Source organism: Hemitrygon akajei, chromosome 3, assembly GCF_048418815.1.
Source record: "Hemitrygon akajei chromosome 3, sHemAka1.3, whole genome shotgun sequence".
NCBI lineage: Eukaryota > Metazoa > Chordata > Chondrichthyes > Myliobatiformes > Dasyatidae > Hemitrygon > Hemitrygon akajei.
Genome location: NC_133126.1, coordinates 155863455 through 156345502, shown reverse-complemented (window position 1 = coordinate 156345502; position 482048 = coordinate 155863455). Strand labels below are relative to the sequence as shown.

The 482048-nt window shown below is 40.2% G+C and overlaps 5 protein-coding genes and 1 long non-coding RNA gene across 12 annotated transcripts; 3 read left to right on the top strand and 3 right to left on the bottom strand.

Moving 5' to 3' along the window:
• The first annotated feature begins 34446 nt into the window (after positions 1–34446).
• LOC140724246 (uncharacterized) lies at positions 34447–40536 on the top strand. The gene is made up of 3 exons (XR_012098073.1): positions 34447–34505; positions 39751–39908; positions 40413–40536. It is a non-coding gene; the product is annotated as an uncharacterized lncRNA (long non-coding RNA).
• An 87234-nt stretch (positions 40537–127770) lies between these two features.
• On the top strand, positions 127771–299625 carry pex5la (peroxisomal biogenesis factor 5-like a). Of its 7 annotated transcripts, none has more exons than XM_073041136.1 (15): positions 127771–128160; positions 177639–177743; positions 234814–234925; positions 249801–250010; positions 254889–255012; positions 260127–260141; positions 269821–269920; positions 272025–272120; positions 276267–276383; positions 276803–276946; positions 280381–280451; positions 283202–283399; positions 283583–283748; positions 288961–289076; positions 295241–299625. In XM_073041136.1, the coding sequence occupies exons 1-15, from the start codon at positions 128140–128142 to the stop codon at positions 295437–295439; spliced, it is 1794 nt and encodes a 597-aa protein (XP_072897237.1). In that variant the 5' UTR covers positions 127771–128139; the 3' UTR covers positions 295440–299625. The 7 variants fall into 7 exon arrangements, with proteins under 7 accessions (XP_072897237.1, XP_072897235.1, XP_072897238.1 ...); XM_073041134.1 differs by having other exon boundaries at positions 127773–128160; positions 288961–289118; XM_073041137.1 differs by lacking the exon at positions 177639–177743 and having other exon boundaries at positions 127773–128160; positions 288961–289118.
• An 18213-nt stretch (positions 299626–317838) lies between these two features.
• usp13 (ubiquitin specific peptidase 13) lies at positions 317839–409817 on the bottom strand. Its single transcript, XM_073041133.1, has 21 exons — positions 409644–409817; positions 404638–404763; positions 392317–392371; positions 384062–384183; positions 381687–381829; positions 379816–380000; positions 364525–364619; positions 362696–362883; positions 360255–360326; positions 357741–357834; positions 352659–352784; positions 351375–351528; positions 349947–350121; positions 347098–347186; positions 342492–342614; positions 336250–336276; positions 335635–335778; positions 334687–334871; positions 332339–332486; positions 326165–326249; positions 317839–324664 (listed from the first exon to the last, which is right to left on the bottom strand). The coding sequence occupies exons 1-21, from the start codon at positions 409752–409754 to the stop codon at positions 324571–324573; spliced, it is 2541 nt and encodes an 846-aa protein (XP_072897234.1). The 5' UTR covers positions 409755–409817; the 3' UTR covers positions 317839–324570.
• A 10739-nt stretch (positions 409818–420556) lies between these two features.
• Positions 420557–435316, bottom strand: ndufb5 (NADH:ubiquinone oxidoreductase subunit B5). Its single transcript, XM_073041132.1, has 6 exons — positions 435158–435316; positions 426161–426246; positions 425076–425142; positions 424769–424830; positions 421761–421867; positions 420557–420803 (listed from the first exon to the last, which is right to left on the bottom strand). Exons 1-6 carry the CDS (start codon positions 435270–435272, stop codon positions 420683–420685), a joined length of 558 nt encoding a protein of 185 aa, XP_072897233.1. The 5' UTR covers positions 435273–435316; the 3' UTR covers positions 420557–420682.
• Positions 435317–435555: 239 nt separating this feature from the next.
• Positions 435556–444677, top strand: mrpl47 (mitochondrial ribosomal protein L47). Its single transcript, XM_073041131.1, has 7 exons — positions 435556–435705; positions 441301–441458; positions 442377–442437; positions 442585–442681; positions 442863–442993; positions 443281–443376; positions 444019–444677. The coding sequence occupies exons 1-7, from the start codon at positions 435611–435613 to the stop codon at positions 444110–444112; spliced, it is 732 nt and encodes a 243-aa protein (XP_072897232.1). The 5' UTR covers positions 435556–435610; the 3' UTR covers positions 444113–444677.
• actl6a (actin-like 6A) lies at positions 444141–475960 on the bottom strand. Its single transcript, XM_073041130.1, has 14 exons — positions 475823–475960; positions 469939–470015; positions 469630–469804; positions 466009–466109; positions 465151–465248; positions 464519–464613; positions 464056–464162; positions 463042–463131; positions 457841–457902; positions 457634–457748; positions 450840–450920; positions 448824–448919; positions 445343–445429; positions 444141–444676 (listed from the first exon to the last, which is right to left on the bottom strand). Exons 1-14 carry the CDS (start codon positions 475845–475847, stop codon positions 444596–444598), a joined length of 1290 nt encoding a protein of 429 aa, XP_072897231.1. The 5' UTR covers positions 475848–475960; the 3' UTR covers positions 444141–444595.
• Positions 475961–482048: the final 6088 nt, after the last annotated feature.

Sequence of the window (482048 nt, the reverse complement as noted above, 5' to 3'; positions counted from 1 at the left end):
ATAGTATACTTTGTTGAAAACCTAAGACCACTTCTAACCTGGCTGATACAGTGCAACTCAATAGCTGGCATAATGGTGTCAATAATTTCTAGTTCGTCTTGGCTGCATCAGCTGTTTGGAATTGTCGTCACCAGGCTCACAGCCAGCGGTCAGTGGCTAATACTATGAGCAAAGCTGAAGAAAAAATATTCTCAGTACAATGGGTTAGTGACCAAATGAGATTAAAAGACAGATCCAAAGAGGGCATCTTATGAATTGTGACTCTGAGAGCAAAAGCCAAACAAGTTGAAATTTAATACTTAAGGGCAAACTTACATTACTGTGAAAGTGGTACAGAGATCTCATTTTGTAATAACACAAGAATTGGAGTACAGATATAACTTAAATCTGTAAGAGAGAATATTGTCTAATTTGGCTTATGAATCATATTGGCCCTAACTATGGGCAGACAGTAGGTGAAAATCAGTTTTTGACTTGGCTGTATGGTGGTATGGTCTCAGAATCAAGAACGGGCAATTAAGGCCAATCCTTTGTGCAGCATTAAAGAAATAAGCAGAAGTTTGTTATTTCAGCTGAGACATTTAACTGAGCTGTTTACAAGTTGAAGGAAGGTTGTGTGGTATCAAAGTATGTGAAGAATGAGAAGGGATAGATAAAGGGAATGTGTGTTGTATTTCAGATGAACCTGAGACAATATTAGTTGTGCTTGTAAATTCTAGTCACTAGGGTATCTATAGATCAGAAGCTTTAAATTGTGCAGTTTGTTCATGTCTAACAGCAGAGCACACCAACACATGACACTTGTGCCACATATACCAAATATCATGCCATTGCGTATTGTACCCAAATAGCTTATTCACATAATATAAAAACGCCATAAGGCTTTGGAAAAATAGTTTCAATGTCCCTGTTTGAAATATACAGAGCCACTACAGATTCAGTCTTTTAACTAGCTTCCTTAATTTGTTCAATCATCTCAGGACAAATCTATTTCTGATGCTGAACTTGTTTTTGGAACTAAAGAGCTGCCACTCCCTTGATTTTACTGCCTTTCAGTAACTTCAATGGTAATTAATTCTGTATCGACTTCATGAATAGACTTATCATTTCACATCACTTCAGTTCCTTCAGGTAAATCACTTACTGTGAGCATCTGATCAATAAGTACAGTTCTGATCTTATTTCTAATGTGTACCTGATGTGTTTTCATAATACTTCATTAAGTCCTTTTGCTGAGTATCATTCTTGCTCACTGATTTGGTGACTTTATTCATAATTGCTTTGCCTTCAGTCACTGCCTTTTGCTTCACTTGCCTAATACCTACTCTTGCCCTCCATTCTAAGTGGCACCAAGCTCAATCACATGCAAAGACAATAATACATTAGCAGCTTTGCTCTTTTGGAGCAAAGTTAAATGGAGTAATCAATGGATGTTTGATAATGTTTCGATAATTGAGCAATAACACATCCATGTCTCGTAAAGACCCACATCTTAAAGAGTATGCTCTTTACAAGTAAATAAATGTCTCACATTGATCCAAGGTTTGCATCAATAAGAATAAGAAAACTTTCTTCCTTTTCTAACAAATGTTGAAGTGGACCAGTTATTGGAATGGCCGAGTCAGTTATGGGAATGTCTTGTGTGGTACTGCTGTGCATTGCTGGCTAACTTCACACATTGAAACTATTTCTGGCAATGCCTTATTAAATTTTGATCACTACTCAGAGCTCAAGGTAATGGATTTCACGTTGTCAGTAACTCCGAGACTTCATTTCCTGAGAACATTTAAGTTATTTACTCAATGTCCCTGTCTCAAACAACTTTGGTCAGTTGATAGTTCATGCTTTCTATTGTCGAATGATTGTAGATCTTTATTTTGATATGCTCTCAGAATATGTTCAAGGATACACTTTAGGAGTTCGTGTTCAACCAGAGAATTCACACCATCTATTTGCAGCATGAAAACCTTGTGTTCATAAGCCTGATCGGTGAGTTCATTCAATAATCCTGATAGAGTACAATTAAATTTTGATTTATTGAATAATATATAATTTTATGAACAAAAAAATGACAGCAAACATGTTCCATTTTGCATGCATTTTTGGAATCCTGCCTTAGGATCACCAATGACAGTTTGCAATCTCTAATAAGAACAAAGGATTTTCCCAGTAGGAGCAGATAGAATTTCTAAACACTGAAGATAATTGCTAGCACATTCCCTTCAATTTACATGTAATTACAATTGCTTTTGTTAAGAATGAAGCAAATGGAGTTTCCAGTGTCTGCCCACTATCAGTAACTTGGCTACAGCATCTTAATTTGTAACTTGAGGTGTTGCATGCAACGTTTGGAATTCTTATTAAATGTCAACCAGCAGAGAATCACTGCTCAATTACCGTTAACGTGTATAGTAGTTTCTGATGCATATCAGTTCACTTCCAACTCACATTTGCTGAAAGTGTTAGTGTAATGGTATCATGGCCATCACAAGATCAGGTAAGAATTAACCTGCAGTAATGGAAACTGGAAGATGGTCACCATTGTGGTATAACCTGTCAATCACCAAACCACCAATCAGTGAATTAAATTCCTCATTGATTTGCGGCCTCACTGCAGCGAGATCAATCTCTTGGCTTGTGCGTTAACAGGCTGATTCCCATAATGACGCAGGTACTGCGGAGGGGCTCATGACAAATCTAGACTGCTGAGTGGAAGACTTTGACTGAGTGAGAAGGAGCAATGTTTTGGCTCAGTCTCTGAGTTCGGGAGGCTGGAAAGAGGATATTTAGAGATGGATCCTTTGATGTAGGAAGGATGGAATTCAGTTGCAGCAGGGTGGAACCTGAGGTCTGGAAAAAGAATGCAGTACTGATCTTTGGTCTCACAGTCAGAAAGGGTGAGGAACGCTGATTCATTCTAAAACAGTTTGTCAGTTTTTAAAAAATATGTTCTTGTCTCCAAATTTCTCAGCCCTGTCCTTATTTGAAGTTGGATTGAGTACATTTCCATGCCTCATCCTGTAAAAAGGCACAGCTGAGAAGCTGAAATACCTCCAAGGACTTCCCTGTCAATCACCTAATAGAACTAAGTGTTTCAAGTGGTTTGACATCTGACTTACCCATGTCCACGCAATCACCAAGCACAGAGTTTACCAGAGATCCATTGTGCCAAACTGGATCCAGTGTTCCAGTGCTCGGGGAATCAGAGTTCTTTAGGCACAATCTATCAGTGAGCTGGGTAAATTTGATGAACCAACCCATTGAAGCATTCTCTATTAACCCAAATGCACTGCCTCTAGCTGTATGAAAACTCAGTTATATTGTTGCAGTTCTTCCAATATAACATATCCTCCATACTACCCATGGAAATAAGATAATTTGACAAATTAGGTTTTTTCTTTGTGGATTGAACTACATCCAGGATGACAAATTGAGGAAGCCAATTTTTTTTTACCAGGTATTCTTTGTGCTTTTATCTATATCCATTGGGGCTAGAAATCTTGGGAACTTCAACTACCCTTGCAAATTATTCACCTCTTACACAGAGAGAGTGGAATTATTATCATTGACTAATATTACTTTCGAAGTTGGAGTTCAGCACAGAAAACAGCTTCATCCCTGAACTTGGAGGCAGTCTGCCTAGAGTATGCAAATAACTGAATTTCCTCTGTCTGTTCTAGTTTCTGCACTTCCCAAAGAGATACAATATAGTAAGTTAATTGGCCACTATAAATTGTCATTAGTATACCATTGCCCTTGAACAGAAAATACTATAACAAGCAGTGAATATGGCAAATTACAGGTAAAGCCCTCCCCACCATTGAGCACATCTACATGGAGTGTTGTCTCAGAGAAGCAGCATCCATCATCAGGGACCCCCACCACCCAGGTCATGCTCTCTGTTCAAACAGGAGAACATCTGCAGCTGCCAGAAGTCCAAGCAACAAACACTAAATGCTGGAGGAACTCAGCAGGCCAGACAACATCTATGGAAAAAAGTAATCAGTCAACGTTTTGGGCCCAAAACGTTGACTGTTTACTCTTTTCTATAGATGCTAGCTGGCCTGCTGAGTTTCTCCATCATTTTATGTGTTCCATGCTGTTTTCTCGCTGCTGCCATCAGGAAGGAGGTACAAGAGCCTCAAGACTCCCATTACCAAGAAAATGAATCTTAGGGTTGTATATGGTAACATATATATACCTTGATAATAATTTATTTTGAACTTCGGGAAGTTGATGGGGAACAATTATTACCCTTCAACCATTAGGCTGTTGACCAAAGAGGATAACTTCACTTGCCCCATCACTGAAATATTTTCATAACCTATGGATTCACTTTGAAGGACTCTTCATCTCATGTTCTTGATATTTATTGTTTATTTATTTATCATTATTGTTTATTTTTTCTCAGCTCAAGTTGATAAAACCTGAAGTATGGGCATAGCCAAGCATGCTCATTTGTCAATTGCTAGGAATTTTCAGACTATTCGAGTGGTGTTTAGTATTGTGACTTTCTGAAGACTTACATACAAACCCCATTTCTAGAAAAGTTGGGATATTTTCCAAAATGCAATAAAAACAAAAATCTGTGATATGTTAATTCATGTGAACCTTTATTTAACTGACAAAAGTACAAAGAAAAGATTTTCAATAGTTTTACTGACCAACTTAATTGTATTTTGTAAATATACACAAATTTAGAATTTGCTGGCTGCAACACACTCAACAAAAGTTGGGACAGAGTTAAAATAAGATTGAAAAGTGCACAGAATATTCAAGTAACACCGGTTTGGAAGACTCCACATTAAGCAGGCTAATTGGTAGCAGGTGAGGCATCATGACTGGGTATAAAAGTAACGTCCATCAAAGGCTCAGTCTTTGCAAGCAAGGATGGGTCGTGGAAAATAAATAGATTAAATTCAAATCTATCTGATCAATGTTTTCGATGTAATCAAGAAATTGGTACTTTTTTACATTCTACTTTGTCTTGTTTTAAAATTCAAGCATTTTGGATAAATCTAAGACTTTTATTGGAACAAATTACTGGAGTACAACTCCCACATATTTTTGAAAATTTGGCACCCATATCTACAAAAGATAGGATTAAATATACAGGTCCTTTGAAGATAAAATTACAAAGTAATGGGGAAAATAAAAATAAAAATTAAAATTATTTTGAACTCCATGGAGCATGTGGGGATCATCCGATATTCAGGCAATTTTTCTTCCTTTCTTTCCTTTTTTTTCTTTTTTTAGATAGGGGTTGAGGGGGAGGGACAATATTAATTTTTTTTACTATTCTAATATTCCATTCATTCCATGTAATTCTCTTAAAAATGTAATAAATAAATAAATTATTTTTTAAAGAAAAGGATGGGTCCTGGCTCACCCCTTTGTGCCAACATTCACAAGAGAATTGTTAGTTCAAAAGGAACATTTCCCAACGCAAGATTGCAGAGAATTTAGGTCTTTCAACATCTACAGTACATAATATTGTGAAAAGATTCAGAGAATTCAGAGACATCTCAGTGCGTAAAGGGCAAGGTCGGAAACCACTGTTGAATGCACGTGATATTCGAGCCCTCAGGCAGCACTGCCTAAGAAACCGTCATGCTACTGTGACAATTATAGCCACCTGGGCTCGGGAGTACTTCAGAAAACCATTGTCACTTAATACAGTCCGTCGCTGCATCCAGAAATGCAACTTGAAACTGTATTACGCAAGGAGGAAGCCATACATCAACTCTATGCAGAAACGCCGGTGAGTTCTCTGGGCCCGAGCTCATCTCAGATGGACCAAAAGACTGTGGAACCGTGTGCCGTGGTCAAATGAGTCCACATTTCAGCTAGTTTTCGAAAAAAACGGGCGTTGAGTTCTCCAAGCCAAAGATGAAAATGACCATCCTGATTGTTATCAGCGAAAGGTGCAAAAGCCAGCATCTGTGATGGTATGGGGGTGCATCAGTGCCCACAGCATAGGTGAGTTGCATGTATGTGAAGGTACCATTGACTCTGAGGTGTATATTAGGATTTTAGAGAGACACATGTTGCCATCAAGGCGACGTCTCTTCCTGGGATGTCCATGCTTATTTCAGCAGGACAATGCCAGACCACATTCTGCACGGGCTACGACAGTGTGGCTTTGTAGACACAGAGTGCGTGTGCTTGACTGGCCTGCTGCCAGTCCAGATCTATCTCCTATTGAAAATGTATGGCGCATCATGAAGAGGAGAATCAGACAACGGAGACCACGGACTGCTGAACAGCTGAAGTCTTATATCAAGCAAGAGTGGACAAAATTTCCAATTGCAAATCTACTACAATTAGTATCCTCAGTTCCAAACGATTAAAAAGTGTTATTAAAAGGAAAGGTGATGTAACACAATGGTAAACATGCCTCTGTCCCAACTTTTGTTGAGTGTGTTGCAGCCATCAAATTCTAAATTTGTGTATATTTACAAAATACAATTAAGTTGGTCAGTAAAACTATTGAAAATTTTTTCTTTGTACTTTTGTCAGTTAAATAAAGGTTCACGTGAATTAACATATCACAGATTTTTGTTTTTATTGCATTTTGGAAAATATCCCAACTTTTCTGGAAATGGGGTTTGTAGATATAAGTGTGAAGTGGTTCATTTTGGTAGGTCAAATGTGATGGCAGAATGTAGTATTAATGGTAAGACTCTTGGCAGTGTGGAGGATCAGAGGGATCTTGGGGTCTGAATCCATAGGACACTCAAAGCAGCTGCGCAGGTTGACTGTGTGGTTAAGAAGGCATACGGTGTATTGGCCTTCATCAATCGCGGAATTGAATTTAGGAGCCAAGAGGTAATGTTGCAGCTATATAGGACCCTGGTCAGACCCCACTTGGAATACTCTCCTCAATTTTGGTCGCCTCACTGCAGGAAGGATGTGGAAGCCATAGAAAGGGTGTAGAGGAGATTTACAAGGATGTTGCCTGGATTGGGGAGCATGCCCTATGAGATTAGGTTGAATGAACTTGGCCTTTTCTCCTTGAAGCGAGGGAAGATGAGAGGTGACCTGATAGAGGTATACAAGATGATGAGAGGCATTGATCATATGGATAGTCAGAGGCTTTTTTCCCAGGGCTGAAATAGTTGCTACAAGAGGATACATTTTTAAGATGCTGGGGAGGAGGTACAGAGGAGATGTCAGGGGTAAGTTTTTTACTCAAAGGGTGGTGAGTGCAAGGAATGGGCTGCCGGCAACGGTGGTGGAGATGGATATGATATGGTCTTTTAAGAGACTTTTGAATAGGTACATGGAGCTCAAAAAAATAGAGAGCTATGGGTAAGCCTAGTAATTTCTGAGGTAGGGACATGTTCGGCACAACTTTGTGAACCAAAGGGTCTATATTGTGCTGTAGGTTTTCTATGTTTCTATATTTCTATTACTGTGTAGCCCTAATTGTCTAATGCTGTTGTGTAGTGCCTTTGGGATGATACCAGTTGTAGATATTACTTTCGGGACAAGGTATACCCTGTTCATGTTCCAAAATTTTTCAATTTCCTCTTTTAATTCAGCATATTTCTGGTGTTTTTCACTTATTTTTTGTAAGTTATGTGTGCTTGGAATGGCTATATCTATTAAATAAGTTGTTCTTGCTTGTTTATCCTGTAATATTATATCCAGTCGGTTATTATGTATTGTCCTATCTGCAATCATGGATCGGTCATAATATAATTTGTGGTATTATTATTATTTCTTCTTTCTTTTGGTACTTGCACTGTTTGTTGATTCTATTATGGTTACAGTATTGGATCTATTGAGTCTGCTCAAGAAAATGAATCATAGGGTTCTATAGGTAACATTTCACATATATATAGTGTGTGTGTGTCTGTGTGACCTGCCAGTATCCCTGCACAGTTGGCAGCTCCAGCACTTGGTTGTGGTTCCCCTGGCTCTATCTCACCATCAGGGTTTTCTTAGATTTGCACAATGAGCATTGCTTGGGATGAACATCACTGCTTTTCCTCTCAACAACATTTCTGCTGATCTATATTAGCACTAAAGATGATCCTTGGCACCAATTATAATGAATTTTGGTTTGGATTTGGACTATGCTGAGATTGTGGATTACATGATAACCACAATAATGTCTAGAGGATGCTAGGAGATTCACAACAAGGGTGTGTACTTTATTAAGAACTAACAGCAGAGCTTAGGTCATGCACATGATGATAGCATTACGTTATGTACCCAAATGGCATATTATGCTTAACTACAATACTTAATGCCTTTGGCATAATCATAAGATGTCATTAATCTAGATAATAGTCACTTCATTGCTGTGGTAGGGTGTCACTGCAAGCTAACTGCAAAATTTAATGTCTCATTAGCACCCCTCTTCCCCAGCTGAATCTCTTACTTGGAGATATTTGAGTAAAGGGTTTAATAAAAAATGGACAATATAATTATAGAGATTGCAGTTTGGGAGACGGCAACTGGAAAGTGAGGTTGGGTGGTTATCAGCTTTGGCAGAATACGGTTGAGGGAGCAGAAGGTGGATCTAATGGCATGATATGCTCAGTGGGGATGTGACAAACGACAGGAGAAAAACTAGAATGTAGGTGTGCTGATTGGTAAGTCTGCATATGACATAAAAATCGGCAGTATTGTGCATAGTTAGTAAGGTTGTCAAAGGATTCAGCAGAATACAGACCAATAGACAACATAAATAGAAAAATGGCAATTTAATCCAGATAAGCCTGAGGTGTTGCACTTTGAGAGTCAAAAGAGGAACGTATACAATAAGTGGCAAGATCTTCAGGAGCATTGTTTTACAAAGGGATCTTGGGGTTCAGATCCATATCTCATTGAAAGCAGCAACACAAGTAGATCGGGTGCCTGAAGAAAGGGATAGGGCATACTTGCCTCCATTGATTGGAGAATTGAGTATGAAAGTTGGAAAGATGTTGCAGCTGTATATGTAGTGCTTTATGTGTAGTTCTGGTCACCACATTACAGGAAGGAATGTGGGGGTTTTGGACAGGGTGCAGAAGTGGTCTACCAGGACATTTCCAGGTTTAGAAACTATAAGGAGATTTTGCATTATTTTCCCTGGAATGGTATAGGCCTGGGGGGAGAAGTGCGACCTGATAGAAATACATAAAATTATGAGAGACATAGATAGGAATAGTCAAAGCCTTTTTTTTAAATCAAGGTCAAATGTCTAATATTAGAAGGCATAGCTTTAAGATGAAATAGGAAAAGTTTAAAGGAGTTTTATGAGGTAAGATCTTATACTGGAAGACAGCTGGAATGTTTTATCAGGGGAAGTGGAGGAAGCAATTACAACAGCAAAACTGAATAGGCATTTAGAACGAGAACAAACACGTTTGTGGGATATACCCCCTGTGCGTCACAGGCCAAAGGGCCTGTTGCTCCAGAACGCAAGTCGTAAATTTGAGATCAATGTTAGGGAAATCTTTGAATTTTAATCTATTGATATAATGATTGGGTAAGAAGTGGCATGGCAGGTAATTGGAAAACTCAGTTTGTAAAACATGTTTTTCAGGCTTGCAGTTGGATAGAGCATCCTGAGTGTGGTCCAACCAGATCTGGCTCAAAGAATGCAGTAAAAACGTTTTCAGTCAGACCTCTTTATTGGAGATTTTAATGGTAAATTTTAAATAAAAGGTAAAGTACCAGAATAGGATGAGGCATTCAAGGGAAAGGAAATGCCAGAAATGTGGTGGGGGTGGAGTGAAAGAGAGGCTGAGGGATGAGCTTTTGTTTATTTATAAAAAGAAACGTGTTACAAATATTTAAACCAAAGCAATTGCTATTCCACAGGTAGCCATACAATCTCTGGTCCATCACATTTGGCACTGATTGAAAAATAAGTATGTGAAATCTTGGAGAACTCTGATGTTGCAAGATGGCTTTTAGAACAAGAGGAGTTGAGTACAAGAATAGAGGCATCTTGCTAAAATTATATAGGTCCCAGGTGAGACAACATTGAGAATAGTCTTGTCTCTTTACTAAAGGAAAAATATACTTGCAATTAAATAATTGCCCTGGTTTCCTTGGCTGCGTAAGTCTGGGGAAGACACTCCCAAGTTCCATCAAACTCATGAGATTGAGACGGCTCGATCCCACCCTAAACCCTGGTTTGTGTGGATGCTATGTAATTTGCTACCCTGTTACAAATTAGTGCCACGACATAACAGACAGTACATTGCATACGATTAAAGGAATTATTTATATTTATATATAGAATAGTACAGCACATTACAGGCCCTTCGGCCCACAATGTTGTGGTGACCCTCAAACTCAGCCTCACATATAACCCCCCACCTTAAATTCCTCCATATACTTGTTTAGTAGTCTCTTAAAATTCACTAGTGTATCTGTCTCCACCACTGACTCAGGCAGTGCATTCCACGCACCAACCACTCTCTGAGTGAAAAACCTTCCTCTGATATCCCCCTTGAACTTCCCTCCCCTTACCTTAAAGCCACGTCCTCTTGTACTGAGCAGTGGTGCCCTGGGGAAGAGGCGCTGGCTGTCCACTCCATCTATTCCTCTTAATATCTTGTACACCTCTATCATGTCTCCTCTCATCCTCCTTCTCTCCAAAGAGTAAAGCCCTAGCTCCCTTAATCTCTGATCATAATCCATACTCTCTAAACCAGGCAGCATCCTGGTAAATCTCCTCTGTACCCTTTCCAATGCTTCCACATCTTTCCTATAGTGAGGCGACCAGAACTGGACACAGTACTCCAAGTGTGGCCTAACTAGAGTTTTATAGAGCTGCATCATTACATCGCGTCTGTTAAACTCTATCCCTCGACTTATGAAAGCTAACACCCCATAAGCTTTCTTATCTACCCTATCTACCTGTGAGGCAACTTTCAGGGATCCGTGGACATGTACCCCCAGATCCCTCTCCTCCTCCACACTACCAAGTATCCTGCCATTTACTTTGTACTCTGCCTTGGAGTTTGTCCTTCCAAAGTGTACCACCTCACACTTCTCCGGGTTGAACTCCATCTGCCGCTGCTTAGCCCACTTCTGCATCCTATTAATGTCTCTCTGCAATCTTCGACAATCCTCTACACTATCTACAACACCACCAACCTTTGTGTCGTCTGCAAACTTGCCAACCCACCCTTCTACCCCCACATCCAGGTCATTAATAAAAATCACGAAAAGTAGAGGTCCCAGAACAGATGCTTGTGGGACACCACTAGTCACAACCCTCCAATCTGAATGTACTCCCTCCACCACAACCCTCTGCCTTCTGCAGGCAAGCCAATTCTGAATCCATCTGGCCAAACTTCCCTGGATCCCATGCCTTCTGACTTTCTGAATAAGCCTACCGTGTGGAACCTTGTCAAATGCCTTACTAAAATCCATGTAGATCACATCCACTGCACTACCCTCATCTATATGCCTGGTCACCTCCTCAAAGAACTCTATCAGGCTTGTTAGGCACGATCTGCCCTTCACAAAGCCATGCTGACTGTCCCTGATCAGACCATGATTCTCTAAATGCCCATAGATCCTATCTCTAAGAATCTTTTCCAACAGCTTTCCCACCACAGTTGTAAGGCTCACTGGTCTATAATTATCCGGACTATCCCTACTACCTTTATTGAACAAGGGGAAAACATTCGCCTCCCTCCAATCATCCGGTACCATTCCTGTGGACAACGAGGACATAAAGATCCTAGCCAGAGGCTCAGCAATCTCTTCCTTCACCTCGTGGAGCAGCCTGCAGAATATTCCATCAGGCCCCGGAGACTTATCCATCCTAATGTATTTTAACAACTCCAACACCTCCTCTCCCTTAATATCAACATGCTCCAGAACATCAACCTCACTCATATTATCCTCACCATCATCAAGTCCCCTCTCATTGGTGAATACTAAAGAGAAGTATTCATTGAGGACCTTGCTCACTTCCACAGCCTCCAGGCACATCTTCCCACTTTTATCTCTAATCGGTCCTACCTTCACTCCTGTCATCCTTTTGTTCTTCACATAATTGAAGAATGCCTTGGGGTTTTCCTTTACCCTACTCGCCAAGGCCTTCTCATGACCCCTTCTTGCTCATCTCAGCCCCTTCTTAAGCTCCTTTCTTGCTACCCTATATTCCTCAATAGACCCATCTGATCCTTGCTTCCTAAACCTCATGTATACTGCCTTCTTCCACCTGACTAGATTTTCCATTTCACTTGTCACCCATGGTTCCTTCACCCTACTATGCTTTATCTTCCTCACCGGGACAAATTTATCCCTAACATCCTGCAAGATATCCCTAAACATCGACCTCATGTCCATAGTACATTTCCCTGCAAAAACATCATCCCAATTCACACCCGCAAGTTCTAGCCTTATAGCCTCATAATTTGCCCTTCCCCAATTAAAAATTTTCCTGTCCTCTCTGATTCTATCCTTTTCCATGATAATGCTAAAGGTCAGGGAGCGGTGATCACGGTCCCCCAGATGCTCACTCGCTGACAGATCTGTGACCTGACCCGGTTCATTACCTAATACTAGATCTAGTATGGCATTCCCTCTAGTCGGCCTGTCAACATACTGTGACAGGAATCCATCCTGGACACACTTAACAAATTCTGCCCCATCTAAACCCTTGGAACTAATCAAGTGCCAATCAATATTAGGGAAGTTAATGTCACCCATGATAACAACCCTGTTATTTTTGCACCTTTCCAAAATCTGCCTCCCAATCTGCTCCTTGGTATCTCTGCTGCTTCCAGGGGGCCTATAGAATACCCCCAGTAGAGTAACTGCTCCCTTCCTGTTCCTGACTTCCCCCCATACTGACTCAAAAGAGGATCCTGCTACATTACCCACCCTTTCTGGAACTGTAATAGTATCCCTGACCAGTAATGCCACCCCTCCTGCCCTTTTCCCCCCTCTCTATCCCTTTTAAAGCACTGAAATCCAGGAATATTGAGAATCCATTCCTGCCCTGGTGCCAGCCAAGTCTCTGTAATGGCCACTACATCATAATTCTATGTATGTATCCAAGCTCTCAGTTCATAACCTTTGTTCCTGATGCTTCTTTCATTGAAGTACACACACTTTAGCCCTTCGACCTTACTACCTTTATTCTGCTGCTCTTTCCTCAAAGCCTCTCTATATGTTAGATCTGGATTTACTCCATGCACTTCTTTCACTGCTCTATCGCTCCGGGTCCCATCCCCCTTGCAAATTATTTTAAACCCTCCCAAACCATGCTAGCAAACCTACCAGCAAGGATATTGCTCCCCCTCGAGTTCAGGTGCAACCCGTCCAATCTGTACAGGTCCCACCTTCCCCAGAAGAGATCCCAATGGTCCAAAAATCTAAAACCCTGCTCCCTGCACCAACTCCTCAACCACGCATTCAACTGCCATCTCCTCCAGTTCTTACCATCACTATCACATAGCACTGGCAGCAATCCTGAGAACGCCACCCTTGAGGTCCTGTTCTTCAGCCTTCTGCCTAGTTCCCGAAACTCACACTTCAGGACCTCATCCCTCTTCCTGCCTATGTCGTTGGTCCCAACATGTATCACGACTTCTGGTTGCTTTCCCTCTTGTACCAGGATGTCGTGCATCTGGTCAGAGACATCCCGGACCCTTGCACCCAGGAGGCAACAAATCATGCGGGTGTCCTTCTCACGTCCACAAAATCTCCTGTCTGCTCCCCTGACTATAGAGTCTCCAATGACGACAGCTCTCCTCTTCTCCGTCCCATCCTTCTGCACCACAGGGTCAGACTCAGTGCCAGAGGCCCTACCACCGTGGCTCACACCTGGTCGGTCGTCCTCACCAACAGTACCCAGGACGGTAAACTTATTATTCAGGGGAATGGCTACAGGGGTGCTCTGCACTACCTGTCCACTCTCCTTTGCTTTCCCCCTTTATGAATCTTAACTAAAGGGTTAGTAAAGAATAACAAAAAGGGCATATTCTAATTAAACAGTCAAATGTGCACAAGTTGGAGCTCAACGTGAACTTCTCTGTCACTCGCGCGCTGGGTCGTCGGTCACCACCTTCCAAACGTCACTCGCAATCCATGTCGAACAAGCGGCTCTTCCACCGCATCGTACGCTATGACCGGTTCTCCCCAGTGTCTTCTCTAGTCATCTCCTGCCAAATAAAAGCCCCAATCCCAACCTTATTGTCCCTCACCAAGAAAACCTCCGGCTAATTGGATGGCACACATTCCACATCATCCCTTATCTTCTACGATAACCCAAAGAAGCTGAAAATAGAGCAAGATGAAAACAAGCAGCTCTTACAGAACTTTTAAAATGAAATACATACAGCATAACAGTGAAAATATGAACTAGGCCACTACATAAACAAAGTTCACTAGATCGTAAGTTCACTGGATTGATTCAGAATCAGGCTTAATATTGCAAAGAGAGGTGAAAAATACTAAGGTAGCATTCTTGGGTTCATTATCCATTCAGAAATCTGATGGCAGAGGGGAAGAAGCTGTTCCTGAAATGCTGAGTGTGTGCCTTCAGTCTCCTATACCTCCTCCTGATGATAACAATGAGATGAGGGAATGTCCTAGTGATGTGGGTCGTTAATGATGGATGCCACCTTTTTCAGCCATCACCTTTTGAAAGTGTCCTGGATGCTGGGAAGGCTATTGCCCATGATAGAGCTGGCAGAGTTTATAATTTTCTGCAGCTTTTTCTGGTCCTGTGCAGTGGCCTCTCCATACCAAATGCAACCAGTCAGAATGGCACATCTGTAGTAACTTGCATGTGATTTTGGTGGTATGCCAAATCTTCTCAAAGTCCTAATGAAATATAGCTGTTGTCGTGCCTTCTTTGTAATTGCATCAATATGTTGGGCCCAGGATAAATCCTCAGAGATATTGACACCCAGGAACTTGAAGCTGGCCACCCTTTCCACTTCAGATCTCTCAGTGAGGACTTGTGGTGGGTTCCTTCAACTTCCCCTTCCTGAACTCCACAATCACTTCCTTGGTCTTACGGATGTTGAGTACACAGTTGTTGCTGCAACACCACTCAACCAGCTGATCCGTTTCACTCCTGTATGCCTCCACATCACCATCTGAAAGTCTGCCAACAGTGGTTGTATTGTCAGCAAATTTATAGATGGCATTTGAGCTGTGCCTGGCCACAGAATCATGGGTGTAGAGAGGGTAGAGCAGTGGGTAAAGGTGCACCAGTGTTGATTGGCAGTGAAGAGGAGATGTCATTTCCGATCTGTACAGACTGTGGTCTCCTGGTGAGGAAAGCAAGGATCCAGTTATAGAGGCCTAGGTTTGGTGCTTGTTGATTAGAACTGAGAGTATGATTGCACTGAGCAGTGATCAATAAGCGGCAGACTGATGTAGTGTAAATATTACTATTGTCCAGGTGACATAGGTCCTGTAGACCTATTGCAGCGGTAGGCAAATTGCAGTAGGTCCAGGTCCTTGCTCAGGCAAGAGTTGATTCTAGCCATGACCAATCTCTCAAAGCACTTCATCACAGTAAATGTAAGTGGCACTGGGTAATAGTTGTTGAGGCAGCTCCCACTATTCTTCTTGGGCCCTGGTATGATTGTCACCCTTTTGAAGCAGGTGGGAACCTCCGACTGCAGCGGTGAGAGATTGAAGATGTCCTTGAACACTCGCACCATTTGGTTGGCGCAGGTTTTCTGAGCCCTACCAGGTGTCCCATTATGGTCTGATACCTTGCGAAGGTTCATCCTCTTGAAAGATGTTCTGACGTCAGCCTCCGAGACAGAGATCAGAGGGTCACCAGATGCTGCAAGGATTCGCACAGGTGTAGCTTTATTCTTCCTCTCAAAGCGTGTACAAAAGGCATGGAGCTCATCTGGAAGTGAAGCATCACAGCCATTCATCACTTTCACTCCGTTGGAAGTGATGGCCTGCATACTCTGGCAGAGCTGACTTGCATTTGATTCTGTCTCTAACCTCAATCAAAATTATTATTTTTTGCCCTTAAAATAGCCATCTGTATGTCATACCTGGACTTTTGTTTAGTTCTGGATCATCGGTGTTAAATGCCACAGACCTAGGCCCTAGCAGATTACAAGTCTCCTGGTTTGTCCGTTGCTTTTGTTTTGTAAATATATGATATATTGTCAAAGGCACACACTCATCCATACAAGTCTGAAAAATGTGGCATAATCATTTAGAGTCAAAGATGAAACCCTGAATATTGTCTTGTCTACTGACTCAAAGCAGTCCTGTTAGCACTCCACTGCCTCCCTTGACCAGGCCTGTTTGAAGAAAACCCTGCCAATTATCACCAGCACATAGCCTGTTGCACCAGAGGACCCAACACACTAGACCAGGGCCACACTATGATAAGCAATGCCGTTCGTCTCTTCCCAAGACCACATATTGGCAGGATGGATCATTTGGCTGTACACCCACTACCTGCATACGGACGGAGCCTAAAAAGCAAGGCTCCCAAAATCAAGACTTCTAAGAGGTAGTCGCAAGAGGCAGAGGGACGGTTATAGGATTGGCTTGAGTCAGTGGACTGGGCTGTGTTCAAGCACTCATCTGACACCCTGAATGTCTACTCCAGAGTCATTTCTGACTTTATTCAAACAGCTGTGGATGAGTGTGCCCCCAAAAAATCATTCAGGGTGTTTCCCAGTCAGAAGCCCTGGATGAACAATGAAATCCGGAACCTGCTGAAAGCTAGATCAGAGGCATTCAAGTCCGGAGATCAAGAATGCTACAAGAGGTGCAGGTGTGATCTCTGGAAAGCCATCTCTCGGGTGAAGTGGAGTTTCTGGACTAAGCTGGAATCAACGAGGGATGCGCAACAGCTGTGGCGGGGTTTGAATGCCATAACCTCCTACAAAGTTATATCTTGTGACATAGGGGACAGCAGAGCTTCACTTCCAGATGAGCTCAATACCTTCTATGCTCACTTTGATCACCAGAACAGGGAGGAACTATTGCACACCCCCATGTCTCCTGATGTTCCTTTGGTCTCAGTTTCTGAAGATGAGTGAATCCAAGGAAAGCATCCCATCCGGACAGAGTACCTAGCCAAGTAATGAAGACCTGACTGGTGTATTTACAGATAGCTTCAACCTCTTTCTCAGCTGTGTGTGGTACCCACCTGTTTCAAGCAGGTTTCGATTCTACTGGTGCCTCAGAAGAGCAGGGTAACCTGTCTGAATGACTATCGCCCAGTGGCACATACATCCACATGATGAAGTGTTTTGAGAGGCTGGTGTTGAAGCATATTAGCTCCTGTCTGAGTGGTGACTTGGATCCTCTCCAATTCGCCAACCAAAGCAACAGGTCTAAAGCAGATGCTATCTTGTCGGCTCTTCACAGAGCCCTGGAACATCTGGACACCAAAGATGCAGAAATCAGGATGCTCTTTATCAATTACAGCTCAGCATTTAATACTATCATCCCCTCAAAACTAATCAGTAAACTCCAAGACCAGGCCTCAATGCTCCCTTGTGCAAATGGAACCTGGATTTTCTCACTTGTAGACCCCAGTCTGTCCAGATTGGCAAAACCATCAACACAATCTCCATCAGCACAGGAGCACCACAAGGATGTGTACTTAGCCTCCTGCTGTATTCGCTTTACACCTATGACTGTGTGACTAAGTACAGCTCCAACACCAAATTACAGATTTGCTGAGAACACCATTGTTGTGGGCAGTATCAAAGGTGGTGAGGAACCAACATACAGGAGGGAGATTGAAAATTGGATGAGTGGTGTCAGAACAACAACCTCTCGATGTCAATAAGACCAAGGAACTGATTATAGACTTCAGGAGAGGGAAACCAGAGGTCCATGAGCCAGTATTCATTGGAGGATCAGAGGTAGAGAGGGTTGGTAACTTTAAATTCCTGAGTGTCCACCATCTCAGAGGACCTGTCCTGGACCCATCATAGAAATATAATTGCTGAGAAAGCACAATAGCACCTTTACTTCCTCAGGAGTCTGCGGAGATTCGGCACATCTTTGAAAACCTTGGCAAACTTCTATAACTATGTGGTGGAAAGTGTGCTGACTGGCTGCATTACGGCCTGGTACGGGAACACCAATGCCTTTGAGCAGAAAATCCTACAAAAGGTAATACCTTCGGCTTTAACCTTTATGGGTAAAATCCTCCCAACCATTAAGCACATCTACATAAAATATTGCCATAATAAAACAACATACATCATCAAAGATCCTCACCACCCAGGCCATGCTCTTTACTCTCTGCTGCCATCGTGTAGAAGATACAAAAGCATCAGGACCTGCACCACCAGGTTCAAGAACCAGGTTGACCTTTATTACAAAGGGAATTGAGTACAAGAGCAAGGAAATCCTTTTGCATTTGTACAGGGCCCTGGTGAGACCACACCTGGAGTATTGTGTACAGTTTTGGTCTCCAGGGTTAAGGAAGGACATCCTGGCTGTAGAGCAAGTGCAGCGTAGATTCACAAGGTTAATTCCTGGGATGTCCGGACTGTCTTACGCAGAGAGGTTAGAGAGACTGGGCTTGTACACGCTGGAATTAAGGAGATTGAGAGGGGATCTGATTGCAACTTATAAGATTATTAAGGGATTGGACAAGATAGAGGCAGGAAATATGTTCCAGATGCTGGGAGAGTCCAGTACCAGAGGGCATGGTTTGAGAATAAGGGGTAGGTCATTTAGGACAGAGTTAAGGAAAAACTTCTTCTCCCAGAGAGTTGTGGGGGTCTGGAATGCACTGCCTTGGAAGGCAGTGGAGGCCAATTCTCTGGATGCTTTCAAGAAGGAGCTAGGTAGGTATCTTATGGATAGGGGAATCAAGGGATATGGGGACCAGGCAGGAACCGGGTATTGATAGTAAATGATCAGCCATGATCTCAGAATGGCGGTGCAGGCTCAAAGGGCCGAATGGTCTACTTCTGCACCTATTGTCTATAACAGTTACTAGCCTCTTGAACAAAAGGAGATACTGTAACTGCACTCATTTAAGGACTCTTGTATCTTGTTATTTCATTCTCATTATTTATGGCTATTTATTTATATCTGCATTTGCACAGTTTGATGTCCATTGATCCTGTTTACAGTTACTGCTCTAAAGATTTGCTAAGTATGCCCACAGAACAGGAATTTCAGGGTTGTATGTGGTGACATGTACGTACTCTGATAATTAATTTTACTTTGACTTTTGACCTCCTTGGTCCTCACCACTGGCACTGGGGTTGTTAGTCTTTGTCTATACGTTGGGAGTAGAAGTACAGCCAGGAGATCAGACTTTACCAAATTTAGACGTGGGATGGCATGGTAAATATTTTTGATTTTGTTATAAGAGTGGTCAAGTGTGTTGGCTCCCCTGGTTCCACAGATGAAATGTTGGAGAGACTTGTTCAAGATGGTCTGGTTGAAATCTATCAGGGTGCGCTGTTTTGTGCCACTGATTATGTTGCTCAGTTCCTCCAGAACCTGCCTGACATTGGCCTGAGGTGGAATGTATGCCATTGCCAGAATGAAGGCAGAAAACTCCCTTGGCAGATAAAATGGGCGACCTTTCACTGTTAAGTGTTCCAGCTCAATTGGACAGGACTGAGACAGAACTGTCATGTTGGTACATCACAATAAGTTACACATAAACATATTCCACTTCTTCTGCCTTTTAAAAGACTGAGCTGTCCTTTCTTTGCTGAGAATGGTGAAGCCATTGCGCTGCAGCTCTGTGTCCAAAATGGCAGGGGATAGCCATGTTTCAATGAAGCAACATACATAGCAGCCCCTGATGTCCGTCTAGTATGGCAATCATGCTCTGAGGTCTTCAGTGTTATTTTCCAGGGATTGTACATTCACCAGCAAGGTAGTTAAGAGTGAAAGTCTAAGGCCACTGCAGACCAGCCTGATTTCCACGCTTCCATTTTCTTAAAGGGGAACTGTAGTTGCTGAGTCAGCTGTCCAAGGTTCGTCGATTTTGAGTATCAATAGATTTTTAATGTCTTAAAAAGATGCTTCTCACTGAAGCACCCATGGCTGTGACTATGGATTTCAGCCATAGCAGTTCTAAATGAAACTATTTGATCGGAGCTGCTCGCAAACAGTTACAATTCAATTCAATCCAGAATACATTTACTACCTAAGTATGTATGCAGTATTCGCTCCAAACAGTCACAAAACAAAGAACCATGGAACAAACCCATTCAAAGAAAAACATCAAACTTCAAAATCCCCCTCCCCACACACAAAAAAATTACACAAACAGCATTAAAGAAAATGAGCAAAAACAAAGATTATAAAACACAGCATCTAAAGACATATTTCAGTACAGTTCAACTCAGTGCTCATTATCTGCAGGCCACCCTAATTCAATAATCGCCCAAAAGTATTAACAAATAAGTGCATCCAGAATTAGAACTAGAAACTAGAGTACATTATAACACTGAATTAGAGTCCAAATCCACAATCCACGCTGATTAAACCTTGCTCTTGCACCATCCACTGACGGCATCGAGAGAGAGAGAGAGAGACATCATTCAAACTCAAGGGCCTTCCCTCGGGAGCAGCAAGCGAGACCACCAGCTGCAGACACCTTCTCCGGCAGCAGCAGTGGAGAGGCTGGTGGATGGCACAGAACACTCGCTCACCCTCTGCCTGGCCCAAAATGTCGACTGTACTTTTTTTCCGTAGATGCTGCCTGGCCCATAGAGTCCCTCTAGCATTTTCTGTGTTGCTTGGATTTCCAGTATCTGCATATTTTCTCTTGTTTGTGAATAGGTTCTAACAATTCTGAACCTTATCTGACATTTTTTTAAAAAAGATATAAAAGAAGTGAAAGGAGTAGCTTGAAGATATCACCTTTGGTGGTGCTGGCCATCTTTCACTAATGGCGCTATCTTACTGGAAGTAAGGGGTTTGTTGCATGTGGAGAGGTTATACTCTCTTGTGTTAATCACAGGCGACCTGATTGAGCAGAACACAATTTTTACAACATCCGGTGGTGTACATGCTGGTATAATGAGGGGTAAGGTTCTCTCTCACCTCCCTCAGGTGCCCCTCCTCCTTCCCCTTCTCCTATGGTCCACTCTCCTCTCCTATCAGATTCCTTCTTTCTCAGCCCTTTGCCCTTTCCACCTATCACCTCCCAGCTTCTCACCATGCCCCTCCCCTACTCACTCACCTTTCCCCTCACTAGGCTTCACCTTTCACATGCCAACTTCTACTTCCCCCCTTCCCCCACCTTCTTATTTTGGCTTCTTCCCCATTCTTTTCCAATCATGTTGAAGGTAATCGGCTTGAAATGCCGACTGTTTATTCCTGTCCACAGATGCTGCCTGACGTGCTGAGTTCCTTCAGCAATTTGAGCACGTTACTCAGGATTTTCAGCATCTGCAGAATCTCTTGTGTTTGTGTCTTAAACGTAGTAATTCTATCTAATTCCTCTATCTTCTCTTGCAGCAAGTTCCAGATAATAACCACTTACTTTGGGTGTGAGGCGAGGCGCAGTGTTTAGTGAGTGGAATTACCTCCAAAACCTTTACATCTCCTACCTGTCACACTCTGACTATGCCCTCTTGATGCACACCCTCAGTGCACTCTAATCAATGTTTTGTAGAGTTTCAGCAGCTGAAGCCTATGCAGGTAAGCATTCACCTTCTGTTTGGTCTAACAACCTGCATTGTCACTTTCAGGATCCAATGAAAATACAATGTATTTTAGTAAATGTATTTTTTACCTTTAGTGCAGCAACACTTGGCAGCTCCAGTGACTGGTGTTCAATTCCTGTTGCTCTGTAAGCAGTTTGCACATTCTTCCTATGACCATGTTGGTTTCCTCTGGGTGCTCTGGTTTCCTTCCCCTTTCCAAAGGCATGCAGCTTAGGAAGGGCTACTGGGTTGTGGCCATGCTGTGTTGGTGCCAGAAGCACTTGCAGTCTGCCCCAGCACATATTCGGACTGTGTTTGGTCATTGACACGAACAATGCATTCAACTGTATGTTTCAATATTTTGATGTACATGTGATAAATAAAATGAATATTTCTTGATTTGTCTTATCAAAATGCATCACCTTACATTGTTAGGATTAAATATCATCTGCTAAATTCTGCTCAACTCTCCAACTGATTACTATCCTGTTGTAGTCTTAGACAACCTTCCTTGCTGTTCACAGCACCAACAATTTTCATGTGATTCACAAACTGATTAGCCACTCCTCTATGTCATTAATATATACCACAAGCAACAAAAGTCCTAATTCTGATCAGAAAACCATTCTACCACAACTCCCTTTTGTTTTCTATCACCAAGTCAATTTTGGATCGAATTAGTAGCTCACCTTTGATCCCAAGTGCATTAATCTTTTCAACCTACCACATAGGGACTTGTCAAATGCCTTTCTGAAGTCCATACAGACAACATCAACCACACTGTCTTCATCAGTTTCCTTGTTTCCTTCTTCAGCTCAGTCAAACTACCGAGAACAATTTCCTCTTCATTAAACCATACTGACTCCCCCTAATCGATCCATGTATTTTCAAATGATTGTAAACCTGGTCCCTTCAAACCTTCTCCACCACTTCCCCTATGACTGATTATAAGGCTCATCAGTCTGCATTTACCTGGCTTGTGGCCCTGCTTAAATGAAGGAATATTAGCTATCTTCGCTTGTGGTGAACAAATAAGCAGAAACCAGGGCCCCAGCAAACTCATTTCTTGCTTCCCACAGGATTTTTCTGCATTGTTGCTTCACTTGCTCTGTTGTTTCCTGCTTTCTACCCCTTCATCCCTAAGAATGATCCTTTGCTGCACTGAATTCTATGAGCCACTACTCATCTGTTCCTTCTTTACTCTGCAGTTGCTTCACCTTCACTGATACTGTAATTTTTTACTGTCACCTGTGTAACGTTCTGTAACTCTGAAACATTACACTATTTGAAAGAGCCCAGGAGAATGTGTACATTCAGTTTTTAAAAAAATTTTGTGAGACATGCACATGTGACATAGTGGCATAACGATTCACATACTTTTACATGTAACCCATAGTGAATTATATAACAAAGAATGCTTAATCAAACAATACACTTACAATATTACTCAAATATGACAGAAATATTAAATACACAATGCTCCTATAAGCACACAATATGTTGTATAATACAACTCCAAGAGACACATCCACAGCATAGTAAATTCAAAATTTTCCCGTTCAGGCCTGAAGTTTTAATCACTGTGGAGGATCTCTTACTCTTGTGGGATAACATCCTTCTTGACAGGGAGTTGGGAAGGGGATCGCTCTGCTTAGTAGGTGAGACCCTTGGCTGTGAAACAATCTCCTTCACCAGGAATGAAACATCGAACCTCTTTGTTTGTTGAGCTCTCAATTTGTCTCAGCTGTTTGTCCTCTTGAATTCGATCTTGTAATTGTGTCCTCCAAGAAACAGAGCCCAACTCTGCATTCATTTTGCTGCTGTTAGTAGAACACCCTTCTGTGGGTTGAAAATGGACACTAGTGGTTGACGATCAGTAATGAGAGTAAACTCTCTCCCATACAGGTATTAGTTGCAATATTTTACACCCCAAACCAGACTCAAGACCTCTGTCAATCTGTGTGTAATTTTTCTCTGCATGATAAGGGAACGTGATGCAAAGGCTATAGGCTGTTCCCTTCCATCACACATAACATGTGACATGACTGTACCTATCAAATACATAAAGCGAGGCATCACAGGCAAGCTTTACTGGACAATATGGATCATAATGTGTGAGTACAGTGACTGCCATCACCATTTCCTTTTGTCTTTTGGAAATCCACCTCACACTGTTTTGTCCACTGCCATTTCTTCCTGATCTATAGTGATGAGTTCTGGGTGTGGAGCACAGTAGCCAGGGACCTGATATAGTAACAAATATTGTCAAGTTCTTAAAAAGGGCTGCAATTTCAATGCGTCAATTGGGGCATCCACCACTGCTTGAATTTTCTCTGCACATTTGTGTGTCGATGATGTGACCACAGTAAGTGATGCTTGGAATAAAGAACTCATACTTGTTACATTGTGCTCTGACCCCATAATCTTCTAATCTTTTAAGTACCGTCCTGAGATTTGGGAGATGTTCCTTGTCATCCTTACCAGTAACAATGATGTCCATCGAGGTAACACTGAGTGCCTGGGCAGCCTTTCAGCACCTGGTCCACAGCTTTCTGCCAGAGTGCAGGTGCAGATGCTACTCCAAATATAAGCCTATTATAGCAAGAAAGCCGGTTGTGAGAAACATTTTGGACTCTTCTTCTATCTCCATCTGTAGGTAGGCCTCAGCTAAGTCCACTTCACTGACATGTTTCCCTCCAGAAGTATTTGCAAAGGTATTTGATCTACTTTCAGTACTGGGTTGGTGGTGACCTTAAAGTCACCACAGATCCAGACAGACCCTTTCTTTTTGGCTACTGGGACCATTAGCATTGCCATGGGCTCCACTCAACCTTGGAAAGAATGCTCCCCTTTCTTGATCTCTCTGTCTCCATCTCTGGCGACAGACTATCTACTGATATCTTTTATAAACCCACTAACTCTCTTAGCTATCTTTACTATTTCTCTTCCCACCCTGTCACTTGTAAATATGCCATTCCCTTTTCTCCATTCCTCCATCTCTGCCTCATCTATTTTCAGGATAAGACTTCTCATTCCAGAACAACTAGGATGTCCTCCTTCTTTAAAGAAAGGGGCGTCCCTTCCTCCACCATCAACACGGCCCTCACCCACATGTCTTCCATTTCATGCACATCTGCCCTCACCCCATTCTCCCTCACCCACACCAAGGATAGGGTTCCTCATCCTCACCTAGACCCCACCAGCCTCCATATCCAGGGGACTTTTCTCCGTAACTTCTGCCATCTCCAACTGGATCCCACCATCAAGCACATTAACTGTTTATTCCCATCCATAGATGCTGCCTGACTGGCTGAGCACGTCCAGCTCATTGTGTCTAATACAGCCTACATGCAACCTACTCGCTGGCTACTTTATCACAGATCTTATTAAGGAACTGGACAGGCTTCGTAGAACTTGGGTGTGGCATTTTCATTTAACACTATGTTTGCGTTTTCCAAAGCCATCCTTGAACACTTCTGTGGCATCATCCAATACCTTAATTCACTTTCAGTTGACTCTATTGCTGGGGATGTGGCATGCAAATGGTGGATGGATCTCCAATCAAGTTGTAGTTGTCTCAGCCAATCACGGCCCCACAATACTGGCCTTCCTGTTTTTACCACATACAAGACCAATGTGGCCTGTTGGTTATTGTATTTCTCTGTGATGAATGACATTCCGAAAGGAGTTACCTTTTCGCCAGTATAAGTTCTTAGTTGGATGTCCACTGGTTTCAGTTCAGTATCTTTGAAATGCCATTCAAACTCCTTTTGATGAATAGCTGAAACAGTCAAGCCACTGTCCAATTCCCCTTTAATTAATTTCCTGTTCACTTCTGGTGTAAGTCATATTGCTTGCCTGTGGTTAGTTTTCACATTTGTAAATCTCACGGCTACCAGTCCTGTGATATTCTTAACATTATCAGTATTTTCACCAACAGCATGCATATTAGTGCTCTTTTTGAAACTGCAACTTGACTTTTTGTCTTTTTCTCTTCCCCGTGCAGTCCATTTATTTTTGTCTGCCAAACATACTATTAGTGTCCTACTATGTTGCAATAATTGCAAGTTCCGCATTTAAGCCTGCATTGGTGTGGTGTCACTGTCATAATGGTAATGCAATTTGTTCAGCCAGGCAGGTTCTGTTCAGATGTTGTCATTTTGTTCAAGCTCACTTTCATTCCTGATTCCTGAGTTGTGTCTCTGTCTGCTATTTCAATTGATAAAGCAATTTCTACTGCTCTTTTAAATGTGAGTGGTGCTCCATTTAGGAGCTATTTTTGATTGTTTTTTTTGTAAGATTCCACAAATTAAACAACCTCTCTGTGCATCGTTAAGCCCATCACTGAACTGGCAACGTTCAGACAATTTCTTCAATTCAGCCACTTAATGAAACCTAAAGCGTTCTGCAATCAACAGTGTTCTTAGTTCTCAATGTTCCTGCATTACTTCCACAACATCAGCAAAAGTCATTTTGGCTGGTTTGGTTGGAAGAGTCAAACATCCAGACAAGCTATATGCTCTTCCACTTCTTGCACTCAGTTGCACTGGCACTCGCTTTTCATTGGCTATTTAATTTGCTTCAAAATACTGCTCAATTCGCTCTGTATACATAATCCAGTTATCTGCTGTGCAGTCAAATGTGTCTATCTTTCCCACGTAGCCAGCAATTTCGGTGCTTTTATTTATTTATTATTATTCTCTCCCGGTGCTCATAGTTTAGAAACCCATGAATTTCATCTGTTTTCTGCCTTTATTTTTAACTCGCCTGTTTTTCTGTCCCCCTTCTGAAGAAAAACTGTGCTGTGCTTTTTTTTAAAACTCAAACGTCTCACTGCTCTTCAATGGGAAGGTAGTCATCTTGGGTTTGTTTAAAACCCCCTCAACACCACTTATGTTTTGTCACTCCAAAATATAAAACGAATCAGAAGAAAAACCCAGGAGCCTGGGACAATATGTACACTCAGTTTTTCACTTTAGTGAGGCGTTCACATATGATGTTGTGGCATAATAACATATACCATTTATCGACCTTACATATAGCCTGTGATGAATTATGTAACAAACAAAGAACACTTAATCAAACAATATCTTTACAATATTACTCAAATTTTACTGAAATATTCAATTAACAATAATGTGGCTCCTTGAGATTCATTAGAGTTGGTCTTTGGGCATTGCTTCTTTTACATCTTGTTTCAGGAACAGCATGATAGATTCTCTGGTGTGCATTCCTAACACTGAAGCGACTGCTGACCTCTGCTGGTTTATAATTAATTTTCCACTTCTTGGTTTTCTTGCAGATTCAGATTTGAGACAGTGAGTGAACACCCACTGATACTAAGTCTTTTGGGTAGCTCATGGCTTACTATGCACAACAAACCCGGATGTTGCCATGTATCCATGAGGTTGTTTCATCCCAGATTTCTACAGAGCCTCTCCCACTACACTTTCTTTTCATCTGTTTACAATGTCCCCATAAGCTTCATATGAACTAGTTTGTATGCTTCCCACATTCTCATTGTCTCCCTTTAGGCCCTCTTACTTACCTCCGCTAGGGGCAATTAATCCACCTACCCTCGTGTATTTGGGAGAAAATAGGAGCATTTAGAGGATGCTCGCATATTCACGGGGAGAACATGCAAACTCTACACAGACAGAACCTAAGACTAAGACTGAATCTGGGTGTCTGGCAATCTGAGGCAGTACCTCTGTACCACCATTCTTTTTGTATTAACTTGCATGTTTGGACTGTTGTTCCCAGGATGATCCTGTTACCTTTTCATCATTCTCTACTTTCTTCGCTTGACCTCTTCTGAACTCCTTATTCTATAACCCAATTACACTGTGTTTAATTTTTCCTCACTCTAGTACTTTGACCCCTCCGTTTTCTACACGTATCACAATACGGGATGTTACTATTGGAATACAATACAACAAAAGTTACAGCACGCCTTCTTGAGGAGTTGCTTTTTGAAGATGTCTTTGATGGTGGGAGGACCAGTGCCTATGATGGAGCTGGCTGAGTTAACAACCCTCTGTAGCTTTTTCTGATCCTTTTCAGTGGCACCTCCAGTGATGTAACCACTCAGAATCCTCTCCATTGTACGACTGTAGAAATTTGCTAGTCATTGGTGTTGTACCAAATCTCCTCGAATGAAATCCAGCCGCAGGTGGGCCTTCTTCATAATTGCATTAATATGCTGGGCTAAGATGGACCTTAAGAGATATCAACACCCAGCAACTTGAAGCTGCTCAGCCCTTCCACTGCTGACCTCTGGGTGAGGACTGGTGTTTGTTCTCTTGACTTCCCCTTTCTGAAGTCCACAGTCAATTTCTTGATCTTACTGACATTGAGTGCAAGGTTGGTGTTGCGACACCACAATAAGTCCAGAAAGAGCTCTGCTCCATTCAGTTCCTAGTAGGCTGCAGAGCGCAGTTTGTGTTCTGCTTGTGGAGGTATCAGTTAGTCCATTGCCTTCTCTCACATGGCATTCTACACGTCCCCTATTCTCTACTGATAACTGCAAGGAAGAGAGCTCCAAGGTGTTAGTGCAAATATGATATGTGTTCTTTCCAGTCACATTTACCAATAAATGCACATCCTGGATGATCATGTGCAAAACCTCACAAAGACCTGAAATACTTTTTTTTTGAGAGCTGATATCCTTGAATCACGAATCAGATTAAGAAACTGATTTGATACTACTTTCATATGTCACGGAATTTGTTGTTTTGCAGCAGCCGTATATATACAGTGATTCCACTTAATTGGGACACATCAAGGTTGGAAGAATCAGAATCAGGTTTATTATCACCGGCATGTGATGTGAAATTTGTTAACTTAGCAGCAGCAGTTCAATGCAATATATAATCTAGCAGAGAAAAATAATAATAAATAAAATAAAAATAATAATAAATAAGTAAATCAATTATGTATATTGAATAGATTAAAAAATGTGCAAAAACAGAAATACTGTGTATTTTTTTTAAAAAGTGAGGTTGTGTTCAAAGATTCAATGTCCATTTAGGAATCGGGTGGCCGAGGGGAAGAAGCTGTTCCTGAATCACTGAGTGTGTGCCTTCAGGCTTCTGTACCTCCTACCTGATGGCAACAGTGAGAAAAGGGTATGCCCTGGGTGCTGGAGGTCCTTACGAATGGATGCTGCCTTTCTGAGACACTGCTCCCTAAAGATATCTTGGGTACTTTGTAGGCTATTACCCAAGATGGAGCTGACTAGATTTACAACCTTCTACAGCTCCTTTTGGTCCTGTGCAGTAGGCCCCCATACCAGACAGTGATGCAGCCTGTCAGAATACGCTCCACAATGCAACTATAGAAGTTTTTGAGTGTATTTGTTGACATGCCAAATCTCGTCAGACTCCTAATAAAGTATAGCCTCTGTCTTGTCTTCTTTATAACTACATCAATATGTTGGGACCAGTTTAGATCCTCAGATATCTTGACACCCAGGAACTTGAAGCTACTCACTCTCTTCACTTCTGATCCTTCTGTGAGGATTGGGATGTGTGCCAGTACATTTTGGCCCAATTAAGTGGCTGCGCCAATGAGCCAAAGTTTCACAGAAATAGTTAAAAAGAACAAATTATAATACTAACAACTTCACTTGAGTGCTATAAAACTGTGAATTAGTTTATAAAATTTATTGATAGAGGAATTCAAAATCAGAATCAGTTGTAATATTACCAGCATGTATATGTTAAACTTAAGGCAGCATTACAATGAAATACATGATAATATAATTAAGTTTTTTTCCCTGTATTTATTTAAGTATACATATGTCTATTAAATATTTAAGTTAAGTTAAGCAGTGCAAAATAACAGAAATAAAAGTAGTGAGGTAGTGTTCTTGGGTTCAATGTCCATTTAGGAATCAGGTGACAGAGGGAAAGATGCCATTCCTGAATGATTGAGCATGTGCCTTCGGGCTTCTGTACTTCCGTCCTAATGGTAACAGTGTGAAGAGGGCATGTCCTGGGTGGTGGGGATCCTTAATGATTGTCACAGACTTCCTACGACACCACTCCTTGAAGATGCCCCGGATGCTACAGAGGCTACTACCCATGATAGAGCTGACTAATTTTACAAGTTTCTACAACTTACTTTTACCTTGTGCAGTAGCTCCAACACCATACCAGACGGTGATACAGCCAGTCAGAATGCTCTCCACGATAAATTTGTAGAAGCTTTCGAGTGTTTTTTGTTGATAAACCAAATCTCCTCAAACTCCTAATGAAATATTGCCACTGTCTTGCCTTCTTTATTGCTGCATTCATATGCTGCATCCAAAATTTGATGTTTTGCGACAGCAGTACATTGCAACATATAATAAAAACTATAAATTACAGTTAAAAATATACAGTGAATTTGGGTTAATTGAAACACATTGTGAGCAGTACATTTTGACCCCAATTATGCAGCTGTCCAGTTAGCCAAAATTTCATGGAAATAGTTAAAAATAAAAAAGACTAACTATTGTGTAACAAATTATGTATTTAAACAAATTACAGAACTATTTAGAAAACCACTGTTACTACTACAGTACTATAAAACTGTGTATTGGTTCTAACAGTTCGCAACAGAGGAATTCATCCAGTGCATGCTGCCATGTTCTTTTGATTGTAAGTGAATAAAATCAGTGCAGATACCTAGTACAGATAATGGACTGCCTTCCTATAATGCATTCAATGATTGCATCTTCCAAATCTTAATATTCATTATAACATTCAAGATGATTGTTTATACCTTCAAGTTCTTCTTAGTTCCTAACATGTTGAAGTAGTGAAGTCATTTCATTTTCACTCACAGCCATTTCTGGCAGCTCCAAGCCTGAATGCTTCAGATCACAGTTAGCAAGACAGTTCTGAATAGTCTTACTGTTTATTTCTCGCCAACTATCAGTGACAAAAATCACTGCTTTTTGAATACAAACATACACAACTGATGCTATTTAAAAACTATTCACTCTAAGCACGGTGTAATGTCAATGGCCACACAAGTGCACATGACTAACGCGAGGTAGAAACTGTACAGCAATAGTCTACAGTCCCAAAAAAAAACTGCAAATAAATGTAGGGATCCCAGCTATTTTCTTGATTAGCATTTGTTCTTTAAGATTTGTTCAAAATAACTGGCTGTCCCGATTAACCAATGGCTCAATTTACAGGAACGACTGTATATAAACAAAAGAAAATTGAATTAAATAAGTAGTGCAAAAAGAGAGGAAAAATACTGAGGTAGTGTTCATGGGTTCATTGTCCATTCAGAAATCTGATGGTGAAGGGAAGAAGCTGTTCCTGAAATGTTGAGTGTGTGGGTTCAGGTTCCTGTATCTCCTCCTTGATGGTAGCAATGAGAAGAGGGCACGTCCTGGGTGATGTGGGTCCCTAATGAAGAATGCCACCTTCTTGAGATTGCCTTTTGAGGGTGCCCTGGGTGCTGGGGAGATTAGTGCCCATAATGGAGCTGGCAGAGTTTACAACTTTCTGCAGTTTTTTTTCCAATCCCGCGCAGTAACCCTTCCATACCAGATGGTGATGCAACCCTGTAGAACACTGTCCACAGTACTTCTGTAGAAATATACCAGTGTCTTTGGTGACATACCAAATCTCCTCAAACTCCTAATGAAGTATAGCCACTGTTGTGCCTTCTTTATTGCATAATTATGCTGAGCCCTGAATCGATCATCAGAGATGTTGACTGGAACTTGAATCTGCTCACCCTTTCCACTTCTGATCCCTCAATGAGGACTGTTGTGTGTTCACTCGACTTCCCCTTCCTGAAGTGTGCAATCAATTCCTTAGTCTTACAGGTGTTGAGTGCAAGGTTATTGCAGCATCACCGCTCAACTAGGTGATCTATCTTGCTCCTGTCATCATCTGAAATTCTGCTGACCATAGTTGTATCATCGGTAGATTTGTAGATGGCGTTGGAGCTGTGCCTTTCCAAAGAATCGTGGGTATGGAGAGAGTAGAGCAGTGGGCTAAGTACACATCCTTGAAGTGTATTATTGTTGATTATCAGTGAGGAGGAGATGTTACTTCAGGTCTGCACAGACTGTGGTCTTCTGGTGAGGAAGTCAAGGATACATTTGCAGAGGGAGGTACAGAAGCCTAAATTTTGGAGACTGTTGATTCATCCAATGGACGCTGCCATGTTCTTTTGATTGAATGTAAATGAACAAAATCAATGCAGACTCCTCGTGCAGGTAATGGACTGCATTCATACAATACTTTTGACAGTTGCATCGTCCAAATCTTCGTTTTTATTGATAATCAATACCTTGAAATTCTTCGTAGTTCCTAACTTGTTGAAGTAGTGAAACAGTTTCATTTTCACTCCTATCTGTTTTTGGCATCCCCAAGCCTGAATGCTTGAAACCACAGTGAGCAAAATAGTTCTGAATTGTCTGACTGCTTATTTCTTGCCAATTTTCTGTGACAAAATTCACTCCATTTTGAGCACAAACACATGCACCTGATGCTGTTTAAAGACAGCTTGCTCTAAGCATGGTGTAGTGTCTGGTCCACACAAGCGGGTGTGAGTGATGCTAGTTAGAAACTGTTCAACAACACTCTACCGTCCTAATCAAGCAGCATAATATCCCACATAACCAAAAGGAATCCCGGCTATTTTCTTGATTTAGTTTTTGTTCCTGAAAAGCTATCGCAAATAAGCAGCTGCCCAATTAATCTTTGGCCCAATTAACCGGAGTCCACTGTATTATTTATATACAAATAAGTAATGCGAAAAAGAGAGCAAATGTAGTGAGTTAGTATTCATGGATGGGGTAAATGTCATTTCAGAAATCTGATGGAGGGGAAGAACTTGTTTCTAAAGTGTTGAGTGTGTGTTTTCAAGTTCCCTTACTTCCTCTCTGATGGTAGCAATGACAAGGGCATGTCTTGGGTGATGTGAGTCCTTAATCATGGATGCTGACTTTTTGAGGCATTTTAAAAAATGTGGAATTCTCCATTGAAGTAGTTTCCATCGGCAAGGGGAAGCTGGTAGACCAACGCTTCTACATGGGTGATGAGACGATTCTAACAGTCTCAAGAAGCCTGTGAAGAGCCTAGGTCGGTGGTGTAACACATCCCTCAAAGACACAGAGCAGGTAGATCAGATCAGGAAGGATGCTGTCAGTGGCCTCAAGAGCATCGACAGAACCACACTCCCTGGCCAGTTGAAGCTCTGGTGTATGCAATCTGGGCTCCTTCCACACCTCATGTGGCCACATGAAGTTAAAATCTTGAAGGTGGAAAAGCTGAAGAGACTGCTCATACATAAAGAAGTGGCTTGGTCTTCCCAGGTGCCTCAGCGGCATCGGGCTCTATGGCAAAGAGTCCTGGAGCTACCCATTTCCAGTCTTTCAGAGGAGTACCAGTGCGCCAAAGTAAGACTGGAGATGATGTTAACAGAGACGAGTGATCCATTTGTAGCACAAGCTGCCCTCATCCTGGATACTGGGAGGAAATGGACTCCATCAGAAGCAACCGAGAAAGCAAAGGTGGCAGGCACTCAAGCAGAGGGACGTTGTGGGCCGAGGGCAGCAAGGGAGGAGCGGTCTGGGCCTTGGGGACAGTACACCGGCCTGGAACAAGGCTGCTCCGTCTCAGAGACGCAGGAGATACGTCGGCTGGAGGAGGCTCAAAGGCAAGGTGCTCAAAGGCCTTTGCTCAGGCAGGGCAAGGGCAATGGGTGAGATGGGAGAAGTGGAGAAAAGAAAGATCTCCTGGAGAGAGCTGTGGGAGATGGAGACATTCAGAGCGAGCTTTACCATCAGGGCTGCCTACCATGTCTTACCGTCTCCCATGAATCTCAGTCAGTGCTATGGAGAGGACCCCACGTGCTCCCTCTTCCCGACTTCAGCAACACTAAAACACATTCTGGTGGGCTGCAAGACCAGCCTCACTCAAGGCCGATACATCTGGCGGCACAACCAGGTGCTACAGTGTCTTGCAGCAGTGCTGGAAAGTCGGCAGACGTGCGAAAATGCTCTCTCTCCCTCTTCATCCCGCTGGCTGCTTACAGCATTAGTCCAGAAGGTGAGGGACAAGCCAGACTCGCCACATCAAGACCAGACACCGGGCGGCTAGGCAGGGCACCTGATTGGAAGATGGTGGCAGACTTAGGCCAGAGGCTCTGCTTCCCAACTGAAATCACGGAAACCAACCTCAGACCAGACATTGTGCTATGGTCGGCCTCACTCCATCTCGTTTACATCATCGAGCTTACAGTGCCCTGGGAGGATGCCGTGGAGGAGGCCTACGAGCTGAGGTATACTGACCTTGCAGCCGACGTGCAGCAACATGGCTGGAAAGCAAGGATCCGACCGGTCGGAGTAGGCTGCAGAGGATTTGTAGCCACATCGACATCGGCTGCTCGGGGAGCTGGGAGTGCGAGGGAGGGAAGAAACACCGACAAGCAGTCAAAGACCTCTCCAGAGCTGCTGAAAAGGGTAGTCAGTGGCTCTGGATGAAGAGAAAGGATTCCATCTGGGCCCCCAAGTGAGTGAATGGCATCTAGGGGGTGAGAGCGGGATGCTGGGATACACTGCTGAGCCCTCTGGAGGTGTCGTGGGCCTATCAGTGAAACACCGAGGAAAGAGGGCGCCCACTTGATAATCCAGAAGATGCCACCACTGACTTGGCTACCTCACAGAGTCTAGGCAGCATGTATCAGGAGGGCAAATAAGGGATTTTAACATCTAGTCCTACATAACATACCATATGGAACCCAGAAATCAAATGGGCAAATGTTTTTGAACCATATAGGATTCTGAGAGAGCTTCACAACGTAGATGCTGTGTATTTTTTCTCCTGTAGGAATGAGGCAAGGACAAGGAATCACAGTTTCCAAATAATCAGATGACTGTTAAGGCAGGTAAGGAAGAAGTTCTCTCGTTGTGAATCTTTTGTAATTTCTCCTGAGAGGTCTGTGGATACTGAGTCAAGGCTGAGATAGATATTTGGATGACAACTGAAACTAGAATCCCTTGCTTAATTATTTCTACCCTCCATGGACTCTGTCTGTATTTCTCTGTGCCCTGGTAAAGCAACCACTATAAGTGAAGACCCCACTCTCCCCATACATTCTCTCTTCCCCCCCCCCATCCCATTGGACAGAAGAAACAAAAGATTGAAAGCACATACTACTGGGTTCAAGGATAAGCTCATCCTACCATTACCTCATTGTGACCTGCCACTTTCCTGTCCACCTGCAGTGCATTTTCTCCGTACTGTAATACTTTATTGAGCTCTCTGTTATTGTTTCACCTTCTGCTACCTCAGTGCACCATTGTAATGAGTTGATCTCCATGGATGGTATGCAAGACAACTTTTTCACTGTTCCTCAGTACACGTAACAAAAGTAAGCCAATTTATCATTAGTCACAGATAGAGCAGCCTGTTGTCAAGCTGCAGAAAAATGGGACAGATCAGTAGTGGTAACATTCATATCACACAAGTGCCTTGTACAGACGATCCTGAACAAGGAAATCTAAGCTATCTCCCCTGAGTTTTAGCTCAAATGCCCCTGATCTGGTCATCGTAACTACATTACAATGTTACAAGTCCATTTCCACCACCACTGTATAAAGGCTGCAGCAATTCAAACAGAGAGTCCACCTCCACTACACCAGCAGTTAATGTAGTCGCACTTCCATTACCAATATTAAGAGAATAAGTTTAAAGCAAGTCTGTGATGTACTTACCGGTAATAAAATTCTGAGGAAGTTTGCTTTAGAACAATTAAGGATTGTTGCAATCTATGATAACTGATGAAAGCAACGATTGAAAGAAAACTCTGTATGGAGGAGCATTTAATACACAATAGATAACTTTCTTAGTCTCAAGAAGGTTCCTCAAGAAACCAACATCCATCACCACCTGCCACGTGCTCTCCTCTCATTACTGCCATCAGGGAAGACGTGCAGAAACCTGAAGACCCCACTCAACATTCTAAGAACAGCTTCTTCCCCTCTACTATCAAGATTTCTGAATGGTCCATGAACATTATTTCATTGTTCTTTTTTTGCACTTTTTCATCTTAACTTATAAGTCTGTGAGATATAGAAGCTGAATTAGGCCATTTGGCCCATGGAGACTACTCCACCTTTTCATCATGATCCAATTTCCTCTCAGCCCCAGTCTCCTGCCTTCTCCCCATATCCATTCATGCCCTGACCAATCAAGAATCTATCAACCTCTGTCTTAAATATACATAAAGACTTGACCTCCACAGCTGCCTGTGACAGAATTCCACAGATTCACCACGCTCTGATTAAAGAAATTCCTCCTCATCTCCGTTCTAAAAAGACGCCCCTCTATTCTGAGGCTGTTTCTTCTGGCCTTAGGCTCTCCCACCGGTAGGTTCAATAGGTACATTTAATGTCAGAGAAGTGTTCATAATAAACATCCTTTCACTTCCACTCTATCAAGGCCTAACATTTTTCAATGAAGTCACCCCTCATTCTGCTGAGTTCTAGAGAATACAGGCCCAGTTTTCACATGATAAACCATTCAATCCTGGAATTATTTTCGTGAACCACCTCTGAACCCACTCCAGTTTCAGCACATCCTTTCGAAGAAAAGGGGCCCAAGCCTGCTCATAATACTCCAAGTGAGGTCTCACCAGTGCTTCATAAAGTCTCAACGTTATATCCATGCTTTTATAATTCTTGAAATGTATGTTAACCTTCCTTACCACAGACTCAAACTGAAAATTAACCTTTAGGGAATCCTGCACAAGGACTCTCAAGTCCCTTTGCACCTTAGTTTTTGTACTTTTTCTCCATTTAGAACATGGTCAACTCTTTCATTTCTTCTACCAAAGTGCATGACCATACACTTCCCCACACTATATTCCATTTGCCATTTCTTTGCGCATTCTCCTAGTCTGTTTATGTCCTTCTGTAGCTTCTCTACTTCTTCAAAACTACTGCCTCCTCCACCTATCTTCATATCGTCTGCAAACTTTGCAACAAAGCTTCCATCATTCAAATCATTGACATGTAACATGAAAAAAATTGGTCCTAATACAGACCGCTGTGGAAAACAACTAGTCACCGGCAGCCAGTGAGAAAAGGCTCCCTTTATTCCCACCATTTGCCTCCTGCCAATCAGCTACTGCTTTATCCATGCCAGAATCTTTCCTGTAATACCATGGGCGCATAGCTTGTTCAACAGCCTTATGTGTGGCACCCTGTCAAAGTCCTTCTGAAAAATCAGAGTACACAATGTCAATCGATTCTCCTTTGTCCATCCTGCTTGTTATTTCTACAAAGAATTCCAGCAGATTTGTCAGGCAAGATTTTACCTTGAGGAAACCATGCTGACTATGGCTTATTTTATCATGTGCCTCCAAGAACCCTGAGACCTCATCCTTAATCATCAACTCCAACATCTTCCCTACCACTGATGTCAGAATAACTGCCTCTCTCCCGTCTTGAAGAGTGAAGTGATTCCTGAAACATCATTACTAATGCCTCCACAATCTCTTCAGCCACCTCTTTCAGAACCCTGGTCCAAGTGAATTATCTACCTTCAGACCTTTCAGTTTCCTAAGAACCTTCTCTCTAGTTATGGTAGCTTCACACACTGCATGACTCCTGACACTTGGAACATCCACCATACAACTAGTGTCTTCCACCATGAAGAATGACACAAACACTTAATCATTTGGCTGCCATTTTGTTGTCCCCCATTACTACCCTCTTCAGCTGTCTGATATCCACTCTCACCTCTCTTTTACACCTTATGTATTTGAAAAAATGCTTGGTATCCTTTTTAATATTATTAGCAAGGCTTACTTTTGTATCCCATCTTTACCTTCTTAATGACTTTTTAGTTGCCTTCTGTTGGTTTTTAAAAGCTTCCCAATCCCCTAACTTCCCATTAGTTTTTGCTCTATTACCCTCTCTTTTGATTTTATGTTGACTTTGGCTTCTCTTGTTAGCCATGGTTGTGCCATCTGTCCTTTAGAATACTCTTTCTCTTTAGGATGTATATACTTCCTGAGCCTTCTGAATTGCTTCAGAAATTCCAGCCATTGCTGCTCTGCCAGTTTTCTTTTCCAATCATTTCTGGCCAACTCCTCTCTCATGCCTCTGTAATTACCTTTACTCCACCGTAATTCTGATACATCTGACTTTAGCTGCTTCCTCTCAAATTTCAGGGTGAATCCGATCATGTTATGATCACTTTCCCCTCAGGGTTCTTTTCCCTTAAGCTCTCTAATCAAGTCTGTTTTATTGCACAACACCCAATCCAGAATAGCTGATCCTCACCCATGAGCTGCTCTAAAAAGCCATCTCATATGCACTGCAGAAATTCCCCCTCCTGGAATCCAGCACCAACCTGAATTTCCCCAATTTACCTGCATATTGAAATCCCCCATGACTATTTTAACATTTCCCTTTTGGCATGTGTTTTCTGTCTCCCATTGTGATTTATAGATCACATCCTTACTACTGTTTAGGGGTCTGTATATCACTCCCATCAGGATCTTTTTACCCTTGCAGTTCCTTCGCTCCATCCACAATGACTTAATACCTTCTGACCCTCAGTCACCTCTTTCTAATGATGTGATTTCACCTTCCTGCCCATCCTTTCGATATACTGCGAATCCTTGGACATTAATCTCCCAGTTATGATCTTCTTTCAGCCATGATACAGTGTTGCCTACGACATCATACCTGCCAATCTGCAACTTTGGTGCAAGCTCATCGACCTTATTCCGTATACTGCATGCATTCAAATACAACACCTTCAGTCCTGTATTATCCCTTTTCAATTTTGTTTGCCTTTTACATTGCAGCTCATCCTGTTGACTGCAATTTTGCCCTATCGACAGCCTTTCCTCAGTACACATTGCCTCTGTTTGTAAACCAGCTACCTCATCTTCAGCACTAGTATCCACCTTTCCTACGGGGTAGGAATATATGCATTGAAATATATGCAGCTCAGGACACTAGTCGCACCATGCTCAACCTTTTGATTCCTGATTCTGTCTGAAGTCTTACCAACAGTTGTCTCCACAACCTTTGCATGAACTGTTCTGGCACGCTGGTTCCCATCCCCCTGCAACTCTTGTTTAAACTCCACCATGCAGCATTAACAAACCTTCCTGCCAGAATATTAGTCTCCCTTCAGTTCAGGTGCAAACTGCCTCTTCTGTACAGGTCTCACCTTCCCTGGTAGAGAGCTCAATGATCCAAAAATCTTATACCCTCCCTCCTACACCACCTTCTTAGCCATGTATTAAACTGTATAACCACCTACTTCTGGCCTCAATAGTACATGGCACAGGTAGCAATCCTGAGATCACAACCCTGGAAGTCCTGCCCTTTAACTTAGCACCTAACTCCCTGAAACCTCCTATGCAGAACCTCATCACTCATCCTGCCCATATCATTGGTACCCGCATGGACCATGACTTCTGGCTGTTTACCATCCCACTTAAGAATTCTGAGGATCCGAGATCTCCCCAACGCTGGCACCCAGGAGACAACATAGCATCTGGGAATCTTGTTCTCACCTACAGAACCTCCTGTCCGTTCCCCTAACTAACGAATCCCCTATCACCAAAACGTACCTCTTCCCTCCCCCTACCCCCTTCCCTTCTGAGGCACAGAGGCAGACCCGACCACAGTGACTTTCCTCTGTTAGGTCATTCTCTGACAGGAAATTAGTGAAGCAAGTAGGCAGAACAAAGTTGTTGTAGTAAGTTTTATTTTATACCTCTGTACTGCTGTTGCAAAACAACAAATTTTACGATATATGTCAGTGGTAATGATCCTAATCCTGTTTCTGATTCTTTGCTTTCAAATTCAATATCAGATTCAAGAAGATTTTCTGAAACAAAGTCCACTAGGTGGTGCCAGACTGAAATAGTTTAGAAAAGCTGGTGTTTTACATCATGGACTGAGTGGGAATGTCAGTGAATGCTAAATCTGCCCCCGTGGATGACAGTCCTGACAGCATGACAACTTTGTTCTGCCTACTTGCTTCGCTAATTTCCTTCTGGCTGACAATCAACAAAGATGCCCTTCAAGAATACGTGCCTAGCCCTCTGCTCTGCTACCTCCGTGTTCATGACTGTGTGGCTAAACACCATTTGAAATTTGCAGATGACATGTCAGATGGCATTGAGCAGGCATACAAGAGTGAGCTGGTTGAGTGATGTTGAAACAGCAACCTCGAACTCTACATCGGCAAAACCAAAGAATTGATAATGATCTTCAGGAAAACCCACACAAGTCCTCACTGAGAGGTCAGCATGGAAAGGGTGAGCAGCTTTAATATCCTGAGTGTCAACATTTCTAAGGAGCTGTCCTTGGTCCAATACATGATTGCAATCACAATAAAAGCATGCCTTTCTGCCTGTTCTTCATTTGGAACTTGAAGACATTTGACATGTCAACAAAGACTCATAGAGTTTTGCAAATTTCTATAGATTACAGTGGAAAGCATTCTGACATATTACAGCCTCCTCTAATGCACAGGATCACAAGAGGCTCCAGTGGGTTGTAGACTCAGCCTCCTCCCCACAATTGAGGACATTTTCAAGTGACAGTGCCTCAAGAAGGTGTCATTCATCATTAAAGACCCTCACTATCCAGGGCATACCCTCTTCTGCACTTTATTCTGCATTCTGTTATTGCTTTACCTTGTACTATCTCAATGCACTATTATAATGAATTGATCTTTATGGGTGGCATGCAAGACAAGAATTTCACTTTACCACAGTACATGTGACAATAATAAACCAATTTCTCATTTCTATCCCCAGGAAGGATGTACAGGAACTTGAGGATTCACACTCAAATAATTCATGAACAGCTTTTTCCTCCGCTGCTATCAGATTATGTAACAGTCAATGAACACAACATCATTATAACTTTTTTTGCTGTATTTGTTTATTTTTTATTTTATAATTTGTAGAAATTTTATGGCTTTCTATTGTACTGCTGCTGCAGTTTTGCAAAATCAGTTTTGACAGATTTTGATTCTGAATATTTGTAACTGTTACGCTAACTGTGACTACATGCATCGGGGAGCGGAGGAGGCAGGAGCTGTGGGGTAGTGGTGGAGTCAGGTGAAGCTATAGGGGACATGAATACAAAACTGCATTACTTAAAGCTAGTCAGCAATAAGGAGGAGGTACTGATGATTGTGCAAGAACAGTGTAGTTATCTGGGAAAATGAAGAATGGCGTATCTTGTAATTACCTGATGGAGATGGTAGAGATATGGAAAGTTGGTGTGCTGTATGTCACAAAAGGGAATGAAACCTGAAAGATTTGCAATAGCAATGAAGAAGGATGTTGACCACTGCAAGGTGAAAGAAGCATGTGAACAGGGAAAGGATTCCATGAGTAGTGGGGCTGATGAGAGACTACAAGGCAAATTCACTGGTGGTAATACAAATGCTGAGATGGTCATCATTGAAACGTTCCCACAACCAATGGACTCACTTTCAAGACTCTTCAACTTATATTCTTAATATTTATTGCTTCTTTATTTATATTATTGTTTGCAACACACAAAAGGCAGAATCCATGGAAATCAATGGATAGTTGGAGTTTCGAACTGAGGCCCTTCTTCAGGACTGAGAAGGAAAGGGGCAGATGACAGAATTGTGTGTTGGTTTGGTTTTACAGCATCTGCAGAATCTCTTGTGTATAATATTGTTTCTTCTTTCTGCACAGTTTATTGTTCTCTGCACTCTGGTTGAATGTCCGAGTTGGTTGTTTTTTCATTGATTCTGTCAAAGTTACTATTACATAGATTTATTATGCCAACAAGAAAACAAATCTCAAGGTTGTATATGGTGACGTATATGGACTTGATAATAAAATTTACTTTCTACTTTAATCAATGATTATTTTATGTACTCTTTATAAGACCATAAGGCATAGGAGCAGAATTAGGTCATTCAACCCATTGAGTCTGCTCTGGCATTTGACCTCGATTTATTATTCTTCTCAACCTCATTTTCCTGCCATCTTCCCATAACTTCTGATGCCCTGACTAATCAAGAACCTATCAACCTCTGCTTTAAATATAACCAAAGACTTGGCCTCTACGGTTGTCTTTAGCAATGAATTCCACACATTCACTATCTTCTGGCTAAATAAATTACTTCTTTTCTCTGTTCTAAATGGACCACTCTATTCTGAGGCTGTGCCCTCCTGTCCTAGACTCCCCCACTATAGGAACATACTTTCCACATCCACTTAATCTAGTTCTTTCAAATTCTGATAGGTTTCAAACAACCCCCCCCCCCCCATTCTTCTAAACTCCAGTGAGTACAGGTCCAGAGCCATCAAATGCTCCTTGTATGTTAATCTTTTCATTCTCATGAACCCCCTCTGGATCCTCTCCAATGCCAGCACATCTTTTCTTAGTTAAGGGGCCCAGAACTGCTCACAATATTCCAAGTGTGATCTGACCAATGCTTTATAAAGCCTCAGCATTACATCATTTCTTTTATATTCTAATCCTCGCGAAATGAATGTTAACATTACATTTGCATTCCTTACCACTGACTCAACCTGCAAATTAACTTTTAGGGAATCCTGCACAAAGACTCACAATTTTGAATTTTCTCCCTGTTTAGAAAATAGTCTATGCCTTTATTCTTTCTGCCGAAGTACATGACCATACACTGTATTCCATCTGCCACTTCTTTGCCCATTCTCCCAACCTGTCTATATCCCTCTGCAAACTCTCTGCTTTCTCAACACTGCCTGCTCCTCCACCTATCTTTGTATCATCCACAAACATGGTCACAAAGCCATCTATTCTGTCATCCAAATCATTGACATATAATGTGAAAAGTCTTGGTCCCAACAACGACTGCTGTGGAACACTACTAGTCACTGGCAGCCAATCAGAAAAACCTTGTTATTCCTACTCTTTACCTCCTGTAGTCTGCCAATCTTCTCTCCATGCTAGTATTTTTCCTGTAATACCATGGGGTCTTATCTGGCTTGCAGCCTCTGTTATGTTTGTTCTTAATAAAGACAGACTTGTGTGGGTAAAAAACTAACATATTGTTTATTTACAGACTGGCTTCAGCTCGTTCACATTTTACTCAGGACACCCCAGTCAGCCAACAGTGTGTGTGAAGCTCAGCTAAGTATTGGTCAAAGCAAGCAGGAAAATAATTTATATCTTTCAAGTGTGATGTTTTTACCTGGGACAAAATACTCTCACAGTTTGTTATCAGAGTGTCCAATGCCAAGACCTTATCAATTTGAAAGTTGTAGGCCTCATGTAGGCATCTTGTCAAAGGCCTTCTGAAAATCCAAATGAACAACATCCACTGATTCTCCTTTGTCTATTTATTTATTTATATTGAGATACAGAATGGAATTGGCCCTTCAAGCTGTGCCACCCAGCAATCCCCTGATTTAATCCTAGCCTAATCACAGGACAATTTTACAGTGACCAATTAACCTACCAATTGGTACATCTTTGGACTGTGGGAGGAAACTGGAGCACCCAGAGGAAACCCACGCAGTCATGGGGACAACGTACAAGTTCCTTACAGGCAACAGCAGGAATTGAACCTGGATCGGTGGTACTGGAAAGCATTGTGCTAACCACTCTGTTACCATGCGCTATCCTACTTGTTATTTCCTCAAAAGAATTTCTGCATATTGGTCAGGCAAGATTTCCCCTTAAGGAAACCATGCTGACTTTGGTCTATTTTAACATGTGCCTTCAAGTACACCAAAACCTCACCCTTAATAAGGAACTCCGACATCTTCCCAACCACTGAAGTCAGGCTAATTGGCCTATAGTTTCCTTTCTTCTGCCTCCCTCCCTTCTTAGAGTGGAGTGACATTTGTAATTTTCCAATCTTCCAGAATGTTTTCCAGAAGCATTCCAGTCTTGTATTCATCACCCTTTATGATTTTGCCCCCACATTACACTTCAACTCCTTCCACTGACTGCAATTTTGCCTTATCATCTGCTTGTCCTTCCTCACAGTCTCATTACACAATGCATCCACAGCATTATCAAAGAAGTTTCTGCTGTTCTCAACATAGAATGATACAACTGAGGTCCCGGATGGGATTAAAATATTCTTTCATTAGGTCTGAGCAGGATACACCTTAGGTTGCTAAAGGAAGCAAGAAAGGTGAACCATCAATGGATTCAGGAGAAATTTAGTTTTAACTAACTTTTTCAAATGAAAATTTTAAAAAATGTAGATGCTAGAAAGCGGAATGAAAAAAAATGGAAAATACTGAAAATACTCTGCAGATCAGGCAGTATCTGAGGAAAGAGAAACAGTTAACATTTCAGGTCGTTATAAGTGGGAAAGTAAGAATATGTCAAAGAGACATTCCACTGTTGCCAAGGTGATCCCATTGTATGAAACTCTCTGACTGCACAGTGAGAAGTGCTGAGCTTAATATAACAGTGAATGAATGGATGATCTCACAGCAGAACTACTCTCGGTCCATACAATCATCAATCTGTGAGTACACAACTCACTCTGATTTTGTGCACTTCGTCCTTATTTATGAAATCTAAAATTCGGTTTATTATTTTATTAAAATAATCTTTTAAAAGTCTCCTCCCACTGTTCAAGATTTTTTATACCTAAACACAGTTCTCGCAGTCTCCTTTAAATTCCTGCCTTTGTGGTGGTGAACACTTGGTTAATCAGATTTTGTACAAGAACGCTGAGCTGAATGTTTTGCTGAAGTAATAGTTTTGAGATGTTTTAAAGAAGTTAAATTGCTCATAGAATACATTAACTTAGTTGCTTGAAAGTGGAAAGCAGTATGTGTTGAATAATATTTCTGTATGGAGGCCTTTAGGGACCTAGATATTCCACTTAGAATGCTTAGGAACTAAATTAATGGCTTCTTATTTTCCACTGGGCAGTATTTTAATTTAAATGTCAATATAGAATATTGTGATTTATTTTTCTCCAAAAGTAGCTGTGCTCAGTAATATTCAATGAACACCATTACAACTAACTGTGATTTGGACACATTCATTTACATTATGCCAGATTTTTGACATTTAATGGTTGACTTACCATTCTCAATCAGTAAACCTGAAACACTGCAAGGGGCGCTTTTACACTTCAAAGTTTTCACGTGGTCACATTTTCAAACAGAAATTGCCCCCTTCCTCCTCCCTAAGCACCTGGCTCTCATTATTCCTCCATGGTTCCTCCATATCACTTCCAAATCTTCATTACCCTTGAAACATGGTGGTATGGAAACTCCAATGCCCTTGAACAGAAAATCCTACATTGTTGCAGGAAAGCAGCAGCCATCACCAGGGACTCCCACCGCCCTGGTCATGCTGCAGCCATCAGGAAGAAGGTACAGGAGCCTCAGGACTCACTCAGTTACTACCCTTCAACCATCAGGCTCGTCCCATCACTGTTCTCACAACCTATGGACTCACTTTCAAGAACTTTTCATCTCATGTTCTTGATATATATCTCTATTTATTTATTTATTTATTAATTATTTTTCTTTTGTATTTGCACAGTTTGTTCTTTTTTGCATACTGGTTTTCCGCCATGTTGGGTACAGTCTTTAATTGACTCTGTTATGGTAATTGGATTTATTGAGTATGCCAGCAAGAAAGCAACTCTCAGGGTTGTATGTGGTATCATATATGTACTTTGATAATAAATTTATTTTGAACTTAGAACATACAGTAGGCTCACCACTGCTGTGGCGTACATGTTTGTGTGTGCCTAAGGAATGAAGATGTCGTATGGAATTAAAAAGTGTTGTACCAAAAACTGCTTCCAGTTGCAAGTTCAATAACGTAAGTTCTTTTGATAGCTCTTCATTTGTTCTTTGCCTTTAGGATCTGATATAGGAAGATCAAGGTGAGCCACACCACTGTGAAAGATGTTCTAAGCCTAGGACTGATAAAATACTATATTTATGAATAACCAGAGTCAAAACCATCATTTTGACTTTGCCTCAGCCTTATTAAAATCGTAGAACTACTCACAAACTTCAATAGCATTTGCCAGGTCTTCTACCTGTTTGAGAGAACCAGATCACAGATGTTTCAGGGTGGTAGCTTAGTCATAAAGAGTCCACGAGCAAGAAGCAAATAATACTAGGTCCTGTGTCAAGGTGTTATCAACTGAGTTTGGTACAGTTGGAACTAAAATAGATCTCTACAATTTACCCCAAACTGCTTACACCTCGGTTATATTGCCGCTCATCCTCCAGAGAAAACGATGTTAGCTTATCCAGTCGTATCTCGGGAGATTGCTCATCTGCAGAAGAGGAGAAAAATGTCAAGGTCAGCTTGCAAAAGAAAAGAATTTTCTCTACGTCTTCAATTGACAAGAGACAATGGGAGACCATTTCAAAGCTGCCACACAGAGTGTGAGTGTCCACTAGTCATTTCCAGTTTCTGTGAGGTTCTGTCATGAGTCTACTATTGATCATAAAATACACAGTACACTATTCACACTATACAACCAGGTTTTAGAGCTTTGATCAAACTTCATTTTCATGCCACTCAAGCTTTTGACTGTACTATCTTCTGAAGGAGTTGGAAGTACTACTTTTATTTAAAACACATTAGACGTATTGTAGACAACAACACACACAAAATGCTAGTGGAATGCAGCAGGTCAGGCAGCATCTATAGGGAGAAGCACTGTCGACGTTTCGGGCCGAGACACTTCGTCAGGACTAACCGAAAGGAAAGAACGTATTGTAGAATTGACTTTCTTGCAAATCAGCAATTGTGATAACCCAATACGATTGATGCTGGTGCAATAACATGATGTTATAATTCCTCCTTTAAGCAGTTACAACACTGTTCAATATGTCCCTTTCCCAGTGGTCAAACAGTTAAGATAGCCCTGCAAATTGTTTCTAATGCTTAAACAGTGGTCACATATTAAGCTACGCCATTCAGCTTATTACAACAAATTAAAAATCTGAAAATATATTTAGTTAAAAACATGATTGAAATATCTATTTACTTAGAATTATCACATTAATGGACAAATTGATCAAACTATACTTTTTTCAATAATGTCAGTTCAAGACATTCACCCTTAAGTAAGTGTTACAAAAACAGCTTATTATGAATTTCTTCAGTACAATATAATGGTGTTAAAACAGCATTGTTCGTCACCTTGACACTTACCAAAATTTGTGAATTTCAATGCTCACAGAATGAGTCTGTGAAACGCCTCCCTTTTAAGTTTCAGCTTGTGATTTCTCTTGATTTATTGCAAATTCTCATAGCTGCCGGCAGTTAACTTTGCACTGTGAACTCCAAAGCCAGTTCTTAACTATATTACCACATTGCAAGCATCTGCATCACATCCGGTGTGGAGGGGCCACTGCACGGGCTCAGATAAAGCTGCAGAGAGTAACAAACTCAGCCGGCTTCGTCATGGGCACTGGCCTCCCAAGCATCAAAGACATTTTCAAAAGGCGCTGCCTTAAAAAGGCATCACCTTTCATTAAGGGCTCCCATCACCCAGAATATGCCCTCTTCTCATTGCTACCATCAAGCAGAAGGGTACAGGAGCCCGGAGACACACAGTCAACATTTCAGGAACTACTTCTTCCCCTCCATCTTCAGATTTCTGAACGGACAGTGAACACTACCTCAATAATTTTTTCTTTCTTTTGCTTTATTTTTGCACTACTTAATTAATTTAATTTTTAAAATATATTTATTGTAATTTATAGTTTTTAGATATTATGTATTTCAATGTGCTGCAGCTGCAAAACAACAAATTTCACAACATTTGCTAGTGACCTGATTCTGATTTTGATTCTCTCCAAGCTAGAGAGATAATTGAGAAGGGATCTAGTGCTTATCAAGTGATCTAGAGAGATATTGTTGCTGATACATGTGATGCACCATCAGTAACTCACTCTGAGACGTAAGAAGCGAGGTATTGGCTTTTATTGACTGGAAGAATGAACAACACTACATCCTGGGGAATGAGGCTGGGCAACAGGCCTCAGTCGCCTTTATACAGGGGTCTGTGGGAGGAGCCACAGGAGCAGTCAGCAGGGGTCTGTGGGAGGAGCCACAGGAGCAGTCCAGACAGGTATATGTAGTTCACCACAACATGTATGCTGACTATGGTGGGCAAGGTTTGAGAGAATGCTCCTGAATGCCAGGATAACTTAAACGGACAGATAGTATTCAGAGGAGACACTCTCCTTGTTTAAGGTTTGGGTGCTGAGTGAAGGAGCTAGCGTACTAAAGACATAAACGGCAGCTAGGTGACCCAGCAGTGTTATAAAGGCTTTTCTAAAGAGTAATGCAATATGAATAGATCCCTGGGAAACCTTTAATGCAGGCAAATGCCAATCTCTGCTGTGTACATAAGATTTTTGCTTCTTCAGTATGGAGTTCAGATGATTTTTCTCATGCAGCAGTTAACATTCAAGATACATAACAGAGTTCAATCAAAGCAGCCTGGAATAACTCGGGCATTAACAAGTTGATACTGACTGTGTTCTTGACCTCCTTTGCCAAAGCTGTCACAGTACTGTAGGTTGTACTTGGGAGTTGCAAGAAGTCACAGATTTCGCTTGGGATCTCAAATATAGTTTAATTTTGTCCCATTAAATAAACTGTTTCTTTGGAACGCAGTTGCTGAAAGCTGGTTGCTCTGTAAATGAATAAGAAGTCATTTTCCAAATCACTGAGGCTAAAAATCATGCTGGAGATAAATATGAGTTTTGTATTACTGTTGATGTCATTAGTTGGAATTTTATATTGCCAGAAATAAAGGGACAATGGCAAACTAAAGTCATGCTTAAAAGGTCAGATGTTGAATCCTGAGACTTCAAAGATGGACACTAAAGTATTCTTAGCCTGGATCAAACTGATTTTCAACTGCATAGCCTTTTGTTTTGCTTGGAGTTATATAAAAAAAACAATTTCTAGTCCTATCGTACTTGGAATAATTTTTTTTTCAAACTGTATCTCATGTTTAAGTAGCAAGTGATATGTGCGCCTGATGCTGCTTTTCCAATTGTCTTCAATGATTCATTGTCATGCATTGAAAATAATAATGGGTTACATATTGATCAAAGTTGATAGCATTGTTCTTGGGACTCCCTAAAGGAAACTGTTAGTTTGTGTTTCTGCTAATGGTACCCAGACCAAAATATCAGTTCCTTTGTCTGAAGGAGAAAATTGATTTCTGTCGAGATTCTTTTCCTTGGTCTCCACAAGCCATTCGATAAATTGCCCTTTTCTCATCCATATTTTTGAGTATATTAACATAAACATTAATACATGCTTAAAGCCTATTTCTTATACAGGTCAAATCTGATTGTACAAATTACAGTTTTATTATTTGTATTTATTGCATTATTTATTTATGGAATGTAGCTGTTAAGACAGTATAAATGAATGATTTGTTCATTTCTTTGTTATGTATCTGTTTTTGAAAGATTCAGTAAAAAGATTGAAAAAGAAAGATTTGTTAATTTCTACTAATGGATAGAGGCCAGGACATAGGCCTTCAAGCAATGTATTCTATTCGTGGCTCTGTATGCAAACTAGTTAAGTTAACTTTGTTTTAACCTACCTATTGTAAATATTGCCGAAGAAAGTGAATGAATGATTAACATTTTTAAAGCAATTGTTCTCACCCCACATTGGTATGCTTGTATAGGTCCTCCCCAGGTTACAACAGGGAGTTTGCAAGTTGGTAATGCAGCTGCCCAGCAATATACTCAAATAAAAACATAGGCCAACCAAGGGCAATCTGTAGTTTAACCAGGGCAATTAACCCAACCAATAAGACTTATCTGCACTATGCAGCTAAGCTGTCACACAGCAGAGTAAACATGCAACACTGCAGAAACCAGTAAATTCACCCCACTGTTCTCCCAAACAAACAACGTTCATATGTATGGGCTGTCTCTAAATTGGGAAGACCTGTATCATTTCCTTTTTTTTCGCAATATAAATTAATCAATGGTAAAAAAAATGCAACAAATATATGTATTTTCTACAGTTAAACTAATGAGTTTTTAATTGTTTTTTCTCTTGTAGCAGGTCTATTTTATGCAAAATAGGCTAGATCTTGTTGGCATAGGCTCATTCCATGTATGTACGTAATAGCTTCCCTCAGTGATCTAGCCTTGCCTGGTCTGAATGTGGAAGCCTCTCTGGTTGACCTGAAACATTGTACCAAAGGGTAAACAGGGCAGTCGCAATGTTTCAAATGGAGCACTCTAGAAGATAATAAAAACTGGAATTCTGCATTCAGCCAGCAAGTGTAACTATTAAAAAAAAAGAAATAGAGTTAAAGCTTTAAAAATTAGGCAAAATCAGCTAAAATCGCAAAAGAATTGTAAAAATAAACTGATCATTAAACAATACAAAAAATGAAGACAAGTTGACCTTTATCATCCTACTCCCATGTTTTTAGAATTCCCATAAAATCGATGGGGTTGTCTAACAGGATTCTCGGCAGAGTGCATTGAAGAATGTGACACCAGCAATCGCAGAGTGAGTTGGGACCTCTGCTTTTGACTGTGCACGTGCCAAAGTCCTGAACCTGCTACATTTTAAAAGGGTTCCATTCCAATTTAACAAAAACATGCAAAACAAAATTGCAGAAGCATTTTTCACTTAAGGAATATTGCACGAAATGTATTATCCTTCAATATTCTTAGTTTATGCTGAACCAAGTTAACCCAATTAACTCAGCCCTACACTTAGCAAGGGGATTGACATCAAGTATTTCATCATAATGAACTAATTTGCTTTTATTGGGTTCAGTGATTTAAAGCTACAGATGAAATAAAACATCTGTTTCTTTGTGACATTGTACATAAGGCAAATCAAACAGATAATTGTGTAACTCAATTTCCATCTTTTAGTTCATCATTTTTTTTTGGATTGGTAAGAGAGGAACTCTTTGTCTATATACAGATAACCAGGTTGAGTAATTTAACCACCATCTCTTTTTATACCAAGGAAATGAAAAGATGCAAGTTTTTTTTAAATTTTAAACCCAGACAGAGTTGTTTATAGGAGGGCTAGTCACTGGGTATATTTAAAACAGAGGTTGATAAGTTCTCGATTAGTAAGGATGTCAAAGGTTATGGGAAAGGCAGGAGAATAGGGAGGGGTAATAAATCAGCCATGATGGATTGCTGGAGCAGATACAATGGACTGAGTGGTCTAATTTGCTCCTGTGTCTTATGGTCTTGTGTTTATGGTCTCTTCCAGCAATTTATGGTTATGAATAACTGTTTACCTGAAAGAACTTGTCTTAATATTCTATTTAGTTCTCTCATAACTGGATAAAAATCTTCATTCGCTGGCTATCTAGAGTGTAGCTAAACTCATCACTGTACATAATGCCCCAACAAAATTGTTGGAAACATTCACTTGAGTACATTTCCTCCTTGCCTTCGCTCTTGCCACTTACTCTCCTTTTCCTCATTCAAATAACTTCAAAGATACCGTCAGCAACAGTCAGTGGCAAATGATTTCAAATGGGTATTGGGGTGCTGCTGGAACTAAAATGAAGTGTGCCAATGAAGCTCTCCAGAGCTAGAACCATACTGATTTAGATTCTGACTTGTAAGGTTGAATTTGTGGATTACTTAACATCTATTTTTATCATTTTCAATGTATTGTTGTAATTGTGACTTTGGATAATATTGGTAAAAAGAGTGATAATAGATTTCAAATTCAGGATTTTCCCCAGTATGATTAATAGCATATTGATAGGTCATCCTCAAGTATTAGTCTACTTTGCTTTCGAGAAATTTCAGTTTTTATTTCAGATATCTACCAGGTGTAGTAAATTACTTATAAACTATTGGTCACCTGAGAATGAAATATAATCATCAGTGAGTGTTCTTGTTGCACTTAATTTAAAACATACTATTGTGTAATACATTATCAATACTTGTTTTGAAAATACAAACAAATATTACAAAATATTGTTGATGTGCCTTCATCTTCAGAGGTAAGTTACAGGATTACCATGATGCTGAACAAGCTTCCTACAGAAATCATTTATTACAAAATGTGTCTGACTCTGAATTACCTAATATAGCTGATGCAAGCTGGACCTAAATACAGAAAGAATCTTTAGAGGATGATTGTGATCAAACAGATGAGGTTTAATCATTAATCTTTATAAAGTAAGAGGGATCAGCACATACTGCTTATGCTATAAAAAGATCTCCAGCATAATATAAAAATTTGCAACTACTTGCAGGTTTTTGTATTTTCTATTATATTGTAATAGATTTACAGTGTGATAAAATATTTTAAGTAGTATCATGTCCCATTTTGCAACAAAAGGAATTTTAAACAAAATCGCAGAATGCGTGATCTGAAGGATGGTGATCTGTGGGCCGTGGGCTTGGCTACCATGGAGTTGGTAGTCAGGGTAGAAATGCAAATCATTTAGAAAAATATCTTCTTTCCTCTCACTTCCTTTGAAATAGCATACCGTGCTCATTTTGTACATCTAAGACATGCTACCTTGTCAGATCCCAACAATAGATCTAATAGGCAATAACACAGCAAACACCAATCTAGGTTCTGGTATTTTGCAAACTGTAATGGCTGGTTTAAAGGTTCAACCCAGGAAATAGGTTACTCCTTACAACAAAAGGCATTCACTGTCCTTTGAAAGCATGCACCTATCTTGAGAGCTGTGGCACAAGTGTGCATGTGAACAATTGTAACATCATAGTCATAGTTGTACAGCACAGAAACAGGTCCATATGCCCATCTAGAACTTGCCAAACTATTATTCTGTTATATCCTAACAACCTGCACCTGGATCATAGCCCTCCCATCGATGCACTTATTCAACCTTCTTCAAGTGTTGAGATCAAACCCACATCCACTTCTTCCACTGGCAGCTTGCTCCACACTGTCACCACTCTCTGAAGCTCCCCTTCATGTTCCCTTTAAACATTTCACCTTTCACCCTTAACCCATGACCTCTAATTGTAGTCTTACCCAACCTCAGTGGAAAAAGCCTGCTTGCATTTATCTTATCAATACCTCTATCAAACCAAAAGGTGGAGAAAACTAGAGGTCCTTGAGCCAGTCCCCATTAGGGAGAGTCAGTAAATTTAAATTCCTTGGCATTATTATTTCAGAGGATCTGTCCTGTGTCCAGCACACAAGTGTCATTATGAAGAAGGCACGGCAGCATCTCCACTTCCTTAGAATTTCATACAGATTCAGCATGCCATCAAAAGTGCCTATAAAAAGTATTCACCACCCCTCCCCCCTGGAAATTTTCATGCTTTATTGGTTTACAACATTGAATCACAGTAGATTTAATTTGGCTTTTTTTGACACTGATCAACAGAAAAGAGACTCGTGTCAAAATGAAAACAAATCTCTAGAAAGTAATCTAAATTGATTACAAGCATACAGCACAAAATAATTGATTGCATAAGTATTCACCCCCTTCAAGTCAGTATTTAGTAGATGCACCTTCAGTTGCAATTACAGCCTTGAGTCTGTTTGGATAGTCTCTATAAGATTTGCACATTTGGGCACTGCAATCTTTCCCCATCCCTCTTTACAAAACTGCTCAAGCTCTGTCAGATTGCACAGGGATTGTGAGTGAGCAGCCCATTTCAAGTCCAGCCACAAATTCTCTATTAGATTGAGGTCTGGACTCTGACTTGTCCACTCTAGGACATTAACTTTTTTGTTTTTAAGTCATTCCTCTGAAGCTATGGCTTTATGCTTGGGGTCATTGTCTTGCTGGAAAACAAATTTTCTCCAAAGTTGCAGTTCTCTTGCAGGCTGCATCAGCCTTTCCTCCAGGATTTCCCTGTATTTTGCTGCATTCATTTTACCCTCTACCTTCACAAGCTTTACATAGCCTGCTGCAGTGAAGCATCCCCACAGCATGATGCAGCCACCACCATGCTTCACAATAGGGATAATGTGTTTTTGATGATGTGTGGTGTTTGGTTTATGCCAAACATAGCATTTAGTCTGATGGCCAAAATGCTCAATTTTTCTTTCATCTGACCATAGAACCTTCTTCTAGTTGATGTCAGAATCTCCCACTTGCCTTCATGCTGGGATTTCATGCGAGTTTATTTCAGTCTGTTCCATATTTTTTTCTAATTCCTGATGATTGACTTAACTGTACTCCAAGGGCTATTCAGTGACTTGGAAATTTTCTTATACCCATCTCCTGAGTTATGCTTTTCAATAAACTTTTCAGAGTTGCTTGGAGTGTTCTTTTGTTTTCAGGGTCAAGTTTTTGCAAGGATACTGACTCACCAGCAGTTGGATCTTCCAGATACAGGTGTATTTTAACTACAATCAATTGAAACATCATGACTGCACACAGTTCTCCAAAAACAGATCTCCATTTAACTAATTATTTGACTTCTAAAAGCAATTGGCTGCACCAGTGGTGATTTGGTGTGTCATATTAAAGGGGGTGAATACTTACGCAATCAATTGTTTTTATATTTGTAATTAATTTAAATAGTTTTGTACTAATCTGTTTTCACTTTGACATGAAAGAGTTTTTTTTCTGTTGATCAGTATCAAAAAAAGTCAAATTAATTCCATTGTGATTCAATGTTGTAAAACAATAAAACATAAAACTTCCAAGGGGGGTTATGAATACTTTTTATAGGCACTGTGAAACTTCAACAAATGTCTCTAGATGCACTGTGGAGAGTATCCTGACTATTACGCCCAGGTATGGAAATACCAATGCCCGGGTATGGAAAAAAAGTATTGGTTACAATCCAGTTCATCACAGGAAAAGCCTTCCCCATCACTGAGCACATCAACAAGGAATGCTATCACAAGAACATGGCATTCATCACAATGACTTCCACCACCCAGACCGTGCTCTCTTCTCGCTGTTGCCAGAGGAAGGAGCTACAGGAGCCTTAGGTCCCACACCACCAGGATCCGGAACAGTTTTTACCCTTCAACCATCAGACTCCTGAACCAGCATGGATAACTTCACTCACCACAACACTGAACACAACCTATGGACTCACCTTCAAGGACTGTACAACTCATGTTCTCAATATTATTTATTTACTTTTTTGTATTTGCAGAATTTGTCTTCTTTTGCACATAGGCAGTTTGTCAGTCTTTCTGTACAGTTTTACAATGATTCTATTGTATTTCTTTGTTCTACAGTTAATGCCTGCTAGAAAATCAATCTTCGTAGTATAAGGTGACATATACACACTTTGGTAATAAACTTACTTTGAACTTTCAATCTCTCCTCATTCTCCTATGCTGCAGGAAATAAAGTCCACACTTATTCACAAACAAGAGAAAATCTCTGCAGATGCTGGAAATCTGAGCAACACACACACAATGCTGGTAGGAACAGCAGTCTTGCCGAAGAGTTTCGGCCCAAAATGCCGACTGTACACTTTTCCATAGATACTACCTGGCCTGCTGAGTTCCTCCAACATTTTGTGTGTGTTGCTGCAAACCTATTCAACCTTCCCCTATAACTCAGGTCTTGTTTTATATTTTGTTGGATCTTGCATACGGCCAGCTCTCTGATGTCACACACCATTTCTTCTTTGAAAGACGTAGATAATGGCTATATTCAAGCAGCCTGGAGAAGGACATTAATGAGCAGATATCAAAATGTGTAGGGCACAGTCCTATCTGAACGTCTACTGGGGAAGTACAAGAACAAAGGAAGTTTGACTTTAGGTTTACTTAAGCTTTCCAGCATGGAATTGATCGCTAGTTCCATGTTAACATGCATGAACCCAATCAAAATAAAAACACCTGAAGTTAAATTTTGACATTATGATTCCAGATTCACTATTGAATTAGGTTTTGAAGTCCTCCAGAATATTGTTAGGCTCTGTGATCCATATCCAGGTAATCAATAAGGGCATAAGAAATGCATGCTGGAGTAGAATCTTATGACCTCCTGTACCTGATCTGCTAATCAGTAAGATTATTGGCCAAGATAGAATGGAATTGCAAAGGATGTTTCCTATAGTGGGGAGTCTAGGAACACAGCCTCAGAATAGAGGGATATCCATTTAGAGATGAAGAGGAATTTCTTTAGCCAGGGGTGGTGAATCTGTGGAATTCATTGCCACAGATGGCTGTAGAGGCCATGGCATTGGGTATATTTGAAGTAGAAGTTGATAGGTTCTTGATTTGTCAGGGTGACAGAGGTTATGTGGATAAGGCAGGAGAATGTGATGAGTGGGATAATAAATCAACATGATAGAGTGGCAGAACAAAGTAGATGGGCCGAATGGCCTATTTCTGCTCTGATGTCTTATTATGGTTGCTCTGAATTTCAGCTCCACCCTCTTGCCTGAATACCATTTCAGCCCAGAAACCTCTTCAGCTTTGGGTTGAATGTGTTGCGATTCATTATCCCTGACGTTGTGAATTTGGTTCTAGATTCAGAATCCAGCATATCAACCTATGCCTCTATAAGATGGCCTCTCATCCTTCTAAATTCCATGTCTGTTATATTTTTTGCTCAGTCACAACTTTTCCATATGTCCTTGCAGGTTCTTGATAATGTTTCGCAATAAATTGTTGTTGTCTTTCTATCATCAGCAAACTAGATGCAATAAATTGAGTCTAATAGAATTAGCAAATTGTCTAATTCAAAGTTCAAAGAAAAATTTATTATCAGAGTATATACATGTCACCACATACAACCCTGAGATTCTTTATTCTGTGGGCATAATTAGCAAATCTATAGAACAGTAACTGTAAACAGGATTAAAGGACAACAAACTGCAAATGCAAATATAAATAAATAGCAATAAATAATAAGAGCACAAAATGACAAGATAAAGGGTCCCTAAATTGAGACTGTCAGTTGTGAGAACACTGGAAATAGATTGAGTATAGTTATCCTCTTGTTATGTACTGTAAGCAGCTGATGCACCATACTGATTCCTGATGCACCCCACTATCTGCAGCTTGCCAATCCAACTCTATTTTCTCTCAGTTAACATTTATGATAAAGCTATTACATCAGCTCAGTACAGGAGATCCTGTGTTGCACAATAACCCATGTGGTACCAGACTAACTGAGAGAAAAGCTGCGTCCTGAGGAAATTGCTGCAGCTTCCTGAAACGTGGATCGACTGTTCTCTGTCTGGGTAACAGCATTGGGCCCCCAGCACTGCCACTCTGAATGTGCCCAGTAGCCAGCTGTCTGCAATCAATTTGCGGCATCTTGCCCATTTTTGCTGCAGACTTGTCTCCTATAAGCTCAGCTAAAAACTGACTGTCCTTTAATTAATATAGGATTTGTGTAAGCAGGTGGTTGAAGGTTACACAGAACTAGTGAGCCAAGGTGCATGGCCTACACTTGGTATTCTGTTGTGATTCGTGTGTGTACCCACACTGTGTGTTAATTACCAATACGACAATCACTTTCATAGAGCAGGCATTAGTTGTGCTTTGCATGACTATTGCTGTCAGCCCTGTGTGCTTCATGTAGTAGATGAAACGTTGCTTTATGTGTAATGAGTACAATGGCATACTAATTCCACTTCATGATTGATTTTGTGTCAGGATTCCATCCTGCAATACGCAAACAAAAAGTTTACATCCTTTACATTTAATCTAACAGCTGGAAAAGTATAGCTCCATCCTTGAAATTTGTTTTGGACTTGGAGAAGTTCTCACAGAAGTATCAAACATTTCTAGATTACCAAGGAAATGATAATCTAGAAACATTTCCCGAGAATATTATAGCCTTCACTTTATTTCATTACTGTTACAGTAAGCTTCTCAACTTAGCTGCTCATCGAAACCCACTCCCCCAGGAGAGCTGGGGATTGCCCATGTAAGGAACACTGTGGCCCCTCCAACTAGCTGCTGTTTAGCTGATGATGTCACGGCACCAGTAGAGTGTAAATCTAGCAGATGGTAACCATGTGGTCTCTTTCCTTCTCAGGTTATCATGGCCCAGGCAGACAGTGGGGGTGTGCTGCAGTGCAGAGGGCCTGGGTGCACACTTCAGACAAGATACTGTAATCGAGCTTAGGGCTTGAAGAATTTACTCAATGTTTAGTGTCGCTTGTCTTGTAAATAAGTAGCTAACCAACTTACTGTTTTTGTGTATCTTCTGTCCCCACTAGCTGAACCCACAAACCTGATTTCCCACAGCAATGGGCACTGTAAGCAGGGTTCAGTGTTTTAAACAGAAGGTGAGTATCTTTAGAAAATAAGAGAAGGAACCCTCTGCAAGAGGGGTGCCCAGTCCTGGGGTGGACCAACAGCAGTGCTGGATTTGGAAGCCTTGCCTCCTTCTGGCGGGTTACGGGACGCCTGTAGACTGCTCAGACAAGTTGGACTCCCACGGAGTGAAATATCAGACACCACATCGTGCCTGTACTTAATAAGGTAGGGTTCCCCAAGATGAAGGGGAGTAGGAAGGGTGTTTTCTGGCCGTTGGCAGCCTCAGTAAGACAGCAGCATGAGATAATCTCACAAAAGAGGAAAGAGGTGGATAGTTTGAGGGATGAAATCGAATCAGTAAACCGATGATGTGTTACCATGGGAGAGGTTCCCCAGGCAACACAGATCCAGGCCAGAGATTTACAGCATAAGGGCACAGAGATGGCCAGTGGGCTAGTGAAGGCGCAACAGTTAGAGGCTACCCGCTGGGCTGATTGACAACCGGACCCCATAAAGATGTGAGCCTTGATGTTACAGGGAGGTGACCCCAACAGGTGGATGTGGGATGAAGACATTTGGTTAGATAGTGAGGATGGGGAAGAAAGACTGGATCAGAGCCTCGGTGTTACCTCTCTACATAAGCACCCTTTCCCCTCCGCAGCCATACAGTACAGGCCAGGCCAGTAGCTACCTGGTCCCAGACCCAGTAAGGGAGCAACAGGCCCATAGCCCCTCTAGCCTCCCTGGAATGTGAGGAAGAACAGCAAGCTGGGGTGAGAGGGACCTGGGGATGGTAGCACAGTAGACCTCACTGAGATGACCACCTTCAAGGGTGTTCTCCACTAAGGAGCTGAGAGACAGGTATAGGCAGAAGCCAGGGACATTGACAGCTTGTGGTTGCTGAAGATCTGGAACGCAGGAGTGAGTCTATCTAACTGGAAGGTGGGTGTTCTAGGGGCCTGTCATCACACAATGCAAACAACAGCACCCTGAAAGTGCCACCGCTTCCCACGGGGCTGAGGAATTGCTATGGGGCAGAGTGGTGGCACTAGTGAAAGTCAGGCATCCCTCACTCTTTGAGTAGGGCATGTAGCCCAGGGAAGAGTGGAGCACAGTGGAGGAAGGGACCAGAGCTTTGGTCACAGTGATCTGTCACGACTGTGACAACCTGTCAGAGGGTCATAGGAGAACCTCCACCGTGGTGGATGAAAACAGTGGCTCACGATCTAAAGGGAGTGGTGCTGCCCTTATTGGGATCAGCGATAGGGAGGCTGAGTATTGTACATGCCACAATCAAATTATTGAAGGGATTAGAATACACGGGGAAAGGTTCCCTTAGTTGGATGTGCAAATTAGAGAACTGGCCTGGAGGTGGAGCACCCCACGTGACCCATAAGGAGATGTTTTTGGCATTGCTCAGAGCCAGGGCCCCAAACGAGCAGGTAAATGGGGTCCCACTCCCACCCTCTGTGCCACATGGAGGAAACACTGCAGAGGAAGAGAGGTCAGAAGGCCATTATGGGTGAAAGGTCATTCTTCAAGCTCTCCCACGTTGAGGACTCCTTTTGTCCTCCATAGGCTTCCTCACATTCCACTTGAGGTTCTCCATATCCCTCACTGGAGGCTCTGCAAAAGGCACTGACAGACCTTCAGCAGACGTCAGGCAGTGGGTGGTCCCACATAAGGAGGGGATCATTTGCCCTGCGCCCCCTCACCATAATGAAGTGTGAATGGGTTGAGTTTGAAAAATGTTGCGAGAGGTGTGGCCACGCCTGAGTTCACTTGAGTGTGAGTGTGAGTACAGATTCCGTCACGTGTTGGCTAAATCTGTATCGGAAAGGTCTTTGAATTAATCCTATGCTTCAGCGGAAAAGGTGACCGATTGAAATATTCCACTACTCATTGAAACAAATTTGCAGGAGCTCTTCTCATTTAAGAGAGCTGTGCCTTTAAGTGGCTGTATAAATGTGTTAATGTGTCAGGGACCTCACCCAGTCATCTTTACTTTCCCTTTGAATATTGGAAAATGTGCTAAAGTTTTCCTCTGTGGAAAAACTGCCTCAGTCCTGCCGAAGGGTCTTGGCCCAACTGTACTTTTCTTCCATAGATGCTGCCTGGTGTGCTGAGTTCCTCCAGCATTTTGTGTGTGTTGCTTGGATTTCCAGATTCTGCATTCTTCTCTTGTTTGCCTCTGTGGAAATTGTTTGTTCTGCTATTTGCAGTTACTTGCGGAAGCTCTGAAGGAAGAGAAGTACAGGCGTGGATCAGATGAGTTTTTGGAGGGAGATGAGCCTGGCCCACTGTGGGAGCTCCACATCCCATAAGATACAGGAGCAGAATTAGGCCGTTTGGACGATTGAGTCTGCTCTGCCATTTCGTCCTAGCTGATCTAATTTTCCTCACAGCCCCGATGTCCTGCCTTCACCCCATATCCCTGCATGCCCTGGCCAGTCAAGAATCTATCAACCTCTGCCTTAAATATATATAAACACTTGGCCTCTACAGCTGCCCATGGCAAAGAATTCCACAGCTTCATCACTCCCTGGCTCTCAGGAAGGATGCCCTTCTATTCTGAAACTCTGTCCTCTGGTTTAGACTCTCCCACTATAAAAAACATCCTCTCCACATCCACTCCATCAGGCCTTTCACCGTTCGATAGGTTTCAATCAGGTCACTCCTCATTCTTCTGAATTCTGGCAAATACAAGGCCAGAGCCATCAAACTCTCTTCGTGTGGCAAGCCGTTTAATTCTGGAATCATTTTCATGAACTTCCTTTGAACCCTCTCCAGTTTCAGCACATCCTTTCTAAGATAAGGGACCCAAAACTGCTCACAATACTCCAAGTGAGAATCACCAGTGCTTTATAAAGTCTTAACGTTTCATCCTTGCTTTTATGTTCTGGTCATCTTGAAATGAATGTGAACATTCCTCACCGCAGATTCAACCCGAAAATTAGCCTTCTGGGAATCCTGCACCAGGACTCCCAAGCCTCTTCCCACCTCTTTTTCTTTGTATTTTTTCTCCATTTAGAAAATAGTCATCCCTTTCATTTCTTCTTCCAAAGTGCAAGACCGTACACTTCCCAAAACTGTGTTCTATCTGCTATTTCTTTGCCTATTCTCCTAATCTGGGTAAGTTTCCTGCTACCCACAGGTGACAGGACTGATCAAGTGCATGAACAGGCTTTTGAAACAGCAGATTAAACGCACCTTTCAAGTGGCCGACTGTGCTGCTGCTGGCAGTGGACAACCTGAGCTCCAAGCCAGCGGACCCAGGACGGTCTCCGATGTACAGTACTGTCACTTGTCCGATCCTCCCAAGGTGGGGAAGGTGGAGTTGGAGGAAGAATCAGGAAATGTTTGGGTGCAGCACCCACAGGGGCCACCAGAGGGAGAAAGTGGCACAGACTGGGGAATATGTGATGGGTGGCATTAGCTGGGGAACTATCAAAATACCCCGTGACTAACCAGGAGGGAAGAAGTTTGTGTCTCCCTACATTACAGAGTGGCAAAGTGGAGGATGCCAATGGCAGTGGTGATGACAGTGGTCAGTGTGAGATTCCGACGGACGGTGTACGAGAATTTGGACTGCTGGGTCTGCATGAGGGTGCCAGGACACGCTGCAGGAGGGGTGTCGATGATAGCAATCCCCTTTAGAGATGAAAAACAGGACTGTTGGAGGAACTTGTCCATCTTCTTGGGCTTTGGCATTCTGTTTAGGGGAAAGCTGGGTGGGAGTAGGCCATCCCAGCCAATCTCACCCCATAGTATGGGAATGGACTTAAGGAACTTGAGTCTCAGTAGCCGCCAGGGAAGGGGAAGGAGCGTAGGTGCAGGCGGTACATTAAGCACAGCGATTGCGAGTGTCAGCAGTGTCCTGGGACAACTGTGTCGACACTGAATGGAGCTGTGGGGGTGGACACTCCCTGGACAGTAAATGATACGTACTGGATAAGTGGCTCCTGGGCCTACCCGTGGCTTCCTGCGGGGTGGTAGGGCAGCTGCTACCCGGGGTACGTGGTATGGTATGTACACTGTCTCAGTAGCCTGAATGAGGGTCAGCGCGGTGAGAAGCAGAAAGGTTTTGGACGAATGCCTTTCCCCTGTGTGGTACAGCCAGACTGTCTGTGGAGCTGATACACAGGATGGAAGCGCCGGCCAGTGAGACAGCCACAGGGCTGAGGCATGGCGAGGATGCACTGACCAGCGTGTCAGCTGAGACGACGGATGTTCAGATGGTGCCCTTGCAAAATCGGATTGTCTTGGACTGTCCACTCGCGGAGAAAGGTAGCACCTGTGCCGTGATTGGTCAGGAGTGCTGCACCTTCATCCTCTGAGTCTTGGAACGTTACTCACCTGGCTCATCACATCCAGCGGTCAGCACATAAGATCAGTAAAGTAGGGGCCAGCTCCGTAACTACTACATCCCAGGGGGGAAATTGGTGGGCTTTTGGGGCATTGGGAGGCCAGTGGTCTGCTGTAATATACAGCGTAGTAACTGATAGACTAATAATTCTGTCACAAACAAGAGAAAATCTGCAGATGCTGGAAATGGTGTTACGCTTTGTGTAGTTTAGTCAGTGATCCACAGGGTTATGCAAGCCTGCAGACTGAGTGTCACGGTGTTGTGACTTTTGAGGAGTGGAATGGTACAGTAGGTCCTCTGAGAAACTTGTATAGATGTGTAGTGGAGAGTGTATTGGCTGGCTGCTTCATGACCTGGTAAGGAAACAGCAATGCCTTTGAAGGGTAGTGAAGTCGGCACAGTATATCATGGGTAAAGCTCTTCCATTGAGCACATCTACATGAAATGCTGTCATAGGAAAACAGCATCCATCATCAGAGATCCCCATCACCCAGGCCATGATCTTCTCTTGCTGCTGCCATCAGGTAGAAGGTTCAAGAGCTTCAGGACTCACACCACCAGGTTCAAGAACAGTTTCTACCCCTCAGCCATCCGGCTCTTGAACAAAGGAGATCACTACACTCATTTGCCCCATCATTGAAACCTTTCCCACAACCAATGATCTCACTTTAATGACTCCTTATCTTTATCTCATTCTCATTATTTACTACTATTTGTTTACATTTGCATTTGCACAGTTTGTTGTCTTCTGCACTCTAGTTGATCTTTTTATAGTTACTATTCTATAGATTTGTTGCGTATGCCCACAGAAAAATGAACCTCGGGGTTGTATATGGTGACGTATACGTGCTATGATAATAAATCTTACTTTGAACTTTGAAGGACGTTAAACGTAGGTGAAATAGGTGTGAACATTGAGAATTGTGGATAGAGCTGCCATTTGGTGGTGGGGATGGTCTTGTGCAATGTTGGACCTGGATGACATACAGAGGATGTCATAAACACAAAAGATTCTGTAAGCGCTGAAAATCCTGAGCAACACACACAAAATGCTGGAGGAACTCAGCAGGTCAGGCAAGCATCAATGGAAATAAATTCAACATTTCAGGCCGAGTCCCTTCATCGGGGTTGGAAATGAAGAAGGAAGAAGCCAGAGTAAGAAAGTTGGGGAGGGAAAGGAGTACAAACTTGAAGGTGATTGGTGAAGCCATGTGAGTGGGGGAGTGGGGATGAAGTAAGACACTGGGAGGTGATAGGGTGAAAAGGTAAAGGGCAGGAGAAGAAGGAATCTGATAAGAGAGGAAAGTGGAGCATGAGAGATAGAGAAGGAGGAGGAGCACTGGGAGAGGCAATAGGCAAGTGAGGAGAAGAGTTAAGTGGAGAGTTAGTGGGAATTGAAGAGGGAAAGGAGAAGGGAAAAATTACCTGAAGTTGGAGAAATCAATGTTCATGTCATTGGGTTGGAGGCTACCCAGAGAGAATATGAAGTATTGCTTCTCCGACCTGAGTGTGGCCTCATCCTGGCAGTAGAGGAGGCCATAGACTGACATGTCTGATTGGGAAGTGGAATTAAAATGGCTGGCTACCAGGAGATCCTGCTTTTTACAGATGGAGCAACATCTGCTTGCAGTGCAACATTTGCTGCAGTGTTCAACAAAGCAGTCTCCCAATCTATGTCAGGTCCTAACAATGTAGAGGAGGCCAAGTAGAGAACACAGATAGAGTAGACATGTTGCCTCACCTGTAAGGACAGTATAGGTCCCTGAATGGAGCTGAGAGAGGAGGTGAATGGGCAGGTCTAGCACTTCTTCCACTTGAAGTGGGTGGAGCATTGGCTGGTCGGCAGAAAACAGAGTGGAAATAAAGGGATCCCATTCTGGCTGGCTGCTGGTTACCAGTGGATTTCCACAGGGGTCGGTGTTGGGACCGCTGCTTTTTACAATATATGACAATGATTTGGACTATGGGATTAATGGATTTGTGGCTAAATTTGCTGATGATACGAAGAAAGGTGGAGGAGTGGGTAGTGCTGAGGAAACAGAACCTGTAGAGAGACTTAAAAAGTTTAGGGGAATGGGCAAAGAAGTGGCAAATGAATTACAATGTTAGAAAGTGTATGGTCATGCACGTTGGTAGAAGAAATAAACGGGCAGACTATTATTTAGATAGGGAGAGAATTCAAAATGCAGACATGCAAAGGGACTTGGGAGTCCTTGTGCAAGATACCCTAAAGTTTAACCTCCAGGCTGAGTCGGTTGTGAAGAAGACAAATGCAATGTTGGCATTCACTTCTAGAGGTCTAGAATATAAGAGCAGGGATGTGATGTTGAGGCTCTATAAGGCACTTGTGAGTCCACACTTGGAGTATTATGTGCAGTTTTGGGCTCCTTATTTTAGAAAGGATATAATGACAATGGAGAGGGTTCAGACAAGATTCACAAGAATGATTCCAGGAATGAAAGGGTTACCATATGAGGAATGTCTGGCAGCTCTTGGACTGCATTCACTGGAGTTCAGGAGAATGAGGAGGAATCTCATAGAAACATTCTGAATGTTAAAAGGCCTGAACAGATTAGATATGGCAAAGTTATTTCCCATGGTAGGGGATTCTAGGACAAGATTTCAGGATTGAAGGATGTCCATTTAGAATTGAGGTGCGAAGAAATTACTTCAGTCAGCGGGTGGTAAATCTGTGGAATTTATAGCCACGAGCAGCTGTGGAGGCCAAGTCATTGGGGGTATTTAAGGCAGAGATAGATAGGTTCTTGATTGGCCAGGGCATCAAAGGGTATGGGGTGAAGGCAGGGGAGTGGGGATGACTGGAAGAATTGGATCAGCCCATGATTGAATGGCAGAGCAGACTTGATGGGCCAAATGGCCTACTTCTGCTACTATATCTTATTATCTTATGGTCTTATGAAGCAATAATGAGTTAGTGGGGAGGGATAAATGGACAAGGGAATTAGGGAAGGTGGGGGAGGTAAAGATATCTGTGGTGGTACGGTCCTGTTGAAGATGGCTGAAATTGCGGAGAATAATATGTTTAATGCAGAGGTTCATGGGATGGTAGCCAGGAGCAAGAGGAACTCCATCGCTGTTAAGACAGCGGGAAGATGGGGTGAGGGCGGATATCCGGGAAATGGAAGAGATGTAGGTTGGGGCAGCATCAACGGTGAAGGTGGATATCTCTGTTGTCCTGGAAAGGAATGCCTCATCCTAGGAAGAGATGCTGCGGGGACAAAGGAACCGAGAAACCGGAATGGCGTTTTTACATGAGACAGGGTAGGAAGAAGTATAGTCAAGATGGCTGTGTGTGTCAGTAGGTTTATAAAAGGTGTCAGTAGAAAGAGGAAGCAGAAGAGGACTTCAAAGTTTAGATGTTCTTTGAGACAGTAATGATGGTGGAGTAGTGTTGCCTGGTTAACATAATATCCTGACAACTTGGAGGCACATGATAAAATAGACCAAATTCACCATGGTTTCCTTAAGATCAAATTTTGCTTGAAAAATATATTGAAATTCTTTGAGGAAATAACAGACAAGATTGACAAAGGAAAGTCAGTGGACGTTGTTTACATAGATTTTCTAAAGACCTTTGACAAGATGCTGCACGTGAGACTGCTAAACAAGGTAAGAGCCCAGAGTATTCCAGGAAAGATACTAGCATGGACAAATGATTGGCTGACTGGCAGGATGCAAAGAGTGAGAATAAAGGGTGCCTTTTCTGGTTGGCTGTTGATGAAGAGTGGTGTTATGCAGGGGTCAATGTTGAGATTGCTTCTTTTTCCATAATGCCAATGATTTGGATAATGGAATTGATAGTTTTATGACCAAGTTTGTGGATGATACAAAGATATACAGTGGGGTAGGGCACGTAGTGTTGAAGAAGCAGGGAGTTTACCAAACGACGTAGACTCCCTAAAGGTCAACTTGTTGGTGGAGTCGGTGGTAGGAAAGCAAATGCATTAATTAAGGGAGATCTGGAATATAAGAGTAAGGATGTAATGTAGAGTCTTTATAAGGCATTGGTCAGGCCTCACTTGGAGTTTTGTGAGCAGCTTGGGGCCTTTATCTAAGAAAATAGGTGCTAACATTGGGGAAGGTTGAAGGGAGATTCACAAAAGGGTCAATGTATGGGGAGAATTTGATGCGTCTGACCCTGTACTCACTGGAGTTTAGAAGAATAAGGGGGATTTCATCGACACCTATCAAATGTTGAAAGGCATAGATGGAGTGGATGTGGAGAAGATTTTTTTTATAGTGGGGATGACTAGAACCGGCATCTGAACAGAAGGGCATCACTTTAGAACAGAGATGAACAGGAATTTTAGCCCGAGGTTGGTGAATCTGTGAAATTCATTGCCACAGATGACTGAGGCAGCTAATTCATTGGGTATATTTAAAGTGGAGTTTGATAGGTTCTTGGTTGGTACGGGAGAAAGCAGGACAATGGGGCTGAAAGGGATAATAAATCAGTTATGATGGAATGGCAGAGCAAACTCAGCGGGCTGAACTGCCTTTAAACAGTGTATTCTGTTTGTGGCTATGTACGCAATCCAGTTAGTTTGCAATTCCCAATCATTTACTGGGAAGGATAAGGTACCAAGTTTGATTCTTCCCTTTAAGTATATTGATATTAATTAAAGTAATCTATATCAGTTCAATGTTTGCAATAAATAGGTGTTTAATATTTACCTATTTTTTAAATTGGTTAAATCGATTTTAACCTTTTGTCTCTGAAGAAACAGTTGAAAAGGCTATTGACATTGCAAGCTGTCAGACGCCATTTGAGTGAATCAGAGGGTGGAGCCCTAGGAGCCTCCGCCAGAGACCTTGTCATCACTTGCTTTGGAGGTCAACCATGAACGAGATGCCTCCGCTTCAATTGGCTATGTGCATCCATGAAGGGGTTTTGCTGCCACCGTGATGGCGCTGGGTGTGCAAGTGGCTCATACATACTGCAGTACAGCATAGCTAGCAGACCCACTGCCTATATACCGGAGAGCCAGGTTCAAGCCTAACCTTGAGTGGCGTCTATATAGAGTATGCACGTTCTCCCTGTAATTCAGTGATTTTAATCCAGGTACCTCTGTTTCTCCCACAACCTGTGGTATGTTAATTGGCCACTCAATGTAGGTGATAGCGCAGTTTGTGAGAAGTTGATGAGAATGTGAAGAACACAACAATGAGAGTAACGTAGAAGTAGCATAACTGGGAATGGATGGCTAGTGTGGGCCAAAGAGTCTGCTTCCAGACTGTATATTTAACCAAACACAGGGAGCAATCACAAGCTGCTTTGCTCTCCCCCCACACCCCCATTTCTGTATCATGTTTTAAAAAGTGTTCACATGGAATTCAGACTTAGGAACATTCAAACAAAGGTATTCTTTCAAGCTTTGTTTTAATTCTTGTTTAATATACAACAAAAATCAAAACATTGCAGATGCTAGAAATCTTGAATGAACACAGAGAATGCTGAGAATACTCACGAAGTCAGACAGCATCCGTGCAGAGAAAATACAAAAAAACCTTCAGGATGTACTGAGTGCATTTCCAGGATTTCTAATTTTTGTTTAACCTACAAATGTGGTATTTTAAATACGTTAATATAAATGTTGATTCCAACAGTGGAATAATGGTTTGGTAAATTTTAATTTTGCCCATTTAACTATGGACATGAAATATTTTTAGGGATATTAGATTTTGAGTTTTTTCTTACAGTAGCTAATTTTAAAGTAAAACTTTCCAAGGCTCATTAATATATACAAGTTAGAACTTTTCCATTATTCCAAAGATTCTTTATAAAAGATTAAATATTAAATCAAATGTAATAATTCTAACAATTATAAATCTATGATAACATATATAGCATCTGAATTACATCATTATACAATAAAACATTTTTATGCAACAGATTTGTTCTGTTTCAAATGATAAAATATGGATAAAACTTCTGATCATCGAATTCACATTTAAATATTCATTCTGCGTTACTGTTCCAGCTTCTTGGACTTGCATTAAATCAATGGAAGTACATGTACAGAAGAGATTTCCTATCAGTTGCATTGATATACCACTAAAATAAAATCAATTTAACCTGAGATGTACTGGGGTTTTAGTTCATATTTTGGTAGGGAGGGTGGTAGGGAGAGAATTTAAAGTGGATAATTGCATACCCAAATGCTTTGACTTTCATTTGATCACTCTTGGGGCAAAGGGAGATGAGTTCTCAACTCATTTAATCTGTAAACCTTAAGTGGCACTTGAATTTTAATAGTTCAAGCATGAGTGGAAAGACTGAAAGGCAGTTCGTGAAGTTTGTTAAATAAGGACGTTATAACTGAGGTCAGTTTAATTGTTTTCAGTTGTGTTTCTCATTATGGTGCTTAGTCTCCCTGTAATCACAAATGTTTCCTCTGGATTCTCTGGTTTCCTCACACATCCCAAAAACATGCAAATGGTAGATCAATTGGCCATAGTAGAATTGTCACCAATGTGTTGGTCAGCAGTAGAACTGGGATGAGTTGAGGAAAATGTGGGGAACAATCAATGAAATTAAAGAAAAAGGATCTTTGATAGTGCAGATGCAATGGGCTCAGATGCCTGTTGCTGTGATGTTTGACTCTGTGAACTCAATAAAGGGTAGTTGCAAAACAGACAAAGGGCACCTATATCACGTTGGACTGATGACACCCAATGAAGTCTAAGAGTAGATAAATCAAAGCCATAACAACCAGCTATGTCATAGGACTAAAAGCTAGAACGTTCCAAAGGTGGTACTGGTGCCAGAACAGATTTGAGGTTTTCATTGGTTCTTGCCAATTGGAGTGTCCAAGTAATTATGGTGTGTTGTATCCTCAGCATCATTGTCCAGTAACAAGGACTGAGAGTGTAAGAGGAACAAATCAATTAGCTTCTATCAGCAATAGATCAATCCAACAAAGTGGGAAAAAAGAGGTGCAGGATGAGAAAGAGAGAACCCCAAATGCAGTGTCAACCATTTATATAATCCTTAGAAAGCCATGGATTCCCAAGGCAGATTAAATTATCAGCAATGGATTGATGAAGTAATCAAATGCAATAACTGCCAGGCCACTCATTTGCACAACTCCTATTCTACCAATACAACACAGGTTTTGCACCAAACACTCCTTTGTCCCTGCCCATTTAGCATGAATGAGTAAAATGATAGGTTAGCAGCTTGCATCCAAGACACTACAACAAAAGTAAGAGATAAAATTACAACCCTTATGTAATTCTACCAGAAGAGGATGCAACATTAACAAACATGGGTACACTGGCCAATGTGTGTTAAGTAAGCACTATCTGCATGGAGAACAGCAACAGATGATGCAGGGAGTATGTTGAATGGTGCTGCTTCGCCAGCCCTTTTCAATAAGATTGGTTTCATGGTCATCTGCTGTATACTCCTTTCACTGCTGAAGAGTAGATGGATGCAGATTAATGTGTTAAAAAGTTAAGGTGCAGAGTCTGCTGTCCTACTAATGGGGCAACATGTCAATCAGCATTCCATAGTCAAGTTCGAAGCTTGCATAGGTCGATTTGATTCCTGCAATTGTAGATGTGTTGCCCACTTCATCCGCAGAAGTCCACTTCCATTCATAATTGAGTTGGTCAACCCAATTTACTCTTCAGTTATGGGAAATATGTGTGGCAGAGTTTCTAATCGTTGATGGTCCAACATAAAGCTTTGATATCTAGCTAAGCTTGGAATTAGGTTCAATCCTGCTATGCAAATATAGATAACTTGCTGTCAGTGTTTGCTCTTGTTTCCTTGTGAGCTGTGATTTACTGAGTAAATATTCAGTATGATATACTGAGTGTCTACATGGTAATTCTCAGTTCACTGGACACACAGAAGTGAAAGTACTTGTGTTGATGTATCCTACAACAGAATCTGTTCTATTGAGGAGTTGATGGCTGAGAGGTCCAAAACTACACGTAAGCATCTTGATGGAGAGAAAATGTAATAATTTTTACCTCAAACAAAGGAATGTTGCTGCATAACATTAGAAAGTTGATTAAATTTCACTTGCAGCGTTTCATGTGGAACACTGAAATAACAAATCAAAATTATAGATCAAAAGCCAAAATCCATTTGATGGTGTCAAGTGTTCCAGCATAGAAGTCAGTAACATCACCCAAAAGATGGTTGAAGTACACATTGGTCAATTGATTCAACTGAACATCCACAATGGCTCTTGGGATTGTCCTTAATCATCTATGTGTGTAGCAGGTAATCCGGTTTCATTTAGATTGTCCAAACCTTACTCTGGGACGTCCTTCCGTTGGATCATTGAGACGGTTTGTATTGCAGAGGAGGTAGGAGGATGCTGTGAGTCCTTCCAGCAAGTTATAAAGGACTGATTATGTAACATGAAGGTTCCTGCAGTGGTCCTGTGAGATTTTAGGCTGGATAGCAGGAAGATTCTGCAAGAATTAAGGTCACAAGATTACCTATCAATGGGTTATAACTTACTCCTCAAAACAGGTGGCAGATCAATGTGTGCAAAGATTAAGAGATATTCAAGCTCATTTGATTTTAATGTTTCAGTCACCACACACACTGTTTGCCTTAAATGTAAACATATAAAATCCTTTGGTAATCCAATTACAAGCAAGAAAAAATCTGCAGATGCTGGAAATCCAAGCAACACACACAAAATGGTGGAGGAACTCAGCAGGTCATCCTTTGGTGTCTATTTTCCCAAACAGATTAGCACTATGCAGTTCTTAAATTTACTATTAAGTGTATAGTGGTTCACAGAATGGTTAATATTACATACAATCTACAAAGTTCAAAGTAAGTTTATTATCAAAGTACATATTTGTCACCATACACAACCCTGAGATAATTTTTTGGAGGCATTCACAGCAAATACAGGAAACACAGTAGAATCAATGAAAACTGCACCCAACAAGATGGATAAACAACCCACGTGCAAAAGACAACAAACTGAACAAATACAAAAAGAACAATAATAATAAATAAGCAATAAATATTGAGAACATGAGATGAAGAGCCCTTAAAAGTGAGTCCCTAGTTTGTCGGAACAGTTCAGTGATGGGGTGAGTGAAGTTAAACCCTCTGTTTCAAAAGTATGATGTTTAATGGATAATAACTGCTTCTGATCCTGGTGGTGTGAGTTCTGAGACTCCTGTACCTTCCTCCTGATGGCAGCAACAAGAAGAGAGCATGGCCGGGATGATGGGGATCCTTGGTGATGGATGCTGCTTTCCTACATCCATCCTCTTGAAGAAAAAGATTACTTCTATCCTGTCAAGAACCATTTTTTCTGACTATTCATTTCCACAGCTCTACATCAAGTAAGATGTGTAAGCAAAACTTCCAGTGAGCCAAGAAAACTTCCGTAGTTCCTTCAAAACTGTTCAACTTCTCAATTTCCTCTTTGGACGGGCAACTTAAATACTTCAGTAATGAATGCATCATCTGAGGCTATGGCCATACATTGATACCACACCCAAAGAGGATTTTTTTAAAAACTATTAGGTGGCAGCATTAAAATTTCATTGGCTGATACTGACAGTTTTTACCGGTATCAGAACCATGTACAACTTCACAACTTCACAGCTTCATAATCTAAGAAGCCAGCACATTCAGATATGGCCCAAGTGCAGAGAGAGAGAGAGAGACACTGAAGCAGGTCAATAGCTCACAGACTTTAATGCAAACAGGATTTTAAGGGGGAAAAACAATAAATGCTAGGCCAAACAGGGCCATTAACTGGAAAACTAGATGCCCCACTGCAGATGAAAGGAATATCTAAATAGAAGATGAATACCACTAGTCTTCAGCGTCAGTCGACTCGACAGTCCACTTTCTCAGACAAGGCCGAATGCAAGCAGGCAGCATAATGTTGCTGTGCTTTGCTTTGCTCAAGTCTTGACAAGCACTACAACAAAAAGGTGGGTTAAGTACTGCCATAATTAAATGATAATTAACTGACATGTGCACAACTGCTGAGTTTACTGCGCAGCCGAGTCCATGGTTGTGACAGGGTCCCCCTCCCTCAGCACAGCTCCTGAGGCGCCACAGACCTGCACCAACTGGTAGTCCCGGATGAGTGACTTGTCCAAGATGTCCTTCGCCGGGATTCATGATGCTGTTTCTAGGTGCGCAGCAGAGAAGCCCTGGTTCATTTATAGTGTTGGATCAGCTGTTCAGTAGCAGAAACTCCTACATCAATATCCTGATCAGGGAAGAGCGGTGGCTGGAATCCTTTCTGGCATTCAAAGGGGGACATACCCATGGAGGATGACTGGAAGCTATTGTGGGCGATCTCTGCCAAAACCAATTGGGAACTCCAGGCTGTGGGGTTGGAAGAGGCAAGTTAGCACATGGTTGTCTCCAACTCCTGATTCACTCTCTCAGTCTGGCCATTGGATTGAGGGTGAAATCCAGACGAGAGGCTGTTTGCGGCTCCTACAAGAGAGCAGAAAGCCTTCCAAAAGCAGGAAGTGAACTATGGTCCATGATCAGCCACTACGTCTTGAGGGAAGCCGTGGAGTGTGAACGCGTTGAATCATGAGTGTGGCAGTCTCACAAGCCAATGGGAGCTTGGCGAGGGCAATGAAGTGGGCAGCTTTGGAAAATTGATTAACAATGACCAAAATGGTGGTGTTTCCATTAGATAGGGGGCAGTCCAGTGATGAAATCCACCGAAAAGTGGGACCACAGATGGTGGGGCACAGGCAGCGGACATAACAGACCCACAGGGTGCTGGCTTTATGTCTTGTCCCAAGCATAGGTGGGACAGGCGGATACAAAGTCGTGGACATCCTGGGACATAGATGGCTATCAAAATTGTCTCTTAATAATCTCCTGGGTCTGTTGAATTCCCAGATGGCCAGCCAGCTGGGAGGAGTGATCCCATTCCAACACTTCAGAAGGCAGGGACAAACAGCCGGTTGGGAGGTCCTCCACTTGGGTTCGGGTTCTGACTGTTGGTCGGCCCTCACTTCTGCCTCTATTCCCCAGATCACCAGAGAAGCAATGCACAAGCAAGGAAGAATGTGCTCGGGATAGGCAATGTCCTTAGATCTGTCGAACTGCCAGGAGAGAGCAGCAGCCTGGGTATTCTTGCTGCCGGGAAGATAGGTGAGGATGAAATTTAAATGGGTGAAGAGGAGAGCCCACTGGGCCTGACGGGAGTCGAGTCTCTCAGCATCCTGAATGTAGGAGAGGTTCTTGTGATCTGTCCAGACCAAGAAAGGATGCTCTGCCCCCTCCAGCCAGTGTCGCCATTCCTCCAGGGCCTCTTTGACAGCCAGAAGTTCCCATTCCCAACATCATAATTACTCCTGGCCGGAGTCAAGCGACGGGAAAGAAAGACACAAGGGTGCAGCCAGCTATCCGTAGAAGAGCACTGAGAGAGGACAGCTCCAATGCCGACATCGGATTCATCCACCTTGACAATGAACGGCTGTGATGTGTCTGGGTGTTGCAGCAGTGGTGAAGCATCGCTTTAACTCTGAAAATGCTGGGTCAGCGCTGTCAGTCCACTGGAATCCTGCAGAAGTGAGTGTCTTTATGGGAGCCGCCATAGAGTCAAAATTCCAGATGCAGCTCCGATAAAGGTTTGCAAGCTCCATGGAGTGCTGTACCTGTTTGACTGTACCTGTTTGACTGTACCTGTTTGACTGTACCTGTTTGACAGTACCTGTTTGACTGTAGCTGGTTTGACTGTAGCTGGCCTCTCTGTAAATGCCTGAACTTTAATGGGATCCATTTAAACACTGGACAGGATGAGTAAATAGCCCAAAAATGACATCTGGTCTTTATGGAGCTCACATTTCTTGGGCTTGGCGTACAGGTTATTATTGAGGAGCCATCTGAGAGCCTCTGGACATGCTGGACGTGTTCCTGATGGGAGCGGGAATAGATAGGATGTTGTCTAAATACACAAAAACAAACTGGATAAACATGTCCCTGAGCACATCGGTAACTAAGGCCTGGAAAGCCTTTGGCCAGACCAAAGGGCATCTCAAGGTACCGGTTTTAGAGGTGTTGAAAGATTTCTCCCACTCATCCCTTTCTCTCATACGAACCAGATTGTGAGCATTGTGCAGATCAATTTTGGAAGACATGTTTGCTCCCTGGAGATGTTAGAATGCCAGCAGGGGAAGAGGGTAGCGGTTCTTCACAATGCTGTTGTTCAGGGGCCGATAACCAATGCAGGGACTGAGCTTGCCATCTTTCTTGCTCACAAAAAAAGAAGCCTGTTCCTGCCAGTGAGGTTGTTGGACAGATAAACCCCATTCCAGTGTCTCTTTGATGTATTCCTCCATGGCCACTGTTTCAGGACGAGAGAGGGAAAAGAGCCGGCCCCGGGGAGGACTAGTGCCAGGCAGGAGGTCTATGGCACCGTTGTGTGGCTGGTGTGGGGGCAGGGAGATAGCCTTCCTTTTACTGAAAACCTGAAGAAAATCTGCATATTCAGTTAGAATCCCAGACAGGTCCATATCCTTCGCTGCCACAGGAGGAGATTCATGGAATGGAGCTTGACTGGACCCAGACACGTAGGCAGCACTCTTGGAGGGCTTTAAGAGACCAGTTGATTCGTGGGTTATGTTGGAATAACTAGGAGAGACCAAGCACCAGTGGTGAATCAACCAGATAGGAGAGTTCTTCACTATTGTTGCCTTCAAGCACAAGTTGGAGGGGTTTGATGAAAAGGTGCATTTGGCCAGTTCCCAGAGGTCATCCATCCAGGGCCTTGACATTGATCTTCTTTCTCAATTCCTGAGTTGGAAATCAACATCTTTGAGCTAAAGAGATGTCCATGAGATTCTTGGCTGCACGGGAATTGATAAACACCCTAAGTTCATGGGTCTGAGACCCCCACGACAAGGAAGCTGAGAGCATTACACAATTAGGGGAAGCTGACTAAAGAGAGATCTGACCCTTCAGGATTCTCCTCCCTGCTGACAAGTATCCTCTTTTACTGAATGTTTGTGATATGCCGCCCAGAATTGTCCTGGATCACCACAATAGAGGCAGGAACCTGTTCTCATTCCTTTTGAGACAGGCGCATGCGCCCAACTTGCATAGGCTCCTCTGTGGGCTGGGTACTGGGTGGTGAGGGAGGGGGAGAGGGTGAGGATGACGGTGATCAGGCGGCATGTAGAAACCTTGAAACATTCTTTCCCTGTGCCGGTTGTCAACTCGAATAGCCAGATTAATCAGGACCCAGACAGCGACTTCATGCCAGACCCTTGTGTTCAGTCCTTGCTGGAAGGCAGTAATGAGGAATCTCTCATTCCATCCTGTCTCTACTACAAGCATGTGGAACTTGACTGCATAGGCCCTTACTGTCCCTTTGCCTTGGTGCCGGTTCAGGAGTCGGTGGGCAGCCTTCAACCCATACTGGAAGGTCAAAAGCCCTCCTTAACTCTGCAACAAAATGTTGGAATGACTGGGAAGTGGGGTATCCTTGCTCCCGTAAAGTGTTGAACAGGCTGAGTGGAGGTCCATCTAGGAGATTGACCACGTACACCAATTTTCGTGCATCATTACCAAAGTGACCAGGCTGGGCGCGGAATGTCAGCTCACAATGGGTAATAAAATTTCTGCAGCCATCGGGATCACCAGAGTATCTGCCTGGTGGTGGAATACTCGGATCTTATACAGATGCAGGAGTCTGTGGTGGTGCAAAAGCAGGAGTCAATTCTGGACCTGGCACGGGAGTGGAGGATTAGTGGCAGAAGCTGTCAGGGCAGCAGAAAAGGAGGACCTGAAAGATGCTGGGAGTGGGACTGACACAGCCAGAATCTGCTGACTTGCATCGGCAAGAATGCTAATGGTTGTCCACTGACGCTGGCTGTCCGCAGTGAGTTTGTGGATGGCAGTCGTGAAAGCAGAAATCGCTGACGCTTGTCTCTGCTTGTCCACGGTGAATTGCTGAACAATTGCTGTGAGGAATGACATCTGTTCTTCCAGATAAGACTTGGCTTGTCTGCATGAGATTACCCGTCTCATTGCTTCAGTAACTTCACCCAGAATAGATTCAATTGCCTGTAGCTTGTCCCATACCTGACCAATGACTCTCAGGGTCAGGTGCTCTCTCTCTGCTGGGTCCATCTTAGTGTGGTCAAGACTTGCTGTCAGTACATTTGGATATGGCCCAAGTTCGGAGAAAGAGACACTGAAGCAGGTCAATAGTTCACAGACGTTAATGCCAACAGGGTTTTAAGAGAAAAGAAAACAATAAATGCTAGGCCAAACGGTATTTAACTAAAACTCTCAAATGGAAAACTAGATGCCAGCTCTCTGGCTGAAAGGAATATCGAAACATTAAAATGAATACCGCTAGTCTTCAGCATCACTCGACTCGACAATCCACTTTCTCAGGCAGCATAACTTTGCTGTGCTTCGCTCAAGTCTCGCCAAACACTACAACAAAAAGAAGAGACTATATCAAGGTTTGTTGATAATCCTCCACTGGGAGCCAATGTGTGTTGTGAAGTGGATGCAGAAAGTTTTTGTTTATGCTAATATTCTTCACAGTGTGCTTGAAACACGTTTCCAGATCCCAATGGCCATAATTAAATAACAATTAGCTGACACATGCATATTCATGAGTGCAATTGCTGAATTTACTGTGCAGCTGAGTCTGCGGTTGTGACACAAGAAGCCCAAATTTTCTTCATTTCTGGGAAAGACATATTAATACATTCCCTGTAGTGAGGGCTGAAGAACAGAGCTAGCACACTGAGTGTCTTTCTAGTCACTCCACCATTGTGAATGAGCAGAGGAAAAGAAGTTGATCACTTTTTTCATTCACAGAGGTATTATGGTGAGTGGGGTAGGGTAGAATATTGAAGTATAATTCAGAGGTGAGATTGATACGTTGAGAAGCAAATTAAGGCATCAGAAATAGTCTGATGATCTGCAAAATGATAGTCAATGGTCACAATCAAATTGGGGCATTGGGTCAGTGTTGCAATTGGGCGAAGAAGTAGAAGGGTAGGGGTATGTGGGGAATGGGCTTGGAGGAGAGTCACAGACTGGGGTGAGGTTTAACTAAAGACATTAATCTGTCTTAAACATCAGATCCTCTTACCTGCTCCTTGGTGCTTTAAGCCTTGCTGAAGTGGACTTAATAATTCTTTCTCCTCTTTTTGTTTAGATCTGTAGGAAGAAGGTATTATGGACAACCAGGAGGGAATCTCCCTGAAATTTGGCCTGATTTGTAAGCTGAGAGGTGGAACACTGTGGGAGAGTCTCAGCATTTCAGTGGGGCCTGGAAGATCTTCCACTTTTATCTGTGAATCTGCAAAAAAATTATTACATAGGAATGATTACAAATCAATAGAAGTAAGAACTTTGAATTAAAAGAAAATGAAGCCATATCTCTGAATTTTCCTGATATTCTCATGACTACTGCTGGTTACTTTTGCCAGCAGGCAGAAATTCTGATGTTGTTAATGTTTATGCCACTATTCTTCACAGAGTGCTTGAAGCAAGTTTCCAGATCCCAATGGCAACCACACAGTGCCCACATTCTAGGGAATTAGATTTCAAATTCTGTGGATGAGAGTCATAAGCAGAACTGAAGTTCACTTTTTTAATTGCAGCTAAAATATTGTCTTTTATTTAATGGAGATCCATATGCACTGATGAATTAGTGAAGCTATCTCAGTTTTCTGAATGGTTTTATTTAGAGTGAATGTTTTTGGGTGTAATAAACTGAAGCAGTTTGAGAATTGATGGATAACACAGCAAATATTAAGTGGAATGACTGCTGTTTCACAACTGTCCAAATGAGGAAACTGGTACTGTAATATTTCAAGATAATATGCTGGGAGCCAATGTGTGTTGTGAAGAGGATGCAGAGAGGTTATAAGGGGATATAGACAGATAAATAAATGGGAAAAGAATTACCGATAAAAAATGTCGAAGAGATGTTATTTTTAAATGGTGAGAAATAAATAAAGCTTGCCTATATCCCCTTGCAGTGTCAAACGCGTCAGTGTGCAATTTTAACTGTGTGTCCTTTTAAATGAATCAGTCAAAATACAGGTTTAGCAAGACATTAGAAGCAAATAGTACATTCACTTTAATTGCAAAATGATTTCAATATAATAGATTTGCTCCAATATTGAATCCTAATGAGACTCTGATAGAAAGAGTTCAGCCAAGGTTCACCAAATTGACTTTTAGGAGAGAGGCATTGTTGTATGATAAAAAATTAAGCAGACCAGACATGCCCTTTCTTGTGTTTAGAAGAATGAGAGGAGAACTCATTGAAGTGTTCAAAATTCTTATGAGTCTTGACAAAGTATATAAAGGGCTTGTTTCCCCTGGCTGAAATGTCTAGAATCACTTTCAAATTAAATTGCACATAAATATTCTGTTGAAGAATAGACAATTTATTTCCGTATAACGTTTTAATACTGCAGAAGAGATTCACTTTAAACATTACAGTGATATCAGAAATTTTCATGTAGCAGTACTGCGGCAGGCAGGAGGGTAGTGAAAACTGCTCAACCAGCACCAGCACCAGGCTATCCACCATCAAGGACTTCAATACAGAAAGGTGCCGGAAAAAAGCCGATAATATCATGAAGGATCCCACCCACGCTACTGATGGACTGTTTGTCCCACTCCCAAGAGGGAAGAAGCTATACTACGCAACACCCATGCCAGAACCACTAGACTCAAAGGCAGTTACTTCCCCCAATTCATCAGGCTGATCAATACCATCACCATTGCATAAACATCACGCAGCATCACTTCATGAACATAAAGTCTATATATACCGCAGTTACTTGTATATCAAGTATTATAGGATTGCTTTTATATTTATCGCGTTTTTATTGTGTTCCTTATGCTTATTGTGGGGTTTTTTGTGCTGCATCAGAGCTGAAGTAACACTCATTTCATTCTCTTTTTCTACAAAGTGTACTAAAGAACGACAATAAACAATCTTGAATCTCAGGTCTTCTCTGTTATAAAACCCTTCCGTTTAAGGAAAAGTAGGATATGTTCTCAGTGAAATGTTTCTCAACTCTTTCACCAAATCCATAACTGGCACATAAAAGCCTATTAGCAGATAATTCTGCATAATAATCTGTTCATTATTACAAAATAATAAATCACAAAAAATCTCAAATGAATGTATATATTATTCATTCAACTTGCATCACAGTGGAGTATTCTAATGATAGCCAGTTTCTCAAATTGCTTCAAATAATTAAAATGTGATGTATAGCCACAATTTCCTCCCAAGGTAGCTATGTAAATTAATTCACACCGAAAGAATTGGCCAAGTAACTGCTCCCCATCCTGGATGAATTCTGTTTAAGGGCCAAATGCCTGCAGTCACTTAAGGAGTCTCCTTGATTTTCCCTTCCTAACATAGCCATGACAAAAATATTTTCACACATTGATAATTAAGCTGGGATCTATAATTACACAACACATGTATCAGTTCTTTTAGGCATAAACTATATATTTTTTGCAATCAATTCTTTTTATCCACTGAATTTTAAAATAGAAAGCCCAGAACAGTACAACAAAGGAATAAGCCCAACGGCTCATGATGTCTGATGTCAAACTAAACTAATGCCATCTAAACATGTCTAATTATATTTCCGTTTCTATCAATTCAGGCCCCATATTTTGCTCATTTTCAATTAAATGTTATTTTCTTTCTGATTTTAGTAATTTTTAATGTAATGTTGTGTAATATTGTCAATAGTAATGTTAAATCCAGTTTTGTCAAAGATTTTAATGTTAAATTTATCCAACTCTGCCACAATATACACACATTGGTTCTTTAGCATGGTAATCAGCAATACAGAACCCAAAGCAGAATTTTTATAATGTTATCTTTCCAACTTAGAAAAATCACAAGGCATTTTAAACAGCTTTTGGTCCTCAAAATAATCATTAGAAGGGTGATTAAGAGTCTCCTGTACAAATCATTGCCAAAACCATCAAAGAATACAATCAATTGGTTCACAGTGGTAAGACCTCATAAAACCATTAATATAACTTGTTATGTTCATTTTATAAACGGCTGCCTGACTTCAAGAGTTTGATTATAACTTTGAGGTGGTTTGAAGCTGGGGGCAAGGTGATGGATTGGGTACAATACCCAAAGAAATTTCAACATGTCTATTTCTGATATTTTAACAAAATTACTTCATTGCAATGGCGCTTCTGAGGATATTACAAGGCTTGCTGCATTTCAGAGTAGGGCAAACTGTATGCTGCAGACCAGCATATCACAAACACAGCCAAGCTATTTAAATAGGTAACCAAATTGCTAATTGAAAGAGTCATGAGTTTTACAAATAAATTGAGTGCTCCTGTGAATTCAGGATACTTAAGATCTTTGTTTCAACCTCCAGTGCGTCGGATGATTGCATTTCTTACATTAATGGCTAAAAGGTCTATTTTGCCGAATTGGAAACAGATTAATCCTCCCACCACATTTCACTGGTTCTCTCAAACTATGCTATGTTTAAACTTAGAAAAAAATCAGAAGTGTTATATATGATCCATCTATTAAATTTGAAAAGACTTGGAGGCCTTTTATGTAACACTTTCATATGATGTGATTTGACCTTTTTCCAAACCTATTCTCTTGTTTTAATATATGCAGAGAGGTTCGGAGTTAATGACACTAATGGTTTTTTCTTTTTTGATGTTACAAACAGCCCATGTTCTTTTCTTTTGTTTAGCTTTTGGTTAGTATTGTTTAGATTAGTTTTTTTGGGGGGGGTATTTTTTTTTCTTTTTCCTTTTTTTTCCTTTCTGGATATGTTAATCCTTTTTTATGAACATTATATTTGTATTTGAACAATTCTGGGAGGTTTATTACCATTTTATTAACTAATTATATATTTATATATGTAACCAGTAACAATGTAATCCCAATAATTGTGTAGCAATACTATGTTATATTTACTATTTTGATATTAATAAAAAGATTGGAAAAGAAAGAAAGATCTTTGTTTCAATGTGTTGCTTACTATCCTACTGGGTGCAGTGAGTGTAGGAGAGATTTTAGCTCATAAAAATGTCAGTCTAACCCTTCTTAATTTGTGAATATCCAAACAGCAATCATGACGTTAATTTTCTGAACTACATTCAAGATTCAAGGTTGTTTATTGTTGTTCTTCAGCACACGAGTGTTGGAGAACAAAATGATTGTTACACCAGATCCAATGCAGTATATAAAATACAATAAGCATAAAGAACACAATAAAAAAGCCACAATAAATAAATAAAGGCAATCCTATAAAGCACAATGTAGAAATGACTATTTGAGTTTGGCAGTACTGTATATACATAAGATTAGCTTATGTGCATAGACTTATTGTACAGTATGTGCAGTACATAGAATGACACTAGTTAGGTCTACTTAGCAACAGAACTTATTAAAACACAATAGGACAGTGACTGTGTCAGTGTAAGTGTGAGATGTGTGTAAGTATAAAGTGGAAATGCATAGGGGGTTGAAAGGTGTTGAGAGGCTGTGGAGCGGAATGACTGATTTGTATGTAGTGGTGGTGCTGGGTGCTGGGGTGGGTTAATGGGTGGAGGTGTTGATCAGCTTATAACTATGTTACAGAGGATTAACAAAAAAACTTAGAAGTTTTATTAATGATGAATGTTTGCTATAACTTTGGAAAAATATTTGCACTTTGATAAATTAATGTCCTATTTAAACATTAGCATTCTGTTTTCATTGCACAAAAGAAAAAAATTCTGTGGTTTATTTTCAAATGTGAAATTAGTGAATGGTTAAATTAACTCATAATTTGGACCTAGTAGTCAAAGAATGAACCCACAACAATCAAAATGAATCAAACATATAAAGAAATATGTATTATCTTTATGAAGAAGGTCTATTATAAGAATGCTTAGGGGAAGACAATTATATTATGCTAACATGACATGTTTACAGTCAATGTCAATGTCTTGTGTTAATATTTTGTAAATGTGACTCTAAAATACAACAAATTAACATCTACAATAAGTGATAGTTATAGATGCTGTGATAGGTCTGTCAGGTGAAATGAAGGCATAATTAGTAAGCTTAAAACAAAACAGTTGCATGTCTACTAGTCTCTTTCTTTCAAACACTTTACATGAATTTCCATCATATATAGGTAAAATGATCAAATATATGTTTTTTTTGACTAACCATTTCTGTTCTTCTCGAAGAGTCTTTGAAATATATCTTGATAAGTATGATCATCTCTCTCCTTAAAGTAGATTGTAGGGTAGCTGCTCTTTATCTACTCAGCAATCTATTTTCTCAGAAGATTTTAGTCAATTATAATAACTACTTTGTGATTGCTCTTATTTAAAGTTAGTACACTACTTCAGACCCAAGTTTTTAAACGTCAAGCTGAATATGAAATTCTGCAGTGTTACTTTTTAGCATTAGTAGATCACTCCAGTATCTCTACATGTTACCAGATTTAAAAGAACTTACTCTAAAAAGCTTTCCTCAGTGCATTTACAAACTGGTCCTCAAAGATACCTTTGCCAGCTTGATTTGCCAAATTTGCAAGAAGCTGAAATGATCCATAATTCTTTTTACAAGCTTCCTTTATTTCTTGATTTGTCCTTTGTCCTACACTATACCCTCAATTAGGGGACCTGTAGGCTATTACCTTTTGCAATTTCTATCTTGTAGGAGGGAAGGTTTAGATTGATCTTTGTGTAGGTTAAAAGGTCGGCACAACATTGTGGGCCGAAGAGCCTGTACTGTGCAGTACTGTTCTATGTATATTCTGCTGTCCTGAGCCAAGGATATCTCTCACTACATACAGTACTAATCTCATACTTTCTTACTTGACCAATTGCATCTAAGTTCTTTCTATTTCCCCTTGTCACACTGCAACCACATTTCAGTTAGGGCCATCAGATCCCACCCATTCATTTCCACTGTGCCATCATTTTATGTAATTTGCTGAGGGTACTGTGGAGGAGGAACAAATAAGTTACCTGTGTAGTAATCTAAAGAGCTGAGTTTAAATACTAGCAGCACACTTACAGAATTTAAAATTCAATCAATAATCAGGATTTGGAAAAAACACCACCTAGTCTTAATAACAATGACTACAAAATTGGCTAGGTTTTCTTAAAAATCTACATATTTCACTAATGTCTTGAGGGAAGGAAATATATCATCTACAGTATATCTGAACAGGCCTACTACATACAGTTAACCCTAAACCACTTGGATGTAGGCAGTTCACCAGTGCTTCTCAACAGCAATTGCGGGTTGACAGTAAATGTCATCCTTGCCAACGACAGTGTGATCCTGAGGAATCAATAAAATAGCAAGAATGGGATATGCATTTGGATAAGAAGCTTTTATGTTTGTCCTGCTACCATCTTTGGTGCTCTGAATTTACATACATTCTGTTCCTTCTGTATCTCTCCGGCAATCATTCTCAATTCACTTGACTTTTCTCTTTAAGTTTCTAAATGCTACCACATTTGAGCTTAAAGCCAGCAGAAACAAGAGAAAATCGGCAGATGCTGGAAATCAAAGCAACACACACAAAATGCTGGAGGAACTCAGCAGGCTAGGCAGCATCTATGGAAAAGTGTACAGTCGATGTTTCAGGCCGAGACCCTTCGTCAGGACAGAAATGTTGACTGTATACTCTTTTCTATAGATGCTGCCTGAACTGCTGAGTTCCTCCAGCATTTTGTGTGCGTTGCTTGGATTCCCAGCATCTGCAGATTTTCTCTTGTTTGTGTCTCAGCATTATATCTTTGCTTTAGTATTTTAATCCTCTCAAAATAAATGCTAACATTGCATTTGTCTTCCTTACCACCAACACAATCTGCAAGTTAACCTTTAGTGAACCCTGCATGAGAACTCCCAAGTCTCATTTTTGAATTTTCTCCCCATTTAGAAAATAGTCCATATCTTTATTCCTACTGCCAAAGTGCATGACCATACACTTCCCTACACTATATTCCATCTGCCACTTCTCTACCCATTCTCCCTTCTGTCTAAGCCCTTCTGCAGACACCCTACTTCCTCAATTCTTATTTGCCCCTCCACCTATCTTCGTATCATCTGCAAATGTGGTCACAAAGCCACCAATTCCTTCATCCAAATCATTGACATACAACATGAAAAGAATTGATCCCCGATACTGACCCCGTGGCACACCACTAGTCATTCCAGCCAACCAGAAAAGGCCCCATTTATTCCCACTCTTTGCCTCCTATCAGTCAGCCAATCTTCTATCCATGCTGTTATCTTGGGCTCCTGTAATACCATGGGCTCTTATTTTGTTAAGCAGCCTCATGTGTGGCATCTTGTCAAATACCTAATGAAAATCCAAATAAACAACATTCACTGACTCTCCTTTGTCTACCCTGCCTGTTATTTCCTCGAAGAATTTCAACTGATTAGTCAAGCTATCCCTTTAGAAAACCCATGCTGACCTTGCCCTATTTTATTATGCGTCTCCAAGTACCCTGCAACCTCATCCTTAACAATGGACTTTAACGCCTTCCCAACCACTGAAATTAGGCTATCTGGCCTATAATTTCCTTTCTTCTGCCTCCCTCACTTCTTAGAGAAAAGTGACATTTGCAATTTTCCAGTCCTGAAGAACCATTCCAGAATCTAGTGACTCTTGAAAGATCATTGCTAATCATTTCCCAACCTACCCGCATTTTGAAACCCCCCATGATTATCACAACATTGCCCTTTTTACACATGTTTTCTATCTCCCGTTGTGATTTGTAGCCCACATCTTGACTCCTGTTCAGAAGCCTGTATTTAACTTCCATCAGGGCCTTTTTACCCTTGCAGCTTCCTAACTTTACCCACAAGGATTCTACATCTACCAATCCTATGTCACCTTTTCGAGGAGTGATTTAATTTTTTAACCAACAAAGCCAACCCCCCGCCTGCCTGCCTGTTCTTTTGCTATACTGTACATCCTTGGATGGTAAGCTCCTAACTATGATCTTCTTTCAGCCATGACTTAGAGATGCCCACAGCATCATATCTGTCAATCTCAAACTGCGCTACTGTCACAGTATGTACTGACAGATGACTGAATCCAGGTGTGGAGGAACGACAGACTCTGTGTTGAGACAGAAGCAAGAGTTTATTCATAAGCATTCCAAGAAAGCCTCAGTGGCTTGACCTAACGACACTGAAAGACGGATCCTTCTCGAAGCACACGAGGACCCTGTGATCTGAACTAATAGGAGTCCACTTTAAATAAGTGCGGTATGCTGAAAGCCCATGCCAGTTAAAGTAAGCTTGACAAGATTAAACAGAAAGCACAAGGGCTCAGTGACTCCAGATAAGACAACAATTAACAATACAGATGCACAGCCCTACAGGCACATGATCATCTATCTTTATTCTGTATATCTGCATTCAAATACAATACCTTCAGTCCTGTGTTCATCAGCTTTTGAGATTTTGGCCCCCAGTAAAACTTTAACTCATCCCTATCTGAATGCAACTCATCCCTAATCATCTCGCAGACTCACTACACACAGCGTCTAGTTATATACATGAGGAAAATGGGAAATGTGCGGGGGGGGGGGGGAGGACATGCAGAGAGGAGGAAATGTATAGAAAGGAGAAACGTGTGGAGAAGAGAAAACATGCAGTGAGTGGGAAACATTTGGAGAGGGCAGATCTGCATAGAGGGGAGCCGGACATGCACAAAGAACATGGAAAAGGGGGAATCGTGCTGAGTAAGGGAGAAATCTGCAGTGGTAGCAGAAGACAAGAATCTGAGCTAGAATCAACTTTTCCCTCCTTTTATTTGCATTACAAATTACAGCAATTTAAATGAAACACATATATATTGTGGGGCACATCATAATAGAAAAGAGAGAAATAGGTAGTGCAATATAGATGAGAAATTTACACTTTTAGCAGCACTAGATAACAGGTTGCCAGCAAATCCAGGGCAAGCCACATAGTATGACTTGTATGGCGGACGATGCTGAGGATGTTCTACGAGTCTGTGGTGGCCAGTGCTGTCATGTTTGCTGTTGTGTGCTGGGGCAGCAGGCTGAGGGTAGCAGACACCAACAGAATCAACAAACTCATTCATAAGGCCAGTGATGTTGTGGGGGTGGAACTGGACTCTCTGACGCTGGTGTCTGAAAAGACGATGCTGTCCAAGTTGCATGCCATCTTGGACAATGACTCCCATCCACTCCATAATGTACTGGTTAGGCACAGGAGTCCATTCAGCCAGAGACTCATTCCACTGAGATGTAACACTGAGCGTCATAGGAGGTCATCAAACTTTACAACTCCTCCCTCGGAGTGTCAGACACCCTGAGCCAATAGGCTGAACCTGGACTTATTTCCACTTGGAATAATTTACTTATTATCATTTAATTATTTCTGGTTTTATTTTGCTATATTTCTACTCTATTCTTGGTTGGTGCAACTGTAACGAAATCCAATTTCCCTCGGGATCAATAAAGTATGTCTGTCTGTCTGGTAGTGGGAAGAGGTACAAATACAGCAAAAGAAATGGTTGATCGGTGATTCATTGGTGAAAGGATTCATTCATGTTTACATTTCATCCTTGACTCTGGAAAGTTTCATATTTAAATTCTTGTCTCAAAACTCAGACTAGTTGTGTTGAAATTAACCAAAATTAATGCAGCACTTGCTGAAAACATTTGATTTGGACAGATTCATCAGTGGACGAGTGCAGATTTCATCCTGTACAATCTGTAACCCTTCTCCCCTCAGCCTTTTGGAGTTGATTTTTCTTTCCCAGCCTTAGAGAATGACTTCCCTTGACATCACCTTCAGTGGTCAAAGTCTGCCTTGAAGTCAAGAACGGTCACTCTCAACTCACTGCTAAATGCTGACCCTTGGCTAAGTAATCTGAAGCTACAGTGTTAGTTTCCTAATGTATGCTGGAACCTCTACTTTATCATTTACCCCTCTTGATTCTGTTCACTGATTGTAAATTGTCAAACTCTTGTCCAATATGTAGCATTATATGAGAAGAGATTACTTCCAACTGAATATGATTCTACAATTACGCAAAAGCAGCAGATTTCCTTTTCTAAGGGTCCAGATGAGATTTATATAGATCTGGCAGTTTCATTTCTTGATTTATTTCATTAACTGTATGGAAATTTTCTGTCTTCAGTGCAATTTGAACGTTCTCATCTTATTATTCCAGACCTCTAGATAACTACGGCAAACACTGTCCTGATGAAGGGTCTCGGCCCGAAACGTCGACATCGCTTCTCCCTACAGATGCTGCTTGAAATGTTGCGTTCCACCAGCATTTTGTGTGTGTTGCTCTAGATAACTAGTTCAATAACGTGACTACTTCACCACCATGCCCTCGTGTGCAGGCTTCAATCTTTCAGAAAATGTATTCATTATACTTTTAATTGATGGGCTAGGTATGAGTCATTAAGCTACTTCATTCTACAACAAATGAGCACATGAATTAACGTGCTATCAGTTCTCACATTAGTCCATCCAAATATAGAACTCTCCTCAAGAACAGGAAAATTTATTGAAAAAAGGCACATCATTTTTATTAACAAAGTCACTTATACTTTAAAATTCCTTGGATCAGTCTTACTAAATTCTTTCTCCTCCAGCTTCCTTACCTTCTTAATTCTTTTTGCTAATTAGGTATATAGTGTAGTGTTTAGAGCAACCTGTTGCAATGTGCTCTTTGATAATGTTTCTTTAAAATTGTTGAAGATGCTGCATAAATATAAGGTGATTGGCCTTTTAATGCTGACTGGCTGTGGGTTTAAGGCGAGCAAAAGTTCTTCCAAATTCTGATTTCTTCTCCAGTGGGTTGACGAGCTATTTGTCCTGCACTTTATGTATTCCTAAATCTTGGATGCTCAGTCTTTCTGACAGTTTCAGACGATATAGGCATGAGATAGAATGAATTGCATTCATTGTTAGCTTGGGAGTAGATAATCAGCAACAACATTACATAATCTAGTGAGAAAGCTTCAATGATAAAGATTAAATCGCACAGTGTTGAACAATGTGCAGGAAGGTGGGACAGGTATACGCATGCATAAATCCTTGAGAGTGACAGGGCATAGTGAGAACGTGGTTAGTAAAGTATGTGGGCCCTGGGAGTCATAAATCGAGGCACAGAGTATAGAAGCTGGGAAATAAAATTAAGTCTGTACAAAGCACTGATGAGTGTAGTGTTGTGAACAATTGTACAGAGACGATGTCGAAGAGGTTTGTAGAACTTTGTTCCAGACCCTTCAACTCCAAAGTTTTACTGGAGATCACACAGTTGTTCTCTTTTCAAAGAAGATTGAAAAGAAACTTGATAAAGGTGTGTGAGATTTCAAATGATTTAGATCACTCAGATCGAGGGAAACTATACATATAAACAGATGGCACTGATATTAAAATCTGGGATAGAAGGTGCCCAGGGAAATGAGTAACATCTTCAGCCAGAGAAGGTGCAGAAGAATGATCCAAGGAATGAATGAGGAATGTTTGATGGCTCTGGGTCAGTACGTGCTGGAGTTTGGAAGATGAAGATGGATCTTATCAAATACTGAAAGGCCTAGATCAGGGGCTCCCAACCATTTTTCTGCCATGGGCCCCTACCATTAACTGAGGAGTCTGTGGACCCCAGATTGGGAACCATTGGCCTAGATAGAATGAACGTGAGGGGATATTTCCCATAGTGGGAGAGTCTAGGTCCAGAGGGCACAGCCTCAGAATATAGGGATGTCCTTTCAGAAAGAGGTGAGGAGGAATTTCTTCTGCCAAAGTGTAGCAATTCTGTGAAACAACAGTAGTTGTTAGGTTCTTGATTAGTAAGGGTGTCAAAGATTACAGGGAGAAGGCAGGAGAACAGGGTCGCGAGGGATAATAAGTCAGCCATGATGGATTGGCAGAGCAGACTGAAGGGGCTGAATGGCCTAATTCTGCTCCTATGGTCTTAAGATCTTTTGAACTTGTTCTTAGGGTCATAGAGTCAGAAAAGTACAGCACAGAAACAGGCCATTTGGCCCATATAGTCTGTGCCAAGCCATTTAAACTGTCTACTCCCATCAATCTGTACCAGGAGCATAGCCTTCCATACCCATACCATTGATGTACCTATTCACAATTCTCTTAAACGTTGAAATCGATGTTGCATACACCACTTGTGCTGGCAGCTCGTTCCACACAATCACAACCCTCTGTTCCCCTTAGCTTTTCACCTTTCATCCTTACCCCATTACTTCTGTTATAGTCCTACCCAACCTCAGTGGAAAAGAGCCTGCTTACATTTACCCTATCTATGCCCCTTATAATTTTATATATCTCTATGGAATCTTCTCTCAATCTTTTATGCTCCAAGGAATAAATTCCAATCTAGTCAACCTTTCCTTATTACTCAAGTCCTCCAGACCTGACAAAATCCTTGAAAAGTTTCTCTGTTCTTTTTGAACCTTATTTACATCTTTCCTGTAGGCAGGTGACCAGAACTGCTCACAATGCTCTAAATTAGGCCTCACCAAAGTCCTATACAAATTCAACATAACAGCACATCTCCTGTACTCAATGCTTTGAATTATGAAGGCCAATGTGCCAAAGGCCTTCTTTACAATCCTATCCACCTGTGACACCACCTTCAATGAATAATGGACCTGTATACCCAGGTCTCTTTGTTCTACTGCATTTTTCAGTGCCCTACCATTCACTGTGTAAGACTTACCCTGGTTGGTCCTACCAAAGTGCAATGCCGCACAATTGTCTGCATTAAATTGCATCTGCCATTTACTAGCCCATATTTCCAGCTGGTGCAGCTCCCACTGCAAGTCAACATAATCTTCCTTGCAGTCCACTACACCCCCAGTCTGCAAATTTGCTGATCCAGTTTACCACATTGTCATCCAGCCTTGTTTTTGTTAAATGAAATGTGTCTCACTAAACCAGTGTTGCAGTTAAGGTAAATAAAATATATTATGTTTGCAAATTCTGATTTAGAGTTAAAGCTAAGACTCCCAGCTCAGTTTGGAATTGTCTGTTCAAGCAGTCACCTTCCTTTTTATAGAGGCACGGAAGTCAACTCAGACTTTAGATTGGTGTGCAGCTGTTGCCTGGTCACAATAATGCTGATTCTTGCTACCTGACTGCTGATTCAAAACAAAACATTGCTTATGTTGGCAAAACAAGAAATGTATATAAGCTGGAAATAGTTAGCAAATCAGGCAGACTTTATAGAAAGAAATATTGAGTCAGCACCTCTCTTTCTGACGTCTGGTCATTGAATTAAAATATTTAACTCTACCTCTCTCTGTACAGTCAATGTATGAATCACTAAATGGATTTTATATTATATCAAGCAACTGTTAGTTAATTGAGAGAAGATTGACTGGAGGGGCTAAATGTAGCTAGATTAGAATTATTACCTTCCTCATAAATTGATGGACCCCATTGTCATATATAGACTGGGACATTATGCTTTAATGGATTGTTTTCCGCACTTTACTTTGGATATGTTTTGTATGTGCTAGAAGAACTATTGCAACATTGCTAAGTCATGATCTCTGGTCCATATTTGTGTGCTCTCCTTGGAAATGCAGGATTGGAGTCTCTATATTTTAACATTTCTGTTCGGCAAACCTGCCAATGCATCAGACATTCCATATTGCTTGGCCAACAGCCTTGTTCTGCTGCCTGCCACATCAAAGACCTTATCTAAGTCCACTGGAGCAGAAGTTGTGTGTAATCCCACGCTCTAGGAAACTGGCAGCCTTAGCTACTCTTTCCTCAAGTCATTCTCTTCACAAAATGTCAGCTGGTGGGTGTAAGTCAACTAGAGTAATAGAGTGCCTTCTTCTTTGCTTTCTTGCTGACCTCCCCCTTTGACCCTGTGTACAAGAACTTGTACTACCTGAAAGAAGATGGGTACACGGGTGGGGTTCTGATCAAGAAATGATAAGAAACACATGTTTAAACCATCTGCAGTAAGTAAATCAGAAGAAATTGTGGGTTGAGCGGGAACTAGGATGCTCATGGGGATGAATAAATCAGACCCTATGCATTGGCCATGTATCTTTCCACCTTGCCAATGACTGTTGAGTTGGAAATCAGGCTTGTATCTCTTCTGTGCTTTCAAGCAGTCTCTAAAGCCCTGTAGGTTGACATCTGGCACTGCATGAAGTCTTAATGCACCTCCAATTTAAGGGACTAAAGCATGGCTTTAACGTACCAGATAGCTGCAAATGGTTTGCGATCTTGATTATGGGTTAAACTTAGCAAAAAACCTTCAGGTCCAAATCAAAAACAGGAAATGGTAGAAGCACTCAGCAGGTCACTGATGTTGTTTATCTGCTGAGTGCTTCCAGCATTTTCTAAATTTGTAACAATACGATTGCCATTGAGATCATGTTAATGAGGTCACAGCAAGAAATTTGTATGTCCTCACCAAGTCGTACAGGCATTCCATGCATATCGATCTCTAACATCTTCTAGCTATGGTGAAAGATTATTAACCTAATATCTTAATTGTGATTTCTCTCTGAAAATGTTGCCTGCCCTGCAGAATATTTCTAGGTTTTTTCTTTTTATTTCAGGTTTTCAGTGAAAGCTTTTTGCTGTTTTCACATATCTGAGTGGGAATTCCTGATTTTTAGTAAAAATGATTCCTAAAATAACAAGGAAAGTAAAGTCGGCCCTTCTTTTGACATGGTATTTAGTGATATTCAAGGGAATTTAAGACTGCATTACAAAACATAGTATATTGGTTTGATTTCTTCTGGACCAATAAAAGCTTTAAACTTGCAATAACATTCTTTGCAATGGTTACTCTGATTAGCTAATTGTGTTTGGCATTCGATTGAACAGTATTCCCAGAAAATTGACATAGTTTTTCAAACTCCATTAATATAATTGAGATTACAGTAATTTTAAAGTTTATCATTTACACGCATTACTTCATCTTAGTCGCTCTGCACCTTGGGATATTAACACTTAGATCAATGAAAATAGGGCATTATCTCTGATTCCTATAAAAAAACTGATTTTAGTTGACTGTTCGGTGTGTCATGGTTCCTTCTGGCACCTGGCTGTCTTACTCAGGAATTGGGCCTTTAATACCTTATTAGTTCTCAATCTATTCCCAGGTTCCAATAATTACGAACACCTGCATTCCATCAAACAGAAGTATAAGAGTCCTGTGACCACCTACTAGAAGATGCCAGTTTGTTGGTTGACTTGTGTATGAGTAACCTCACTCCATGGTGTTTAAGACTATCAGTTCTAAGTCAAGCCTTGTTCCTGAATTATCTACCAAGACTCTGGGTAAAACCCCCCTTGGAACCCTTCCCATTCTCGCTATGACAGCAGCGTCTCCCTCCTTGGCCTCTGTGCCTGTGTTCAGCACTTGGATTTGTTCCACTGCCACATCCTTGCAACAGGGTGAGACTCTTTATGTGATGGATGAGACTCTTTATGTGATGGATGAGACTCTTTATGTGATAGGTTGAGCTGAGTTTAGTTATTTTACAGTGTTTCATGTCAAAAAGAAAGAATCTATTGATTCAGAGTAAAGCCTAGTATCATTTGGAAATAACATATAAATGATTGTAGCATCTGACTTCTAGAAAACTTCCAGAAAGGCTACAGTTTCTGCGATAAATACCTTGAGTTTGCTACATTATGAAGCAAGATAGCTGCAGAAACTAACATGTCTACCTTTGTACTTAAACTCCCATATAATGTTAGCAAATAACAAGCAGCACTGACCTGGTTAAAAGAGACTCAAATCACAAATAAGGCTGCTACTTTTAAGTGTGCTCTTCCAAGCTTCTGAACTCGGTATCATTTAAGGTTCAAAATGATGCCTTCAGAAATGAGCAGCACAACATCTGTTTACAACTTTCCAGAAAGAATTTCCTACATCAGCATCTTCTTGCCTAATATGATCACCCTATTGTTCCTTGGCACTGAGAATTTCTTCTCGGGCTATTGCTGCTCTCCTGTGACTGCTCAATTTTTTTATCACCAAATTAGTATGCTGTGCAAAATTACAGTTGTTGCATGGGTTTCCTCACATGATTTGATGTTCATGATCTGTTTTACCAAAGGAGCAGATTCCATTGTTTTCATTTTAAGGAACAGATTCTACAAATGGCTTGCTAGGCTTTAAGGAATTGGGAAATACAATAACATTGTCTTTGTTATCCTGCTATTGTAGTTCTGTAGTAACTCAGTAGGTCAGAGTCTCAGCTTGAAACATTGGCTGTCTATTCATTTCTATAGATGCTGCCTGACCTGTTGTGTTCCTCCAACACTTTTATGTGTATTGCGCTGGATTTCCAGCTTTGGCAGAATCTCTTGTGTTTATAATGTAGCTCGACATCTAATTATCAATATACTGTGTTGGTCCAAAAGGCATGGGCTTGATTTGAAATTGATTTTCAAAATAAGTTTTATCAATTGCTTTGGTTCCTCACATTACCTATTTTGGACAAGTTATTAATCTGCTTATTGCATAGAATTTAACAATAACCTTTGCTGAAATAGCAATGGAAACCAATGAAATATGTTGACATGCTTATTACTAACAACACACAGCACAAATTTATATCCCTTAGAAACTTGGGAGATCTAATCATCAGAGTGAAGAACATAAATTATAAATGGAAGTTAAATGAGCTGATTCCTGCAACCTGAAAGAGAATCAGAAAAAACATGTAGATCATCTCACCAAATTACATTTTGTGATCTAACATCGACTCTGATGTGCCTGAAAAAGTGTGTTTTATAACACATTTGAGCAGGTAATCTGGATTTTTTTTTGCGAAATAGCTTTGAAAATTTTACAGCTGTCTGAATATATTCTTCAATAACCCAGTGATTTGTAGTGACACATTAGAGGAAAAGGTGAAACTCATTAAAAAGGCACTTCTTGAGGGAGTAAATAATCTCTGTAACAACAGGCAACACCATTGTCACCAACTTTTTATAAGTTGATCTCTTTATTTTAAAAAAAATCCGCTTCCAAGGTGTTTGAGATGACATCACATTCTCAGGATTGCTCATGTATTCTCCTTTGTTGCACGTCGTTGAAAAGCAATTCTATGATAAGTCCTTCAATGGCATTTGCTAACTTAGAAGATCCAACACTTAACCCCTGTAACTGCCTTCCTGCTGGTCTACAAGCTGTCAGAAAGAACCGGGACAATTTAAAACCTCAACCCAAAATGCCCATCATGCTGCTGCCTCTTCACAATATTAACTGCGGGGAACCAAAAGTTGCCAACAAACACTACTTTTGTTAGTTTTGTTTTAAATGGTGCTGCTGACTGAGAATTAAAAGCCATCTGTTACATTATGCATGGCATTAATGCTTATAACATTTTTCTGGAGACTAGCAATTTGCCAATATACCACCACCTGTCAACTTTTACCATGCAATGTGAATTTTGTTGCTGTCAGTCACATTTTCAGAATGATCTCATTATTTTCCTGCTCACCTTCCAAAAGTAATTGACTTCAGTTGTACAAGTGCCAGGCATCCATAGCATCTGCCAGGGAGATGTCGTTATTTATGTGTAAGCCCATTAATGAGTGCTAACGGGATATTTAAGCCCATATTGGCTTTGATGGGGCGCCACGATGGCGTAGCGGTTCAGGGCGTCAGAGTTGTAAATTTCAAACCCAGCATCCTCCACAAGGAGTCTCTGGATGTCCTCGCCATGGAAAGTGTGGGTTTTCTCCGGGTGCTCCAGTTTCCTTCCATGTTTCACAGGGTAGTGGCGCATGGCCAAGTGGTTAAGGCATTGGACTAGCAATCTGGAGGTCGTGAGTTTGAGCCCTAGCTGAGGCAGCATGTTGTGTCCTTGAGCAAGGCACTGAACCACATTGCTCCAGTCCACCCAGCTGAAAATGGGTACCGGCAAAATGCTGGGGGTTAACCTCGCGATAGACTGGCGTACTATCCGGGGGGGGGGGGGGAGAATGTCTCATACACTCAGTCACTTCACACCATGGAAACAGGCATGATGAGCCTATAAGGCTCGGGACAGACTTTAACTTTTTCCACAGGGTAGGTTAATCGGTCATTGTCAATTTTCCCGTCATTAGGTTAGGGTTAAGTCAGAGTTGTACACTGCTTGGCAGTGTAGCTCAGAGGGCCAGAAGGGCTTATTCTGCACTGTATCTCTAAATAAATAAACAAATAAAATATTTGTATCAAAACAAAGTTTGATATTATCTACTGATTAAAATTATATATTGTATATTAGCACACTTCCAGTACCAACAGCAATCAAAAGCAGTCTACTAGCTGAGTTCTCCCAATTTAAACATTTGTGCAATTTCTACTGACAAGCTAGTGGGGGTAAACTCAGTAACTACAGATGAAGGATTGAATGGAGAGCCTTTCTGGGTGGGGTTGCCAAGTAGATAGCATTACTGATCACACAGTTCTTTCCTTATATTTATGTGTTACAATTACAGTACATGCAACAGAGGTCTGTCAAAAATATGACCCACCCTGTCTTTTTGGGATCCTTACCATGAGTTCATCATTCTGGTCAGATATTCACTCAATTGATCCCAAATGATAGATGTCGGCAACAATTGATCAAGAAATGTACAAAAGGTAAATGAGTTGGTCTCTACTGAAATTGTATGGCCACAAGAACAAACTGCACGTTTGGAAGGGCCAACTATGTGCCCCACATATCTTGGGTTAATTATACACTTTACACATGAAGATGAGAAAATGGCAGCAAAAGTAGGCCACAGGTCTCTCAAGACTGCCCAGCCATTCCATATCATCATGGCTGATCCATACTGGCCTTAACTCATGCACAAGTTCCACTCAATTCCTTAATTTTTCAAGTATTATCTTCCTCCTCAAATATATGTAATGATCTGGCCACTAACCTCCAGAGCAAAGAGTTCCCAATACTTACTACCCTCTGAGCAATGAGAAGTTTTAAGTGACCAACTCTTTACTTTGTAGCCACGCCCCCTTGTGAATTGCATAATGTCAACACTTCCGCTATTAAGCTCCATTTACCAAGTTCTAAACCAACCACTAACTATTTATGCACTTGCAAAAGCATAATGTCCTCATCACAACAAGCTTTCCACCTATTTTGTCTCATCAGCAAACTTGAGACTTTACATACATAGATAGATAGATAGATAGATAGATACTTTATTCATCCCCATGGGGAAATTCAACTTTTTTTCCAATGTCCCATACACTTGTTGTAGCAAAACTAATTACATACAATACTTAACTCAGTAAAAAATATGATATGCATCTAAATCACTATCTCAAAAAGCATTAATAATAGCTTTTTAAAAGTTCTTAAGTCCTGGCGGTAGAATTGTAAAGCCTAATGGCATTGGGGAGTATTGACCTCTTCATCCTGTCTGAGGAGCATTGTATCGATAGTAACCTGTCGCTGAAACTGCTTCTCTGTCTCTGGATGGTGCTATGTAGAGGATGTTCAGAGTTATCCATAATTGACCGTAGCCTACTCAGCGCCCTTCGCTCAGCTACCAATGTTACCCCACTTCTCTATTCCCCTTCCCTTTTCCCTCTCTCACCTTATCTCCTTGCCTTCCCATCACTCTCCTCTGCTGCTCCTCCCCCTTTTTCTTTCTTCCATAGCATTCTGTCCTCCCCTATTAGATTCTCCGGTCTCCAGCCCTGTATCTCTTTCACCAATCAACTTCCCCACTCTTTCCTTCACCCCTCCCTCCCTCCTCCCGGTTTCACCTATCACCTTGTGTTTCTCTCTGCCCTCCCCCATCCTCTAACTCTGACTCCTCATCTTTTCTTCTCCAGTCCTACTGAAGGGCCTCACAAACAAGAGAAAATCTGCAGATGCTAGAAATCCAAGCGAAACACAAAATGGCGGAGGAACTCAGCAGGACAGGCAGTATCTATGGAAAAGAGTACAGTCGACATTTTGGGCTGAGACCCTTCGGCAGGACACGACTGTACTCTTTTTTTGCAGATCTTCTCTTGTTTATACATTGAATACGTACCCTCCTCTAGGTCACTAATGTAAACAGCAAACAACTAAAACAGGCCGAGAAACAATTGGAAGGAACAGTCAATATTTTGGGCCAAGACCCTTCACCAGGACCTGTCAGAGTTTATTCCTTTCCATAGATTCTACCAGACCTGCTGAGTTCCTCCAACACTTCATATGTGTTACTCATGCTTCAAATGCTGTCACCCAATTCCACCTTTCTCCATCCCCAGGATTGCTTCCACCATTCAACAAGTTTTCATTTTCACCACTGCTCTGTTGTATATACACTGCTCTGTCTCCCTGAGTTTCCATTCCTTATGACATAGCAGGCCATTTGGCATATGATGTCTGTTCTGGCTCTGCTTTCTTATTGTCATGCTTGTTTTCCTGTAGAGTGCTTTCTCACACATGCCTGTTAACTACAATTCATGGATCAAGGCAGGAAGAGGCAGCTGGTGCAACAGAAGTGATTCTTCCACTGACCAGCAACACTGTAGAGCAGCCAATCGTTCCTCTGCTCAGAAAGACTTCTGAATGCAGAAGAAAACTGGAGCATGCGGGGAAACCTTCATGGTCACAGGGTCAACATTAGAGATCCGCACAGTCATCACCGGAGGCTTGAGAAAGCTGGGCAACCGACCGCACTATTGCACAGTCTTTTATGATGCCTCTGGTAAAATAGAAACTCAGTTGGTTTTTGGTGTTCCGTCCCATCCTGCCCTTCCCACCCAACCAGTAGCTAGCTCCATGGTGCTTTGAAGCTCTTTAGAGAGACCTGACTCATTTTGGCCTGGACCCCAAATGATGTAGCAAGACTGTCTCTGCCTCACTCTTGCCTACTTGAGCAATGCTCTATTCCACATGAAATTCTCTCATCATCCCCCACTTCGATTTTTTTTTCCCGTGAGTCCCTTTGCCATATAACAAAACTGAGAAGTGTTTAATTATGCATCCTGTAACACTCATCCCTTGACCTTTTGAAATCTGCATCACTTTTCCCACCACCTCCTCATTATTTCATCCCTTGTAGCCACTGTCCTTCAACTACACTTCTCCTTTTGTGCCCCATTCAATTGTCTAAGAACCTCTAATTTTTCTGTTCTTTCCCCTAAAATCCCTCCAGTCTCTATTATTCACCCATCTGTTTTCACCTTCTATTTCCTTATCTCATCGACCCCACCCTGTATTCCTGCAATTGGTCCTCTTCCTTCTGTCATCTTGCTTGACCTGAAACCTACATTTTACCTCAGCTCCACTTCAGCAGAACTGAAGGAGATCATCTCAGAAGCAAACAACAGGGTAAATATTGAGGTGCAGAACAGAAACTGAAAAAAGAAAATGTTGCTAATTGTTGATATCCCCAGTATCAGAGAGAATCAGAAGTTATTCTATCAAGTAATCTTGGGTGTAATGCTGAGCTTTCATTAATTCCTCCATCAATCCATTATGGGAATTGATATGCTGGTTTCTCTAAGATGCACATTGTCAAATAGTTATGCATTTGATTAATTACACTGCTGCATTTAATGTAACTCTGATGCCCATTGTGCATCTTTAACTTTTCAAGCTTTTGTTGTGATAACCTTTTCAATAAATTATGTCAGTTTAATTAAATAAATGATCCTTTTCAGCTGTGTAATGTACTTCTTGTTTTAAAATGCCTTCATTGATAAACTAGAGAGAATGAATTAAATAGATTTTTGGAGTTGATTTGTGATGTTTCCAAATGATTTGGATCATAATTGATGAGGTACGGCTGGTTTCATTATGATTAATGGTTGCAAAGGGACCAAAGTAAAATGAGGTTAAAAACACAGTTTCAATCTAGTTTGTAGTCCGGTATAACCAAACTACCTGTAATTCAGGTTAAGCAGCTCCAAATGAGCAGTTTTAATGTTTTTATTCCTTGTTAATTCTAGAAGAAGAATGATGCAAAATGAGAGTGTTCTGGTTTTTTTTTGGAGCATTTATTTCTATGACTCTGAATTGAAATTTAACCTGCAAATATTGGATGCCGCAATAGGTACTAAAATAAACAGTTTCTGTCTTCCCTAGGTCTGATTTAGAGTCTCTGACCTGAACCAATAACTTTCTCTTTGCAAATATGCCTCCTAACTTGCTGCCTGCTTTCAGCAGTTTTTAATCTAAAATTAATCGTCTTCATTCCTGAGGGATTGATATTTTTCACTGAAGCAGGTACATTTTTAAATGAAACCTTCAAGCCTTTATACAATTTGCCTTTCCTGATTTCTTTAAAATTAACTTGAAAGCAATTTCATGGTTCATTATTAAATTAAATCTATTTTGTATATACATCATGAGTGTAAAGCACTTCTGATTAACCTGATGTAAACCTGCATCCGCAGAATTGTTCGGATTATTTACATGGTGTGCGCACGTGAACTACAAGTTCCACATAACAATACTACAGATACAAATTTGACTGAGTTTTTTGAACAGACAACAAAGGCAATTAATGAGATCAGCATGGTAGAGTTAGTGTACATGAACTTTAGCAAGGCCTTTGCCAATGTCTGGCATGGTAGGCTGGCTGGAAGGTTAGATCACATGAGATCCAGGGTGTATGAGCCAACTGGATGCAACATTGGCATGATGGAGGGAGACAGAAAGTGGTAGTGAAGGGTTGTTAATCAGATTGCTGGCCCATGACTAGTTATGTGCAACATGGATGGCTGCAGGATTCATTGTTGTTCATCTACATTAATGACTTGGATGACAATGTTACTGTATGGTTAGTAAGCTGGGGGATGACACCAAAATCAGTGGCATTGTAGACAGTAAAGGTTATCTAAGAGTACAAGAGGATCTAAATGAACTGCTGAAATGGGCCAAGCAATAGCAGATGGAAATTAACTCATAAGTGTAAGGTAAATGAGAGCAGAGCAGGATTTGCACTGTGAGTGGCTAGGTTCCTGAAGAGAGTTGTAAAACAGGGACCAATGGGTACATAGTTCCCTGAAAGTAGTCAGGTTGGTGAAGAAAGCGTTTGCTATGCTTGCCTTCATTAGTCAGGGCAGTGAGTGCAGAAGATAGGATGGCATGTTGAAGCTGTACGTGTAGTTCATGTGGCCTAAAGGGCCACGTTTTCAGCCATAGGCTGGTCGATGTGTGGAACAAATTGCCAGGAAAAGTTGTGGAGGCAGGCACAATTGCAGTGTTTAAAAGACATTTGGATAGAAGAGTTTTAGAGGATATAGCCGAAAGACAGGCAAATGGAACTAGCTCAGATAGACAATATGTTGGGCACGGAGGTGTCGGGCTGAAGGGGCTGTTTCTATGCTGCAAAACAACATGACACCATCCCATCTTGTATATCCATAAAATGATAAGCAAAATCATTCTGCATTCTGTAGAGTACCCTGGCTATTATACTTAAAGTGGATGTTATCTTGTCCCCATTTTAGAAGTAGATAAACATGGGAACGATACCAGGTCAATATTCTCCAAACCTTGTATTGACTGAACTCTTTAAAAAGTAGCATCACATAAAAAGTGGAAATAAAATCCATATCAAGCACTGGCATAAATCTATGAACTTCATAATCTTCTTTGCAAATTCACAAAATTTAAACCTCTTCTATAAAATACAATATAATCTCTTCAACACATTTCAGTATTACAGCACATTTATTCTCTAATCTCTTGGGCAAATTACTTTTATGAAATATTCATGGAAGTCCATTTGAGTCCATAAGAAAATGAATCAGAAACAGGTTTATTATCACTGGCATATGTTGTGAAACTTGTTAACTTAGCGGCAGCAGTACAATGCAATACATGATAGTACAGACAAAATAAATAAGTAAATCAATTACAGCAAGTATGTATATATGCGTGTGTATAAACAGAAATAATATAAATAAAAGTGAGTGTGAGAGTGTTCATGAGTTAATGTCCACTTAGAAATCGGGTGGCAGAGAGGAAGAAGCTGTTCCTGAATCACTGAGTGTGCCTTCAGGCTTCTGTACCTCCTCTCCTTTTGGTGGGGATCCTTAACGACGGACGCTGTCTTCCTAAGACACCGCTCCTTGAAGATGTCTTGGATACTACAGAGTTAGGCACCCAAGATGGAGCTGATTAATTTTACAACTTCCTGTAGCTTCTTTCAATCCTGTGCAGTAGCTTACTCCACACGCCCCCCCCCCACCCCACCCCCACCAGACAGTGATGCAGCCTGTCAGAATGCTCTCCCTGGTACATCTATAGAAGCTTTCTGGTGTTTTAAGTGGCAAACCAAATCTCCTCAAACTCCTAATGAAGTATATTCGCTGTCTTGCCTTCTTTATAACTGCATTGGTGTGTTGGGACCAGGTTAGATCCTCAGATCTTGACACCCTTGGAACTTGTAATTGCTGACTCTCTCTCCACTTCTGATCCCTCTACATGGATTAGTTTGTGTTCCCTTGTCTTACCCTTTCTGAAGCCAACAATCAGCTCTTTTGACTTGATGTTGAGTGCAAGCTTGTTGCTGCGATACCACACAACTAGCTGGTATATCTCACACCTGTATGCCCTCTTAGGTGGTTGTCTCATCAGCAAATGTATAGATGACATTTAAGCTATACCTAGCCACACAGTCATGGATATAGAGAGAGTAGAGCAGTGGACATCCCTGAAGTGCACCAGTGTTGATTGTTAGCAAGGAGGAGGTTTTATTAACAATCTACACCGATTGAGGTCTTCCGGTTAGGAAGTCGAGGATCCAATTGCAGAGGGAGGTAGAGAGGCCCAGGTTCTGTAGCTTATTGATCAGGACTGTGGGAATGATGATGTTAAACATTGAGCTATCATCAATGAACAGCATCCTGACATAGGTGTCTGTATTGTCCAGGTGAGCTAGGGCCGTGTGAAGAGCCATTGAGATTGTGTCTGCCATAGATCGTAGACTGCCGAAGGCAATAGGCAAATAGCGGTGGGTCCAGGTCCTTGCTGAGGCAGGAGTTGATTCTAGCCATGACCAATCTCTGAATGCATTTCATCACCATAGATGTGAGTGCTACTGGGTGATAGTCATTAAGGCAGCACATACTGCTCTTAGGCACCGGCATAATTGTTGCCCTTCTGAAGTAGGTGAGAACTTCCGACCATAGCAGTGAGAGGTTGAAAATGTCCCTGAAAGACAGTTGTTTGGTATAGGTTAGGTATGAGCAGGTTAGAATTAAAGGACATGGTGCCAGAAGTGTCATTCAGCTCATTAGAACAAAACCTTTGAGGGACTTGCTGAAGTTCATTTTAGACATCACTCAAATAATAAAGAACCTATAGCATTGTAAATGATTGTCATTTATTAAACCCTTAACTTACAGTATTTCACATAATAGAAACTAAAGAAAATATGTTGATGCGCAAAAGAGGTTTGGGAATAATGACTTCTCAGAGTCTGAGATTTTGAAGAGCCATGGAGAGATGAAGCAGTAGAGTAATCCCTTCAATCCAATTTCCATGCTATAACTTGTACTCGGGTATATGCTCATTACCACAACCTGATTCTCCACCAGCCACCTACAAGGGGTCATTTCCCTGTCCAATTAATCTACCAACCAGCAAGTCTTTGGGATGAGAGAGGAAAATGGAACAGCAAAGTATAAGCCGTATTGTCACAAGTAAAACGTGTAAATACTATGCATGCAGTTCCAGAGATCAGGGCAGAGCCTGAGCTGTAGGACAACTCCATTACCTGCAGTTCTATGTTAAATGCTTAATGCAGAACATTTCTTTCATTCTTCAGCAGGATTTTGCCTGAATTAATGGATTAATCATTAATATCAAATGCTATTGAGTGCACTGCTTGGATTAAGAGTTCATGATTTGGCTAAGGTCAGTGTATTGCAAAGAATTTTATAAATGCCTTGCTGTGCACAGCTGCCATCAAGATAATCTGGTCCATTTGTTAAATTGGTTCCATATTGCACAATCATCCTGGACAGGTACTATACAAGGACTCCTATTACATGAACGTGTTTTCTTGCTGCTGGCTAGGTTCCATTGAAAGTAGGCTGTAGAAAATGCATGAATGAGACATTGAATACTTCACCTGTTCAGTCCTCCAATTTTGTCCAAGGAGAACCTATTTCACCAGAGCGTCCTATTGTAAAAGTGGACTGCAGCATCCCTAGAGGTTGCCGGAATCAGAATAGATCCTCTCTGTCTTGCTCAGGGGAGCTTGGAGACGAACTTGCCCTCCAACAAACTGTGCCTCAGACTGCCCCTGCCGTCAGCACCTTCTGTCAGTGCAGGCTGGGTGTTTCATCATGTGCCAATCATTTTGGCTCACCAACACAGATGAAATGCCAATATTTGAGAGATGGTTTAGAAGGTGAGGTGAAACCCTCAGCATGATTGTTTCCAAGTTCCAATTTCATTATTTTGCTAAGCTCTTATCAATTTTGTGTAAAGTCTGATGTTAGATCCTTTTGAGAAGTTATTTGGCAGCATCTTATTTCTGTGAACACTGGACCATTCATTAGCTATTATTTCTATTGAGTTGTTGTTAATGTAATAGCACTATCAGATGAGACTGTCAAACACACATAGAGTTTTGGTTTAATTTCATAGATTTGTACTCTTTTTATAAATGATAATGAAATTACTTTAAGAGCTTGTTATTATATTTCCATGTATAAAGATATAAGTATTAGACAAGCAGACTACTAGATTTTCTTAAACTATTCCTATGACTATCCTTTCTAAAACAGTGTCACAACTCATTGTGCCATAGTATATTGGACTTAAAAGAGATATTTTTCATTGGAATAGGAAGCTTCCAATTTATTTTTTTATATATTTTTTAATAAATTTTTTTTATTGAGTTTTCAAATAGGTTACAGAAAGAAAAAAAAATTATCAACCTTTCCCCCCTCCCCTTAACCCTTACCCCCTAACGTATCCCCATAGAAAAAAAGAGAAGAAAAAAGAAAGAAAGAAAGAAAAAGAAAGAAGGAATGCCTGGATATCGGAAGATCCCCACATGCTCCATGGAGTTCATAATAGCTTTAATATGTATATTTATTTATTTCCCCAGATAAACAATAATTTTATCTTTGGAGCACCTATATATTTAATACTATCTTTTGTAAATAAGGGCACCAATTTTTCAGAAATATTTCATATTTATCTCTTAAATTATAAGTAATTTTTTCAAGTGGAATGCAGCTAAAAATTTCATTCTTCCAACGATCTATAGTTAAGTATGAATCCGATTTCCAAGTAACTGCAATAGCCTTTTTGGCTACTGCCAATGCAATTTTTATGATTTCTTTCTGATATTTATTCAATTTGGATTTCGATTTTATCCCTTCAATATCGCCTAGTAAAAATAATGTTGGATTATGTGGAAGTTGTATTCCAATAATTTGTTCCAGTAAAACTCTTAAATTTGTCCAAAAAGGTTGAATTTTAAAACAAGACCAAGTAGAGTGTAAAAAAGTACCAATTTCTTGATTACATCAAAAACATTGATCAGATAAATTTGAGTTTAATCTATTTATTTTTGTGGTGAAGTATATAATTGATGTAAAAAGTTATATTGTACTAATCTTAGTCGAACATTTATTGTATTTGTCATACTGTCAAGACATAATCTTGACCAACTTGTTTCATCAATTTTAATATTCAAATCAGTTTCCCATTTTTTGTCTTGACTTATGAATTCCTTGTTTAATTGCCTGTTTTTGAATCAAATTATACATACCAGAAATAAATTTTTAATTTTTCCTTTATGAATTAAAGTTTCTATTTCATTAGGTTTTGGCAATAACATTGTCTGACCCAGTTTATCTCTTAAATAAGCCCTTAATTGGAAATAACAGAGAAGAGTGTTATTTGATATTTTGTGTTTATTCTTTAATTGGTCAAATGACATTAATATACCTCCTTCAAAACAGTCTCCTATATATCTAATCCCTTTGTGAAACCAGTTATATAAAAGTTGATTATCCATTGTAAAAGGAATGTTTATTTTGAATTAAAGGTCTCTTTGCTAATAAAGATTTCTTTATCTCATCATCAACATTTATCTTATTCTATAAATCAATCAAATATTTTAGTATAGGAGATTCTTTCTTTTCCCGTATCCATTTAGATTCCCATTTATATATAAAATCTTCTGGTATATTTTCTCCTATTTTATCTAATTCTATTCTAATCCATGCCAGTTTATCTTCATCAAAAAAAGATGCAATAAATCTAAGTTGATTTGCTTTGTAATAATTCTTAAAGTTTGGAAGTTGTAACCCTTCTAGGTCAAATTTCCATGTCAATTTTTCCAATGATATTCTTGACATCTTACCTTTCCAAAGGAACTTCCTCACACATTTATTTAACTCTTGAAAAAACTTCTGCGGTAATCGTATTGGTAGTGTTTGGAATAAATATTGTAATCTAGGGAATATATTCATTTTTACAGCATTTACTCTACCTACTAATGTTATTGGTAACATCATCCATTTGTCAAGATCCTCTTGAATTTTTTTCAATAATGGCAAATAATTTAGTTTATATAAATTCTTTATATCATTATCAACTCTTATACCTAAATACTTTATACCATTTATCGGCCATCTAAATTGAGTTATTAATCAACATTGACTATAATCTCCTTTAGTAAGGGGTAGAATTTCACTTTTATCCCAATTTATTTTGTAGCCTGATATTTTCCCATATTCTTCCAATCTAGAAGATAATTTACGCAACAAATGCAATGGGTTAGTTAGATAAATCAGAACATCATCAGCAAATAAGTTAATCTTGTATTCCTCCTGATTAACTCTGAAACCCATAATATCTGAGTCAGTTCTAATTAATTCAACTAATGGTTCTATCACCAACACAAATAAAGCAGGTGATAATGGACAACCTTGTCTAGTTGACCTTGTTAACTGAAATGATGTTGAAATTTGGCCATTTGTCACCACTTTAGCTTTGGGGTTAGTATTTAAGGTTTTAATCCATTTTATAAAAGATACTCCTGATCCATATTTTTCCAATACCTTAAGTAAAAAATCCCATTCCAATCTATCGAATGCTTTTTCTGCATCCAAAGCAACTGCCACACTCATTTCCTCCCTCTTTTGTGCCAAATGAATTATGCTAAGTAACCAAGTTACATTATCTGCCGATTGTCTATTTTTAATAAATCCTGTTTGGTCCATGTGTATTAATTTTGGTAAGTATTTAGATAATCTATTAGATAAAATCTTTGCTATTATTTTATAGTCTGTGGTCAACAAAGAAATAGGTCTATATGATGTTGGCTTTAAAAGATCTCTATCTTTTTTTGGCAATACTATTAAAATAGCCGTTGTAAAAGATTCTGGAAGTTTATGCGTTCTTTCTGCTTGGTGTATTAGCTCCATAAAAGGAGGAATTAATAAACCTTTAAACTTTTTGTAAAATTCAGGTGGAAAACCAATCTCCTGGAGATTTATTATTCTGAAGTGATCCTAGAGCTTCTTCGATCTCTTTTAATGTAAAAGGTACATCTAATCCCTTCTGTTCTTCCGAATTCAATTTTGGGAGAGTTATTTGTGATAAAAACCTTTCTATCTCAACAATATCATTTTGTGATTCTGATTGATACAGTTCAGAATTAAAAAAATTTAAAGTTTCATTGATTTCTAAAGGTTTATAAGTAATTTTATTTACACTTGTTCTAATTGCATTTATCGTTTTGGAAGCCTGTTCTGTTTTTAACTGCCAAGCAAGAATCTTGTGTGATCTTTCACCTAGTTCATAATATCTCTGTTTAGTTCTCATAATTGCTTTTTCTGTTCGGTATGTCTGAAGTGTATTATATTGTAGCTTCTTATTAACAAGTTGTCTTTGTTTTTCTTCTGTCATATATCTTTGAGATTCTTTTTCTAATTTTATAATCTCTTTTTCCAATTAATCTATTTCTACCATATATTCCTTCTTAATTTTAGAAGTATAACTTATTATCTGGCCTCTCAAATATGCCTTCATCGCTTCCCATAATATAAATTTATTATCAACTGAATGTGAGTTTGTATCTAAAAAAATTGAATCTGTTTTTTCATAAAATCACAAAAATCTTGACGTTTTAATAATATTGAATTAAATCTCCATCTGTAAATCGATTCCTCCTTATCCATCATTATCATTGTCATTGTCAAGGTGGAATGATCTGACAATATTCTTGCTTTATATTCCATATTTTTCACTCTGTCTTGAATATTCGCTGATAGTAGGAAAAAATCTATCCTTGAATAAGTTTTATGTCTATTTGAATAAAATGAATAATCTCTTTCTCTTGGGTTAATTCTTCTCCATATATCAATCAAATTTAAATCTTTCATCAATGATAAAGTTAATTTTGCTACTTTTGGTTTTGTAACAACCTTTGTTGACCTATCTAAAACTGGGTCTAGACAAAAGTTAAAGTCTCCACCTATTAATATTTTATCGTGTGCGTCAGCCAAATTCAAAAGAGCCTCTTGTATAAATTTTACATCGTTTTCATTTGGTGCATAAATATTCATAAGAGTCCATAGTTCTGAAAAGATTTGACAATGTATAATTACATATCTTCCCGCAGAATCAATTAATACATTTTGTATTTTAATTGGTAAAGTTTTGTTAACCAAAATTGCAACTCCCCTCGCTTTTGAATTAAATGAAGCTGCAATAACATTTCCGATCCAATCTCTCTTTAATTTCTGATGTTCTATCTCTGTTAAATGTGTTTCTTGTATAAAAGCTATATCTATTTTCATTTTTCTTAATGTATCTTAAAATTCTTCTTCTTTTCACTGGTCCATTAAGCCCATTAACATTAAAACTTTAAAAATTCATTAAATTAGTCATTATTTTTAACGGAGTTACTCCAATCTATAATAATACATAATATTTCAACTCTTGTAGTACCTTGGGGAATTATTTTAAAATTCTCTATGTTGCTATGTGTCTCCCCTCCGATCATCCAGACAAAGAAAGAAAGATAAAAGAAAAATAGATTATAAAGAAAAAAAACAACAAAAAATCCCCCTGATGCACCATCAATAACTCACTCTGAGACGTAAGAAGTGAGATATTGGCTTTTATTGACTGGAAGAATGAACAACACAACATCCTGGAGAATGAGGGCCGGCCTCAGGCCTCAATCGCCTTTATACAGGGGTTTGTGGGAGGAGCCACAGGAGCAGTCAGCAGGGGTCTGTTGGGAGCAAACCACTCTGGTATATGTAGTTCACCACACCCCCCCTGCTAATGTTGTGAATGGAAAAAAAACACAACATTACCCCCCTCCATTGTGTGGGTCATGGCAAACGCCTTGATTACACACATGAATCCCGTAGCGATCGATCCGAAGTTCCCCCAGCTCCCCGGTAGCATGAAAAAAGTATATGTAAGAGATGAAAAAATAATATCACAACTCTCAATTAATATTTCTCAAATTTTTACCTTTCTCCCCCTGTATCATATAATTAAAAGTATATTTAAATATTCTTCTGTCCTTAATGTCCATCAACTCACTTCACTGTCCCCGTCTTCATCTTTAATCTGTTTCACTTTTAAATCTTTACTGTGTCTAGCGAATATTTGGGAGTTCTTGTGCAAACTCCTCTGCATCCCGATGATCAGTAAAAAATCTTCTTTTTTCATCATCCAAAAAAATTATCAGTGTTGCCAGATGGCGCAATATAAATTTATAACCCTTTTCGCATAAAACTTTTTTCGCTGGATTAAATTCCTTCTTTCTCTTCAAAAGGTCATAACTTATACCAGGATAGAAAAGAACTACTTTTCTCTTCTATCATCAATGGCTCATTTCTCTTTCTGGCACATTGGGCAGCTGCCTTCAGGATCTTTTCTTTATCTTGATATCTTAAGCATTTTATCAAGATTGGTCGTGGGTTTTGATCAGGTTGAGGTTTTGGTCTTAAGGCTCTGTGGGCCCTTTCGATTTCAATCAACTGGGTTCCCTCTTCCATTTCCAAATTTTCCGGGATCCATTTTTGAAATATTTTATTGGATCCTCTCCCTCTATCCCTTCTTTAAGACCAACAATTTTAATATTATTTCGTCTACTAAAATTTTCAAGCACATCTATTTTTTCCAACAGTTGTTTTCTTTCTGATGTCCAGGCAAGAATATTATCTTCCATTTTATTCACTCTATCAATAGTGTCTCCCATTATTTCTTCCAACTTTTTAACTTTCTTGTCCATTTTCTCCTGTTTTTTCACCATTTTATCAAACATACTCTTCATATTTTTAATATCTTCTTTTATTATTTTTAATGTTTTTAATTCATGTATTATTTGCACCAAAACTTTTCTTATGTCTCCAGAAGATCTTCCACCTCCAACCTCTTCCTGTTGTTCTTCTTTTGCCTCCTCATCTTCATCTGTATGTTCCAGAGAATCCGAATCCACCTCAGATTCATTTTCACTTCCACTTCCAATCGTAGCTGGGATTTGTAGTTCAAATTGCTTGTGTTTGCGCATGCCCTTTCCTTCGCACACACGCAGTTCCTGTTGTTCCTTCTTGGAGACTGTTGATGTTGCCGCCAATTCCTGTGCTGTATCGCCGGAGGTAAGATGCACTTGAGTCCGAGGCTTCTTCATGGTGGCCGGCCCAGCTTGTACTGTCTTCAAAGTAGTAGTTTTCTTCTTTGTCTGTTTAGGAGGCACATCTAAGGAAAATCCTGAGTAGTTTAGACGTAGTTTTTAGAAAATATTTACTAACTTTTCTTCACTTAAACATTAATTTATTAGTTTTTTACGGGAGAGCTGCATTTCCACGTCTCGATCCTACGTCATCACGCGATGTCCCCTGCTTCCAATTTATTGAAGGCAGAACAGTGAGCGTCCAGTTCAACAAATTCCAAAGGGAAACTTAGAGGATATGCTTACAATGTGCACTTGGAATATCTTGAACAGAAAAAGAATTCAATGGAAAAGACTGGGTAACAATGAAAAAAAAATGAAGAAAAATATCAAGAAGAAAATGAGAGCAAATTAAAAAAAGGAAATATAATATTTTTTGTTGATTTATAAAGTGTCTCCTCCTGTCAGTTCATTTTGCATTTAATAAGATTTGTTGAGTCTTTTGTACAAATACACCAGGCCAATGCAGCTTTAAATGCAAAACTTGCAGAAAATGCAATAAATGAGAACACAAACAAAGAGCATGTCAAGCAGTCAAAAATAAATGGACTACATAGGGAAGAGTAAAAGATAAAAAGTTAAGTTGCAGTTTCAAACAGAGCAAAAATCTACGTGCTATTGATGAAAAATCTGATAATGATGAAGGTGAGACAGGACCATGTAGCCTTGAGATTTACAAAGTGTAAACATCTACAGACAAGCAATATGACTTACGCCAGAAGTGAAGGGCAAATTAATTAAAATGGATTTGGACACTGGCTAGACTGTTTCAGTCATTCCACAAAATGAGTTTGAATGGCATTTCAAAGATACTGAACAGAAGCCTGCAGATATCCAGAGAAAAGATAACTTCTGTGGGAATGACATTTGTAACAGTGAAATACAACAACCAACAAGCTACATTGGGCTTAGATGTGATAAAAACAGGAGGGCCAGCACTGTGGCAACCTCTTTGACTGAAACAACTACAACTTGATTAGCGATCCATCCACAATTTGCATGCCACATCCACTGCAATACAGTACAAAGTGAACTAAGAGAGGTACTGAATGATGCCACAGCAGTGTTTGAGGATGACCTTGGAAAACTCAAACATATCAAGGGTAAAATTGTGTTAAATGAAAGTGCCACACCCAAGTTTTACAAAGCCCATCCAGTTCCTTATACCATCCATGATAAAGTAGCCAGTGAGTTTGATGGCATGGAGACTGAAGGAATTCTTTCCAAACACCAGTGGTCCCAGTAGCCAAGAAGAATAGGTCTGTCAGGATCTACGATGATTTTAAGGTCATTATTAATCCAGTACTGAAAGTAGATCAATACAATCTTCCCAGGACAGAGGATATTTTTTGCAAACCTTTCTAGAGGGAAACACTTAAGCAACACGGACTTAGCTGAGCCAACCTACATATGGAGATGGAAGAAGATTCCAAAGTGTTTTTCCCTATAAACATTCACAAAGGGCTTTATTGCTATAATAGTCTTATTTTTAGAGTAACATCTACACCCACACTCTGGCAAAAAGCTATGGAATAGGTGTTTTAAGGCTGCCCAGACATAGTGTCACCTGGATGATATCATTGTTACCAGTAAGAATGACAAGGATATTGCAGGAATCACCCCTTGTAATAATGATCAGGGAAACACAAAGAGAATCTATAATTACCAATAAGTACCTTTATTGTCTCAACATAAGAACACGTGAACTTACACAACTAAATACCTGTGTGCACCCCTACTAAGTTTCCCTGACCTTCCATGAACAGTCAAAGAACAGAAAATATAATAACAGTTAAAAAGGAGTTTCTGCTGCTGGCCATGTGCTCCTTGTAGTCCCATTTCAAATCCCCTCGTATTCTTGGGGCACCTCACATCCATGATAATTGGTCTCCTACAGAGTTACCACTGCTAGCACACTTGAAGTATCTGCATTTATATCCATTTCTTACCAATTCAAGTATTGCATTCCAGTGTCATCAGCTGTATGTCATGTGCCTGACCTTTAACACCTTTTTATTGGCTCTACTCCAGGTTAGTGCCCATTAATGCCCTCTTCCCAGCATATGACAATTGGTAATTTATGACCCTTTGTTCTTAATCAGCAACCAGCTTGAATCACACAGACACCAACATTCACAAATATGCAAGTTATGTCCAACAAATAACTTCTTATTTGGCAATGATCTCCAGTTTAGCAGATTACCTGAGGCATCCTTGTGTCTACTTTAAAACACTGATCAAGCCAAACAACTTTAGCTCACAAAATGGAGTCTCTTCATAAATGGTAGCCCCATCTCCTCCCTCACAGCAAGAACAAAGGCAATGGGTCTGTCTGCTTTCACTCTCTTTGATTCATTCAAATTCATTGATATGTGGACTGTAGTTCTTTCTGGCCAACAAGGAACATCTCCAAAGCTTCAGGACAGTGTTATAAAGATTAGAGGATTATGTGCTCAGAGCATGATGCAACAAGTGTGAATTTTTTAAACCAAGCATCACTTACTGTGGTTACACCATTGATGCAAAGGGTTACAGAGGTGTGCTGAGAAAACTCCAGCAGTGGTAGATGAACCAAGGCCAAAGGATGTGTTACATTTGCGGTGGTTTTTTTTAGGATTTTTCAATTACTATAACAGATTCCTGCCGAACCTGGCACTATCTCTTGAACTCATTAATACAGATCAGGAAGAACAACGTGAGACCAAGGAAATGGTGATGTCAGGCACTGTAATCACGCATTATGATCCACATCGTCCAGTGATGCTTATCCATGATGCCTTGCCTTATGGTGTAGGTGCAGTCGGCATATGTTATGAATGGTGGAAATGAACGCCCCTAGTCTTTACATCATGTTCCTTTACCACTGCAGAGAAAAATTATGCACAGATTGACAGAGGGGTCTTGAGTCTGATTTGGGGTGTAAAGCATTTCCACCATTACCTGTATGGGAGAGAGTTTACCCTCATTACTGATCATCAACCACTGGTATCCACTTTCAATCCACACGAGGGTTTTCCACTAACAGCAGCAGCACAAATACAGAGATACACTCTTTTTCTTGAAGATTCAATTACAAGATCAAATTCAAGAGGACAACTAATCACGGAAATGCTAATGGATTGTCCTGTTTACCCTTGGAAAAGGAAACAGCTGAATAATTTACAAAAAAGGACGCTCCTCTCAACATATTCTCTTTAATACAAATCAGAAGTCTCTCTAAAATGATCAAAAAGGAAACCAGAAAAGACCTCACACTCTCTCAGGTCTACATGGCAACTCAAAATGGCTTGAATTTGAGACAGAAATGCCCTTTTCCCCATTTTTACCAGCACCATGATGAACTTTCTCTTGACAGAGGATGCCTTATGTGGAGATTGAGAGTTGTTGTACCATCCAAGTTGGTACAAAGTGGTGGAGGAGCAACAGTACATGTCAGTCATTTAGACATGTTCAAAATGAAAGCGTTGGCTTGAAGCCTTGTCTGGTGGCCTGGTATAGACCAATAGCACAAGCAACTTGCCATGCACTGTTCAGGATGCTAAAACATCCAGAAAAAAAGATGTTCAGAGCTGTCAGAACCACTTCCTGCAGTCCAAGGGTCAACCACCAGAGAACAGGCCCCAAAACCTGGGATTGTTTCATAGCCACAAGTCTCACATGCCAAGTAGACCTGACCACTCTGGTTAGGAAATATGTTATCCCACAAGAGTAGGAAATCCTCCAAGTGATTTATTCTTTAGGCCTGGATGGGACGCTACATATTTGAGTTAAGATGCATTGTATATTAAGTTGGAGTTTATAGCTAAGCAGGAAGAAGTGTTGTGTATTTAATATTTCAGTAATATTTGAGTAATGTTGTAAATATGTTGTTTGATAAGCATTCTTTGTTATTTACAAAATTTATTACAGGTTATATATAAAAGTATGTGATTGGCATAGGGTATGTCATTTCCCCACCACGTCATAAGTGTGTGCCTCACTAAAGTAAAAACTATAATGCACACGGGGTAACCCTGGCTCCGTGCTTTTCTTTCAATGTGTTTTATGTTTTGGACTTACAAAACATAATGCATACCATCATATTGTGGCATTAGCAGAAAGTACAGATTTAACCCTCTATGAATCGTAAACCTACCTGGATTCATTATGGAATTTTTTGTATTACATGCTCTTGGTGGGTTTTTTTATCTTTAAATATAAAATAAAATTTTATGTAAAGTTGGGTTTCATGAATTCATACTCCTATAAAGGAGCTTCTGCCAGATGACTGATGCTTCAGTCTTCTACAGAATGATTAAGCCATAAATTTTGATTTATGGCTTGTGCCGTCTGGTTTTCAAGCAACAACAAAGAAAGCTTAAGTAAACAATATATTTACAATATTCCTCAAATATTACATAAATATTAAATACACAACAGTTACAGCTACTATTTTTGATGTACGATGAGATTCTTCTATTTTGCCGTTTTAAACATCGCCAGTCATATTATTTGTTAATGGCTTTGTTGATCTTTGCTTCGCAGTGCATCCCTTTTCAATGAAGAGAAGCCATTTGCTATTAGGATTTTAAAGCTCACTGACTTCATGGTGGAATTCATGTTAAAATATTCCATTTTGCTAAGATCTCAGTGTAGTTTGAAGCTGCTTTTATTCTGTATTTTAATAGAGCAACATTGTCAACTACAATAAGCTGTGATTATACATATATCAATAAGTAACCCACTAAAGGTTACTTTTTACACTTTTGTTGAAAATTAATGTCACAAAAAGATAGATTAAATTATAATTGTTTTTATTGGAAACTATGATACTGTCAAATATTATTAATGTTTATTAACAATTACACAATTGAGTACTTAAAGTCACAGGGTTGGGTAAAATTAACAAGCAATAAAGAAACAATTATAAATATAATTAAAACATTATGACATCATTGATATCAAATAAATTAACATAAAATTTGTCAAATATTCAAAAGATTTTGAATTACTCAATGCTAGTGGCCAGACATGGAGTAAATCAGCATTCCCTTTCAGGTTCAATCTGTTTTCTTCATTTATTTTCTATTCTTCACAAAACTTAGTTGGAAAGACCTTGTTGCCGAAACCTATGCTCCTTTTTCTAGAGGCTATGAGCACAAAGAAAGTTAATACATGCAATTCTGGTTTATTTGTCACACTAAGTATTTTTGTGTACACAGGAAGTACTGGCCATTCATAGTGCTGCTTCTCATTCAACCTTATGCCCATTGCATCTGATACCAACTACAAATCCAGTGAACTTCAGACCAGCATGCATATAGTAAAATCAATGACACACTGTACGCTGCTAAATTCACACTTGCAGCAATTCTAAGCCCTTGCTCCGGTAAAACAGCTCCATCTTTATATTGTAATGGATCATTAATAAAAATTCCAATAACTTGGTTGCAAAACCATAATTCTACAGCAAAGATAAGGATGACTGCAATTACAAAAATATGTAGAAAATATGTTTTCTTTAGATGTGATAAAATGTGAAAAAGGATGTCTGCAAAACATTTTTATTGCTACCAATTTGCATTTTAATATTTCATTTAATTAAGTAATTTCTCACAAAGTACAGTCTGTCCTTGTGTTTGTTGATCTGTTTCTTTGAATCTATGTAGAGGCTATCAGTAAGTTTTATGTTATTGTAATTGTTTTTAGGTGACAGAGATATCAACTAAGTACTCAGAGTGCAAGGTAATTTCCTCAGGTATTGAAAATGCTGCATGACTTGCAATCTTATTGTACAAAATGTACTGCATGAACACAAGTCAATTTTCAGCAATCCAAGATGGAATGTTGGAGGTCTGAAGTACATAGTGAAAGGTTGCCTACGTACTGGCTCGTGTTAATAGCTAGAAGCTCATTGGTATTACTGTTCACTGGTATTGGTAAGTACTGTTCATGTAATTTCCGTATCTACAATTATGTCCTCTTTTTGGCAGGACATTATATTCAGCACATTTAGAAGATACCTAAAAGGCTTAGTGGTCTATCATTCTCCTGAAAACCTGCCACCTTTGCAACGATACCATCCTCAAAATAGCATCAGTTTTCTAATATTCAGCCAAGAAAAGGGTTATGATACATAGTTATTACCCTACCATGATGGCATTGAGTCATTTCATTCATGGTGGTACTTCCAGGCACAATTAATGCAGACAAGAGAGTACTGTACTTCTAAATAAACAATCCGTATTCTTGTCAAGGGGACAATATGGATCGTGCAGGATTGCCAGAACAAAAGCCTTCTCCAAATGAGAACTGCAGAAACCATTTGCTTTAGGTTAGCACCTCTTCCCCTTAAGAAAGGAAAAGATATAAAACGGTCAGAAAGGGGAAGAAAATTGCTCATTACAAACTTCACAACTACTGCACTTGGACAGTTATGGTTAAAATTAACCCCCAAGTTTAAAGTTAATTAAAATGATAATATGGTGTGACATGCCAAACAATTATCCAAAAATAAATGTCGATCAAGAGTGAAATTTTAGAAACCAAAAATCTTCTTGGACTAGATGTTCTCTGCTGTGCACACACACAGTTGTATAAACTGTGCCAAATGCCATAGTGGTGAGGGTATTAGCTCATATGCAACCTTGTCTCCAGACAAACCCCGCCTCTAAATTACAGTGTCTGCATTTTAGCTGGCAGCTATGTGTGTTACATTGAGCAACTGTTTCTCTTTATTTTTGAACTTTTTCTGATTTTTCTACCAGAACATAACCAGGATAGAATTCTTGTCTATCTGAAAGGAGAAAACCTGACTGTCAGATTCAGAATCAGGTTTTATTATCACTGACATATATCATTAAATATGTTGCTCTGTGGCCACAATTCAGCGTAAAACAAAAAACGTAAGTTATAATAAGAAATATAGAAAGAAAAAAATAAATAAATAGTGGAAAAAGAGAGGGACATAGTAAGGTAATGTTCATGGCTTCATGGACCATTCAGAAATCTGATATTATCTGATATCTGATATCAGAAATCTAAACATCAAGATGGCGGCGCGACGACGCAGGGCGCAGCGGCCACTCCAGTAAGGAATATCCGTTATCTGTAAGTAGGGGCCGTGCACAATCCTGATTTGATTGAGACGGATGTGTGAAGCACGGAGGAACATCTGGCGAAACTTCTGACATGCCTGTGCTGCTGACGCTGCTACTGAGCGATCGGAGAGATCTCCAGAGAGGAAGGCCCCGAATCCTCGGCTTTGCCTGTTGCTTGGTGGCCGGAGCCGGGGTTGAAGCACTCGGCAGAGATGGTGCTCGGTGCTCGGTGTCGGAGGGCTGGTCGGAGGCACGAAGTTGTCGGAAGTTTTCGGACGGACTCACAGTTGGCTGTGCTCGGGTGCTTCCAGAGGCTGCATCGGGAAGTTTTGCCACGTTGGAGGTTTCTTCCTTCTGCCATCTGCGTGAGATGATGGGCTATCTGGGACTTTGAGACTTTTTTTTACCGTGCCCATGATCTGCTCTTATCAAATTATGGTATTGCTTTGCACTGTTGTAACTGTATGTTATAATTATGTGGTTTTTTTGGTCAGTTAGTCTTGGTCTGTCTTGTGTTTATGTGATATCATACTGGAGGAACATTGAATTTCCCCTTGGGGATGAATAAAGTATCTATCTATCTATCTATCTATCTGATACTGGAGTGGAAGATCCTGTTCCGAAATTGCTGAGTGTTCATCCTTAGACTCTGATCAACTTTGATCTATTTTCAAGCTTCTTGATAACATACGGTATGATCAACTCCACGTGTATTGCTTTGTGGACAGCTTATGCCAACTTTGTCCCCACTATCTACATTTGAACAATTGCCCCTCCTCTGTTGAAGGCACGCCCAATGCAGTTTGCAACCAGTTCACAAGTACAAGAATTCTCTGAAAGGCACACTCCAGAGGCTGCACCACAACGGTTTTATTGATCTACCGTTAAGCAGGCTGCCAAAGATGAGTACCTAGATTCACCAATCCCCAGACAAAGATGAACTTCTCACAAAGGAGCTTCAAGCCGAGATTACAGCCTCGAGTTCTATCACTATCTGTGCTCCATCAATTTTCTGCTCGTTTTATCCCTGGTGTTTGACACTCTCCAAATTACACTGTGGCTGGCAATTCTATAGAAGATGACCCACGGGCTGAAAATGGACCTCCTCAGAACATTTGGCATGATACCACCCTCCTAACATCTTGTTTAATTGCTTGTGTGAGACAACAATTCTTCTACACCTTGTTGGGGCTTTTCACTGACCCAGACAGGGGCTTAGGAGAGGACAAAGCACATTATCTTTCTCCTGGTGAGGGAGAGGACAAGCAACATTTAACCTCTCCCACTGAGGAGAGATGAAGTACAGTCTCTGCTTGTTGCATAAATGCTGAGATTCAGAAGCATCAAGGTATTACCAGAATGGGCAGGTGACAAGAATCTGGAATATAAAGTGAAGAAGGTATCATGAAAGTTGTTGATGATTGGCAATGTTGAAACTACCGTACAAGAGAAAGGAATGCTACTGCTGGGAGTTGTGAAAGGAACAGGAGAGAAATGAGGGAGTAATCAGAATGAGAAATAGTACAGTTTGTTCTTTTGCTTGGAATTGATTCAATGGTCTTAGAGGAAAAGAACAATCAGACACTGACATTACTTTCCACGTGCTTATCAAAAGCATCTGACAACAGTACAGTCCACGTTGTAGCATTCCAAACAATTACCTATTCTTCATCATATTCTTCGACCCCAGTTGTAACTTCTTCCTCTAAAACACCAACAGTAGAATTGGTCAGAAGTGACTCGCAATTTGAAGAAACCTCTGTTCCCATGGGAGTCAGCAGATTTCATTTTGTGTCAATGAACCAGATATGACTCCTCCAGTGAAATATAAATGATAACCAGAAATTCAAATATGCTAGGTCTCAAATTTTTTACAGCAGATAATTTCACACTTACCTGGGATCAAAATAATGATGATAGATACATGTTCTTCTCAGTGTTAGAATGCTAACAGTTTTTTTTTGTTGTTCGGGAAACTTGTGGTGTTTGGGAAGCCTGTGCCAGTGTGGATTGAGGTTCAGCGAGCCATATTCCAATTCAAACATGCAATGAGTCCTGTGTTTTAAACTCATGAGCTTCAGACCCTATGTACTGAACCAGCAGAAAAGCCAGTCATACCAGAAGCAAGGACTTGCACCCACAATCTCCTGTTATGGCAGAAACTTTTAAAACACCAGGGATCATGGGTCAAAAAGATTTAACCTTGAGAAAGGGTAGCCTTTTAATTATCTAGACTAGATGAATGAAGTGTTGGAGTAATGGACAAAGATTGTTCTTTATTTGAAGACCTACACTATACATAGAGTCGCGGATTCATACAAAAGTACAGCTCATAAACAGGGCCTTCAGCCCATCTAGTCTGTGCTGAACCTTTTAAACTGCCTATTCCTATCCACTTGCACCAGGACCATAGTCCTCCATACTCCTGCCATCCGTGCACCTATTCAAACCTCTCTTAAACTTTGAAATTGAGCTTGCATGCACCATATGTGCTGGCAGCTTATTAAACCCTCCCATGACCCTCTGAGTGAAGAAGTTTCCCCTCATGTTCCCCTTAAACTTTTCACCTTTCACCCTTAACTCATGACCTCTAGTTGTAGTCCCACCCAATCTCAGTGGAGAAAAGCCTGTATTTGTAAACCGTGTATTCATCATGTGAAATTCAAATGTTCCCAGACAAAATCCTTTACACTGTTATGACACCCATTAAAGCTCAACTTTAAAGATATCATATGCATACTGAACACATGTTATGTGTGCACAATGTGAAAGCATGGGCATATGACTGAATTTTAAATAAAATATTATCATTAATGCGTAATACATTGCACCATGCTGCATAATAAATTGTACATTCCAATAGAGTTTGTAAGCCATTATCTTCCTCTGTAGTTGAACTAGTTCCAAGCAAATAAAACAATCATATTGCAGCTGGGCATGGGGATCCTCCATGGTAATTCTGGAAGTGAAACACAAAGAACCAGCTTTTGCCTCAGAAATAACTATGAAGCGATAAGGGCTCATTGCTTTAATGAAGCAGACTGGCACATACACAATTAAATGTGGAATCTATCCAAATTACCGAATTTCACTGGCATCCACAAACTTCTCCACACTGATCCCCCACTAAGGATTAGGGAATGAAATTTTATGATATTTGAGCAACTTTGTGTGGCTCTGTGTGATGTTTTTTTCAGAAAAAGGAGCAAAGCGGCGTATTTTCTGTGTTCGTGATCACAATTTGAAGGAGAGGATTTAGATTATTCAGGAGGCAATATTAACAATAAAGGTGAGATAGGCAGGAAGAACAGTTCATCAACAGGGAGTTGTTAACACTTTTATACCAATTAAAATAGTTCCCTAAATTCTTGAGAACTTTAATATATGGATATCACTGTGCTTTGAAATGGTTTTGAAGAGCATAAACAATGTCTTTGTTTGTCTTTTGGGAGAATGATTAGACTACCCAGGAGCTCAGGCAGAATCTGTGGAGAGAGAAAAAGTTATAGTTTTGTTTAAGTTGATCTGGATTTCTCACATCTGTCTTCCGCGTACACTCTGGAGATGTAATTATAAGGAGACATAACCTGCCATCGTGCATGAAAATTAAACTTCTGTCTTTGTTTCTGGCCAAAGGCTTCACACCAGTCAGGGAAATAGAAAGTAAACAACAGTTCTAGGCTGAATCCGTTAACTGCTATCAATTACATATCTCATTATTATTTTCTTCACTTAACTTGCAAGAATGTCAAATCAGGGTGACCTAATATACAGTGATAAATAAGGGACAGAGAGGTTGTTAAATAGATGCCCCAATCAAAAATGTTTTCCTTCCATTTGCACTTTGAAAGTCATAAATGCAGGAATCCAGGCAAGATGAAAACAGTTAGGATTTAATTGCTGGGATTTGCAGCGTCTGCATTTTTTCTCTTGTTTAGGATTTAATTAACTCCTCTCAGGCTGCCCTCAGACACTCTATCGCTACAGGGTTTCTGTGCTCCAGAGCTGAACAACTATGGTATGCAATGATACCATCTCCATCTAAGTTCACCCATCGAGTGGACATTAGACTTCTCCATGCTCTCTGATTTTATTCAAAGGATTCTTTGCAGGCATGCAGTCTATTGCACCAATAGTCTCCTCAAACTCAATATTAAGTCTTCTCTTCTAGGCTGGGAACTAGTCCCCATTTAACAAATTGATTAACTTCTTCTACAGGAAGATGGCTTTTGGGCTATTTGATCCCTTGTCCTTTCGTAGTTGTGCTAGCTGAATCATCAGATCCAGATCCCTCTATGCTAAATAGTGCATGTGTTTCTTAACTAATATATAGTTTATGTGTGTAAAACTCTTTAATACTCAAGGTGGTACTCCTCTCCTTATCATTATATGGTCCAAGATCTTCTACTGAACACAGGAAATATGAGCAAGAGCAGATCATATCGCCCTCTCAAGCTCACTTCACCATTCAATAAGTTTATGGCTGATCTGATATAATCTTCTGTTTCTATCTCCTGCTGTACCCCACTATCCTTGTCTTCCCTATAGACCAAAAATGTCTATATCAGCCTTGAATATAGTCAATGATTCATCCTCCACAGCTCTCTGGAGTGGAAAATTCCAAAGAATCACTGCCATTTAGGAGAAAAAAAGTATTCTTTTCCTCTTTGTATTAAATTGGCAACCATGTATTCTGAAAATCTGCCCTAGAATTATGGATACCAACAAGAAGGAAAGATTCCCTCAATCTCCAGCAAACCTTGCATCTTTAATAAGATAATTTTTTACAATTCTAAATATCACTTATTATAGTCCAGCCTCCTCAATCTCTTGTTTCAGGCAGCATCTATAGGGAGAAGCATTGTCGTCGAAGGGTCTCGGCCCGTAACGTCGACAGCGCTTCTCCCTATAGATGCTGCCTGGCCTGCTGTGTTCCACCAGCATTTTGTGAGTGTTGTTTGAATTTCCAGCATCTGCAGATTTCCTCGTGCAATCCCTTCAGTTTTTTGGACGTGAACATTGCTGACAAGTCCAGGAATGCCCAGATCCATATTTGCCTATGAGAAGGTAATGGTGAGTGGGCTTCTTGAAACTTGCAGCACTGCTGGCGAAGATACTCCCACTGTGATTTAGTTCCAGCAACTATGAAGGAATGGGGATGCATCTCCAAATCAGGATGATAGCTATTTGAAAGGGAGACAGTTAATGGGGGGGGGGGGGGTTCCCATGCAGTTACTACTCTTGTCCTTTTTAGTGGTAGCCATTATGCATTTGCTGTCAGAGTAGCCTTGGCGAGTAGTTGCAGTGCATTAAGTAGATGGTGCACACCCTACAGCCACTGAGCACCCACAGTAGAGAAACAAGTGTTTAGGATAAATTGATATGGTACTCTACATATCATGTAGGTGCTTCGTTCCAGGTGAGTTAAGCTCCAACATTTCCTGAAAATTGTTGAAGCTTTACTTATCCATCAAGTGGAGTGTATTCCATCCTGCCTGTATCTGTAGATGGCAGAATTACTCTGGAATGTTAGAAGATGAGCCAATAGCTTCAGAACAGCCAGCCTTTGAACTGTTCTTGTATCCACAGTGCTTTCATTCTAGTCCAGCTGCATTTCTGGTCAATGGTAACTTCCATCCCCCACCCCAGGCTGTTGATGGTGGGGTCTCAGCAAAAGTCATAGCATTGTAAGTTTAGAGTAAGTCTCGCTCCAGTTGAAGATTGTCATTATCTGGTATTTATGTGATATGAATGTTATCTACCGCTTATCAGTCCATGCTGCAATGTTGTCCTGGTCTTGCTCCACTCAGGAATGGACTGTTTAATTTACTAAGGAGCCGCAACTGAAGATACTTGGGCCCCAGACAATGCACCTAACAATATCCACGGCAGCATCCTGTTACTGAGAAAGCTTGGCAGTGATGTTCTGACACTGGGATGATTGACCTCTGACAACTGCACCAATACCTATGAATCCTCTTGACTTGTTTTATCAAGGCTCCATGATGCCACACAATCATATCAAAGGCAGATACTTGCACATCTCAATAGGTTTGGAGGAAGGTGGTCCTGGTGAAGCCTAAAATGGACAACATTGGTCCGTGCCATTGAACACAATGTTAAAAATACAAGTCCCATGACTGCTGATGTTTGAGACTAAATAGGTTGATGTCTTCTTTTTCTTAATAGCTAGGCAACTATAGGTATTGTTGGCTAGATGCCAGTGTTATATCTGTACTGGAACAGCCTGGCTGGAAGCACAGTTAGTTATGGAACAGAGGCTGGAAAATGGGTTCTGTGGTGATGAGATAACTGCTGGAAGCCAAGATGAATCATAGCTTATATGATGGCTTCTTCTGCTGTTCAGGATAGGCTTGTCCTTGGAGTCTCCTCCTGGTAGCTGTTTATTGTACACCCCCGTTCCCAATGAAATGAATTACAGTGTTTTGATCTTTAAGTTGTGAAGTATTTGCCTATTGTTTTTGTTACTTTGCCCTAATGTAATTTTGACTGGGACCTAGTTTTTTTTACTTTTTTCTTGATTGCTGCTCATTAGCAGTGATGGTATAGTAAGGGATACAATAAGCAGGAGGTTACACATTGTGCTGGTGTTGAGTTTTGCTCTGATGGTCCAAAGCACTTCATAAATGCTTAGTTTTGAACTGCCAGATCTGTCCTGAGTTTATCCCACTTAGTACAACAGTAGTGCCATGCAACATGATTCAGTCTTCATTTTCTTTTGTCTCTGCAAGGCCAGTACAGTGGTTACTCTGCCAATAATGTCAGGAACAGACTGGTGGGGATGAGGTCAAGTAGGATGATGTGTACCAAAGGAAAGACACATTGGTGCACCCACCATCTGTCATTCCTTTAGGGTAATTCTCTGAGAATGACAATGTTATGCTGTCGCTTGACTAGTCCATGGGACAGCTTTCCTAATTTAAGTGCCAATCCCCAAATGCTTGTGGGGAGGACTCTGCAAGGTCAGCTGAGTTGAGATTAATTTTGTCATGTCCAGTCAGTGCCAAGGTCAAAGTTTCATTTATGCTTTCTCTGTTTTACTGTTGCAGATATGCTCTATCTGTTGGGTTGGTGGGCTTTGGGCCGTCAATCACATTGGTGGGTCTGAAGTCAAATATAAGCCACGTCAAGTCAGGATGAATAAGGATGGCAGACTTCCTAAAAGATATTAGTGAACTACATGTGTTTTCACAACTATCTTGAAATTTTCTGGTCATCATTATTAATGTCTAGTTTCATTTTACAGTATTTAAATTTCACAGTTATTTTGGTGGAAATTGAACAAAGATCTACAAATCATTAGTCCAGGTCTCATTTGAAGACTTAAATATTATCATACCTAGAAGATGATCCTTTCAGTCTTGGAGTCAACCTGTTAAGCTTCCCTAGTTAACCTGCAAAACAAACATATCTTGCTTTAAATAAGGAGACCAATATTAAACAACAAAACCTTGTGCAATTTGTGCAAGGTCATCCTATCTTTATACACCATCCCCTTGGCAATAAAGGTCAATGTTCCTTTGACCTTCCTAAATGCACTAGCATAGTAACAATCTCTATTCAATGTACAAGGACATGCAGATGTACATGCAGAGCAGAATCCATTATTAAAGGAAGAAGAGTGAAATGGTTAGAAGATAAAGGCAAAACAAGGCAGAGGCATCAGTGCAACAAATCAAGACATCACTTTATCATGGAGGTCTGGGTTGATGTATTGCAGAGAACATCCTCTAGTCTTCCTAACTTGCTCCATCCTCATAATCCATATGACTGCTTCATGTTTCTCCTGCATCTCTCAGCTTCTCCAACAAGAATAAAGTCAATGTACTATTGGGTAGATTGGTGAAATGTTGTAAAGCCTCAGACTTCATTAGAAGCACAGTGGAGTTCCAAGTAACTTTATTATCAGAGTATATATATGTCACCATGTACAACCTTGAGGTTCTTTTTCTTGTAAATACAATCACGGTAAATACAATGAGCACAATACAAACAATGAAAGACCATACCCAATAGAGTGGACAACAAAAAATGTGCAAAAAAAAAAGCCACTGTGCAAATGCAAAAAGATAGAGAAAAAATGATCATAATGATAGCTGATTGCATCATGGTATCATGGTCGGTATGGAAGTGCCAATGCCCAGGAATGGTGGATATACCCAGGACCATTGCAGGCAAAATCCTCCCCATCAATGAACCCATCTACAAAGAGTGCTGCCGCCAGAAAGCAGCTTTCATTATTGAGGACCCTACCATCCAGGCCATGACCTCTTCTTGCTACTACCACTGGGTATGAAGCACAGAAGCCTTAGGTCCCACACCATCGAGTTCAACAACTGTTATTACTTACAGCCATCAGGCTTGTGAACCAATACAGATAATTTCATTCATATTACTCTGAACTGAGTTGACGACCTACAGACTTGCTTTCAAGAACTCCGTACAACTCATGTTCTCGGCATTATTTTTATTTACCCGTTTTGTTTTCTTTTGCACATTGGTGTTTGTCAGTCTTTTTTAGATAGATAGATAGATAGATAGATACTTTATTCATCCCCATGGGGAAATTCAACATTTTTTCCAATGTCCCATACACTTGTTGTAGCAAAAACTCATAACATACAATACTTAACTCAGTAATAATATGATATGCATCTAAATCACTAACTCAAAAAGCATTAATAATAGCTTTAAAAAAAGTTCTTAAGTCCTGGCAGTTGAATTGTAAAGCCTAATGGCATTGGGGAGTATTGACCTCTTCATCCTGTCTGAGGAGCATTGCATCGACAGTAACCTGTCGCTGAAACTGCTTCTCTGTCTCTGGATGGTGCTATGTAGAGGATGTTCAGGGTTTTCCATAATTGACCGTAGCCTACTCAGCGCCCTTCGCTCAGCTACCGATGTTAAACTCTCCAGTACTTTGCCCACGACAGAGCCCGCCTTCCTTATCAGCTTATTAAGACGTGAGGCGTCCTTCTTCTTAATGCTTCCTCCCCGACACGCCACCACAAAGAAGAGGGCGCTCTCAACAACTGACCTATAGAACATCTTCAGCATCTCACTGCAGACATTGAATGACGCCAACCTTCTAAGGAAGTACAGTCGACTCTGTGCCTTCCTGCACAAGGCATCTGTGTTGGCAGTTATGCACAGTTTTGAGTAAAATTACGTTGTGTTTCTTCTTTTTCTGTAAATGCTTGCTACCAAATGAATCTCAGGGTAGTATCTGGTAACAGTTGGATAATAATTTTAAACTTTGGGGGGGGGGGGCTGCTGGAATAAGTGTGAAAGGAGCAGCAGAAGCCAGTTCAGTTTAATGTGCTGTCGTGTTGAAGAGAGTAATGGAAAGTGATAGAAAGGTTTGTGAAAACCTTGGCTGTAGATCACTTTATCAGTGCAACGGATTTCTAATGAAAATCCCTCTGCTGTTCAAAATAAAGTAAAAGCTGCAATATCAGCTGGCATGGAGACATAAATGGAGTTGGAAGACATAAAATACAACCATTATAAAAACCTGAAACACTGTCATTGTCTGCTTCTGCTTCTAGTCATTGCATCCCACCTGGTTGTCATGGCTGAGGAAAAGAGTGACAGATGATGACATGTGGGGTAAAATACAGTAAAACTAGCTCACATTCCTCTCTCTCTGACAATTAGACTATATGTTTTAGATCCTGATGTCAGCTGAAGTGAATATGCCAATTTGCCATTTTGATGAAATTTTGAGTAAAAAGGGAAGGGCACCAGAGAGCCCAACATACTGAAGCAAATACGAAGAAGGGATGCAGTGGCTATATTTCACTGGGAGTCTGAGGAGATTTGGTACATTACCAAATTCTCTAGCAAATTTCTACAGATGTGCCTTGGGGAATATTCTGACTGACTGCATCACCATCTGGTACGGAGGGGCCACTGCGTAAGATTGGAAAAAGTTGCGGAGTGTTGTAAACTCAGCCAGCTGCTTCATGGCACTAACCTCCCCACCATCGAGCACCACACAACTAGGAGAACACAAGCAGGGCTCTGCAGCCTACAAGAAACTGAACTGAGCAGATCTCGTTGTGGATTCATTGTGGTGCCTCAGCAACAACCTTGTACTTACTGTCAGTAAGATCAGCGAATTGATTGTGGACTTCCAGAATGGGACATTGAGGGAACACACACCAGGTCCTCATCGAGGCATCAACAGTGGAAAGGGTGAGCAGCTTCAAGTACCCGTGTGTCAACATCTCTGAAGATCAATCCTGGCCCAATATATTAATGCAATTATGAAGAAGGCACCTAGGCAGCTATATTTCATTAGGAATTTGAGGAGACTTGGAACGTCACCAAACAGTCAAGCAAATTTCTACAGACGTACCGAGAAGAGCATTCTGACTGGTTTCATCTCTGAAGGTGCCAATGCAAAGGATTAGAAAAAGCTGCAGAGGGTTCATCATGGGCACTGGCCTCCCCAGCTGCAAAAGAGGGTTCCTCGGGAAACTGGTATCCATCATTGAGGACCCTCACCATCCAAGACATGCCCTGTTCTCATTACTACCGTCAAGGAGGAGGTACTGGAGCCTGAATACCCACACTTACTGTTTTAGAAACAGCTTCCCCTCCACCATCTGATTTCTGAACAGTCCATAAACCCAGGAACAATAAATACCTTTTTTGCACTACTTATTTATTTTTTTATATTTCTTATTGTAACTTGTATATTTTTATTATTATGCATTACACTGCACTGCTGCAGCTGCTAAACAACACATTGTATGGCATCTACCAGTGATAATAAACGCAAATTCTGAGAGGGTCGGGAATACAGAGCACAAAGAAGGTGAACTCTGGGCACATGAGGCGGGGCATTTGAATGAGGGTGAATAATGTGAGAAGGGTGGACAGTCTGGGGAAGAGTTCAGGGTGTACAAGACGGATGGGCGGGAAGGTGCCGACGCACGCACGCTCACTGACCGGGGCAGGTGAGGAGGGGCCGATGTAGCCGCTGGTAGACGGGGTTGCGGACACTGCGAGATGGGCGGGGGAGCCGGACTCACAGGGAGGCGGTTTCAGCAACAGCGCCAGCAGCAGGTTCAGCGCCGTCACTCTTCAAGTCACCTCCGAACAGAGAGCCGGTGGAAAGCCCGAAGAAGCACCTCAGCTCAGCCCGAGAGTTGCTCGCAGACGGCAGGAAGCGCCGCGCTCCTGCAGCAAGGAGCCGGCCAAAATGTATCAGGGCCACTTGCAGGTCAGTCTTTCTGTAATTCGATAAAAAACAAATTAGAGGTAACCTCAGCATGAACGTTAGTCTTACATGGTTAAAATGCATTCAGAGTGAAACGAGTCAATGGCATGCAAAATGAAAAGGAAATAAGTGGCAAGGTTATGAGATGATCGGGCTTTTGTCTGCGATAGTTACAGAATTGTATCTAAATAAGACTGAAGTTTTCGGTTGTGTTTTCAGGGTAGAAGCAGTCTCATTATTGGGATTTAAATTGATGAGGCGTGCATTCATCAAAGGCGATGGCTTATCTTCAGAAATATATGGAATTCCTATCTCACTTATGAAGGAGGTTAATAGGAATTGGAGTGTAGTTTTACATTGACTGTACGTTTTAATACGTTTAAGTATTTTACAGAAATCTGATGCCTAACACGCGTCGATTCAAGGGCAAGGATGATAGATTGGAACCAGGAAGAATCCTGCCGCTGATTGCATATATTTAGTGCAACGCTTAGTTTGCTGAAGAAAGCACAAAATTTACGTTATGGGTAGCGTCTTGCAATTGCAGTAATTTATCGCCACGTGAATAACATTGAAGTATCGCATTATCTGAAACAATAAATAACTATTGCAGGCGCCACATATTAAAGATGCATGAGCGCTGAGAGGGCATTGTGTGCAAACAACCGAAGTAATCAATTCGAAGCCTTTTAGTCTTTCATTTTTAGAGGTGTGCGTTTGCCGAAAACCAGTTTTCTTTCTTTCCGTACACACATGCTGAGCCTAATTAGTTTGTAACCTTGAAATACACCCCGCTTACACTTGGGAATGATTTTGCGTGAATATTACAATGCTAGGTAATCGTTTATTCGTGCGCTTCATAGTGCTTCTTACTGCATGCATTGATCTTACAATTCGGTGATAAATTGTGCCCATGTTCCGCTCCGGTGGTTACAGGAGAATCCGTAGGTAGGACCCGATTCGCATAACGTCACGCAGCACAATACATCGCGCCACAGTGAAGGCAACTGCCTCGCATACTTCCGTACCTTACAGTGATTAATTCTCAGTAAACCCTCTTTAATGGCATAGTTTGACAACATGAAGAATGGTGTCATTCGTGAGCTGTTATTTATGTTGTGGAAGATAGGTAAATTGATTCTTTTAAATTGCTGATCACTTTCTAATTGAATCGGACGACTTCTGAACAGTGTGTACGATAAGACATGCCATTCAAATAGGCAATACTACAGTCAACTTTTCCATTTCTTTTCAACCGGCATTACATAAATTCTCACGGTTGCATTTTGTTCACGTATTTGCATCTACAAAGTTGGGCAAACGTTTCCAACGGTAGATCTTCAACGATGACCAGAACAGCGACCATTTCTAGCAGACACGGGTCAGGAGCTATTCAGAAAGCCCTAAGATTAATATCTGACGACTTAGGCCAATCTCATTTTCTAAGTCATTTATTTATTTCTATTATAATGCTTTATTTCTTTTTTAATGCTTTATTTCTATTCTAAGTACCTTGTAAAACTGAAACATTTTGATAAACATATACAACAGGAACAGTACAGTTCCCTTAATTCTTTCTCAAACATTTCTACATGTGCTTAAAAAGATGACAATTTAATTGCAAATTTCTGTTAAACAAAAGGCAGTTTGAGAATTGTACAACATTTTAATTTGGTTATTTTTCCACCAATTTTAACCAGTTAGCTTAAAAAGCAGGTAGAGTACGGACTTGTGTATAAAATGGGCAATACTGGTGAGCTACACACTGTACATTTCTAATGTTAATTTTGAAAAGCAAAAAAATTGTATAATGCATATCCAATTAAAGATAACCTGTTTATTTTGTCAAGGCAGACAAAAGTAATGCTCCAAAAATATTGATTTCTTTTCCCATTGTCTGCCATTCAGCTTTCACTAAATACAATAAACGCTTGTGTATCTCCAGTATTTTTGATTTATTTCAAATTTGTGACCTCTGCAGTTTGTGTGTCATTCATAGAATTTTAATAGATTTCAAACTACTTATGTGGGTACTGAATAGAAAAAAAATAACAGCATGTAAGCTTCCACTTTAAAGAACCTATTTTGTCTTTTGTGTGCAATTTTCACACAGACAGACCTAGAGGTTGCAAGCACAATATAAAAATTAATCTTGTATTCTATGAGCTACTTGAGCAACTTTAAATCAGACATTTTTATGTTTAAAGTGTTTTAGGTTTTATCATTTATTCTAATATTTTAAAAAAAACTACTGAGTGTCTGATCTTAGGGACAGCAGTTGTATGTGAAGAACCAGGATAATAGAGGAAAAAGTGATATAAAAATGTAAGCTGTTTCTCCTCATCTCCATATTATGTAAAGGCAACGACAGATAATTGATGTTAAAGTAAGCAGAGTAAATTGGAAACTCTATTGAACAATAAGAAAGGAACTAATCTTAAAAGCATTGTTTCTTCCATATTCTATCAACATTCCTCTAATTTATTTTTACAGCTTTGTGGACCAACAGCAGGAAATTTTTACAAGGTCTGAAAACTGTGCAGTACATTAACAAAACAACAATACATAAAAGAAAACTTCTAGCTGTGCTACGACAAAAGTCTATGTGCACGGGAGCACTTTTGTTACCGTGCAGCCACACAACGGCGCTGCTGAGAGGGAACGGTGTTAGACGTGTATACTATGTGCTATGAGAGGGCCTCTGGTCCATCCAGTATCCCTACTGTATTTTGAATAACCTGAGGGCATTATGAAATTAGAATCATTAGCATATGAAGTAGGAGAAGGCAGATGGATCATACTGCCTTCCAGGTATCTTTTCTCTGGTTACTTTCTGGGTGCATAATGTATGTGTGTATGTATGGCATCCGTTAGTCTCGCAAGACCATGGACCTGTGCCTGTAAAGTCTTCTCCAGAGCGCAGGCCTGGGCAAGGTTGTATGGAAGACCGGCTGTTGCCCATGCAGCAAGTCTCCCCTTTCCACGCCACTGATGTTGGGCAAGGGCCGATACAGCTTTGGCACCAGTGTCGTCGCAGGAGTTGTCAGAACGAGGTTGAAGCCAACGTCGGACTGCCTTAGGGACTCCAGCTCCGGATTTGTCCTCAGGGTTTACTCCCGAAGCCTTTCCCTTGAGTGGGTATGGCCCCAAGGCAGCAGAGGTTTGAAATCAGAGTTTTCCCTCTCTTAGATGGACTGCCTTCCCAGGCGGACGAGCTCCATCTACCTGAAATAATGTATGTAGATGTGCTGAAATTTAACCTCAGCGAGAGGTTAAGTTTAAAAACAGCTTAGGGTTTAAAGCATGCCAGAATTCTAGCTGTAATTTAATGACTTTCTGGACTTGGTTTACTGAATAAAGCTGCAGTTGAAATTCCACAACTACCTCCTGCAAAGGGAAGGTTTGCAGTTTAAATAGTTATTTGTTCATTTAGGTCTGGTATTGACTTTGTAGAGGTTTTCTGGAACTCACCGGTCCCAAGTACTCAACTAGTGTAAGAGCACGGAGGCAGTAGATGGAGACAGAGCAATTGCTGGGCTAATCAGACAATAAGTATGTCAGCCTCTTGGCCTCAAGGGTGAAGAAAGAGCCTGTGCAAGATAAAATACAGAAATTTGAATTGTGAATGTAAGAATAATTACATTCCTGCAAAATAATTTCTGTTGCTACTGTCAAGTTCATCTGAGTGAGGTTTTTTTAGTGTAATGAGAGAAGTAGCAATCTATCTTCCTTCCCTCTTGCCCAAGCACATGATCATATCAATCATATCGATGTCAGCTGTCTTTCACCATGCAACTTAATTGGCTGATCCCCTGGTTCTCACACGTTTCATAGTGATCGGTATTTTCTCTGCAGTAATGGGATTAAAGGGATGCACAAGTGAAATCTGTAGTGTGTATTGCAAGTATGGATCCACTTTGTCAGTTAGCTTGGTTGAGTAGCCACATTCAGGTTATGCTACATGGCAGTTTGTGAAGTATACGTAGATTGAAATTGAAACATCAATCACATCATAACACACAATGAAAATCAAAATTTCAGATGCTGGAAATGCAAAATAAAACAGAAAACACTGGAAGCACTCAGCTGGTCAGGCAGCATCTATGGGAAGATAAAGAAGGTTACTATTTTGGGTTGAAATCTTTTGTCAGAACCGTTCTGTTGAAAGATCAATGATTTGATGTTTTTGTACTTCCACAGATACTGCCTGACTTAGTGTTACAGCATTTTCTGCTTCTGTAAAACACTCAGGCTAATTTTGTACTATAACTCAGAAATAATAATGAATAAAGGTGAACTGAAACCATGGTTCAGTAGGAGATATACTTCTGAAGTCTTTGCAATGCAAAGTACAAGAAGATACACACAACTACCAGTAATACTGGGTGAAGAATGGGATTTTGTCTCTGACTTTTGGGCTATAACCAATTATAGAATTTTTGCTTTTTTTCCATTGTAATTTATTCTAATCCAAATTCACTAGGCGTATTTCATTAAATTATTTGAACTGAAAGTTGGAGAGAATTGGACAGGTTTTATAATAATTAATTTGCTTGAAATGCATTGAGTTTCATTTGCTGATACGAAGTTATTTATCTTGAGTATGAAAAAGCAGCAGAAAATGCTTTTGTAAGGGTATAAGGGAGAAGGTTGTTTTGCCCAATTATCAAAATAATCAAGTGGAAGCCAGTAGTACATTTGTTTGTTGGACATGAATACCAATAGGTGATGTGAGTACTCATTTCAATTTCCAAGAATGAAATCTAGAATTAGTAAAGTAAAATGGTTTCCAAGCCAACAAATATCAAAATATTAGATATAAATTGATAGAAACAAGCTTTGCGAGCATCAGCCATTAGGATGAAATTTTAATATTTATTGCTGATGTTAATTTCAAAATGCAGACTATTTCTTGAACTACAAGCAGTAGAAAATAATATTTAACATCTTAGATTCAGGAAAAATTATCTGAAGAAAAAGAAATATTTTGTTCTGAACCACTAAAACCTAGAAATACAAGAGAAGAAATTTGAGGTACAGTCCATCTGAATGACAAATCATTGTTATTTATGCAGTTTATTAGATTATTTTCACGGAGCATTTTTCAACACTAAGTTAATTATTAGATTTCTTAATGTTTTGGCGATAGTGGCTCTAGTTATTTGGCAGCCGAAGAAGAAAAATTTCAAAATTATACAGAGGGGAACTCATGCCATTTTGCTTTAAGTACAATGCTTCTTGTAGAACCTGGGGTTTGCTTTGTTTTGTAACTGTGTCTTCGTGGATCTATTAGTAACACAGACTGCTGCCTTCTTTTGCTGAAAATTGGTCCCAGAAGTATACATACACTGTATCTGTGGAGTCAGCTTAACACACCACTAACGCAGTAAGCAGACCAAGACCATGAGGGCTACATTTCCATTATCAGTGAACCAGACTTTCATTTTTTAAAATGAAGTGTCCTTAAATCTATAAGGATTATAGATTATAGATAAGGAACACAGCTTTTACTAACTCAGAATATTCTATCACTGAAAATCAGTGAGAACAGTTTTTTATGAAGTTTACTTGCAGCCTTAAAGAAAGCACAGAAAAGTATGTCCTCTATGGTGTAATGTTGAATGAGTATCATTTTCATACTTTATGTTAACAGTTGATATTTATAGTCCACTGTAATAGCTTCTACAACACAACGATTATGCACAGTAGATTGAAGTTCCTCAGCAAGACAGGTATGCACATTCACTGTCCACCCTTCATTAGGCAGTTTAAAATGTTTTGATAAACTGAGTTATTGCACGCACCATGTGCAAACCTGTGTAGCTGAAATGAAATTTCCTTTGGAACCACTGCACTATAATTTGCTCTGTGACACATCAAGGAACAATGCTGACAGAATATATCCATAATCTTCTCCGTGCAGGGTTCTGTAAAGTCATTTGTTTCAGTCGGAAGTACCTAAATTTGTTTTGTGTATGTTCTATTCTGTTTGGGTGGAGAGCTCCAAGGCTTAGACACAGTGATGGTAAAGCACAGAAATAGGCCCTTCAGTCATGATTGGTTGTCCATCATATCTGACACTGACAGGAAACAAGTGGATAACCATGACATCTGTGCCCTTCGCTCTCCACAGAGGGTTGCAGAAATTCCTTCCTAGCTGTTGGATCTCACTGTAGATCTCATCCGCCCGGTCCGCCAGAGCTAATTTTGCACGCCAGGACAGGCATATCCCTATCTCACTGGTGTATGAGGCCGCTAGCTACCCTCACCTGGTTTAGCCCGCCTGTCGAAGTGCTGTACCAGGCTGTGGCCACTGTCGCATCCAAACAGCTACTTGGAGCCACAGGTGAGGGTTGGGTGTCTGGTGAGGACCAAAGGTGAGCTGCCCCAGAATGGACATGACAAGCCCCTTCACCACTGGCGCTACCCTTCCCTGGATACCGCATTCATGCCAATACAGCATGGAAATCGGCTCTGTGACTCAATTGGCTCATGCCAACCAAGATTGCCATGGGAGCTGGTCCCAATTCCCCACATATGGTCCATGTGTCTCTAAACCTTTCATATCCAGCCTTTGTCCAAATAACTACCATAATTTACCTGCCTCAACCACTTCCTCTGGTAGCCCGTCCCATACAGTCCTTTAGTTGGTAAAAAAGATATAACTTGGGTTCCTGTTAAATCTCTTCCTTCTCACCTTTAACCTATGTCTTCTAATTATTGATTCATCAAACCCCGAGGAAAAGACTCTGTGTTCACTCCATTTATACCCATCATGATTTTATACAGCTCTAAAAGATCAGCCCTCATTCTCCTACATTTTAGTAAAGAAAAATCCCAATCTGCTCAAACTTGCTCCATGATGCAGTCAGTCCCAGCAAATCCCCTCGGCAAGCTTTCAAATTATTGACCTCTTCCCTGAAGCAGGGTGACCAAAGCTGAACACGGTATTCCAAATGCAGCCTCACCAATGTCGTGTACAGCCCATCTCTCACTGACGAAGGCTGACGTTTCCTCATTTTGTCTACCAGTGTTTCCACTTACAGGGAACTGTATGTTCTCGTCTTTCTAGGTCTGTCTGTTCTACGACGCTCTCCAAGGCCTTACTGTTCACTGTGAAAGTTCTACCCTCATTTGTCTTTCCAAACTGCAACACCCTCACATTTACCTGAGTTAAGCCCTATTTACTATTCCCCAGCTGACCAAGATACCACTGTAATCCCTGTTAACCACGTTCACTGTCTAGTGATTTCAGTGTAATCTGCACTCTTACCAACAATGTTTTGTACATTCCCATCCAAATCATTGATGTCATGACACAAAATCAATGGTCTGTGGAACTAAGTCTATCTGCCTTACTCGTAACACTCCTTGCATTGAAATAAGCCTGACCCTGCTTGTTCGACAAAGATGCGCACAAGTACACGTGCAATGAAAAAGTCACTTGTAGCAATACCATAGGAACATAGTAGCACAAAAACACACAAATTAAACATGAATTATACACTTTGTGCAAGAAAGAACACCATCAGATTTTTTTTTAAAAAGCTCCATTCCAGTGCAAAGTGAGTGTTGCCAAGCCACAGTATACACAGTATGTCAGGCATGATATAGCAGTGATGGACAGAATGAGCGTATTGTTCGGTGCATAGGATACACCAAGTGTTTGAGCTGCCCGAGTACCCCACTGTTTATAGCCCAGTCAGATTGAATCTCTGCTCACTGGTGTCTCTTGGGATGTTGATGTTGGAGAGGCTTGGTAAATGTAGTGTGGGTCATAGATACATGTTGGACTTGCTGTCTTGTTGGAGATGTTAATTGTGCAAAATGTCCGATGCCATTCATCAGGCCATGGCTGATTGCTGTCTGGGCCTTGCTGTAAATTAGTGTGGAGTGCTTGTTAATGAAAGTTAACATTGTGCAATCATCAGCAAATATCCTGACTTCTGACCCTATTATAGATGGAAAATCATTACTGAATGCTTGAGCTGCAGTAATCACCCAGTGGCTGGCATGATTGACTTCCAACAACTATAGCCATCTTCATGAACATGAGGAATAACTCCAACTGTTCGTCTGTTATCTGTTGTTTTATCTAGGCTCCTTGATGCTACACTTGGTCAAATGTTGCCCTGATGTCAAGGGCAATCATCTCACCCCACCGTGTTTGGACTGTAAAGGCAAATAATCGTCATAAATCCAAACACAGCCTTAGTGAGCTAATTATTGATAAATGTGTGCTGGCTGGTTGCATTATTAATAACTCCTTCCAGCTCCCTGCTGTGTGCTGATCAGGCGGGAATTTGTTGGAATTGGTTTGCCCTGCTTTTTGTAAACAAACACATCAGGATTATTAATTATATTGTCCGGTAGATATCAATGTTGTAACTTCACTGGAACAACGGTAACCAGTATGCAGAGGTAGTGGATAGGATAAACACCTCTGATATTGGATAAAGCCTGATGGGCAACAGGTGGAACCAGATTTGGGGAGTGATGAACAGTGGTAAAAGAAAACCACGGTAGCACAGCAGCCGGCACAATTCTGTTAAAGCTTGGGGCATTCCGGAGCTCCGAGTTCACTTTCAGTGCCGTTCTATAAGGAGTCTCTGTATGACCTTCCCGTGGAATGTGTGGGTTTTCTCTGAGTGCTCTGGTTTTCTCCCACTGTCCAAAGATGTACCGGGTAGGTTAATTGGTCATTATAAATTGTCCTGCGATTAGGTTAGGTTTAATCAGGTTTGTCGGGGGGGGTTCCTGGGACGGCCTGGCTGGAAGGGCCTACACCACACTGTAAATAAATAAAACTGTGTGGGTGTGTGATTCTGTGTTGGAGAGAACTGGAAAATTCTAGTGAATGAAATAGAACATAAAATATTTTTCGCGTCTGCCTTTAGCTTCTCTATAGCAATGGGTAGAGAAAGGGTGAAAGGGTCAGCATGGGAGTGGGAAGGAGTGTGAAATTGCCACGCCACAGGTGCTTCACAAAACGTGGCCCAATCTACACTTTGTCTCACAAGGAAGTATTTAAAAGGATGTAAACATGCAACCGTGGGGAAAGTTTGAATAAGCTGAAATTGTCACCTTTGGAGCAAAGGACATCTCATTACAATACCTAAGGCTACTAAAACTAAAAATAAAGTAACTAGAATGAACCGATGTCCCTTATCTCAAGGGGTTAAAAAAGTCACAGGACATATTTTTAAAATAATTGATGGAAGGATTAAAGAGGAAATGAGAGAAATAAAATATAGTGTTAGGGGTCTGGAACTTGATACCAGAAAAGGTGGAGGTGAGAAATTTTATCGCATCTGTGCTGCTCTTGTATGTGTGCATAAAGAGCTATATTAAATATTAGAAGGTGGAATTGGAATGGAGAGCTCTTTTCATTTTTCAATTGGCTTTGTGTCATAAATTTTGATAACATATGCATAATTTATGAGAATAGTTTGGAGAGGTGGAATAAACAAGATGTATATGTTTGTGCAGTTTTCCATATCTCTTACTATTAAAATAAGGACCTATACATACAGTCATCGTTAAACACTCACCTACATGATGACTAATTATGCATCACCTCCATTGCACCCATGTGAAGCTGAAGCACAATGACATTAATGCTACCAAACAAAAGAAAAGCCAGTTAAGTAATTTCACAAAACTATCAGATCAAACTTCTGGGCTGTTAGCTACAGATAGTTGTGAATGATGCTGGACAATGTCGAGCTAATAAAAAGAGAGGGCTTCAAGAATATCACTACCTTCATTGATTATAGGTCTGTAGCCTGTTGAGTTCACTGTATGGGGTATGAAGTAATGGATGAGAGTGCTGGATTAAGCAGAGGCGTGGGACCAGACAATATCAGCTGTCACACTGAAGACTTGTGCTCCAGAACAAGTTATATCTCCAGGCAGGCAGGTTACAATAGGACCCTTGCCATCAGGCATATCTTCATTAAAGCAGGATAAATCCAATATGGTTGATTGTCTAATCAGTTGACTATCAATCATCATCAGAGCTTTCTAGTGGCATTTATTTACCATAACCAACCTATTGATACCTCCCCTTCTCATTTTACCAAGGACCACACAATGTACCCTTGGACCAAAACAAAACGAAAAACATTTATGTTCTCAGAATGGCAGGCGGTGACTAGTGGGGTACAGCAAGGCTTGGTGCTGGGTCTGCAGCTATTTACAATATACATTAATGATTTAGTTGAAGGGATTAGAAGTAACATTAGCAAATTTGCAGATGACTCAAAGCTGGGTGGCACTGTGAAATGTGAGGAGGATGTTATGAGAATGCAGGGTGACTTGGACAGGTTGGGTGAGTGGGCAGATGCAGTTTAATGTGGATAAATGTGTGGATATCCACTTTGGTGGCAAGAACAGGAAGGCAGATTACTATCTGAATGGAGTCAAGTTAGGAAAAAGGGAAGTACAATGAGATATAGGTGTCCTTGTTCATCAGTCACTGAAAGTAAGCATGCAGGTACAGCAGGCAGTGAAGAAAGCTAATGGCATGTTGGCCTTCATAACAAGGGGAGTTGAGTATAGGAGTAAAGAGGTCCTTCTGCAGCTGTACAGGGCCCTGGTAAGACCCCACCTGGAGTATTGTGTTCAGTCTTGGTCTCCAAATTTGAGGAAGGACATTCTTGCTATTGAGGGAGTGCAGCGTAGGTTCACAAGGTTAATTCCCAGAATGGCGGGTCTGTCATATGTTGAAAGATTGGAGCGACTGGGCTTGTATACAGTGGAATTTAGAAGGATGAGAGGAGATCTGATTGAAACATATAAGATTATTAAGGGATTTGACACACTAGAGGCAGGAAACATGTTCCCAATGTTGGGGGAGTCCAGAACGAGAGGCCACAGTTTAAGGATAAGGGGTAGGCCATTTAGATCGGAGTTGAGGAAAAACTTTTTCACCCAGAGAGTTGTGGATCTGTGGAATGCTCTGCCCCAGAAGGCAGTGGAGGCCAATTCTCTGGATGCTGTCAAGAAAGAGTTAGATAGAGCTTTTAAAGATAGCGGAGTCAAGGGATATGGGGACAAGGCAGGAATGGGGTACTGATTGTGGATGATCAGCCATGATCACAGTGAATGGCGGTGCTGGCTTGAAGGGCTGAATGGCCTACTCCTGCACCTATTGTCTGTTTATTTGTTCTGGTACCTCTGATAGCAGCCCCCAAACCTGTTGCCACTACCATCAATTAGCACATGGGAACTACATCAGCTGAAGTCTCCCTTTCAAGTTGCCTATAATCCAGATTTGGAAATATCATCATTCCTTTCTCATTGCTGGATCTAAATTCTGAAACTCCCTATCCGATTGTACTGTGGGTGTAGTTTTACCAGAAGGAAAACTGGGTTCAGGAAGGCAGTTCACTATACCTAGTGATGGGTAGTAAACCTGGTCTTGTCAGCGATGCCAGGTCTGAAAGAAATTAATAGATTAAAACAAAATAAATAAAGTTCTACTCAGGTTGAAAGTGACTTAGTGAGCATTTGCAGATTTAACTTATTTGCATTGATTGTATTAACTACTTCCCTACAGGTACATTTATTCAGCCCAATCAACTTGCTTACACTCCTGGTTACTCTAATACAGCCAAAATAATGCATGCTTCATGCAGATGCTTTTGCTAATCTTCAAATCTCATGAAATTTGAATGGTGATGTGATTCTACTGCTAAGCTGTGTGCGATTGGGACCTGTGGTTTACATTTTGATGGTGTGTTTTTGGGTGGATTGAGTGATCTGGTGCTTTGCTGTCTCTGAGGAAGTTCAGTGAGGTTGGGAGGAGAGTGTGCAGCCTTGTCCTGGACCTGACCAACTCCATTGCTTCTCCCTGAGGTGCTGAACAAGGCTGAAGTCAAAGAAGATGAGAGTGGAGTGCGGGCTGGTGTTTGGTGCCGTCTGCCTGCATTTGACAGGCCTTCCTCTCCTTGCTAGCTGCCGTCAGAGTAAAGCGCAGGAGTTTTGTGTTGTACGTTGCAAGGATTGAACGACAAGGCTAGTGGCTGTGGACTCATTGTGGGGGACTTCATGTTTCAAGTATTTCTGGATTCTGGTTACTTTTTTTGCTGTTTTTTTAGTGGTTTCATCTGGGTGGTCGGTGAGGACTAGGGCACCTTGGTGAAGACTGGCTCTGAATTGATCTAACTGAATTATGTCCAGCACATAATTCTCTGAAACTTCCACCATCTCCAACAGGATCCCACACCAGGCACATCTTTCCCAGCCTCCACACTTCATCCCTCCGCCTTCAGGTTTCACCCATCACCTTGCGTTTCTGTCTCCCTTCTCCCTACCTTTTAAACTACTCTTCAGATGTTTTCTCTTCAGTCCTGCTGATGGGTTTTGGCCCAAAGCGTCAACAATATTTTTTTTCATAGATGCTGCCTGACCTGTTGAGTTGCTCCAGCATTTTGTGTGTGTTGCTTGGATTTCCAGCATCTGCAGATTTTCTCTTGTGTGTTAACTAAATACTCCTGGGTTGATCTTCTGCGCTGTTCACTGACTATTTGCTGTTTGTGCAATTTGTTTATTCTTTGCACATTAGGTGTTCAGTATTTTCTTTGAATGAGTTCCATGGTGTTTCCTTGTTTCTTGACTGCCTACAGGAGGACAGATCTCAGAGTTGTATTCTGTATACATACTTTGATAATAAATGTACTTTGAATCTTTGAAATTTCCCTTCTAAGATTAGCAATGTCTCTGTGGTCCATGCCTTCAATTGTAGTGTTACAGCAAACATCCATTTCCCTCTGGGAGAGTCAAATTCTCGAATCTCTGTCATCAAAGTCCAGAGCTTCACTAATTGCATTGGCGTCACACTGTGACGTGTGAATTCTCAAATGATTTCATTAATGGATTCACGAGAAAGTTTGTCTTAAGTGTTTGTCAGCTTCCTACCTGAGACCAACAGCTGGAGTGAATGCCACTCACTCAGCCGTCAGTAGTACTGCCAAACTCTGGACAGATTTCGATATTCTGCTCTCTGGTCTCATTAGCATGCAGGGCTGGTCATATGACCTCCCCTCTGTGAATGCAGATGCTATTTTGACAGGCCTACACGGCAAAGCTCACTTTTCAACTGCTTCATAGGCAATGCCTGACACCTGTAACCTGACAGGCTGCTCTGTACAGAGAAGGGAAATGCAAAGGAGAGTGAAGTATCTTGAATCAAGCACGATGAACAGTGGCTGACATTTGTGGAAACTAGCTCAGCATAAATTACCAGCCTTCACTCGCTGGCAAACAGGACAAAAAGCACAAGTCAAGGAAGGTGTTAAAAGGAAAATCATTTCCAATCCTTCCTTTTAATTTCAAAGTCAAGAACCAGTTGTAGTGGTAAACAATGTCAGATTATTACTTGCAATATATGCATTAACCTCTCAAAAGTAAAAGATAAAAGACATTTTATTTCTAATGAATACAGCGTTATGCAATGTAGAACCAGGCTCTTTGACCCACCACATTCGAGTCCACAATCGAGTAACATCTCTGGTATATTTATCAACTCCTGTCCCGTGGGTTTTGCCCACTCATCTACAAATAAATTTTTTTTGCTGTGGCCAATTAACTTGCCAGTTAATTGGCACATGAGAGGAAAACGGGATGTCATGTCACAGGAAGAAAGTGCAAACTCTGCATTGGGCATCTGGAGTTGTGAGACAGCACATTAACCATGGGTCCATTGTGCCACCCTTCTACAGGAAACCCTTTAGAGTTGCATTAAAGAACATAAACTGCAACACTCCCCCCCCCCCCCCCCAACCTTTTCAGGTGAGATTATGAGTGCCTATCTTGATGTGCTGTCTTATCTATCCATATGTGATTGCCCCAATGTCAGTCCTGAGAGAAATGAGAGCATGCTGCAGTCCCTTCAGAGATTAATAAGTTGCTTAGACTTTGCATTGTTGAAGTTTAGATTTGAGCAGATCTACACTATCCGCAGCTTGCAAATATTCGGCATCTGCCAAAAAAAAATTAGCCCAGCTGGCTTTTTGACTCCAGCAAGCATATTAGTTCATCCAACTGTAAGGGGAGAAATGGTTGTCATCGTGGGGGATTGCATTGGAAATGGAGCATGATGCACAGCTGCCCCTGTTATTAGGATGTGCCTCAGTGCAGTGATGTATATCTGGAAGAGTGGATTTTGGGAAACTGGTGAAATCCTCGTTTTTCTTTTCAATCTTTCCGAGGAAGAATAAACAGTTAAACCAAGAGCTTGCTTGCTTTTGGTATGAAGGTTTAAGAAACGAATTAATAGTGGAATGCATTTCTGAAAAGGATCTTTATTGCCTCATTTACTATCGAACATGGGTTCTCTACAAAGTGACAACATTCATCAGGACCCATTATAAGTTGATACAGGTTAAGCACTCTTTATCCAAAATTTCAAAATGCAAAAGCATCTGAAATTTTTTTTGGGTGCTGATACACCACTACAAATAAGAAAATTCCACAAGATCCTGGGAAGGTTCCTTGGCAATGTGCAGGTTTCTGTGCACCACACATAGTTCTAATAAGTCACCTCACATATGTAAAGATCATAAGTTTTTTTTTTAAAAAGGAAAACACTGCATAAAGTGAAAAATGAAGATCCTGATTGTGTATTGAAAGAGTGGATTCGTCAGAGTAAACATATGCCGTTTAACAGTATGCTGATCATGAAACATGCAAAGATTTATCGTGACGAATTGAAGGTAATTGTGAATATTCACCAGGTTAGTTGCAGAAATATAAGAAAATTAAATGCACAGCATTAAATTTTCAAAGATTTGTGGTGATAAAATGTCTACTGATCACAAAGCAGCAGAGAAATTCATTGAGTTTGCCAAGAATGTTGCTGATGAAAATCTAGCACACTGAATGGCTGCTTTAGTACAAATGTGTCTTAAGCAAGTGTAAGATATACATTCAAAGTACTGGTGATGCCAATCAACCATTGACTGTCCACTTGAGTGGCCGAGGTAGTGATGGATTACATTTCTGATGGTTCAATGTTTCATGCACAAAATTATTAAAAATATTATATAAAACTACCTTCAGTGTATATGTACGAGCTGCCTGTGTATAATGTAAGTGGAGTTTCTCTTTAGACTCTGGTCCCATCCCCAAGGTATCTCGTACAGATGCAAATATTAGAAAATCCGAAATACCAAATTCTTCCAGCCCCAAGCATTTTGGAAAAGGGGAGCTCAACCTGTAGTGGATTTGATCAGACTACCAGGTAATTCTCTGGCAGATAATCCAGTGCATTTGCTGGCAGATCATGTTATTGTAGATAGTGTTTGCATCTGTATTCTCTTCAGCTAAATTAGACGGAAACTGACACTGTAGCCAGCCTTCCCCTTGTATTTCCTTACTGCCTTTGCTTGTTTCTGCTCACATAATCTGATACAGCATCTATAAATAAAATGGTGCAAGTGCCAGAGCTGTGTAGTTCCTTTGCCAATCTGCACATTTCCAGTGATGAAGAGAGGCTCAAGTAATGGTGCTTGCATCAAATGATGCACCGGTAACCACCGGGATGGATAGGGAGTCCTGCACAGGCTTGAAGCTTGATGATGCTTTCCTCTTACTCTTGCAGGTGTTCCTCTTTCGTCCCTTTGGTTCCTGATGCCATTCATTTGCAGAGAGCGACTGCTGGTTTGCAGCATCTTTCTAGCTAAAATTTCAATTTCAGAAGTTTTTCTTGTTCAAAGTCGGTAGACAATTTTAAATTTTATTTAATAAGATTTTGGGTATGATCTCCTTGGTAGGAAAACTTAAATGTTTTAGATAGCTAAAGAAAATCGGTAATAATAATAATACCAGTCCGTGATCTGATTTCCAACCCAACAAACTGCTCTCTACCTGAGTAATTGTCCTTGCAGCCACAGGAAGTGGATCACCTGCCCTTTTAGCACACACCTTTCCACCAGCTATCCATGGACCCAAAAATCCTTCCAAGTGAAGCAGTGAGCCATTTGCATTTCCAACGTGGTGAACTGCATTCAGTGTTTACTAATGTGGTCTCCTCCACACTGGAGTATCCAAATGATGTTTGGGTAACCATTTTGCAGAATACGGTACCAGTGTTCGGCCTGCATGGTTAAGCCCAAGCTTCCTGTTACCTGCAACTTTAATTCTCCATTACACTCTCACTCTGTCCTGTCTGTGGCCACCTTTGCTACAGTGAGATCTAAGGCAACCTTGAGGAATAGCAGTTTGTCTTCCATCTGAGCATCTTTTTTTGCACTCTATATATCAAATTATAATATTGAGAAATTCAATTTATCTGTATTGAAATTGGCAATTTGCACTGCTAGTCATGCACCTGTGACATTAGATCAGTTTTTCACTTCCCTTTAGCACAGCCTAGCCTATATTTCATAGGATTTTGCACTCTTTGTATGTTTTATTATTCTATAACTGCTGCCATTAACTATTTAATCACTATTCCCACTGCGACCCATAGCTCAATCCATCACTGATGTTTCTCTGCCTTCTCCACAATTTACTTATTTTCTCTCCGTTCTGAAAAACTGTCTTCAACCTAAAATGTCAGTTCTGCTTCCCCAAACACTGCCTTGCTGAGTGTTTACAGTATTATATATATATATACATATATAGTGCCTCTAAAAGGTATTTGCCTCTTCTGGAAGTTTTCATGTTTTATTGTTTTATCAACATTGAACACAGTGGATTTAATTTGGCTTTTTTTGACATGACTCTTTCATGTCAAATTAAAAAACAGATCTCTACAAAGTGATCTAAATTGATAACAAAATTAAAACACAAAATAATTGATATACATAGACTGAAGGCAAAATCTGATAGAAATTTCTATTTGATTACATCGTGAGTGAAGGGTAAGATTTCAAAGGCTAACGTCATCAGATGAGGCAAATTTTGATTCTGACAGTGTGGATGCCATCATGGACAAGTGTTCCTCGATGCAGGAGCTTGAGCATAGGCAGCTGGGGAATACGTAGGTCCGAGAATTATTCTTCTCACTGCACAATCTGACTGCCTCAATACCATCATCCTCAAAACAAGCTTTAAGTTATTTGTGCTACTACCAATTTTTGTGCACCATGAAGCAAAGTGCTTGATTGTTCCCGCTTAATGTCCAACAACAAACATCCAACACTGGGATGAAATGAGATCGTTTCGGCAGGTGTTACGAATGATTAATTTGAGATTAAAATAACTTATTTAGATTGCAGGAAACAAGAGAGTCAAAATGCAATCACTGTTCATTCATTACTATAAGCAAAATAAGAACAAATGCCCTTTCATTCTTGAAAGTAATTACTACAGAGTGGATTCAAATGTTAAACCAGGTGATAACCATTCAGCTTACTTTACTCATTATTATACTTGTGACTGGCTACAATACGTTGGTCAGAGATGAACAACCTCTTAAAATTTTATACCAAATGTCCTGATATTTTGTATTTTTCCCTTGTTGATATTTTAATCCAAGCCATTTTTATTATATCCCATTTATTTTAAAGTTGTTATTTTAATTAAGGCAGGGAATTTAATTTTAACCTAAATTCTGTGTATATACGGTACTTCAGCCATTAAATAATTTGTGCCTAATATGTTGCAGAAAACCTCAAGTGGACATAAGTTACAACATCACTTAAAGTAATGTAAAACTTTAAATAAATATTGGGTAAAGAAAAAATGGAAGATATTTTAGATATTCTGAATTCCTGGAAATTATTTTTAGGCAAGGAAATAGATGCAATTTTGTAAATGCGTAATAATATGCATTTACCAGCAACTTGGGTTCAGTTCTACACCATCTCTGTTTAATTAGCAGCAAATGACTGCTAAGGTTTTCTCTCAGTGCTTCAATTTCTTCCTACATCCCAAAGACGTACAGATTGGCAGATTAAGGGTGTGTGGGTGAGTGTCACTGAGTCATAGCTATATCATATGGAGATAGGCCATTTGGCCCGACTCGTCCATGCTGACCAAGCTAGTTCCATTTGTCAGTGTTTGGCCCCTAACATACTAAACCTTTCTAATCCATGCATCTATCCAAGTGTCATCTACAAGTTGCACCTGCCTCATCCACTTCATCTGGCAGCTCATTTCACATTGACGTCACTCTGTGCTTTTTAAAAATAAAACATGCCCCTCCAGTCCATTTCCTCTTAAATCTTTCCCCTCTCACCCTCTTGTTCTTGATTCCTCAACTCCTGGGGTGGGAGGGGAGATTTGAATGTATTTCCTCCATCATGATTTTATACTCCCCTAGAAGATCACCTGTCAATCTCCTATGCTTTAAGGAATAACTTTATTTATTTAGAGATGCAGGCCCATCCAGCCCAATGAGCCTGTTACACCCAATTACACTCGTGACCAGTTAATCTACTAACCTGTACATCTTAAAGAACTCGCACGTCCCCTGTGGCTCCACACAAAGGTGTCCCCATTGGTCTTTGACCCTTAATATATTTATAAAATCTCTTTGGATTTTCCTTGATCCTCTGCCAAAGTTGTCTCATGACCACTTTTGAATTCCCAGTTCCCTTCTTGAGTACATTACTGCATCCCTGTACTCTTGAAGTTTGCTTGAACCCAGCTGCCTGTACCTGACCCATACAGTCTCCTTTCTCGTGGCCAGTGCCTCAATATCCCTCGGTCATCCTAGGGTCCCTATTCACTAGCACGGCCATTAACTTCTGCATTGCTTTCCAGCCTCTCATTTACCACACCAATGCCTGTCACCTGCTCCTGCCAGCACCACCAATCTGGTTTAAATCCACCCTAGTAGTTGCAATAAATCTGTCTGCCAAGGTATTGATATCCCTACAGTTCAGATGTAACCCATCACAGTTGTGCAGGTCACCTGTACCCCAGAAGAGATCCTAATGGTCCAAAAACCTGACTCCCTTCTCCCACAATAATTTTGCAGCCAGACTGCCATTTGCATGGCCTCCTGTTCTTGCTCTCTCTAGCATGTGACACTAGAGATGATCCTGTAACTAACCCTTATAATTTTGTTTGTGACTATATTATTTATCAGAGTAAATTTACATTATTTCCTTTAAATAATATGTAAAGATTGCATCTGCAAATTTTTTTCCTAAACTTGTCTGTTTCTGGTAATAGCTGGCAACTTCTGGGAATGAGTGGATAACATGGAGCAGCGTGAGAATATGCATAATTCAACAATGTAATAGCTTGCAGTGGATTCCAGTTCAGTGAGTCTTTCTTCGCTGCCTACAGTAAATGCAGTTGATATTCATCAAAACCTCAAATGTTTAAAGTTCTGTCCTGATACTTCAAATACACTTGCTTTTCAGTAGGTGACCCATTTAGTTTTAGAGCAGGTGTTCCCAACCATTTGGTCCACGGACCCCTCGCTTAGTGGTAAAGCTCCACGGCATAGGAAAGGTTGGGAACCCCTGTTTCAGACCAAACGAGCTTTCCATGACATTAAATCAATGATACTGCATTATCTTATAATTGGTTGAAGGAAAAATGGAGCAAAGCTGGGGCCTCTGATTCATGACGTGGTACTTCTCTGTGGGATCCTGAAGTCTGAATCTGGATTTACCACTTCTGAAGAAGCATACTTATTCCTTATGGAGTATAGTGGTACAGAATTCCCATGGACACTCTCAAAGGAATGTTTTAGAAGCTGACCTGAATTGGCCACCCTTAACAGACTTTGGGAAAGCTACAATCACTTCCTCACTTAGGCAACTGGTTAAAAATCATCGCATTGTCTGAGAAGAATAGCTGTGGTTTATGTTGAGAATCCTTTTCAGCTGTTTGTTAAATTGAAGGTAACAAGTTGAGAGTAGGAATCTGGGGAGTTTAATTACGTATCTATCACATTGTTGCAAGAGTTACAATTGTTACTCAGCATAATAAATGGTGAGAGAGACTTTCCTCTTCATCTTGCTAGGCAGTCCCTCAGGAAAGAGGATACATTTAATCTGGACTTCTCGATTCTGAGGTGACTGGTAAAGCTAATATCAGGTCTTTCACTGTGAAGCAGGAAGTACCTTTCAGGGAAAGTGGGTATTTTCTGAGGTAATGCGTTCCTTCCACAATTTATACTTTGTTTCTGATTCACAGACTTGATTCTCAAATGGCATTTCTCCACCTTGAGCGTTGTGTAAAGAATTCACAAGTCAGTATGGACATTGCAAGTTTTCAAGGATGATCTGATTACATCCTTGAATTTCCTCAGAATTCCTGTGATGAGTCTGTTTCAGGTTCTGCTGGAATGTGACCTGAACCTCTTTGTTGTGGAAGAAGAAACTGGCATTGATCTGATTACCTATCCAGTAAAATTGGATGATTTTGACAGTGATGATATTCTTGAGGTGTCTTGTTGTGCTTGTGGTAGGCAGTCCAAATCTAGGAGGCAGATGGGGGGGGGGGGGGGGAAATTTCTGTTATTTGGTAAGCCACAGGCTTTGAGGTTTGATGCTCAAATATCCTTTTCCACAGTCACAAAGGTTGTGCTGGCTAATTGAAGCCAATGAAGATTGATGTAATATTGATCAACTCTATATTTCAAGAATTTTATCTTCTCTATCACATCTAACAAAATCTGAATGTATCAAGCAAGAGGATAGTAGAGAATATGTGTTGCTATCAGCAGGTTTGGTACTACACAGAGCCTCTATCTGCTTGCTGAAGGGATATAGGAGAAAATTTGCAACCAGCACTGAAAAGGGATGAAGAGTAAGTAGGGTGTTTCCTACAATGCCTTATTTTGAAGTTTATTACTTGGTTCCATTGGGGGTGGGGATAGCAAGCTATCCGTGTTACTTATTCTAGTACAGGACCTCTCCAGGTTATGAATGCTCAACTTGCGTTCAGCTCGTGCATATAATTGAGTGCTTGAGTTCACTCCCTCATGATTTTCTTCTGCTCTGTAAGATCACTTGTCAATCTCCTATACGCTAAAGGATAAATAATTTATTTTGAGAATAAATAAAATCTGGTGGGATGTATTTTACAGCTGCTGTGGATCTGCAGGCATCTTCTGCTGTGTGAGAACTCATTTGCATCTTGTAGAGAGAACTGGTTGAATTAAACAATCTGCTTTAATTACATGTTGCCTTTGGTGTACCTGTTTTAAAATTTAAATATATTGCTAGGCAGCCCCATATCCAACTTGTTCAGGTTGTGAATCGTTCTTGAGAATGAAACCCTGTCCGAACCTGAGGAAGGCCTGTAAATGTAAACATCAGCATGAAGGAGGGAAATCTAGGTGGTCTCCTATCTCTTAAAGGAGAGAAGCATTGTCAAGTTTAACCCCTGCAGAGGTTCAAAACTCTTATCAGTTTTAAATTTAACATGACAGTAATTCACCTAGTTGTATTAGAAATCTAAATATTTCAAGTTTTTTGTGATTTATTTCTAGACTTCAGTTCATCTTTCTTTGCCTTTGTTCTTATTGTCAGTGTGGATATGAAGCATCAAAGATCTCTGAAGGACCTTGTTCCTATTTTATTTTCTGCTTCTCTCCCTATTGATTTAACACTCTGGGGGTCCTCTGCCCTTCTGTTACAACCTTTCTCTCACTCAAGTCATCCCAGTAAGACTGTGGACCTTGAAGTGAACTTGTCAACACATTTGTCACGCTGATTTTTCATTGAAAAGTTTGATAAACAAGATGGGAGCCCATTTTTTCCCAAAGATTATAAAACAAGTAAGGTTACTTATAACTGCTTATTTTTTTAAATTCCAGCATTCATTATGAATAAAGGTATTCATTATGAACAGAAGTGTTTGAAATGGATTTGTGCCAATGCGTGAGTAAATTAATAATACATTATAATTACTCTGTTAGTTATTAATGAACAGAGTACATTTATTGAGAAGTAAGTAGGACTGAAATTTAATATCTGTTGTTGTTCTTGGTATAAATTACTGGCCAATTGCCTCATCTTATCCACCTATCCATTCTGTAGATCAAAATATTAACCAAAGTGTAAACTTATTGTTAAGTTAATTTCCCGTGAAGTACTGCAGTCTTTTTTTTTAATTTCAAGAAGCTTAAATAGGAAGTAAGATTAGACATGGTGCCACATGATTAAATTTCCTAGCTTTCTTTTTCTTTTCAAGCATACTTAGGAAGAGTTCACAGTGCAGGCACACTTTAAAAACTTGCAATACAATATGTAGGCTCCAAACTGCTTACATTAATGAGCATATTGCCAGTAAAAATATATACATATTTCTAAAATATACACTTTTCCATGAAAAAGTCTACATCTGGAAGAAACATAGTAAATCAGTTATCCAACAAGTTGATGTAGTCTATTGAATTGTTAAATTTTTACAGTGATCCATCAGCCATTCTGTTTCTCCGACTGAAGGAATATCTAATTATGTAAGCTTTATAAATGCTGACATCGTATCTTGCCCAGTACTATCGAGGCAAAAACCTAAATGTGCTGACAGTAAGAAGGGTTTTGCTTTGGGCTCAGCTTCCTTATTAAATGCATTCTGAAAACAGGTATATGCCTCAGTTTCTTTCCACACAGTCTCAGCTGCTGCAATTAAACATGCGATACCTGCAGGGATTCAGAATTTCCATTGGGATTAACAGCTTCATCTGTGCTGTAGCATAAGCCTTTGTTGATTAATTTAATGTCATTTTATTCGGGATAGCCAAAGATAAATATACTTTTATAATGTGCATCTGCTATTTGAAAATGTCATTTATTTTAATTCCTTGAATGCCCAGCTATTTTGTACATTTTTAATTTTTCATTTTGATGTACAATGCAAACTAATCTGTTTCAAGACAAATGAAATCAAACCCTGAGAAAGAGGTGACACAACATCTGAAGATGTAGGATCCTTGTGGGGAGAGTTAAGGAAATGCAAGGGTATAAGGAGTTCCCTGATGGGAGTTTATATGCAGGCCTCCAAATAGTAGTAGCCAGAATGTAGGCTACAAATTGCAATAGGAGATAGAAAAGGCATGTAAAAAGGACAATATTGTGATATATTGTGATATATTGTGATAGTCATGGGCATTTCAATATGCAGATAAATGAGCAAAATCAGGTTGGTTTAGGATCCCCAGAGAGGGAATTTGTAGAATGGCTATGAGATTGCTCTTTAGAGCAGCTTGTTGTTAAGCCCAATAGATGAACAACAGTTTTGGATTGGGTATTGTGTAATGACCCAGACTTGATTAGAGAGCTTAAGGTAAAGGAACCCTTGGGAGCAGTTTGAGAAGGAGAAGCTAAATTCGATTGTATCAGTATTACAGTGGAGTAAAGGCATGAGAGAGGAGCTGGCCAAAGTACAACAGCAGGGATAATGGCAGAACAGCAGTGGCTGGTGCTTTTGGGAGAAATTTGGAAGGTGCAGGAAAGATTCTTCCCAAAGAATGCAGTATTCCAAATGGAGGATGAGGTAACTGTGGTTGACAAGGGAGGTCAAAGACAGCATAAAAGCAAAATATAGGGTATATATTATAAGCAAAACTAATTGGGAAGGTGGAGGATTAGGAAGCTTTTAAAAACCAACAAAAGTAACTTTAAAAAAAAAACATCAAGAGAGAAGAGATGAAATATGAAGGTAATAATATGAGGTTACAAAATGTTTTTGTCGGAAATATAAATAGTAAAAGAGACAAGAGTGAATATTGAGAGCTGGGAAATGAGGCTGGACTGGTAGTAAAGGGGGACAAAGAAATAACATCATCTTCACTGTGGAAGGCACTACCAGAATGCCATAAATATGAGATCATCAGAGGGCAGAATGAGTGTCATTGCTATTATTAAGGAGAAGGCGCTTAGAAAGCTGAAAGGTTTGAAGGTAGAGAAGTCACATGGACCAAGTGGACTCACCCCAGGTTCCTGAAAGTGGTAGTTGATGAGCTTGTGGAGGCATCAGTAATGATCTTTAAAAAAAACACTAGGTTTTGGAATGGTTCCTGAGGACTGGAAAATTGAAAATGTTAGTCCACTTTTTAAGAAGGGATGGAGGAAATGAGGGGAAACCATCAGCCAGTTAGCCTGACTTCAGTGGTTGGGAAGATGTGGAGTCCATTATTGAGGATGAGGTTTCAGGGTACTTAGAGACACATATTAAAATAAAAGTCAGCATGGTTTTCTAAAGAGGAAATCTTGTCTGACGAATCTGTTGGAATTCTTTGAGGAAATAATGGGCATGATTAACAAAGGAGAGTCTAGATCATGTTCATTTGGATTTTCAAAAGGCCTTTGACAAGGTGCTGCACATGAGGCTGCTTAATAAGAGCCCATGATATTACAGGAAAGACACTGGCATGGATAGAAGATTGGCTAACTAGCAAGAGGCAAAGAGTGGGAATAAAGGGGGCCTTTTCTGGTTGGATGCCAGTACTAGCGGTGTTCTGTGCGGTTAGGTGTTGGAACTTCTTTTTACATTAAATGTCAATAATTTGGATAAAGGAATTGATGGCTTTGTGGCCAACTTTGTGGATGATATGAAGAGGGGTAGAGGGGAAGGTAGTGTTGAGGAAGCAGGGTATCTGCAGAAGGGCCTAGACAGATTGGGGGAAAAGGCAAAGAAGTGGCAGATGGAATATAGTACGTATAGGGAAGTGCATGGTCATGGACTTTGGCAGAAGGAATAAAGGCATTTTCTAAATGAGGAAAGAATTAATAAATCAAAGGTGCAAATGGACCTGGGAATCCTGGTGCAGGATTCCCTGAAGGTTATCTTATGGGTTGAGTAAGTGATAGGAAGGCAACTACAATGTTAGCATTCATTTTGAGAGGACTAGAATAAAAATGTAACATTGTAATGCTAAGGCTTTATAAGATTTTCTTCAAGCTGCACTTGGAATATTGTGAGCAGTGCTGGGCCCCTTATCGAAGAAAAGATGTTGCTGGACTTGGAGAAGTCCAGAGGAGGTTCATGCGAATGATCCCAGGAATGAATGGGTTAACTATGAGCAGAGCTTGGCTCTGGGCCTGTACTCATTAGAATTTAGAAGAATGAGATGGGATCTAGTTGAAATCAATCTAATGTTGAAAGGCCTAGATAGAGTGGATATAGAGAGGATGTTTCCTATGTTAAGTCTAGGATTAGAATTCAGAATCATTATCACTGGCATGTGTCATGAAATCCATTAACTTAGCAGCAGTTCAATGCATACATGATATAGAAGAAGGAAAATGATAGTAAATCAATTACAGTACACGTACAATAGATTAAAAATTGTGCAAAAAAACAAATAATATATATTAAAAAAAGTGAGGTAGTATTCATGGTTTCAATGTCCATTTAGGAATTGGATGGCAGAGGGGAAGAAGCTGTTCTTGAATCGCTGAGTGTGTGCCTTCAGGCTTCTGTACCTCCTACCTGATGGTAACAGTGAGAAAAGGGCATGCCCTGGGTGCTGGAAGTCCTTAATAATGGACACTGTCTTTCTGAGACACTGCTCCATGAAGATGTCCTGGGTACTTTGTAGGCTAGTAAACAAGATGGACCCAACTTAAATTTACAACCTTCTGCAGCTGCTTTCGGTCCTGTGCAGTTCCCCCCCCCCCCCCCCATACCAGACAGTGATGCAGCCTGTCAGAATGCTCTCCATGGTACATCTATAGAAGTTTTTGAGTGCTTTTGTTGACATACCAAATCTGACATGACAAAGCTTTAGAGTTGAGTTATGTCCCTTTAAAACAGAGATGAGGAGGAATTTCTGTAACCAAAGGGTGATGAATCTGTGGAATTCATTACCACATATAACTGTGCAGGCCAAGACATTGGGTATATTTAAGGCAGTAGGTTGATAGTTTCTTTATTAATTAGGAGATCAAAGGTTAGGCAGGCATAAGGAAGGCAGGAGAATGGGGTTGAGTTGGATAATCAATGATGGAATGGCAGAGTAGACTCTGGGCTGAATTACCTAATTCTGCTCCTATGTCTTATGGTCTAATGATATATATGCTGCTAACATTAAATCCACTCTCCAAGGAAATACTTCCTGCAAGATAATGCATTGCAGAACAGCAACGCAAAATCAGGGAAGACTATTATTAATGTTATCAATTTATGTACTACCTCATGCAAAGCATATTCTTGTTTTTCTTTCCAACTCACATAACACTTATTTAATCTGCTTCACAGTACATAGTTGTAATGATCATATCTGAAGGCTTCCTGCACCTAACCCACGAAAGATTTCTACAAGACAATGGATGGATATCACTCCTATGAACCAGGTGGAGCAGAATTACATAAACACACAGGAAAAATCAGCTTTCATTTTATGAAAGCCAAGCTAATGGTTCAAAACTATTTGCCATCTAATGCAGTTGAGAGTCTTGACGTTATTCAGTCACGTTGCAAATCATTTAAGTTAAAAGTGATTCAAATCGGTGAAGGATATTAGTACTATCGAATGTAGATGCAGATGAAATTATCCGTTAATAGCTCTGCATCTTGCAGCAAGTGTTGTGAATTGTTGTGCTGAAGCAGCTGGAATATGAAACAACTTCCAAAGTGTGTGCAAGCTTTGTTTCCCAGTTTTCTGTCCCTCGTTCAAAGGTAGTGGCCTACACCATAGCCGTAATTCCCAGATGCCAGCTCTCATCCACTATCACCCCTAAGGTATTGTTTTTCATGATGTCTTTACAGGTTTCAAGTACTCATATTTTCATTCAAAACATCAAGCTAATCCTATCTTGTCCCGATAAACATACAATTTCCAGTAGGACTTGGAGATTGCAAATTTATTTTCCCTCCTGAACCGTGGGGTAACGTGGCTAAACATCGTGGTATGTAACAGTGTAGTGATTAGGTTTCTGAACAAGTATTTAGAGATCTGGTCAAAATGTAATTCTAGTGCCACCACAACATATTTGATATTTATCTGCCCTCATGAAGTGATACAGAGAGGAGCTCATGGCCAGAAATTGCCTACCAGCATACACAGCTATAAATATGGAAAAAGTATGCAAGAAGATTAACTAATATTTTGATCTTAATTAACCACCTATTACTGAACCACAAGATCATTTTAGTCAAAGTACTGACCAAGATAGATAAGTAATTTTGAGCAAATAAATCTGTATACAATCAAAGCTGTGCTACAGATGAATTTTGAATCTTCTCATAATGAAGTGATATTAACCACAGTTTTAGTGTTTGCGGTAACCATCCCAAAAGCCTATCCCTCTGATTTTCCTGCTCAGCAGTGAAAGAACTCCACTGTAAGTCCAGATAATTTAACTGCAAATTTGCAGAAGTTTCATAGTTTCCCAACAGTGCATTCTCTTAGCAGTCAGCAACTGAGCCTCTGTGCTAATCGCTCTTTATTTTTAATGATTTTCATGTCTAAATACTTAAAAATCCACTTTACAGCACCATGTGAATCTCCACATCTGCACTATATTGTAATACTTGCCTGGAATAGGAGAGTTCAGAATATTTTAAAGTTACAGCATTAAAAGCTCAGAAGATGCTTCTGGTGCAAGCAGAAAATCTGAAAATTACTATCTGAATTGTCCTTCTCTCACAAACTGAATCAATTTGATGCCTCAGTAACAAATTGACATTACAAATTTAAGAGGTGCGTGGTTGTGATGTTTCTTACTCATCACTAGTTAAAGGAGAGATGCATATGAATTCATAACAGTATTACTGTAATTTCTACTAAACAATTCGTTTTGCCCTGAGAACTCAGTTAAACTTTGCAATTATTTTGTATCATGTTTGTCCTTTTTTCACAGCCCTTGCTCTCACGCTCTCTCTTTCTATATGTGTACAATACAGTGGATTCCCAGTTAACTGGGACACATTGGGATTCGTACATTTTGGCCCAATTAATTGGCTGTCCCAATTAGCCGAAGTTTCATAGAAATAGTTAAAAAGGTATTTTAAAGAAAACAAATTACAGTTTAATTGAATAACAAGATATGCATTTAATTAAAATACAGAACAAATTAGAACACAACCAGTGCCTCTGCTGTACTATAAAACTATGTATTAGTTCCTAATAGATATCGACAGAGGATTTCATCTGCCATATTCTTTTGATTGACTTAATTCACAAAATTAGCACAGACACCTAGCAGGTAATGGATTGCCTATAATGCTATCGATGATTGTGTCCTCCAAATCTTCATTTTCATTGTAACATTCAAGATTATTGTAGATACCACCAAATTTCATTGTAATTCCTAACTTGTTGAAGTAGTGAAATTGTTTTATTTTCACTCCCAGCCATTTCTGGCATTTCCAAGCGTGAAAGCTTAAAAATGCAGTGATCAAAACAGTTTCAAATTATCTTACTGATTTTTGTCTCACCAAATATCAGTGACAAAAATTACAATTTTCTTTTTTGAACTCAAGCACACACAACTGACACTATTTAAAAACCGATCACTCCAAGCATGGTGTAGTTTCTAACAGTCATGCAAGTGCACACAACTGACCACACCAACAGGGTGGACAACCAGTGTGCCAAAGAGAACAAGTTGTGTAGGCACAAAAAGAGAGAAAAAAATAATAATAAATAAGCAATAATTATCAAGAACTTGAGATGAAGAGTCCTTGAAAATGAATCCATATCTTGTGGGAACAGTTCAGTGATGGATAAGTGAAGTTGAGGGAAGTTATCCCCTCTGGTTCAAGAGCCCGATAGTTGAGGGGTAATAAACTTTGCTAAACCTGATGGTGTGAGGGCTGAGGCATCAGCGAGAAGTGAGAATGACCTGGGTGTTGTGGGGGCTTCTCTTGATGATGGATGCTGCTTTCCTGCGACTATGCTTCATGTAGATGTGCTCAGTGGTGGACCCAATATGGGAAGGGCTGTATCCACTACTTGTTGTAGAATTTTCTGTTCCAGGACATTGGTCTTTCTATACCAGGCAGTGATACAGTCAGTCAATATATTCTCCACCACATATTTATGGAACCCCCAAGGAAATTAAAGTTACTGACCCTCCCCATCTCTGATCCTTTGAAGACTGGCTCATGGACCTCTGTTTTTTTCCCCCTGAGATCAACAATCAGCTCCTTGGTCTTGCTGGCATTGAGTACGAGGTGGTTGTGGCACCACTCAGCCATATTTCCATTCTCTCTCCTATATGCTGATTCTCCAGACTCGTAGAGTTTTAACTTCCATCCTTGTTTTGTAACCTGCTCAGAACTTGGGTTTGGATCTTAATCAGGTAGAGAACGTTGCAGAATTTCCACTGGGATTGACGACCTCAACTGTGCTGCAATATAAGCTCTTGCTGATTAATTTGATGCCATTTTATTGAGGATGGCCAAACAAATCAGTAGTTTACTAATATGCTCCAGTATCTGAAAATGCAGAGAGCATTAGCAGGGCTCCTAAATGTAACTTCAAGGTGCAAGGATGATCTGTCTAAACATTTTATAGTAAAATAGAACACTGTATCTGTGAGAGTACTGCATTCAGGCTAAAAACAGGCTATTGATATAAGGGGAAATTAATTGCTGCAGTTGTGTGTAGATGGGGGTTAGCACCTTTAATGGCATTGGCAGAGGTGTGAGAAAATGGAATTCAGTTTTTAAAATTACAAGGAAACAGTAACAATTCCAAAATATATCAGCAAAACAAAAGGTTTAGGTTAATTGCACTGTGGGAAGGAATGCAAGAGAAATGAATAAGATAATCATCAGATAAACAAAAATTCAAAAGTAAGAAAGTTCATATGAACAATTAATAGTTCAAACAATTCTTCATAAAGAATAATAATCTTGGATCTTGACAGTTGGACTGCATCATCAGAGATGTCTCCTTTCTTCAAGGAATGGGGTTTCCCTTCCTCCACCATTGATGCTGCCCTCACTTGTGTCTCCTCCATTTCCCAGACATCCGTGCTCACCCCATCTTCCTGCCCCCTTGAGTTTACAGTTCCACTTTTCCTCATCTACTACCCCATCGACCACTTCATCCAAAACATCATTCTCCACAACTTCCTCCATCTTCAACAGGATCCTACCAGCAAACAGATTCTTACCTTCCCTGCCTCGCTCAGCTTTTTGCAGAGATCGCTCCCTCTATGATTCACTTGTCCATTTGTCCCTCACCACTAAGCTCCCTCCTGTCACATACCCCTGCAAGTGACAGAGATGCTACGTCTGACCATTTACCTCCTCCATTCAGGGGCCCCAAACAGTCCTTCCAGGTGAGGCAACACTTCACCTGTGAATTGGTTGGGGTCGTCTTCTCCATCCATACATTGGTGAGACCCGACATAAACTGTGGGACCACTTTGTCAAGTACCACTGTTCCATCTGCGATGATCGGAATTTCCTGGAGGCCAACCATTTAAATTCCTATCCCCATTCCCATCTGACATGTCGGTCCATGGCGTCCTCTTTTGCCACAATGAAGCCACTCTCAGTGTGAAGGAGCAATACCTCATTCTGTCTGGGTAGCTTCTGATTTGATGGCATAGATACTGATTTCACCTTCCAGTAAAATTTTCTCTCCTTTTCCCTCTTCTATTTCCCACACTGTCCTCTTACCTCCTCTCTTCACCTGTCTATCACCTCCCACTGATGACCTTCCCTTCCTTTCTCCCATGGTCCACTCTCCTATCCTGTCAAATTCCTTCTTCTCCAGCCCTTTACCTTTCCCACCCACTTGGCTTCACCTATCACCTTTAGTTCTCCTTCCCCACACCCCACCTTTTTATTCAGGCATCTTTCCCCTTCCTTCCCTGTCCTGAAGTGAGATCTAGTCCTGGAACATTTACTGTTTTTTCATTTCCATAGATGCCTCTTCACCTGCTGAGTTTGTGTTGCGATGGGAATAGTAACTGTTCACTGCACAAAATAAACTTGTTGGGATGAACAGAATTTTTTCAATTCTTATGAGTATTCACTGTAGTAATATTCTTCAATCATTCTGAGAAGTGAGAAAACATTTGTTACTTTAGCCAGAGAACACTGTATAGACTGTACAGCACAGGTACAATGTTCATATGAAGGAAATCAAGTATATGGTCTATACCGAGACTAGCTCAAATAGACAAATTGCTTAGCATGGATGATTTGGGTTGCTTCCATGCTGTGTAATTCTACATTAAAACAACTTTGGAATATTTATCTGTTCAAATTAGTTAAGGCAAATGTAATTTAACTTCATTAATCTATGAACAGTGTTATCAGAATTCATGTAATTTAACTGGAATTTCCTTACTATAACCTCTGACTGTAATTAACAGGATAATCAATATTTTGTTTAAATGCAGCGCTAAATAATATTTGGACATGACTAATATTGATTCTTTGTTTCTGACTATCACACATTTTTCTGGCTATCGTTAGTAATATTTTTTCATTCTTTATTATTTTTACTAATATATACTGTATATATGCCATTTCATTTTAAACAGTTCTTAATTCTGTGCTGCAGTAGCGTAGAGGTTGGTGTAATGCTTTACAGCAGCTTGCTGTAAGATCAGGGTTTGATTTCCCATGCTCGTGTGTAAGGTGTATGTACCACGTGGGTTTCCTCCAGGTGCTCTGGTTTCCTCCCACATTCCAAAGATGTACAGGTTAGGGTTAGTGAGTTGTGGGCATGCTGTGTTGGTACCTTAAGTGTGGCAACACACTTCACTGATTTGATTTGACACAAAGTGACAGTTCACTGTATATTTTGATGTACAAGATAGTCTCTCTTTAAAATTGTTTACCTTTATAGCCCTATAGTTTTTAGTGTTAATTTACTTAATTTATCCAGTTTTTGCCATTTGACCCTAATTTGTTTATTTTCTGATTTATTCTCCTGATCTAATTTCTGTTTTCTTTGGATATGGCCTAAAACATCCATTTGTTTGCTACGGTATCCTCCATTTTTTTTTCTTGTCACAGGTCACACTTTTATTTCATTCTTGAGCATTTTAAAACTAAATGTGGGAAGTGGTGTCCCAGTTTACCCCTAATACAACTGTAGTTCTCTGTATGTGAAAATTTAAATGGGAAACTCAAAATATTAATTCAGTTGTCACAATCTGTCAGTCATGGTGCAACCATTTGGCTAATAATTGACACATATTTTTCATTACATAAAAGTTTTAAATGCTCAACTGGATTAAATTGTATCAGTATTTTAATCTAGATATATTATGTCTTGGGTAAATGCAAACTTACTTTTATCAAACTCGCCCTCACAGACTCATCCTCTGTGGTCAATTTAATTGCCTTATAATGATATCTTAGCATCTCATCCAAATTTATCTTTTGTGGTGCTGTTCCTATATTGAAATCTCATTATCTCTTCATTGTCCAAGCTCTGTTTGGTCCACAATTAATGATACAGCAATCCTAATATCCCATTTAGCTTTGTCACATCACCCTGAAAATTGCTTCATTGCTTCCTCCCCGTTACCAGTGCGACTTTGACTTGACACACGTCCATTCTGAAATCCTGTGGCAGTTTTCAGTTATGCCAGAAGATGTTGGATGGACTGTGCTTGACTTTTTTTTCCCATTATTCTCATCGAGTGGCGACAAGAAAAAAAATGAATGAGATGCTGAACGCTCGGAACACATGCATTCCTGGAAACTTCTAGAACCTTGGTTGTAGCAGATTTATCATCGAGTTGTACATTATGCACCAGGAATTTGCAATTTCTCACAGTTACAATTAATCTGGAAGTTACTATCGCTCTGAAAGTTTCTATTCATTTACTGATTACTAACTGCTCAAAGTTATGGCAGCAAATCACTTTTATCTACTTAGAATCTACTTGATTTTTCACTGAATTGGGTATGATCACTCCCAAGACCATCTGTAGGTCAACACTGAACACTGTACCAGGTGCTTTCGTGTGCCATTTGCATTTATGTCCCTGATATTAGACATGCATCTCATAACATCACCATTGGTATAACACCCATTTCATCTATGCCAGCACAAAATGGAGTCTTGGTTACAAAACATTCTCCTAACATCGGTTTCACTATAAACAGAAGTATCTCAAGGCTACCATCAGAAATCTGGACTGGGCAGTTTCAGATTGGACTACAGCATCTTCCAAAGGCCACAGTTTATCTTATAGCAGCAAGTGCTTTTGGCAGTAGTAAACCAAAAAAGAACTCCTTCAGTGACTGCTGGGCAATGACATCACTGGTACTCAGTCTGTTACTGAATGGCTTCACAGTGTGGCTCAGACTCCTTGAAGTACAATGCAAGGAGATACCCATCTGCAAAGAGTCCAATTTGTAGAGCCTTCAGAGACGCTATATCCTACCTGGACTTCTGATGAAAAATGCATTTTCAGGCTCAGATTTTCCAAGACGGCCACCATGTATATTTAAGAAATGCTTCAGGAAGACCAAACAGCAGACATGTTCTATGTCCAGCCTTGTCTGGTGAGGATGGATCCTTGTGGACAAGGGCCACCTTGCACTTCTCTGGCTACTCACATCAGTGAGTTCTCCAATTACAGCTGCTGTATGAGGACCATATCATCAAGGTAGAGGGCTCCTTAAAATGGTTGCATTAGTCCAGGGGCATCCTGAAGCATGTGCCAATCAGAATGCAGTGATGCAAAACATAATAAAAGATAGCAGCTGGTGCTGTAGGAAGACCAGCTTGGTTTCAGAGGGATATGAGGCACAGACAACAAGGTAAGCAACAGGGAAACACCAAAACAACAACATGTCCCAGAAGAATGAAGATGGGAGGCATAACTACAGAGGCAATAAAGGACTCCCTCGAAGAGAAGCTTGCTAAATTGTAAACTCTTTCATATTCCTTTACACCACACGTTTCACCAATAGTTAGCCAAGGGAGAACAACTGATGAATGATTCCTCTCTTCTTTCCCTGCATAGCTCTACCAGCAGTGATGTAATTTGTGAGTGTACCTGATCCAATTACAAATGATCCGTAGCAGATGCCTTTAGTGGCGTGAGCTCACCTGAATGGTTCTCATGCAGAGGTGAAATTTCTTTCTGCCTTGCTTGAATGTGCAGGGGGCTTTTCACACCTGGAGATGATAGGTGGAGCCACTTTATTGCCCGCCTGTTCCTGTGCTGTGCCTAGTTGGTTTTCCCATCCCCTCAATACACAGGCCCTCCCTTCTGGTGTGCATCTATGTCACTGACTGAACTTGTGTACCTCTCACTGAATTTGTGGACAGCCACCATTGCTCATGACTGGCAGTCACTGGTGGTGCACCAGAAAGGGCTGCTGCTCTCCTCAGCTCCGCTCAGATAACTTACCGTGCATTATATTTAATTTCGCCAAGTTCTTTCAGAAATTGCATGTGTCTGGATGCATGCTATTCTGACACTTTTTTTGGCTAACTTCATGATTTTGTAGTGGATCTGATTGAGGATTAGTGCTTCAAGAAGGCCTGAAATTCACTTCCTGGGCAAACTGATTTCTTTTAACATGGGTGGCATGTCATAGGAAGAAACCTTCCAAATTTTAGTCACCAGATTAAATCTTATCAAATGCAGTACAAGACTTTTTAAATGCATTGGTCCAATTTCACTAGTAAATCTGACTGTCAATCTTTTAAAACCTTCCCTGTCCCAGTAAACTCCTTGCTTTACTGAAAGCGGGTCAGATTTAAAATACTCTTGTTGCTGTAGCATTGGACAGATAACCTTACGAGCAATTTATGTTCAATATTCATCTGTTACCCAAACCATGCTGGTTTAGCTGGGGAGAATTGAGCTTGCAGTTACTGAATAATCCACACAGATTTACATCTTTGAACATTTTGGACATAATTTCAACTTTAGTTTGCAATATCATATTTTTGTTTAATGAGTTTCAGTTTGGCTTTATTCAGTTTTTTTTTTAAACCAAGAGATTGGTTGAGCCTGTGGTGGCTCAGAATTTTAGTAATTATTCAATCTTGGTATGACTTGCATAGACTGAAACACCAAAGGCCACTACCAGTGCGGAGCTTGTTGGTAGTTGAACTTTATATTGTACTCTGATGGAAAGATACCTCAGCCCAACCCCTGCCTTAGATTGAAACAGCCACAAGATGGAAACATACCAGATATAAAACATTAAACGATCAATACCAAGAAGTGAAGGCATTAAATGTCATTTATACAGTCTAATTAGAATATGTCTGCCTAGAAATTAATTATAATGAGTATACCACAAACTGCATCAGTATGTTGCATTCCACTCCGTAATTCAATGAATTCCATATAAGGAACTTCATTTAACATTGTCTAATAACATCCCAAGCAAAATGGATATACGGTGCCTTGAGAAAGTATTCAGTCCCACAACTATTCCCTCATTTTACTCTAATTTTCTAAATTTAAAATATATTGAAGCATGAATATTTAATTAATCTGCATATATCATGTCAAATCAAAAGAGATATTCCAAAACCTGTCAACAATTTACTAAAAATTAAAAACCAAATTTGTGAGACTGAAAAAATATTCATCCCCTTTGTAACTAATATGCTAACTTTCCTCTGGTTCAATACTGCATATAACTTCAGCCACTCGCCCAATTTGTTTATGAAGAAAATGTTTTGATTGTCTGAATAAATACCCCTTCTGTCTGTAGGATCCAACAGTAGAGTAGATTTTCAACAGACCAAACCAAAATGAAGACAAAAGAGCATTCAATGTATGTCAGGGAAATGATAATAAAGAACTGCAAATCTGGGGAAGGGTATAAAACCATCTCAAAGGCACTGAACATACCTCGTAGCTGAGTGCAGTCCACCGAGAAAAAGTGGAAAACACTTGAAACCACAGCCACACTGCCTAGGTCAAGCTGCCCTTCTAAACATACTTGCTGGAGAAGAATAGCCCTTGTCAGAGAGACGATAGTGACGCCAATGGTTACTGATTGAGCTGCAGAAGTTAGTGGCTGCAACTGGAGATGAAGTTCATGGCTTTACAATCTGTAAGACCTTGCACAAAAAGAATGGCAAGAACGAAGCACCGACTTAAAAATAAAGCATATCCTTGCCCTCAGAGACTACAAAGCATTACTTAAAAGATGCTGTAAAGATATGTAAAAAAAAAAAGTCTTGTGCTTGGATGAGACTGAAGTGAAATGGAACTTTTGGCCTCAACGCTAAGTGGCATAAATCTCATTACTGCACATCAACCAGGTAACACCATCCCTACTGTGAAGTATGGTGGAGGTAGCATCATGCAATGGGAATGCTTTTCAGCAGCCGGGACTGGAAATCTGGTCAGGGTTAATGGGAAGATAAACACTACTAAATACAGAGAGATCCTGGACTAAAAACCTGCTAACCTCTGCCAGAAAGCTTAAAATGAAGTTCTTTCAGCTGGGCAACACCCCAAAGCAACAGTGAAGTGGTTTCAAATGAAGAAAATTTATGTCTTGAGTGGCCCCGTCAGCCTTGACCTTAACCCAATTGAATGTCTCTGGCAAGACTTCAAAGCAAAGCTAATAGATACTTATCCAGAGAGATGACTAACTGTAATAGCTGAGAGGGGTGGTTCAACTTAGTACTGAACAAAGGGAGTTGCATACTTTTGAACTGCTGATATTTCAGTCTTTTGAATGCTTAGCTTATCATGCTTTACAATTTTCCCTGTTTTTTTGTGGGGGCTCTACTGTGAATAAAAGGAGTGTATGATTCACAAATAAAAATTCTCAGTTAAGTTGATCAAAATCCCTGGTTATAGTACTAATTCCTGTTTGTATTACTCATTAATGTCAATAAAGGGTTGGGGGGGTTGAATACTTTTACAAGACATTGTAGTGCTCAGATTTTAAATCGTTCTTGTTGTCCTGATTACATTGGAGAACTTTAGGAGTTTTATTTAGTTTTAAGCTAAAAATGAATGGACAGAAAATTTTGGTAGTGGCCCATTCCCCGTCTAAATGTGTTGGTTGCTGAATTGAAGGCGAGCCAAGTGTGCAAGGTGCATTTCTGAAACTACCATTGGGAAATGTAGCTAGGTAACTCTAAATTCTAAAGCTTTTGCAAGATCCCGATCAAAATTTGTCCAATCATAGAGTTAAGTGGATGCTACGCAAGCTTCTCCTTTCTGTTAGAAGGACCATTGGGAATTGGTGTATTATTGTCACATGTACTGCGATAGAAATATTGTTTTGCCTGTCATCTACACAGATCATTTTGAAACCTTCATCGAGGCAGAGTCCAAAGGGAAAAGCAGTAACAATGCAGAGAGTAAATGCAGTGGAGGTATACCTAAGGTGCAAGGGCTACGGCAAGGTAGACTGTGGTGTCAAGAGTTACATCTTTATTGTACAATGAACTGGTTGGTAGGAGAACACTGAATATTGTATGTGTTAAATGTAAAAAAACAGTAATGGTCAGGGACATATCCAAATTTTTGTTTTGGGGAGTGTCTTTGAATACATACTGTTTCCTTTTGGTAGATTGCATGCTTGCATTTAGATTTATTAGAGCTCCATGAATGGATGAAGGATTGAAGTTAATTTGGAATACTTAGGTCAGAATTTCTTCTACTCCAATGAATCATTTGCTGACTTTCATGACGTATGCTGGTGATATTAAACCTGATTTCTGATTCTGGATATGTATGTCCTGATCATCCTTGGTATTAGCTGGATCTCGGTGGTCTGCCTTTCCGAATTTCTCTCTGAGGTCACATTACGACAGAGTTGTAGAGCATGCAGCCAACAATGTAAGCAGTTTGTCGGGGAGCTATTTTGCAGCATACCTGCAGATCTATTCTTCAAAATGTTGATGTTTTATTATGGCTTATGCCTACAATTACAGTTGTTTATAATTCTAACCATTGCCCAGAGCCCTATCTTCCCACTTGACTTCGCTCATGATTAGAAATGGAAGTCATTGGCTTTGGCCTATCCAACGACATGTGAAAGCTGACCTTCACACCCAAGTGACTAACGTTGCCATTCTCTTAAGCAATTTGAAGTTCATCTTTAAAGGGCCAACATTTTACTTTTCCACCTTGATTTGATGAACTTTTGAACAATGTGAAAACACATTGGTATCTTCCAGTAGAAGGATTTAAGTGTAGACGCATATACTCAGTAGACTAATTGTCATATTGCTCTAGATTCAGAGTGTGAATTTGTTGTGTTGGAGACAAATGCAGAGCTGTTACATCTATTGGTTTTTCCCAGCCCTGCAACACTCATTTGCCAGTGCAATCCCTCTGCGACCAAGCCTGCTGAAAAAGTAATGGGATGAAATTTCATGAGATTACTGTACTCTTAACTCTTGAGACCTCCTGCTAAAACTCAGGTGTCCGGAAAAACCCATGGAGAATTTCAGGGCTTTTTAAATTTACGGTAATTTTGGAGGTCTGTAGGAGGAAGTTAATTTTCTAAATTAAATGCATAGAATACAAAGTTTTCCCATCTTTATTCCAAGTTTTGAATCAACATTGTTGTTATTCTATTCTAAAAATACCCTGCCCTTCAGTGCATTGGATGAAAATAATTGAATGCTATTGGATGCTGGTTGTATGAGGTTATAAACCTTTGACAATACTCTGCAGACAAACTAGTCCAAAAATAGATCATTAATGATGCTGTGGTAAGCACCCCGTAGTTGGTGATGTTACACTTTTTCCTAAGGTGTTTTGACATTCTGTGCCTCCTATCTCCCTTGTTATCTAATTACTCTAGGATTTATTAATGTTTGGAGCCACACAGGTGTGTCATATAGGACAACCATACAAACCATGCTATACCAACATATTAATAATCATGGGATTATAGTTAAGACTGTAGTATTTGATTTATCCAGAGAGTCATTTTGCAGTAATTTAACTCTATATCTAAATCCACAAATTGTATATATTTGAAAATCAGCAGAGATTGCAGAAACGCTTCTAGGCAATGGGAATGCTGAATGTGCTCTATGGGAGCAATTGCATTTTCTACTTTGTTTCTAAAATTTTGTTCCGTTCTCCTGAGTAGAATCCGTTTCAGAAGAAAAGCAGAATGCTCACCTGCTGTCCCATTACATGTCCAGTACAAACGGCTGCTGTTGAATTTTTCAGCAAATTAATTTCCTCAGAAATGTTAGCATTGGATGGCTGGCAAGTTGCACAACACTTGCAGAAAAGTGCATCAGGGAAGTTCATAGATTAATATAGCATGGAAACAAGCCATTCAGCCCTAATCGTACAGTGGGCATGCCTCTGTATTAACCCCATTGCTCAAGTCGTAAACTATTCAAGAGTTCATCATCTCAAATGCTATCATTTATATATAAGTGAATAGGAATTGTTCCTATTCACGAGTTCTCTTTCATTTCTGTCAGTCTCCCAGGCGGTGTGTGCTACTCTGAGTGAAGAAGGACCGCTTCATTTTCCCTCTGAATCTCTTCCTCATTGCCATAAAGCTACGTCCTTTACTTTTACCCACCTCTCACATAGGGCAAAGCTTTTCTGCAGTCTACCTTGTGTATGCGTCCCCAGAATTTTATGCACCTCGATCATGTCCGTTCTTTAACCTGTGCTTCAGGGAGATGAGACCCAGTTGTGAGTGCTTGGAAGAATATCTGAGAAAAAAGTAAAGCCTTGTCAGAGAAGAAAGGTATTAAAAGCTTTTAGAAAAGTATTAGGATTATAATACCTGTATTAGAATGTAAATGAGTGTACCTGTTTAGGAGCCTGTATCTGTTGTATTTAACTAATCAACTTGGCATCATTCTTAGCAGTCTACCTGAGTGAGAAAGTTGAGCACATAATCTGAGGTGACCCTTTGTAGGAGATAGTTGATGTTATATTTATCTTTTTGTGCAGATGTCAAACTGAAGACTGTCTATGTATCCCCATTGGTTGATACTACTTCAATAATATACTAAAAACAGTTTCATTAGTTGTCCATGCCCCTGTCACGTGTGGGACTTCTCTGCGTGGGAGACGGGCATTAATTTCACAGACCTATTATTTATGATTGCTCTTCAGTACAGTGAGTTGTATGTGAAATTACTTGTGCCTACTATTGCTGGATGCTGCATTACTTTAACACTAGTAACAGGTTCTGATCCACTGGCTCTCTTTCGTTTCAGTCCTGCTCACATGTATTATGTGGAATTTCTCATGACATATCTATGGGAGTCCTGAATGGAGTTTACTTTGAAATGCGTAAGTGAAGCAATATGCTAGAGTAACAAAATAGCAATTTTCAATAAAACATTTTCAACTTGAAATTGCTAACTCCGTGCTGTCTCTACAGATGCGGTGTATATGTGTATATCTCCAGAGTACATCCAGCTTGTTTTGTTTTTGATGATCATTGTATTACGTACCCAGAGAACAATTGATTCTGTCTGTTAGCAGATGCATCTATTTCACACAGTTGTTTAAAAGGACCCGTGTGTGAAGCGATGACAAGATGTATTATCATAAAGAACACAGAAGTGATCACCACTATTTGGTTCCTATCTCTTCTATGTGGAATTTGTGGCCGTATAGCACCGACTCTATCTCATCAATCATCTGCTTCACTGTGGTTTAGTAATTAATTGTTTGTTGGGATGATGCCTGTGCTTGTCAGAACACTCAGACAATTCCCTAACATCTCCGTCACCTCCTTTTCCATGCCCTTTCATTTTAAAGCAGCTGACAGTGCTTTTCAAACAGAGCCCTGAAGTTCTGTGAGCAAACTATTTACTGCTTCCCCACTGTAATTTTGTCCAACGATGCTCAGGATATGAACGAAAGTAGCACAAAGCACAAACGCCATCATGGATTGCAAGCTCTCTGTCTGAAGATGTTTGTGATGAACAGCCACTTTAAGTTCATGCACTTTCCAGACAGACATTAGCAGGTGCTTCCCTTACCGATGTGCATCTGATGCCAGTACACTGCTTTCCCTCACGTGCTGTTGCACAGGACAAGCTTGAAAGCAAATTCACGCAGATTACGCCTTGGGTTCAACTTGGTTGACCTCTGCCTTGTAAATGTTTCATCAGTCCTCTCGCACAGGCTAGCTTCCCTGGCTTAAATGACTAGTTGCCCTTAGTTCCACTGATTTGCAGGAATCTCTAACCAAAGTTCAAGATGGAGAAGGGACATTTGGGGCTGTAGGAAGGAGTAAGAGGAACAATATTGCACCTCTTATTTTAAGACTTTGAAGGAGTCATTATAAAATGGGAAAGACTTGAACAAATCTCATTGCATATATTTCAATATAATTATGTTCTTCACTTAAATGTTAGTAGAAAAGTAATAAACTCCATCTGATGATCCCTTATATGTTTTGCTGCCTCATTCAATCTTGCACATCACAACAAAACAAAATGCAGAGGGGAGTTGTAATGCCCAGGGGCTGCCACACAACGTCTGGAGAGAGTGACCTTGCTCCTGCTAATGGTTGCCAAATTTACCATGCAGGCTGAATTTGGGTCTGACTTTTTCAAATTGTATATTAGTGGTCCTGGAGAGGACAGGGAGCAATTCTTTCATGGAGCGGGAAAAGAAAATCTAATCTGTATTGACCACATGAAGATAATGAGCCACTTAGCCTTTGAGCAAAATCCTTTGTATCAGTTTACCTCCACTTGCTCATCCCATTGGGGAAAAAATGGCAGGTTATACAAAACCACCTGTTGAGCATTCATAAACAAATGTTAATTTCTACTCTTGGGCATTCAATTCTAATCTCCAGCAATGTGTTAATTAGTACTGTTGGTCTCAAATTTGGCATCTTACTAGATGTCAACAAAGAGTTGATGCCTGGTGAAGACTCCTGTGAAAATGCAGTGCTGTTGCATGTTTCAGTCATTACACAGTAAGTTACAATTTCATGACTGAGAATTCAAGTTAATATGTTATAATATAATACAACAGAACAGCTGTCGGGATGTACAAGTGTTTAAATCCAAATACTTAACTAGCTTCCTGAAGCACTCAATAAATTATTGAAATAGTCTGTCTAGAATTTAGGATTAAATATCATTATGCCTGAGCTGTTCTCACAGTGTTTACTGGCTCATTTCACAAGAAAGCAACACTCATCCAACATCGATGGTCCTGTATCCATTTCTTCTGCTTCACGCAAATTATTGACGTTAACTTCTAGATTTTGGAATAAATGCCACTATCTAGTTCTTTGCTTAAGAAGAAACAGAATTGGTAGCGAACTGTGAATAGGCCAACACCAAGCTCCTAGTTGGAATGGCAAAGATAGATAGATAGATACTTTATTCATCCCCATGGGGAAATTCAACTTTTTTCCAATGTCCCATACACTTGTTGTAGCAAAACTAATTACATACAATACTTAACTCAGTAAAAAATATGATATACATCTAAATCACTATCTCAAAAAGCATTAATAATAGCTTTTAAAAAGTTCTTAAGTTCTTAAGTTGTGCTCATTTAGTTTTGGTGCCATTTGTGTGCAAGTTTGTAAGCTCTTACTGTAACTACCCGATTTCCCTCTGGCACTCCGGTTTACCCACACAATCCAAAGACCTGCTGGGCAGCAGGCTCATTGATTGTTGTAGATTACTCCAGAAGCAGCTGGGGTGGAGTTGATGGATGTACGAGAGAGAACAGGTTGCAGGAAAGTAGATGGGGAAATGGAACTGAGGGGATGCTCTGAGAGCCGGCTTTGATTTAATGAGCTACATTTGTACATGAACTCCTTCTACATCAGTAGAACGAGACCTTACTGGATGTCTCAGACTGAAGAAATTGTGCCTAAACTTGAGCAATCAAGGATATGACACCTTTTAAAATGGATTATAAGTAATGCAGTTGTACTTCAGTTAATTGATTTGAAGTTGATTCACTGTCATCTTGAACAAATAGGCATGGATCTCTCCTGCCAGAATTCATAAATCATATTTAAAGCAAGTTTGATATTATCAAATTTACATTGTAAATGATTGATTTTACATCCTTCAGCAAGATCATTTTAATTTATGACATACTTCAAAGATGCATATTTACATTTGCATTCTTTAGCTGTGACTTCCTGTTACTTCTGGAACCTTTTAAAGAGCTGGTTTAAGTATCTACATACAATAAATAAAAATTAAGGTACTGGGTGTCCTGGAGCCCTAAAGTTAGTTTGTGTTGGTTGTAGTTCTTCATGTCCAACTGAAGAATAATGACATAGCAAGTCAGTGACTACATTGATACATGAATTGATCATAAACTCACGAAAGTCTGCAGATGCTGGAAATCCACTCAAAATGCTGGAGGAACTCAGCAGGGTGAGGCAGCATCTATAGAAATGAACATATAGATACTTTATTGGTCCCAAAGGAAATTACAGGGTCACAATAGCATTACAAGTGCACAGATGGACAAATATTAGAAGAAAAGTAAGAAAGAATAAAAAAAAATAAGTTGCCTCAAACAGTCTACCAGGAGGTGGTCGTCACTTCTCTGGTTATATGTTATAGAGCCCGATGGCCAAGGGTAAGAATGATTCTCATGTAGCGCTCTTTTAAACAGAGCGGTTGTCTTAGTGTATTACTAAAAGTGCTCCTCTGTTCAGCCAAGGTGGCATGCAGAGGGTGAGAAACATTGTCCAGAATTACCAGGATTTTTCTACCACAGGTTCCAGTGTGTCCAGTTTGACTCCTATAACAGAGCCAGCCTTTATTGAGTCTGTTTCAGAGGAGGTAGTCGACATTTCGGGCTGAGACCCTCCTCCAGGACTCAAGTTGTTATTACAAATATATGCCTGTAATTAAACCAATTTCACATGTTTTCTTAGCCATGGCAGATGGAGTATGTTTCAAACATAGTTAATAAATGTGTTTTGTTAAGTGTTTAATTATTTAATGAAAAAATAATTTAAAATATAATCCTATTTTGTGCTTGAGTATCTGGAGGAAATGAAGATGGGAGTCGATGTTAAGGTTGGTTTGTGTGATGGACAGGACTGAGTTCAGTCTCTGTAATTTCGAGCAGTCTTGAGCAGAACAGCTATCATACAGTGCTGTGCATCTGGAAAAGACACTTTCTATGGTATATCTTTAAAAATTGGTGAAGATCATTGGAGACCATGCCAAGTTTCCTCTTACTTTTGAGATCTGGCCCACTAGGGTGGTGTCGCCCACAGAGCGGTAAATGCTGTTTGGGTGTAATTTGACACACAGTCGTGACTGCATAGCAGGGATTCCTGACCTTGTTTATGCCGTGGACCACTACCATTAAGCAAGGTGTCTGTGACCCTTAGTGTGTAGGGATTGTAGTAATGGGCAAGAGGCACAAAATGCTGGAGGAACTTACCAGGTTAGGCAGCATCTATAGACATGACTAAACAGCTGGCCAAGACCCTTCTTCTGGACAGGACGGGAAAGGGAAGATGCCAGAATATAAAAGCTGGGGGAGGAGAAGGAGAATAGCTAGACAGTGATGGGTGAAGCCAGGTGGGTAGAAGAGGTAAAGGGCTGGAGAGAAAGGAATTGGATAGGAGAGGAGAGTGGACCATAGGAGATGAGGAAGGAGGAGCAGTCGCAGGAGGAGGTAAGGGGCCAGAGTGGGGAATAAAAGAAGAGGGGAGGGAAAATTATTTTTTTACTGGAAGGAGAAGACATGTCATCCAGTTGGACGTGTTACTCCTACCCAGGTGTTGCCCCTCCACCCTGAGGGTAGCTTCGTTGTGGCACGAGGAGGCAATGGGCCAACAAGTCCGAATGGGAATTGAAATTAAAATATTTGGCCACTGGAATATTCCGCTTTTGGCGGATGGAGCAGAGGTGCTGGACGAGCGGTCTGCCAATTTATGACAGGTTTCACCAGTGCAGAGGCCGCATCAGCGTTGGACACGATAGCCAACCTCAGCAGATTTGCAGGTGAAGTGTTGCCTCATCTAGAAGGACTTTTTGAGGCCCTGAATGGAGGTGTATGGGTAGGTGTAGGTGTGTTGGTGCGTGGCCAAGTGGTTAAGGCTTTGGACCAGTGATCTGAAGGTCACTAGTTCGAGCCTCAGCCGAGGCAGCGTGTATGTCCTTGAGCAAGGCACTTAACCACACTGCTCTGCATGTTTATAACCCAGCGGTGGTTGGTGCAGTATGGACAAGAGAAAACAAGACTTCAGCTGCTTACAAGGTTAAGTGCCGGGAGGGAAGACTGGATAAGGGAATCACAGAGGGAGTGATCCCTGTGGGAAGTGGGCCGAGGGGGGGTTGTGGAGGTGAACATGTGTTTAGTGGTAGGATCCCTTTGGAGATGGTGGAAGTTGTGGAGAATGTTGTATTGAATGCGGTGGCAGAAAAGAACAAGAGGAACTATATCACGGTTAAGGTGCAGGGAAGATGGGGTGAGTGCAGATGTTCGGAGAAATGGAGGAGATGCACGTGAGGGCAGCAATAATGATGTCCTAATGTCCTGGAAAGGAGAGCTTCATCACATGTTCCTGTGGCAGAGCCGAAACAACTGAGAAAATGGAATAGTATTTGGGAAGAGGTCTACTCAAAATAACCATGGGAATTCAAGTCAAGTCACTTTTTATTGTCATTTTGACCATAACTGCTGGCACAGTACACAGTAAAAACGAGACAATGTTTTTCAGGACCATGGTGCTACATGAAACAGTACAAAAACTAAACTGGACTACGTAAAAACAACACAGGAAAAAGAACTACACTGGACTACAGACCTACCCAGGACTGCATAAAGTGCACAGAACAGTGCAGGCATTACAATAAATAATAAACAAGACAATAGGCACAGTAGAGGGCAGTAAGTTGGTGTCAGTCCAGGCTCTGGGTATTAAGGAGTCTGATGGCTTGGGGGAAGAAACTGTTACATAGTCTGGTCGTGAGAGCCCAAATGCTTCCGTGCCTTTTCCCCGATGGCAGGAGGGAAAAGAGTTTTATGAGGGGTATGTGGGGTCTTTTATAATGCTGTTTGCTTTGTGGATGCAGTGTGTAGTGTAAATGTCTGTAATGGTGGGAAGAGAGACCCTGATGATCTTCTCAGCTGACCTCACTATCTGCTGCAGGGTCTTGCGATCTGAGATGGTGCAATTTCCGAACCAGGTAGTGATGCAGCTGCTCAGGATGCTCTAAATACAACCTCTGTAGGACGTGATGAGGATGGGGGGAGTGGGAGATGGACTTTCCTCAGCCTTCGCAGAAAGTAGAGACGCTGCTGGGCTTTCTTTGCTATGGAGCTGGTGTTGAGGGACCAGTTGAGATTCTCCGCCAGGTGAACATCAAGAAATTTGGTGCTCTTAACGATCTCTGCCAAGGAGCCGTTGATGTTCAGCGGAGAGTGGTTGCTCTGTGCCCTCCTGAAGTCAACAACCATCTCTTTTGTTCACATTCAGAGAGAGGTTGTTGGCTCTGCACCAGTCCATTAGCTGCTGCACCTCCTCTCTGTACGCTGACTCGTCGTTCTTGCTGATGGTAAGTGTATAGAAGTTGTTAGTTGACATTTTGTCTCCAGAGGTGGGGACAAGGAGATTGAGAAAAGGAAGGGTGGTGTCAAAAATGGATCAAGGGAACTTAAGGGCAGGGTGGAAGTTGGAGGCAAAGGTGATGAAATTGACGAGCTCAGCATGGGTGCAGGAAGCAGCACTAATGAAGCCCCCAATGTAGAGGAGGAAAAGTTGGAACATAGGCAGTTTTGCAGAGCCAACGAAAAGGCAGGCATAGCTGGGGCCCATGCAGGTGCCCATGGCTACCCCTCAAGTCTGGAGAAAGTCGGAGAAGCCAAAAGAAATTTTGTTGAGGGAGAGGACCAGTTTTGCCAGATGGAGGGTGTTGGTGGAGGAGAATGGTCTAATGTAGGTGGCTTTGTTGTCCATCTGTTCCAGAGATGAGTTTTGGGCCAGGGAGATGGAACCTATCATGGGCCTGTTTCTGCAGTAGGGGAACTGCAGTGAGTCAGAGCTGCCCTGACCAACCTGTCAAAGCACTTCATCATGGTGGATGTCAGAACCACTGGGTGATCATCACTGAGGCACGTTATGTTATTTTTTCCCCACCGGGATGATAGTGGTCTTAAAATAGAAAATAACCTCAAAATGGAGTAGCAAGAGGTTAAATATATCAAAGAATATTCCTGTCAGCTGGTCTTTACAGGATCTGAGGACTTCAACAGGGCCAGTCCCTTCACACAGACTTACCCTTTGGAAGGGCCACCATCAACGATTATAAGACAGTCATGGGTACAGGTGCATCAACGTTTGTCAGGGCAATTGGCATCACTCCATTTACCTTCTGTTCAAGCATTAGGATGCATTGTTCTCATCAGGGAGGGATGCTGTCTGACTCCACTTTGTAGCCTGTTATAGCATGCAAGACTTGCCACAGATGGTGGCTGGCCTAGGACTCCAGCTTGGACTGCTGTTGTCTCTTGGCATTCCTGATGGTTCTGCGAAGGTCATACTTAGATTTCCTGTACACGTTAGGGTCGCCTGACTTGAACACCTCAGACTTCAGTAAGGACTGGATCTTTCAGTTCGTCCGTGGTTTCTAGTTGGAAACACGCAAATTGAATTCCATGGCATGTAGTCCTCTAAACACCTACTGATGAAGCTGTGACAGCACTGGCATATTCATTTAGGTAGACGGCTGAGTCTGCACATCAATTGCAGTCTTTCCAAGTCATTACCACTGAAGTTCATCGACGTTGTCTTGGTACTCCAAGTTGGCCTGGTCTAACTTTCTTCAGTTTCCCATTGCACAGGCAACAAGATCACAGAATGACACAGAAATAGTTGTGGGCAGGAGGAGCCTGGTCAAATTTTCCAAGTGATGCAAAATGACCTTGAAGTGATTATTATGATGTTCAGAAAAAAATATCCAGCAAAATAATTTTTCAACTGCATAACGCTAGAAAAAAATACCGCACTTGGACTTGCAGGCAAAATTCATCAAACCTAAACAGTAGGCATTCATCTTTGCTGCAAAAGCGCAGGGCGGTCATGCTGGAACTATACAGGGTACTGGTGAGGCCGCTCCTGGAGTACTGTGTGCAGTTCCGGTCTCCATACTTGAGGAAGGATATACTGGCTTTGGAGGCAGTGCAGAGGAGGTTCACCAGGTTGATTCCAGGGATGGGTTAACCTATGAGGAGAGATTGAGTCGCCTGGGACTATACTCTCTGGAGTTCAGAAGAATGAGAGGGGATCTTATAGAAACATACAAAATTTTGAAAGGGTTAGATATGATAAAAGTAGGAAAGTTGTTTCCATTGGTAGGTGAGACTAGAACTAGGGGACATTGCCTCAAGATTCAGGGGAGAAGATTTAGGACGGAGATGAGGAGAAACTGTTTTTCCCAGAGAGTGGTGAATCTGTGGAAATCTCTGCCCAGGGAAACAGTTGAGGCTTCTTCGCTAAATATATTTAAGATACAGTTCGATAGATTTTTACATAGTAGGGGAATTAAGGGTTATGGGGAAAAGACCAGTAGATGGAGCTGAGTTTACGGACAGATCAGTCATGATCTTATTGAATGGCAGGGCAGGCTCGATGGGCTGGATGGCCTACTCCTGCTCCTGCTCCTATTTCTTATGTTCTCATGTAAAATTAGAATTTTTACGCTATTCCATAGCTGAATAATTTGTCTGATCCATTGGTTTTATCTAAAATAGTTCATCCATTGTACTGAGGATTATGTTATATAACTAAGACATTTGCAAGTCCCAATATTCTTTTACTTTAAACAATGTATATAATATTCAAAAATATAAAGATGTATTATAAACTACAACACTTTCAAAATTCAGTGATATTAAATGATTTTTACATTCAAGAATGAGGAAATTACTTGATCTACAGAAATAATTTAACACATAATGCTTAGTATGACTTGGCCAGACTCTCAAAATCCTTAAGTTAGTTCAGTGATTCTTTTGGTTATTTTGCTCTTCTGGTGTCTTCAATTATTCAATTAAAAAATTGAAACATTGCATTATGTTGAAATGAAGGTTTGTGCAATTTTGTCACATTGTATTTATTTGTTTTAATAAGGATATGATACTTGCTAAAATTCCAAGTATATGTTCACAAGATTTTGTTTTTCCAGTGGATGAGATAAATTGAAAATTGTGTATACCAGATCTTTAACTGAGTCAATCATGGTATATAATCAAATTCTTGTGTGCCCTTAGCAAGATGGATAATGAAAATCTGAGGTAGAATTTGATTTGCATCTGTATCTGATTGATGTGATTTTTAAAAAGTAATTTCATTTCAAGTAGGTAAAATCTAGAGAATAAAATATCTAATCATCAGATTTGATATATTCCATAATATTTCTTTGCAGTTTGTGTGCCATGAAGTTCCACCCACTGTACAATGCTTTTTTTTTTCTGGCCTCAGGCCAAAATGGATGCTCTTTGTCTCTTGATCATCTTTGGCGAACAGTTATATGGTTAATATTAGTGGTGTGGAAACAAAATTTTGTATGTTTCCGTTGTTCACTTCATGCTTTGGTTACAAAAAGTGCTGCTTTTACAAATTTTTTTCAGATCTAAGATTGTTATAAAGATGATAGTGTGACAAAAATGTTGAAAAGAAAATTATAAATTTAACAGTAAAACCTTAAAGTCTCCTGACACAAGTCATTGTTGATTTCACTGTTGTAGGGGAAAGGCGCTAGGGCTGCAGATAAGGGTGTTACCATGGTGATGAAGGAGATACCGAGGGAGGAGTCTGGAGAAGGAAAACCCCTCCTTACTGTGACATCACAGGTGGGAAGCATCATGCCAACATCAAGTTGGCATGTGGTCATTCAGTCACGAGCTGAATGTATGAGAGAAAAAATTACAATAAAACAGTAAGATTAAAAACCTGTCCTTAAAAATGATTAATTGGGTAAATACTGATGTGATGTCCAACTAATGTTTGCCTAACTCTGCCATTATTAACATCCATCCCCATCCTCTGTTACTTGCTTTCAAATCATGTTACCAGTGGCAGCCATTCTTTGGAATGTTTGAGGGATATGGCTGTCCATAACCTTCTCAAATGTTCTGCTTGGTTTTGCAAAGATATTGAGAGAAATATCCTGGATTAAAGTGATGCTAGTTGTGATGCTGAAATTTTAATTTCAGAGATGTTACTTGAAGTTGAACTTCAATACAATAACATCAATTTAACCCTTAATAGTACATAATTGGGTTTATTAAAAAGGAACTCTACAAAATGTAATCTGATTTAAAGCACAAAAAGCAATTCATTTTACCCAGCAACATCAAAATTTTTAATTTTAATTTCCGGATTTTAAATGTTTTGTTTTCATTCACATTCGTGATGGCTCATTTTAGCAATACTTTTTGATATTTATATGCAGTGTGGTCTTTATTTTACATATTACTGACATTGTTTTATCTGGCACAAAATAAATGTACTTTTTTAATGTACCAAAATTCTTGTTGTACATCTATATATCCCTACATGTATCTGAAGAGGCGTAAAATACAAACTGATCTCTGTGTTAAATGCCTGTTTCGTTTTTTAAGCTTTCCAATTAATTTCATTTGAGAAGAATGCAACTAATTACTTGGCTGTTTCTTACATAACAAGAGTGGTTATAACAGCAAGAAGATTGCTGCTGACAGTCTGTCTAATTGCAGTGAACACTGCAATATCTTCATCAGGAATCAGACATGACAGAGTTAAAGCTACTGCCACATGCTGTTTGTTTCCAGCATGGCTTGAGCTATAGTGTCCGTGCCCCCTACAGGGTCACCAGTCTAAGTAGTGTCTGTAAGTCAGCAATTACTCCGCAGCTGCAGGTCATTCTGGATCCAGACTGGTTTCCATACGGTGCTAACCATGAGAGGCTCGACTGAGGGCTTAGGCTAAGATTAAGTCTTGAATCTTTCAAGTCAAGTGAGGCTGTCATTTTTGCTGTTATGGCATGTGACACAAGGATTATTTTGAGGATCCAAGAGCTCTGCATTCCTCATTGATTGTCCCTCCCTCACATTTGTCTTGGAAATCAAATAAATAAAACTGCCTAAAACAAAACCAAGCTATTGAGTGCTACCATTCCTATTTAAAGCCATATTGACACGATTGAATTGATTAAAAACTATGCTGAAATGTATTAGGACTCCACTCAAACTTTATGCATTAAGCAGGATTACTTTTTTAAACAAAACTTTAGGCCAAAAAAAGATGTTTGTGAATTAACAACTAACCCAGAATCTTAGATGCACCTTCTGTTCTCAGCATGTCCTTTCAAAAATCAAGAAGATAATGAAGTAGAAACTGGACCCCACTGAATCTTGTTTTGCGCAGATTGGAGGCAAAAAAGAGCCTCCAATGTCTCTCTACCCCAAAGACACCTGAAAGATTTGATTATCTAAAGCAGCTGTTTGTTACCAATTGATCTAATGTGTATCCCAAGACCTCTTTCCAAAACTTATTAGAAGAGAATAGAGCACCATATCTTTCTGACTTGATTTATTAGTTTCTACTACAGTTTAACTAATGGTCAGTTAGTAGGGTTAACAGGCCCATCACAAAGTTGCTTAGACATTTTTCCAGACATGCCATGACACTCGAGGTCCAATTCTAGTTGCAATCCGACCCATTTTCTGACCCATTTAAGCTAACTTCTCAGCCAATAACGTTTATAACACAAAAGGGGATCAATTTTGCAAGGGCTGTTTATGTTTCTGCCCATAAGACAGGAGCAGAATTAGGCCGTACATCCTATCCTGCTCCAGCATTCTATCATGGCAGATTCATTGTCTCTCTCAGCCCCATTCTCCCCAAAACCTTTGATGCTCTTACCCAATATACCCAATGACTTGGCCTCCACAGGCAAATGTGGCAATGAGTTCCACAGAATCACCACCCTCTGGCTAAAAATTCTTCCACATCTCTGTTCTAAAGGGACATCATAGGAACATAAGAAATAGGAGCAGGAGTAGGCCATCTGGCCCATCAAGCCTGCCTCACCATTCAGTAAGATCTGGCCATCCTTTTACTCTGAGGCTATGCCCTCTGATCCTAGACTCCCTCACATACACTTATCTGGGCCTTTCAAAATTCAGTAGGTTTCATTCTTCTAAACTTGAGCATGCTGGCCCAGGGCTATCAAATGCTACTCATACATTAACCCTTTCATTCCTGAGATTATTCCTGTAAACCTTCTCTGGACCCTCTCCGATGCCAGTACAACCTTCCTTGGATATGGAGTCCCAGCCCGCTCTCAGTACCCCAAATATATTCTGATCAATACCTTGTAAAGTCTCACCATTACATCCTTGCTTTAAAATTCTAATCCTCTCGAAAGGAATGCTAACATTGCATTTGCCTTTCTTGCCACTAACTCAACATGCAAATTAACTTTTGGGGAATACTGCAAGTTCCTCTGAATTCGCTCCCCATTTATAAAATAGTCTTTGTCTTTATTCCTTCTATCAAAGTACATGACCATACACTTCTCTATACATCTGCCACTTTTTTAACCTATCCAAATCCTTCTGCAAATTCCCTGCTTCCTCAATACCACCAGCCCCTCCACTTATCCGTATATATGTATTAAATTTTATTTGCAAAATGTGTTAAAATGTTATTCATTCTCTGATATTCTTTATGTAAACTTTTATTAATTTAAAATGTTTGACTCTCATATATACTTGGGAACTAGGTAGTGTAATGTGTTCATCATTCTTTCTCTCAGCGTTCAGAAGTAACTCAGACAAAACAGTTGTAAATACCATAAATTAACCAAATTGTGGTAGTTTCATTGCTTTTCAGAGTGAATTTGAGTCTAAAGTACATCTTGTCACGAATTTGATTAAGCTCATTTGGCAGTCTTGCTAACTGAGGTAACAAATGATTGCTATGAAGTGATTAAAATCATGTTGGAGTAGTCTGGAGCTAAATCATGTGGTTACACAAAAGGGTATGAGGACATGAAATATTTTAAAATTCTGAAACCAGGTGACGATTGTTCCGATGGAGTTTTTTTTTAATCCATGATGGAAAAATCGTTTCTCATTCTCCGTAATTTCAAAAGATGCTAATGAGATCTCAGCAAAGATTGATATTTTGCTGGGAAATTATGAATAAAGTTAATTGCCATGAAAATAGTGGAATTATTCAAGTTATAAGCAAATTTTACAGGTGTTTTCCCTATATTTGCAAAACATATCTCTGCTGTGCTCTAACAGTAGTTTAAGATTAAACAACTCCACTTGCATCTTAACTAAATTCTGTAGCTTGTGATGGTTTTGATTTTGCTGTCTATAAAGTTCTGAACTCAAATTAAGATCTTAAGACCTATCTGATGTAGATAGCTATGGGTGCCCTCACTAAAGAGAGGTTATCCTGTAGCCACCTACACTTCAAAGGCTAGATCACTTCCCTCTTTATCCTCCATGGCAAGTTTAGCTGCCAACACCTGTTATTTGAGCATTGGGTCCTCCCTCCCTACCTAGAAGGAGACACTTCCAGCTAGCAAAGTAGTTTAGACACAGTTCATTTATTTTTAGTGATATGTTTAAATTTAGGTAAAATTCTTAAAACACATTTAAAACTCGGAGGATATCTATCTTAAAAGATTTTCAAATTACAAACTATTTTGAAAACAAAGGACTTCCAAAACACACATACAATTCGTGTAGGCTAAAAAGACATACCCACTGGCTGCAGCCGAACGGGTCATCTGTCACAGAAATTGAAGGCAGAGGAATGGATTCTAGTCATCTAGCTGTTGTCATGATTCTTGTTGTTTCTTGACCATTTCTAACAAGCCTGACTGCTCACTAATTTTTATACTGTTTTTTTATATGCTGGGTGACTTCACACAGATGTTTAAAAGCTTCTGGGACAGAGATCCCAGGCACCCAAAATTAATGCTGTGAGGGCTGACTCTCCGAACACACTAATATCCCAACTACTGATAGATCAGCTATTTCATGTGCTAAGTGATGTTATCAATCTGGTCTGCTACCTTCCTTGAACTAAATAACTTAGCCAGTGTTGTCTAGTTTGATGCAATTAACATAACTCCATTGTTTTACACTGCAGTCAGCCCTGTGCCGTGTGCTTGTTGCCTGTGCTGGATGCACAGAGCTGTTTGCTTTCAAAGCTCTTCTTTTTACTTCAGACTGAATATTGCTTGCAATTTACATTGAGAACCGAAGACTGGTTCTTGTTTATGACAAGAAGCTGAACAATGAATATTGATTGGAAGCTTAACTTACTCAGAAACAACTTTGATCCCTGGAAGTGTCAGCTGATGTGTTTAAAAAGCTGAGCTTGGCAAAAAGAGTCCCCCCCCCCCCCCCCCCCAACCACCTTCCCGGGGCTATGGATATCCATCACAAGTCCTACCCAATTAAAAACAAATGTGAAGCTAATGAAATCATCATGTATTAATCTCTGTATTAAATTTCATTTTAACATTTGGAGTCCTGTGGTCTGATGTCACTGCTGAGTGAGATTCTGAGGTTTGGCAGTTCTGAATGTAGGAAGTGTGGTTAGGTTTACTGGTTAGCCATTGTTAAGAAGGGGATTGGCAGTGCTTATTTCAAAGTGTGTGTGTGTCTGTGTTTGTGCTTGTCTGTCTGTTATTTTGTTTCTCTCTCATATTTTCTAAATGCCAGTAAGATTAAGGTGACGGTAATCAAAGCCATTGAGTTTGCCTTAAAAAATGGTTTCAAGAGCCATTAATTTCATTCCTTTCATCTTTAGAAGTAAAATCAATTTAAGCTTGGGTGAGGAAAGACACTTAATTTTTTGCAAAATATAAATGACAAGCTTAATGATTGTACTTGGGCACTCTCAACATTTTTCTCAATTAATGTTTACAATTAATAAATTTAAATAATGATGATTAAATGTATATCATTAATGCCTTCTGTTATGTTTGAAATTGATTTGTACAATGTACAGATATACAGTTATTTTTTTATCTTTATCAAGTCAAAATAACCAAAGAATAGTGAAGTCTGAAGTATTTAAAGTGAGTGGATGAGAGTGATGCCCTGGAAATGCTGTGCATTGCACAAGCCCAGACTACACCTTCTGAGTTCACCCCCACCCCACCCCCTGGCATTCGCTCCACATTTGTTCCTGCCCCATTTCAGCATTCTAAAAACACTTTTTAAAAAAACTTGGATATTACTGTTCTGCTGAGTATGATTGTTCTTTAGTTTTCAATGTTACAAGTAGAAGCTAAGATTATTTTTTTATTTTCTAACAGTTCCAGAGACTGAAGTGACTAGTTACCATCATAACATCCATGTGATGCTTGAAGGACATTTGACTGATTATCTGCCTCATCATTAAGTTAGCTGCAGCCTGAAGTGTAGATACAATTTCCCTTTCTTTTAGCTCATCATTGTTCATTTACCTTTATGTGCTAATGAATTAATGTGCATTTTGAGCATTTTGAAACAGTTTTCTAAATTGTTAGTATCCCTGTTAGGGTTTCTCTTTGTTAACTTGTGAGTTTTATTAATGCACCTTCAATTGATGAGAGCAAATAATTCTTTTTACAAGTTCATTCAAAGCTTTAATAACACACACAAGTAAGTTGTGCGCAAATTTAGAACGGCTAGATGAGGAAACCATATAGTTCCTGACCTCTGCTTTCATGGATCAAATTTCAAACTTGTTTTACTGAAACGTGCACTTGTATTCTTTACCTGCTGTTTTAATTTAAAAACTCTGTATATAATAGGTCCAGCTTAACATAACCATGTTCCATTTATATTTAAATTTTACCTAATATAATTATAAAATTCACAAATAATAGAAAATTTAATACTTTCCCTGACTTTGTATTTCAAAAAAGCTTGCCTTCCCTTTACTCGGATTACTTGTTTTCCTTTCTGTAAATAGTCGTCTATTTTTAATTAAGCAATTTTATTTTGCTTCATTGATACACCTAAACAACAATGTACAAGTGTTATTTCAGATGTTTCTTTCTTTTTCCAGAGAATTGGTTCATATACTAGAATGAAAATATTTAAGCCTGCAGCTATGGACCAGATTACTTGTGTTACACAGGGACAGTGTTGATTCTGTTACTGAGTAAAATGAACAAATCGGATTATTCACCTATATATACATTACTTTAGAGAATTGGAAATAATGTAAAATGTGCAGTTGATCTAATTTCCTTTCCAGGTTATCTAAAATCAAAATTATCCCTGTGGTATGCTGGTTAGTATTCTGGTTGTTAATCCTTTCTCAGTTATACTCACTTTATCCTTTCAAGAACTTTTTTGCAGAAATGTTGAAGTACTCTTTATATTTGATATGGTCCAGGTAAACTTGTGATTGAGAATGCAGTGAAATATCCCAAGAAATACAAATATGAATTAAGACTTAAGACAAGTTTAACATCAGAGTTAAAGAAATTACATTTAATAAGTTGATACCATTGTATATAGTCGAATTACTTGGGTAATTGTGTTTGATTGAAACTACAAAAAGCGTAACCTAAAATTGGTTAGGGCCTAGGTTTTAAAAATGGGGTTAAACAGGTTGATCCAGGAAAGAGCGAATTAAAATTAAAGTTCTGTAGCCTAGGAAATATGGCAGTTTGAAAATTATATTAAACAGTGCATGCTGGTTTTTTGAGGGCCAGACAATGCATGATCTATAATGCATAAGGCCATGATGTTGTATGCAACAGAGTGGGCCTTCAACACCTGAAGGTGTTTGGGAAAGTAAATGCAAAAATGGAATGTCAGGGAGAAAGCTTTCAATTGGAGACCTGTTGTGTATTTAATATTTCAGTAATATTGTAAAAATATTGCTTGATTAAGCATTTTTTGCTTACATGCATTGCGTATTAAATGTAAAAGTACATAAAATACATTATTAAGCTGCTGCGTCATACGTACACACCTCGTTTAAAGCAAATACAAAGTTATACTCGCAATCCCAGCTCCATTGTTTTCCTTTCAATTAGTTTTTATGTTGGAAACATAACAATGAGGAAGTTTTAAACGAACCCGAGACGACTACCGACCTGTTGAAACACAGCGAAAAACAGTTTAAAAAAAAAAGAGCAGCATGTTTTTTTTCCCTTCGGATCAGCATGTTTCCTTTGCAAAAAGAAAGGTAATCGAGTTAAGGGCAGAAAATCGAAGAATTTACGGGTTGATATACAGTAAGTACTAGGTAATAATAATCACAAATAAAATAAAAAGCAGAAATGGCAGGCTATATCAGAAAGATAAATTTGTTCATTTGCACAAAAGGCAACTACCTGCTGAATGTGAAACAAATTGGACAGTATTTTAATCCAAAAGGACTAGCTGCTGAGAAGCGGGTGCCCATTTTGCATTGGGTTTACAGGCATACAGTTTGTTTAGGAGATTGACAGCTCCAACCAAACCAGCCAAAATGAGATTTGCAGTATCATGAAAGTAATGCAGGAATACTTAAAAGTGAAGCTATTTTTGATTGCAGAAAGCTTTAGATTTCATAAGCAGAATCAAAAGGAAGGGAAATCAATTTCAATGTATGTGGTTAAATTGAAGAGATTGTCTGAGCGTTAACAGTTTGGTAATGACCTTAATGATGAACTGAGATTTTTTTTTTAACAAGAAAGCATTCCTAAACAGCTCCTATCGGAAGCACAAGTTACATTTAAAAGAGCATTTGAAGTAACAATCAATGGAAACAGCAGACAGAGGTGCGATTGAGTTGCAGTCAGGAATGAAACTGAGTGTGAACAAAATTGCAGTTGTCTCACCAGAAACCGACCTGGTGGAACAGATTGTTTTACCATTGTGGCAGAGGTTCACGTGCACCAAACCAATGCAGGTTTAAAAGCAAACTTGCAGAATGTGCAACAAAGTAGGACACAAACAAAGAACATGTTGGGCAGACAAAAATAAGTGGTCTGCATAGAGAAGAGAAAAAGATGAATTAAAAAGTCAAGTTACATTTTCAAAAAGAGCACTAATCTACGTGCTGTTGTTGAAAAATCTGATAATGAGAGTGACACGGGATTGGACACTGGCTGGGCTGTTTCAGTCATTCCACAGCATGACTTTGAATGGCATTTCAAAGATACTGAACTTAAGCCTCCATATATTCAACAAAAAAAATACTGGAGAAAAGCTCATACCTGTGGGAATGACATTTGTAACAGTGAAATACAGCAACCAGCAAGCCTGACTGGACTTGTCTGTGGTAAAACAGGAGGGCCAGCATTGTGGGTTCATCAGTGGCTGAGACAACTCCAACTTGGTTAGAAATCCACCCACATTTGCATGCCCCATACTCTGCAACAGAATCAACTGAAATAAACTTAAGAAAAGTACTGGATGATGCCACATCCAGGATAGCAGTGGAAAACACAAATAGTGTTAAATAAAAATGCCATACCCAAGTTTTACAAAGCCTGTCTTGTTCCTTATACCTGTCCTGATAAAGTAGCCAGTGAGCTAAATTGCATGGAGGCTGAAGGAATTCTTTCCAAGGTTGAGTGGAGCCCATGGGCAACACCATTGGTACCGGTAGACAAGAAGAGCGGGTTTGTCAGAATCTGGTGATTTTTAAGGTCACCATCAACCCCGGTCCAGGATAGAGGACATTTTTGCAAACCATTCTGGAGGGAAACACTTAAGCAAAATGGACTTGGCTGAAGCCTACTACAGATGAAGATGGAAGAAGAGTCCAAAGTGTTACTCACCGTAAAGTCTCAGAAGTGGCTTTATTGCTATAGTAGGCTTTTTTTTTGGATTAGCATCTGCACCTGCATTCTGGCAGAAAGCTATGGACCACAGTTTGTTGCGGGACAGTTTCAGTCATTCCTGAAAATGAATGGAATGACACATATTACTTCTGCACTGTACCACCCAGCTACAAATGGCTTGGCGGAAAGGTTTGTCTAGAGTCTGAAGAATGTACTGTGGGCAATGACATCAAAACGCACTACACTGACACTGAATCAGAAGCCTGTCAATTTCCTCCTTGCATATCGCAGTGCAGGACACTCCACAACCAACAACTCATCAGCTGTGTGGTTCCTGGGTTGTCCCTTGTACTCCTGCTTGGATCTCCTCAAACCCAATCTCAGTAGGAGGATGCAGGACAAACAGCTGAGACAAATAGAAGGTTCCTCAAACAAGGAGTCCTGGACATGCACTTTCAAAAAGAGCACTACAGAGGTAATCAAAAGTGTGTTACTCAGATCAAGAATAGAAATGGACCACTCTCCTACACAGTGGAGATTGCGTCTGATATCATCTGGAGACGACACTCTGACTCATTAATCAGTTGAGGAGAGCAGAGTCAATTGTTAGGGAAGAATTGTAGCCCAAGGCTGTCGAAACAACTTCCTGCAGTCTCAGAGCCAACTCCTACAACCACCCAGAGAGGGCCTCAGAATCTGAGATTGATTCACAGCCACAAGTCTCACCTGCCAAGCAGAGTGATCCCCCTTGTTAGCAAAGATGTTATCCAACAAGAGTAAGAAATCCTCCACAATGATTAAATCTTTAGGCCTGAATGGGACAACTTACAGTTTACTATGCTGTGGATATTTATGTAGTAGTTGCTATCTGAGTGATTCCAATGACAGGCATTAGCCATGGCTGTATGGACATAAACCTTGGAAGTAGCAAACAGATGTGTGTTGGACACTAGTGTGTCTAATCAAGTTTCTACATATGTACTTTAACACAAGTCCTTGCAGCTGTCCTGTTGTTAAAATTGTTTCATACTCTTCAAGGTTAAAGTACAATGTAGTACATATTTTAGGCCTATCTTATGTTGATTTGATGCTATTAATATGTTCAAAGTAGTTAACTCCAGAGTCAAATTAACATTGGGAAAGGATGAGCTTAGAAACTAATAGTATACCAATTATCACATACCATTCTTGGAAAAAGTGTCCACTTTGCCCAATTTAATACATTGAAGGATACATTGAAAAATTTAACTATCAATATCGATCAATTATTAGATTGATCGTTCATTACACATACCATCCTTTATTCCATTCCACTGAAGCCTCAAGTAAATTTGTTGCAACTAGAGTTAATTGGATTGTAATGGTTTCAACATATAGTTGGTGGCTTTAGATCCCATAAAACCCAAAATAAAATGAGTGCCATTGTAAAAGGAGGCCTTCACTGAGTACATCAGTTTCTGAGAGGCAGGAAGCATATTTTAATATTCAAATTGAGGCCCAAGGAATGTTTGTTTATGGGTCCAATATTAACCTTAGTGCTAGAAGTTAGGATTAACACGGATTGTGCCCTGTAGTCAGTGTTGATGTGGTCTGTTTCCCTGCTGTGTGATGTCCATGACTTCCATGATATCACTCAAATAATCATTGCCTCCTGTGTACCTTGTCCACAATCTTTCTACATTTAACACTGTCTGCTGGGTTGTTCACTTTGATTTCACGTTTAATTTTTGCTTTATAAAGTTGTTGGCAAAACTGCCCTTTTTTGGTCCATCACTCATCAGCGTGGAGACATTATAATTGGACTTTCTGCCTGAATTGCTCCAGTCTTGTGAATGAGCTCTCACAATCTTCACAGATAAAGGATTCCGGAAGGTGCGAGAAACTGCAGATGCTGCATTCTGGAGCAACAAACGATCTGCTGGAGGTTGAGCAGCTTCGGTAGGATGAAACCCTGCATTGGGACTGAGTGCAGAGCTGAGATATTAAACCTTGATGAAATGTTCTACCTCCTCTATTCTCCTCAATGTCCTGGCCACTTTTCTTTCCACTCTCTGTCCTGATGAATGGTTTCAACTTGAAACGTTGACAAAGAATTCCAAAAGCTTCACCCAGTACCTGTGAAGGAATGGTAATGTATTTCTCATGAAGCTATGTTATCTGACCTGTAAAGGAAGTTAAAGGTCCTGTTATTTCCATCCTTCTTTCCCTTATTTTTCCGGGTTTTGGAGGTGCAGCAGCCTGCTTTCCTTTATAACTTCTGTATATTCTGTAGATAGTCACTGGACTTCAAAAGAACAAAAATGGATAAAAGATCACACTTGAGGTTGTACAACCACTCTTCTGAAAGATAGTAGTACAAAATGAAAATACTCCGGGAAGGAAGTGAGCAAAGGTTTAACCCAGTGGACTGGGTGCTGATTAGTGGACAGTCTATTCTGAAGTTGATTCTGCATCTGTCCAGGCAAGAATCTGGTGCCTTTCAGGGTTCATGAAGTAAGTGCCTCTTGCTGTAGAGTATCAAGCCTCTAACTTTGATATTGTTGGCTGATAGTATTATTCAGTTGATCAGTACTGACCACAAGGATTTTAACATTTGGCAATTTGACAACAGCATTGCCATTGAATTTTGAGGGGTCCCTCTTGTTGGAGATGGCTTTGTCTGATATGTATGCCTACCATTAATTATGTCTGACCTACTTGCCCACCCTGAGGTGTTGACTGACTTATTGCTTGCGGGCATGATCGACAGAATTATAAATGAAGTTGAATATTGTGCAGTTATCAGCAAACAACTCCACTTTTGATTTTCTGCTGTTGAAATGGCTACAATCCTTGGATTGCCCCGACAGGCTGCTTCACTCGTGATACAAGTTGGGATGACGTGCCTTCCATAATGACAGCCATTTTTTCCCTTCCTCTTGAAGAAGGGCCTCAGCCTGAAACGTCGACTGTTTTATTTCATTTCCGTGGATGCTGCCTGACCTGCTGAATCGCTTTGGATTTCCAGCAGCTGCAGAATTTCTTGTGTTAACCTTTTTCTGTAATGTCATGGAAACACAGGTAGTAATTGACCCCTATTATCCAATGTCTTGTTGATATCAAGGATGGTGTCTTGCATTACTGCTGGAACATGGCTTTGTCGTTATGTTGGGTTGGGTTTGTAATGAGTATTGGAGGCAAGTGCTCCTCCTGCCAGAGCTCAAATTATTTTACTGAGGGGACGTGAATAAGTGACACCAGGTGGCACTATTGATTCCATCAATTGCTTTGCTGATTAATAAAAGATTGAAACATTAATTATTTGGGTTGGCTTTGCCCTGTTCTTTAAACTGTGGAGAAGTTCCGTTTTCCATTTTGGCAGGAAGATGCTGTTAAGTGTTGCAGAACCGCTTTTTTAGAGGTGTGGCGTATTCAAAGTCAGATCTTCAGCACAGACAGCTGGCATTTACAAAGGGTCCCTAGCCTTTTGCTGTGTCCAGTATTATTTATCACATAGAGCAAATCAGACTGACTTAAGACAAGTGTATACGATTGTGGAGACCTCAGGAGAAGATTATCCACTTGTTAAGATGATTGCAGATACTCTGCCATTGATGAAGTCAGATTTTTCACTGCCTTTTACTGTTTAGTGGCGTAATGTTACTCATGACCATGTGCAACAGATGTCTCTTAAAGTGGTACGATCTGAATGGCATGCTGTTTGCTCAGTTTAACACCTAATGTTTGAAGCTATTGATTATGTTGCAATGACTTCTGGGCTCCTTGCATATTGCAGACCTAATTCAATCAAAACAAGGCTGAAAATTAACAGTCCCCTTTTTACTCTGAGTGAAGGTGGCTGGTTGGATGCCTATAAGCCAAAACCTCTCCAGCTCATGGCCAGCTGTATTTATAAGACATGGTAACCTGCCTCAATGACTATAGTCCAGTAGCACTTGTGTCCGCTGTGAAGTACTTTGAGAGGTTGGTGAAGAAACTCCCGCATGGATCTACTCCAATTTGCCTACCATTACAATAGGGCAACAGCATATGCCATTTCATTGGCTCTTTGCTCAACCATGGAACGTCTGGAATGCAAAGATGCATACATCGGGATGCTCTTTATTGACGACAGCTTGGTATTCAAGATAATCATCTCCTCAAAACTAATCAATAACCTTCAATACCTTGGCATTAATGCCTCCTTAGGCAACGGGATCCTCGATATTTTTCCCCTCTCTCTCTCATTTGTCAGTTTGGATTGGCAGCAACTTCTCCACAATCTCCATCAGCAGAGTTGTTCCACAGGCTGTGCTTAGCCCCTGCTCTACTCTCTTTATATTTATGACTGTGAAGCTAAGCTCGGCTCCAATATATAAGTTTGCTGATGACACTGCTGACAAGGGCCAAATCAAAGGTGGTGACGAATCAGCATGTAGGGGGGAGATGAAAATCTGGCTGCGTGATGCCACAACCTTCTGTTGTCCTGTTGTGATGATACGCAAATGGAAGCGAATCCAAGTCACTTCTCAGGCAGGAGTTGATATGTCTCCAAATGGCCTTTTGCATTCGACAGTGGACACTCGTTCACTGCTTCGAGAGGAGGATAGCTGGCAGCCTCGTACCCCAGTGAGATGGGGACATGCCTGTCCTAGCATGAGAAGTCAGCTCCTGCAGACTAGGTGGATGAGATCTACAGTGAGATCCAACAGCCTGGAAGGCAGTACTGCAACACTTTGTGGAGAGTGAAAGGTGTGACACACCACAGAAGACATCATGGCCATCTACTGTAGCCAAAGAAGAGCACAATTTCTGATGCTTGTTTGTACCATTGCACCCGGATTTCTAAGGTCTAGACAGTGGAGTTACAGTCCAATTGCTTTTTCACTTTTTTAAAATTCGCCCAGACAGATTTCTTGATGTCATTGTACACAATGGACAACCATCAGTGACCTCTTTCTTACTCAATGTCATCAAGACCAAGGAGCTGATTATTGATCTCAGGAGGAAACTGGAGGTCCATGAGCCAGTCATCATTGGGGGGGGGGGGGGAATCAGAGGTAGAGAGGGTCAGAAACTTTAAATTCCTTGGTGTTATCAATTCAGAGGACCTGTCCTGGCCCAGCTTGCAAGGGCAATTATGAAGGAAGCACACCAGTGCCTCCTCCTTAGGAGTTTGCACACTTCATTGTCTGCAAGAAAATGAATCTCAGGGTTATACAGGATGACATTTTTGTACTTTGATAAATTTTACATTGAACTTTAATTAAAACTACATTTTATGCCACAGATACTGTGCCAACCCTGTGGCTGCAGTGGTATAAGTTCAAAGTTCAGAGTAAATTTATTACCAAAGTATTAGGCTTTGAAGAGTCACAAACGGTTAAAAGAAATTCTGTCTTGTTCTGCTGCTAAATGGCCAGTTTGTAACTTGCAATGAGTCACATGGAGAATGGATCTTATCAACCTCAAGGGATGGAATCTCTTTAAATTCAATGTTCTTTGAGTTTTTAATACTCTAAATACAAAGATAATAGCAGGTGATCCAATACAATTTCAATAGTTATAGCTACCAGGTTTACTTCAATATTTTGGATGTAGACAAATTCTTTTGAATTACCTAACTACAATTGAACACATTTTAATTGGCAAGACAAACTCTGAATATTCAAGCATCTTTTTTGCAAGAAAGAAGTCCATTGGAATGGTCTAAAAGCTTTCAAGTATAGAACCCCAGATTTCCTCCTCACGTCAATATTGAGAGGGCTGGCTCTCTGCGTATTGATTGAGAAATATAACCACACTCGTATGTTAAGTGGCAAAAGTGCCAGTCTGGAACCTTGATCTCTGTCACAATGCTGCAAATATCTCAACTCAAGACATCTGGTTTGATGTAGTGCAATTAACATTGCTCTGTTGTCTTTACCTTTGGACAGTGTATATGGGAATACCTTGTGATTATGTCAGTTTCCAAAACAATCTCTAAGTAGCCTCTTGCTGTGAGCCAGTAACCTGATGTCTTCACACATTCTGCTGTTTGTTTATGCAACTGTGCATGCAAATTCCAAACCAATTACTATTGGTAGTTTAAATTTGAAAACTGTTAGAAAGCTGGTTGGATTAATAACTACTACACTGTAGTCTCTGATGATAGATGCTTCTTCCTATCAACCTTTTCCAGGATATGCACACTAGTAGCAACCACTCCAGCTAGGGTCAAGACAGTGTATTTCAGTGAGGTATTCTCTTATTAATTATGTAAATAACATGAATCTCTCCAGAGATTCAAAGACCATGCTTACAGTTTCCCCATGCCAGGAATTAATGTTGGGAGTTTTTTCTGGTTCCCATTTCGAAGCATATCCTTGGAGACTAAATTTCCAGAGTTTTTCAAATGCGATCCAGTCAAGGCCCTGGAGAGTTGTTGCAAATCTTAATTTCTTTTGCCATAAACACAGATGTACAATTTGCATTCCAACTTATTCCCTCTATCAACACGTTGGCTGCATTTTCTGAAACGGCATTTAAATCACTTTGAATACCAACAATGACCATCAAAAATAATTGTCTAAAAATTCAGTTGTACAGTACAACTTTTCAATTATCAGCAGCTTTTATTTCTCCCAGACACAAGCATGATACTGAGGTTATTTTGTGTCATTCTGGAGATTGGTGGGTCTGTTACCACCGCCAATCAGTCTTGCATCTTGATGTGACCTCTGTGCCAGAGGCATAAAGGATGATGTCATTTCCTGTGGAGCATTAGAGGTGAACTTCAACCAGAGTCCTGAAAATCTGATGTCTCTGTGGGCTTTTCACCTGGATCACCATCTTTAGTACCATAATCTGTAAACTTTTTTTAGTTTAGATTAGATTCAACTTTATTGTCATTGTGCCGAGTACAGATACAAAGCCAATGAAATGCAATTAGCATCTAACCAGAAGTGCAAAAGAATAGTGTTATTTACAAAATAACTGCAAATAAAAAGTAACTGCTACAGCACACAAATATAAAAGTACTAACACAGTACTACATGGGTGCAATACCGTTTAGTGCTGTGATGTGAGGTTCAGCAGGGTCACAGCCTCAGGGAAGAAGCTCTTCCTGAGCCTGCTGATGCGGGAGCAGAGGTTCCTGTAGCTCCTACCGGACGGGAGGAGAGTAAAATATTAAATTGAATGCACTGCAAGTAGTGCTTTCCCCCAATTATGAGTTTATCATATTCATAACAGGAATTAAAATTGGTGAGTTGGGTTCTAGAAATACAAGTGCAATCTTGGCTTGTTTTCTGCTTTTCAGTAGACAATAATGAAAGGAAAAAGATCCAAGCCAGCTCTATAAATTCTAACAAAATTTCTTAACTGTCAGCTTAATTATATTCTAAAAATTTAGACATCAGCTAATTTGAGCTGTGAATATTAACCATCTGTTTTTGCCCGTTATCACCATTTTTAGAATTGGCATTATTTCCCTTCAGAGTATGCATTCAGCAATGTTTAGCAACCAAAAAGGTCCCATGATATATACGTATACTTAACTGTTTGCATCAAGCTGGCGTTGAGCCAGTGAGCTATCATCATATCAACAAGGAATTAGTTCATTATTGAGCCATACTGGTGGGTGAATCATGTCACTAAAAGTCACTCCAGTCTGTTTGCTGAAGTGAGAATTGATCTTGGCATAACCAACAGTTCATGTAAAATTAGAATCTATTTGAGTTGAGCTAAGAAATAGCAAGGGCAGAAAATATTAGGGGGACTTATTTGCAGGGCACTAAATAGTAGTTGTAAAATTGGCCATAACACAAGTCAGAAAGTTGAAGTACGTGCAGCAGGAATAATGCAGAATGGAAGACTTTAACCTACACAGAGATGGATGAAGCAACATTGCTGTAATAAGGAGGAAGGTAAATCCAGGGAATGTGTATGAGATGTGCTCCTAGATCAATGTGTTGAGAAGCCATCTCATGAAGAGGCTGTCGTAGATTTTATGTAATGAGTTGATTAATATTGTAATCATACTGCTTTGGGGTAAGAGTGATCATAATATGTTAGAATTTACATTGAGCTTGCAAATGTTGTGGTTCAAATCATATCTGGTGTGTTTTTTTTAAAAGAAAAGGAAACTAAGAATTGACTAAGGATGATTTGCTGAAAACACTGTAAGGTATGTTAATATGCAAGCAATTGTTTAAAGAAGAAACAGCATGACTTGCAAAAAAAAAGTATTCCTTGAAGGTACAAGAACCTAAAGAAAGGTGTCCTATCCGTGGCTGTCAGGATAGTAACCGATACCATCACCATTTATCGATAGTATTAAAGGAAGATGCTTGATAAAGTTGTAAGATAGAACAGCTTGAGGATCAGAGCATTTCAAGGAGGATGAAGAAATTGATGAACAAAGACAAATATCAGAACGCACTGGTGAGAAGTATAAAACTGGGGTGTAAGAAATGTTACAGATTTGTAGGTTTTCGCAAGTAAAGCGAGGTGAGGCATTTAATGCTTAATGAAATTTGTAACCCATTTTACTGAACTCCCAGAACCTACACACAAAAGCACACTAAAAATCTTGACGTAATAACATCATCATATCAGGCAAGCCCCTCAAAGTGAACCCCCAACCCAATGTCGCCGGTTGTAAATTATGTGCATTTCTCCAATTTGCATTGCCCTACAGGTTCATAAGAAGGAAAGCTGGTGAGGGTAAATTTGGGTTTATTGGAGATTAACAGATCAATTTATAATGAGAAATAAGCAAATAGAAAAGGAATTAAACAAGCACATTGCACCATCTTCACAGAAGCAGATGTGCAAACTCTGCTGGATATATTAGGGACTTGGGGGTTCTGGTCAGAATGGGGAAACTAGCTATTAATCAAAATATAGTACAGGCTGAGAACCCCTTATCAGAAATGCTGGGGGCAAAAGTGTTTGGGATTTTGGAATATATAATGAGATAACTTGGGATTGTTATCGAATTTATGTGCTACCAATAAGTCTTTGTCTTGCACTTGTTCACCACACATATGTACTTACAGTTGAAAATTATGACATAGCATTAAAATGACAATATAATGTGTGCAGGCCAACAAAAGCAGCACAGTAGCAACTGGAGAATATCTGACTCAGCTGTTGAAAACAATAAACAACGACAGGCTTTTGGTCTCCACCAACGATCCCGTGTTTTGATTAAAAGGTTATAGTACAGTGTATTTGTATTTTATTTTTAGGTCTTATGTAAGGTATAAAAACAATCAGTATTGGTGCCACATTTTTGTGGTCAGCAGATGCTTTAAAATGTTGTGCCTTTTCTTAAGTTTCTGCAACCAGCCTGCTGAATATTCACAATTACCTTCAATTTTCAGTTCTTCGGTGATAGATCTTTGCTTGTTTCATGATCAGCATACCATTAAGTGGCATTTGTTCACTCCACCGACAATACATGATCGAGATCTTAGTTTTTCACTTCTCAGAACTGTCTGGAGTGCAGAGAGCGGCACATCACCTGGGAACCTTCTCAGCGTCTTGTGGAATTTTCTATCTCCACAATGCCTGGGAACCTTCCCTGTGCCTTGTGGAATTTTCCATTTGTAATGGCACATTAGCGCTTAAAAATAAAAACGGATTTCAGTGATTTTCAGGTTTTGGAATTTCAGATAAGAGGTAGTCAACGTGCTAGAAAACTTGGTGAGATTGAAAACTGATGACCACAAGAGTCTTGAAGGAGATCTTGGAGAAAATAGATGCTGTGGTTGTTATCTACTAGGGCTCTATTGATTCTCTGGATTGGAGGCAACAAATGTACCCCTGCATTTTGAGAAAAAAGGGAGAGAGAAAATGGGGTCTAACATCAGTGCAGGAAAGTGTTTGATTCTATCTTGACAGATCTAATAACAATGCCTTGGACAGAATAATAACATAGTCAACATGGATTTATGAAAGCAATGATTTTCTCATTATGTTCATGAGGATGTGACTAATAGAATAGGTAAAAGTAAACTAGTGCATGTTTACAGTAAGACTTCATTAATTTGTGTGCTTGGCCCACCTCTCTACTGTCTCTACATCCATGATTGTGTGATGAGGCACAGCTCAAGCACTATCTATAAATTTGCCAATGACACAACTGTTGGCAAAATTTCAGGTGGTGAGGATGGTGAGATCGATCCGATGGTTGAATGGTGTTGCAGCAACAACTTTGCACTCACCGTCCATAAGACCAAAGAATCGATTGTGGACTTCAGGATGGAGAAGTTAAGGGAACACACATCAGTCCTCATGGAGGGGTCAGCTGTGGAAAGGGTGAGCAGTTTCAAGTTCCTGGGTGTCAACTTCTCTAAAGATTTATCCTGGGCCCAACACCATGGTGCAGTTGCAAAGAAAGCACAACAGCGACTATATTTCAATGAGTTTGAGGAGACTTAGTATGACACCAAAGACGGTTACAAATTTTAACAGATGTAGTGTGGAGAGCATTCTGACTGGTTGCTTCATTGTCTGGTATGGAGGAGGTCACTGCACAGGACTGGAAAAAGCTGTGAAAGTTGTAAACTCATCCAGCTCCATGATGGACACTAGCCTCCCCATCACTGAGGATATCTTCAAAAGACAATGCCTCAAAAAGGCAGCATCCATCATTAAGGACCCCCATCACCCAGTGCATTCCCACTTCTCATTTCTACCATCAAGGAGGAGGTATGGGAGCCTGAAAACACAATGTTTTAGGAACAACTTCTTCCCCACTGGCAACAGATTTCTGAATGGATATTGAACCTCACTTATGTATGCCCTCTTTTTGCACTGCTTATTTAATTTATTTTTAAAAAATATTTCTTATTGTTTATTATTATGTATCACAAGGACAATGTGATACATTGGCAACGTACTCAGGACTTTGGCAGATTTTCTGAACTGTTGGATGTTTTTCAACTAAAACTCCAATGTAGTTTAACTTTATTTGAACATCTTGCCCAAAAACAGTAAATATTGAGGTGAACCCAGTAAGTTTAAAGTGAGTGTGAGCAATGGCCCTCGTGAATTTAAAGAGAGCATGGGAAATAAGTCCAGTGAGTTTCTGGGTGACACTACAATTATTTACTTAGTGAACAGTAAAGAATGCTATTTAAGATCATATTTGGATCTGTGAGCAACTGAGCCAGCAGACCAAGAAATAGTAGATGGAAGTTAACTTGGACAGATTTTGGTAAGAACAACCACAAGGACTTGCACAGTAGTTGATGGGACCCAAGATGTGTTGCAGAACAGAGAGACTGAGGGTTCCTTGAAATTGGGACACAGACAAAGGGTGGTGAAAAAGGCATTTGATATGCCCGCCTCATCAGTCAGAATATTGAGTACAGGAGTTGGGTTGTCGTGTTACTGGTGTGCAAGACATTGCTAAGGCCACAGTTGCAATACTGCATGAGGTCTGGCTACTTCACTGTAGGAAAGATGTCATTAAACTGGAGAGGGTACAAAAAAAAAGATTGCAAGGACGTTACCAGGATTGGAAAGTGTTGATTGTATAGGGAGGCTGGTTAGGCTTGCTTTTTTTCTTAAGTGTAAGCATAGAACACAGAAAACATAGAAATCTACAGCACATTACAGGCCCTTCGGCCCACAATGTTGTGCTGAACATGTAACCTTCACTAGAGGCTGCTTAGAATTTCCCTCTGCATAACTCTTTATTTTTCTAGGCTCCATGTACCTATCTAAGAGTCTCTTAAAAGACCCTGTTGTATCCGCCTCCACCACCTTCGCTGGCAGTGCATTCCATGCACCCACCACTCTCTGAGTAAAGAACTTGCCTTTGACATTCCCCTTGTAGCTACCTCCAAGCACCTTAAAATTATGCCCCCTCATGTTAGCCATTTGGGCCCTGGGTAAAAGCCTCTGGCTATCCACACGATCAATGCCTCTCATCATTTTATACACCTCTATCAGGTCACCTCTCATCCTCCATCACTCCGAGGAGAAAAGGCCAAGTTCACTCAAACTATTCTCACCAGGCATGTTGCATTTTGCTAAGACAAACCACAAAATGACTTGCACAGTGATATTACAGAGGTTCATAGAATCATGTTTGGCGTAGATATAGCCATATTCTTTCCATGGTAGAGGAGTCCAAAACAAGAGGGCTTAGCTTTAAAGTAAAAGGGGAAAAGTTTAAAAGGGAATTGAGGTGCACATTTTATTTCAAATAGAGTGGTGAGTAAATGGAATGAGTTGCAGAGGCCAGTTACATGGATAAGAAAGTTCCAGAGGAATATGGGCTAAACAAAGAGAAATGGGACTAGCTCAGATAGGCAACTTGGTTAGCATGGAAGAGTTGGGCCAAAGAGCCTATTTCCAGGCTGCATAGCTCTGTGACTGTATGATGCATCAGTGTTGCGATTTTAAAAGAAACACATTCTGAAACTGTAGTTGTATTAGGTCACACAGTCGATCTGGTAGAAGATTCTTCCCAAAACAAAAAAAAATGCATTGATCTTCTAATTTGTTGTGTAAGATCAGTCATGATTCTGATGAATGACAGAGCATGCTCAAAGGAGACGGCTTTTTCCTGTTCGCAATTCTTATATTCTTATTGCCTCTTTTTTTTGTAGAAATGGGGCATTTTCCCCCAAAACTTGGCTATTACATAGAGTATTTCTCATAAATTCCATGGGTTCTTGCTTTCTATAGGTCTAGCATAACTCATGGCTTTTAATTAAATTACAAGATCTTATAAATCTATAGATAGCATGAAGTGGAATTAATATGATACACTGCTATCAGGTAGCTCCAGGCATCATCAGAATAACTTATTCTGAGCGTGTAACTGTGCCATGGAATAGTCTATTATGTGCCTGGTTGCTTTTGGGTTTGCAATTTTAGCTTTATTTCTGGAAGAAAGTTCAGGCCTTGTCCAGATATAATCCAAATGAAAAATAATTCAAATTTTATATCCAGGTCTCTTTCATACAAGACAAGCAACTCCTGGCCTAACAAAGAATACTCCACAGTGTAACTCTCACTAGAATTAATTCATCTTGACATTTCTTTTCCCGTTTCAGTATTAAAATCAATAGATTTGTGACAGGGAAGATGGAATAATTGGAGAAGAAAATAGCAGAATTTCAAACAAAAGCAAAAAATGTGAACTGCCCTAAATGTAAAGGAAATAACTCCCTTTATTATATTAAATTATTTTCATTCTGTGTAGACTGAAAAACGTTCACTAAATACATTAATATTGTAATAAAATCCAGTTGTGTTCTAAAACAGAACATTATCTTTCTCACAGACATTGCATAACATTTATTTAAAAAATATGCATTTTTTAATAATTGACTGGATTTTAAAGTACTATTGTAACTAAACAAATTCTGTTACTTCAGCAAGCAAGACATTTTTCTCTGGCTTCAAGCTGGGTACAGATATCAATTATAACTAACGTTTCAATGACAAACTCTGCCATCTTCAGCGATGATGCATGAGCAAGTCTAGTCCAGTGGTATTTATACTCCTGTAGACCGTCCCTCCTGATTGGTTAGTCCTCATCCAATCAGGCTTCCGCTTTCCCACTTTGATTACAATCGAATTCCAGTTCTTATTTGGAGCAGGACCTTCATCTTTATTAAAATTCTTTCCCTCTAGTTTTACTTCAATGGTTTCCTTTACCAGGCGGTTCCAAAAGCCATAGGTGCAGCAGCACAGTAGTTTTGCGCTGTCAAGGTCGAACCTGTGGCCATTGCCAATGCAGTGTTCTGCTACCACTGATTACTCAAGTCACAGCTTGTGTGGGTCAAAGATGACCTGGGACTTGTGTCGGCTGGCGTTTACAAGATTCCCTGTGAATGCAGAGCAGCATGTTTCGATCAGACAGGACTCACAGTGGAAACCCGTATCAAGGAGCACAGGAGGTGTATCTGTTTGGGTTACTCGGAGAAATTGGCGGTAGCAGAACATGTTGCTACTGCATTGTCAAGCAGTAGATATTTTTGAATAATAGCCAGTTCATGAATTGTAAAGACCTTGTAAGCATTGTCAATGCTTTAATTTTGATTTATTAACAGAATTTTTTTTAACATTAATCCCCAAGAGAATTTTGACACCAATAGTTTACAATAATGAAGCAAAGAATATGTATTCATGAATTTAAAACTTTAGCACTGAAGTTCATTTGTAATGAACTTAGTTAATAACTATCATGTAGACTTTACTTCAACTTTGTTCTTTTTTGTTTAGTCTTGTAGGACTATAGCAGGGGCTCCCAACCTGGGGTCAATGGACTCCTGGGCAATGGTACGGCTCATTGGCATAAAGGTTGGGAACCCCTGGACTATAGGATCAGGAATAGGCCATTCAGCCCTTCAGACTTGCTTCAGATTCTGGTTGATTTGTATGCTACTACTGAACTTTGATTTGCATCCCTTTGCACCCTTGCTATTTATAGCACTAGAATGGAGTTATGTCATGGAATCTATTTGGCAGAAATTAAAGAGCTAATATTACTCTATTGCTTATAGTGCAAGATCATGAGAAGGGTAGAAAAGAATAGATTTTTGTGACAGATTTGCAGTTAAATACAGGATTAGTGGTAATGAGGAACCTATTATGCTAATGATTGGCATATTATAATTGAAAATTGTAAAGTGATGTAAAATATCCAGATTTCATCAATGTCTATAAAGCACAAAGGTCAGGGTTTTGTCTGCTGAGAATGAAATAATACAATTGGAGCAGGTTCCGTAGGAGTGAATTTAAGAATCAATATTCATAATAACATGTTTAAAATAACTGGAAAAAGATGAGAAACAATCCATCCGTAACAGACAAAATTTAACAGTGAATTCTGTATATAATAAAGTAAATAAACTGGGAAAAGGGTTAATATGATTGAATCTAAAGGGAATGTGGCGGAGGTTGAATGAAAGTGGATGTTGATCGAGAAAACAAACTGAATGGGAAGCCTTTCACTATTCCCTTAAGGGGGAAGGAAAGGAGTTTAAAGTGAAATTCTTAGGATAAGAATTGATTTAAGGTAAAATTGGAGAGAAATTGGAAGCTTATAACAGGTGAAAAGTTTTAAAGACTGTTTAAAAATAAGAGAAGGAGAATGCAACCTGGCCCCTCTATCATAAGAACATTATTAAATTTTAATGTCTGTTCTAATTTCATTGTTGACAACCCCATAAACTGTGACTCGGTGACTAAAAATATTTCTGTCTCGAGTCTAAATGTATGCTTATCAAAGCACCCGTCAAGCTTGAAATTTACTGTCATAGGCATATAAATGCCATGAAAGCTATCTTCCTGCAGCAGTAGCACAGTTGGGTCTCAGCCCGAAACATTGACTGTTTATTCCCTCTATAGCTGCTGTCTGACTTGTTAGGTTTCTCCAACATTTTGTGTGTAGTTACAAACACCCTTGGCTGTCTGGAATAAATAATTTTAAAGATTCATAGTGGTTTGAGTGAATAAATGTATATACATCTCATTAATAAATTCTGATACTTTATCCTTCTAATCTCTCCAGCTGGTGGAAAAACAAATGCACTATTAACACACTTAATTCAGTAAGTCTTTCATTCCCAGAATTATTCTTGTGCACCTCCTCTGAACCCTCTCCAATGTCAGCACATACTTTCTTAAATGAGGGGCTCAAAACTGCTCTGAATACTCCAAGTGAGTGCCTTATAAAGCCTCCTTGCTTGTTAATTCTAGTCCTCTCAAAATGAATACTAACTTTGCATTTGCCTTCCTCACCACTGACTCAATCTGCAAATTAACTTTTAGGGAATCCTGCATGAGAACTTCGAAGTTCCTTTGCACATTGGATTTTTGAATTTTCTCCCCATTTAGAAAATAGTGTATGCTTTTATTTATTCTACCAAAGTGCATGACCATCCCCTTCCTTACACCATTTTTCACTTGCCACTTGTTGCCCCTTCTCCTAATCTGTTCAAATGCTCTACAACCTCTCTTGCTTACTCAAATCAACCTGTCCCTCCACCTATCTTCATAACATTCACAAACTTGGTCACAAAGCCATCAATTCTGTCACCCAAGTCATTGATATACAACATAAAAATAAGTGGTCCCAACACAGATGCCTCTGGAACACCACTAGTCACCAGCAGCCAATCAGAAAAGGCTCCCTTTATTCCCACTCTTTGCCTCCTGCCAATTAGCCAATGTTCTATCCTTGCTAGTAATTTTCCAGCAATACCATGTGTTATTAACTTGTTAGGCAGCCTCATGTGTGGCATCACGTCTAAGGCCTTCTGAAAATCCAAGTACACAACATCTACCTATTCTCCTCTATTTATCCTACTTGTTATTTCTTCAAAGAATTCTGACAGATTTGTCAGGCAACAAATTCCAGCAGATTTGTCTTCCCTTAAGGAAACCATGCTGACTTTGGTCTACTTTATCATTTGCCTGAAACCACATCCTTGACAATTGACTCCAATATCTTCCTGGCTACTGAGGTCAGGCTAATTGGCATGTACTTTCCTTTCTTCTGAACCCAACCCTTCTTGAAGAGTGGAGTGACATTTGCAATTTTCCAGTCCTCCAGAATCAATTGAAAGTCCAGTGATTCTTGAAAGATCATTACTAATAACTCCACAATTTCTTCAGATACCTCTTTCAGAATACTGGGGTGTACATCATCTGGTCCAGGTGACTTGTCTACCCAAACACCACCTCCCTTGTAATAGCAACTGCACTCCTTTCTGCCCTTGGACACTCTCGAACTTCCAGCATACTGCAGTGTCTTCCACAGTGAAGCTTGATGCAAAATTCTTGTTCATTTCATCCACCATTTTCTTGTCTCCCATTGCTACCTCTCCAGCATCATTTTCCAGCAGTCCAATTTCTACTCTTGCCTCTATTTTACTCTTTATATATCTGATAAAACTTTAGTTCTCCTCTTTGATATTGTTGGCCAGTTTACCTTATAATTTCATCTTCCCCCTCCCCCTGCCTTTTTAGTTGCCTTTTATTGCTTTTTAATTTTCCCAATCCTCTAACTTCCCACTAATTCCTGCTCTATTATACACCCTCTCCTTTGCTTTTATGTTGGCTTTGTCAACTATGTTTGCATATTACTGCCTTTAGAATACTTCTACTTTGGGATGTAGCTATCCTGCACCTTCCAAATTGCTATCAGAAACTCCAGGCGTTGCAGTTCTACCATCATCCCTGCTAGTGTTCCCTTCCAATCAACTTTGGCCAACTCTTCTCATGCCTCTGTAATTCCCTGTACACCACTGTAATACTGATACATCAGATTTTAGCTTCTCCCTCTGAAAATGCAGGTTAATTTGTATCATATTATGATCACTGCTTCCTTGGGGTTCCTTTACCTTAAATTCCCTAATCAAATTCAGTTTGTTACATAATACTCAATCCAGAATTGCCATTTTCCTGGTGGGTTCAACCACAAGGTCTTTAAAGAACCATTTTGTAAGCATTCTACAAATTCCCTCTCTTAGGATCCAGCACTGTCCTGATTTTCCCAATCTACCTGCATATTGAAGTTCTCCATGACTATCCTAACATTGTCCTTTTGACATGCCTTTTCTTTCTATCTCTCATTGTAATTTGTAGCTCACACCCTGGCTACTATTTGGAGGCCTGTACGTAACTTCCATCTGGGCTCTGTGCAGGGCTTTCCCTGTGCAGTGGTTGATGGAGACCACCCTCTGCTTCTCGTACTTCTTCTTTCATAGATTCTTTATTGATCGCAGAGGAAATTAGTGTCACAGTAGCATTACCAATAACCATACAGTAGCAAGAGGACATGAGTTGAGAGTTAGGAGGCAAAAGTTTAAGGGTTACATGAGGGAGAATTTCTTTACTCAGAGAGTGGTAGCTGTGTGGAACGAGCTTCCAGTAGAAGTGGTAGAGGCAGGTTCGGTATTGTCATTTAAAGTAAAATTGGATAGGTATATGGACAGGAAAGGAATGGAGGGCTATGGGCTGAGTGTGGGTCAGTGGGACTAGGTAAGAGTAAGCGTTCGGCACGGACTAGAAGGGCGGAAATGGTTATATGATTATGTGGTTATTCCAGCACATTGATATAAAAATATTAGAAGAGAAGTGGAAAGAATAATAAAAAATAAGTTACCTCAAACAGTCTAACAGGAAGGGGTCATCACTTCCCTGGCTAAAGATTGGCTCATTATAGAGCCTAATGGCCAAGGACAAGAATGACCTCAAATAGCGCTCTTTGGATCAGCGCAGTTGTCTTTAACCATTACTGAAAGTGCTCCTCTGTTCAAGGTGGCATGCAGAGGGTGAGAAAAATTTTCCAGAATTGCCAGGATTTTCCATAGAGTCCTTTGTTCTACCACAGGCTCCAGTGTATCCAGTTTGACTCCTATTCCAGAGCCAGCCTTTCTTAATCAGTTTATTGAGCCTGTTGGCATCACTCGTGTTGATGCCTTTGCCTCTGCACACCAAAGCAGCATAGAGATTGTACTGGTGACAATAGACTGGTACAACGTGTGAAAGAGAGGCCTGCGTACTCCAAAGAACCTCAGACTCCCCAGGAAGTAGAGGCAACTCTGCCCCTTCTTGTACACAGCCTCTGTGTTGGTGCCCCACTCAAGTCTGTTGTCCAGATGCAACCCCAGGTCCTCACCACATCGACGTCCTCACCATCAGTGGTAACAGGGAGCAGTGCAGGCTTAATCTTCCTAAATCCATCACCATCTCCTTTGTCTGACTGAGGTTGAGCTGAAGATGATTCAGCTTGTACAATTTGACAAAGTCTCCACCAGGACTTCATCCTCCATCCTCTCTTTATACACCCAACTGTTGCTGGGTCATCAGCGAATTTCTGCAGATGACATGACTCAGTGTTTTCTCTAAAGGCTGAGGTTTGCAGTGTAAACAGGACGGGAGCCAATACAGTTCCCTGTGGGGCCCCAGTGCTGCTTATAGCCATGTCTGACACACAGCTCTGTGGTCTGCCAGTCAGGTAGTCAGTTGCCCAGGATACAATGGAAGTGCCAACCTGCATTGAACGGAGCCCCAGGAATGAGGTCTGCATGATATGGAAGGCATCTGAGAAATCAAAAATACATGATCCTCATGGTGTTGCCCTGCTTATCCAATTGGGAGTAGGCTCTGTTCAGCAGAAAGATGACAGCATCATCGACTCTATAGGCACACCACAGGTGTTCGAGAGCTGATCTGATCAGGGCTTGAAGCTGAGCACACCAGGACCACACTCTCTAGGGCCTTCATGATGTGTGAAGTCAGGGTCACTGGACTGTACTCATTAAAGTCTTTTGATTGGCCCTTTGTGGGTACTGGGACCACACATGATGTTTTCCACACACTCGGGACCCTTTCCAGGCTGAGAATCTGATTGAGAATATGCTGGAGAACTCGACACAGACACTCAGGACCTCGGGGTTCACATCATCTGGTCCCAATGTTTTGCTGTGTCTGAGTTTCCCCACATCCCTTCTCACCTGCTCAGTAGTGAGGGTGATGACTGGGGAGTTGGTGGAAGGTGGAGGCTGAGGGAGGTGAAGATCAGGACGATGGCAGTTGGTATGTGGAGGTGTGGATGGTAGGTGTAGGGTAAGGAGGGGATGTAGACAGGGGTAGCCTGTGTTGTTTATCCCCGTGTTTAACCGGAGGAGCAGGGGAGGCGTTGGTGTTGAGGGAGAATTGATGCTTCAGCACCTGGACTAGTGTGCTGAGGGGGTGTGAACGGGAGGGCAGTTGTCAAACCTATTCTTCAATTGGTTTAACTCATTTACCCATTCACAGCTGCATTTCAAGGCTCTGCAGCTAGACTGATTGAAGCCAGTGATGTTCTTCATGCCTCTCCACACTCTGCCCAAGCCAGTTCTCCAGCTGTCTCCTATATTCCTCTTCAGCCCCCTTGATCTTCTCCTTTAGTTCCCTCTGCACGTTTCAATTCCTCCCTGTCTCCCCATCTAAAGGCTCTGTTTTTGTGATTGAGAAGAGCCTTTAGGTCACTGGTGACCCATGGTTTGTTGTTAAGGAAACTTCAAAGACTCCTGGATGGTATTACAGTGTCCGCATAGCGGTTGATGTAGCCAGTGATGCAGTCAGTAAGTCTGTTGATGTCCTCCCCGTCTGGCTTACAAAGCACATTCCAGTCAATAATCTCAAGGCCTTGATGGCCTCGAGAGACCATTTCTTTACTATCTTGGTGGTAGCCAGTTGTTGCAGTACTTTGGGCTTGTAGAAGGGCATGAGGTGAACCGGGTTATGATCTGATCTTCCAAGCTGGGGGGAGAGCTGTGGAGCTGTATGCATCTTTAATATTTGCATACAATAGATCCAGTGTTTTATTTTCTCTGGTATGACACTTGGGTAGGGTGGTTGAGAGAGAAATCTGTTAAAGATGGAACAGAGAGAGTTTCCCACATCCACAAATGCTACTTTTAACCATTTCAACCAGCTACAACAAGATACCACTACTAGCCACGTCCTCTTCCCACCCCTCCCCTTCTGCAGGGACCACTCCTGGTCTTCTCATCTTACCCCATCTATCCCTTTTTCTTCTGGTCCCATATATAAAACTGATAACCCTGGCATTTCGTCATGCCCTTGCACGGGGTGTAACACTTCTTACACTGTCCTAGGACCAAAACAGCCTTCAGGTGAAGCAAAATTTCACCTCCTCTGAATCTGTCTACTGCATTTGGTCTCCTCTCCATGAGCAAGATCCAGTGCAGACTGGACTACAATTTCACAGAGAACTTGGGCTCAGTCCTGAGCTCCCATCGAATGCCATTTCAATTCCCCTTCCCATTCCTATACCGACCTGTCAACCCTTCGCTTTCTCCACTGCCAGGATGAGGCCCACCTCATCACACCACGTATTCCACCTGAGTAGTCCAGAATCTAAGGGCATGAATTTTGAGCTCTCCAGTTTTAGGTAAAGTCGTCCTCCCACCCCACCCACTCCATCTGTCATTCCTCTTCCCACTCCTAGTTCCATTCACCCACTACACACAGAGTTCACCCCACCCACTCCATCTGTCATTCCTCTTCCCACTCCTAGTTCCATTCACCCACTACACACAGAGTTCACCCCACCCACTCCATCTGTCATTCCTCTTCCCACTCCTAGTTCCATTCACCCACTACACACAGAGTTCACCCCACCCACTCCATCTGTCATTCCTCTTCCCACTCCTAGTTCCATTCACCCACTACACACAGAGTTCACCCCACCCACCCTCCCTCCCCTGTCTGGTTCTAGTGCCAGATGCCATTAACCTCTTCCCTTTTTCACCTCCTTTACTCGTCAGAATACGGCATTTGTGTTCCTTCTTATTGCCTTCCTGCAGTTGTCACACCGCCCAAGGGCAGCATAGTGTAGTGGTTAGTGTAGTGTAGTGGCTAGCACAGTGCTTTACAGGCAACTTGAGTTCAATTCCTGCCCGGCCCGTAAGGAGGTTCTCCCTATGACTGCGTAGGTTTCCTCTGGGTGATCTGGTTTCCTCTCACAGTCCAAAGATGTACTGGTTGGTTGGTTAAAGATCGTTGTAAATTGTCCTGTGATTAGGCTCAATTTAAATTGGGGCGGTGTGGCTTGACGGGCCAGAAAGACCTATTCCACACGGTATCTCAATCAATTGATATTCCTCCCCCTATCTCTTTATTTGTCTCATTTATCTTTCACTTGCTGCCACATCCCAACTCTAGCTTTACTCCCCTACCTCGCACCACCTATCTGTTGTCTTAAAACTCCCCTCAGTTCACCAATCACCTCAGACTTGTTTCTCACCACTTCTCTTTTCTTTATACCAGCCATCTCAGCTCTCCACCCTGATTCGTGCTGCATGGTTTCAAGCTGAAATGTTGACAATTCCTCTCCTCCCGCGGATGCTGCTGAACCCGCCAAGTGTCTCCAGCAGATCATTTGCTCTGAATTCCAGCATCTGCAGTCACTTATGTGTCTCTTCTCTGGAGTGATGATGTGTTTAAAATTGCAGCTCTATTCATTTTGTTAAAAGCAAATTTAATCTTAATCGCTGAAAGGGTTCAGTTCATGTCACAAAGTCACCACAGCAGGAATCCATTGACTTTCCCAAAAAGGATCCGGGAATTTTTTTTTTTTTTTTGCCTTGTATTTCTATCATTTCTTTGTGGTTCCAATGACTTATTGAAATTAGCCTAGCTTCATTTTAACTCGGGCACATTACACCTGTTATAATTGATGTCTGATTGATCCACTCTTAGCAAACAAGTCCTGTCAGTAAACATCATGATACATTTCTATCAATGCTGGAACTTGTAGAGTCTTGGAGTAATCTGGCATTGCAGCAAAGATTAATTTCAGCAGCAGTGAGGCAGCCAATAAGACATGCAGCAATTTTATTGATGCGTCTAGAAGTTGTGCTTTGCTAAACACAATGAGAAAACGCTGAACTTGTCACTTTGAAATTACTAACTGTCAGGATCTGTGTAGATTCAATTAATTCCAGAAGCAAGGTCCGAAACTTGTTTAAGGACTGATCTTCCCTTTTGAAATTGCAATTTGCCTACTTGCCAGCACAGATGTATTGTGCTTTAATACAGACAAGGGAGATGAAAGCACATCTTGTGCTAAGCTAGGCTGCTTGTAAAGGTGATTTGTCAATCAAGTAGCAGGTGCGAGGACAAGAGCTTCACCTTTCACAACTCTTACTGGTGTTTGATTTCTTGGCCATTCTGTTGGAGCTGTCACATCTTTGAAAGTGAAGCAGTGACTCGCAGGCAAGATTTCTACTTGTTCCAGTGATAAGTGGCTCTGCCAGTGGGAGGAGTTGTCATGACTTGGATTTTCCTGCCACCACTGGTCCTTTTACACGGTCCCTCAGGAACGAGAACAATATCCTTCCACTCCAAGGAACCTGGGCAAAGATTCTTTTAACGTGCATAACAGCTTCAAGGTGGCACTGATGCAGCAGTTGGTTTGATCCAGATCTTGGGTGCTGTCATTGTGGAGTCTGCATGTCATCAGCATGCCTGCACGGGTATCTGCTGGGTGCTTCATCTTCCTATCTCATCGCAAAGGTGTGCTTATTGGTTGTTGTAAATCAATGTTAGTAAGTGACACAAAAACCTAAGATGAGTGTATGGACATTCGAGTCCAGTACTACAGGAGGTAAAAGGAATGACACTAATGGGATGCATTTGTCGGGATCTGGCCATAATAAGCAGCAAGTCACACAGTCTTGATACCGAGGTCCTGGTCAGGTGGCAAGGAAGTCGAAGATGACTGAAGTTTGGGCTCCGCTGCAAAGGTTTAACACCAAGCTACGTGGACACACAGACACAACACTTTTCAAACAAACAGAGAGATCAGTGAAGATTGGTCAAACACAGTTGACTGGAGGGGAGTAAAGGGAAATTAAAATGGGGAGGGGGGAAGAAAAAGAAGATGCTGCAGATGTCGGAAGTAACATGAGGAGTTTGCTCATTCTCTCCATGACCATGTGTTTCCCCTGAATTCTCTTTATTACCACATCCTAAACGCTGCTAGTTGATTAACTGGTGACTGTAAATTATTCTTCTGTGTAGATTGTTTGCAAAAAGAAAGGGGAGTTGATTGGCATGTGAATGAGAGTTCCAGGGGTACAGAGAACTAAAGAAAGGAGGATGAAACAATTCGAACTGGTTGCCTGGGAACTCGATGGGCAGGGCTTCCTTTTGCTTCATTACAAACATGAGGTCAGACGGCAGTTGTGGAGAAGAACTGAGTTAATGTTATGGGTTGAACTGGCCAAAATCTGACACAAACTGGAAAGGCTGGTGATCGCAAATTATTAAATTAAGTGGTGATTTCGGAGGATTGTAACGCAGCTAGATGGAAGATGAGATGCTGTCCTTTAGCTATGTTAAACTTTATTGGAGCAGTGTAAGTTGGTAAAGACGGATGTTAAAATGGAAATAGAATGGAGAGTTAAAATGACAAGAAATTGAAAGCTCAGGATCACCCATGTGAACAAAACAGAGGCATCGAGTAAAGCAATATGTGCTTCGTTTCTCCAACATAGCAGAACACTTAATGGAGGATGTTTAATTACAAGTAGAGATTTCATAACAAAGAAATGCAGGGGTCCGAGGGAGTTGGGAGGGGAAAAGGTACAAGTGCAACATCTTCAGTGGCTATATGGGACGGCTGTGAGAACGGTACAGAAGGAATAGTGAACAATGACCACAGAGAGCATTAGTTCCTTTGAAAGGGGACTTTCAAAGACATTGTGACCACCAGAACTAGAATCAAGTTTTATCCCATTGGGCTGCCTTCAGAATTGGATCCATTGCCCCACACTGCATTGTTGCCTTGTAACTTCCACCCAAGTGTCAGCAGGCAGCCTCCTTTTCATTGTGGGTGAAGGAAATGTCCTTGCTGGTCCAGGAGTACTTGCCCTGGAAGCACTGGCTTTTACTTGTGAATTCCACCAGGGTTTGAATTTCTTCATCTCCCTCAAACCTTTCATCAAAGTAAATGTATTATCAAAGTACATATTTATCAACATATACTTCCATTTCCTTGTGGACATTCACAGTAAATACAAAAAAAAACACAATGGAATCATTGAAAACTGTACACAACAAAGATGGATGAAGAACCGATGTGCAGAAGACAAACTGCAAATATAAAACAAGAAAAAAATTAATAAATGAGCAATAAATACTGTGATCATGAGTTGGAGTCCTTGAAAGCAAGGCCATAGGATGTGGAATCAGTTCAGTTTTGGGTGAGGGAAGTTATCCCCTATGGTTCAAGAGGCTGATGGTTGAGGGGAAATAATTGTTCCTGAATCTGCTGGTGTGGGACCTAAGGCTCTTGTACTTCCTCCCTGATGGCAGCAATGAAAAGAGAGCATAGCCTGTTTGGTGGGGGGGGGGGGGGTGGGGTGAGATTCAGGTTTCCTGATGATGGATGCTCCTTTCCTGCAACAGCACTCCTTGAAGATCTGCTCAACGATGGGAAGGGTTTTACCCCTGATGGACCGGGCAGTATACACTACTTTTGGTAGGCTTTCCTGTTCAAAGGCATTAGTGCTTTCATACCAGGCCGTGATGCAACAAGTCAGCATACTCAGTACCGCGCATCTATAGAAGTTTGTCAAAGCTTTAGATGTCTTGCCAAATCTTTGCAAACTTTTAACAAAGTAGAGGTGCTGCCAAGCCTTCCTTGTAATGGCACTTGTGTGCTGAGCCCAGGATAGATTCTCTGAAATGGTAACGGCAGGGAATTTAAAGTTACTGAACCTCTCCACCTCTGATCCCCAGATGAGGACTGGCTTATAAACCTCAGTTTAGATAGATAGATAGATAGATACTTTATTCATCCCCATGGGGAAATTCAACATTTTTTCCAATGTCCCATACACTTGTTGTAGCAAAAACTCATTACATACAATACTTAACTCAGTAATAATATGATATGCATCTAAATCACTAACTCAAAAAGCATTAATAATAGCTTTAAAAAAAAAGTTCTTAAGTCCTGGCAGTTGAATTGTAAAGCCTAATGGCATTGGGGAGTATTGACCTCTTCATCCTGTCTGAGGAGCATTGCATCGACAGTAACCTGTCGCTGAAACTGCTTCTCTGTCTCTGGATGGTGCTATGTAGAGGATGTTCAGGGTTTTCCATAATTGACCGTAGCCTACTCAGCGCCCTTCGCTCAGCTACCGATGTTAAACTCTCCAGTACTTTGCCCACGACAGAGCCCGCCTTCCTTATCAGCTTATTAAGACGTGAGGCGTCCTTCTTCTTAATGCTTCCTCCCCAACACGCCACCACAAAGAAGAGGGCGCTCTCAACAACTGACCTATAGAACATCTTCAGCATCTCACTGCAGACATTGAATGACGCCAACCTTCTAAGGAAGTACAGTCGACTCTGTGCCTTCCTGCACAAGGCATCTGTGTTGGCAGTCCAGTCTAGCTTCTCGTCCAACTGTACTCCCAGATACTTGTAGGTCTTAACCTGCTCCACACATTCTCCATTAATGATCACTGGCTCCATATGAGGCCTAGATCTCCTAAAGTCCACCACCATCTCCTTGGTCTTGGTGACATTGAGACGCTGGTAGTTTGAGTTGCACCATATCACAAAGTCCTGTATCAGTTTCCTATACTCCTCCTCCTGTCCATTCCTGACACACCCCACTATGGCCGTGTCATCAGCGAACTTCTGCACATGGCAGGACTCCGAGTTATATTGGAAGTCAGATGTGTACAGGGTGAACAGGACCGGAGAGAGTACGGTTCCCTGTGGCGCTCCTGTGCTGCTGACCACTGTGTCAGACCTACAGTCTCCCAACCGCACATACTGAGGTCTATCTGTCAAGTAGTCCACTATCCAATCCACCATGTGAGAGTCTACTCCCATCTCCGTTAGTTTGTGCTTTAAGATCTTGGGCTGGATGGTATTAAAGGCACTAGAGAAGTCAAGGAATGTAATCCTCACAGCACAACTGACCCCATCTAGGTGAGAGAGTGATTTGTGCAGCAAATACGTGATAGCATCCTCCACTCCCACCTTCTCCTTATACGCAAACTGAAGCGGATCCCGGGCGTGCCTGGTTTGTGGCCTCAGATTCTGTATTATCAGCCGCTCCATGGTCTTCATCACGTGCGACGTCAAGGCAACAGGTCTGAAGTCATTCAACTCCTTTGGTTGTGGTTTCTTCGGTACCGGGACAATACAAGATGTTTTCCACTGTCTGGGTACTCTTCTCTGATCTAGACTCATGTTGAAGATGCGCTGTAGTGGTTCTCCCAGTTCAGTCGCACAGGCCCTCAGTAATCGTGGGGAAACTCCATCCGGTCCAGCCGCCTTGCTGGTACAGATCTTCCTCAGTTGACCTTCCACCTGTGCAGCCGTAAACCTGGGTGTGGGCCAGGTCTCCTGTGAGTGGATATTTTCCTGTGAGGGAAGTAAGCCTGGTGTGGAGTTCTGCAGTGAGGGTGAGATTGTGCTGTCGAACCTGTTGAAGAAGTTGTTCAGCTGGTTCGCTTTCTCCACATCTCCACTTATGTTTGCCCCCCGCTTTGCACCACATCCGGTGATGATCTTCATCCCATCCCACACCTCCTTCATGCTTTTTTCCTGCAGCTTTTGTTCTAACTTTCTCCTATACTGCTCCTTTGCCCCCCTTATCTGTACTCTGAGTTCCTTCTGAACTCTTTTAAGCTCCAACCGATCACCATCTTTAAAGGCCCTCTTCTTCTGGTTTAGGAGGCCTTTGATGTGACTAGTGATCCAGGGCTTATTATTGGGATAGCAGCGAACAGTTCTAACAGGGACAACGGCATCCACACAAAAGTTAATATAGTCCGTTGTGCATTCAGTGACCTCCTCAACGCCCCCCCCCCCCCTTGCAGTACATCCCAGTTAGTAGTACCGAAGCAGTCTCTCAGGGCCTGTTCAGCTTCAGGAGTCCACTTCCTGAAAGAGCGTGTGGTAGTGGGATGCCTCATCACAATTGATTTATATCTTGACTGTAACAAAACCAGGTTGTGATCAGCTTTCCCCAGTGCAGGCAGCGGGGATGCACTATATGCATCCTGTATGTTTGCATACAGCAGGTCAATAGTCCTGTTACCCCTGGTGTAACAATCCACGTACTGGGAGAAAGCAGGTAGTGTCTTGTCCAAAGTCACATGGTTGAAGTTTTGCTGACACTGAGTGAGAGGTTGTTGTAACACCACTCAGCCAGATTTTCAATCTCCCTCCTATGTGCTGATTCATCACCTTCTTTGATTCGGCCAACAACAGTGGTGTCATCAGCAAACTTAAATAAGGCAGAGGAACCATATTCTATTCTATTTTTCTAACCATTCTATTTTTGATATTTCTACCAAAGGAAATTGGTTTCTCTTACAATTTTTAAGCACTTTCAGGTACATTTTCTCTCATTTGTTTCAAAGAAAACAACAGTAGCTTATTTTTGTTTAGAGATACTGTAAGGTAACAGCCTAACAAGCCATGCTGCCCAATTGCAAATAATGTGACCACTGAACTATAATTCTCCAGATACACAAACGTCCACATAAAATTATCTGCACTTTGTCCTGTGCAGTTATTTATTTACCAGAACTATTCTCAGTATTTAAGCTGCGGCCTGATGCTGTGTTCACATACCCTCCCTTCTCTTATATCTGTGGTTTAATTTTTAAGAAAAATCCTGAATATCTTTTCAACCACCTTCTCAGGTAGTTATTTTGCTGCCTATTGTACGTTCCCTTGCTTTGTTATGCCTGACGGTTCTGTGGATTAAATTTAATTTGGTGGATTTTCTGCCCAACTGACTAGGTGATCTTAATCTCCACTTTTCACTGTCTTGTGTGTCAAACCCAGGCTTCCTTGTTAGTCTCTGCATTCATTAATTTGTATATAATTTCCTACTCAGGTGAGTTTTACTTTTTTGGTCTCGGCTGCTTTCTGGGATAGTTGACTGGAATGTAGACAAGAGCATTGCCTCAGCCAATGTGGAGAGGAAATCTTGGCACCATGAAGATAAACATCGTATTTGATTATTCCTTTGATATTAAAATACTTTTCTCAATGTCCGAAATATAGAAAAGAGCACGAATGATTTCTCAGTGAATCAGGCAGGGTAATGAAACAGATAGACTAGTTTGGTCACCAGTCTCACTATGGATCTCTAACCAAGAATTCTGAGCTATTACAGCCTTTTAAAATTTATTTATTTCTGGGTTCTTCACGTGGGGGAAAATTCCAAATATCAACTGCCTGCTCCTTATAATAGAGGGTTTATTGTGAGATCTCATCTCAGTGTTCTAACACTTTCTTTACTACCAGGAATTAATACTAGAATTTCAGAGAGACTATTTAACAATAACACATTTCCGGTTTATGGCAGATGATGCCAAAAAACATTTTGTTGGTCTTTTATTCATAAATTCAGCTGATAAAACCAAATTAAAGCCTTTGTGGAGCTGATATGATGATTTCCTTGATATATGCATAATTTATGTGACTTGTATTTGAATGAATCATTGATTCATTTGGAATTAAATTATTCTTCTTAACTTTACTATAAGTATGCATAAATTGGAATAGCTTTACAAAGGTTAATTGAAGCTGAGCTCATAAGTGAATACAGTGGATTCCAGTTAGTAGGTCTGTCATTTAATCAGGGAGGCTGCTTATTTGAGACAACTCTTAAGAACAAAAAGCTAATTGAGAAAATTGCTGGGATTCCTTTTGTTTATTTGGGACACTACTCTGTTTAATTGGGACAGGAGATTGCTGCCGAACAGATTCTAGCTTGCATCAGTCTCGTGAACGTGCTTGGCCATTCAACACCACACTGTGCTTAGAGCAAACACTTTTTAAATGGTGTCAGTTGCAGTGTGTGTTCAAAAAGCAATGATATTTGTCACTGATAGTTGGTGAGAAATAAGCAGTAAGACAATTCCAAACTCTTTCACTCACTGCAATTTCAAGCACTCATGCTTGGAGATGCCAGAAACTGCCAGGGCTGAAGATGAAATGATTTCACTACTTCAGGTTAGGAACTCTGAAAGATTTTAAGGTATTGAAAATCATCTTGAATGTTGCAGTGAAATGAAGATTTGGAGAATGAAATTGTTGAAAGCATTGCGTGAAAGCAGTCCCTTATCTGACTAGGTGTCCGCGCAGATTATGTTCAATGTGAAACCTCTGAGGAAGTTTTAAAAGTAGGAACTTAGTTGCAATGGGACAGTTACATTCTGTCGACCTCAAGTCCGGGTCCAGTGGTATGAAGAGTTGTCACAAACTGGGGTCTTCCTTGGTTGCATTAGGTAACCATGACTACTTTGTGTCTTATCATGCCCTTAGCCCTCCACAAAGCATTGCAGAACTGCCTTCTTGGCTGCTGGATCTCACTGATCTCATCCTCCCAGTCCGATGGAGATGACTTCACATGCTTGGACGGGTATGTTCTTATTTCACCAGATGTGAGGCCTGCCGGCTCTCCTCGCCTGCTTTAACCTGCCTGTTGTAGCTGCGATCACGTGCAAACAGCCACTTGGAACCGCGGGTGAGAGCTGAGTGTCTTGCGGAGACCAAAGTTGAATGAGCTGCCACAGAATGTACATGGTAAGCCCCTTCACCAGAGGTGTTGCCCCTCCCTGGACACCCCATACACAGCAGCATACATTAGATGAATTCTTCCGTCAATAACTACTAGGAACTAATACAGTTTTATTGTAGATGTGTTGATAGTGCACTAATTTGTTCTGTATTTAATTTAAATACATAAATTATTTCTCAGTTAAATGGTAGTTTGTGTTTTTTATACCTTTTTAACTATTTCCATGAATTTTTTATTAATTGGGCCAGCCACTTAATTGGGCCAAAATGTACTCACTCTGATGTGCCCCAGTTATTTGTGTGACTGTATGATTTAGCCAAAATCACCTCAGAAAAGCCATTCCACTAAACAATGACCAAAATAAATGTTTTTTTGGTTTCAACAGTTTTAAAACAAAATTATCAGTGCCTCAAATTTAATTGCCTTCACTTCTATTATAGATGGATCTGTGGGCAAATCTGTTACTGATTTTTAATGGAAAAGACTGAAGTGCTTGGGAAAATCATTGTTGTCAAGGAAAAGTGCATTAAATAATTGAGAACAATTGTCTCTTTTTGAATAAAACTCATTGACTTAAAAATGGGTGCATGCATTGCAACCAAGAAAATGCTTGGTAAGGTGAATAATGTGAGTGGGCACAGCATAAATGTGCTGAATGGATCTAATTGAGCATTTGAACTAGAGAAAATTATGAAAGCTAATTCGGCACAGATGAACCAGAATTTTGTTGAACAGCACACCAAATTATATTAAAAATATGTATCTATCTGGGATTGAGGAGAATGCAGACCAGGTCCTGTTGTAAACAATGAAAGCAGGATAATTGGCCTGACCGCAGGAAACATTTAGGAATAAAGCGGACCAGCAATTTGTCTTCATTTGCTGGTGCCATATTCACAGCACGTGTATGTTTGCCAGTGATACTCTCCTCTCAAAATTAGGTTTCCTAATAAGCTTCAAGGGAACTGAATCGGATTACAGCAAGCAAGTGCTAATATATTGTATTTTTAGCAAATGTAACTGAAGTTAAATTACCTCTACAGGTCTCATGATAGTTCAGAACAAATTTAGGAGTTTAACAATTGTCTAACTGGCACAAAAACAGATATCTGTCGTTCTGAAACAAGTTTCTCATAAAGCTGATTGTCAGCACTGCAGCTGTAGTGTGAAAACTTTACAAATGAAAAGTTTGAGAAAGCGAACAGTTTTCTAGTAGTGCAGTGTAGATTTATTAATATGATACTTCATGCAAATTTTTAATGTTTTCATTATATTGCACTTTATAAAGTAAATTCATCAATGTGAAATGCTTTGGTCACAAGGGATTTGACTGAATGATATATAAATGAAAATTCCTTATCTTTTTGGATGGTACATTGGTTCCACTACCTCATCTCATTTTCTCATTGTCTAAATTACATCATGTTTAAAAGCTTCTACCACATCTTACACACTGTGTCTAGAGAGAGGCATTTTGTAGTAATTTTATGCATCAAAATATAGTCTGGTATGAAATATTCTTCTATTTCAAATAATGAGCTTCACGTATCTGGTCAATACCAATGTCCTTTGTAGTAATCTACCAAGTGCATCGTAGCCAAAGCATTTTTTTTGTTATTACAGTGATAATATACATTAATACAGTGCTATAATTCAGAATTGTTCCTTGGCCAAAAAGCAGAGAATGGCTTGAAAGGACTTTATTTTGAATCCTGTAGGTTTTGTATAATGAGGGGCTACAAAATGCTTTGTATATTCTGCAGTCCAAGAAAAGGAAATGGACTTTCCACATACAGTGGATTCCAGTTAGCTGGGAAACAGGAGGATCAGAAAACTTTGGCTCAACTACCAGCTGCCCCGGTTAGCTGAAATTTCATGGAAATAGTTAAAAATGTATAAAAAAGGCAAACTACTATTTAATTGATTAGCAAATTATGAATTTAAATGAAATACAGAACAATTTAAGGACACTAGCAATACTGTGGTGCTATAAAACTGTATCAGTTATTGATGGAAGAATTCAGCATGTACTGCTGTATCTTTTTGATTAACTGTAACAGTGCAAAATCAGCACAGACACCTAGTGCAGATAATGGACGGCCTTCACACAATGTTATCAACAATTGCATCCTCCAAATCTTCATTCTCATTGCAACATTCAAGATGACTGTCGATACCTTCAAATACTTCATAGTTGAACTTGTTGATGTGGTGAAATTGTTTCATTGTCACTCCCAGCTGTTTCTTGCATCTCCAAGCCTGAATATTTGAAACCTCAGTGAGCAAAACAGCTTTTAATTGTCTTACTGCTTATTTCTCGTCAACTATCAGAGAGTAAAATCACTGCTTTTTGAACTCAAGCACACGCAACTGATGCTATTTATAAACTACTCGAAGCACAATGTGGTGCAGCAACCACTCAAGTGAATGCGTCTGACGCTGGTTAGAAACTATTTAGCAACATTCTTCTGCCCCAATTAAGCGGCATAGTGTCCCAAAAAAAAGAAGGGAATCCCAGCTATTTTCTTGATTAGTTTTTATTCTTTAAGGGTTGGCCCAAATAAACGGCTGCCCCAATTAACAATGGGCAAATTAACCGGAATCCACTGTACTTCCCACTTGAAATATGAGCAGAATAAGATAAACTAGTGGTTAAGATAATGCAATTTTAATGATGAATTGCATCTATATCAACTTACTTCATCAATATCTGCAACTTGAGTCTCATTACAGAGGAAACTTCCTGAAATGAGAAATTCTCAAATTCCTTTCATCCATCCTGTAAATTCCCAGGGTTTTTCTTTAACAAATATGTATACTCTGGTGTTGAGGACATCAAAGGAAAATGACAGGACTCTAACAGAATATCTTCATGCTTCATAGACAATAATATTTATTTGGCCTGGTATAATCAAGTATGTTATTACAGCACTGAACAACATAGTTTTCTCATTTGTTAGCCGTTTTCTGTCTTTGGAGCATGATTTGTTTATGAAATCTTATATTCCCTTCATATTAGCCTGGACAATCATTTTGTTTATTTATTATTATTACAAAAACGTATTTTCTCAGCTCAAGCTGGTAAAACCCGAGGTACGGGCATAGAGAAGCACGCTCATTTCTCAATTGCTAGGAACTGTCAGACTCGGTGTTCAGTATTGTGACTTTCTGAAGATTTACATAGAAACTGCTGTGTAACCCTAATTGTTTAATACTATTATGTAGTGCCTTTGGGATGATACCAGTTGTAGATATTACCAATGGGACAATGTATACCCTGTTCATGTTCCATAGTCTTTCACTTTCCTCTTTTAATTCAGCATACAGTATATCTGGTGTTTATTACTGAATTCTGTAAGTTATTTGTACCTGGAATGACTGTATCTATTAAGTAAGTTGTTGTTGTTTGTTTATCCTCTATTATTGTATCCGAAGGGTTATTATGGAGATCCTATCTGTAATAATGGATCGGTCATAATATAATTCGTGGGATTTCTGACTCTGAAACTGGATGAGGCTTGTATTTATAGTAGGGTGTGAGTTTGCATTTTTAAAGCAAAGTTTTGGTGAGAGATAGTTGCCATTTGATCGTGTCTGTGTGAGTTATCAGCTTGAGTTAAACTATTGCAGGACCTAAGCTGTTAGATTGCTTCTGGTTTTTCTTGGCATTTTCTACATTTACCATTGTGAATTTGTTGGTCTTTTGTTATTTATTTTGATTATTATTACTACTACTACTATTAACCCCATATTTTTACTTTCTTATCCAAAATTTTGTTCTATCTTTAAATACCAACATTTTTCTCGCATTGAATTTAGGACTGCAGGTGCATTTTGAATACTTTAAGTTTTTGCATAATAGATCAAAAGATTTACTGAATAAAATTAAAAATAAAATATATTTACAGGTGTTTTTTGATGAATTTCACTGAATCATAGAAATTGCATAATACGGAAGACTGTTCAGACCATTGTACCCATTGCAGTTGAAAAGCCTCTGCTTGTGTCATTTTGCAGCACATGCTCCATGCCTCTTGGATATACTTCAGATAGTTTTAAATACGATGAGGTTTTCTATTTCTCCCAGCATTTCAGGTGGCGATTTCCAGATCTTTGCCACAGTCTGGTTTTTTAAAAAACTGTTTCTGTTGCCGTTCTTTTCACCAGTTGAAACATATCAACTCCTGCCTGAGAGGTGACTTGGATCCATTCCAATTTGCCTACTGGAGCAACAGATCTGCAGCTGATGCCATCTCATTGGCTCTTCACTCAACCCTGGAACACCTAGACAGCAAAGAAGCATGCACCAGGGAGATGCATGAGCAAAGAGCTCCCTTTATCAACTAAAGCTCAGCATTCAATATCATCATACCCTCAAAACTAATCAATAGTCTTCAAATCCTGGGCCTCAATATCTCCTTTTGCAATTGGATCCTCGATTTCCCACTTGCAGACCCAGTCAGTTTGGGGTTTGGGTTGGCAACAGCATCTCCTCCACGATCTCCATCAGCATAGGTGCACCACAGGGCTGTGTGCTTTGTCCACTGCTGTACTTGATTTACACATGACTGTGTAGCTAAGCACAATTCCAATGCCACTTTCAAGTTTGCTGACAACACCACTGTCGTAGGCAGAATCAAAAAGTGTTGACAATTCAGCATATAGGAGAGGGATAGATAATCTGTCTGAGTGGTGGCATATCAATGACCTCTTACTCAAAGTCAATAAGACCAAGGAGCTGATTATTGACTTCAGAAGGAGGAATCCAGAGGTCCATGAGCCAGTCCTCATTGGGGGATCAGTGGTAGAGAGGGTCGGCAACTTTAAATTCCTCAGTGTTATTATTTCAGAGGACCTAGTGGAAAGTATATTGACTGACTGCATCACAGCCTGATAGAAACTCTAATGCCCTTGAATGGAAGATCCTACAGAAAGTAGTGGGCATGAAGAAATCTGCAGATGCTGGAAATTCAAGCAACACATGCTGTACAAGCTTGTACACACTGGAATTAAGGAGATTGAGAGGGGATCTGATTGCAACATATAAGATTATTAAGGGATTGGACAAGATAGAGGCAGGAGATATGTTTCAGATGCTGGGAGAGTCCAGTACCAGAGGGCATGGTTTAAGAATAAGGGGTAGGTCATTTAGGACAGAGTTAAGGAAAAACTTCTCCCAGAGAGTTGTGAGGGTGTGGAATGCACTGCCTCAGAAGGCAATGGAGGCCAATTCTCTGGATGCTTTCAAGAAGGAGCTAGATAGGTATCTTATGGATAGGGGAGTCACGGGGTATGGGGACAAGGCAGGAACCGGGTATTGATAGTAGATGATCAGCCATGATCTCAGAATGGCAGTGCAGGCTCGAAGGGCTGAATGGTCTACTTCTGCACCTATTGTCTATTGTGTAAAATGCTGGTGGAACGCAGCAGGCCAGGCAGCATCTACAGGAAGAAGCAATGTCGACGTTTCGGCCGAGACCCTTCATGAGAACTAACTGAAAAAAAAAGATAGTAAGAGATTTGAAAGTAAGAGGGGGAGGGGGAAATCCAAAATGATAGGAGAAGACCAGATGGGGTGGGATGAAGAAAGTAGTGGATCCGGCCCAGTCCACCATGGTAAAGTCCTACCCACATGAAATGTTGTCTCAGAAAAACAGCATTCATCATCAGGGACTCCCACTGCCCAGGATATGCTCTCTTCTTGCCGCTGCTAGAAGGTACAGAAACTTTATGACTCACACCACCGGGTTCAGACTCTTGGACCAAAGGGGATCTCTTCACTCAACATGACTTGCCCCAGCATTCAAATGTTCCCATAACCTATGGACTCACTTTCAAGGACTGTTCATCTCATATTCTCCATATATTGTTTGTTTATTATTATTTTTCTTTGTCAATTTGCAGTTGTCTTTTGTTCACTGGATGAACACCCAAGTTCACGTGGTCTATCGATGATTCTATTATGGTTATTATTCTATTATGGATTTATTGAGAATGCCTGCAAGAAAGTGAGTATCAGGGTTGTATCTGGTGACATACAGTATACTGTATGTACTTTGATAATAAATTTACTTTGAATAGGTTTCATCTTGATGTACATAGTTTAAGACACATCCCAATCATACCAAAGGAAATAGGTCCTTTCTGTTTATTGTCCATGTCTCTCACAGTTTTACACATTTCATTTGCGTCTCCATTTGATCTCCTTTATTACAAAGTAAAATCAACCTCATTCTATGCTGTTTTCTTCATAACTAAAAATTGCCAGTCCTGTCAACATCCTAGTAAAAGCTCCCCATACAAAGGTGCCTTTGTAATCTCAACTTTCGCAGTGTGTTGACTAGAACTGTACGTAATGATCAAACTGTGGCCTGCATTGTGTCAACAGTTATTGCAAAGCCTCTATGCTCTGTTAGTAAAATAAAGGATGCTTATTCCATTTTAACTATCTTATGGACTGTCCTTGCTACTTTTTAGCGATTGGTGGACTTGCATTCCAAGGTCTTTGGTTAGCTGCATTTATTGTGTATTGCTTAGCGTTGGTACACCTCTGCAAGTGTATTGCCTCACACTTCTCTGATATGAATTGCAATAACTATCTTTCTGTCCAAATAACAAGAGCATCAATATCCTCTTGCAGCCTGAAACATTCCTCCTCACATGGCCCTTGTTTGCATTTATCGTCTTGTCTTCATTGATGTCTAAATCATAAATATTTATTACTGCATCATTTTCATTGGCTTTGTTGTCTGCTCAAAGTTCAATTTGTAGTGTCAAAAGACTTCTCCTTAACAGATACTTCCTAGCTGCCAGTGATTACCATGCATTTCTTTCTAAATGAAGGGTTTACATTTGTCCCTTAGAATTGATACCACTTAAAGCTGACTGATAAATAGTCAGTTTATCCCTTCCTGCCTTATTAAACAGCAATGCAATGTCAGTGGCCCTCCAGCCCTTGTGTAGTGGAGGAGTGAATATTGAAAGCCCTAGGTCCTGGCAGCCTAGGATATATTTACTCCAGGCATACTGACATATCCAGCTTCAAGGCTCAACCAATTAGCCTACTCTCTCTCACTATGTTTAACCTAAACAATATTTCACACTCATTATCTTCCACTACATTTTGCAAAGCAGAAGATGGTAATGCAAGTATTCTTTATGAATCATAATTGGATCCTCCATCTCAACATGTATGACCATTTTGATCTCTATTAGACTCTGCTTTTTCATTAATTATGCTTTTTATATAAAAAGGTTTTTGGTTTTCATTCTGTTTTACTTGCAAATATACTTAGATGTTCTCTTTTTGATTTGATGATCTTTTGAACCCATCAATCCTCACAGCTGTAATTCTTTCTGTGAATTAGTATTGGTGACTCTCCTTCCCTCGCCTACTCCCTTGCATCTGAAAATCAAATAACCAGGAATATTAAGCTGATGTTCTTTAAACAATACTTCAATAATAGTTTCAATATAATACAAATATGAGAAAATGTGCAGATGCTGGAAATCCAAAGCGACGGATACAAAATGCTGGAGGAGCTCAGCACTGATGAAGGGCCTCGGCCTGTTGACTGTTCACTCTTTTCCATAGATGCCTCCTGGCCTGCTGAGTGCCTCCCAAGATATTACACACATGTCTAAGGAGAGATGTGTTGGCCTTGGAGAGGGTCCAGAGAATGATCCTGAGATTGAAAGGTTTAAAGTGTGAAAAGCATTTGATGGCTCTGGGCCCATACTTGATGGAGTTTAGAAGGACGAGGGAGGAACTAATTGAAAGCTACGTAATAGTGAATGGGTAAAATAGAGTGGATGTATAGAGGACGCTTCCACTAGTAGCAGACCTCGGATCTGGGGGCACAGTTTCAAAATAAAGTGATATCCCTTTAGAACTGAGGTAAGAAGAAACTTCTTCAACCAGAGGAGGGTGTTGAATCTGGAGAATTTGTTGCCACATATTGCCCTGGACGACAGTTCATATGGTGTATTTAAGACGTAAGTTGATAGTTTATTGATTGGTAAGGGGATAAGGGTTACGGGGGAAAGCAGAAGAATGGGGTTGAGAAAAGAGGGGAAAAATAATCAGTCGTGATTGAATGGCAGGGCATATGCAATGGATGAAATGGCCTAAGTCTGCTCCCGTACCTTAAGGTCTTATGATTTATTTATGCCTTCAGCTCAACTGTGCTTTATAATTGAAGATAATAAAAGAGAATTGTAATGTTGCAGCTACTCCCTACCCAGCTCAAAGCCCGCTAGCTATTATTAAAGTTGTTTTCCTTCCCGAGTCCAAACCCGTTTCCTTCAGATATTAATTTGCCCTCAGTTCAATCGACTAGAAATTCAGTTTTGCAATGCTGCTTTTTCAGCATTATGCAACTGAAAATTGATTTTTTTTTCCAACCAAGAGTGATACACGATGACAATTATTTCCAGGTCATTTAATGTCGCTCCAGGAACATGACTAGTCACTTCCTGGCGGTAGTCACCCATATGCCTTGGCACACGTTGTTTGGAACTCACCGGAAAACATGGCCTTACTTACACAGTGTCAGATTGGGACATCTCCAGGTGAGTCCGTTTATAAATCTCTATCCTGGGTGGGGGAGATGGCAGTGCTCATTATGCCTACCCTCTCCAGTGCTGAACACCCCAATCTCTAATCATTCTCCACAACCCTGCAATATGCTCAAATTGTTGCCTGACCTAACTTAATCCATCCCCTGCACCCCACAACCTCTGACGGATTATGCTTCCTGGCTCCCCTTCATCTGATGTGCTTCCATTTTCCAGTTCCCTTTGCACTAAGTGCCAGTCGCCTCCCCTACCACTGGCAACAGCTCCTTCTCAACTCCGAGCAGCACCTTCCCAAATACTGAGCTGTGAGGTCTCTGACTTTTCGAACTGGCTTTGAAAGAGCAAAATGCCCTTGGAATGCACTATGGCATGCTTCTAACACGCTCGTCATGATGCACTCGAATTTCTAGTTAACTGCCCCTCAATCATCTTTGGTATACTCTGGTTCAAACTTCAACACCAATTTCTTTCCCCTTTGTTAAAATGGTATCCATTAAAGTTACTTAGTTAAATTAGAGAATTAAATAACAGAGGTTTGCTTATAATTTTTGCTTGTAGTTATTGAGTGATTCAAGCAGAAAGCATAAAATTCGCCTTAATACTTTGCTTAAAATATTAAGTGCAAAGATCAGTTTGGTTTTGCAAATAGCAATGTTTTGAAGCAACAAAAGAAGTCACAAGAGACTAATAAATATATTCAAAGTTATTTTTATATTACAAGTTAACAGAATAAAGATGATAATTTAAAAATAACGAAAGGAAGTGCAAACAAACTACAAATAAATTAGGTGTTAACTTGTTAAGTGATTAATAATATGTTTGTTTAATTCACTTCAGTTATGTTTCGTTTTGTGAAATGCTGCAGATGGCAAATTAGTTTGCTGAAAACAAAATTAGTGTTGTTCTTAGATTTCTATTTTTAAACTGTATGATGCATTAGACAACACCTCTCTAATGTACTGTTTGAGTTTGTGTCTTTCAATTGTGTCAGGTAATATAATGAATTACTCAGTGAAATTTTCATTGACTTTAAACCTGGAAAGCTTTCAGACAGACTCCAGACCGCCAAGAAGTGTATCTGCAGTAAGCAGACCTTTCTCTCCTTTGTTTCGGTCATTTGTACTGGCTGATTGTTCATCATGTGCTGCTTCTGCTACAGCTGCATATTTTATTTATCCATTTTCAGGATGTGGGTGTTGCTCATAAGACCAGCTTATTGCCCTTGAGAAAGGGGGTGATGGGTTGCTGCCTTGAATTGCTGCAGTATTTCTGGGTTAGATGGGGGTTTCAGAGGATTTACAACCAATGACCATTAAGAAATAGTGAAGGATGGTCCATCCATAATTAACTATGAAGCTTAAGTCTGGTATTAAATTGAAAGAAAAGGGATACACTGCTAAGAAGATTAGTTATAGGCCAGAAGATTTGAAAAACTATTGAAAGTAGCAAAAATGTCCAGAAAGAGATGAGAATCATCTGAGAAGAAGTGCAAAAACAAATAAAGATTGTGGGCACAGTAATGCTGAATAATAGTTCCTTGGAGGATATTGGCAAAATTTTTGTGACTATTTTCGGGGTAGATCCTGAAACCATTTCAGTAAGAATAGCAAATCCAGGTTAAAAGCCACATGAAATAATCACTGTTAAAAGAAAGATGCACAGCAAACTAATTAAATTAAAGGCTTACAGAACAACTCTCCTAGACCTGATGGTTGCAATATACTGTGCTAAAAGAAATGATTGCAGGGACAATAGAAACATTGGCCAGATCTTTTCTCACTGCTGCCATCAGAAAGATGGTACAGGAGGCTTAGGGGCCACACCACCAGGTTCAGGAACAGTTATTACAACTCAAACCATCAGGCTCTTGAACCAGAGAGGGTAATTTAACCTCACTTGCCACATCACTGAACTGTTTCCACAACCTATGGACTCACTTTCAAGGAATCTGCATCTCACGTTCTTGATATTTATTTATTGATTATTCTTCTTATTATTTTTATTTATTCTTTTGTATTTGCACAGTTTGTCTTTTGCATGCTAATTGCCCGCCCTGTTGGTGCAGTATTTCAATGATTCTATTATAGTTATTGGATTTATTGAGTATGCCCACAAGAAAATGAATTTCAGGGTTGATAATGGTAACATATATGTTCTTTGATTATAAATTTACTTTGAACTTTGATCTTGCTTCTCTGCTTTCTGGAATGGTCTCAGAAGACCAAAAAAGACATATCTTCTCAATTTAAGAAAAGAATTAGAGAGAATGAAGGGAGCTTGATTAAGTGTCATTGAGAAATGCTGGGATCCATTACCAAGAAAAAAAAGAGGATATTTAGAAAATCATAAAAAAATCAAGTAGAATTAAGATGGTTTCTTTGAAAGGAAGATCGGGTTTGACAAATTGATTGAGTATGTAATAAGGGGTATGATTAATGGAAAACATGTAAACATAGAGATTTAGATTTATAAAAGACATTCAGTAAGTTATCGCATAAAATTTTACTGCGTTGGGCAAATGCTAATGGTATTAAAGAGAAAAATAACAGGACTGAAGTATCATCTTGCAGTCGAGATAAAAATGCTTTTTCTCAGATTGGCACACTGACTATTCGGTTGCTGTATCAGTACTGAAATCTCAAACAGCTACCATCTATTTCAGTAATACGGTCGTGTATTCAAATTTGATAATATAAACATCTGTGGAAATTGAGTTAATCAAAATAAATACATCATCAAAATACATATATGCCACTTGAAATTAATTTTCCTGTAGACATCTATCAGAAAATGAAGAAATAGAGTAGAATTTATGAGAAACTATACATAAAGACTGAAAATCAATGTGCAAAAGAAGACAAATTTGGGAAAAATATATGAAATAAAATCTGTGTGTATGTATATTTATATGTGTGTGTGTATATATATATATATATATACACACAAACGTGTGTGTGTATGTATATGTGTATGTGTGTGTGTGTATATATATGTGTGTGTATATATATATATATATATATATATGTGTGTGTGTGTGTGTGTGTGTGTGTGTGTGTGTGTGTGTGTGTGTGTGTGTGTGTGTGTGTGTGTGTGTGTGTGTGTGTGTGTGTGTGTATATATATATATATATATATACATATGTATCTATATATTTTTCACCAAATTTGCCTTTTGCATATAGAGACTTAGGCTCCTGTACCTCCTATTTGATGGTGGTAGCAGGAAGAGAGCATGGCTTGGATGATGGGTGTCATGGTTGATGCTTTCTTGTGACAGTGCTCCTTATAACTGTGCTCACTGGTGAGGATGGCTTTGCCTATAATGGACTTGGCTGTATCCACCACTCTCTGTGGTTCTTTATGTTCCAGGCACGGTAACTAGTTAGGATACTCTCCACTATCCATTGAAAGATGTTTCTCAAAGTTTTAGGTGACATACTGAATCTACATGAAGTTCTAAGAAAGTAGAGGTGCTGTCATGCTTTCTTGGTGATGGACAGATGCTTTGACCCCAAGGAATTTGAAGCTGCTGATACTCCACCACCAATCCCCAATGAGAACTGGCTCTTGGACCTATATAACCATATAACAATCACAGCACGGAAACAGGCCATTCTGGCCCTCCTAGTCCGTGCCGAACTCTTAATCTCACCTAGTCCCACCTACCCGCACTCAGCCCATAACCCTCCACTCCTTTCCTGTCCATATACCTATCCAATTTTACCTTAAATGACACGACTGAACTGGCCTCTACTACTTCTACAGGAAGCTCATTCCACACAGCTATCACTCTCTGAGTAAAGAAATACCCCCTCGTGTTTCCCTTAAACTTTTGCCCCCTAACTCTCAAATCATGTCCTCTCGTTTGAATCTCCCCTACTCTCAATGGAAACAGCCTATTCACGTCAACTCTATCTATCCCTCTCAAAATTTTAAATACCTCGATCAAATCCCCCCTCAACCTTCTACGCTCCAATGAATAGAGACCTAACTTGTTCAACCTTTCTCTGTAACTTAAGTGCTGAAACCCAGGTAACATCCTAGTAAATCGTCTCTGCACTCTCTCTAATTTATTGATATCTTTCCTATAATTCGGTGACCAGAACTGTACACCATATTCCAAATTTGGCCTTACCAATGCCTTGTACAATTTTAACATTACATCCCAACTTCTGTACTCAATGCTCTGATTTATAAAGGCCAGTGTTCCAAAAGCCTTCTTCACCACCCTATCTACATGAGACTCCACCTTCAGGGAACTATGCACTGTTATTCCTAGATCTCTCTGTTCCACTGCATTCCTCAATGCCCTACCATTTACCCTGTATGTTCTATTTGGATTATTCCTGCCAAAATGTAGAACCTCACACTTCTCAGCATTAAACTCCAACTGCCAACGTTCAGCCCATTCTTCTAACCGGCATAAATCTCCCTGCAAGCTTTGAAAACCCACCTCATTATCCACAACACCTCCTACCTTAGTATCATCGGCATACTTACTAATCCAATTTACCACCCCATCATCCAGATCATTTATGTATATTACAAACAACATTGAGCCCAAAACAGATCCCTGAGGCACCCCGCTAGTCACCGGCCTCCATCCCGATAAACAATTATCCACCACTACTCTCTGGCATCTCCCATCTAGCCACTGTTGAATCCATTTTATTACTCCAGCATTAATACCTAACAACTGAACCTTCTTAACTAACCTTCCATGTGGAACTTTGTCAAAGGCCTTGCTGAAGTCCATATAGACTACATCCACTGCCTTACCCTCGTCAACATTCTTTGTAACTACTTCAAAAAATTCAATAAGGTTTGTCAAACATGACCTTCCACGCACAAATCCATGCTGGCTACTCCTAATCAGATCCTGTCTATCCAGATAATTATAAATACTATCTCTAAGAATACTTTCCATTAATTTACCCACCACTGATGTCAAACTGACAGGTCTATAATTGCCTGGAATTATATATCAGTTGACAGATGTATGTGTTGGGGAGCACTTCGGGTCCAGTGATCACAATAGCATTAGCTTCAATATAATTATGGAGAAGGACAGGACTGGACCTAGAGTTGAGATTTTTGATTGGAGAAAGGCTAACTTTGAGGAGATGTGCAGGGATTTAGAGAGAGTGGATTGGGTCAAGTTGTTTTATGGGAAGGATGTAATAGAGAAATGGAGGTCATTTAAGGGTGAAATTATGAGGGTACAGAATCTTTATGTTCCTGTTAGGTTGAAAGTAAAGGTTAAAGGTTTGAAAGCGCCATGGTTTTCAAGGGATATTAGAAACTTGGTTTGAAAAAAGAGGGATGTCTACAATAGATATAGGCAGCATGGAGTAAAGGAATTGCTCGAGGAATATAAAGAATGTAAAAGGAATCTTAAGAAAGAGATTAGAAAAGCTAAAAGAGGTTACGAGTTTGGTTTGGCAAATAAGGTGGAAGTAAATCCGAAAGGCTTCTACAGTTATATTAAAAGCAAGAGGATAGTGAGGGATAAAATCGGTCCCTTAGAGAATCAGGGTGGTCAGCTGTGTGTGGAGCCGAGGGAGATGGGAGAGATTTTGAACGATTTCTTCTCTTCGGTATTCACTAAGGAGAAGGATATTGAATGGTGTAAGGTGTGGGAAACAAGTAAGGAAGTTATGGAACCTATGACAATTAAAGAGGTGGAAGTACTGGCGCTTTTAAGAAATTTTAAAGTGGATAAATCTCCGGGTCCTGACAGGATATTCCCCAGGACCTTGAGGGAAGTTTGTGTAGAGATAACAGGAGCTCTGACGGAGATCTTTCAGATGTCATTAGAAACGGGGATTGTGCCGGAGGATTGGTGTACTGCTCATGTGGTTCCATTGTTTAAAAAGGGTTCTAGAAGTAAGCTCTTTTGGAGCTGGAACTGGAAACCTCCAGTTTCTTCTTGCTGCATTCAATAATCAGCTCTTTGTTTTTGCTGGCGTTGAGTGAGAGGTTGTTTTTGTGGCACCACTCAGCCAGATTTTCAGTGTTCTCCTTGTATGCCAAACTTTGATTCGGCCAACAACTATGGTATTGCCAGCAGACGTAAACACAGCATTGGAGCTGTATCCACACAATCTTGGGTGTAAAGCAAGTAGAGCATGGGGCTAAGCACACAGCAACGTGGTGCATCTGTGCTGATGGTGATTGTGGAGGAGATGTTGTTGCCAAACCATACTGACTGGGGTCTGCAGATGAGGAAATGAAGGATTCAGTTACACAGGGAGATATCGAAGCCCAGTCTTAAGACTATAAGACTAATAGACTACATTATTCCAAAGAAAAGTTGCATAGCTTCTACCCTGATGTTTCACCAGTTTGTAATAGATGTAAATCTGAGAACAGTAACTTGTCACATTCATTCTGGTCATGTTGTAAGCTTTATGCATACTGGAAAAGTATTTTTCACTGTTTCTCTGAGGCTTATGGGAAGCGGTGGGAACCAGACCCACTCATAGCCACCGTTGGAGCAACAAGCTCCCTATCTTCAGCCAATAAGTATGAAAAAATGGTTATTGTTTGGAATGGTAATTGCTAAGAAGTTAATCCTGCAAATGTGGATAATGGACTCTGTGCCTCTGTATGATCTGTGGCTGAGAGAACTGGCAAATACTTTACATTTGGAGAGACAGAGACTATGTAATAAGGACAGAGGGGACATCTTTGAAAAGATATGGGGCCCTGTATTGGACTTTCCTACGGGGTGAGGACTGAGGTTTTTTGGTGCGGTGCACCTCTGCTGTGTATGTTTACTTCTGCCTTTATATTTTTCTCCCTTTTGCTGCTCAATATTTAATCTGATTTTCTTAAGGTCGTGGTTTTTGTGGATGTGCTGTATTTTTTTTGTTTGTAATAAGAATAAAAAATATATTTAAAAAAAGACTATAAGACACGGGAGCGGAATTAGGCAATTCAGCCCATCCAGTCTACTCCGCCATTCCATCGTGGCTGATCTCTGTTCCAGTTCAATCCCATACACCTACCTTCTTGCCATAACCTTTGATGCCTTGACCAATCAGGAAATGATCAATTTTTGCTTTAAGTATTCCCATGGTCTAGGCATCCACGGCTGTCTGTGGCAGAACATTCCACTAATTCACCACTCTCTGGCTAAAAAACAGTTCCTCCTTACCTCTATCCTCAAGGCTCACCCCTCAATTTTGAGGCTGTGCCCTCTAGTTCCTCTCCACATCCACCTTATCTAATCCTTTCAACATTCAGTAGGTTTCAGTGAGATTTCTCCCTGCCCCCACCATCCTTCTAAATTCAGTAAGCACAGGCCCAAAGCTGCCAGCCACTCCTCATAAGTTAACTCCTTCATTCCCAGAATCATCCCCGTGAACCTCCTCTGGACTCTTTCCAATGATAGCATATCCTTTCTGAGATACGGGGCCCAAAACTCCAAGTGTGACCTGACTAGTATCTTATAAAGCTTCATCATTATCTACTTGTTTTTATATTCCACGCTAAGTCTTGGAGCTTAGTGATGTGTTTCAAAGGGGTGATAGTGTTGAATGCCGAGCTGATTTCTTTAAAGAGCATCCAGATCTCTGCATCTTTGTCCAGGTGTTCCAGAGCTGATTGAAGTTATGAGAAGGATGCCAAAGATTATACAGTAGACACAGATGGTTTAAGTAGGTGGCCAAAATATAATGCAGGGGATATAGTTACAATGGAGGGACAGAATTATGCTGCTGAGCAGGCAGGTCCCCATTGTACATGGGCACATTTCACGTGTAGTTGAATATTGGCCTTCTTCGTAAAGGGGGTGGGAGTGAAAAGTAGGAAAGTACTACCCCCTAATCTGCTGCCTGGACACTCATAACTGCATGGCCAATGCCTACAAGTTTCAGATGATTCTACTGATGTGGACTGTGTCTCCAGTAACTGTGAGTTGGAGTACAGGAAGGAGATAGAGTGCAGTGACGTGGAGTCATGACAACAACATTTCCCTCAATATCAGCAAAACAAAAAGCTGTTTATTAACTTCAGGAAGAGGGGCAGTGTACATGTTCTTGTCTACATCAACAATGCTCAGGTGATGAGGGTTGAGAGCTCCAAGTTCCTCAGAGTGAACAACACATGTCCTGTTCCAACCACATTGATACCACAGCAAAGAAAACTCATCAGCACCTCTGCAAAAGGAACGTGGCATTTTTCCTTTGACCCTCACCAATTTTTATTGACGCATCATAAAAAAATCATCCTATCTAGATGCGTCATGGCCCATGACGGCGATAAGCTGCAGAGTTGTGGATACTGTTCAGCACATCGTGGAAACTAGCCACCCCTCCAGGGACTCTATCAACACTTCTCGCTACCTTCGTAAAGTAGCCAGTATAATCAAAGATCCCACCCACTGCAGGCATTCTCTCTTCTCTGTGCAGAAGATACAAAAGCCTGAAAGCACATACCATCAGGCTCGAGGACAACTTCTGTCACACTGGTATGAGATTATAGAATGTACCTTAATACAATAAGATGGATGTGACCTTCCGATATACCTTGTTCTGAACTTGCACCTTTTTGTCTACCTGTACTGCACCTCCTCTAAACTCTTAACACTTTATTCTGCACTCTTGTTTTACTTTGTGTGCTACCTCAGTGCTGTATTGAATGTGAGTATGGATGGTATGCAAGACAAGTCTTCATTGTGCCTTAGTATATGTGACAATAACAAACCAATTTACATACAGCTTTGTATTGGTGAAAGCCCATTCAAAATCACCACATATAATTTTGTTTCCCTTATTTGAAGAAAAGTACAATTGGATTGAAAGAGTTCAGAGAATGTCACTACATGAAGGGGTTTAGAATGAGGAAAGTTTAAGCAAGCAGGCACTGTAACCATTGAAGTTTAGAAGAATTAAAGTGATCCTGAATTCTCGGGGAATTGACAAGGTAGGTGCTGAGGTTGTTTCCCTTTTGGGGGCATCTAGAACTGGGGGCATATTTTAAGAATAAGGGATCATCTATTTAGAAAGGAGTTGAGGACATTTTTATTTGATTGTTCTTATTCTCTGGAATTCTCTACCCAGCTCAGGATGAATCTTTGGATATATTAATAGCTGAACTCGATGTATTTTGGGTTGCTAGGTGAGTAGAGAGTTGTAAATGAGCAGGAAAATGGAGTTAAGGAGAAGGTCAGATTAACCATGATCTGTTTAATAGAGAAGCAGGCTTGAGGGCAACACTACCCTTTCCTGATTTTGCTTCTTTCACTGCTGTGAATGTAAGAATATTTGGTATTGCTTATAGTCTTTTAAATCACATTGATTAACTCTATGAAACAAAAACCTGGCCTGCTTATGTCGAAAGATTTCAAGAGCGTGTGCAAATAGCAGCCCAATTTGAAATGTTTAAATATTGATAAAGCAGTTCCACTGTAATCTAATTGTATAATTCCATCCTCCTTGCATCTTCCTTCATCTGACTGCTGCTTTTATTTCTATCCTTAGCTGGTGAATGAACAGCAGGAGAGTCGACCCCTCCTGAGCCCATCAATTGATGATTTTCTACTTGAAGCAAAAGCTGACAGAGTTTCTCGCACGACGACTTCAAATACAGCAGGTGACCATTAGCATAAGTATTACAAGACTAAAGGATATCCCTAATAATAATTAAAATTATATTTTCCCGGTGACAATCCAGTATATTGCTTTACTTGAGATCAATATGCTACAAACAACATAATTAGCCTCTGTTTATGGAAATTAGAGATAAATCATATGATTAGTGTGTAATTAGTAGATAATAACCTTATTTATTGATGTCATTAATACTCAATTATTGAAATTTTGTGTATAGAATGCAATCTGACCCTGGAAAATATGTCTTGTGTAGGCATTATAAATAGAAGCAAGCCATCCAGTCTTAACTAATCAGTGTGGCTTTCATCCTCCACGTGAAAGGAACATAATCTTTCATGAGCCCACACTATCTTCGTATCTTCAGCTACAGATCTGGCCTGTCTTAACTGCCAGCCGGGTATCTGCTTCAGTCACTAAATTTCATATTACTCTGTTTATGAAAGGTGCCAGGAAATTGCTTCTTTCTGAGGAATTTATGGCATTAAAATATCGGTGTGGGTCACCCTAATGGTGATTGTAGAACTTGTATTAAAAGCGAGAGCTGCACATTAAGAGATTTACAGAACAGTGTTGCTGGGTTTCACTTTGCCAAAGTGAATCTGATATTTGAAGTTTCAGCTCTGCGTTCTTGATTGGTGTGTTGCAAGTTCCTGTAGCCTTAGTGGAACTTTTTGATGGGTATTAAGAGGCCCAAAAATGTGCAAAATTGCTTTAATTCAGATTAACCCCATCTTGCACAGTAGTCTTTTGCTGAACAGTTCCTTGGCCGAATGCTTTCCCCATAACACCTCCGTTTATCTTCAATCATTGAAGACTGTCAGAGGAGGTCAATTGAGTGGGATCTCAGGGGTCCAGAGTAGGCAGCAGTCAATCAATTACTCATTGCAGACTCCATTTGTTCATGTCCATCAGTTCTGAAAGAATCACTAGAAGTTGCCTGGGATGGAGCATTTTCAGATATGAGAGGAGCTGGAGGCCTGGGTTTGTTTTCCTAGATGTAGAAATGGCTTGGATTTGGAAGGCCTTATTATGATGGGGATGGTGGTGTTAGATCACAAGAAACTTTTCCCCCAGAGTAAAGAGTCTAAAATCAGAGGGTGTACATTTAAGTGAGTATTAGGAAGTGTAGAGGGGATTTGAGGATATTTTTCTATTTAAGGATGGTTGGAATACTGTCTCTGAGGGTACATTTAAATATCTGCAAAAGCTCTTGAACTACCAAAGCATAGAAGGCTATGGGTTAAGCACTGGAAACTGTGGTTAATATATTTGGGTATTTGACAGTCGGCATGGAAATGAGCCTGAAATATATTTTTGTGCATTTCATAACCGTATAGTTAGAACATATAAAGATAGAATTGAAATGCTTCCTTTTATGCAATTAATGCAACAGGTGAAATTTGTAGAGATTTCTTTATTTTTTTAAGTTGTTGCAAATTAATGTAGCTGAAAGGGGTTTGTCATTTTTTTTTACAAGGGACACAAGACACCTCATTTAAAATGAGCATCGACGTTTAGTTTCACTAGAGATTGCAGATGTTGGAACCTAGAGCAACACAATCTGCCGGAAGAACTCCACCACCCACCACCACACTCCATTCCCCCAGGCCCTCTTCATCCATCTTTGGCCACTTCCTTCTCTTCCATCCACCAGCTTCACACACAGGTCCGCTCCACCCCAAATCCTACCTTGCATCTGGCTCCAACCTTTGTTCATATCTCCCTTCTTGAACAGTTCCCATTTTCACCTTCTTTACTGATCAGAGTCCAGCAGTGGATTAGCTTCTTATCTCCCTCCACTTCACACTCGCCTCCTCCCACCTTGCTCCATCTCGAAACACACACACAATGCTGGAGGAACTCAGCAGGTCAGGTACCATCCAAGGAGAAGAATAAATAGTCGACATTTTGGGCTCATGATGAAGGGTCTCGACCCAAAACATCAACTGTTTATTCCCCATAGATGCTGCCTTACCTGCTGAATTCATCCAGCATTTTGTGTAGGTTCCTCAACATTTCCAGCATCTGTAGATTCTCTTGTGTTTATGATTTTCTTAGCTGTTTATCTTTTTGATCTTTTTCCACTCTCTCTTTGTCTCCATCTGTCATTTACCAATCTTTCACACCACCCCTACCTACACTCGTCCTCAGTTCACTGATGCCTCAGAGTGCACTCTTGTCACTCTCCTCCTCTCGATGCTGGCCAACCTGCCTTTCCACTCTCAGTCCTAATGCAGGGTTTTGACCCAAAGCGTCAATAATTTCTTTCTTCCTATAAATACTGCTTGACCCATTGAGTTCTTCCAGCAGATGGTGTGTGGCTGAACATTTGGTTTGTTATGTGAATAAATGACACTTTATCTTCTTGCAGTTTTTCCAGTTTGGTTTGTTGCTCACTTTTTTGTTAATGTTCATGTAGAAACAGGAATGAGATGTCCCTTGTACCTGCACCTCCATTCAATGAATGTGTGACAACTCTTTTACCTCAGACATCTTGATTCCCTTAATACCCAATCTCAGCCACTGAACCTCTTGGTAGAATTCTATAGCCCTGCAGGTGGAGAATTACCATCCTACTTTAAGGAAAATTATGCTTTAAAAAAAACTAAATTAACCTCTGTTGTTTACTTAATCCATTGGGAAAAGTAAACAGTTCTTGAATTTAATAATTTTCAGGTGAAGTTTAACTTCGAATTCAAATACACCTATTGTTTGCTGCAATGCAGCCAGATTCTAAAATGCACTAAAAAAATCAATACCTTCCACTTTAGTGTATTTACGTTATGACATCGATTTTTTAAGTTTGTCATTAACAGGAAATTAACAATCAAATGAGAATTGCTTCAGTGTGTTAACACTAGTCAACATTTATATGGGAGTTCTTAGTAACTGTAACCTTAGGTACTAAGATGGATGTATAAATGTTTACACACAGGTTTATATGATTACATATAAATAGGGTGGCATAGAGATTAAGTTTTTTGGACTAGTATACAGAGGTATGGTCTATTGCTCCAGAGACAGAAATTGACAGACCTTGTTGGGAAATTACTTAAGCAAGTCTGAATTTAAACTGTATGTTCAATGTAAAAACATACAGTATTTGCTTACTGATATTATTCAAGAAAATTAATCGAAACATCCTTAATCTCATCAACCAAGATGCTCAAACAGGGTTGACTCTCAATTGCCAAGTAAAATGGCCTAGCAAGTTATTTGGTTCAAGTGCCATTCAGAGATGTAGTTCAATTACCTTGCCAATGACCAAATTTAACATAATGCCTTTTAGAAAACATTCAGGGTTCAGGCATGGGCTCATACCAGACAAATAACATTTGTGAAACAAGTGCTCGGGCAATGGTCACTGAGAGTGTGACTGGCTGTCTTTGATATTCAGTGACATTATCCTCACTGAATCCTCCACTACCAACATCACTACCGACACCACTGACAGAAACTCAAATGGAGCAAGTCAGCTGTTGTGAATGATTCTTCTGACAACCTCAACCGTTACCACAAGACACAAATCATAAGCTGGAAAGCTGGATCAATTGCCTCCCTGAGCCATTCCAAAATAACTCAAAAAAAAGTTCAGCATGGTACAAGACTGTGGTGAACTACATATACTTGTCTGGACACGCCCCCCCGCTGACTGCTCCTGTGGCTCCTCCCACTGACCGTGGCTCCTCCTACGGACCCCGGTATAAAGGTGATTGGAGACACAGCCCCGGTCTCAGTCTCCAGGATGTAGTGTGGTGGTCAATTGCTGCTTGTTCTTTCTTCCAGCCAATAAAAGCCTATATCTCGCCTCACGTCTCCAAGAGTTATTGATGGTGCATCAAAGACAAAGCAACTTGATTGGGACACCGTCCACCATGCTGAACAGTCAGTCCCTCCAGCCAAGTGGACGCGGTGTATACCATGCACTAAATATCACATGGTTACTCACTTCTGCTAGTCCAACAACACCTCCCAGATACACAACCTGTAACTCCAAGGACAGGGTCTTCAGGCACAATCATCTGCACATCCCCCTGCCAAGCACACCCACTTCTGATTTGGAAGTGATAATTTGTGTATTATCGCTTGATCTGAATCCTGGAACTCTCTGCCAAACAGCACGGTGGGGGCACTATCATCAGAAAGATAGTGAGGACCATTGTGGCTGGACAGTAAACACTAGCATTGCCATGATGTACAGATACAGAAAAAAATTCATTGAAAGAATTAAGTATGAGCTGAAATCATTCAGCTCATGGCAACTCTGTGTAAGATGATTCAGTTCCCATGCTCTGTCTCTTTATTGTTTTTCCCTGAGGTATTTGTCCACATTTCCAGCACTCTTTCAAGAATTGCATTCTAGATAATTAATTGCTGCATGTAAACACTTGTCCTTATGTTTTCTAAGTTTAGTTGATCACTTTAATATATTGCTGTCCAGTGTTTGACCTTTTTGACAGTGGGTAAATTATTTGCTATTTAGGCAATGATTTTGAATATATCAATCAAATTTCCTCTCAACCTTATCTGCACTAAATACTGCTGAGTCATCTTCACCAGTCTGCTTGTGTTACACAGAGTCCCACAACTCTGGAACTATTTGAGTGAACCTTTTCTGAACCTTACTCAAGGTCTTAACATCCATCCTATTGTGTCCAAAATTTGCACACAAGATGGTCAAGGTGGTGTTTTTCAGAACACTCATATAGTAGCAAGCAGCAAGCAACAATCCTATTGCTAGGAAGCAAAGAACAATCATGATAATGACCTCCCCAGGCAAGACGGTTAAGACGTGTGAGGTTGCATTAACGATCAGACTAGTGGCAAATGTTCTGGTGATTTGTAGTGTCTGATCTTGCTTGTACCCTTGGGCAGATAAGGTCTCGGGTGACCTTGTGTTTCCTATAGCTACCTGTGATGTTTCTGATGCCTGCCGCTCAGCAAGTGAAGTATTAGGTGTGGTCAGTTTGAAGTGCAGAAAAGTAGGTGAACGTACAGGAAGGCTCACTATTAAACATGAGCAGTGTGCAGAGGAGGCAATGCTTTTGGAACTGTCTATCGAAGGATGCAGGTCAGGTGTTAAGCCTTTAACTGGAACACTCAGGCAAGATGGGCGGAATAAAATGAAAAAGCATTCATTTCGAGAGGACTAGAATATAAAAGCAAAGAAGTAATGCTGGGCCTTTATGAGGATTTGGTCAGACCACACTTGGAGTATTATGAGCAATTTTGGGTCCTTCATCTAAGACAGGTTGTGCTGGCATTGGAGAGAATAAAGGGGATGTTCAAGAGAACAATCCTGGAAATGAAAGGGTTAATTTGATGGCTTTAAATCTGTACTCATTGGAGTTTGAAAGAATGGGGGGGGGGGGGGGGATCTCATTGAAACCTAACGAATATTGAAAGGCCTTGATAGAGTGGATGTGTTTCTGTGAGTACAACTTCACACACGTGTCTTTATTGCTTTGCCAGTGGAGATTAGGGATGAGGCTACTCTTGTTCTTCAGCTTTGAGATCACTCCAGGCTACTGATCGCTGTCACACATTGATACCTGCTGCTGCCTTGGGGGGGGGGGGGGGGGGGTTCACTCAAATGTTGTACTTGGAGAGAGGACAATATCTGCTTTTCCTTCAGGCCACTAGAGCAGTAGAGCCAATTGCAGGCACAGAGAACATGCCAATGTCCTTGCATCGCTACTAACAACACCTGGAGGGTCTTGCTGGTTCTCCAATACAAAGAACATGGCAGATCCAATGTCACCAGGCTGTTTGTGGTCTGCCTACCTCTGGCTCTTTCCTTTGCCCTCCCAGCTCTGCAATGTCCTCTCATTCATGGTATCCTCCCTGAAGTTTGGAAGAATGTTGCTTGTATGGAACTAAGTGAATTTAAAAGCTGGTTGCAGACATAATAACAACAGCAGAAACGTGCAGTGCTTCAATGGAGAATGGCTCACTTAAACCGACAAAGGCAGTTTCAGTGTAAAAGCCTGATAGTGTTCTTCTGGGAAGCTAGCATTTAAAGTTCTTGCTCAATACAGATCTTATAAATGGTTCAGATTACCTGTGATAGTGGCTTTAAAAAACGTGTGGGTTAATTTCTGGGTCCAGATTGATCTAACATTTATCAACATAAGACCCCCCCCCCCCCCCACCCCTGACTGATATGCATAATTTAAAGGATTTGGGTATCTTTTTACTGTTTCCAATCCTCTTGGCAGTTTGAGATATGTATGAGGAGCAGTGACATAGGGGGAAGTTTTGTCACTGAGCAAAACCTAATGTTCAGAAAAATGAATATTTAGATTTTCATCCTTTTGCAGGCTGCTTTTGAGTGCACGTCTGAATTCAAAATAATTTTATTTTCAAAGTACATATATGTCAACATATATACTACCATTTTCTTGCAGGCATTCACAGTGGAACAGAGAAGTGTAATAGAATCAATGAAAAACTACACACAAAAACTGACAAACAGCCAATGTGCAAAAAAAAACTACACATGTAAAAAAAAGTTAATAAGTATATAATACTGAGAACATGATTTGTAGAGTCCTTGAAAGAGAGTCCATAGTTTGTGGAATCAATTCAGATTTGAGGTGAGCGAGGTTATCCACACTGGTTCAGGAGCCTGAAGGTTGAAGGGGTAATAACTGTTCAGAACTGGTACATTCACTCCCTGCAAGTGCTTCTTGTGTGTGATCTTGCCTAACACAAGGTGACAAGGATGTGGTGTCTAGGAACCAGACGTGACACGTTCATTATGTTGTGCTGTATATATCTGAACCACCAGACTAAACCACAGCTGCTGGGAGATTCAAACTTCCTTAGATGATCTGACTCTCTTTGCACCACCAAAACGTGACTTTGAAAATTGTGCTGCAACTCATTTGAAACAACACTTTCACTACCTGTGATGATACAGAGGAACCATGCAATGTATCGTAACACGTGGCTCCAAATTCATGATGGTCTGCATTTATGGAAGCTTGTCCCTTGCCAGAAATAATAGTCATAGAGACAGCCAGCATAGAAGCAGACCCTTTCACACAAACCCTGCAGGCCAACCAAGATTTCCACTCAAGACAGTCCCCTTCGTCTGTATTTCAAAGCTCAAAGTACGCTTAATATCAAAGTACATAAATATCACCATATAGAATGTATATAGTATGTATATAGAATCAATGAAAAACTACACACAGACTTAAAAACAACCAGTATGCAAAAGAAGACAAATGTGCAAAATTTTAAAAAGTAAATTGTGAATTGTGGAGTCCTTGAAAGTGAGACCATAGGTTGTGGAATCGTTTCAGAGTTGAGACGGTTGAAGAAATCCATGTTGGTACAGGAGCCCGATAGTTGAAGGATGACAACTGTTCTTGAACCTGGTGGTATGGGATCTAAGGTTCCCATACCTCTTTCCTGATAGTAGCAGCAAGAAGAGAGCAGAGCCTGGATGGTGAGGGCCTTCATGATGGACGCTGCTTTCTTGTGGCAGTGCTTCTTGTAGATGTGCTCAATGACAGGGAGGGTTTTACCTCTGATGTACTGGGCTTCATCCACCACACCTTGTAGGCTTTTCCGTTCTTGGGCATTGACGTTTCCATACCATGCTGTGATGCAACTTGTCAGGATACTCTCCTCTTGCACTTATAGAAGTTTGTCAAAGTTTTAGATGACATGCTGAATGTGCACAAACTTCTAAGAAACTAGAGGTGCTGCCGTGCCTTCTTAGTAATGGCAAGGAATACATTTGGCCCATATCTCTCTAAACTGTTTCCATCCATGTACCTGTACAAATGTCTTTCAAACATTGTAATTGTACCTACTTCTACCACTTCCTCTGACAGCTTGCTCCATGTATCACCACTCTCCATGTTGTTCTGAAGGTTCTCTTTAAACCCTCCCCCTCTAATTTTAAATCTATGCCCTCTATCTCAGGAAAAGGACAGTGACTCTTCATCTTATCTACTATCCTCATGATTTTATATACCATCTAAAAGGTCACTCTCAACCTCCTGTGCTCCAGGTAAAATCGTCCTAGCTCATCCAGCTTGTCCTTGTTACCCAAACCTCTCAGTCCCAGTAACATCCTTGTGTTTTCTGCACCCTTTCCAGCTCATGAAAGAGTGTGGAAAAGAAGAATGGGGAAGAAAGAGTGTGTTACAATGCAAAAGAATCACTCCTGCTACGCAGGCATATAGAGAATTGTGCTATTTTCTGCCACTGGGAGAGAAAGGTCCATTTATCATGAGGATATAGTCCTTTTTCTCTCTCCACTTGCACAAATCATGGCATTTTAATACCCATAACAGCACAAAGTAGATTGGGTATTGCATCTTTACCATGCAACTGCCACTGGTTAACCAACCCAAGATTAGAAAACATACAATCAGTGATCTTTGGCTCAGGTCTGATATGCTCAATGCTTATTTTAAATACAATAGATTCTGCAGATGCTGGAAGCCTCAGCAACACACATCAAAATGCTGGAGGAACTCAGTAAGTCAGACCTGGTCCTAATGAAGGGTTTTGTCCGGAAACGCTGACTGTTTATTCCTCTCCATGCTGCCAGGCCTGCTGGGTTCCTCCAGCACTTTTTGTGTGTTGCTGTATGCTCATTTAAGGTCTTGGTAGTCATGGTGATGAGACCAGAAGCAAGCCTATCATTGCCAATTAGCACAGTTCTCCTGAGGCCTTTGGCATTTATCTGGTGCATTGTTAATTAACTATCCACTGAGGTCCGTTGACTTGCAACTGAACTTCAGCTCAAGGCCCTATCTTTTCTCTAACACCTTAAAGCAAAATGCTGATGTCTGAAATTAAAGCTTCAAATTTCAGTGTGTAGTTCAAGAAATCAACTGAGCAAAAGGCACCTACTCATGCAACTTAAACATAAGTCCATTTGATGGATTTGGAACTCAAATGTTTTATTCACAATAAACAACACTGCCTTTGACTGAGGTCTAATGGTCTCATCCCTAAAATTGTCCTTTGTTCAATTAAGGCCTCAGTTACCATGGTTGTGAGACCAAGAGCAGCTCATCATTTCCTCTAGCCACATTACTTCAGAAGCTTTCTGTGCCCCTTATCTCACACTCGGTTAATTAACTATCCCCTTGGCCTGCATGTAAAACAACAGATTTACGTCATTGCCAGCTTGCTATTATATGCTTTGTGAACATCTGCATTGTCATCAGGGAGACAGCCTCGGGGGAGGGAGGGTACTCTAGAGTTATCCCCTGCTGTCATGGTGACCATCCTGGAGCTAACTTCATTGTCTCTAAATATACTAACACAAGTCCTTCTATGCACTTGTAGCTTCCTGTGATGATGGAATTAATCCTAAATAGATGTTCTGGTGACCCATTTGTTTCTTATCCTGGTATTACTGAGTGGAAACTAGATCAAACCACTTTGACAGGGCAGAAATACGCTTCTATCTTGCAATATTCTTGCTGTTATGCAAGTTAATGCTGCAAGCTGTTTCCTCATGTGTGTCATACACATGGAGAGTTTCTTTCTGGCTTTCCTCTGTTGCTGATCATGAACCACTTGCAAATGCTAAGCTAATGTCAGGTCAGCAACCTGACCTCTGTACTGATGAAAAACGAAAAGCATCCACCATTTTCATCCCCTGCCTTTTGTGTGACTTTACCTGCTCTAATACACCCGCAGAGGCTGCAGCATGGCATGGAAAGCCTCTTTCTTTCAGCAGGTCTTCTCCTGGAAGATTGCCATGAGCTGGGCTGAATGACCTGGTTTCTCAACTGGGGCACCTCACTGTTATTTCCTGGCTGGCAGAATGACAGCAACAAGAAGGTCGGCGGATTCGAGGTGGTAAGATACAAATGCCGTGATCCTGAGAGTTAGCAGCAGACTCGTGCGCGGAGGAGTTGCTGCCTTATGCCCAGCAATCCCTTAAATTGGAGAATAGTTGTGCTGGCACCCTCAAACTCAGTTCTGAAGACTTGCACCTGGCTGAGCTTCTATTGCAAAGCCCAGATTTTGGATGGATTCAGCTTTGGCTGCAGTGTGATATCTGAAGAATTAGTCGGTGAGCATTGTGTGACGTTTGATTTAAAATACGCTGGCCATCACTGCTACGCTGGAAAAGATGAGCTATAGATTTTGCACAAAGCTTTGCCCCAGGTTGTTGATGGATTTCTTTATATTCTATTACAACATTCATTGGTTTTAATCATTTTCATGTCTCCATTCGCATTTGATTCCTCATGTGAGTCTGCTTAACTTGTGTGTAGCTGCTAACTGCTACCATCTGGTCTGCTCTTTCACTTTGCCCAGGCTATAAACTCTCATACCTGGTGACTCCTAGCATGTAGTTCTCACCAAGACATTAACCTCTGTGTGAACAACATGGCTTTCTACACTGGTGTCTGTAAATGAACAAAAGACTACAATAGGATCATTTATGGAAGGGATGTGGAAGAAATTATAGGCATCTGAGCTTGACTTCAGTAGCGGGAAAGTTATTGGAAGGTTTTCGAAGGATATATAAGTATATGCATAGACAGAGGCTGATTAGGAATAGTCAACATGGCTTTAAGAGTGGTAAGTTGTCTCTAGCCAATCATATAGAGTTTTTTTTCAAGGAAGTTACAAGGAAAGGTGATGAAGGCAAGACAGTGAAACTCGGATTGGACATTGGCTTCCCAGAAGAAGCCAGAGAGTGGTTATAGATGGTTGCTTCTCCGATTGGAGGCCTGTGACTAGTGCTGGGTCTGTTCTTTGCCATCCCTATGAATAATCTGTGGATGGTAAAGTGGTAAATTGGATCAGCAAATTTGTAGATGACACCAAGATGTGGGGTATAGTGGACAGCGAGGAAGACTATCCAAAGTTGCAGCATGATCAGGACCAGATGGTGAAATGTGCTGAAAAATGGCAGATGGAATTTAATGGAGAGAAATGAGAGGTGTTGTTCTTTAGGAGGATCGACCAGGGTAGGTCTTACACAGTGGGAAGTAGGGCATTGAGGAATGCGGTTGAACAGAGGAAACTGGTAATACAGATCCATACTTTCCTTGAAACTGTTGTCATGGGTAGACAGGGTCATAAATAAATCTTTTGACAAATAGGCCTTCATAAAGCAATGTGTTGAGTACAGGAGTTAGGATATTATGTTGAGATTGCATAAGATGTTGTTGAGGCCTAATTTGGAGTATTGTGGCCAGTTTTGGTCACCTACCTACTGGCAAAATGGCAATAAGAATGAAAGAATGCAGAGGAAAATTTACAAGGATATTGCTGGATCTTGAGGACTTGAGTTATAGGGAAAAATTGAATAGGATAGGACTTTATTTCCTAAAACATAGAAGATTGAGGGGAAATTTGATAGAGGTATACAAAATTATTTGGGGCATAGATAGGGTAAAGACAAGCAGGTTTTTTTGTCCGCTGAGGTTGGGTGAGACTAGATCTAGAGGTCATGGGTTAAAGGTGAAATGTTTAAGGGAGAATTCCTTCACTAAGCGGGTGGTGAGAGTGTGGAACAAGCTGCCAGCACAAGTGGTAGATGCAGTTTAAGAGAAATTTAGATAGGTACTTGGATGGGAAGGGCTGTTGTCCAGGTGCAGGTTGATGGGACTAGACAGATTAATGGTTTGGCATAGACTAGATGGACCGAAGGGCCTGTTTCTGTGCTGTAGTGTTCTATGACTGTTTTAAATCCTGAACAGTTGAAGCAAAATATCCCTTCTTTATACTTCCTTCCTCTTATAATAAAGCCAAAGTTCTAATGTGTTTTGTAATTACTATCTAAATACAGACAATACTTTTTTGTCTTCGGGGTGCCCTTTTGATGTGATGTATATTCCAGCAACAATATAGTCTGTAATTCACATCCAGGTGTGAAATAAGGCATCCATAGCTTTTATCTAAAAATGTGTGTTGTTCAGTATTGCCAGTGTTCTGCTTTGTCTGCCAGTAAGCTAAGAAGAATGATTTCTGCTCCTCTTCAAGCTGCGTCTCACCTTCAAATTTGGCTTTGATTAGGAGAGTTTTGATTGAATCTGTTGATACAAAAGAGATCCCATGGTGAAGTTCTGTGGCAACCAACAGTTTAGTAAGTGCTAGTAAAATGAGAAAGAAAATGGAATAACTAGAGGGGTTCCTCAAGGAGAGATTCTCACTGAAACTTTGGTAGAAGATGCAGGAGGGAAAAATTTGAATCTTTGGATACTCTGAGGTAAAGCAAACTGCTTGTAATTTATGAAGCCATAGCATTTAGGTTAGTGAGGGTATCTTAATCTATCAAAGTCTACATTCATATTAAGAGAGTGCAAGCACCTAATTAAAAACCAATTGTTAAAAGCCTTGCAATTAATTTTTACCCCACAATCTCTTAGACTTATTAATGGGTAAACAATAAATAATTCTGTTCATTTAGCATTAAATTATTTAATTCCTCAGGGTAATTTGATAAATAGATGTGAAACTCTGTAGTTGGGCAAGTGAACAGCAAGTAGCAAAAAGATGTATTTAAGTATGCTTTATCTGGTATATATTAAATGGGTTTTATCTGAAGCTATGTGGAGAACAATAATTGCATATTTTTAAAATATTGATGTTACTGTAACTATACTGACAGTATAGTCATAAACAGAAGAGATTATGCAGATTCCGGAAATCCAGAGTTAACGCACAAAATGTTGGAGGGACTCAGGAGGTGCTGCCTGACTCAAGTTACTCCAGCACTTTGTCCATTGTCAGCGCTTTACCCATGTTTCTTTAGTTTTTGTATGATGAAATTGAGATGTGATAAGTGTTCACGCTGTTGTCACCAAAACCAAAATTTTTCTCGCCCTTTCACCATGTCAAACGTTATCAGGCAAGATTTGTCCTTGAGATAATGAAGTTCTTAAACAATTAATAAATTTTCAGTTAATCCACTTAATAAGCAAGTGAAACTTCTTTGAGATGTTTTTAGTGGTAACTAACCGCCATTCATAAAATCAGGTCTGCTTTAGAATACAAAATGCTGGCAGAACCCAGCAGGCCAGACAGCATCTATGGGAGGAGGTAGTGACGACGTTTCGGGCCGAAACCCTTCATCAGGAGTGAAGTAACATGGGATGGTCGAGGGGGGATAAGAAGTGGGGGGGGAGGGATGAAGTAGAGAGCTGGGAAGTGATAGGCTGGAGGGAAATGGGCTAGGGGGAAGGTGGAGAATTATGGGAAATAAAAGAGAAAGAAAGGTGGGGCTGGGGGGAGATTATAGTGAGGGGGGAAAAAAGAGAGAGAAAGAGAACCAGACTGAAATAATAGATAGGGATAGAGGTAGGCAGGGGTATCAACGGAGGTCTGTGAGTTGAATGTTCATGCTGGCAGGAAGGAGGCTACCTAGGCGGGAGATAAGGTATTGCTCCATCGACCTGCGTGTGGCCTCATCTTGACAGTAGAGGAGGCCATGGACAGACATGTCGGAGTGGGAGTGCTCTGTGGAATTGAAGTGTGTGGCCACAGGGGGATCCCGCCACTGCTGGAGGACTGAGCGCCGGTGTTCGGCGAAACGGTCTCCCAGTCTGCGGCGGGTCTCCCCAATGTATAAATGGCCACATCGGGAGCACCAGATACAGTATATCACCCCAGTTGACTCGCAGGTGAAGTGGTGCCTCACCTGAAAGGACTGTCTGGGACCTGGGATGGTGGTGAGGGAAGAAGTGTGGGGGCAGGTGTAGCACTTCTTCCGTTTGCAGGGATGAGTGCCCGGAGGGATGGGGGGGGATGAATGGACAAGGGAGTCGCATAGGGAGCGATCCCTGTGGAAAGCCGAGACTGCTTTAGAACCTTGTGTTGAATGTAGCTGTGAATTAGTTTGTGGGTCCAAAGGTAACTTATTAAACAATGTAATTGACAAGTGCATTAAGAGGGTAATTTTAGCCTTCCATATGTTTGATTTTACTTCAATAGAATATTAAATCAGACAGCTGTAAAACACTGGTCAGTTCAATTCTGCAGCTTTTCAATAGGCAGATTAGTTTAAAATTACCCATGTTTAAATGTATTAACCAATCAAATGACAACATTTTGCTCACCTGACGTAAATATTTTGCCTTACAACAGCTGACAATACTGAAGGACATAACAATGAATGAAGAAATAATTCATGACTGGAATTATATATCTGTTTCTCAAAGAGCACGTAGAGCAATTGCAGATGTGAAAACAGTATCTTTGTAGCAAAGACAACTATATATGATACAAATAGTAAACATGATGTATTTTGCTGGTGCACTCCAGCAACAAATCAGCTGAACAATTACACCTATAAACTTATTTTACCAATGTCTTTGGTTTTCCTAAGAGGAGCAGTTCTTTCATCAGAAAGCCTACAGTTGCAGGAAACAGGCTGACAAATTAAGGCGGCAGTGTTGATGGCTGTTCTCTACCCATTAACTTGTCTGAGCATGACCTCCCCACTGGGAGAATGGTGTAAAAGTTTCATTGTGTGTTGTTGAATCTACTTGTAAAATGATTAGATACAGACTTTTATAAAGTCTGTAATATATATCCTAATTATATAACAATATAATTTGTATTATCCTGTTTAATAGTGTTGGATTGGAGTCTCGTCTATTTCATTTCAGAAGCCTGATTCAAATGCATGTAATATTCCAGCCATTTAAAAAAATGGACGTAAACCTGTGTGGAATATGTTCCTGAAATTACAACATATCTGACGAGCAGAGTCAGAAATTACTCATGAGAAGTAATTTTAAAGATAAAAAGGCTGAAATGCCATTATCAAAATATTTCCACATGAAAACTAATGTAAATCTATTTTACTAGTTGGGCTACTGTTCATTCACTTTTAATAATACCATTTAATATTGCAGTTCTGTCACCAGCTTTGGATCTCCTGGACCTTATGGAGCCAGCTATGACAAGCAGTAATAAGACAAAGAAATCTGATGTTGCCTCAAGAAGTGAAGCAGCTAAAACTGCCTCCTTTAGAAAAGAGCCAGATGACACCGATCTAATCAAAGTAGAAATTGAGCAAAGTACTCAGAGTGTCAAATCCCCACATAGACCATCCCTGGATGCTGGTATGGACCAAATCAATCCTGAATTATTTCATTATATTCTGTCGACATTAACATTATTTTAAGCTTCCCTGCCATGCTGCTTGATCATTTAAATTTTAGGTGACCTACATACAGTTTGCATAAACTGAGCAACCATTCAAGAAAACAAAACTCAGGGTTGTATATGGTGACATATATGTACTTTGATTAAAAATTTACTTTGAACCTAAATCTATGAAAGCTCTAAAATTTAATTCTTAAAAAGGGTCCATAAATTGTTTGTACTCTTGATAGATACTGACTGAAGTTATCAGACATTTTCTGATTAATATTTGGAATTTTCTGAACATGACAATTTTTAATTTTGTATCGATCATTTTCACTTTTGTAATAAGATTGTTGAACTACTTGGTAAATAAAATGAGTAAGTTTTCTTGCAAAAAATTTACATGTATACATTTTCTGCTTTCATTTTATTAATATCCTTTCCTATGTCATAGGTCATACATTGGGCACTTTATAGTAGAAATATGTATATTTGTATATTTCTTGGGCAGTATTGGAGCTTAAAATTGTAAGTCTTTTTTGTTACTAAACAAACAAAGTTAGTTTTACTAGACAGAGAAAATGCTGGAATAAGTAACTGAACATAAAGTACAACTAAAGGAAATTACTGCAGATACTTGAAATCAGAATCGGATACCAAGAAATTGTTCACCCTCTTTAGCATAATAAATATGTACTCTGTGTAGTGCCAAGATTTACTCCCATATTGTGAGGGGTTTCAGAATTGGTCAAAGATGTATGAAAATTTCATGCTATAGTCAGGACCTTGAAGTAGAACTTGGAACTGCCACATCATTAATGTGTTAACTGCAGTTAATTTATCATGCTTAAAGAACTCTTACAGCCACAGTATAACACCAGAAAATCATTACAGCATCCATCATTAGGGACTCCCACCACCTAGGACATACCCTTTTCTCATTACTACCATCAGATGGTATAGGAGCCTGAAGACACATGCATATACTCTTTCTCTCTCTCGCTCTCCCTCACTCTCTGTCTCCCTGGCGCGCTCTCCCTCTCCCACGCTCTCTCATCCCCCTCTCTCTCCCTCCCCACGTGTGCGTGTGTATTCTTTGTTATAATTTATAGTATATTGTATGTATTGCATTTTATTGCTCCCGCGAAACAACAAATTTCATGGTATATGATTCTGATTCCAAAAAGGCGTGGAGGAGGGACTAATTTGGGGAGGTGAGGTACTCTGCAATCTGTATGCACCCGCTGAGGTGAACTGACTGTTTTGATTTTGAAATTGCAGCAGGCTGTGTGCTGATGATCTGTCCAGTGATCACTATGTGCTTGTCATATATGATTACTTTAAAAGCAGGGAGCTTCATTGAAGTATTAAATATCTTGCAATCAGTGAACAGCAAAGCGTGTGGGACATTAATGTGATGATATGGCCCCTCAACTTCATCTCAGTTCCTAATTCTGCCAGGCGGGACAAAGGTTTTTAAGTTCCCTCCCCTCCCCCAACCCAAAGTGCTGCAGTGTCAGTAATTGCATGACTGGCATCAGGCAGATAGTGGCCATGCTTGGATGGGATGTGCCAAGGTAGTTCTCCCAGCAGCTGTTAGTCAACCTGAAAGTTATCATCAGAGAGGTCCAGCATGTTTTCCATTGAAATATGTGCAAGAGTGACCCAATTTCTAGGCTAGAAAATCCAGGACTAACTCAGCACTGATTGAAATTAGCATTTTGGATTAACATTTATCTGAAGCACCAGACCTGATGGAAACAGGCCTGAAATGTTAAATTCACTAATTTAGCATTGTAAGTATTATACAGCACAGAAACAAGTCCTTTGGCCTATCACATCAATGCCGATCTTTTTGTCCATCTGCACTAATCCCAATTGCCTGCATTCGGTTTGTACCCTTCTATGGCTTGTCTATTTAAGTGTTTGTCTGAATGCCTCTTAAATGTAGTAACTGTATCTGATTCAACCATCTCTTCTGGCTCTGTGTTCTACATATCTACCTCCTTTTGTGCGCTGTGAAAAAATCCCCTCAATTTCCTTCCTTGCACCTTAAATCTACGCCCTCGTGTTTTGATAGCCCTGCCATAGGAAAATTATTTTGACTATCTGCCTGATCTTGTGGCCCTCTACTGACCATGGATGATGTATCCTGGCTGTCTATATGATACGCAAGCCTGGGTAGCACGATACGGAGAGCGAGCTGTGGCCCACGTAACAGGCTGTCCTTTTCCATGCAGTTGATGCATCCAAAGGAACAGCGGAGGCCAATACAGTTTGTTACCAGCAACGTGTAGGACTGCCTTAGGGACTCCAACTCCAGATTTTTCCTCAGGGCTTACTCCCAAAGCCTTCCCTGTGAGTGGGTATAGCCACAAGGCAGTGGAGGTTTGAGGTGAGAGTTTTCCTTCTCGATAAGCTGCCAACCCACCTGACAAAGCCTATCTGCCCAAAGCAAGTCGTTTTAAGGTGCCAGTAAGCTGCCTCCTTCACTTTAGGGAAAATAGCAATCTTTGTGCTGCATTAGTCCATCCACTTCAAGGTTTGACGTATTGTGCATTCAGAGATGCTTTTTGGCAAACCACTGTTGTAATTTGTGGTTAATTGAGTTACTGTCACCTTCCTGTCAGCTTGAACCAGTCTGACCATTCTCCTCTGACCTCTCTCATTACCAAGGCTTCTTCACCCACAGCAACTAACGGGCGCCTGTGAACTCACTTTTGTGAACTTCACTTCTGAATGCTATTTGCTTCCTTTTATTGTTTGTACAACTCATTTTTTTCTCTGTCTGCACATGTGGTGTTTGATGGTCTTCTTATGTTTTAATACGTTCTTTTTTTTTGTTTTGTGGTTGCCTGTAAGGGGACAAACCTCAAGGTTGTATAAAGTTTACATACTTTATATTTACATACTTTGATAATAAATGTTCTTTGAACTTTGAGAACTGCCACTCATTGGATGTGTTTAGTTTCGGTACCGTTCCCTGTAAACTCTCGAGATTATTGTGTGTGGAATAACCCAGGAGATGAGCAGATTCTGAAATGCTCAAACCACCCCATCTGACACCAACAATCACACCATGTTTAAAGTCACTTCATTACATTTCTTCCCCATTCTAATATTTGGTCTGAACAACAACTGAACCTCTTGACCATGTCTGCATGCTTTTATTTATTGAGTTGCTGCCACATAATTGGGTGTTACATATTTGCATTAATGAGCAGATGTACCTAACAAAGTGGCCACAGTGTGTAAGTCCATCCTATCCAATCTCTCCAGTACATTGACATCTTCCCTTGGCCTGATGACCCGAGCTGCCCTCTGTGCTTCAGGTGCAGTCTAACCAGTGCTTTGTAAAGTTGCAACACGATGTTCCAACACTTGCATTCCATGCCCTGACCAATGGAGACAAACATGCTGTAGGTCTCTTCACCACCTTGTCGACCCACTTCACTTTCAGGGGAATTGTGGAGTTGGAGTCCAAGTAAGTCTCTGTTCATCAACATTCCTCAGTATTATACTATCCATGTCCCAGTTCCCCAGATACTTCAAACCTGACATAACTTGTCAGAATTAAATTCCATTTGCTAATATTCCACCCAACTTTCCACTCCATCTATACCCTCATTCATCATTTTTGTGTCGGTACTAAATAAAGGTCATATTGTATATCTGAAATGCAAGCTCTGATAATAGAACATAGAAAATCTACAGCACAACGTTGTGCTGATCATGTAACCTGCTCTAGAAACTGCCTAGAATTTCCCTACCACTTAGCCCTCTATTTTTCTAAGCTCCATGTACCAAAGAATCTCTTAAAAGTCCCTTTTGTATCCTTTGGCAGCAGTGCATTCCACGCACCCACCACTCTCTGTGTGGAAAAACTTACCCCTGACATCCCCCTTGTACCTACTTGCAAGCACCTTAAAACTATGCTCCTTCGTGTTAGCCATTCAGCCCTGGGGAAAAGCCTCTGGCTCGCCACACGATCGATGCCTCTCATCATCTTATACACTTCTATCATGTCACCTCTCATCCTCCGTTCACTCAACCTATTTTTGTAAGGCATGCTCTCCAATCCAAGCAACATCCTTGTAAATACCTTCTGCACTCTTTCTATAGCATCCACATCCTTCCTGTAATGAGATGACCAGAATGAGCATTTCTAACATTTGTTTTATTGTTGAGAATAGATTAACTGATTAAATAATGCCATGAGCAAAAAAAAATGGTGCTAAAATCCCCAGAGCCTATCCATAGGCTTTAGGTCTACCATGTCTGTACTGATGATCTATTTAATCCCATTTACCTGCATGGAATCCATATCCTTCATTCCCTACCTGTTCATGTGTCTGTCTAAACATTCGTTAAACATCGCTCTCTCCTCTTAGTGTTCCAGGCACCTACCATTCTCTGAGTAAATCTCCTCTAAACCTTCACCCTCTTGCTTAAGCCTGTGCTTGTTGATATTTGACATTTCCACCAACTTGCGCCAAACTTTTCACTTCCTTTCTAATTAGAAAGTAAAAGATCTTAATTGAACACAAATAAAGATTTAACTATTGCATAATAAAAAGTTAAAAATAGTCCAGATGCAGGGTCTCAACTCAAAACATCGACCACGCTTTTGCCTTCACGGATACACTTCGAGCCTCTGAATTTTCTTCCTGTAGTTTGGTTTTGCTTCAGTTGACAGAATCTACAGTTGCTTGTTTCTATTATTTTTAATGATTTTTGTTGAAAATAGCTTACTCCGCTTACATGTTGAAGATTTATACTTTGTCAACCAAGAAAGGAATTTTTTTTAATTCCCTTGTCTGGCAATAACAATGTTTTTTTTCAACTTTGTTTAGTTAGTATCCCACCACGTATAGAGAAGTGGGAAGAAGTGAATTTGCAGAGTGCAAAGACTCCTGAGGAACAATGGGTAACGGAAAGGAGATGTTCCAACAGGATTGCTTCACAGGAGTTCCTCTGGTAAATGTTCTTCTTATTAGTCTCTCATTGCTGCAACCTAATCCTGTGACTGGAAGGTACCACGTGCCTCTGAGATAAATAATCTGAGCTTTTCACTTGTTCTTGGCTCCATGAGAAAGCTCAGGTTCCCTAATCAGACGGAATCCATTCTGATATGAAACCTGCAATATTATTATTTGCCACTTGCATAATAGAGAACTTAAAGTTCAGTAATTTTTAATTCAAACAGCACCGGGTCTGAATGCATATCACATTCACCAGCACATTCAGAGGGGAAAATGATGTTACAAAATGTCTTTGCGGGTGAAATCTTTTACACAAGTAGAACATCTGAACAAGATCTTTAAACAAATACTTTAACCAAACTTGCATAGTATATGTGAATAATTTAAGTTTGCGGCAAACCTGAGATTTTGTTTCTCGCTGTTATCTTCAGTAATTTTATTCTCCATCAACTGCATGTTAATCTCAAAAGAAATCACTCCTCTTTCATCAAAATAGAGTATCACTCTAAAATGATTGCCCTTGGCAACATGAGGCATGAACATCTCAACTCAATGTTGCACACTCCTTCCCATAGTTTTGACAGCAGTTGAACCACATTTGTGATTAAGTGGAATCAATATGTGAAATAGCTTTGCTCTTGTCTGTTGCAAAAAGGAGGATCTCCGGGTAGCTATCCATTTTGTTTGATTTCCTATTACTATTCTGACGTGTCCTTCACTGCCATGCTGAGACAAACTCAGGTTGGAGGAGCAACACCTCATATTCCATCTGGGTAGCTTCCAACCTGATGGCAACAACATTGATTTCTCCAACTTGCAGTAATTTCTCCCTCCTTCTCTCTTTTTCCATTCCCTACTCTGGTTCCCCTCCTCCTTCCCTTTCTTCCATGGTCTACTATGCTCTCTTATCAGATTCCTTCTACTTCATCTCTTTACCTGTTCCACCTGACCCCTCCCAGCTTCTTCATCCCTCTCCCCTGCCCACCCACCTTCCCCCACACTTGGTTTCACCTAGCACATGCCGGTTTGTCCTCCTATTCCTCGTACCACCTTCTGAACTGGCTTCTGCGCCCTTCCTTTCTGGTCCTTATGAAGCGTCTCAGTCTGAATCGTCGACTGTTTATCCCTCTCCATAGATACTGTCTAACTTGCTGAGTTCTTGCTGCCTTCGGTGTGCACTGCTCAAGGTTTCCAGTATTTTCAGAATCTCTTATGTTTATGAAATAGTCCTTATCCTGTGATTGGTTTAACTTCGTACCAAAACCCAGCTGTATACAAGACAAGACAGAGAAAATTAAGATTCTGTTCACTGTTTTATCAGATGAATAATGTCCATGACCTCCTCTGTACCTTTATTCGGCATCGTTTGATCAGTTTACCCACAAAAATCCATTAATAATGGTCTTAAAATCTAGTTGATCATGCAGCCACATCCTTATTAAACAAAAGTTCCAGATTTTATTGGAACTTATTTTCTAACTGGGCCAGCATTAATCTTAAGATTTTATTAATTTGATTTGAACTTCACAATAAGCTTTCTAATTGTCACACATTCCATGGCAAAAGTCCACTGACTCCTGTTGACTAAACCAGCTGGATTCTGGTTTAAAACTGGGCCACATACTAGTAGAAAGATACTAACTAATATTGGAGTTATCTCAGTACACCTAATATTGTCTGTTCCCTTGTTGATTCTCAAACACTTTGGATACATATTGGTCCTCAATTTTATATGCTAAAAATATAGTTTACTGTTGTATGTTTTACTGTATTCTGAAATTTCTGAAGCAGATACTCTCAGTCTGTCCCTGTCCTGCACCTAACTACATCACATATTCAGTCCATATGATGGGTGAATTTCTTCCTCTTGTTTAAAAAAAAGGAAACTATTTGCATATACAATGGGTTCCAGTTAATTAGGCCCTCTGTTAATCTGGGGAGTCACTTAATTTGGGACAACTCTTAAAGAACAAAAATGAATTGAGAACATTGCTTTTATTCCCTTTGTTTATTTGGGACACTATGTTGCTTAACTGGAGCAGGATTGTGAGTTGCTGAACAAGTTTCTTTTCTTTTTACAATATTTTTATTCAGAAAAAAAAGATTACAGAGTGCAACACATAGATACATCTCAACATAACTTGTGTACATTCATATATTGTAATAAAATTGATCAAAATGTTATAGCATAACACATAAAGGTATACCACTCTGTAATCAAAAATTTAAAGATAGGTCATACATTATAAAAGAAATTTTTTATATACATAAAAAAAAGTCAACCCCCTACCAACTACCAAAGAAAAAAGCTGATGGATGACAATGGATAATTAGAAAAAAAAAACATATTCACTTAAGAAGAGAAGATAAAAATATACATAAAAGTCTGTGCACTGTTAAACTTTATAAATTGGAAAAGTAATTTAGGAAAGGTCCCCAAATATCATAAAAAGATTGTTTTGAATTTAAGACTGAGCAGCGGATCTTTTCTAAATTTAAATACGACATAATATCACGTAGCCATTGAAGATGTGTAGGAGGGGTAAACTCCTTCCATTTAAGCAAGATTGCTCTTCTTGCTAAAAGAGAGGTAAAAACTAAAACCTGTAGGTTAGGAGTATTTAAAGTTATATCTTCATTTGCAATAATACCAAACAAGGCAGTAAGGGGATTTGGATCAAATTGGACCCTAAAAAGTTGAGAGAAGGTATGAAATACTTCCCGCCAAAACTTTTCAATTGTAGGGCAAAACCAAAACATATAAATTAAAGAGGCATCAGCAGAGTTGCATTTATTACAAAGTGGAGAAACATTCGGGTAAAAACTGGAGAGCTTCTGTTTAGAAATGTAAGCTCTATGAACCACTTTAAATTGTAGAAGAGAATGACGAGCACAGAAAGATGATTTATTAACCCGTTTAAGAATTTTATTCCATCTATCATCAGAAATCTGACAATTTAGGTCATCCTCCCAAGCTTTTTTTATTTTATCTAAAAAGTCTTGTCTAGAATCAATCAACAAGTTATAGATACCGGTAATAGAACCATTGACAAAAGGTTTTAAATTTAAAAGATCATCCAGTAAATTTTTGTCAGGACCTATAGGAAAAGTAGCTAATTGGAAACGTAGAAAATCTCTAATTTGAAGGTATCTGTAAAAATGTGATTTTGGGAGTACTAATTTATTTGACAATTGGTCAAATGAAGCAAGAGATCCTGAGATAAACAGGTCCCAAAAACACTTAATACCTAATTCATCCCAATCTTTAAAGACTTTATCAGTCATGGAAGGGATAAAAAAAAAATAATTAAGGAGAATGGGAGATGATAATGAAAAATTCACTAAACCAAAAAATTTTCTAAATTGAGACCAGATCCTTAAAGTTTGCTTAACAATTATGTTATCTGTTGTTTTATTTGCTGAAAAAGAAGAGTATGATCCAAGAAGAGAGACAATAGAGGAATTTTTTACAGAATTAACTTCTAAGGAGACCCATGACCCATAATCTTTACGATAAATATAATAGGACCAGAAAGTAATATTCCTTATATTGACAGCCCAATAGTAAAACCTAAAATTGGGTAGGGCTAGTCCACCCATCTCTTTATTTCTTTGTAAGTAAACTTTACTTAAATGAGCTTGTTTATTATTCCAAATATAAGGGGTTAAAATTGAATCTAAAGAATCAAAGTACGTCTTAGGAATAAAAATAGGTAAGGCCTGAAAAAGATATAAAAATTTAGGAAGAATCTTCATTTTAATCAAATTAATTCGGCCAATTAGGGATAAAGAAAGAGGGGACCATTTAGAAAGCATCTTTTTCACATAATTCAATAAGGGGTTCAAGTTTTCTTTAAATAAATTCTTGAAGTTTTTAGTAATTGTTACACCTAGATATATAAATTGACTTGTAACAACTTTGAACGGAAATTTGGCATTTGATGACATTAGGTAATTTAAAGGAAATAGCTCACTTTTATGTAGGTTCAGCTTATATCCTGAAAAAGAACTAAACTGGGAGATTAAAGAAAGAACCAAAGGTAAAGAAGTTTCAGTGTTAGAGATAAAAAGTAAAATATCATCAGCGTATAATGAAATTTTATGAGACATACCTTCCCTTAGTATACCAGAAATGTCCTTAGATTCTCGAAGTGCTATTGCTAAGGGTTCTATAGCTAAAGCAAAAAGTAAAGGACTAAGAGGACATCCTTGTCTAGTTCCCCGCTGTAAATTAAAGGGCTTAGAAATTTGGGAGTTAGTAATAACCTGAGTGGTAGGAGACAAGTAGATTAATTTAACCCAACGAATAAAATTAGGCCCAAAATTAAACTTTTCTAAGGTCTTAAAAAGATAATTCCACTCAATCCTATCAAAGGCTTTTTCTGCATCTAAGGATAATATACACTCTGATATTTTTTGGATGGTGAATATATCACATTCAATAACCGACGTATATTAAAATGTGAGTAACGATTTTTAATAAATCCTGTCTGGTCATGTGATATAATAGATGGTAGAATATTTTCAAGTCTTCGAGCTAAGATTTTGGCTAAAATTTTTGCATCAACATTTAATAAAAAAATCGGTCTGTATGAAGAACATTCAGCTAGATTTTTATTTTTTTTTAAGAATAAGAGAAATAAAAGCTTCATAAAAAGATTGAGGGAGTTTACCTGATTTAAAGGACTCTGATAAAACAGAGGATAAATAAGGTGTAAGTAACATAGTGAAAGTTTTATAAAACTCCCCAGGAAAGCCATCAGGTCCTGGGGTCTTACCAGAATGTAGAGCACGTATAGCCTCAGCCACTTCTTCATTGGAAATAGGCTGATCTAACTGTGTTAGACTATCAGCAGACAATGTAGGAATGTTGATATTACTGAAAAAAGCATTCATATAGGTATCATGTGAAGAAGAGTCAGACTGATACAACTTAAGGTAAAAGTCTTTAAATACATTGTTAATTTCAGAATGGTTGGATGTCTTAGTTCCATTACCTTTAAAAATTTCTGTGATTTGACGATTAACTGTAAAAGATTTTAAGCGATTGGCTAATAAACTACCAGTTCTATCCCCGTGAATGTAAAATTGAGTTTTATCTCTCAACAGCTGTCGTTCAATTGGGTAAGTCAGCAGAAGATTATACTTGGATTGGATTTCAATACGCTTATTATATATACTTGGATCTGGAGATAGGGCATACTTTCAATCAAGATCTTTTAATATCGCTGCTAGGTCAGACCTTTCTTTGTCAGTTGCTGATTGTGAGTTGCTGAACAGGTTTACAACTAGTATCAGTTGCATGCACTTGCGTAGCCATTAGATGTTACACTGTGTTTAGAACGAATAGTTGTTAAATAGCATCAGCCGTGTGTGTTTGTGTTCAAACAGCAGTGACTTTTGTCTCTGATAACTGGTGAGAAATAAGCAGTAAGTCTGTTCAGAATTATTCTGCTCACCTCGGTTTCAAGTGTTCACACTTGGAAATGCCAGAAATGGCTGGGAGTGAAAATGAAATTATTTCACTGCTTCAACAAGTTAGAAGAATCTGAAGGTATCAACGATATCTTGACTGTTACAATGAGAATGAAGATTTGGAGGGTGCAATCATTGATAGCATTGTGTGAAGGCCGTCCTTTAACTCCACTTGCTGTTCGTGCTTGTTGTTCACTTACAGTGAATCTAAAATAAGTGGCAACATACACTAGATGAATTTCTCCATTGACTATTAGCAACAAATACAGTTTTTATAATGCAGTAGTACTATTGGTTCAGATGGTTCCATTTACTATCAGAGAATGTATACAGTATACAACCTGAAAGACTTGTCTTTGCACTCACGAGAAACAGAACCTCAAAAGAATGAACGAAAGGAAAATGTTAGAACCCCAAAGCCCCCTCTCCCCCACCCAAGCAGCAGCAAGCATCAACCTTCCCCCACCCCCACCCATTTCAGCAAAAAGCATTAGGACCCACCACCCACCAAGCAACAGCAAAGTTCCCAAAGAGAGACCATGATCTGCAGTCAACAGAAACTACTGTTTACCTGACAGTTTGACATTCCACAGTGTCTCTCTCTCTCCCCTCTCCCCCCTCTCCCTCCCCCACATAGAGAGGTATCACCCATTTCTACAGTGAAATGGGAGACTGACTATCTGCCGCGTCACTTTTCCATACATCCGCCACAGCAAAATGCTGATGTTCCGTTTCCCGCAACGCCTCAATTCGCAACACCGGCCTGGAATCAGTCATCCACAGGGCTGGATAGTGTTCTAATTTGTTCTGTATTTTATTTAGATAAATAATTTGTTACTCTGTTTGCCTTTTTTAAAAATATCTTTTTAGCTATTTCCATGAAATTTCAGCTCCTTGGGGCAGTTCTGTTATTATGTCAAAGATGTACTGGTCCCAGTGTGTCCCAGTTGACAGTAAGACCATAATATATGGAAGCAGAAGTAGGCCATTCAGCCCATCGAGTCTGCCTCACCATTCAATCACGGGCTGATCCAATTCTTCCAGTCATCCCCTCTCCCCTGCCTTCACCCCATACCCTTTGATGCCCTAGCTAATCAAGAACCTGTCTATCTCTGCCTAAAATACACCCAATGACTTCGCCTCCACAGCTGCTTGAGGCAACAAATCCCACAGATTTACCACCCTCTGACTAAAGCAATTTCTCCACATCTCAGTTCTAAATGGACGTCCTTCAATCCTGAAGTTGTGCCTTCGTGACGTAGAATCTCCTACCATGGGAAATAACTTTGCCATATCTAATCTGTTTATGCCTTTTAACATTCGGAATGTTTCTATGAAAATCTCCGTTCTCCTGAACTCCAGGGAATACAGCCCAAGAGCTGCCAGACGTTCCACATACGATAACCCTTTCATTCCTGGAATCCTTCTTGTGAATCTTCTCTGAACCCTCTCCAATGTCAGTATATCCTTTCTAAAATAAGGAGTCCAAAACTGCACACAATACTCCGTGTGGTCTCACGAGTGCCTTATAGAGCCTTGACATCACATCCGTGCTCTTATATTCTGTATCTCTAGAAATGAATGCCAACATTGCATTCGCCTTCTTCATAACTGACTCAACCTGGAGGTTAACCTTTAGGGTATCTTGCACAAGGACTCCCAAGTCCTTTTGCATCTCAGCATTTTGAATTCTCTCTCCATCTAAATAATAGTCTACCTGTTTATTTCTTCCACCAAAGTGCATGACCATACACTTTCCAACATTGTATTTCATTTGCCACTTCTTTGCCCATTCCCCTGAACTATCTAAGTCTCATTGTAGGCTCTCTGTTTCCTCAACACTACCTACTCCAACACCTATCATTGGCAAACTTAACCACAAATCCATTAATACTGTAGCCCAAATCATTGCCATACATCGTAAAAAGCAGCAGTCCCAAAACCGACCCCTGTGGAACTCCACTGGTAACCGGCAGCCAGCCAGAATAGGGTCCCTTTATTCCCACTCCCTTGTTTTCTGCCGACCAGCCAGTGCTCCACCAACACTGGTAACTTCCCTGTAATTTTATGGGCTCTTATCTTGTTAAGTAGCCTCATGTGCAGTACCTTGTCAAAGGCCTTCTGAAAATCCAAGTACAACACGTCTATTGCATCTCCTTTGTCTACCCTGTTTGTAATTTCCTCAAAGAATTGCAGTAGATTTGTTGGGCAGGATTTTCCTTTCAGGAAACCATGCTGGCTTTGGCCTATCTTGTCATGTGCTCATTCCTAACAATCGATTCCAACAACTTTCCAACCACTGATGTCAGGCTAACAGGTCTATAGTTTCCTTTCTGCTGCCTCCCACTCTTCTTAAATAGCGAAGTAACGAGCAATTTTCCAGTCATCCGGTACAATGCTAGAATCTATTGATACTTGAAAGATCATTGTTAATGCCTCCACAATCTCTCCAGCTACTTCCTTCAGAACCCAAGGGTGCATTCCATCAAGTCCAGGAGATTTATTCACCCTCAGACCATTAAGCTTCCTGAGGACCTTCTCAGTCGCAATTTTCACTCCATCTACTTCACTTCCTTGACAATTTTGAATATTCAGTGTACTGCAGATGTCTTCCACTGTGAAGACTGACGCAAAATACGCATTCAGTTCCTCTGCCATCTCTGTGTCTCTCATTATAATATCTCCAGCGTCATTTTGTATTGGTCCTATATCTACCCTCAATTCTCTTTTACCTGTTATATACTTAAAAAAAGCTTTTAATATCTTCTTTGATATTAGTCATCAGCTTCCTTTCATAATTCATCTTTTCCTTCCTAATGACCTTCTTGGTTTCCTTCTGCAAGTTTTTAAAAGCTTCCCAATCCTCTATCTTCCCACTATCTCTGGCTTCCTTGATTGCCCTCTCTTTTGCTTTTACTTTGGCTCTGACTTCACTTGTCAGTCCTTCTTCCATTCTAAAATTTTTTCTTATTTGGAATATATCTGTCTAGCACTACCCTCACTTTTCACAGAAACCCCAGCCATTGCTGCTCTGCTGTCCTTCCTGCAAATGTCCCTTTCCAGTCAACTTCGGCCAGTTCCCCTCTCATGCCATTGTAATTACCTTTATTCCACTGAAATACTGGCGTACTGGATTTTACTTTTTCCCTCTCAAATTTCAATGTGAACTAGATCCTATTGTGATCACTGTTCCCTAAGTGTTCCTTAACCTTAAGCTCTCTTATCACCTCTGGATCATTGCACAACACCCAATCCCCAAGTGGGCTAAACAACAAGCTGTTCTAAAAAGCCATCCCTTAGACATTGTATAAGTTCTCTCTCTTGAGGTCCAGTACCGGCCTGGTTTTCCCAATCCACTTTCATGTTAAAATCCCCAGCAGTTATCATGACATTGCCTTTCTGACACGCCGTTTCTATCTCCCGCTGTAATTTGTAATCCACTCCCGGCTGCTGTTTGGAGGCCTGTATACAACTGCCATTGGCAATGTACCCTTACCATTTCTTAACTCAACCCATAGAGAATTGACTGGAATCCACTGTATTGTGGAAATGTTTCCTTTTTCTACTTCTCCCTCAATATGTGAACATTAAAATTCTCTCATTATAACTCTATTTCTTACATGTACTTCCTTGCTCATTGACTACACTTACAGATTTCCTAAATAAGACCCATTAAAGTTGTGGGGTCTATAAATTCTTCAGTGACAGGAAGGCCCACCAAAAACAGTGTTTGGACCTCCCACATCTATTTTGTGCAATGGCCCCTGCTGCACCTTAAAGGGCCAACGCAGAGTTTGGGGTTGGGGGTGTGGTGTGGTTTGCAGTGAGGGGAGACCATTGCAGGCGGGGAATGATCAGGACCATGAAAGTTGGGTCAGGATATTGGAGGAAGTGGGTGTACTGGGCTACACGAGTCATAATGAACCACTGGGGTGGGCAGTTGGTCGTCAGAATCATGCTCATGTGGGGATCATGGCAGAGATTAAAGAGAGTCATCTTGGAGAGCACTTCACTGCAAAAATATACCAGCAGTGTCTTCAATACCTGCCAAGCCCTGGTTTCCTCCCACGGTCCAAAGTCACACCAGTTAGTAGGTTAATTGGTCATTGTAAATTGCCCCGTGATTAGTGTTAAATCAAGGGTTGTCGGGGGTTGTTGGGAGGTACGGCTCGAAGGGCTGGAAAGGCCGGTTCCACACTGTATCTCTAAATAAAAAAGAAGTACAACAGGCCCCCAAGTGTAAAGTTAAGGTAAAATACAATGTATAATGTTTATTAAGAGGTTCAGTAAAGTTCATATTAAATTCAAATTTTGTTACTAATGTGTAAAAACATTAATTCAATGCATGTTAAAAGCATTTTACAGCATAACTATTATGCAGATGCAAAATAAATGAAATAAATGAAATGTGAAAGAAGTTCAGTATCCAGGAAGCACATTTTAGAACCATGATGTTGCAAAATTTCCAATGTTAACTCTGTCAGTATTGGAAGGAAAGTGAGGTGACAAAATATATTTTCAATAATATTTTAAAATATTTCTGGAAAAACTAAAGTTGCACATAAAGATTGTGTTAAAGTCTTGGCTTGAGGGATATTAGAAGATGTAATGATGGACAACTATTACAAAAGACTACAGATGCTGGAATCCGGAGTGAAAATAACCAAATTGCTGGAGGAACAGAGCAGGTCAAGCAACATCTGTAGAGGCAAAAGAAGGGAGTTCTGATGCAGGGTCGTGTCCCAAAACTTTGACCTAGCCTTTGCCTCATAGGTGCTGCTTGACCCACTAAGTTCCTCCAGCAGCTTGTTAGTTGCCATTTTAACGCTGGATAATGTTCACTCTAAGAGTGCTAACTGATCTGCATTGTACTTTCAACATGTAATGTATTTGTTTCTTTAATGAAATTAATTCATTATCAAGTAAGGGGGTGAGGGCAGCAACTTTATTTATTTTATTGATATTTCAAGATTGTTTAATTTCCTTTCCTGTACGCAAGTGTAAACGAGAATGAAATAATTGTTACTTCAGATCTGATGCAGCACACAAGAAACACAATAAGATAAAGAACACAAAAATTGGGGAGAGTTTAAACTAGAATTGCTGGCGGGTTGGGAACCGAACTGAAGTGACGGAGGAAAGGGAGGTTGGCTCAGAAATGGAGAAAGCTTGGAGACAGTGTGAAAGGGAGGATAGACAGGTGATAGAGAAGGGACGCGCTCAGACTGATGGTTTGAGATGTGTCTATTTTAATGCGAGGAGTATTATGAATAAAATGGATGAGCTTAGAGCATGAATCGTACTTGGAACTATGATGTTGTGGCCATTACTGAGACTTGGATGGTGCAGGGGCAGGAATGGCTACTTGAAGTGCCAGGCTTTAGATGTTTCAGAAAGGATAGGGAGGAGGGCAAAAGAGGTGGAGGCGTGGCACTGTTGATTAGTGATAGTGTCACGGATGCAGAAAAGGAGGAAGTCATGGAGGGGTTGTCAACGGAGTCTCTGTGGGTGGAAGTTAGGAATAGGAAGGGGTCATTAACTCTACTAGGTGTTTTTTATAGACCACCCAATAGTAACAGGGACTTTGAGGAGCAGATAGGGAGACAGATTCTGGAAAGGAGTAATAATAACAGGGTTGTTGTAGTGGGAGATTTTAATTCCCCAAATATTGATTGGCATCTCCCTAGAGTGAGGGGTTTAGATGGGGTAGAGTTTGTTAGGTGTGTTCAGGAAGGTTTCTTGACACAATATGTAGATAAGCCTACAAGAGGAGAGGCTGTACTTGATCTTGTATTGGGAAATGAACCTGGTCAGGTGACAGATCACTCAGTGGGAGAGCATTTTGGAGATAGTGATCACAATTCTATCTCCTTTACCATAGCATTGGAGAGGGATAGGAACAGACAAGTTAGGGAAATGTTTAATTGGAGTAAGGGGAAATATGAGACTATCAGGTAGGAACTTGGAAGCATAAATTGAAAATGATGTTCTCAGGGAAATGTATGGAAGAAATGTGGCAAATGTTAAGGAGATATTTGCGTGGGGTTCTGAGTAGGTACAATACGTTCCAATGAGACATGGAAAGGATGGTAGGATACAAGATCCATGGTGTACAAAGGCTCTTGTAAATCTATTCAAGAAGAAAAGAAGAGCTTACTAAAGGTTCAAATAACTAGATAATGATAGGAATTTAGTAGATTATAAGGCTAGCAGGAAGGAGCTTAAGAATGAAATTAGGAGAGCCAGACGGGGCCATGAGAAGGCCTTGGCAGACAGGATTAAGGAAAACCCCAAGGCATTCTACAAGTATGTGAAGAGCAAGAGGGTAAGAGTGAGAGAATAGGACCAATCAAGTGTGACAGTGGAAAAGTGTGTATGGAACTGGAGGAAATAGCAGAGGTAGTTAATGAATACTTTGCTTCAGTATTCACTACGGAAATGTATCTTGGCGATTGTAGGGATGACGTGCAGTGGACTGAAAAGCTTGAGCATGTAGATATTGAGGAAGAGGATGTGATGGAGCTTTTGGAAAGCATCAAGTTGTATAAGTCACTGGGACCGGATGGGATGTACCCCAGGCTACTGTGGGAAGTGAGGGAGGGGATTGCTGAGCCTCTGGCAAAGATCTTTGCATCATCAATGAGGACGGGAGAGGTTCCGGAGGATTGGAGGGTTGCGGATGTTGTTCCCTTATTCAAGAAAGGAAGTAGAGATAGCCCAGGAAGTTATAGGCCAGTGAGTCTTACTTCAGTGGTTGGTAAGTTGATGGAGAAGATCCTGAGAGGCAAAATTTATAAACATTTGGAGAGGCATAGTATGAGTAGGAATAGTCAGCATGGCTTTGTCAAAGGCAGGTCGTGCCTTACAAGCCTGATTGAATTTTTTGAGGATGTGACTAAACATATTGATGATGGAAGAGCAGTAGATGTAGTGTATATGGATTTCAGCAAGGCATTTGATAAGTACCCTATGCAGGCTTATTGAGAAAGTAAGGAGGCATGGGATCCAAGGGGACATTGCTTTGTGGATCCAGAACTGGCTTGCCCACAGAAGGCAAAGAGTGGTTGCAGATGGGTCATATTCTGCATGGAAGCCAGTGACCAGTGGTGTGCCTCAGGGATCTGTTCTGGGACCTCTACTCTTAGTGACTTTTATAAATAACCTGGATGACGACGTGGAGGGATGGGTTAGTAAATTTGCTGATGACACAAAAGTTGAGGGTGTTGTGGATAGTGTGGAGGGCTGTCAGAGGTTACAACGGGACATTGGTAGGATGCAAAACTGGGCTAAGAAGTGGCAAATGGAGTTCAGCCCATATAAGTGTGGAGTGGTTCATTTTGGTAGGTCAAATATGATAGCAGAGTATAGCATTAATGGTAGGACTGTTGGCAGTGTGGAGGATCAGAGGGATCTTGGGGTCCAAGTCCATAAGACACTCAAAGCTGCTACGCAGGTTGACTCTGTGGTTAAGAAGGCCTATGGTGCATTGGCCTTCATCAATCATGGGACTGAGTTTAGGAGCGGAGAGGTAATGTTGCAGCTATATAGGACCCTGGTCAGGCCCTACTTAGAGTACTGTGCTCAGTTCTGTTCACCTCACTACAGGAAGGACGTATAACCCATAGAAAGAGTGCAGAGGAGATTTACAAGGATGTTGCCTGGATTGGGGAGCATGCCCTATGAGAACAGGTTGAATGAACTTGGCCTTTTCTCCTTGGAGTGACGGAGGATGACAGGCGACCTGATAGAGGTGTACAAGATAATGAGAGGCATTGATTGTGTGTATAGTCAGAGGCTTTTCCCCAGGGCTGAAATGGCTGGCAGGAGAGGTGCTTGGAAGCAGGTACAGAGGAGATGTCAGGGTTAAGTTTTTTTACGCAGAGAGTGGTGAGTGTGTGGAATGGACTGCCAGTGGCGGTGGTGGAGGCGGATACAATAGGGTCTTTTAAGAGACTCCTGGATGGCTACGTGGAGCTTAGAAAAATGGAGGGCTATGGGTAAAGCCTAGGTAGTTTAAGGTCGGGACATGTTCGGTACAGCTTTGTGGGCCAAAGGGCCTGTATTGTGTTGTGGGTTTTCTATGTTTCCAAACAAAAACACTATAAATATAAAGACATAAGACCTTTGTCCAAGTTAAATGGCAAAAGAAAGACTTGATATTTGTCATTGCCAGCATTAAATTTATTTGAGCTGTAATTACAATACCAAAGTCATTTCTTAAATGGTTATTTACCTCATCATGAGAAATCTACATGAACATATGGGTTCTGGATCACACCAGATTCCAACTGGAACCATTGCACTATTCCATTTAAGGAACAGTAGCTCTGCACTTTTATAGTAAGTTGTCTCATCTGAAATTTGTACCCTATAACCAATTTAGAGAGTAGAACCTATCAGTTTATTTTCCCACTCTCCTATTCTGGCTAAAATTTCTCATTGTCAGCACTGGAGGTCAAGGACACCACACCATATTAGATCTGGCACGGGTTTCGAGACCTCTTTATTATCAGCTCTGAACTGTCAGACTAAAAATGAGAAAGTAAAGATTAAAGATTATATCGCCTTAGCTTAATGTTTTAAAATATTTGTGTATTTTAGTTAACATTTATTAAAAGCTTTAACAATGTGTTAATTTATTTCAATTGTGTACTTCAATTTTGGTGTTGTGGACTGATTCCTCCAGCAGGGAATTGCTGCCCACGGTCCCTCATCATCATACTTAACATTGCCTGGAGGATTTAGCTAACTGGCACTGTGCATACCAGAGTAGGGAAGTACTCTTTTAGAAGTAACAAGGCTTCAGGCAGTACTGTGAGATAGTCATTTTTAAATCCTCCTTAACAGATGACAAAGTTGAGGATGGGCTTTGCTGGCTATAACTGATTTTTAACAGGTTCTAATCTTTGACCTGGGAACTATTAGCTAAACTTAACTAAAACTATTAAAAATAGGTAACTAATTAAAGCAGTATTATTTTGAAGATATATTCTGAAGATAATATATGAAGATAATTTATTTTATGTAAAGTACTCATTAATATTTCTGCCATACACAGCAGGTCCCAAATAAATTTTCACTGGCTATCCTGCAATATGTCAAGAACTGAGGCAATTCACTCAATCTTCATGACTGAAAAAATACTCCATTACTTTGAAAATTGTTTACAGCCTTCTTTTGATGATTCTTATAGTATCTGATGAAAATCTTAGCCAGCGTCTGGCTAAAGATAACTGGTAACCTTGTTATTTCATTGGAAAGTACATATTGTTACCTGCCTCAAATATTTAAGTATGGAAACCATAAAAATATTTATGATACCTTACAGGTCTACAGAAAATAAGGTCCAATCTGAGGCTGTAACAGGTAAAAATGCAACAGAATTACATTCATCATCAACAGAACTGGAACAGATACCAACAACACAGGTAACATAAATTTATATTGTATATCAAGAACAGATTTCAATAAAATGTGTAACAAACATTGTGCGGTATTTTGTGTTTAAAAATATACAATGACATTCTCAGGGCATGTGGCCAAAACTAGATGATGGTTTTGACATCTGTCTGTCAATTTTAACTCTGCAGTGGCTTTGGAGTGGGATGGCTAATAACCCTCTGAAGTTTCAGATCTGGGAATTTTAACAACAGGCCTCATTTGCACTTGGCCTCCTTGGTGAACTCGGGGAAAAACGAACTAGCTGCTTGCAAACAGAAGTGTATTTGGGCAGGAGATCTAATTTCAAACGGCCTGGTGCGAATGAGCTGCGTTTTTTTTACAATAATCTGCTGGTTTCATAGTCTTTTTCTACTTCTTTAGCTAATTAAATATTCTAATTAGAAAATCAGAATACTTGTAATTTAGTTTTACTTAACAGTCACTAACAGCCATGCAACTTTTAAGTACTACATTCACTCAAAAATAGGTTGCCTCCCAAACTTTTTTAATGTGGTTAAATACATAAAGTGATAAGGAAGTTGTACCGCATATTTGCCTTTATAGGTCGGGGCACTGAGTATAGAAATTGGAAGTCATGTTGCAGCTGTAAAAAAAACTTTGGTTAGGTCACACTTAGAGTATTGTCTGCAATGTGGTGCGGTTCTGATTGTCACATTACGGGAAGGATGTATAATCTTTGGAGAGGGTGCAAAGGACGTTCACCAAGATGTTACCTGGATTAGAGATCATTAGCTATCGGCAGAGCTTGGACAAATTTGGATTGTTTTCTCTGGAACATCAAAGGCTGAGAGGTGACCTGACTGAGAAGCATGGGTAAAGGGTGGAAATGTCAAATACTAGAGGGCATAGACTTGGAAGTTCAAAGTGAAATTTATTATCAGAGTACATACATGTAACCACATACAACCCCAAGCTTCTTTTTCTGCGCACATACTTGGCAAATCTATAGAACAGTTAACTGTAACCAGTAAACATCAGTAACTGTTAACTGCAAACAAACTGTGCAAATGCAGATACAAATAAATAGCAATAGATAATGAACATTAAATAACAATATAACAGAGTCCTTAAATGAGTGTAGCTGTCCCCTTTTGTTCAAGAGCCTGATCGTTGAGGGGTAGCAACTGTTCTTGAACCTGATGGTGCGAGTCCTGAGGCTCCTATACCTTCTACCTGATGGCAGCAGCAAGAAAAAAGAATGGCCTGGGTGCTGGGGTGCTTTGATGATGGATGCTGCTTTTCTATGGCAACGTTTTATGTAGATGTGCTCATTGGTTGGGTGGGTTTTACCCATGATGTACCAGGCCAGATCTACTACCTCTTGTAGGATGTTCCGCTGCAAGGTGTTGGTGTTCCCTTACCAGGCTGTGATGTAGCCAGTCAGCACACTTTCCACCACACATCTGTAGAAATTTCCCAAGGTTTTCGATGACATGCTGAATCTCTGCAGACTCCTGAGGAAGTGGAGTTGCTGTTGTGCATTCTTCACAGTTATATGATGGATCCAGGAGGGTCCTCTGAGATAGTGACACCCAGGAATTTAAAGTTACTGACCCTCTCCACCTCTGATCCTTTGAGTGCTGGCTCACGGAACATTGGTTTTCCTCTTCTGAAGTCAACAATCAGTTCCTTGGTTGTATTGACATTGCGGTGAAAGGGGCAAAGTTTAAAGGGGATTTGAATGCATTTCTTTCACACAGTGTGGAAGGTGCCTAGGATATGTTGCTGGGCAGGTGATGGAAGCAGATGTTATAGTGGCATTTAAAAGGCATTTAGAAAGACAAGGGACGGAGTGATATAAACATGCAAGTAAATAGGATTAGATTAAGTTGACACCACTGTCAGCACAGACATTGTGTGTTGAAGGATCTCTTGTACTGTACACTTCTGAAGATGTCCTTTAACTTAGAATTTAGTTTCTACTGTGCTTCCCTAAGTTAATAATTACATTGCTTATGACAGTCAATTTAAATATTATGTAAATCTTTAAAAAGTGCATGTTTTTAAAATAGTTTTTTTTATTTACAGCATATATGTAAGTTCTAATTTTGTGTCCCTGTAACACACTAGAATCGGATGACCAAGGAGCAACGTTGGGGAAGTGCACTACTAACTCGAAACCAGTCAACAGAGGAAGAGTTTGAAAGAGCAAAGGCAGCAGTTGAGGTTTCTGAATTTCTCCATTCTGTTTTTTCTGACATTAGAATATAGAAATTAACAGTAGGATTCTTCACAGCTTAGAAATATAAGAAGTACATTCGCCCGTAACTTAGGTTACAATGTGGCACTGCTTTTGGTGCTGGGCAATCCATTCGTAGTTTATTTTCCCAAATGAGTTGGAAGGTGGAGGCTTTCATCCTGGTTCAGCTGTATTTGCAATTTGGGTTCTGGTTCCTCTTTAACACCTAACACACACAGAACTCCAGGTGTTATTCCAATGGCAAACAATATGTAATGTCTGCATAAACAGGCAATCTCATCTGCCTCTGTGAAATTTAAAGGTGGATGGTCAACTGGACTCTTGACGTCACAACCTGCCTTGTTATGGCCTAGCACCTTGTTACCTGCCTGCACTGCACTTCTGCAACTGTAACACTTTATTCTGCTGTAATTGCTTTCCCTTGCACTACCTCAATGCAATGTTGTAATGAAGTGGTCTGTACAGATGGCATGCAAAGTAAATATCTGCACTGCACATCAGTACATGTGATGATACTGGGTCCTAAACCGGCATCAGAAACTGACTTGGACTAGGTCCCTGTTAATTCGTTGAATTATTTATTCCTCGGGCTTGCAATCCCAACCACTGGCACTCCTCCTTCACACCTACCCGTGTCCTACATGCATTGAAAACAATCCTTAATCTATATTGCATTTGTTACACTGCCTTGTATGTCATGCACTTTGTTGATTTGTGGCAGCAGTACAGCACACCCAGTTACCCTACGTAAGACTCTACTATGACCACTTCATGTACCCGTGCATGAAGCTCCAGGTCGTTTCAGTTGGCTTCTTCAGAAACTTGCAAATTACACATCCATTCAGCATGCAGGAGTCTTTTGGTTAATGTCCTTCTCGTTCTTTCTAAACAGTAATAATGCCACCTGTCTGTTTTCCGTCTTCCTGGATCATGTTTCATTTGGTCTTCTGCACTTACTCAGTCAGCAGTAGTATGTCATACGTTTCCAGAATCACAGAATTGCAGATGCTGTTGTTGCTCGTGTTCCCTTTTACTTTATCTATTGCAACTTTGATGTTTTACAGTGGCCTTATGAATACAATGTGAAACTATATCACATTTGATTTATTTAGTCCTCTTTAATTTTGTAATGTTGATGCTAACTAGCAACTCAACCAGCCTTCAGCTTTCTTTCTCTATAATATTCTGATGATCAGACTTTAAACAGGCAGCACTCTTTCTTTTAATCTGTAAATGGTATTGAACGAATGAGGTTCTTAAGCAGCATTGTTGGAGCAGATGAGGATGTTTTGTGATGTGTCCATTAATACATAAAATTTGAGCTTCCATCTCATTGTGCAGAACTAATTTAATCCTCTGTTGGCTTATTCATATTAATGAGCCCTAATATTGTGTGGCTTGTACCAACGAAGGCTTGCTGGAGCTGATAGAAGCTATCACTGGGCCATTTGAGGAGAAATGTTCATTGCCCAGAACTGGCAACTGGTCCCCAGATTTGAAATGCTTGACATGATAGATGACTGCAATGAAATGAGGGCTCACACAAATGGTATTACCAGAGGCGTGATCCACATGTATATTCATGAGCTCAAGGTCAGCATACAACCATTAAATCCCATCTCCCAACAGTGGAATCACTAGCCTCACAGACTACTATAAGTTGTCTCACTCCCATAATGAAAACTTATTTCTATCTAGACTTGCACTGTAACATTCATAAGATCTACCACATTCTTACAGTCCTACCGTTGAGGCCCTTGGTTAACCATGGATGTTTTGCCCTTTCTCAATGTGCAGGCCAGGGCAGCACAACATGGTGAACAAGCTGTTGCCCATGTAGGAGTCTCCCTCACCTCTCCACACAGCTGATGAATCGAAAGGGACGGCAGAGACCGATACGGTTTGGCACTAGCTGCATTGCGGGAGTTTACAGTCAGCATTGAACTCAACATCGGACTCCATCTCCAGAACTTTCCTCGTGGTTTATTCCCAAAGCTTTCCCCATGAATGGGTGTAGCCACAAAGCAGTGGAGGTTTGAGATCAAGAGTTTTACTTCTCCTAGTTAAGCTTCCAACCATGGCTAATGAAGTCCATCTGCCCAAAGCGACTGGTTTTAAGGCACACATAAGCTGCCTTTTTCCTGTCAGTGGAAATGGTTCTACCAGATTAGCAGCAAGCCACACGTGAAGGCCAAGAGCTGGATTTGGTTGTCAGAGGCTGTTTGAGAAAATTTAATAGATAGTGAGAGCTTATCGCTACTAACAACCCATTCCTCAGCTATAACAACCTTAAGAAAACAGTCCTACCATGACTGAAAGATTTAAACCCAGATTTGATAGCTTCCACATACTACCAAACATACAATTTGCTCACGGACAGTTTCCTTGTCTTTCTTGGGAGAAGGTAACACATAACTAGTGCCAGCGACAACAGACTGGAGGAGCAAATGTGTGCTGGGAGTTATTGTTGTGAATGGCTCATGACGGGTGGCATGCTGTCTTCTTGTTACTACCATCAGGGAGGAGGTAGAGGAGCCTGAAGACTCCCAGTCAATGATTCAGAAACCGCTTCTGCCCCTAAACCATCAGAATGCTGAATGGGGCATGAAGGCTACCATGTTATTCCTTTCATTTTTGCACGACTTAACTTACTTTGTAATTTATAATAAAGGAAAACATTTTTTTTGCGTGACTCGTGTTTTACTGCTATCTTACATGTACTTCATGCAGTGTATGAGTGTTGATAGTGTTCCTCCAGGGCCAAGGTGCAAATCACATTGTTTCTTTTGCCTGTATTCATGTATGGCTGAATGACAATTAAACTTGATAAGCTCAGTGGCTTCTTCCCCCTTCATTTTTAGTGCTGCTGAATGGTCCCAGTCCAGAGTCGACTGTTTCTTCCCCTCTGTAGATGTTGCCTGACCTACTGAGTTCCTCCAGCATTTTGCGTGTGCTATATGCAAATAGTGGCTTGCAACCAGAGCTGTAGGAAAGGCCAGGCAAAGTGCCAGGAAAGCAAGGTCGCACACAAGCCCTGTTCCAAATGACTCTGAGAAGAAAAATAGACCAGCCTGAGAGAAAGACCAATAGGCTACATGACTAATTTTTGGTAATTGAGTGCTAACAGTTGTCCTGTCATTTTAACAGGTAATTCCAAGACATAATTCCTGCACTGATCAGAAACTAATAGCCTGGCATCCCAGTATATAAAACCATGGGAAAAAATCTGCAATCTAATACACTAATAGCTATCAATGCTCATGATTGAAATTATTTTCCCAAATACTTAATCAGTTCCTGTATATCTATAATGCTGCTTAGAGTTGTAGAAAAAGAGATTGTTAGGGCGTATTCTGGAGTTAGAGTATGTAGCAAATATTAATTTCACCAGCAACCAATATTCAGACGTGAATGTGGATTGTAGATTGAATTTAAAATGCAGTCCTGAACAGTAGTTTTCCTGATGTTAATTGTAAACCAGACAATGCTGATTAACATTCATTTGGGGTGTCTGGGGTGTGGGTGCGTAAAAGGAAGTGTGTGAGAGTTATATGTAATTCAAAGTAAGCTTTGTGGATACATCGTAATGGTAGAATTGTCCTACTGTTACCTTTGACCTTTAGCATATGAAAATGTCATGTAATATTGGGTCAAGAGGCCTCTTCTTACAAGAGCGTCTCAATATGATGCCTGCGGCTCTATTTCTGACTTCAGTGTCTGCCCGGTGACTTTGTTCACATTACAACAGAGACTTCTGTCCTTCACCTTTGCTGGATAGAGGTGAAGTATTCAATTCTTTTTGCGCTATAATACATTTTCCACTGAAGCTGCTGGTGTCCTTCAGGCTCCACAGTTACTCAAAGAAAATCTTTTTGAAGCCAATCCTGGAATGATGCTGTTGTTTTATGTAAGCAACAGAAGGTGGATGTTTTCCATTCCCTTTTTTATTAGCATTCACAATCCATTTCAGTTTTAGCTGGCAAGTACTTCAGTGTACAGTGACACACCAGCTTAATTAAACATCTGATGTTTATGAATTGTTGTCAAGAGTTCTCAGGTGTTTTTCAATCTTAGTTTTCCTTTATCTCTCCTGCCCCCCCCCCCTCCCCCAGTCTGACACAGAATTCTGGGATAAAATGCAGGATGAATGGGAAGAAATGGCACGGAGAAACTGGATTGCAGGAAGTGAGCAGCCACCAACAAATACAACTGTCTCCCCACATGAGAAGGTAATTTTCTGCTGAATAATCAAACGATAGCAAGTAAGTGAGCAGTTAAAGCAGCAAATGAATAAGAAATGGGGGTGGAAGGAGTTCAACAGATATTAATTGAGTGGAGTTGAGTTTAGTCATTCATAATTGAATTGTTGCAATCTGGTAACAAATACTGAGTTAATATTGGATGAATTTACACTATTAAGATGTGTATCAAGTAGCTAACTAATTGAATTGACTTTATTTCTTACATCCATTGTGTACATGAGTAAAAATCTTTATGTTACGTCTCCATCTAGATGTGCAATTTGTAGTAAATAGTATGTACAACAGGGCAGTCAATATAGCATAGAAATTGGTAGAAGGGTTTAGTTCTAAACAGCTGGCTATTAACAATACTTAACATTTTTAATAATACTAACTTTTTGCTGCAGGGCTATTATTTTCACACTGACAATCCCTATAAAGACTGGCCCAATGCATTTGAGGAAGCATTGAAGAAACAGAAGGAGGGAGATCTGCCCAATGCTGTCTTACTGTTAGAATCAGCTGTTTTGCAGGACCCCTACGATGCAGAGGTAGGCTGACAATGTGTACTATTTACATGTTTCAAAAGGTAAAGTTCACTCAACCCAGTGTGGCTGTCTGCTGCTGTAGCCCATTCATTCACTTGGTTCAACGCATTGTGCATTCAGAGATGCTCTTCTGCACACCGCTGTTGTAATGTGTGGTTATTTAACTTACTGTCACTTTCCTGTGACCATTTTCCTTTGACCTCTCTCGTTATCGTCCATAGAGCTGCTGTTTGATGGATACTTGTATTTTGCACCATTCTCTGTAAACTCTAGAGACTGTGGTGCATGAAAGTCCCAGGAAGTCAGCAGTTTCTGAAATACTCCAACCAACCATTCTGGCACAATGAGATCAATGAATGAAACAATCATTTCATAATCAAAAAAAGGAGAAAATCTGCAGGTGCTAGAAATCCAAGCAACACACACAAAATGCTGGAGGAACTCAGCAGCCCAGGCAGCATCTATGGAAAAGAATAAACAGTCGATTTTTCAGGCCGAGACCCTTCATCGAGATTAATGAAGGATCTTTGCCTGAGATGTTGGCTGTTTACTCTTTTCCATAGATGTGGCCTGGCCTGCTGGGTTCCTCCAGCATTTTGTGTGTATACCATGATCAAAATCACTTAGATCAGATTTTCCCCCATTCTGATGTTTGGTCTGAACAACTGAACCTCTTGACCATGTCTGCATGCTTTTATGCATTGAGTTGCTGCCACGTAATTGGGTGTTAGACATTTGCATTAATGAGCAGGTGTACCTAATAGAGTGACTACTGAGTGTAGACCAATGATCATTTGAGTTGAAATAAAATATAACTGTGTGATACTGATGTTTCACAAGCACGAGTTTGTTTCAATAACCAGTCAGCTTCAACAATACTGTCCATGGCCTGAAGCTCATTCTGTGTGTGACTAGGACCAATTCAGGCTGATTTTTAAGGTTTAGCACTGTACACAACAAATGTTTAATTACTATACAGTTGATCATTCTGGATAATCACACTCTCTACCACCAGCTCAGTATGGCTGCAATATATAATGCTAGATTTTGCCAAGAGTTTTTCAGCAGCACACCCTGAACTCATCATCTCTACCAGCTGAGGGCCAGGGCAGCAGGTGCTTGAGAGGGAAACCACGTGAATAATTCATTTTCAAGTTACAAACTTCCCTGTCACTGTTCCTTTGTTCAAGTTTTTCAGAATCCTGGACTAACTTGCATATCAGCACTCCGGGACAAATTAATTCAAGGAAACTCCATCAGGTCTGCCTTTTGCAACCTTTTCCTCGTGACTGACAAACCTGGGCTGGCTGGCAAGCACAGAGTAACAAAACCACAAGTGGTGTAGGAACACAAATGATGGAGCCAATACCAGAGTCATGATCCAGAGCATCAGTCACCCTAGCACTCTGTTGGGGAACAGATTTTTTGGCATATCTATTCAAGTAGAAGTGCTTGGAGCCATGATGGCTCCAGTCACATCCTGCACTGCAGCAGCTGAGCATTGCGTGTCCACTGCCTGTAATATAGTGAGGCAATACCTACAAAAGAAATGGATTTAGTTTTTTTTTTCATCCCAGTTCTCAGTCCATAACCATGTAGGTTACAACTCATTGAACAATCATCCAGGCACGACATAGTTCTTGCTCCCGCATTACCCTTTTGCCATTGTGTTCAGACTCTCTGTCTTGTTATATCGTATCACTTGGATAAATTAAGGGTTTTGAGGATTGATTATTCAAGAAGTCACTTTTCACTGAGCTGGTGCACCATCGGCGTGCTAATTTTAATCAGCTTGCCGTGTGAATGATTGTACCGTTTGTACTTTTAGAGGGCAAAGAATGTCAAATAGAGGGCAAACAGCAGAATGTTAGTGCACCATTCAGCCCATAAATTCCATGTCAATTCAGAGCCACCAGTGCTGTTTCCCCCTCTCTCACCCATAACCCTGTAATTTATTCTCTGTCATGTCCATCATCTCCCTTCTTAGTCTTTTTGTGATGTTAACTAGGGGGTAATTTACCGTAGCCAATTGGGATGTGGGAGGTAACCAGCGTGCCTGGTGTCTTGCAGAGAAAGTGCAAATTCCACCCAAAGAATAGCATCAAAACCAGGACCTCAAGACTCGTGAGGCAGCAGCTCTCTGCTTGCCTGTGCTGGTCTGCACGTGGAAGCTGTTCTAGCCTTGAATATACGGCCATAACATGATGCAGCACAGCGAGATGTCCTATCAGCCACATCTCTCTCTTTACCTCTTTCTCTTTCTACCTTTTCCAGCTACGGTAATTCATTTGGAGGTCAGTCCAAATAAAAACATCTTCCTTTTTTTTTGCACCTATGTTATAGTAAAATTGTTCTGCAGTGCTCAGATTTCCTTGAACAGACAAAATTTGTGACTTGAACTACCTGGGGGCTTTTAGAACAGATAGCATGAATTGATTTTAAAAATAAGGTCAATTTTCAGGTTTGTCATAGAAGGAGAAGGAAGAAAAAGTTGGGAAGTTCCAGGAGAATTCTGAGCAATTTAACACTGGGGATGTACTGGAGAACAGAACAGCAGGAACAGAGAATTCCTGGAACATGTTTGTTAGAACTGTTAACTCTTTATGTTCTTTCTAGCTTCTGCACCTTTAATTTTTCTAGCTGCTTATACCATATACTTCATCGAAAAGTTCATCTCTATGAAAATGGACATTTACTCAACTAATCTGAAGGCAGATGTAGCTTTTTAAAAGTTTATCTATTAATTTGCATATCCTAGGAGGATATTATTTCTGTACAACAAGGAATGTATGCTGGACATCTTCTGTTGCAAATAAACCTACTTGTAAAATTCCTTATAGATCTAGCTCTGTGCACAATGTCTCAAATACAGAGCAGCAAGATGGTTAAAATGTAAAATGTTATACTCCACTGGCATTTTGTTTTGTATTTTAACTACCTTCTATTTATATTTCCTGTAATTATTTGCTGTTTTAGCCTGAAATATCTGATCTGTTAATAAAGGATTATACAGGAGGTATTTGTCATTACTTTTGATGTATAGAAAAAGGGAATGGTTATCCAATATGTACAAAATGCTTACTTTCACTTCACGGCAGATGAAATTACCCCAGGAGCTTGAAAATCAAGCAACTATAGTTTTTAGAAATCCGGAATAAAAGCAGAAAATAATGCAAGTACTTGGGTAAGGGTTACTTGAGGAGAGAGAAACACAGGAGTTAATATTTCAGGTCAGCACTCCTTTCACCAGTAATAGGAAAAATTAGAAATCAAACCTGTTTTAAGTTGCAGGACATATGTAAATCATTTGAACTGTGAATCAAGATCAACCTTCTATCAGCAAAACTTGTAGGAGATTTTTTTTCTATTTTTAGTACATGATTATAAAGATTTATTTTATTGTGGATGCGTTAAAATTATTGTTTCTATTCACACAGGCCTGGCAGTACTTGGGCACCACCCAAGCAGATAATGAAAATGAACAAGCTGCAATTGTTGCTCTCCAGAGGTAAATCCTAACAAACCATTCAAACTTCTTTTAATATTGTGTATGTGGCTTACGAATCAAAGTAATTTGTATTCAGTTAATAAAAATTCATTTAATAGCGGGAAAACACGGCTATAGGTTTGTAGAAGTATAGAAATATATAACATTTTCCTCAAGAACTGGGAAAAATAACATGCCTATCATTAAATTACTGCAATTATACATGCTTTGATTATCTACTTTATAAGGGATGTACTCTTTAAAAAAAGTCTGCAAGAATGATGATATTTCTAAATCTACAGTGAAATAAACTAAATTGAAAATGAATCAGAATCTGGATTTATTATCACTGACATACTTATTGTTTTATGACAGCAGTACATTAAAAACTTGCTGTAACTTAAAAAAAGAGAAGTAACTAAATAAGCAATGCAAAAAGAGAGCAAAGCATGAGGCAGTTTTCATGTATTCATGGTCTATTCAGAAATTTGATGTCCGAGGGGAGGAATCTATTCCTAAAACATTGAGTGTGTTTCTTCCGGCTCATGTACCTCCTTCTTAATGGTAGCAAAGAAAAGAGGATATATCCTGGATGGCGAGGGTCCTTAATGATGTTTGTTGCCTTCTTGAGGCATCGCCCTTTGAAGATGTCCTTGATTGTGAAGAGACTAGTGGTCATGATAGAGCTGTGTTTCCAGTCCTGTCCATTGGAGCCTCCTTACCAGGTGGTGATGTAGACAATCAGAATGCTCCCAATGGTATATCTATAGAAATGTGTTAGTCTTTGGTGACATACCAAATCTCTTCAAACTCCTAATGAGGTATACCCAGTATACCAAAGTAGAATATCGCAAAATATGCAAGAATGTTAAAGCAGATGACCATGTTTCCAAGTGTCAGTGGCACAGCTGGTAGAATTCCTGCCTCAGCAGTAGCACTAGGGGTTCCATCTTGACCTCTGGTGCTGTCTTATGAGGATTTTCTACTTTCTTCCTTTGACCATGTGGATTTCTTGGGTGCTGTAGCTTCTTCTCAAAGATGTGCAGGGTTAGGATAATTGTCTGCTTTAGATTGTTCCTGGATAGAACCGTCAGAGGACTGATGGGAATGTGGGGAGAGTCGTTTACATCAATAATTAGCGCAGGAATATGATTTCTCTGGGAGCAGACATAGACTTGTTGGGCCAACTAATGTTGTACCAAGATGAGTGGAAATTGGGAAGATTGCTTATTTGTTGATTCCACTTTGCCATCTCCAGGGACCATAATGGGCAAGATAGTGATAGTTCCCACAAGTTGTTAGAGTAGAACCAAAGTCTTCTAATAGAGACCGAATCATTCAAATGGCCTCTTCCATCATCTCTGCCTCCAACCTGACTCTAACAGCATGCCTATATGAAGAAGACACAGGAGCAGCAATAGGTGCATCCCATTACCTTAGAAGTAAAATCCTGTCTAACCTTCAATACCTGCTGTACTTTCCTTTCCGATCCTGTATCTCTTTTGTTCCTTAGCATTACAAATCAGTTGGTCTTGGATGTATAAAAAAGTCTGACTAAGAGAATTCCAAAGATTCATAGTCCTTTGAGTAGAAAGCTCCATATCACTTCAGTCCAAACCCTTTCCCTGAGGTTATGACACACTCCAATTTTACATTCTGAAATTAGGGACACAGCACCAACACTCTGAGGCCTTCAAATATTAAATAAGATCAGTTTTCATTCATCTAATCTGAGAATATAGATTCAGATTTATTTTTGACATGTCCATCAAGGTTTGCACAAAGGAGGTGCTGGGGGCAGATCGCAAGTGTGACCACACATTCCAGCACTAACATAGTATGCCACCATGTTCAGCAGAACCACATCAGCAATAGTAATACCAACATCAAAACAAAACAACAACAGAATAAAACATGACCACAACCAGTCCTTTCCTAAACCTCCCACCCACCCACACAGGCAGACTTCCAATCCCAGGACAGCCCCCCCCCCCCCCCCTCTGGGCCACTAGCCCTTCACCCTGGACTTTCAGACTCACAGACATTGTGCCTCCAACTCCAGTCCCTGGCCTGACCTCGAAAACGTGACCTTTGGGCCTCTCCTCCAGACTCACTGATTTTGGCCTTTGGCCTTTGACCTCTCAGGCTTTCTACTCACTGTTTTACTTAATCACTCAATCAGTAAATATTGAGAGACTGAAGTGATAATGGGGTTAATGTAAGAAAGTGCAAAGAATATAATTAAGAAAAATATTAAGGACCTCTAATGTTACTATTGCTGTTTTCTATAGTTTAGCTAATCTGGTATTGTCTGATATATTTAACAGTACTAATTCTGACTAATCTGGAATGCTGATTTGAATAAATATATTTTTGAATATTACATAAAAAATGAGTAATGCCTACCATTGTTGGCAATGTGAACTACAAACTCTTATTTGCTGTAAGTATGCATTTTCATCTTAGTACAATTATTGATACTGAAGGTAGTGAAAGATTTAGTCATTATGCACATTTCCTTGAATACACTAAACAACTACTTCCTGTTATTATCTATACCTAATGCTAAATAAACTTCATTTGATACTAATAAATTGTACCTTGTTGAAGTACTATAAAATCTCCACCAAGCTATGTCTTTCTTTCTGTAATAGCTGTCCTCAGTCTCCTGATGTACACGGCTATTTCTGAGCATTCAGTTTGATGTAGAATTGAAACTGTAGGGCCACAACAGTCTTTGAAAGAACTGTGTTTTCATTTTGTTTTTCTAGATGTCTAGAGCTGCAGTCTTGTAACCTGGATGCCCTTATGGCATTAGCAGTAAGTCTCACCAACATTGGTCTGCAACAAGAAGCCAGTGATGCCCTAAAAAATTGGATTAGACACAACCCCAAGTACAAGTACCTCGTAAGGGGGAAAACTGGCTCTCCAGCTCCTGGAAGAGGGGAATCCAAAGAAACAGGAGAAAGGTAAATCCAAATCAATATTTTTGGAAACTGGTGAAGTATTTGTTTTGAAAAACTTAATTACTGCAAAGTCACAAAATGTACTGTTATACATAATTTACATCTGACTGCAGCTGTGAATGAATCATGTATAAATGGAAAAACATTCTCATTTAATTGATACTCAATAACTTTAAATCTTTTTAGTTTGTTCCTTGCAGAAGTAAAAGACCTGTTTTTGAAAGCAGCTCATCAGAATTCAGATGGAATAGATCCAGACCTGCAGACTGGACTAGGTGTGCTTTTCAATCTCAGTGGAGAATATGACAAAGCTGTTGAAGCATTCAATGCTGCCCTCACAATTAGACCACAGGTAAAATCTTACTGTTTTAAGTAATTGGACGCTAACATTACTTCAACCCATTCCAGCATGATTTCAGTTTTAGATAAGGATTGTTCATTTTTCATTATATTTTAGAAGCTAATTCAGAAATGAACTCTAATAAAGTAAAATGCCTGAATTTAGTATCTAAAATGGTTCAATATTCATTCTTTCTGTCATTTTGCCACATGGTCCAACATAACTAGGTAGATAAATTGTCCATAGAATAAAACAAATTTATTGTGCAGATATTTTTGAAAAGTTACAGAGGACACAATTTACTATTCAACATTAATATTTCACTCAGCTTCAGTGAGAGCTGAGGGCAACCGTAGAGGACAAGGTCATTCAGACCTGCTGCACGATTCCTCATTCTCTTCCCTCCAGTTCCTTGTTCCCACCTTCTCTCTATTTCTATTTAATCCCCTGATATCAAGAAATATATCTACCTCTTTGAATATATTTAAAGACTTGGTCTCTACTGCCTCTTATAGAGAATTTCACAAGTTAGCCATTCTCCTGGTGAGAAAGTTTCTTCAGATCTTGGTTCTAAATCACGTTTTTTGTATCCAGTAATCCCTAGTTCTGAACCCTCTTGCCAGCGGGAATGTCCTCCTTGCAGTTTGTCCGGCACTGTTGGAATTTCATAGGTTGCTGGGAGATCCTTCTCATTCTTCAGAATGTAGGCCTAACCTACCCAATCTTTCCTTGTCCATCAGTCCGGCCATCACGGGAATCAAGTCTGCTGAACCTTTGTATATACACTCCATAGTAAAGAACACATGAAACTCCAAATAGGTCCTATCGAAGGCCTTGCTGCTCCAGCAAGAAATCCTTGCTCCTATAGTCAAATCCTCATGTCACATTGCATACTAAAGTCCTGCTCTTTCCTGTTCAGTGTTGCCTTGCTTAATCCTTTGTTGCAAAAGGCACAGGATAGGGAAAGTTTGTTGCCACTTTACAGGACACTGGTGAGACCACATGTGGAGTGATGCGTACTGTTCTTGTCTTCATTTTTAAGGAAGGATATGCTTACATTGGAGGTACTGCGGGGGGGGGTGTATTAGGTTGCTTTTTAGATCAAGGGGCTGATGAATGAAGAAAGACTGAGGAGGTTGGGCCTATATTTTTATTGTTCAGAAGATGTGAGGTGATCTGATTCAAACAATGCATATTCTGAGTGGATGCTTCCTTCAGTGGGGTATGCAGGTCTATGCTTGCAGAATAAAGGGTCAGCTCCCTTAAGACAGGTAAGAAGGATTTTTCTCTCTCTCTCAGAAGATTGTGTATCTTCAGGTTTCTATGACTTAGAGCTGCACAGCAGTCATGTCACTGCATTCAAAGTAGAGACTGACAAACAGTTACAAGGGAGATTACTGTCTTGTTTTTATCTACCGCTTTGTTTGATTGCCTGAGAGGAAGCCAAACAGAGTATCATCGTACCTATGTATAATGACAATAAAGATCATTCAATTCAATTCAGACAGAGAGAGTAGGGCAAAGGAATGGTGTTGCAGTCAGGATCGGATGAGCTGTCATATTGAATGGTGCAGGGGCTGATTGGCCAACTCCTTCCCCTCTTTCTTAAGTTAGTGAGTAATGTGGCGTCCTGACTAGGGTATGTCAGTTTAAGTAATTGATTCAGTATATGAGAAAGGAAAATAAGATTAGACTAAGAGATAGACAAAAAATATAGTAGAAGAATGTTATGTGTGAATACTCGAGCAACAGTTACAAATCAGCAGAAATGATACTGCACATCTCAATCCAGGACATAAATAAGACTTGTTACGGAGTTTAAAAAGAATCATGAGCTAATAATAGATTTGACCTAACCGTTCTGGCGTGATTAATTCCTGTGTATTCAGCATGAAGTATCTGCACACTGTTCTGGGTTATTTCATTACAAGTTCCTTAGTAAGAAACACTATTTTTATGGAATTTTGGGGAGAGTAAAATGTGACAGCAACTTCTCAATTTCTGTGCATAACTGTAATTGTATAGTTAGTGAAAGTTGGTGGTACAATTTTCATAGAATTAAGTATTCTAGTCTCATTAAGGCTAAATCTCATACGTACAATGCAAACTTTTTCCAGCAATAATGGAAGTTTTCACCCAAATGTTCTTTCTGTACTCACAGTATCTTGAAAAAGGACATTCACATCTTCTACAGTGGTATACTCCTAGCCCATTTTCTTCTCCTATCCTTGCACTGATACTTTAAATTAAAATATATCAATGTCATTTTGAAGGTGCCATGAAATAACAGTCACTTAAAAGTGAAAATTTACCTCCAATCACAATTACTGCGTGGCAATCTTGGTAATAGACAATAGACAGTAGGTGCAGGAGTAGGCCATTCGGCCCTTCTAGCCAGCACCACCATTCACTGTGATTATGGCTGATCATACACAATCAGTACCCCGTTCCTGCCCTCTCCCCATATCCCTTGACCCCGCTATCTATAAGAACTCTATCTAACTCTCTTGAATGCATCCAGAGACTTAGCCTCCACTGCCTTCTGGGGCAGAGCATTCCACATATTCACCACTCTCTGGGTGAAAAAGTTTTTCTGCATCTCTATTCTAAATGGCCTACCCCTTATTCTTAAACTGTGGCCTCTAGTTCTAGACTCACCCATCAGCGGGAACATGCTTCCTGCCTCCAGTGTGTCCAATCCCTTAATAATCTTATATGTTTCAATCAGATCCCCTCTCATCCTTCTAAATTCCAGTGTATTTACAAGCCCAGTCGCTCCAATCTTTCAACATATGACAGTCCCGCCATTCCGGGAATTAACCTTGTGAACCTACGCTGCACTCCCTCAATAGCAAGAATGTCCTTCCTCAAATTTGGAGACCAAAACTGCACACAGTACTCCAGGTGGGGTCTCACCAGGGCCCTGTACAGCTGCAGAAGGACCTCTTTACTCCTATACTCAATTCCTCTTTTATAAAAGCCAGCATGCCATTAGCTTTCTTCACTGCCTGCTATACCTGCATGCTTGCTTTCATTGACTGATGTACAAGAACACCTAGATCTCGTTGTACTTCCCCTTTTCCTAACTTGACTCCATTTAGATAGTAATCTGCCTTCCTGTTCTTGCCACCAAAGTGGATAACCTCACATTTATCCACATTAAACTGCATCTGCCATACATTTGCCCACTCACCCAACCTGTCCAAGTCACCCTGCATTCTCATAACATCCTCCTGACATTTCACACTGCCACCCAGCTTTGTGTCATCAGCAAATTTGCTAATGTTACTTTTAATCCCTTCATCTAAATCATTAATGTATATTGTAAACAGCTGCGGTCCCAGCACCGAACCTTGCTGCGGTACCCCACTGGTCACAGCCTGCCATTCCGAAAGGGACCCGTTAATCACTACTCTTTGTTTCCTGTCAGCCAGCCAATTTTCAATCCATGTCAGTACTCTGCCCCCAATACCATCTGCCCTAATTTTGCCCACTAATCTCCTATGTGGGACTTTATCAAAAGCTTTCTGGAAGTCCAGGTACACTACATCCGCTGGCTCTCCCTTGTCCATTTTCATAGTTACATCCTCAAAAAACTCCAGAAGATTAGTCAAGCATGATTTTCCCTTCATAAATCCATGTTGACTCAGACTGATCCTTCTACTGCTATCCAAATGTGTCGTAATTTCCTCTTTTATAATTGACTCCAGCATCTTTCCCACCACTGATGTCAGGCTAACCGGTCTATAATTCCCTGTTTTCTCTCTCCCTCCTTTCTTGAAATGTGGGACAACATTAGCCACCCTCCAATCAGCAGGAACTGTTCCTGAATCTATAGAAAATTGGAAAATGATTACCAATGCATCCACGATTTCTAGAGCCACCTCTTTAAGTACCCTGGGATGCAGACCATCAGGTCCCGGGGACTTATAAGCCTTCAGACTCAACAGTCTATCCAACACCGTTTCTTGCCTAATATAAATTTCCTTCAGTTCATCCTTTACCCTAGTTCCTTTGGCCACTATTACATCCGGGAGATTGTTTGTGTCTTCCCTAGTGAAGACAGATCCAAAGTACCTGTTCAACTCATCTGCCATTTCCTTGTTCCCCATAATAAATTCATCCGTTTCTGTCTTCAATGGCCCAATTTTGGTCTTAACTATTTTTTTGCTATTCACATACCTAACGAAGCTTTTACTATCCTCCTTTATATTCTTGGCTAGTTTACCTTAGTACCTCATTTTTTCTTGGAGTATTACCTTTTTTGTTATCTTCTGTTGCTCTTTAAAAGCTTCCCAGTCCTCCGGTTTCCCGCTCATCTTTGCAATGTTATACTTCTTCTCTTTTATTTTTATACTGCCCTTTACTTCCCTCGTCAGCCACGGCCGCCCCTTACTTCCCTTAGGATCTTTCTTCCTCTTTGGAATGAACCGATCCTGCACCTTCTGCAGTATTCCCAGAAGTACTTGCCATTTTTGTTCCACTGTCTTCCCTGCTAGGGTATTGTTCCATTGAACTTTGGCCAGCTCCTCCCTCATAGCTCCATAGTTCCCTTTGTGCAACTGTAGTACTGACATATCCGATTTTCCCTTCTCCTTCTCAAATTGTAAGTGCTCAAATTGTTCATTCATTTAGCTACCGAAGAAATTGCTCTGAAAATTGATTTTATTGATAGTGCAGTCAGCACTGCTGAGCAGAATCTGCTGCTCAGTGAGATTATGGGTGACTTGTGGCCTAATTCCATACACTTGATGCCTATTATTCTCAATTATCTACCAAATTTTTAAAACAGTAATTAATTTAGCATTAATTGAAATTTGTGGAAGACTGCCAAATGACTCTGCTCATAAGCACTTTGACTGTAATTTTTGCACAGTACTTGTACACAGTAATTGATAACTACCCAAGCTGCAAGGTTAAATCTCTTAAGTGTTGCTGGAATATTTAAAAACAAGTGGAATTAAATTTAATAAATAATTTCAAAGTCACTATCTTGGAAGTACTATTCTTATGCAAAATTTTCTGCATTAAATGTTAGCTATTATGTTGTTATTTATTCTAATTAAATATAGATAAAATAAAAGGGATGCAGTGAGAAGGTACTCTGCATTCCCTTTTATGTGAACGTTCCCAGTTGGATTTTTTTTGGCTTAAAATGAAATACAAACAGGTTGTAACATAGGATGAAGATGACTTTTTAAGATTTTTAAAAAATATTTCCAAGGATTATTTATTGTGGAATCGCCTGGGAGCCACTTTAGCAAATGGAGATCGGAGTGAAGAGGCTGTTGAGGCCTACCAAAGGGCTTTGGAAATTCAACCTGGCTTCATCCGGTCAAGGTACAATCTGGGAATCAGTTGCATAAACCTGGGAGCTTACAAGTAAGGACAACATTGTTTTTCAATAATTTTGTTAACTGGAAAAGGGATTTCGGTATTTTTTTTAATTTTTGCAACCAAGGGAAAGCATTTCTACAATTTATTCTTTTCTTTTACAAAATTGCCAAGTAACTGAGGCATAGTTTATGATTGTTACTCATAATGAGACTGCCAGCTTGTTAGAAAATTTGTACAATTTCTAAAATATGTTCCCACCATGGTTACAATATTACTATTAGCAAGATAGCAGCAGGGAAATTTGAATATATTCTTACAGTACTATGAAGAAAAATTTGTAACCTTGGTTGGAAGTAAGAGTTATTTTGCTGCAAATGCTGTTGAGGTGTATTTATACACATATTCATGAGAAACCATCAAATAAAATTGCATTTTTACAGTGCTTTTGACAACCTTAGGAAGTTCCAATGAAATGGAGTCACTGTTGTAGAACCATAGAACATTACAGCACAGAAACAGGCCTTTTGGCCCTTCTTGGCTGAGCCGAACCATTTTTCTGCCTAGTCCCACTGACCTGCACCCTGGACCATATCCTTCCATACCCCTCTCATTCATCTACCAGTCCAAGTCTTTCTTAAATGTTAAAAGTGAGCCTGCATTCACCACTTCAACTGGCAGCTCATTCCACATTCCCACTACTCTCTGTGAAGAAGCTCCCCCTAATGTTCCCTCTAAACTTTTCCCCCTTCACCCTTAACCCTGTGTCCTCTGGTTTTTTCCTCCCCTAGCCTCAGTGGAAAAAGCCTGCTTGAATTCACTTTGTCTATACCCATCATAATTTTATACACCTCTATCAAATCACCCTTCATTATTCTACGCTCCAGGGAATAAAGTCCTAACCTATTCAACCTTTCTCTGTAACTCAGTTTCTCAAGTCCCGGCAACATCCTTGTAAACCTTCTCTGCACTCTTTTAGCCTTATTAATATCCTTACTGTAATTAGGTGACCAACTGCACACAATACTCCAAATTCAGTCTCACCAATGTCTTATACAACCTCACCATTACATTCCAACTCTTATACTCAGTACTTTGATTTATAAAGGCCAATGTGCTAAAAGCTCTCTTTACAACCCTCTCTACTTGTGATGCCACTTCTAGGGAATTATGTATCTGTATTCCCAGATCCCTCTGTTCTACTGCACTCCTCAGTGTCCTACCATTTACCTTGTATGTTCTACCTTGGTTTATCCTTCCAAAATGCAATACCTCACACTTGTCTGCATTAAACTCCATCTGCCATTTGTCAGCCCATTTTTCCAGCTGGTCCAAATCTCTCTGCAAGCTTTGAATACCTTCCTCACTGTCCACTACATCTCCAATTTTTGTATCGTCGCAAATTTGCTGATCCAATTTACCACATTATCATCCAGATCATTGATATAGATGACAGATAACAATGGACCCAGCACTGATTCCTGTGGCACACCACTAGTCACAGGCCTACACTCAGAGAAGCAATCCTCCACTACCACTCTCTGGCTTCTCCCATTGAACCAATGTCTAATCCAATTTACTACCTCACCATGTACACCTAGTGACTGAATCTTCCTAATTAACCTCCCATGTGGGACCTTGTCAAAGGACTTACTGAAGTCCATGTAGACAACATCCACTGCCTTCCCTTCATCCACTTTCCTGGTAACCTCCTTGAAAAACTCTAATAGATTGGTTTAACATGACCTACCACACACAAAGCCATGTTGACTCTCCCTAATAAGTCCCTGTCTATCCAAATACTTGTAGATTCTATCTCTTAGTACTCCTTCCAATAATTTACCTACTATTAACGTCAAACTTATCGGCCTATAGTTTCCCAGATTACTTTTAGAGTCTTTTTTAAACAACAGAACAACATGAGCTATCCTCCAATCCTCTGGCACCTCACCGACATTTTAAATATATCTGCCAGGAGCCCTGCAATTTCAACACTAGTCTCCTTCAAGGTCCGAGGGAATACCCCGTCAGGTCTTGGGGATTTATCTACTCTGATTTGCCTCAAGACAGCAAGCACCTCCTCCTCTTCAATCTGTATAGGTTCCATGACCTCACTACCTGTTTGCTTCATTTCCACAGACTTCTTGCCAGTTCCCTTAGTAAATGCAGATGCAAAAAAAAATTTAAGATTTCCCCCATTTCTTTTGGTTCCATACATAGCTGACCATTCTGATCTTCTAATCCAATGTAATCCTAGATTTTATTGTTACAGTACACCGTATCATATTAAGGTTCTGAAAAACTGGGGTGAAAAAAGCTAATGACCAGAAAACATTGGGGACAGTAGTTTAAGAATAAATATCAGTCAGGAAACCAGGGAGACCTTTGTAAAGATCACCTGAGAGGAGCCTTAGGGCTTTGGTTTCATGTATGAAAGTAGCATTGTGGACAGAGTAGTGTTCCCTCTCCTCTCCTTCAAGATCCAGGTCTGGTTCATGTGCTGAAATCCCTTGAGACAGGTTTGAGCTCCAAAACCTCACCGTGGGGAAAGGGAGCTGAATGTGAACCACACATTAACCTTGATTCTGATCAATTTAAATGACTAAAACTGCAAACAGTATCTATGATCAACAGTAAGACTAGACATGTACCTTAACCACGTAAAATACAAAATAACATTTTGGAACAAAAATGCCTTTAGAACATCTGAGGAAATTTTTTTCAGTTTATGGTAGACAAGCAACTCTGGCCTGAATATTTAGTTTAGGTATTGATTTGTTTTGCCTGCCGTAAGAAAGATTGTAGGTCACAACAAGCTGCCAGCAGCCATGATCTTATTGAATGGTGGAGCGGGCTCACCGGGCCAGATGGCCGACTCCTGTTCCTGTTTCTTATGTTCTTACGTATTCACCAGACTCAATCTTGATTGATGTGATGGCAAACTCAGTGTGAACTTGTGACTGAAGCTTCCTCGTCAGAAGTAGGGAAACCTTGCACAACTTAATGCGTGTCACAAAATTAAGCCAAGTCAAACACTTCCTATGAAATGGAAAAATACTGCCAGAGGCATACCACATCCTTGGGCAGCAACAGGCTTCTAAATAGCCAAGTATTTTCAGAGTACCTCGATTCAGAAACATATGAAATTATTTTTAAAAAAGAAAATCGTGATTAGGAATTTAAGAAATCAAACTGAATACTTGTTCTTGATTTTTTTTTAAAAAGTGTATTTAAATTCAACTCAGGAAACTGTAAGCAGTACCTTTTTACTTCATAGAAATAAATAGACTTACTGATTCCCCAACAGGATTAATCTGCTGCAAGTTTGCACTTTGACATTGGAATCCAATGTCAGATGCTAATAGGCAAAAACTCACTCACAATTTCCCAGCAACTTGCAGCCAACTAATTCAGCCTTTTTACACAAAGCCTTATTATTTTGCCTGAAATATCTGAAGAAGTCTCACTAGAAGCCTCAAATAAGGGCAAAGAAATATTAGAAATCCTCAGTAGGTCAGACAGCATCTGTGGAAAGAGCAAAAGAGTAAACATTTTAGGTAAGTATTCTAAAGGATATTAATCAGCCTTCCCATTAAATACAGTGGCATGCAAAAGTTTGGGCACCCCTGATCAAAATTTCTGTTACAGTGAATAGTTAAGTGAGTAGAAGATGAACTGATCTCCAGAAGTCATGAAGTTAAAGATGAAACATTCTTTTCAACATTTTAAGCAAGAATAGTGTATTATGTTTGTTTTGTACAATTTTAGAGTGGGGAAAAAAGGAAAGGAGCACCATGCAAAGGTTTGGGCACCCCAAGAGATTTGAGCTCTCAGATAACTTTTACCAAGGTCTCAGACCTTAATTAGCTTGTTAGAGCAATGGCTTGTTCACAGTCATCATTAGGAAAGGCTAGGTAATGCAAATTTCAAAGCTTTATAAATACCCTGACTCCTCAAACCTTGTTCCAACAAACAGCAGCCGTGGGCTCCTCTAAGCAGCTGCCTAGCACTCTGAAAATTAAAATAAATGATGCCCACAAAGCAGGAGAAGGCTATAAGAAGATAGCAAAGCGTTTTCAGGTAGCTGTTTCCTCAGTTCGTAATGTAATTAAGAAATGGCAGTTAACAGGAACAGTGGAGGTCAAGTTGAGGTCTGAAAGACCAAGAAAACTTTCTGAGAGAACTGCTTGTAGGATTGCTAGAAAGGCAAATCAAAACCCCTGTTTGACTGCAAAAGACCTTCAGGAAGATTTAGCAGACTCTGGGGTGGTGGTGCACTGTTCTACTGTGCAGCGACACCTGCACAAATATGACCTTCATGGAAGAGTCATTAGAAGAAAACCTTCCCTGCATCCTCACCGCAAAATTCAGCATCAGAAGTTTACAAAGGAACTTCTAACCAAGTCTGATGCATTTTGGAAACAAGTCCTGTGGACTGATGAAGTTAAAACAGAACTTTTTGGCTGCAATGAGCAAAGGTATGTTTGGAGAAAAAAGGGTGCAGAATTTCATGAAAAGAACACCCTTCCAACTGTTAAGCACGGATGGATCATTCATGCTTTGGGCTTGTGTTGCAGCCAGTGGCACGGGGAACATTTCACTGGTAGAGGGAAGAATGAATTCAATTAAATACCAGCTAATTCTGGAAGCAAACATCACACCATCTGTAAAAAAGCTGAAGATGAAAAGAGGATAGCTTCTACAACAGGATAATGATCCTAAACACACCTCCTAATCCACAATGGACTACCTCAAGAGGCGCAAGCTGAAGGTTTTGTCATGGCCCTCACAGTCCCCTGACTTAAACATCATCGAAAGTCTGTGGATAGACCTCAAAAGAGCAGTGCATGCAAGCCGGCCCAAGAATCTCACAGAACTAGAAGCCTTTTGCAAGGAAGAATGGGTGAAATCCCCCAAACAAGAATTGAAAGACTCTTAGCTGGCTACAGAAAGCGCTTACAAGCTGTGATACTTGCCAAAGGGGGTGTTACTAAGTACTGACCATGCAGGGTGCCCAAACTTTTGCTTCTTTTCCTTTTTTGATATTTTGAAACTGTAAAAGATGGAGATGAAAAAGTAATCTTGCTTATAATATTAAAGAAATTTGTCATCGTTAACTTTATGCCTTTTGGAAATCAGGTCATCTTTTACTCACTTAGCTATTCACAGTAACAGAAATTTTGACCGGGGTGCCCAAACATTTGCATGCTTGTATCTTGTACATTGGGCTAAATCTTGATGGTATATGTTAACAGTCCATGACAAATGGGTCATATTTAGCTGTGCAGTTGCTGGCAAATTCCATCTGGTGAATCTGGCTGTATACTCCTCTGCTAAAATACACAGAATCCGCTCACAGTTCTTGTGCAAAGTTTGATCCAACACAGGATCTACAACCCTATCCCATGACAAAGAAGATCTCAGCTGTGAGGGAGAAAACTATTTAAAACAAAGATCAAACACGAGGAAATCTGCAGATGCTGGAAATTCAAACAACACACACAAAATGCTGGTGGGACACAGCAGGCCAGCCAGCATCTATAAGAAGAAGCAATGTGGACGTATTGGGCCGAGACCCTTCGTCAGGACAGATGGCCAAAAAAACAAAGATGGCAATTTGCTTATTATGTATTCACAATGTTCTAGGGTGATTTTATTTTTGCAAGTGGTTTATACAGTTTAAATGCTTCTCAATATCAGGGACATTTAAATTTTTAGCAAAAAAGATGAATATCTGAAATGTAATTGAACATTATTACCTACCTATGACTCAGTCTGGGGGATAAAAATAAACAAATATTCTCCAGTTAAGCATAGAGATGTTAAACAGCAGAGATTCTGTTGAATTGCTAAGCCAACAGGAATGAAGTATAAAGAGTTACCATGATAAAACATTGTAAATATTGCATCTCATTCTTAATATTTGTATTTTGAGCCTAGTTTCAAATAACTTAGCAGTAATTATTTTGATATATTTACCCTCATTAAGATAACTCATCCATTGGGAAATGCATAATGTTGTTGAGCCAAAGACAGTGTTACCATATATTTAGGAGAATTACATGCCTAACAATTCCAAATTAAAAACAGCATGTAAATAAATATACAAATTTATTGTAGTAATTAGCTTCTGGAATAACAGTTTATTTAAAACTTTGTATTTCAAACAGAGAAGCTGTCAGCAATTTCCTTACAGCTTTGAACTTGCAGAGGAAGAGTCGAAGCACACAATTCTGCCACCAGTTTATTTCAGGCAGCATCTGGACAGCTGTCAGGATAGCACTGTCCCTGATGGACCAGCCAGAGCTCTTTCATGCAGCCCACGTGGGAGACCTTGACACCTTATTGAAAGCCTTTAACTTGGACTGATCTGCATCCTGTCATAGATTAATGATCATACCAGATACATGAAGCATTCTTTGCATTTACCTGAAAATCTCAAGCATATTGTCAAGATTTTTACTGTTAATCAACAATGGGATTTTTCATGGTGAATAACCCATTTCCTAAACACTATCCAGTGGTTTTGCCATGATTTTGGAACAAGAGTCTAAATTTGGATTTAAAAAATTTCAACCTAATGTTATTCAGTCCATCATTTTAACATACGGTAGTCTTCTGGGTGATGGTATAAAATTAATTTTGTGATAACATGATATATGCTACATTCTCATTTAGAATATTCAATATATGTTAAATTCTTCATGGACTTCACTAACAATTTATTGTCCAGCCCTAATTGACTGAACTAGGGAGACAGTTCAAAGATGCATTTGGATTTGCACACAGATACCTTTCCTTCAGTTAAGGATGTAAGTGAACCAGATTTTTTTTATATAACTAATAAATTAGTTATTTAAAATCTGGTTTTAAACTCCCCCAGTTGCCATGGGAGATTTTAACTCGGGTCAGGATTACTTGTCTCTTGTTAAGATCCAGTAAATTAGCCTCCAAGGTACAGTAGAAGTTTTACATTTTCCCACTGGGAACTTGTGTACTTTAGCAACAAATTGAATAATATTGGAAAGCTGTCTCAATAATAAAAGGCAAAGGTTAGAGAAAAACGTGCAGTAAGTGTCAGAGAAAATATTTGAAGCAAGTACAATAGAAATGTGTAAAAGAGAAATACAGCCTAGAGGTGTACAAGCCAAATGGGATTAGTTTAGTTTGGCAGCTTACTGACAAGATGGGCCAAAGGACCTGCTTCTATGCTGTATAACTCTTGATTCCAAACCACTTGCTGGAAAGTAGTCTTGTGCATCTTACTCTTCTATCTATCCACCCAATGAGTAGCTACCAAGTATTGCTACTTTAATGGATGAAATAGAATCATAATGTTCAGTGGCCCAAAAATTAAATTTGGTTCTCTTTCAGGATAGATGTAGGAAAGGTAAACTAACTGAAGTCAAAAATCAATAAATTTTTAGGTGTTAATGAACAAGGACATGAGGGATTCTTGTCCTTGCGTTCTTTATTACTATCGTTTTTTTTAAACACTGTTTTTCTCTCCCGTCAAGTATGCTGACAGATGTGATGAGATTAATCCCCAGCTAAATCCTGTAATTTTGAAATGCTGAGACATGATTCCTATGGTCGTAAGAAATAAAAATGTTAAAACATATAAAAATAATTACAGTCTATTCCTGAACAATATTATTCAAATAGGATACCCTTTCTATTAACAATTATCTAGATCCTTCCCTCAATGAGGAATATGGCACATATTTCTGTCCAAAAATTAATAATTGGTATTAATTCATAGATGATATTTATTTTACCATTTCCTTTAACTATCGAAGAGATCCCGTATGTTAAATTTACTTATTAGTGTAAAATGTGTTCTTATACATCTAACTTAGAATTGTCCATTTTTTTGAAATGAGAATATTTTATCAGCCTACATTTATAAAATAGCACATTGTTTCTTTTTTGATTTTTGTGGTACTTTAAATAAACCCACTGCTGGTTTTATTTACAGTTTTGTAACAGAACTATAATAGCCCAGTATCTAAAGTCAATGAGAACTAAAATCGCCAGAGCACACGAAATACAAAACTGCTTACCATAACCAGATAAAAATCTAGAATTTTTAAATGGAATATGTAAAGATTTGGAATTTATTTTAAAACAAGCATGCAAAAAAGCATACTAATTTAGTACTGGCATTTATAAAGCATGATGCATTCTGTTAAAAAATACTTTTCTGATGAGTAAGAATTTCCTTTGGAATACTGTGTTCTGATAGCTTAAAAATGCTTCATTGTACTGAATGATTTGGGCCATTAGAAATAAGTGTATATGCCTCATCATTCAGAAAATACCTTTTATATAAATACAGGGAGAGAAAAATATTGCTGTGGTTTCAGATAGCTTGGCACCGTTTTCTCTGACATATTCAGTCCAAGTTACAGTCACAACACAAAACAAAATCACATTGCATGACTCTGAAACCCAAATGCCTGTCATTCTGCATCCACTTTAAAATAGTTCCCTTTCTCCTTTAATATGTTATCTAGTTATGGTATTTTTACAATGTATTCTGTCACTTCATTGGGTAAAGTGGGGAGGGTGTAAGCATCAAACCTGTATCTAGACAACATAAAAGCAAGTTCCAACAACTATTTGGGCAATCATTTGGTATCAGGAATCAGCGATTAATTGCTTTCATTTCAATTTTATGGATTCCAAGGATATCAATGTGGAAACAGCAGACACTTCCATAAATGGAACCGGAGGTACGTGCTCCAAGGCTTGGAGTCTCAATAGCATCTTCAGTACCCTTACCTTCATTAACAAGTCATGGGCCTGAGTTTCCCAGGCATCAGTGAGGATGTTGCATTTCTTCACTTTGAGCACAAACTCCAATCTTCTGTCCACCTGAAATTCTTCCCATGACAGCGCAAAATAAAACACATTTTGAGAGTCTAGTGTAGGCTTGGGGATAAATGCATTTTTTGGCACATGGTATTTTAAAACAATTGTTCAATGATATTAGCACAGATATTTTAATGTTACAAAAGTTGTCAAGTATGAATTTTAGCACTGCTTACTGAAACATTATCACAGCTTATAAAAAGAGTTCCAGATGGATGATATACTGTCACATTCCTCACATGCTTTTAACAAAACTGCCCCTCTGCGTATTTGTAACTCGGGGATGTGAATGGTAAAAGAAAATGGAACACACTTGAAATATGTATACCTATACTTGAGGCAATTTCAGTAACTGCACAGTACAATCACAGATAGAATATGATGCTAATGATAACACATGGTTCTTGATGGTGCTGTCATGAAATAACATGGGCGAAGAGCCTGCCCTTGACAGACTTTAAGTGAAGTAAAGCTGGGGCATCATTCTGTCTTCTTTGAAAGCTGCCATGGACTTTCAGATTTTAAGTTTGCCGGATGCTCAGAGGTATTTACAAAAATTGTCATTGAAATGTCAAGTTGAAGTGATTTTTAAAAAAATACTTACCTAGTGACAGCATTGAGAGTCTCGGGTACTAATTTGGCTCAGACTTGGTGTAGGATCTGTGTGGTGACTGTCCGATAATAATGCTGGACAATACCACCAAGGCTGGGCCTGGTTATTCAACTTCAGATAGATATAAGCAGAGCGGTGATAGATGTGGCATCTTTGGAACCACATCATCACAGCTAACGTGATTTGGCCCAACAATAATGCACTATGCCATAGGGTACAAGTGCTGTGGTTATGGCTTTTACTTGGCATAAAAAATCTACTTTATCAAAAATAGACTTCTGATACTTTGAGAGATCCAGCATGCTTAGGTCAAATAATACTTCAAAGCCTTTTCCATTTTCCCCAAACATAAAACATGAAATACAGATGATTATTGACTTCTACCAATGGCTCAGATTACATATTTCCATGAGCATATCAAAAGCATCAAAATTTTCCATAAATGTATTAACTATAAAGAGAAGTGCCCATAGTAAAGTGTAAATACATACAGGGCAAATATTTCTGGACGATTGTGGCTAAAGGATGAATCTGTCTTAATTAAAACATTTCTGATTTTATCACACCAAGCAACAAGTTTTATGTGCATTCTTTATTAAACGCAAATCCTGGTTAATAATCAACACATGATTATTATGTGCAAAAATATATTCGGATACCAGACAACCACAGTGTATTTTTCTCAGTGCTGGGATATTGTTTAACATGAATTTAGAAGCATGACTGTGCTACCAGCAAATGGTAATTTTTATTTTCCTTAAAACTTTGTTTCCATTTGGGAACTATATATGTAAGAAATGAACTGTCTAGTTCTGAGGGACTTTGATCCTATTGTACATTGAGTGATGAAATCACCGGCCTTTGAAACAATTTGCAGGTAATTCAAAATACAATTACTTTGATGCTTCAAACTGGTTTTTGCACTAAATGAGGACTGCCAGTGTAGCATGTGAGGAATTCTGATGAGTACAGAACATGATAGGTTATTTGAATAAAGTTAAATATGCATAGGTTATTTGCTGTACTGATTCTCTCTAATAAAATTCACTTTGATTTCTAATACACAAATCAACAGACTTGTTCAAGTAATTCATTCTTCCTAACACCTCCTGAGAAATTTAAATACCAGTTGTCTAGAAGGCTGTAGCAAATTTAAGACTGCAAGCATCAGTTTAGCCTCGATTTCGGGTAGTAGGAGCTTTTCAGTTATATCAAGATTCTAATCGTTAACTTTCACAGTTCGGTTAGGATCCATTTTAATAAAGCAGGCAGCTTTGCTTTGTCTGGAGAATGGGAAGGTGTGAAGAATACAGTGCACAGCACTTCTAGTTCACTTAATCCTGGATCTCGCTGCTTTAACTGGCATGGGATTAGTTGGGTGGAAGGGGGTAGGGAGCTAACTGTTCTCTCCCATGCACAGCTTTATATCAAGTATGTTTTTCTTCCCTTGTAATTAAACCAAATAGAGAGGTGAAAAATAGTATGAATACACCAAGTCAGGAAGGACAGGCAGGTGATGGGGCAAAGTTGCATTGAGTGGGATGAGTTGCAGTGTAGCATGAGGAGTGTAGCCAAATCAAAAAGGGTGATCAATGCAGGACTGAAGGTCTTGAATGCATGTATATATGCGATAAGGTAAATGATGGTGTAGCTCAGTTAGAGATGGGTAAGTATAGCACTGTGGGCATCACTAAGTCATGGCTGAAAAAAAATATAATTGGGAGCTGAACATCCAAGGATACACATTGTATCAAAAGGACAGGTTGGTAAGCAGAGGGGATGGCACAGTGTGGCTCTGTTGTTAAAAAATGAAATCAAATCCTTAGAAAGAGGTAACGTAGTTGGAGAATCCTTGTGGGTCGACTTAAGAAACTGCAAGGGTAAAAAGACCCTGATGGATGGTATATACAGGCCTCTGAACAGTAGACAGCATGTGTGCTACAAATTACAACAGGACATAGAAAAGGCCTGTCAAAAAGGCAACGTTACGATGATCGGTGGGGGGGGGGGGGGCGGGGGGTGGATTTCAATATACAGGTGGATAAGGAAGATCAAATTGGTGTTGGATCCCTAGAGAGAAAATCTGTAGAGTGACTAGAGGGATGGCATTTTAGAGCAGCTTGCGGTTGAGCCCACAAGGGGAAAGGCTATTCTGGACTGGGCGTTGTGTAATGAACCAGAATTGATCAGGGAGCTTAAAGGAACATTTAGGAGGCACTGATCATAATTGGACTGGATTCACCCAGCAATTTGAGAGAGAGTAGCTACAGTCAGATATTTCATTTTTATAGTGGAGTAAAGGAAATTATAGAAGTAAAAAGGACTAGCCAAAATTGATAATGGCAGAACAGCAATGGCTGGAGTTTCTGGGAGCAACTTGGAAGTTGCAGGGTATTTACATCCCCAAGAAGAAATAGTATTTGAAAGGCAGAATTATGCAACCAGGGCTGTCATGGTAAGTCAAAGACAACATAAAAACAAAAGAGAGGTAGCTGAAAAGGTTGTGGAGGTATTAGTAATGATCTTTCCAGGATCACTAGATTCTGGCATGATTTAGGAAAACTGGAAAATTGCAAATGTCACTGCAGTCATTTAAAAAACAATGGAGGGAAGCAGAAGAAAGAAAATTATAGGCCAGTTAGCCTGAGCTCAGTGGTTGGGAAGATGTTGGAGTTGATTGTTAAAGATGAGGTCTCAGGGTTTTTTGGTATTTTACTTGATAAAACAGGTCAAAGTCAGCATGGTTTCCTTAAGGGGAAATCTTGCCTGACAAATGTGTTGGGATCTTTAGGGAAATTGCAAGCAGGATAAACAAATGGAGAATTGGGTCAATGTTCTGCACTTGGATTTTCAATTTGCACATGTGGCTGCTTAACAAGATCATAATAACCATGGTATAACAGGAGAAATATGAGCAGAGATGGAGGATTGGCAGGAAGTAAAAAGGGGGGCTTTTCTGTTTGGCTGCTGGTGACTAGTGGTGTTCCACAGGGTTGAGTGTTGGGACCGCTTCTTTTTAGGTTATGTGTCAATGATTTGGATGATGGAATTGATGGCTTGTTGGAGGGGCAGGTAGTGTTGAGGAAGCAGGAAGATACAAAGGTCTTGGATTAGGAGAATGAGCAAAAAGAGGTAGATGGAATACAGTATCTGGAAATGTATGGTAGAAGGAAAAAAAGCTTAGACTATTTTCTAAATGAGAAAATTAAAATCTGAGGTTCAAAGAGACTTGGGAGTCCTCATGCAGGATTCACTAATGGTTAAATTGTAGGTTGAGTCAATGGTGAGGAAGGCAAAGACAATGTTAGCATTCACTTCAAGGACTAGAATATAAAAACAGGGATGTAATGCTGAGGCTGTATAACATACTGACGTGGCCTCATTTGGAGTATTTAAGTGGTTGTTGGCCCCTTATCTAAGAAAAGATGTGCTGACATTGGAGAGGATTCAGAGGAGGTTCACAAGAATGATTCTGGGAATGAAAGGGTTATCATATGAGGAGCGTTTGATAGCTCTGGACCTGTACTCGCTGGAATTTAGAAAACTGAGGGGGACTCTCATTGAAACCTATCTAATGTTGAAAGCCTAGATAGAGAGGATGTGGAGAGAAGGTTTTTTATAGTGGGGGAAATTGAGGAGAAAGGAATTTCTTTAGCCAGTGAGTGGTGGGTCTATAGAATTCGTTGCCACAGGTGGCTGTGGAGGCCAGGTTATATTGTGTATTGAAGTCAGAGTTTGATAGGTTTTTGATTAGGTTGTGAAAGGTCATGGGGAGAAGGCACAAGAATGGGATTGAGAGGGAAAATGGATCAGCCATGATGAAATGGCAGAGCAGACTTGATGTGCTGAATGGCCCCATTCTGCTTCTCTGTCTTATGGTCCAAGTCAATTCATTCCAATTCCAATATGATTTTCCCTGATGTCACACTCATTTACAACTTGTAAAGAAAAATAGATGCTTTATCGTCTGAAACAATTAGAGATCCTGGAGAGTTTAATCCCATATTTAAGTATTAATCTTTTCTTTAGGATAAGAGCAAGGTTAGGTAGGAAGTCACATGGTAAGTGACTAAGTCACTCAAGGATCTGGAGGATACATAAAACGGCCAACTCAGCTAGCATGGATACAGGAATGAATGTGACACTGCGGGCAACCAGTAGAAGAAATGTACGCCAATGTAATCTGTAACATCATAGCCTGCCACATCCTTCACTGTACCATTAACATTCAAGCCAGGTTTCAGTGAGGCTTCCACAGGCCATGTAGGAAACTGCATAGGCAAATCTGTAAAGGATGGCACCAGTACAGTGAACCAGCAACTTCAGACAACATGAGTGATAAAGAATGAAAACAGCGTGCAAAAGATAAAGCTAAGCAACCTCTCAGCCAATGGATCCATTTTGAATCTAATCATGAAAGGAGGTGGGGTTGGGGGGTGCAGCTGAGACTCCAGGAGCATACCCATCCTCAGTGATGGTGGGACAAGCATATTAGTGCTAAAATAAAAGGCTAAAGTTCAATCCGAGGATTCAAGCAGATAATCCAACTCAACTTCCTCCTGAGATCCCCAGTAGGAGCCAATCTCCAAACAATTTCATTCACCCAGATAAATATGAAGAAACAACGGACAACACTAGATACAAGATGGACTTGTGGATCAAGCAACATCAAATCTGTAGTTCTGAAGACCTGCTCGACAGAATTAGCTGCCAGGCTGTGACAGAACAGCTGCAGTAATTACATTTACTTGATTATATGAAACCTTAATTCAGGGAAATGCTGTTCACAAAGAAAGCAACAAATCTAATACAGCAGAACTAGGTAAAGTGATTAAAGTTGAAAATAATCATGCTATCAAGAGGCACCCACCAATAACTTGATTACCAAAACCATTCTGTATCAGTCCTCATCACAGCCTGGACCAACCCTGAAACCAAAGAACTGAATTCAAAAGGTGAAAGGACAGTATCTGCATTGACATCAAGGAAACATTCACCAAGAGCAATAGGAAGAACCTCTGTTAAAACTGTCATTGATAGACACCAAAGTGAAAACAATCTAACAGTTTTAGTTATATGTTGTACATTCCAGCCACAGGACATCCCCCAGGGCTTTGTCCTGGTTCCAATCATCTGCATCAGTTCCATCCTTGATAAGAACTGAGAATGTTTGCTGATGGTTGTACAATAGTCATTTGAAGTTTCTCAATAAATAATACAGCTCATAACTAAATGCAGCAAGACCTAGATAATATTTAGGCATGGGCTGATGTGGCAAATGAGCAACTGCAGGTTCCTCCTCAAGTCACTGAACGCAACTGGCAATGGCCGCACATGTGCCAAGAAATAACATAATCAAGAAATAAAAGTAACTACATACCTTTGACCTTCTGGCATAATCCTGCCATCGACATCACAGAGGTCACCATTAGCCAAGAACTGGACCAACTTCATGGCTATCAGAACGTATCTGGGGCTGGGTATTCTTCAAAACTGACTGGGTACCCAGAAGCCTTTCCACCATCTGCAGGGCATACTGTGATGATGATCAAATATTATCCATTTTCCTGGACGAGAAGCACTAGCATTTCTCAAGTTCGATACCAACCAGGACAAAGTAGCCTGCTTGATTGGTAGGCATAAACCTCCATCCATCACTGGAACACTGCAGCTGTGTTATGCACCACCAACGGCAGGTTACTTGCTGAAGAACATAGAACAATACAGTACCGGCTCTTTGGGCTACAATGTTGTCTTGATTCTTTAATCTACTCTAATCAACATAACCCCTGTCCCACATAACCCTCGATCTCTCTTTCATCTATGTGCCTATCTAAGAGTCTCTTAAACGTCCCTAATTTATTTGCCTCTACCGCCAACCCCTGCCAGCGCATTCCATGCACTTACCACTCGGATGTGAAAAACCTACCTCTGGCATTCCCCCGATACTTTACTCCAAACGCCTTAAAGTTATGCCCCTTTGTAATAGCCATTTCTGTCCTGGAGAACATCTCAGGCTGTCCACTCTAATTAAGCCTCTTATCATCTTCTGCACCTTTTATCAAGTCACTTCTCAGCCACCTCCTCTCCAAACAGAAAATCCTTAGCTCACTCAATCGATCATCATCAGCTGTGCTCTCTAATCCAGGCAGCAGCATGGTAAACCTCTGAACCCCAACAGAAATAAATACTCCAAGTGGGATCTAACCAGAGTTTCATGACTTTGCAGCTCCTTAACTCAACCCTCCAACCAATGAAGGTCAACATACCTAACACCTTCTTAACAAATTGATCAACTTTCACTGCAGCTTTGAGGGATCTATGGACTGGTCACTGACCTCCAGGTAGAATATGCCCCAACCACTACCACCCTCTGCCTTCCATGGGCAAGTTAATTCTAAATCCATCCACCCAAATTTCCCTGGATCCCAAAAGCCTACCATGAGGAACATAGTCAAATTCTTTACATCACATCCACTACTCTGCATTCATCAAAATGATCTATCACTCAAAGAATTCAATCAGGTTTGTGAGGCACAACTTGCTCTTCACAAAGCCTAATTTGACTATGCTTCTTCAAATGCTAATACCATCTCTAAGAATCCTCTTCAATAGTTTTCCCACCACCAACACATGATTCACTGATCTATAATTAGAGAAAGTTGTTCTAATGAAGGATTTCAGCCTGAAACATTGATTCTTGATTCCTTTCCATATATGCTGCCTAACTGGCTGAGTTCCTCCAACATTTTGTGTGTGTTACTCTAGATTTCCAGCATCTGCAGAGTTTCATGTTTCATGGTCTATAATTCCCGCAGTTCTCCTTGAGGAAAGGATTAACATCTACCACCCTACAATCCTTTGGCACTACTCCTGTGATATTATTGCCAAAGGCACAGCAATCTCTTCCTTCACTTCCTGTAGTAACCTGGGGATATCCCATCCGGACCCGGGGACTTACTTAGCCTTAAGTATTTTTTCCTAAAGTTCCTACACATCTTCCTTCAGCACAATTGCCTGTTCTATGCTAACTTCACATTTTTCAAGGTCTCTCTTACTAATGTATTCATTAGGGTCCTTCCCTACCTCCTCCAATTCCAAACACATGTTCCTCCTTTTATCCGTGATTGGTACTACCCTCATTTCAGTCATCCTCCTCTTCTTCATGTACATGTAGAATACCTTGGAGAGGGGATTCCTTAATCCTACTCACCAAGACCTTTTCATGTCCCCTTCTATCTCGCCTAAGTCTATACTTAAGCTCCTTACTGACTACTTTGTACTCTCTAGAGCCATTGTCTGAACCTTGCTTCCTAAAACTGAATTATGCTTCTTTCTTCCTCTTTACCAGATGTTCCATATCTCTTGTCAACTATGGTTCCTTCATCCTACCATCCTTTCCCTGCCTTAATGGAACAAACCTTTCTAGAACCCTATACAAGTGCTCCCTAAACAACCTCAACCTTTCAATCTTGCGTTGTCCTGAGTAGACCCATTCCCAATTTACGCTCTCAAGTTCCTGCCTAATATGACAATAACTGACAATCCCTCATATAGCTGCTTCCATCCGTGCCCAAGGCAATGGTAAAAGGTCAAGGAGTTGTGGTCATTGTCTCTGAAATGTTCATTCATCGAGACATCTGTCAGCTGACCAGGTTCATTGCCCAGTACCAATTCCAGTATGGCCTCTCCTCTAGCCAGTCCGTCAAGAATCCTTCCTGACACACCTAACAAATTTCACCTCATCTAAGCCTTTTGCACTGAGGACACACCAATCAATATCATGGAAGATGAAGTCACATTACAACCACCCTGTTAATTTTGCAAGTTTCCAGATTCTGCATTCTGATCTGCACCTAGTTGTCTCTGTTGTTTATTGATTAATCCCTGTTTCTTATTTCCACCGACACTTACTCAGTAGATTATCCCTCCTTTTGCTGCAGCTGTGATACTCTCCCTGATCAGCAATGCCAACCCACCTTTTTAGCTCCCATTCTGTCCCTTTTTAAACATCTAAACCCCACAACGTCCAATAGCCGTTCCTATCCTTGTGATATCCAGGTCTCTGCAATGTCGTAGTTCCATGTATTGACCAATGCTCCAAGTTCATCACCCTTGTTCCTGATAATTTTTTGCAGTAAAATAGACACATTTCAAACCATCAAACTAACTGCATTTATGCCCTTTCCACTGCCTACCCTTCCCCACAATCTCTCTACACACTGCATCTGTCATTATGGCCCATACTGCCTCATACTCTCACTGTGGTTCCCATCCCCCTGCTAAACGAGTTTAAACCCTCCCTAAAAGCTCTAGCGAACCTGCCCACAAGGATATTGTTTCCCAAAGTTCAAAGTAAGCTGATTATCAAAGTACATATATGTCAGCATGTAAAACCCTGAGATTCATTTTCTTGAAGGCATCACAATAGATACAGGAAACATATTTGGATAAATGAAAGACCACTCCTAACAGGATGGACAAACAACCAATGTGCAAAAGCAACAGCACAATTACAAAAAGACAGAGGAAAAAAATAATTATTATAAATAACTAAGCAATAAATATCAAGAATATGAGGTGAAGAGTCCGTGAATGTGAGTCTGTAGATTGTGGGAACAGTTCAGTGATGGGTCAAGTGAAGTTGAATGAAGTTACCCCATTGGCTCAAGAGCCCAATGGCTGAGGGGTAATGACTGGAACTCAAGGGGTGTGAGGATTGATCCAGAATGGCCCCACACTCCCCACCATTCTCTCCTCCCACACAGGGGTGCGCCCAGGGTCCCTGAGCAATCAGAATGATTAAGACTCTCCATCCGGGAACCAGAGCTCTTACTTTGCCATTACTTTGTGGAGTGGAGGTGGGAACAAACAAAAGGTTAATGCTTTGTTGGACACGGGTCCGAACATTCAGTTAAAGTGGAAGCCTCTGGTGCGACTAGAGGAATTAGGGGAAATATATAACAGCACGGGTAACAATGGCCCGATTGGCATTTAGGGAGGGATTGCCGCTGGAAGCCGGCGTTACCTAAATATATAATCGGAATCAGAATCAGAGTCGGGTTTATTATCACCGGCATACATCGTGAAATTTGTTGCTTTGTGGCAGCAGTACATAATAATAGACTACAAATTATAACAAGTATATATAAAATTAAATAAGCAGTGCACAAAGAGAGGGAAATATCGAGGTAATGTTCATTGTCCATTCAGAAATCTGACAGTGGAAGGATAGAAGTTGTTCCTGAAACAGGGACAGACAGTGTACACTAAATTGGGGGGAATTTCACTTATGGCATTTCAACAGCAACTGTTTTAGTGGGACTAACGAAGTGGGAGCCTTCGAATGCCGTGGATTGTGTGAAACAGTATTGGAGATCCCTGCTGCACCTGATGACTCTGTGATCTCTTTCTCGGAGGTCGATGTTAGGCTGTCTTTCAAGAGAGTGAACCCTCGCAAGGCAGAAGGTCCCAATCGAGTACCCGGTAAGGCTCTCAAAACCTGTGCCAACCAACTGGCAGTAGTATTCAAGGACATTTTCAACCTCTCTCTGTTATGGACAAAAGTTTCCACTTGCTTCAAAAAGGCAACAGTTATACCAGTGCCTAAGAAGAATAACGTGAGTAGCCTTCATGATTATCGTCCGGTAGCACTCACATCTACAGTGATGAAATGCTTTGACAGGTTGGTCATAATTTGATTCAGCTCCTGCCTCATCAAGGATCCGGACCCATTGTAATTTGCCTGTTGCCACAATAGTGGCAGATGTAATCTCAACGTCTCTTCACATGGCTTTAGACCACCTGGACAACACAACCACCTACATCAGGATGCTGTTCATCGACTATAGCTCAGCATTTGATACCATCATTCCTACAATCCTGATTGAGAAGTTGCAGAACCTGGGCCTCTGTACCTCCCTCTGCAATTGAACCCTCGACTTCCTAACTGGAAGACCACAATCTGTGTTATAACCATATAACAATTACAGCACCGAAACAGGCCATCTTGGCCCTTCTAGTCCGTGCCGAACGCTTACTCTCACCTAGTCCCACTGACCCGCACTCAGCCCATAAACCTCCATTCCTTTCCTGTCCATATACCTATCCAATTTTACTTTAAATGACAATACCGAAACCTACCACTTCTACTGGAAGCTCGTTCCACACAGCTACCACTCTGAGTAAAGAAATTCCCCCTCGTGTTACCCCTAAACTTCTGCCCCCTAACTCTCAACTCATGTCCTCTTGTTTGAAGCTCCCCTACTCTCAATGGAAAAAGCCTATCCACGTCAACTCTATCTATCCCCCTCATAATTTTAAATACCTCTATCAAGTCCCCCCTCAACCTTCTACGCTCCAAAGAATAAAGACCTAACTTGTTCAATCTTTCCCTGTAACTTAGGTGCTGAAACCCAGGTAACATTCTAGTAAATCTCCTCTGCACTCTCTCTATTTTGCTGACATCTTTCCTATAATTCAGTAACCAGAACTGTACACAGTACTCCAAATTCGGCCTTACCAATGCCTTGTACAATTTTAACATTACATCCCAACTCCTATACTCAATGCTCTGATTTATAAAGGCCAACATACCAAAAACTTTTTTCACCACCTTATCCACATGAGATTCCACCTTCAGGGAACTATGCACCATTATTCCTAGCTCACTCTGTTCTACTGCATTCTTCAATGCCCTACCATTTACCATGTATGTCCTATTGGGATTATTCCTACCAAAATGTAGCACCTCACACTTATTAGCATTAAACTCCATCTACCATCTTTCAGCCCACTCTTCTAACTGGCCTAAATCTCTCTGCAAGCTTTGAAAACCTACTTCATTATCCACAACACCACCTACCTGTTGATTGGTGATAACATCTCCTCGATGACAATCAACACTGGTGCACCTCAGGGTTGTGTGTTTAGCCTACTGCTCTACTTTCTATATATATTGCACGGAGCGACCGAGGAGAACCCAAGTGCAGGACACGGGCACGGAGACTGAGTTGGGAATGCTGGTGCAGCCGTGAACGTTGAACAACAGGAGGAATCTTGACACAGAGCTCTGGTATGGAGTCTTGACATGGAGACGGGGTTTTCATGGAATATCTTGAAACTGGAGCTGAACTTAGATCTAACGGTTCTAAGCGGTCGGGAAATTAAGTTACCACACGGGTATAGACCAACGAACTGGCGACTAGTGGTTGTGACATAGAGGTTCTTATACTGAAACTTTGGTGGAAATCAGGTGTGTCATCATTAAAGCGAACTGGAAGCAATTAGAAAAATTAACAATTGGGACCATGGCATAATCAAAGTAAATTAGGAGCAAGATAGGGAATTAACAATCTGGACCATGATAGTACCCCCCCCCCACCCCCAATGGGAGCCTCCAGGCGACTCACCAGGCTTGTCCGGGTGGTCCCGATGGAAATCCCGGATGAGCTAAGGGTCCAGATGAAGGAGCAGGGAATTCAAGATCGTTCCTCCGGGCCGTATCCCTCCCAATCAACTAGGTACTGGAGGCCCCTGCCTCAGCAGCGCACATCCAGTAATCGCTGGACGGGGTACGCTGGGTGGTCATCAGTGATCTGGATGGGTGGAGTGAGTTCAGCAGGAGGGCACCAAGGATTGATAGATACCGGCTTCAACTGGGAAAATGGAATGTAGGATGGATGTGCATGGATTCGGGTAGTTTGCGTCAGACTGCCGAGGGGTTGATAATACTCTCAATCTTGAATGGTCCCAGGAAATGGGGAACGAGTTTCCTGGGCTCGTTCTTGAGGGTGATGTCTTTAGAAGAGAGCCAAACCTTCTGCCCAAGCCAATAATCAGGTGCAGGAACTCGATGGCAATCGCCAATCCTCCAGTTGCGGTCAGCTGAATGGAGCAGGACCGCGCGTGTCTTTCCAGATCTTGCGGCAGCGGCGGCGATGGGCCCGAACAGAAGGCAGAGCAAAATCATCTTCATGAGCGGAGAACAGAGGGAGCATTCAAAAGGAGACATTACGGTGCCGGTGCTACCCGGGAGTTGTGGGCATACTCTACCCAAGCGAGACGGGTGCTCCAGGCAGACGGGTTGTTGGCGGTTACGCAGCACAGTGCCGTTTCCAAATCCTGGTTAGCTCACTCTGTCCGTTTGTCTGCGGATAAAAGCCGGTCGACAGACTTACTGAGGCTCCAAGGGCTTGACAAAAAGATCTCCAAACTTGAGAGATGAATTGGGGTTAGAAATGAGGTCAGAGGGAATCCCGTGAAGGCGGAAGACGTGATGGACGGGAAGGTCAGCTGTTTCACAAGCTGTAGGGAGTTTGGGAAGGGCTACGAAGTGCACAGCTTTGGAGAAGCGGTCCACCACGGTGAGTACGCCAGTGTTCCCATGTGAAGTGGGTAGTCCAGTAACGAAATCAAGTGCAATGTGAGACCGAGGGCGGCCAGGGACAGGTAGGGGACGAAACAACCCAGCAGGTGGTCAGTAGGAGGCTTTTCCGGGGGCACACACAGAACAGGCAGAGACAACGAAGCGAGTGTCAGCATCCATGGAGGGCCACAAGAAATGTGTCTTCAGGAGGGACAGAGTCCGATCGATCCCGGGATGGCAGGCGAAACGAGATGTGTGCCCCCACTGGAGAACCTTAGATCGAATGGAGTCAGGCACAAAGAGGCAATTGGAGGGTCACTTGCCTGGGTCTGGCTGAGTCCATTGGGCCTCTGACTATGGCCTCGATCTCCCAGGTGAGGGCAGCCACTACACAAGATGGTGGAAGGATGGTCTCGGGGTTGGGAAGGCCCACCTGGGAAATGTATTGACGGGAGAGGGCATCGGGCTTCCTGATCTTGGACCCCAGATGATATGTGAGTGTAAATCTGAACCGACCAAAAAACAATGCCCAACGGGCTTGGCGGGAATTCAGGTGTTTGGCAGTTTGGATATATGCAAGGTTCTTGTGATCGGTCCAGACGATAAACGGATGTTCTGCTCCCTCCAGCCAGTGCCTCCACTCCTCCAAAGCAAGTTTGACCGCCAGTAACTCCTGGTTCCCTACACTGTAATTTTGTTTGGCGTGGGACAGCCGGTGAGAAATGAAGGCACAGGGATGAAGTTTTTGGTCAGGGCCTGAACGTTGGTTCCCAGCCAAGAGTCGGAAGTGTTGATCTCCACAATGAATTAACAAGAGGGGTCTGGTTGAACCAGGATGGGAACGGAGGTGAGATGCCTCTTCAGCTCCGAGAAGGCAGCGTCCACTTTGGGGTCCCAGTGAAAAGGGGTTTTAGGAGAGGTGAGTCGAGTAAGAGGCACTGCCACCCGGCTGTAATCCCTGATGAAGCAATGATAAAAGTTTGCAAAACCCAGAGATCACTGGAGTTGCTTGAGTGTCGTGTGTATAGGCCACTCCGCCACCCTCCGGATCTTTTTGGAATCCACCCTCACTTGCCCGCTCTCAATGCTGTATCCTAAGAAACTGACTGAAGAAACTTGCAATTCGCATTTCTCGGCTTTTATGAATAATTTGTTCTCCAAAAGCCTCTGCAGGACCTGACGGACATGGTGGGTGTGTGTGTTCCTGAAGACTGCTGGAGAAAATTAAAATGTTATCCAAATAAATAAACATGAAGCGTTTAATGAAATCTCTAAGGACATTGTTTAGCAGGGTTTGGAAAATGTTGGGGGCATTGGTGAGGCCGAATGGCATGACCAGGTATTCTAAGTGACCAAGAGGAGTGTTGAACGCAGTCTTCCACTCATCTCCCTCCTTTATCCTTTCCAGATGATACCCACTTCGTATGCCCAACTTAGAGAAGATGGTGGCTCCGTGAAGTAGTTCAAAACCAGAGTTGAGAAGGGGCCGTGGATATTTGTTCTTTACAGTTATGCTATTTAGGCCTCAGTAATCAATGCAGGGGTGCAGTGAGCCGTCCTTCTTCCCCACAAAGAAGAAAGCTGCCCCAACAGCGGACGATAATTGCTGGATAATGCCCGCCACAAGAGGTTCATTTAATTACGCCTCCATTGCCTCCTTTTCTGGCTGGGTCGTTATACAGCCGACTGGTGGGTAAAGGGGCCCCGGCCGATTGCACAATTGTAAGAGTGGTGTGGCGGCAGGGAAAGGGCCCATTGTTTACTGAATGCTTCTCCCAGATCGTAGTACTCTGCTGGAACCTTGGTGAGGTCGGGGGTCTCAGCGGCAGACGAGGTCGTGGTGACTTTCACAGGGGAAAGGGCCGATTGAAGACGTGGAGTGACAGAACGGGCTCCAGATGACTATCTTCCCAGTGGACCAGTCGATGTGAGGATTATGGCAGACCAACCAGGGATACCCAAGAACTACAGGAGCTTGAAGGGAGGAAATTAAGTTAAATTGTACCTGCTCCTGATGGTTCCCGGAGAGAATTAGAGACAGGGGTGGTGAGCAGTGTGTGACCCCTGGGCCAGAAGTCTGCTGTCCAGTGCCCAGGCCTCCAGAGGGGCACTCAATGGCTCCCAAGGAATTCTGGCCCGGGAAGCTATGTCTTCATCCAGAAGATTGCCCTCAGCACCGGAGTCCACGAGAACAGACAGAGGCAGGGATTATTTGTTGCAACATAAAGTTGCCGGGATCTGCATCTGGGTTCTGGGAATGGAAGGGAATGTTGTCCAACTCTGAATCTCCGGAGTCGCACTGTGGGAGAAAGATGGTTCCATCCCAGCTGCATTGGTTCCTCTCCCGGGGTAGTGGAAACGGCTGGGCCGGGTGCTATTCTAGGAGCAGGAGGAGGAGAGAGGCTAGAGCTGGGAGAATATGGTAAAGCGTGCCGTGGGGTAACCAAAGGTGTAGGATGACCGGTCCTCTCCCTCTGACGTTCTTGGAGTCGGTTGTCTAGCCTGGTGGCTAGGGAGATCAATGAATCCAGGCTGTTAGTGTCATCCCCTGCCAACTCGTCCTTTACCATGTCACAGAGGCTTTGCCGAAATACCTCCTGGAGTGCCTCATCATTCCACCCAATTCAGCCGCTAACATCCGGAACCCCACAGAGTATTTGGCAACACTGCGTGAGCCCTGACGAAGGGTGAGTAGATGCTTGGCGGCATCTTTACCGCGGATGGGATGGTCAAAAATCTTCCTCATTTCTGAGATGAAGGTGGGGAATGAAGAGCAGGTCTGTGGCTGATTATCCCAAATTGCAGTGGCCCACGCTAAGGCACTTCCTCGCAACAACCCCATGATGTAAGCTATCTTTGATCTGTCCATGGCATATCTGGATGACTGCTGATCGAACACCAAGGAGCATTGCAGCAGAAAGGCCCGACACTTCCCCAGATATCCAGCGTAGGGTTCTGGTTCAGGTACGTGCGGCTCTTAGCGGACATGTTGGTGATGTATCGGGCGTTGCCACTACAGGCTGTCCGAGCTGGTCAGACAGAGTTCCCAGAGTGGACGGGGTAAGATGAATGGATACTTGGTCAACCTGTTCACTGACCTTTCTCACGTTCACTGATAGGGAACGGAGGTTCTCCATGATATCCTGAAGCAGCTGATCGTGCAGGCCCAGTAGGGAGCCCTGGCTGGCGAGGGCTTGTTGCAGGGGATTCGTGTCCACTGGGTTCATTATGGACAGTTTGTTCTGTTGCACGGAGTGACTGAGGAGAACCCAAGTGCAGGACACGGGCACGGAGACTGAGTTGGAGATGCTGGCGCAGCCATGAACGTTGAACAGCAAACAGGAGGAATCTTGACACAGAGCTCTGGTATGGAGTCTTGACATGGAGACGGGGTTTTCATGGAATATCTTGAAACTGGAGCTGAACTTAGAACTAACGGTTCTAATCGGTCAGGAAATTAAGTTATCTCACGGGAATACACCAACGAACTGGCGACTAGTGGTTGTGACGTAGAGGTTCTTATACTGAGTCTTTGATGGCAACCGGTGGTCATCATTAAAGAGAACTGGAAGCAATTAGGGAAATTAACGATCGGGACCATGACAGTATACTCATGACTGTGTGGATAGGCATAACTCAAATACCATCTATAATTTTGCTAATAATACAACCATTGTTGGTAGAATCTCAGATGGTGACGAGAGGGCGTACAGGAGTGAGATATGCCAACTAGTGAAGTGGTGTCGCAGCAACAACCTGGAACTCAAAGTCAGTAAGACGAAAGAGCTGATTGTGGACTTTGGGAAGGGTAAGACAAAGGAACACTTGTCAATCCTCACAGAGGGATCAGAAGTGGAGATGGTGAGCAGTCTCAAGTTCCTGGGTGTCAAGATCTCTGAGGATCTAACCTGGTCCCAACATATCGATGCAGTCATAAAGAAGGCAAGACAGCGGTTATACTTCATTAGGAGTTGAGGTGATTTGGCATGTCAACAAATACACTCAAAAACTTCTACAGATGTACCGTGGAGAGCATTATGACAGGCTGCATCACTGACTGGTATGGCGGGGGGGGCGGGGGGGCGGGTGGTCTACTGCACAGGACTGAAAGAAGCTGCAGAGGGTGGTAAATTTAGTCAGCTGTATCTTGGGTACTAGCCTACAAGGACATTTTCAAGGAGCGGTACCTCAGAAAGGCAGCGTCCATTATTAAAGACCTCCAGCACCCAGGGCATGCCCTTTTCTCACTGTTGCCATCAGGTAGGAGGTTAAAAAAAAGCTTGAAAACACACACTCAGCAATTCAGGAACAGCTTCTTCCCCTCTGCCATCCGATTCCTTAATGGACATTGAATCTTTGGACACTACCTCACTTTTTAAATATATATTTCTGTTTTTGCATGATTTTAATCTATTCAATATACGCATACTGTAATTGATTGATTGATTGATTATTTTATTTTTTTTCTTCTATATTAGGAATTGCATTGAACTGCTGCTGCTAAATTAACAAATTTCACGACACATGCTGGTGATAATAAACCTGATTCTGATACTGAGAGGACATTCGGAGGTCCCAGACACCGTAGCAAAGTTGTTCAAACAAGGTGTGATCAGGCATACATCCTTGGAGTATAGTAGTCCTGTCTGACCAGTGAAGAAATGTGATGACAGCTGGAGGATGACAGATGATTATCACCAGTTAAATAAGTTAATTGCTGCCATCACAGACATAGTGACCTTAGTGGAAAGAATGTCACAGGGAGACAAGAAATGGTACGCCGTAATAGATCTGGCCAACGTATTCTTTTCTATTTCCCTGTCACCAGAGTCACAGGATCAATCTATCTTTACAAAGGAAGGTAGACAGCACACTTTTACCAGATTTACTCAGGAGTATGTGCACAGCCCTACCGTGAGGCACGGACACAGCGCCTAACACGGGGCAGTTTTGATGAAGGATCTCGGCCCGAAACCAGCTGTTTCCATAGATGCTGCCTGGCCTGCTGAGTTGCTCCAGCATTTAAAATGTGCTGATAGCGCCTAACCTTGACGCGCGTACTCCACAGCCCACTATATCGATGACCATCGTGCAAGGAGCCAGTGTCTCCCTTTGTTTGCAAATGTACATGTGAATGCTCTGAGTTAAATAACGAAAAAAACACATAAGGAATATTAAAATAATTTTCCTCCAAACTGGTGTACACTGCCTCCTCATCTTCCTTTGAATCCTGAATTGCAAAAATATCAAATTATAAGTTGAGTTGGCCCTGCGATGCAAAAGCAATCGCATTGGAGAACCGATATTTAAATCATTAGCACATCTATCACACAGAAACAAAGACTATAATTTCTTTACTGAGAACATTACTGATAATTAATCATAATCTGCTGCCAGAATATCAGTAGCCACTTTATCAGGTACAACTGCTCATTAATGCAAATATCTAATCAATCATGAGGCCACAACTCAGTGCATAAAAGCATGCAGACATGGTCAAGAGGTCCAGATGTTCTTCAGACCAAATATCAGAATGGGGAAGAATGTAAGGGACTTTGACCATGGAATGATTGTTGGTGCCAGAAGGGGTGGTCTAAGTACCTCAGAAACTGCTGATCTCCTGGGATGTTCATGCATGACCGTCTCTAGAGCTTACAGAGAATGGTGCGAAAAACTAACAGGAAAACACTATCCAATGAGTGGCAGTTCTGTGCGGGAAAGTGCCTTGATAATGAGAGAGTCGGAGGAGAATAGCCAGATTGGTTCAATCTGACAGGAAGGTGACAGTAACTCAGATAAAACAACAGTGTGCAGAAGAGCATCTCTGAATGCACAGCACGTCAGACCTTGCAGTGGAAAGGCCACAACAGCAGTAGACTACACCAGGTTCCATTACTGTATCAAATAAAGATACAGTATGGAATTAGTTTTCTTTAATAAATTTAAGAATATCTACAGAAGAGAAAGAGAAAGGTTGCATGCTATAATATTTTCACTTTACATATCATGGAAGAGTTTTCACAGTGATAGCCTGTCAATTCTACAGTGGAGAAAGAGACTAAGAAAAATGGCTATTGAATATGTTTAAACAGGGCTGGATACTCAGCCAGATCCATCGTGGGTACCAGCCTCCCCAGCATCAAGAATGTCTTCAAAAGGTGATACCTCAAAGAGTTGACATCCACCATCCAAGACATGGCCTCTTCTCTTTACTGCCATCAGGGAGGAGGTACAGGAGCCTGAAGACACACACTCAACATTTTAGGAACAGTTTCTTCCCATCTGCCACTAGATTTCTGAATGGTCTATGAACCCATGAACACTACTACATTATTTTTGCACTATTTATTTTATATACATTTCTTATAGTAATGTATAGTATATTTATGTATCACACCGTACTGCTGCCAGAAAACAAATTTTATGATACATGCCAGTAATAATAAATCTGATTCTAATTATATTTACTCTGGATAGAAATATTATTTTAAATGAATCAGCAAATATAAAGTATCTTAATAATGGATACACTACATATTAAATATGAACTTTAGTAATAGTTTCTATTTGATCAATGGGATATTTGGGAATAATGTTGCTGAATGAATTTGTAAAACTATACAGTTGGTCTTACATTAAAATAATTAGGGAGTTGATGTACAATTTGCACACAATATTTAGAATCCATAAGTATTAATATATCCAATACTTCAAGGCAATACTCATGGCCTAAAATTTCTAAGTGAATTAATTCTTTTTCCACTTTTCATCTGATCCACTGCTGTCCACTTTTCATTACACAGCATTTAGTAATGACTTTATTTAATGTTCTTTCATGAACAAGATATGAACTTACATTAACTTATAACTTAAATAGACAATTACTAATTCAAATTGAAATGAAAACTCAAAAGCAAGTTTCAACAATATTTTATTACTTCAACGTTGTAATGGCAGCAATGAAGGTTTTTCCAAACATTTTCCAGTAACATTAATACTGATGATAGTTGTTTCTGCAAAAAAAAATTATTTGACTAGAAACAACCATACAAAGATTCTCTGCCTCACTCTGACAAATAAGTTACCTCTAAAAAACTCAATAGTGTTACAATCATACTCTAGTGTAAAACACCAGTATCGCATTAACATAAACTAGATTGATAGTTTACATTAACTGTAGAAGATCAATCTACAATCAGAGAAGATGGTTTCAGTAGCCACACCAAACTGCATAGTTCTGCACTTCTCAAAGTTGTAAAGTGACAGGCACAATCAATTAGAAAAAGGATTTAGCAAGTAAAAATGTACAGTCTTTGTACAGAAAAGTTACACGTAATTCAATTTGAAAGTTCAGAATTCCAAAGGGTAATATAAAAATTTTCACTTCCAGGCCATGACTATCCATATCAATGACTTGCAACCTAGAAGCAGTCTTTATGACAAATTGATGGAAGTTATGGGTTTCAGTGAATGGAAAAAACAAATGATAGTAATAAGGCAAGGCTAGAAGGAAAGTATACAGGAGATGAGAAGAAGAGGGAATGTGTAAATTGGGAAGACCAAGTGGAGTAAAGCAGGTGGAATGAATACTTCATAAAGATGATAAAATTTGATGTGTAAAATAGAAATCAGCTACATTTGTAAACTTTTGTGAAGTGGTAAAAAAGATTACAAGAACAGGAACTTACAAAATTTTCAAGGATACTTTCTTAGTACCTTAGTTGTGTTCTTTGTGCCATGCCGTCATTGGAATCCAGTGAAATATATGGCAAGCTAAAAGCTGTGGGTTGGTCTGGATTTAAGGATTTTCTGACCCATAGCTAGAAAAATATCACAACACATGTTATTTAAATTGCTGTCTTCTACTGCACAAGAAGCTAATGAAGATCAGTTTGGACTGGTATTGCTCAGGGTCATAAAACAAGAACAAATGTATTAAATTTGTTTAAATATCATTATTGTTGTCATAGAAGATACTCTTCATAAGGTTATATAATGCAATAGTCATGGATAGGAATAGTATTTTAAATGTTTCAGCAACCATGAAGTATCTTAATTATAAACACTACACAGTAAATAGGAATTACTTCAGTAATAGTTTCTTTCTGATCAATGGGATATTTGGAATCCTTATGGAATAATAAATGAATTTGTAAAAAAATATAAATAGATGTTCTGAAGTTCTGTGGACTATCAAACTTAAACAGATGAATTAATTTGTGTGTTGATGTATAAATTTAGAATAATATTTAGAATCTATGTGACATAGTACCAAACAGAGGTGATCACCAACTATTATATGAAACCAGTCAATGAACCACTGAAACAGCACTAAAACAATTTGCAAGACATTTTTACCAGATTAAAAGTTCATTAAACAATCAAGATTTAATGAATTTCATAGACCTAATTCCACTGATTAATTAAAGAAATAAAAACAGTGGTCCAAATGCCATTCCTGATTTCTCGTTTGGGCTTATTTTTAGTACATGCTTAAAAATAATGGTTTAAATGATGAAAAATATAAAATTTAAAAACTGGTTACTAGGAGATAGCCAACAGCTGAAGTGATATGTTTTACTGGACAACAATATTCCAGGGAAATAAATGGGCAATACACCAATGGAATTGTTCTGAATGCCAGAATATTATTGTGGGCTGAATAATGTACTCTACTGTAAAAGAAAATGTAAAAATAACTTTTTTTTTCTGTGAGAAGAATTGTTCTTCTCTCTAGGATTGTCAATTGGCAGTTTTAAAATTACTATTTCTTCACTCTAGATATTCTAACCACTTCTTGAATTTTAAGTTCATCATTTAGAGAATGTTAAAGAGATGCAAATATCATTAATCAAAGTAAATTTTAAATTATTATTCAAATTTTTAAAGTAATAATCAACAACACAATTTCAACTTGTAAGTTGCATTACTCATTCATTAGTATCCAAATTATTATTTTAATGAATGCCATTCATAATGCTGCCTGCTTTCTTGAAAACCTCTCACTGTCCTATCAACCACCAACAGCTTCTCCTTAAATAATGATAATAATTATATCATTGAATGAACTCTTAGAACTTCCTTCAGCATTGCAATTGGGAATTATTAACACCATTTGTTTTCTTCCATATACTGTATACTGTAATATGGCTTTAGTGATAATGTTTATGAGAAGTTGGTACAGACTTTGCTAATTAAAATAAACTTTAGATAAAACCAAACTGTGAAATCAACATGTAATTGTTGGCAAAGAAGCTGCCGGAGGAACTCAGTGGGTCAGGCGGCATCTGTGGAGTCAACATTTCAAGAGAGACAATGTTTCAAGTCAATATCTTGCTTAGGGTTCTTAACTCTCCCCTTCACCTGGCTAATATTACCCTGAACAACCTTTCTTTTGATTCCCTCATATCCAGTTGTCACCACAGATGAAAAGCAACTTCTTTATAAAGGAACGACCCCCAAAAAAAGAGAACCCAATATTTTGACTTTTTTGCATGTTACATTCCAGCTCTTGATGCTTCTTATGAAGATGGACAAACTAAAAGGAACATGTTCTCTAGAATCACTCATCCACAAAACACACACCCTTAGATAAATATTCGATCTTCCTTGTTAGCCTGCAAACTTCTGTTGTTACATGTTGACTGCTGTTTCACTTTTATGTGACTTGTTTCCATTTCCACCCAATACAAGGGTCTCATGTCTAATGAATGGACAAGTGATCATTAGCAAAAAAGTGTCCATTTAATACTACAGACCGAGACACATATTCTGCTGCAACTAAATTAAAATCAACAGCAGGATGATTTAACATTTAATCCATGAATATAATGTATTCATAGTATGAGCTTTTATGATCCATCAGTACCATATTTTATGAAGGCAGGTTGGAGTATTTCTGCAAAGATGAAAAATAACCAAAATACACAAAATACTGGAGGAACTTAGCAAATCAGGGAGCATCTATAGATAGGATTAACCAGAGGATATTTTGAGCTGAGACCCTTCATCAGGTCAAGAGAAATCAAAGCCAACATAAAAGCCAAAGAGAGGGCATATAATAGAGCAAAAATAGTGGGAAGTTAGAGGATTGGGAAGCTTTTATAAACCAACTAAAGACAACTAAAAAAAGTCATTTAAAAAAAGGGAAAGATGGAATACAAAAGCCAGGATACCAAAAAATTCTTCAGATACATAAAGGGTAAAAGAGAGATGAGAGTGGATATTAGACCACTGGAAAACGATGCTGGGGAGGTAGTAATGGGGGCAATGAAATAGCGGACAAACTAAGTAAGTATTTTATATCAGTCTTCACTATGGAAGACACTAGCAGGATGGTGGAAATTCCAGGTGTCAGAGGGCATGAAGTGTGTGAAGTTAACATAACTAGAGAGAAAGTACTTGTAAAACTGAAAAGTCTAAAGGTGGATAAGTCACCTGCACTAGATGGTGTACAACCCAGGGTTCTGAAAGAGGTGCTGAAGGCATTAGTAATGATCTTTCAAGAATCACGAGATTTTGGAATGGTTCCGGTAGACTGGAAAATTACAAATGGCCACTCCACTCTTCAAGAAGGGAGAGAGGAATAGGAAAGGAAACTATAGGCTAGCTAGTCTGATCTCAGTGGTTGGGAAGATGTTGGAGTCGATTATTAAGGATGAGGCCTCAGGTTACTTGGAGGCACATGATAAAATAGGGCGTAGTTAGCATGGTTTCCTCAAGGGAACATTTTGCTGACAAATCTGATGTAATTCTTTGAAGAAGTAACACGCAGGATAGACAAAGGAGAATTGGTTGATGTGTATTTGGATTTTCAGAAGTCTTATGACAAAGTGCCAAATATGAGGCTGCTCAAAAAGCTGTATTATAGGAAGATTCTAGCATGGATATAGCAATGGCTGATTGGCAGGAGGCAATGAGTGGGAAAAAAGGGAGCCTTTTCTGACTGGCTGCCCATGACTAGTGGTGTTCCACACGGATCTGCTTTGGGACCGATTTCTTTTACATTATATGTCAATGATGGAATTGATGGCTTTGTTCCAAAGCTTGCAGACAATTTGAAGATAGATGGAAGGCAGGTAGTTTTGAGAAGTAAAGAGGCTATAGGACTTAGATTAGGAGAATGGGGTAAACATGGAAAGTGGAATAGAGTGTCGGGAAGTGTGTGTTTTTGCACTTTGGTAGAAGAAGTGAAAGGGTTGACTATTTTCTAAATGGAGAGAAAATACAAAAAAAACTGAGATGCAAAGGGACTTGGGAGTCCTTGTGCAGGATTCATAAAGGTTAATTTGCAGGTTGAGTCTGTGGTGAGGAAGGCAAATGCAATGTTAGCATTTATTTCAAGGAGACTAGAATATAAAAGCAAGGATGTAATGCTGAGAATTTATAAAGCAATAATGAGGCCTCACTTGGAGTACTGAGAGCAGTTTTGGGCCCCTTATCTAAGAAAGGATGTGCTGACATTGGAGAGGATTCACGAAAATGATTCCAGGATTTAATGGTTTGTCATATAAAGAGCATTTGATGGCTTTGGACCTGGATTCACTAGAATTCAGAAGAATGAGGGTTGACCTCATTGAAACCTATAGAATGATGAAAGGCCTTGACAGAGTGGATGTGGAGAGGGTGTTTCCTATGGTTGGAGAGTATAAGACCAGAGGACATAGCCTCAGAACAGAGGGGTGTCCTTTTAGAACACAGATGAGGAGCCAGAGAGTGGAGAATCTGTGGAATTCTTTGCTACAGGCAGTTGTGGATGCCAAGTCCTTACATATATATAAGGAAGAGGTTGATAGACTCTTGATGGATCAGGGCATGAATGGATATGGTGAGAAGGCAGGAGATTGGGGCTGAGAGGAAAATTAGATCAGCCATGATAAAATGGCAGAGCAGACACAATGGGCCAGGTGGCTTAATTCTGCTCCTATATCTTATGGTCTTATGAAAATGCTGACTGTTTATTCCCCTCCATAGAACCCGCCTAACTTGCTGGGTTCCTCCAGAATTTTGTGCGTGTTGAGAAATAACCAGTATGTTTTTGAGTGACACAAATTTCAGAAGAAGTTAGTTGTCAGAAGTTGATTAGAATGGCTAAAAGTAGTTGGAATATGGCTGCTTACAAATCTTTGTTTCCTTTCCTTGATTTTCTGATACTTACACATTTCCAGCAATCACAACATCAGTTATTCTTGGGTGTGTTTTAGATCAGATTTGCCACATAGAGAAACCAAACAAAAAAAAATCTCAAAATTGGTAAAACAATCTATATTTTAAAAAAATGGGAGGAGTTTCATCTTGAACCGTACAGGTAAAATTTTGCAAATTTCCTCTTGACAGTTGTGTCCATATTACTGTCACATTAGCCACTAGGAAGCAAGTCAGATATTAAAGAACAACCTTTGTAAAGGTTTCCCATGGAGACAAAGGGAAACAGGGAAGAAAAGTGATGACATAGCTCTCCATTATATGTCTTACATGGAGTGCTGGCCTGGAGGACTCTCAAGATGCAGGAGACCCCAAGATATTGTACTGAGGGTTCTTCATTGGCCTGTCCAGAAGTGACCTTGAATAGAAGGCAGCTCTAATGTAACACTAGCCACTAATAAACGAGGCTGAGAGGTGCCGAGTGCAGAACGTTACAATGACCATGTAAACCCATTAACTGCTGTCTGCATCCTGATCTCGTGATATCATCAATAGGTGCACGACTACTGGCAAACGCCACTCACATGATGTGAGGTGACCTAAACTTCACCGGATGTGCCAGGGGTAATCTCCCAGTGGTCACAGATTAACTTGTTTCTCCAGCACACCTTTATGTGTAGATGGTGCATAAAAACAATGTGTACAATTTCTAACCACTTCTGTTTAATTTAAAGAACAGTCTGATTCTATTTGGGAGAAGCAATAAAAGTCTGGCAAGTTAATGGCAGAGTGGGAAGAAGAGAGTTAGTTTCTGGTTAGCCTTCTTACTTAGTTTGGCTGGGAATGCAATGCTAGAGATCTAAAATATCCTAACATGAAGTGTAACCAAGTGAGATAGTGTATGATTCTAGACTTGATGACCCTACCATGGGCACACGTTTGACTTCGGAGGAGTAAGCTTTAGTGTGAAGGCATGGGTTTATTCAAATTCATGAACTAAATCAGTAACTCAAAGGCACTTAAATATCCTGTTGGTGCCAAATACAATAACTCTTCCTTTATTAAATCCTATTTAGAAGGGAAGAGGGAAAACTTTAAAAAAACACGAGACTTTGTGGGGTGTTTTCATTCTGTGGTGAAATGCTCATTCAACAAAACTGAACAATAAGTCACACAAATAGACCACAATAAGGGCAATGAGAAAGAATGACGATGTCTCGATGAATTATAAATTTGATAAAGTCAGTTCAAAGTAAACTGATAGCACACACCTCTGATCAGCTTCCCCAGCTTTTCCAGATGCAATTCAAAACAAAAAGTGTCAATATATTAAACAATAAAAAAATTTTATATCAAACATATTGCATTTTAGTTTTCTATAAATAAGATATTTGCACAGTAATGACAGAATCCAGTTTCCCCTCAAACCTTTGACAGTTTGTAGATTTTATTTGCACTTTGGAAAGAAGATAGGTTATGGCTTTCATATAAAGCTCTCAAGCTTAATAGGCAATCCGTTGATAAAAGTAAATATATCCCAGATCTTTAGGAGGTTTCTCTGAAGTGTAGACTTTATGGTCATTGTAGATTACCCATCTGATCAGAAGAAATAAAGAAGCAATGAACCGGTGCAGAATTGCAAATACATGTGAGACACAAACCCTGTTTCAGTATGAAATACTCAATTATCTGTCAACATTTTATTTCAGCTTTCAGAAATTCTTTGTCTCAGAAGTTACTATTAAATATACTGTCTGACTAACTCAAGTACTCACAGTATCCTCAAAAACCCTTGAAAATCGCAGTACATGATGAAAAAAAACAAAAGCAAATAGGGTGTAAGGCTTAAATGGAGGCATGGAGCTTATAACATATTGGTTAGCTCTCAACCACATCCGGTTTCAGTTATTAAACATTTGGAAGGCTTATCTAGGTGCCTGAGGACATGGGATTTCAAGTGACGTGCTTAGACTGTAGAAGTTGAGCCAAAAGCAATTACTGAAGATGCAGAATCTCAAATCAAACCAGTAAATATTAAACATATCAAGTCAGACAGCTTCTACGGAGAGAAAGACAGAGTCGACTTTTCAGGATGACAAACATTAAATCTTCCAAAGTTCAATGTAAAGTACATACAGTATCTGTTGCCATATACAACTCTGAGATTCTCTGTAACAAGAGTTGACACTCAGAATGACAAACGTTAAATCTTTCAACACAGATGACTGACTTGCTGAGGACTTTCAGAATTTTCTGTTTTGTGGGGAGAATCTCTTGAGGCAAAGGAGATTTGAAGGAGTCAGGTGTACAAGATCATGACTAAGTGTGGGCAGGGTAAACAGAGAGAACCTTTTCCCTTTGGCAGATAATTCAAGGAAAACATAGGGGCAAGCAAGGTAGACAGGGGGAAAATAGGTTTGCTCTGAGAGTTGTATGGACTTAACAGGCCAACAGTTTTCTGTCTATGTCAAAGACAAAAACATCTGATATTTAAAGTGAAAGGAAAAGGCACAGGAAGCATTTGAGATAAATTTCATAAAAAAGACTCAAAAAGTGACTTATAAACTGAAACAACACACACAAAATGCTGGAGGAACTTAGCAAGCCAGACAGCATCTATGGAAATGAATCTCTTCTTTAGGATGAAGGGTCTCAGCCCGATATGTCGACTGTTCATTCATTTCCATAAATGCTACCTAACTTGCTGAGCTCCTCCAGCATTTTGTGTGTTGTCACTCTGGATTTCAAGCATCTGCAGACTTTCTCGTGTTTATAAACTGGAATACAGTTCCTGAAAAGTTTTCAAAATAAAGTCATTTAGGGATTTTGAAAAGGAATTAAACAGCGCTTGATTGCAGGGCCGCATGGGAAAAGAATAAGACTGGAATTGATAAGATAGCCTTACAATGAGCTGTAAGGACTTTGTGGGCCAACTTTGTTCTCCTGAGATTAAGTTGAATTTGCATAATTCTAGTGGAAAACAAAATAGGCCTGCTCGAAGGAACTGGTCAAAATTAAATTTGTGTTACTAACTGTAATCTTAACAACATCTTAAGTAAATTTTAAGAGATCCCTCCCAAACAAGTAAGTGCTTACCTTCCTTCCTTTTTGATATGGCAAACATAGTGACCAGACATTGTGGATTCTCCCATGTGGCTAATGAAAGCAAATAACTCATATCCTGCAGATTGAATCAAATCATTGATTACTAAATTCCAGTTTGTATCAAGCAGACAAAACTATACAAAACCCAGTTCCAGCTCCTGTTTGAGTTTAAAAGATTAACCAAATCTACAGAAATCTTAATGATAATCTAGAATAAAGCCAGCTTTTCAGAGAGGTCAAAAGTTCAAAGTAAAATTTATTATCAGTGTACATACACATCACCACGTACAACCCTGAGTTTCCTACAGGAATACGCAGCAAATCTACAGAACAGTAACTATAAACAGAATCAATGAAAGAACAAACAGAGCATAGAAGACAACAAGCTGTACAAATGCAAATATAAATGAAGAGCAGTAAATAACGAGAACATGAAATAACAAGATGCAAAGTCCTTAAACTGAGGGCATTTGTTGTGGAAACATCTCAACAGATGAGTATAGAATTTCTCTTTTGTTCAAGAGCATGATGGTTGTGGGGTGGTAACTGTTCTTGAACCTGGTGGAGCAAGTCCTGAGGCTCCAGTACCTTCTATCTAGTGACAGCAGCGAGAAGAGCGTGGCCTGGGTGACGAGGACCTGTGATGATTGATCTGCTTTCCTATGAAAGTATTTCATGTATACGTGCTCAGTGGTTGGGAGGGCTTTTCCCATGATGTACTGGGCTGAATCACGGGAAAATGACATACTCGGTGGAATGAGTCTCTGGCTAAATGTACTCTTGTGCCTAACCAGTACATTATGGTGTGGATGGGAGTCATTGTCCAAGATGGCATGCAACTTGGAAAGCATCCTCTTTTCAGACACCACCGTCAGAGAGTCCAGTTCCACCCCCACAACATCACTGGCCTTACGAATGAGTTTGTTGATTCTGTTTGTGTCTGCTACCCTCAGCCTACTGCCCCAGCACACAACAGCAAACATGATAGCACTGGCCACCACAGCCTCGTACAACATCCTCAGCATCGTCCGGCAGATGTTAAAGGACCTCAGTCTCCTCAGGAAATAGAGACGGCTCTGACCCTTCTTGTAGACAGCCTCAGTGTTCTTTGACGTTTGTCAAAGTTTTTGATGTCATGCCGAATTTCCACAGACTCCTAAGAAAGTTGAGGCGCTGTCGTGCTTTCTTTGTAATTACATTTATATGATAGATCCAGGACAGGCCCTCTGAGATAGCAACTCCCAGGAATTTAAAGTTCCTCACCCTCTCCACCACTGATCCTCCGATGAGGACTGGCTCATGGATCTCTGGTTTCCCTCTCCTGAAGTCTGCAATCAATTCCTTGGGCTTACTGACATTGAGTGAGAGGTTGTTGTTATGATGCCACTCACTCTCCTGTATAGTAATTGAAACAGATTACCACACTCTCCTTGGACACCGACCGGTATGACTGAAGCTGCTTGAAGCAGGTGGGTACCACACACTGTCGGAGCGAGAGATTGAAAATATCCGTAAACACACCGGCCAGCTAGTCAGCACGCCGTCCTGACTGGATGCTTTCCAGAGTGTACCATTGCAAAACCAGAAATCATGAACAGCTGAGTATTTCCAGTTTACCTAACTGAAGGGTGCACTGTCTGTTTTTATTGCAGTGCACATATTTAACAAACAGATCGGTGAAAATTGTAGTTTTCTCAGAGTTATTATGTGGATGGAAAAAAACTGGAGAATTTATTCGCTGGTGAAAAGCCTTACACAAATTTCCAGGATACCTAAGAGTGTGGAAATGTGATATTTGGTAACCTTAAATTAAAATCAAGTAAGAAAATTGCAAAACTGTAAACAGATCAATAAAATTTTCATCAAAAGGTAAATAATGTTGAGGTTAAACATTCTGATAGCATGGCAAAAACCAGGATTTATTAAGGAACATTTGTCTGCTGTAATGGGTTTGATTTAATCCTGATGGCATGGATTATCCTCTAAACAAATTCCACATTGAATTCAATGTGGTCCGTATCTTCCAGATGTTGCTCATTGTAACCCGAAGGATTTGCAGTAGAAATTCAAGAAATATTTTGATCCAGTTCAAGATGGCAATGCTGAAGCTGAGCAACAACTTACTGGCAGTTAACAATATTTACTTACTTTATTTTTAATACTTTTTCTGGTCAATAATCACTGCAAACAATGAAGTGGCGAGCAAAGGCTGAGTCGAGGGTCAAACCGTGTGAGGTGAGGTCGAGGCAAATTCAAGGCGAAGTCAGGGCAAGGTTGAGGCACATTTGAGACAAAATTGGGGCAAGCAGAATGGAGCGAAGTCGGAGTGGTGGAGAGGCAGATTCGAGGCCGGTCCACCTAAACTGAGAGCGAGGTCTGATTGATCTAAGTGCCGAGCTGAAGTCACGTATGGGCTGAAACCTGGTGGTGGGGTCCAGGCCCAGAGCATATTGATGTGTCAAGGCCGGGACCTAGAGTGAGGAACGACCCAAATTTTGGACGATTTAAATGCTGGGCCAGAGGGATTGAAAAGGCAGGTTGTCAGACCGGTTCCACGATGTTTACTCGGCTCTGCAATGAACCGAGGTAGAGGCTGTGGCCTGCTCCGGGCTTCGTTCTAAATGCTATTTACTTACTTTTCTGGTTTAATGGGTTGTTTTTTTTCCCTTCTCTGAACAGTGGGTGCTCGTTTTTTTTTTTAAATGAGTTCTTTTGCATTTCCTTGCTTTGTGGCTGCCTGTAAGCAGGTAAATCTCAAAGTTGCATAGTATATACATACTTTGAACTTCGATCCTCTTGGAAAAGTTGAACAACTCAGCTTTCCATTCAAGTGTTACATTTTAAAATTTCTGTACTGGGCATTATTAAGACCCATACCACAAATCACTGCAAAACAATAAAGTGGTGAGCAAAGGCTGAGTCGAGGGTCAAACCGTGCAGGTGCAAGGTGAGGTCGAGGCATATTCAAGGCGAAGTCAGGGTAAGGTTGAAGCATATTCTAGAAAACATCTTGGAAATCATCATCAGCAATAACTTCCCACTCATGAAGACGCGGCCATGATGTTCAAGATGTGGGATCTGTCCAATGAGGGGAACAAACATCCTTTCACAGAGCCTGCAGCAGGGATTCCCAGACAGCCTTCAATGGATTCTACATTGGCCACAGTGGTGACCACCTATCTACAAATGGAAAAGAATATTCGATGGTGGGTAGGGGTTTAGGGCAGGGTACACGATGGACACAGTTCATGTTTCCTACATCTGGACCGTTTTTCAATATTTTTGCTGAAGACTGAAGTGGTGTAGAATGCGCACTCTGACCGCTGCAGTCTCAGTTGAGCTTTGCCATAGATCAAAAATCAGTTGCATAATAAAGGGAGCTTAAATCTTAACAGGCAAGCGCTTTGGACATCCAGAAATAGGTGCCTTAGTTAGAACTGTCAAAATAACATGACAACAGACCCTGATCGAGGCTATTATTGTTTCTTTAGCACAAGATGAAGTCAGCGCAATCTAACTCAAATGGAAGGCTCCCTGCTGAGCAAAGTAGCAGTAAATTGCCTTTTTTTTATGAAATGCAAAGAAATAGCTAATGGCATGGGGAAAGTTGTTTATAACGTCAGAAACATAAACAAAAAACATTCAGTACGGAACAGGTCATGCAGCATGCGTATGAATTAACATTTCAGGTCAGCCCCTTGTTATCAGAATGATTATCCCCTATTTTCCGCCCTTTGTGCTTATCCTCTTTTAAAAATGTCTTTATTTTGCTGTTCTAACAAAGGTATTATGCCCTCAAAAGCTAATTTATAACCTCCAAAATATACTGTACCTATATATTGAGAGAAACAATATTGTCAGCAAGTGAATGCTCACAGTTCAGTGTGAAGGGGCATTCTGGGGGTCTCCAGACCTGGCAAAATCCTTGTGAATCTTTTTTGCGCCCTCTCTAGCTTAGTCACACTCTTCCTATGTCACCATATACAGTCATTTTCATATGGGCCTTCACGATAAATACAAGAAACACAACAGAATCATTAAAAGGCCACAACTGACAGGACGGACAAACGACCAATATGCAAAAAAATATAAACTGTGCAAATACAAACAGAAAGGAAAAAAATAAATATTATTATAAATAACCAAGCAATAAATATCACAAACAAGAGATGAAGAGTCCTTGAAAGTGAGTCCATAGATTGTGGGAACAACTCAGTGATGGAGCAAGTGAAGTTATCACCTCTGTTTCAAGAGCCCGATGGCTGAGGGGTAATAGCTGTTCCTGAGCCTGGTGGTAAAAGTCCTGAGACTCCCATGCCTTCTTCTTGATGGCAGCAGTGAGAAGAGAAACATCAGGTGGTCCTGATGAAGGGTCTTGGCCCAAAACGTTGATGATGTGTTCTTTTCCATAAATGCTGTCTGGCCTGCTGAGTTCCTTCAGCATTTTGTGATCATCTGCAGATTTTATCTTGTTTGAGAAGGGAACATAGCCTGGGAAGTGGAGATCCTTGATGATAGATGCTGCCTTCCTGTGACAGCGTTCTATGTAGATGTGCTTAAAGGTTACAGAGGCTACAAAGGTTACCCATGATGAACTGAGCACTACTCTTTGTTGGCTCTTCCATTCAAGGGCACTGGTGTTTCCATACCAAGCCGGGATGCAACCAGGCAACATACTCTCCACCAGACATCCATAAAAGTTTTTCAAAATTTTAGAGGTCATGTCAAATCTTTACAAACTTTTAAGAAAGAAGAGGCACTGCTGTGCCTTCTTAACAATGGCACTTACTTGCTGGATAAAAAGTGACTTGAGATCCTCTGAAATGATAACACCGAGGAAGTTAAAGTTGCTGACCCTCTCCACCTCTGATAAGGACTTCAGTTTCCTCCTCCTTGGTCTTACTGACATTGACTGAAAGGTTGTTGTTGTACCACCACTCTGCCGGATTTTTATCTCCCTCCTATATGCTGATTTATCACCACTTTTGTTTTGGCTAACGACAGTGGCGTCGTCGGCAAATTTAAATATGGCATTGCAGCTAACCCTCATAGTCATGAGTCTACAGTGAGTAGAGCAGAGGGCTAAGCACACAACCTTGTGGTGCACCTGTGCTAGTGGTGAATGTGGAGGAGATGTTGTCGTCAGGGTCTGCAACTGAGGACATCAAGGATCCAGTTGCACAAGGAGGTAGTGCGGCCTAAGTCTTGAAGCTTATTGATCAGCTTTGAGGGGATAATAGTATTAAACGCCAAACTGCTGTCAATGAAGAGCATCCAGATGTGTGCATCTTTACTGTCCAGATGTTCCAGAGTTGAGTGAAGAGTAAATGAGATGGCATCAACTGTGGACCTGTTGCTCCAGCAGGCAAAATGAAATGGATCCAACTTGCTTCTAAACAGGAATTGATATGTCTTATCACCAACAACTCAAAACACTTCATCACAGTGGATGCAGGTACTGCTGGACAATAGTCACTTAGGCAGATTACTAACAATATTTGGCAAAACATCAATGACCTGAAATGTTAACTCTTTGGTACCTCACTACAAATATTTCCTGACCAGTTGAACAGTTACATCATTTGTCAGGTTTCCATCATCCACAGTAAAATGCTGTTGTGTTGCGCTTTAGGTAGTACATGAGATTATAAGGACTAGGAGCAGGAGAAGCACTTACATTCTCTCAAGCCTTTTCTAACATTGGATACTGGGTAATGTCACCTCTGACCTCAAATCCATTTTCCTGCCCACTCTCCATCTCACTTGAAATTTCTAATGTCCGGAAATCTACCTCAGCCTTAAAGTTATGAACTCGGGACTGAAATCTCTGAGTCCCAAAGGTCCACAACTCCCAAAAGAAAATTTCCTTTTCTGTTCTAAGGCCTGAAGCAATGCCCTCCACATCCTCACAGCATCCACTTTGTCAACTTTCCCTTTAGAACAGGTGTCCCCAACCTTCTTTATGCTATGGAGCCTTACCGTTAATCGAGGGGCCCCTGAACCCCAGATTAGGAACTCCTGCTTTAGAATACTAAGTTTCAAAGAGATTACATTCTTCCAAATGCTGGGCAGAATAGACCTGATCTACACAAATCATTCCTCATTAGATAAGCTCAGGGACCAAACCGTTGTATCTTCAGTGCACAGCCTTTTAAGATAACCTACTTCCAGGTCCGTCCTTGATTCTGGGGCCGGCCGGCTCTGTTTCCGTATCGTTGTGTGATTGTGAGTCAACCTCCGACGTCGCCTCGCTTTCATCCTCGCTGTCTGCGTGTGTGAAGATCCAGTCCAATGCTCTCTCCAAGTTGTTATTCTACAAAAGGAGCAATATTGAGATTAAGCGCAAGTTTATAATTAAATCCGAGTCCCGCTAAAAATGATCTGCACCACATCTTCAGGTTGAAAAGTGAACAGAACATCACTAATGAAGACATCATACCCCCAACTTGCATTGTCCATAATTAAATGAGCAACTAACTATATTAAAGCTTTTGCATTAACTATCTCAATAGCTTAGAATTCTTAATTGCTTATAACGATATGGAAGGAGGCCATTCAGCCCATCAGGCCTATACTTGATCAGCAATTCCATGAATCCATTCCCCTCTCTTTCTCCTGTAGCCCTGCATCATTTTCTTCTCACATATCCATAAACTCTCACTTTGTTCTTTGGTCATTTATCTGCATTTGCACAATCTATAGGAGCTAATTAACCTACCAGCATGTCAGAGAACTGAAACACCCAGCAGAACACAGTCCCAGGGGCAAACATGCAAACTCTACACAGATAATAGGATTGAACCCGAGTCCCTGGAGCTGTGAGACATCAGTACCAACATGCCACCATACAATTAAAAAGAATGTGTCAAGCTATATGTAGGGCAGTTCAATACGTACCTGAAATGAATGCAGACAACTCTGTTATCATTAGCTGAATCTGAGTCTCATCACAGTTTCAATCACATACAAAAATAGAAAATGAAAGAAATATTTATTTTGGTCATTGGCCTGAAATATTGGCCCAGAATTTATGGTTGTAATGAGGACAAAATAGTTAGTGTTAACCTTCTTACTCTGTGAAGCTAACAGCAACTTCTGGCACGTGTAGGTTTGCGGTTAAACACTGAAGACCTGAAGGAGTTTCTATCCAGTGAATAAGGCAGCTAACTGAAGCCTTCAAGAAGAAACCAATGACCTCACCATTTTTATAGACTATTTTCACAACAAACACCACTGAAAACATTGCACCTTGTTGTGAACGAGCATTAGGGTGTCGCTGGGTCTGTAAATGCCATCGCCTTCATATGTTCCTGTTCCCTCAAGTCTCATGATCCCTTCAAAAATCACATGAGTTTTATAATAAGAATTAAACATTTCCTTCTTTGTAATGTAGCTTACGGTTCATGCTTCATCATTGTTGGCAATTCCATATAGACAGAGAGATTTAGCATAGAAACTCTCCTTTGTCCCACCAAGTTTAGAGCTACAGCTACCAGCCTCCCATTTACATGAAACCTACATTAATGTTGTTGAAGACTATGATATCTATAATATTTTCCTCCCCCCACAACTGAGTCCTCTGATTCTCTCACTCACCTATGCACAAAGGGCAATTTTACAGTGGCCATCCTACCTCCAAACTCCCACATCTTTAGTACGTGGGAAGTAACTGAAAGAAACCTATAGTCGCAGGAAGTACATGAAAACAGTCAGGAGCGGAAGGGGTGATCAGTTTCACATTCCTGGTGTCAACATCTCTGAGGATCTATCCTCAGCTCAACATTGATGCAATTACAAAGAAGGCTTGAGAGCAGCTATATTCCATTAGGAGTTTGAGGGAGTATTGATAACTCATGAAAGACTCTAGCAAGTTTCTACCGATGTACTGTGGAGAACTTTCTAACTGGTTGCAAAACCACCAGCTATGGAGGGGCCACTGCACAGGATCGAAGGACGCTGCAGCAGGTTGCAAACTCAGTCAGCTCCGTCAATGGGCACTAGCCTTTCCACCATCAAGAACATCTTCAAAAGGCGATGCCCAATAGAGGCGGCATTGCTCATTAAGGACCCCCATGGCCTAGGACATGCTTCCTTCTTGTTACTACCATCAGAGAGGAGGTACAAGAGCCTGAAAACACACACTCAACATTTTAGGGATAGTTTCTTTGGCTCTGACATCAGATTTCTGAACGGACAATGAACCGTTCAGATATATAGATAGATACAGATATTAATCATGATTGATTCAGTCTCCTCACAGACAGCACCTGAGGTCAGGATTAAACCTGAGTTTTTGGCACTGTGAGGTGCCAGTATTCCACAGAAAACCCTCCATCCTGCACTGTAACACCCTAGTCAGAGGATTGCTGGAGGCTTGATGCCTCCCATTCTGGTGCAGCTCACCCCTCAACGTTGTACCAGTTAAGGTAGTTCCATTCACTTGCTGTTCTTCATTAACAACCTATATTATCATTTCTTTTCCTTTTAAAAATATAACACATGCTCAGACTTACAGTTGCTTTCAATGCTTGGATGGCTTGGCTCCTGTGAAACCCCATTGATGTGATAATGGCAACAATCTCTTCTGGTGGCTGGTTCTTCGTTGAGGAGGCTCCTCCAGCGAGACCAACCTCATACTGACCCAACTCAGTAGTGCCAAGTTCATTACATCCTGATAGTGCCAGTGGCTCAGCAAAATCTAGTGGGAAGAGTAGGAAATTAAGACAAATTAACTTATTAATAAATTACCTCCAATTGTAATTGCTTTGGTTGTGGCAGTGTGGCTTTCAACAGTTAAAGCATTATGCTCTGGAGTTCCAAAAACTCCTTGCTCTTTTATGATACTTTTTAAAAACTATGGAGATATTTTTTTTTGTAAGTTTTAGATCACCTGCCCTATTATGTCTTGATGTGGCTAGTCAACAGTTTTTATTTGAGAACACTTCCCTTAAATGCCACCAACATTTCTGCAATGCTGAAGTGATATATAAATAGAAACTGCAAGATCTAAAATTTCAATTCTGGTCCGTGTGCCAAGCCGACGACAACATTGCAATAAGCGCAACCAACGTGCCTTCTTCTGTAATAGCACTGCCCTTGTGGATGGTTTTATGGCCCTCATCTTATTTTATAAACATATCCTCAGAAGTTATGCATTGCAATTTAACATATGAAGGCAAATCTGAAACACATACACTGCCAGAGTGGTAATCAATAACTACAGCATCAGATTTTCTCACAATACTTACTTAAAAGCTGCAGATCCTTAGATCAACATAGCACCTTCACATTTCTGAATAACTAGTTGTAGTTTTATTCTTGGTTTGTGCAAAGCCTGCCAGAATAAAGTCAGCCAACGATAACATGCATCCCATTGAAAATTATAAATGGAATTTAGGGACTGCATGCCTTGTCGGAAAACCCTGACGTTTACCTGTTGGCCATTAGGCCTTTTTCCTTACCAGGTTCTTCCATGTGTGCTATGATCCAGTTAAAGGCCAACTCAGCTCCCAAATTTCCAGTGTAGTAAACCGCTTTCCGACATGCCTCCAGGGGAAATCCCATCTCAGCCAGCTGCATTACTGCTGATTCATCTATTTCAGGAACTGCAGAAAAAGGGGCACACTTGGAAAAAAATCAGAAAATAAAAGACCGACCTTCTCAGAATACAACTGATATAAAATTATACCACACGTCAGGATTGTCAATGATCTGCACATTTTAAAAAATCTCTAGCACACTACATATTATTAGTGAAAATTGTTGCTCAGCAGAGCTGTATCAAGTATGAGAATGTGAGAAGAAGACAGGTATTGACTGGAATTACATTACCAGAAGAAATTAACAGTTTGGATCTGCTTTTAATATTATTGCAATGGGTATTAACTTAGCAAGTAGTTGGGGAGCTTTGTACAAGAAGATATAATTTTCAGATTTGAGACTGAAAGCATGCTTTTGGAAAAGCTCTTGTAGAAACAAACAATGAAAAGTTGGGATTAAAGTGAAGTACAGTCCATTAATGGATAAGGAAAAGTCATAAATATATTTGCTAAAGTAAAATTGAAAATAATACATACTCTCCATGAAATGATTCAGCAGATGACCTGAAAGATAAAACAACAACATTAGTTTTCATTTGCTACCCAGTAACAAACTTTTGCTTTCCAACGCTCCGAAAGATACTGACTGATCTCCAGAACTATAAGAAGTCGGCAATACCTCTACACAAGAGTAATTCAGTTGACACAAATACATCATAGTCCAATCTGATTTTGACACCCTCATTCATTCGCTATAGTTCATTCTATAACCTCAAGAGCAACAATCTCCAGCAAATTGCCCAAATTGGCTCTGACACCCACTGTTACCCAACAAGGATCAGGTAACTCAGCAAACTCACTGGATGCAATACCTCTCTGATTTCCACAAGTCAACACTACACCAACTGGAGATGAAAGAGAATGCAAATGCTGCAATCTGGAACAACACACAAAATGGTGAAGGAACTCAGCAGGTCAGGCAACATCTATAGAAGGAAGTGTACAGTCGACAAGACTATTCATCTAAACTGAAAGGTAGAGGAGAGTTACAGACCGAAAGATCCTCCACTCCATCTTTCAGTCCAGATAGTGTCTTGACCTGAAACAGCAACCAACCATTTCCCTTCATAGATGCTTCCTGACCTGCTAAGTTCCTCCAGCATTTTTGTGTATTATGACACTGACTAGACTGGTTAGTTAATCAACAAGACCTCTATTTGTTGAATCAAAAGAGATTTCGAAAACACACTTTATTCAGAAAGTATGTCTATGACAGCTAAAATACAGTCGGTGGCCACTTTATTCGGTACACCTGCTTGTTAATTCATATATTCAGCCAATCATGTGGCAGCAACTCAATGTTTAAAAGCATGAAGAAATAGTCAAGAGGTTCAGTTGTTGTTCAGACCAAATATCAGAACGGGGAAGAAATGTGATCTAAGTGACTTTGACAGTGGAATGATTGTTGGTGCCAGACGGGATGGTTTGAGTATCTCAGAAACTGCTGATCTCCTGGGATTTTCATGCACAACAGTCTCTGGAGTTTACAGAGCAAACATCCCAAAATGCTTCAGAAATTCTGATGTTTTTCGAATCACCAGCACAATTTTTACCCGCTCCCTTAAGGCTAATGTACAAACCCCATTTCCAGAAAAGTTGGGATATTTTCCAAAATGCAATAAAAACAAAAATCTGTGATATGTTAATTCACATGAACCTTTATTTAACTGACAAAAGTACAAAGAAAAGATTTTCAATAGTTTTACTGACCAACTTAATTGTATTTTGTAAATATACACAAATTTAGAATTTGATGGCTGCAACACACTCAACAAAAGTTGGGACAGAGGCATGTTTACCATTGTGTTACATCACCTTTCCTTTTAATAACACTTTTTAATCATTTGGAACTGAGGATACTAATTGTAGTAGATATGCAATTGGAAATTTTGTCCATTCTTGCTCGATATAAGACTTGAGCTGCTCAACAGTCCGTGGTCTCCGTTGTCTGATTCTCCTCTTCATGATGTGCCATACATTTTCAATAGGAGATAGATCTGGACTGGCAGCAGGCCAGTCAAGCACACGCACTCTACAAAGCCACGCTGTTGTAGCCCGTGCAGAATGTGGTCTGGCATTGTCCTGCTGAAATAAGCATGGACGTCCCGGGAAGAGACGTCGCCTTGATGGCAACATGTGTCTCTCTAAAATCCTAATATACGCCTCAGAGTCAATGGTACCTTCACATACATGCAACTCACCCATGCCGTGGGCACTGATGCACCCCCATACCATCACAGATGCTGGCTTTTGCACATTTCGCTGATAACAATCAGGATGGTCGTTTTCATCTTTGGCACGGAGAATTTGACGCCCGTTTTTTTCGAAAACTAGCTGAAATGTGGACTCATCTGACCACAGCACACGGTTCCACAGTCTTTCGGTCCATCTGAGATGAGCTCGGGCCCAGAGAACTCGCCGGCGTTTCTGCATAGAGTTGATGTATGGTTTCCTCCTTGCGTAATACAGTTTCAAGTTGCATTTCTGGATGCAGCGACAGACTGTATTAAGTGACAATGGTTTTCTGAAGTACTCCTGAGCCCAGGTGGCTATAATTGTCACAGTAGCATGACGGCTTCTTAGGCAATGCCGCCTGAGGGCTCAAAGATCACACGCATTCAACAGTGGTTTCCGACCCTGCCTTTTACGCACTGAGATGTCTCTGAATTCTCTGAATCTTTTCACAATATTATGTACTGTAGATGTTGAAAGACCTAAATTCTCTGCAATCTTGCGTTGGGAAATGTTCCTTTTGAACTGACTAACAATTCTCTCACAAATTTTGGCACAAAGGGGTGAGCCACGACCCATCCTTGCTTGCAAAGACTGAGCCTTTGATGGATGCTACTTTTATACCCAGTCATGATACCTCTCCTGCTACCAATTAGCCTGCTTAATGTGGAGTCTTCCAAACCGGTGTTACTTGAAGATTCTGTGCACTTTTCAATCTTAATTTAACTCTGTCCCAACTTTTGTTGAGTGTGTTGCAGCCATCAAATTCTAAATTTGTGTATATTTACAAAATACAATTAAGTTGGTCAGTAAAACTATTGAAAATCTTTTCTTTGTACTTTCGTCAGTTAAATAAGGGTTCACATGAATTAACATATCACAGATTTTTGTTTTTATTGTATTTTGGAAAATATCCCAGCTTTTCTGGAAATGGGGTTTGTATGTCTATCCTGGAGAAAGCATGTTGATTCAAATATATGTAATTTTAATCTCTCAATGAAAATGTGCAGCATTTGCACCAAATGGCTGATTCTTAATAGTTCAAAGATTTTATTTCAACTTTGACATAATTTCCTGTCAATTTTCTGATTTCTCTGTACCTCATAAACTATACAATGCCTTTGGATTTTGTTACTTGAGGGGAATCACGATGCTTTTTTTGTTTTCGTAGTACAATGTCGGTTCCGATCAGTACTTTGATAAACCTTCTCTGAACTGCTTCCAACACAACAGCATCTTTCCTCAAACATGAAGACCAATATAGTACATGGCATGGCATTCCATTAATGGCCTATATCAGTGAAGGATAACCTCCCGACTCTGTATTTAATCCTCCTGCAAATAAATGAGAACATTCTGTCACATTTCCTAATTCCATGCCCCAACTACATGTTCTTGTGACACATACAACAGGACACACAATTCTTTGTGCATCCCAAAGCTATGCAACCTCTTCCTATTTATCCTTCTTCTTATTTTGTTCCTGCCAAAATGGACAATCCTCATTCTTCTTTTGCCTGATCTTTGCACATTCTCTTACCTTTGTGGCCTCACATCCTCTTCATCATTTACTTTCAGGGAGTTTAGCAAACACACCTTTTGGTGTCTTTATCCCAGTAATTTATATCAATTAGAAAATTATCTCAAATGATCCAGCACTGATCCCTCTGGCCAATCAGAAAAAGAACCATTTACGCCAGCTTGGTTTCTTTTTAGCCAGCGAACCTTTCTCCTCACTGACACATTACCTCCTCCATCATGAGCTTTCATCTTCTGCAATGATCCTAGGTGCAACACCTTAGGAAATCCCTTCTGGAAATCCAAATATCATACATCCACCAGTTTCCTTTATCCGCAAAACAAGTTATTTTTTCAAAGAATAAAAATATCGACCAATTATGATCACCCTTTTAAACATGGTCAGCTTTGCCTGATTACCTTGAATTTTTCCAAGGGCTCTGTTATAATTCACTTAACTTTAACTTCTAATAATTTTGCCCTTTCAAAAGTTAAGCTCTCTAGCCTTTGGCTTCCTGTCGAATATCTCCTCTTCCTTTCTGAATAAAAATATTTCCTTTACTATTTTTTTATTTAATGAAACTTTGCCCAAATCCAGGGAATTTCTGAAAATCAAAAGTAACTCATCAGTTATTTCACAAACTACTTTTTTTTTAAGACCCTAGATGAAGTCAATCAGGATCCAAGGACTTTAGTCAGTAGCTCCAACAATGCTAGTGATTACAAATTTGCAGTTGTTCCTTAATTTCTTCATCTTTCCTTGTAACTATTTTTGGAACATTACTTGTGTCCTCTACAGTGAAGACTGGAACAAAATACCAATCTAATTTACCTGTGGCCTCCTTGTTTTCCATTACTAATTCTCCACACTCACTTTCTATTGGACCAATGCTCACCTTATTAACTAGTTTCCTTTTCAAAGTAAGGACAGAAACTCTTACTGCCTTCTTCATAGTTCTAGCTCACTTTATGTCATAGTTCAATATTTCCTTTATAGTTTTAGTGTGTTTACATATATCGTTCCAACTTCTGACCTGCCATCTATTTTTGTACAATAACTTGTTTTTTCTTTAAGCTTAATATGATCTTTAACTTGACGTGGATGTACCCACAAGTACCCAGGGGTGCACCTGGATGACAGGCTTGAGTGGAGCAGCAACACAGAGGCTGTGTACAGGAAGGGCCAGAGTTGCCTCTACTTTCTGAGGTCCTTTGGAGTATGAAGGCCTCTCCTTCACATGCTCTACAGTCTGTTGTTGGCAGTACAATCTTCTATGCAGTGGTGTGCTGGGGCAATGGCATCAACACGGGTAATGCCAAAAGGCTCAATAAACTGATTAGAAAGGCTGACTTTATTATAGGAGTCAAACTGGACACACTGGCGACTGTGGTAGAACAAAGGACCCTGTGGAAAATCCTGACAACTCTGGACAATGTTTCTCACCCTCTGAAGTCACCTGGGATGAACAGAGGAGCACTTTTAGTAATAGGTTAAGACAACTGCGCTGCTTGAAAGAGCTCTATGTGAGGTCATTCTTATCCTCTGACATTAGGCTCTATAATGAGTCAATTATGAGGTAACCTATTTTTTAATTCTTTCTTACTTCTCATCTATCATTTGTATATTTATACACTTGTCATGCCACTGTGACATTGCAATTTCATTTGGGATCAATAAACTATCTATCTAATTTCAACAGATAGATAGATAGATAGATACTTTATTCATCCCCATGGGGAAATTCAACTTTTTTCCAATGTCCCATACACTTGTTGTAGCAAAACTAATTACATACAATACTTAACTCAGTAAAAAAATATGATATGCATCTAAATCACTATCTCAAAAAGCATTAATAATAGCTTTTAAAAAGTTCTTGTCCTGGCGGTAGAATTGTAAAGCCTAATGGCATTGGGGAGTATTGACCTCTTCATCCTGTCTGAGGAGCATTGCATCGATAGTAACCTGTTGCTGAAACTGCTTCTCTGTCAGGTGGATCCTCCATTGAAATTTTACCTTCCCACCTTTAAGTCTAACAATGAAATCTATGGGAATTATCCCATGGTGCATGCAATTCCCAGCCATATCCTAATGCAATGTATATGCATTTTTGCTTCAAGGATACTAATAATTTGTATTCTAGAGCATTAAAAGAAGTGGCTGTGAGAACAGTGAATATTCCTAAAATAATTTGTTTTACAAAGCCCGAAGCCTCTAAAACCTAATGTTGGAATTAAGAGTTCATCACAGTTTTTAATGAGGTGAATTAAGTTCAAGGCCATCGTGTCTCCTCAAAAACAATTTGTAAATGTTAGTGCTGTGTTTCTCCAAAGATAAGCAAACAAACATAAAAAAAAAAGGACTAAGACAAGAAAATGTGCAGATGCTGGAAATTCAAGCAACACACACAAAATGTTGGAGGAACTCAGCAGGCCGGGCAGCATCTATGGAAAAGAGTAAACGGTCGATGTTTCAGGCTGGGACCCTGTTGATAGAAAATAGGACAGGAGAGGCCACTCAGCCCTCTGGATTTACTTCACCATTCAATACAATCAAGTTTTATTTACCTATCTCAATAACATATCTTCCCACTTATTCCTTGATGCTTTATGCCTGGAATTTTATCAATTTCCTTCTTAAGAATAACTCATGAATGAGATAATAAATTCCAGAGATTCATCACCCTATGAGGGAATATGTCTTTCCTCATGTCAGTCCTAAAGCTCTTATTCTGAGACTCCTCATTTGAAAATCCCACAGCCACATTCCCCCATTCTTATTTTTCACCCTCTAATCTGTGGAAATTATTCCCATTATCTATAGAGCTCTGGAAAATAACTCACGATTCACTGTTTTGACAGTTACCTCCTCTACAGCTCTAGATTGAAAATGCTTACACATTGCTTCAATGAGATGAACAGGTCACAGGGAGAATGGAGCAGTAAACTGTGATGTAAGAATGAGTTACCTTTACTTTGATCAGTGATGACAATGGGTGGAGAAATATCAGGCAGTTCTTCCTCTCCAGGTTGCAAACCTGTTGCTCTGAGGTGGGAGACATCTAGGAGATCTGGCATGTCTATCGAGACATCTGAAACACAGTGCAGAGAAAAACTATAGTCGTGCGATGTGCCTTACAACACATATGGACTTAAATAGCCAAACAACTTTTATGTTCAGGAAAAATGAGCAGCAGCAAGTAACAAAGCACATTTTTTTAAAAACTACAACTAAAATATTTCACACTTTACCCCTTAACTAAAATCTTCAAATTTCAAAGTAAATTTATCAAAATACATATACTACCCTGAGATTCATTATCTTGCAGGCATTCACAGCAAATACAAGAAACACAATAGAATCAAAGAACGACTGACCCCATCCAATGTGCAAAAGACAACAAACTGTGCAAACAGAAAGAGAAAGAAATAAAGAAATAATATAAATGATAATAAATAAGCAATAAATATCGAGAACGTGAGATTAAGAGTCTTGAAAGTAAGTTCATAGTTTGTGAGAACATTTCAGTGACGGGGTGAGTGAAGTTGAAGTTAACCCTTCTGGTTCTGGAGCCTGATAGCTGAGGGGTAATAACTGAACCTAGTGGTGTGGGTCCTGAGACTGCTGTACCTCCTTCCTGATAGCAGCAGCAAAAGGAATGGTGGCAGTCCTTGATGATGGATGCTACTTTCCTGTGACAGCGCTCCATGTAGATATGCTCAATGGTAGGGAGGGCTTTACCCGTGATAAACTGAGCTGGATCCACTACTTTTTGTAGGCTCTTCCATTCAAGGGCACTGGTGTTTCCATATCAGGCTGTGATGCAACCTGTCAATGTATATTACACTCCACCACACACCAATAGAAGTTTGTCAAAGTTTTAGATGACGTGCTGAATCTTGACGAATTTCTAAGCAAGCGGAGGAGTGTTGTGTTTTCTTCCTAAAATCAGTTATGTGATGCACCCAAGACAAATTCTCTGAAATGCTCACACTGGAACATTTGAAGTTTCTGAAACTCTCCATCCCTGACTTTCTGGTGAGGACTGGTTCACTGACCTCAGGCTTCCTGCTCCTGAAGTCAATAATAAACTCCTTAGTCTTGAGTGAGAGTTCATTGTTGTGGCACCACTCAGGCAGATTTTCAATCTCCCTCCAATATACAGATTTGGCACCACCTTTTATTCTGCCAACGACAGTGGTGCTGTCAGCAAACTTGAACATGGCATTGGAGCTGTGCTTAGCCTCACAGTCATAAGTGTAAAATGAGTAGATCAGGGGCTAAGCACGCAACCTTGTGGTGCACCTGGGCTGATGGAGATCACGGAGGAGATGTTGTTGCCAATCCAAACTGACTGGGGTCTGCAAGTGAGGAAATCGAGGATCCAATGGCACAAAGAGATATTGAGGCCTCGGTCTTGAAGCTAATGGATTAATTTTGAGGTGCTAACAGTGTTGAAAGCTGAGTAATCGATAAAGAGCATACTGATGTATGCACCTTTGCTGTCCAGATGTTCCAGGGTTAAGCAAAGAGCCAATGAGATCTACTGTGGACCTGTTGTACCTGTAGGCAAACTGGAGACAATCCAAGTTCCTTCTCAGGTAGGAGTTGATGTTTTATCAGGAACCCTTCAAAACACTTCATCTCTGTGGATGTGAGTGCTATGGGACGATAGTCACTGAGGCAGGTCACCACTTTCTTCTTAGGCACGGGTATAATTGAAGCCTGCTTGAAGCAGGTGGGTACAAGAGACAGCCGAAGTGAGAGGTTAAAGATCTCAGTGAACACTCCAGCCAATTGATCAGCACGACTTTTATAACGTGGCCACATCTGGGCCTGATGCTTTCCGAGGGTTCACCCTCCTGAAGGCTGCTCACATATCAGCCTCAGAGACTGAAACCACAGGGTCATTGGGGAGTGTGGAAGTTCGTGAAGGTTCCTCCATGTTTTGATGGTCTAAGTGAACATCAAAAGGCATTGATCTCATCTGGGAGCTTGGTTTCACTTTTTAGGAGGTGATAGCATTCAAGCTCTGCCACGCCTGTCGAGCATCCTTCAGTGATTCCAGTTGGGTCCAGAATTGCTACTTCACACGTGAGATAGCTTTCTGGAGATTATACCTGGACTAACTGTATTTTATTTGGCCACCAGATCTGATTACCTCTGATCTCATGGTTCATTCAGGGCTTCTGCTTGCAGAAGACTAAATGATTTTGTAGGACACACTCAATGCAACTGATTTTATAAAGTGTATGACAACTGTGGTATATTTGTTCAGATCCTCCGATGAGTCCTTGAATATAGTCTAGTCCACCGACTCAACGCAATTGAGTAGCCACTCTTCTGCCTCCTGCGTTAACATCTTTGTTGTCCTCATCTCTGGAGCCTTACTCTTCAGCCTCTGCCTGTATGCAGGAAGGAGAACAGCCAAGCGATGAGATTTCCCAAAATGCGGTCTAGGCATAGAACTGTAGGCATTCCTAATTGTGGTAAATATGTGGCTGAGTGTGTTGGGCCCCTGCTGCTGCAGGTGATATGTTTATGATAATTAGGCAGACGTTTCTTCAAACAAACCTGACTGAAGTCCCCAACAATGATTTGAAAGGCTGTTCTTTATTTGTTGATGCGACACCCAATACGTTTGAGAGCTTGCTTAACGTTGGCCTTTGGCAGGATGTAAACTGCGGCCAGGATCACGGAGGAGATCTCTCTTGGTAAGTGGAACAGTCGGCACTTAATCCAGGTTAGGGCAACAAGACTTTGACAAGTTCACTGTGTCCAAGCACCACAAAAAGTTAAAGAGTTTATCACAAAACATGGACCCCCACCTTTTGCTTTCTCCGAATCAGCAGTCCTGTCCATCTGGTGCATCGAGAAGTCCTCAGGTCTTACTGAAGTATCCAACGTGTCCAAAGTGAGCTTTGACTCTGGGAAACAAAAAAAAACACAGCAATTCCTCACTTCCCGCTGACTTAGCAATCTTGCGTGTAGGTCCTCAATCTTGTTCTTCAGTAGCTGTACATTTGCTAATAATAGGGAGATTCATTCTTCAGCATTTTAGTCTGGCTTGGAATCCGCCGCTCCTTCTTCACTTCCGCCCATGGCGACGTACCTTCATCTGCTTAAAGGTGCCGTACCCGCACGCTTGAGAGTTAAGTCTGCAAGCTCTTCAAAGGATCATGAAATCGCTTGTTCATTACAACAGTCTTCATTGTAACACAAGAGGCAGCACAGGTGCAAGTAGCTGACAGCTGCTTTACTAACCAAAATAAATATTAATAGACCGCCTCACTGAGTAGTCATTTAATTTAGTTCATGGCCTATTTATTGGTAGCAGAGTAGATACAGAACACTGATAGGAATGCCCAGTCAAAACAATAAAATATGAATTCAGTATTATTTATTGAATGTAGTTCAGAATACTAGATTCTGTATTTCTGAACGATGGAGTTAAAGATTTCAAATTCGTCGATTAGACTCCAGTTAAGCGAAGCAGCCAAACAATCCATCAACTGTGAAAGGTGTCCACTGATCTTAAAGCTATCAGAGGATAAGTTCCATGCACCAAGTTCCAAGAGAGGTATCATATAAGTATTTGACACCTTAGCCCAGGGGTCGGCAACCTTTTTGCCTCTGTGGGCCGGATCGCGTATTAATGAGCGGACGGTGGGCCAGATAAATGCCATAAAAAACTTGAAATATGGGAATTATCCATTTAAAAACATCTAGTTACGTTTTGCCTCAAATTAATGAATGACGCATGCCAAAAAACCCCGCAGGCCGTAGGTTGCCTACCCGTGCCTTAGCCAAAGAATAATGGGAGGGAAAAATAAAGAAAACTATAAATCCCACATCCAAATTCCGTGATTTCAAGTCCACATTTCTCATTGATCCCCACAGATTAACTACCGTTTGGAAGTGACAGAGAAGGCCACCAGATGTGATCTGTAATGGCCAGTAACTATTTTCTGCATATCTTTAATGTTACTGGAGAGATAGTCCAGATTTGTTGGGTAGATAGGAACCTCAGAGTAATTGTTTGTAGACATCCCCATAGAGCACAGGAGAAGGTGTAGAGGTTGGGTGGCTGTCGAGATTTGTGCAGAGAGTCAGAAGATTCTGAGCTCTTTGTGGAAGCAGAACAAAGTAGAAATGAGTTCCACCTAGATACCAGCAACTATATAACTAGGATCCCTCACTTCCAACCTAAGGCAGAATGGACGTTCCTGATATATGTTGATGTTCAAAAGTCACCTGGGAATAACCCAAGAGCATGATTAAAGGGAAGTAGACAATTCAAAAACATCTTGCTCTCCTGAAAGGAATTATTTTCTTCCATCATAGCTTAGAGACAGCATGGGCGTCATTTCCCCCATCATGATTGAAAACATCTAAAACGCCAATTGAGGGGCGGAGAGAAGAGTGGTTCCAGTGGCAGTATGATAGTTACTTACCAAATATTTTCAACAAAGCAATCCCTCTGTGTTTATTTATTGTGCATTATGAATACTTCCATTAAAAATATACCTAAAGAACCTGACCATTTTAAAAATGACTGATTTCCAAGAGCTTACCTAATTTTTTTGGTACCCAGTCTATACCAAAGGTAAATTTCTTTATCTGAATCACCAGATATTCAGGAAATGAAGCAAAGTGGATTGTCCTGTAAATAAAAAATATTCTACTTTAAAATCACAGAACCAGCTTCTATTCTTTAATCCATTCATTTATTTGGTATCAAATTATTTTTACCCAACACTTTGTACAGAAATTTGGTATCATATTGTCCATTTTGCATAATTTATAAGTTACTTAGAAAAATAATTAATGAGTGAAATAACGTAGAAGAATTGGACTAAATAGTCAATAACATATAATTTTGTTAACGGGACATGTCGATGGTAGTTTGTCAGAGACTTCTCAATCTGACCTCGATTGCAGAGTTTATTTATTATTAGCAACATATGGTAATTTTTATATCTTGCACTTTACTGCTGCTGCAAAACAATAGATTTCATGAAATAAGTCAGTAATAATAAAACTGATTCTAATTCTGACACAATTAAATCTTACACAGTTGATTCTATTTTCAAATAGTTAAGACTAATCAATCATGTAGCTCTTAATGCACAATTATTTAAAAAGTGATCACCTAAAATAGAATTCCTTATTACTCAGCATTGTCCTATAAAACATGCTTTTAAGTTTCCTCTTTATAAAGTTATTATAAAGCCAAGAAAGAAATCACTCAGGACACAAAAGAACTGAGAATGACAGGTATTTCAACCTTTTTTAAAGATGGAGAGATAAGTTTCAATTGACAGAGAAACACCAACATGGAAAATGCTGCTCTGGTTAACCACTTCCTGAATAATGAAAAGTAGCCTGACTGGCTCCAGTCTTCTTTTAGCTAAGAAATATTACCATTGCCAGTAATTTTTCCTCTATGTTTATAATTCTCACCTATATAGACAAAATTTATCAATCAAAGCAAAAAATGTGACAGAAAGTCACAAATACGAGAAAATCTGCGGATGCTGGAAATCCGATCAACACATGCAAGATGCTGGAGGAACTCAGCAACTATGGAAAAGAATATAGTTGACATTTCCAGTCAGTCCTGCTGAAACATCGACTGTACTCTTTTCCATAGATGCTGTCTGGCCCACTGAGTTCCTCCAACATTCTGTATGTGTTGCACGGAAAGTCGTACTTCAGGAATGAGGGAAGATAAATATGAATAGCCCCAAGATGCAATTTTGGCGCTAGCCTTCAAGTGCACGTATTAAAGAAAGAGCAGTAATTCATACTCTGTCGTCTATTTTATAGTAAAAGACTGCATGATTCGCTGTTAGACTTTCAACTGATCAAGAGATCTAATGAGGAATTAGCAAATTCATTGTTTAAACACTGCAAGAGCAGGAGAGAAAAACACAAATCAATATAAAAATTGCATATGATGGTGTGCAGCAGAAGAGATGAATAATAAATGTTGAATTGTCTTTTATGTATTTAAAATACACAATAAACGTTCAAATTACAGTAAAATTGTATGGCTTAATGTCCAGTCTGTAGCATACAGAGATTACCCAAATTGTCTTTTTGTTTTAGAATTTTATTAATTTAAAAAAAATGCATTTCAGTTATCGTTAGTGTATCTAGTCAAGAGAAAATAAAACAAACAATATCTACAATACTAGTGCCTATAAAAGTTTTATTAAGAAGGATTCTGCAAATACTAAGACTAATTTTTTAACACACAAATTTATGATTGGCATAAACTACGGTTGACATCCTTAATGTCCTTGCACATCTGTATCTGTTTGTGGAATCAAGAGATTGGCTGCACATAATTAAATATCAAAAAACAAAATAGCACGTATATTTACATAAATTGAAAAGTTTGCAGGGAAATATCCAATCTATTAATATATCAAATCAGACCACTATAAATGTTTACAATAATATCCATTAGTTTAGGAGGCCTGACATTACTGCGATTCAAGAAAATCATTCTAAACCCTTTCTTTTACTCAATGAAATGCCCAACTGTGAAGGTGAGAAATATCAATGTGTTTAGGTATTGAATATGCATGCTTACTTATTGCCTTTTACATCAGTCCAATAAGTGGCAGACTATGTCAGCTCAAATTAATCAATATCAAGTTTTTAGTAAGATAGGAAGGAAGGTCATTAAGGAGCATTATTAGGAACAATTTAATTCACTTTTGGAGACATCTTGTACTAATATGCATGTTTTAAAACATCGGTCAAACGAAAACATTATTCAGACAGAATCATGCACAGGTATGATTTACTCTAAATCATATTTGTGCATTACATGTTAGACTTTGTGCCTAAACACACGAACACCACACTCCAGCACCCAGAAAGTTTATGCTTCAACTGGTAGAGTGCTCAGTAGCGGTATGCAAACTCCTATGCAGTAGGGAGAGGAACTTAATAGAACTGCCACTCTTATTTTTAAACTGAGAACTCAGGGGGGCAGTGTCAAGGTTTGAGAAAGCAAATTAATTCCAGCAAATCAAAAAGTATTGATTAAGAATGACAGAGTTTGAAGGAAGGAACCAAAGGCTGAGTAATTTGCGAAACTCTGCAGTTTTACAGTTCTGGATGAGATTATCCAAGGAGTCTTCACCATATCACAAAGAGTATATATAGGGTTAGGGATATCAATAAATGAGTCAATTTCATTGAAGCTTCAACCAAGACAAGGGTATATAGGTTCATAATAAGCAAAAGGTTAAATAGTAGCTGTCGCTCAAAGGGAACAATCAGATCGGCCAAAATCTTATCAAATATCAGAGCAGGTTCAAGGAGCCAGGAAGTCTACACTCTTGCCCCTAACTCATATATGCTTCACAAACCAACATGAAAAAAGATCTAGCAACAGCCCACTTACTTTATTGCAGCTGATTTTGCCTGAAGTGCACTGCTCCAGAAGTCATTGACATTTTCTGGCTCTTGAAACGCTTGAAGACAAGCGCTGAATGGAATTTTGGCACGAACGACCTCCCTGAAAGGTCGCTTTGCTATCTCAGCTTCTCGTCTCCTTAGTTCATAAGTTAACAGTTCCTCTGTCAAATAACAAAAGGAGCTTTATTTAAAATTGTTTTCTTAAAAAATTAAAAATATTTACAAAGATAATGTTTATTATAGTCATTCCTCTTCATTTTCTGAATATCTCACGATCATACAAAGATGATTCAATTGTAAAGGTGCTATTTATTATATTTAGATGCACTAATTTCCATATGGAAAATGAGGAAATGCAGTAATTGTATGACTTCTCCATTTAAATTGTACTTCAATGTAGTGGTTTGGTTTTCTAATGATGAGGTATGAAAGTTCTTCCACATTGAAGTGCAGACGTCACCTGGGTCCTTCCTGAAAGAGCTCAGACTCCCCAAAGGGAAACAAAGGACCGATATATGTGAATTCATTTTGCATTTCTCTTGGGGGAAATTCATAAAGTAGAATTAGTTCAGGTTAGAATCAGATTACCACTGACTTATATTATGTGAAATTTGTTGTTTTGAAAAGCCATAAAAATTATAAATTCTAAAAACAGTGAAAAATGAATATTAAAAAGAACTATAAAAAGTTATAAATCAACTATAATTATTCATGTTCTAGTATCATTATACATGACAATGGTAGTAAACAGCAAATTCAGGCCAGGGCTCTGCGGTTTTCTTTTGTCTGAGCTACATTATTGAATATAAACTACGGAATTCTGTGTAATGGTTTGCCACAGGCATTGAACTGGGTTCATCTATTGCTAGCAATTCATACTCAGTGACCATTTTATTAGGTACACCTGTACGCCTGCTCGCAAAGGCAAATATCTAGTCAGCCAATCCTGTGGGATCAACTCCATGGATAAAAGCATGCAGACATGGTCAAAGAGGTTTAGTTGTTTTTCAGACCAAACAATAGAATGGAGAAGTTATTTGATCTAAGGGACTCTGACTATAGAATGATTGTTGTGCCTACCGGGGTGATTTGAATACCTCGGTAACTCCTGATCTCCTGGGACTTTCACGCACAACACTCTCTAGAGTTTACAGAGAATGAGTGACAGTTCTGTGGGTGAAAACTCCTTGTTAATGAGCAACCTAACCCTGTTCCTAATTTATATGTTTGTAGGTTAAAAATAACACCACAACCAAAATAACTTTTTTCTAGATCCACATAGGAAGAAAATTCAACAGTACCAAAGCAGCTTTGATACTATTCCAGTTGTAGTAAGTACAGGATCATTATGAATGTCCCAACACTTTTGCCTATGTATTCCTCCATGTCTAAAGCAAGCTCATGGTATCCACACCTTTGTTAACAGCAGCCTCCATCACAGCAGGAAGTTGCATGATGTAGTCAACTCTCTGTGTGTATTTGACTTTCCCGGACTGGCAGCACTGGACACGATCTTCTACCATAAAGCGAAAGACTTCACTGGGATCATCTGAACCATTATTGTTTCTCTAAAATGCAAAGTATAATAGTTCATAAAATAATTTTAAAAAACTGTTTTTATAAGTGTCAGCAGAGCTAAGCAATATAGTTCTTAAAATTTAGAATTATAGAATTTAGAATTATAGAATCATACAGCATAGAGAGCAGTTATTTGTGCTGACATTATGAAATAGTTGCCTAATTTAATCCTACTCCGCAGCTTTATTTAAAATTGCTCATGACTCCGCAAATGACTCTCTTCATACAAAATCTATTTTTATTGCCTTTTCAAGTAGTACATTTCCACTATAACAACCATTTGTGTGGGAGAAAAAGACTATCACCTTTTGATGCAAGAAGGGACCCCTTGAATGTTTATGATACTTCATTAACAGTCTATTATCTGCACGAATTAAAATCAAGTTAGCCATAGACAAATTACCTTTAACAATTTTGTGTGGCTGTTCTTTAATGACACATGCATTTCAAAGTAAAATAATTTAAAATTACTTCTTTGAGGGCTTTGTTTTGATTAGTACTTGAGTGCAACATTCTTATTCTTCCATCTGCTGAAAAAGGTGGATTTATAATAGCAGAAAATCAGCAATATTATGATATGAAGTTTTTCCCAGAAGACAGGTGAATTTATTATGACATCTTGTATCATACACAGGCATTAAAACAGTCAAGTGTTACAACTGAAATGCGATTTCCAGGTTTTAATAAATTTGTTTTTATTATATTTTGTTATGTCTTCCTTAAGACACTAGCAGGATCTTTTATCTTTATATTGAAGAAAACTATGCTTGGATAAAGAGGAGTGCCTAAAGGTTGATTTTAAAACAAAATATTTTTCTTACAGACACTTTACAATGAATGATTGCAGACGCGAGTGAACTTGTAGCCTGCCAAGAATCCAATGATCCCCGAATCCCACTTTCAGAAATTTAAATGCATAGAGATTCAAGATTGAATTGTTCTATATTGAAACCAAACTAAAAGAGGTAATATATCATGAGTCAATTTGGCAATACATTTTCCTAGTAACTAATCTGTTTTTTTAATGGACCTATCCATCAGTAAGAATTTTTGGAGAACATCTATTAAAACCAAAACTTGAAACTGAAGTAAAGACATTTGTTGCCATTTGGAGACTTACATCTACAAGGTTGATTAAATGCAGAAAGAATTCTAATGCATCCTGTTGTCGATTTGACGAAAATTCTGGATGTCCTTTTCCAACTAAGGCTTTAAACATTCTAGGCGCCATCCCTTGTTGCTGAGGCTGCAATTATTGAAACAGGGCATTAATCAGGTTATTGTGTTAATGTCAGCAGAATGAAGAAAGGAAAAATAAAATACCTACTACCAAAGTAAATGCTGGAATAGGCTCCAGTAACTTATTAGATTAATCCTGGTCTTCTCTAATATTAATCACAATAAATGGTGGCTCAACTTGCCGAGCTGTTGGTCAGCTCCAGACAACTGACATACAGGCATGAGGCCTAGAACCGAACATAGAACAATACAGCACTGGACGAGGCCCTTCACCCCCCCACCCCGTATCTGCACCAAACATGACGAAACTCTAGCTAACCACCTCTGCCTGCACCAAATCTGTATTCCTCTATTCCATGTATGTTTATGTGTCCGCCTAAATGTTCCCATCACCTCCCCTACCAGAGAGTTCCAGGCATCTATCATTCTGTGCCAGAAAAAAAACTTGCCTTGCAAATCACCTTTAGGTTTCCCATCTTTTCACGTTAAACCTATGCCTTCTCATATATAACATTTCCACTTGAAGAGAAACACACTGACTTTCTACTCTCTCACAGCCTTTCATAATTTCACAGATTTCCAATAGGTCACCCCTTAGATTGACACTAGAGAGAAAACAAAACAAGCTTGTCTAACCTCTCCTTGTGGCTAATACATTCCAATCCAGGCAGCATCCTGGTGAATCTAACCCACACACTCTCTAAAGTCTTCATTTTCTTCTTACAGTAGGTGGCCAGAACTGTACAACTGTGGCCTCATCAGAGTTTTAAACAGCTTTAACAGGGCTTGATAACTATCACACTAAACGCCGCAACTGATGAAGACAAGATTGCCATACACTTTCTTTAGTACTCTATCTACTTGTGTTGCCACTTTCCGGGAGCTCCGGACTTGCACCACATGACCCCTCTGTACATTAACGCCTCTAAAGGTCTTGCTATTTACTGCATATATTCCTCTTGAATTTGAGTTCCCAAAATGCACCACCTTACACTTGTCTGGATTAAATTCCATCTGCCATTTCGCTGCCCAACTTCCAACAACATTTATCTATTTTCAGCACCTGCAGAGTCTTGTGTCTGCATCGCACTGAATCCTTTGACAAAATCCCTCACTATCCACATGCCACCAATTTCTGTGCCTTTTGTACACTTACTATCTGCCCACTTACACTTTCATTTCGAGAGAGATCCCAACACTGCTGTACGTCTAGCTTTTGTGTTCTGCAAGGATCAAAGTAAAATCAACTTAATTCAAAAACCCAGGAAAAGCTGAACAGCTAGAGAAACTTAACAACAGAACTAGAGGAATTGCACTTGTGCAAAGAATCCAATTTCCAATCACAAAAAACTGAAGGACCATGGCTTCCCTACCAAATCAGCAGGCTGGATTGACAAGGGAACCACCCAGTCATTTCCACTTCATCATCTCAGTGTGTGGCATTAACATATAGGTAAAGCCAAAAAAAATTGCATTATTACCCACAATGGCAACAGCTCTACCTGTCAGACAGACAGCCAGCAGGCCTCTTGGATTCAGATTTAGAAAGAAGCCACAAGTTGTACAAACATTCTCTCCCAACTGACTTTCCTTCCCTGCAGTTCACACTTCTGCCTGACTGTATACTCAAGACTGGACTGAATGCTGTTACTGAAGTTGTATAATGGGGTAAAATGAAAAAGTGAGTAGGAGTTCATAACAAAGCACAACCTGAAGTTTAGGCCAGGTGGGGTCTTGGGCAGCTAACAAGTGGTGAAGTTACTTCTCAATTGTGCGTAAAAACAGAAAATGCTGCTATTATTCAGAATGCCAGGTAGCATTAGTGGACAGACCACAGTGTTAAAGTTTCTGAGTGATAACCTTTCATCTGTGTTTATTACAAATTTACAGCGACTTCAACTGTTTTACATTTCCAGCATAAATGGGTCATGGATGGAGAGTGCTGCTGGTTGAAACTTGGGGCTGATGAAGCCAATACTCCTGAGAAATATTGGGAGCTGTGAAACCTCACAGAACCACTCATGGCATCCACACGTCTCACGTTTTACAGCCGGCCATTCCCAAAGGCTACAGATTGTTCAAAGAAGGTTCAAATGTTGAACTATCCATGTACTATCCAACAGATATATCCTACACATTACACTTGTTTGTTGAGTAATGTGCTATGAATGGACCCCTAACAATTCGCTTTATTTAGCTGCCAAAGGGCTAGAAGAATGCATATTCTCCAGAATATTTCACCAAGTCATAGTTGAGCCCTCCATTAGTCAGGGTCGACCATGGATACTGCATCCTAGCTATCTACGTGATGCACAAGCCAGGGAAGTGCAATACGGTGAGCGAGCCTTCAGGCAGCCGATGAGCCAAAGGAACGGCAGAGACCAATATGGTTTGGTACCAGTGGCATACAGTCAGCATTGAAATAATTTCAGGACTGCCTTAGGGGCTCCAGCTCTGGAATTTTCCTCAGCAGTTACCTCCAAAGCCTTCTCCACGTGTGGGCTTTGCCGAAAAGCACTGGAGGTTTGAGATCAGAATTTTCCTTCTCCTAGAAGAGCTGCCAACCACAGATGAAGAGACCCATCTGTCGAAGTGACTGGTTTTAAGGCACCAGTAGCCCGCCTTTGCCCCTTCCCCGTCGGTAGAAACGGTTCCACCAGGCTTAGTAGCTAAGCTACACACGAAGACTGGGAGTTGGATTCGGCTGTTAGAGGATATTTGAGGTGTATGCAATTGAGAGCATTTGATAAGTACTGGGAGCTTGTCCCACTATCTCCCCCGGCTATGACAACCTTATGACTAAGTCATAAGGGCAACAATCATTGTATAGGAAAAAAGGCAAACTGCAGTTTATAAAATCTCAGATCAACCCAAGCAGCAAAAAACAACACCTTGATACTGGGAGAATCAGACTTAAGCTGGGATTTGATTTCTGACTAAAATGGCATGCAGGACTCAACAAGAATATTGGACTAATTTAAACCTCAGCATTGAATAAGAACCATAAACTTTAACTGGCTGACCAGAATTCTTATTTCAGGAATGATACTCAAACATGAGAGAAAATAGCCACAGACCAGTTCCCTGTACGTTCAGTTAAAATCCAGGTTTCATACTCCGAACAGAATACAGTTTACGTACAGTTCAGAAATACAAGTTAGACATCCACGGAATATTAAAAAGTGACTTTGTGTCTTACATGTGGCATGATTAAAATCTATGAATCATTTGCAAATGAAATTCACTCAGACTGCAACTAAATGACTTGACAGCTATTACCATTTGCATATTTTATACACCTCATTTCCATGAGTAATTTATAGAAGAACCATCTCAGCAATTTTTGTACTGCCCAACATAGCAAGAATCTAAACTGAATGAAGCTCTGAATGTCGAAATAATGAGCCATTACTGAGTTAATCAGAACTATTGTCCAACTCTTGTTTTACCAGGAAAACCTAAATAGGGATTAAAAGGTAACTCCAACCAGTTACAGAGGTGTAAACCTTATGTCTTATGAGTTACACACACAAAATGCTGGTGGAACACAGCAGGCCAGGCAGCATCTATAGGGAGAAGCGCTGTCGACGTTCCGGCCCTGCTGCGTTCCACCAGCATTTTGTGTGTGTTGCTTGAATTTCCAGCATCTGCAGATTTCCTCGTGTTTGTCTTATGAGTTAAATGGCTACTTAATGCTCTGCAGTTTACAAGTACTGAGAAGCAAAATTTGGGGCACAATCACATACTATAAATTTAGTACTGATTCACTTTGCTCCAGTGATGAATTTCGAATGCAAATCAGATTTCATGAACGAAATTAACGACAAAGTGGTGCAGAACGGGATCACCTTCTCCAGGTTGCAATACAAAACGATTAAAAACCACATTCCACTAGAGTATGGGAATAATCACCAACTTCGAGGGATATTTTTTTAAATGCAAACTTGTATAGAGCCAAATGTAATGCAGTGATTTTAAAGCAGTGCCTCAGAAAATATTTATGCATTGTGCATCTCCTAGGCTATTAGGATAATTACACCCACAACTCACCAAACATCACTGTATAGTTTTTCTTAATTCATTCTGCCTCATCATTATTCCTGGAACTGTGCAACTTCATTTTGACTAATTATTACTCACTGACTTTCAATATTTCTTGAGAACTATCTGACTAAAACTAGTCAGAACTAAACATGTGAATAGACAGAAAATGCAGGAATCACTCAGAGTCTCTAACCCAGTGTTAACTAGGTTTCTCTCTCTGACCCGAGTCCTTCCAACATGTTCTGCTTGCATTTCAGATTTCCACCATCAGTGTCCTTTCCGATTGGGAACCTGACACGTGTTCCCAGCTACTACACGTTTCCTAATCAAAGAATCTCTGCCAGTAACTCCTGTGGACGTGGGAATCAGGAGTAGCTTCCCCATTTTGTATTCTGACAGCAGATGCCTGCTTCTTCATTAGGGAGCATTCGGAGTACTTTTCTGGACTCAAAGCTTTAATAAAACTGAACTTTGGAGGGTGAACACAACACACAGCCACTTCAGTTTCTCATTTAGCACAAGCCCAGGATTAATTTCAACCCATAATAAAGGATGCAGGAAAGGAAAAAGGGAAAGGCCTGTGATGTGGTGGAAAATGGAGATCAAATACATTAACTCAGTCTGAGACCGACAAATTCCTAGCACTTCCTTCAGGATCCTCCTTCTGCAGAAAAATGGAATATGTAGCAGTGTTCTTCAAAATAAATTCCTCCAAATTTTAACAATTCTTGGCCATGCAATCTCAATTTTGCTTGAGGCATGCATGCAACATTTCTCATTTATTTAAAACATGCAACGACCACATAACAATGTGCCTTTGGGACTGCCACGGTACGCTACAGTGTAAAATAGGTCACTGTTCTTTGAACCTCCTCTGTGTCACACCTAGGTTTCAAGCCACACACAGGCAAACAGCTACCTTGTTTTCTTCCTTCATCACCTGTTCGATAACCTCAGACTTCACTGGAGGTCTGGAGTACTGGCCTGAGAGTAGTGCATGTCCCAGCTTGGCCCTTTAAAAAATATCACAGCTTTCAGCTCAATTACATATGAGAAGTACGTTCTGTACACAGATAGAATACAAGTTTATTATTAATGAGTCCCAAAGATTCACACCAATTCTGACAAAGTGGAAATAAGAGGTGAGAACAGATAAAAAGGCAGAATTAATTTTGTAATGTTATTTGTCAATTTCAGATTAATTTTGTAATGTTATTTGTCAGATTCAAGCCATTACAGCCTCAAAGAAAATAAGTGGGATAAGACATGGAACTAAAGGCAGAAGAGGGGCAGAAAATGTGCAGTAGGATGCACAAGATCAATTCTACACATCTGCTCCGCAGATGTGATCAAGTGGCTTGATTCATTTATATCTGCTCAGAGAGGTGCTCCACCCAGTGGTCACAATGTGAACTAACACATTTAAACAAAAGAAAATTTCAATCCTGAGTATGAGGGTCCAAAACCTCATCACTTTTCAGCACTACCAAGCTACATTTCTGACAACTTAGTAGAATTTATGGCTGTTTTTCTTTCTTTCGCCATAATGAAAATGGGCATTTAAAACAGCAGAAGGTTTAACAGCATTTTATGGCAAATGTCAATTGCTCACAGCTATGTAATCAGAGATTATCCTGATACATACTGTATTATATCTTGAGTAAGCTGGTGAAGACAAAATGATTACTTTCTCCCAATCAGTATCAAAAGAATTTGTACTATGCACAATGTGTTTAATTTATTTATTCAGCAATCATTATTCATTCAGCTTTCTCACATCTGAAATATATACTCAGTACATTTTGCACCTAATAAAATGGCCTTCTGAGTGTATACTTGTGGTCTTTTGCTGCTGGAGCCCATCCACTTCAAGGTTCAACATGTAGTGCATTCAGAGATGCTCTTCTGCACACTACTGTTGTAACGTGTGGTTATTTGAGTTACTGTCACCTTCCTGTCAGCTTGAACCAGTCTGGCCATTCTCCTCTGACCTCTCTCATTAAGAAGGCATTTTCTCCCAAAGAGCTGCCACTCACTGGGTGTTTTTGTTTTTTTGCACCATTCTCTGTAAACTCTAGAGACTGCTGTATGTCAAAATTCAAGGAGGTCAGCAAGTTTCTGAGATACTCAAACCTCCCAGTCTGGCACCAACAATCATTCCAGAGTAAAAAGTCACTTAGGTCATATTTCTTCCCCATTCTGATGTTTGCTCTCAACAATGCCCAAACATCTTAACCATGTCTGCATGCTTTTATGCATTGAGTTGCTGCCACATGATTGGCTGATTAGATATTTGCATTAACCAGCAGGTGTAGAGGTATACCTGATAAACAGTGTAACTCTTTATGATGATTCTCTTGCCTTTGTCTTTAAACACTGAAAAAGTTTCTTATTCATTGAAACTCGGTATCAAATAGCAAATAAATTGAACAACCTGACAAGTAAAAGCTAATTCCTCAAGTCAAAAGCTCATATTCTGTACAAAGAATGGCTTTTCAAATTCAACAAAGCTGAATAAATAAGTGATTGTCAAAGAGATTTCTGATCATATTTCTGCATGGACATACATTTTTTGATTAGGGAAAAAGTCATCATTTTGTCTTTACTGGCTAAGTCGTGCTACAGCATACATCGGGATAATCTTGCATTAGACAGCTGCGAGCAGTGGATATTTGCCATATATGCACTTTAAATTTGTTTTTGCTGTATTCTACACTTCTTACTCTTGCCTTCATAAAAATACCAGCAATAAATCCTAGCTGTTGGAAACATTAATGTGGTTCTGCTTAAAGTGGTTTGATTGTTGTTTTTAAAACTATCTTTTAATGAGATCTAAAGTTCTCCTTTCTTTTGTTCTGTATTTGCCATGGCCCACCCTGAGAGCTTCCTGCTTGCTCTTTAAGGCAGGTGACGAGAAGGGAGCAGAGGCAAAGTAACACCAATCTTCATCCCAAAGATTCCTGTCCTCTAGCTCAGCTCTCGATTTGTCAGTGAAAGCTGAATGTATCCAGTGAGATCAGATAGACCAGATTATGTAAAGGGCTTGAACCCCTGAATATGATTTATCTTGGTCTGCGACCTGATTGATCACACCCTGTCCCTCGGCAAGCTCACAATCAGTGTTCCCAGAGCAACAACTGTGTTCTCCTGAGTCCCGGCTCCATTTCACTGACCCTGGTAGTGGAAGATACAACCTCAATGTTACAGATTTCATCCTGCAAATTACAGCACTGTTATTTTGTTTCCCCTCTTCCATTCACTTGCCCATCAATTCTCATAGAGGGGCTTAACCCTCTTAATAGATCATCAGACTGATCTCCAGGCCATTCTGTTTTTCAACACAATATATTGCTTCTCTGCCTTAAGCACATTCAGTGTTATATAAATCATACAGAACCATCTGGTAACGCTTCCCACCAAAATCTGTACTTACATCTGTGTTTCAAAATCTTGTGTTGGATCCAGAGGAGAATAATCAAATATTCTTTGGAGGTTTCCTACGTACCTGTAAAACAAGCGTACTACACTGTGTATCGTACTTCACACAACCTCAGAATACACGGAAACAGAGTTGAGGAGGAATTACTTCAGCCACTGGGTGATTAGTCTGTGGAATTCATTGCCACAGATGGCTGTGGAGGTCAAGTAATAAGGTATATTTAAAGTGGAGCTTGATAGGTTCTTGACTGGTAAGTGTACCAAAGGTTACAGAGAGAAGGCATGAGAATGGTATTGACAGGGGTAACAAATCAGCCATGATTAAATGATGGAGCAGACTTGATGGGCTGAAAGGCCTAATTCACTCCTATGTATTATCGTCTTATGGTCAAACCTCCCAGCTTTGTGTGGATAATAACAAACCGAAAGTCACTCTTCACTGTGACCTGTAAGCACTAGTTCAAAGTAGAAATTCTGCAAGTTGCTGTTGGAGATACTGAATTTCTTATAACCCTTGTAGGTAAGCTTGCCAGTAAAAGACATGCAATGGCATGTTCATACGCTTCCTCCTCACTGGAACGAGTTAGGTCTGCTCTATTCAAGAATAATGAATTGGTAAATTACAACTACTGCTAAAGAATGTTAGAATCTCATTCCATCAGAATGATTTCAAAATTATTTAGTAATGCAGGTATTTAAAAAGCAGAATTAAACTTGTTTTTTTTTCATTCTTCCTAAGATTTGTCTTTTGCAAATTTTTATTTCACTTTTGTACATGATTTAAACCTCATTCACGTTTCCTCCCTATGGTTTAATGAATATGTTTGTTTATTCCATCTCATTCTTCAAGCACAGAAAGAGGCCATTTGGCCCACTGAGCTCCTGCCGTCTTGCCAAGGAACACCAACTATCCCCATATACTTGCCTACAACCACGTTTGTGAACATATAAATTCCATACAGAGGTTGGGTTAAAACACAAGTCATTGCATCTGAGAGTCAACAGAACTGCCTGCTGTGCCACTTGCAACTTGTGACTGGTTGAAGTACGCTTTCAGTGCTGATCACAGATATGCCCAAAGCTGAACAGCACAGACTGTACCGTACACAAGAGCACATTAGTGCAGGACTGAGGAACCAATAACGATAGCTGTCAGCATACTGAACAATGAGTATCATTTCCTTGGTGTTCACTATAAAATTCAGGTCAATATTTCCCTTTTGGACATCTTCAAATTCTTTTAAAATATTCTGTTTGGTTTATTTACAACCTTCAAGGTGAAGGCAATAAATGATTTTCTTCAGGCCAGAAATGGCAGCAAATGCTCTCAGAGCCAATCAAAGTACGTTTAGTGGTGATCAAGATCCGGTTAGCTTACAGGCCAAGATTCCCAGCAAGTCAGACCACAAGACATAGGGGTAGAATTAGACCATTTGGTTCCCAAGTTTGCTCTGCTATTCGATCATGGATGCTTTATTTTCTTTCTCAACCCCAGTCTCCTAGTGACCCACTGATGTACTGTTGAAAATGGGATTTTTAAGATAGGCTTGAATTGGAGGGGCACGGACATCCTTGAGAGTCGTAGGTCAGGAGAAAGTTACAGGAAAAGCAGGAGAGTAAAGCCATTCTGGGGTTTGACAACATGATTAGGAATTTCATAACTAGTCATATCAGGAAGCCAGGTCAGCAAACAAAAGGGGCAATGAGAAAAGGATAGTGAGAGATAGGATATTGGCAACAGTATCTAGGAAAAGGATTTTCGTAGAGGAACTGAGATTCAAAGGAGTCATTGTGACGTGACGGAGAGGGATTTGTGTTACATCTCGGACATATATTTGCACAATCACACTTGGTTTTCGTCATTCGGTCGCTAAGGAGAATGTGGAGTTACTGGCTTGGACATGGAGTTTGTGATGAGAGAAAAAGACACAGGTGCTGATAGATTACATGTGGACCCTGGCAAACAGTACGCAAAAAACAGAAGGCATCAGAACTTTAAGTTACAATGTCAGATCCTAGAGTCTGTACAAGCTGTGATGCAGCCACAGAAATAGAAGCCATTGCAAGTGGCGACAACTGTCTCACTAACAGGAGTCAATGAGTGTGCTTCCAACCTGCAAGAAGATGAAGGAAAGGCTTTGGAAGAGGAAAGTTTCTTAACATGCCAATGTTTTCCTCAGCTACGTCAAGGGGGACGAAGAGGGAAGCAGTCCTGATGTCAAGGTCACGTGGTGATGACGGCGGTGTTAGTATTGCTGCAGTAGCAGAAATCTGATAGAGGTGTTAGGACTGAAGGGCATGGATTTAGAAGTGAGTTCACTGCTGAGAAAAAGGAGCACAAAAATTGGGAGGCAGAAAGTATCTCACAGTATGTAACGGTAAATCGCAGAGCAGCATTGTCATACACTTAAAAACAAACTTCTTCTTGGCGCTCACCTTCTCTGAAAGTCAGGGATGCTAAAGATTATCTGCATGACGGAGCTGAGGTAGCAGCTGTTTCCTAGATTCTTGATGCCCGTGTACCCAGACCCATATATCGGCTTCAACTTCGTACCAGATTCCTGGACCACTTCCCACTCTCTGATTCGTGGCTTTATATCATTGACTGGATTACCATTTTCCGACTATTAGACAGATGCAAAAACACAATCAAATGTTATCCAATCCACTCACACTTTAATAACTAATGTTCTACATTTATTTTTACAATAAACAATTGATAATACCTCTTCTCTGTCAGACAGTTCCATTCAAATTTTTTTTTTCCAAAATTATCTGTAGTATTGATGAAATAACTATATTGTGAAACTAGCCAACCAACAAAGAAATATTGTCAGTGGCAAAGAACAAAAACAAATGCCACCATTCTTCATCCTAATATTGAATCTGAACTGTTTATTAAAGCTATTTATATTTCCATACTTATACATTTGTGATTGTACATGGTTTTTTCCTAAAACTCAAGGTCAAAGTGCAGAAAATATAGCCAGATATTCCCTTCTAAAAGCAGGTGTTAATGCAAATGGCTCACATTACCTGTAAGGAGATTGAAAGAAAAAGGATTACAGTTGGTTTGAAGACAATCAAGTTTTGTCGTATCATCTTTGACTTGAACTCCTTTGCAAAGTTGTGATAACATGCAATTGCTCCATTTCCTGATCTCCATTCATCAAAAAGGTACCTTTTACTTAGTGCAAATTTTCTCAGTTTCATTATGTCTGCTCTTAACAAATAAGGCTATGTCCACACTAGACCAGATAATTTTGAAAACGCTAGTTTTGTGTAAAAACGATAGGCGTCCACATGAAGCGTTTTTGAAAATAGCTCTGTCCACATTAAAATGGGCATTTGGGCGAACCTCCTCCTACTGGGCATGCGCATGACACATCTACAGAAAACAAGCGACATGTTTGGTGTCGAATCTTGCTGTGAAAGTGCGTGTTTGTGCAGTTACAGACTAGAAAAACTTAAAAGGAAATTGCCAAACGACGCAAGGCTGTTGGCTCTCGTGCAGGAGGACTTAAACTCAAAAAAACTAATACTGGAGTGTATGGAGGCAACCGACAGGGAGTTCACGGACAGTATGACCCGGCTGACAATGAACATTGAAAAACTGACTAACTCTGTTGCAGTATATATAAAGCACCTTGTTAACTGTATAAAACATATCTGCATCAGTGTTATCTTGTATTTCCATACAATGTTACAGTAGGCTGTTACACATCTATTGTCAGAGAAGTACTTGCATAAATAGGTAAACCACCTTCATTCAAGCAAGGACAGAAAACAGGGCAAAGTGAGTATACTTATTTATTCAGTAAGTTTTGGGTCAAAGTATTTGGTGAGTAATTTCTAACTCTTCTGGCTTTAGTCTCGTTGCCGTTTATTCTGAAATCGTTAGATTGTTCCGGCACGTCATGACAGTGTTTCTAGAACTCTTCGGTTACCCCATCCACACTACTCTGCCTAATCGTCATTTTCAAATTTACACACTCCGGAGGGCATTTTAGAAAAGCTCCATTTTCAGGGGAGGAAAATGCCGTTTCAGTGTGGACGGAGGGTCAAAACTAAGAGAAAAAGCTTCGGTTATGGATTTATCCAGTCCAGTGTAGACGTAGCCTAAGAAACAAACTATTCAATTCCATTCCCACCTTACTCACACATAAGTTTGTGCCTATTGACTGCCATATCAGCTACTGCATCCACAGTAAGAAACACTACATATTCTTCCTTATGAAGAGAAAACAGCAATGCTTTCCACGCACCTTTTGCATTGTTAGCATGTTGATACCAAAGTGCATCAAGTGCTCTGCAATATTTTCATCGAGTACTGCTTCCTCTTCATCAAATGAATATACATCTATATTGTAAACAAAATTACAACTATTAATCACAACCAAATTTTAACAAAGACATAATCCAGACAAGAATTAAAATGGACTATATATAATGATTATTTTCATCTGTCGTTAATCTGCCATCCACTTCTGCATTCATTCTGATGTATGGTTGATAGATTTACTACAACTGATAGATTGATAGGTTGATAGATTGAGCTTTGATATCACCCAAGATGGACACATCACATAGATTGAATCATGTTAGCTCAGGGGCTCCTATTGTGTATGTACCGTATATGGAGCTAGACGTTCACACACAGGCAAGTACAGCTGGAAAGAAGCAAGCCATTTCTTGTCCGCAGAGACAAATATACAAGTCTGGCAACATGAGAGTGTGAAAGGACTACTTATATTTGCTAAAGCAAAGAAGAACATTAGGCCAATTCACCCCTCAATAAAACCATGGCTGGCCCATAACTCATCTACATATAGAGTCACAGAGCATTACAATACACAGGCCCTTTTGCCCACCTAATCCATGCCATCCTGGTATTCTGTCTAGTCCTATCTACCAACACATGGACCATAGCTCTCCATACCTCTCTCATCCATGTACCCATCCAAACTTCTCTTAAATGTTAGAATTGAACTCGCATTTACCATTTCTGCAAGCAGCTCATTCCACACTTCAATTCAAGTTTAATTGCCATTCAACCATACTTGAATAATCATGAATACAGCCAAACGAGACATCATTGGTATGGGCTCAGTGTGTTAAGACACATTGCTAACAGTCTCACACAAGAATAAAAGTGTCCTGAACACCCCCGCCCCCACTTGAGACCCAGTCCTTGCCCATTCAGACACATATAGAATATTAGTAAAAGCACAACCAGACAAATAGATATGTATATAGTCCAGACCCTCAGTCCAATTGAAATCTTCAGTTGACCACAACTGCACTGCTTCCGGTACAGCGTGACTTCTTGGATGCCTCTCCCCCAGCAGTTGAAAAGCAAGTGACCCTGTGGCTTGTGGCCACCAAAAAAATCTGGAGTCAACCACAAAAGAACCCCATCACCACCATTCTGGATGCCGCACCACACCGCCCCCGGTGAAGCCCATCGGCTGCGTCTCCTCACTATGGCACACCATGGCTTCAGGGCAGGCCCTCACTATGACCGAGGCCAGGGAGCTCCCCCGCCATCTGCCCCTGCCCTCATCCAATAAATCAGTGAATTGAACTTGCAGCGTCTCCGATTTTTACAACATCCAACGGGGTCTTGTGATCATAAGAAAAGGGACCATGGTGGCCACTCGCTATTAGGCTGTAAACTTCCATCAACTCAGGCAGCAGCACAATCGCAGCTCCTTCATTTTCTACACCAGTGAATAACTCGCTGATGGTGTAGACCAGAGTACTTCCAGTTCTTAATGTATAGCAGGAGCTTGTGATCACTAAACGTAGATTTATGTAGAACTGTAGCACCATTTCTTGACCCTGTAGGAGCTGCTGCCATCAGTCACACTGCCAACTTGTCACTCTCTGAACCCCCTTAAATATTTCACTTTTCACATGAAATCTAATTCTAGTCTCACGCAACCTGAAGGGAAAAAGCCTGCACACATTCACCTTATCTGTAGCCTCATAATTTTGTAGGCCTCGATGAGCTCTCCCATCATGCTCCAGTGTTCCAGAAGATAAAGCACTAACCATTCTCTATATCTCAGGTCCTCAATATCCTTGATATTGGCAATGTCCCTGTAAACTTTCTCTGCATTTTTCAATCCTATTAATATTTTTCCTGGAGGTAGGTGTCCAGAACTGAATACAGTGCTTTAAATTCAGCCTTATCGACATCTTATCCAACTTCAACATAACATCCTATCTCCTGTACTCAGTGCTCTGATACACAGAGGCCAATGTGCCCAAAGGTTTCTGAATGACCTTATCTACCTGTGATGCCACTTTCAAGGAATTACGGATCTGTATTCCTTGGTCCTTTTGTTCTACCTCACTCCTCAGCACTTCACACCACAAACATCCCTCTTCACATCAGCAGAACATCAGTAGAAACTGAGAGCAGTTTCAGACTCCTGGGAGTGCACATCTTGTACAAACACTCGTGGCCTCAGAATACACCCTCCACCATCAAGAAAGCTCAGCAATGCCTCTACTTTCTGAAGAGGCTGAAGAGATCTAGATTATGAACATCAAGACCCACAGGCTTCTACAGATGCCCAGTTGAAAGCATCCTTATACGCTGCATCACTGTGTGGTATGGTAACTGCACTGCGGCAGACAGGAGAACGCTATAATGGGTAGTTAAAATTTCCCAACACGTTGCCAGCACCAACCGACCTGCATCAAGGACACGTATGCAGAAAGCTACCAGGAAAAGGTCAGCAATTTCATGAGAGCTCCCACCCACCCTGCTCATGGACTGTTGTCCCACTTCCATTAAGGAAGAGGTCACGCAGCAACCAGACCAGGAACAAGAAAAAGTGACATCACCCAAGTCGAGACAGAGCTTTAAAATCCACGCTTCGTAGCCATTTTGTCAGATTGAACAGGAGCCAATTGGAGTTTCAGAATTCATTGGCTAGGTCAAATAAAAATAAGCCAGGGTCAAGTGGAGCAGCCATTGTTGGGGTGGGTCAGTGTTGGAGTGGGAGACTTTTGGCTTTGTTTCAATCGGCTTGGTTGATGACAGGCATGGGTGACAGAAGGATTTGATAAGCTTTTTCTTGCTCATTCTTCATTTGTCTGTGTATAGTTAGGGCACTAAGAATAGCCCCAGGGGCCGTGTTTTGTTCTGTGTGTGGGATGTGAGAATCCACGTCTCCAGCCTCCCAGGTAACCACAACTGTACCAGGTGCACCAAATTGCAGCTCCTCAAAGAACATGTTAAAAGACTTGGAGCTGCAAACTGATGGCCTTCGGCTCTGAAGGGAACGTGAGGAGATGATAGATCGGAGCTACAGGGAGGTAGTCACCCTGAGGTTGCAGGAGGTAGGTGAATGGGTGACTGTCAGGAGAGGGAAGGGAAATAGGCAGTTGGTACAGTGTACCCCTGTGGACATTCCCCTCAATAACAAGTATACTGTTGGGGTGGATGACCTACTGGGGGAGTTAATCTGGTCCTGGGCTTACAAGAGAAGAGGGCAAACGAGGAATGCAATGTTTATAGGAGATTCCATAGCTTGAGGAGTAGATAGGAGAGTCTATGGATGCAACTGACAGACCCAGATGGTGTGTTGCCTCCCAGGTGCCAGGGTCAGGGATGTCTCGGATCACGTCCACGATATTCCGAAGGAGGAAGGTCAGCAGCCAGAAGTCTTGGTACATATTGGTACCAACAACATCTGAAGGAAAAGACAGGAGGTCCTAAAGAGAGAATTTAGACAGCTAGGTAGAAAGCTGAAAAGCAGGACTTCCAGGGTAACAATCTCTGGACTGTTGTCTGTGCCACGCGCCAGTGAGGGCAAGAACAAGATGATTAGGCAGATGAATGCATGGTTGAGGAATTGGTGCAGCAGGCAGGGTTTCAGATTTATGGATCATTGGGATCTCTTCTAGAGAAGCTACGACCTGTACAAAAGGGATGGGCTACTCCTGAACACGAGGGGGACCAATATCCTTGCGGGCAGGTTTGCTGGAGTTGTTGGAGAGGGTTTAAACTAATTTGGTAGTGGGACGGGAACTGGAGTGATAGGGCTGAGGACAGGGATGTTGGTTTACAAGCAGAGGTAGTGTATAGTGAGACAATTGTAGTTGGGAGCTTAATATCCAAGGAAACATAAACTATCAAAAGGACAGGCAGGTGGGCAGAGGAGGAGGAGGAAGAGTGTCTCTGCCAGTAAAAAATGAAATCAAATCTTTAGAAAGAGGAGACATAGGATTGGAAGATGTTGAATCCTTGTGGGTATAGTTAAGGAATTGCAAAGGTAAGAAGACCCTTATGGGAGTTATTTACAGGCCTCCGGACACTAGGCAGGATGTGGGCTACAAGTTTCAGTGGGAGATAGAAAAAGCTTGACATAAAGAGTTATGGTAGATTTCAATATTCAGGTAGATTGGAAAAAGCAAGTTGATGCTGGATCCCAAGAGAGAGAATTTGTAGAATGCCTCCAAGATGGCTTTTTGGAGCAGTTTGTAGCTCAGTCCACTAGGGGATCAGAAATTCTAGATTTGGTGTTGATATGTTTAGGGAGCTTAAGGTAAAAGAATCCTTATGAGACAGTGATCATAATATGATCGAATTCACCTTGCAATTTGGGAGGGAGAAACTAAAGTCAGATGTATTGGTACTACAGTGGAGTAAAGGGAATTACAGAAGCATGAGAGAGGAGCTGGCTAAAGTTGATTGGAAGGGGACACTAGCAGGGATGATGGTAGAGCAGCAATGCCTGGAGTTTCTGGAAGCAATTCAGACGGCGCAGGATGATTCAACCTTGGCTGACAAGGTAAATCAAAGCCAACATAAAAACAAAAGAGAGAGTATATAATATTGCAAAAAAATCAGTGGGAAGGTAGAGGATTGGAATTTTTTTAAAAACCAACAGAAGGCAAAAACCATAAAGGAAGGTGGGGAAAGATGAAATATGAAGCTAAGCTAGCCAATATTATCAAAAATGACACCAACATTTTTTTCAGATATATAGAGAGTAAAAGAGAGATGAGGGTAGATAATGGACTGATGGAAAATGATGCTGGAGAGATAGTAACATGGGTCAAGGAAGTGGTGGATGAACTGAATAAGTACTTTGCATCAGACTTCACTGTGGAAGACACCGGTAGTATGTCAGAAGTTCAAGAGTGTCAGGGATCAGAAGTAAATGTAGTTGCTATTACTAGGGAGATGGTTCTTGGGAAAAGGGAAGGTCTGAAGTTAGCTAAGTCACCTGGACCTGATGGACTAAACCCCAGGGTTCTAAAGGAGGTGGCAGAAGAGATTATAGAGACAATAGTAATGAACTTCGAAGAATCAATAGATTCTGGCATGGCTCCAGAGGTCTGGAAAGTTACAAATGTCACTCCACTCTTCAAGAAAGGGGAGAAGCAGAAGAAAGGAAATGATAGGCCAGTTAGCCTGACTTCAGTGGTTGGGAAGACATTGTTGATTATTAAGCATGTGGTTTCAGGGTACATGATAAAATTGTAGTCATCAACATGATGCCCTTAAGGAAATCTCGTCTGACAAATCTGTTGGAATGCTTCGAAGAAATGTCAAGCAGCATCATCAAAGGAGAACTGATGGATGTTCTGTACTTGGATTTTCAGAAGGCCTTTGACAAGGTGCCTCACATGAGGCTGCTAAATAAGAATCCACAGTATTACAGGAAAGATACTAGCAAGGACAGAGCATTGGCTGATTAGTAGGAGGCAAAGAGTGGGAATAAACTGATCCCGTTCAGAGTGGCTGCCTGTAACAACTGGTTTCCACAGGGGTCTGTGTTGGGACTGCTTCTTTTTACAATGCATGTCAGTGATTCGGATGATGAAATTGTTGGCTTCGTGGCCAAGTTTGTGGACAATACAAAGATAGGTGGAGGGGCAGGTAGTGTTATGGTAGCAGAGCGGCTGCAGAAGGACTTAGACAGATTAGGAGAAGGGGCAAACAGGTGTCAGATGGAATACAGTGTCCGGAAGTGTATGGTCATGCACTTTGGTAGAAGGAATAAAAGCATAGACTACTTTCTAAACGAGAAGGAAATTCAAAAATCCGAGGTTCAAAATCCAAGGTGCAAGATTCCTGAAAGGTTAATTTTCAGTTGAATCAGTGGTGAGGAAGACAAATACACAGCAGCCTCTCCGGACTCTGGATTGGGGATTGCCAAATGTTATCTGGATTTTCTGGTGTAGTCTGTTTTGTTACGTGCTTTGTTGATATCATTCTGGAGGAACGTTGTCTCATTTTTTAACTGCATTGCATTTGAGGTTTTTAAATGACAATAAACTGAATCTGAATCTGAAATGCGATGCTAGAATATAAATGAGGATGTGATGCTGAGGCTGTATAAGGCAGTGGTGTTGCCTCACTTATTGTCAGCCGTTCTGGGCCCCTTATTTAAAAAAGGATGTGTTAGAGGAGGTTCACAAAAATAATTCCAGGAATGAAAGGGTTACCATACGAGCAGCAATTGAAGGCTCTGGGCCTGTACTCACTGGAATTTACAAGATGGGTGGGGGGGGGGGGAAATCTCATTGAAACCTGCGAATGTTGAAAGGCCTAGAAAGAGTGGATATGAAGAGGATGTGTCCTTTGGGGAGGGGTTTGGAGAGTCTAGGACAAGAGAGCACAGCCTCAAAATAGAGGGACATCCATTTAGAATAGAGAGGAGAAGGAATTCCTTTTGCTAGAGGGTGGTGAGTCTCTGGAATTTGCTGCCACAGGTGGCTGTGGAGGCCAGGTCACTGGGTTAACTTAAGGCAGAGGTTGACAATCAGGGTGTGAAAGGTTATGGAATGTTGTGGTGAGGTTGTATGAGACATTGGTGAGGCCAGATTTGGAGTGTTGTGTACAGTTTTGGTCACCTAATTACAGGAAGGATATTAATAAGGTTGAAAGAGTGCAGAGAAGGTTTACAAGGATGTTGCCGGGACTTGAGAAACTGAGTTACAGAGAAAGGTTGAATAGGTTAGGACTTTATTCCCTGGAGCGTAGAAGAATGAGGGGAGATTTGATAGAGGTATATAAAATTATGATGGGTATAGATAGAGAGATCGCAAGCAGGCTTTTTCCACTGAGGCTGGGGGAGGAAAAAACCAGAGGACACGGGTTAAGGGTGAAGGGGGAAAAGTTTAAAGGGAACATTAGGGGGAGCTTCTTCACAGAGAGTAGTGGGAATGTGGAATGAGCTGCCAGTTGAAGTGGTGAATGCAGGCTCACTTTTAACATTTAAGAAAAACTTGGACAGGTGCATGGATGAGAGGGGTATGGAGGAATATGGTCCAGGTGCAGGTCGTTGAGACTAGGCAGAAAAATGGTTTGACACAGCCAAGAAGGGCCGAAGGGCCTGTTTCTGTGCTGTAATGTTCTATGGTTCTATGGTTATGGGGAGAAAGCAGGAGAATGGGGTTGAGAGGGAAATGACCAGCCACAATGAAATGGCGGAGCAGACACAAGGGGCCAAATGACCTAATTCTACTCTGATGTCTTACAGTCTAAGACACAGTTAGTCCTCCCAAGCCAGCGGGTTGATCAATATCTCCACCCATTTACACATCCCATCACCACCACCTCATACATATCAGCCACTCCTCTCCACAGCCCCTCAGCATCCTTCACCCCCCCTCACCACTTTATGCTTACACTCCACACCTCATTACTACACTGACAGTCACTGTCCTACTATGTCCTGCTGCTATCTAGAAGAGATCCTCTTGCCAAGAGTCTCTGTCATTTTCCTGTCAGCTACTTTACGTTCAGATACTCCTGCACCTCACATCCCTTTATGTAAATACAATCAGTCTATGGATATAGAATAAACTAATCTAATGTATACATGGCCACACTCAGTTACCTGCACATTATGCTGTATAAGATGGCTTTTATATTTTGTGTTTTTATAGTTTTTTTATTGTGTTCTTTATACTGAACTGTGAATCTGTGCTCCATCGTTCACTTTGCATATACCATTGTGTTGGCGCGTGGCCAAGTGGTTAAGGTGTTTGTCTAGTTATCTGAAGGTCGCTAGTCCGAGGCTTGCGTGTGTGTCCTTGGGCAAGGCACTTAACCACACACTGCTCTGCGACGACACCAGTGCCAAGCTGTATGGGTCCTATTGCCCTTCCCTTGGACAACATTGGTGGCGTGGAGGGGGGGGGGGGGGGGGGGGGAGACTTGCAGTTTGGGCAACTGCCAGTCTTCCATAAAAAAAAAACCTTGCCCAGGCTTGCGCCCTGGAAACTTTCCAAGGTGCAAATCCCTGGTTTATCGAGACTAACGAGACTAACACCATAAGAGGAGCAGAGTTAGGCCATTTTCCCCATTGAATCTGCCCCGGCATTTCATCATGACTGATCCATTTTTCCTCTCAGCTCCAATCTCCTGCCTTCCACCCCCTCCCCCGCATCCCTTCATGCCCTGACCTATCAATGATCTATCAAGCTCTGCATTAAATGTACATAAAAACTTGCCCATCCACAGCCTCCTGTGGCTACAAATTCCATAGATTCACCACTCTCTGGCTAAAGAAATTCCTCCCATCTCCATTATAAAAGGATGCTCCCCTACTCTGAGGCTCTGTCCTCTGGTCTTCAACTCTCCCATCATCCACTCTGTCAAGGCCTTTCGCCATTCAATAGGTTTCAATTAAGTCACCCCACATTCTTCTGAATTCTAATGAATTCAAGCCCAGAGCCATCAAACGTTCTTCATATGAAAAGCCATTCAATCCTGGAATCATTTCTGTGCACCGCTGCTGAACCTTCTCCAGTTTCAGAATGTCCTTTCTCAGACGAGGGGCTCAAAACTGTTCACAATATCCCAAATGAGGCCTCACTAGTGCTTTATAAATTCTCAGCATTATATTGTTGTTTTTATATTCTAGTCCTCTTGAAATTAATGCTAATATTGCATTTGCATTCCTCACCACAGACTCAAACTGCAAATCAACCTTTAGGGAATCTTACATAAGGACTCCCAAGTCCCTTTGTGCCTCAGTTTTTTTTTTTCTGTAGTCTCTTTCCACTTAGAAAATAGTCAACACTTTCATTTCTTCGACCAAAGTGCATGACCATACACTTCCTGACACTGTATTCCATCTGTCAAGTCTTTTCCCATTCTCCTAATCTGTTTAGGTCCTTCTGTAGCCCCTCTACTTCCTTAAAACTACCTGCCCCTCCACCTATCTTCATATTGTCCGTAAATTTTGCGACAAAGCCATCAATTCCATCATCCTAATCATTGACATATAACATATAAAAGAATCAATATCAACACAAACCATGTGGAACACCACTAGTCACTAGCAGCCAACCAGAAAAGGCTCCCTTTATTCCCTCTCTTTGGCTCCTGCTATTCAGCCACTGCTTTATTCTTGCTAGAATCTTCCCTGTAATACCCTGGGCTTGTAGCTTGTTAAGCAGCCTCGTGTGTGGCGCCTGTCGAAGGCCTTCTGAAAATCCAAGTACACAATATCAACCAATTCTACTTTGTCTATCCTGCTTGTTATTTCTTCAAAGAACTCCAACAGATTTGCCAGGCAAGATGTTCCCTTGAGGAATCAATGTTGACTACGGCCCATTTTATCACATATCTCCAAGAACCCTGAGACCTTATCTTTAATAATTGACTCCGACATCTTCCCAACCACTGAGATCAGAGTAACTGGCACCTTTAATATCCTTTCATCTGCCTCTCTTCCTTCTTGAAGAGTGGAGTTACATTTGCTATTTCCAGTCTTCTGGAACCATTCCAGAATCTAGTGATTCTTAAAGATCATTACTAATACCTCCACAATATCTTCAGCCACCTTTTTCAGAACCCTGGGGTGTACACCATCTGTTCTAGATGACATAACTCCCTTCAGATCTTTCAGTTTCCCAAGAGCCCTCTCTCTAGTAATGGTAAATTCACTCATTTCATGACTCCCAACACCTGGAACTTCCACCATACTGCTGGTGTCTTCCACTGTGAAGTCTGATGCAACATACTTATTCAGTTCATCCGCCATTTCCTTGTAATTCATTACTACCTCTCCAGCATCATTTTCCAGTGATCCAATATCCACTCTTGCCTTTTACACTTCATGCATATGATGAAGCTTTTAGTATCCTCTTTAATATTATTGGCTAGCTTACTTTTGCATTCCATCTTTACCTTCTTAATGACTTTTTTAGTTGCCTTTACTTGGTTTTTAAAAACGTCCCAATCTGCTAATTTCCCACTTTTTTTGCTCTATTATATGCCCTCTCTTTGGCTTTTATGTTGGCTTTGACTTCTTTTGTTAACCACGATTGTGTTATCTTGCCTTTAGAATACTTCTTCCTCTTTGGGATGTATATATCCTGTGCCTTCCAAATTGCATCCAGAAATTCCAGCCATTGCTACTCTGCCAACATCCCTGCCAGTGGATTCTGGTTAATTGGGACACAATGGAACCAGTACATCTTGGCCCAAATAAATGGCTGTGCCAAATGGACAAAGTTTCGTGGAAATAATTTTTAAAGTATTAAAAAAAAGACAAACTGAGTAACCAATTATGTATTCAAATGAAATACAGAACAAACTGGAAGGCTACCAATGGCACTCTAGTACAATAAAATTGTGTATTAGTTCATAATATTTATCAACAGAGGAATTCATCCAGTGTACACAATTAACAAAAGCAGATGATAAATTGCCTTCATGCAATGAAGATATAATAGAATCTTTCCTGTAATACCATGGGCTTGTAGAATCATTTTGATTCTACAGTTGATTTTTGATTCTATAGTTGATTTTGAGAATCATCCTCAAAATTTTCACTTTCATTGCAACATTCAATATGATTGTTGATACCTTCAAATTTTTTGTAGTTTCTAACTCATTGAAGTAGTGAAATCATTTTATTAGCACTTTTTCCCATTTCTGGAAATCTCCAAGCCCGTGTGTCTGAAACTGAGGTGAGCAAAACAATTCTGAGTTGTCTTTTTGCTTACTTCTTGCCATCAATCAATGACAAAAAAATCACTGCTTTCTTTGTCCAACAGTCTCACACTCACAACCTACCTTAACTCTGATTTAGACATTTTTATATTCCTTGAAGTACATGTCTTGTCTATTTAATGCCGCCTTGCAATGAAACTAAGAGCCCTGATAATATTCACCTGAATGTGCATTTTAACAGTTCAGTAAGCTAGTAAATGCCCACTTACTTGATCTGCTGTCTTTCTTTGTGTCTTCACATACCTGGGTAGTTTGTCACTGCTTTACCCAAGACATAAATGTGTATAGTGAATAGCTGAGGCCCTTCATATCCTAGTAGGATTCTAATATCAACTTTCCTCAAACCCATCACCTCCACTCTCTATCACCTGACCAATTCCCTAACCAGATCAATAATTTAATTTCAAGTACACAAGTTTCAATTTTAGCAACAAGCTCAAATTTTGCCTTAATGAATACATTTGGCAACTCCACACACCTACATCCATTGAGATTCCCTGTCCAGTTCTACAATTACTGTACTTACTCAAAAATAATCAATTAGTTGTATTAGACATGATCAGCTTTTCACAAATCGAAGTTGGGTCACACTAATCAGCTCATATATCTCCAATGCTCAATTTAACATTAATTGTAAATTTCAATGTCATCCAGAGCACAGACAATTTTAATTTACTTTATCCTTAAGCCAGTCATTTTAACAGCATTCGCAATGAGGAAAGTATGCAGTGTAGCATATTCCTATTACACATATCACAACATAAAGTAATGAATGTTTTCTCACACACAAACTACCTTTAAGCCTTGAATGCCACGCTTCCTTACTCTTCCTCCACTACATTGGTGTTGCTTCATGCACCCTTGCAGATTTTGTCAATTTCATCAACATTGCCTCCAACTTCCACCCTGCCCTTAAATTCACTTGGTCCAATTCTGACACCTACCTCCCTTTTTATCAATCTCTCTATCTCCATCTCTGGAAACAAACTGTCTACCAACATATTTTACAAACCTACCAATTCCCACAGCTAACTGACTATACCTGAAGAAGATTTAGAGTTTGTCACTGAAACTTAATCGATACCTGTACCCAGCTGGAAGCCTGAGAAAAGTTTATTTGTCATATACGCCAGGAAAGCACTAAATCCTTTTTTTTAAAGACTATCACACCTGCCTCCTATAAAAATTCAATTTCCTTTTCACAGTTCCTTCATCTCTACTACATCTGTTCTCAGGACAAGGCTGTCCTTTCCAGGACTTCAGAGATGTCCTCCTTCTTCAAAGAAGGGGTTTTCCCTTCCTCTACCATTGATACGGCCCTAATCATTTCCCAGGTATCTGCTCTCACCCCATCTTCCCACCTCCTTAACAGGGATACTGTTCCTCTCGTCCTCACCTACCATCCCATGAACCTCCGTATCCAACAGATCATTCTCTGCAACTTCCACTATCTTCAATAGGATCCTACCACCAAATACATCCTCATCTCCCCTCCCCCCCACTCTCTGCTTTCCACAGGGACTGCCCCCTCCATAATTCCCTTGTCCATCTATCACTCCCCCACTGATCTCCCCCTGGCACGTACCCCTGCATGTGTCAGAAATGTCCATTCACCTCCTCCCTCACCTCCATTCAGGGCCCCAAACAATCCTTCCAGGTGAAGCAGCACTTCACCTGTGAATCTTTTGGGGTCATCTATTGTATCCAATGCTCCCAATACACCCTCCTCTACATTGGTGAGACTCGTCGTATATTGAGAGGCCACATTGTCGAGCACCTCCGCTCCATCCACCAAAAGTGGGATTTCCCGGCGGCCAAACATTTTAATACCTATTCCCATTTCCGTTCCAACACGTTGGTCCACAGCCTCCTCTTCTGGCATGATGAGGCCACTCTCAGGGTGGAGAAGTACCATCTCATATACTGTCTAGGCAGACTCCAGACTGATGGCTTGAACGTCAGTTTCTGGTTCAATTAATTTTATCTCCCTCCCCCTTTCCTCTTCTTCTAGTCCCCACTCATCCTCTTACCTCTTCTCCTCACTTGGCTACCATCTCCCCCAGTGGCCCTCCCCCTTCCCTTTCTCCCATGGTCTACTCTCCTCTCCTCTCAGATTGCATCTTCTCCAGTCATTTACCTTTCCCACCCACCTGGCTTCACCTATCACTTTCAAGCTAGTCCTCCATCCCCTTCCCCCACCTTTTTATTTTGGTATCTGCCCCCTAAAGAAGGCAGATGCAATGTTGGCATTTATTTCAAGGGGAATAGAATATAAAAGCAAGGAGATAATGCTGAGGCTTTATTAGTCACTTGGAGTATTGTCAATAGTTTTGGGCCCTTTATCTCAGAAAGGATGTATTGTCATTGCAGAGAGTGCAGAGGAGGTCCACAAGGATGGTTCCAGGACTGAAGGGGTTAACATATGAGGAATGCTTGGCAGCTTTGGGTCTGTGTCCTCACTGAAATTTAGAAGAACGTGGAGAGATCTCATTGAAAACTACTGAATGTTGAACGGACTAGATAAGGTAGATGTGGAGAGGATGCTTCCTCTGGTGGGGGTATCCAGAACTAGAGGGCAAAGCCTCAAAATTGAGGGGTAACCTTTTAGAACAGAAAGTAAGGAGGAATTTTTTTTAACCCAAAAGTGGTGAATCTGTGGAATGCTGTGCCACAGATTGTGGTGGAGGCCAGGTCCGAGGGTATATTTAAAGTGGAGGTTGATAGATTCCTGATATTCGGGGCATCAAGGGATATGGTGAGGGAGCAGATGTACGGGATTGAATGGTATCCGAGATCAGCCATGACGAAATGGTGGAGTGGGCTCGATGGGCTGAATGGCCTAATCCTATTCCTATGTCTTATGGTCTTCCTTTCCAGTCCTGAAGAAGGATCTCGGCCTGAAATATTGACTGTTTATTCATTTTCATAGATGCTACCTGACCTGCTGAGTTACTCCAGTATTTTTGTGTGTTGCTCTGGATTTCCAGCATCTGCAACATCTCCTGTTCACAAAATAGCTATTTGGGGTTTTCATACAGTTCCCTGTAAAGAAAATTCTACTAAGGATTCCCCCGCTATCCAAAGGTAGAGCGTTCCTATGAAACGGTTCGTAAGCCGGAATGTCGTAAAGTGAAGAAGCAACTACCATTTATTTATTGGGAAAAATTCGTGAGCATTCCCAGACCCAAAATATAACCTGCAAAATCATGCCAAATAACACATAAAACCCAAAGTAACGTATCGTAAAAGCTGGAAAGATCTGATAAATACACAGCCTATATAAAGTAGAAACACTTTTCTGCAATCATCGCAGCACTGTCTAGCGTAGCGAAAATCTCGCTACGTAGCGGAAGCAGTCTCTCCAGTAACTTTTAAGCTATGAAGCTGCCAGATCATACCAAATAACACATAAAAATACACAGCCTATATAAAGTAGAAATAATGTATGTACAGTGTAGTTTCACTTACCGGAATCAGGAAGTCAGCGAGCACACTGATGATGGTGTGTTAGGCTGAGCCATCGGAGGTTGGGGTGCTTGGCAATTTTTTCCAATCAATTGCAGTTTCGTCACAGTTAAACACTTGCTTATATGAATAACCACCTTCTGTAATTATTTTCTTCAGTTCTGCTGAGAACTTTTTGGCAGATTCAGTATCAGCTGAAGCACTCTCTCTAGTAAACTTTAAGCTATGAAGCTGCCCTCGCCTTGAAACCGATCAAACCACCCATGACTGCCTTTAAATTCCACTTCCGCAACACTTTCATCACCGTCGTCCAGTGCTTTCTGTTTCAGCTTATTAAAAACTATCTGATTTCTCCTTAAGTATAAGATAACTTAATGGAACACCACACTTTGTACACCCATCAATCCACTCAAGCAACAGACTTTCCATTTTATCCGTTATTGGATGCTAACTAAGAGAGACCACTTTGCAATGAGCAGAACCAACAGTAACATCGACAGCTTTCAAGATTCTTTCTCTCTGCGTATAAATAGTGCGAATAGTTCAACGCACGGACAATTCCTTACTTTGTTCACCACGATCGAAACGCTTAATTATGTCTAGTTTTACGCTGTTTAACACCCTTACGAGCTCTTTTAGGCTTCTCCGATACCTTAGAACTCATCTTGCTAACGGATGCACAAAATAAATTGACATAAAACACAGATGCTCACAGGCACATGTTTAAGCAAGGCCAGCTAGAATGCAGTTCCGGGGGAGGAGCTTGGCTGCTTGGTGTGCGTTGCCTTTTTTTGTAACAATGAAAACACCTTCTGTTAGCGAAAACAGGTTAACTAATGTAGGTCTTTCGTAACAGCGAGGTGTCATAAAGCAAACGTTCAAAAAACTGGGGCCACCTGTATTTCGATACTCCACATTATTCTGCATTACCAGAGTAGCAGCTGGCACAGAGTGAATTTTACACTAATCATATGAAGAAAAACACGATTTCTAATTCAGAGAATGTAAAAGTCTCCACTTTCAAAACGGCATCAGCTGTGGATTTATCCAACTATGTCACCAAATTATATTTTACTATTCAAAAGAATGATCTGACCTGCACCATCTGGGGTAATAGTTCCTAATTTAACTGCCAAAGGGTATTTTGTCTTTCGGTAATGTTCCAGAGCATGTCCGTTTCCGCCACTGCCATCGAAGAACCATTTCCCACACAATATGGAACCATCTGTCAGGTTCAGCCAAAGATTCTCCCTCAGGTTACACCAGGCACATTTCCAGCCACTGTTAAAAATTGTGACAAAGCAGAAGATGAAATATAGTCTATAAGTAACATTCAGTCTTCTAGATTAGTAAAGTTTCCGAATGATGACAAAAACATAGAGGTGAAAAAGCTGTGCAACTTAAGAGTAACAAATCATTTTGGCACATTAGGTTCTAACATCATTCAATAAAAAACAATTTTCAAAATAAGAAATCAATGAATACCCTGAAGATGTCTAGTTTGAAGGAAATGACCCTCATGAGCAATAAAGTGGTAACTACTTGTACAATTCTATAAAATGGGAAAATCTCTACTTCAGTCATTATTCACCACTTATAGCAAAAAGCTGTTGTTTCAAGGAAGAAATCTAGAGGCTGGTAGTGCTGCTACCCTAAAGTCATATAAAGCAGTATACAGTCGGCCCTCCTTATCCGCGGATTCCATATACGCGGATTCAACCAACCGCGGATCGGGAAAACGCAAAAGTTCTCTCTCCAGCATTCGTTGCTTGAGCATATACAGAGTATTTTTTTCTTGTCATTATTCCCTAAACAATACAGTATAACAACTATTTACATAGCATTTATATTGTATTATAAGTAATCTAGAAATGACTTAAAAGTACAGGCAGTCCCCGGGTTATGAATGAGTTCCATTCCTGAGTCCGTCGTAAGTCGGATTTGAAGTCGGAACAGGTACATCCGGTATTATTTAGCGTCAGTTAGTCAAACATTTTTCTTAGTATATAGTACATATTTTACCTTTCTATGCATATAAAACACTTAAGGAACGTACATATTTCAATAATTTAATCAATGCATTGCTTAGTAATAATTGTAGCTTTCATCGGGGCAGGGTCTTTCACATTCTCCATTAAAATTGTTCCAATCGTTGACTGACTGTAGCCTAATGCTTTTCCAATGACTGATGGCGTTTCACCTCTTTCTGATCGCTTTATTACTTCCACCATATTTTCAATTGTGATTGTGGTTAGTTTCATGAAAATAAACACTGCGGATTCAGAGCTGCGCCGTGAGGTCCTAATGTCCACCACACGGAGACATGTTAAATAAAGTCCAGGGTTCCACTGGGTCCTAAAGATCACCGCACTGACACATGTTAAATAAGGGACTTGAGCAGCCGCGAATTTTGGTATCCGCGGGGGTTCCTGGAAACAATCCCCCGCAGATAAGGAGGGCCAACTGTACAGTCATCAGAAGAACATTAAGCTTCTGAGAGAGCAACTTAAAGTGTTCACACTGTCACTTTACTTCTTTCTCTCTATAAATGCTGCTCAATTTGCTGAGTATTTTTAGCACATTTTTGTACTTGTTTTGGATTTCCAAAAGTGTTTTGCTTTCTGTAAAAGTAACTGCATTTTTAGCTTCCTCTTTTTTAAATATACTGAATCCATTTTTTGTACTGATGATACTAAACTGCCTTTTGAGCCTTGGATTTAGAATTCCAGAGCATTAACTTTATTATATTTAGTTAATAAAGGAGTTGTAATATACCTTGTGGCTCTGAAGGCACTTCTGGAGAATTAAATAATAAAAGTAAACTCACATTAAAAAGCTGAAGAAAATGAAAACCTCATTAACCCATAATTTCATGAATATTATGTTTTACATCCAAATACTATTCAGATCAGGGGAGGAAGAACAAACTGCGTGAATCAAATCTTTGGTGCAGTGAAAAGTGTTGACCTGGGAGGGATTCGGACTCCATTATCCAGTTGTTGGAGAGTATGCTCGTGCTTTGAATGCTTAAGCTCTTCTTCCCATGATTCAGAATCTTGTTTACCATATGGAGATTTTGCTGTCAGCACTGCATCACATGCTATTGTCACCTGGATGGATAAGGTTAAACAAGAAGATCATACATTAAAATAGAATACAAAGTTAAAACAATCACTCATGAAAACTTCTCCAAGTTAAATCACCAGCCCTTCCTGAGAAACTACAGCAGTTATTAGGACACATACACCACAGATTTCTATCCATTTAGATAATATATCTAAATAAAAGGAAATTCCCTTTTCACAAAGCATCTCAATATAAAACCATACCTTTAACAATGCTAGCTTGTCACATATGCTAAGACATTCTACACTGCAGCCTTGAGACCATTTGATATTTAATCAGCTAATGTCTAAATATGACGGTTTACCCAGTTACCAAATTTAAAGAGAAACCACACTTACAAAATGGTCTCAGATCTGTGTGGTCAAACTACCTAGTTTCCCTTAGAGGAAAAGAAAAGAGCAGAAGTATTAGGAATTGGGTTTTCCTACATAACCCCAAAGGTCCAACTTTATTTAACAGGAGCCTTATTACTACTTGTGAACCTGTTGTATTTGAAATTAGTTGGTATTGGTTTGACTAAATGGTCCGTGCAATGAACTGTCTCTACCTTCGATCACTGTTCAGAAAAGATGTTCTTGGAGGAGCATGGAATGAACAGGATTGGGTTATCTTTAACATTCTCTTCCTAGAGTTATATGTGCTCAACGGTGATTTTAGGTAAAGTGATTTTAATGTCCCAGTACAAATCACAACCTTCAGCAAAAGCTGAGACAATCACTGAGCATTTCAGAATTATGGACATCATGTTAGCAATTCATGGAATCATTGAGTTACTTTGAAAAATCCCTGAGCATTTTGGTTTTTACCATCCCCAACACTGACTGTCTGGCTGCCCTGCCTTTAACACTACACCTTCCACATGGTGGGTGAAGTTGGTTAACCAAGGCCAGAGATGATCAGGTCAGGAATCTCCAATGGTTCCTAGCAGACTAAAGTAGACAACAGTGGTGTGCAGAACCTATCACTACAACCATTGTACCTTTTGTTGGCAATTACACAAAAAACAAGTCTGCTCTGGCATAACATGAAAAATCGGAGCCCAAACCAGCCACAGCCAATCTGAACCCATCCCAAAGTACATCCTTCTCTCTCGATTTCAGACTCAGCTGGGGATATTTATAGAAAAGTGGAAAACGACTCAGTACATTGCACACACATTGCTATGGATCAATGAAAGAAGCCACCTATGGTAATACCAAATAAAGATCTTGGTCAGGTCAGCTTGACCTGATCCCAAAACTCCTACAAGAATTTACACCAAAACGAACTCCATCTTAGAGACTGAGACCCGTCTAGGCTCAAGTCAGCATCCATATCATCTGCTCCACATCCAAATTATGGGAACGCTCTATAGTTGAAGGCCAGCAATCCTTGCTGATCAATGATGGATCAACAGGCACTGAGGATGAAGACCAACAATCCCTGTGGTCAATAACAGAGGTCAGTGGGTCCCTTTGACAAGGATTTAGGTATGAGGGCTGGTGAACCCCACGCCACCAGGTCAGCAAGTCCTAGGCCTAGAGATCAGCAAAGTTCAATGGCAGAAGCTGCAGGTTGAATTCCAGGCATTGGTAGTCGAGAGTTCAATAAAGGCAAGGTGGTTAAAATTTTGTCTACAAAATATTTGGTAAGATATTTGACAAAGTTCCACATAGGGTGGTCTAGGAGGTTAAGGCACATGGAATCTAAGCGATAAAAGGTGGTTTTTACCCACCTACATTACCTACCAATAACTTTTCGCAGTCTTGTTATATTCTCCAACTTAATTTTCCACCTATAGCAAATTATTCAACCAAGTTATTTATCTTTGTTAAATGATGCCCCAAGCCTTTTCACAACATCCTGTCCTACAGGCATCAGATTTGGTCAAATTTTATGTATCTTATTTTCAATGGTTGATCTTTTTTCTGCTTCACAAATTTCTGACTTAAAGTTTTGCTCTGAATTGGTTACATATTTCCTTCATCATATACGTCTCAAATTGCATTGCATTAATTTCAAACCTTTGAAACCATTTCAAAGTCTGAAATTCCACATATACTTGATTAATTCATATTCAAAACAAGCAGAAGCTTAGGCTACTTTGGGGTCTAAGGTCAGTGCTTTCTTTATGAAGCATTTTTCAACTCTCTCTGGTATAGTAATCACTCCACATGCCCAAATAAAAGCATATCAAAAGGTAAACACTATTGCAGCTCCTGACGACAATTACTGACCAGTGCTGGTAACTCTTCTATGTTTGGCAAAGGAATTTCAAAGTGGTCAGGAAATATAACAAGTTTAGCTTCATCTTCATATTCATAATCTTCATTGTTGAAGTCTTTGTTCTGCTCCAGGTCTGAGAGAGAATAAGTAGAAACAAAAATAAAAAACCAATGAACATCTTGCAATATCTGAATATACAGATATGTATATACCTCGATGAAACCAATATGAACAAACGGCATTATAGAAATTGCCATTAAAACAAAGTATTTGCATAAAATGTTACACTAACATAAATCACTTGAAATTTACAGCAAATTATATCAAATTTAATTATGAGTTGTTTACATTACAATTCACAATTTTAAGTTACTGCATTTGTAAAAATCACAGAATTGGAATATTACATTATCTATTCCACCAGATTTTATAATTCAAAATACTGTATACTAGCCCAGATTGTGTTGCTCTTGTCCTTTCATTCAGTATTCACTCATACCTGCCTTGTCCGAGCCAGGAGGCTCACCTCACTGGCCATCTGTACCCCAGAGTCCAACCGCCCACACTGGTTGGTGACTAAGCTTCATTTAGCTCTGAATTCCCCTTTGACCACTAGCAAACATGGCAGTGAAGATCTGCTGGCTTCTCAGTGGTTTTAACAATTTTTAAATATCTCAGTGACGATTAGAAACGGTAGAAATGGAAATAAACAGTTTCTTTTAAAATAAGTATAACAGTAAATCACACAATTTAAAATATGAAATAACGGATTTATTATCTCTTACATCAGTATCCTTTCATATTTGCTCACTTTGTTACCTCACTCGTCCGGACTATAATAATCTACAGCAGTGTGCTGACTACATTACCATTTGTTTCTGTCTGCACTAGCTTTAAAAAAATTAATAATCTGAATTTGTTGAGCTTTAACTAAATCTGATAGCTTAAGCAGAAAGCATGCCAATTTAATGCTGCCTAGACAAGGGCTCCAAAATGTAATTATTTTGGATATAATGAAAACTGACAAACCTTCTGTTTTTCTAGCATTAACAGAAACGTCATTTTCAAATTCGACCAAGGAATTATCAGGGAATGAATAGAGCATTGGCTTAGTAACTTTCAGCCTCAGCTGGGCGGGCTGGGCTGTAGTTGATGGTTCTGTTTCGATCCATTCAGTCTCAAGCAGCGAATTGCCAACAATAGCTTCTTTTCCAATGCCAGCTTTTCTTGCCTGATCAATACTTCCCCAAATCACTTTCCACCGAGTATTATGGTTCCCCCTTGCATCACAAATATGGTACACTTGCTGCTATAAATAACCCTTTAATGCAGGTTAGTAGTAAAAGATGGACACTTGAGTGAGAATAACTTCAATGGCTACAGGGAAATTAGTAGAGGCAGAATGGAAGCCTACATGGACTTGATGGACAAAATAACTTCCTTCTGTGTCTTAATAATTATGTATGATAAATTCCAAAGATTCACTACCTTTTGGATGAAGAAACTTCTTCTCATCACTGTCCTGAATGGATAACTTTGGCATGGTGAACCTTGATTCTAGACAACCCAACCAGAAGAAACATCAACTCTGCCACTGTCCTGTTAAACTCTGCAAGAATTTTAGACATTTCAATGAGATTCACCTCTTCATTCAAGACAGTATGGCAAAGTTATTTCTCATGGTAGGGGAGTATAGGACAAGAGGGCACGACTTAAGGATTGAAGGATGTTCATTTAGAACAGAGATGCAGAGAAATTACTTTAGTCAGAGAGTTGTAAATATGTGGAATTTGTTGCCATGAGCAGCTTTGGAGGCAAAGTCACTGGGTGCATTTAAGACAGAGATAGGTTCCTGATTAGCCAGGGCATCAAAGGGTATGGAGAAAAGGCAGGGGAGTGGAGATAACTAGGGGAATTGATCAGCCCATGATTGATTGGCAGAGCAGACTCAATGGGCCGAATGGTCTACCTCTGCTCCTATATCTTATGGTCTTACTGTCTTACGGAGTACAGAAATTCCTGAATGGTCCTGAGCACGGTCACAGGAAAGCAGTGGCCATTACCAATGATCTCCAACACCCAGGTTATGCTCTCTTCTCGCTCCTGCCATGAGGAAGAAAGTACAGGACACTAACAGCACCTAGTTCAGCAACAATTATTACCCCTCAACCGTCAGGTTCTTGATCCAGAGGGGATAACTTCACTTGCCCCATTACTGAACAGTTCCCACAACCTACTGACTCACATTCAGGACTCTTCATCTCATGTTCTCAGTATTTATTGCTTATTTACTTATATTCATTATTATTACTTTGTTGTGTATTTGCACAGTGTTGTCTTTTGCACAAAGGTTGCTCACCCCTTGGTGCAGTCTGTCATTGATTCTATAATGGCTATTGGATTTATGGAGTATGCCTACAAGAAACTGAATCTCAGGGTTGTATGTAGTGACATCTGTACTTCGATAACAAATTTATTTTGAATTTGAATTTTAACCTTCAAATGAAAACCTATGATTTAAAGATCTCACCTTTGCTTTCATATTACCTGTAGTCACTTGCAGTCTTGCAATCCTTCAACAGAGTTGCATTTCTGACTTGCTGCTCATCCCTTCAATTCTCAGGTACACTGTCAACTGTTATACTCCAAGCTCAGGAATTAGTGTCCTTACATCTCTATCTTTTTTCCCTTCACTATTTGTGCCTCTCCTTCAATCTTATTTCATTGACCAAGTTTTTGGTTATTGCATTGTCACCATTTCATGTAGCTTGATATCAGCACTCCTCTGAAATATACCAGAACATTCTAAAGCAGGCACTGTAACTGTTAAGAACAAGCAGTTCTTCACAATTGCTTCCTTGGCTTTGGATCAGTCAATGAGGCAGATTTGTTCTGAACAGCCTACAGTGGAAAACTATCCACGGTTCATTGGTGAATTTATGGGAAGTTGATGTGGTGTACAGAGTCCCACATCAACTACCGCCTGAACTGTTTTCATGATCGGCCCAATTCATGTGCCAGTGTTAAATACTCTCCATCAGGCATTTCATTCACATGCAGGGCATCCAAGGGGTTAGACACTGCTCAATCACAGCCTGTTATCCTGCATCTCCTCAATCGGGTGAAACGGGTAGCAACTGTGATTCACGGAAAACTATGTACTGAAGGAGCAGAGACATCTGAGTGAGAGGATCTGGGGCTGCAAATGAAAGTTGATGTCTGCCTCTGACTCCCTGCCATTGCGGATTAGCAACAATGGAACAAAATGGTAGAGCACGTCAATATATTGGTATTATTCTATACAGATGAGGTACAGGAACTTAGTTAAATTATTTCATCAGCAATGATGAGGGACAACTGTCGTTCTCATTTTTCTTACTCCATAGCCCCTGTAGGATGCTAATTTAGCAGACCCCCATTCCCATCATCTATATTTCCCCCTTCATTTAGTGTGCCACATCCAATCAGTGTGAGATACTTCAATGAGCACCTTCTGCCTGCTGTTACCACTGCTTCACCTTTGGCCACACTTGCTGCTGAAACCTCTCGTCATCTCAAAGATCTCCTGTTTCTCCAATTTCACGAGTTCCAACCATGCCAGAAAGCAGCTTGGAAATTGGTCCTAGGCCACCAACTATTCTGGTCGTAATTATTCCTGCAGTAAATTAGTAACAGATCTAAATTTATATTAGACGTGGCCCCTTTATTTGTGCCAGCATCAGATTTGTTTACAGCACAATGCTTATTCAACTAAACAGCTGCTGGTTTTTATCAGGACCAGATAACACGCTAATTTTGTCATGTGATGACGTACATACGTTTCAGCAGAAGGTCAACAAACTAAATTAGCCTCCTGACTGCATATGAGAAACATAAATTGTCCCTTCCTCATTTCAGAAGGAAGTCCTTTCCTTCCAGGTTCCTAAGTTTGAATGGCTGACAGTTACTAAGAGTTATGCCACCTTTATACAAAAGATATGTCCATAAAAGGAAACATTATGCAATCTGGTATTAATCAGGAATTAGTGGCTCAAGCGTGCGAAAACTCTGAGAGTATTGGATGACAATGGCCTGAGACAACATTTTTTAAAATATGTATTAAATAACATGACAAGAACTTATTTCTAAGAGAAAAATTCTCATAAATACATGTGCGATAGGAGTACCTATTCCGACCACCAAGCCTACTCCATTATCCACTCATCTGCGAGTTAACATTTGACTTGCACTGCCATTTGCAGAAGGCAATGTCAAATTTCTAACATCCGCCACATTGAAAAGTGCTTCCCTTAGGCCTCAAATCTATAATCAGCAGAAATCATTTTCCCTCTGTCCACTCAACAATTTTCCCTCAATATCTTGAAAGCTTTATATCAAATTATTTTCAACCTACTAGACTCCAAGGAGCAAATCTCTCCACAAAATCTAAACCATGGAAAACAGGTATTGTTCTGGCAATTCTACGGTAGGTAGAATCCTACTAAGGATCCTCTAGGGCTATGTATATAGATTATTAAAGTATTAATAATCTATTACAAGCACAAATTCTGTACTTGCCCATGACATTTTAATAATCTACATTCATGGACACCACCAGCTGCTCTTATTCCCCTCACCCCAAAAATGCCTTTGATTTCCACTGCTTTTAACATTTCACTATTTATATCTCTATCCTTTTAAGGTCAAAAGTGAATGAATTCACTTCCAAGTACACCACCTTCTTGTACTGTACTACTGCTACAAAACAACAATTTTGCCCATTTGTTCAACCTGTTAAAATCATTCGACTTCAGAATTTCTACTGAACATCTTACAAGAGCTGTCTCTGAGCCATAAACAAACTTTGATATGTTTGTCACCACAGACTCAGTCATACAGCACAGAAACAGAGTCTGCACCACTCATTAAACACCTGTTTATGCTAATCCTACATTAACCCCATTTTTTATTCTTCCCATTTTCTCATCAACTTACCCCAGATCCTACCAATCACCTACACATTCGGTGTCATTTACCAAACAACCAACACACCTTTGAGATGGGAATAAGCTGCAGTATCTGGAAAAAAGCCGAAGAAACACATGAAGAGCATGCAAATTCCACACAGACAAGGCCAGAGGTCAGTAATGAAGATGGAGTTCTGTTGTCATGAGGCAACAGCTCTGCTAATTTTGCTATGGCACCATCTGGTCTATCCCTCCCTTCACCTAAGTCAAACTAAAAAGCCAACACATGTCTTAGCATGACACCATTATGCACATTTGATTATCTATTTGTTATTGCTAACCACTGTCCCATAGCTCAACTATTTCTTCCAGGCAACACACACAAAATACTGGAGGAACTCAGCAGGCCAGGCAGCATCTAGGAAGAGTACATTTGACGTTTCAGGCTGAAACCCTTGGGCAGGACTGGAGAAAAAAAAAGCTGAGGAGATTTAAAAGGTGGGGGATGGAGAGAGAGAGAGAGAAACACCAGCCGATAGGTGAAACCTGAAAGGGGCAAGGATGAAATAAAAAGCTGAGAGGTAAATTGGTAAAAGAGACAGAAGGCCAGGGAAGGAAGAAAATAGGGGAGGAGCACCAGAGGGATACAATGGGTGGGCAAGGAGATATGGTGAGAGAGGGAACAGGGGATGGGAAACGATGAAGGGGGGGGGGTGGGGGCATTACTGGAAGTTCGAGAAATCAATGTTCATGCCATCAGGGTGGAAGCTACCCATACGGAATATAAGGTGTTGATGGCCAAGTGTGGCCTCATCACAACAGAGGAGGAGACTATGGATAGACATATTGGAATGGGAATAGGAAATTAAAACAGGTGGCCACTGGGAGATCTTGCTTTTTAAGTTGGACGAAGTGCAGGTGCTCAGTGAAGCAGTCTTCCAATCTATGTTGGGTCTCACTGATGAGGCCACACCAGGAGTACCAGACAGAGTATAAGACCCCAACAGACTCACAGGTGAAGGTCGCTTCACCTGGAAGGACTGACTAGGACCCTGAGTGGTAAGGTGTTGGAGGAACAACACCTTATATTCCGTTTGGGTAACCTCCAACCCGATAGCATGAACATTGATCTCTCAAACTTCCAGTAATGCCCACACCCTCTCTCTCCTTCACCATTTCCCAAGCCCTTTTCCCTCCCTCACCTTATCTCTTTGCCCACCCATCGCCTCGCACTGGTGTTCCTTCCCCCTTTTCTTTCTTCCATGGCCTTCTGTCTCTTTTGCCAACTTACTTCCCAGCTCTTTAATTTATTCTCTCCCCCTACAGGTTTCACCTATCCCCTTGTGTTTCTCTCTCCCCATCCCCCACCTTTTAAATCTACTCCTAGGCTTTTTCCCCTCTCGTCCTGCCAAAGGGTTTTGGCCCAAAATGCCGACCGTACTCTTTTCCTAGATGCTGCCCGGCCTGCTGAGTTCCTCCAGCATTCTGTGTGTGTTGCTCAGATTTCTGGCATCTGCAGATTTTCTCGTTTGTAATTTCTTCCAGGGTTAATTAGCTTCAAACCCATGAACTTCAATGAGCAGACTCAGACGATGAACCTTTCGGTTGGTCATTCCCACTTCAGTTGATGTCGTCACCTCCTTGAAATGTTAAATTAGGTTTTCCCAAGTATGTCCATCCCTTACAAACCCATGCCAGTTTTACCTTAACTGAAAATGAGGCATTCAGTCATAGTTTATTTACCTTAATGGCATAAACCCCATCAGCTCCTCACATACATTTTTGGAGATGATGGTTTGATGTTTAAGAGGAGAGGCTGTTCTTCCAGAAATATGGCTCCACGACAACATCCCATGCACCATCAATCTTCAGGCCATGCTACTCAGGGACTTGTGCTAATACTATTTTGTGGCTGTATGTGCTATCGTAACTTTGTGGTTGTGTGCGACCGTATGGACCATATTTTGCAACTTGGTCCTGGGAGAATGATGTTTCGTTTAGCTATATACATGCGTATGGCTGAATGACAATTAAACTTGAACTTGAGAAGCCAGGAATTGCAAGTTGAATTTGCAGACTACTGTATTTTATGACTAACATGCTCAAAGTGCACGCAATCATCTAAGTTTTCAGGTTTTCTATACAAGAGACAAAGATTTGTAGTAACATGCTTTGATTCATAACACAATTGCAAAAGTCTGGTTGGAACACTTCTTCCCCTTTTCTTCTAATAAAACCCAAATAACTCTTTGTTCCCATCCTGTGAGGTCTGTCTTGGAAGCTGGCATTAGAACATTTTTCAAGAGGGTGAACCCTCGCAAGGCATCGGGTGCTGAAGGTATGCCTGGCAGGGTACTGAAACCTGTGCTAGAGCATACGGGAACATCTTCAACCTCTCCCTGCTGCACTCAGGAGCCTGAAGAGCCATACCGTGCCCAACACATTGATGCAGTCATGAGCAGAGCACGCTAGTGGCCTTACTTCATCACGAGTTTGAGGAGATTTGATATGTCACTAAAACGCTCAGTAAATTTTAATAGATGAACCATAGAGAGCATTCTGACCAGTTCCATCACTGCCTGGCATGGAGGCTCCATAATACAGGATCAAAAGAGGCTAAAGACTCAGACAGCTCCATCTCAGGCACCATTAAAGAGGTGCCTTAAGAAGAGCATCCATCACCATTTGGGACATGTCCTCTTCTCGTTAGTACCACCAGGGAGCTGGCATTGGAACTTGAAAACCAACACTCGTTTTTTAGGAACAGCTTCTTCCCCTCCGTCATTTGATTTCTGAATGGTTCACGAACACTGCCTCGCTATTGTTCTTTTGCATGTTTATAACTCAGAACCGTTATTATACCTTGCATTGTACAGCTGTCGCAAAACAACAAACTTCACCACATGTGTCAGTGATACTAAACCTGATTCTAAGACCAAGTGACTTTTTTCTCCCCCAGAGTCACGCCCAACATTTGACTTCTTCTGCAAAAATGCTTGGCATTGAAAAGAATATTCAACTTGTTGACACTGTCCAGCAGGCTTGGGACTATGAATCTGCTAAATAAGAATCCAACACTTTCTGCAAGGATCAGGAACTGACAGGATGATTTGCTGATCACCCAAAATCTTCTAATGAACAGGTCGTGAATCAAAATAATGTGCATTTAGATCCAAGGATAGACTTGGAAATAATCTAAAAGATAGAAACTTGTACATAGATAAAATAATAATTCAAAATTAAAACACTGCAAAACCTGCTGCATTAAATTGCTCTAAAGAAATGTGCACCAATCACTGGAGTTAACATTTTCACCTTACCAAGAAAAATCCGAGATCTCTTTGGAAGCCCTCCACCAGAAGCTCCTGTCGCTTTCTGTAGTAATTCAAGAGAAAATCTAATTAGGTGCATGTCAACTTCACAATTACAATTTATTCTTCATCTTTATCAGTACTTAATAATTCAAAAGACTGACAATTAAAACTGAATGGTACGAGTATTAATAGTCAATAAAATTCTAATATACAGGTACTTTTCAGCATTTCGGCAACACAAAATTCCAAGGAATACTGTAGACAAATGTCTGACACAATTCTGGAGTTAATTGACAAGGCAGTAATCCCCTACAAGAATTCCTATCCAACTAAAATAGGAATCCGTTATTACTAAGGTCACCTAATTCGTTTCTGTAACACAGCCTGATTTATTGAACCCACGTTTCCCTACCCCACCCCTTTGTGCTTTCATTTTTTTCAAGATTTGACCCTCATCCTATTCTCAACAGTTTAGTCATCCTAAACTCTGTTGCAAACATCTTAAGCCAGACGGACCATTCACAAATATTCATACTCTCTCTGAAGCAGTTTTAAGGGGTTGAAACTGGCTGATGAAGATAATGTGGGAATTGCAGATTCTTCCACAGATAATTGTGAGGTGATAATTCTTACCACCCCTATATTTTCAGATCACTCTCACAAGCCTAGAGAGTGGCCTCATCCATCCCTATCACTGCATTCTCCTCCAACCTATAACATTCAGACATTATCAGATCTTACCTCTTTCCCATCCTCAAAATACAACTGTCCCACCACTGCTGGCTATGTCCTTAGCTGCTAAAACCATTGGCTATAGTATTCCATGCCCAAACCTCTTTGTAAGTTATTGCTCACCTTCTTCTTACCGATATTGTGCACAAGACCAGCAAAGCATCATCAGAACTCCAATCCAGCTAAAAAGTTCTACTCATTGTTTATGTACCTACTTTTAAACCCCAAGGTTTACTTTTTCTCTTTCAAACAGTTGGATCAACTTGCCAGCCATTTTAAAGATATTTCTGAACCCTAAACTTTACCTGAAATCTTTGAATTTTCTGCACTCCCTTTCATCTCTACTAAAATACATCTCCCACTCCTCCAGATTTATGCTTTATCTATCCAATCTATCAGTCTATCTTAAATAATCACATGCATGTCGAGCACCCATATAATTTGATCTATTCAACTACCTTCTGCTTTATTTTAGTCAGACCTTCTGTCAACTCTCTCCATTATAAATTTTCCAACTTGATAAGCCTTCCCAAAAATTTGCTTCAAAATGCTGTATCAATTAAGCCGGCCAGCTAACAAAACTGTCAATAATCTTTAACCATTTCTGTATATTTCTAATATTCAGAAACATTTGAAAATTATAAATTAAACCAGTACGATCTAAAAACTGAAACAACTTTCAAAAAATTCAGAAATATCAACACTGAATTAGTTTCTTGCAGCCATTTTCCCCAAATAGAGAAGTTATACCCCCACCAGGTCTGACTTGGCAGTGGTCATTCGAGCAGACTCCTCAATGCCTGCATTAAGGAAGGACAGTTTTATGGCCTCTCCTGAACTTCACAAGGAGTACAATCTTTGAGCATACTCAACAAAACTACTGTGAACAACTATCAGCAACTCCAGGACTTGTTCTTTCACATGGGACTCACAGAGGTACAGAACGTCATACAAAATATTTGAAGCGACCAGAAATCTGAGATGTCAATTCAGTTATTTTGTTGCAAATTGTGAGATGTTATCCTGCAAATTACCAGCCACTTCACCTGAGAATACCTTTGATATTAACATCCCATTCACGATAGCGTGACAGCTTGACTATTTTGGTCATTAAATGGAAGGTATAACCCACAAAATTGAGCTTCCTTTGCAAAGCCAAATCCCTTGCTGATGTCACACTGATGTTTCTAGCAGTACCTTTGTAGTCCAATTGATAATTCACATCCATAAATGATGAGTTACCAACTCAGTGATTCTTTAAACTGCACTCTCCAAAACTATAGCTGCAAACAGAATTGCACATTTTAACTCAGGGTACTGAATGTAATAACGATGCGAGAAAGAGAATCTTGCTTTTTGATCTGACAGAAATCCAAACAGAAAATATTGCCTCCTTCAGTTCTCCATATATGTGTATTTATTGTCATAACAGATCCTAATATGGGCTCTCTTCGTTTCTCAATTTACAAAGGGGTCATTTTCAATATCATCAGTTACTATTTCTTCCCTCATCAGAAATGTCCTGAACTAGATTATAGATGCCATTAGCATTACCTTCAGATCAGTGCCAAACAATCCTTACTCATAGCCTATGTACATAACATTACCATATCGCACGACAAGAGTACATTGAATGCTCTCTCTCTCAGTTAGAGCCCCAATACTTAAATAATTAACATAGAATTTAAGTTTCTCAAGAACAAGCTTCACTTCACATTGAACCAACCAGTAATTTGAAATAGTCCTGAAGATACCTTCATGTGACGACGTCTTGCCTTGGAAAGGAAGATTGATACTGGAACTAATGCTGGAACGTGTGGTCAGGGGGTATGTGGGCAAAAGAAGGATCAGTCTTAAATCAGTGATTCTGCTGCAAAATAACTACACTGACCTCTATCTGAATTCATCCTCGGGGTGGAAAAACTGAAGGTCAGCACAAACTCAGTGATATTACATATTGGGAAAGAGAAACAAGCTAACTGACCATTTATAATCACAAACAAGAGAAAATCTGCAGATGCTGGAAATACACACAAAATGCTGGAGGAACTCAGCAGGCCAGGCAGCATCTATGGAAAAGAGTGAACAGTCAGTGTTTCAAAACGTCCTGATGAAGGGTTTCAGCACAAAACATTGACTGGTCCATAGATGTTGCCTAGCCTGCTGAGTTCCTCCAGCATGTTGTGACCATTTATGATGGTCATTGAGAATACCGTGAAACCTTATAACGTCCTAAACAATTCACGCAACTTCCAAGAAGTCTGTATTGTAGAAATCTGTATTGTGCATAGCCAGAGGCTTTTTCCTAGGGCTGAAATGGCTAACACGAGGGGGAAAAGCTTTAAGGTGCTTGTAAGTGGGTACAAAGGGGATATCAGAGGTGAGTTTTTCCACACAGAGCGGTGGGTGCGTGGAATGTACTACCAGCAAAGGGGGAGGAGGCAGATACAAAAGGGTCTTTTAAGAGACTCTTAGATAGATACATGGAGTTTTGAAAAACAGAGGGCTAAACAGTAGGGAATTTCTAAGCAGCTTTTAGAGAAGGTTACATGGTCAGCACAACGTTTGTGGGCCGAAGGGCCTGTAAAGTGCTGTAGATTGTCTATGTTTCTATTCTAAAACCAACACTGATTCAGCTTTCAATTTTCCAAGGTGATGACTGGTGTCTTTTAACATTATAACAGATCAGCAGGACCAATGTGCTATTCAACAGAAACAATTTCCTTACACTAAACCTATAACATAGGAACAGACCATTCCTCCCAACTAGTCAGAGTTGCAATTTATACCGCACAGAAGTCATGGGAAAAGTTCTTCAGAAAGTCCCTCAGCTTCAAGGATAAATTAATTCCACTGCAGCTTTATGGGCTCTGAGTTGGCAAATAGGGACCGCATGGGAACTGAAAACTCTTCTGCAGACGGTCAGGAAGATTCCAAAGGTGTGGACAGGTGGATAGATCGTGAGGTATCATGCTGTTCATTCACGTGCCCAAGAGGTCCTCAGTAATTATCTCAAATACTCCTGTCTAAGCAGTTACGGGCTAGAAACAGGAGAATTGATTAATTTCTTCAAGGAGGCTTTGAGTATCTCCTTGAATATTTTCCTCTGCCCACTTAGTAATACCCTCCTGGAATAGAGTTTCTCAGGAACGTGGTGTTGAGCAGGCGAATCGATGGCCTGCCAATCACATCTAACTGAGTGAAACCAGGGCCTCAGTACTGGAATATTGATTTTGGAGAAGCCACTGACACTAGTTCACTCACCCGTCTAGTGAATCAGGATGATTTTTCAGAGACAGTACTGAGGGCATCATTTCATTGCCATGAGGTGCCTGCAGCGGCTATTCCTGCTCTAATGAACAATGTAGGGGAGAGTTAAGACCTCTGCTGCCTGGTAAACCATAAACTGTGTGTCAGACCTGAGCCCCTAATCTTCAACTACCTGTTTCCTCAATCGACCAAAGGCTATGCTGATACATTGAATTTGTTATTGATATCTGCTTTTCCAAGAAACATGTGAATTGCTCTCATCATAACACTGAATTCACAAAAGACAGCTTAGAGTATAAGGGGCCTCACCTCTGGCATTTCTATGCTTGGATGAATAACTATGAAAGATATATCCTCAGTCACTCAATTCAGTGAGTAAAAAATCTACTAAAACTCATAACTGCAAATTAAATATTAAACGTTCAAAGTAAATTTATTGTCAAAGTACCTATATGTCACCATATACAACCCTGAGGTTCATGTTTTTGTGGGCATACTCCATAAATCCAATAACCATAATAGAATCATGACCGGATCAACAGGACGGACAACCAGCGTGCAAAAGAAAACTGTGCAAATACATAAAAAAGAGGTAATAATAAATAAGCAATAAGTACCAAGAATACGAGATGAAGAGCTCTTGAAAGTGAGTCCATAGGTTGTGGGAACAGTTCAGTGATGAGGTAAGTGAAGTTATCACCTCTGGTTCAAGAGTCTGATGGCTGAGGGGGTAACAACTGTTCCTGCACCTGAGGTAGCAGTGGGAAGAGAGCATCACCAGGGTGGTAGGGATCCCTGAAGGTGGATGCCACTTTCCTGCGACAACACTCTGACTAGATGTACTCAATGGTGGGGAGACATGTTATAGACTGGGTCATATCCAGTACTTTTTGCAGAATTTTCCATTCAAGGGCATTGGCGTTTCAAACAGCACAGCCAAGATGGCAACAGTGAACCACGGCAACGCTCTGCGGGCTACGTACAATACTTGTAAATATTCAGATCCTGTGAGTGCCTGACACAAACACTTTGTGAAGATCATTAAGTTATATTTAAATAAAGCAGTGAGTCTGGTGTTAAAACATCGACAGGTGTCAACCATCAAGATTCATCAGTTTGTTGTCTGATGAAAACAAAAAAAAAATTTGAAATTTCCTCTCCTCGTCTGAAGCCGAGATGGTTCATTGCAAGAGAAAAAGACATGGAATACTGGAATTTGGGGTGGAAAGGGCTCAGGTTCGTGCTTGAACGTGAATGGAAGAGTTTGCAAAGTAATCGTCCATCTTCCCCTGCACAGAAAAGACGGTGGCTATCGGTGACCTTCAGAATCCTCAAAGTGAAGGGGGTGAGTAAGGAACACACCTAACAGTGGCATTAAGTTGTAATCATTTAGAAACGTACCGCAGGTCTGTTGAAAGTGGAGGCCAGTGGATGAGAGATGAGGAAAAAAAAGATGCACATGCTTAGTTTGAATAGGAGGAAACGCATTTGAGATCTCTGTCAACTGTAACAAAGGGGAAATCATGGAGGGATTATGGCAGGTTGCATTGTCACAACAGGTGCAACGGAGACAGAAGAATAGAATGGAAGAAATAGGGTGAGAAAATGCAGAGTACAGTATCTGTGGGAGACGGTGAGATGGTAATGCAAGCTGGTCAATCCTCCACACCCCGCCCCAGAGAGGGAACCCACATCATGTATGTGCACTGTGATTCCCATGTAGCAGTGTTTCAATATTTTCTTGGAGTTTAAAATGAAAGAAAAAGAAAGGTTTATGATATTTCTAATTTATTAAACAGCAGTCATGAATGTGTGTGAGCTTTAGAGTTTGTTTAGCATTCAATATACAATTATGGTAGCTTGGGTTATGGAAATTCACATTGACAGAACTAACAAATCACTACCAAAAATTTGAGACACAGTTAACATTATGAAATTCGTGTAAGGGAAAAGAAATAACCAAATAAGTACAAAATGTGAAGAAATGATAAACTGGCACTTTTTTCTCAAGGGGTTGGTTGTACTGTGGAAAATCATATCTTTTGTTTTTCTAGAAATGCTACACCTCCCTAATGCAGGGGTGTTATTATTTAACATGTTTATTAATGTGTGAGCACCTGTAAAAATTACAAAACATCAGGGGCCAGAAGCTGGTGCACTCTGATTTCCTGCTTTTGGAATGTCCTTTGGGTTGTCAATTGTGGGCATCTTGTAAATTATGTAGAACTTTCTAATAATTGATAATATTCTTTGTAAGTAATTGGACCTCCATGCAGTAGATCTGAGTGGTGAGTAAATCAGTGACAGAAACAGACAACCTGTGACCAAACTATTCATGATGTATTGATAAAATCATTACACTGCCTGTTTTTCAAAAATCTCTGTGTCTGGTTTTGATAGTGAAATGACAACACTGAATTAAGAATTAACTGTTGCTTCTTTGGTTGTTTTTCGTTCAAATACTGTGGATGTCGGAGATTTGAATTAAAAGCAAAAGATACTAGAAATGTTCAGCAGGTCAGGCAGAATCTGCCAACGATCTCTCATCAGAATTATGAAAAGTTAGAAATGACACTTGTTCAAGTTGCAGAGAAAGAGGGGAGGGGAGGGGTGGAGGGAACAAAAGGCAAGGTGTGTGATAGGCTGGAATGAAATAAAAGATGGTGAAATTGGCAGAAACAGCTTAATGAGATGGCAAAGCCTGCTTGTTTCATCGTTACTGTAGCAAAATTTGCACCATCATTTAAATTGTTCCTCTGATGAAAAGTTAAAGAAAAAATGGATATGAATTCATAAATTAAGGTGGTGTAGAAATTAAGGATAATAAAAACAACTAGAAATAACAGGTGCTTCAATCAAATAAGCCAATGGAACAACCAAATTATCTGAAAATGCTTATGTAGAAAATAAATTACTTAAATATTTGTGTTTGATTCAAAATTTTAATTTGATCAATGAAACAATTAGTGGTAACGCAGCAGTCACACCAACAACCCCCTCCATTCACCCACCTAACCCAACCAACACCATCGACTTCCCCATGGGGCAATTCTTAGGGAGATTTTCACGGTTAGTCTTACATTAACCACACAGAATGATATCTGCCACGAAAAGACCCACTTCCATCAGCATCCAGTACAAGCCCTCTTGTCATCACTACCTTCAGGGAGGTGGTACAGGAGCTCGAGGACACAATGTTTTAGGAACAGCTTCTTTGCCTCCACCAACAGATTTCTGAACAGTCCATTAACACTAACCAACTATTATGCTCTCTTTACGGGTTGTTTATTTTTATATACTTTATTATAATTTGCATTAATTTTATGCACTGCAGCCACAAAACAACAAACGTCACGATATATGTCAGTGATAATAATAAATCCGATTCTGATGAGTTCCTAAATTTATCTGTCCACGGTCACTTTACTTCAAAGTTCCAAACTTTCAAAGCTCAAGTGTCATTCACCATACACGTCTACAGCTGAACAAAACAGTATTCCTCCAGGGCCAGGTTGCAAAGCACATCACTAACAGTCACACACAGTACATATAGTCACGATTTAGTTCTGGTCAAGATGGCGCCAGTCAACAATGATTCCTCAGGCGACATCTTCCAGATGGTCAATCATTTCAGTTTTTCTATGTCTTCTACTTATGTTTAATTTTGTTTTTGAAACTGTTGGAGCCTAGGACTCTCAGTCTGCAGTCTGATGAAGTGAGTTTGTGCTCTAGTATCCCCGAGAAAACTCCAGATGAGAAATGTGAGCACGAGCTGCGACAAGGAGAAGCTCAGAGACAAGACAAAGGACCATGATTGACTTCATTTTTGGCCAATTAAATTGTCAAGGAAGATTGAAACGTTGAGGTAAATGCAGAGGGGTTGCTAGTTTGCGGCGCTCGGCGAGGGGCCGCTGGGACCCAGCGCTCTCCGAGTTTTTAATTGAAATTCTGAGAATCGTTGCTTGGACTGAAGTTCATATTAGTCTCTTCCAGTTCTATGTGCTTTCATGTTCTCGCCCATTCTTTCTTGTTGCCGGTTGGCATTCTGGACGGTTTGGGTGATCTGTTAGTCTTTGTGCAAGGGAGGAGTTGCTAGTTTTTGTTCCTTTTTCCTATCATGTGGGGGGGGGGGGATTAATGTCCCTCTTTCACCTACTTCTACGGTTTTCTACATTTTATGATAATCTGGAGAAGACGAATCTCAGAGTTGTATTCTGCATACATACTCTGATAACAAAATGAACCTTTGAACCTTTCGATTACTCATACAGTCACCAATGTTAGCACAAGTCCCTCAGTGGCATGTCCTGAAGATTGATAGTGCATGGGATGGTGTCCTGGAGTCATGTTTCTGCAGTTCCTCATCTCATGTCGGGTGAGCAACAAATGAAGACAATCCAGATCGTCTTCCAGGGAGCAAATACTGGAGAGCAGCACCAATGGGAGAGGCGGCTTTCAGGGGCTAGTGCCCAACCCAGCACCTGCCGTACCTCTCTCCTCTCCAACGCTGCCCAGAGTACCTCCCCTCCAGGGTGGCTGTAACTGGTGCCACGACAAAAGGGCCCAGTCCACACAACAACTGAGACCACGCAGATCCCTCGCCATCAGTCTCATCAAAGTTCAAAGTAAACCAGTGAAATGGATTTGCAGTATTTTGTATTACAGATGTCCAAGAAACTTGTCTACGGCACACTCTACATGCTGGATGCTGCGCCCCAGCACGCTGAAGAGGCCAGTAAGTATATTTTTGTGTGTTCGTGGTCTTCTGCTGCTGTAGCCCACCCACTTAAAGATTCGACATGTTGAGTGTTCAGAGATGCTCTTCTGCACAACACTGTTGTAACATGTGGTTATTTGAATTAGTGCCACCTTCCTGTGACCATTCTCCTCTGACCTCTGTCACTAACAGGGCATTTTCACCCACAGAACTGACACTCATTGGATGTTTTTTTTAATATTTTTGCACCATTCTCTGTAAACGCTAGAAACAGTTGTGTGTGAAAATCCCAGGAGATCAGCAGTTTCTGAGATATTCAAACCACACCCCACCCCACCTGGCATCAACAATGATTCCACGGTCAAAATCACTTAGATCACGTTTCTTCCCCATTCTGATGTTTGGTCTGAACAACAACTGAATCTCTTGACCATGTCTGCATGCTTTTATGCATTGAGTTGCTGCCACCTGATTGACTGATTGGCAGCTGCACAGATGTATTTAATAAAGTGGCCAATGAGTGTATATTCATGTCAGCTGGATATTGAACAGTTCCCTTGTTCTTTTCATGCTGCTCCATGGTGTCACCATCTATAAGAACACATTGCTACATCATTCCAACAGTGGCCATCCTCATCATACTCTAACCATGCTGAATTTAGCATTCAACATAACAAATCACCAAAGTCAATGTCCAACTAACGGTATTTTTCTTCATATTTATCAAAAGCTATTTTAAAATGAATGCACTGATGATCTGCAGGAGTTCCATCATCTACAAACATTGCAAATCCTTCAAAATAGTTCAAATCAACTTCTGACTAGAGCTTCCGCTCCCAAGCATCCAGCCAGTATTAACCACCCTCCTGTTTCCATTACACGGATTTAATTAGCAACTTTCAACTGGGTATCCACAGATACTGAAAACGTTTCCACTGAAGAGCAGCTATTCTGATTTTAAAAATATTATAATAAGCACTTTTAGAAAAAATGTGACTTTCTCACTAACTGAATCAAATTGTATTTAAAGGAAATTAAAATGATCTTTCTTCGAGACCAACTATTATTTGAAGAACAAATACCAGGATATTGTAATAAAACAATTTCCAAAGAAAAGTTAACAGCTTGCTGCAACTTGCTGCATTCTTCTAGTCTAGTTTAATAAAGTTTCACAAATTTCACTGACCATGGTAGTAATTTGCAAATATTAAATTCCTGTTTTTCTGTAATGTCAACTTCTCAGAAGTATTGCTTTTATACATGAATTATAGTTTTTTATAATATTATATATCTATAATTATCATAATATAATTTTGAAATACTATTACGAGTAATGGCTTTTAAACTTCTTATATCATAAGAACTGTCTGCTCTGGATCTTTTCATCTCAAATTGCCGACAAGACATCAATCACCTCGACTTCAACACTCCTCTCCCCTCCTCCAACCTGACCCCTTCCAAACGCACTGCCCTCCACTCTCTCTGCACTAATCCCAACCTCACCACCAAACCCGCAGACAAAGGGGGCGTTGTTGGAATGTGATGCACTGACCTCTACCTTGCCTGACGCCAGGCAACAACTCCTAGACACCTCCTCATATCTACCCCTCAAAGAGGTCCCCACTCCAGACCATCAGAAAACTGTTTCCGACACCATCACTGACCTTACCCACTCAGAGAACTCCCATCCACTGCCACCCAACTCATAGTTCCCTTACCGCCCACTTCTACCTCCTACCCAGGACCTACAAACCGGACTGTCCAGGTAGGCCTATTGCCTCTGCCAGCTCCTGCCCCATTGAACTCATATCTCAATATATTGATTCTATTCTATCTCTCTTGGTTCAGTCCTTTTCCACCTACATCTGTGACATTTTGTGCACTTTCAATGTCCTCAGTAACTTTCAGTTTCCTTACCCTGACCGCCTCATCTTTAATAGGTTCAATTGGTACATTTAATACCATGGAAATGTATACAATATACGTCCCGAAATTCACCATAGACGGTCTGTCCCTATACACTTCTATCCCCAATCAGGAAGGCTTTAAAGCTCTCTGCTTCTTTCTTGACAGAAGAACCAACCAATCCTCCTCCTCCTCCACCACCACCCTCCGCACGGCAGAATTGATCCTCACCCTGAACAATTTTTCCTTTGGCTCCTCCTACTTTCTTCAAACTCAAGGGGTAGCCATGGGCACTCCCAGCTATGCCTGCCTCTTCACTGGCTACGTACAGCAGTCTATATTCAAAGCCGTCCCTGATTATACTCTTCAGCTCTAACTCTGCTACACTGACGACTACATTGGCACTACTTCATGCACCCATGCTGAGCTATCAACTTTGCCTCTAACTTCCACCCAGCCCTTAAGTTCATTGGTCCATCTCTAACACCTCCCTCCCCTTTCTCAGTCCATTGGTCTCCACCTCTGGAGACGAACTGTCAACCGAGATCTTTCATAAACCTACTGATTCCTGTGGTCATCTTAACTATACTTCTTCCCACCCTACACCTGTAAAAAATGCTATTCTCTTTTCTCGATTTCTCTGCCACCACTGCATCTATTCCAGACTCGGCTTTCAGAGATGTCCTCCTTCTTCAAAGAACAGGGCACCTTCCTTCTACTACTGACGTTGCTCTCAAATGCATCTCCTCCATTTCCCATACATCCACACTCACCCCATCTTCCTGCTGCCTTAGCAATGATGGGATTCCTCTTGTCCTCACCTACTACGCCATCAGCCTCCACATCAAACACATTAACATCCACGACTTCCACCATCTCCAAAGAGATCCGACCACTAAACATATCTTTACTCCCCCCTTCCATTTTCTGCAGGGATCGCTCCCTCTGCGATTTCCTTGTCCATTTGTCCCTCCCAGCACTTAACCCTGCAGTGGCCTAAGTGCTACACTTGCCTATGCCTCCACCCTCACCTCTATTCAGCCCTCCATGGTGAGGTAACACTTCACCTGCAAATCTGCTTGGGTCATCTATTGGGTCTGCTGCTCCCAAAGCGGCCTCCTCTACATTGGTGAGACCAATCAGAAACCGGGGTTCTGCTTCATCGAGCACTCCACAGCATCCGCTACAAGCGGGACTTCCTGCTAGCCAAATATTTTAATTCTCATTCACATACTGACATGTTGGTCCATAGCCTCTTCTTGTCCCCAGATGAAGCCACCCTCGTGGTACAGGAACATCATCTCATTCTGTCTGAGTAACCTCCAACCTGATAGCACGAATATCGATTTCTCCTTCACCCCCCTCTATTCTTCACTCTGACCTTTTACTGCTTCTCACCTCCCTATTACTTCCCCCGGGTCCCCTCCTCCTTCCCGTTCTCCTATGGCTCACTCCCATCAGTTTCCTTCTTCTCTAGCCCTTGACTTTTCCTACCCACCTGGTTTCACCTATCAACGTCCAGCTAGTCTCTTTCCCCCACCTTTTTACTTTGGCATCTTTCCCTTTCCTTCACAGTCCTGAAGTAAGGTTGCAGCCCAAAACATCGATCATCTATTCATTTCCATAGATGCTGCCTAACCTGCTGAGTCCCTCCAGCATCTTGTGTGTGTTGCTTCTTACATCATTACTGGTACCATTCTTACCTCTTTTATGGTTCTCTTTAAATGCATGTAGACACATTGTCCTGTTTTGCGATAATGCCTTTCCACGTGTTCCCTTCCAAACCCAAGGAAAGTACTCATGCACACATAAAGGCCACCTTCAGATTCCTGTAATTTAAACAGAATAGAAACTTGGGGAAATACAGGAGACAGTTTATATTTGAAAAACAATTTCATATAATTGCAATATCGCATACAGTTTCTAACCTCAAATTGTAATTCAACCGTAAGTTAACATAATCATAAAAGACACAATAAATAGGTTTCCTCCTCTGATTAAAATCATATCATGAATCAAAATGCTGTAGATACTTGGAATCTGAAATAAAACTCAGACAAGTCAGGCGCAAGATTTGGAAGTAAGCTTCTACAGGTTGGTATGGCATGCCATTAAGAAAATGACAAATATTTCATACTATTTATAAAACAGTCAGTACAATTCAATATTAACAGAACTGAGATGTTATATCTTTGAGTTTTAACATTTTTTCTTTTCATCTCCTCTGCTTTCAATCACCGCTTTATTTAAATCTCTTCCAGACAAAAATGTCTGCATTAACAAGCCGCCTTCAACTTTTCTCAGCCAGCATCATAACAGATTCATAACATTATACAGCTTAGGAACAGGCCCTTCAACCAATTTGTCCATGCTAATCAAGATTCCTATCTAAGCTTAGCCAAATGCTTCCTATCAAAGTATGTGTCTGAATGTTTATTTAAAACCTTACATTTATACCCACCTCTATCATCTCCTCCAGCAGCTTGCTCCAATCACATTGTGGAAAATTATAATTTATAATAAATGAGGCAATATATCTGTAGACATTTAATTACCCTTCAGTCAAACATAAACCAATGCCTAACTTACAAATCCACCACAGACAAGTACATACCCTGGGATAGATAGATAGATATATATATACACACACACACATATACACACACACACCATTTAACATCAATTGCTTATTTTGGTTTGAATATGAAAGCTATTTTTCTTTTAAAAATCTATTCAGTGTGTTCTTTTTACACAGAGTTCACCTCAAACTCATTGTTACTAAAATAGTTTATTAACTATACTTAGTTGACTCCTGTGTTATATCTTACACAACAATATAATTAACTTTTCTAATTGTAAGTTACCATGTGCACTTTGACAAAATAGCGCGTTTACACAGCTTGCCGTAGAGGCTCCTTCTCGCCAATGATGGTACTGTGAAGCCATAGTTTATCTATTTCCAGGACCCCACTGTATACAGCAGGTTTATATCTTGCTTCTAACTTGCTCCATATCAGGTATTGCCTTAAGTTTTCCTATAGGCAGAGTATTAGATTACAAAGACAGAATGCAGAGTTTTAAAATAGAACCGAGCCAGACCTGTATGACTCAGTCAAAATAGCTCTTTTTCTCTAACCTGCAGAATGCAGTGTTTTTATCTCCCATGTTCAATGGAATGGTGGGTCAATTAACAGAAAGTAAAACCACAAAACAATTATAACAAATATGAAAATGTAAAATATTATGTTAGAAATTATCGAATCTGTACAAAGACATGATTTATATAAACTCAAGTAGCAATATAAAAATGCACAAAAGAGAAAAGAGTATACACACCCAACCACTAATCATCAGTTTTAAAACACAATTTCCATCACATTTGACATCTGAAAGGCAGCAATCCACTCAAGCATTACAAGATCATCTGACATATTACCTTGAGAAATATAAAATAAATTATAATACTTAGAAACTGAAAATTAATACACTATCCTTTTCAGCCAAATATGTTGATCAAAGATAGAAGAAGGAATCAGATTTGAGCCTGAATTTTTGTTTTACTAAATTTCTACTGGAATTTTGACCCAATATGCCAGTAATCTAAAAAAAACACAAAAGTCTGGAAATCTGAAATTTAAAAAGTGATATTAAAAGTATTTGGAAATATTGCTTAGCATGTTTAGAGTGCTTCACCATCAAGAGTACCTGTGAATGTCACTGGATATTACACCGTACAGCTAGATCACACTTGCCCATTTCAGTTATTCCAGAAGCAGCTGAAGATGCTGGGTTTAGAACACTGCCTGGAGGAATTCCTGCAATATCATCACCACAGTGCTGAGAAGGAGTTCCAACAATCACATCCATTTTCCTTAATGCTAGATATGTTTCCTGTCAGTGGTAAACATTGCCTCTTGATTCCCATTCCAGTCAAGTAGCCCTGGCAAAACCCAACTGGAACACCAGTAGCAGTTAACTAGTAACTGCCACTCAGTGGTATTGTCAATAATAGTTTTCATCAGTTTATCATTGCAATGGTGCACAGCTCCTCTTTGATCTTGGGTTTTGGTCTGCAAGTTCTGGCTTTAACATATGTCATTTTGCCCTGATGGTACTACCGCGTAACAGAATGGAGATTGTTCTGAATGGGATGACAGGGCTTTTATCTGCACATCAGCTATCAATTCTGTTGTAGACCAATAGACTTGCTAGAAGTGATATGTTTGTGTTAGCTCTCCTGCCAGCTGCTACTGACAATGCTTGATCCAACTTGGTCAGCAATGACACTTTGAAGTAACTCTTGGTGGTAGAAGTGATGGATATTGAAGTCCTCTGCAGAGTCCAATCCATGACCTGGTTTCTCCCAGTAATTATTCCAAGCAGAATGAGAATTAGGTTTATTATCACCGACATATGTCACGAAATTTGTTGTCTTACTAGTACAGTGCAAGACATAAAATTACTATAAAAGTTATCAAAGATTAAATAGTTCAAGAAAAAAATAACAGGGTAGTGTTCATGACTGTTTCAGAAATCTGATGACAGAGGGGAAAAAGTTGTTCCTAAAACATTGAGAATGGGTCTTTAGGCCTCTGTAGCTCCTCCCTGATGATAGTAATAAGGGGCATGTTCAGGATCCTTAATGAAGAATGTTGCCATTTTAAAGACGTCCTTGATGACGGGCAGGGCTGTGTCTGTGATACAGCTGGCCTAGTCTTCAACCTTCTGCAGCCACTTACGTACAATTCTGTACATTGAAGCCTCCAAACGAAGCAGTGATACAACCAGTCGGAATGCTCCTCACCGTACATCTGCAAAAATTTGCTAGTCTTTGGTGACATATTAAACCTCCTCAAACTTCTCATGAACGATAACTGCTGACATGCCTTCTTCACAATTGCAACAATATGTTGGGGCCAGGACAGCTCTTCAGAGATGTTAACACCCAGGAACCCCTCAACAAGGACTGATGTGTGTTCTCCTGAAGGCCACAATCAGTTCCTTAGTCTTGATGACATTGAGTGAGAAGTTATTGTTGCAACACCGCTCAACCAGCTGATCTAGAATCACTCCTCCAGGCCTCCTTGTTGCCATTTGAGATTCTGCCAACAACAGTAGTGTGGCAAATTTATATACGACATTTGAGCTGTGCCGAACCACACAGTCCTGAAGGGAGAGTGAGTAGAGTAGTGGGCTAAGAACAGGTCAGTGAGGTGCAGCTGTGTAGATTGTCAGTGATGGGGAGATGTTATTACTGATCCACACTCACTGTGGTCTCTTGACAAGGACACGGGGGGAATACAAAGTCCCAAGTTTTGATGTTTGCTGACTCTTACTGAGAAGGTGATGGTATTGGACATTGAACTGTAATTGATAACAGCCTGACATATGTTTTGCTGTTGTCTAGGCACTCTAAAATCAAAGTGGAGAGCCAATGAGATTGCATCCATTGTAGAGTCACAGTAAAGAGTACAAGGAATTATCATCTGGGGGCAGGGGAGGGAAGGAAGAGATAATGGAAGGAACAGAAGGTTTATGAACCCACTTGTCTAGATGTATTTAAGATGTCAAGGACTTGGATTGCCAAGATCAATGGGTCCCAATTGTATACGGTCATGTTATCTCTAAAAGATTTCTCCTGCTAAGGGACAGAAGATATCCAGCGACTGGTACAACTCTCCCAATTTAGGTAATTCACCGGGAGAATTTAGTCACCAATTGTTCCCAGTGTTAGCTAGTTCTTTATTTCAATGTCATACTCTCCACAAACGGAAATATTGTCTTCGTGAAAGCAAATAATGAAAAAAAATTATGTCGATTGAAAAACATATTTATTTTTCCTGTTGGAAATAATGAGGAAATTATTCAGTTAGTATTACAAGTCAAACGGTTCCGGATAGGATTTTACACAGGGATGCGAACCTTTCTTATACTTAATCGCCACTTGAGGGAGCACACACGTTCCAGTTCACTGTTAATATCGTGATCACATTACACCACAAATAAAATACGAGATAACAACTAAAAATACCGCATTCAATGTTACTAACACATTGAAGCAAGCAAGTAATTGATTAAATTAATTCATTTCGATGATCGTCCTAAACTGGCTGTTATGCTCAAATCTGTCCATGGCTAACGAAAAAAACGACACCCGAGCCTTAACTATCTGGATATAAATAACCTGTCCCGGCCACTGTTGATGAACGCCAAACAGCTGAGTCACTTTTGCCACATTTTAACATTTACATCCTACAAAAATTAATTTAAAAACTGACCGTTTCCATGCCTCCCTTTTGAAATTGTACGAGTTAAAAGCTCGATGCTGTTTTCTGCTACAACTTTTTTAAAGTAATCGTTTAAAGCTTTCGTTACCATCCATTTGCTTTTCCCTCTAATTTACTCCCCTTTGCTATCCAACACCCTCCTCATTCCTGTTTAAATCCTCGCCGCCCATTCACACCAAACAAACCCAAGTCCCTATGCATCATCACTCAGTAGTTCTGTGGCCCCACTCCGTTACCCGCTGCTGGCCCCGCCGCTCACTCACTAAACATTTCTTCTTCTCCCACGGTGGATTCGCCCAAAGGTGCAACAAGTTCGCCAACCCACGAACATCAGTAGGGGCTGCAATTCACGTGTCAATAAAGAACATTTCAGTTCCTCAGTCTAGGAAGCTGCCCGCTGAAGTCGTGCGGTGCTTACTTACTGGGGAGTCAAAGGAGAAGGCGCATTCGTTCTTGTAAACCCTGTCCCCTGATCGAGGGACTCTGATAGTTGGCATGTACGGGACCAGCAGTTCTCCGATGTCTGCAGCCATGTTGACATTCCTAACCCAGAATGCTGTTCAGGGCAGACATTGATTATGAAGAGAACTGGACGAGCAGAGACAGCAGGACGATAACTATTTTTAAACCAGTACCGCCCTCCCTCCTGCCATAGGAGCTCCTGACGTTCCTGCACTCGGAGGGGGGTGGAGTTGGGGACGGGGGCTTACTTCCAGTTAATAAACTGAGAGAACTTTAACGGAGGATTCTTACGGTAACGAAGCTGAAACGCTTACTCTTTTTCCTCTTTCTACAGATGCTGCCTGACTTGCTGAGTGTTTCCAGCACTTTGGTTTATTTTTATGATTTTGTACAGTGGCTAAACAGCACAAGTCCAAGTACCAAGTCTCTGACAAACTTTATACTAGAAAAACAATCGAGCTATGTACACGTTCATTACTGAAGACGGTAAAAGAGACTTCAACCTAAAATATTTACTCCTTACACTTTCCTCAGGTGCTGAATCATCTGCAGATTATTCCCAACATTGTGATTTTATCAGAATAGAGTTATTTATTAATCACATGTACATCAAAACATAGTGAAATGCATCCCTTGCATTAACATCTAACACAATGGGAGGACGTGCTGGGGGCAGCCCGCAAGTGTCTCCACACATTCCAGCACCAGCAGAGCATGCCCACAATGTTCAGCAGAACACACAACCAGCAGCAAGAGCAAAACAAACCCACCCAACACACAAAAGGGCCTCTGATCCTAGGACAGGCTACCTTCAAGATTCTGGGCTCAAGACCATGGCCCTGCGATTACAGGCATTGGATCGTAAAACTCTGCACTTGCTGACCCAGAGGCTTTAACGTGCAGAACCACCAGCAAGCCTGGGACTTGCTGATCACGGGCCTCCAGCCTCTAGGATCACCAGCCCTCGATTTCGGGACCTGCAGATGTTGGACCTTCAACCTACATCCTCACGGTTCACTGGCCTCTGACCTTAGAGCACTCCAACCTGAAATCTGCATTTACTGCCCCTGACTCTCACTCACCTCATCCCTTTCTTTACCCCCAACCTGACAAAAATCATACAGGAGGGAAAACGTGACTTCACGCAAAAGGCAACCAGAAATACTATTAAATAATATTATTGCATAATTCACAGAAGTAGTTGCTAACTACCCTGTACATGAAAATGAATTTAATTAAAATTAATAACGATTACTAAAAAGAGAGTGATCAAGGTCCACCAGCATCTGAAAAGATAGAATACAGTATTTGTCGTATTCTGCAGAGAAACATTTGAATTGAATACAAAAGGTAAGTAAATATTATTCAACTTGAAGTGAATGGAAATGCAAGTAAACATGAAATAGGTGTCAGCTGTTGGAATGAGTTGTTCACAGACCAAATCTAAAAAATTAATGTGGATGTTGAATCAGAATGGTAGGAAATAAATTATTTTCTATTCACATTGTACTTGGATAAGTTGGAAGTGAAAATAAAGATTAAAAATATTGTCAATGAGTTACAAACAATCTAAGATAGTTGACTAGGTGTGAAGGGTCCACAATAAATTGGGATATTGCATTTCCCATCCTGCAATGCACAGCATGCAATTAAAACTGTGATACAGTTGTTAGTTAAGTTCAGATACTATTTACTGATAATTCACAGTGTTTTGCTATGGAAACATATTCCATTATGTAACAAAAAGCTGGCTAATAACATGTTTTGGACATTAGGAAGGCAGGTTAGTCATTTAGCAAGCTGATCTTATTCTCAATGTTACTATAGGTATGTTTCATCCAATAATGACTCAGTAGGTCACTCAGCTCATTAGATTCCTATGACACCTCCTAAAGGAGCAATTCCACTCCTCTCATTACCCTTCACCTTATATTCCTGTATGCCTACAAATTATTCTCCCAAACAAGTGCCCATCCACTCTGATATTGTTTGACATAGCGGAGAATAAGAACCATCATCTGTCATTTCCAACACTGAACAGTAAATCATTAGAACTGTATCAGTTACAAAATCCCAGAACAATAGATGCATAAGCAAAATTAAAGATTGCAAAGTAGCAGTTCTGTTTACTTCATCTTGAACAGTACATAGGGAAGTCATTATCAGCTGTTATTTTTGTAAATCACTTGCTCTGAAAGGATTATTCTGCCTTGCAGCCTGGTCTGGTGTGACTCAACAGGCTCCAACACTGAGCAATCTGATATCAAGTTTTGCTAAAGAAAAATGATTTCATTATTGCTTCAGTCTAAGGTAAGGAGACCAAAATGGGGAATAAAAATGGTAACCCGATGACAATTGAATATTTTCTACAAAAAGAGTACACATTTTGAATAAATAAAACTGGCAAATTCTATTGGTGAGTTTGCAAACATATGAAGTCATATAATAGCTATAAAGAGTTTCCTCTTTAAATATCTGCAAATTAAGAATATTTAGATGAACAAAATTACCTCCAAGAACATATAATATTAAGTATCGACACTTTGACAATATTGTTCATCTGTACATAAATGCATTAACAGAATAATCCTAAAAACATCCTTACTTCTTGCAAACTAAAATGCAGAAAAAGATCTTCAAGACTAAGCATGAAATGGATAAGATCATTCCACTTTTAGGACAATCTAGAAGCATGGCTTGTTGGTTTGTGAATACATTTTTCATGGCTCAGTATTTAATGTCACAAGACATACTGAACAAACGCTGCATTTCCCTGCATAGAGGGAGGAATATCTAGACAGCATTAACTGGTGCAGTCCTTAGATGCTGGTTATTAAATTACACTGGCAATGTACAGGTCGCCAATGTACATTCACTTTTAAATGGCCAGGCAGCATCTGTGAAAAAGGAAATAGAGGTAGTATTCTGGGTAATGATTGCTCGCTTCATTAGGATCACCTTCAAACAATGTATTGGAATTCCCTGGCAGTGGGTATCTACTTGCCGACGTAACCCTTTTTCAAAGAAACCCTCCCGTTGATTTGTCGCAGCTCAACTTTGAGAAACTGCTGTGAAGCTCTCCATTTTAGATCTTGATTGCAGACCTGATTGGAAAGGTAGCTCAATTTACACACCAAATGCTGGAGGTTATGCTAAAGGGTCTCAGCCTGAAACGTCAACTGTACTCTTGTCCACAGATGCTGCCTAGCCTGCTGAGTTCCTCCAGCATTTTGTGGGCGTTGCTTGGATTTCCAGCATCTACAGATTTTCTCTCATTTGTGGTCCATTTACACATTCGCTCTTGTTGATTTGTCACAGCTCAACTCATTATCACAGACAAATATCATGAATTGTTTTCTTTTGCAGCAGCAGTACACACAGCCAGTATGTACAGATCACGTGAGATCCTCGGTGATGTGTATGCTGAGGAACTTAAAGCCGTTCACCCTCTTAACCCCAGATCCATTGATGTCAATAATGATTACCCTGTCTCCATTCCTCCTGTAGTCCACAATCAGCTCCTTTGTTTTTGGGATGTCTGCTTAATTGGACCAAAATTTATTAATCCCAATGTGTCCCAGTTAACCAGAATGTACTGTATTTTGTTTCTATTTCAGACTCCATATATTGGAGTATAAAAGTTGCATTGTTTGCTGTGTAACCAAAACTATTAGTCAGCTTTGAACTTACTATTTACTATGCATATATCCAATTGAATGCAGAAGACAATGGTGTGTTAATGAGAGGTGTCTGAGTTTGCTATTTGCTATGCATGTATCCAATTGAATGTACAAGACAATGGTGTGTTAATGAGGTAGCTATAGATTAGAACATGATTAAGTTAATGGGTAGAAACAATAGTGGCGGATGTACTTGTGATACGCAACTGTAGACCGATTGGATATGCTAATGCAACTAAACCAGGAGATTGCTATAAAAAATGCTATGTACAAGGATCGGTGGGCAATCAGCGACTAGCTCAATGACTCTCTCAGCTTTGATTTGCAAATTAAAGTTTAATACTTGAAGAATCTTCTGCGTCTCCTGGTCGTTTGTGGGGCACGAGAAACCAGGACACCTACACCTGCACTACTTAGTACCTGCAGACCTAGAGCAAATAGATCAGCTTTTAAAATAATAAAGATGTGAACTATTTCAGATCATTCCCTTGAAGATGGTTCCATGTTGATTTTTTTCTAATAGTATTCTATCCCTTTGACAAAGGCATCTGCTTATTAAAGTAACGGAGATTATTTAAACATAAAATTTGTTATTGTGTTTAAAAAATATTTTCCAATTCCAAGAATATTCAGATAATGATTAGTACGATCTGGGGCTCCATTATGACTTTTTAAATAACTGAGATGATTTAAACTTTATCTAGGTGTCAATCATGTCAAATCAAATGAAAAAATTCAGAATCCATCAACAATTTACTAAAAATTAAAAATCAAAACTGTGAGGCTGAAGAAGTATTCACCTTCTTTGTAATTAACTTTCCTCAGGTGCAATATTGCATATTACCTTACCAACTCACCCAATTTGTTGATGTAGATAACTAGAGGATACCTGAATAAACATCCCATCTCTCTGTAAGGTCCAACAGTATGATAGATTTTCAACAATCCAAACCAAAATGAAGACAAAAAAGCATTCAAAGCAAGTCATAAAAATGATAGAGAAGCGCAAATCTGGGGAAGGAGATATGACCCTCTCAAAGGTGCTGAGCATAACTCAGAGCTCATTATAAAAAAGTGGAAAAAATATGGATCCACAGCCAAGGTCAGGCCACTCCTCTAAACTTAGTTGCCAGAGAATGGCACCTGTAAGAGAGGCTAATATGATGCCAACTGTCACTCTGACTGAGCTGCTAAGCCCTTGCAAACAAAAAAGAACATTTATGGAAAAGTAGCAAGGAAGAAGCCCTGGCTGAAGAAAACATACCCTTGTCCGTATAAACATTGCAAAGTATCACTTAGAAGATGAAGACTTGGAAGAAGATCTTGTGGTCAGATGAGACTGCAGTGGAACATTTTGGCCTCAACACTAAGTGATACATGAGGTGTAAATCTGATACTGCATATAGCCAGGTAACACCATCGCTACTGTGAAGTATAGTGAAGGTAGCATCATGCTGTGGGGATACTTTTCAACAGCAGGGACAGGAAGTCTGGTCGGGATTAATAGGAAGATGAATACAGCAAAATACAGAGGGATCCTGGCTAAAACCTTGCAAGCCTCTGCCAGAAAGCTTAAATTGGGAAAGAAATCCATTTTTCAGCAGGACAATGACCCAAAGCACACTGCTAGAGCAACTATGGAGTGGCTACCAATGATGAAAATTGATGTCCTTGAGTGTTCCGGCCAAGAGTTCTGACCTTAGCCAGGCAAGACCTCAAGATTGCTGTTCACCCCCCTCAAATTTGTGCAGCTTCGGAGGTATGTGTCAGACATGGCTATAAGCAGCACTGGGAACTGTATTGGCTCCCTTCCTGTTTATCCTGTATACCTTGGACTTTAGATACAACACTGAGCCATGTCATCTGCAGAAATTCTCTGATGACTCAGCAATAGTTGGGTGTATAAAGGGAGAATGGGAGTATGAATACAGGGCCTTGGTGGAGGACTTTGTCAAATGGTGAAAGATGAATGATCTGCAACTCAACATCAGTAAGATAAAGGAGATGGTGATGGTCTTTAGGAAGACTAACCCTGCACTACTCCATGTTACTATTGATGGTGAGGATGTGGTGAGGACCTACAAGTTCTTGGGGGTGCACCTGGATGACAGACTTGAGTGGAGAATGGCCAGAGTTGCCTCTACTTCCTGACGAGACCGAGGTCCTTTGGAGTACGCAGGCCTCTCCTTCGCATGTTCTACCAGTCTGTTGTTGCCAGTACAATTTCTATGCGGTGTGCTGGGGCAAAAGCATCAACACGGCTCAATAACTGATCAGAAAGGCTGCTCTGTTATTGAAGTCAAACTGGAGGCTGTGGTAGAATAAATGACCCTACAGAAAATCCTGGCAATTCTGGACAATGTTTCCCACCCTCTGCACGTCACCTTAGCTGAACAGAGGAGCACTTTTAGTAATAAAACTAAGACAACTGTGCTGCTCCAAGAGCGTTCTATTAAGTCCTTCTTACCTCGGCCATTAGGCTCTATAATGAGTCAATCTATACCCGGGGAAGTGATGAGTCCCCTCCTGTTAAGACTGTTTGAGTGATGCACCATCAATAACTCTCGGAGACGGGAGGCGAATGATAGGCTTTTATTAGCAGCAAAACGGAGCACAGCATCTTGGAGACTCAGGGAGGAGCAGTGCCTCCAATCGCCTTTATACCGGGGTCTGTGGGAGGAGCCACAGGAGCAGTCAGCAGAGGGGCGTGTCCAGACAGGTATACATAGTTTACCACATTGAGGCAACTTATTTTTTATTCTTTCTTAACTTCTCTTCTAATATTTGTATATCTGTGCACTTGTAATGCTACTGTGACACTAATTTCCTTCGGGATCAATAAAGTATCTATCTCCCCAACTAACCTGGCACAGCTTGAGCAATTTTGCGAGGAGGAATGAACAATGCTTGCTGCATCACAATGTGTAAAGCTAATAGAGACTTACCCAAAAAGCCTACTGGCTCTGATAGCTGAGTATTGAGCAAAGGGGGATGAATACCACTGAACCGCTAATATTCCAGTTTTTAAATTTTTAGTTTTTCCATGCTTTACGATTTTCCCTGTTTTATAGCCTCTCCTGTGAAAAAAAAAGGAGCCTGTGATTCACAAATTTTAAAAATATCTTAGTTAAATTGATGAAAATCCCAGGTTGTAATACACATTTATGCGAACAAAGGGTTGGGGGCTGTTAGTTCTTTTATTCTACAAACGTTTGTAGAACGAATTACATGCTTGCATTCTGAAGTGAAACTTCTATTTTTTTCCCCAAAATAATACTGCTGTCATTAATCCATGACTTGAAATGGTGAAAGTGGGCACAAATGTTCTCATGGGTGGTGAATCAAAATTATTCTTGTTTGTATAGCCTTATGAAGTTGAACCAAACTAACAGAATAATTGAAGCTGAATCTCAAAAAATATACAAAAACAATAAACTTGTAGAACAGAAAACTGTATTTACATTACTTTTATTAATAGATAAAATTCCATCAGACCGACATTTATAAAGATTTTCAGATATTAGAAATATCATATTCTTTGACTGAGATTTTAGAAATTACCTACCATAAGATTGTTAAATAAAAGGGATTTTTTAATCATATATACCCAGAATTTTATATGATGCAGAGTTGAATGTAATGTACAATAACAAATACAAACTGTGTTCCAAACTGAGTTTAGAGAAATTAAGGGTGATCTTATTGAAATATACAAGATCCTAATGGGTCATGACAGGGTAGAGGTCAGGAGGTTTTCATCAGTGGGAGAGGCTCAAATGAGGGGATGTAATTTCAAGGTAAGGGCTAGTTATTTAAAACTAGGATACATTATTGTTATTTTAGACACAGCACAGAGCAGGTCTTTTTGCTCAACGAGCCACACTGCCTAGCAACTCATCTATTTTAACCCTAATCTAATCACAGGACAATTTACAATGATCTATTAATCAACTAACCAATACATCTTTGGAACATGGGAGGAAACAGAGCACCTAGAGGAAACCTACGTGTTTGCAGGGACAAATGGACCAACTCCTAAGAGACAAGATTGGAATTGAACTTTAACTTTGAATTTTAACGCCCCGAGATTTAATACTGTCTCACTAACCTCTACTTACTCTGGTGCCCATTCGTCTCATGAGGTAGTGCATCTCTGCAGTTCTTTCCCAAGGTGTTGCAGAGGATAACACATTAAAATCTAATTCTGAAAAATAGTCAAGTTAAATTCAAGTGTTGATCATTGTGATAATGAATGGAACATAATCCTCAAAATGGACTCAAAAACAATTATGTTCCAATTTCTGATACAAACTATTATGCTAAGTTCAGAAATGTAAAGTGAAGACACATGAACAGAACTGCAGTAAAATTTTGCACTTTCAAAACCCTCAGCATTAATGATCTGAAATTCAATTACAATACACTTGTGGTGTTTGAACTGTCAACATTAACTGTAAATGCATTTCAACCAAATTGACACAAAACTGGATCAGAAAATTGTATTCACATCAATGTTATTTATAGGTACAATCCAATTATATCTTTAACTCAATAACCTATAGATACATTGTTTTCACGTAAAAATAAAATTCTGTACTGTATATGTAATTGCAATGCAGTGCAAAGAATATTCCAGTAGAGGGCAGTAAAGTGCTAAAATTGTTTCAGTAGCAAATATTGTCATTTTTAATGCTTTGAAGTGAATATTAAACACAAACAAAATTAACTTTAATTTATTAGAAATCATTTTTCAGGTTTGCAATGAACTGACCAGTAATAAGTCATCGGCTGGTTGTATCCCCACCCATCATGTTCCTCATTTAATGACTATTTGATACAACTGAATGGCTTGCCGGATGCCAGTGAAGCACCATTCCCACATAGATGACAGGCATGTTTTCTTTCTTAATTGAAATATTGTTCTACTAATAATTTATTTCATTTTACATGCTTTACATTTCAGATACTTACATAAACCCACAGCCATTCATCATTGAAGCTCCACATCAGCACTTAGTCCAAAGAAAATTTTGCTTATCTAGCATTGAACTCATTCAATGCATTCTTCTCTGATTTTAATTCTTGCAGTTAAAAAGAATCAGGAGAATAGGTGTAGGCCTATTTAACTCGTAAAGCCCCTTGCTTTTCATTGTTATGTGACCCAACTTTTTATACCCATTTTTCACTCTGTCCTATCATCCCTTTGATTATACAGACATACTTTATTGATCCCGAGGGAAACTGGGTTTTGTTACAGCCGTGCCAACCAAGAATAGTGCAGAAATATAGCAATATAAACCATAAATAATTAAATAATAACAAGTTAATCGTTCCAAGTGGAAATAAGTCCAGGACCAGCCTGTTGGCTCAGGGTATCTGACACTCCGAGGGAGGAGTTGTAAAGTTTGATGGCCACGGGTAGGAATGACTTCCTATGATGCTCAGTGTTACATCTCGGTAGAATGAGTCTCTGGCTGAATGTACTCCTGTGCCTAACCAGTACATTATGGAGTGGATGGGAGTAATTGTCCAAGATGGCATGCAACTTGGACAGCATCCTCTTCTCAGACACCTCCAACAATCAATCCAAGATTTAAAATTAAAATGTCCTGACGAAGGATCTCGGCCCGAAACGTCAACAGTGCTTCTTCTTATAGATGCTGCCTGGCCTGCTGTGTTCCACCAGCATTTTGTGTGTGTTGTTTAAAATTAACCATTGGTACAGTATTAATTTTTATTTTTTGGAAGTGTCAAACTTTTACATTTTAATGCTTACGACTTTTACCCTCGGAAAAGCTGCCTATAGTTTTTGACTATACCTCTGGTCCCAAAGAAACCAAACAGCAAAAATAGCTTCTCTCCAGATTTTGCCCTCAAATAATTTTTTTTAATTAATCACCCTTTAAATCTTCCAAATTCACAGTAGTACACTGTGTTTAATCTCCTCCTTCATTTGAATCCTTGATATCTAGGTATCATTTGTCACAACCAGAGTTGTTTACAATGCTCCAAATGTAGTCCACCTGGGGGTTTGTACAAGACCCATCTTCTTTTAGAGAGTTTAAGACATAAAGGCCAACATTCCTTTTACTGCACCCAACATGTAAATAATTCATGCACATGACTTTAATGATCCAATTTTACAGGTGTTAGTATGCTTTCTAAGTGACCAGAAACTGTACAGTCCCTTAAATCCAAAAGTTTAAACCAACAATGAAACCCATTTCTATAAATTTGGGTATTCTTTCAATCTATAAATAGGAATTTGCAACTTAATACTTGCACATACATTGCGTACAATGCTGTCTTTCTTCAATAACTATCTTTCTATCCATCAACCTTGTTATTTACAAATACAAGCCTGTCATTGACAGAGACGAGGCATCGCTAGAAACATCCTTCAATACTTCCACATCCTTTTCAATAAAATGGATACCAGAACTGTTCACAATATTCCAATAGTCCAATGGTTCCAAAATATAAAAGGCAAGAAACTCTTAGGCTGACCATTAAGATATAGGCTAAATAAAAGGATATAGGTGATTTTTGGGGAGGTTTAATACACATCATAAACGAAGGAATATTCAGGAACAAGCCACCTTGGTGTACAAGTCCATGTCCTCTAGTTCCTCAAATGGGTGCAGGAAATTCACCTGGATGTTCCCTGGGATGAAAAGTTTCAGTTATGAGGAAAGAGTGGGCAGGCTGGGTTTGTTTTCCTTCCTGCAGAGGAGGCTTAGAAGGGATCTAATGGAGGTATACAAAATTATGAAAGGCATAAATAGGATGAATATTAGAGACATCTAAAAAGCAGATGGCATAGGTTTAAAGGTGTGGATAGGAGGGTTAAGCAATCTGTGAAAAAGAAATTTCACCCTGAGATGGTGGAGGCAGGTAAAAAGTATCCGGACAAGCACTCAAATTGCCATGGTATTGATGGCTACAGGTCAAGTGCTGGTAAATGGCAATAATATAAATGGGTACTTGATAGCATGGACACCCTGGGCAGAAGGGCCAGTTTCTGGGCTGTACGATTCCATAATTCTATATATGGAAGCAATTTATTTTTTCTCCCTTCACTAAATGCAAACAGTTTTGCATCCATAAGTATGTCACTTAAATGTCAAAAATCAGGAAAGAACAGTAAAAGTGAATGGTTAACACACAATTCAATGAAAAGAGCACATATATGGTTTAATTGGAATAAAAAAATTTATTTGTCAAGATAATAATGATGCAACCACATACATAACTTACTAAATAATGAGTTCCATATTGGTACTGGTAAATACTACCATTCAGCGATCTTAGTAATCAATTTAGTAATCTGGGCTCGACTTTGGAGAATTATCAATTAAATTTTTATCCAGCGTTTCATATTGATACCATGCGCCATCACCTCTTTCTCTCATCAGCCGGCGAACCTCAAGTTGTTTAAGCCTATAATCAAAGACAAACCAGCAATTTACTATAAATGCATTAAAGAGAGTTTCATACCACAACATTTTACACAAAGTTGCTTTTGTTCTGTCAACTATTTTTGATCCCTGGCTGCCAGAATCATGATTCAGCCAAGGAGTAATCAGCTTGTAGCTGTCCCAAAAAATCATTAAATCTTAAATCAACTGGTGCTAATATGCGAGAACAATTCTGCAGTAACACTTCACACTTCTGGATTGTGAACTGTCCTCTGTCTGGTAATACACTTATTTTTGAAATAGAAGTCCCATTCCCGAGACTGAAGTACAAAACTCTAAGCTAACACTAACACTTGAGAAGAGACAATAACTTGGAGGAGACAATAACTGAAGTCTCATCTACTGTTTTATGTGGGCATGGTTCTGCTTCAAAGAGGGGCGGGGAAGTATTCTGGGTATCCTTACTAATCTGTTAGACCAATAGCATAAAATAGTCATTACCTATCTATCATCACATTTCAAGAATTACTTCATTTACTGAAAAATATTCTGGAACATTCTTAGATTAACACACATTTCAACTCTTTTGATGTGCTTAATTACAGTTTAATTACATATTTTATTAACAGCTGCTTTGCATACAATTATTCCTCATAAGAATTAGAAAGGAATATCCAGTTTGAGAGGTAAAGTGCCACATTAAAAAATCAGCATTCACAAAAGTAGATTTAAATGAGGTATTTTGATCAGAAGGCATTTTGTGAATTGTAATTGGCTTTGGTTTATTATTGTCACATGTACCGAGGGACAACGAAAAGCTTATTTTCTTTAAAGTTACAGTATATTTAGTTATTTGAAGGTGGTTGCCTGGCAGGTTAATATTACCACTGCAAAGATTTGAATGCTAGTACACATTTTGAAATACATATAGCCTCAAAAATAAAAAGAAAAATGCTATTATAGATTTCCTCCAACTTGCCTCAGATCTGCTTTCTCTTCTTCAATTGCAATAAGAGCCATCATTTTCTCATAACTCTTCTCAGGTGGGTCATAAATATTTCTTGAAATCCACCTGGTTATGGGATGCTAAAATGAAAAAAAATCTGTGTGACTAGAAATGTATTATTAAGAAATAAAGTTATAAAGACTGAGAGTAAAGTTGTAATTCATTCTGCCATAGTGTTGATAGGGGATTGGTTCACTAGCAGGGAAATGTGCCCTTTTCTGATTGATGAAATGTAACAAGATGCGGGTCACTGGGATTAATCCTGTGTTCTCAACTTTTACAATTTATGTAAATATCTTGAAAGAAGGGCCCAAAGAGACGGCTCCAAAATTTGCTGAATAACATGGCTGATTTTTTTTTTAAGACCCTGCACCAGAAAGCTGGTGGTCTGGTGGCTGGTCTAGAGAGAAGATAATGAGGGGTGAAGGAGAAGTTGAGATGAAATTGTGGGAAACCAGGGTGGGGCTGAGATGGACAGATGGAGCCAGTATGGAAGGGGGAAGGATGAGGATGGTAGATTGAAATAGATGGGGAGAGAAAAAAAGAGCAGGCAGAGCCAGGGAGAGAGAGGGTGTAGGTCGAGAGACAACAGAGGCTGCAGATGATGGAATCTGTTCAGGAAGATGATAAGTGGTATCAGATAGGAGAGAGGTGAAGGGCCAGATGAGAGAGGAATAGGAGTTTCAAGTGTTATGCCTGCAGCCCCCTCCTTTGTGAGAATCGCAAGATCACTGTTGGGTTGGGTCAGGGGGCCCAGGAAATGAGAGAGGGACGTGCGGAATGTCTCGTTCCCCGGCGATGTAAAGCTACGGGACATGGCCATTGTCTCTTGGAGACAAATTTGTGGATTGAGATACTATGCTACGTGAACGCCCTCAGGCAAAGTGGGCTGGTTGAGGGAGAGATTGCATCACCCCAACCTGATTGACATCTACCACCCTGCGAGTCAGGATAAAAGAGGGTCTGTAGGAACAGCCCCTCAGACGCACCAGAAGAAACGCTAGCGATCCCGTAATAGCGGGAAGCCATTTGAAGGAGGCCACGTGCATTCAGTTCCTTTGCCTGGGACTGGTGGCTGGTACCACGGACAACGGCTTTTAGCTAACAACGGGGAAACCAACTCCCCCGACTCCAAAAGGATTGGTATCATAAAATACCTGGGCAAGTTTAAACCATCTCTCTTAAAACCCAAAACGCTGCAGCTTGAACGAACTAACAGTGACTATTATATTTCCATCGGACAATACATTATCCCCTAGACAACGATAGAGCTATTTCTTATTGATTATTATTATACCCGCGCTTTTAGATTTAGTATTGACGACGTATATTATCAGTATGTTTGCATTAATCTTATTTTTGTGCCCCTTTATCAATAAATACTTTTAAAAATAGTACCATCAGACTTCAACGGACCTCTCTATCTTTGCTGGTAAGTGACCCAGTTACGGGGTACGTAACACAAGTGTGCTCATCAACAATTGCAACATAATGCCTCTGCTCCTAAACTCTATACCCTTACCAAAGGCCAACATGCTAAATGTTTTCTTCACCAGCCTGTCTACTTGAGCGGTAGCTTTCACTACATTCTGCTAATGTATTCGGACCCCTCTGTTCCACAACACTCATCAGTACCCTGCCATTTACTATATAGCAACTACCCTGGTTTGAAAGCAAAAGTGATCACCTCACACTTATCTAAATTGAAATCCATTTACCATTCTTCAGCTTATCTCCCTAACTGATAAAGATCTCTTTATAATTCATTGTCACTTGCTTCACTGTCAACAAGATTCCCTCATTTAGTATCAGCAAACCTGCTAATTGTGCCATGCGCATTCACATCCAAATCATTTACTTAAATAATGAATAACACTGACCCCTGGAGCACCCCACTAGTCAGAGATCAGACCTTTAACCATCACCCTCTGCTTTCTGTCACTGAGCCAATCCAGTAGGTTAATTGTGTGCATATCAGGCTGATGTAACTAGATGGCAGAGGGGAACAAAACTGGGTAAACCCACTGTGTCTTGCATCGCTTACTAGGTACAGTCTCCCAGTTCCTTCTCTAACATTTCTTGAGCTCCTCAACTTGAAAAGAGAATTAAGACACTCTTACAATGTTCCTCACAGCAATTATCAAACTTGTCAATCTATCCGCAAACAAGTTTTGGATATGCCCATGTCCTATCGTAACAGTGGCATTCTCACATCCAGATTAGGATTCATTCCTCATCTCAGATAGTCAACCTGCAACAATCAACATTAAGCCCAGGAAACTGAGCTGAACCTCCCGTTCAGAAGGAGCCACCTTTAACACTAGAATGTCCAAGAAGGAGATCCATTCAAATCTATGACGAGGGTGAGTGCAGGGTAGTCGTGCAACATCAGTCAACCAACCTTTCCAAATTGCAGGCAGATCCTGTCTTCCAAAATTCCCGCCAGTAATTTTCCAACCACTTAATAAGTTTGATTAAAGAAGCCAAGAGTTTTTCAGACTTGGGGTCTATGACCATTGATGTGCCATGAGGATCATTACTGGATCACTGATCGCTCATCAGCTAATATTAACAATTTGGGTGTGATGCCAGGTTCACCAGCCTTCAGTTCCCTGGCTTCTCCTCGCAGCCTTTCTTAAATAAAGGCACAATATTAATCATCCTCCAGTGTTCTGGTACCTCACCTCTCACTGAGGAATTCTAGCCATAGCAACGCCATCCCTTGATTAGTGAATTAGTCACCTGTAAGGTTACTAATCATGCCATATACATTCTCTCCCAACCTCCTGTGACACACCTGGTCAGACCTCAGGGATTTATTCACCTTTGAGACTACAACCCCACTGTTCTCTTCCCTGAATACCCTAGCTTCCATGACTTCTCTATGGCAAATACTTGTGATAAGATTTCATTAAGATCTTGCTCATCTCCTGGTGGTTCCACACACCAATGACCACAACTGATCCTGAAGTACACCATACCTTGTAGTATTCCCAGTGCTCTGGAACATAATCTTCAGGAATCTCTGCAAGCTCAGCTTCACCTGAAATGCAGCATTCCGAATATATATTTTTAGAAAAAAATGCAATTTATGTTTTTCTTGAAACAAACAATGACTTTTCAGGTTCCACTATCATTGTGCTAAGCCACATATTTTAACTGATGGTAATTTCTGAAAAGAAGGACCTAAAGTGAAAACAAATCTATATTTTATACATCAGTTTTATTTGCTTAGTGTTACTTTAACATTTTTTGTACCATTTATGATTACCATTGTAATTCACTTACCAATAAAAATATTCACAAAAGTTATTAATGCAGCCACTGGTATTCCAGTTAATAAAATATAGAAACTCTGCAGGAAAAGAATTGATTGAAAGTAAGTGCAATTTTACTCAGAAGTTATAAAATTTTCAAACAATAATTTAGTATCTAAAGGGTAAAATAATTAATACTCGTATTGTTATTGATAAGCTGGCAAATATATATATTTTTTACACTGGAGTGCATATCCTAAAATTACCCAGGCAGCATAAATCTAGCAAGACCACCTTGTCCTTAACTGAAAACATTTAAATGCAACTTACCAATTTAAACAGTATTAAATAGTGTATTTATCAGTAAAGCTACCAAGGCTTCACTACACAAAACTAGGCATTAAGATATAAAGACATTATAAAACATTAATACAAGTTAAAATTAAGAAATTGAGGAACAGGTAAAGCCAGAACTGGGGGAACATAGAAGTCAAAGGGTTGCCCACCATATTTGTACAAGTTAGAAGGCTGACCAATAAAGCAAGACATACAGTACGAATGTATTTGTTATGCCGAGGAGCTGAGAGAAACTGAATGAATTTAATTAGTCAATCTGTACTCTGACGATGGAAATGTGGCCTTTTAAAGATGTTTCACAAGCTTTACAGCAGATACCAAAGCTACGGTAGAATAACGGTGAGCGTGATGCTATTGCAGCTCAGGGGCGTCGGAGTTCAATTGCAGGATCCTCTGTAAGAAACTCTGTACCTTCCTTCCTGTGTGCGTGTGGGCTTCCTCCCACAGTCCAAAAATGTACCAGTTTGTAGGTTAATTGGTCATTGTAAATTGTCCCGTGATTTGGTGAGTTATATCACTGGGCAGCACGGCTTAAAGAGCCAGAATGTATTTCTAAATAAATACTGTAAGTAAATAAATTATGTTCACTTTTTGGACATACATTTGTATAGACAAGTGACAATTTAAGACTTTCTTTACTAAGTGCCAGCTTGGTTGTCAACTCAAGAATATATACCCAAATTTATTTTTTTTCAATATCAGAAAGAATTTTCCAAAAATTATAGATTACTTAAATTAGAGCTATGACTTAATACATACCAGGAGGCGCAAAAAACGACGATCGTAATATTGACTGGACTTGATGACAAACATCTGTTTCCCATGACTACCATGGCGAACTACAACTGAAACCAACACAAGTAATTAAATCTCTAAAATACATCACAGAAACATAAATACAAGTTAAAATTAAGAAATTGAAGAACACGTAAAGCCAGAACTGCAGGAACATAGAAATCAAAGGGTTGCCCACCATACTTGTACAAGTTAGAAGGCTAACCAATAAAGCAAGATGTACAATACAAATTGTATAATATACCTTTTAACACTGTATACAGGGATGCTCAGCTGCTGAAACTATACAATAATAAACTGAGAGTTTTGGGTATTCAGGGAATCAAAGAACATGATGGTGAAGAGGAGAAGCAACTTTATTAGTCAGAATCTTATTGGCTGGTAAAAGAGGCCTACATGAAGTAATATGACCTGCTGTGAAAGAAACAACCCATAACAATGATCCAACACTGAAAGAATATTAGTTCAGAAGCAAACATTGATCCTCTCAGCTCTTTCAACAGATGCCAAGTCTTCCCAGCACCCCAGCAGACCTGGACAAGATTTGGAGATACATGAAAAATACAGACTGGAAATATAAAGAATAAAACACAAAACAAACATTGTGCCATTAATTTACACAAGTTTTGTGTGCACAATGCAAGTTACAGAAAAGATAACAGATAAATACAAACAACGAATCAGCACTAGCAGAACTATTTCAAAATAACTAACTTGTACATCAGTAGTCAGTAATAAAGATGTACTTGAATTCCTGTGGCTACTAGGCAGATTACAAGAGAACACAAGAGATTCTGCAGATGCTGGAATTCAAGTAAAACACACAAAAGAGACACTTCTTGGACTGAAACATGGACTGGTTACTCCCCTCCATGGATGTTACCTGACTTGCTGACTTACTCCAGCATTTTTTGTGTTAGGCAGTTTGAGAGCTTGACATGCAATCTGAAATAAAGATACAGGTGCCCAGAACTCAAATGATCAAGGGAGATGGCCACCTTTTTATGGTCTTAACAAAGGGTCATAAAGTTGGCTCCTGTAAAACTAAGTGATAAAGGAAGTAGCCAAAGATAAAAATTACAAGTGTTTTGCCAAAATTAAATGCTGCCTCAAGGTGTCTTCCTGTAAATATGGAATGTTTCAGAAAGTCAAGCTGTTGAATGTGATTTACTTGCTTTACACAGTATTATAGAATGTATTGAAAACATTCTACATATTGCAATTGGCCAAAAATATTCAAGATTACTGCAATCACTGGGCAACGCCAGCCGTGAACATTTTGTACATCTGCAAAATTTATCATTTCTACCTACCACCTACCAGACTGTTCTAACCCTTCCTCTCACAGCTTTATACCAGCTATCTTCCTTCTATCCTCTCAGTCCTAATAAAAGGTACATCAAATATCCTTTTGCCTCCATGAATGCTGCTTGATCCACTGAGTCCTTTCAGGAGTTTATTTTTGCTTTTAAACCTTCCTTACATTTTGTTTGGAGACTGTGGAGTAAAATTAATGTTTGATCATTCTGGTGATCAGTGCAGTTCACAGGCCACTACTTAAGGCTGTCTGTTAAAGATTTGTCACTGTTCAGCCTTGTCATTCACATTAAAAAGTTAAAAACAAGACAAAATATTTGGTAAAAAACTGAAGATGTAAGAAAAATAAGTCAATGAGATTTCATTTAATAATGAAAGGGCAATCTGTTAAGAACTTAGTACATTTTCAAGTTTCATTTAAGTGTAGATTTTTTCATAGATTTTGCTGTATTTCTTTGTTCTATTGTGAAAGTCTACAAAAAAAGAATCTTGGGGTAATATATGGTGACATACAGTATAAGTACTCTGAAAATAAATTTACTTTGAAATTTTAAATATTTAATCTTCCTATTTCTGGCCTCACTTGCACCTGTCACAGGTACCAATCCTGAGATCACAACCATGGAGGTCTTGCCCTTTAACTTTGCATCTAACTCCCTATGTAGAACCTTGTCACTTGTCCTACCCACGTCACTAGTACCTACATGCACCACAATCTCTGGTCGTTTACCCTCCCATTTAAGAATGCTGAGGACTCCAGCCTAGATGTCCTGGACCTTGACACTCAGAGGCAACATACCAATGGGGAAATCTCTTTATCTCCTGTCCATTTCCCCAACTAGCAAATCCCCTATCACCAAAGCTCGCCTCTTTTCCCCACTTCACTTCTGAGTCACAGAGGCAGACTCAGAATCAATGCCAGAGACCCAACCACTGTGACTCTGTTAGGTCACCCCACACCCCTCCCTTCCAACAGTATCCAAAGTAAAATACCTGTTGTTGAGGTGGATGGCCACAGGGGTACTCTGCACTAGGTCCTTAAACCTTTTCCTCTTCCTGTCACCCTAGTTTCCTGTGTCCTGCACCAAGGGCGTAACTACCTCTCTATATATCCTATCTATTACATCCCCAGCCTCCCAAATGATCCGGAGTTCATCCAGTTCCAGCTCCAACTCCTTAACGCGGATTGTTGGAAGCTGCAGCTGGATGCACATCTCACAGCTGTAGTCATCAGGGATACTGGAGGTCTCCTTGCCTTCGCATACCTGCAAGAGGAGCATTCAGCTATCCTGCTTGGCAGCTCTACTGTCCTAACTCGAGCTTTTCTTTGCTTTCTCTGACTGAAGCTTGAAGATCACCACTCTGACTCTGTCCACCCAGTCATACACAGGCACATGTTGTGAAATTTATATAAATAAAACAAGAAAATTAAGTAAGCAGTGTAAAAAGAGGGGAAAAAAGTAGTGATGTAGTGTTCATGGGTTCATTGTCCATTAAGAAATCTGATGGCAGAGGGGAAGCAGTCCTGAAATGACCCATGAAATGCAGTCCTGAAATGTTGAGTGTGTCTTCAAGCTCCTACACCTCCTCCTTAATAGTAGCAATGAGAAGAGGATATGTGCTGGGTGATGGGAATCCTTAGTAAGGCATCAACTTTTGAAGGTGCCCTGGATGTTAGTGCCTATGATGGAGCTGACAGAGTCTACAACTTCCTACATCTTTTTCTGATCCTGTGCTAGTTACATCATCTCCACATAGTTAAAATGCTCTCCATAGTATATCTGTCGAAATTTGCGAGTGTCTCTGCTGACATACCAATTCCCTTCAAACTTCTAATGAAATATAGCTTCTGTCAAGCCTCCTTTGTAATTGCATCACGTTGGGTGCAGGATTGATCCTCAAAAATGTTGACACGCAGGAACTTGAACCTGCTCACCCTTTTTCTTCTGATCCCTTGATGAGGACTGGTGTATGCTTCCTCAAATTCCCTTTCCTGAAGTCCACAATCAGTTCCTAGGTCTTACTGATGTTGAGTGCAATGTTGTTTTATGTGTCAGATAAAAGCTTACAAATTGACAGATTCAACTTATTTTGAATACAACTTCCAATTAAAATCCGTAAAGCTTATGCAGTAGTTTGGCTAAATCAATGCAAATTAAACTGATGAAAGTGTCAGAATATGAAAGTGAATTATTTATTACTGCTAACATTTCATGAAATGTGTTGTTTTGCACTGAAAGTACAATACAAGACATAAAAATTACTAATTAGTGTAAAAAAACAAATAACAAGGTACAGTTCGTGGACCTTTAGGAATCTGACGGCTGAGGGGAAGAAACTAATGTTAAGATACGAGTATGGATCTTCAGGCTCCTGTACCTCCTCCCCAGTGGAAATTATACGAGAAGGCATGACCTGATGGTAAGGGTGCCATCTTCTTGAAGCACTGTCTTCTGAAGATGTCGTCAATGGTGGAGAGAGCTGTCCCCATGATGGATCTGGCTGAGTCCATAACCCTCTGCAGTCTCTCGCAATCCTGTGCATTGGGTCTCCATACCTAACTGCGATGCAACCTGTCAGAATGCTTGCCACAACACATCTGTAGAAATCTGCAAGAATCTCTGCAGGCAGACCAAACCTCCTCAAACTCCAAATGAAGTAAAACCACTGACAAGCCTTCTTTATGAATGAATCAATGTACGGAGCCTAGGAAAAGATCTTTGAGATGTTGATGCCCAGAACTTGAAACTGCTCACTCTTTCCACTGCTGATCTTTCAACGTGGATTGGTGTGTGTTTCCTGACTTCTCCTTCCTGTAGTCAACAATCAGTTTTGGTCTTACTGATGATGACTGAAAGTTTGTTGTTGTGACACCACTCAACCAGCCGATCCATCTCATTCCTGTACACCTCCTCGTCACCACCTCAAAGTTTGCCATCAGCAAATTTATAGACACCAGTTAAGATGTGCCTAGCTATGCAGTTATGAGTGTAGAGACAGTAGGTTATACAGAAAAGCTTAAGTTGCACCTGCATTGATTTTCAGCAAAGAGGAGATGTATTTACCAATCCACACTGACTAGTCTCCCAATAAGGAAGTTACGGGATTCAATAGCAGAGAGAGGTACAGAAACCCAGGTTGAGTCACAAACTTCCCTTTGTATTTTATTTGTCATGTTTTCTTTTGTTTTAAATGCAATCCGAGCTTAATTGTCTTGCTATACGAATAGAGTAACAATTTAGAAATGCAACCTTTAATACAATTCTCATGCACCCTATATTTATGCCAATCATTTGAACCATATTAACATGGACAATGACATTAGGTAATGACAGGGTCATTATACATGCTAACAGTTTCTGTTTTCAAGGGACTTGTTGAGGCATGCTTATACAGTGGATTCCAGTTAAGTGGACCATCAGATAATTGGGGCAGCCACGTATTTGGAACAACTCTTAAAGAACAAAAACTAATCGAGAAAATTGTCAGGGTTCCCTTCATTTATTTGGGACAATATGCTCCTTAATTGGGGCAGCAAACTGTTGCCGAACAGGTTTATGTAGTGTCAGTCTTGCACACTAAATGGCTGTCATAGACATTAGACCATGCTTAATAAGAACAGTTTTTAAATAGCATCGGTTGTGTATGTTTGTGTTTGAAAAGTAGTGATTATTGTCAACGATAGTTGGTGAAAAACAGGCAGTAAGACAATGCTAAACTGCCTTGCTCACCGCAGTTTCAAGCATTCAAGCTTGGAGATGCCAGAAACAGTCAGGAGTGAAAATGAAACAATTTCACACTTCAACAAGTCAGGCACTACGAAGAATTTTAATGTATTTTGAATGTTATATTGAAAATGAAGATTTGGAGGATGCAATACGTACACTGGATGAATTTCTCTATTGATAACTATTTGGTTACTCAATTAAAGAGTAATTCGTCTTTTTCTACACTTTTTAAACCATTTCCATGAAACTAACTGGGGTGGTCGCTTAATTGGGCCAAAATGCCCTGGTCCTGATGTGTCCCAATTAACCAGAATCCACTATATATACACATCAGAATTGAAACAAAGTTAGTAGCATTTCCTGGTCCTTCAATATTTGTGTAGTCTAGGTCTTTAGCTCTCTTTTTGTTCTCACAAACCATCAGCTTTAAAACAGGTCTATGGAATAGCTTCTCATGACTACCACAACAAATTACTGTGTATACTCGAAATCCGAACAATGCATACACAATACTTCTAAATATACTCATTTTGAATTACTCTCACTGCAATCTGAACATGTAACTTCCCTTTAAGCCAGGGGTTTCCATCCTCAGTTTATGGTTGGCGTCCATAGCATTAAAAAAGTTGAGATGTACTTTTAAATCAATTTACGATCTACAGATTTCACGACCGTCTGAAGGTCGGCGAACTAAGCAGGTACAGCACCTTTAAGCAGATGAAAGTTCATTGCCATGGCTGGAAGTGACACGGAGGGGAGGGGGGAAAGAGAGAGAATCTCCAAGTCAGGCTGAAACACAGAAGCCCCCCCCCCCCCCCACCTCATCCAGCATCATTATCAAATATTCATCACTGGAGAACAAAATTAAGGACCTGAGGGCAAGACTGCTGTATTGGAGGGCAATGAGGGATTGTTGCTTTTTACGTCTGAGCGAGACACTGCTGTCTCCCAACAGTGATCAGACCAGAAGATGGTCAGTTTGCAGAATGGATCGAATTGCTGACTTGAAAAGGCAAAGGGTAGAGGTGTGTGTTTCATGATAAACTTTAAGTGCTCTGATGTGTCAGTTTTGTCGAACTCCTGTTCCTCCGACCTTGAACACCTAATGGTCAAATGCCGCCCATTCTACTTACCTAGGAAGTTCTCCTCTGTAATCCTGACCACAGTTTATGTAGAATTAGCGGCCGACTATAATCAAGCACTTGAGATACTTACTGCATGATGCCAGCTCCAAACATGAAGCAGCTCATCCTGATGCATTTCAAATCATAGTTGTGGACTTCAACCAGGCTAGTTTGAAGAAATCCCTGCCCAATTTCCATCAGCATATAACCTGTAGCACCAGAGGATCCAACATACTGGACCACTGTTATAAGTTAAGGAATGCCTACTGTTCCATGCCCAGACCACATTTTTGGAAATCTGATCACTTGGCTGTCCTTCTTCTACCTGTATACAGAACAAAGTTCCAGAGATTAAGACAACAAAGAGGCAGTTGTGGGAGGCTCAAGAACAGCTATGAGTCAGTGGACTGCGCTATGTTCAAGGACTCATCTGTGGACCTGAATGAAAACACCATGGCTGTCACAAACTTCATTAAAATAGTTGTAGACAAGTGTGTTCCCACAAAGTCAGAGTCTTCCCCAATATGAACCCCAGTCTTCCCCTGGATGAACCATGAGATCTGCCATCTGTTGAGGGCTAGATCAGAGGCATTCAAGTCTGGTGCGAAAGAAAGTTACACAAAGTCCAGGTACAACCCCCGGAAAGCCATCTCATAGGCAAAGTGGCATTCCCGGACTAAACTTCAGTCAATGAAGGACACTCGACAGTTGTGGCAGGGCTCATTTACTATCACCTCTTATAAAGTTAAATCAAAGAACATGGGCAACAACAGGGCTTTGCTTCCAGATGAACTCAATGCCCTCTATGCTTGTTTTGACCATCTAATTATGGAGGAACCACCACAAACTTCCCTTGATGATCCTAAGATTTCAATCTCGAGGCTGATGTCCGAGCAGCCTTCAGAAGGGTGGCCCAGTACTAAAAACCTGTACCAATCAAATGACTGGACTGTTCACTGTGATCTTTAACCTCTCACTTTAGCAGTCTGAGGTACCCACTGGCTTCGATTATACCAGTGCCTAAGATAAATGTGGTAACCTGCCTCAATGATGATCATCCAGTAGCACTTCCATCCACAGTGATGATGTGTTTTGAGAGGTTGGTGATGGACATATCAACCCCTGCCCGAGAAGCAACTTGGACCTGCTCCAATTTGCCCACTGGAGCAACAGGTCCACGGCAGATGCCACCTCTCTGACTCTTCACTCAACCCTGGAACATCTGGACAGCAAATATGCAGGATGCTCTTCATCAACTACAGGTCGGCATTCAATATCATCGGCCCCTCAAAACTAATCAATAACTTTCAAGACCTTGGCCTCATTACCTTCTTGTGCAGTTGGATCCTTGATCTCCTTACTTGCACACCCCAGACAGATTGGCTTGGCAACAACACCTCCTCCACAGTTTCCATCAACTTGGGTGCACCTTAAATGTGTGCTTAGCCCCCGCTCTACTTGCTTTACACTTATGACAGTGGGGCTAAGCACAGTTTCAATGCCATATTCAATTTTTCTGACATCATTGTCATAGTTTTAATCAAAGGTGGTAACACATATGCAAAAAGGAGAGAAATTGAAAATCTGTCTGAGTGTGCCATAACAACAACCTCTTAGACAATGTCAGCAAGACCAAAGTGATGATAATTGATTTCAGGAGGAGGAAACCAGAGGTGAACTAGTCCTCATTGGAGGATCAGAGGTGGAGAGGGTCAGCAGCTTTAAATTCCTCAGTGTTATTATTTTGGAAGACCTGTCCTGAGCCCAGCATGTAAGTGCACTTATGAAGAAGCATGGCAGTGTCTCTACTTCCTTAGGAGCTTGCAAAGATTTGGCAAGACATCTAAAAATTTGATCAACTTCTATAGATGTGTAGTGGAGAGTATATTGACTGGCTGTGTCACAGCCTGGTATGGAAACATCAATGCCCTTGAACGGAAAATCCTACAAAAAGTAGATGATACAGCCCAGTCCATCACAGGAAAAGCCCACCCCACCAACCACTGAGCACATCTCCATGGAGTGCTGTCACAGGAAAGCTGTATCCATCATCAAGGACAATCAGCACCCAGGCCATGTTTTTTTCTCACTGCTGCCATCAGGAAGGTGGTACAGGAGCTTTATCTCCCATACCACCAGGTTCAGGAATAGTTACTACCTCTCAAACATCAGGCTCTTGAACAGAGAGGATAACGCCACCTGTCCATCATTGAAATGTTCCTACAACCTACGGACTCCCTTTCAGGTACTCTTCATCTCTTGTTCTCAATATTTATTGCTTATTTATTTCTTCTTATTATTTCTTTATTTTAGTATTTGCACAACTTGTTCTTTTGCAGACTGGCTGAACTGGTCTTTCATGGTTATTATTCTACTATGGATTTGAGTATGCCTGCAAGGAAATGAATCGCAAGGTTGTATATAGAGACATAGATGCAGTTTGCTAATAAACTTACTTTGACCTTTTAACTTTAAATATGCTGGAAACAGCAGGTCAGGCAACAACGGTGAAGAAAGAAACAAGAACTCATGGTTAAACCGATGCATAACCTTTTATCTGTAGCTCTTTAAGAAAGGTCGCACATCTGAAACGCTGGCTCTCCACAGACTCCCTATAATTATTATTCTTGACACTACTTTTGCAGACACACAACCTACAGCAATTCAACATTGATGGTCAATGGTCGCTCTCCTTCGGGCCTCATTCGACCCGAACTGCACCATGCAAGGTCAACCACTTCCCCAGCAAAGACACCCACAATTAACTGATGAATAATAAATGTTAACCATACCGTCGGGCCTGGCTAAGGGCCGAAGCAGGGATTTCTCGGTCACATATTTCGGTTTAATGGGAATTCGTCGTGCCAAAAGAGCAGTCGCCGTCCGCAACACACTCAGCACGGCCATGTTTGTTATTCCCTACTGACGTTACCGGAAGTAAGAGTGAAGCTACCAATCGCCATCTTTAGTTAAGGGCATGGTGATGGAACAGCGCGCGACTTTCTGATGTCATTAACCGGGCAAGGTCAAATCTGGGCCGAGAACGGCAAGTTACTCCGTGCAAGATCCAACGCTGTGGTGGTTTCAGATGCTGTATTATATATATGTATAACGTATGTCAATGTGAGATCAGTTTGATACGTATCTGCATTTGCGATCCTCAACACAGACTGGGGTCAAGGTGAACCAATCAGCGGCTGGTTGCCCGGGTAGCGGCGTCGCGGTGCCTTGTGGGATGATGCGACATGGCGGCGCGTGTGGTGGACTGGTGTAACCGGGTGGTGGGGATGGTCAGGTCGAGCTTCGGTAATCGTACGGCGGTTGTCGCCCGCTCCACACCGTGAGTAGCTCGTCTTCCCCCCCGCCGCAGCAGGGATTGAGGTCAACACAAGTTCTGTTGTACAGGAACATCTCCCAAGTCCCATAGTGAGGTATCTGGAGAGGTGTAGGCTGGCCACACTCTACACAAACTTTTCACCAGTTGGCAGTGATGGCTATTTTAGTTCGGCTGAATGAAGCAACGATTGGACATCATTGTACTGAACGATATTTGCTTGCATAATGGACTGCAAAGAAGAGAATGGGAATAACATTGTTATATTTTGGCGGGGAGATTTGACCAGTGGGATGTTGCAGGGATTAGAGCTAGATTCCAGCCACTCCGTTGTGTGTGTGTGTGTGTGTGAGGGAGAGAGAGAGAAAGGGGAGTGTAGGGTATTGCTTTATTATTGTCATATAGAACAAGGTAAAACAGTAACAAGTCGTGTTAAGTGTAACAGCTACGAGAAAATGCAGTGCAAGTAAACAGTGAAGTGTAAGATCAAATAACGAGGTAGATTGTGGGGTCAAAAGTCCATCTTATGGTACAAGGGAACCATCCAACAGCAGAGTAGAAGCTGTTCTTGAGCCTGCTGATATTTGCATTCAGGGTTTTGTAAATTCTGTCTGATGGGAGAGAGGAGAATGGGAATGTTTTTGATTGTGCTGGGTGCTTTACTGAGGCAGTGTGAAGTATAGACAGAGACCATAAAGGGAAGACTGGCTGTCCTTAATGTGTTGCACTTTGTCCACAACTTTGCATTTTTCTGTGGTCACATGCAGAGCAGTTGCTGTTATATATCCAGATAGGATGCTTCCAAAGGTGATTTGATTAAAAGTTGGTAAGGGTCAATGGGGTAGACCAGACAGGTGATTTTAGAGGCTTCAGGGCATCTTGAGATTGCCTGGCATGTCTTGCAGGGTTTAAGTCAAAAGTGTGAGTTGTTAGCTCTGTTTCTGTTGGAGGGCACTGCCTGGCCTGCTGCTTTGTGCATTGTCTTTTTGCTTCAGATTTCCAACATCTGTAGTTTTTTTGCTTTTCAATCCCTGGCCAGATAAGATAGGTTAGGAGCCAGGGAAATTCTGAGGTTGGTTTATTGAAGGGGAATTGGTGACAAAATGTATTACAATTAGCAGCACAAGGTGTGTTGATGGAGAGGGAAAATATCACAAATCAATGAGCTGCAACACAAACAACAGACAAAACAAACTATTTGCCTCCAGGATAGGAATAAGATTAAAAGTTTAGAAAAGGATTAGAGTTTAACTTAAGGCAACATGGAGACAAATTGAAAAAGGCTAGTGAAGTGGTTATATTTGAATTTGTAGAGTATATGTGGTAAGGTGGATGATCTTGTAGTGCAATTAGATATTGTCAGGTTTGACGTTGTAGGCATTGCTGAGTTGAGAGAAGATCACAGCTGGGAGTTTAGATTCCAAGGATAAACATAGTATCAAAAGGACAGCCAGGTGGGCAGAGGGAGTGGAGTTGCTTTGGTAAAAAAAAATCAAATACTTAGAAAGAAGTGACATAGGATTAGCAGATGTAGATTTTTATGGGTAGAATTAAGAAAATGCAAGGGTAAATTGACTGATGAGTTATATACTGCCTCTGAACAGTAGCTAGGATGTGGGATACAAATTACAATGGGGGATAGAAAAGGCATGTAAAAAGGGTGATGGCCATGGGGGGTTTCAATATGCTGGTAGATTGGGAAAATCAGGTTGGTGCTGGATCCAAAGAGAAGGAATTTGCAGAATGCCTACGAGAATGCCTTATATAGCAGCTTGTGGTCAAGCCCACTCGGGAAAAGGCAATTCTGCATTCGTTGTTGTGAAATGAACCAGACTTGATTAGGGAACTTAAGCTAAAAGAACCCTTAGGCAGTGACCTATCATAATAAGATGTAGTTCAAGAATCATTGGACCAGATAGAAGACACTGGCTGAATGTCAGAAATGCAAGAGTGTGAGGGGGCAGAAGTGAGTGTTGTTGCTATTATTAAAGAGAAGGTGCTTGGGGAGCTAAAAAATCTGAAGGTAGATAAGTCACCTGGACCAGGTAAATTACACCCCAGGGTTCTGAAAGATGTAGCTGAAGAGATTGCGGAGGTATTTGTAATGATTTTTTAAGAAATAATACATCCTGAAATTGTTTGAGGACTGGAAAATTGCAAATATCACTCCACTCTTGAAGAAGTGAAGGAGGCCGAAGAAGGGAAATTATAGGCCAGTTAGCCTGACTTCAGTGGTTGGAAAGATGTTGGAGTCTATTATTAAGGGCAAGGTTTTGGAATGTTTGGAGGCACATGATAAAATAGGCCAAAGTCATCATGGTTTTCTAAACAGGATATCTTGCCTGACCAGTCTGTTAGAATTATTTAAGGAAGTAACAGGTAGGATAGACAAAAGAGAGTCAGTTTCTGTGGATTTTCAGAAAGCCTTTGACAAGATGTCACTTGTGAGGCTGCTAAACAAGATAAAAGCCCAAGGTATTGCAGTAAAGGTAACTGAAGTGAACAGAAGATCAGCAAAGGCAAAGATTGGGAACAAATAGGGCCTTTACTTTGCTTGTAGTGACTAGTGGTGTTCCCTGGGGTCAGTGTTGGATCTGCTGCTTTGGATGATGTGATTGATAACAAAGAACTAGCAGATAGAATACAGAGTAGGGAATTGTATGTTCAAACACTTTGATATTAGGAATAAAGATATAGACTATTTTCTAAACAGGGAACAGATTTGGGAGTCCCAGTGCAGGACTCCCTAAAGGTTAACTTGCAGGTTGAGTCAGCAGTAGGAAAAGCAATTGCAATGCTAGTATTCATTTGGAGAGGACTAGAGTATAAAAGCAAGGATGTAATGCTGATACTTTATAAGGAATTGGTCAGATCACATTTGGAGTATTGTGAGCAGCTGTAGACCCCTTATGTAAGAAAAGATATGCTGACATTGGAGAGGGTCAGAGATTTACAAGAATAATGAGTCCAGATAACTGCAGTGTGCTCAGACAGGATGAGATACTGTTCCTCAGAAGGCCATGCATTAACAGTCGAGAAAGCTACAAGTCAATGGGAACAGGAGAAGAATTAAGGTTCCACGGGCTAGTTCATTTGGTATGATGCTGAAAATACTGCAGAACATTATGTAATCATCACACAACTTCCACCCACACAACCTGCTGAGATCCTCCAGCATCTTGTTTGTGCTCTAGGTTCCAGCAAATGGAAACTTTTGTCTCTATTCTGATTTCTAATCTTATTGAAGGAAGGGCATTTAAGTAACTGAAAACAATTAGACTTGGGTCTTGTGAAATACTTGCAATCGTGTCTAGAGGCTGGGGTGATTGACTTCTAAATTGCTGCCTCTTGTATATATCAGTTTTATATATTTGACTTGTTTTGGCACAAACTGCACCCATTTTGAAGATTTTCCTTTTGCTACTAACTTCTCTAGTCTCCATGCAGCCCCAAAAGTTATACAATGAGTTCATCAAACACAAGCTATATTAAGCCAATACACCCATACAGCTTTTTCTATTGTATTTTTAATTATTTAAAAAATCTTCCTTTACAAATTTAAAAGTGGTGGAGTTTGATTGAAACAAAATACAGGGATTATTAGTCATGTTCAATCCACCACTATGTAACTAAGTAATTTTTCAAATTAATTTCAGTTAGGTACAACTATTTCCTCAGTTAATGAAAATACATTATGATTTTAAAATCTGTTGTGACCTTGTGTTCTGAAGAACTAATTTTTTTGTTAAAGCCTCTTAAAAACCTCAAGGTAAGTGTACATAGTGGAAACTTTCACTGGTAATAAAAGTCACTGAGTGTGTGGCCAGTTTTGCAAGATCATAAATATATCCAAGAAATTAGTACAGAATATGAGTTGTGCTGAACTCAATCTATACTTAAAATTCATTAGCACCAATTTCAGGAGAATAGTAGAGAAAAAAAGATTTATTGGTAATTATTTATCCAAATATTTAATTATGATATACAGTGGATTCTGGTTAATTGGATCTTCAGTTAATCGGGGCAGCCACTTATTTAGGACAACTCTTAAAAGAACAAAAACTAATTGAGAAAATAGCCAAAATTCTCTTCATTTATTTGGGACACTCTGCCGCTTAATTGCGACAGGAGTCTGTTGCTGAACAATTTCTAATTACTATCAGTCGCTTGCACTTGTGTGGCCATTAAACACTACACTGTGCTTAGAGTGAACTGTTTTTAAATAGCTTCAGTTGTGGGCGTTTGTGTTCATAAAGCAGTAGTGGTTTTTCTCACTGATCATTAGTGAAAAATCAGCAGTAAGACAATTCAGAACTGTTTTGCTCACTGCGATTTCAAACGTTCAGACTTGGAAATGCCAGAAACAGCTGGGAGTGAAAATGAAATGATTTCACTACTTCAATGACGAAGAATTTTAAGGTATCGTCATTCATCTTAATGTCATCTTTGTCCCCCACCGGATACTCAGCTCTCACCTGTGTTTTCAAATAGCTGTTTGCAAGTGACAGAAGCTACACCCAGGTACGCTGCTTCAAAAAGGCAGGCTAAACATGGTGAGGGTAGTCAGTGGATCTCAAACCCTGGCTGGCAAGAGAGGGGCATGCACGTTTTAGCATACGAAGTCAGCTCTTGTGGTATGGACAGATGAGACTTCCAACAGCTAGGAAGGTGGTTCTGCCAAGCTATGTGGAAAGCAAAGTAATGAGGCACCAAAGAAGTTATGGTCCTCTACTGCAACCAGGGCAGAAGACCCTAGATGTAATGTCTACTCATACCACTCGACCTGGACTTCCAAGATGAAGAGAGTGGACTTCTCCAGTGCAATGGCTTTTCCACTTTAAAAACTCCTGCACAGGTTTCCTGTCACCACTGGATATTACAGAAAGCCTCCAGTGGCATTGGTAGTGTTCTAATTTGTTCTGCATTTCATTTAAATGGTAGTTTGTCTTTTTTTTCATACCTTTAACTATTTCCATGAAACTTCAGTTAAATGGGCTGCCAAAATGCACTGGTTGTGATGTCTCAATTAAGCAGAATCCACTGTATTTAGGGAAACTTTTAATTTCTAACTGATTCTTAGTAATAATTAGCCAGTTCCTTATGGTTGGTGGATTAGCTTCATTCTATTCCAAATTGTAAGAAAATAAATTCCTTTTTGCTATAGTATATTAAGATCTTCATGCATGACATGATGTCACTGGCCTAACAGATGCCACTAGGACTACAGCTGTGATTACTAGGCAAGAGTGTTAGGAAAATTCAAATGTTCGCTTAAATGTTCTGCTGACTTGCAGAACAAAAGGGAAAATGAAGGTGTTATTTAAGGCATTGTTCAAATTAAAATAGTGGATTCCAGTTAATTGGGACATATCAAGTCTGGAGATTTTGGCCCAATTAGCCTAAGTTTCATGGAAATGGTTAATAAGGTATGGAAATAATTAAAACTATGAACAAAAGACAAACTACTGTTTAATTGAGTAATTTAAATTATGTGCTTAAATGAAACAGCAAATGAGCACACTAGCAATACTACTATAGTATTAAACATTTTTGCAAAATGTAAGTCATATTAACATATTTAAATGTTCTCTATTGCTAAAGGTCAAACTTACCAGAGCTTCAGAAATTTGGGCTGGGTTCAGAAAATCAGACTAGGTTGACTCAACAGAGCAGAGTTTTGCAAACTACTAATTCCTGTAAAGGACTAGAAGAATTCTTTGATGATCCACAAAACTGGGGAGAACCAACTGTAAAGTCCGGTGAGTGTCTTATAAAATACTAAAGTGATGTATTTCAACACACCCCTGCAGAGTGTAAGGACATTTAATTTGAGTGTGTAGTTTTCATGTATATTTTTACTTTGAAAATAACAGCACAGCACACTTCAGAATCAAGTTTATTATCACCAGCATGTGACATAAAATTTGTTTGAAAGAATGTACAGTTGTGTAGAAATTAGAACTCAACTTCTGCTCTTCTAAATGTGCTGTGTTTAGCACCAATGTCCACTGAGTTCTACTCAAAAATCTTGTGAAATTAGGCAAAAATATGCTCAAAGTACCACTATGCTGACAGAGCTCACAACTGCAATGTCTTTTCTATGCTGTTTGCTTGGAAATGAGTCACTGTTTAAAGATTGTTTCCACAGTAGCCACTGTACAGTAGTAGAAAAAGCACAGAGGTGAGGGATGCAGCGATTTCAATTTTGTTTCACCCACTCAATCCACGCTTTCTCCTTCTCACTCCTTTCATATACAAGGCTGAAACCACTTGTGCATTGTGTATAGACTGAAGAGGCTAGTGATCATAATGTAAAAGAAAATGCTGCAAGACATTGAGGATGCAGTGCAGTTTACCTTTTCCTAAAGAAGTGTAGTACTGTATGCTTGTTATTTATGATGATGGATAGTGGAAATTGTAGGTTTTCCTACAAGTGCTCCAATTTGTCAGGAGTGGAAAAACTGTAGTATACAGTCTGATTATATTTACTTAATTAATACGATCAAGCACAGGAGTTTCAAGGTGTACTGAAATGTTTATGGCCTACTTTTCCATTAGGCTGTAACTGAACACTAGTGTGTTCCAACAGTAAACTACCACCCCACCCAAAAATAGCCAGGATTTCAGGATAACAGTTTTCAGAACTAATATTTGAATGTTTTAAAATTACTTTTTAGGTGCACCCTGGACAGCAAAGCAGCTAAGACTAAAAAGCAACGAGGATTTACATAAGCTTTGGTACATTTTTTATGGTTATTTCTCTTTTTGAAAAATCTCATTCTGTAATTTTCATTATATTGTGCTGTGGTGAAATTTCAATTTCCTTGAATTTGAGCTTTCACTTTTTTGTAGGTCAGACTAACACTAATTATATTCTTGATACAGGTATGTCCTTCTCAAAGAAAAGAACATGCTTTTGACAATAGAACAAGAAGCAAAACGACAAAGATTACAAATGCCTAGTCCAGAGCGCTTAAAAAAAGTAAGGCAAGAATTCCAATTCTTGGTGTAATATTTTTCTTTAAAGATGTGATGGAATTTACTTTAGTTCTATTTTTTTATTTATCATGATTTCTCAAGATAAACTACTATTAATATTTTAACCATAGAGTTTGCATTGGAAGTATTTTCTGATTTCTATGCAATATCTTTTAATATTTTAGGTCGAAAGATCTATGACTAGAATTGACACCATTGTTCAAGAACGTGAAATGGCACTGAGGTTGTTGCAGACTGGGCAGCAGAAAAGCTATCCTGGTGCTTGGAGAAGAAACATCTTTGGACAAACCTATTGGTCAGATATGTTAACAATTCTGCATTATTTGGCCCCAATTTGAATTTCACATTTTGTTTCTATTGTATCAATAGTCTGTTATACAAGATTAATGAAATACTGCCACAACAGATAAATCATTAAAATGTTCAGTAAAAGCTAAAGTAATATTTATTTCTAAATGCTTTACACATAAAATCTATCAGATCCTGGTACAAGTGCATTAGTGTGCAAGTATAAAAAAAAATGGTATTGTAATGATTTTCCATTGCTGTAACTCTTTTCACTGATTTTATATTTTACTCTAGGTATAAATTTAAGGAATGGCCTATTCCTTGGTACCTAAACAAGACATATAGAAGGAAACGATTCTACACTCCAGCATATGTGGACATCTTTGTTAGGTAAATCAATTTGTCTACCATTAGCTTTTTGTTGTAAAAAGTTTTTGTATTTTCGATCATTATTTTCTGTTCAACTTTTTTAAGAGTGGCATGGATACTCTGCTTTCATGTTGTAAATTTAAGAATTCTGTACACTAAATGGATGCTAATGTGTGGAAACATGAGAGCAAATCTGGTTGTAGATTTTACTGCTACTGTAGTTAAATTGATTTTTTTCTAAATTTGGTTAGAAAACAATCCTCAGTAAAATGAGCAAAGCTCTCAAGTGTAAGTTTAACAAAATTCAAGTGAAAAGTTGAAGATAAAGTGTTAGTTTTCTGCAAGTAAAATTCTACTAGTCTTCGTTGAACTTGCCCTGGATTGGTAAAAATTCAAATCTTCAAAATCTTAAAATCCTCTCAACAGTAACTGATACTTGGTGCTATGATTAAAAGAACCCCCCCCCCCCCCCCCGAAACTACCAGGATATTTGCTTGTGTAGCATCTAGTGATATTGGCAGCAAATTGCTCGAAGTCAAGAGATGATGGCCCATGCTTAAGTAATTCACTAAAGTGTCTACATGGCCAGTAACTAGTACACCATACTCCAGCAAAAGAAAAACTGAGGAAAATCACAAACTAATCTTGTTTTATTTGTGCTAGGCGTCAGATTGAGAAGTACCTACGGAAAAAGAACCGTGCAAAGAAGAAACAACCAGTACTACAAGAGAAAATCTCTCAAGCTTCTGCAAGATAGTATTAAGTTTACAATGTAAATATGAAAATAAGTGTTGTCAAGGACAGTTTATTACCTGTTCTAATATTGCATATAAATTATACATTAAAGTTTGTTCATAAGACAATTACAAATAAAGACTATGGTTAGCCAATCCACTTCTTTCTGATTTAGCCTTCAGGTGATAACGTAAACAACAGATTCAATAAAAGGCACAAGATCTAACTGGATTACAAAAATATTGAAATATTTGTTATTGAAGAAAACATGATTTGTATCAAAAACAGTACTAAATTTAAAGTTTAAAATTTTGCATTTTTGTTTTTGGGGACTTGGTTGATCTATTATTTCACCAGTTTAAAAAAAATTCTTAAAATATACACTGATATCTAGGCACTATACAATGACCATGAAAAAAAATATACAGGAGGTTCCTGAGAATCCTACTTGAGAAAACAAACAAGGCATAGGTAATGTATGAAATTATAATTGCTAAAAAAAAAATTAAGGACACTTTCTCTCAACACATTGCTTCCCTCCTTCTTCATATTCTTGCTTAGAGATCCACATCTGTTGGAAAGTACCCTTTAAAAACAAAAATCCAAACTAAACATAAAATGAAACTAATGGATTGTAGCATCTCTACGCAATTATTTTGCACACTAAAAGGCCTGGAGAAAAATGAAACTCTGAATTGATGGCCTTTAGTAACAGAAGATCAGTTTTATAAGCACATTGTAAAATAACAGGAAGTATACACATTGAGAAGGAGGGAAGGAGAAACAAGAGTACAAAATTTATAGGTAAAAACATATGTAGTTGTAAAAGTTTGAAACCCTTTGTAATTACCTGTTTTTCTACATTAATTACTCAATGTGATTTGATTTTCATTTAAGTTGCAATTATAGACAAACACAATCTGGTTAAACTATAATACACAAACAATTGTTCTCATCAATACTGAGTACACCATTTAAACAATCAGTCATTTGGTGGTGGTTACTACTGCTAAAAGGAGGCTCTACCAGTTATTAAATAGAAGGGTTCACATACTTTTTCCCAGTCTGGACTGTGAATGATTAAACATTCAATGAAGACATGAAAAGTACAATTATGTGTTACTAGTTTATGCAGATTGTCTAAATCACAATAGACAAACACAAAGATCAGACCACATTGCAAAGGATTCACAAACATTTTCTTACAAATGTTTTAATATAACCATGTTTAAATAAACCAAACAAGACTTACCAAAGAAGCTAGAATTGAGCCACCGATCCATGAGCTAAACCTGCGTTCCACTGTGGTGTTATTGGCCATTAACTTCAAGCGCATGCTCTGAAAACAACAATTAGCTTAATTTAGAGGAAGCTAAAATAATGAACTGTGGTATATTTTGTAAACATTGTTGTGGATTTAAGAACAGGGACCAAGCCATATTCTCTGTCCAACTTTGTAGGGTCCAAGGCGGTTTTCTTTCCTTCATGTACAGTACCTACAAAAAGTATTCACTGCTCTTGGAAGGTTTCATGTTTTATTGTTTTGCAACATTTAATCACAGTTGATTTAATTTGGCTTTTTTTTTGACAATCATCAATAGAAAAAGACTTGTGTCAAAGTGAAAACAGAACTCTACAAAGTGATCTAAATTACAAATATAAAACACAATAATTGATTGCACAAGTATTCACACCCCCTGATGTAACACACCAAATCATCACTGGTGAAGCCAATTGGTTTTAGAAGTCACATAATTAGTTAAATAAAGATCACCTGTGTGCTGTCAAGGTGTTTCAATTGATTGTTGTAAAAGTACACCTTTATCTGGAAGGTCCAACTGCTGGTGACTCAGAATCCTGGCAAAAACTAAACCAGGAAGACATAAAAACACTCAAATCAACTCCCCTAAAAGGTTATTGAAAAGCACAAGTCAGGAGATCGATACAAGGACATTTCCAAATCACTGGATATTCCTTGGAGGACAGTTCAGTCAATCATCAAGAAATGGAAAGAATATGGCACAGCTGTAAATCTGCCTAAGGCTGATCCTCAAAAACTGAGTGACCGTACAAGAAAGGGACTAGTGAGGGAGGCTACCAAGAGATGTATGAAAAAAACTGGACGAATTACATGCTTCAGTGGCTGAGATGGGAGAGACTGCACATTCAAATATTGACCAGGTACTTCACCAGTCACAGCTTTATTGGAGAGTGGCAAAGAGAAAGCTACTGGTGAAAAAAAAATAAATCACACATGAAATCTCAGCTAGAGTTTGCCAGAAGGCATATGGGAGACTCTGAAATCAGCTGGAAAAAGGTTTATGGTCCGATTAAACTAAAATGGAGCTTTTTGGCCATCACACCAAAAGCCCAAGAACTCACATCAAAAACATACCATCTCTACTGTGAAGCATGGTGATGCATCATGCTGTGGGGGTGCTTCCAGGCCCTGGAAGGCTTGTGAAGGTAAGGAGTAAAATGAATGCAGCAAAGTACAAGGAAATCCTGATGCAGTCTGCAAGAGAACTGCAGCTTGGGAGAAGATTTGTATTCCATTTTCCAGCAAGACAATGACCCCAAGCATAAAGCCAAAGCTACACAGGGGTGGCTTAAAAATGACAAAGTTAATGCCCTGGAGTGGCCAAGTAAGAGTCCAGACCTCAAAAATCCAATTGAGAATTTGTGGCTGGACTTAAAGGGCTGTTCACTCACAACTCCCATGCAATCTGACAGAACTTGAGCAGTTTTGTAAAGAAAAATGGGGGGGGGGGGGGGGGGGGGAAAGAGGGGAAGATCCCAGTGTCTAGATGTGCAAAGCTGGTAGAGACCAATTCACACAGATTCAAGGCTGTAATTTTACCAAAGGTGCATCTCCTAAATGTTGACTTGAATGGGTAATTATACAATCAAATATTTTGATTAATGACTGTAATAAATTTAGACCAATTTGTAGAATTTTGTTTTCACTTTGACACAAGAGTCTTTGCTGTTGATCAGAAAAGCCAAATTAAATCCACTATGATTCCATGTTGTAAAACAATAAAACATTAAAACTTACAAGGTGGGTGAATACTTTTTATAGGCACTGTAAATAGTTCCATTCCATCTACAAAAAGGCGGTTGTCCTTCCCAATTACACCAATCTCTCCACATAAGCTTCAACATATAGTTGATTGCATTTTTAGTCAATTTTGTAAACTATCTGCATTTTTTATTTGTAAATTTAAATCAACCTGTAGAAACATAACAAATGTGCAAATTGTAAATAATAATTTTCCAACTTTATCTTATTGTTTGCAAATAAATGTACATAAAAATTTTAAACAAATACCGTAGATTTCGCACTACAGAGCGCACCTGATTAAAAGCCGCTGGCTCTAATTTTAGAAAGAAAATCAATTTTGTACTTGTACAAGCCGCACCGGATTTTAGACCGCAGGTGTCCCACGTTGTAATATGAGTTATTTACACAGAAAGATATTACACGTGAGGATTTTTTAAACTTTTAATTAATTCCGTATGGTAACATAAACAAATACATATTGCAAATGCCTTTAACTTAAAAGCAGCGTTTTCGCTCGGGTCTAACGTGCTCGGCTAATGTGCTCGGGTCTAACGTGCTCGGCTAATGTGCTCGGGTCTAACGTGCTCGGGTCTAACGTGCTCGGCTAATGTGCTCGGGTCTAACGTGCTCGGGTCTAACGTGCTCGGGTCTAATGTGCTCGGCTAACGTGCTCGGGTCTAACGTGCTCGGCTAATGTGCTCGGGTCTAACGTGCTCGGGTCTAATGTGCTCGGCTAATGTGCTCGGCTAATGTGCTCGGGTCTAATGTGCTATCGCAAACCGGTATTTCCCACAAGACCGCGGCAAAACCGGATGTGATGTCATAGTATCCCGGGATGTACAGAAAACAAATAGATAGATACTTTATTCAACTAGAAAATACTAACAAATGAATTACTAAGCGAAAATATTATAAACTAAATAACTGCCATAAAGGCAGCACAATGCTTTTCTTCGAGTGTTTTCCATGTTGATGAGGGTGAGTACAAATGACTGATTTACAATAATTTAATTGTGAAAGTGCGCTTGATTTATCGTACAATTTCATTGGACCTCTGTGAACTACTCATCAATTTTATTGGTCTACTGTTACGAGGCAAAATGTTTTTGGCGGCATGAAAAAAAATCATGCATTAGCCGCACCGTAGTAAAGGCCGCAGTGTTCAAAGCTGTTCAAAGCGTGGGAAAAAAGTAGCGGCTTATAATCCGACATCTACGGTATTAGAGTACTTAATGCTTCCCTAAAAAAGGTCATTATTTTGAAGCAAGTCTTTCTGCAATGTTTAATGTAAAAAGTTTATGATTTTACCTAAAATAAAGCAAAATAATTGATTCCCTGACTCCAGAGTCAGGATCAGTAGGGATGTGCCCAAACTTGAGGTGGTGGTAATTTGGAATTGATGTTTTTAAAAAACCTTTGATACAAACCAAGAAGGATTCCTTGATTAGTTGTGGAAGCTCTGGTTCCAGAGATCCTTCAGAGAGTGCTGTACTGAAATATCTTTCTAATCACAGCAAATTCTAGTATGAAGACCAAAGCAAGTCCATGAGCTGTCACATTAGTCTTCGCTGATCCAAACTCCAGGCCATTTTCTACAAATTCAAATAATGCCAAACATACAACATCAAAAAGGTAAAATATACAGAAAATGCATATAACTGATACTCACAGGTGGAGTTTTTTGGGAAAGCTCTCTATTCAACCGGTCGGTAAAACTTTGTATCAATGTATTTCCACCTGCTGCAATCACACTCCCATACAATCCCTTTAAAACAAAATGCCCAAAACAGCAGTTAGACATTAAGGAATTTATTGTAGTCATTTTCCATTATATAGACAATAAAGGTTCTTCATTGTATATAAACAGGCTAAAATCCAAATATACTGTAAATCTAATAGTTATCCTTCATAAGCCTCCGTTTTTGACTGGAAATCCACATCACATCTCTTCATATACACTGCCTTGAAAAATTATTGAATCACAACTATTTTCACATTTTACCGTCATTTTCTAAATTTAAAAATCCATTGAAGTGGCATTTTCTGAGCAAGTCTACAAAACATTGTGTTTCACATCAAATCAAAAGAAAAATTGCAAATCCTGTCAACAATTTACTGAACATTAAAAACCAAAATTGAGGCTGAAAAAGTTTTCATCCCCTCTAATTACTATGACGATTTTCCTCAGGTGCAATATACAGTATTACCTTATTAAGTCAGCCAATTTGTTGATGTAGAACATTGGAGGATCACATGTTTTTAATGAATTCATAAGAATAAATATCACCCCACCCCCAAGTTCCAATGGTATGGTAAATTTCAATAGAGCAAACCAAAATGAAGACAGAAGACCATAGAAGACAAGTCAGGGAAATAATAATAGAGAAGCACAAATCTACAGAAAGGTACAAGACCATCACACAAAGGCACTGAACATACTTCGGAGCTCAGTACAGCTCATTGTGAAACCACAGCCACACTACCTAGGTCAGGCTGCCCCTCTAAACTTAGTCACAGGAGAAGAATGGCACTTGTAAGAGAGGCTACTGTGGCACCAACAGTGATTCTGGGTCAGCTGCAAAAGTCAGTGGCTGCAATTGGACATTGTTCATGGCTCCACAATCTCCAAGGCCTTGCACAAAAAGGACATTTATGGCAGTGGAAGGAAAGAAGCACTGGCTAAAGAAAAAGCATATCCTTGTCTATAAAGTCTTTGCAAAGCATCACTTAGAAGATACTGTAAACATGTGGAAGTTGGTCTTGTGGTTGGATGAGATTAAACTGGAACTTTTTGACCTCGACACCAAGTGGTTTGTGTGGCATAAATCTAATACAGTGGATCAGCTAGGTAACACCATCCCTACTGTAAAGTACTGTAAAGTGAAGGAGATGTCATGCTATATATAAAATAAAACAAGTAGTGCAAAAAAAGTAATGGGGGAGTGTTCAGGGGTTCAACGTCCATTTAGATTGTTTTTTCTGGAGTGTCAAAGTCAGAGGAGAGATTCAGAGGTTTATAAAATTACGGAGAAGCAAAGGAAGGGTAGATAGTAGAAATGTCATTTTCTATAAGACAAGTCTATAAAGTGAGATGGGGGAAGTTTAAAGATGATGTGTTGGTGGTATATTAAAGTGTACTTGAATTGATCCATAATAGTTTAATAATCAGCATCAATGTTCAGCATACCAAAAATAAAGATATTTCATCAACAGTGAAAGACAAACTGTGTAAATATTTGTATTTTTACTTTTCTGTTTTGAGAGGACTTTGTTTCCAGCTTCTTGTTATTTTCAGATTTCCAGCACTCAAATATATAACATATTAAATTAAACTTGATTGTTTTCTCTGGAGTGTCAAAGTCAAAGGGGAGATCCAGAAGTTTATAAAATTATAGAAAGGGTAGATAATAGTATCTAGAAGACAAATCTGTAAAGGGGAAAGCTTAAAGATGTTGTGCTGGAAATATCAATGTGTACTTGAATTGATAAGTTATAATACTTTAATAACAGCATTGTGTCAAAGACAAATGAGAGATCTGGAGAGGCAAAGACAGAGTAGATAATGACACCCAGCATTATGTTTCCAGATGAACCCTGAAAGTACAGAAATAATCCTGAGTGATGAAATGCAGCAGAACAGCAAAAACTATCGTAATATTCTTGTTACAATGGGTAAAGTACTTACTGGTCTAATATCAATGTCACACATTCCCACACTTGTTGTCACCACATGGCTGACACCCAGCATTGTGTTTCCAGACAAACCCTGGAAGTACAGAAATAATTCTGGGTGTTAAAAGGCAGAAAATAACAAGTCATAATACCATTTAAAAATATTGCTGCTTTTAACATGATCCAAAAATCTATTAAGCAATGCTGAATATTTAGGTGTTAGGGAAAGTAAAGTGCTTGTTGGGTGCCCCCAGTGAGGGAACTGCTGAATATTGAGAGTCTAAACATGAAGTAAAACCAAATGATTGTGTACAATAAAACTGACATATATAACCAGAAGATGACATTTACCTAACCTGTTCATGATATTAAGGAGCAAAGTGCAAAATTAATGACTAGCCACTGGAATATTTAAATAAAAGCAATTCCAAGTAATTAACTACTCATCTATGTAAAATACTAAACACAAGAGATCCTGTAGATGCTGAAAATCCTGAGCAACACATACAAAATGCTGGAGGAACTCAGCCGGTCAGAAAGCATCTATGGAAATGATGAAACAGTTGACGTTTTGGACCGAGACTCTTCATCAGGACTGGAAAGGAAAAGGGAAAATGTCAGAGTACAAAGGTGGAGGAGGGTAACAAGCTAGATAATTCCAAAATAACTTCATTAGTTTTCTTTTCCATAAATGACATCTTCAATTCTTGGTCGTTAAGTTTGCCTGAATGATTCCTGTTCCCTCTCAATTCGACAAGTAGTCTGTTTGAGTGTCTGAAATTGAAACTCCAAATTCTTCAAAGATTCTTGAACAGTAGAGTTGGATTTTTCAAGCTTTCCATTAGCATCCATCAGTTTATCAATCTTACTGTTAAGCGAACCAAATTGAAGTTTCATATCTTGTATTGAAGAGAGTATTTTTTTCTAAAGTAAAAAGTTCCTCCGATTTCTTTATTTGTTCCGTTTCGGGAAGGGTCTTGCCACCTCTCAATTCAATACCGGATTGACTTCCTGCCATCGTAGTTAAATCATAAATCCTTCAACAAAAATAGTAAATCTTCAAACTTACAATGGATCTATCAGTGGAACGTAAGGTATAAAAAGTAGAGCCGCAGTGAAAACGCATCTCACTCCATTCACTGCAAAATGGAGTCTCGGTAACAAGTTACAAGGTAAAGCCAAATGGGTGGGGGAAGGGGATAAGTAAGAAGCTGGAGAAAAAGAAATCTAATAGGAGAGGAGACTGGATCATGGGAGAAAGGGAAGGAGATAAGCAGATGAAGAGAAGAGGTAAGAGGCCAGAGTGGAGAAATGAAGAGGGAAGGAGGAGGAAAAAAAATATGGGAAGTTGGAGAAATCGATGTTCATGTCATCAGGCTGGAGGGCTACATAGACAAAATACTGTATGCAGTGTTGCTTCTCCAGAGAGTTGCCTCATCGTGACAGAAGAGGAGGCCATGGACCAACATGTTGGAATGGAGATAGGACTTCAAATGATTGTCCACTAGGAAATTCCACTTTCTGTGGATGGAGCTGAGATGCTCGTCCCTCAACCTATATTGGGTCTCACCAGGGTAGAGGAGGCCGCACCAGGAGTGCCAGATACAGTAAATGACCCCAACAGATTCACATACAAAGTGTTCACATCTGTTGGTGTTGTCTACTTGGAAGGGCTGTTTGAGGCCCTGAATAGAGGTGAAGGAGCAGGTGAATGGGCAGGTGTAGCATGTCTGCCACTTACAGAGATAAGTGCCAACAGGAAGATTAGTGGGGAGGGATAAAAGGAATATAAGAGGGAGCAATCAGCAAGTTAGAGGTCAGTTTGCCAATCACCTCCCCTGCTGTCCCTCCTTCCCTTTCTCCATGTTCCACTCTGCTTCTTTTTCAGATTTATTCTTCTCCGGCCCTTTGGAGAAGCATTGTGGTGGTGGAGGGTAACTGGTCAGGACTTGTCAAGAAAGAACCAGAGAGCTTCAAGGCCTTCTACAAATGGAAAGAGAACACCCCAGCTTCTTACTTCACCCCACCCTCCGTCACCCACCTGGCTTCACCCATCACCTTCTAGCTGCTCCTTCTCACCCTCTCCCACCTTCTTATTCTGGTTTCTTCCCTCTTCCATTCCAGGGTCCTGGACTGAAACATTGCCCATTTCATTATATTCATTTCCATAGATGTTGACTGACCTGCTGAGTTTCTCCAGCATTTTTTGTGTGTTGCTATGTTAAATACTGCTTGGTCACTTCAGGTATTAGTAAATTAGCTGTGTGTATACATATCTGTTACAGTGACCCCATGCTGAAAAATGTAACGGAAATTCACCAGTACATGAATTTCCCTATGCATCACCTACAAGGTTTTAAGCAAGTCACATGGTAACCCTTCATTGTTTTTTGTTTGTTCTGTTGGTTCAAAATATTATATTTACTTTGAAGTACTTCAACTGGAACATCTGGACAGCAAAGGTTTATCAACTGTAGCTCATCCCCCCCAAAACTAGTAATAAGCTCCTAAACCTTGGCCTCAATGCCTCCTTGTGCAATTGGATCTTTGATTACCTCACTTGCAGACCCCAACTCAGATTGGTATCAACATCTCTTCCACGATCTCCATCAGCACAGGTGCAACACAAGGCTGTGTGCATAGCTCCCTAAACTACTTGCTTTACACTATGTGGCTAAGCACAGCTCCAATGCCATTTTCAAGGTTGCTGACGACACCACTATCATTAGTCAAATCAAACGTGATGAATCAGCATATAGGAGGGAGACTGAAAAATCTGAGTGGTGCCATAGCACCAACCTCTTAATGTCAGCAAGACCAAGGAGCTAATTATTGACTTCAGGAGAAGGAAACCAGAGGTCCATGAGCCAGTCATCATCAGAAGATCAGAGGTGGAGAGGGTCAGCAACTTTAAACATTTTGCTGTTATTATTTTGGAAGACCTGTCCTGGGTCAGGCAAGAGCAACTACGCAGAAAGCTGCCATGATGGTGGTGGTTCAGGAACCTCAGGACACTCACCACCAGGTTCAAGGACAGTTACGACCCTTCAGCCATCAGGCACTTAAACAAAATGAGATAACTTCACTCAACTTCATTTGTCCCATCATTGAAATATTCCCACAACCAAAAGACTCACTTTCAAGTACCGTAGATTCCGGATTTTAAGCCGCTACTTTTTTCCCACGCTTTGAACAGCTTTGAACTTTGCGGCCTATAATCCGAAGCGGCTAATGCATTATTTTTTTTCATGCCGCCAAAAACATTTTGCCTCATAACAGTAGACCAATAAAATTGATGAGTAGTTCACAGAGGTCCAATGAAATTGTACGATAAATCAAGCGCACTTTCACAATTAAATTATTGTAAATCAGTCATTTGTACTCACCCTCATCAACATGGAAAACACTCGAAGCATTGTGCTGCCTACTTAGTTTAAACTATATTTGTTTTCTGTACTACATCGCGGGATGCTATGACGTCACACCCGGTTTCGCGGTGTCTTGTGGGAAAATGCCGGTTTGCGATAAACGGAAAGGAGGGGGGGAGCGCATTACGCGAGCGGCTTTGGATCTGAGCGAACGCTGCTTTTAAATGCCGTTTGCGATAAACGGAAAGGAGGGGGGGAGCGCATTACGCGAGCGGCTTTGGATCTGAGCGAACGCTGCTTTTAAATGCCGTTTGCGATAAACGGAAAGGAGGGGGGAGTGCATTACGCGAGCGGCTTTGGATCTGAGCGAACGCTGCTTTTAAGTTAAAGGTGATCAATAACTTTTCCTGGTAGGCTGCAATATATATATTTTTTTACCAGTCGTTAGGAGATATTGGAATGTTGTTCAGTAAAGAAGTATACGCAACGTATATTTAAAAGTAGCCGCGTACGGGCACGGTTCGAAAAAAAGCATTTGCAATATGTATTTGTTTTTGTTACCATATGGATTTAATTAAAAGTTAAAAAAATCCTCACGTGTAATATCTTTCTGTGTAAATATCTCATATTACAACGTGGGACACCTGCGGCCGAAAATCCGGTGCGGCCTAAAATCCGATGCGGCCTTTACAATTAAAAAATTGATTTTATTTCTAGAATTAGAGCCAGCGGCTTTTAATCAGGTGCGCTCTGTAGTCCGGAATCTACGGTACTCTTCATTTCATGTTCTCGATATTTATTCCTTATTATTTCTTTCTTTTTGTATTTGCAGTTTGTTGTCTTCTGCACATTGATTGAACATTTACTATGATGCAGTCTTTCATTGATTCTGTTATGGTTATTATTCCATAGGTTGCTGATAGATCTCAAGAGAGTGAGCTTGTTGAATGCCTGAGAGATGGCTGTTTAGAGCATTTTGTCTTTGAGCCTACTAGGAGATCAGCTATACTGAATTGGTTGTTATGTAAAAAACTGGAGGGTGATTAGGGAGCTTAAGGTAAAGGAACCTTTAGGAACCAGTGATCACAATATGACTGAGTTCAACTTGAAATTTGATAGGGAGAAAGTAAAGTCTGATGTAGCAGTATTTCAGTGGAGTAAGGGAAATTACAGTGGTATGAGAGAGGAGTTGGCCAAAGTAAATTGGAAGAAGCTGCTGGAAGGGATGTTAGCAGAGCAGCAATGGTGTGCATTTCTGAGAAAAATGAAGAAGGTGCAGGACATCTGTATTCCAAAAATGAAGAAATACTCAAAGGGCAAATAGTACAACTGTGGCTGACAAGGGAAGTCAAAGCAAATGTAAAAACAAAAGACAGGGCATACAAAAAAGCAAAAATAACTGGGAAGACAGAGGATTAGGAAGTATTTAAAAACCTACAGAGAGCAACTAAAAGTATCATTAGAAGGAAAAAGGTGAAATATGAAAGCAAGCTAGCAAATAATATCAAAGTGGATAGTAAAAGCTTTTTCAAGTATATAAAAAAAATAAGAGATGTGAGTAGATACAGGACCACTAGAAAATGAGGCAGGAGAAATAATAACGGGGAACAAGGAGATGGCTGATGAACTGAATGAGCATTTTGGATCAGTCTTCACAATGGAAGACACTAGCAGTGTTCCAGATGTTGTAGTGTGTGAAGGAAGAGAGGTGGCTACAGTTACCATTACAAGGGAGAAGGTACTCAAAAAGTCACCCGGACCAGGTGAACTGCACGCTAGGGTTCTAAAAGAGGTAGCATTAGAGATTGTGGCAGCATTAGAAGTGATCTTTCAAAAATCCTTGCACTTTTGCATGGTGCCATAGGACTGGAAAATTGCAAATGTCACTCCACTCTTTCAGAAAGGAGGAAGGCAGCAGAAAGAAAATTATAGACCTGTTAACCCGACCTCCACGTTTGGAAAGATATTAGAGTCAATTGTTAAGGACAAGGTGAAGTACTTGGTGACACAAGATAGGACAAAGTCAGCATGGTTTCCTTAAGGGAAAATCCTGCCTGACAAACCTATTGGAATTCTTTGAGTAGATCACAAGTAGGATAGATAAAGGGGATGCAGTGAATATTGTATATTTGGACTTTCAGAAGGCCTTTGACAAGGTGCCACACTTGGGGCTCCTTATCAAGTTAAAAACCTGTGGTATGATAGGGAAGATATCAACATAGTTAGAGAATTGGCTGATTGGAAGAAGGCAATGAGTGGGAATAAAAGGATCCTTGTCTGGTTGGCTGCCAGTGACTCATGGTGTTCCGCAGGGGTCTGTTTTGGGACCACTTCTTTTTGTGCTGTATATAAATGATTTAGATGATGAAATAGATGGCTTTGTTGCCAAGTTTGCAGATGATATGAAGATTGGTGGAGGGGCAGGTAGTGTTAAGGAAATGGGTAAGATGCATAAGGATTTAGACAGATTAGGAGAACGGGCAAGAAAGTGGCAAATGAAATATAATGTTGAAAAATGCACAGTCACGCACTTTGGTAACAGAAATAAATGTACAGACTATTTTCTAAATGGGGAGAAAATCCAAAAATCTGAGATGCAAAGGGACTTGGGAGTCCTTGTGCAGAACACCTAAAGGTCAACATGAAGGTTGAGTTGGTGGTGAGGAAGGCAATTGCAATGTTAGCATTTAGTTCAAGAGGTCTAGAATACAAGAGCAGAGATGTGGTGCTGAGGCTTTATAAGGCACTGGTGAGGCCTCACCTTGAGTATTGTGAATAGTTTTGGGCTCCTCACCTTAGAAGAATTGTGCTGGCATTGGAGAGGGTCCAGAGGAGGTTCACAAGGATGATTCCAGGAATGAAAGGGTTATCAAATAGGAATATTTGATGACTCTGGGTCTGTACTCGCTGGAATTTAGAAGGATTGGGGAGGGGGAGCTCTCATTGAAACCTTTTGAATTTTGAAAGGCTTAGACAGAGTAGATGTGGAAAGGATGTTTCCCATGGTGGGAGAGTTTCAGACAAGAGGGCACAGCTTCAGGATAGAGGGACGCTCTTTTAAAACAGAGATGTGGAGAAATTTCTTTAACCAGAGGGTGGTAAATTTGTGGAATTTGTTGCCACGTGTAGCTGTGGAGACCAGATCGCTGGATGTATTTAAGGCAGAGGTGGATAGGTTCTTGATTGGAGATGGCATCAAAAATTACGGGAAGAAGGCTGGGAATTGGGGTTGAGGAGAAGAAGAAAAAAAAAGGATCAGCCATAATTGAATGGCGGAGCAGATTTGATGGGCCAAGTGGCCTAATTCTACTCCTATATTTTATTGTCTTATAGATTTATTGAGCGTGCCCACAGGAAAATGAATCTCTGGGTTGTATATGACGATATATATGTACTTTGATAATAAATTTGCTTTGAACTTCCCTTATCAATTTAATACCTTGACATTGGAAGGATCAAACAAGCCTTCTGGAATTCTCAGTCTTTCAGCTCCAAAATCACAGTTGTAACCATTTGGAAATTCATAATGAACACTGGGCATTTGTGCAGCCACTCTGTGGAGAAAAAAAGGAAAAAGTTCAATTTTTAAAATCTAAGGAGTAACAATGATGCCCGTCAAAAATTAACATGAATATCTGCTACTTACTGTTCATCGTACGATGAATCAGACACCTGTAGCACCGAAGCTTGGAAATCCTGAATCACTTCCTGAAAATTTATATTATCAGTAATGCACTAACAACTTTATATAAAAATAAAATTCCCTATCACTCATTACCAGCATCATGATATTTACAATTAACTTTTTTCTACATAATTTAGCTTCAAAAGTAGATAAATACAATAGCTTTACTATTCTCTCTGAACTGAGTAATCTATGATGTAAATCCTTTGTAATTCATAGAACCAGCAGCTAAAATTGAGATAGCCTAATTTGGACAACTCCCTCTTTCACACCTGCCATTGATCATGGATATATTTGTCCTTTTAATTTATTTCCCCAGCCGGAAAACCAGCTATCCTGACTTAATTCTCAAAATCAATAATCTTAGACATCAATATCAGCATGAAAGTATTTATCCATTAATATTGCAATAAAAATTTACCAGACATTGGAAGTCAGACTTTAAGTGGGGCGCTCAAAGCAATGAGAAAAAAAACAAACTGTAAATGCCAGTAATTAAATCCTGTAAACAGTCAGCAGAATAGATTTGCTAACTATTTTCTCTTTCTGCTTAGAATATTTACTCAAATGACCCACCATATCAAACCCAAGAACAGTGAAGATGGATACAAACTTACAATAAATAACTGCAAAAAGAAAACATATGAGATCCCAACCTCCTCCCTGGAAACCAGGCTTTTTAGCAAATGCAAAGTGTTTACACAACAAGCACATTTTTAATTGTTCTTAAGATCAGAGCTATAGTTAACCTTCAAATCCGCACAAAAACTAAGCTACAGATTTAGTTTTTACACAGACCTGTACACTTTTGAAATTGTACAAATTGTGAAATAACAATAAATTAACATTGCAACAAAGTCAATATAAATTTATGCAACTTACAGTACTTTTAAATACTGCTCCAATAGCACCAAAATCTTTGAGCCTCTGTGCTCCCTCTGCAAGTGGATCCTTGACTTCCTCACTGGGGGACCACAGTCTGTGCAGGTCAGAATGAGTATCTCCTCGATGGCAATCCACAAAAGCACACCTCAAGGATGTGTGCTTAACCCACTGCTCTACTCTCTCTACACCCAGGACTCTGTGGCTAGGCACAGCTCAAACACCATCTATAAATTTGCCAGCAACACTACTGTTGTTGGCAAAATCTCAGATGGTGATGAGAAGGCGGATAGGAATGTGATCAATCTGCTGGTTGAGTGGTATCACAACAACCTTGCAGTCAATGTCTGTAAGACCAAGGAATTGAATGTGGCCTACAAGGGGAAGTTAAGGGAACACACAGCAGTCCTCATTGAGGGATCAGTAGTGGAAAGAGTGAGCAGTTTCAAGTTCTTGGATGTCAATATCTCTGAAGATCCATCTTGGGCCCAACATATTGATTAAATTACAAAGGCGGCACAGCAGCAGCTATATTTTATTAAGAGTTTCAGGAGATTTGGTTTGTCACCAAAGACATTTGCAAATTTCTACAGATGTGGAGAGCATTCTAACTGGTTGTATCACTAGGAAATCTGCAGATGCTGGATATTCAAGCAACATACACAAAATGCTGTGGGAACGCAGCAGGCCAGGCAGCCTCTATAGGGAGAAGCGCTGTCGATGTTTCAGGCGAGACCCTTCGTCAGGACTAACAGAAAGGAGAGATAGTAAGAGATTTGAAAGTAGGAGGAGGAGGGGAAAATTTGAAATGATAGGAGAAGACCGGAGGGGGTGGGGTGAAACTGAGAGCCAGACAGGTGATTGGCAAAAAGGGATACAGAGATAGAGAAGGGAAAGGATCATGGGACAGGAGGCCTACGGAGAAAGAAAGGGGGAGGGGAGCACCAGAGGGAGATGGAGAACAGGCAGTGATGGGCAGAGAGAGGGAGAAAAACTAAATATATCAGGGATGGGGTAAGAAGGGGACGAGCATTAACAGAAGTTAGAGAAGTCAATGTTCATGCCATCAGGTTGGAGGCTACCCAGCCGGTATTTAAGGTGTTGTTCCTCCAACCTGAGTGTGGCTTCATCTTGACAGTAGAGGAGGCCATGGATAGACATATCAGAATGGGAATGGGATGTGGAATTAATATGTGTGGCCACTGGGAGATCCTGCTTTCTCTGGCGGACAGAGCACAGGTGTTCAGCGAAACGGTCTCCCAGTCTGCGTCAGGTCTCACCAATATATAAAAGGCCACACCGGGAGCACCGGACACAGTATACCACACCAGCCGACTCACAGGTGAAGTGTCGCCTCACCTGGAAGGACTGTCTGGGGCCCTGAATGGTGGTGAGGGAGGAAGTGTAAGGGCAGGTGTAGCACTTGTTCCACTTGCAAGGATAAGTGCCAGGAGGGAGATCGGTGGGAAGGGATGGGGGGGGGGGGAGATGAATGGACAAGGGAGTTGCGTAGGGAGCCCCCCGCTCTGGTCTTCTGCCTGCTCCGGATCTCTTTATTGCTAATTGCCGACGGGACATCAACCGTCTCGACTTCACCACACCATGTTCCAATTCCAACCTCACTCCTTCTGAACGCTCTGCTCTCTGCTCCCTCCGCACCAATCCCAACCTTACTATAAAACCCGCTGATAAGGGGGGGAGCTGTTGTAGTCTGGCGTACTGACCTCTACCTGGCTGAGGCACAGCGACAACTCTCTGATACCCCCTCTTACTTACCTCTTGATCATGACCCCACTAAGGAGCACCAGGCCACTGTCTCCTATACCATCACCAACCTTATCAGCTCGGGGGATCTCCCATCCACTGCCACCAACATCATAGTTCCCACACCCCACACTTCCCATTTCTACCTCCTACCCAAGATCCACAAACCTGCCTGTCCAGGTAGACCCATTGTCTCAGCTTGCTCCTGCCCCACCGAACTCATTTCTGCATACCTTAACACTGTCTTATCCCCCCCTTGGTTCAATCTCTTCCCACCTATGTTCGTGACACTTCTCACGCTTTGAATTTTTTCAATGATTTTAAGTTCCCTGGCCCCCACCGCCTTATTTTCACCATGGATGTCCAGTCCCTATATACCTCCATCCCCCACCTGGACGGTCTCAAAGCTCTTTTGCTTCTTTTTGGATTCCAGACCTAACCAATTCCCCTCTACCACCACTCTCCTCCGTCTAGCGGAATTAGTTCTTATTCTCAATAATTTCTCCTTTGGCTCCTCCCACTTCCACCAAACCAAAGGTGTAGCCATGGGCACCCGCATGGGTCCCAGTTATGCCTGCCTCTTTGTTGGCTTTGTGGAACAGTCCATGTTCCAAGCCTATACTGGTATCCATCCCCCTCTTTTCCTTCGCTACATCAAAGACTGCATTGGTGCTGTCTCCTGCACGCATGCTAAGCTTGTTGACTTCATTAACTTTGCCTCCAACTTTCACCCTGCCCTCAAATTTACCTGGTCTATTTCTAACACCTCCCTCCCCTTTTTTGATCTTTCTGTCTCCATCTCTGGAAACGGCCTATCTACTGATATCTACTATAAGCCTACAGACTCTCACAGCTACCTGGACTATTCCTCTTCCTACCCTGTCTCTTGCAAAAATGCTATCCCCTTCTCAAAATTCCTCTGTCTCTGCCGCATCTGCTCTCAGGATGAGGCTTTTCATTCCAGGCTGAAGGAGATGTCTTCCTTTTTTAAACAAAGGGGCTTCCCTTCTTCCACCATCAACTCTGCTCTCAAATTCATCTCTCCCATTTCCCGCACATCTGCCCTCACCCCATCTGCCCACCACCTCACTCGGGATAGGGTTCCTCTTGTCCTCACCTACCACCCCACCAGCCTCCGGATCCAACGTATAATTCTCCGTAACTTCCGCCACCTCCAACGGGATCCCACTACCAAGCACATCTTTCCCTCCCCCCCCTCTGCTTTCCGCAGGGATCGCTCTCTACGCAACTCCCTTGTCCATTCATCACCCCCATTCCTTCCCACCCATCCCCCTCCTGGCACTATCCTTGCAAGCGGAACAAGTGCTACACCTGCCCTTACACTTCCTTCCTCACCACCATTCAGGGCCCCAGACAGTCCTTCCAGGTGAGGCAACACTTCACCTGTGAGTCGGTTGGTGTGATATACTGCGTCCGGTGCTCCCGGTGTGACCTTTTATATATTGATGACACCCGACGCTGACTGGGAGACCGTTTCGCTGAACACCTACGCTCTGTCAGAAAGAGAAAGCAGGATCTCCCAGTAGCCACACATTTTCATTCCTCTTCCCATTCTGATATGTCTATCCATGGCCTCCTCTACTGTCAAGATGAAGCCACACTCAGGTTGGAGGAACAACACCTTTTCTACCAGCTGGGTAGCCTCCAACCTGATGGCATGAACATTGACTTCTCTAACTTCCATTAATGCCCGTCCCCTTCTTACCCCATCCCTGATATATTTAGTTTTTTCTCTCTCTCTGCCCATCACCCTGCCTGTTCTCCATCTCCCTCTGGTGCTCCCCTCCCCCTTTCTTTCTCCGTAGGCCTCCCGCCCCATGATCCTTTCCCTTCTCTAGCTCTGTATCCTTTTTGCCAATCACCTTTCTGGCTCTCAGCTTCACCCCACCCCCTCCGGTCTTATATCATTTTGCATTTTCCCCTCCCCCTCCTACTTTCAAATCTCTTACTATCTTTCTTTTCAGTTAGTCCTGACGAAGGGTCTCGGCCCAAAATGTCGACAGTGCTTCTCCCTATAGATGCTGCCTGGCCTGCTGCATTCCACCAGCATTTTGTGTGTGTTGCTTGTATCACTATCTGGTTTGGACGTGCTACCATCAAGGAGGTACAAGAGCCTGAAGACACAAACTCAATGTTTCAGGAACAGCCTCTTCTGCTCTGCCAGATTTATGTATGGACAATGAATCCATGAACACTACCTCATTTTCTTTTTCCATTCTCAGTTTGAACCACCTAACGTTTTTTTTATCTGTACTACTTATTGTAATTTAGTTTTTAATTATGTATCACTGTCATAAAACAACAAATTTCACGCCATGTTCCAGTGATATTAAACCTGGTTCTAAATACTATATAGTCTAAATCACCATGACCAGAAATATAATTTTTGAACTCAGATTTCAGAAATTGTTTACTTCCTCTAAATATACATAAACTAACTAGTAAACTTGTTGTTAGTTTCATCTATCTCATTGAGCTGGGCTAACATTTCTTACGTTACACATGTAGTTGTGCCATGACCGTGTAACCTGAGGTAGCTTCTCTTTCTTCTTCCAATTAGGAGGAGCACCTTCACGCACTGACTCCTATGAGAACAGCAATGGGAGTAAATTGTTACACATTTTTGCTTTTCAGCTCTGCTTTAACTCTAGGAGTAGCATATAAATAAAGAAAATCTTAGAAGTTATTACAACAATTCTGTATCCATTGCATCAATAATAATGCATCAGATTTTGTTGAACCAGATATGCAGAGTAGCTCTTCAGAAGGTTTAATAGGATCTGTGCATAACTGAAAATTAACCAGGACAGCAGCACATAGCTTGCTATTGTAAACAGTTAAAAAATTTCACTTGTGAGAACAATTTAATACCTGTAGTTGATTTAACTTAGAGATGAATTGAAACAATCAGCCAGGGTTCTCAATACTTAATTTAATGATTGTAATGGTGTTACACATCGGAATACAGTGTGGTGCGTGGCCAAGTGGTTAAGGCGTTGGACTAGAGATCTGAAGGTCGTGAGTTCGAGCCCTAGTTGAGGCAGTATGTTGTGTCCTTGAAAAAGGCACTTAACCACACACTGCTCCAGTCCACCCAGCTGAAAATAGGTACCAGCAAAATGCTGGGGGTTAACCTCGCGATAGACTGGCGTCCTATCCCAGTGGGGTGGGGAAGGGGGAGTCTCATACTCTCAGTCGCTTCACGCCATGGAAACTGGCATAAGCACCTGCCTGATGAGCCTATAAGGCTCAGGACAGACTTTAACACACATTCAAGACCAGGAACTACTTTACTTATCATACAGTTACAGTGTCCAGTTGAATATTTAGCATTTAGCACAAGATTTTCAGAAATACCACCAAAAGGTATACCATATATCCACAAAGTATTTATTTGTTACTTATATTTTAGACTGAGTTTACAAACATTTATGTTCCAATGACAATATTAACAATATGGAGGACTGTTTTTACAAACACACGTACATATACTTTAGCTTTCACCTCACCTTTGAAGCAATCATATATGGTGGGATTATTTCCACATTCAGTTCCTGAAACAGTTCTCTGCACTGCATGGAAATGAAGTCTCCTGCGAGTGGTGACTTAACAATGCCTAAAATTATTGAGGGACAAAAAAGGTTTCCAGCATACACATGGAAGTCAGCATTGATTCAATGGCATTTAAAGTTTAACATTAAAAATTCATACATAGAGATTTGGAAAAAAAATCCTACTTATTTCAAGTTTTTTTTTAAAATGCCAAAATGAGGTGGACAGAGAGAGACAGGAACAAGGAGGTCAGGTAACATCAAGACAGGGAGCACTGAGTGGTGATGTTAAAGAGAGGGTGGGGTCAGAAGCAAGCATTCATGGGATCTAATTTTTTTTAACATATTAACATCTGTATCCCTTGAAAGATTTCTTAAAAAGAATTAACAATGATTACATTACATATTTCAGCATACTTACTTTGCTGAAGTACATATCCATCGTGTACAGGAATAGCTGTGGTATGTGTGGCTCCACTGTCTAAAACTAAACCCGTAGAACGGCCATTTGCAAATCTAATTCAGTGAGTAAAGGAAAATAAAGACAAACATGAAACTAAATTGTGAAGTGAAGCCAATGAAATTTTAAAACAGCATTCTCATTCATAATCTGTCATATTTCTTCAGAGTACTAACTGTGTGTTCCAATGCTGCTTAGCAACATTATCCTACGACATGATAATGACCCTCATACTTAAAATTCTACATGATCGATATGGGGCGCTTTTAAAAAAAATTTGCACATCTATTTTCTGAAACTGCAGCGCTCTACAAATTGTGTTTCAGAGACATTTAATGCTTAAATTGCTTCACGATTTTTGACGCAAAGACAGTTGATGAATCAGAGGAAATATAAAACTGAGCCTGTGGTCTTTTAAGATAATTAACTTGTATGTTTAATTATTGAAAAGCTACTAAACATATTTATATAATGGTAATTAACTTCCTGTTTATGTCCCAACATGTTTTCCTTCCAAGTGGGAATGTGCAACTCGATTTTTCAAAATTGCTAGTTTCATTCATAATTGAAAAAAATAGTTCAGTGAAGGATACGCTGTGAGCACTGCTGTTTTACACAGGAAAAAAGCTGGGATATTATAATGTTCAAACATCAGCTCAGTAAGCCGTTCCCTCTTTGCCCGTGTATTCCACTGTAAAAAAAACAGAAAAAGTTAAACAATTTATTAAGACACAACAATCACATAACGGCATGAAGAAAGCAATTTTACAATTGATTATTTTGTTCCCAAATTATATTTATACATTTCCAGAATGAAAATAACGTCCATTAACACAGAACCGAGTGTACAAGCTTAATATGTGAAATTGAGTTATCACACCTATTAAGTAAATTAAGTTAGGAGGAAATTAGTGACATGATAAAGCTTTAAGTGTCTTCCCTCACTGGCCTCTCAACTCACAAAAGATCTTTTTTATATAAACTAAAGAGTTTATCTCATGCAACCATTTTGCTTAACTATAATACTTAATATTTCCACCTGCCTTCCCCTTCACAGCTCTTGACGGTACTTTTTTCTGATTCATTCATGCGGTCTCCCTTCACAACACGGCATGCACAAAAGTCAGGAGTTCAACCTTAGTCAAAGCTGCATAAGCTAAATGTCAAGATGTGCTCAAGGCCAAGAGACCAAGTAACACATCAATATTATACATATCTTTTCGAATCCCTAAATGCAGATACTGTCTTATTTTTCTATGGTAACATAGCAGACTCTGGAAATGTTCCATGAACAAATTAACTGCCACCCCACTTCTCAACTTTGAAAGCAATGTGATATGTTGAGATAGTAATGTGCTATTTTTATCTAGTGGTTTTTATTTTCTGTTCCAACTATTTGTTACACTTGGATACAAAACATAGAAATCCAACATTCTAAACTGGTTACTTACTGGTGCCTCAGACATCAAAACAGGATGGAGACCAGCTTCAGATTTTATGTGATTCTTATACGTGTGGTCCAGAATCGCCTGAAAACTATCCCAGTCTTCAACTACAATTATAAGATTTAAAGCCTTTACATCAGAACAATTTCAATTGAAATACTTCAATTTATCTTAACTCAATCTTGGTTATAGATGTAACTAAATGAAACCATTATTTAGGAATAGACATATAGCATGACAATCCATTTCAGGCATTTGACTATCATGGGTTGTACATTTACAATGCCACACAACCACAAGAAGATCATGGTTTACCAAGAAATCTCGTGTGTACCACAATTTCACTGGTATATACCCAGCAAGAACATTTCTATAAAATAGCATTCCTTTTAACCAAGGCTGATTAACCCACCCCTCCACAACCCCAATACTTTATCATTTCCTGTCAGGCACCTTATGCAGAGACACTCCTGTGCCTAGCACCACCTTATGGCCATACATTCAATGTACAAGCTATTTATTGTGCTTTATCTTATTGTGTTTTTTGTGCTACATTGGATCTGAAGAAACAATTATTTTGTTCTTCTTTATATTTATGTACTGGGAATGACATTAAGCAATCTTAAATCTTTTTTAATGTTTTGTTTTTAAATCACAAGAGATATGCCATACCATCGTTGAAGTAATGTGTTTCTTACTTGTATATTAAAACTCAACATTAACTTGTGCATTGGACCCAAATGTTCTCCTATGCAGATGACGTTTGTGGAAAAACCACAAGTGATGACGTTATAAAACTGGCTGAATGCTTCCAAGATAGTATTCAGTACATTCTGCTTTTATTTGCCAAAACTAGGAGGGAATTAAATATCAAATTAAATGGACAATGCATACTCAGTTGTTGTGGCATTACCTCTGACCAGACACTAACCAATCAAATTCACCTGAACAATGTAAGCAGCAAAAAGCCAAGATACACAATAAACATTACAGCTTGCTTGTGGAAAGCAAGATGTTACAACTCTTAAAACTTCAATCCTGGCTCTCTCATAATCAATAGCCAAGCAGTGCACAAACTTCGTGTCATTTTCAGTTCAAAAGTGCTTACGACAATATAAACTCTCCACCCAACTTTCAGTTTCAAGCTATATTGCTCCCCCTCAGATTGGAAGCACGACTGCAACAAACTACTCAAAGTACATGCCTTTTCAGTTGACCTGCTGTACACCCAGCATCAAAAGAACACTTGTAGTCAAGGCAAATGTGGCAGAAAACAGCAGAGGAAGTCCAATGATAGGGGAACAGGCATTAGTCACAAACCAGTTCCTGGCCACAAACCTTACTATTCTCCTAGTTGAATATGAATTAAATGCTATTCATGGACCCTTCAAAAATTTTCTGCTCTGACCAAATCTTCTGTCCATTCACATAGCACTCTGGAGATCTCCAAGGTAATCCATATTGTTTGGACTTATACCAAAACATGGCATAGTTTGAGGATAAATGCCACTGATCAAATTTAGTGGTCAGATTACCATAAGTTACACTGATTACAAGAATGCTATTGCTTGGCTTACAACAAAATTAAATGCTGAATAAACATTTCAATTGGTCTATGATGGAAGCAGATAAAATGGGCATTTAATATCTGAGAAAAGATCTTTTTATCAATACATCAAGGTTGTCAGCTTAGATTTTTGCAATGTTTCTGGAGTGGGTCTAGAAAATGGGACCTTTGACTCAGCAGCAATATTGCCTGCCAATTGAGTTTAGAATTATAAATTTTGTGATAAGAACATGGATTATAGAATAGATAGAGCAAATTGTTTTAAATGAGATGAAGAGTGTAGCTCCACGATTAATAGTGTTGATTTGGTTCCTTAATCTAAAAAGCAAAATAACTACAAGACACTACTGGTAATGTCTTGGGGAAGGAATGGGAAATTGGTAATGGAAGTAGTGAAAAAATGACATTGGCAGCTGGAGCAACAATGCAGTGCTTTTCATTTTGTATTTAGGAGGACAAGGATTTGAACGTAGATGTCAGGAAAAGAAAAATTAACTTCCAAGTGTACATATGGAAAACAAACATCAGCTCCTCTGAAATATAAATATAGCAACAGATTGTTTTGATGGATAGAGAATAAATAGAAGACTCCTTTTAAACCCAGAGAGCACCAAGAATCCTAAACACAATGCTTAAGTGGGTGGTGAAGGCAAAAGTATCATGGTGAGCATAATATAGAGTTATGAACCAAGTGCTCATAAACATAATTAGTAGACATAAACTTGACCAGCAGCTTTGATGTGTTAAGCCAAAGAGCCTGTTTCAATTTGTGAATCTCTATGAAAATGTTAACTGAAGGGAAAAAGCAGTGGTCAAAGAAAGGAACAAAAAGATTCGAACAAGGAAGTTAATGAGTGATGCAGGGAGAGGTAGATCTTGGAGGATCTGTCCTGAGCCCAATACATTGATGCAATCATGAAGGTGGCACACCAGCGCCTCTACTTCATTAGGAGTTTGAGGAGATTTAGTATGTCACCAACAACTCCGACAGGTGTGCAGTGGAGAACATTCTAACTGGCTGCATCATAGTCTGATATGGAGGTTCCAATGGAGAAAATCACAAAAGCCTTACAGAGGATTGTAAAGCCAGCCAGATCCATCATGGGCACAATCCTCCCCACAACTGAGGAAATTTTCAGATGTGGTGTCTCAAGAAGGCTGCATCCATCATTAAGCACCTTCACCATGTGGAATATACTCTCTTCTTGTTATGATCATAAAGGAGTTATAGTGAAGACACACACTTTTAGGAACAGCTTTTTCCCCTCCATCAGATTTTTGGATGGTCTATAACCAATGAACATCGCCTTATTATTCCACTTATTTTTCATTTTCTTGTAATTTAGCTTTTCGTGTTTGCCAACTACTGCTGCCTCGAAACAACAAATTTTACATCATATGCTGGTGAAAATAAATCTGATTCTGAAAGGTCAACCAGCCTAGATCTACCTTTGAAATAACCTAGAACAAAATGAGAATTTTATTTTTAGAATTGTTAGATTTATGACGATGAAATGCACAATTTGAAAAATTAATTAAGCACTATGTTCAAATCCGCATCCTGAGAATGTGTCATTAACCTGGTAGTTGTAAATACCAGCATAATGAGGATGATACAGCCAACGTATATCAATCATACTAAATTTATCCTTGAGAAAAGGATAAATATATTACAAGGGAATAAAATGCCCTTTTGATATCCTTATAAAAGTAATAACAAAATATTTCAAGTTTAGGCTATGTTGAGTTAGATGAACTTCACTACAATGGTGACAAGGTTTTCATAATTGTGTCATGAGAATTTGTGTTACTAATGAGGAAAAAGAGGCACTTTAGTTAATCTGGCAAGAAGAGAATAGGGCTTTGGTACAAATCCAGTCTCTTCCAAACCTGGTCCACATAAGATCAACACTCACCAAAACCTACATGAATAGTGCATAATGGAAAGTGTTCAAGAGAAAATAATATAAGAGAAAGTAATTTTCAAAAGGGACCTTTGCGATAGAAGATAAAAACACTAAAGAAATATTAAATACTATCTATTTAAATTGTTGACTTACTCATTCCATTTTTCAAAGGAGAGATAACTTCCATATTTTGTCTGGGAACTCGCAGAGAGTTTGTGTCAATAAAATAAGTTGTGCCACTTGGCTTTCCTTTGTCTCCTTCGATTTCCATTGGAGTGCTCCCATCATCTCTCTCCAACAGCATCCCAATAGCTGTTGGAAAGTCTGCCTTTAAAAGAAAGGTTAGCTCACAATACATTTCCAAGATAAAATATACATTGGCTAATTCCCTCTTCCCTTACTGTTTACTCCGTGGAATTGCAAATGTTTGTGTGGATTTGATCAAGGATAGTAACAACTTACCTTTGGACAATCTTCACCAGCATAGCCTGCTCTAACAGTGTATGATCCAATGTCAAACACAAGGGCACCAACCTCATCTGCAAAACAAAATTAAAGTGGCATATTAAATAACATTACAGAGATAACTAACAATATATAAAGATGTATTATGAAGATGCATATTAATGAAGCAAAATTCTATTTTAGAGTATTCAATTTCTATAAAAATCAGAAGGCATCACCTACATACACTAAATAGCTTATACTCATCAGTCTAAGTAACGAGAAAGAAGGTGCAATTTATTAAATTTAAATACAGTTGCTGTAACATGCTAAATACCAAAGCTCAGTGTTTACCATGATGCTCAATGCTACAAAAAAATGAAACTCCACCTCTGAAGCTGGATAGTTCTTAACCTGAATAACAGATGTGGGGTTAGGATGGGGAGGTGGAAGCTCAGAGCTTGTGATTAGAAACGGTCAGAAAGAGCAAATCCAGGAATGGATACTTTAATGGTTTATGGAGTTAGAAGTGAAATTGGGCACATCTGAACATATCAAATTCTGTGCTTACGATGAGCAGTCATTGATGGATCAGCTAAAGATGACAGAATCTAGAAAACACTAAAAAATTATTCCTGTGATGTCCCCTCAATGCCAGTTTTATTGAGGCTCCTTTCCGCCAGTTAAAACTTGCTTTCATGTCAAAGGCAGTCACTCTCACCTTATGAAATGAGTTCTTCAATTCATACCTGGACAAGCCTGTAAAGAGATCTGTTGGAGTGATCCAACCAAACCCAGAAAGCTAATACCAGGAAGTACTGCTTATCTTACAAGGAAAGATCAGACAAGCGGAACTTGCATCCTCTCGAATTTAGAAAAGTAAGGAGAGGGTATTAGTTTGATAAATGCTGGGCCCCCACTAACCATCGCATGGTGTGGAGAGAATGCTTCTGATAACAGAATCTAAAACTATAGGCCATTGCTTTAGAGCATGCGATTGTCATTTAGGGCAGATGAGGTGAACATTTTTCTCTTATAGGATTGTGAATCTTACATACTCTCTTCCTCAACAGCATGTATGAATATTTTTAAGTAGTGGAAGGTAGATACTTGAAAAGCAAAGTACCAAATTTTACCAAAGGTTGGACAGAGGTAGAGTTGATAAGATCGTTATAGTTTGAACAACCATGATTTTAAATGGCAGCGCAGACTTGAGAAACTGATTGGTCTATTCTTCCTCTGAACAAATAGGCTTGTATAGCATGCAAGGCCACTTGACAGTACCATCAACAAAATCTGCAGTCACAAATATATGTTGGCAAATTTCTTTTTTTTAATATTTTGCTATCTGCAAGCAATCTTCATTATTCTACATTTTGTAATATCCTTTATATTGCCTTAAAGGACATGGATAAGCCTTTCCAATTCTCCGGATTCCAAAGGATTGCCAGACAATAATAATCAGATTCAGATTAGTATCACTGGCATATGTTGTGAAATTTGTTGTTTTACCATAGCACTACAGTGCAATTCATAAAAACTAAGTTACAATAAGAAATATGCATAAAAAGTAAATTAGTGCAAAAAAAAACCAAAATAGTGAGGTAGCTTTCATGGGTTCGTGGACTATTTAGAAAGTTGATGGCAGAGGTAAAGATTCAAGATCCAAGTACATTCATTATCAAAGAATGTATAAATTATACAACCTGGAGATTTGCTCACAGATAGCCACAAAGCAAGAGACCTGAAAGAACCCAATTTAAAGAAAAAAAGAATAAAACTAAAAGACCAGTAAGAGAAAGTCAAATTACAAAAAAAACGAAGCAACACCCGCAAACAATTGAAGTAAACAACAGCATCCCAAACCAAAAACTAGAGCTCAGCTCTGAACCCGGAGTAGGCTCAAAGCTTCACCTATCAGTTCAGCATATTAGCAGGAACGTAGCACTGCAGCTGGGCCAGTTTTTATAGCCTCAGTGCAATGCAGTTTATCATCTCAGGGAAGCAGTTCCTAAAAGATTGAGTGTGTCTCTATAGTAGTGGTCACCAACCTTTTTAAGCCCAAGATCCCCTACATTGGCCTTAGTGAAAGGCAAGATCGACCCCAGATCAATTAGTTACACACGTGCACACAGGGGCAGAAAAGACTGGAAGTAAAACCCCGCAACCCGTTAGTAGAAATAATGTATGAACACCAGGGGTCACCACCTTTTGCACCGTGAACCGGTTTAATATTGACAATATTCATGTGGATCAGCTGACCGGGGGGGGGGGGGGAGGGGTGTTAAACACGACCGGAATACAGCGATACTCGAAGCAGTTCCAGTTTATTCCGCAATTTAGTTTTCACGGCTCTCGGCACTTAACTTCTGTCCCGCTTGCTCACGTTTTTTCTGCTCACAAAACTCAGTGGGTTTGTCTTTAACTGCAGGGTGCTTGGACTCAAGGTACCGAAGCAGTTTTGAGTGCTTCACTGCCTCATTAGACAGCCTCCGGACCTGAACTCCAGCCTCCCGCCCGCCACCAGATGCCTTGGCCAGGTGCAACTGGTCGCAGATGGGGTGAGAGGACAAGGTCGGGGCGAAGGTTCCCGTGCTGGGGCCGCGGCGGTCACAGTCCGGTGAGAGAGTGAGCGACCAAGCGAGGAGTACGACAGGGCGCGCACCCCCCCCCCTCCCGCCCCCGTAGGATCTATCAGCCAACAAAAGTTTGTTTCAGTAGATCGTAGCGAGGTAGCTGCTCGGCTACTTACAAAACCCTGAGCCCGAATAGGGTCGTCTGCGAATATTTTAGCACCGGGTTCCCCATGAACATTCGGTGTGGTGAACAGGTTCAGAGGCGGCGCCCATCTGTCCGCGCTGCAGGCCAGTAGCAACGGCACTTCTCGCTGGTTACCCAAGGCCAACTAGTGATCTCCGGCACTAGGGTATCACTGCGTTTAGTCGACTGATGACTTCACGTGGGTTCAAGTTCAACAGTGACAGGGAATGAGGAAAGGTGCAGCTGACTCATATTGTTTCCTGGCGGCCCGGTGGTTGGGGACCACTGAAGTACACTGTGTAGTGCGTGGTGGGGGAGCTACATGCATGCGCACTGGGCAGAAAGAACGGAACTAAAACCCTGCAACCCGGAAACAATCTCTCAACAGTACTTGTGTATTTATTTTTCTTTTTTTGGGGATCTACTGGGAAAGTCTCAAAGATCGACAAGTCGATCACAATCGACGGGTTGGCAACCACTACTCTACAGGCTCCAGTGCCATTTCCCTGATAGTAACAATGAGAAGAGGACATGACCAGGGTGATGTGGTCTTTAATAATGGATACCGCCATTTTGAAATATCACCTATTGAAGATGCTGTCATTGCTGGGGAGGCTACTGCCCATAGTAGAACTGGCTGAGTTTACAACACTCTGCAGCTTTTTCTGATCCTGTGCAGTGGCCGCTCTTTACCAGACTGTGATACAACCAATTAGATTGCTCTCCATGGTACATCTGTAGAAATTTGCTGGACTTTGGTAACATACCAAAACTGTTCAAACCCCAAATGAAGTATAGCCACTGATGTGCCTTGTTTGTAACTGCATCAACATTGGTCCAGAATAGACCTTCAGAGAAGATGACACCAGGAACTTGAAACTGCTCAACCTGATGATCTGCTCACTGCTGATCCCTCAATGAGGACTGATGCGTGTTCCATTTTCTCGTTTCCCTTCCTGAAGTCCATAACCAATTCCTTAGTCGTACTAATGTTAAGTGCAAGGCTGCTATTGCAGCATTACCCAACCAGCTGATCTATTTCACTCCAGTACACCTTCTTGTCACCATTTGAGATTTTGTCAGCAGTTATGTCATTGGCAAATTTATAGATGGTGTTTGATCTGTGTACACACAGTCATGGGTGCAGAGAAAGCATAACAGAGTGAGCTAAGCATGCATCCTTCAGTTGCACTGCTGTTGATTGTCAGCGAGATGTTTCCAATCCACTCTGACTGCAGTCTGTTGATGACAAAATCAATGATCCAGTTGCAGAGGGAGGTGCAGAAGCACAGGTTTTGAAACTTGATTAGTACTGAGCAGCCAGATGCAGGTATTGCTGTTGTCCAGGTGGTCATAAGCATGTGGAGAACCAGTGAGAATGCAGCCGCTATAAACCTATTGGGACATTAGGCAAATTGCAGAGGGTCCTGATCCTTGCTTAAGCAGCAGTTGACTATGGCCATGACCAACCTCTCAAAGCTCTTCGCCACAGCAGGTGTGTGCAATTGAAAGATGACCATTGAGGCAACCCACCCTTCTCTTCTTAGGCACCCTTTGTAGTGGGTGGAAACCTCCGACTGCAGCAGTGAGAAATTGAAGATATCCTTGAACACTCCTGCCAGTTGGTTGGTACTGGCTTTCAGTGTACAGGTACCAGGTACACCATCGGGGCCTGATCCCTTGCCGGGGTTCACCCTCTTGAGGGATATTCTAACCTTGGCCTCTGAGACACAGATCACAGGGATTCAGGCAGGAGTAATTTTATTCTCCCTTTCAAATCATGCATAAAAAGCATTGAGATCATCTGAGAGTGAAGCATCACACCCTTGGTTTCACCTTGTAGGAAATAATTGCCTGCAAATCCTACCAGAGCTGACATGCATCCAATTCTGTCTCTGAGTTCAAATAGAATTGTTTATTCACTCTTAAAATAGCCGTCTGAAGGTCATACTTGGACTTTTTGAACAGTTCTGAATCACTGGTTTTGAATGCCACAAATCTAGACCTCAGCATACCGTGTAAATCTCCTTGGCTTTTGGTTTGGTATATCCAGTATGTTCTCAAAGGCACACACCTATTCACATAGGCCTTGAAATCAGTAATAACTATGGCATATTCATTTAGACTTGAAGATGAATCCTTGAATGTTGTCTAATCTGCCTATTCAAAACAGTCCTGCAGGTGTTCCTGTCTCCCTTGATCATACCTTTGTGGTCCTTACCAGTGGTGCTGCGACTCTCAATCTCTGCCTGTGCGGCAGGAGAAGTACTACAACAATCTCAATATCCTACAAGTTAAAGAACTGAAATATCAGCAGTCCACAACTCTCCCTGCCACTGAGGCACCTCAAGAAAATAGCCTCCATCATTAAAGACCCTTCCAATTAGGGACATTACCACCACAGGAGCACAGACTCAAGTGTTTTAAAGAACAGCTTCTTCCCCTCCGCCGTAAGATTCTGAACAGTGCAAGAAAACTACCTCGTTGTTTGTCTTTTGCACTATTTATTTTGTAACTTACAGCATTTGTCTTGTACTGTATTACTGCCACAAGACAACAAACCACAACGTCAGTGAGATTAAATGATTCTGACTCCAGTTGGATAGACGTAATAGTGTATTCCAGTGTAAACAGCCTGCTGCGATTACTTGTAAACTTGTAATTGTACTTCAGAATCACAAGGGCTCCAGTAGAATTTTTCAAATTCAATACAATCAATTTACTCCTAGTAGTCTTAAATTATGGCAAGTTATTTTCAAGTGTAAACCTTGTTCATGTGAAAAGAGCCCAGCCCTCAGAAGCTTTGAGTTGGCTTCCTACAACACAGTTCAACACATCGATTCCTTTCTTTCACCAAGGTGGATGGGCAAATCAAATGGCTTCAAAGCAGCCGGTTCCAGGGGAGAGCGAGATTAATTCGGCCCTTGAATCGATCCCGCTACAATCTGTTGCCGAGAGTGCGCCCTCACATATCGCCGGGCCATGCCTGTACTCTCCCATTCTTCTAGCCGGCAAGGCTGGGTTGAGCAGAGCCGGGTCAGGCCTACACCCGTCAGGCTTCCTCCCAGCACAGGGCAAACCACCCAAACTTGGGCCAGACCTACACCCATGTACACTTCCCGAGTCGACTGCCGCTCCTCACCTCCTCCATACACGCCGCCACTCATCACTGCTGCTCCCGCAGAAACGCTGGTTCCAGAAAATCCCTTGGACACTGATCACACGCCGGGAAACAGAAAGCCACAGCCGAATACACACTGAAAAACCGCTCCTGGCAACAAAGATCACTGAGTGGTCAGCCAGGACCAATCCAAAGCGATGAGAGGGAAGCCTAACGTGTGTGACGTGAGTGAAGGCCAATAGCAATAGAGATTGTAATGACGACCCGCCTATTACTAGCGTCGCTCAAACTTTGCCAGCCAATCACGCGGACGCCGTCGCAGGTGGTGGGTGGAAAATATACTCGTACGCGAAGATGAGTAGTTTTCAGTGTGCCGCGAAAAAGTTTTTTAAAAACTATACGTTAAACAAGAGCTGAGCATGAATAGAGACAAAGACAATGGAGAGAGAAAATAAGGAACTTGCTTCTTCTGGAGTGTCAGAGTCTGAAGGTCCAGCTGATAAAATTATATAAAATAATGAGAGGAAATCCTGAGGAAATTAAGTGAGGACTGGGCATGTCAAGCAATAGAGGGCATATAGCTTTAAGATGAGACAGGGAAAGCTTAAAAGAGATGTGTAAGTTGTTTTTTATACAGCATGAAGTAAGTGTCTGGAATGCTCTGTGAGGTAGCCGAAAGCGGGGGGGGGGGGGGGAGTGGAATTTAATACAATAATGGCATTTAGACAGACCATGAACATTCAAGGGGATGGAGGCAATTGGGTTATGTGGAGGTAGATAACATTCATTTAGCACTGGGTTGGCACTGACATTCTGGGCCGAAGGGTCTGTCTTTGAGCTGTTATGTCTAAGGGAAGGAAATAAGATTACAAAAGGAATAATGCAGTTATGATAAAAGGATAAACAGTTGTTCTGAAGGAAGTTTAAGTGGAATAACTAGAATTTGTACTATTATTTGTCTAATAAGATAGAGGCATTTGTGAGAATCTAAAATATTGCTGCTAGAATTTATAAAGTGCATAATAGAAAAGTAAAATACTGCCTTTAGCATAGAAGCCATGTACAGAGAGGTCTAAATGGGCTATGGTTGAAAATTTAAGTTACAGAATCGGGTTTATTATCATTGGCATATGTTGTGAAACTTGCTTTGTGGCAGCAGTACAGTGCAATACATAAAAAGCTACTAAGTTACAATAAGAAATATATATATGTACATTTTATATATAAATTTCTACATGTGTGCAGTGAAGAGCAATTATATAAATATATATATACAGTGTGTGTGTGCCTGTATATATAATAAATGAATGGTGCAAAAAGCGAGCAAACTAGTGTGATACTGTTTACAGGTTCATGGACTCTGGTTGATGGTGATGGGGAAGAAGTGGTTCCTAAAATGCTGAGTGTGTGCCATTGGGCTTCTGTAGCTCCTGCCTGAAGGTAGTAATAAGAACTGGACACGTCCTGGGTAGTGGGGGGGGGGGGGGGTCTTTAATGATGGATGGCGCCTTTTTGAGGCATCAGCTTTTGAAGATGTTGTCAACAGTGAGGATTCTAGTCCACCTTGATGAAGTCCAGGGTCATAGGTGTTGACTGACAGAATGGATTCCACAAAGTGTTTGCTTAAGTTGTGTGTGGTCTCCCTACTGTGGACAAAAATTCCTTCTCCATGAGCAGAGAATAGAATATATTAAGGAGAAATAACTACAAGTTAAACATGATTTTATATAGAAGCAGTGTTTGGTAGCAGATGGTTAGAAGGAAGAAAATAAACGTGTTGGAATTCTATGACCTACACATGCACTTTAAGGTACTATAAGAAGGGAAGGAAATATTAGAGGAGATTGAGGAGACAGAGAAATCAAGGAAGGAAACAATATTGGAAGCAAAAGTTCTGAAATTTTCCATTTTGCAGCAAATCAACATAAATACATTCATTAACTTATTTGAAATTTTGAGTAAGGTTGAAACAAAGAATATCTGAATAACTACAAGAAATTAATAGTCAAAGGAGAAATACAGGCATAGGTTCAGCTGGCCAGAGAAGGCTGGCAAGGAAAGGACATAGTTAGACTTCAAGGAATATATGGAGAGTTCGCTGTTCTAGTGGGTGGTGTTAATTATTTGAATGTTCATTTCCTAAATGCAGCAAATCTAGCACTTTTCAGATGTTGCATTTTAAAGCTGACCCATTGGAGGTCATTTCTTACAGGCCATGTAAGCACTGCAGGTATTGTTTCAGAAACCGTACCTTCAAGGACATTGAGTGGCTTTGGGATTGCTTCGAGTCAATGGACTAGGTCATGTTCAAGGAGTCATTTGAGGACCTGAATAAATATGCCACAGTTGTTATGGACTTTATAAAGACTCTCTTGGATGAGTATATCCCCACAAAATCATTCAGAGTCTTCCACAACCAGAAGCCTGTGATGAACCAAGAGATTTGCAATCTTTGTCTAGTTTAATGGCTCTTCACTCAGCTCTAGAACATCTTGACAATGACATTTCTTACATCAGGATGCTCTTCATTGACCACAGCTTGGTATAAGCTCCAAGACCTATGTCTCGATACGTCCCTGTGTAACTGGATCCTCGACTTCCTCACTTGTAGACCCCAGTGAGTTTGGATTGGCAACAACACTTCCTCCACATCACCATCAGCACAGGTGAACCACAAGGTTGTGTGCTTCGCTTTATACCTATCACTATGCGGCTAAATATTTAAGTTGTTGACAACACCACTCTTATTGGTCGAATGATGATGTCAAATCGACATATAGGAAGGAGACTGCAAATCCAGATGAATAGTGCCTTGAAGACAACCTCTCACTCAATGTCAGCAAAACCACAGAGCTGATTATTGATTGCAGGAGGAGGAAACCAGAGCTCCATGACCTAGTCCCAATTTCAGAGTGGAGAGGGTCAACTTTAAATTCCTTGGTGTTTTATCAGAGGATCTGTCCTGCTACCAGCACATAAGTGCCATCACAAAGAAGGCCATGCGAGCAACCCTGCTTTCTTAGAAGTTCGCGAGAGTATTCCTTATTGGTTACATCACAGCCTGGGGTGGAAACACCAATGCCCTTGAATGGAAAATCCGACAAAGAGTGGTGGATACAGCCCAGTCCATCACAGGTGAAGCCCTCCCCACCACTGAGCACATTCACAAAAAGAGCAACCATGAGAAAGCACCATCTATCATCAAGGACCCCCACCATCCAGGCATGCTGTCTTCTCATTGCTGTTATTGAGAAGGAGATACAGCAGCCTTGGGTCCCACGCCATTAGGTTCAGGAACAGTTATTACCCCTCAATCATCAGGCTCCTAAACTAGTGTGAATAACTTCATTTATCTCAAATCTGAACTGCTTCCACAAGCTATGGACTAACTTTCAAGGACTCTACAACTCGAGTCCTCGGTATTATTTATATTTTTAAAATATGGACAGTTTGCTACTTTTACACTTTGCTTGTTTCTCAGTCTCCCTTTGTGTGGGGACTTTCATTGATTCTATTGTATTCCTTTGTTCTGTTGTGAATGCCTGCAAGAAAACGCATCTTAAAGTCATATATGGTGATATACGTGTACTTTGAAAATAAATTTACTTTGAACTCTGAACCTAATCAGTTTAAATTGCTTTGACAAAGTAACAAGAATAGGCAATTACATCCTTGGAGATGGCTCTTCCATCATTTGAATCACAGCAAATCTGCACGTAATTCCACCTGCCTTATAACTCTATATCCACATGTATTTAAAACTGAAGAATTACTTCCTGCTCTAGCTACGTCAGCTGTCTAGAGCAAAAGTCAAACATTCATTTAACTTCTTAGACAGCATTTGTGCCTGTTTAGCAGCTTTACACAGTCTTCTTTATGTACACCAAACTCTGAACATAACTTGTATACGGTGTAGTACCTAATTCTTCATTAGCTGCCAAAGAACAGCCTTAATGGAGTTTCCAAACTTTAAACCAAGTTTGAACTACAGTACATTTCAGCACAGATATGATGAGAAGTTGAGATCACAGGGGAGCAACAGTTTCCTTCTAATGAACTGAATGATTAGCTTTGGCAGAACCATTTTGCAATGACCATGAATCTTTGAACTCCAGATGAAGGGACCTCAAGTGTTCAGTGCTCCCAAATGCTCTTTCTCCATTTTGAAGTCAAAGGCAAGAGATTTTCATGAGTCAGTGAGGATGCTAATCATGTTTGCCTGATTATCTCTTGCATGGCACAGTTTAGAATAGAAAAGGTGTCACTCATGTGAAGGGCATGGCCTGTCCATCAGAGATGAATGAGTTTAAAAGAGGATTCATATTTCATCTTGCTTATCCTGTCAGTGGCTTTATAGGTTTTCATGAAGGTTGCATTGGGAGGAACTCTGAGTTGCTTGACATGGTAGTCTATGTCTCAGAATCTTATAGGAGGACTGGAATCACTGCTGCCCACCATGTCATAGGGGATGTGATGGATTCTCAAACATGCTTCTTCTATAGCTGGGCTAAGGCTTTATTGGTGTTCTGAAGGAGATTATGAATTTGAGTGTTGACATTTGCTTTCATTCAGAGCTGTCCACTGTGATATGGAGAGCAGCTGATATTTTCCAGCATCTCAGTGTGAACCTCCATTACAGGCGGCCATCTGGTAGAATACCTTTGCTTCATGCAAGTTGAGAGGAAGGCACATTCTCAATAAACAAATTTCTACGGAGTTTAAAAGTGCAGAATATACTTTCACATGTTGAAGTTCATCGCCATAGCATTGTTTCTGCAAAGCCTAATTGTCCAGATTATTAAAAGAAAATGTGTCAATGCTGACTTACAGGTTGGCTTCTGAATTCAAGCATGGGTAAGACTAAGTGAAGGAAGCTGCTATGCCAAGCCCTGGTTAAACCATACCCAGGGAACAATGAGGAGGTCTGAGAACTAAACCTGAGGAAAGGCCTTTCATCCTTGTAGGGAATACAGCATAGATTTACCAGAAGTGTAAAATTTGGACGTCAGCATTAATGATCAGTATGCAATGACTTGTACCATTCTTTGCAGATCATGATTTTCACTTTGCTTAGAATCTATTTTGCATATAGTTTTTATTCATCTAGTAGACTCAAAGTATTGAATGCAGGAGCATGGGATGTTATGTTGAATTTTTATAAGACCATAAGTCATAGGAGCAGAATTAGGCCATCTGGGCCATCGAGTCTACTCTGCCATTCCATCATGGCTGATCCTTTTTTTCAACCTACTCAACCCCAGTTCCCAGCCTTCTCCCCGTAACTTTGATGCCATGTCCAATCACGAACCTATCACTCTCTGCCTTAAATACATCCAATGACCTGGCCTCCACAACTGCATGTGGCAACAAATTCCACAAATTCACCACCCTTTGGCTAAAGAAATTTCTCTACATCTCTGTTTTGAAAGGGCACCCCTCTATCCTGAGGCTGTGCACTCTTGTCCTAGACTGTCCTACCATGGGAAACATCCTTTTCTCATCTACTCTGTCTAGGCCTTTCAACATTTGAAAGGTTTCAATGAGATCCCCCCTCATCCTTCTGAATTCCTGCGAGTACAGACCCTCTTATGATAAACCTTTCATTCCTGGAATCATCCTTGTGGACCTCCTCTGGACTCTGTCCGATGCCAGCACATCTGTTCTAAGATGAGGGGCCCAAAACTGTTCTCAATACTCAAGATGAGGCCTCACCAGTGCCTTATAAAGACTCCACATCACATCCTTGCCTTTGTATTCTAGACCTCTTGAAATAAATGCTAACATGGCATTTGCCTTCCTCACCACCAACTCAACCTGCAACTTAACCTTTAGGGTGTTCTGCACAAGGACTCCAAGTCCCTTTGCATCTCAGATTTTTGGATCTTCTCCCCATTTAGAAAATAGTCTGCACATTTATTTCTACTACCGAACTGCATGACCATGCATTTTCCAACATCATATTTCATTTGCCACTTTCTTGTCCATTCTCCTAATCTAAGTCCTTCTGCATCCTACCCATTTCCTCAGCACTACCTGCCCTTCCACCAATCTTCATATCATCTGCAAACATGGCAACAAAGCCATCTATTCCATCATTTAAATCATTTATATACAGCATAAAAAGAAGTGGTCCCAGAACTGACCCCTGCGGAACACCACTAGTCACTGGCAGCCAACCAGAAAAAGATCCTTTTATTCCCACTTGCTGCCTTCTACCAATCAGCCAATACGCTAACCTTATTAGTAT

What these genes read in the sequence shown, in the direction of transcription:
- mrpl47 (XM_073041131.1), top strand. Translation starts at nt 435,611, where the DNA reads ATGGCGGCGCGTGTGGTGGACTGGTGTAACCGGGTGGTGGGGATGGTC. An exon ending in AGAACCAACTGTAAAGTCCG is followed by an intron (nt 441,459 to 442,376) that starts GTGAGTGTCTTA and finishes ATTACTTTTTAG; the next exon opens with GTGCACCCTGGACAGCAAAG. An exon ending in GTCCAGAGCGCTTAAAAAAA is followed by an intron (nt 442,682 to 442,862) that starts GTAAGGCAAGAA and finishes TTAATATTTTAG; the next exon opens with GTCGAAAGATCTATGACTAG.
- usp13 (XM_073041133.1), bottom strand. Translation starts at nt 409,754, where the DNA reads ATGGCTGCAGACATCGGAGAACTGCTGGTCCCGTACATGCCAACTATC. An exon ending in TATTACCCCAGATGGTGCAG is followed by an intron (nt 364,620 to 379,815) that starts GTCAGATCATTC and finishes TTTACAATATAG; the next exon opens with ATGTATATTCATTTGATGAA. An exon ending in ACATGCTAACAATGCAAAAG is followed by an intron (nt 362,884 to 364,524) that starts GTGCGTGGAAAG and finishes TCTGTCTAATAG; the next exon opens with TCGGAAAATGGTAATCCAGT.
- pex5la (XM_073041134.1), top strand. Translation starts at nt 128,140, where the DNA reads ATGTATCAGGGCCACTTGCAG. An exon ending in AACAGATACCAACAACACAG is followed by an intron (nt 269,921 to 272,024) that starts GTAACATAAATT and finishes GTAACACACTAG; the next exon opens with AATCGGATGACCAAGGAGCA. An exon ending in GCAATTGTTGCTCTCCAGAG is followed by an intron (nt 280,452 to 283,201) that starts GTAAATCCTAAC and finishes TTGTTTTTCTAG; the next exon opens with ATGTCTAGAGCTGCAGTCTT.
- ndufb5 (XM_073041132.1), bottom strand. Translation starts at nt 435,272, where the DNA reads ATGGCCGTGCTGAGTGTGTTGCGGACGGCGACTGCTCTTTTGGCACGA. An exon ending in GCCCTTAGCCAGGCCCGACG is followed by an intron (nt 426,247 to 435,157) that starts GTATGGTTAACA and finishes TGTTGGTTTCAG; the next exon opens with TTGTAGTTCGCCATGGTAGT. An exon ending in GAAGAGAAAGCAGATCTGAG is followed by an intron (nt 420,804 to 421,760) that starts GCAAGTTGGAGG and finishes CTTTGATTATAG; the next exon opens with GCTTAAACAACTTGAGGTTC.
- actl6a (XM_073041130.1), bottom strand. Translation starts at nt 475,847, where the DNA reads ATGAGTGGCGGCGTGTATGGAGGAG. An exon ending in TTGATCCTTCCAATGTCAAG is followed by an intron (nt 450,921 to 457,633) that starts GTATTAAATTGA and finishes CTGTACTTCCAG; the next exon opens with GGTTTGTCTGGAAACACAAT. An exon ending in GTGACATTGATATTAGACCA is followed by an intron (nt 448,920 to 450,839) that starts GTAAGTACTTTA and finishes TTTGTTTTAAAG; the next exon opens with GGATTGTATGGGAGTGTGAT.